This window comes from Natator depressus, chromosome 2, assembly GCF_965152275.1.
Source record: "Natator depressus isolate rNatDep1 chromosome 2, rNatDep2.hap1, whole genome shotgun sequence".
In the NCBI taxonomy this organism is placed as follows: Eukaryota; Metazoa; Chordata; order Testudines; family Cheloniidae; genus Natator; species Natator depressus.
In genome coordinates, this window is record NC_134235.1 from 133,653,550 (window position 1) to 134,230,265 (window position 576,716).

At 42.2% G+C, this 576,716-nt stretch overlaps 1 protein-coding gene and 1 long non-coding RNA gene across 2 annotated transcripts; one reads left to right on the plus strand and one right to left on the minus strand.

Annotated features, from left to right (window-relative positions):
• Positions 1-17,270: 17,270 nt before the first annotated feature.
• Positions 17,271-252,706, plus strand: DNAH5 (dynein axonemal heavy chain 5). The gene is made up of 79 exons (XM_074945024.1): positions 17,271-17,448; positions 37,742-37,876; positions 39,202-39,286; positions 42,474-42,637; positions 48,881-49,102; positions 49,503-49,640; positions 51,853-52,029; positions 54,646-54,759; positions 55,718-55,825; positions 56,639-56,758; positions 58,987-59,202; positions 60,919-61,026; positions 62,130-62,215; positions 63,402-63,723; positions 75,852-76,058; positions 82,914-83,085; positions 84,624-84,769; positions 88,050-88,224; positions 89,321-89,560; positions 90,551-90,741; positions 90,842-90,941; positions 93,441-93,577; positions 97,554-97,755; positions 99,608-99,843; positions 101,992-102,210; positions 102,891-102,953; positions 103,947-104,185; positions 105,202-105,442; positions 106,257-106,456; positions 107,640-107,793; positions 109,614-109,777; positions 110,312-110,468; positions 111,906-112,118; positions 112,545-112,769; positions 115,014-115,186; positions 116,917-117,095; positions 117,395-117,582; positions 118,325-118,519; positions 120,764-120,898; positions 121,748-121,855; positions 131,001-131,154; positions 133,706-133,852; positions 135,214-135,455; positions 139,760-139,936; positions 147,053-147,257; positions 147,768-147,910; positions 150,104-150,238; positions 151,117-151,239; positions 151,593-151,806; positions 153,716-153,939; positions 154,398-154,596; positions 164,292-164,464; positions 168,775-168,905; positions 169,514-169,667; positions 172,051-172,318; positions 175,273-175,504; positions 179,710-179,824; positions 180,111-180,287; positions 183,586-183,789; positions 184,201-184,380; positions 186,183-186,320; positions 188,258-188,393; positions 192,242-192,558; positions 197,309-197,464; positions 197,930-198,112; positions 207,946-208,189; positions 209,918-210,032; positions 210,492-210,682; positions 212,380-212,501; positions 213,110-213,259; positions 216,536-216,781; positions 220,084-220,303; positions 221,047-221,252; positions 223,433-223,636; positions 224,207-224,422; positions 227,318-227,530; positions 236,888-237,040; positions 245,749-245,980; positions 250,195-252,706. The coding sequence occupies exons 3-79, from the start codon at positions 39,250-39,252 to the stop codon at positions 250,344-250,346; spliced, it is 13,662 nt and encodes a 4,553-aa protein (XP_074801125.1). The 5' UTR covers positions 17,271-17,448; positions 37,742-37,876; positions 39,202-39,249; the 3' UTR covers positions 250,347-252,706.
• Positions 252,707-553,125: 300,419 nt separating this feature from the next.
• Positions 553,126-558,525, minus strand: LOC141981552 (uncharacterized). The gene is made up of 3 exons (XR_012637826.1): positions 558,402-558,525; positions 556,254-556,306; positions 553,126-553,514 (listed from the first exon to the last, which is right to left on the minus strand). It is a non-coding gene; the product is annotated as an uncharacterized LOC141981552 (long non-coding RNA).
• Positions 558,526-576,716: the final 18,191 nt, after the last annotated feature.

Sequence of the window (576,716 nt, forward strand, 5' to 3'; positions counted from 1 at the left end):
CTTGAGTACTCCCTTCTCTGCAAGCTCATATGAATGAAGTTGAAGGAAGACTTGGAGAAATTTCTAATCAAAAAGCTCCTAAAGGCTGCTGAAGATCATAAAAGTCTCAAAAAATGCAAACGGGAACTGGTGTTGTACAGGTCATCATTATCGGCTTTGAAGAACAGGGACTGAGAATCAGTAACCGATCGAACAGAGGTAGAGGCAATCTGCAGGGATTTCTATACCCAGCTGTTTGCATCCCATATAGACATCCCAACGCCATCACTTCAACAAACCGATGAACACATACTCCCGGTTCTCATCAGCGAAGTCCATCACGCAGTCTATCAAATGAAAGAGGGGAAGGCTCCAGGCAAGGACGGTCTGACAGCAGAAGTGCTTAAGGCAGGAGGTCTGGAACTTTGGAAAGCTCTCGCCCGAAGGTTCAGCTGCTACCTGGAAATCCAGAAGATACCATCCAGTTGGAAAGAGTCCAATACCATCTTGCTGCATAAAAAAGGTGATCGAGAAAATCTAAAGAACTATCACCCGATCTGCTTGCTTTCACATAGCTATAAGTTGTTCACTAAAATAATAACAAATTAACTGTCGCAAAACCTGGATGAACAGCAACCTAGAGGGCAGGTTGGCTTTCGAAGGAATTACAGCATGATAGACCACATCTTCACTCTAAACCAACTACTAGAGCGTTCAAGGGAATACAAGTTCCCTTTCTGCATTGCCTTCTTGGACTATGAGAAGGCGTTCAACAGGGTAGAGCCTAACGCAATTCTTGAAGCTCTTTCAGAACAGGGCATCAGCGCGAGATATATCACATTACTAAAGGAAGCGAACTCTGGCTGCAGCATGGACATATCGCTGTTCGATACTCCCCTCCAAATCCCCATCGAGAGAGGTGTGAAACAAGGAGATACAGTTTTACCAAAATTATTCACAGCCTGTCTTGAATTGATTTTTCGATTAGCAGACTTGAAAGGCGGGATTAATATCAACAGCAAGCAGCTAAACCAGGGGTCTCAAACTCAAATGACAACGAGGGCCACATAAGGACTAGTACATTGGCCCGAGGGCCGCATTACTGACACCTCCCCCCTCTGCTGCCCTCGGCCCCCCCCACTCCACCCCTTTCATGAGGCCCCACCCCTGCCCCACCTCTTCCCACCCCTTCCCTGCCTCCATTCCAACCCCCTCCCTGAAATCTCCTCCACCTCCTCCACCACCTGCAGGAGGGGTGTGGGATGTAGCAGGAGCTCAGGGCAGGGAGTTGGGGTGTGGGGTGCAGAAGGGGTGAGGCAGGGCAGGGGGTCAGGGTGCAGGGTGCAGCAGGGGGTTCAGGGCAGAGGGTCGGAGTGCAGGGTGTGGCAGGGGGCTTAAGGCAGGGGGTTGGGGTGCAGGAGGGGTGCGGCAGGGAGCTCAGGGCAGGGGGTTTGGCTACAGGACAGGTTCGGGGGGTGGGCTCTGGCCCAGTGCACACCGGGAGCAGGCAGGCTTCCTGCCTGCCCACCCACCCTGCCCCCGCACTGCTCTGGGAAGCGGCCGGAACCTGGGGGATAGGGGGCACAGGGGTCTGTGTGTTGCTGTTGCTTCCATTGGCCGGGAATGGGGAACTGCAGCCAATGGGAGCTGCTGTGGGTGGTGCCTGGAGCAAGAGCAACACACAGACCCCTGTGCCCACCCTCCCCCAGGTCCCAGCCACTTCCCGGAGTGGCGCAGGGGCTGGGCAGGCAGGAAGGGAACCTGCCCTGCCCCCTGTGCATGCCGGGCCTGAGCCGCTCTAGGTAAATGCTGGAGGGGGAGAGGGGACTGTGGGGAGCTGGTGGGCCGCAGGAAATAGCCCCGTGGGCCACGTGTTTGAGACCCCTGAGCTAAACCATCTCAGGTTCGCAGATGATATAGTGCTGATAGCCAAAAATACAGCCCAGTTTGAGAGACTGCTTAAAGAACTCAATGTGAAAAGAGTAGTCAAGTCAGATTAAAAATGAACCGGTCGAAAATGAAATACATGAGATCAGATGATCTGCCAAGAACCCAAATAACTCTTGGAGGAGAGCAGATCCAAGAGGTTGATAAATACGTTTATTTGGGAGAAGAAGTCAACATGCTCCACGATCAGAAAGCGAACTGTTGTGCAGAAAAAAAGCTGGATGCTGCGCATTCAGTGACATCAAGGACATCCTCCAAGGAAAGATCAGCAAAACAACTTGTGCAAATCTTTTTAACTCAACCGTGCTTCCAGTGATGCTATATGGCAGCGAAACATGGTCGCTGACAAAGATTGAAGAACATCAACTGTCTGTCACACAGAGGGCAATGGAACGAACATTTTTGGGCATTTCGCTCTGCGATCACATCCCCAACAAAATAATTAGGCAGCAGTCTGGAGTGAGAGATGTTGTTGAAAGCAGGCTCAGCAAAATGCGGTGGGCGGGACATGTGGCCTGACTCAGCGATAACAGATGGACTACAGCTATATACGAGTGGTATCCGCGAGAACAGAAACGGCCACGTGGTCGGCCTCCAAAGAGGTGGGATGATTTCCTAACAAGGAGATATATGGACAAGCATGGCGAAGGATGGCAAGAGCGAGAGGAGATTGGAAGGCGTGTTGTGATCGGCTTAGTCTTAACTGATGAAGGACTGACAGTCTATGCAGCTTCCTTATTGTTGTATAGTTCCTCTTTTTGAAGTTAAATGCTACTGTGGTGGGTTTCTTTGGCATTTCCCCTCCTACAAGGATGTTAAATTTAATTACATTATGGTAGCTATTACTGAGCACCTGGCAGCATCAAAACATGCTGGAGGAATTTTTGCTATTGCACAGAGTGATGGCTGATTGCTTGAGAGAAATGGAAGTAAATGTGCTCATGTACAAGGCAGAATAAAAAGAGTAGACTAACTACAAGGTGAAGTCATGAAGCTAGCCGATGAATAATTACAATCAAAGAACCTGTACTGAAGGGCAATATTGAACATGTCAGGGGACATGTCACCAGGAAATTTGCTTCCTCCCAATAAAGATTGTGTGCCACCTTACACAACAACTAAAAATGAAGTCTCAATTAGGTGGAGAGTTGTGCTCTACAGCCAAATAACCACCGACTACATACGAGAAATATATATTGGATATAGTCAGATATTTAGTAGTATTAAAATAATGCATAGTACAGATGTTCCCCCTGGCATTGAAGTGTGTGTGCTCAAACCTATAACAAACTTAGTTAATCTTTGGATACAGATGAGGGACGCTATATGCCATCTTGTGACTGGAATGATAAAAGTAGTTCCTGACTCAAAAGTCAGGCCTCTATCCTGTTTTTTCGTCGATGAGAGGGCAGTACATCTGAAGCCCTTGAACAAACTTCTATGAAATCTTAAGTTAAATGTCCCATATCTAAGAATATTGATGTCCTTTGATCTAGAATTCAGGGAGATTTGGTTGTGTTTTCACAACAGCTTACTTGGCATTGTTTATAGTTCTGCTAAAATAGTGCAGATAGCTAGCACTGAGCTTTGCACAGCAGATTGCATCTTGCTGTAGGTTCTGGTGATTCTAATAGTTGATCACAGACAGAAAACTACAGTTTCTTAGATGAGTTCCATTTGGGGACATGATGTAGGCAATATAGTGAAAACAAGGCTATGTGGCAAAGTCAGCTCAAAGCTCTTCAGTGCTTTTAAGATACAGACCCAGTTTGCTATATGTTAAGATGAGGACACAAATGGAAGTTAGTAAAAGCTCTGTGCATGTTACAGGTTGTGCAGACTCCAGTCCTTTCCGGAGTCTCCTATGCAGCTAACGAACGAGGCCAAACTCAATGCAACCTTCTTCCCAGAGGGTCCCTCCTATATACCATGGGCTTAACATGGCCAGCAAAGATTCTCTTACAAATACCCATATCAATTCAGTGGTACACAATAGATCCTGTAAGCAATGTCCAAATCTCAGAACTGGACAGGACTACTCTAACCAGCCAACCTAGAGGGAATGCCATTTTCCCCCAGTGCTTACTTCTACATAAAGGTCTTAAGTGTAGTCTTATGAAGACATTATCAATGGCCTATAATGAAAAAAATGAAGACAAATTGACTAAATATCCAGCATAATGTGTAGTTATAGCAGACAATGTGATTGCATACCTCAGTGAGCACGGGGGGAATCAGGTCACTTGATCTTTATTGGGAGGCTCAGATCTCAATTAGGTGGTTGCAAAATCTGTTCCTCTGTGCTGTTTTCTCTTTTCTGTTTATTGGAGAATGCCTAATTGGACAAGGCATATACCAGGTAGAATGGAGCCTTAATCCAGATGTTCTAGTTACATACCCAAGTGTGCAATCTAACAATGGGCCGCTTTGCTTCCAGATGAAATAAAGTCACAAAATTACCTTCTATGAGAGTGGTATCTATGGATGTGCTTTCCTAGTCCTGGCCCAAATGAATGCTTCCAGCCATTCCTGCTTCTGCACAGGGCCAATTAGTAGAGCTGTCAGTAATGTCCCTCCAGAATGGCTGCAGAGACTCTGATAAGCTGAGTTGGTAAATAAGGCGATATATTTGACCGTTAATATATGGAAGGGACCTAATCATCTCATTATACTATATAACCTGACCTTGGCATGTGAAAGTTGGCTGCCTAGCCTTTGAAAGGAAGCAATTTAGAATGGATACTCACACTTGGCTGTGTCTGCACCAGATAGTAAGCGTTAGGCAAATTTGTACTTGAATATATTTTTGCATACTTCGATTTTATACTAGAGTTCATTCAGGATGATCTCATTATTGGGTTAATGTGCCCAGGTTAAAGGTACATGTATTAACTATACTGGGGTACTGGCAATATGTAAGAAAAATATTGCTTTATTCACAGTTGCCAGATTGAGTCTCGGCTAAATCCTCACCAGTTACACAGGACTACAAATTAAAATTGCAGTCTGGTCCTCAATGCCCATGCATAACATCATCTCTTAAGGATATAATCTTTTTGTCAAGTAGCTCTTTTGATAGTAGTCAAGTTGACGATTAGAGTATAGAAACTAGGGGACAGATATTTAAAGGCATTTATGCACTTGACAATCCCACTGTCACGTCCTATAATACTAATAGGACTTACTCTAGTTGATGTATTTTGGAGCAAGTATTGCACTTACGTGGGTAATCATTCTCGTGATTTTTTTTCATAAGTACTTAAAATCCTGTTTGACTGTCAAAGTGGCTTAGGCCAAGGATGGGTTTTTCATAAGTCTTTCAGACCAGGGGCTTTACAGCTTTACAGAAGGCATGCCTTTGTAACTCAGACATGCATTCACTGCTGTGGCCTCTAACATTAATAGAGCATAGGTATAGGTGGCCATACATAATAGCTCAGCTTTCTGTCTGTAATTTTGAAACTGGCAATCTATGTCCAAGTTCAATGTGTGCTCATGCCACATTTAATATGTGTATGGAAATTGACAGATGTACCTTTCATTAAAAAAAAAACCACCATAGCAAAATATTGCACATTTTTCAATATCTACCACTTGGTGGCAGCTAACCACTGCCTTTAACCAACTACTGTATGGAAGAAAGAAACCAAAATTCCTAAATTCACTTGGTTTCAACTGGAGCAAGGTTGTCAGTATTTAAATTGCATCAGAGTTCTCTTGATTTAAGTGATATGACCAATACACTTTTATTTTCAACTTGATGCTTCTTGGTGTAGCTGGTTTCTTACTGACTGTTACAACCTCAAACTGACCTTGCTAATCAGGGGCACAATCCTGCAAGGTATCAAGGACTCTAACCCCAGTCGACCAATGCACTGACTGAAGTACATGAGTAATCTTATTAGAGACAATGATATTATTTGTGTGCTTAAAGTTAAGCACATTAGTGTTTCCTGGATGTGTACTGTGCTCAGTACCTTGCAGGAGTTAGCCCTAGATATATACTATTTGCCAATGTCTTAAAAGTGCCAAATGTAGATGGAAATGGTAAAAGCCAGTGTTTCATAAACAAAAAGCCTAAACACATCTTGCTTTCTGCTTCAGCTGCCGGTCAGAACACCATTTATTTAAATATTTTTGGATTTTTTCTACATTTTCAAATATATTGATTTCAATTACAACACAGAATACAAAGTGTACAGTGCTCACTTCATAATTATTTTTGATTTCAAGTATTTGCACTGTAAAAAACCAAAAGAAATAGTATTTTTCAGTTCAATACAAGTACTAAAAGTACTGTAGTGCAATCTCTTTATCATAAAAGTTAAACTTACAAATGTAGAATTATGTATAAAAATGCATTCAAAAATAAAACAATGTAAAATTTTAGAGCCTGCAATAGAGCCACTCAGTCCTACTTCTTGTTCAGCCAACCACTCAGACAAACAAGTTTGTTTACATGTGCAGGAGATAATGGTGCCCCCTTCTTGTTTGCAATGTCACCTGAAAGTGAGAACAAGCATTCTCATGGCACTGTTGTAGTCGGTGTCACAAGTTTTTACGTGCCAGATGCGCTAAAGATTTCTATGTCCCTTCATGCTTCTACCACCATTTCACGGGACATGCGTCCATGCTGACGACGGGTTCTGTTCAATAATAATCCAAAGCAGTGCGGACTGATGCATGTTGATTTTCATTATATGAGTCAGATGCCACCAGCAAAAGGTTGATTTTCTTTTTTGGTGGTTCATGTTTTGTAGTTTCCGCAACAGAGTGTTGCTCTTTTAAGACTTCTGAAAGCATGCTCCATACCTTATCCCGCTCAGATTTTGGAAGGCGCTTCAGATTCTTAAACATAGAATCATAGAATATCAGGGTTGGAAGTCCAACCCCCTGCTCAAAGCAGGACCAATCCCCAGCTAAATCATCCCAGCCAGGGCTTTGTCCCTAGGTAACCCATTCCAGTGCTTCACCACCTTCCTAGTGAAAACGTTTTTCCTAATATCCAACCTAAACCTCCCCCACTGCTACTTAAGACCATTACTCTTTTTCTGTCATCAGCTACCACTGACAACAGTCTAGATCCATCGTCTTTGGAACCCCCTTTCAGGTAGTTGGTACCTTCTTTGTGTTTTGCCAAATCTGCAGTGAAAGTGTTCTTAAAATGAACAACATGTGTTGGGTCATCATCCGAAACTGCTATAACATGAAATATTTGGCAGAATGCAGGTAAAACAGAGCAGGGGTCATACAATTCTCCCACAAGGAATTCAGTCACAAATTTAATTAACCCATTTTTTTTAACAAGCGTCATCAGCATGGAAGCATGTCCTCTGTAATGATGGCCAAAGGATGAAGGGGCATACAAATATTTAGTATATCTGGCACGTAAAGACCTTGCAATGCCACCTACAAAAGTGCCATGCAAATGCCTGTTCTCACTTTCTGGTGACACTGTAAATAAGAAGAGGGCAGCATTATCGCCTGGAAATGTAAACAAACTTGTTTGTCTTAGCAGTTGGCTGAACAAGAAGTTGGACTGAATGGACTTGTAGGCTCTGAAGTTTTATATTGTTCTGTTTTTGAGTGTGGTGATGTAACAAAAATCTACATTTGTAAGTTCCACTTTCACGACAATGAGATTGCACTACAGTATTGGTATGAGGTGAACTGAAAAATACTATTTCTTTTGTTGTTTTTACAGCGCAAATATTTATAATAAAAATAATAAACATTTGGATTTCAATTACAACACAGAATATAATCTATATGAAAATGTAGAAAAACATCCAAAATATTGAATAAATTTCAATTGGTGCTCTATTGTTTAACAGTACAATTAAAACTGTGATTAATCACAATTGATTTTTTTGAGTTAATTGCATGAGTTAACTGCAATTAATCGACAGCCATACTATAAATGTTGGTCAATAGGTGTATAACCCAATGTTAGTACATGGTTGTAGCTATTTTGGTATAAAGCTGTATATTAAGTACTGCATTTTTTGTTTTCACTCAATTTCTTGTCCCCTCCTTTCCTTTTTTGATGTATATCTGAGGGTATGTCTACACTACAAAATTAGGTCAATTTTGTAGAAGTCGATTTTTAGAAATCGATTTTATACAGTCAATTGTGTATGTCCCCACTAAGCACATTAAGTTGGCGGAGTGTGTCCTTACTATTGTAGCTAGCATTGACTCACAGAGCGGTGCACTGTGGGAAGCTATCCCACAGATCCCGCAGTCCCTGCTGCCCATTGAAATTCTAGGTTAAGCTCGCAATGCCTGATGGGGCTAAAACATTGTTGCGGTTGGTTTTGGGTACATGTTGTCAGTCTCCCCTCCCTCCCTCTGTGAAAGCAACTGCAGACAATCATTTTGTGCCTTTTTTCCTGGGTTATCCCCCGCTCAGCTCACCGCTGCTGTTGCGAGCATTGTAAACATCTTGCGCATTATACTGCAGTATGTGCAGAACCTCACTAAGAGACGGCAGCATGAGGAGGACATGGACACAGACGTTCCTGAAAGCAATTGGGACATCATGGCAGCAGTGGGGCTGGTTGATACAGTGGAATGCCAATTCTGGGCCTGGCAAACAAGCAGAGACTGGTGGGACCGCATACTCTTGCAGGTATGGGATGATTCCCAGGGGCTGCGAAACTTTCGCATGCGTAAGGCCACTTTCCTGGAACTCTGTGAGTTGCTTTCCCCTGCCCTGACGTGGAGGAATTCTGAGATGAGAGCTGCCCTGACAGTTGAGAAGTGAGTGGCGAAAGCCCTGTGGAATCTTGCAATGCCTGACTGCTACCGGTCACTCAGGAATCAATTCGGAGTGGGCAAACCTACTATGGGGACTGCTGTGATTCAAGTAGCCAATGAAATCACTGATGTTCTGCTATCAAGGGTAGTGACTCTGGGAAATGTGCAGGTCCTAGTGGATAGCTTTGCTGCAATGGGTTTCCTAACTATGGTGGGGCGATAGATGGAATGCATATCCCTATCTTGGCACCGGAGCACCTTGCCAACCAGTACATAAACTGCAAGGGGTACTTTTCAATGGTGCTGAAAGCACTGGTGGATCACAAGGGACGTTTCACCGACATCAATGTGGGATGGCCGGGAAAGGTGCATGACGCTCGCATCTTTAGGAACTCTGGGCTGTTTGAGCAGCTGCAAGAAGGGACTTACTTCCCAGACAAGAAAATTACTGTTGGGGATGTTGAAATGTTAATAGTTATCCTCGGAGTCCCAGCCTACCCCTTGCTCCCATGGCTCATGAAGTCATACACAGGCAGCCTGGACAGTAGTAAGGAGCGGTTCAACTATAGGCTGAGCAAGTGCAGAATGGTGGTAGAATGTGCCTTTGGACGTTTAAAAGCTAACTGGCGCTGTTTGCTGACTAGGTTAGACCTCAGCGCAACCAATATTCCCATTGTTATTACTACTTGCTGTGTCCGCCATAATATCTGTGAGAGTAAGGGGGAGATGTTTATGGTGGGGTGGAAGGTTGAGGCAAATCACCTGGCTGCCAATTTTGAACAGCCAGACACCAGGGCGATTAGAAGAGCACAGGTAGGCGCGCTGCTCATCAGAGAGGCTTTGAAAACCAGTTTCATGACTGGCCAGGCTATGGTGTGACAGTTGTGTGTGTTTCTCCTTGATGCAAAACTGCCCTCTTTGTTGATTTTAATTCCCTGTAAGCCAACCACCCTTCCCCCCGGCTTCGATCACAGCTGTCAAAGGAAATAAAGTCACTATTGTTTTGAAACCAGGCATTCTTTCTTTATTAATTAAAAAAAAAAAGGGGGAAATAACTGATAAGGTTGCCCGTGTGGGGTGGGAGGGGGGGGAGGAGGGAAGGACAAGGGCACATTGCTTATTGTAGCCACACTACAAATCAAAACTGTTTGAATGACAGGCTCCTGTTGCTTGGGCCATCCTCTGGAAAGTGGAGTGGCTGGGTGCCCGGAGCCTCCCCTCCTGCCCCCCTTCGTTCTTGGGCATTTGGGTGAGGAGGATATGAAACTTGGGGAGGAGGGCAGGTGGTTGTACAATGGATGCAGCGGCAGTCTGTGCTCTTGTTGGCTTTCCTGCAGCTCCACCAGACACCTGAGCATGTCTGTTTGCTCCCCCATTAGCCTCAGCATTGCATCCTGCCTCTTCTCATCATGCTCACTTAATGCTTTCCTGGACTCTGCCACTGAATGCCTCCATACATTCAGCTGTGCCCTATCAGTGCGGGAGGACTGCATGAGCTCGGAAAACATGTCATCGTGAGTGCATTTTTTTCGCCTTCTAATCTGCAATAACCTCAGGGACGAAGATGATGGGGGAGCATAGAAACATTTTGCACCTGCAGCAGATAAAAAGGGAGAGTAAAATTTAAGACGATACATTTCTGAGAACAAAAGAGAGACTCTTTCACAGTGAATCAAGCAATTCACAGTAGACAACACATGTGCTTTAGGTACAAGGTCGAATTTTGCCTTTTATACTGAGTGCCTGCCGGTATGGTGACACATCGCACACGGCTGGGCAACAGAATTCAGTTTTCAGGCAGCCGTGGTAAGCCAAAGGGTATGCGGGTTTGGCTTCTTCTAACGCCTTCATAACGTGGGACTGTTTTCAAACTGCAGTGTCCTCCTTTCCCATAGCAAGCAGTGCTGGTTGGGTTTGCCATTTAAAAGGTGGGGCTGTGGTTTTCAGGTGGATGTGCAGCACACACCTCCCCCAACACCTCCGCGTGGCTATTTGGGATGATCCCTTCACCCCTCCCCGTGCTGCGTGGCTATGGGATGATCCCTTTTAGCCAAGTGCAAACAGCCCAGCATGAACGGGGTCCTTTTACTGTTCCCTTACAAAAATTCCCCTATTTCAACCAGGTGACCATGAATGATATCACTCTCCTGAGGCTAACACAGAAAGATAAAGACCTAATGTTGCTTTAATGCGACCAAAACCCAGGACCATTCGCTGCCATGCTTCATGCTGCAATGATTTCAGACTACTTGCTACTGGCTTTGTGTGGTAAAGTGGTAAGTGTCCTCCTGTGGAGGATGAAATATGGCAGCCCTTCCCAGAAACCTTCTGCAAAGCATTTCAGAGTACCTCCAGGAAAGCTTCATGGAGATGTCTCTGGAGGATTCACGCTCCATCCCCTGACACGTTAACAAACTTTTCCAGTAGCTGTACTGGCTGTGAATGCATCCCAATTCTTCAAGGCAAATCAAACATTAAACACTATTGCTTTTAGACCCTGTTCTGTAGTTACAAATGTGCACTCACCAGTGGTGCCTTCTCTGGCTTCAGGGTCGGGGATCCCACCTTGGGAGGGTATTGGCTCCAGGGTGATAAAAAGGTTCTGGCTGCTGGGGAGAACGGATTCATTGCTTGCCTGCTGCGCATTCTTCTCCTCCTCCTCATCCACAAAATCCTCCTCCATGTTGCGTGAGACTCCCCCCTTGCAGGTGTCCACGGACAGTGATGGGGTAGTGGTAGGGTCCCCCCCAGAATCCCATGAAGCTGGCATATATGGGGCTCTGACCCAGAGAGACCTTTTGCCTCCTCTGTCTTTTGGTAGGTTTGCTTGAGCTCCTTGACTTTCATGCGGCACTGTTGTGTGTCCCTGTTGTAGCCTCTGTCCATCATGCCCTGTGCGATTTTGGCATTGTGACGGGGCAAGGCCAGATGGCTATGGAAAAGTAGTGGAAGATAGATATATTAGCTCCAGGCTAAACAAATCCCTGGTACCAGGATAAGCGAAATGGAAGCTGCTCCAGGTCAATTAAGACACCTGGGGCCAATTAAGAACTTTCCAGAAGGCAGGGAGAAGGCTAGGTTGATTGGGACACCTGAAGCCAATCAGGGGCTGGCTGAAACTAGTTAAAAGCCTCCCAGTTAGTCAGGTGGGTGTGCATGTCAGGAGCTGTGGAAGGAAGTTGCACTGTTGGAGAGACTGAGTAGTACACACCATATCAGGCACAAGGAAGGAGGCCCTGAAGTAAGGGTGAAGTGGAGCTTGAGGAAGTGAGGGCTGCTATGAGGGAAGTAGCCCAGGGAATTGTACATGTCATGTTTCTAAAAGGTCAGCTACCATAGCTGATACTATTAGGGTCCCCGGGCTGGAGCCCAGAGTAGAGGGTGGGCCTGGGTTCCCCCCCCACCTTTGCCCCCTGATTAATCACTGAGACTGGGAGACAACAGAGACTGTGCAAGGAAGGATAACTTCTCCTCACCTCCCTCACTGGCTTATGATGAAAATGGCTCAGTAGACTGTGACACTTGTCTCTAGAGAGAGAGACAAGGGTTACGTGGAGGGTCACAGTGAGCCTCTGAGGCTAGCGACATCTGCCAGGAAACGCGGGACCCATGGAGGCAAGGACAGAGCTTTGTCACAGCATATATATGAGCATTTCTTCTTTTTGATTGGAGTTCTGCCTGCACAGATTCTTCTCCCCATGCAGCAATCAGATCCAGTGTCTCCCGTTCGCTCCATGCTGGAGTTCATTTGCGATTCTGGGAGGACTGCATGGTCACCTGTGCTGCTGAGCTCACCATGCTGACCAAACAGGAAATGAAATTCAAAATTTCCTGGGACTTTTCCTGTGTACCTGGCTAGTGCATCGGAGTTGAAAGCACTGTCCAGAGCGGTCACATTGGAGCACTCTGCGATAGCTCCCGGAGGCCAATAACGTCGATTTGCGTCCGTATTACCCCAAATTTGACCTAGCAAGGTCAATTTTAGTGCTACTCCCCTCGCCGGGGAGGAGTACAGAAGTCAATTTTAAGAGCCCTTTAGGTCAATGGAACGGGGTTGCTTGTGTAGACGCATTCATTATAAAATTGACCTAACACGGCTAAATTTGACGTAACCCTGTAGTGTAGACCAGGGCTCAGGCTCTCAGTAAAGATTCATCAAGACACTTTTGTTTACTCTCACTAACTTTATTACACTAGTGACCTCTACCTTTATCCCACTTTTTTTTCTTATTCTCCTTTCCACACTTACCCTCTCCTTCTTTCCTTGTTGTAACTTTTCCCAGTAATTCCTCATTTTGTCTTTCTTTAATTTGTTTGCCACATTTGCTATTCTTGTTTCAATGTATTGCCTCCAGCTACCTGGTGTTAATTAGGATACATTGAGAAAATGTTGCCAATTTGAGAAATTTTATCATGAGACTCACGATAAAGCCCTAGTTGTTACATCAATATTGACTTTTAAAAAAAATCTCTAGCCCTCCTGACAGAGATCAGCTTAAAACATGACCCCGAATTACCTCAATACTCATGATGTCTCTATATTTTTAAGCAAACAGCATGTCTTTCAGGAGGCCTGCCACAAGATTTTTTTTAAATGCTTATACTGCTTTCTGTTCATAAAAATCACCATCACTAACTCTTCAGACTTGAATATTGATGGCCAAACCATATCTGAGTAATTTCTTAATATCTGCTGGAAATGACATTTTTAAACAGTTTCTGCAGAAATTGTTGTACTAAGAGTAGGGTAGGAGATATAAAAGCACAAATTAATCTGCAGAAAATTCTTTTCCTTGATTGACTCTTTTCAAAGTATAATAGTTTGAACTTCTATGATACTTTCCTCTGAGAATCTCCGGTTTGCTTACGAGCATTAATAAATGAAGCCTCAAAACAATCCTTTGCACCATACAAATATTAATTAGCCCCATCCTGCAAAGGGCTTAATGAGCAGAGGTTAAGTTGCAAATTTTCACAAGAGGCTTCAGTGTAATGTTTCTCAGGGCAGACAAGTCTGCCGTGGAGCAAGGAAACCGTTGTCTTGAGGCTTCCAGCCTGTACTGTAACCAATGATCCTGCTATCTCTGTGACGAGATAACTGGCTTTGTGGATGAGAGGAAAGCAGTGGACATGTTATTCCTTGACATTAGCAAAATTTTTGATACTGTCTCCCACAGTATTCTTGCCAGCAAGTTAAAGAAGTATGGGCTGGATGAATGGACTATAAGGTGGATAGAAAGCTGGTTAGATCGTCGGGCTCAACAGCTAATGATCAATAGCTCCACGTTTAGTTGGCAGCCGGTATCAAGAGGAGTGCCCCAAGGTTGGTCTTGGGGCCAGTTTTGTTCAATATCTTCATTAATGATCTGGAGGATGGCGTGGACTGCACCCTCAGCAAGTTTGCAGATGACACTAAACTGGGAGGAGTGGTAGATATGCTGGAGGGTAGGAATAGGATACAGAGGGACCTAGACAAATTAGAGGATTGGGCCAAAAGAAATCTGATGAGATTCAACAAGGACAAGTGCAGAGTCCTGCACTTAAGATGGTAGAATCCCATGCACTGCTACAGACTAGGGACCGAATGGCTCAGCAGCAGTTCTGCAGAAAAGGACCAAGGGGTTACAGTGGACAAGAAGGTGGATATGAGTCAACAGTGTGCCCTTGTTGCCAAGAAGGCTAACAGCATTTTGGGCTGTATAAGTAGGCGCATTGCCAGCAGATCGAGGGACGTGATTGTTCCCCTCTATTCGACATTGATGAGGCCTCATCTGGAGTACTGTGTTCAGTTTTGGGCTCCACACTACAAGAAGGATGTGGAAAAATTGGAAAGCATCCAGCGGAGGGCAACGAAAATGATTAGGGGACTGGAATGCATGACTTATGAGGAGACGCTGAGGGAACTAGGATTGTTTAGTCTGCAGAAGAGAAGAATGAGGGGGGATTTGATAGCTGCTTTCAACTACCTGAAAGGGGGCTCCAAAGAGGATGGATCTAGACCAGTGGTTCTCAAAGCTGGTCCGCTGCTTGTTCAGGGAAAGTCCCTGACGGGCCGGACTGGTTTGTTTACTTGCTGCATCCGCAGGTTTGGCCGATCGCGGCTCCCACTGGCCATGGTTCGCCACTCCAGGCTAATGGGGGCTGCGGGAAACGGTGCGGGCCAAAGGACGTACTGGCCGCCCTTCCTGCAGCCCCCATTGGCCTGGAGCAGCGAACTGCGGCCAGTGGGAGCTGCGATCGGCCGAACCTATGGACACGGCAGGTAAACAAACTGGTCTGGCCTGCCAGAACAAGCGGCGGACCGGCTTTGAGAACCACTGATCTGGACTGTTCTCAGTGGTAGCAGATGACAGAAAAAGGAGTAATGGTCTCAAGTTGCAGTGGGGGAGGTTTAGGTTGGACATTAGGAAAAACGTTTTTACTAGGAGGGTGGTGAAGCACTGGAATGGGTTACCTGGGGAGGTGGTGGAATCTCCTTCCTTCAAGGTTTTTACGGTCAGGCTTGACAAAGCCCTGGCTGGGATGATTTAGTTGGGGATTGGTCCTGCTTTGAGCAGGGGGTCGGACTAGATGACCTCCTGAGGTCCCTTCCAACCCTGATATTCTATGATTGCGTGATTCTATTTTTTGAAACTCCTGGAAAAACTTTTACTCACCTGAATGGTGTTGGATCAGTTCCTGGACTAAAGGTTGCTGTCCCTGTATTGTTCCTGCTAATAGTTGATGTTGCAAAATTTACTTGCAGAGTCCTTTTTCACAGGCTCTATAGTCCCTGTTCACAGACGTATAACTTCCTGAAACATTCACCTTGTCCCATGGTAAGATAGGTATACGCATAAGTTGATGAAACCTTAATTCTTGACTTGTAAATCTGCATTATGGCCCTTAATTAACTATCTATATGCAACTACCATCCTCAACTACTCTATAGTAGCTGTGTGTGTAAGTACAAAGCCATATAACTAACTCTAATGATGAAATTGCACTATAAGGATAAAAAGATTTTGAAGCAAATGCCAAATTATGAACATCTCAAAAAACGTCATGTTGGGGTGTACTAACCTTGCACCAGGAAAAAGCTTTGGGTTCAGGCATCCCTGCTCTACCACACCTGCAAGACATGACAGTTGTGGAGAAGCAGCCTTAAAAGGGAGTAGTCTGGTTCAGAAGGGCCCAGCCCTTGAAGGTGGGCATACCTCTCCCCATTAGCTCCCCAAAGTAGCATTTCAGAGGATGAAGCTACTTGAGCAGTCCTGTGAATGCTGCATGAGAGCGCTGAGGACAGTGTCTCCTGAAGGGCGAGAGGCCAGGCTAGGAACGTGTTTGGACTATTCTTGTCATGCCTTTGCTTTGTTGCCTTTCCTCCAAGGCCTGAAAAGGGCTGGGGAAGAAAGCCTAGGAGGCCACAGTAGGAAGAAGTTGAGGGAAGAATCAGTAGGACTGAAGAGGCAGATCTTAATCACCCGCTACAGGGACCCTGGGCTGGAACACAGAGTAGAGAGTGACTTTTTTCCCCTACAGGCCACCAAGGAAAGGTCTGGTGAAGGCCCAAGACAAGGGTCATACGGGCTAGTTGGCTTAGACTGGGTACAAGGCTGCCATACTGCTAGTGGACTGGACTCTGACTTCCCTGGGAAGGGGTGAGGAGTAAAATGTGACATTAATGTAAAATGTGGACAGAGCCACAAGGCTAAGGGGACTTGAATGACTGGTCATCGGGGCAGTGGAGAGGAAAAACCCTTCATCACCTCATTCAGCCACAAGGTAGTGTAGTGGCTGGTGAGTCACCATCTTTAGCCCCTAATGAAGACTAAAGTACTTTATTAACTACTGTCTCATAACAGGAGGACACCATTTAGCATTAACATGTAATCTTGCTTTGTCTGATTTAAATGCTTTATTGTACAACCTCCATGTTATAGTTAAAGCTTTTTGCATGTTAATAAACATTTTTCTCAAAAGCAATAATGGGTTATTAGTTCCTTTCACTTAAATTTGTTAACCAGAACCATGGAAATCGTGTTACCTTGGTTACAAAATAGACTCTAAAAGATACTTGATTATGGCAAAATGCCAGGTCTGCTATAGTGAAGTTGGGTGTACTTTTCTGTTTATAGTTAAAAATCAATATATCTCCAACAGGCTCTGTTTTGTTGTTCTCAATAGCTTTTCAGCTACTGTGGGTCCTTTGTGGTAGTGCATGCGCTATGCTTTTCTGGCAGTATGGGTCCTGACCCCTCAGAGGCAAATGAATAACACAGCTCTGCAGATGCTGCATCCATTCATTCATTTCAGGTTTCCCTTTTCAACTGCTAACAAATTGGGAGCCTTCGCTCTTGTCCACTTTCTTTAGCTCCTTTTTTGTTTGGAAAATGACCTGTCTGAATCACAAGGCTAGCCTATTAACTGTGGAGCTCATTCTTTAAGGCGGACTTATTTTGCTTTCAAATCAGACTAAAATTTTACACTTGAAATTTAATTATCTGTATTGTCATTAGGCTGGAATCCTTAGACAGTTCTGCTCTCTGATTTTCCCAGTGTTCAGAAAATGAGTAAGTGATACTGGTTATGAGAATCTGAAGGTGATTCTGTCCTGGGTGTCTTCCATCAATTGGATACATTTAGCTGGAAGGGAAAATGATGTCTTGGCTCCTAAGACGGAACTACAAGGATGCTTGGAATTTAAATGATTTTACGAATACTTAAAGAAGGAAAAGCACAGGAGCTTGAAGATACCATTCAAAAGTGACTTTTTTTGGAAAGGTTAGATTGTACTGAAGAGAATTGTGCAATAAGTTAAATCTGATCAATTAAGTTAAAGGCTTAATATAAGTTTATGAAATAGTCTCTATACAAAGTGTATGACCCTACTGGGAGGAGGAGAATGCACATTTATGAAAAGTGTTGCATATTTTTCTATAGGTGGAAAAGAGGATGACATCTTTTTGAGGAAGAGCTGTGTGTTTGCTTCTGACATTTGAAGCTGAAATTTTCAAAGCTTCATAAGGAATTTGAATGTCCATTGATTTATTGGGAATTGGTCCTCCAGATGCCATCAACAGGCTTAAAGAGTCTCAAATTTAATCTCTAGAGCTGCAATCCTGCCTCAGAATTTGCTAGTCTGGGTCATATTTTCTCTGAGTATTACCACTGTATATAGACATAATGTATGGGTGCAGGTATGTGTGCTAATAGATCTGTGGCTAAATCTTTGTTGCCTGTGGGATATACTGATGAGAGTATTTCCACTGATTGCAAATGTTTGTTGACTTACTTAGAATTTTGTAAGAGTTCATTTGGGGCAGTGGTTCTCAAACTGTGGGTCGGAACCCCAAAGTGGGTCGCAACCCCATTTTAATGGGGTTGCCAGGGCTGGCTTAGATTTGCTGGGGCCTAGGGCTGAAGCCCAAGCCCCACCAGCAGGGTCCAAACCTGAAGCCTGAGGGCTTCAGCCCTGGGCATCGGGGTCACGTTACAGGCCCCCTGCCTGGGACTGAAGCCCTTGGGCTTTGGCTTCAGCCTCCCACACCCGTGGGGGCACGGCTCTGGCAGGCTGACTTCAGTCCTCCCTCTTGGGGTCGTGTAGTAATTTTTGTTTACAAAAGGAGGGGGTCACGGTGCAATGAAATTTGAGAACCCCTGATTTGGGGCATATACTGCTATATGAGGTGTTTTCTGAGTTAATGATTCATGTTGACTTTGTACTTATGTAGGCATGGGTTCAAAGACTTTTGCGGAGGCCATATACCAGTTCCATGAATTTCCATGGTATTACTCATTTGAGTAAGGAAACATGATTTGGCCCTTAATGTTTAACATCTTCTAAACATGTTGAGAGCAAGGACACTTACAGGTGTCAGTATTACAAAGCCTTATAACATAGTGAAGAAGATGATACTGTGATCATGTATAACTCAGTGAGGTAAAAGTGCTTTTGTGCAAGGGTTACAACAGTAGGGCCACAGAGTGAGTTTTTGTTTTTTGAGTTTTTGATGCAGTATAGCCTAACAATTTGCTGTCACATATATGAGCATATTCTGGACAACTTTATGGAATTAATTTTAGGAGTTCATTGTATTAAAAATGCAAATGTTTATGTACTGGTAAGGGATTATATTTGTGTCCATCGGGGAGGAAGACTGGACCACACCCTGCGGAAACTAAGCACAGTTGGGAGCCATACAGCAAGTTGACTCAGATTTAGTGCTTCCAGAGAGCTACCACCCCCTAGAGAGAGACTCACAAACACTTGCACATCTACCAATGTGATATATGCCATCATGTGCCAGCAATGCCCCTCTGCCATGTACATTGGTCAAACCGGACAGTCCCTGTGTAAAAGAATAAATGGACACAAATCAGATGTCAAGAATTATAACGTCCAAAAACCAGTCGGAGAACACTTCAGTCTCTCCGGTCACTCAATTACAGACCTAAAAGTCGCAATATTACAATAAAAAAACTTCAAAAACAGATTCCAATGAGAGACTGCTGAATTGGAATTAATTTGCAAACTGGACACCATTACATTAGGCTTGAATAAAGACTGGGAGTGGATGGGTCATTACACAAAGTAAAACTATCTCCCCATGTTTATTCCCCCCGCCCCCACTGTTCCTCTCTCGTTCTTGTCAACTGCTGGAAATGGCCCATCTTTATCACTACAAAAGGTTTTTTTTCCTCTCCTGCTGGTAATAGCTCACCTTACCCGATCACTCTGGTTACAGTGTGTATGGTAACACCCATGGTTTCATGTTCTCTGTGTATATAAAATCTCCGCACTGTATTTTCCACTGCATGCATCCGATGAAGTGAGCTGTAGCTCACAAAAGCTTATCCTTAGGGAAGGGTTGGCAGGACTTTGGTCTACTGAGCCCCCATAAGGCTAAGGGGGCTTGTTCTGCAGCTGTGATGGACTTGTGACCACAGGAGACACTCTGTGTGGGATTTCAAGGACTAATCACCAGCCAGTGCCCTTGTTGGCATCAGGGGGTGCTCTCTGTGATTAGCATGTGTGTAGGCTCTTTGATTGGCTTTAATATGTTTTCTCTCTAATGCTTCCACCTTAAGAACAAATGAGTTTGCTTACAAAGGGCAGCCTGCATGGTAACTGAACTGTTGTAATTACACTGTTTACCATCTCTGAGAAGAGAAGTGAAGCAGGCCTGCTTACGCAGTCGGTCCTTTGCTGGGTAATTCACAGTGTAGGCAGGAAGCTGTGCAGCCTAGAAATACCTCAGTCAGGATAGGGGGAAATGTGTGTCTCTGCCCAAGAGAGGTGACATCTGAGGAGCCTGGAGCCTAGAGTTGGTGCCCTTGCTGGACCATAGATGGATATGTGCTTCTATACAAGAAAATATACCGGTAGTGGTTTTACTTGAAAAAGTGCATCTTGCGTATTAGATATTCTGTAGGGGCTCTGAAATACCTGTGAACTGATACACAATTCAAAGTAAAGGAGTACTTGTGGCACCTTAGACTAACAAATTTATTTGAGCATAAGCTTTCGTGAGCTACAGCTCATTTTATTGGATGCATCCGATGAAGTGAGCTGTAGCTCACAAAAACTTATGCTCAAATAAATTTGTTAGTCTGTATCCATAAAAAGAAAAGGAGTACTTGTGCCATCTTATAGACTAACACGGCTGCTACTCTGAAACAATTCAAACGGAAGTGTTCGTGTGCTCGCACATCTGGTGCTTTGTAGGCAAAGAGAGAGACCATGAAAAGATGCAGAGGAAAGCACAACTCTCTTAACTGCCATCACATTTCTTGTATGAACTTGTCGAACCTTTCTTTTTGAGGTTTGTAAAGCTAATCTAGATTTCCATTACATTGGGTGGGAGAGATGGAGAGGGAAATTAACAGTGTTTCTTAAGCATCATAAAATATTACAATATACCTAACAATTCTCACTTTGAGTATTTTGTTAAGCACTTAAGTACTTATCACACTGAACAAAAGTTCCTAAAAATAGCTGTATAAGTTGCTTGGCTTTATTCTTGATTTTTTTTTTGGAGGCCTTAAAGATCTGCTACTTCTGAAAACTAACTGCTGAAAATATTTGAAGAGGAAAAACTAAACATTCAATAACCATTTCAGTGTGTAACTGAGCAGGACTAAGAGGAAAGAGGAGCGTAGGGCTGGCAGAAAACAAGCACAAAAATGCATAATAGTACTTTTTCAGTAGTCCAAAGATCAAGGTCTTGATTAAAGATTTGTGCAAGAAGCTTCTTTTCTGAGTTTCTGTATCACTCAAAGAGTCATAGCTGACAAAGAGGCAAAGATTTCTGTTCACTTGAGGCCTTCATTAATAGGAGTAAACAGAAATCAAGATAAGGCGTGTTTAAAATGACTTATACAAATGGTTACGTTGGCCATTGAGCATGATTATTTCTAAACCAAGCAGTGTTGTACATAAACAATATTACCTTAACAACAGAGAGGTTGGCTGTTAGCTGTATTTCCATGGCGCATGCTCCAAAGACAGTAAATTATGGTGGTTAGTGGCTATGATTTCTGAATCAGTTCAGCTTTGCCTGTAATTAGTAAAAGCACACATCAGTTCTTGCTTCAGGAAACACAAATCTAGACTTTGACAGCTGCTGGCTCTCTCAGAGGCCTGTTAGTAAAGAAGACTATTGGATGAGGAATGTAGCAGCTCAAGCAAATCTATAAGGCATGTGGATTGAAAACTGACACCTCTTGATGCTTATAGTATCCTACATTGATTTAATGCAATGTTTAGGCCTGGAAGAAAACAACTTTGGAAACAAAGTGTCACCAGAGTTTTAAAGGTAAGGAAGACTGAAGTGTGGACAAAGTTCATACTTACATAAAAAATATCTCATAATGCAATAACTTGAAGATTTGTCCGACAAATTAAAAAAAAATCTAAGGAAGGAACAATTGCAAATAATTTGTTAAGAACAGTGAGCAGTTGGTCTGGTTTTTCTGTTTGTGTGATTTGGGTGCAAGATTTAAATGGCCCAAGATTTAAATCTTTTTTTTTTTTTAAAGTTTAGGATTAATAGGACACATTTGGGACTAGAACTGACTTGTTGCGACATTAGAGAAGTCACTTTACCTTACTTTGGCATCAACATGTAAAATGGCAATATGACTTGGTTAAACTTGGATGTTGAAGAATAAATTCAGTCAATTATATTAAATACTTAAAGATCCTTTAATTCAAGGTGCGTTAGAAGAGAAGTTACTTTAACACACGGTTTTTGGATTAGCTTGATGTGATTATAGGTGGTCAGAAAGGCTACTTAGTGCAGGTTTCATATTCAAAAGTATATTAAAGGAGTTCTCCGAGAGCCCAGCACAAAACACCGAATGTACAACACACAAACTGCTTTGAGACTTTTAGTTTGGAAGTGAATTTTTACAACACATGAACCACATGTTTTCTTCCATAGAAAGGATCTTGCTAAACTAAAAAGTTTTGACTTCTTGTCCAGGTACAATATTTTCAGGTTGTCGTTATCTTCTGAAGAAGATGATTTTCAGGTAAGAAACTAAATGTAAAGGGTAATTTGAAATCATTTCAGTGAAAAATGCTTTATTTTTAAAGTTCATTCTCATGCAGTTTTGCTAACGCTCTGGTGGACTGCGCTACAGCTCACTACAAGTTCCATAGTACCCTTTCATGAAATGCCTAGTGTGGTATAGATTAACACTCCGCTTTGCCATGCACTAACTCACCATGAAGAGACGCCCTCAATATATTTACTGGTATAGCAAAATATGTATAAGTCCAATTCAAATATCTCTTATGTGTGCTTAAGTAATTTGCTCTTCTTGTGAAACAGGACCTTCTCAAATGGTGGTCCCATTATACTGTAAAGAGTGCGGCTGTTTAAAGTTGCAGGACAACTTCTGATTATCCTTTAAGCAAGAAAAGAGAATTGATGCTGGAACAAGGTTTCATGACAATTAAAATAATTTTGCCTGAAAATGGCAAGATGGGAGGGGGGTATGAGGTTAATACTGAAGTACTTGAACTTCAAGTATCAGAGGGGTAGCTGTGTTAGTCTGTATCCACAAAAACAATGAGGAGTTTGGTTGCACTTCAAGCCCCTGACAGGAGAAACTGCTCAGTGCTGGGCCCTGGTAGATCTGTGCTTTGGCTCATGGGATGAGATGCGCCTGGCAATCCAAGTCCCCATTGGCGGTGTTCAGGCTGCTTAATGTTGAAATGTCTGGGTTGCTGAGTGCATAATTGCTACTGTCAATATTGTGGACTCCTGTGATAAATTACATATAACTCTGGGTCCCTCTGGACTGTCTAGTGTCTGTCAGGTAGAGTTTGGATATGGTACTGGTCTGCACAAGCAAGCATTCAGGTGTGATTGTGCCTTAGCTCCACCATGGCTAGCATGTATGCCTTGCATGTAGTATATTCAAATTGCAACTACTGGTGTAGACTTGTCATAAAATAAACTGTTTTGCACTTTAGTTGTGGCTATTGATCCCTGATTCATATCAGCGATAGGGTTTGGGGCATCCTGCTCTCTTCTTGGATCCTTTGCCTTCCATTAACACAAACTCTGGCTTGATACATGTGGATACCTTTCCTGAATAGCTGTGTCTGGAACCATTTACTCACCATTTCCACTCTACTTCTGTGGCAGCTGTTGTATTTATTATGCTTTACTTTAGATATTGGCTAGTTGCCTGTTCCATGCTTTTTATCATCTTGGTTGCTGTGAGCTCAAGGACTTTCGAATAAACCTGATGACGGTATGATGATGGTGTACTGTTCGTCTCTACCTAATGCTTTGTGTGTGTTGTGGTAGCTCTTCTTTTCTTGTCTGCGGACGGAAGGTCAGGTATGCACAAGTAATTCATTTTTCTGAACACAATTTTAAATACTCTTGATGTGCCAGCTTGTCCAGTAGGGGATTATTTTCTGCAAGAGCTGAAATTGACTGACTTCCACCGGGAAGGGTTGTGTACCAGAAATCAGGTTGGTCATTAGTCTACATTACTAAAAAAAACCTTGACAAGCAACAACAAAAAATGTAGTAGGCTCTTCAGTTTTTTAGTAGTTGTGCATTATCAGCAGTGACTTGTGGATCTCTTTTTTTCTACAATGGGACACCTCCATTACAGTGTAGTTTTCTGTTCTACTGCCTTATGCACACATGGAAACATAATTACAAACACAGTTAAAACTGGTTCTCCTGCTGGTAAGTAGGACGCGAAGAGAGCTTTCATAATGAAAAGCACCCATTAAATGACACCTTTGGCAAATGTTACAGTGGCCTAAGTGAGAGGATGATTATCCTCCCTATTCTAGGGGTGGTTTAAATGAAGAGTGTTTTAAAAGCAGATAAAAACCGAGTTCCTTACATTGCCATCATGAACGTTTGCTCTACCTTTGATTGTATTGTTTGCAAGAACTCAGAAAGAAAGCTGCATAGCAAGATTGATTGCTATTGGATTCTCAAACAAATCTGTCAGTAAGAGCTCCATTTGCTGTCATGGTGAAATAATCTAACTCAAATGTTTGGTTTGTCAAGTCTAGGCTTGTTTGTGCTGAAAGGCTCCACATAGAAGCTCGTGATAATGCTAATAATAATAATTGATGTATGGAGATTAAATAGGAAATGAATGTAAACTAGGTTTTATGTAAAACGTCTTAAATCTCAAAATGTAATACACATGTTAAAAATACAGACAGGACACATTAAAGACTTGACTTTACCTTATGCTTGGACATTTGCCAGTGTTGGTAGAGGTAGAGGAGTTGTTGAGTTTTCATTAGAAGTACTTCACCAGCTGTACCTGAAATTGGCTAAGGCTCTATTTTTTGTTTCTCTAAGCAGACACCATAGATTCCTAATACAATTAGCTTTTCCTTTCTAGTTAGGGACCTGAACCTAAAAGAAGACATATACTTTTTCCTGTTGTATTTTTGACCGTCAAAGAGGGAATACCTCCTGTAGGCAACATTGAGCCCTTCAGAAGGGAATCATATACAGATTTCAGCTGAAGCAAGCTTTAGAGCTTTGTCTGGAGGTATAAAATGTTAGTATACACTTTTGAGTGGATATAAAAGGTCTACAAAAATTATACCCTTGGGTAGCCTTTGGGACTACATGGAGGACAGGAGTCTCCTCAAGTCCCCTCCAGACCCCATTTCAGGTCCTTATACTGTCTTCCTCTCCACTCCCCGGCAGATGCCTAAGTGGGTTCTTAGAGCAAACAAAAGAAAAGTCCTTTCCCCTCTTTCTTCCCTTATGGGAGAGGGGACTCTGTAGGAGAATAAAGAGAAGAAAGGGGTGAGCTGGATCTCAGGCTGTCTTATTAGGTCAGCCCTATGGGCTTAGTCTAAAATGGGGTCTACCTCCAGCCCCACCTCATAGGGCATACTGCTCTGAGACTGGGTCTTGAAGCTTTGGGAGTGGTGAGGCTTGTTACTGTCTCCCTCTTGGTGAACCTGTCATGGCTGTGTGAGGTGGAGCAACCCTCTTCCTGTTCACCGCCCCTTCCTATGGCAGGTTTTCCCTTGTAACTTTCCCCCTCACCAGGCAGATCAAGCTTTGCAGGTGTACCTTGTTGGTGTTGAACAGGCCCAGGGGAGCTTGTTTGTCTCCTGTCTGCCTGTGTGAGGGTATGCCCCTTCATAGACTACCTGAATATAAATGTGGCTCATTCTCTACTCACACATTTGTTGCAACTGATTCAATACCACAGGGAAAAATACAAATAGAAGATAATACCTTGTCCAAATGACTTGTGTAAATTTCTCCTGTCAGGGAGAGCTTATGTGTATATTCTCCATATTTGAGAAAGAGCTGTTGAAGTTGGGAAGCAGCTTCCAATCCTTCTTCCTACTAAGTGGATCTGGCAGTTACTCATTTGCTCATGGGTGGGCAGCCATGGGTGGACAACCCATGGGTGGGTTAGGGTTCAACAGTCAAATCTTGAAACTAAACCTGTGTTGACATACTTTTGACAATAGCAAACTCAGGTCATGGTCTCCCTGTGAGGGGGCATACAGGCCCCACACTGGCAAGGAGGAGGTTAATGGGGGACTGGAGACCCAGTTGGCCCCGCATAGCTACACCTGTAGCGGATGTGAGGAGTGGAGAGGGGAGATAAAAGCAGACTCAGCTCAGTTTGGGGCTGACCAGGAAAGAGATCAGAGCTTCGCTTATCTCTCAGTGAGGGAAGCCTGGTTTCAGCCAAGAGTCTGACTGCTTGCTGCTTGGATGCGCCTCCTAGCGGATGAGATGACTGGGCCCAGGAAAGGAGTGGCTGTATGAAGACCAGCCCTGAGTGGAATGGTGGAGTCCTGCTGAAGATTCCTCAGATGAGACTATTTTTGAATTCATAGTGGTCTTTCAGTTATGGACTTAAATACCCAAAGATGGGTGGACTTAAATTGTGACTTGGCCGAGTCATGGGAAGAGGTGGACCACGGACCAGAGCAGCTGTTGGCAAGGGACACCGTATGGGGAAAGCTGTTATGCCATATCCAGCCATGAGGAGGCACTCCAGTGGTAAGTCCACTCTTCCATGTATGCAGTGGAGAATTGTCTTGCCTGGCAGAGTGCAGCACAGATGGAACTGGTTAAACTACACTTGGGTCTTCAATAAGACCTCTCATGCATAGATCTGAAAGGGCTTGAAGAAACTTTCCCCTTTTTACAGATCAAGAACTTGAGACCCAGAAGTGAAGTAACTTGACCAAAGTGGCCACAGCAGAAATAGAAATCAATAGGATAAAGGACAGTGAAAACTCAGTGCCTGATGGAATATCTCTTCAAACAGTAGGACCAGCCTCAACATGCCCATCCCAAATTAGGCTACAGCCTTTAACAGGGTAGGATTATTCACAAATTCTAGTTCAATGGCACTAAAAACTTTAAACTGAAAATAGAATTGTGCATGCATCTGAAATTTGGAGAAAACAGATATGATGCTTCAGAGGTGAAACCATGGGCAGTTCAGGCAAAGCAGCACAATGGTCAAATGTTGCCACAGAAAAACAAAACATCTGATAATTGATTGATGTGCACGCTGTGCCGCAGAGGACGTCCTTCAGGAAGTGTAGAGATGGCAAATTGACTGTACACGCCAGACGCAACATTAAGGTTTCTGGGTCACTTCTGCCTGCAGTAGAAACAAAGCAGCCCAGGACAGGGCAGTCCCAGGCTGCAGCTACACAGAGCAGTAGGAAGTTTTGTTACCCATTTCTGTACACAGTTTCTTTTCATAAGAAAGGGTTTACGTTGACATGGTCTGCTCATCAGTAAGATATTACACAGGCAGCATGCCTCCGTACCTGGCAGGAAATGGTTTTGTTGGTAGTATTTATATTGCAATGTGACAGGGGTGCACATCACGCTCATTAGTGAGCACTGTTGTTTACACTACTATGTTAAGGTTGTCACTGTGCTAGAATGAGAGGATTTGGATACCTGAGTACAGTTGAAAGAGGCAGGAATACTTTTTTCCTGGTAGTTGGGAATGAGCTGTAAGAAATTCATTACACTTCACAAAAGCAGCTATCTTTTTCCTTCTTTCCTGGGCTCTTACCTTCCAAGGGTTGTCCACAGCCATATGGATATAAAAAGACTACTTTGTTTTGAACAATTGCAAATCGTGATTGCATGTCCACTGTTACAGGATGGGCTGGCTCTTTTAATTGCTGGACAGGGTTGAGCACATTCCTGGTTCTGGACTGTTTAAGAAAAGTTTTTCTGGAAACAAGCTGCTGGATAAGACAGGAGGTTGAAACGGGAGGTTCCAGTATGAGACCAGTGAGAAAGCAACAACTGAATGGGTCTTGGGGACAAGAAGTCTGTCAAGGCCTACAGCCAAGACACAAAGGGACCCTAGAGTGGGGAGAAAGTTGGGTGAATATAAAGGCTTGGGATGACAACAGTATCAGCACAAAGCTTGAGATGTGGTAAGGGAACTTGCTCTTGATTAGAACCTCCAAGAGTCACCTAAGAGAGCTTCCTTTGTTACCTTATATATGCCCTACTTAGGCTAAACAGCTCTTGCATCCAAAGTTTTATCAGTGGATCCCTGTATTGAGAGTAAAAGATGGTGGCCCAGGTAGGGGCAAAATTGCAGAAACCCTGCAATTGCAGCCAAGGACTTGAGAAACATTGCTTTAGCCACATAGATCCAATGACGTTCTACCTGCAAAAACCTTTTTGCTCATTTGCTCTGATTTTAGCACCCTCCTTGTAAGCCAAGAATTGGGTATAAAGATAGTGGCTAAATGAAGACAATTTAGTTGTGTTGTGAATAGCTGAATTGGAAACTTTCTTGCTACCCTTGTGACTTCAGTGAAATTCCATCCACATTCAAGAAGGGATCTTCTTGGTAAATTGTCATCTTTATTCTAGGATATAGATGTAATGCGAGATTCCTTAGTATTTTTTTTTAACAAATATTAGATACCTATAGCTTAGGGTGGTTCCCTCTTTACAAATGACAGGAGTTTAAAACATCAAATTTCAAGTTTAAGTGCTTGACTTTCAGTACTGCCTTGTAAACTAAGATCAAAAATCAGGTAACAGCTTTTGAAAACCAGAATAGACTGGTTTAGTTACTCCAGACTTATGGCAGCCCCAGCAATATTCCTTTTGCTGCTGTTAAATTGTGCCCCAAAATTTAGATGCTAGGTACTTGATTTTAAACAAGGGGTAAGGGAAAGCTGACAGATGTGGAGGAGCACATGGTTTGGACAGAGACATCCCTTGGGGGAGGATTTATTAATGGGGATTCTTTATATCCTAGTAATGAGGAGAGGATAGAAGTTGACAAAACACAGGTAGGAACTGAAGTTAAACAGTCAAATGAAAGAGTCCCATTCAGTTACATCTCATGAAGGCAGACAACTAAATATTGGCAAATTCGAAAGTGCTTGTATACAAATGTTTGAAGTCTAAATGCTAAGATGGGTGAACTTGAGTGCTTGGTATTAAATGAGGATATTGATAAAATAAATATCACAGAAACTTGATGGAATGATGACATTCAATGGCACATGGTAATACCAAGGTACAAAATATATAGGAATGACAGAATAGGTTGTGCTGCTGGGGGAGTGGCACTACATGTGAAAGCAAGCACAGAGTCAAATATAATGAATCAATGAATGAATCAACCTGTACCATAGAATCTCTATGGATAGAAATTCCATGCTTGAATAATAAAAGCAGTAATAATAAACTACTGCCCACCTGACCAAGATGGTGACCATGATTGTTAAATGCTCAGGGAGATTAGAGATGTTACAAAAATAAAAATCTCTAATAATAATAATAATGAGGGATTTTAACTATCCCCATACTGAATAGCTACATATCACCTCAGGATGCGGGATGCAGAGATAAAATTTCTAGACATCATTAACGAGTGCTTCTTGGAGCAGCTAGTCTTGGAACCCACAAGGGAAGAGGCAATTCTTGATTTAGTCCTAAGTGGCACACAGGATTTGGCCCAAGAGGTGAATAGAGGTGGACCTCTTAGTAATAGCCACCATAACATAATTACATTTAACATCTTTGTAGGGGGCAAAATACCAAAGAAACTCACCAAAGTAACATTTAACTTCAAAAAGCGGAACTACACAAAAATGAGGAAGCTAGTTAAAGGGACAATCACAAGGATGAAATGGATGCAAGCTACATGGACATATTTAAAAAAATACCTTAATAGAAGCTCAATTTAAATGTATACCCCAAATAAAAAAAATAATCAGAAAGAGGACCAAAAAACCCCAATACCACAATGACTAAACAACAGAATAAAAGAGGCAGTTAAAAGCAAAAAGTGGTCATTTAAAAATTGGAAGTCAAATCCTACTGAGAAAAATAGAAAAGAGTATAAACTCTGGCAAGTCAAGTGTAAAACTATAATTTTTTTAGGCAGGCCAAAAAGAATTTGAAGAGCAACTAGCAAAAGACACACATACTAACAACAAGTTGGAATTTTTGTGGATACCTCTCTGAAAACATGCGCTCTATGTGCAGCGGTAGTCAAAAAAGCGAACAATGTTAGGAACCATTAGGAAAGAGATAGATAATAAGATAGAAAATATAATGATGCTATATAAATTCATGGTATGCCCACACCTTGAATACTGAGTGAACTTCTGGTCACCCCATCTGAAAAAAGATATATTAGAGTTGGAAAAAGTTCAGAGAAGGGCAACAAAAATGATTAGGGGTATGCAACAGCTTCCATATGAGGAGAGATTAAAAAGACTGGGACTTTTCAGATTGGAAAAGAGACTACTGCCAAGGGTGGGGAAGGGAGGGAGGAGATATGATAGAGAGCTATAAAATCATAAATGGTGTGGAGAAAGTGAACAAGGAAGTGTTATTTACTCCTTTGCATAACAGAAGAACCAGGGTTCATCAAATGAAACGAATAGGCATCATAAAACAAAAGGAAGTACTTCTTCACACAATGCACAATCAACCTGTGGACCTTGTTGCCAGGAGATTTTGTGAAGGCCAAAACTATAATGGGGTTCAAATAAGAATTAGATAAGTTCATGGAGGATAGGTCCATCAATTGCTAATAGCCAATATGGTCAGAGACGCAACCCCATGCTCTGGGTGTCCCTAGTCTCTGACTGCCAGAAGCTGGGAGTGGGTGGCAAGGGATGGATCACTCGATGATTGCCTGTTCTGTTCATTCCCTCTGAAGCACCTGGCATTGACCACTATTGGAAAACATTATACTGGGCTAGATGGACCACTGGTCTGACCCAGTATGACCGTTCTTATGTTCTGTCAGAACAGTTTATTTATCTTGTCTGTCCTGTTAGTTACTGAAAACAAGGTCTAAGTGTTGAAAAAAGTGGTGATTGAAGTGCTGCTTAGATTCTTTGGGAGTTCATTCCATTGCCTTGGACTGGCCCCTGAGAAGCCTCCGTCCAGCACAGATGAGCTTTTCCTGTGCTATGGACAGCTCACTGTGAATAAGGAGGGGATTTATTAACTAGTCTTAATCTCAGAGCTTCAGGTGACCTGGGCCCAGGATATTCCAGAGACCATTGTATGCCTTGAAGATAAGGACACAGATGTGGAATTGAACTCTTACCTATATATACAGCAGAGGGTAAGTTGTTTGTGCTCATAGTAGCTTGCATTGCTCAATGGATATTTTTACTCGTTGGAATTTCCAAAGGTCTAGTGGAGCAGAAATGATCAATGCTGTCTCTTTGTACTGTCCTCAAATCTTTTTAAAATTAGGTGGGCTATTGTGGAGCTGGCATATGAAAGTAAAAGACTAATATACCTCTTTATTTCCATGTATGAAGTCTGAGGATATGGCTTTCCTTATTTAGCAGAATCAAATCAAATGATTGAAATTTGCATCAGATAGCCTTTATGTGAAAAAGTGATACTGTTGCTATGCTGTATTAAACTAATTTTCCGATATGTTTTCACAACATAATGTACTCTGTGGTTTTAAAACCACAATGTCTATGAATCCAAACTTTTTGGCTAAAGAAATTTTTCAGTGAAAAGATGACGTACGCTAATTCTACTGAAATTGAAAATGAAAAGCAGCATATGGGATCAAACTGTGCTGTTTCCTGTTGTCTTTAATTGATTTGCACATGAAGCTGAGTTGAACTTAACTGCTGATCTGGACTCATTTTAAAAAAAACAGTCAGCATTTAGATACTTAGTGATTTTTAAATAGTGCACAAAAATTAAATCCTTAATCCAAGAGGATGAGCAGAAAATGTAGCCCACATGGTATTTTCTTAAATCATGGGCCTTGTTACAGCAGACAGGCTGGGTATATAAAAATTGGCTTATGTGACACATTCGTATACTTGAAAGCTTTGGAATTGATTTGTACTATAAAAGACGTTTTGGTGGAGACTACCTTGTTGATAAATTTCATGGTCAATTGCTTGACCACACTTTGGTTTGCTACAAAATCTACTTGAGAGACCACATAACCAATATCAGCCAGGTTTATTGTAAAAGTCAATAATAGTATAGTACAGGAAAAAAGATTTAATATGACAGCAGTTTCCAGGAAGCTGTCTTGTGTAGCATTGTTACATTCATCTTACACAGAAGGTGTGCTGCCAAAGTTACACATTTCATCTAGGAGTATTTATAGGATGACTTTACAAGTTACAAAACTCATTACACGTCACTAAAATTAAACCCATCAGTTTGTACCAGTTCCTTAACTTGTTCTTCTGTCCCTTCCTTATCTTTGTTTTGGATACCAAAATTCAAGGTACTGATCCATGAAGGTACCTTCCCAGCTTGTACTGAGGCAGAACATTAAATGTATTTTGCCTTTGACATGTTTCTTACTTTCTAATGCCAAAGCTGACTTCAGCTTTGCAAAGTGCTTTGGGGTGCTTAGCATAAGTGAATAGGATTATAAAAAGACAAACCAATTCCGGCAATGTAACTGCTAGAAATATATATGCAATATAATGTTATATTGATAGTGTGTGCTTAATGAATATTACTATAACATTACTAGGGCTATTACTATAACATTATATCGTGCATCTATCTATCTATCTATCTATATCTATCTATCTATCAAAGCCCAACATACATTGTTCAGTTTAGTTGCAGTTGTAAGTATATGCTGCTTGATTTGTCCTTTTGTGTGTAGAACTGGATATCACAAGAACAAATTGTGTGCTCCATTAGATGGAAATTACTAATACCAATTGAATCAACCTAAGGTGTGGGAGGAGAATATCTTTACCATTTAATTGGGAATTCCAATTTTAACGTGGCATCAGTATCTGGAGAGGGATATTTCCCCATAAAAATTAGGATTTCATGAATAATGAAAAAAGAACAAACTGCACCTGAAATACTTGGCAGCCTGAAAATTCTTTAAAGTGGAGTACTCAAAAGTACTGTTCATGCAGATTAGCTATGCTATTCATGCATATACATGACAATAAGTCTTCAGTGAAATGATGGCATTACTATATTTTTTTACCGGAACCCTGCCTCAGTCAGTGCAGATCTTGAACAGGGTATACTAATGAACAAAGCAGTGGAGAATCTTTCTTTGTTATTTTGACTCTTGCCTCATTGACTACATGCATCTGTTTCGTTATGTGTATAGCTTCCAAGTTCTGTAACCAATCAGGCAGTGTTCTGTTGACAGTATCAGACCTTTCTTAGTCCTCAGTGACGTAAGCACGGGTATTGTCTTTCTACACAGAAGCAGGTACAGAAGTGAAACCTCAGATGTGGGTGAAATGAATAAAGTGACCATGATACAAGAATGTTTGTTTCCTTGTTACTTGTAATTGAAAGATTATTCCTCAACTAAAGAACAGTTTTTAGAGAAACTCAGAATCGTCATTTCAAAATTGCCACCATAACTCACTGTTTCACTGGGATGCAGGCCCCTGACTGTCATAAGAAAAGATGGCCACCGTCTCCATTCATTTATTGCTAAGTGTTGATATGAAAGCATGGAGGATGCCATCTTTGGTGATGGCAGGTTGGTTTTGCTCTCATGGAGAGCAATGGGAGATAGCAGCCATCTTTGCAAAGGGCTGTTGTGGCCTTACCCCAATTGCGAACAACTGATGGCAGCCATTTTTCAAGAGAACTTTTCACGATTTTTTTTTTTTGAAAAGTTTATGCAGCAGCCTACTTTGAAGATGAAACTTATTTTTGGCAAAGATGCTTAGTCCTAGTTGTACTTTTAAAAACCTGTTGTACCAGATCTACTCAATAGGGAAGATAAGAGGGGGGAAAGATGTAAATACAGTAATGGTGTAAATCTGGCAAGGGTGTAAATCTGGCAATGCTAGCAGCTGTGAATCCAGTTAAACTGGCCAATATGCCATGACTGCCTTGCACTGCTCTAGAGCAGCATGAAGCAGCCTGGGCATATGGGTGACTCAGACCCTAAAATGTGAAAGGCAATGCTACAATAGATATTTGCCTTCCTACCACTAGAAATGTAGCGTGGTGGCTCTTTCTCTGGATTCTTGTTTAATGTCAGCATACGTATTAACCTTTTCCTCTCTGGGCCTTTCTCTCAAGGTTACTTCCTGAATCAGGGGTTTTCCCTGCTGGGAGGTCTCACACCCATTAGGGGCTGCCGATGCATATACCACACAGACCCAGCCAGCAGCATAACTAAGGCACAATACAGTACAGCTACGGTGTAATTACTCCAAAACAAGAATTTAAAAGTTAGTTTAGATTTCTTTTAATTTTAAAACCTTAAGTTAAAGAAATCCACAGTTAAGGCTCCCTATCAACCTGACTCCAGCCAGTAGCTGGAAGGTATATTTGATGGTTGTGGTGGTTTTTGCATCAGATGATAATTTTATCTTGTGCATGAGTTGATCCTGTTGTCTTTATGTTGTCTTTTAAATTACAAAACTTTGTAAAGAGAAATAGACTCTGGATAACCATTTTAAAGCCTTGTCAGAAAACAATTAGTCCAGTTGAGAACTGGTATAACTTTATTGAATAGAAAGGAGTTACACATAGGATTACTTGAGGTCTTATTTCCAATATTTGTTTGACTATTTTATACACTGCTCAACAGATTTCCTACAGGAAAGTACTGATCTGTAGGAAAATAGGCACTCAAACTTTGCCGACCAACCTTTTGTAATTTTTTGACTGTGAGGTGAGTAGGTGTATAACATGCATATTAATTAAATTAAGTACACAGGCTGAGTTAATAAAAGTCAGTAACTCTGGCTGAGTTTGCAAGTAGTTTTATGAAGTGTTGCAACCTAGGAATTCAGTGGGAAATTCAGGAGCTTTAAAGTATAATGATGGGAGAGATTCCTCTTTTTTGAAACTACTCAAGCTGATTAGGTTTATATTAACCGTAGTTTTGTGTAGTATTTAAATGTAAACACTTTGTTAATGTTTTACTAGCCTTCAGGAACGTCTGTATCATCAACTCTAAATAGCACATAAGAAAACAGATTAACCCTAAAAATAACATAACTGGCAAGAACAGTGTATTCACTAGCATTTTGTTACCTAGCAGCAAGCAACAGGAAGGCATTGTATATGCTGTACAGGTGCTTGAGGAGGTAATGAATACCAGTCATCCTCCTGTAGTTTCTCTGGGTCCAGTAGGGTTTCCCACACTAAGGTTTGGGAGCATCCTAAGCCTATTAGCCTCAACACTGCCCCAAGGCGTACTTGAGTTACAATTCTCCTCCGTTTGGTTCAAGAGACACCATGTAATTGCAGTCCATGAGAGGGCACAAACAGCTAAGATGCCCAGGTTTCCCTCACTGAAAACAGATGACTGTCCAGATAGAGGACCCTCATTTGCCTCCTGCTGGTCATCATTCTGCATGCTCCTCTTCAGGCAGCTCATGGGGCAGTGTATCAGGGAGCCTCCAGGGGGTTTAGTAAATGAGTGCTCCTTATTCCGGGACTTCTCTAGTTCCTTCCTGATAACCAAAGCTGACTCCTCATGTGGTTAGGCCTGTGGCCCTCTAGGCCTGTGTCCATCATCCTTGCCCAACTAGCCTGCCCTCAAATTCCTCTGAGTTGGATGGCAGTTGCCAGTGAGTCGAAGATTCTGTCTGTGTACCCAGGTCCGAACAAAGGCTGCAAGACCTCTGAATATCAATCCAGCAATACTGAGTCTCTAGTCTCTGAAGAACAGCATTCTGGCTGAAGCCAGTGGTTGACCCAATCCTTTAGGCATTGGGGAACAACCTTGGTTTGTGCTCTAGGTGGAAGTTGGCCTAGAACTGGTGGCGGTACATCTCCAGGGATGCCCCCAGTTGGTTGAGTATAGCAGCTTTCAGGATGTCATAGTCATGGGTGATGTTGTGATCAAGGCCTGGTAAGCAGCATCCCCAGACAGAAAATTATCTATTTGCATGGCCTAGGTAGTCTTCACCCACTGAGCTACTGGGGCTACTTGCTCAAACACCATGAGATAGGGCTCAAGATCGTCAGTGAGCTTTAATTTGGAGAGGTTTATATCCAGCCCTAGTGGTGTTGCTTCAGATGGGGAGCAGCTGGCGACCTACTGAAGCATGGCCTCCTGGAACTGTTGTTGCTGTCATTGCTGCTGCAGCAGAAGTAGCTTGAGGAGCACTCTGTTGCTGCTGCGTGGCCCACTAGGCCTCCTGTTCTTCCAGGAGCAGTCGCTGGTTCTCCACCTGGGTCTGCAGTTCCTGAACCAGGAGTTGTAAGGGATCTTCCATGACCCCCTTCCTGGAAAAGGGGAGAAACTGATGCCATTTCTACTACCAAGTTGTGGCAGCATGCCTGGAGCTGAAGAACTCTGGCAGGGAGCATGGTCTCGGTTTTTAAGTGGTTAATGAACAAACAAAAATACAATTTGGTTGTCTACAACTTTAAACTCGTCAACAAAAATGTAGTTGCTTGTTCACAGCACTAGAAACAAAGGCCCTAACCTGGCCCCACGTTTCTGGATTAGATTGAGGAGTTTCTCTCTTGTCCCAGCTCCACCCACACTCATCCTGGCTTGAAGCAGGCCAGCATTCTTAACTTGCCTGGCAACTCCTGATTGGTTACTGTTTCTGCCTGGCCATTAGAGAACCTATTCTTGTGGGTACCCTGGGCTGAGTGGGTTTTTCCTAGGCAGGGGGTGTCGGGTGCCATGGTCTCCAGCAGGGATGGGGGCAGAGAAATTGCAACAGACCCCATCACAGGGAGGAACGTCACCCTCTATTAGTTTGCTAACCAGCTTCATGGATAAATGAACACTGAGCTCAAGTGATATGACAATTTTTTTTAAAAGGACAAATGAGCACTGTCTGGTAACGCTGACAAATGTGAGATGCTATTTTTTATAGTTGAATATAGTTCTCTTTGTAAGACAGTTTAAGGATTATCCACCTCACAGAGTGAAGCCCATAGAGTGTATAGCACATTGTCATTTGTTTTATCCTTTTGTAGTCTCCAGGGAGCAAATGAGTTGCAGATATGATAAAAGATTGTGCTTAATATGCACAAAACTAATATTTTACTACCATTGCCTTCTTCAACCATATCAACTTAATGAAAACCCAGTCACCTATTTTATAAGTTAACAGAAAAAAATTCTCTCCCCACACATTCAAGCATTCTAAACAACTGTCTCTAGGACTTAAAGAAATTTTTACAAATTCTTCCATAAGCTCCTCCAATAATTAGGAAGCATATTTACATAAGGGAATAATTTCAATTATGCAAGGCCTATTGGATCTGCTACAGCTTCTGGCTATATTACTTGCGGTCATACTCTAGAATTACTGGATTCTCCATTATCACTGGGGAAATTAAGTTTGGATTTACCACCAACAAAATATAATTCTAAATTTCTAAATATTGAAAATGAAATAATATTAATTCTTGTGATCTGCAAGCACAATAATACCAGCAACTATTCCAGAAGATTATTTTGTCTCTAACCAAATGAGATGTGTTGCATATGGGATTCAATTTAATTAGAAGCTGAGGTATAGTATTTAAAAAACCAATCTAATAGCAGTAGCTAACTGTGTTTGTAAACACTTGTGTATCTTCAGGCTTATTGCTTATATTACATATCCTTATACTAAAGAGATAATGTGTGAAATCCCAACCACCTCAGTGAGCTTCTTTGTCCTTTTACGGCACAAACCCTTAGCAATCCTACATGAATAACAAATAGGATATGTTGGAATCATGTCCTGATTTAAACAGCATATGTAAATAGGCTGAAAAGCAGGGACTAGTGGCCTTAGGAGCTGAGGATTGTGGTAGATTTATGTAGCCTGATATGGATGGTACCTCATGCAATTTCTTCCAGAGAAGGCCTCTGATAGGAATACATGATGCGATATAATATGCTTAGTTTATAAAGTTGTAGGCTAAATCGGATGGTTGAACCACATAAATTAGCTGTAAAACTTAAATTTCATAACTTTTCATAAGTATAGGTTGTGGCCTAAAAATAGGTCAGCCATAAGTAAACCCCAAAAGAAGGAGAGTAACTTGAAAAGTGAGCAAATTAAGTTGTACAGATCACTTGAGCAGTTCTAAATTTTCTCCCAACGGTTAATGTTTTCTTACAGCAAAAGCTCAAGGAGGAGAAGGAGGCCAAAAGAGCTCAGCTGGATGGCAGGCATGATTATATATTGGATATTGTTGCTTCCTGCGTGGACCTGGACAAAGCTGAAGTGGAAGATGCTATTCTTGAGGGTAACCAGGTGTGCTGAATTTTACCTTTACAGAGTCTGTAGCACATTTTCTGGCTTCAGAGTTACTATTGTAACTTTTATAGCAGCTATCTGTTAACTTGTTCGTGCCTCTGGATCACTAGACTCCTCTAATTACTTTTCCCTCATCTTGCACTCAGTTTCAGCTATATTGCACTTCCAGCTTTTGAGGCTACAGAATACTAAGTTTAAAATACATAACTGAGAATTTGTAAAGTTTACAAGAGAGGTTGGAAAGAAGTAAAATCCCCTTCCATGTTTAGTGGAGCCCTTCATTTCCCATGTTCACATTTGGGCCTCAACAGAATGGAAGATCAACCTGGGGTTAAACCCAGACTTATGAATGTGATGCTGATTAGTAGAGGGAGCTTCTTTAGGATCTTGCAAAATTGAAGTACTTGCTCTGTGGGAGATTCTCAGTGACCCATTGTCAATGATCTGTAATCCTGGTGATATCACCTGCACTCCCACTTCAGTGGCAAAAAAGTACACGTTCAACATAAGCTGTTGTCTAAGAGGAGCCACACCCTTTTGGGGCTGCTTGTGAATGTGCTAAGAAATACCCCCTACATGTCCAGTACAGCCACTATAAAAGAATGTTAAACATAGGTTCTGTACTCTGAGTCCCCTGACTGCCAGTTAATGGCTGGGTGAATAAGCTGCTGATTACCTTTTATACAGCCCTAAAGGGTCTATGGGACAGTTACCTAAGGCTGAGCATCCCAAAGATGTAGCTCAAGGAAGCTAGAGGAGTAGGGCATTCTTGGTAGTCTTAAATCTGAACATAGCTGTGAAATTCCCTTGAGGCTTGAACATGGCTGCATCCAAAAAGCTGTTGGAATACAGACTTCTCCTGCCATGCTGCTTCGTAACAGCAGCTACATTTTGCTAATTTTTAGCCAGTCAGTGTAGTTCACCCTTTGAAACTGGTGGTGGAGAAACAGAGTAAGAGCTCTCTGTACATTTTTGCCTTAATTGAAGCCATGTACAGTGAACTCAACTTTTGTAACTATGATCACAGTATACAGTAAATGGCTGAAGTAAAGAAGGGCCTGATCCTACTACTTTTCCTCATGTTACACAGTAATTACCAATTTGAGTAAGCCCATTAAATTAAGTAGATTTATTGGCAGGGGTAGAAGCAACTCAACTTCAGTAAAAGTGGCAGAATTGGGCCTTACATGATGGTTTAACTTTCATATTTAACAACGATGCTAAAATGCATGTACTTAAGGCTTGGTTTTGTGAATGCTGGTAAGCTATCTAGTAAATAACTAGGAAAAGTATGTAAATGATCTAACCTAACCTTTTAACAGATTGAGCGCATCAATAAGTTCTTGGCCATTGAAGGATTTCGTCATATCATGTTCTACTATCAAGATGTGGAGACACCTGAAACTGGTTAAGTAACTTGTAGTAGTATTATTTGCTTTACTATAACATGCTGCATCTCGAGTTGTGGTAGGTGATATGTAAACATAGCTATTTTCCAATTTAAATAAAGTGAGGATCAAGGTACCTGAAATCTTGTTCAGTCACATGCTTCTAATTTCCCTCCACTTACATCCTTGGCATTCACAGAATTTATTGCACATATTCAGTAAACTAACCCTGATGATGCTCTGTCATATGGTGTCTGTGTAACCTTAAACAGAGTAGATAAACTGAATTACGTTCAAAAATGAAGCATTTGCAGGAGGGATGGAAATAATTTAGAAGAGTGATTCTCCTGAATGCACCAGCTTCAAGTGACATATAAGTCACTCTGAACCTCAGTCAGGTTGCCTTACACCCCTGTGCCAGTGACTGACAGAGTTACATCTGGTGTAACTTACATGTGGAGCTAGAAGATTAAATTTTGAAGTCGGGTGGATGTTGTAGAGGAGAGGAATGGATTGACTGGATATAGAGGTGAGGTACTGAGGGATGGAACTCATGAGTTGATGAAAAGAGGGAGGAGCTAACAAATGGCAAAGAGGGAAGTGAAAACATCTGATGGGTAATGAGAGAAGAAAGGAGAATATTATAGGGCAGCTTCAAAATCTGTGACAGTTACTAGCAAAGAGCAATACCAAAAAAGAGGAAGGGAACCCAATGGCATACCCTATGCTATTTGGTGGCTACATCCTGCTAAGAAGCCCAGCAGCGTGCTTTACTCTCCTGGCTACTACAGGGGAGTCATATTGGGCTTCTTACCAGGCCACTGCCTATAGCAACAACTGTGGGAAAGATTACACCTTTTATATGAGAAGAAATAGTTCCTGTTTTAAAATCTGTAATCTACCTCCAGAAATTCTTATAGTTCACCAGTCTGATTTTTGGCAGGAAATGTATGAGGTAAGGAGCATGAAATTTTTAATCAGTAATGTCTGGAATAACAGAATGTTGTGCGTACTCAGTCTTGCACCATCATGTCATGCAATAATAGTCAACTTTTCCCTCTGCTCAAAATACAGCTTACAAAAAAGTCCATTAATCAAAATGTAGAGGGGATGTTAAAGTACTGCTCTCTCTTGCTGTAAAGTCTATTAGGCAAGCAATTAATGATGCAAATTAACAAAATTATTTCTGAATGCATTGTGAATGTCATTAAAACTTAGTACTAATAGAAAATGAGGAGAAACTCAGATACCATTTGTTCTTTAAAAACCTAAATCCCTAGAAACTGGAAGCCTTGGAAGTATCTATTAAAAACTAAGTGAAGACAGAAAGAAAAATCTCAGTCTTGCAAATCAACTCAGGGAGTGGGAGAAAGGTTAAAAGATCAGGTTCTCTTTTCTGTCTTAAACATGTCTTGAGGCACTATTATAATTAGGTAAAATTAACTACGTTCAGTGTAGCCTGAAAGCAACTGTATACCATTTTGCTTTGACATATGCGCAAATATATTTATACACATGTGTGTCTTCACAAATTTATTTTTTATCTACTCAAGTAGATAAAAACTTTACTGACCTTTAGTAATTATTTTTTCTTTCTTGTGGCTCACAAATATGATCACATTACACCGTCTGAAGACTAAAGAAATTACCCATGCATATTGAATGAATGACCTCCTTTTTCCCAGGCTTATTGACCTGATGTTGGTATGTTGCTGAAAAAGGATCATTAAGTTCTTGAGTGACAAGGCACAACAAAAGTTTTGCTTTGAGTATCTTGAGGGCAAAAAAATAACTACTAACCTAACTGTATGGTTTAATTTGTATTGTAATGAGGCCCTTAGGTTTTTGACATTTACTTTGCAAATGAACTGGGAAAAGGGGGTAGATGAAGTTAATTTATAACCTAAAGTTAAACTATAAAAATGTAATAGTTTTTCCTCTCCCACCCCAATCACTTGCTAGCAGTACTTCTAGTTTCCATTAGTAAACACAAAGTTGTTGCTTTATGATCTTGGCCAAACTTCAGGATGGAAGTGTGATCGTATTATTCAGGTGCTTGTTTAAGCTCTAGCTCATTGTTAACGCTCTCAAATCACCATCTTATTGGGATATCTTTCAAACAATTCCTCACATTCACTGCTTGTAAAGGGTAACCATACGGTGCAGGTCTTTACCCCAAAGAAAGGTAACTTAACTGCCCTGTATTCTGCTTATCTCTGACTCATTGCTGTGCCACCTTGGTGGTCTCACTGGCCATCTCTCATTGTTCTTAACTCTGACTTAATTACCTTTAAAAATTTTCTGCAAACTTCTTTTTAGCCTTTTGCTGGCACAATATTGTATCCCTTAATCTGAGGTAACCTTGCCCAGTACAAGCAATATTACTTATTACTTAGTAACTATTCACGTGCATAAGAAATAAACAAATGAGAAAAGAAAAGGAGTACTTGTGACACCTTAGAGACTAACAAGTTAGACTCAATCTCTACTACTGCTACTACTGGATAGTTGGACATATAGATGTCCCTAATGGATACCATTGGCAGAACTGAGTTTCTCAGCACTTGGTAGCTTTGCTTTCCTCTTCCTAGTCGCGGTATTGTCCCTCACACCTTAAAACATAACAGTATAACTTAATAAAGCTGGCCACAGTTCTTTCTCACTTCAAAGAAAAATATTTTTTAAAGATAACAAATATCCATATTTCACCTTTTTGCTCATTTCAAAACCAAAATATTTGTTTTGAACCAAACAATTTTGACCTGTTTTTCTTTGGGATGGTGGGAAAACTATACGTTTGGTTTCCTTTCACCCTCTGTTTTCGTCTTTATTTTGTGGTGCGCTTCACCAGAGGAAAACGTGTGTGTCCATCCCCATCTGTCCGTCCCCTGAAAACCAAAACTAACTTTTCAAAAACTATACCCAAATGAAAATTTTCATGCTGAATTTGAGGCATTTTTCCATGTTGACTTAAAACTTCAAATATTTTGTTCCCATTTTTAATGAAAGTTTACACAACGTTGTTTTTTTTTTTAAAACCAGGTGTAGACCCCAGTCTCCCCTTCACAAACTTTTGTTTCCAGTTCAGTTTAGGAGCATCTCCTATACTAGGTATGAAAAAGTTGAGCTAGTGCTTTCCTTCCTCTAGAAGGAATATCTTACCATAGCTATTGCTAACTCTATTTTTTTTTTCATATAAACTATAGGACATTTTGGCCTACCAGGCACAAGACCCAGTCCTCACTCGGCAAGAAGCAAGAAACCTAAAGTGTTTGTGACAGAGGGAATAGATGTTGCTCTAACCGGTGTATGCGTATTCTTCATTAAATCTAGTCCTTCCAAAACCATCACTGCAGAGAATATCCATCGGGTAAGATAAAGGTTAATGCTGGATGTTAGTATAAGAGAGTTAAATTCAATTCAGTTTCTATGGTGCATCATAGCAGCTTGTAATTTGAGACCTCTTGGTACAATTAACTGAGTAGAGCTCCAAAAAGGGAATATTGTTGTGTTTTCCACTGAAGGAAGAGTGTAACTAAGGAAATGTGGCATAGTTTGTCTGTCACAAACAATTGTGCTTGTAGCACTCAGTGGCACCAACTTCAAGCGCATTGTTAGTGAACACAAGATTTGAAAAGTGGGGAGCAAAAAGGGAAAATTTGTGTCAGGGTCTAAGAAAACAAACAGCGGCATCTCCAGTGATGATTTATTGACCACACCAAAGACTGTGCCAAACAGTGGCACTGTGATGCTGAAGCTTGAACTTTATGTAGGTGTCACATTTTGTTTTTACAGCCAGCAGTTCCACACATTAGTCTTGCGGATTTGCAGTGAAAATTATCTCATGCTTGTCTGTATGATCGAATCAAAAGTTTTGCACAAAGAACACAATGAAAATCAAAATATATGTACTCAAATATAAAAGGTTACCTGATTAAATATTTAACTCTGGCATAATCTGAGGTGACCAAAATGGACCCAGTTCATCTCGTGATCCTTCGACAATTAGGAATGCATGTTGTGATAGACCCAGGCCAGTTGGGTACAGCAGAGTAGTAGAAGGCAGATATACCGGCCACTGGATAAGCAGTTTTCTGTTCCCTGACTGAACAGAGCATGGGCTGCTCCAGGCTAGGGTGGACACATGACTCCAATTAACCTGCAAAGAGTCAGGTGAAGCTGTTAAGCTAATGCGAATACCTGACTCTAATTAAGGCCCCTCTGATACTATAAAAGGGCTCACTCTGGTCAGGCTGAAGGGAGCCAGAGGAAAGGAAGTGCGGCTGAAGGGCTGGGTAATGAAGACACCCTCAAGCCACTGGAAAGGAAGCATTAAGGTAAGGGTGAAGAAGATGTTAAGAGAGAGAAGCGGGAGAGCTGTGGGGAAGTGGCCCAGGAAATGTAGCAACTCTGGCAGTGAAAGGTCGGCTGCCAACAGCTGCTGCCATTAGGGTCCCTGGGCTGGAACCTGGAGTAGAGGGCAGGCCCGGGTGCCCTGCAACCCAACACTACAGAAACACCCCCTGGGAGGAGAAGACAGGCCCCTCTCAGGACAGGAGGCTAAACTGCTCGGGAATAAGCCCGTGGGAGTTCTTTCACAAATCTCCTTGCTGGCTTATGATGAAAAGGGCTCAGTAGACTGTAACCCTGGCCCTAGAGAGAGAAGGGCTACCTGGAGGGTCACAGTGAGCCTCTGAGGCTCGCATAAACCACCTGGACGAGCGGGACCCACGGGGACAAGGTCGGAGCTCTGCCACAATATCTAAACATGAAGACTCTTGATAGCTTGGGTCTCTGATACCAGAGATTATGTTAGCATTCTAGGGTGTCAGAATCTAAATGGGGAACAGAGTTGGTGATGTTGTAGAAAACTATTAAAGTAACTAGTCACCTGGATCACCTGGATTGATCAGTCTTCAGCTGTCGTTAAGACTGCGCCGATCACAACACGTCCACCATTCTTCTCGCACTCTTGCCTTTCTTTTCCATGTTCGTCCGAAACATTTACAATGTCATCTTCCCATCTTCTTGGAGGCCGACAGGGTGGTTTTTTCTGTTCTCGCGGGTACCACTCAGCAATGGTTGCAATCCACCTATTGTCCGTGAGCCGTGCTGTGTGGCCCGCTCATTGCATCTTGTTATGTCTGCTTTCCACGACAATATCTTTCACACTGCTGCGTTCTCTGATCATTTCATTTGGGATGTGATCCAGAAGGGAAATTCCCAACATGGCTCGTTCCATTGCCCTTTCAGCTACCGACAGCTGCTGTTCTTCTCTCTTCATCAGTGCCCACGTTTCACTGCCATACAGCATGGCCTGCAGCACTGTTGAATTGAAGATATTTGTATGTGCGGTCTTGTCGATTTTTCCTTTGGGGATGTCCTTGATGGAATTAAATGCATACCATCCTGCCCGAATCCTTTGCGAGAGTTCTCCGTTCAGGTCTTGGCACATATTAACGTCTTGGCCCAAATATATGTACTGTTCCACTTCTTCGATTTCTTCTCCTGTTACCGTTATTCGGGCTTTTTGTAAGACATCTGATCGCATGTATTTCATTTTGCAGCAGTTCATTTTCAGGCCAACCTGACTGCTTTTCTTGTCGAGTCTTTGTAGCATGCGCTGCAGTTGGTTGGTACTTTCGGCAATTAGTATGATGTCATTCGCGAATCTGAGATGGGCTAATCGTTCTCCATTTATGTTGACACCACTCCTCCAACTGATCTTGTTCATAACCATTTCGAGGCAGGCAGCGAATAGTTTCGGTGAAATCGGATCTCCTTGCTTTACGCCTTTCTTGATTGGGATGTGGAGGGGAGTTTTGAGGAGAGTAATGTTTGTTGTACATCCAGTATTCGCTTCTTTCAACAAACTGATATACTGCGTGTTAACGCCCTGCTCTGCGAGCCCCTTTAACATTGCATTAAACTCGATGCTATCGAAGGCCTTTTCATAGTCGACGAAAGCAATGCACAGCGGGAGTTTGTATTCCCTCGCTCTTTCTAGGAGCTGGCTATGGGTAAATATATGGTCGATCATGCTGAAATTTCTTCAAAACCCTGCCTGCTCTCTCGGCGGCTGTTCATCCAGACTCTGCGAGAGTCGGTTCGTTATCACCTTTGTAAAGAGCTTGTAGATGTGAGAGAGCAGGCATGTAGGGCGGTAGTTCTTAAGATTTTCTCAATCGCCCTTCTTGTGCAGCAAGGTGGTATTTGACTCCTTCCAGCTTGATGGTATTTTTCCTTCTTCAAGATATCGACTAAATCTTAAAGTGAGGGCCTTCCAAAGTTTTTTGCCTCCTGCAGAAATAATTTCTGACATTATTCCATCTTTGCCTGGAGCTTTTCCCTTCTTCATCTGGTGTAGTGCGCTTCGGACTTCGCTGACGATTATTGGGGGGACGCGTTCTTCTGACTCTTGGAGCATTGGGAGAGGGACGTTGATTCTTGATTTGAACAGTTCTGTATAGAAGTCCTTGCAGACCTCCTCCATCCCTGCTCTGTCGATTACTGTCTCTCTGTCCTTGTTCTTCAATGCTATTATGCTCAATCTATACTGTGTCAATTCCCGCTTGCATGTCCTGAGGCTCCTGAGTAACTAGTAAACTATTAAAAGTGCTTTTCAACCAGAGATCCTATACTGAAGTATTTTAAAACATGTAAATATTTGTACGTAGCATAAAGCACTGATCTGTCATTTGTGAGGATATAATGAATTGACATCTGATATGTCATTACAAATTTTAATTTTTTTGCTTTTAATGATTTATAATGTAGTGTTTTACTGTTAAGTTAAATATATTTCCTTGTAATCCTTTCAGCATAAATATTTTTAGTCCATCTTGAAAGATCCTGTATTAATGCAATCTCTTGAGTTGCATGTAGTGCTTAACCCTTTAAAGTTTTTTCTTATCTATTTAATAGTGCATGCAAGAAAGTAGCCACAATCAAAAATAGAGCAAAAGAGCATGGTGTATGGTAAAGAATTTCTTAATGTATCCCGTTATGCTTAAGTAGTAGTAGACATGCAGTATGTTTTACTCTTAAGAGTGAGCTGCAAAGCATAAATCATTGAGACAGAGCTAGAAACTCACTGACAAAGATGCAGGGACGTCACTACAAAATTGGTAACTAGATTTTCATAAAACTTCAGAGGCAAACTAACTGTAGTTTCTGCATTGACTGAAGGTACCTCAAACGCATCATTGCCAATAATATCAGCGGTTTTATTACAACCCATGCTGTTAATATTTTTGATGTCACCGAACAACGCCTCTTGGAATCTCTTCCAATGAACCAGGAAATAACAAGGTGACTGATACAGGATGAAGTGGTAAAGAGTCCTGTGGCACCTTATAGACTAACAGACGTATTGGAGCATGAGCTTTCGTGGGTGAATACCCACTTCGTTGGGTGCATGTAGGATGATACAGGATGGTTGAAGTTTGCTTTGGAAAATATGGAAGTGATGCTAATAGGCAAGGAGAGGCAAATTTTATCAAATAATTTTGGCTTTGGTATCTCAATCCTTGACTCTGTAGTTCTATGGGCTAAATGCCTTAAATGGTTGTACTCTGATACACAGTGGACACAGCCCCAAAGATGTTGCTGTATTCCAGTTATAGATGAAGCAGTCACTGAGTGTGTATTTGGTATATAAACTAGCAAAGGTATGGAATCTTTCAGAATGGAAGTATAACACCAGGAGAGGTGGTCAGGACTTTGGCTTCCATCCTTAAGTAGGGGCATATGTCTGCCATTTCCCCATATAATTCCTAATCTAGGGGTCTTAGTCAGTGTTTGCTAGTTTTGAATTCCTAGATGGTGGTAACCCAGGGAGCTCTGCATAAGGCCTTGTCACAGTCAACCTTGCCTTGCTCTTCTCCAGGCTAGTTCACTGTAAAAGCTTCACTTTGGGTTACCCTTTGAAAAACATTCATTAGCTTCATTTGGTAAAGAAAAGATGAATCTATATAAATTAATCAAAAACACCTAAGTTCCATTAACTTGAAATAGGATTTACACTCCTAAGTCACTTAGGTGCTTTGGAAGATGGGTTTAGGTAGGGTTACCATACGTCTGTATTTTCCCAGACATGTCCGGCTTTTTAGTTCTTAAATCGCCATGCTGGAGGAATTTTTAAATATCTAAAACGTCCGGGATTTTGAAACATCGGTCGGGATGCCCTTTGTCCCGATATCGGGGACTGCTCACCTCACCACACTCACCAAAGTCCCAGGGCTGGCGGCGCTGCCTGGGGCAGCTCTTGGTGCCTGCCCGCCGGCAGGAGCCTGCAGTGTGGGCAGCCCCTAGGCACAGAGGCGCAGGGGGTCTCCGTGTGCTGCACCGGCTCCCTCCTGCCCAATCAGAGCTGCGGGGGTGGGGCTTGCTCCCCCGCAACCCGACCTGACCCTAGGAGGAGCCCCAGGTAAGCACCGCCGGGACTCCCCACCTCGCCCCCCCAGCAGGTCCCTCTGGCTCTTATGGTTGGGTCATGGGGAGGACGGGGATGGAGGGCTCTCTGTACACTGCTGGCGCCTGGAAGCCCCGCTCTGCGGCTCTGGCAGCTCCCATTGGTGCTTTTCCCGGCCCGAGCAAATACCTCCCCCGTGGAGTGTCCTCTTTTTTGATTGTTCAAATATGGTAATCCTAGTTCAGGTAGTTTAAAAAAATTAAATCTCACTCTTAATTGAGTTGAGTGATGAGCATATGATGGGCTACCTGCATTTAGGAGTAATTAAAAGCATTGGTTATGATGTTAAAATCTGATAGATTTAGGATCTCTCAAGATACTTTTCGTATGTTCCATCACTGAAATTGACATAGCAAATGTTAATTTTGTTGTTGGTTCTGGGATTTCCCTGTATAAACAGCAGTGTATTTGTGGTTAGTCCCCTATGGACTGCTTGCTTTAATCTACCTGACCCTGCGTTAGGTAGTGATATGCTGCACACTTATTTTACTCAAGTGTTTAACTAAGTATAGAAATTGTGGTTAAAATGACCACGTACCATGTCGAGGACACTGTAAATTTACCCCAATTAAAATACTACTTCAGTTGACATTTGACATTGATCTCAACTCAAGGGAACAAGTTTTCCTTTGAAATTTTCATGCCAGGAGTCTGAACATTTTCCTCCGAACTCCTTGTCGGAGGCAAATTCAGTGTATATATTCTTGACAAAATTATTGTATTCTGAGATCTCGAAACCTATTTTGGTTTAATATGGAAATAAATGAGTCCACGTGTACCAATGGTGACCTCTCTGGCTCTGCCTAGGTCTTTGTGGAATACTGGATGAATGCCTCCAAAAAAAGTTTGGGGCCACCTCATCAGGATGTTTGGTTCACCCTTCTTTGAGGACAGGAGTTGCCTGCCCCCACGTAAACAAACTGGAACAGGGAAATGTTCATTGCTAGCCAGTTCAACTGAGCCACAATCCCAAGAGGGCCAATCTGTTCAGGACTAGGATTCTTGCAACCTTTGCTAAAAAACAGGAGTTGAAGTTCTTATTCTCCAAGCACCTATAATGTGACTAGCCTATATAGTCGCATACATATATCTAAATCAACTTTATTTTCAGTTTGATATGCATCATATCCCTTCTTTCAGGAAGTGAATTTCAATATGCTGGATACTGCTCAGGGCGGCTTACTAAAAAGCGTGCACCATTTGCTGTCAGAAATCTTCATTCCGGTCATCAAGACTATGAACCAAGGTTGGGGTGAGATTGGTGGTCCTCAGCAAGCAGCTAATATTCGGCAGGACTTCCTTGGTTCCCTTGAGGGATTTGTTAGTGTCTTGTCAGGAGCTCAGCAGAGTCTGATGGAAAAGGTAAGATTGTCAGCATGTATGCTATAAAATGAACCTAACATTGCTGTTGTTGCAGAAAGTGGCCTGGTGCTTTTTGCATTGCTGGCCACCCCAGAATTCCTTTCAATGGCTTTTTCTAAACTGCAGACCGAAAGGCAACATCATGTACGCAGTGTAAGAACTTGCAGGGCTAGAATCTGGGACCATGGGGGTTCTGGGCTGCTGATGCCTGCACATCACCACAGGGAGTTTAGGCTGGGCTGTTGAGGGAGGGCCAGTGTTGTAACTTCAGAGTAACTGTGGGCATGTAAAGCAGGCCTCTCTTCATGAGGGCAAAGCAATAATTTTTCAAATGAAATGGTAACTCCCGAGGTATCTGTCCTCACTGTCTTTATTGAATTTTTAATTCTTCCTCTTTTAGGTGAATCTGAAAAAGTGTGACACATATGACTTGAAAACTCTAAAGGGACCTTCAGACTATCTGGCTGTTGCTAACAGCACAGAAGCTCTAGAAAGAATAGAGGCCTGCATGAAAGTATGGATCAAACAAATTGAACAGGTGATGCGCTGCACAGATCTGAAACATTGCCAACTGTTCTGACATGAATGTCAGTGAAACTTGGATTAGTCCTGTTTACACAAGTGGCATTAAGCCCAGAACTGGTAGAAAGAAGTAGTATTTACTAATGTGGCCACATATGCACTTAATTCTCTAATCAGTATGCTGTTCAGAGCTCCAACCTATCTGTAACTGGTAAATCAATGCATACAGTATATGCTAGCCATGATGCTCAGAAGTAAGCTTCCTTGCTGTCACTAAGGGCTTGATCTTATTTGTAAAGCACAGCACTTGTTCGGCCTCTCCACTCCAAAACAGCCCTCTGATACATATACATCTATTGTACCTGTTTTTGGCACAAACATAATGAGTGAATCCTTTATGAACTACATGTTGATTATTTTGTATTGTTATACTTTGGTAGTATCGTGTTTTTAAAAGCTATATTCTGCTGAGTATTAATTACTATATTCTGTGTCCTTGGATAAGGGCTTGTATCTACATGAACGCTTAGTTTGCATCAAGCTGTGGTGTAAATCTTCCGTATTCCAGCCTTCTATGCACCGGTTTATGGGGGTGAGGGGGTCCTGCTGCTGCACACTAAAATTTCCATAGTACACACTGGCCTACTCCTGTTTCAAAGCTGGATAGATTAAAAATGCCCTAGGGAACTTTGTAATGAACCTGCTGCCACACCAGACACTTAGATCATCGCATAATAGTATGGGGAAGATTTACATCCCAGCTTGCTGCAAACTGAGTATTCGTGTAGACAAGCACCAAGTCAAACTACCAAATTGATTTAAAAAAAAAGATTCCCAAACTGTGAAGTTCTATGTTGTAGATCAAAGTATATTATCTAGGGTTAAATTATATAAGTCCATTGAAAACAGGTCTCTGTAATGGACATATATGCAGATTGCAATTTTTTTTAGTATGAGAAATAAAACTTGTCTTATGTTAAGTCTTACTGATTTCCTTAATTAGAAATTAATTCTTGCATCTCAGACCTCCTAAACGATGAAATACAAAATCACAAAGAAACCAGCATTGACTTCCGGTGGCTTTAATTTAAAAAAAAAAAAAAAAAAAAAAAGCCATGAAGGAAATGCAAGGATCTTGATGTAGGTGCACAGTAAAGACAGCTGGCAACGTTTCAGGGTATTTTCCTTTTGCCAAAAGATTGTAAAATCTCATTTTTGTACTGCACACGCATTGCTAAAAGGAAAATAGGCTTATTAAAGCTGTCACTATTGTATACTTAGTACAGCAAGCAGGTTTTAGCCTAAGGTACTCAAATACCACTGTGGTGAGTGATGTAAAATCTAGGTAGATTAGAGAGGTCTAAGGGTGCTGTTCTTGGGACTCAATTATAGGCTGTGGGGAGTTAATACTAAAAAGCATTAACTTACGTGAGTTAACAATTTAAAATTGTTAATAGCATCACTTAATTTTGGGAGTTTGATGTACTGCAGTTGCAATGAAGACTATAGAGGAGAAAGCACAACATAGTCATGGGATGTAAAGGAGCGGAAATGTTATTAGCTTCCTTCCCTCACCTATCCTGTGCCAAATGGACTTGGTTATTAAACCCTTCTCTTTGATTTATCAGAATATTATCCTCTTTTTAGAAACTTTGTCATAATCAGTGATGAAACAAAGTGAAAGTAATGATCTCAGTGTGTTACGGTAAATGCTTGACCTAAGGTAGACTTAAGGTTACACTTTTGCTAGCTATCCAAGTCTTAATATGTTCATTTGATTTTTTACGCTGGCTTTTTGAAGAAATACCCATTTTCTACTCAAATTTACAGTTTTAAGCAAAATCGAGTCAGTTTGGCTTTTTAAGAAGGATGGTGGGGGGGAAGGCTAGCTCCTAACTTGTCACAGGAAGTTAATTGAGAGGCAATGTGCTTGAGGTAATATCTTTTATCGGACCAACTTCTGTTGTTGAAAGAGACAAGCGCTTGCGCTACACAGAGAGCTCTTTGTCAGCTCTTTCACCAACAGAAGTTGGTCTGATAAAAGATATTACCTCACCCACCTTATCTCGCTAATATCCTGGGACCACCATAGAAAACTGGGTGTATAACAACATTGCAAACAGGAGGTGGATGTCAGTAATAATAGGAGACTTCATATCGCTACCATCCATTCAGATAAATAGCAGCACTTCCATATCAGTCACTGATATATTGCTGTGTGATTCAAGGTCCTTGCTGAAAATGATCAGCTGAGGAAAGAAGCTGATGACCTGGGGCCACGAGCAGAACTGGATCACTGGAAGAAACGATTGTCTAAATTCAACTACCTTTTGGACCAACTGAAGAGCCCAGATGTGAAAGCGGTGCTGGGAGTACTTGCTGCTGCTAAATCCAGACTTCTGAAGGTTTCTGTTAACTTAAAACAGAACTAAAGACTGAAAATAGGTTACATACAGCATTAGTTTCCCAGGATATACAGTATATTTAATGGACAAAATCCTGATGTTATATACTCTTTTTATTGCCCCTTATATTTTTTGAAGTTCAACACACTAAACTGGGACTGAGGAAAAGACTGGGATTTGACTTAATATTTATTATTAGGTGATAAAGCACTGGCCTGCATCTACAGAGCATATCACAAATCAGTATTTAATAGTAAAAGCTTTTCAGTGAAAAGTTGATTATGACATAAAACAGATTAGAATGAACAGCAGGTAGTTGAAGAAAATAAAATTGATAGTCCCCATATTTGTGGCCAAGCAAAACAATTCCTTACATTCCACTTGATGGCATTTCTGTTTATCTAAATAAGATGCACATAGCTAATGGCTTCAGAAATCTATCAGGTAGAGGAATTGGCTTAATAGTCATGGATCCCCAAACACGAATTTCAATCAGGAGAGCCTCCTCAAGTGTCATTCTCCCCAGATGCTCTTCCTTTCACCACCTATCCAAAACATCCATTTTATCATGTGTCACTTTGCTTCCTCTCAGCCCAGTTCCTAATAGCCAGTTGTGGATTATCCAATGAGCTGATGGGCCCTGTGCCCAGTGGCCCTGGCCAAATGGGGGGCCCCGGAAAAATGGGTGCCCCATCCCCAGCAGAAATCTGCCGTGGGGTGATGGAAACCTGGAGCCCTGGTGGAAGCACCAGCCAGAGTGGGGAGGGGGAAGCCCCCGTGTCCTGACCCCAGTCCCTGTCAGAAATGCCGGGTGGGCAGGGTGGGAAAAAACACTGCACCCTGACCCTGGTCCCCTGCAGAAGTACAGGGTGGTGGGGGAAGCTCCAGCACCTGGACTCTGGCTGCCTCCCTGGCACTGGAGGAGCTCTTGCTCCCTGCTGCAGCCTCAGGGCTGGGGGAGCTCTCACTCCACACTTTGGCCCCAGGGCTGTGGGGTGGGGACAGAGCTTCTCTGGTCTTGGGGCTGCAGTAGAGGGGACAGAAGGGAGCAAAGGGGTTGCGGGGCCGCAGTGAGGGGGTGGAATGGGGTGAGACCGAGGATGGAACGGGGCAGGGCCATAGGGAAAGGGGCAGGATGGGGGTGGGACCGCAGGCCAAAGGCCTGGGGAAGGCCTCCCCACTTTCTCTGGCCCAGGGCACCAGGAAACCTTAATCTGCCTCTGCTGATAACTCCATCACATTCACTCCCAGTGTCTATCCTTCCCACCCAAATGCTGCTCTCCGACTTGCAACTTGCAGTAAGAGGTTTCTTTTACCATTCACTACTTCCCTGTGTTGGTAGCAGTTGATCTAAGTGCTGCTCCAGTAGCCACTTCAGGTGTTGAAATCATATATGAAATTGATAGTCTGCCACCAGCCAGCTCCCTAGCATCTGGCATTTTCTGAATGAGGGAAAGATAAAGTGGTTTTCCCTACCATATGCTGGTCATCACTTCCCTCTCTTGTGCTTTGTTTCTTCTACAGGCCCATAACCTGTAAGCAGCAGCAGCTTCTGCAAGTTCTTGGAATTCAGGGCTCCCAAGCATTGCAGAGGGATCTGGGTGGATTTACCACTATGCTTGAGGGGAATGTTAACTAAGTGTTCCCCAATTTAAAAAAAAATCCTTTTGCCTTTAGAACTTCACCTGTCTTGGTGAGAGTGATGCAGATTCATTATCTCATGGCATCACATGATACACAGAACACAGTGTATAAAATGTGCCCTGGCAATGCCACTTGCTGTTCGAACATTATTATGCCAACTGTCTGGGTGAGGTGTAACAGACTATGAAGTGAAGACAAGTTAGATGCTGAATTGGGAACTCCACCAAACTGATAAGGTACCTCTATGCTGCACACTCTATTCAGTGGTGTGTAGAGTATGTACACAAGTAGCACCCCTGACATGGATGTAAATATCAGTATAGACCGTGAGGCATTGCCTAGGTGATATATACCCTCTATGGCTCTCTGCATGTCCAAGCAGCACCTCCCCATCTACGCTTCTGTGTTTAGCAGTGTAATGTCCAACTGCAGGAGCCTTTCCCTGCAGCAGGAAAGAGGTGGGGAAAGGTTCTGCCAGCTTCCTGCTGCAGGAGTCTTTCCCAGCCACCCAGAGCCTTCTCTGGCAGTGGAGGAAGGCTCCAAAACTAGGATGCTGCTGACGTCTTTCTTTGCTCCTTCCCCACTGCTAGAGCCTTTCCCTGACACATGTAGCTACACACTTCATTGTGGGCGCAGCCTGCTTTCCACTGCAGCGTGTAGCTGCATGTACCCTACATGACGCTGAAAGTGGTGTGCTTTATAGATGCAGCCATATCTACGCATAGGGGGAACCCTGTTCTTCTCTGGATCAATTAATTTAACTTTAATGGGTATTATATACATAGGCATCTAGTGGAAAATAGACTGTAATACTAACTACATTCTATTGTGCTTAGTTACCTATCTGTTGCTGCAGGTTGTAATGAAATTATTGATGTGATACAGAGGGCAAGAGCCTCACCTGGTACAATATCTTTGACATTTCAATTTTTCTTAAAATAATTATTTTTGGTTTTTACTTCTTACTTTTAGAGCTGGCGACAGCTGGACACTCGCATCACTGATGCCGCTAATGAAGCCAAAGACAACGTGAAGTATCTCTACACTCTGGAAAAATGCTGTGACCCCCTATACAACAGTGACCCTGTAAGTACAACTTTTGCCTCCCTGAATGAAAAGATATAGCAGCGGAACTGAAAGCAAATTTCCATTTCATAGGCTTCACTGACGGTTTCAAAGTCATGTAACAGTACGTTGCATCCTCAGAATCCCTGCAGCTAGTTCCAAGCTCCCCAAACAGGTTTATAGTCTGCTGTCACTGAAAAACAAGTTACTGGGTAGTGAGTGTTCCCTCTTTAGGGAATACCAGGCCAGATCTGACAAATGCCTCAGTTTCTGTGACATCCAAGGACATGCAATGCTGACTCTTTTTTTACTAATTTCAAAATAAATTTTGGGTGTTCAGAGCTGTGCCAAAGCTAGGCCGAGGAGGTTTATTTTTTAATTTGTTACTCATTATAACTTACTTAGTCAAAGACCATGGCCCGAATTTGTAAAGATATTGAGGCATTGCAGTGCTCAGCATTGCAACACCTATCTGATTTAGTCACTAAGGGGACAAAAATCCCAATTACTGTTAGTGAGATTTAGGCTTCTAAGTGCCTGACTGTGCCAAGAAGAGCTGTGTGTAGGCTTGAACGATTGTCTCTCTCACCAACAGAAGTTGGACCAATAAAAGATATTACCGCACCCACCTTATCTCTCTAATATGGTGGGGTCAATATGGCTACAACAACACTGCATAGTTAAATCAGTGGAAGATTGTGTAGACAAGGCCCTAGTTATTTGCCCCTTCTAGATTCCATTTTGCATCTCTGTTGTCTGAGCCTGAATTGCAAGATTTTTCTCAAAATAATCAGACAAATTAATCACAGTGGTTGGGCTATCAGATAGGTTAGCTAATGCAGTAAAGGGAATGCACAGTAGAAAAGAGACTGTCAAATTAGAAAGGTGACACTTTGTACTTTCGCTGCATATTTGTAAATCATACAAGGTACAAGGCAGTGGTGAATTTCACTGAGAGACCTATGGTGTTTCCTTTTAGGTGTCCATGGTAGATGCTATTCCAGGTCTCATAAATGCAATAAAAATGATTCACAGCATCTCACGTTACTACAATACCTCTGAGAAGATAACCTCACTGTTTGTGAAGGTGGGTGCACACAACATACTCTCTTTGTATCAATATCACTTTCTGTACAAAACATCCAGCTTACTTTTAATTAAAAGATCCCATGGGGAGACTAACACAAAGGGATCCTGGACATTTAGTGAGACCACGTTTGTCTCAATGTATAGAATTCTTGACTCTCCTTTGAATGTAGACTACATTAAAATGCTGATCAAAAGAATCTAGACTGAAGTCTTTTAAATGATGAAAATAACCATGACAAGGGTTTAAAAACTCACTGAGCCCTTGGGGGGGAATCTTTGAAAGACAATCAGGGCTAAACTCACTCTGGCCATAAGCAGGTGTGATTGTGTTGATTTCCATGGAGTTATAGCTGTTTTTACCAATTGTGAATTTTGCACTCTGTATACAAACAGTTTTGCTAACTTAGCTCATTTCTTAACTATCACTCCTCATTCCTGCATGAAAATAGGAGTTCAGTTTAAGAATGCCTCTTATTTATTCCCTCCCAGTGCAGTCATCTGGGACATAACTAGTTATACTCCACTCACAAGGCACAAAATCACTTTGTCACCTCAACCTCGTTTGGCACATTTAAAGTTCTAGACTAGCCCATCTCTTGTGTAGTGACTTGATCAGCAGCATTTTGGCTGGGGAATGGAATTGAGATTGGCTGTTGGAGGTGAAACCATTTGTCTACACACGTGGCTGGAAGCTTTGGCACTTCATGTGCAGTCGGCCAGTAGCGAGTAAATGGGGGACATAAAATGAAATGAAAACAAAGCATGTTAAATCTGACCTATTCATAAGAATAGAAATTAATTTTATTGTTAGGTAACAAATCAGATGATAACAGCATGTAAAGCTTACATAACTAACAAGACTGCCACCATCTGGGACCAGCCTCAGGAGATAGTTATGGAGAAACTGCAAGCAGCTATTAAACTTAAACAGGTAACCTTAAAGCTCAGTGTGTGATAAATGAAAGTGCAAAGAATGTGTGGCCTCAGGACTGGATTCTCCCACCCCACTCCCTTATCTGACTGCTGGTGTAGAAGAACAGGGGGGACACGTTCTCCCATGCAGTCTGGGGAGTGACTGACTGCCTTCATTCTTGGTGCGTAAAGACGACCTCACTGCTTCTTAATCAAGTATGCAAAAGTGGCCAAGACATCTTGGGTCCTCTTCTCTACATCCCTTTCCTTGCACCTATTCTACCCCGAACTTGCATGTAGTGACCTCATGCTGTGGTGGTATTTTCCTTTGTCATCATATTCTGAAAGTCCTGGGTACAGAGCCTGTTTTAAAGTCTCTCTCCAAATGCACTAACTACTTTAGAGTCATTCAATATTAAGTACTTTTCTGCAGAGAGAATCCCATAATGAAATTTACATAGATTCTTAGATGTTTCCAACTGCCTTGGTCCTGTTGGTATTTGTGGTGTATTCTCTGCCTTTGTCTAACAGGGACTGACATTAAAGAATTCATTGCATACAGAAAAGTGAAAGACAGTTCTCTAGTAAAACAGTGGGCCAAACTATGATCTCACTTTCCCTGGGAAAAATCTCGTGTGTAACTCCATTTCCTTAATTGAAGTTCAGTTAAGTATTTAACCTGGAATAATTATAATCAAAATCTGGCAGCATATATTCAATGGATAAAATTTCCAATCCTAAAGTTGCACTACAAACTCCATACCTACTTACCTAAATATAAGCTTTCGTTTGGGTGCTTAAATATGAGGTTAGCTCTAGGCACTCAAGCCGGTGCATGTTGGTCACTATATCTAGAAAGAATAATAAAAGCAGGAAGGAAACATTCCTCAACACTTAATTAGCTCTAGAAGAGATTATGGGTAAACTTTTGAAATGCCTAAGTGACTTTTGAAAGTGGAATTTGGGCTCCTAAATCACTAAGGGACTTAAAATTTTCCACATAGATATTGTTAACACTGCAATATTTGGGATTTTTCTTGCCCTCTGAGTTCCTCCAGAAATATGGTAGTCATGGCAAGGAGGTGGGTGGATTGTTAGAGTGAATACATGGCAACCTAGTAACTTGGAGGAGCTGCTGAACTTAACCAGAGCACACTCTGGAGATTTGCATACTGCCTATAGTCTAAGGTGGGGATTTTTAAAAAAAGCCTTTTGGAATTTGGCAACCAACTCCTTCGAGCCCCTTTACAAAAAAAAATCAAGCCTTAATATCTAAATTAAATATTTTTCATTTGCATATTGAGAAGCACGAGTTTGGAATTAAAGTCCGATTCACGAATGTAGGGATAGATTATGAATCCCTTATTGTCAGGGGCAAGCAAGCAGTCTGGGCCAGGATTTTCAAAAGAGACTAGTGATTCTGGGTGCTGAACTTAAAACACTGTAAAGGGGGTGGATTTTCAAGAAGTTCTCAGCATCCAACCTTAGAAAATGGTTTAAAGTGTTACAGGTTCAACACCCAGAATCACTAAGCACTTGTGAAAATCCTGGCTCTTCAGTAGTCCTTCAGATTAGAGTAATTGTACGCAACTTAAATGGGGCTATCTGCGAGAGAAACTGTGTACCAGTGATATTAAATTGTTCACAGTCTGACCCTTGACAGAACAATTTTTTTAACCTGATTATAGTAAGGTTTGGTGCAGTCCACACAAGACAGAATAAGTGTCTTTGTTGCAACAGAGCTGCAGTCTAATTTATGCAGTGCTTTACTGTAGGAAATGATTTGGGAAAACTGAAGACACTGTTACTCAGCAGAACTACAGTATTTGGTTTGTTGTCAGTCATATCTGCCTTTAGTGATAAACCTTGCTCTAACTACTGCCCAACTAAGGGAAAGTGAATTGGGTTCTTTTTCTACATGTTAATTAAATTCCCACTTTTGAGTTCGCTTGTATAGTGTCATTGAAGGGTTGTTTTGATGTAGCTAAGGATGTGATAAGCAAACTGAATCTGTGAATACGAAGACATAATGAATGTGGAATCCCATGATGCCATTTCTCAACCTAATTTGTCAGAGAAGAACTGCACTAAAGACTCGGTGTAGTGTAGACAGGTGATTACTTGATCAAACTTACCCCCCTCCCCAGCTGATTAGAAATGGTGACTGTCTAGATAATTCTATTCTAGATTATGAAAATGAAATGTTTATAATGCCTGTCATGTTTGTTCAATTTTGTTGTTTCCAAGGAGTATCAAAATTGTTTTCACAAGACAAAAGAAAAACTAGAACAAAATCCAGCTGAAAGACAGTTTGATTTTAGTGAGATGTATATCTTTGGAAAATTTGAAATGTTTCATCGACGTCTAGTTAAAATTATACATGTCTTCAGTACCATTACAACCTACTCAGTTCTGCAAGAATCAAAGATTGAAGGATTGGAAGTTATGGCAACAAAATATCAGGTACACACCAAGCAAATCTTGCCCTCTCACATCATTAGGGAGAGTTGGAATTAAAGCAACAAATGCAGATGACAGACTATGGAGAAGTTTTAAAAATAGGCTGTACTAACCTTACTGGGTACTAGTCCGTTATCAAAGATGTGTATTGTTGAATCTACTTGAATGCATGAGACTTTTATAGTTAATATAATTGCTGTTAAATAAGCATTTTCCATCAAAGTTTTAGAGGGAGGGATAAATGTGCAAAGAAGGAAGGGAGTATAAGCAAGAAAGGTTGGGGTGAAATAGGCAAAATATGCAAAACATGGATAAATGCAAGAGCTTAGGGCAGAGATACATGGATTCCTTATTTCCTTTCCTCACTATTCCTTTCACAGTCAAGTGCACAATGTCATGATTCTATCAGTATAAAAATGAAATTCACAGTGTTTGAACATTGTGATGGGAGGTCACCTGTTTAGGTTGTCTGGCGCTGATGTTTCACTGTTGCAGCTGTGCCTTAAGATGAGTTGCCAGTAAAGAATTGTCTTGATAATGGTCTTAGGGTAAAACTCCATGGACACACTCAAGATCCATTGCACCACTGAAGCCCTGTGTTAAGAGCTTTATGCAGGCCCTCTGTTCAGGGGGAGAAAATTTATGCTTCATTCTGAACTAATACATATCATGTTAAGCTGTTGATGGTAAAAATTAAAGGCCAATTAAAAAAAAGGCCTGAAGGCCATTATGAGGCCATGCTGCTATTGAATAGTAGCAGCCTTATTTAAATTACTGAACTATGTGACAGTGTCATAGGTATCCACTGTCTTGTGGTTGGCTGAAACACTTGACAAGTAAAGGTTTCTGGAGTCCATTTATCAGTTGAATATGATGAACAAATGTAATAGTCTGTCATTTAGTTGCTATCTTAGATTTACTTCGTTCATGGAAGAAATCATTATAATAAGGGAAAAATCAGTAAGTTTAGATTAAAATTTCTTCACAATGGTGAATCCATCTATGCCAATGAAAAATATGGGGTTGGACCTGAATGGCAAGTGGAGCATGACAAACAGCTAGCATGCTGAACTGTGGCTGATCAGCAGGAGCAAACACAACTTTTAACAGTATTATCGGCTACTGGTGTCGGGGGGCCAACCAATCTATGCTTCCATTTGTACAAACTGCAGCAATGCTGGAACAGAGGGCAGGTAACAAATGCTAGGGCTGTTCATGCAGTGGAATGTGGTTCTGAATGTTCCTCTTTTCATCACAGAATACATAGATTAAAGGAGAATAGTATTAATGGTGTGTTTTTGTTAGAAATTTAACATGAACTTTTGTTCGCTTTGTCTGATATACTACTACTTTGCACCAGCGTGTATTGTATGGAAGTGTTGCACACTTGTATGAGAAAAAATTATTTATAGGTAACCAATATGTTGAAATGAGAAAATCACTAGGCTTTGAATTTTCTATTAGTTTCTACATTAAAACTGTTACAATAGATGGGAGTGTTTTAAAGTGCCACTCCTGTGGTCTGTTTTATATTATTTTCCTTATCTGTCACTCAGATTGTTTTGTTTATGCATCTGAAAAATGAAGATTTTAATATCTATAGTAGAAACCACAGAACACGACCTTGTAAACCCAACAGATATAAGTAACTGAACATGACAGATTGCTTGATAAGGCAACTGTATTCTGATATTTTGTTTTCTTTCAAAAATTGTTTAGAGCATTGTTGCCATCATGAAGAAAAAGGAGTACAACTTCTTAGATCAACGAAAGACTGATTTTGACCAGGACTATGAAGAGTTTTGCAAACAGACCAGTGACCTTCATGTAGGTTGCATAATTAAGTGCTTGGTGATTTTAGGGGGGGCTAGGTTTAGTACTGCTAATTGATTGGAATGCCAAAAGGGGAAAGTGTCCATTTGAGGCAATATCAACTTGTTTATGTATAACCCACACACCTCCTGGGTGTGGTGTTCTGTCCCATCTAGTGGCACCAAGACCACTTAAAAAAGAGTTAAATGAGTCTGCTCTACAACCTTAGCTAACAGCCAGTTGGCTTTTAGCTCATGCGGTAGAGGCTCATGAACTAAGCTTCAGAGGTCCCAGGTTTGATCTCAACGACTGGGGTCTGTTGGCATTACATATGCAAGCTCTGATTTAATGGCTGGAGCACTTAGAGTGCTTTTGCTCATGGATCAAAAATACAAATTTCCATTTAGAATGAAAGATAAATCTAATACCACTCCAATATCACACAGAGCCTTAGTGGATTATCACTTCCTATCCATCCTGAGATTGATACAGCTTTTGGGACTGTTTATAGGGGCTACACATTGCATTTAACTGTCTACCGGTAAAACCAGACTGGTGCATAAAGTCCAACACACACATAGTATTCCAGTGCAGGGAATAGTAAAGGATGCTCACTTTTACAGAACTTAAGCACCTCTCCTCCCATTTCTCCCAAAAGAGAAGTTCCTACCCCTAATCCTCAAATGCAGGCTCTCAGGGGGCTGTATAATCCAGACAAATTGCACACACTTTAGGTTCCCTAACCACGGGAGCCATGTAAAGCTGATGGGAGAACGAGGTTGCTGTACTAAGCCAATATCCGTGTGAGAGCTTGATTTAGCTGCCTTGGAGAAGGAAAGTGTTCGCTCAGATTATAGTTGTTAATGTGGTTGAACAGCTGAGAAGACAAGAGCTTCTGTGATCTCTGTAGCTAGAGAGGGAACTGGAGAGGTAGATTGCTTTTCTGCTTTTTTTTTCTTTTTACACAACATCGAAAGTAGGATAATTGCAGCTGTTATCAGGTAAGTAGTGTGTGTTCATGTACAGTATGTGATAAACACACCGACAGGTAGTACTTTGTATATTTAATATGTGCACTCCGTAGAGCTCTCCTCAGCATAACCTTTTTCCTTCTCCAGAATCAGTTAAAGACCTTTATGGATATCACCTTTGAAAGGATTCCAACCACTGAAAGAGCTCTTAGTATGCTGAAGAAATTCGAAAGGTAAAGGGATATTTATAAATATTTCTAGTATGCCCTAGAGTAGCATACCAGTTTTCTGCACATTAGGTCAAATATAACCTCTTTTGACACAGAAAAAATGAAGAAATTGGCTATAAAATGCTTTTGTTCTTGTTGGACATAAATTGATACTTGAGTAATCATTTTAAGTATGTCTCTTCACCAATTCTGATAAAAAGAAAGGATCTACTCAGATTGCTTTAAAAGAAAAGCTTAACACTTCTGACAATCTGCATAAGTAGAATTTATTTCTGGGCAGTTGCATGGCCAACACATTTGTGAGATCACCTGATTTTACTGACCTTAGATGACAGTGTAAACTTTATGTAAGGATAATGGTTCTTGAATAATTTCTTAAGCTTTTTAGGGTCAAACATATTTAACTTCTACATTGGTAATTTATGCCTTATTGTTGAAGCTCTCCCCCCTGACCCCCCAGCACATTGATTATAGACACTGGAAAGAAAAAGTCATTCAATGTTTGTTGTTGTTTTATATCCCTAATGCAGTATCCAAAGTCTATTTATTTTTGTCTGTCTTTAAGACTGAAATACAGCACAGGAACTGCTTGTTTATAATGACTATCTGCATGTGGGCTGAAGGTTCTCTTTTGGATATTGAAATTTATTTATCATCATCGTATGTCAAGATGCAGCATGCTCAATATCTCATTGCCATGGTTAACTGTGGTATCAATAGCTGAAGATGGGCTTGCAGTACTGCTTTCAATCATTAAAATGGCAGAATGAAGGGGAAGCTCAGTCTGTACTGTCACAGTTCTTCTGCCCTATTCTGTATAACTGAGTTCCTGTATTTCATGCCATTGGTGGGTTCAGGGTTATGTTATTACTTGTTGAAAACCATGTGATCTTACACTTGAAGTTAGCACTAGTGAGATTCCCTTTATATGGGTGATAGAGGGATATTTCTAGGCTTATTTAGAAACACTTTCTGTTACACTGTCTAAGCCAGGCCTAGCTTCTGGTTGTAGGAATGCATTTTGGAAGGTGTTGCTGAATATCAGGCTGAGAGTGCATTTGTCCTCCCACAGAGCATACAAAAGTGTGTAAAAATGATTGTACATTCAAACTCAAAACTAGAAGAGCCTCCTAATCACTGAAGTCTTGTGGTAACTTTTCCAATGATGATCATTGTTTTTTTTAATCAGATTAGAAATCCCCGATCTTGGCATTGATGAAAAATACCAGAAAATCCTTCAGAACTATGGTCATGACATTGAGATGGTCTCTAAGCTGTACACTAAGCAGAAAAATGACCCTCCTTTGGCTCGTAACCTGCCTCCAATAGCTGGTAAGATCTTGTGGGCACGCCAACTCTTCCACAAGATCCAGGAACCAATGGACCTCTTCCAACAGCATCCCACTGTTCTGCAGACAGGAGAAGCGAAGCGCATAGTCCGCAACTACAACAAAGTGGCAAAGGTCCTCTTGGAGTTCGAGGTTATTTATCACAGGGGATGGCTTCAGCAGGTAAAATGTTTCACTTGCTGCTGTGACTGTGAAAATTGAATTGTTTTTAGTGTTTTTGCTGCTGTATTAATGCCTAGGGACCCACGGTGTTAGATGCTGTATAAACATGGGATAAGTGGATTGCCATAGTATAAGAAGCACCTAATTGGCAGAGTACTGGTATAGCTAGCTGCTGTACCTTCTCCTGCAGCTCCCAGCATGGGGGTAAAAATTGGGTGGGAGAGGGAATGACCAGAGTGTTACTGTGCTTTAGCTATTTTCCACTGGCAGATGACCTCTTGGGGGTCATGGCCAACAGCTGAACTTTAGAGCACTTCCTATGCTGCTTTGAAGTGTCATGGGATGGGCCCGGCATAGAACTTAAACCATAATCAGGGCTCTGTAACTGGCTCCTTTGCAGGCCCTCACACTGTACTGTGTCCCACAGATTGTTTTCTGAAGAGAATCTGGCCAACTTTCCTGTTGAAGTGCCTAGCTCAAAATGAAATGTGTCCATAGTTCAGGCAGCATACTATGCACTACAGGCAAATTCTATCCTTAGTGCTCATAGCAGCATTAGGGGGCTGGCGGCATTACTGCTGGCAGATCATACTTGTTTGAAGCCACAGAGGGTGGATGGATATGGACTAGACCACCATCTCAGTGCTTGAGAACAAGGCTAAGCTCCTTCTTTGCTGCTGTAGGAGCACTGGCGATGATCAAAGCTTCCTATATGCTCTCTTCTCAGTACACCCACTTCACAAGGTATGATTCTTCTTCGAGAGATGTCCCTGTGGGTGCTCCACTCCGGGTGTTGGTGCGTCTCTGCGCCTTCACTCGGAGATTTTTACAGCAGTACTCGTACCAGTCATGCACACACAGAGCCTGCCTCCCCTGCTCTGAGTGTACCTTAATAGTATGCATGCGTGACCGGTCTCCTCAGTTCCTTCTCTACCGTCCCCAGCCTGAGACAGCTCAGCAGACTTGTTAGCGAATTTCTTCTCTCCCTTGTTCAACTTGTTTTCCCTCTTAGTTTAGCTTACCAGTAATAGGCACCCTTTTCCCTTCTCTTCTGTTCTCTTTAAAGCAAACAAACAAAAAACCCATCTTTTTTTGTTCCTGTCAGCACAGCCGCTTCTGATGTGCCTGGCTCTCCAGGTTTTAAGTGCTGTTCTAACTGTAATGATGCCATCCCTCTTTCAGATGGCCACTCTAAATGTATTAAATGTTTGGGGGAGTCCCACATCCCCAAAAATGTGCCCACTGCAGCAAGTTGAAATCCAGGGCATGCAAAGACAGGGAGCTGCGGCTAAAACTGCTCCTGCTGCAAAAATCTCTCAGACCAGCCTCAGACCCGGGCTCTGACTCTGCTGTACACTGCAGCCCCCCTGATTCAAAGAGACAAAAGAAAACTTAAAAAAACCATCAGTCTCTCTCACCCACAAAGGGTATTTGCAGGGACAGCCTTCTCCAGCTACTACTTCCCTCCCTGCGCTCCCCCGGCTGAGTACCTTTGATGCGACGGGCTCCTCTGGCACCATGCGAAACCCACCTGCGGCTGCGGCAGTCACACTAACCTCCAGAGCTGAGCTTCAGGCTTTCAGTTGCCTGCCTCTCACATGGCACCATTTGGCACCGCAGTGGAAGTGGTGCCGATGCATACTAGCCTGCCTGACTCCCCGCAGGCTCCTCCCACTCTCCCGGCACCGTCAGCCTTTGAGCTAGCCGGCAGTGACCGAACGCTCAGGACACCAGTGCAGAGGAACCCCTTCTCACAACAAATTCCTCTCGCTCAGCCCTCCCCTCACAGAGGCACTGCAATTCACACATTCAAGGGACCTGCTGGTGTCACCTATCTTGCAGTCATCCCTACTTAACACCTACTTCTCTCCGGACCCTTAGGCAAGGTCCGCACAGCTTTCCTCCAGTGATGAGGAATCTGGGCTGCAGGGAGGATTTTCACCTTATCAGATGTCCCGTCCACAGACCCCAATGAAGAGAGGTCATAGAAAAGCTGCCTCGTCCTACTCAGAGGGTCCTGCCCCAGGGGGCGTGAACCCCTGGATGGCACCACCCATGCCCTTCCCACCACAGTGGCAATATTGGGCTCCATGTACTCAGGACCACACTCATTATACCAGTGCATCCAGGCGTGAGACCTGATTGGTGCTACCAGCTGACCACCCTGCCACTGACTCCAGACACGAGGCAGCCCTGTCACAACTGCAAGAGCAAGCACGGCCTGCCTCTAACCCGGTAGAACCAGTTGTTCCGCCTGATGAAGCATTGCTTCCTCCTCCTCCGAAGTCTTCAGACGACTTCTCAAAATTTCAAGACCTGTTTAAAAGAGTTGCCAATGAGCCACGAATTAACCTGGAGGAAGTTCCTGAACAGCAGCATGAGCTAACTGACATCCTGCAGCCCTCTTATTCTTCTAGAATTGCATTACCTATCAATGCAGCCCATTTAGAACCTGCCAAGGCCATTTGGCAAACCCCAGTTGCAAGCCTGCCTACCTGTAAGAGAGCGGACCGAAAGTACTTTATTTCTTCCAAGGGCTCAGAATTCCTTTTTACTCACCCAGCGCCAAACTCGTTGGTAGTAGAAGCAGTTAACCAAAAGAACAAACACCAATTTCCCTGCTCCACCACTTCCGACAAGGACAGTAAGCGATTAGATCTGCTTGGACGTAAGGTATACACTTCTTCCACGTTGCAGTTTCGCATTGCTAATTATACAGCCGTTCTAGTAAAGTACGACCACAAAAATTACAATAAATTCATGGACTTTATTGATCACATTCCAGAAGAAAAGAAACAACAATATACAGCCATAGTTTCTGAGGGACAAATAATCTCTTGCACTGCTCTTCAAGTTGTCCTTGATGTGGCCAATACTGCAGCATGGTCCACTGCCACAGCAGTCGTGATGCGCCGAGGGTCATGGCTCTCATCCTCTTCCTTTCCCAGTGAGATCTAGAGTACCAATAAGGATCTCCCCTTCGACGGTGACAAACTATTCACCTCCACCACAAATGACATACTCCACTCCATAAAGGACTTCAGGGCAACTCTCCGGTCTCTAGGAATTCAAACCCCTATGACCAGAAGGCGACAATATAGATACCAGCCTTACCAGCGACTGTGCTACCCCACATACACCCAGCAATTCCATAGATCTCATGAGCAACAGCAACAGCAACGCCAGAGATCCAGATACCAACGCTGCCGTCCCAACTCCTCGGCAGTGTCTCAACCCCCTCCGACCAAAAATCAAATTTGAAGCCTTGATCGAGGGTATAGAAAACAATATTCTCACTTCACACAGCCTGCCCCTCTTTTTGGTCACCACCTATGCCCATTCTCCCATCAGTGGTGCAATATTACCACCGACAAGTGGGCTTTAGAGGCCGTCACAGTTGGCTATTCTATCCCTTTCCTCTCCCTGCCTCCCACCCACCCAACCTCCCCGTCCCTCTTCAGGGACCCCTGTCACGAGCAACTGCTCCTCCAAGATGTACAACATCTCCTTCAATTGGGGGCAGTGGAAATTGTCCCCAAACAACACAGAGGGAGAGGTTTCTACTCCCATTACTTCTTAACAGAAAAGAAAACGGGGGGATGGCGACTGATCCTCGACCCCAGGCGGCTAAACAAATTTATCAAAAAGCAAAAGTTCAGAATGGTTACTCTCACCACTATAATCCCAGCGCTGGAGCAGGGCGATTGGTTTTCAGCCCTCGACCTACAGGATGCTTATTTTCATGTGACTATTCACCCAGCCCATGGACGTTTTCTTTGTTTTACCCTCGGTTTGACACATTTTCAATACAGAGTGTTGGCCTTCGGCCTATCTACCGCCCTCCCGAGTTTTCTCCAAACTCCTAGCAGTGGTCACTGCCCACCTCAGGAAACGGGGTTATAATATTTCCTTACCTCAACGCTTGTCTCTTCAAAGCCTCAATGCTCGACGAAACTCTTCGATCCACACAGCTTACCGTTGCTTGCTTCCTTTCCCTTGGCCTGCAAATAAACAAAAACAAATCCAGTTTATGTCCTACCCAACAACTGGAGTTCATAGGAGTGAATCTCGATTCCCGAATGGGAATAGCATGTCTCCTGCTCAGTCGTTTCAACACCATAAAACTCCTGGTTACAAAACTTCGCAACAGTCCCCAGGTCACTACATGAGACGGCCTGCAACTATTAGGCCACATGGCCTCATGTACTTTTGTGGTCAAAAATGCATGCCTCTACATGAGGTGCTTCCAAGCTTGGTTGGCCATGGTTTACAGACCGAACGTACACACTTTAAACAAGCCTCTATCCATACTCTTCAGAGTCAAAGACTCCCTCCGATGGTGGACAGTTCCCTCCAATCTCTGTTCAGGAGTCCCTTTTCTCCAGGACTCCCCATCACTCATCATCACTACTGATGCATTCCTCACAAGATTGGGAGCGCACATGTCCCGCCACACAGTCCAGAGGCTATGGTCTTCCACCGAAGCCTCCCTACACATAAACGTCCTAGAACTGTGAACCAGACGCAGTGCCTGCCATCACTTCTTCCCATTTATTCAGAACCAAAATGTTCGGATAATGACAGACAACATCGCATGCATGTTCTATGTCAACAGGCAGGGAGGGGCTCGATCTCCCTCGCTTTGCACAGAAGCCATGAAGCTCTGGAATTGGTGCCTCACGAACAACGTCCGGATATCAGCAGCCTATCTTCCTGGGGCCCTGAATAAATACCGTGGACGAACTAAGCAGACATTTTCCCTGGGATCACGAATGGGAGATAAACGACACGATCATAAACAATATATTCCGCGTTTGGGGGCTATCCAACCCTGGACCTCTTCGCGACTGCGAAGAACAAGAAATGTCCCGAATTTTGCTCCAGAGCTGGATTGGGCAAACATTCCCTAGGAGATGCATTCCTGATCGCATGGGCTCAACACTTAATGTATACTTTCCCCCCAATACTGGTTCTCCACAGAGTTCCGACAAAGTTACGAACAGATCGTGCCACGGTAATTCTGATTGCCCCGTCGTGGCCCAGACAACTGTGGTGACATTCCTCACCAGAATGTCAATTCACCCACCGATTTCATTGCCCCTCACTCCGAACCTCTTATCGCAGCAACATGGCCGATTTCTTCACCCCAACCTGTCCATGCTTCACCTCAAAGCTTGGTTCCTACATGGTTCTCCCAAAATGAACTAGCATGCTCTGAGCAGGTTCAAAGAGTGCTCCTACATAGCAGAACACAATCTACTCACATCACCTATCTCCAAAAGTGGAAGCGATTTCACACAATGGTGCTCAACTAAACAACTTCCTCCTACTTCTGAACCTCTTCCGCCCATACTTGACTACCTATTAGACCTTAAGCAATCTGGCCTTTCTTTCAGCTCCATCAAGGTCCACTTAGCTGCTATTACAACTTTTCATGACAAGGTCAACGATACCTCTGTTTTTGCTCATCCAGTCACTATGCGTTTTCTCAAAGGGCTCCAATCCCTATACCCGGACATTACCTCCTACCCCACTGTGGGACTTTCACTTAGTATTATCCTGCTTAACTCAACAACCATTCGAGCCCCTAGCCACTTGCTCCCTCTTACACCTCTCTATGAAAACAGCTATTCTTAGTGGCAATCACCTCCACCAGATGTGCAGGAGAAATAGCCGCTCTCATGGCGGACCCACCGTACACACTATTTTTTAAGGATAAGGTTACCCTCCGACTACACCCCAAATTTCTTCAAAAGGTGCATTCGTCATTCCAAATCAATGAGCTGATACACCTACCAACCTTCTTTTCTAAACCACATGCAAACTCTTTTGAATCAACAATGCATTGTGGAGCACTCTGAAAGGACACCTATTTCTACCCAGAGACTTTTAAACTGGATTTCTGAGTGTATCCAACTGTGCTATCAGATAAAGAAAGTTACACCTCCAGTTGGCATCAGAACTCACTCCACTAGATCTGTGGCTACCTCTGTGGCTTTTCTACGCAAAGTTCCTCTGGCTGACATCTGTAAAGCAGCCACTTGGACTTCTGAACACACATTTGTTAAGCATTATGCCCTTACTCAAGGCCCTCTCTCCGATACATGATTAGGCAGAGCTGTATTATCTACTGCATTTCTACCAAATCCAAAGTCCCTACCTCCTTGAGATACACTACTTTTAAGTCACCTGGAGTGGAGCACCCACAGGGACATCTCTCTCTTGAAGAGGAGGTTACTCACCCTGTGCAGTAACTGATGTTCTTTGAGATGAGTGTCCCTGTGGGTGCTCCACTACACACCCTTCTCCCCTCTACTTTCGAGTTGGGGTAGCTTCCTTTGTAGAGAAGGAACTGAGGACACTGATCATGCATGCGTACTATTAAGGTACACTCAGAGTGGGGGAGGGGGGGTAGGCTCTGCGTGTGCGTGACCGGTACGAGTACTGCTGTAAAAATCTCAGAGTGAAGGTGCAGAGATGCACCAACACCTGGAGTGGAGCACCCCCAGGGACACTCATCTCAAAGAACGTCAGTTATTGCACAGGGTGAGTAACTTCCTCTTCTTCTATAGAAATAGGGATTTGATGGACACTTAGAAATATTCACTGTTCTTCAGTGACTGCTAAATGACTTATTGAGTTTCTAGCTGATCGTAAAATATGTGGCCCAGCTGACATGTTGCAAAGCTTTAGAGATACTGGAGGGACTTGTCTTTACCATTACATCCTACCATGAGAGCTCTAGAGTTGGTTTCTGCACCTGGTCTCCAGAGGGCCTGTGCAGTAGTTATTGGGAACATAACAGAAACATTCCTCCAATGCCCCTCTGCCATGTACATTGGCCAAACCGGACAGTTGCTACGCAAAAGAATAAATGGACACAAATCTGACATCAGGAATCATAACATTCAAAAACCAGTAGGAGAACACTTCAGTCTCTCTGGTCACTCAATAACAGACCTAAAAGTGGCAATTCTTCTTCAGCAAAAAAAACTTCAAAAACAGACTCCAACGTGAAGCTGCAGAACTGGAATTAATTTGCAAACTGGATACCATCAGATTAGGCCTGAATGGAGACTGGTAGTGGTTGGGGCATTACAAAACCTAAACTTAATTTCCCCAATACTAATTTCTCCCTACTGTTACTCACACCTTCTTGTCAACTGTCTAATTGGCCACTCTCTTACCACTTCAAAAGTTATTTTTCTTCCCTTGGTATCCTGCTGTTAATTGATTTATCTCATTAGACTGACCTCAAACTTGGTAAAGCAACCTCCATCCTTTCATGTATTTATACCTGCTCCTGTATTTTCACACCATGCATCTGATGAAGTGGGTTCTAACCCATGAAAGTTTATGCCCAAATAAATTTGTTAGTCTCTAAGGTGCCACAAGACTCCTTGTTATTTTTGCTGATACAGACTAACACGGCTACCACTCTAAAACCTGTCGTCCTCCTCTGAGCTGCTAGCAACTCCTTGCATAGACCCCTTTGGCCATTCCAGAGGTTAGTCACCAACTAGATCTTTTCTGTCTCTAATTTTTGCTAAAAGAGCCTTACCTTGCCCATCTCCCTCTTTCTACAGTAAGATAGTTACCACCATGATCTCTTGTAATCTTGTGTCAGTGGTGAAGGAGTTTGGACATTAAAAGTAAGCTTGTAGCAATACTGGGCTTGTGTGCTTATGTTAGTACAGGAGGGGAAGAGGCATAAGGGATATTTCATAGAGAAGTGTTTTTAAAAAATTGAGTGAAAAACATCTAATAAATTCAAGAGGAAAAGGATTGCACCACCCCAGCTATTGTGGAAGGGATAATGAATCTCTTAACAGAAATGTGGGGACTCCAGAATTTCTTTGTGGAAAGTTGTGTTGCCTTATTTGCACAATGAATGTTATGGAAAAATAACATCTTGAGTAATTTACAGTAATATTAGCTGAATTATTATAAATGAACTTGCAAGATGTGAAAAGACTTGACAGCTTCCTGAGAGCATGAATTATTGCAGTTGTGTTCAATGTGTCATTGCATTGAATTTGTGACTATTTGAGCAGCCTCTACAAGTGTGTTTTGGCCCTTGAAATATGGTGAAAAGCTCTGCTACATCTCTGATCGGAAAGTAAAATACTGTGCCCGACGTGGAATAAATCACATGGCAGAGTATTGCTTAGGCAGCCATTATCTACAACTTTTGAACTGATAATGATGATCAAGGAAGAGAGAATAATGAGGAATGGACATATAGCTATGGCTGAGACATAGCAGCAGCAGGTAGTTCAGGTTGGGATTATTTCCCATACAAGGCAAGAAGCTGTGTTCCACTTACCCCCAAATAACTAAAAATACAGATTTGTCATTTTTTCAAATTATAATAAATTTGGAAGAACCTGGAGCAGGGGTCGGTAACCTTTCAAAGAAGAAGAGCCATTTTTTGGTTTTTGTCTTTGACAAAAATATTTCGAGAGATGCATTACATGCAAAGCTGCTTGTAGAGTTAGAATTTATCAACTAATAATAATTGAACATATTAAAGTTATTACTATTCACCAATACTTTTAATGTGACTTCTGCCATTTGAATTTGAATATAAACAGGAGGGGGCTCCGGGCTGGGGCAGGGGATTGGGGTGCAGGAGGGGGTGTGGGGTTGGGGAGGGAGTTTGGGTGCACGAGGGGGTGCAAGGTACATGCTTTGGCCGGGAGGCGCTTACCACAGGTGGCTCCCGGCAGGCAGCGAAGCAGGGCTCTGGCCCCATGCCACTCCAGGAAGCGGCTGGCTGTTGCTATGTCTCCGTGAGCCACTGGTGGCTGGGGGAGGGGGGAAGAGAGGAGGCGGCTCCGTGCGCTGCCTTCGCCCCAGCATCATCCTCAAAGCTCCCATTGGCCAGAAACTGGCCGATGGGAGCTGTGGGGGCGCTGCTTGTGGGTGCTGCCAGTGCACTGAGACCTGCTGCCACCCTCCCCCCAAGGGGCACACAGAGACGTACCAGCAGCCGGCCACTTCTGGGAGTGGTGTGGGGCCAGCACCCTGCTGCATCGCTGGCTGGGAGCCACCTGTGGTAAGCACCTCCAGGCCAGAACCTGCACCTTGCACCCCCTCAGAAAATGGCTGCCTGCAAAGGGGGCAGCCAAAGAGCTGCATGCGGCTCCGGACCCCTGACCTAGAGGATAATAGTGTTATAAGTAATAGCCAGCATGGATTTGTCAAGAACAAATCATGCCAAACCAACTTAATTTCCTTTTTTGACACAGTTACTAGTGGATAGGGGCAAGCAGAAGATGTGATATAGCTTGATTTCAGTAAGGCTTTTGACACAGTTATATGGGACTGTAATAGAGCCGGACTCACCCGGCGGCGCCTCCTGCTGGTTGTCACTGGGAATTAGCTAGTCAGCCTCTGGAGCACCCTCTGCTGTCTGGTGATCCGCCTTATCACCAGCCCCAGTTCCTCCCAGGACCCGGTGCCTCCTCCCACTGGGGTGCTGCCCCCTGGCAGTAAACCCCAACAATCCCTGAGGGTCTCCCCTCCCCGGGGAACCCCCACCCACTACCCCACCTCGCCTCAGTCTTGGCTACTGCCAGTCATCGCTTAGCCCCACTCCCTTGGCAGACTGCAGTGTATCAGCCACTCATCACAGGCGAAGAGGTTTGGACCTGCTGCCTCTGTCTACCCATGGGCTGCCCCCTTGCAACCTCAATACCTAATAGGCCCTAATCTAGGCCTCGCAGCTGGGGGTTTCCAGGCCGGAGATCCCCTGGCCTTTCCCCCTCAGCCCTGCCCCAAGCTAGGTACTCCTTCAGGTCCCTGCAGCCAGTCCCTTCCCTCTCTGAATGCAGAGAGAGAGACTGGCTAAGCTTCAGCCTAGCAGCCCCTTTATAGGCCCAGCTGCGACCTGATTGGGGCATGGCCTAGCTGCGGCCATTTCCCCAATCAGCCTAGCTTTTCTTGCCCTCAGCCCTGGCTCTCTCCCAGGGCTGGCTTTTAAGCCCCACAGGGCAGGAGCGGGTAACCACCCCGCTACAGGGACACTAGGGAAATGTGGCCTAGATGAAATTATTATAATGTGGGTTTGCAACTTTTTGAAAAACTACTCAAAAAAAAAATTTGAGTGGTTTGCTGCCACACTGGGAGGAGGCATCTAATGGGGTCCTGAAAGGGTCTGTCCAGAGTCCAGTACTATTCAATCATTTCATTAGTGACTTGGATAATGGAATGGAGAGTATGTTTATAAAACCTGTGGATGACAGCAAGCTGGGAGATGTTGCAATCACTCTGGAGGACAGGATTAAACTTCCAAAGGACCTTGACAAACTGGAAAATTGATCTGAAATTCACAATAAGGGTAGTTAAGCACTGGAATAGCCTTCGAAGAGAGGTCATGGAATCTCCATCACTGGAGGTTTTTAAGAAGAGGTTAGACAAACACCTGTATTTCTAGGCCATCCCAGACTTGATCTTGCATCCGTGCAGGGGGCTGGACTATGTGATCTCTGAGTCCTTTTCAGCCCTACATTTCTATGGTCATGGAGGCTCTCCATTCTATTTGTGACACTACTTCCTTCATAGCTCCAGTCTGTGTTGCTGCATTAATTTTCATGTTCGTGGCCTGCCTGATTAATTTAGGTGGAATATAAGTTCCCAAAGAGCTAAAGGTGTTAACATAACCCAGTTACAGTTGAATGTTAAACAATTTTAAAGAAGGTTTTGAGTTTGGTATGCAGAGACCGTAGCCTGTTTAGTACCATTGCAAACACACCATTAAAAGCCTTTTTAACCTCTTATTAAAGATACAGAAAAGAAGCTCTGGTGGGGATGGGGAGAAGGGGATGGGAGAAGGGCTTATTAAAGTATTAAGTAAGGCTTTTATTTTAACAGCACTTTTTGTTTCCATTTTTTTGCTGGAGAATTTTTAGAAGGAAAACCCCCTTGTCTGACAGTTTTTTTAGATGGTATTAAAGCTGGTAATAGCTGTCCTTTTTGGGGAAAAGAGAAGTTAGTTGAGATGGGCAGGAGCTGTTATTGCGGCTGCTAAAGTTGGATTCTATTTCCTAAAAAGACAAACACACACAAAAGGGAAGAGAAAAGAATAGCAAAGCTAGAAAATGCAGCTTCTGTCTTTTTCTTGTTGACTAGTACTTGTAAACTTACTGAGAAAACACGGGCACAGCATACTGTTTTGTTAGCAGGCTGTTTAGGGCACTGTTTTTAGGTGTACAGGCTCACAGCAGTGTTGCAAAATATATAGCCTTGGCCAGCTAAGCCAGACTCTTATTAAACAGAAAGCAAAGGAGAGAGGTAGAAAAGAAAAGTAATAAGGTAGAAAAGGACGGGGGAGATAAAGTCTTACAACCCAGATGGTGGTCAGGATTCAGCTGAAGTTAGTAGAGGTGGCAATGTCATCTGGGCTCACCCTCCCCTATTTTTTTGCCCAGGTTGGTCAGGACACTTCTTCGTATCAGGCTGATGAAGGCTGGGGTCCCAGAGACAGTGGTGGTGGCAGTCATGATGGTGAAGCTAGTTCCAGAAGCCAATTTTTCCCCCAAATGCTTTTTTGTTGTTTTGTTAAATGACCATAAAAAGGAGAGAGATGTAGAATAGCCGATTTCCTTGCTATTTTGCTACTAATTAGTCCTAATTTCTGACACACCAGTTTTTGTTTATACATTTTTGGTCCTTAACTTCTTTTGTTCACCAGGCATGATTTTAACAGTCCTTGAGTGGTATTAGTGAAGCCCTTCTTGTTTAAATTAATTTAGCTTTTGGGGTTTCTTTACCTTTTTTGAAACAATTTTATATAATAGGCTATTGTTATAATTCATGCATCATTACCCACTTTTTACAGTTGAGCTCACAATCAGGGTAAACTTCTAGGCCCAATTATTACAACAGGACCAAAATTCGGAAGAAAATATAGGTAGTTACTTAGCTTGGTGGGAAGGCAGTTTTTCACTCTAATCTAAATGGAGGTAATATTAAGCTTAGATTCAGACTGTATCAGATTGGAGTATTAGTTTAAGTTTCCACTAACACTTTTGCAATTCAGGCTCGAGGTGTATATTTGTATCCAAATTCAGAGCATAGTATTCACTTGGTTGTGATTTGTCAAGACTGTTTCTTGTTTCCTGCAGATTGAAGTAACAAAAACAGGGCTTCAGGCATCCCTGTTGGTGAAGGCTCCAGAGACAGGAGAATTATTTGTGAATTTTGACCCTCAGATATTGACTTTAATTCGGGAAACAGAGTGCATGGCTCACATGCACCTTCAAATCCCACCCTTCGCGATTGCTCTACAGCAAAAGCAAGACTCATACAAGAAGAATTTCAATCAACTGCAGGTAGGTTTATTTTATTCATTTAGATCTGCATAGAGCTATTGAAAGCTCCAATAATTTCATGAAAGTAAATAAGATAGTATTTTTATAAGATTGAAAATGAACAAATTCAGACTACTATGCACCAGTAAAGTGATTAAGGTGGGAAAAGAACTTGACACTTCACCTCCATCTTTTTCATGCAATTTTTTAGATGCTACTGTGACTTTGTTCTTAAACATAACCTCTAGGAGGCATGGCAGTGTGGAAGGAAGGCGCTGAGCTCTAGAAGTTTGGAGCGGTGGAAGCAATTCCTCAGTAATATAACCTTATTTCTGATTTGTTCAGACAAATGAGTTCAGGCAAAGCAGTTGACATTTCTCAAACACAACTGTGGTTCAGCTTTGAGCACAAGTTGGATAGGGGACAGCAATGAGGCATGCCGACCCAGCAGTTGCCCCTAAAAGTATTGTGCCTTGGATAGGAACAAAGACTCCAGTAACTGGGCAGTGCAGCTGCTGCACCAGCATTACACCTAGTGTACTTTTTGGGCCTGCTGTGCTAGAAGATGCAGAGAGAAGATGGAGCCTTGGTTTCTCCTCTTGTCTCTTAATTTCCTTTTGGGAAGTAAGCTGCCATCAGCAGTGATACAAGCCAGCAGCAATCATTAGGCTCAAAAGAACGTGACCAAGGATGGAAGATGGCTGCTGGGCAAATCTCATGATTTTACTGCAAGCCCTTGGGTCAGGGATTCTCTTTGTCTCTGGGTATGTCTACAGTGCAATAAAAGACCCATGCCCCACTGCAGTTGGCCTGGCTCACAGGGCTGCGAGGGGGAAGGATCTCCGATCCCAGGCTCCAGCCCGAGCCCCAACGTCTACACTGCTATTTCTAGTCCTGCCGCCCAAGTCTGAGCTCTAAGACTCAATGCCATGGGTTTTTTATTGAAGGGTTGTCAGGGTTCCCTCCCCACTCTGAACTCTAGGGTACAGATCTGGGGACCCGCATGAAAGACCCCCAAGCTTATTTCTACCAGCTTAGGGTAAAACTTCCCCAAGGCACAAACTTTTTGCCCTTGGAGGGTACGCTGCCACCACCAAGTGATTTAACAAAGAATTAGGGAAGAGACCACTTGGAGACGTCTTCCCCCAAAATATCCCCCCAAGCCTTACACCCCCTTTCCTGGGGAGGCTTGAGAATAAACAAGATGAGCACAGGACAGCCTTGGGTTTTTAGGACCCTAAAAACCCAATCAGATTCTTACAAAAACAGAACTTTATTAGAAGAACAAAACAAAGATAAAAGAACAACTCTGCAGGATTAGAATGGAAGATAATCTCACAGGCAGTCAGATTCAAAACATAGAGATCCCTCTAGGCAAAACCTTAAATTACAAAAAGACACAAAAACAGGAATACACATTCCCTCCAGCACAGTGAACTTCACAAGCCAAAACCAAAAGAAAATCTAACGCATTTTCTAGCTAGATTACTTACTAACTCTATAGGAGTTGGATTGCTTTCTTTCTTGATCTGTCCCCGCAGAGGCATCACACAGACAGACAAACCCTTCCACCCTCCCCCCGCTCAGATTTGAAAGTATCTTGTCCCCTTATTGGTCATTTTGGTCAGGTGTGAGCCAGGTTACTTGAGCTTCTTAACCCTTTACAGGTAAGAGGATTTTGCCTCTGTTCAGGAGGGATTTTATAGCACTGTATACAGAAAGGTGGTTACCCTTCCCTTTATATTTGACATGCCCCCCCAAATCACAGATAGTGTTGGACAGCCGGTTGCACACTGGCTGTGATTTCTTCCTGGAGCTCTCGGAGAAAACAGAGTTAATTAGACACATGTACCTTTAGATATACTACTGACTGTATAAAAACTAACAGTATTTCCCACATCTCAAGGATGATTTTAACCAGTTGATTCTGGGAAACTTTCACAGGAGAGTGCATCACCCACTTTGTTAGAAGCTCCTGAAATGTGTTGTATTTCAAAATCAAAATCTTGGAGAGCTAAACTCCACCGAATAAGTTTTTTGTTATTTCCCTTGGTGGTATGAAGCCACTGTAGCGCAGCATGGTTGGTTTGCAGGTTGAAACGCCATCCCCAAAAGTATGGACGGAGCTTTTCCAGAGCGTAGACAATGGCGTAACATTCTTTTTCACTGATTGACCAGTGGCTTTCCCTCTCAGACAGCTTCTTGCTGAGAAACACGACAGGATGGAACTCTTGATTCAGTCCTTCCTGCATTAAAACGGCTCCCACACCATCTGTGGTTACTAGGAACGGTTTGTCAAAGTCTGGCGCCCTTAGCACAGGGTCAGACATGAGTGTTGCTTTAAGCTGGTTAAAGGCTTTCTGACACTCTTTGGTCCACTGAACGGCATTTGGCTGTTTCTTTTTGGTTAGGTCTGTCAGTGGGGCGGCAACACTTTTTGTATAGCACCTAGTCCAATAGGCTCAAATTCTAATTGGAGTCTTTGCGTGCTACTGCAATACGAATATATAGTATAAGCTTTTTGAACTCATCTACTTCAGCTCACCCCCCTCTTGTTGCTCCTTTTCTTCATATGTGTAAGGGGATAATTACTTTCTCATATGGGCACTGTAATGATTGCTAGATGCTTTTGCAGTACTTGGAAGCTGCCAAATGTTTCATACTGTGACAAATTTCAAAGAATGTCCTGGAACTTTATGGTTGGGTTGTGAGAGCCAGTTGTTGCTAGGGCGTGAGGAAGGGATCTCAGAGAAAAGCTTGTGCCTAGCCTGTTTTTATCTCCATCGTTCTTCTAGAGACCATTGGTCCAGTTCAGAGCAGAGAAGGTCAAAGCTGACTTTTAGCCACTGTTAATAGACTCGGTTTTAGGAGCGGAAAACTCCAGGAAGCAAGTCCTGGGGATGCTTCACTGGCTTGCTATGCTGATTTCAAAGAATGATGTGGAGGCACTCTGGTCCACTTCAAGAAAGCCCTGCGAGTCTGCTGAGACTCCCGTATAATAAAATAGAGGAAAGAAGGCCTGTTTCTGACCATTCTTGATTCGCCATGCTGGGAAACAGGAGAAGTCAGTGTTCTGGGTAATGCAGGATCCCCTTTCTTGCAAATAGAGCTTGAGGGGGGTCATGTTTTCATTGCTGAGATGAACCTCTTGGTGAGTAAAACCTGTGGAGAGTACAGGAAGAGGCCTATAGATCAGTTCCTATTCAAAACTTTTGGATTTGAAGAAATTCAAACAGATTAGGTCACTTATCAATTTAAACAAGTGTTTGGATTTATTACAAACCAGGGTGTTTACAGAATACAATTTCTACCTTTGTCCTCCTTCATATATACATTTCAGTGGTGGGCAGTGGCATCCTGTCATGCTGTTGTGTGTAGTAAGATCACACAGTAGTGAAGCAAGTATATTTCAAACTAAATGTTTGTAGCCTCTGGATATCTTTATATCAAATTTCCAGGTATATTCATAGATTTGTTAAAAACATATTCTGCTAGCTCCTTTTAAACTTAAAACTGCATCACCAGTTGTCAGAATGTCTTCATATGATGTCTTTTGACTGGGCTATTAAAAGATGGCCTTCCTTTAAAAAATTAGAAGTATTGGCTTAGGGTCTCAAAAATATTGAAAATTCTGACTTCTAATTTACTTGTATTATCATTTAGGTCCCATGAAAAGGTATTGCAGAAAAAAGACTTTAGCATCAATATCAGATCCATATGTAGACTTGACCCCCGACCCACCAAAACTAAACCTACTTCTTACAATTTACCAACTTTTTTATCATTTAATGTCCAAACTACTTAATATAGCAAACGTTGATTTTTCAAAAAGGCTCCAGAGATAATCCTGGCAGTTACAGCCTGTTAAGCATAACTTCAGTGCCAGGCATGTTGATTGAAACTGTAGTAAAGGACAGAATTATCAGATACATAGATGATGAACAGTATGTTGGGGACGAGTCAACATGGCTTTTTTAAAGGGAAATCATGCCTCACCTATCTATTAGAATTCCTTGAGAGTGTCAACAAGCATGTTCACAAGGGTGATGCAGTGCATATAGCGTACTTGGACTTTCAGAAAGCCTTTGACAAGGTCCCTCATCAAAGACTCTTAAGCAAAGTAAGGAGTCATGGGATAAGAGGGAGGGTCCTCTCAGGGATCAGTAACTGGATAAAAGATGGGAAACAAAGGTAGGAATAAATGATCAGTTTTCACAATGAAGAAAGGTAAATAATGCGGCCTCCCAGGATCTGCACTGGGACCTGTGCTGTTCAACATGTTCATAAATGACCTGGAAAAGGGAATGAACAGTGAGGTGGCAACATTTGCAAATGATACAAAACTATTCAAGATAGTTAAGTCCAAAGCTGACAGCGAAGAGTTACAAAGGGATCTCACAAAATTGTGTGACTGGCAACAAAATGGGAGATGAAATTCAGTGTTGATAAGTGCAAAGTAATGAACATTGGAAAACATAATCTCCACTATACATACAAAATGATGGGTTCTAAATGAGCTGTTACCACTCAATTAAGAGATTTTGGAGTTGTTGTGGATAGTTCTCTGAAGACATCTGCTCGGTGTGCAGTGGCAATCAAAAAAGGTAACAATCTTAGGAACCATTAGGCAAGGGATAGATAAGAAAGAAAATATAATGTCACGATCTAAATCCATGATACACCCACACCGAGAATACTGCTTGCTGTTCTGGTCACCCCATCTGTTGCAGTGTATGCACATCCTGTCCCCTGTTGGGGTAGATCGTGGGTGTGGTGGCAGTGCAGTTACGGTCTACCAGACTGTCTTGGGATTCAAGATACTTTGGCTCAATGCCCAGAGTAAAAGTGGCTGCACTTGGGTTCAGGGCTGCATGGCCTACTGGCCTGAGACAAAGTGGCGGCCCTTGAGTGCCGGGCTGCATGGCCTAGTGGCCAGGGTCAGGGGCCGTCACCCAGGGCTGTGACCTGCTGGGGTAGGGGGACCCGGGCCCTCCCTGCTCCATGGGTCCCAGCCCAGGGCCCTGCCAGTGGCAAGTGTGTCCACCAGCCAGTCAGCAAGGATTCTACCGCAACACACTGCTTCTGCTTTAAGGGGGTTACAACTCACTCCCCCTCCCGGGGACACTTCTTACCCTGTTTCCTGAAGTCATGGTCTGTTTGATGTTGGGGTCTCTGGGCTCTTTGGTGCAGGTAACTCCCTAGGACTCTGACTGCAGCTGGTTAGCTGTAGGCAACAGGTCTCCAGTCTGGTTCTCGGGATCTCCGGCTCCCGCAGGCAAGGGCTGTAGTGACTCCTGGGCTGGAGCCTCCACCAAACGTCCTTCCTCTTTGGCAGTCATCCCAGACTGAGCTGAGCTGTTCTTATTTATACTAGCACAGCAGTTGGAGCATGCCCAGCACGGTCTGAGGGTGGGATTAACCCTTTCTTGCTAGTGTGGGGTATGCACACCCTGTCACACCATCTCAAAAAAGATGCATTAGAATTGAAAAAAGTACAGAGAAGGGCAACAAAACGATTAGGGATATGGAACAGCTTCCATATGAGGAGAGATTAAAAAGACCTGTCAGTTTAGCAAAGAGATGACTGATGGGAGGATATGATACAGGTCTATAAAATCATGAATAGTGTGGAGAAAGCAAATAAGGAAGTGTTATTTACCCTTAGCATAACACAAGAACCAGGGGTCACCCAAGGAAATTAATAGGCAGCAGATTTAAAGGAAGGAAGTACTTCTTCACACAATGCTCAGTCAACCTGAATTCATTGCCAGGAAATGTAGTGAAGAGCAAAACTATAACTGGGTTAAAAAAAGAGTTAGATAAGTCATGGAGGATAGGTTCATCAATGGCTATTAGCCCAGATGGTCAGAGATGCAACCCTGTGCTCTGGGTGTCCCTAAACTTCTGGCTGCCAGAAGCTGGGACTGGATGGCATGTCAAAATTGCTCTGTTCTATTGATTCCCTCTGAAACATCTGGCACTGACCACTGCTGGAAGACAGGATACTCGGTTAGACGGACCATTGGTCTGACCCAGGATAGCCATTGGTATGTTCATGGTAAACTGTTTCTCTGCATTAGAATGCTACACCCAACCACACTTGGCTGCAGCATCTCGGCCTGAGACCAAAACTGAAAAAAGCAACCTTAAATTCTGGGTGCCCAGCTTGAGTCATCTGAGATCTAATATTTCAAAGGTGTGGATCCACCTGGGACTACAATTGCTTTAGGTTAGTTTGCAGATACTCACTCACCTGTGGAAAAATTAGGCTTTAGGAGAGTTAAGGTTGGGTACCCAAAGCTAAAGGGTGCCTTTTAGAACTTATCCCTATGTGGTGTACTAGGCTCTGAGAACTGGACTTCTATCCAGTCATTGTACTAAGTGGCACTGTTGGAAGTGCTGTCTACTAGATTAAATATAAGAGGCCCTGATCAATATGTTCAAGATAACATTTTGTTTTCGGCAAGGATGTTAATTTTGTTATCCTAGCCAAATTCTAATTCTGATTAGACAGTGACACTGAAGTCCCTTCAAAGCTTCATTTAAGTTAATTCTTCTCTTCCCTTTGCTTCAGTTATGTTGTGCAGTGGTGGCAGGGCATTTCAGTGATCAAGTGTTTGTGGTGTTTTTGTAGAAGACTTTAGGATTCTTAAGGATTAGTAGTGTCATTAAAAATATAGAGTTAAAGCCAACGTGAAAAAAATCAAGTGTTTCATTGTTTCAAAAATACTTTTTTATAAAGTGGAAAATAATAAAAACCTGACTTTTCATGAAGAGTGGAACTTTGTTTTTAGTGTAACTAGATGCAAATATCAGCATACGGAAAGGTTTGCATCGTGCTTGTTAACTAGTGTTATTACCCTCCATTTATTTCAGATGATGCTGGCAGAATATAAGAGAGTTAAATCAAAAATACAAACACCCACTGATCAACTAATGGCTCCTCACTTAGCTAATGTAGATGATGCTATCCAGCCTGGTTTAACTTCACTAAACTGGACTTCCTTGAACACTGAGAAATACATAAATAATATTTTTGACAAACTAGGTAAGCATGCTTGTAGTGAATCAGCATTCTTCCACTGAACTCTGAGTTGTTTGCTTCAGTCTAGATATACAGTCCAATGTTAAGTGCAACATTCATTTTTATTATACAGATTATACTGTTGCATAAATTAAAACACCAAAATTCTCACCCATAGTGTGCTGTAATGTTTATTCACCCCATGGGAGCCAAATTCTCAGCTGCCTTAAATTCAGTTCAATCTCACTGACTTCCCTGGGATCTCAGTGGGGCTGTATGGGTCATTCACCAATATTGCTGCCATGTGTACTTGCCTGCAGCATGCCAATACTTGAAGAAAATAAGAGGGAAAGGGGCAAACTCTATCAAGCTTCACCATTATAATATTCTCCTCTACTTCCCCAGCAGCTCCCACATATCAATCTCTGCCTTGTCTGGGCCTCTCTGCCCGTTTACGTAAAAGTCCTCTTATGTTGTCACTGAACAACTTCTTATCTTGCTGAATTAGCATTTTTTTCTAAAGCTCTTGTAAATCCACTAATACATAAGCTGCCATCCAGGGCTCCAATGCCTTTTGAATTTTTAGCATGTTCTGTCATACTGGTACAAGCAAAAATAAACTCCACAGGCCTCACAAAACTAAAATATAACCAACTGAAAAGAGAATACAAATAACATCGTATGGCATGCACCTTCATCTGCAACAGCCTGGGAGAAGAGATGGGTTTTGTAGACTGTCCCGAAGGTCAACAGATCTGGCTTACTTCAGATCCATTTAGTGCCAAAGATACCTACATCCCACCTAAAAGTTCCTTCATCTCTAAGAACTAAAATTACTTATATCAGGAAAAAATACAGGAAAATGGAGCTTAACATGACTCACAAAGTGAATCCTGCAACATTAAATTACCTGTCCATAAATGACTGGGCTCCTGATTATGGGTGTTTGTCACATATTGTGCTCCACTGTTAATTCATGTCAGATCCAGGTATGCTGAGCTTTAAGCAGTCACTTAAGCTCTCTCAACTGAAACATCTAGAAGAAAAAAAAAAGACTGTACTGATGATGCTTGCAAGCTTCTTTGAAGTTAAAAAATGTTATACCTTGTCAAAATGTTTTAATATTAGTTTGGCTATATGGACGGTCAGTGAATTGATATGTATAAAGGAAAAAAGTTGGTTGCTTGTTGCTGCTCATAAGTGGCAAATTTCTTAATTGCAAATTCTGAGTTTTTGAGTACCAGATAGTGTTATATGATGAAACTGGGGCCAGATTTTGCTGCACATTGTCTGTTGCACACGTGCTAAAATGGTAGTTCTTAGAAAAACTTTATTTAATGAATTCATAAACCTTATTCCTACAGTCATAACACTTAAAATGAAAGAAATATTGATGTAATCTAATGCGATCAGTCCAAATATATCAGCATGTTGAGGACAAAAGCATGAGAAAGGAGTTAGGTGGGGCTTTATAACAACTACCGTCTCCTTCCTTTGAACCTCTTTTGGATTTCTTATTTTTTATTTTTGGTTTTTGGTATGATCTTCTTTTGTTTGGAAAGCTGATCTGGAGCTGCTGCTTGATCGAGTGAATGATCTGATAGAATTTCGTATTGATGCTGTTCTACAAGAAATGAGCAGTGTGCCACTTTGTGAACTGCCAGAAGATGAACCACTTACCTGTGAGGAATTTCTCCAAATGACGAAGGTTATGAGACTTACTCTTCTAAAAATATGTTTAGTTACTCTACATTGAAGTATGTGCTTGCTGAGTGAGTATGACATGACATGAACACTGCACTAATGATTTAAATTACTGAAGTAATTTGATAATGAGTGACTAAAAATGTCCCAGTTTTCTGAGAGTGACATGTTTAAAAGGCACAAATGTAGGAAATGCAAGCTGTTTTAGTTATGAGGTGGCTTGTTGAGCTTCCAGTGTCAGACATGCTATGGTAGTCACTCCTTGTCCTGTTTTTTACCAATAAACTTAATTTGAAGATCCTCCATTCACCCTTTTTCCTCTCACTGTCTTCGAGGTCTGACACTTGTCATGATATGGCACCTTTAAATCTTCTTTGAATCAAGAAGGGCTGGAGGTGCCTGTGAACATGCTTTGGCTGACCGGAGGGGTCAGCTCTCAACTGCCCTGGAGAGCAATACTGTGGAGATGGTTGGGAATTTGCAGGGTTTTTTTTAATCCCCATGGCCTCCTGAGCTGATCGGGATAGAGCGGGCCAGTGCACAGGCAAACCTTATCCCTGAGACACTGAAAGAGTAGCTCTATGGGGGATCCTTGGAAAGACTTCATTCCCCACAGCAGGGTATCAGTTAACCCAATCATATTCAAGTTTTTAGTTTTCACATGTAATAGGCAAGTGAAAACAAGTATTGCTGGTTAAATCACAGTGAACTCTGGAATGAGGTGTTAGAATTACTTGTAGAATTTAGAATTGAAAACAAAGAACAAATTAATTTTTAACTGAAGTTCCATGGGCTTTCAGTTCCAGGGTTTCTCTTAAAACAACTAACCAAATTGTTTAACCGTTCTCACTGAGCTAGTTCTTATATCCATAAGTAGTAGCAGTGACGTCTTGTGACTACTCACGTAAGTGTTAGCATGGTCAGATTTCCATGATTCTTAAAGCAGTAAGACACAGCAAGCAGTGCATTTCTAGACAGTTGTGTAATATAATTTCAGTGAAAGACCCTGTGAGAAGTTCAGTAATTATACCTGAATGCTCTCCCTTCAGGATGTAAGGGATGTAGGATGTAACCGATTGGTGGAGGAGTGTAGTTTAAAGTCCCCAATGCGTGCAGTGGTCAGTGATACAAAGGTAATGGGCATCCACAATCTGTAAATTTGAAATATTTTGAGTACAACTCTAACTTGGATCTAGATAGCTAGCAATAATTGGGAAAACAGAAAAGAAAATGTCTAGGGCTGGATAAAGAATTGGAGTGCTGCTGTGACAACCCTAAATATGGGGATTCTAGTAGGTACATTGATGCAAATATACCTATAGTACTGAAAACAGTCCTGAAAGAATAACTTCTAAACAGGAGCAAGTGGCAAAGTAAGGACTTGTCTAAACTGAAAAGTTGAACTGCTTAACTATACCAGCATAGTGAGTGATACAACTCTGTGTTGCGGATGTACTTGAACTAGGATAAAGATGCATTACACTGTTCTAGTTTATTCCCATAAGGGAAAGAAATAAGTTTTGCCTTTATACTGGAATAACTGCGTCCCCACTAGGGGTTGTGCTGGCATAATTTACTGGTTTTTTTTAAAAAAAAAGTCACAACCTTAATTTAATAGTTGCAGTGGTACAACAATGTGCAGACCAAGCCTAAGTCACAATTGGAAGTGATCTTAATGGAAGCATAGTATATTACATGTATTAGAACACTAAAATGTGCTAAATGCAGAATCTTTCCAGTTATTGATTATATTGAACTAGAATACCTGTTTGTGTGAAACTTCTCAGTGGAATATGAAGTGAAGCCATGGGCCTCCAGTGCACCCAAGAAAGGAGACCATCAGCCTTACTATGTAGTGGGGAGTGTCTTAATACAGTTATAACACATGTAGCAAAAATAAAAGTATTAGAGTTGACCTCTTAAAGATAGATTTTGATTTTTGACAGTCTACTGACAATGGGGAGGCGTGTTATAGGTGCAGTCAATTGCAGATACCTGTAGCAGAGAAGACTAACTTTCTTGAAAGATATTTTGATCTTTTAGACATCAGGTTAGTGATTAGAAAATCAGAATGGAAAGACATCTCATTGGAAATTACTGAAGTAGTCTATCTCATGTGCTGCTTCAGTGCTTCTGCAAAGCTGCATATTCTCTTGATCACAGGTCCAAAATCAGAGGCTGAATTGAAACTTTCTAAAATAGTTTCACTATGTAAAATAACATGACTCCTATTAAAAGTCAAAACTTCTTTGTCTATCAGTTAAACTTGTAAAAAGTTTTTTCAGTATCTCAGTTTTAAGTTTTGGAGCTCTTCCTCACTTTTTTTCCAATGGGAAATTAATAGAAGTGAAAAGGTGGGAACTTCCCCATATTTTTCAATTTAAAATTAAACTTCTGTTTTGAACACTTTCGACCAGCCCTAATAAAATTACAATAAGAATAGACATGTAACTGCTCTGCGTTAATATTTTGTCCCCTTCCCATACTTTCTGTTAACTATTTCACTTTAATCACTGTTGCTCTAAAAAGGTTTTGGTATCCTGCCTGCCAATCTTAACCATGAATGCAGAGCTCACCAGTATTTCACTTGTGACCTGCTGAAAGAATAACATGGAATTGATTAATGCTCCACCTGGACTGACTGACTGATTCAAAATTGGAGAGTTTTTTTTTTTAAGAAAACAAAACAAAACAAATTTGCTAATATAAATGTGCCAGGTTGCATTATGCAGCTTCTTCCCTTTCTCTGTAGCGTTCCTTATGAAAAGTTAGTATTTGGTAGTGAAAATTCTGAGCAAAGTCATGTGACTCATTAAACTAAACAAAATGACCTTGAAAAACACTATTGGTGAGAGAGCCTGATCGTGCCAGACTTGCTATTGCTAACATAATTTTTCAAAATCATGAATCAGGCCCCTTCCCAAAAATCAAGATATTTTAAAAGTAAATTTTGGCTTTCTATGTGCCTTCTGATTTTTTTGAGCTTCTAAATTCATTAAACCTAGAAAGTGTTGTGTTTTTTTTTTTAATAAAAGCTGAGATTCTCATGCAGTACCAGACTCTAGAAATTGATGCTTTAAGAAAAACAAATATCAAAATAATCATGAGATTGCTTCAGTTCATGACACTGCACACTTGATCAACTTTCATACCTTATTCCATGTCTAGCCTTACTGATGGTAGTGGGAGTATTCATAGGATAACATACCACTACAGTTGTTTGTGCCAGCAAAGACCAAAAAAAAAAAATCAGACTCCATAATATTTGATGTATTTATTGATAGGAGTTCTGTGTTCAAGGTGCACAGACTTTGCATTTGAAAAGCTCATTGGTGGAAGAAGCAGCCAATGAGCTGATAAACATGTTACTGGACACAGAGGTGCATTCCAAAGGAGAAGATGTGAAGTCAGTTCTGCTTCCAGTCACTGCTGAAATGAGTGAGGTGAATGAAAGTACAGGTAAGAGGAAACACTTCAAAAGCAGTTTTCTTTGCTTCACACTTAGTTGGGTGTACATGTAGATAAAATATGCTGAGGGCCCAGAGGGCTCATAGTTAATATGGTACTTAGACACTTTCACGTCGACAGATTACAGGCTTGAATCTAGTTTAGAGTGACTGAAAGGTGATACGAAATCTTGCAGCTGCTTTCCTTATGTGAAGTAGGCTAGTGACATCAATCCAACTCACACAGCCAAGTGTCCATGTCACAGAAACTAGCAGTGATAGGCATTATTTGGCCACCACATTTCATAGAGAGAGGACAAGGCTTGACTGGATAGGCAGAAAGATATATCTTCACATTCCCAGGGGTAAATCTACTAGGTCTGTATTTCAGATTTCAGAGTAGCAGCCAAGTTAGTCTGCATCCGCAAAAAGAACAGGAGTACTTGTGGCACCTTAGAGACTAATAAATTTATTAGAGCATAAGCTTTCGTGGGCTACAGCCCACTTCATCGGAGGCATAGAATGGAACATATAGTAAGAAGATATATATATATATATGTATATATACACACACACACATACAGAGAAGGTGGAAGTTGCCATACAAACTGTAAGAGGCTAATTAATTAAGATGAGCTATTATCAACAGGAGAAAAAAACTTCTGATTATCACTACAAAAGTTTTTTTCTCCTGTTGATAATAGCTCATCTTAATTAATTAGCCTCTTACAGTTTGTATGGCAACTTCCACCTTCTCTCTGTGTGTGTATATATATATCTTCTTCCTATATGTTCCATTCTATGCATCCGATGAAGTGGGCTGTAGCCCACGAAAGCTTATGCTCTAATAAATTTGTTAGTCTCTAAGGTGCTACAAGTACTCCTGGTTTTTTTTAGGTCTGTATGTAGTATAGAATTTAGTCTTCAGGTCACTGTAAACTGCAAAGTGGACAAGACATTATGGGAATCCACTCTCTTACACTTCTTTATGAAGATGGTATTAAAAATTGTTAATTTCTAGACATGTAATTGCATTCATGTTTCTCTCCTTGGTTTATTAAATTATGTTCTAAATTGCTGTAATTTTATTGATCTGCTTTTAACAACAGAGGAGGAAGGGAGAAAGGAGAAACTGGCAGCCTCTCATACAGCAAATCAGATTATGGCTGGGATGTCTCCTCCTTTAACAAAGAAGAAGAGAAAGGAGATGGAAATGTTAGAGGAAGAAGCCCAAGAACTGCTTACCCACTTCAATCACCGCAATATTGATGCCCTTTTGAAGGTCACTCGGAACACTCTGGAGACCATACGCAAGCGCATTCATGCCTCTTCTGCGATCAACTTCTTAGGTAGCCGTAGGTTCTACTACTTTACATTTTAATTAGTATGCTGAAAAGAACAATTAGACATGGTATCCTACTACCATGCTAAACCAGGGCCAGATCTTCAAAGGAGGGTGGAATAGGTGAACAAGCAATTTTGTGGGCTGGCTTGTTACACCACAGTTGCCTGCGTTGTACATTTCCCAGGGAATTTTCCCCCATAAGATGAATCCCCAGCTACTGGTGGGTTATGTTTGTTATGGAAAAACTAAATATAAGTATTTTGGGGCCAGATGTATGAAAGTAGGTGTAGCCTTGTGCATGCATAGGGTGACCAGACTTTGTAACTGAAAAGCTGGGACACTGTAGCCTGTTGGGTCTTGAAGTTTGTATAGAGAGGTTTTGGCGCTACAGGTATCAACTCCCTCTGCTTCTTCGCTGACGAGCTGCCACAGACAGACACGGGTCTTTTAGGATGTGTTCATGTATCACGAGAGAGGACACAAATCCAGTTTATTGTCTTGGCAGCCCACCTTTAATGACATAAATAAAATTAGAGGCTTCCATCTTTCATTTAAGTTGCATCTGCAATTTTGTGCACCACAATATTTGAGTATTCAAAAATTCATATCCTGTTTAATGTACAAATTTGTATTTGAGTGCACAAATCAGATTACTTGCTGATAGTTTTGTTCAAATGTTCATACAGCAATCAGCTTTTATGGTGGGGGAGGAGTGCATAAAGTAATGGCATAGAGTTTAGAGGATATTTGTATTGCTGTTGACTTCACAGTCTTCTAATGCAGCTTCAGTTATGAAATAAACAGCTGGAATAAGTGTTCCCCCTAAACAGTACTAAGTTCAATATCCACCAGTATGCTGTATTTAAAAAAAGCTGTAGATGGTGAAAGCAGATCACTGTAAATTGGTTTAGTTTCATATCTATGGACAAAATAAAGAATACTGTACAGGTTTTTAAAACTGTATTTATAACAATCAGTTTTGTTCTTCCTTTAGACAGTGACAGTGTTTCTAAGCAAAAACAGAGTGCTCAGCCTATTTTTCGGACTAGCATTAACCTGTCTATCCCAAATATCGTTATGATGCCAGCTTTGGATGAGGTACAGCAAACACTTAATAAAGCTGTGGAGAGTATTGTCAGTGTCATGAAGGGAGTTGGGCAGTGGAGTAAAGAGAGAATGTCTAAGGTTTGTCTTCAGTAGACTTCCTTTAAAAATATATTTAAAAATCCTGCTCTTGAAAAATTTCTGACAGAAAATAAATATGATCATTCTACTTCCTACACAGAAAAAAATGCTAGAAAGAAAAATAGCTGCTTTGCGGCGCAGTAGCGAAGACAGTGATTCTGATGATGGAATGAGAGAGACTGGCATCAAAAATGCTCAGGGTAATTAACTTTATAATATCACTGCCTCAGATTTAGATGTAAATGTTGTCTCTCCTTCTGTATGTGTTCCAGGATATGGATAACTACTTGGATATGAAGATGATATCACTCAGAATTCACTAATCGTATATCACCTTTGAGGCCAAATTTGTGGTGCATGAGCGGAAGAGGGTGCAAATACAGTGAGGGGCTGGGCACAATCCCTGTGCTTGCTATCCTGGTATATGAGGACTAGGAGGGTCTAGGGGTCATACGTGACCTCCCATGGAGATAGATGGGGACAGTCTTTTGCTACATCTGAGTTACTTGAACTGGCTTAAGGAGAGTGCTAACTGTACCCTGCTAACAGTGTTGCAGCCCTGGCTTTGTGATGTTTAGCCCTCACAGTACCTTCACAGGAATTCTGGCTGAGGAAGCCAAAATGTTTGCGGGGACTCCACTATGGTCGGATGTTTCCATGATCATTCCAATGTGCACTGTGGCTTCACAGCCACAATATAGTTTTTAGACCTGCACTTAACTTACCCCTTTAGAATGTTACTTTACACCAAAAGCAGAGTGCTCTTACATTTCATATAAGAAAATGTATTGCAGAAGTGATTGTAGTGATCACAGAGAAGCGGCTCTAATGGTTTCAGGAGAGGGTGTGATAGGGACTCTTAAAGACAAAGTTTATTTTGTGCAGCCACTTACATTCAGATAGCTAAATGATTAAGAACACATTTTAAGGTGGTGTCTACTTCCTGGGTAGTGATTTATAGTAGTGTTGGAGTAAATTTGAATTTAAGCCAAATTCATCATATGTATCTATTTATCTTGGGTACTTACATAGTCCCTATTAGTGTAGTATCTGAATGCCTCAAGCCTGCTAATATATTTATCCTCACATCACCCTGGTAAGATAGGGAAGTGCTAGTACTCCTGTTTTACAGATGGTGAACTGAGGGTCAGAGTTTAAGGGACTAGCCCAGAGTTGCCACAGGAAGTCTGTGGGGGAGCAGGGACTTGAAGCCACGTTTCCCAAGTCCTAGGCTAGCACCTCAATCACTGGACCACCCTTGAAGTAATACTTAAGCACACATAATGCTAATTTAATGACAGGTTTCAGAGTAACAGCCGTGTTAGTCTGTATTCGCAAAAAGAAAAGGAGTACTTGTGGCACCTTAGAGACTAACCAATTTATCTGAGCATAAGCTTTCGTGAGCTACAGCTCACTTCATCGGATGCATACTGTGGAAAGTGTAGAAGATCTTTTATACACACAAAGCATGAAAAAATACATCCCCCCACCCCACTCTCCTGCTGGCAATAGCTTATCTAAAGTGACCACTCTCCTTACAATGTGTATGATAATCAAGGTGGGCCATTTCCAGCACAAATCCAGGGTTTAACAAGAACGTCTGGGGTGGGGGGGGTGGGGAGGGTTAGGAAAAAACAAGGGGAAATAGGTTACCTTGCATAATGACTTAGCCACTCCCAGTCTTTATTCAAGCCTAAGTTAATTGTATCCAATTTGCAAATGAATTCCAATTCAACAGTTTCTCGCTGGAGTCTGGATTTGAAGTTTTTTTGTTGAAGAATTGCAACTTTCGTGTCTGGAAATGGCCCACCTTGATTATCATATACATTGTAAGGAGAGTGGTCACTTTAGATAAGCTATTACCAGCAGGAGAGTGGGTTTGTGTGTGTGTGTGGAGGGGGGGGGGGAGAAAACCTGGATTTGTGCTGGAAATGGCCCAACTTGATTATCATACACATTGTAAGGAGAGTGATCACTTTAGATAAGCTATTGCCAGCAGGAGAGTGGGGTGGGGGGGATGTATTTTTTCATGCTTTGTGTGTATAAAAGATCTTCTACACTTTCCACAGTATGCATCCGATGAAGTGAGCTGTAGCTCACGAAAGCTTACGCTCAAATAAATTGGTTAGTCTCTAAGGTGCCACAAGTACTCCTTTTCTTAATGCTAATTTAGTACTTCAATTTCTTCGGCTATAGGATGGAGAGGGTGCCTTTTAGGGATCCCCTTTTCATTAATATCAATATACCTGAATGGTGGCCCACCTCCCTCTGCTTGAGATGATATGACTTTATCTTCCTCCAGAGCTGGTTGATGCTGCTTCCAAATGCCACATTTTTTGGCTTAGTCACTCTAAGTGATGTACATGGTATAAACTCCTTGAAAGAAAGAAAAACAGGGATTGTTTGAGTGAGACCGAAACAGATTGCACTGCCCTACTCTGTGCTGGGGAGCTTGAAGTGAAGGTTGCTATTTGGTGACAAGGATTGTCTCTTCAGTAGGTGTCTTTGGTGAAGAATGGCTTTGTATCAGCCACTCTTGGAATTAACTATACTCTCTTGATGGATTAAAATATTAAGACTTAGAGGGAATACCTATTGAGAGACCATGTGTCTTCAACTTGGGAGTTTTGTTGAACTGAAAATTATAACATTTTCTTAAATTGGTCTTTACAAATACTTTAATGGCTCTGTCCTTTTAGATATGACCTCAGAAGTAGCAACTGCAAACGTGCCTGCTCCAGTGCAAAACAGTAACTACTATAAGAGTGTTTCTGAGAACAAGGAAATTATTAAATTGGTCTCTGTACTTAGTACTGTCCTCAGTTCTACCAAAAAGGTAAGTGAGCAGGGTTATGGTTGAATCTTACGATCTATGACAATGTCCTTATGCCATGCAATATAGGGAACATACAACACTGGGCTAATGCATATAGGATGGTGACATGCTTATAAAAATTGCTTAATAAGAGCAAGATAAACTGTGATGGTGGAGAGAGAACATTTGTAGTTGCAAAGTTGCATCATGTCTAGAAAGGGTAACTTTGAACAGTAAAAAAGCACACAGCTCTGAAAGGTTTATGGGAGTGCAAGCTTATTGTTTAACATAAAACTGAAAATTTATAACAAGTCCATAAGGTGTGAATTACCCCACTGGACACATCTGAAAGACTGTAGCTAGTACATCTTAATGATCTATGACAGAATTAGGGGGTAATTTTTCACTAGTGACCAAGACACTTGCTACAGAAATGTATTGGTGAGAAGGCTGAGGTTTGAGAAATGTATTGGTGAGAAGTATTGAGGTTGCAGGAACAAACCATCCCGATGGTAGTAAATAGTAAATATGGTGGGCGACCAGCTTGGCTTAACAGTGAAATCCTTGCTGATCTTAAACACAAAAAAGAAGCTTACAAGAAGTGGAAGATTGGTCAAGTGACCAGGGAGGAGTATAAAAACATTGCTCAGGCATGCAGGAGCGAAATCAGGAAGACCAAATCACACTTGGAGTTGCAGCTAGCAAGGGATGTTAAGAGTAACAAGAAGGGTTTCTTCAGATATGTTAACAACAAGAAGAAGGTCAAGGAAAGTGTGGGCCCCCTACTGAATGAGGAAGGCAACCTAGTGACAGAGGATGTGGAAAAAGCTAATGTACTCAGTGCTTTTTTTGCCTCTGTCTTCACGAACAAGGTCAGCTCCCAGACTACTGCACTGGGCAGCACAGCATGGGGAGGAGGTGACCAGCCCTCTGTGGAGAAAGAAGTGGTTCAGGACTATTTAGAAAAGCTGGACAAGCACAAGTCCATGGGGCCGGATGCGCTGCATCCGAGAGTGCTAAAGGAGTTGGCAGATGTGATTGCAGAGCCATTGGCCATTACCTTTGAAAACTCCTGGCGATCGGGGGAGGCCCCGGATGACTGGAAAAAGGCTAATGTAGTGCCCATCTTTTAAAAAGGGAAGGAGGAGGATCCTGGGAACTACAGGCCAGTCAGCCTCAGCCCAGTTCCTGGAAAAATCATGGAGCAGGTCCTCAAGGAATCAATTCTGAAGCACTTAGAGGAGAGGAAAGTGATCAGGAACAGTCAGCATGGATTCACCAAGGGCAAGTCATGTCTGACTAACCTAATTGCTTTCTACGATGAGATAACTTGCTCTGTGGATGAGGGGAAAGCAGTGGACGTGTTATTCCTTGACTTTAGCAAAGCTTTTGATACGGTCTCCCACAGTATTCCTGCCAGCAAGTTAAAGAAGTATGAGCTGGATGAATGGACTGTAAGGTGGGTAGAAAGTTGGCTAGATTGTCGGGCTCAACGGGTAGTGATCAATGGCTCCATGTCTAGTTGGCAGCCGGTATCAAGCAGAGTGCCCCAAGGGTCAGTCCTGGGGCCGGTTTTATTCAATATCTTCATTAACGATCTGGAGGATGGCATGGATTGCACCCTCAGCAAGTTTGCAGATGACACTAAACTGGGAAGAGAGGTAGATATGCTGGAGGGTAGAGATAGGATACAGAGGGACCTAGACAAATTAGAGGATTGGGCCAAAAGAAATCTGATGAGGTTCAACAAAGACAAGTGCAGAGTCCTGCACGTAGGCTGGAAGAATCCCATGCACTGCTACAGACTAGGGATTGAGCGGCTTGGCAGCAGTTCTGCAGAAAAGGACCGAGGGGTTACAGTGGACAAGAAGGTGGATATGAGTCAACAGTGTGCCCTTGTTGCCAAGAAGGCTAACGGGATTTTGGGCTGTATAAGTAGGCGCATTGCCAGCGGATCGAGGGACGTGATCGTTCCCCTCTGTTTGGCATTGGTGAGGCCTCATCTGGAATACTGTGTCCAGTTTTGGGCCCCACACTACAAGAAGGATGTGGAAGAATTGCAAAGAGTCCAGCAAAGGGCAACAAAAATGATTAGGGGGCTGGAGCACATGATTTATGAGGAGATGCTGAAGGAACTGGGATTATTTAGTCTGCAGTAGAGAAGAATGAGGTGGGATTTGATAGCTGCTTTCAACTACCTGAAAGGGGGTTCCAAAGAGGATGGATCTAGACTGTTCTCAGTGGTAGCAGATGACAGAATGAGGAGTAATGGTCTCCAGTTGCAGTGGGGGAGGTTTAGGTTGGATATTGGGAAACACTTTTTCACTAGGAGGGTGGTGAAGCACTGGAATGCGTTACCTAGGGAGGTGGTGGAATCTCCATCCTTCGAGGTTTTTACGGTCAGGCTTGACAAAGCCCTGGCTGGGATGATTTAGTTGGGGATTGATCCTGCTTTGAGCAGGGGGTTGGACTAGATGACCTCCTGAGGTTCCTTCCAACCCAGATATTCTATGATTCTAAGGCAAGATCCTGAGTTCTCAAGTAAAAGTTCTGCCAAAGCTAGTGGGAGATGTGCCTCAGTAGGACTGGTGTATTAAGTCCTTAGATGAAAATGCAGCTGCTGCCTCTGCAGCTGTGGAGGGGGGCATAGATGTTCTGCTGGCTGAGGTGCAGTGGTCTGGCTGTGGGGAGATAATCCTATGGGTGTACATTTCTTGCATGCTATGGTGTTCATGGTCTGAAAGGGGTGGGCCATAGACCCAGAGACTATTGTTGTAGGGGCCACGAGTGTCTGCTGGGCCTACTCACAACCACTGGCTTTTGAAGGTGCTCTGCAGCCTGGGAATGGTGATTTACCTTGCTCCACCTTGTATCTGCTCAGAACCCGGCTCATCATTTAGGGTTGGTAGCTGCATTAAAGATTTGGCCAGAAATGTATACATTCATGAATGGAATGAAGGGCTCACATGAGAATGTGCATGTCACAGCACATCATCAGTGTGCAAAAGGCCTAAACACTGTTCTGCCTAACTTAGAAGTGGACACTACTGCCGTCTGGATCAAATAGCAATATCCAGCACATGACACTGGTAGAAATCCAGGATAGTGGTTATTTCCTCAGAGGTGAGTAAATATATAAACCCCAAAGTAATGTTTATTTCTCATTATTCAGAAGTTGCCAAATGGAAGTGGGTTACTGGAAAGTGCCAAAGGCAATATAAAAAAATAGATTGCAAACTAATTGGGCACACTTTTGTCTCCAAGCTCCTCTTGGCTATGGGAAGAGAGGGTGGAATAAGCACAGCAATGGGAATGGGACATAATTCTATTCCCTGCTCAGACACTGACTCCATGTGTGAACCTGGGTCAATTCAATTTACTACTGTGCTTCAGTTTCTCCAGTTATAAAAACTCTCCCTGGCATGCTGAGGCCCAGCTGAACTGAGTTTATGTTCAGACAGTACTGTAAATATACAGTATATAAAAGTTAAGTATTAAGGCCAGTTTGACAATTATGGGGGACATATTGGCACACTCATCCTCAGTGGGGGTTTGAGAGGAGAAGGAGATGTTAAATAAAAAATAATCCAAGCAGAAGAGAAAATGCCTCTTCTATTTGAATTCTTGCCACCAGACCGACTAAGACATTGCACCTTTTAACCTAAAGGGACAATATTACTTTCACTGATTTGTAGTTGAGGTTGCATACCAGTCACTGAGGGGAGGTTTTAGTACTAAATGATCTAACAGATACATGGTGACTTGTTCAGCCATATTCAGTATGTTTCATTGTTGTTTTTTGTATCTGAATAGATATTGCATTCTAGCAGGATTTGCTTAACTTAAATATTTCAACACCCTCCTGTTTGGTACTGAAATGCAGCTTACCCCACCATTTACTTCAACTGAACTTGAACCAGCATCTGAAATATCTGAGAAATTACTTGTTCGCAACTGCTCACTGAGAAACTTCCTTTGACCTTGTAATTTATTCCAGGAGGTTCTTACAGCTCTGGAGCGTTTCAAATGTTATGACCACATCTGGCAAAGGAAGAAGGAGGAAACCATCAATAAGTTCATAACAGGAAACCCTTTACTCTCTGAATTTGAGTCCCAGATCCTCCATTTCAGAGACTTGGAGCTGGAGATAAACTCAGAACCTGAATACATCTGTGTGGGAGTTATGGCACTATATACTGGTACAGTGGTCAGCTCAAGCATTTTGTAGAACAAATGTTATACTTTCTCACTCTGACCTTTATCATTAATGCATATTGAAACAATTGAGACTATTGCCTTAAAATTCACTTTTTAAATTCTCCCCATGATTATACCTCTGAGACCCATAAAAAGATTCTGTTGAGGGACAGTATCTTAAGCTTATAGCCAGGTTTCTGTGATAAGATCTACTTTTACCCTTCATGCTTAGATCTGAAGCATGAATTATCTGTGTCAAAATGTTACTACTGTTTGGAAGGAGTCACATGCATTTACTTATATTTAGAGTCAATTCATGAAATTGTTTCAAAGTTATTGTGCGGGGTGGGGGGGGGGAAGCTACTTGGTATGCTCAGAACTCATTGGGGGCATGGCTACAAGGGGTGGGTATAGTTGCCCTAGCAGAGGGAGACATTCTGTTGCAGGGGATAAAGTGGAGTGAGGGTGTGTGAAGTAATCACATTAGTCAGTATGTGGACGGAACCAAGACTCAGCTGGCATGCCTTTCCCCTTCCTGCACATTCCCTGCCCACCTGTGCAGCATGGGGACTAATGGCCCTGCAGAGGGAGGGAAGAGCCTCATTCTGTGACCCACAAAACAGGTAACATGCTCATGGGAATAAGAGGGCTCCCTGCATAGGCACATATGACAGGTCAAAATAATAAATGTCACACTTTGCATAGGTAATAGAAGGACCTACAAGCAATATCCTATATTAAAGAGGATAATTTAAACCAATCCTATACATTGTCACTAATACATATTCATCATTGAAGCCAGAGCAGTTTCATGTCCTTGATTTAGATCTTGCTTTGAAAGGTTTTACTCCAGCATAGCAGAAATAAGCATTGGGACCTTAATTTTCCCCATTGAGATTGGAAATTTGTGCCCATTAAATCAAATGTCAAAGCTCCTACAAGTTAAATGAGTAGTTTTGGTATCATTTGTTTTTTAAAGATTTCACTTAACTCCCCCCTCCCCGAATTATTCTAAAATTATTTAAATGATAACTGTCCCGTCATGTTTTTATTTAACCTGATAGTTCAGTGAATAAAGTTGGAGTGAGGACAACTAAACTGATGAACAAGATAATACATGTGTAGTGTGAGTGCTCACAATTGTGTAAAATAGAAATTAATTAAAGAGCCAAATTATGGCTCCTTCTGTGTGAATTCACAGCCGGGGAAGCATCCATCCAAAGCATTCCAATACAGGAATCAGTCATCATTCAGCTGCACCCTGGTTGGGGTGGCACTTGAGCTATGAACAGTATTATGTACCCCAAAAAGGGTGATGGATGGGTTCTATGCGTGGTTTTTCCCTCACCATATGCACACTTCTACCTGGAGGCTAGAACTAAGGGAGTGCACTTACAGAGGGGCTGAGCATTGGTATAACAGCACTTGTGAAAATAGGACCCTGAAATGCTTGTAGAGGTACAGTCCTTGCCACTCTTCAGCATGCTCCCTCCAGCATCTCTGAAGACATTACATAAACTGCCTTCTATAAGCATATTGGCTCCAACCACTGAAGCTCAGTGGCTCAAGGACCCTTGTCCAGCATCCTTATGGCACTGAGAGGCAAAAAGAGGTCCTCAGTAATTAGATTGTTTTAAGATTAAATTGAAATGACCATTCTGACAAAATTTACATTGCTTTTTGCCAAATCTCTTAACTCCATAAACACGAGAATAAAACACATATGTAACAGTCATCTGAAAACAAAATCAATGTTTATATTTGAAAAAGTACTGACAATTTAACAAGATGCTTGTGTGTATAAAGCCTGTGTTTGGGGAAATTATCTAAAATGACTTGTTGTCTGTTTTCTAGCTGACCTGAAGCTAGCACTGGCTGCAGAAACCAAGGCTTGGATGATTGAGTTGGGGCGTCACTGTAACAAGAAATACAGAAGAGAGATGGAAAACATTTTCACATTTGTAGAGGAAATCGGCAAGAAACTGAATCGACAAATTAAGGATTTGGATGACATAAGAATAGCTATGACTGCATTAAAAGAGATTAGAGAGCAACAAATCCCCATAGACTTCCAAGTGGTACCAATTGAGGTAATCAAAAGGGGATAAGTGTGTGTTTACTTCTGGTGTGTATAGAACACTGTCTTGCAGTGTAAATTTTGAAAATGTGATGAGTCTGTCTGTCTGTCTGTCTGTCTGTCTATCTATCTATCTATCTATCTATCTATCTTAGTGCTAATATGAGCTAATTAGTTAAATAATAAAATGAGTCTGGTCCTGAAAGTCCTTCATGTGCAGAACTCCCATTAGGGCAAATGTAAACTCAATGAGCCAAGAGGCAGGATATAGGCATGACTTGCCATAGCAGCAGAGAGAAATGGAGAGGCTCAGGCAAGTGGAATTCTCAAATGAGAATTACTAAGGCAGTTGACAAGAAGGCTGTTGCCCTTGGGTGCTGCAGAGGCCAAAGCGTATGGGGACACAAAGGAGGTGACTGTTAGATGAATAACCAGAGATCTTTGGAGTCTGGTAGAACAAGTTCATGCAGGCTTAAATGTGTACTGTATAGGGAGGGTATCCTGCAGATCTAAGTCAAGAAGGAAGACAGAGGTGGAGTTTTGCCTGAGGATGTACATCTTACTGAGGACAAGTACTTGATAGAGAAAAGCGTTCCTGACTCTTGGGAGAATCACAGGTTCTCCTGATCAAGACAGAAGATTCAAAGAATATGCTGTAATTTTAAAGAAAATACGCATTTCCTATTTGAATGTTTCACCATTAAAGCATGACCTTATCCCAGTGCAGTTTTGTACAGTGTGGCTTATTGATGGCTACACCTCAAATAGAAGCTTCTGGCTTAAATTCCCAATCAGCAACCAACTATTTTGTGCTTCTGTTGTGCCTGCCTTTTGAATTCTTAGCTCTTTAGTTTAGCCTAGTGCATATTTTCTACTTACCAGAGATACTAGCAAGTCTACTCTTTTAGCTTGGATATATATAAGGGGTACATTTGCTGATGAAATGCTTGATTAGGACAACTGTTTTTCAATGTCAGTTTTCTCTAGAATAAACTTCAGCAATTTCTGAAGTGCAGTTTATAGCTGTAATTAAGGAAATAATGTGCTAATGTGCTCCAAATATGAGTTGTGGACTGAAAATATTGAGTTTCATACATGATACTTTCAGTATCCCTGGAAGCTAGAAAGCATTCATGCGTTTGTTACAGGTGCAAATAACAGACATATCTGTTGATTCACATACCAGTTTTTGGCTAGCTTTGTATCTTGGCATACTCTTCCTTAGGAAAGCTCATATCAAGATTGATTTTTAGTCCATTATTTGGTCTAAATAAAATGTTTTTCTTGGCTGTCATTAGTACAGTACAGTTCCAGTTCCTCTTTCACCCATATTTTTGTTCAGACCAAACAGTTACCCAAAGTTCTTAAAGTTCTAGAATGAAAATATATTAGACCAATTTAATTGGTTTCTGATTACTTTAGCTAGTTGTTGCAATGTAGTATATCAAAACAAAGCATCCGTGATACATATGAAAATTCAGGTACTCAGAGACCACAATACTGGAATCTATAGATGTGGGAGGGGCAGAGTTGGGGGAGCGGGTAATAAAGCAGCTAATATACTTAATTGTCAATTCATACACCTAAGATCTCTGGTAAACCTTGGCTGTGCTGGATTCCCACTGCTCTCAGTGGTAAATGTCTGATATTAGATTTAAGCATGTATGCAAAAGAAGATCTGTTCAAGAGTGTTGCTTATTTTATTGTAAAATGTTTAGCTATTTCTCTCTTCCATGTATTACCGGTGGTAGTGCTGAACATAGTCATTATTGTGGGTCAGTTCTGAAGCATAGCTTTAATTTAATTCTTCTTACCCTTATCACAATGAAAATGAATTTGTAGGTTACATAGGCTCTTGTCATTATAACCAGAAAATAATTTTAGAGCAACAGGTTGAAACACAAACAAACATCCATCAGATCCAGGAGTCGAATGCTGTGAAGAGGAAAAACAGTAGTTTTAATTTCTGTGTGATCATGGATTCCTGAATTTGTTGTTTATGCACAACTATATTAGCACAGCCTTCCTGCTTCTCTAAAAGGCCCTCTGGCACTGTCTTCAGTCTCCCACATTTAAAATCTTGAGGATTTATATATGTATTTGCATAGAATATAGCATGTTCTGTACATGGTGAATATAGATGCAATCATTGTTTTGACAGGAATCCTATGCAATGTTAAACAAATATGAGTTGCTGGTGGCAAAGGAAGAGATGGAGAAGGTGGACACCCTGCGCTATCTCTGGGAGAAGCTTCTGGTCCGGGCAAATGAAGTGCAGAATGAGCTAGTAGCTCTGCAGCCTAACTTCAGGGGAGAACTAATTAGCACTGTGGAGATATTTACTGAAGATTGTAATCAGTACTATGCAGACTACGACAAGGTATTAATCTGTGGAGTGTTTCAAAAGAAAGAAACTTTAAAAAAAAAAAGCATGTAAGTTCTCTGTGTGACCCTTGTAAACCATGTGATTTTCAACTTCATTGCAAAGGGGGCTGTGATCATGAAGCATGAGAGTCAGTTAACTTTTTTTCTGGAGCACGTGGTAGGGGTTGTGATTTTTCAGCAAGGGGAGCTGGGGGCAAATGGGGATGATAGTTCAATGTTACGGAGGCCTGCTCAATACAAGCCGATTGAATAGTGCTTATACTCCAGTGAGTGGGAGGTTTGTCTGGCATGTAGGAGGGTGGAAGCTCCTTGCACCCTCCCAATTTCACTGTTGCAAAGAAGACAGGCAGAGTCAGTCTCCAGTAAACCAGCTCACTAGCATCTGTTCTGTCACTAGTAGAAGGGGATAGTGATGGGTACTTCTTAAAGGTCCTTCCCAACTCATTAAGTATGAAAAGTACTTGAACCCTTCTGTCACCCTTAGTTGTGCCAAGCACCTTTCCCTATGAATGGACATGCTGATCTCTCTGGTACTACTAGATGTGAGTCAGGGTGGCAAAACTCGGTAGTAAAAACTATTAATGAAGTTAACACTTGAACAGACAGTGAAATCATATGTGCCAAATGCTTTATTTTTAACATTGGTGAACAGCATCTTTAACTTTCTTCTTCCAGAATGGACCAATGGCGGTTGGTCTTGAGCCTCAGGAAGCCAGTGACAGGCTTATCATGTTCCAGGTATTCATTCCCAATTAAAAGACTTAATTAAAATGTCATGTAAGTAGCAAAAACATTTCAGTCAGTCAGAATTTAGCAGAATACTTAAATAAATTCCACAAGGCTATATAGTCCACTTAATTTGGCTACTGGGACCAAAGTTTGTTGAAATTTTTTCAACATTAGCTAGCAAAGAATAATAAAAAATTGAATTGCAAAAATGGGTAACATGCATCTTACATACAGAATTTGTATAATAAAACATAATTACTAAGTGCAGGTGTCCTGATTGGAGTCTAATTGTGCTGAGCATACACTTTGATATATCTGTATCTTTGGTCTCACTTTTTAATGCTCACTCCACATCACCAGGCTTTTGCCAAATCTTCCCACTTCTTTATATTATGCAACCCTCCCCCAAACATATATACTCTTCGCTACCGTTCTGATAAAATGCTTCCACATGCCTTGGCTAGTTTCCACTCTCATTACAGCAGTTTTCTCTATTTGGCCGCTGCTTCCCATGTTGCTCCCTCAAGTACAGCCAGAGTTCACATGCAAAATGTGGTCTGAGTTGCTAGGAAGGAAAACCTGACTTCCCTATTCAAATCCCTCACTTGAGGATTTGCACTTCAGACCTGAATCCTAGCTTTCAAGGCCTGCAAACCTCATCTATGCCTTTATTTCTTCTCTTCCATATCATAACCAACCTTTCTCACTCTGTGCCACCAAAGATAACAATCTGACTACTTTCTTCAACCCACCCCACTATTCCAGAAACAACCTTCTATCCTACCATGTAGGCTACCACTCGCTTCTTCCATGAGGACTTCCAACACAGGCTCTAGTGAGTGTCCCATTTTTATTTAAACATAACTTTCTAACCATCCTTTGCATCACCTTGTGTCGCTTGCCTGCCTTTTTAGATGATAGATACCTGTGAGCAGGGGCTATGTTTTCTCTTGTAGAGCTCTGAGCATAATACTAGCATTTGCATCTATATATTTTTATTAGAACCGATTTGACAGCCTCTATCGAAAATACATGACCTACACTGGTGGGGAAGAGCTTTTTGGTTTGCCTGTTACCCAGTATCCTCAGCTACTTGAGATCAAGAAGCAGCTGACCCTGCTACAGAAACTTTACAGCCTGTACAACAATGTTATTGACACAGTTAATGGCTACTACGATATCCTCTGGTCAGAAGTTAACATTGCGAAAATAAATAATGAACTTTTGGAGTTTCAGAACAGGTGAGAAAGTGTTGAAGTGTGTTCAGATGGTTAAGCTAGGTGTTTTTACTTGTTGAATAATGGTAGGGATTGCCTTTTACTCATTATACTTAGATAAGCATGTTCTTGCTCTTTAAAATGTAGTTGAAATCTTCCACTCTTCTCTTTTTACTGTCTTCACCAAAGAGGGAGTAGTTTACCAATTGAGGTTAAAGGATTCTTGTACCTTGGGAGTTTTTTCCAAGTAACAAATAATTTCCCTGTGTCTAGAGGGCAAATTTGGAATTGATCATTACTTTTCTCTAGTTGAAAGATGGTTACATTTTTCTGAAATACAAATGGAATAATTTAACTTAACTTTCCACTGCAGAGGACCCCTTCAGTAACCTATGGGGTTGCTGCTGTGTAACCCAATACTTTTCCTATCTAACAGGGGCTGATATACATGTACAGAATTGAAGCTCTTGTCAAACAGGGAATTGAGTGAGTTCAAGACTCAAACCTGGTTATCCTGCACATCCAGGCAGAATACCGCCACTAAGTACCCCATAATCAATAGTATTGGTCAAAAGTTTGGGGAAGGAGAATGTCTGAGAAAATTTAAACTCTTTACCATTTTTGAAATTTGGCAAATGTTGATTGAAAAATAAAAATAACTTAAAAGGAATTCCAGAGTTGTATGTGGTGAAGAAATATTACTGGGATAATAGTTGTTATAATGTAGTAAAGTGGCTCATAGATGGAGTAACAGACCGTGAAAATGTTCATTGTAAGGGTAGTACGATTGTTCAGCTGAACTCCTTAGAACAGGTGTGTAGTCTTCCCTGATCTGCAGCCAATGAAATAGGCTGATGGGGAAAAATACAGGTTCTCCTAAAGCACATGTACAATTACTAAATTCAGGGAACTTAAACTAAACTCTACTTTAACTTCAGAACTATGTTGTGCCATTGCTGTTGCTTTGTTCCCTTAGCTAATTCAGTAACATAAAGGGACATCTGAAATGCTTCAAAAAAGTTAACATTGTATACATGCAGGTGTCGCAAACTTCCTCGCGCTTTAAAGGAATGGCAGGCATTTTTGGATCTAAAGAAGAGAGTTGATGATTTCAATGAGTGCTGCCCTTTACTTGAGCTTATGTCAAATAAGGCCATGATGGCTCGGCACTGGAAGAGGATTACAGATCTCACTGAACACGGCTTTGAGGTGGAAAGCGAGACCTTCAAATTGAGGAATATCATGGAAGCACCTCTGCTGAAATATAAAGAGGAAATAGAGGTATTAGTTAGAGTGGCACAGAAATGAGCAGTTAACACTTTTCAAGGCATTGTAATATCCTTAGTGTGACCTTTTTCATAGTAGTTAAATAGAAGGAATCCATACATCCTTCAAAAAGAAAAGGAGTACTTGTGGCACTTGTGGTACTTCAGTAACTCTCACATACTCAAAACCACACTAAGGTATCCTTTGCAAATACTCACCCCATTCCTGAGGTTTCCCTTGAATTTCTTTTATGACGTAACAAAGCCTTAACATAGCCTGTGCTTCAAAACAGACATCAATCCTGCAAAGACTTAAAGATTGCAGTGGAACCCAGCACAGGAGTTAAAATTTGTACAGATGACTTCCTTTGCAGTAATGAGGCTTTGAAAGATCATTACTGAGCTGGCCATCCTGTCCCTACCACTAGTAGAAATACTGTGGTGAAAGATGATCTTGAGAAACTGTAGATAGGTAGATATCTTTTGTATAGCTACTCAGCCTTTTGTATCCTTAAACTGGAGTTAAACAGCTGGTCTGGCTGCCAGGAATGAGCAGAGTAGCTCTCTACCTTCTCATGTAACTCATCTGTAGAAGAATTGCAGTATCAAAGTTCCTGCCTTTTTTCAGGTGTGTTAATTTTAAGATGAATACGAATAAAGAGGTTTCCATTATTTTTGCACGTGAAAAGTATATCGGTAGTCTTTACACTTACTGATTTATGTTAACCGTCTAGCCTAGCGAATGCTATGGAGACAGAGGATAGTAGAATAGGGATGCTTGAGGCTGAGCTGAAAGAGCTTCTCTTATTAACTGGCTATTTATTTACTAGGATATTTGCATCAGTGCGGTGAAGGAGAGAGACATTGAGCAGAAGCTGAAACAGGTGATTGCTGAGTGGGACAACAAAACTTTCACCTTCGCCAACTTTAAAACTCGTGGTGAGCTGCTCTTGAGAGGAGACAGCACTTCAGAAACGATTGCTAGCATGGAGGATAGCTTGATGGTTTTGGGCTCTCTCTTGAGCAACAGGTAACAGAGGGGATTTATTATTAGCAAAAGACTTTGGCTTGTTAGATAAAGTTGCCCCTTCCAACATAAAAGGAAAAATAAGAAAATAAATACAGAAATACCACTAGTATATTAGTGCTAAACGTTTCCCTATTGGCACAAATGAAGGCCCCATCCTGAAAGCTGCCCTACGCAGGTGGTCAGCTTTGCCCTTGCAGAGTCATATTGATCTCTGCGGGGCTCCATGTAGGTATAAACGCACACCCATGGTACAGGATCAGAACCTAAAGGCTTAACAATTCTTTTAATCTGTGCATGACCCCCTGACTTCCTGGGAACCTAACTGCATGGACTGAGGACCGTATATGGTTCCAAGAACTTCTCATGTATAAACATCTGTACAGTTTACAGGTCACAACTAATCCATGTTAAGTTTCAGGTGTGCTTAGAGTATAAAATGCTATCTCAATGATGTGTGTTAATTTTAAAATTTGAAAGGATAGGGTTCATTGTAGATCTCTGTATAAAGAGAATTGGCTGTTTTCTTTGGATGGAAAACTTGTTTTCTTGTAAACCAGTCTGGATTTCTATATTTTATAACAACTCAACAATATAATGCGAAAAATGATGTAAGAGTCAGGGGAATCTTGGATGACTGGTTGCTAAGGACCTATCAGTTAAGTGAGATTGTGGCTAGATGTTGGTGGCAATCTTGGGGTTTCTGACACTTTTTAATCTGTAATGTAATTAGAGATCACACTAATTACAGATCACTTCCTTATACCACAGATAGCTGTAATAACTTTCATTATGTAAGCTGCTATAGGTAAAAAAAAAAAAAAAAAAAAAGTAAAATCATTGTTGACCCTTCAATGTCCCTAGAGTAGTTCACATTGCCTATATTTCTGTATTCAGGGCTCTTGAAAGATTCTGGATCAAGTCCTGCTTTCCTTACTCACTTGAACATTCCCATTGGAGTCCAGGGATGAGCAGGAATTGACCCTGGAAAAAATGGTGTATAGAAGACCTTAAGTCAGTGTCGCATATTATCATATGGATAGTGGTGGTAGTGAGTGCTGTCCAATTTACACAAGGCATTCATTTTCCTCACTTAGAATGTCATGTGCTTGATAAGGCCAAAACACGCTTTAAAAATCATAGTTTTCTTTTCTAATTGCAGCAACTTTTATGCATTTTTTTTCAGGTACAACACCCCATTCAAGGCGCAGATCCAAAAATGGGTACACTACCTTTCCAACACAACAGACATAATTGAGAACTGGATGACAGTGCAGAACTTGTGGATTTATTTGGAGGCTGTTTTTGTGGGTGGAGACATTGCGAAGCAGCTTCCAAAGGTTTTTGAATAGCTACTTTCTTTTAAATCTACTTTCTAAATACACAACTGAATTAGTTTAAAAATGACTCAGGCATTTTCTATAACTGTAGGTTTCAGCATTCCTGCTTTGCCATCTTCCTACCCTCAGGCCTTTTAAAAATGTGAGCAGTAGGGTAGGGTTTGTAGAGAGAACAGTGTGTAAAGCTGAAATCCATTTTTAAAAAGTACTAGATAGGGGTTTTGAACTATGTTGTGATAATCTTTACTCAGGATCTTAAAATGATTGATATTTGTACTGGTTTTGTTGAAATAAAGGCATACACAAAACCGAATATTAACTTCTTTGAGAAACAAATTTCGGGCCTCACATCTGGTACAAGTATCAGAGGGGTAGTTGTGTTAGTCTGGATCTGTAAAAGTGGCAAAGAGTCCTGTGGCACCTTATAGACTAACAGACGTATTGGAGCATAAGCTTTCGTGGGTGAATACCCACTTTGTCAGATGCCACAGGACTCTTTGCCACATCTGGTACAGTTTACATTGACATGAATTGGGCCCTTGATTACTAGCTTCCTCTCATCATAGATGTCTGCCATATTGTCTTTATTGTGGACAACTAGTAAAGTGATAGATTATATGTATTAATATTGAAAAGAGTGCATGATTATCTGTCTATTGAAAGTAATATTTTTATTTACTTTTTCGATTCATCTTGTGTTACTACAATCAAAATTCACTTTTTGTTTGTACAACTTGTACCACATGTTGCATATTCAAGTTAATTCCAAGTGCAAATCCAATAATTAAGAGCACAGACAATTGCACTTGAACAAACAATTTCATTGTCCTGATGCAAAACAAATGTAACTTTAGCAGTTGCTTCATAAACTTCAGCACAGTAGTTAATGCAGCCATTGATGAAGTCATATAAAAATAGCAAATGATCAAAGTGTGTGCATGTGTGTGTGTGCATGTGTGTGTGTGTGTGTGTGTGTGTGTATATAGATATATATAAATATATAATGTGTTGTATATCCTTTATCATTTAAAAACAGTCTATTCTTAATGTGAAATCAGATTGGATAAAGAATCCATATACCGTCTAAGCTTCTCACTGTTAATTTGTGAGTGAAACTTATCTGAGATGTATTTGCCTGTGGAATAGTCTAAGTCTCATTGTTGGGTTCATACTAAAACTAGACTGAGTATAACATGGAGTGTACAATCGAGAACATTACTGTACTGGTGGGGAGGTAAACTAAATTAGATGACCCAGTAGGTTTTTTCATGTCTAGACTGTTACTTAGTCACTAATATTTGTTACAGGTGTCCACTCATCTTTCAAACTAAGAAGGGCATACACTTCTGGTGGGAGTCTTAACATTTCTCCTAGTTTCTTTAATGTTAAAATTAACATTATTTTTTGGAAAGTAATATAAATCTGGGGTACTCTATTTAAACATGGTTTCAGAGTAGCAGCCATGTTAGTCTGTATTTGCAAAAAGAAAAGGAGTACTTGTGGCTCCTTTTCTTTTTATTTAAACATGATGGATCTAAATGCTGGCAACTGAGCAGTCCTGCTTCCTACCTTGAGGAAGGATGAGGAGGGAAGGGAAACGTTGGGTTCAGTGCCAGACTTGGAAATGAAATGTAAAAGCTTTGACAGAGAATACCTAACTTGTATTACACCTAGCAAAGTTGACATTCTGTGGGGATAGTTGACAAAATCTGAGTGGTCCGAACATTAGTTTTAGCAGCATTCATGAATTCAGAATTATTCTATCTGAATTGAAGATCTCAGTTATGTAGATGACCTGCTTTCCCCTCCTTTCCCCACAGGAAGCCAAGCGTTTCTCTAATATAGATAAATCATGGGTGAAGATCATGACGCGGGCCCATGAGATGCCAAATGTGGTCCAATGCTGTGTTGGAGATGAAACCATGGGGCAGCTTCTGCCACACTTGTTAGAACAGCTTGAAATTTGTCAGAAGTCACTTACAGGGTAAGACTGTTAATAGGGTACAATTCCAAGAAAATGGTGATAAATAGCACAACCACAGGACTAGACAAGAGAATAATTCCTTCAGTGCTTTTCTCTTGCATTGGGCCCAGGGGTGCAGGCTTATTTTCTGTGCATCCATGTAAGGTGAGGGTGCAAGTTAGTCCATAACTTAATTTTGAAGTAAAGGAAGCCTGACATGGAGTTCATTAGCAACACTTTCAACAAATGCATCCAACTTCAGCAAGCTAGAACTGCACTCTTAAATTTTAATTACTATTCTGATTGATCTGTAACCTCCACTGGCTTTGTGCAATGAGATAATCTGTAATTCCAAATGGTAGCATCAAAGCAGAATCTTAACCCATCGGGGCACAGTGGGTCTGAACTGCTATTATTACCACTAATGAAAACTGCATTAATGTGTTGTGTTGGGAAAATTTGGTCTCCCATCACCAAAGGGATAAGATGAAGCTCACCTTATGAAGGCAGTGCTGAATAAATTACCACCGTGAGGCTTGTTTCTTTTAAACTCAGGTACCTTGAGAAAAAACGGCTTTCCTTTCCTCGGTTCTTCTTTGTGTCGGACCCTGCTCTCTTGGAGATACTTGGCCAGGCATCAGACTCTCACACTATACAGGCTCACCTGCTGAATGTCTTTGACAACATTAAAACTGTCAGGTTCCATGAAAAGGTGGGCACTGCTCTAATCTTGCCACAGTAGTCTTGCAAATTGGCAAGCAATGCACAGCGTTTCTTAAATGAAAAGTTATACAGGTAAATGGGCCATCCGCCAGATCCACAAGGGATCTTGAGTGCCCTAGTGCTGATTAGACTTTTTCCTCAGGGGACTTGGGTTCCGAATCTTCACTCACATGACAAATTAATTGTGTGTAGAGTGAGGATGGTAGTTCAGAAATTTGCACCTGTATTTTGGCTTAGGAACATGACATCATGTTAGCAGTTTTAAACACTGACACTTTCTGTTGCCACAAGTATGTGCCCTGTGTGTATATATAATTTTTTTGGTTAGAAATAATTTTCTCCCTGTCTAGGTTATCCCCACCCACAGTATCACTTGCAAAACTTAAAACCAATCACTTTCCAGTTGATCTTTGAAGCCCAGGTGTTTGAGTTAGAAAACAGGCAAAACAAGAATGGCTGTCTGGTATTTTTTATGAAGACAGACCTGTAAAGGCCAAGTGTTTAATATCTGTGACAGTTGGCTACTGGGATTTTAGGTTATTTCCCATCTCCTCCCTATTCCAAACAAAGCACACTTTTCCACTCAAGGTAAATAGTATCACCAGTTAACTAGTTACATTCTGGGGAGGTTTGTATTGGTATTGGCATGTTCCTAGAGCAGCCCTTGTGGTTATGGGAATACTGGGACTGCAAATATGTCCACCTGTAGGGGTACACAATGTAAGAAGTCTTTTTACATTCTGATTTCACCCTTAACAAATCTACTGGGGGTAGGGGAGCAGTGAGAAACTGAGCCTTTAGGTTTTTGGTGGGGAGACTTACAAAAATGACTACAGATTTCACAAGCACAAGTCCTATTGCTTTGTGTACTGAAGACCTTCAGGAGCTTTAAAAAATCCCTTTTGTAGATTAAGTATAATCTTGAGGTTAAGGCACTGAATTAATACTCAGATGCTGATTTGGCTTCTGACACTGCAAGTAATTGTCTATGTGACTTTGGACAAGTTCCTTAATCACTCAGTTCCTCAGCATCCCACTCTTGGTCTGTTTTTCAGTTTAAGACTTCAAGCATAGTGAGTGCCTCTGTATAGTGCCTAGATCATTTGGCGTCTCTAGGCACTAACATGAAAATAGAAGTAAAATTTAACAAGTGAGATCATCTTACAGCCTGTTATTCATTTGAAAGTTTACTTCAGTTATTGCTAAAACACTGTTAGAGGAAACTCTGATTCTGAATAAGCCTTACCGGGATCAGTAGTGATTAATTTGTTACTGTAGCTCATTTCTTTTGGCAGGTACAACCTGACCTGTTCAATAAATTACCAGGATTAAAAATAGTTAATTGTGTTGTGGAGATGTTGAAGAAATGACCAGCTCGTAGCAATAATGTTCTGTATGTTACAATATTTTTTTTTGTTTCAACTAGATATATGATCGCATTCTGTCAATTTGTTCTCGAGAGGGTGAGACAATTCAGTTGGATAAACCTGTAATGGCTGAGGGTAATGTGGAAGTCTGGCTCAATTCTCTCTTAAAGGAATCCCAGTCCTCATTACATATTGTCATTCGCCAGGCAGCCATGGATATCCAGGAAACTGGATTCCAGTTGATTGAATTTCTTTCTTCTTTCCCAGCGCAGGTGAGCTTATTAAAATGGGTGCGGAGCTAATAAATAAAGCTAAATAAATAAAGCTAATCAAATGATTTGTAAAGCATTTTGAGATCTACTAATAAAATGTGCTATAATAGTGCAACTATTTTAGTGGGATTAGGAGAAAATATGTTTGAGTGAACCTTGATTAAAAATTGTTGTCCTCAAATGTGTGCAGCTCCTGTTGATTTTTCAAAAGGCATCACATTTGTACACCAAATAGATCTAGACTTGGGATATAAAGTATTTACTCAAGGTAGTTTTACTTCTCTGATGAAGGCATGAGTTACAACTTTTAATAAATTTTGAAGTATTTAATTTTATTGAATAATTTATTAAGTATTAATAGAAACGCATATTTATGTATGCTAACTGAAAAAACTTCACAGAGCATCCTGTTTGTTTTTTCATAAGGTTGGGTTTTTGGGGATCCAAATGATTTGGACAAGAGACTCAGAAGAGGCATTGACTAATGCCAGATATGATAAAAAAATAATGCAGAAGACAAACCAATCTTTCTTAGACTTGCTGAACACTCTGATAGACATGACAACCAAAGAGCTCAGTCCAGTGGAGCGAATTAAATATGAGACACTAATCACTATCCACGTGCACCAGAGGGACATCTTTGATGATCTGGTAAGCATTCAGTTTAGCTTCGTGTGCTGTCACGGTATTATATTTAAACATGGCTCTATAGCTGCTGAATATGCCCTTTCAAATATGAAAATGATATGTATACCTACATCTAGCGATTGAGTCTCCATTTCATTCCTGTGATGTTTGGTGTTGGGATACTGTGGGGAAGCTTGCACTACTGCAGCCCAGGTTATAGTTGATCCATGGACAAAGTAAGGGTTTAGTTACTTCAGAGGCAGTAAAATAATTTGGAAACTATAAAAAACTAATCAGGCTACTAGACTTCAGGATTGTAAGAAAAAATATTGGCAGACGACAGATGACTTCTACTACTTGGGCTTGTTAGAAAAATAGGCCTTGCTTTTACAATTGCTGATGTGAGGGTTTGAGTTTATTTCCACTGATAAAATTTCAGGGTTGGGACAAGATTAAACATAGCTAATTTGCATTGATGGAAAGAGACCAAGTTACAACTCCAAGTGTGTGTCAATTCAAGATCAATGCCTGTGGTGAATGGTCAACCCTGGGATAATTTTTTACCAAATTCTATATAAATTCTGCAAGTGTTCTAATACATTTCTGAGTGCAATTCTGACTGTGTTCTGTGGATTATCAACTGAGGTTCCAAGAATAAACTGAATGGAGCTAGCATAAAACTTCATAAATGATGGGAAGAGGACAGAAACTGATGATGTCAAATTCACAACACTAAACCTAAAACAAAGGGCCTAAACTCATTGACTAACACACTTACATCCACATAGTCACTGCACGCTGCCAGAGCACCCTAATCGGAGGAGATGGTGGGGGAAGGCTTAGTATAAATTACAGCTCAGGCCAAAAAGTATCCACTGACTTTAGTAATAAATGAAGCATTTATTTACTACGTGGTGCTTCTAGGCAAAATATTGTTGTGTGACTTTGTGCTTTCTTTCTTGGTGAGGTAGCACAAGCAGGCAGTGGAATGATGACACAGGCACAAGCTAAGTAACAACAGAACATAAAGAGAACAAAGGCAATTCCCCTCCTGATGCTTGCTCTCACAAAACCCTTCCATTTTTCCACAGGCAGGAAACACCTCCTCCTCTGACCTTTCAGGGTTACTTCCCCTTAGGGAGGAAGCACATCCTTTAGGGGCTCTCTGGATGTGCCACACACACAAATCCAGCCAACCCTTGTAATTCTGAGATGTATGCATATCTCTACAATATAGATAATAGTTCTGTCGAAATATCAGCTCATGTTGGTTGTAAGATTAATAAATTGCACCTCTCATCTGCTGCATCCATGGTAATCCAGAATGAAACAGATATTGTAAAAGGAAAACAAAACTGCTTGTTCTGGAAAGAAACCTGGAGATTTTTTTTTTTCAAACCTTCAGGAGATCATGAGAGAACTTGCCAACTGTACATAAGTTACCACCCAAAGTGGGCTCAGATTTTCAAAGTCTGAAGACACCTTCAGGGGCTTATATTACTCTGTTGCTTTTGGGGATCTTGAGAAAGAAGGATGTGGCTACCCTTTCCTCTCCCCTTTAGCCAGTCAAGACCCACCTTTCTCTACTTCCACCATCCTTTCCTATTTAGGAATAAAAATAAGTACATTTTAGATAAGGGATAGTTTGGGAGAGAATCCCCCAAAAGTCTCATCTTTACATGACAGCTTTCCTTTTTTAATCACTTCTCTGTTACCATTTTTACTGTATCTGAACGCTGTAGCACCCACATGCAAAACACTCTTGTTCTAAGTCCTACCTCATTTCTTGAAATTGTTCTGTATTCCCTCCCTCTTTCTGATCTGGTGGCATTTTACATGCTCTTTGCATAGGTGTGAGCCTCCAAGCTGGAAGGCAGTAGAGGATCAGGTTCTTAGATTCCTAAAAATCATATAATCAAATGGTAGCTGGACTGAATGAGTCCTCCATCTTTCCAAGACAGAATTCCGTGCTGTTTAGCTGTGTTTAGGTCTTTTGGAAAATATCATAAAGTCAGGTTCTAATGACTTTATATGGTCACTAGATTCCATGGTGCCACTCCAAAAAAACTTTGGCCAAAAATTCTGCCCCCATTACACAGCAAGTGTGTGTAATGTTGCTAGCTGCTGCAGTTCACTGCTGAATGGACTGAATTTCTAGTGGTGCTCTAATCTGGCTCTTGGAGATCTACTAACATAATGTGGTATATAAATGCAAAATGCCTATTTTAATCAGTTAGCTCTGTTGAGGATTTTTTTTTATTTTCCTAGTGCCGTATGCACGTCAAGAGCCCTACAGACTTTGAGTGGTTGAAACAATGTAGATTTTACTTCAAAGAAGACTCTGACAAGATGATGATTAACATCACTGATGTGGGTTTTACCTACCAGAATGAATTCTTAGGCTGTACTGACAGGCTTGTCATAACTCCTCTCACTGACCGGTAACAAAGTTTGATTACTTACCCAATGTTTATCATTTTTGGCTTCTCGCCACAAGGATTGTCTCAAAGTTTTGCTTATTTGGGGCCAAATTCTGTTCTGATTTATGTCCTGTTCAGTCTTACATTCAGTGGGTTTGCATGACCTGGGAATCAAAGCATAATTTTTGTTCTTTTCCTTTACAATATGTAATAACGTTCAGAAATCCATGATTACTTCTATATGCCGTGTTAGTCTTTATGTTGGCTGATGTGTGACATAAAACAGCTATGTTATTTAGAGGAAAGTTAACATAAGTAATACAGTTTGAAAAAAAAATAATTGAGTTAAATTCCACATGAAAATGCCCATGAATGCTGATCAGATTTAGCCACAAACTTAAGTTCTTTTTGTGCAATAAAATCTGAGAGCTGAAGTCAGTGTGGATCTGCTTGGAAGTAGGGGCTCCACCTGCATGACTGATGACAGGATGAACCTTGATGAACCCAAAATAACCAATATGAACTTCTCTATTTTTTGCTGTCTCAAGCATCTGTAAGTTCTTCATCTGACCTTGTTATAGGGCCAATTTCATTGAATCTGAATTTGCATCAGATCACATCATAGACCAGGGGTGGACAAACTTTTTGGCCTGAGGGTCACATCTGCATGGGGAAATTGTATGCAGGGCCATGAATGTAGGGCTGGGGCAGGGGGTTGGGGTGTAGGAGGGAGTGTGGGGTGTGGGGGGTGTGGTGCACAAGAAGGGGCTCAGGGCAAGGGGTTGGGGTGCAAGAGGGCTGCGGCAGGGGGCTCAGGGCAGGGGGCTGGGGTGCAGGAGGGGTTCGGGATGCGGGCTCTGGGTCAGCGCCGCTTACCTTGAGCAGCTCCGGGGTGGCAGTGGTGTGCAGCGGGGCTAAGGCAGGCTCCCTGCCTGCTCTGGCTCTGCGCCACTCCTGGAAGTGGCCAGCATGTCCGTCTGTGGCTCCTGGGAGTGGGGTGGGGCAGGAGGCTCTGCCACATGCTGCCCTCCCTGTGGGTACCACCCCCGAAGCTGCCATTGGCCACAGTTCCCTGTTCCCGGCCAATGGGAGCTGCAGGGGGCAGTGCCTGCAGGTGAGGACAGCGCATGGAGCCCTCTGGCCTCCCTCCCCCAGGAGCCATCGGGACATGGCTTCCGGGAGTGCCACTGGGCTGGGAAACCCGTGGGCCAGATTGAAAGCCCTGACAGGCTGGATCCGGCCTGCGGGCAGTAGTTTGCCCTGTCATAGGCTCGTAAGAGTGAAAGATGGACCTCTCACTGTCCTAGAGGTGAATACAGGATTTTGCTTCACTGTACATATTACCTACTTTGTGAGCCACTCCAGCTAAAGTAATTTGAGCAATTAAACAAGGTAAAATTGTTGAAGCTGGTGTTCTGGAGCTGTTGTCTATTCCTTCCTCATGAGCTTCCACTTACCAACAGACATCCCCCTCAGCCTTCTCTCCTACTGTGCACAGGCTGAGGTGATAAGGTGGCTCTGAAATGGCCAGTAAAAAGCACCAAAGACTGCTGATGTGGAGTATTTCTCCTCAAATAAATTGGAGGATCTCTCTCCCACAGCAGAAATGCTAAGGAAGCTTGTTAACTGAGGGCTTTCCTTGTGCTGGAACTGGGCTTCAAATCACACTGATGCATTTTTCAATTAGGCCATCAAGCAGACATGGGTACCTGAACAATGCAGATACCTAATAACAGTCTGTTTCCGTGTAGATGTTACATCACCTTGGCCCAGGCCCTGGGAATGAACATGGGTGGAGCACCTGCTGGACCTGCAGGGACAGGCAAAACTGAAACTACTAAAGATATGGGGAGATGCCTTGGTAAATATGTAGTGGTCTTCAACTGTTCAGACCAGATGGATTTCAGAGGACTAGGAAGAATCTTCAAAGGTGAGAATTCCCATACTTAGAAGTCCCAAATTGAGACACCCCTTTGTAAAAAAAAATCTAGTACATACCCAACCGTTATGGTCTACCGTTTACATTAGCAGTCAGTATTCTACAATAACAGTTTCTCATGTAGACCAGCTTCAAAGACAAGATAAAGGTTCCTTTTATTAATAGTAGTAGTTTTCCTATTAAAAGGATATGGCTCAACAGAAACCTTTCTGACTAGGTTTTGTGGTGACTTTTTTAAAAGGAAATTTGAGCTTTCCATTAGACTGTTCAGAGGTTTCTTTCTGTTCAAGGTCTTGCTCAGTCTGGCTCCTGGGGCTGCTTTGATGAATTTAACCGTATCGACTTACCTGTATTATCAGTAGCTGCACAGCAAATTGCAATTGTGTTAACATGTAAGAAGGAGCGTAAAAAGAACTTTCTATTTACTGATGGAGATAATGTGGAAATGAACCCTGAATTTGGAATATTTCTTACTATGGTAGGTACTCTGAGGGGGTATGAGATTTCAGTGATAATACCACAGTGTCACTGCTTACAGTTTGGTACTTTTACTGTATTTACTAACCGCCCCCCCCCGCCCCCGGTGCTGAAATCACTAGTCTCCTAAAACTAATTTCCAGTCTGAGAAGTAATCCTTGTTATAAAGCTGATTTACAGGGTTGAGTTTCAATTATTCCAGATCAAATGTGTACATTTCACGGGTAAACCTATTTCTACTAGTAACTACCCATTCAGACTCAACCTGGGATTTGAAAGTCAACTAGTGATATTTATTCTTGTGACCTATAATCTGTGTGTTGCCAGCCAAATTATACCCTCTGATACCTGTGCGATAAGATTACCTTGAACAGGTTGGCACAAGTGTAGCTGATTAAAACTGGGTAAATAATTCTGATGCACAAGAAGAAATAAAATCCAGCTCTTACCTGTTTAACTGTGTTAGCTATGCAATGCTAAAGGGAATAAGAAGTACTAAGGAAAAGTAGTCAGTAATCATACATGACTCCATATGTGCATTTTCAGTCATGTCTGTGGGTACTTCAGAGTGCAAACATGTATTAAAGCCAAACTCTGGTAGTACATCAAAAATCCTGTGTAGAGTTTGTCACAAATACTTTAATAATAGTTAATATTTTGGTCTAACTTCTGTAGAATTATCTTTGCTTATTTATCTTGTTACATTTAATGAAGTCAACTACAAACTCTTTCCTCATAATCAGAACCCAGGATATGCTGGGCGACAAGAATTGCCTGAAAACTTGAAGATAAACTTCCGTTTAGTGGCCATGATGGTTCCTGATCGTCAGATAATAATTCGTGTCAAGCTGGCTAGCTGTGGATTCATAGATAACATTGTACTGGCAAGGAAATTCTTCACTCTGTACAAGCTGTGTGAGGAGCAGCTATCTAAGCAGGTGAAGCTGCCAGAAAACTACCTTTCAAAAGATTTTTAATCTAATGTTTAAGACTGGAGAGTCACAGAGCAGAGAAGTGGGGGCTGATCGGTGTTCATCAACACAAACAAAACCCAATTTTGTTGGTGTTGGTGCTCTCTGTTTTCCATGAGGTTTTACCTTCTATTCTGGGTTTACTGCTTTCTGTGCAAAGATGTAATACTGAGCCATGCCCCATTTATGATTCAAATGTGGCTCTAATGAGCAGAGGCAGATTAAGACTAATTGGGGTTTATATGTTCGCAAATGCTTGCTCTGTAAAGCAATAGTTCAAGGATCTAGTTTATTTTATGCTTCCTAATTTAGTGTTGTATGTTCAGGAATTCTTCTTTTAAGTGCCCACCATGTATCGAAGGATGCCTTTTTAAAAATAAAAGTAAACTCAGTCAGTCCATGCTTTCCCCAAAAAGGCCCCATAACAAACAAAAACACCTCCTGCAAAAGTGTTCAAGGCACTCATGCCTCTATCCTTCAAATGCTACCTCATTGATTTTGTACTCCATGGGGATCCCAGAAAACACTGGCCTCCTCTCCACGTAGATAGCAAACTTGTGTGAAGTAAGGGTCCTTCCTCAGGCCTCATGGATCCTACCTTAAAGCACTTCTGTAGATGAACTGTGAAGGGGACTCTATATAGTCTCCCTTCCCCCCAGAACACTGGAAGGGTTTTGGTAGCTGGCCTTGACGAAAGACCTCATGGCATCCTCATGGAGGAACTTTTGCCACCTAAATCATGGAGAAAAAATACTTAATTTACTCATTGTGGTTCATACTGTATGTAGCGAAGCGAGACTCGCCAGTGCAGCACCTCCTGCTGGTTGTCTTGGGAATTAGCTCTTCAACCTCTAGAGCGCCCTCTGCTGGTCTCGTCTGCCCCAGGCCCTGTGTCCCTCCCAGACCCTGATACCCCTTATCCTAGGGTCCTGCCCCCTGCAGTACCCCCATGCGCTGGGTCTCCCCTCCCAGGGGAACCCCCAACCCTCTACACCCACCTTGCCTCAGTGGCTACTGCCAGTTGTCATCTAGCCCCCTCTCACTGGGGCAAACTGCAGTCTGTAAAGGCCACTCATCATCGGCAAGGGGGGTTTGGACCAGCTGCCTCTGCCTAACCCCGAACTGTACCTCTGCAGCCCCAGTACCTTCTTTAGCCCTTGCACAAGGCCTGCAGCCTGGGGAGTTACCAGGCTGGAGCTCCCCAGCGTCTCTTGCCTTTCCCCATCACTATTCTACCTCAGGTACCCTTCTCTCCCAGGCAGCCAGGTCCTTCTCTCTCCAGAGCTAGAGAGAGACTGACCCAGCTCCTCCCTGAGCACTTATAACAAGGCCAGGTGTGGCCTGATTGGGGCATGGCCCCAGCTGTGGCTGCTTCCCCAATCAGCCTAGCCTTTTCTCTAGGAGCGGGGTAACTGCCCCACTATGCTGTACATCTTTGCCATGAATGAGTTTTTAAATACCGAGTGAAATTGTTCCCTGACTTGCATCCTGAACAAATCCGATTGTTTGCTTACTAGCATATGTACATGAGGTGGATGTCTTTTTAATTTATGTTCATAAATCAAATTAGGGTAATGGGAGAGTGACCTTTTTTGTACCTAAATGGACTGGTCTCCTAGCCCACAACAGTGGTGTAAACTAATATAAATACTACTACTCTTAATTTCAAAATGGTCAAACTAAACAGGAATCTTGGCCTTCATTACCATTAAGTGAAAGTGTACTTTTAATATAAAAGAACAAGACAAAGAAAATACATAACTTTACCCCTCCACTGAGGTGTCCTATGAATACTATTACTGCTACAGTACTTCAGGTTCTGACCGAGTGTCTATTGCTGTTAAACTTAGTTTGCTACTGCCATGAACCTTAACCCTTCTACATGGCACTCATGCTCTAAGAGAGCAAGAAAAACAGCCTCTTGGGAGATTCATTTGATAAAATTTAGCACTTAAATTGAGCTTCTCATTCATAGATCTGTGCTTTACAGAGGTGGGTAAATATCATAATCCCCATTTAACAGATGGGCAAACTGCAACACAGAGGTGAGGTAACTTGTGCAAGACCACGCAGTCAAAAGGCAATCTGTATGTTGGATGTCAGGTGGATTTATACAGTAGAGGTCCCCCCAGCTTTGTTACATTTGCTGTGAATCTTTTTTTTTTAAGAAAGGTGGATTGTTTAATTTTTCAAACTTATCACACCTCTTAGGTGCATTATGACTTTGGTTTGAGGAATATATTGTCAGTGCTGCGTACGCTGGGGGCAGCAAAAAGAGCAAACCCCACTGATACAGAATCTACTATTGTCATGCGTGTTCTGAGAGATATGAACCTTTCTAAACTGGTAAGTCATGTAGCTCTAAATGTTGTATAATTGTCTTTAAGTCAAACATCTAACTTTCTTATTTGATAAACCAATGTATAAGCTGACAGTCAAGAGGACTGCTTTAAGATTGGATGTGGCTCTGTGTGATCTGGTTGTTCAGATACCTTTCTGAACAGTGGTTCAGAAATGCTACATCCTCTTGTTGGCATCATTCAGGGTTTTGCCTTGGCTCTTCTGCCTTTGTAGGCAACCTCTTCATTCCCATGGTTTCAGCTACTGCTTCTAGGAATGGTACCCAGCTATGCTTCTCCACACTTGAGTTGTAGTCTTCTGTCCAGTTCTTAACTCAAACTGGGTGTGGTGCCATATTGAGGTCCAACCACTATTTCAAAAGCAAAGTGTTCAAAACGGAATAATTTTGATTTCCTTCTAATTTCTCTCCATCATTTCCTTACTCTGTCACTGACAAACTGTATTACAATTACCATGCCACAGACTTGCACCCTTGTGTTAATTGTCTGCTTCTCTGTGTCTATCCAGATTCTAGTAAAGGCCTATCAGTCATTTATAATATCACTACAATCTGTACTTTTATATATGACTAAAATCATAGGGCGTGTTTTGGTTTTCTGTTAACAGTAACTTATGGCCATTAGGCCTACTTGCAATTTCACTTCTTCCGTCTCCAGTATATCTGGATTCTTCTCTCTGCATCATCCCACACACCTGGAAATCTAATTGGATTACTTCTGTCTTTTCAGTGATTTCTAGGCCCATGGTATAGTGCAGAATTTGACCTTAAAGCACCATTGGTTATGCTAGATTGCATTTGTCATATTTTCCTCATGGTTTTCTAATTTTTGTTAGATTGATGAAGATGAACCCTTGTTCCTGAGTCTGATTGAAGACCTGTTTCCAAGTATACAGCTTGACAAAGCAGGCTATCCAGAACTAGAAGCCGCCATCAACAAACAGGTAATAATGCATCTTTTGATGCATGGTATTTTCCCAGCTTGACAAAAGGAGCAGGAGAACGTGATTGTGTGCAGAGTATAAACAGAGTAATACATTAGTATAATCAAACCCTTTTGAAAATGAATAAATTCCATACAGGAAGAATAAGTTTACTGAGTGAAAAATAAATATTGGATAGTAACATGCTAGTGAATCTATAGTAATGTCACTTAAATTCATGAATGCTAATTTCAATGACCTATAAAGTAACTCTTCGGAGGCTGACATTTGTCATCCTTGTTCTCAGCCCAGAAGTGAATTGCTGTGGAAAGTTAGTTTAAAAAATAAAACACCTGAGTATGTGAAGAATATTTTTCTCTAGCGGACATTTTCAGATGTTTCACCTCTCTCAGATAACTCAAAACCCTCCCACTTGTCATATATGCAGTCATCAATAAGAACTTCCCTGAGTAGTATAAATCCAAATGAATAGCCATGTTGAATTTGGGCCCAATGCTGTAACTAGTCCTCAGCTTCTTTTCTCAGCTGTTATTTGTCAAAATTTCCTGACTATCCATCTAAAATACTACATTGTGCATGAGAAGTACATTTTCTTTACCAATTTAAATACTTAGCTATGCTCACCTAGTTATATTTGATACATGCATATGAGAGTATAAAGGTCAATTGAGCCCTCCCATAATACGCAAACAAGAGAGCATTCAGTGAAATAAACACATGCTGTTCATACAGTGGGTAAGCGGAACTATTTTACAATGTGTAATAAAACTTGTGAAACAGAAAATCATCAGATACTTTTGCCAAACAGCCTGAGTTTAAAACAGAACATAAGCTTGCATAAATGAGAATCTTTGGCTAAGATAAGACTGGGATTATTTAGGCTGCAGAAGAGAAGAATGAGGGGGGATTTGATAGCTGCTTTCAACTACCTGAAAGGGGGTTCCAAAGAGGATGGATCTAGACTGTTCTCAGTGGTAGCAGATGAAAGAACAAGGACAATGGTCTCAAATTGCAGTGGATTTAGGTTGGATATTAGGAAAAAGTTTTTCCCTAGGAGGGTGGTGAAGCACTGAAATGGGTTACTTAGGGAGGTGGTGGAATCTCCTTCCTTAGAGGTTTTTAAGGTCAGGCTTGACAAAGCCCTGGCTGGGATGATTTAGTTTAGCTTTAAGCCGGGGGTTGGACTAGATGACCTCCTGAGGTCCCTTCCAACCCTGATATTCTATGATAAATAATTCCAAGGGCTCTGATTGTTTTGCTTCAGAAAGGCTGAGTTTTCCAATGGATAGATCAGAGGACAAGGAGACTAAAGTCCTGTTTTCTTAACATGAGCTTTTTACTAGTTGGTTGTGACACAGGGAAAATCACTTAACCCCTCTCTTTCTCAGCTTACTTGTCCGTAAATGGATATAATACTTATTTCTGAGGTGTGTTTGAAGCTTAAATATCTTAGACTTTGAGATTCTTGCATGATATTAAAATGCTAAGTGTCTTTTCAGGGCAAAAACTAATCACAAGCTCATGTCAAAGGGAAAATGCCCTTCCTCCCAAGTTCTGGTATGGTGGGGTAGAAAAGGGTGTTTCAAGCGGTTGAGAGCCAAGTACTTTTATCCCTGAAATTACTAAAAAATTGTAAAAAGAACTAGGAGTACCTGTGGCACTTAGAGACTAACAAATTTATTTGGGCATAAGCTTTTGTGGGCTAAAATCCACTTCATCAGATGCATGCAGTGGAAAATACAGTAGGAAGATATATATGGATACACAGAGAACATGAAAAATGGGGGTTGCCATACCAACTCTAACGAGACTAATCAATTAAGGTGGGCTATTATCAGCAGAAGAAAAAAAACTTTTCTAGTGATAATCAGGATGGCCCATTTCAAACAGTTGACAACGAGGTGTGAGTAACACTTCCTGGACGCTACAGTGCTAATAAGCGGTGGTCACATAAACACCACCCTATACCGGAAACCTACTGACTGCTATATTTACCTACATGCCTCCAGCTTTCATCCAGACCACGCCACACAATCCATTGTCTACAGCCAAGCTCTAAAATACAACGACATTTGCTTCAATCCCTCAGAGAGAGACAAACACCTACAAGATCTCTATCAAGTGTTCTTAAAACTACAAATACCCACCTGCTGAAGTGAAGAAACAGATTGACAGAGCCAGAAGAGTACCCAGAAGTCACCTACTACAGGACACGCCCAACAAAGAAAGTAACAGAACGCCACAAGCCGTCACCTTCAGCCCCCAACTAAAACCTCTCCAGTGCATCATCAAGGAACTACAACCTATCCTGAAGGACGATCCCTCACTCTCACAGATCTTGGGAGACAGTCCAGTCCTCGCTTACAGACAGCCCCCCAACCTGAAGCAAATATTCACCAGCAACCACACACCACAAAACAAAAACACTAACCCACGAACCTATCCTTGCAACAAAGCCCGTTGCCAACTCTGTCCACATATCTGTTCAAGGGACACCATCATAGGACCTAATCACATCAGCCACACCATCAGGGGCTCATTCATCTGGACATCGACCAATGTGATATATGCCATCATGTGCCAGCAATGCCCCTCTGCAATGTACATTGGCCAAACCGGACAGTCTCTATGCAAAAGAATAAATGGACACAGATCAGACGTCAAGAATTATAACATTCAAAAACCAGTCGGAGAACACTTGAACCTCCCTGGGCACTCAATTTCAGACCTAAAAGTTGCAATTCTTCAACAAAAAAACTTCAGAAACAGACTCCAATGAGAAACTGCAGAACTGGAATTAATTTGCAAACTAGACAGCATTAAATTAGGCTTGAATAAAGACTGGGAGTGGATGGGTCATTACACAAAGTAAAAACTATTTTTCCCTTACTGTTACTCACACCTTCTTGTCAACTGTTTGAAATGGGCCATCCTGATTATCGCTACAAAAGTTTTTTTTCCTCCTGCTGATAATAGCTCACCTTAATTGATTAGTCTCGTTAGAGTTGATACGGCAACCCCCATTTTTCATGTTCTCTGTGTATACATATATGTCTTCCTACTGTATTTTCCACTGCATGCATCTGATGGAGTGGGTTTTAGCCAATGCAAGCTTATACCCAAATAAATTTGTTAGTTTCTAAGGTGCCACAAGTACTCCTTGTTCTTTTTGCTGATACAGACTAACACGGCTATCACTCTAAAAAATTGTAGTTTAGTGAAACAAGAGAGGGTAGGCCAGATCTTATAACTGTCTTTATAAATGCCAGTTTGGGGATGTGACTGCCATTATTTAATCACAGGGTGGTTTGGTTTTTTTTGTAACGCTCTCGGGGACACCATGATTAAAGACAAATAATCACAGCTAACTGATTATTGTATGATTCAAGAGAAAAATAACAATACAACAAAACAAATAGAACAGGAAAAATAAACAATGGGTACTTCAGATACAATCTCTTCTGCACATTTCTCTGTAGAGATATATCAACAGAGGTTACACCTTCTGAGACTGGTGAGAGTCTACCCTGGTGAGAATGCTCTCCTCTAGGTAAACAAAAACCGAAGTACATTATTCCCCAACTCAGTAATGAGTCCAGTCTCAGTGTATCATAGATTACTAAAACGGGTTATAGTTGGGCAGTTCATGAATGGGCAGAGAGAAGTCATCGTTACTAAGGTTACATCTACACTACCTGCTAGGGGCATGATTTCCCTTGCTCACGTAGACATACTCACATTAGCTTTCCTCAAGCTAGCATGAGTATAAATAGCAATGTAGCCAAGGTAGCACTGATAGAGGCAGTGGAGGCATGGCTGAGCTATGTAGCATATAACACCCCTGAAAACAGTGGGTATGTACTCAGCACGGCTCACCTCAGCTGTAGCTACAATGCTATTTATACTCATACTCTCTCCATGAGAGCTAATGGGGTATGTGTCCATGAGCAGGAGACTCTCACCCCTAGCTCATAGTGTAGATGTAGCTATGTCTTAAGAAACTGAAGAGTTTTTGACTCAGTGACTTAAAAGAAACCATCCCAAGGAGCCATCCTGAGACAGGCAAATTAATGAATATTAAAAATCTTAAATTCAAATTAAATCCCACTATTTCTGTTTACCAAGATGACCATAAGTCTCTACATCACAGAATGGCTGGCTCTTTCATGGAAGTTGGGCCCAGCCTCACCTTCCAGCTGAAACGGATCAGCTAGAGATCAGGTGATTATAAAAGTCAACAAGTAGGCCAGACAGAGGGAGAGCTGCAGAGAACTGGAAGGCTCCTGCAGGAGACTGTGGAGCAGACTGGTCACTGTAGTAGGTCCGGGAACAGCGTATGATTCTCAGGCAATTGGCCTGTACAGTGGAAACCCGTAGGGAATAGATAGGTCCCTGCAGAAGACCCCAGATTAGGGTGAAGGAATGACTGATGTTTTGAAATAGTTTTATGTAGAAGAAATAAAGTTGCAGCCCTAAGAAAAAGGGCCCGAAGAACACTCTGGTATGGTGTCAAACCTTTCAGCGGGTAGGGGGGGAGAAAGGCCAGCAGTTCCATACCCCTCTTCAGGAATGCACAGTCTAAACAATTGGGTGTTTAACAGAAGAAGCTGTTAGTACCTTATGTTATAGTAGCATTCCAATTTCTTAGTAAAATCATTACAAGAAAATCTTAAATCTAATCCCTTTGTAGCACTTCTGCAGATTCCATCTCACCCATGAAACTGAAGTCTTAGTCATGTCATGTTGCAGAGGCAGTGTTGGCCTGGAATGTTGCCACTGCTTTGTTCTTCTTGCTGCCTTGTTGCTGTTTGATTGTTTGCAGTGATGAAATGAACAGTTTGAGCTGAGTTTAGTGCTGAGAATAAGTGCTGTGACGATAGGAGCAGAGCATGCCGCTTGCTTTCTGAATTCAGAGACATTTACATTCTTCTTTCATAATTTCACAGGAGGAAGAAAATGCACTTCTTTCAGCCACTGTCACCATCTGGCTCAATGTGTTTGTGGGCTGGTCTTGTTAGTATCTTCAGCTCACAAATAAGCAATCTGCTAATGCATATGCAGCAGGGTTCTAATTGCCTTTGTCTTAGTGGCAGAAAATCTCAGAATGTCTTTAAAAGTTGTAGTTTTAACTTTATTTCATTCAGTCCTTTTTCTGTGGTAACTTTAGTTTCATCAGGTCTTAATAGGAGCTGAAATTCTATTTCAAATGAGTCCAACTCTCTTAATTCCTATATAAAGATCTTTCATGTTTCAAGTTAGTGTTTTTTAAACTTAAAATATTCTTAGCGACTTTAAACTTGAAGGGTCATCAAAGAAGACATTGACCTTAATCTTTGGAAAGGGGGTTCTTGTCTTTTTGTGTTTGGTAAGGAGTTGCACAAGCATTCGTTAAGGAGTGGCTGCAGATGCTGGTAAAAATTATGTGCAGCTGCATTGTTGGCCGTGGTGTGGTTGATGATGGTAAGATACCCACAGCCAGTAAGTAATCAGATGCTGATAAGTCACCCTAATCACCCTCCAATACTTCCAGACCGGTCAGGCATTGGATGAAAGTACAAAGGCCACCCCTTTCTGATGCAACCTGTCAGGGAAGCCTAAGAACAAAAATGTATAACCCCCATCTCTATATTCACCACTTCTTGGCCAGGATACTTTAGAAAGTGTAGATATTGATGCTCAGGTTTTTCAACTGCTTGATGAGGATGGCTTTAGAAGTTTCAGACACTGTTTGAACGTACCAGGCACTAATTTTACATTTGCCACCAACACGCAGGATACCAGAATGGTCCTTTAGTAAGGTTTCAGTGGTCATTTCCCCTTCAGTAGCAGAGTGATCTTTGGAGACTTCAGTGCACAAGTAGGAAAGTTTAATTACACTTGGGCAAGTATGCTTGGGAAGCTCAGTGTTGGGCAGAAGAACAGGACAGGCAGCAACTGCTGGAATTTGTGGCTGCCAATGCCATAGTGATGACTCACTTACTGTTCCATCACTCAAAGATTCACAAACAGGCCTAGTACAGCCCAGCTGGTTTCACTAGCACTATTATTGATGATGTCCTCATTAATCGTCACTGGCAGTCAATAGTCCTGGATGTACGGGTTTGCAGAGGTGCTGAACTTAACACCCATCATTAGCTTCTGTTGCCTCCGACTTTGAAGACTGCCGGTTAATGGGCCAGAATGGGTCAGAGTCAACCAAAAATGTTTGTTACAGCTGAGCTATCAGGCAGCTCTCTGTTCTGAACTGCTTAAGGCCATCAAAGCATTAGAGAGCGAAGTCTCCCTCCCTCCCGCATCTGATGAGGAATAGTGTTGTATCAAGTTGTTAGTGCTGCCTGATGTCAACTCAGTGCTGGATCCCCCGCCCTTCAAATGCTATCCAGAGGTCAGTGAGGAGATGCTGACTGCAGTCAAAGGTAGAAAAAAAGAGAGGCTACAATCTTCTTCAAAAATATGTTTGTCAAGAACAAAAACAAAGGCTGAATGGGACGTACTTTGGGACGTTGTCAAGTCACTGTGTAAGAAAGATGAGGAATGCCAGTGGTCATCTCAGGCAGCTAATTTAGAACAGGCTGCAGAAAGGCACAATCTCCGCACCCTCTATTCACAGTGTCTGTGAGGGAACATGACCCCAACTTGTTAAGTTAAATATTGAGGTGGCTGCATCAGCCAGAGTCTGCTGGATCAGTTCCAATAATGGGAAGTTCTTTTCAAGATGATCCTTGTTTGTCCATCCCCCTGTAGTCCCTTCTCCATTTGAAGAGGGGCAGGATGTTACAGTAGAGCTGCCTTCCTTCAGCTGAGAGATCTGCATCACAGTCCATAAAGTCAAGTTTGGAAAGGCACCAGAGGTTTGTAACCTCATCCCTGAGTTGCAAAAGACAGGAGAGGGTATTGTTGTACTGTGGCTGAATAGGTTCCTCCAGACCATATGGCACACTAATATTCCTGTTGACTAGAAGAGAGCTAATCTGCTTGTGTTCAAAAAAGGGCGATGAGGCTGGATGTAGCATCTATAGTCAGTGCCAGGGCAAGTTTTTTTGCCTCTCTGTTAATGTCTTGATTCAGTGATGCAGTTTGTGGCAAAGGCTGGGATACTCAATGTGGTCAACCAGATCTTATCTAGAGAGTTTTTTGAGAAGATGGCTGCATTTAATAAGTCGTGAGCTGCACTTTTTACAGACTTCCATCAGGCCTTTCGTTCAGGGCATTGAGCAAGTTTGTGGGATCAGATGAGGTAGGCATTGATAGGTTGGTGGATAAGCTTCAGAAAGCAGGTGCCAGTGTTGGCAGGCTGACCGCCATTCTGCATTGAGATCTCCAATATGGTAATGACATTGTATTGTTGGCTCAGTTGGAAACGCTGCAGCTGATAGTTGATCTGGTCAGGCAAAAAGCAGTGCACATTGGCCTGGTTGTTAATCTGGATAAATCTGAGTCCCTGGCCATTAACATCAAGCAGCCTCCAGCTCCATATTATAACCAGCTCAATATTAACACATCCAGATGGGACATCAGGAATGTCAAATACTTGGTAAGTGTCAAGCAGTGCTGGAGGAAGTTCGAAAGATGTGGATGCTTGTATAGCAGCAGCTGCCACCATGTTTCATGTCCTTCAGCTGCCTCTGTGTGGGTGTTGTGATATCAAACTTGCTATGAAGCTGCAGATCTATCGAGCCACAGTTATACCAACTGTTATATGGAAGTGAAACATGGGCACTGAGGAAGGCTGAAGAGCGTGAAGAATTGAAGACCAACAAATTCCGAGGTGTGTACACCAAGGAATGCCACTATACAGCTGGCAATTTTATGGGTGCCAAAAGCTTTGATGGCACAAGAACATTGCCAGTGATGGACACACTAAGTATTCTGCCAAACTACCTTAAGGACCTAGCCAGAGATCGATCCATGTGGTGCTTGGTCCGCAAGGGGGCCACGTCCTTTGGGGATGTCCCATTATGATGACTGTCAGATAACTAATTTCCCAATGAAATTAAATATTTTTATACTCATATGGCTTCTTCCATTAATGAGTTACAGTGTCAAATTGACCGTGCTATATTTGTACATAAAATATCTTACTATTCAAGTAAGAGCATAAACAAGAAGTTTTTATTTGGATTTAGATGTAGCACATTTACAAATATACATCTCAAAAAAGCTTATGCCATTTTAATCATTTAATGACTAAACAAAAGTTTTCACTTTTTAAGCTGCAACATGGGGTTAGAAGTAACCAAAGCACTTCCCATCTGTATGTGTTCTCTTAAAAGCTAAGTGGAGACTTCAGAGTGCCTATAAAAGGCAATAAGACTTCTTAAATCCTTTGTCTGGGTTTAAACTGAGGAAATGAAGAGAAGAGGGTGAAAAGACCTCTTTTTTTTTTTTAACGTGTTTTATTGCTCTGAAATCATATCCTAGGCATAATTTGTCTTGAACAGAGAATAACCTCACATTCTTTTAAACAAGCTACCATTTATATCATTTCAACTTGTAGTTCTATACAAAACATGAATCATAACTTAATTTTTGAAAATGTAGTATAAAAATAGTATAGGATGTTAAACCAAAATAATCTATAAATTTGTATTCCAGAGTCAGGGTAATAAACATCACTTTTTCTTCTTTGACACTGAAGGAACCTGTCATGTTGATTAAAAAAATAGATTTCCTCAGAATTTCCTTAGCTTGAACCTTTCCTATAATTAAATAACTAACATGCTTATGTTTTTATTTGCTTTTCACATTCTCCAAAATCATGTCTATGAAAATAATTGTATCTGCTACAATGCAGTAAAGATACAGGCAAGTTTGTAACAACCTAACATTATAAGAATAAATTATCATTCATTTTTTGCATCAATATTGAAGTTTGCCCCTTCAGTATTAAAACTTATTTGTTGTTGGAATTGTATGTTTTCCTCAAATCATATGACATTGGCCACTGTGGAAGATGGGATACTGAGATCCAGTGTAGAAACTGTTGTTACTTGGCTTCAACCAGTGCTCTTTTAGAAGTACTGAAACGTAATAAAAAATTAAATATGATCAGGATCTTGTAATGCATATATACCTTGAATCTGATTAGCGAATTGTTCTGATTCATAAAAGAAGCAATAGTTTGGATTTATGTCAATATCCACAGGTTGAAGAAGCTGGCCTAATTAGTCATCCTCCCTGGAAACTGAAAGTTATCCAGCTGTATGAAACGCAGAAAGTAAGGCATGGAATGATGGCCTTAGGTCCTAGTGGGGCAGGTAAAAGTACTTGCATCCACACTCTGATGAAATCCATGACAGGTACGGAGCCATTTGTGTTATGTAAAGCAGATTTACAATTCTGTTGTTCTTGCAAATAATTTACAATGTTTACTTTTACCAAAGGGGATAAATCATTGTAAGGATGAAGTTCAGTGTATGGTGCCCTAGTGCACAAATCTTCATGACTGAGTAGTAACGAGGATTAATTCTCTAAATTTTAAGCAGAATATTAAAACAAATTAAGAAGGAAAAACTGATAACATCTTGGAGAAGATCTCATGTGCTTGTATTACATTCAGCTTACCAGTATGAGCGTCAGAGACTTTCATTTAAGAGATGTGCAAAATAAGGAACACAAAGGCTGGAAGGGTGGGTAGGTGGGTGTATTGTCTCAAAGGACAGAGCTGAAGAAATGTTGAAGATTCCCTTAATGAGGAATAATTGTGGAAGATGATCAAACAGGCACAGTGCAAGGATTTTTAACAGCATAAGATGTTGTTCATCTTTGTTTCCAGAAATCTACCTTATTTTCTCATAGCCCTGGTCTACACGTACTTACTGTGTACTTACACGTCGACATACTTAGGTCGACTTACTGTGGTGTCTTCACTGCAGTGAGTTGACTGCTGCTCCCCCGTCGACTCTGACTGCGCCTCTCGTGGTGCTGGAGTACAGGAGTCAATGGGAGAGCACTCGGGGGTCGATTTATCGCTTCTAGACTAGATGTGATAAATTGATCCCCGCTGGATCGATCACTGCCCGCCGATCTGGTGGATAGTGAAGACATACCCATAGTTCTAAATTATGACCATTTCCACTTCTTGCTCCCCATTTCATACTCTCAGGGTTCCATGTGTTGGCCATCTTCTTTCTAGTCAAAAGAAGGGTTTGATGGGCTTTTGGATTCTGTGATTTAAAACTTTAATATTTGGGATGGAGAGGTATCTTTTTTGAGGCAATTTTCCCCCATCTTCTGTTACAAAACTAAGCATGTTGCTTCTGCAGCTTTCTCCATATTTGTTGTCCCTGGAAGGAACTGTCTGGAGTCAAGACTTTTAAATCCAGGTCTTTGATATGGTAAATAAGAGCATTGTCACTAGACCTTTGGGACTGACCCTCAGTCTTATGTTTTAAGGACACTACATTTCAGACCTGACCTCCAAGGACCAACACTCGTACAAATTGTGTCTTCAGTTCCTTAGTTTCACAAAAGCATCTCTTGAAAATGCAGTGAATTTCTACTTGTAAATAGTGTAGATAAATGCCTGGATAACTTTATGCATGCACATACAGTTAATAGTACATAATGTAAATAGTAATGGTACAGAAATACTATCCAAGGTGTGCACAAAAGTAACAAACATAACCTAACACTAATTTAATTCAAGAGTGAAACATCTTCTTTCTTATTCCTCTATGCCAGTTGATAGTTATCTGTTGCTGTAGATGGCTTTGTGAGGCTATTTATTACTTGACTACTTCACAGCATTGGTTTTATATGATTCCTGATAGACTTGCCAAGTTGCCTGTGAAGATGTAGTGTAAAGGAATAGTTTTGAAGAGAGAGGACAAACTGTAATACACTTCCATGCAATATCTTGGTTCAGTTAAAGCCAGCATAAAATTAAAATAATCTAATCTTTTAATTTTGGCTCTCACTGAGAAAAGAACTCAAAGGCAATATGGTACCTTCTTAGAGTTTTTGGTATGTTTCTGCAGAATATTTTACTGAGTATTGCCAAGATACAGATGGTGCAGCACATCTGTCAGTCTGAATATCTGAAGTAATAATGCCCACAGATGACTGTATACTGCAGTAGTTTTGTCAGGTCATGATTTGCAAAACTGCTTAATTTTTTGTGCAGCATTAAAATTTTACACTTTTGGGCATTACTGGTATTAAAAATGAAAAATTTCCTTCTTGCAATGCAAGTCATATTTTTAAAAGTCCATTGTCTATACTTTACTCAGGATTATTATAGCTAAGATTTTGTTACATCTTTACTGCGGATCAAACATTAGACATTTTTGGAAAATGAAACATAGTCTTGTATTAATAAAGGGATTTTAAAGGTCAGATATTGGTGATATGAATGCATTCCCTGTGGCTGCTTGAGAAGTTCTGTAATCATGCAACTACAATTTAATTGGGTTAGTCCGAGATGAGCAAGAACATATTGCAGAAAATGAGGGAATGTAGAGAATAAAGTTTCTGTGTGGTACTCCAAGCACAAGATATAGAAAAGTACATTGAAAATTAAAGGCATTGGAACTATGTAGTTTAAAGAATCACCACCTTAAATAAGGCCTTGAATACTTGTCATCATGTTGTTGTGCTCTCCTTTACTTGTCAATGCATGGATTTCTCCTTCACATCATGCCTGGAAGGAGTACTTTATTGTTAATTTTTGACAGCTCTAATTATCAATTTGATATACAAGAAGAAATGAATTTTCAAAGTAATCTTGCAGTTCTGATAGTAGTAAACCACTAACAACCATAAAATTTTGTGTGGTAAATTAGTGTAATGCCGTACCATGACATTTGGCTTGAAATACCAAAGGTTGACAGATTGATTTGACCTTTGTAGATTGCGGACAGCCACACCGTGAAATGAGAATGAATCCCAAAGCTATCACAGCACCTCAGATGTTTGGTCGCCTTGATGTAGCAACCAATGACTGGACAGATGGGATTTTCTCCACTCTGTGGAGGAAAACTTTGAGAGCCAAGAAAGGTAAATCACACAACAAAAACAAACAAAACACCACATGTCCCATCACCCCAAACCAGTGAACCAACCAAAGCATTAATCAAAAAGCTGTTTTCAAGCAAATAACTAATATGGTTTCAAAAGTAAGACCTCCTTGCACGGAGAGATAATAATCACTACTCAGAATGTGTCATCTTCAGGTTGCAAAATGGCAAATTCTATTCCACTAATTTTCCCAATCCTTTCTTTGAAGGATTGGTCATAGGATTAAAGAGGAGGTATCCCTTTGTGTAATTTTGCACCTGCTGCTGGACGTTAAGGGAATGGCTTTGAAAAACGTACCCTGTTCCTTTCTGTGTTTGTGTACCCATGTTCACAGGCACTTGGGATTTCAGTGTGTAAAGGAAACAAAGGAAAAACGTTGCCTGGCCACACCATCCATTTTTAGTCAGAAACATTCATTTATTTCAAAGGAGACTTGTATTGAGCCCCATATTATAAACTTGTTGTATATTAATTTACTTGACTACTCAATTTTCTAGTTCAAAAACTGGGTCACTCGTGACTACAGTCAGGTAGTATTTGGCTATTGAGCAGTCATTTCTCTATTGATAAAAAAAATTGTAAGCAGTGATCAGACATTATTTAAGGTAAATTACTGTAGCTGAAATTTGGTGGTATTATCTACAGATTAACTGGCCTAAAAAGACTTCCACAATATTGCAAATGGCTCCTATCTAAGACTGATAATTGTGCTTCTGCAAGACAAAAAACAGTTGAAATAAAGACCGATCCAACTCCCAATAAAGTAGATGGAAAAATGGCCATAAACTCCAATGGGAGCTGGATCAGAATGATAAAAGTTAGTGTAAAACTACATGAAATTGTGCCTAACAATTTTCTGACAACTTGTATTAACTAGTATTTCCTACTTAGTTTAGGGATTGTTGTTTGAGCATCATCAAAACCTTTGGAACCAGAAGATTTGTATCATTATTATTTTTTTTAAAGTACAGGATTTCTACCCTGAGTTTTGATGATTTAATTAAATGGGAGTTTATATGAAGAGCTAAAATTCTTAAGATGGGAGATAGTAAAAATCCATGAATCTGTTGACCAGAATGTTACGAGCATTACCAGGTGTTCAGCAGATAATGCTACCTTTATGTGTTGTGGGACAGATAAGCATTTGGATATGGACAACAACCGATCAAATGCTTTATTTCAAACTGGTAGAAACAAACTGAATCAATGCAGTTTCTTTTGTATTTCTTGTTGTTACAACAATTAGACTTAGTGTGCAATATTCTATACAATAAAGTGTAATTAGATAATGCTTGTGAGACCATATGATTTGCTTCATAGACATGTTCTTTGGATTGCAGGCGAGCACATCTGGATAGTTCTTGATGGTCCTGTTGATGCTATTTGGATTGAGAACCTGAACTCTGTACTGGATGATAATAGAACCCTAACACTAGCTAATGGAGATCGTATTCCGATGGCACCAAACTGTAAAATAGTGTTTGAGCCTCATAATATTGACAATGCTTCCCCTGCTACTGTGTCAAGGAATGGCATGGTTTTCATGAGTTCATCAGTTCTCAGCTGGAGCCCTGTTCTTGAGGTATGGTCCACAATAATTAGATGATTCAATATATTGGTAGAAGTATTAATGAGGTATATTTAATGAGTGTTGAATACCAATGATTTTCAAGTCGTTCATTGTGTTTAGGTTATAACTTGGGGTTATTCATTTTATCCAGTATGTTTATTCAGTTCAAACACTGTGTAAATGCATTAATTGTAGTCTCTCTTAAACATACTGCCAGCTGATCAATTAACATAACTATGCCCCAGGTGATGGTATTGAATACTGGAAGATTTAAGTCTTTAGAAGCTTGGGTGGTCTATTACACTTTCCACTTTTTCATTCTGGAATTTCAGTCTATGTTTAAGAATATGGAACCTAAAGCCAAATTCCTAAAGCTATATTTAGGCTCTTAAAGGGCCTGGTTTTCAAAAATACCAAGCGCCCAATAGCTCCTAGTGCAGTGAATCTACTTCAGACAAGGTAAGGGTTGGGGAGAGGGCAGCATGGATATACTCTGTGGTGCTATGTTCCTCCATGTCTTCCTATTCCCTCTTCAGCTTCAAGACAAGTATCACATCAGCCCACCTAAAGGACCTTTCCCCCTTCCTAGAACTAAGAGTAATGGAACCAGTACATTTGGCTCTTTAACAATTCCTCTGATTTATCCACAGAAATCCCTAGTACCAGTATTAGCTAATTGACAAAATAGGTATTGTTTGTCTTAGGTGTTCCTTAAGGTTTTGATATTGACCATAATTACATTGAAGAGCAGGAACTTATCTGTATTTAGTCTTCAATGGTTTACTTAAAGCCTTACTTGCAGGAGAAGGTTCACAGCACCCTCTCAATACTTCAGACACACAGTTTGGAAATAAAGTTGATGAGATCTTTGATTCCCTTTGGAGGTTGGTCAACTCAGATCGAAAGAGGAAGAGTCAATCTTCCCAACAGGGAAAACTTGACAGGATCCAAACTCTGATTTTTATGGTGTCATAGAACTGTTAGCCATTCAGTAGCAATTCCTGGATGTGTGAGTCTGTATGTGGAGAGGTGACTCATTGGGCAAGATTGCACAGGAGAGCTTCAGGGGTCACTTTTAACATCCTGGAATCATTCCCAACAAGAAATGTGAAGGGAAATGCAGATAACATAGCGATCATTTCATTGTCCTGATGGAAACAGGATGCCCATGTGATTTCTGGATCCTCCATTCACAGTCTGGACCTCAAACTCCTGACCATGGATGATGACCTTTTCGGGAAGGTGAGGTCAGAGGGCTCAGAGCATTAATTTATTACATATAAGGACAATCCAGTCAGGCCTTCTGGACTGAGGATCACCTAATGAAGTAGCATATGCTGATCCAGTCCAACGGTGATATATGTAAACTGGCAAAGTGGCACTGACAGCAGATCTAAACATAAAATCAATACACTTCATTTCCTATGCACTTAATGTACATATGTTAAGTGTAACAAAAGAGGTTAACCAGTCTGTTCACAAATAGCCTGTAGACGCTCATAAACTGATGCTTAATCAAGAAGTTTTTATCTGATCATCAGGAACTTTGGCTATCTCCTGACGAACATACACACCTTCTTTTGAATCATGAACTTGGCAGCTCTTCACCAGGGAAAAATGATCACTGGGAACAATTGCTTTCTCTCACAAATGAAAATTTCCCTTGTATGTACATCCTTCAACTTCTGGGAAGAATCATAGAGTCATAGAATATCAGGGTTGGGAGGGACCTCAGGAGGTCATCTAGTCCAACCCCCTGCTCAAAGCAGGACCAATCCCCAACTAAATCATCCCAGCCAGGGTTTTGTCAAGCCTGACCTTAAAAACCTCAAAGGAAGGAGATTCCACCACCTCCTTAGGTAACGCATTCTAGGGCTTCACCACTCTCCTAGTGAAAAAGTTTTTTTCCTAATATCCAACCTAAACCTCCCCCACTGCAACTTGAGACCATTACTCCTTGTTCGGTCATCTGCTACCACTGAGAACAGTCTAGATCCAGAAGCTCATGAATCAGAAGCTTAAATAAGAGGAAATGGCTATCATATTCACTGTCCCCAAATTGGTCGTGAGAAACAAAGCTTCAGACAATGGAACTCTTAACCCATCTTTTCAGTAGGAAAGGATCTCTTATCCTATTTGGGATTACCTGATCCTATATCTTGGCTCTTGATTAACAAATCCTAACTGAGATTTCTGCCAGGTTACAAGCTCCTACCATCCTGCAGAATTTCCACCCCTTTTGTCCTACCCAAGAGTATGGATCAGATCGTTCACAACTGAGTCAGGAGAGGGAAATTAACCCAGAGACGAACAGCTGCTCTTGACTTCTTAATGGATGGACTTTGGGCCATAAGATTGTATCTTTCACCACAGAGTTATGTGGTATTATGAAGGCAAATTGATCCTAATCTCTGGTAGATTACCAGTTTGGGGTGGTTCCTCAAGGCAACAAGCCTATGTAAACTAACAGTTAAAACTATTTCTCTGGCCTTAGACCTGACCATAATATTACAAACTCTCATGACTCAGCCATTTGAACCAACAGCATCTATTTATTCTCCAGCACATCTATTTATACTCTCTTCTCTTCATGTGCCAGTATATTTATGCCTGTATCTGTAATTTTCACTCCATGTTTCTGAAGAAGTGGGTTTTTTACCCATGAAAGCTTAAGCCCAAATAAATTTGTTAGTCTTTAAGGTGCCACCGGACTCCTCATCATTTTTGTGGATACAGACTAACACGGCTACCCTCTGATATATAGTCATATTTTCTCTTTATAAAGGTATGCTTCCTGGCTGCAGTCAATCAGCACAACAGTCAGATGTCTCTGCTGTTAGTAGTCATGATTCTTACTGTATCTTCCAAGAGTGTAGGGCAGTTCTTCATGTTCCTGGGACATTTGCTGTCAGATTTGATTATTTTTTTCCGTAACCAAATTAAAATTATTTTTCTCTACGCCTAAATCCTTCTTTATCCCTGAAGGAAAAAACATGACATGTGCTAGATATAAGAAGGGCTATTAAAATTATTATTAGCAGAACTGACACATTCAGGAAATAATAAACTTGAATGGTTTCTTTCCACTCTAAATCTCTTGGCCTGAAAACATCTGAATCTGCCATAGGTATTTGGAGAGAGTACTGCATTGCTATAGTATATACAACTACAGATACATTGAAAATTTAGCTTCTTCTTAACTTATTGTAGTACTGTTCTGAACTATAAGCATCAAGTAGTGAATGCTGTACTGAAGTGTATTAAGGAGGGATATGTGAGGAAAAAGCGAGATTAGCATCTGGAGAAATATTAGCTTGGCGATGAGTCAGAGTACACAAAACCAGGACCTTGGTGAAAAAATGGAACTTTGGCCATCAATATTGGTGCACCAATTACTGTCACACACAGTTAAAAATTAACTTGTAGGATAAAAGAAGAAATCCCAATAAACTCAGGAAAACCTGCACCAAAATAAAGTATACATAGAAAAGCCTCAAGACTATTCTTTGGAACTACAGACAAATATGAAAGTTGAAAGTATTCCTAGTAGAGCAACTTGGGGGGTTGCCATCCTTTATTACATAAGTATTTAAAAGGCAGTGATAAGCATAAGTATTTCTGTAAAGCTCTGACCTGATGTGTTGCATGTAGGGACATTCAAAAAAAGTGGATACTAAATTTTCTCCAATTTTGAACTAGTTTGAATACGAGAGGGAGGGAGTTGAATGAGGTACTATATATTTTTTGGAATCAATTAGACAGGGTATATTTTTACTGCCAAGAGATTTAAAAAAAAAAAAGGCATTTTAAGACTGCATGATTGTCCTCTGAGTGGCTTCCAGACATGCTCAGCTCAGTTATTTTGAACTTCCAAACTGGGTTCTGGGGGGTAAATCTGGGTGGGTTCTGGTGTAGCATCTCACAAACGTAAATATTACTCAGGCTAAATTAATCCCTGAGTTCTACCTCTAACTCCATTTTTATATAGCCACTTTGCAGAGTTGAAATGCACTTGAAACAGCTATGCTGACTGAGAATTAAAGTGGAAGCTTTATCTCATGAGCAGTGATGAATGACTGGCTGTGATTTTGGCCCAGTTGTGCTTTTTAATATGTGTGTGCAACTTCCGCTGGGAGTTATACATACACATGAATGCAGAATTTGGCCTTCTGTTTGCACCAACAAAGAAAGCTGAATCTCAGTAAGTCAGCATGTCACTTGAGTCTGTTTTACTAAAATCTTGAGAGCGTTTAAAAATATTTTGAAGTCTTGATTTGAAATTAAAGGATATCCCCTCCCCCCTCCATGGATAATAGGGCTTTTTGAAAAAACGTTCTCCTCAAGAAGCTGAAATTCTGCGTCAGCTGTACACTTCATCATTCCCTGAATTCTACTACTTCAGCATCCAGACCTTGGAATATAAGATAGAGATGCTGGAGGCCTTTGTGATCATGCAAAGCATTAACATGCTGCAGGGACTTATCCCTCCGAAGGTAAGCTGGTCAATATTTTGCCAACTATTTATTCTGACTTACGTTGTTTCATGCTGCATGGGTACATATTAGAAAGCACACCAGGACAGTTAGAGAAGAGACATTCCTGTGAAGATGTGGGAGCTTAAAATATCTTACATGTGAGTACCTAATTTCTGTTTAAAATGACACTTAGGATGGTCCATACTTATTTCAGTATGTTTATGTAGTGCTTTTTCTGATATTTTTACAATGACAATTGTAAGAATTCTTATGCGGCATCAGACAGCAGTCGCCCTAACTGGTGTTTTAATAACAGGAGTGACTGGATGGCTCACAGAATGGATAATGGACTGCAGGGCATTTCACTTATAATTTCTTAAAAGCAGACGAAATGTTGAATGTGGTGGTGAAAAGTTAATGTTATCTGATAGATTTTTATTTGTTGTTACTTATATGAAATAAGTTTTCCCTTGGAGTATGTCTTAGAGGATGTGTTCAAAAAATTGGCACTTATTGGCAGACTGAAAAGGGAGGCCAAAGAGTAGATGTACATGGTGAACATCTTCATCCCTATAGAGATGGTTTCTTGAGACCTAGGTTTGAGGCAGATTGGATTAGCAGGGCAGTATGGGGAAACTTGCAAAGCTGATACCCATGCTGCTGAATATTGACTCTATGGTCAAAGAGAAGACTTCAGTTCTCAGTGTTTAGATTTTCATTAAGACTATGTCTTCACTTAAGGTTGTATGTAGTGTACAGACACTGAATGCCCCCATCACAGGTATAAATATCAGTGTAGATGGTAAGGCACTTCTTAGGTGAGTAAAGAAATGCCAGAACTTTAGAATATGTATATCCTATGTACATGCCCAAGCAGTGCTTCCCCTGTCTATCCTGCTGCCAGAGTCTTTTACTGTTGCATGTAACTACGTACTGCATTGTGGATGCAGATTGCTTTTCACTGCGATGTGTAGGTACACATACCCTACACATTGTCACAAGTATAGACCAGGCCTAAAGGTACTGGAATGAAAAAGGGGAATTTTCAAAATGTTCAGCTCTGATCTTCCTCTTCATTCATTGAGGTCAATGGCAGTTTACTGTTTATAACAGTGGGAACGGTTACCCAGTGTCAGCTGCATTGGAGAAATCCAAGTCAATGCTGTGTAAAATTGAAATATAAAAGCTGAAATAGATTCAGCAGTTTGAACATTATCTGGGACATAATTCCACAGCAATGATTCTTAATCAAGAAGGTGGAAATAGTAGTCTTTATCAGCCTGTATTTCCTGGTTTTTGCAGAATTCTTTGACAAATGTCAAAACTTCATCATTTCCCCTTTGCTGTATACAGTACTTACTAACCATCATTACAGCAAAACTCAGGTGTACACATGTTGTCATAGTCAGAATTCATAGATATTTAGGTCAGAAGGGACCATTTTGATCATCTAGTCTGACCTCCTGCACAACGCAGGCCACAGAATTTCACCCACCATGCCTGCAAAAAACCTCACACCTATATCTGTGCTATTGAAGTCCTCAAATCGTAGTTTAAAGACTTCAAGGAACAGAGAATCCTCTAGCAAGTGACCCGTGCCCCATGCTACAGAGGAAGGCGAAAAACCTCCAGGGCCTCTTCCAATCTGCCCTGGAGGAAAATTCCTTCCCGACCCCAAATATGGCGATCAGCTAAACCCTGAGCATATGGGCAAGATTCATCAGCCAGATACTACTGAAAATTCTTTCCTGGGTAACTCAGATCCCACCCCATCTAATAGCCCATCACAGGCCATTGGGCCTATTTACCATGAATATTTAATTACCCAAACCATGTTATCCCATCATACCATCTCCTCCATAAACTTATCAAGTTTAATCTTAAAGCCAGATAGATCTTTTGCCCCCACTGCTTCCCTTGGAAGGCTATTCCAAAACTTCACTCCTCTGATGGAGTGTCTAATTTCTAGTCTAAATTTCCTGGTGGCCAGTTTATATCCATTTGTTCTTGTGTCCACATTGGTACTGAGCTTAAATAATTCCTCTCCCTCTCCAGTATTTATCCCTCTGATATATTTATAGAGAGCAATCATATCTCCCCTCAACCTTCTTTTAGTTAGGCTAAACAAGCCAAGCTCCTTGAGTCTCCTTTCATAAGACAAGTTTTCCATTCCTCGGATCATTCTAGTAGCCCTTCTCTGTACCTGTTCCAGTTTGAATTCATCCTTCTTAAACATGGGAGACCAGAACTGCACACAGTATTCCAGGTGAGGTCTCACCAGTGCCTTGTATAACAGTACTAAAACCTCCTTATCCCTACTGGAAATACCTGTCCTGATGCATCCCAAGACCGCATTAGCTTTTTTCACGGCCATATCACATTGGCGGCTCATAGTCATCCTATGATCAACCAATACTCCAAGCTCCTTCTCCTCCTCCGTTACTTCTAATTGATGTGTCCCCAGCTTATAACTAAAATTCTTGTTATTAATCCCTAAATGCATAACCTTACACTTCTCACTATTAAATTTCATCCTATTACTATTACTCCAGTTTACAAGGTCATCCAGATCCTCCTGTAGGGTATCCCTGTCCTTCTCTAAATTGGCAATACCTCCCAACTTTGTATCATCCGCAAACTTTATTAGCACACTCCCACTTTTTGTGCCCAGGTCAGTAATAAAAAGATTAAATAATATTGGTCCCAAAACCGATCCTTGAGGAACTCCACTGGTAACCTCCCTCCAGCCTGACAGTTCACCTTTCAGTAGGACCCGTTGTAGTCTCCCCTTTAACCAATTCCTTATCCACCTTTCAATTTTCCTATTGATCCCCATCTTATCCAATTTAACTAATAATTCCCCATGTGGCACGGTATCAAATGCCTTACTAAAATCTAGGTAAATTAGATCCACTGCATTTCCTTTGTCTAAAAAATCTGTTACTTTCTCAAAGAAGGAGATCAGGTTGGTTTGGCACGATCTACCTTTTGTAAAACCATGTTGTATTTTGTCTCATTTACCATTGACTTCAATGTCCTTAACTACCTTCTCCTTCAAATTTTTTCCCAAGACCTTGCATACTACAGATGTCAAACTAACAGGCCTATAATTACCCAGATCACCTTTTTTCCCTTTCTTAAAAATAGGAACTATGTTAGCAATTCTCCAATCATACGGTACAAGCCCTGAGTTTACAGATTCATTACAAATTCTTGCTAATGGGCTTGCAATTTCATGTGTCAATTCCTTTAATATTCTTGGATGAAGATTATCTGGGCCCCCCGATTTAGTCCCATTAAACTGTTTGAGTTTCGCTTCTACCTCAAATATGGTAATGTCTACCTCCATATCCTCATTCCCATTTGTCATGCTACCATTATCCCTAAGATCCTCTTTAGCCTTATGAAAGACTGAGGCAAAGTATTTGTTTAGATATTGGGCCATGCCTAGATTATCCTTGACCTCCACTCCATCCTCAGTGTTTAGCGGTCCCACTTCTTCTTTCTTTGTTTTCTTCTTATTTATATGGCTATAGAACCTTTTACTATTGGTTTTAATTCCCTTTGCAAGGTCCAACTCTACTTGACTTTTAGCCTGTCTCACGTTATCCCTACATGTTCTGACCTCAATAAGGTAGCTTTCCTTGCTGATCCCTCCCTTCCTCCACTCCCTGTACGCTTTCTGCTTTTTCTTAATCACCTCTCTGAGATGCTTGCTCATCCAGCTTGGTCTACAACTCCTGCCTATGAATTTTTTCCCCTTTCTTGGGATGCAGGCTTCCGATAGCTTCTGCAGCTTTGATTTAAAATAATCCCAGGCCTCCTCTACCTTTCGATCCATAAATTCTTCAGTCCAATCCACTTCCTGAACTAATATCCTTAATTTTTGAAAGTCAGCCCTTTTGAAATCAAAACCCTAGTTGCAGATTTATTTTTGTTAATCCTTCCGTTCAGTTTGAACTGAATTAGCTCATGATCACTTGAGCCAAGATTATCCCCTACAACCATTTCTTCTATGAGGTCCTCACTACTCACCAAAACCAAATCTAAAATGGCATCCCCTCTAGTCGGTTCAGCAACTACTTGATGAAGGAATCCATCAGCTATCGCATCTAGGAAAATCTGAGCCCTATTATTATTACTAGCACTCGTCCTCCAGTCTATATCTGGGAAGTTAAAGTCTCCCATGATCACACAGTTTCCATTAGTATTTACTTTATTAAAAACATTAAAAAGGGCTCTATCCATATCCAAATTAGATCCCGGTGGTCTATAGCACACCCCAAGCACTATCCCAGGGGATGCTCTAATAGTTTTCTTCCCCAATGTAATTTTTGCCCAGACGGACTCAGTCATATCCATTTCATCGCTTCTTATTTCTTTACATTCTATCTCATCATTGATATACGGTGCTACTCCACCACCTTTACCTTTATTTCTGTCTTTCCTAAACAGCACATACCCTTCAATACCTGTAGTCCAGTCATGACTACTATTCCACCATGTTTCTGTTATCCCTATAATATCTGGTTTCACTTCCTGCACCAGTAGCTCTAGTTCCTCCATTTTGTTACCTAGGCTCCTCGCATTGGTGTACAAACATCTTAATTTTTGCTGTTTGGCCTCACTCACATTCTGTACCCTATTAGGCATGGTCATTTTACTGCCAGTATAACCTATTAGACTTGTATCTACACTGCCCTTCCTCCTACTCACAGCTGTATCCTCTCTTACTTCGTTTTCTTTCCTCTCAATGTTAAAATCTGGCGTGGAGATTACCTGGACATCTCCCAACCATCTCCCCCAAATTCCTAGTTTAAAGCTCTCTTAATCCGTTGTGCCAGCCTCCATCCTAGAAGTCTATTTCCTTCCCTACTCAGATGAAGTCCATCCTGAGAGAACTGTCCTCTATCCATGAATGCCTCCCAGTGGCCATACATCCCAAAGCCCTCCTTATAGCACCACTGCCTAAGCTATCTGTTGATAGTCATAATCTTGTCACACCTTTGTTGCCCTTCTCTAGGAACAGGCAGAATCCCACTAAAGATCACCTGAGCCTCAATTTCCTTAAGCGTCTTCCCCAGCCTAGCATAGTCTCCCTTAATACTTTCCAGTGAGAATCTAGCGGTATCATTTGTTCCCACATGAAGGATAATTAGGGGATTCTTTCCTGCTCCTTTTAGAATCCTTTTCAACCTCAGGTCTACATCCCGTATCTTAGCACCTGGAAGACAGCACACCCTCCTATTCTCTGGATCAGCTCTGGTTACAGGCCTATCTATTCTACTCAGTAAAGAGTCCCCGATCACATAGACCTGCCTTTTCCTGTTGACGGTGCTATTCTCCAGTCTATCCCCTGTTCCCTCTGGCTGCAAGTTCTTTCCATTCCTATTCTCCCTTGTAATCCTCTTTAACCCATCCTGTATCCTCCTGGGGCTCATATTTGGTGTAATCTCCATTAACTCTTCCCCTTTTCCTATAGGACTAGCCGCTCTTCTCTTCTTCCTTGCCCTTCCACCTTCAGTGACTACCTGCTGAGCCCCTTCTTCATTTTCCAACTCTGCAAACCTATTCTTGAGCTCTATTTCTCCTTCACTAGCCCGTCTTTTCATCACCATTTTGGTCAAAGGCTGCAGCCTAATTTCTCAGTTGGAGCCCCCTACATTAATTTCATTAAAGCCACATTTGAAGGTGCACTTTGTTTCTTTGCTATTGAACTGCCAGTGCAAATACTAGCATGTAGGTGGCTAACCAACTGACTTGCTGCTGCTATCTTTCTGATGATAAATTGCTTCTTCTAAAAGTTGAATTGTTTCCATCTTGCCGGGGAACTCTCTTAAGCAAACACTGACATCTCTGCAAAATTGCTGAATAAGAATTTAATTAAAGACAAAATACAGGCCAAGATTTTTATTTGCTTGGATTGCCTCGATGGAGGATGCTGCAAAAAGACCAATGCCACATGTGACCAATTGCACTAGAACTATTCATATCTACTTATGCTTGTGTGAAAACATAACTGTATTCATTTCCTTAAAAGTAACATATTTAGACTAAACACCTCTGGTCTAATACTCAGTACCCAGTGGCATGCCCCTTAAGCTCAGGGCTGTCAGGACATATATTGAAAAATACAATAATATAAGATGAATAAACTTACATCAAAGCAGCAGCACTCATCCCTTCCACTCACTTTACCATGTGTAAATCCAACCCACCTCTTTACATGCATTGCCACCATATAAAAACCCTAATCTCAACAGACTCAGCCTTCCGACTATGTCGGGTCAAATAGATTAATTTAGCAGCGTTCCTGGAAGGCAAGTAAATTTGGACCATGGAGGGAGAAGCGCATGCCTCCTTTAAAGAAAAAAGCTTCTATGAATATTGTTCTTCCATTGCCTCCCTTTTTTTTAAAGGGGATCCAGCCACAATTTTGGCAGCATAGCACAGGGAGAGGTGTGGTACTGCAGGCGGGCAAGACCCATGACATCGTTGGCTTTTTAAACTCTACCAAAATACAAATTCAGCCAGTGCAAGCCGCAGAGCACTGTTAACATATGCTGCCTCTGAGAGCCACCATTTAATTAGCGAGCAGTTGCATACTGCATCATGTTAATTTTCCATGTATATTTAAGGTATATGCCCGGGAAGAGATCTCTTAAGAGCATTAGACTATAGGCATAAAAAATAATAGGTCTCTGCCCTAAGGAACCTTGAGTCTAAGGCCTGAAACCTGTAACCACATATCTATAATGCAATGGGACTACTTGCATCATAGAGTAACCCATTAAACATATGTGTTTGCAGAATCGGGGCTTTAATGAACTAATAAACCAACTACTCATCTTTCCCTGGGTTTCTGGAGAGAAATAAGCTGTTTGTTTGCTATGGGTTTTTTTCTGGTGGCTATTTTTCTGAATTAAGGAAATAAATAATATGACACAGTATGTATTGTAGCTTTTCGTTGTGTAATGGTTGCCCAGAGCATAGGTAGGGACAGCTACTGAGACTTATGTAAATCAAAGCTAAAGGTTTTCACCTTGAACATACAAAGCAGAGTCTGAAGTAGGAATTGTTTCTTGGACAGGCCTTAAGCCATGATAGTAGCTAAAACAATGTTTCACCTCTTAGGAGCAAGGAGGGGAAGTAACACCAGAGTACCTGGAAAGGTTGTACGTCTTCTCCCTCATGTGGAGTGTTGGAGCATTGCTGGAATTGGAAGACCGATGCAAAATGGAGCACTGGCTTCGTAATCATAAAAAAATAAAGCTTGATCTTCCCCATATCTCAGAAGGAAGTGAAGATACCATGTTTGACTACTATGTGGAAACTGATGGTTAGTAACCCACTGGCATATACCAGATAACATTTGAAGAGACATGATCTTGAAAGAGTATATTTCATATTATTAATTAATTAATAGAGAAGGCACTTCAGGTTGTATACTTTCCCATGTTCCTTGACAGTTTTTGTTTTAAAATCATGCTTTACTACTGGTTTTAATAAGGTTTCCCCCTGTTGCTGTGAGATACCAAAACAAGGGCAACTGACTACACAAGGAAACAGGGACTTTGTATCACAAAGTGTTGTCAAATGATCAAAGGTAAACAAGCTGGTCACTTGTAACAACAGGTCATGTGGTCCTTCCCATGGGGTTTTTAAGAATACTCCTTGTGAAGTTAATTGCTGATCCTCACAGAGGGTGGGTTTTGCCTGCAGGGCCCACTGCCCCGGACAGGATAAGGGAACTTCATAGGTAACAATCCACTTGTACTACTAGTTGGAGAATGGGATACAGGCAAATTCTTTGTTTCTTTGAAGTATTAATCTATTCTGTTCTGACAAGGTAAATGGATGCACTGGAGTACTCGTGTTGAAGAGTATGTGTACCCCACTAACAGCATTCCAGAGTATGGTTCCATCTTGGTGCCAAATGTTGACAACGTGAGGACAGACTTCCTTATTGAAACAATTGCTGGGCAGGGCAAGGTATCATTCTTGTTTGTGTGTGTCAATGATGTGATCCGCATGGGCGGTGGGAGAGTTAAATTATAAATGGCAACAAAATGGTAGATGAAATTCAATGTTGATAAATGCAAAGTAATGCGCATTGGAAAACATAATCCCAACTATACATATAAAATGATGGGGTCTAAATTAGCTGTTACCACTCAAGAAAGAGATCTTGGAGTCATTATGGATTGTTCTCTGAAAACATCCACTCAATGTGCAGCAGCAGTCAAAAAAGCGAACAGAATGTTGGGAACTATTAAGAAAGGGATAGATAATAAGACAGAAAATATCATATTGCCTGTATATAAATCCATGGTACGCTCATATCCTGAATACTGTGTGTAGATGTGGTCGCCCCATCTCAAAGAAGATATATTGGAGTTGGAAAAGGTTCAGAAAAGGGCAACAAAAATGATTAGGGGTATGGAACGGTTTCCAGATGAGGAGAGATTAATAAGACTGGGATTTTTCAGTTTGGATAAGAGACGACTAATGGAGGATCTGATTGAGCTCTATAAAATCATGACTGGTGTGGAGAAAGTAAATAAGGAAGTGCTATTTACTCCTTCCCATAATACAAGAACTAGGGGTCACCAAATGAAATTAATAGGCAGCAGGTTTAAAAGAAAAGGAAGTATTTCTTCACACAATGCACAGTCAAGCTGTGGAACTCCTTGCCAGAGGATGTTGTGAAGGCCAAGACTATAACAGGGTTTAAAAAAGAACTAGATAAATTCATGGAGAATAAGTCCATCAATGGCTATTAGCCAGGGTGGGCAGGGATGGTGTCCCTAGCCTCTGTTTGCCAGAAGCTGGGAATGGGCAACAAGGAATGGATCACTTGATGATTACCTGTTCTGTTCATTCCCTCTGGGGCACCTGGCATTGGCCACCGTTGGAAGACAAGATACTGAATTAGATGGACCTTTGGTCTGACCCAGTATGGCCGTTCTTAAATAAAATGACCTCACCGCCCATTAAGTAGTGGGGGCCATTGTCTGGCTTGCAGGGAAAGGTGCGTGCGCCCTTTAGAGACTAGAGTACCAGAGTGATTTGCTGCGGTAGCTTGACCAGGTCAGTGTCCCATCCTCACACCAGGTGACTGGAAGAGAGGGAGAACAATTTAGGTCCACACTGGGGCATGAAAAATCCTCTTTTACCTGGACCAGGTGGAGCAGCACCCACCCTCTCATGCATGGAAGTAGTTAAATGCCAGGCTTTGTCATGATCCACGGTGGGCATTGCACCAGTCACTCCTTTCTCAGGGGGCTGGAAAAGATGTTTTCCCTCACTGCCAGATTGGCCAAGGCAAGATGGTTGTTTTTTTTTCCACCTTCCTGACAGAGGGTTGCATGGCTTACTTGGGGCAAATATGGAACAGAAGTTAGGCTATGATTTGCAACTTATTGTGTAAGTATGAGGCTGATATCCTGTGCAGGTACTCTGCAGGGAAGGGATAATGTGATCAGATAAAATGGATTAGTAAAGGATTTAAAGGAGGTATTCTTTAAAGGAGCAGAAACGGGGATTTGGGGCTCCTATGACTGATATGACAGAGAGCCAACGAACCCTCCTTTATAGCATGCCTTAACCCTCATTTGAGGGAGGAGGGTCCAAGCAGTGGGTTGGCTAGGGACTAGGATGGGTAACTCCCGCCCCCAGGTATGAGTAAATGATTATTGAATTACCTGCACTGTACGCTTTTATCTGACGGGTACTTCCAGACATTTAGGAATAAGATTGCAGCCTAATTAAACCGCATCCAGTGTCTCTTGTCCTCCTTCCAGCACAGCAGGACAATGTGGAATTATAGTTGAAAATGTGAGGATACCCTGTTGTATGGTGGAAACTAATGACCCTTTTGCATACAAATATTATAGAATATCAGGGTTGGAAGGGACCTCAGGAGGTCATCTAGTCCAACCTCCTGCTCAAAGCAGGACCAATCCCCAATTTTTGCCCAACATACTGTTAGAGTTAATACACCTTGAATTGTTTAGTGCTAAAGCAGCCCACTGCTTCCAGCTTGCCAATTTTTTTCTCATTGAAAGTTACATTTTTATTTCTTTGTTTCATTCCTGACCAGGATAGATACAGAGGTTGATGAGACTTTGCTGGCACACTTGGCTTTTGCACCTCTGGGCTCATTTGAATTCTCTTCTTGTCTAGGCTGTGCTACTAATTGGCGAGCAAGGAACTGCTAAAACTGTCATTATCAAAGGATTCATGTCAAAATATAATCCTGAAAGTCACATGGCCAAGAGTCTGAACTTCTCATCTGCAACTACCCCATTAATGTTCCAGGTATAGTAATCACTCTACTTCTAATAAGATGACTGAGTTCATATCTTTATTTGTACACTGAGAATTTGCCAGAAAGATCACATTAAAAGAAGGCTTTCTCTAATTACAAAGATACAAATAAACAAAAGCACCAGTCTGCTCCAAAGGCTTCAGTCAAAATGGCCTTTCTACAGGGATGTAACTTGCTTTTCTCACAATATGCCTTTTGAAAATTGTCCATCAATTTCAGCAAATCCTCAGGAACCACATCTCTTCCATTCATTCCAGTGGTTATGTGGTTACTCTCATGTTTTTGACACGTTATACTTCTCTCATCAAATTCTCAGTGTTTCTTGATGTCTGGAAATATGCCAGTTCACACTAACTGGCTGAAGTGGTCATTCATTTTTATTGGATTGTCATTAAAACCTTGTGTAAAAGACTAAAAACTTTACAAAATATAGTCTACACTAATGGTTGTAAGTTGGGTTTATTTCATAATTGAGTTAAATCTTTCATGAAGGTGATATTTCACACAGTTATCTATGATCACAATAGTTCAAATTTAGTTTATTATACCACTCCATGAAAAAAAAGGGGATAGTTCTCCAAATGGGTTGCATGCACTACATTGGCAGTTATGGTTTTTAAAGGCAATTTGTGTCCAATTTGTATAGCAACCTATTACCTCACTTCGGAACCCAGTGTTCCATTTACCAATTCTACAAAGCTAGTGGCATTTCTTAGTGGAAATCTCCTCAAAACAGTCTGAAGAGTACCCATGTATGCCTTTGCTATTGAAGAGTTTCTGCTACTTAGTGTGTGCATTTAAAAAGCATAAACTATCCTTTGATGGAGAGGAACTGTACAGCTTTAGGTAATAAAGGTTTTTCTTACAGCGTTCAATAGAGAGTTATGTGGACAAACGCATGGGGACGACATATGGTCCTCCTGCAGGCAAGAAGATGACTGTCTTCATTGATGATGTGAATATGCCTGTAATCAATGAGTGGGGAGATCAGGTTAGTTAAGTATTGAAATTTGTCTTAATGCTGATCTGTTGTTTTTGTGTCTCCTTATGACACAGGTGACATGGCTCTCCACTCTGGTCAGGTTATTGAGGTATTTGAAATGCATGCAATTATTTTCCTCTGAGCTCCCTCCTCTAGATATTACCAGAGGAAAGGGCGATCCAATCCCACCTATTTCTGGTAATTTATAAATGTTGTTTTCTTCATGGCAGAAGAAAATGTAGTGTTTTTTAAGACAAAGAAAATCTGTCTCTTAGTTATGTTTATCGGGTGCTCATAAATAATTTTGCATGCCATTTTGCATCCAGGGAAATATTCTTCTAATCCTAATGGGCTCTTTCTAGGTCACCAATGAGATAGTTCGACAGCTGATGGAACAGAATGGGTTCTATAACCTGGAGAAACCGGGGGAGTTTACCAGCATCGTTGATATCCAGTTCTTGGCAGCCATGATCCACCCTGGTGGAGGTCGCAATGACATCCCGCAGAGACTAAAGAGACATTTTTCCATATTCAACTGTACTCTGCCTTCCAATTCTTCCATTGACAAGATCTTTGGTAAAATGAAGACTCGCTTTGCAAAGTATTGATTGAGACAGTTAGAACTGGGGTGCCAAATTTTGTTCCCCCCCCATACTTTAAAGGGAAATCTTAAGATTGAAAATCTTAATTTTTTTTTGCATGTGGGGTGGGGGTCTTAACTGTATGTACCCATATTTTCCTAGAACAGTGGCTCTCAAATTTTCCGTGTGTGGTTAGTGACTAGGACTCCGTTAAATCCCAGACTACTTTGGGATTACCAAGGACTGGGATACATGAACTCACTGGCTTTTGGTGGTAGTGCTGGAGGAGTTGGTGGGGAGTGCTCGGGCTGGGAGGAGGTGGTTAGTGCTCAGTGGGATTTTGACTGATCTTTTTTCTCAGCCCTTGATTTCCCCCTGTTGCCCACTCCTTGGTCATGCCCTGGAAACTAAAAACGAACAAACACAAAACCAAATCTCTGCCTTAGACTAAGATACAAAATTTACTCCTGCGGGAATTCTGCACCAAAAAATTAAAAATTCTGTGCACAATATTTTAAAATTCTGTAAATTTTATTTTGTCAAAATAACACTACATAATTATGCTGGTTTCAATTATTTTGGTAATTTATTTCAAAATACCTGTCAGCAAGGATGTCTGTAACAGTACAGACACACAGAAAAATTCCCCCAGGAGTAGAGAGTTAAAGAAACCCCTACAACAACCTAGTTCTTTCTTCTCTGCTTCTTCCCCCCAGAGCCCAGCTGGGGAGCCAGACACTTACCACCCCCCAGAGACCAGCTGTGGGCCCCCCCCGGCCCAGACACTCACACCCTCTACCCCCCAGAGCCTAGTTGCAGTTCTCCACCCCAGCCCAGACACTCTCAGACCCTACCCTCCTATAGCCCAGGGATCCAGAGGGAGAAACAGCCTGATGCGGGGTCCCAGGCTTGCACAGAGTTTCCTGAGTGCCGCCTCCCTCCTTCAGGGAATGCTGGGAACTGCAGCTGCTGGGAACCCTCCAGTTTCCTCCCCCTCCTCACAGCCTTGCCTTCTATTTCTCAGCTGGGCTCTGCCAGATCCAGCGGCCCCTAGTGGTGGCCAACATCTCTTCAGCCAATTTCTACTGGCGGAGGGGGAAAGGAAATTCTGCGTGCCCAACGTTAATTTCCACAAAATTCTGCATTGTGCAGTGATGCAGAATTCCCCCAGGAGTAAACTGTGGGTAACATTAGCACAAAATCAAAATGGTGTCCTTTTTCAAATGGACTTTCTGAGGTAAAATTTGACCCAAAACTAAGGCCTTGAACAAGTATCATTTTTTACAAAACCCAAGGGAGTAGAGAGGTTTCCATGATTTAACCCCCTAACATTTTCAGTGGAAACTATATTTTTCTTGTTGAAAAATCCAAATCGAGTCTCTGCTCAGGTTTGACTTGGAATGTTCCAACTCAACATGAAGTTCACCAATTGATTTATAAACTCAAGAAAATAGTCTTACAATGGGACATCTAGATCCAAGATTCTGAGGCTGGCACCAAAGTTGTCCCTGGAAAATCTGCACACTCAACAGTTACATATGAAAATATAGGATTTCTGTCCACATTTGCTGCATGTGCAGGTGCTACATGTTTACATTGCTGCACACATCTGCAAAAATTTTGCAGAAATAACTTTGACCTTGACTTAAAATAATTGGTATCTGGTCCTTAACCTATTGCTCCCAATGCAGCACAAGAGGTACATTTTATAGCTTAGCTAGGCTGCATCATTTTGGTTTATTTCAGGGGACATGAGGTGAAGGTGCAAAGAGTACTGCTGTCTTACATGTACAGGTTGTCTGTGCCTGGAGTTGTTCAGGAATAGCTGTTCCAGAATAGTTCCATATGTAGACAAGCCTTATTTTAGTAACTGCCCTTTAAACCATCAATTTTGCTTTCCCCAGGTGTGATTGGAGTAGGGCATTATTGTAGTCAGCGGGGCTTCTCAGAAGAGGTGAGAAGATCAGTAGCCAAATTGGTGCCACTGACACGCAGGTTATGGCAAATGACCAAGATCAAAATGCTACCCACTCCAGCCAAGTTCCATTATGTCTTCAATCTACGAGATCTCTCAAGGATTTGGCAGGGGATGCTAAATACCGTATCGGAAGTAATCAGTGAACCTAATGTAAGTAACATACAGATTTCTTTCATGGAGTTAGCATATTAAATAGCAATGGGATGAAGACTATAACTGATTCTCTTGGTGGTTCAGTATACAGTAGGAAGCCTCTGTCTCTACTTGTTATCACTTTTCTTATTAAATTGTAAGATCCTCAGTGGTTTTGTTCTGTGTTTGTACTCTGCCTAGGACAGTGGGGTCCTGTTCCATATCTGGGACTCCAAGGTGCTTCCTCAATACAAATAATAAATAATAAGCATCAGTGATGAAACAGTACAAAGACAAAGAATACTATTTCAGCTTCCCTAGTAAGGAGTAAAGCATTACTTTGTATTGTCTAGAGGTAATGCGATGCTGTACGGAGCAACAGTGACAAAACTCTAACCTTGCTGAGATATGGCTGTGAAGAGCACAAGTGCCTCTGTTACAAACTTAATCAATTGAGATGTTTGTTTTGTGAACAGGTGTTGATAAAGTTGTGGAAGCATGAATGTAAGTGTGTTATTGCTGATCGTTTCACAACCCCAGCAGATGTAGATTGGTTTGATACAGCTTTGGCAAAATTGGTTGAGGAGGAGTTCGGTGAAGAGAAAAAGGCTTTAGTGGATTCGGAAACTGATGCTTACTTTGTTGACTTCCTAAGGGATGCACCTGAAGCAACAGGTAACTACAGAAACTTGATGCAAGAAGAGATAATGATGTTCTGTGATAAATTACCAATGGATGTGGAGAGGGAAAGATACAGTAAATGCTTATGTAGAAAATACACAAGAATGCATATTATAAACACCCTTCAATGCCCAGCCAGCTCTTCTGGTTAGTTCACAGGGCCGTGGTCCCAACTCTTGTCTATCCTTTTTGTGGTAGCTAATGTTGCCAGCTAGGATAGGTCCTTGGGCTCATGGGAGCACAAGGACTGCATCCCAGCTCCTGTGTAGGGATAGAAGTGGAGAGCACATAATCTGTATAATGGCTGGGCACAATCTGGCACATGGGATCTTTTGCAACCATAATGCTATAATGGTGCAATCCAGAAGGATGTTCTGTAACATGAGTCCAGTATATAGTAAGCACAGTTGATTGCAGTAGTTGAACTAAAACTGTATAAATAGTTATTACACTTACTAACCTGCCCCGGCCCCCGGCTAGTGCACAAAAAAGCCCAATTTTGACTAATCCATTAATGTCAGGTAAATGTAATTTTCCTGCAACCATTACTGATGTTTTCTTGTTACATTACTAATGACTCCTATTAAATTGTCCTTTTTCACTTGTTGCATAGTCTCTCTTACGTCTTTCAAATCAAAATAATGTTTTACATCTTATTTGCACAATAGTTATTTTGATATCTGTATTATTTATAAAATACCTATTTTCTTTCACTTGCTTTTGTTCATTTTTTCTCTTGCAAGAAAAGTTATGCATAATGAAGCTCTATTTATTTAGTCCTATTTTATAAGGAAGCTAAATTGCTTTACAGTGCAATCGAAGTAGCTCAAAAATGGGCGAATGATACAATTTTGTGTTCTGTTTCACTGTGTTGTATGAATTGCTTTGGTTTTAGGGAAGGCCATTATTAAACTATTTTGAGGTCAGTCAGCTACTCCCCTCCTCATAAATGATGAATACATGGAGGTACTAGAATAAACCATGAAATGCTCTGAACCAATGCTGGAAAACAGAGAATCATAAATGATATGGCAGGTGAGAGCAATAAGTAAGAAATGTGCAGAGAAATGTATGAAAAGAGTAGAAAATTATAGACCCTGATTTAGGAAAGTGCTCAAACATGTGGTTAAATATTTTGTTGAATTGGGAACACAAAACAGATGAAGAATGAGCAAGAAAGAAAAACAAAATATGTAGTAGAGTACAAGAGATGGATTTTGATTTGTACATTTGTACATTTAACCTATTAATTATGATAGTGCCTGATGGCCAACCAAGAATGGGGCCTCATTTTGCTAGGCATTTTGTGGTAGACAGTCCTTGCCCTGACACTTGTTTTTGCATTAGCATACATTGTATGCATGCTGAAAATTTGTACTTCTTTGAGTGCTGGTACCCGTGTGTATTACATTGTGGGTACGCATGCGCATGGAGTCAGAGAATTCTTGAAAGCCATGTCTGTTGGGTCATGCATGTGCTGTTGCTGTCCTCCAATTGAGGAGATAAAGGGCAGAGTGGACCGACCGCCTCTCTAGTTCCTTCTTATCACCGCATGGCCTGGGTTGGAACCTCCAATGTCTGGAGTTTCATCTTCCTTTAGTTTTGGATCTGTACATACATATGTATATATTTTATAAATTGGAGAAGGCACGAGTCATCCCCATTGCCCCCACCTGGCCCAGACGGTTCTTGTTCCTGAGTCTTCTACACATGTTGTCTTGGTCAACGATCAGCATTCAGTCCTTTTCCAATCTCATGACCCAGGGGAAAGACAGAATCAAGCATCCCAGCCCCCAAGCACTCCATCTCAGGGTGAGGTGTTTGGATGGGTGTTGAAAGTTCATGCTCTGAAGCTGTGCAAAGCATCCTTACTAACAGTAGAAAAGATTCCACTAGAAAATTTTACTTAGTCAAGTGGAAGTGTTTCCTTGTCTGGGCACAACAAAAACCCGTGAGTTGTGGGTATTCCCCTTATTCTGGACAATTTTCTTTCTCTCAGGACAGCTGGGGTCCACCTGGCACCAATGAATGTGTACCACCCACCTTCTCATGGTTATTTAATTTTTGCTCACTTACTGACTACCAGATTCTGCAAAGCTCTAATCAGAGCCTTTCTGTCAGTAAGGAAATCTGATCCTCAATGGGACTTAAACCTTATTCTTTTCGTGCTCTCTTAACCTCCTTTTGAACCACTAGCCCCATGTTCCATTTCTCTTCTGTCCATGAAGGTTACATTCCTGATAGCCATCAACTCAGTCAGGAGGCTGTGCAAGCTTAGAGCATTGATGGTTGATCTGCCTGACACCATATGCCATAGAGACAAGGTGTCATTGTGTTTACATCCTAAGTTCACCTATAAAGTAGTTTCAGAGTTTCACTTGCACCAGTCACTTCACTTGTGTGTTTTTTCCGAAACCACACACATTGGAAGAAGAGAGGAGACTTCATTCCCTCAACATGTGATGAGCCTTAACCTTTTACCTGCGAAAGATAAAGCCAATCAGAAAAACTCCAAGACTGTTTATTGCTGTAGCAGAAAGAATTCAAGGTCAAGCTATATCCTCTCAGAGGATCTGTAAATTGATCTCAGGTTGTATCTATCTCTGCTATCAGCTGTCTAATTGTCCTCCCCCTCATGGGGTGAGGGCTCATTCTACAAGAACACAAGTGATATCAATGGCATCGCTTCAAGAAGTACCTCTATTTGACATTTGCAGAGCAGTTACATGGAGTTCCATCCACACATTTGTGAGACAATATGCTTTAGTGCAGGACTCCTCCACTGATGCATCTTTTGGGATGGCAGTACTTCAAATGACTTTGCTGCCTGCATCCTGGCAGCCGCCTCCTACTTCAGTACTGCTTGTCAGTCACCCAGAGTGGAATACACATAGGGACCAGCAATCAGAGAAGAAAAGAAAGTTACTTACCGTGTAGTAACTGGAGGTTCTTCAAGATATGTGGGGTGGATCTATCTGCATTCCACTACCTGCCCTCCTTCCCCTCTGCTTCAAATCATTCTTGGATTCATGGTAGAGAAGGAACTGGAGGAGAGGTTGGTCTGCTCCACCCTTAATCTCCTTGATCAGAGGCAAGAGGAGGGTGAGGGTGCATGTGTGGACCAACTGACACTGTTTTCAAGAGTTCTATAACTGCGTGCATGAAGTGCATGTTTACACACAGTGGAATACAAATAGGAACCACACATCTCAAAGAACCTCCAGTTACTATAAGGAAAGTAACATTCTCTTTTGTGAAACAAAATGCAAGTAAAGACACAGGAGACTGTAGGACATGAGGCTATGAAGTGAACATTTAAAATTCTTCCTCTGCATATCTGTTAGAGTTAACTTCCTTTAACCAAGACACTTGTCTACAGTCTTTGACAAAGTAGGAAGTTCTCATTTTTTAGTGGCTGATTGTACTCATTGTGCTTGACAGAGCCCTGAGAAACCCTCCTAATTACTTTTCTTTACAGCTGTCACTTATTCTCAGACTGAAGCTAATGTTCTGCTAGTCAAATGGGTCACTGAGTGACAAAAGAAACGGCTTTATCCCTCAGACTAGGGCCTTAGAAGCAGTGGGGGCAGCCAACTATTTCCTGCTATATTGGAGAGTAAGAACAGGAATTGAGCTTGGATGTTACATGGATTTTTTTTTTAGGGCTGTCAATCACAGTTAATTCATGCGATCAACTCAAAAAATGAATCGCGATTAAAGAAAATCATGATTAATCACAGCTTTAATTGTACTGTTTAACAATAGAATAGTAATTGAAATTTATTCAATATTTTTGAATGTTTTTCTACATTTTCAAATATATTGATTTCAATTACAACACAGAATACAAAGTGTACAGTGCTCAATTTATTTTATTTTTATTACAAATGTTTGCACTGTAAAAAATGATAAAAGAAATAGTATTTTTCAATTCACCTCATACAAGTACTGTAGTGCAATCTCTTTATCATGAAAGTGCAACTTACAAATGTAGATTTTTTTTGTTATATATCTGCACTCAAAAACAAAACAATGTAAAACTTTAGAGCCTACAAGTCTACTCAATCCTACTTCTTGTTCAGCCAATCACGAAGAGAAACAAGTTTGTTTACATTTATGGGAGATAATGCTGCCTGCTTCTTATTTACAGTGTCACCTGAAAGTGAGAACAGGTGTTTGCATGGCACTTTTGTAGCCGGCATTGCAAGGTATTTATGTGTCAAATATGATAACATTTGTATGCCCCTTCATTCTTCGGCCACCATTCCAGAGGACATGCTTCCATGCTGATGACGCTCATTAAAAAAAATGCATTAATTAAATTTGTGACTGAACTCCTTGGGGGAGAATTGTATGTCTCCTGCTCTGTTTTACTCGCTTTCTGCCCTATATTTCAAGTTATAGCAGTCTTGGATGATGACCCAGCACATGTTGTTCATTTTAAGAACACTTTCACTGCAGATTTGACAAAACACAAAGAAGTTACCAATGTGAAATTTCTAAAGTTACAGCACTCGACTCAAAGTTTAAGAATCGGAAATGCCTTCCAAAATCTGAGAGGGACCAGGTGTGGAGCATGCTTTCAAAAGTCTAAAAAGACCAACACCCTGATGCAAAAACTACAGAACCGAAAAAATCAACCTTTTGCTGGTGGCATCTGACTTAGATGATGCAAATGAACATATGTCGGTCTGTACTGCTTTGGATTGTTATCAAGCAGAACCCGTCGTCAGCATGGACACGTGTCCTCTAGAATGATGATTGAAGCATGAAGGGACATATGAATCTTTAGCACATCTGGCATATAAATATCTTGTGACGCTGGCTACAAGAGTGCCATGAAAACTCCTGTTCTGACTTTTAGGTGACATTTTAAACAAGAAGCAGGCAGCATTATCTCCCACAAGAGATAATCTGAACAAGAAGTAGGGCTGATTGGACTTGTGAGCTCTAAAGTTTTACATTGTTTTGTTTTTGAATACAGTTATTTTTGTATATAAGTCTACATTTGTAAATTCAACTTTCATGACAAAGAGATTGTACTATTATTGTTTAGCAGCACGATTAATCATGCAATTATTTTTTTTAAAATAACTGTCTCAATTTCAAAAATCCTCTGCATGAAGTTTACATATTAATTGTTACCCATGAAGTGTCCGGTCACATGATTACATGTTTGTTTCAATCTCTTCATACTATAACTTCAAAGTACATATCTCTGATAGCAGAGCAAGAGACAGAGTAGATGGGGTATCAGCCACTAGAAAAGAACATAGCTGATCACTAATCTGAAAGTGGTTGGCAACCACTGCATGCCCTGTAGTATGTCAGATAACAGTTTGAAAACTTCAGAACATTTTCCTACCCATCGTGGAATTGTTCGTTCTTTCTTTCTAATAACTTGAAGAAGGGGAGTGGGAAAAACCGGGATCAAGATGACAGGTATGTTCATTAAAATAAGCTACTGCTCTTGTTGCTTGTCTAAGTACTTCTGCTGTCTATCGTCTTCTTAATGCCTGATCATGCCACCTTTGAACTCAATAGTAAAAACAGTAGTGACTTCAGCAGGAGCAGGATTAAGCTCTTAGTCATATATTTCTCTTAGTCACCATCTGTGAAATGGTACAACCCTCTGAAAATACTTAAATTTAATAGTCAGCATAATGAATCAATATACAAGTATAATGGTAAAAAATAAACACAAACCCACAAAGAACTATCCTAAGGGGAAAAAATCTGATAAGACATTATTTAAAGGAAGTGTATTATATTTCAAGTTAGGTCAAGAGAAAGAAAAATCACTTAAAGATAAGGTTAATGTGTGAGCCAGCCAGAAATGAGTGGTGTGTTTGTTTTTAAACTTTGAAGAATTTGGCTAAAAACATGGTATATAGTTTATTAGGAAATAAACTACAAGTGTAGGGTGCTCAGTTGAAACATCCCTGTATGACTTTCACTTTGAGGGGTAACACTATTGATCATAAAGCTGGAATTAAGAATTTATATACTGTTGTGTAACAGTATAAAAACTATTAGTAAGAGCTTTATGAATATCTTTTATTTGTAGAAAACATTTTATAGTTGTGTGCAAACACCTGAAATGTTAGCAGAACAAATGTACAAGAGGTGTTAGTGAGTTGGAAATATGACAGAAATATCACTGAAGAGCTGTCTTCCACATACAGAAAAGAAATTATTTAAGATTTTGTAGGGTTACTCACTTACAAGCAATTCTATGAAAATGACTTCTGCTTTTAATTATCTTATTAATAGTTTCATCAGATGAAACCTGAAATGCTTAATTCAGCATTTCAAGATAAGTTTTTTAAAGTTTGGATATTAATCTGTTACCCATCATTTTGAGAGTTAACACCAAAATTATCAATTAAATGGAATTATTTTAAGATTGCTGTAAGTAAATAACTTTGTGTACACAGAGCTAATGTACAATTAAGGATTCATAAATGTGTAGCAGTTTCAAAATTCCCATGGAAATTGAGAGGAGTTCTTGTTTACATTGCATACCTGGCAAAGGATGTGTGAACTATTCATGTTAGCAGAGCTCCTCGAGTTTACTTTGTGGAGTTCTAGTTTTTGAGGAAAAGCTATGTCCTTGATTACATCCATCTTGATAAGAAGTCCTCCCCCCATTATGTATTTGTAAATGACAATACATTTTAGACTGCTGTCACTCTAAAAATGAAGACTAGATCAGGTAAATAGACAAATTCAGAGAGGTAAAAATGTCACCCACAGTACTTTTAACACAAATTCCTCATTTCCTATTATTCTCCTTTGATCATGATTGCTTCGCCCTTCTGTATACAGTAATTGAATTTTCAGACTTCATCCTTCTCCGTGATTATCAGATGGTTTCTTTAATACAGCTAATATGTATTTTTGAGGTTCTCCTTTTCTCGTATCCTTGTCACAGACTAGAGGCTTTTCCAGAACCATGCACAAGCGATGACTCTTTCCATCACTACAGCAAGGTCCTCCTTCATACAGGTCTCCCCAAAGGGTCGGCAAATGAGCAGGTGCTTCATGGTCTGCACCTCACCGTTCTCACATATATTTGTATAATTAAAGTAACCCCATTTGATCATATTAGTCTTTGATGTGCCAGTTTATGTGCACAGGCTATTCAGGCATCACCACATTGACCAATCTCTATTGGCCCCTCAAGAAAAGTCCTCCTAGGGTTCCAGATCTATTTCAGTGTGCCCAACTGTGTGTAGTCTTTCATTCCATAACCTCAGTTATGCCTTACCAGCTGTCGTATCCAAAGGCACAACACTGGTTAGAAAATTCTTTCGCAATGTAAGGCACTTGATGACTACAGTAGATTAACTCAATGCTGGAACAAGTCACCTGAAGAATGGCAAAGCAGCTGGATTCGATGACGTATGCACAGAGCAATCAAGTTAAGGGTATTACACCTTTTTAACAATTGCTCATCAACCCTTAGAATACCTAAATTATGGAATGAGCCTGTGTAATTTTTGAGGTAATAGGAAGGTAAGCAGAAACCTGTGGATGCTGCATCCTGTATCTACTAGATATACCCCATGGTCATAGCAAATTACTGCTTTTCATAGAGAATGTGCCATGACATTATCTTTCTGAAGCATAAAGGACAAAATCCTAAAGTCTGTGGAGTTTCAAGCAGGTAACTAAGAGCAGGATTTATCTATATATCATTTTCACTGTCAGCAAGGGATGTAGGGGAGTGTGGTGGCAAAATGTGCTGTCCACCTGTTTGCACCACATGTCTCTATCCATAATTGATTAATATTAGGATACAAATGAAGATAAACTTCGGCCAGGTGCTTAGTATATGCATGTTTACCTACATTCACTTTTTCATAGCTATGTTGAGCAGCTGTATTATGTCTTGCCACATAGCACACCCTCATGGAAAAACATAACTTAAATTATGGGAATAGCCTTTCTCTACCCATGTTGTATGCCTAGGAAAACTGCATAGCTTTTTTTTTTCAGATGCTGGTAAATGAGGAATTTAAATGTTCTAGATTTAATGAAGAAAGAAGTGTTCCATGCATTTTATTTTAGAGACTTTTTATTGAATTGTATATCACACAATCAATTGTTCTAATCTTTCTACAGTTTAATTTCTGTCTGAGGTAAATTAAATGAGGTGCGTCAGTTTAGTTTGTGTCAAGGTTCCTTCCCCACTCTGAACTCTAGGGTACAGATGTGGGGACCTGCATGAAAGACCCCCTAAGCTTATCCTTACCAGCTTAGGTTAAAACTTCCCCAAGGCACAGATTTCTTTCTTGCCTTGGGAACCAGCTTAGGTTAAAAACCTGGTATGCTGCCACCACCAAGCGATTTAATAAATAATCCAGGAAGAGACCACCTGGAGACATCTTCCCCCAAAATATCCCCCCAAGCCCTATACCCCCTTTGCTGGGGAGGCTTGAGAATAAACAAGATGAGCACAAACCCCTTGGATTTTTAAGACCCAAAAAACCCAATCAGATTCTTAAAAATCAGAACTTTATTAGAAGAACAAAAAAATAGATAACAGAATAACTCTGTACGATCAGAATGGAAGATAATCTCACAGGCAGTCAGATTCAAAACACAGAGAATCCCTCTAGGCAAAACCTTAAGTTACAAAAAGACACAAAAACAGGAATACACATTTCCTCCAGCACAGCGAATTTTACAAGCCAAAAAACAAAGAAAAACCTAACACATTTTCTAGCTAGATTACTTACTAACTTTACGGGAGTTGGAGAGCTTGTATCCTTGATCTGTTCCCGGCAAAGGTATCACGCAGACAGACAGACAAAAGCCTTCCCCCCCCCCTCCAGATTTGAAAGTATCTTGTCCCCTTATTGGTCATTTTGGGTCAGGTGCCAGCGAGGTTACCGGAGCTTCTTAACCCTTTACAGATGAAAGGGTTTTGCCTCTGGCCAGGAGGGATTTTATAGCACTGTATACAGAAAGGTGGTTACCCTTCTCTTTATATTTATGACAGTTTGCAATGGGCACGTATTTAAACTGCCAATATATCATATTCATAGAGAATACAACATAATAAATGGGCCCCCTTGTTTATGTGCATGGTGTCTGCTTGTTTGTGAAATAAACTTAGTTTCTCAGTGAATGCTGCAGTCAAAAAAAAAAGTTGTGGCCTCTGCTACCAGTTATAGTACTTCGTTAGGGGCTCAGTCCTGATATCATTTAACTCAGAGAGGATTGATTTCCAAGGGAGTATGAGCAGGCCCTAAATCATTCAGACAGCAAATTTTACAAGCCAGGTTTGTTTGTTTTTTCTCTCTGACTCTCGGGTATAGCTAGGTTAAAAACAGAGAGGCTAAGATGACAAAAAGCAATGCCCAACAGAAACTGGAGATAGCCAGACTGGAAGCAGAAGAGAAAGAAAAGGAACACCAGAGACTGGTTGAATTAAAACAACTCAATAAGGAGGCAGCGAAAGAGGCAGAGAAAGCCCAGGAGGCTGCCCACCAGAGAGCGATGGAGGCAAAAGAAAAAGAAATGGGGGAGAGGGAAAAAGAGAGGAAGCATTCAGAGGACATTGGAAAGAGGATACAAAAATGTAATGGATGATATCTAGAGCATATCTTTAGGGAAAGAGAAAACTTAGCCCTCCTTAGTAATTTCCACTGTTAACAATTTGTTATCACTTCTTCGCACAGGTGAAGAGCCAGAAGAAACTGTCTTTGATATGCCTAAAATCTATGAGCCAATTGAATCTTTTAATCACCTAAAGGATCGTTTAAATATGTTTCTACAAACATACAACGAGACCATCCGGGGTGCACGTCTGGACATGGTGTTCTTCAAAGATGCTATGATTCATTTAGTCAAGGTAGGATGAGCACTTTTTCTTCCTCCTGCCTTTTCATGACCACAAGTTTGACATTATAGCAGATTTTACTTTCTGTAATCATGTGGGATTTCAGTTATTCTGTCAAATAAAGTGGGGCATAGGCTCGTCTTTTGTTTCTGTTTTAAAGTAACATAACACAAGTCTAGATTTTTGCATAGAAATATAAAGTGCTAGATGTGTATTTAACCACAGTTCCAAATACAGAATGGTGAGACATCCAAAGGAAACACAATTCCTTGGCGCGCCCCTCACCTGAATGGGTAATAGAGCACATCAACTTTCTATAAAATGCATCAAACACACCTTTCCTCTCCCATCTAGCCAGAGAAGTGGACAATGGTTTTACATATAATGTCTTTCTTTGCCTTTTTATATTAACTGGGTTGCAGAAAGTAGTATTGCCTTCACCCACGCCTATCCCTCACTCTGCCCACAATGAGAGAACCCACAGTTGGGGTAGCACCAAAGTGTCTTTGTAGGGAAGAGCAAGGTCAGCCTTACTCAGCCACACAGCCGTTTAGCATGGGGGCAAAGTCTAGCTGCAAATTTCCACTCCTGATGCACAGTATGCTGTCTTGTTTTGTCAAACCTCAGAACGTGAAACTCATTATACTTACTGCACACAGCTGATTATAATTCAGAGCACAGTGGAACCCAGTACAATGGAAACACAGAAAGGGCTTACTAAAAAGTAATATCTTCCTCTGTAAACTGCAAACCTTGTATTTCTCCACTGCACAGTGGGCTCAGCCCTGTTTCTCAGCCGTTATTTAATAAAAGTTGCGGTGAGGTCGTATATTAGATTACTTGAACTAGATTACGTTAATTGAACAAAATGTGGTAAAAAAATACTAGTAAGTAGTAAGTAAATAAATCTAAACTACACTTGTTGAAATAACCCCCCTCCCAGCTTTGATGCACTGTTGAAAATTGCATTTTTGTGTTTGATTGTTGAAAAATGAATTCAAAAAATTGGGTAATCTGAAAAAAGTAAGTCAGAGCAAATTGGTGAGGTTCTGTTAACAATTTTTAGTCTGGTAAGTAGTGGTGGTAATCCTGTCCGGGTATAAATTTAACTGTTCCTAAATGTATACATGTATAGATTAAGGCAAAAAGGTATGACTGTGATTGCCTGCCTGACTTCACAGGCCATGGAACCTTGATCAGTAACTGTGAGATCAAGCTCATAACTTCTGTTTGAGCTCTATCATAGCTGTTAGAAAGATATCCAATCTTGACTTAAAGACTTCTATTGACAAAGAATCAACCAAAACCCTAGGTAAATTGTTCCAGTGGTTAATTACCTTCACTTAAAAATGTGAACCTTATTTCTAGTTTGAATTTTCCTAGTTTAAGCATGACAATCTCACTGTGCCTTTTTCTGCTAGGTTAAAGAGCAGAGTCTACTATCAGATGTCTCTTTCTTACATAGGTACTAATAGACCATGATCAAGTCACCTCTTAACCTTCTCTTGGATAAACTAAATAGATTGTTTATTCAGTCTCTCATTGTAAGGCATGTTTCTAGATCTCAAATATTTTCATAGCTCTTTTCTGAACCCTTTCCAGATCAACATCCTTTTAGAAGAGTGGACACGGGAACTGGACACATGATTCCAGTAATGGTCTTGCTAATGCTGTACACAGAGGGAATACACTTTCCTACCCCTACTTCATATTACTTTCTACATCAGGGGATCCCATTAGTCCTCTTAGCTACAGCATCACATTGAGAGCTGATGATGAACTCTCAGTAACTGGGCTCCAGAGCCATGGACAAATATGTGACTGCTGAAGGGGATTCCCCTCTGTGCAGCTATTTATTGCTTTCTTGGCTGTTCTCCCAGGCTGGTTGCAATGTACCAGTCAGACCTGTTGGGGGAGGCATTTTCTGCCCCTAACAAGCCTGCTGAATGGTGGCAAGGAGACAGAATGAGGATGCGAAGCCTAAGACTGTGCTTTAAAACACAGCTTTCATCCAGTAACACAAAACAGGGCCCACTGGGGCAAAGACTGGCATCCCGCCCCAGTAATAACCTAGGTTACAGAGAAGTCCATAGCAGAGCCTATACCTGGCTTTTTAAAAGACAGCTAGGAACCAATCCCTGATCTTCACTGCTGACATCCCTGCTGTGGCTGTGTGTGGGAGAATGAGTTCATTTAAAGGATTTCCCCATCCTGCTGAGCAAACCCACCAAACCTAACCCTAGAGTAGATACCACTCTCTTCAGCCCACCTTGTTCACTGCAGGCCCATTATCCTGGTGATCAGTGCAGTCATTTGCCTGTAAATTGAAGGAGAATTTGGCTCTTGTCACTAAGGGTTCATCTGCACCTCAAATTGGAAGTGTAATTTCCAGCTCAAGGAGACATCCCTGTGTTAGCTCTAATCAAGCTAACGTGCTAAACATAGGTCTCCTCAAGTTGGAAATTATGCCTCCATCTCAAAGTGTAGATGTACCCTTAGGACAGGGCTAAGTATGAAGGAAAATGTGGGGTATGATCTGATCACTATTCCTTTGGTTCAAATACATTTAAAATAGTGAGATGGGAAGGAAAAGGATCTCCACTTGTGAAATGTTCTCGCCCAATAATATATACAAATGCCACTACTACAGTGAAGCTGGCTGATTTTGGGAACAGAAGATTGTGCTTCTTAAACCTGTACAGTACTTTGCTTTGTCTATCTAGTGCAGGGGTGGGCAAACTTTTTGGCCCAAGGGCCACATCAAGGAATAGAAATTGTATGGAGGGCCATGAATGCTCACAAAATTGTGATTGGGGTGCAGAAGGGGGTGCGGGCTCTGGGATGGGGCTGGGGATGAGGCTTTTGGGGTGTAGGAATGTGCTCTGGGCTGGGACCGAGAGGTTTGGAGGGTGGGAGGAGGATCAGGACTGGGGCAGGGGTGTGGGAAGGGGTGCAGGTTTCAGCTGGGGTTGCAGGCTCTGGGATGGGGCTGGGGATGAAAGGTTTGGGGTGCAGGAGGGTGCTCTGGGCTGGGATTGAGGGGTTTGAAGAGCGGGAGGGGGAATCAGGGCTGGAGCAGGGGGTTGGGGTGTGGGGAGAGGCTCAGGGGTGTAGTCTCCAAGCGGCGCTTACCTCAAGTGGCTCCCGAAAGCAATGGCATGTCCCTTCTCAGTCTCCTCTGCGGAGGTGTGGCCAGGCAGCTCTGCACGCTGTCCCATCCGCAGGAACCACCCCTACAGCTCCCATTGGAGTGCGTAGGAGCCAGAGTGGGACCATGCCGTGGCTTCTGGGAGCCATGTGGTGCAGCCCCCAACCCTGCACCCCGGCTGGAGCGGGGCCGAGCCACGTGATGCGGCCCCAGACCCAGTGACCCGGCAAGAGCACTGGAGCGGGGCCAAGACACATAGTGCATCCCCCAACCCAGCGCCCCCGCCGGATCGGTGCCAAGCTGTATAGTGCGGCCCCCTACCCAGCGCCTCGGCTGGACTGGAGCCGAGCCATGTGGTCCGGCCCCTAACCCAGCACGCCGGCTGGAGCACCGGAGCAGGGCCGAGCCATGTGGTGCGACTTGCGGGACAGCTTAAAATGGCTTGCGTGCTGAATGCCCACCCCTGATCTAGGTACTTACATGATACTCATGACCATGGTATGGGGATGTCTCAGAATCATTAATAGATTTTATCATCATGATGCCCATGGAAGACAGGGCAACAGGAATGCCATTTCACAGATGGAAGACTGACTCACAGAGTAGATTAAGTGAGCTATCCAAAGTTGCACAAAAAGCTTATGGCTGACCTCAGAATTGAGCCTAGGCTTCCTGTATTCCAGCCCAGGGCTTTGTCCACTAAACTATCCTTCCTCTCCCCGATATTTTGCAGTTACATTAATAGCTCTCAGTCTGACACTACACCAGTAACTCTGATGACTAATGAGTTACTTTAGATTTACAGAAATGAGAAATCAAAATTGATGTTAATTTTACAGTCAACAGTAAGGGAGATATAGAGCATAAGCTTTATATGGTATTACAGGAAATCCTGTAGAAATCTATTCTGACATGACAACATTGTTATTTAGTAATATTTAAAGTGGAAATGGCACTTCCTGTGCTATAATGGTATGTTGTGTTTACATGTGATTGGTTTCTCATACAAATAAAAGCTTTTCAAAATTAAAAGATTTGTAATATATAAAATAAAAGTGTGATAATTCTAAGGTTCTCATTACTAATTCGAAGGTTCCCATTGCTATGGTGGCTTAAATTGTTCTGGCACAAAAGTTCCATATATTTAGCAACAAACTGCCATGTTGATCTGTAGATTTCCCGTGTGATTCGCACCCCCCGTGGAAATGCTCTCGTAGTTGGAGTTGGTGGCTCAGGAAAGCAGAGCTTGACTAAACTGGCATCATTCATAGCTGGCTATGCTACGTTCCAGATCACTTTAACGAGGTAGGCTGTTGAACAAGATATATTTCAAAAACGTGTACTTTGATTTCTGTGTTTTGGATTCCTTCTACAAGCAGAGCACATAGTGGCGACCACAGTTGAGAATGGAAACATGTGCATCCTTAAGAGCCTTTTAAAAATGTTTGCCTTTATTTTCTGTGCTGAAATTCTGTGTGTCCTCCCAGTCTGAATGTCTTTTTTCAACATGCAAAAAATAACATGCTAATACCTAAGATTACTATAATTAAAAGTCTAGAGAAATTTTCTTTCTTAATTTGGTTTACTTTGTGCATTTGAGAGTGTGTTTTGTGTGGTTTGTGTGTTTGCCATGCATCATTAATCCCTGTTGTATTTGAGTGGGTCTTTAACAGAGAAAGGGAGCAACACTATCCTCTTTTTAAAAAAGGAATGATGACAGAAAACAAATTGGGTATGTTTATTTAAATGGATACTTAAAATGGGCTCTGGCTCTTTAACACTCTAAATGGATATTCTTGAGCATAATTACATTGTTTGTGCATTGAATGCAAAGATATTTTTGCTGGGCACATTTGTTTACCAACATCCCTGTTTAAAAGTTTTGAGCGGCAACACAACTGTTTTTTCTCTAGATCATACAACACTTCAAACCTGATGGAAGACCTGAAGCTCTTGTACAGGACAGCAGGGCTACAAGGAAAGGGCATCAGCTTCATTTTTACAGATAATGAGATCAAAGATGAGTCTTTCTTGGAATACCTGAATAATGTTTTATCATCTGGAGAGGTACAATTTTTATTTTTTTGTTTCTTTCATCCTTCTCGGTTTTGTAATCAGGGAGCAGAGAGAGGGCCTGATTATGGGCAGCTTGATTCATGTGAGTAGTCTCTTAGACATCATGGTAGCAGTTGTACAAATGCAGTCTCAAGTGATACGTGGCGCTGGAATCTTAATACAAATTGGTCAGCTCTCCATCACAGAATCTGACTGTGTGGTGAGGCAAAGCTTTAGCAGCCCTCAGTGGTGAAAGAACAGGTTAAAGACTATTTAGAAAAACTGGACATGCACAAGAACATAGGCCCAGATCTAATGCATTCAAGGGTGCTGAGGGAGTTGGCTGATGTGATTGCAGAGCCATTGGCCATTATCTTTGAAAACTTGTGGTGATCAGGGGAGGTCCCGGACAATTGGAAAAAAGGTAAATATAGTGCCCATCTTTAAAAAAGGGAAGAAGAATAATCCGGAGAACTGTAGACCGGTTAGCCTCACCTCAGTCCCTGGAAAAATCATGGAGCAGGTCCTCAAGGAATCCATTTTGAAGCACTTGGAGGAGAGGAAGGTGATCAGGAACAATCAACATGGAGTCACCAAGGACAAGTCATGCCTGACCAACCTGATTGCCTTCTATGATGAGATAACTGGCTCTGTGGATATGGGGAAAGTGCTGGACATGATATACCTTGACTTTAGCAAAGCTTTTGATACGGTCTCCCATGGTATTCTTGCCAGCAAGTTAAAAAAGTATGGATTGGATGAATGGACTATAAGGTGGATAGAAATCTGGCTAGATCGTCAGGCTCAATGGGTAGTGATCAATGGCTTGATGTCTAGTTGGCAGCTGGTATCAAGCGGAGCACCCCAGGGATCTGTCCTGGGGCCAGTTTTGTTCAACATCTTCATTAATAGTCTGGATGATGGGATGGATTGCACCCTCAGCAAGTTTGCAGATGACACTATGCTGGTGGGAGAGATAGATATGCTGGAGGGTAGGGATAGGGTCCAGAGTTACATAGACAAATTGGAGGATTGGGCTAAAAAAAATCTGATGTGGTTCAACAAGGACAAGTGCAGAGTCCTGCACTTAAGAAGGAAAACTCCCATGCACTGCTACAGGCTGGGGACCGACTGGCTAATCAGCAAGGACCTGGGGGTTACAGTGGATGAGAAGCTGGATATGAATCAACAGTGTGCCCTTGTTGCCAAGAAGGCTAACGGCATATTGGGCTGAATTAGTAGGAGCATTGCCGACAGATTTAGGGAAGTGATTATTCCCCTCTATTTGGCACTGGTGAAGCCACATCTGGAGTATTGCATCCATTTTTGCACCCTCCACCCCAGAAAGGATGTGGACAAATTGGAGAGAGTCCAGCGGAGGGCTGGGAGACATGATTTATGAGAAGAGGCTGAGGGAACTGGGATTATTTAGTCTGCAGAAGAGAAGAGTGAGGGGGGACTTGATAGTAGCCTTCAACTCTCTGAAGGGGGGTTCCAAAGAGGAGCTAGGCTGCTCTCAGTGGTGGCAGATGACAGAACAAGGAGCAATGGTCTCAAGTTGCAGTGGGGGAGGTCTAGGTTGTATATTAGGAAAAACTATTTCACTAGGAGGGTGGTGAAGCATTGGAATGGGTTACCTTGGGATATGGTAGAATCTCCATCGTTTATAGTTTTTAAGGCCCTGCTTGACAAAACCCTGGCTGGGATAATTTAGTTGGGGTTGGCCCTGCTTTGAGCAGGGGGTTGCACTAGATGACCTGCTGAGGTCTCTTCCAAGCCTAATCTTCCATGATTGTATGAAAATTAGTGCAGAGCTATTAATCCCTTAGAATGAAAATGTATGAATCGGGTCTTTTAGATATCTTGACAAACTCAAACTGAGACACATTATAGAAATAAAGGAGGCGATCTGAAACAATGTGAACTTTGTTTCTTAAACATTTATAAAGTTTTCTGTTTGATTCAGAGTTTTAGTAACTTTCAGAAGTAAAATAGGCTTGTGCAGGAAGGAGGTAAAGTTTTATATCTAAAATTACTAACATACCTTGTATTTAGGGTGGCAGGTTTTGTTCCCGAGAGGTGTTTTAACTAGTTAACTTAACACTAAAAGGAGGGAAATGAACCTCAGTGTATTAAAACAGCAAGTAAAATTAATCATAGTGAGTCTGATTCTCCATCCTCAGACCAATTTGTTACCAGTGTGAGTCCTCTGGTTTTGATAGAGTCAATGACATAACACGGATGAAATGGTGTGAAGTGAGGGGCCCAATGTGTTTGTATCAGAACTGTATGCACCTACTTGGCATGCTCTGTGAAAAAGGGCTTCCACAGTACATCATTCCAGTCACAATAGCCCACCAAACTGCTTTTAAAAAATCTGCTTCCTTTTGTTAAGGTCTCCAACTTGTTTGCACGTGATGAAATTGATGAGATCACTAGTGATCTCATACCTGTCATGAAAAAGGAGCACCCACGTCGACCGCCAACCAATGAGAATTTATATGAATATTTCATGACCAGAGTCCGTCAGAACCTCCATGTAGTACTTTGTTTTTCACCAGTGGGTGAAAAATTCCGAAACAGAGCCCTGAAGTTCCCTGCTCTTATTTCTGGTTGCACTACAGACTGGTTCAGTAGGTGGCCTAAGGATGCGCTGGTTGCAGGTGAGTGTTAGCTGCAGCTCTGGAGTCTTGCTATGCTGAATCTGGAAATTTAATGAAATCAAGCTCTATAATCACTGTGAAGTAAATAGGGAAAATTCCCCCCTCCCTAAAAGGGCAAGCTTCTTCGACTCATAATATTGGATTTAAGCTTTCATTTGTTCTGTTTGAGGTTAATAGTGTAGTGTGTGACACCCAGAATCATAAAAGACTCTCTTATTTCTCTTTTAAAGGCAAAAGTCCATTATATAAAAATACCTAAAATGTGATACTGGAAAAATCCTTCACCCTTAAAGATACCCTTTAGTCATTCAAAGAAAAGATTAAAAACAAATAATAAATACTTTATTTTCAGGACCTAGAACAAGTTTTAAATTGTAATTGGTTACCCTCTAAGTTTCCTTCTCCCCTAACTGCCTTTTCTAAGGTGCTCCACTTCATATTGTTGCATGCTGTCCAAATATCTGCTGAATCCATTACTCTCTCTAAGTTGCCTGGAAAAATACCAGAACATCATTTAGTAAAATCTATTTCTGGACCCATTGTTTAAGTAATCTGATAGCTAATATTTTGAAAACATTCCATATTGTTGAACCTCACCTGAAAAAGTCCTGATGTGAAAACGCTGAACAAAAGAAAGAAATTAAACCCACTCATTTGAAACCAGTCAAGAAGGGAATTCTTCCCAAAAATATGACTAGAGTGTCTGCATATTTAGCAGATAAGCCACAAAAGAATAATTAGCCAACATGGGAGAAAGAAATGTGAAGATTATGCTGGTTGCACTTTTTTCTTCTGGGAGGATAACTATATCATTAACATCACAAATGAGAATATTTTAATGAAATTATCTTCAACGCGATTGTTTCTGAAGAAAACTTTTATTATAGAGTGCTCACTTTCTCACTAAGTTAGTAGTTAATAGGAATGTTCTGGAGGCTCTTCTGCAGAAAATAGGTGGATGATGATGATGTAGGGTCTGGAGAGTAGAGGGAATAGGTTCAAAACCAGTGAGGATGGTAGTTTTAATTCAAAAGTAACATGAATGTTCTACCTATGAGTTGGAATAAAAGGGATTTAATAGAATGTAAGTTTTCAAAATAAACAGAGTTGATAGCTCTATTTAACTACATGAGCAATACAATGAGTTTTTTAGAGTAACAGCCTCAATTTCAGAAATGCTGAACTCACACAACTCCCTTTGAAGTTTAATGGGAGCTAAGAGTGCTTAGCAGCTCTGAAAACTGGGAACTAAGGAATCCTGGGCAGGACATTGGCACAATGCCTATACCTGTCTTATACCCCATTTTCAAGATAGGCTGTGTCCTGATCCCTTTCACAGGGGTAACTTCACCCTAAACATTGATTTTGGTAAAAGCCAACCCGTACTATTGAGGATAAATGTGAAAAAATAAAGGAGTCCATACCTGTGTGAGAGTATGGCAACAGAGTCAAGGAGAGGATAACAAACTCAGTGCAAGTCTGTCTGTCTTTTGTGGGAGAGTTATGTTCAAACAGTAACTGTCAGATATGTAGGCCAACGTTGTAAGGTGTCAATGCTCACCTTGGCTGTGAACAGGACTATTAGATGAAGGCAAACACTGAAGGCTGAGTTCTGGATCAGCTGTGTAAGTACAATGCATGTTTCTTTCTCTTTCTTTCATATGGCCTGAGCACAGTAGGTGGAATATGGTGATTGCTACATATGGGGGGCTGGATGGTTCAGGAGTTAGGTGCTGGGATATGGAATATTTTACCTTTAAGTCATTGATTTGAAAATAGCAAGATCAGAAGTGACTAAGACCTCTTACGTTCTGTTGGCTGCTCAAATGCCTATGTGAAATGAATAAGTATTGAGACTACCAACTCTAGTGACCAGGAGTGTCTGCCTATTAGCAATGGCCACTAATTTCAATAGCAGTCTCTGAGGGTAGTATCAGTAGAATGAAGCTTTATTTAGTGGCCATAGGGCTTGGTGATAAGCAAAATATCACCACATAACCTGTAGTGTCTTAGCCAGGCCATATGGGGAACTTAATTGTCAATGACCAACCTCTCACACAAATAAATTTCCTAAGTGTCTTGGAAAGCTGAGGTATCACATAAGCATTTCCTATATAACTTCCCCCAGTTGTTTAGTTTGTTTTTAGAATGTAGTGCTAATGAAAGCTGCCAAACAGACAGCATTGCAGGCTCTCAACCAGAGCTTGGCAAAAAAATTTCTTGCTGAAAAATTGGTTTTCGGGGCTCCAAAACTATTTGTGAATTCAGATTGAATTTGACAAATAGTTTCAACCAAAAAAAACCAAAAAACAAAAAACCCTGAAAAGCTGACATTTTTTATTTCAAAGTCTTTGAAATGTTTAATTTTGACTTGACTTTTTATTTCAAAAGGGCATTTCATTTTCAAATTCAACCAATTAAAAAACCCACAAAGGGTGAAAAATGGCTAAATCACAACAAAAAATCTGAAAAAAAGCTTTGTTTCAAGTCAATTGAAACATTTCTGTGAAAGCCCCTCCTGTATCACAGCTTTAAAACAGATTTGTTGGTTAGTAATATCTAGAGTTCCAGGCAAATGTGCAGAAGAGAATAGTATGCTATGTCTCAGGTAGCCAGAACCCTTTGTGGAGAATCTAGTTGCAGATGTCTTTAGCCAACAAGTGTTTCCTGATCTGTTCAGTACTCTGATGCAGATAGTACGGTGTGTGTTTGCATATGGACCCATATAAATAAAAAGCTATTTAAAAATATGCCACTTGTTCAGCCCACATACACTCCAAAAAATGACGTTGAGTTCAGTGGCTTTTCAAGACCTGATAGGTAAATTAGGTAAAACACTTCTCCATGATGTTGCTGACACACTGCATGCTGTCGTAGAAGTTTTCTTCAATATTTGCATGTAAGAAACTAATTTAAATGGGTTAGTTCACAACCTTTTTTTCCTTTCTCTAAAGTATCTGAACACTTCCTATCCTCATATGAAATTGACTGCACCACTGAAACCAAGAAGGAGGTGGTGCAGTGTATGGGCTCTTTCCAGGATGGGGTAGCAGAGAAGTGTGTTGACTACTTCCAGAGATATAGACGTTCTACACATGTGACTCCAAAATCCTACCTATCCTTTATTCAAGGATATAAAGCTACCTACAAAGAAAAGCATGCTGAAGTGAAGACAGTGGCCAATAGGTAAAATGTCTTATTTGCTCCTTTTTCTCCCCCCGCCCCCATGGGTACAGAACAGCTCGTGGCAATCAATGGTGATCTCAATTGATGATTCTGATCACTTTATAAAGAAAACAGTGATGTTGGATTTGAATTTTCCTGTCAGGTCTTTCATTCTTTTTTTAAATTAATTTAAATTAATTAATTAATTAAAGGGTATTAATTTAATTTGATCCAATACTAGGGCCATTTTTTGGCCTACGAGTATTTAAATCTATAACAATGAAATAATGTAAGGGGTACTTAACAGGAAAGTAAACATGTGAATCTTAGTTTGCTTTTCAGAGCAATTCAGTCATAAATGACATCACTTTGCACAGTAAACTCTTATTTCCATATTTTTCACATGAGCAATGGAACACGTACATGTGGTATGATTTTGCACTCAAAAGAACATTTAGTTTATCAGAAGGGTGCTTTCTTTTTAAAATTTCATTTTGTTTTATGTGAAAGAGATGGGTATTAACCTTTCTGTGAATTCTGGAGCATCTCTCGCATTCCTCTGATGCATGCTTTCTGCTTTTATGGCCCAAGAGCCTCAGTATACCGTCTGTAGATTAAGGATGATGGACCTTCTACGCAAGAAAACCCGGCAAGGTGGTTTGATATGGTCCAGAGAATTTTCAAATATGTTGCTTAAATCAACCAAGTCTCTCTACAGTTCATATTTAAATATGTTTAAAATAGTGTGTAAATCAAGGAATGATGTGTAAATTCAATTGCTTGGCCCCTGTAGCACCAGTCTACCTTTGCAATTAAATAGGTTACAACCAGTATTGGACACCTTCAGCAAGGAATCAGACTGTAGCTTACTTTACTATAGTTCATACTTTGGCTTTGTTGCCAAATGAATCGATCATCTTGCCTTTCTGGTAAAGGTTAGGGTCTTTTAAAACCACAAGGCCAGACCAAATCCCTGACCTTCCCAGACACCATAGATCTCGGATCAGTGCACGTCTTCCAAGGCTTGGCTTTAGTGGTTGTCAACATCTGGGTCCCTAGCCTGCCACTGGCCTGGCAGCTCCGTTCTGTTGCTCTACTCATCCTCTCCTTTTCTTATACTGTATCTGAAGCAGCTAAGTTCTTTGCTTCAGTCCCTGCAGCCACTCTGTCCTCTGACAGGCAGCTCTGTGCTGCTGTGTCTGGTGATTCATGCTGCCTGAGCCTCCATGTATCTTCCTGTCTAGAAGTCAAGAAACCTAACATTTTCAGCTTGCCAAAAGAGTAGCAACTTTGTCACATCATTGCACTGGGAGCTCATGTTGAGTTGTTTGTTCTCTATGATGCCTAATCGCTTGTCAAAGGGCTAACAAGATCCTTGGATATATAAAAAGTGAAGAAGTGAATAAGGGTAGGGAGATGATTTTTACCTCTGCACTATGGCATATATGGCATTGGTGAGACCAGTACTGGAATACTGAGTACTGTTCTGGTGTCCTCATTTAAAAAGGAGGCTGAAAAATTGGAGAGGGTTCAGAAAAGTCACAAAAGTGATTTAGGGGCTGGAGAAAATGCCTTACAGAGTGACATAATAAGCTCCATCTGTTTAGTTTTTCAAAAAGAAAATTGAGAGGTGACTTGATGACCTTCATGGAAAGAAAATGCTGTGTTCTAAAGGGCTCTTTAATCTAGTGGAGAAAGGCATAACAAGAACCATTGGGTGGAACCTGAAGCCAGACAAATTCAATTTAAAAATAAGGCACAAATTTTTAACAGTGAGGGTGATTAACCAAGTGAAGTAGGGAATTCTCTATTTCTTAACATCTTCAGGTCAAGATTGGAACATGTGCATTAGCCAAGTAATTGGGCTCTGGTCAGGGGTAATTGTGAAATGTGTTATACAGGAGGTCGGACTAGATGATTTATTGGTACCTTTTGTCCTTAAAGTCTATGAATTTTCCCAGCCTGCTCTACAGCCATTCCATTCTTTGGCTCACTTTGGTTGGGCATTACCTTCTAATATTTGTTCATGTAGTCTTTTCAACCTAGAAATTAAATGTTTCATTCATTCATTTGATGTCACATGATTCAGGTTGCAGGATCAAGGTACTTTTGAAACTCTAGCCAGAACAAATGCCCAGTGATTGGGTGCTTAATTTTTTAGTGTTCCATTGTGAGATGTTTCTAAGGATCCCAATTATCAGAAAATGCTTCTCACCCTCTGAAAATCAGACTTCTTTGAGTGAACCACAAATCAGAAATGACTTCAAAAAGTTGGATGCTATGTTTAACTGACTTCCCTGTAAAGTAATAGTTAGTTTCACAGTTTCAAGAATTACTATAGAGAGAAGCTTTTAGTTAGACATGGGGAAAGCACCTTTTACAGGCCATGGGTTCCCTTACGTGGTTATCTACTGTTCAATCTCTGGTCTTGAGCCCAACAATGATAACTGTCAAGTGATTAAAAAAAATAATCACAATTAATTGCGTGATTAATCGCACCATTAAACAATAAGAAAGTACCATTTATTTAAATATTTTGGATGTTTTCTACGTTTTCAAATATATTAATTTCAATTATAACACAAAAAGTGTACAGTGCTCACTTTATGTTTATTTTTAATTTCAAATATTTACACTGTAAAAAACAAAAGAAATAGTATTTTTCAATTTGCCTAATATGAGTACTGTAGTGCAGTCTCTTTATTATGAAAGTTGAACTTACAAAGGAAGAATTATGTACAAAAAATAACTTCATTCAAAAATAAAACAATGTAAAACTTTAAAGCCTATGAGTCCACTCAGTCCCATTTCTTGTGCAGTTTATTGCTCAGACAAACAAGTTTGTTTACATTTGCAGGAGCTAATGCTGCCTGCTTCTTCTTTACAATGTTACCTGAAAGTGAGAACAGGCGTTCACATGGCACTGTTGTAGCTGGCATTGCAAGATATTTACGTGCCAGATGCACTAAAGATTCATATGTCCCTTCATGCTTCAGCCATCATTCCTGAGGACATGCGTCCATGCTGATGATGGGTTTTGCTTAATAACAATCCATAGCAGTGCGTACCGACGCATGTTCATTTTCATCATCTGAGTCAGATGCCACCAGCAAAAGGTTGATTTTCTTTTTTGGTGGTTTGGGGTCTGTAGTTTCTTCATCGGAGTGTTGCTCTTTTAAGACTTCTGAAAGCATGCTCCACACCTCATCCCTCTCAGATTTTGGAAGGCACTTCACATTCTTAAACCTTGCGTTGAGTGCTGTAACTATCTTTAGAAATCACATATTGGTACCTTCTTTCCATTTTGTCAAATCTGCAGCGAAAGTGTTCTTAAAATGAACAATATGTGCTGAGTCATCATCCGAGACTACTATAACATGAAATCTATGGCAGAATGCGGGTAAAACAGAGCAGGAGACATACAGTTCTCCCCCCCAAGGGGTTCAGTCACAAATTTAATTAACACATTATTTTTTTAATGAGCATCATCAGCATGGAAGCATGTTTAGCATATCTGGCATGTAAATACCTTGCAATGCCGGCTACAAAAGTGCCATGCCATGCGAACACCTATTCTCACTTTCAATTGACATTGTAAATAAGAAGCAGGCTGCATTATCTCCCGTAAATGTAAACAAACTTGTTTCTCTTAGCAATTGGCTGAACAAGAAGAAGTACTGAGTAGACTTGTAGGCTCTAAAGTTTTACATTGTTTTATTTTTGAATGCAGGTTTTTTTGTACATAATTCTTCATTTGTAAGTTCAACTTTAATGATAAACAGATTGTAGAAAATGTAGGAAAACATCCAAAATATTTTTAATAAATTTCGACTGGTATTCTATTGTTAAACAGTTCGATTAAAACTGCGATTAATCGCGATAAATTTTTTTGAGTTAATCACATGAGTTAATGGCGATTAATCGACAGCCCTAATATTCAACCATCTTTAGTCAGTGTGCGCATGGAGAGTTCCATAGGTCTCTCCCCATTTTGAATTGTCTTAACAGAAAATTCCTATTTAACCTGTGAAACACCCATTTCTGATAGTAGTGGAAAGTTACATTATGGAAAACTTCGATGACAATTTTTGTACCAATTTCCGTGACATGAAACATTTTTGGCAGTAGCTTTCATATTCATCTTGTTGGTAGAATCATTTTAAAAGGAGAATTATAAAATAGCTGAGGAACCTGTTATGCTCTTTGATTTGTATTTTAAATTGTAGAATGAATACTGGATTGGAGAAATTGAAAGAGGCATCTGAATCAGTGGCTGCTCTAAGCAAAGAGCTGGAGGTTAAAGAAAAGGAGCTTCAGGTTGCTAATGAAAAAGCTGACATGGTAGGCATAGCTTTTTACACGCAGTGTTCTTTAACTTCTTGTGCTTTGTTTCATTTTCACATTGACAAGGAATAATTTAAGAAGGAGGAGTCAATTAGGAGTTAAAAAGGAATCTGTGGTATAGCATGACAATAGTGAATGCAATATCTTTATTTGAATATCCTAATAGTTCATGAACATAAAATTAGACAGATGGATTTTTACACTGGAAATTAATACACAGTAACAAATTCTTTCAGCAGTGTATTTTCTTTGATATTTGGTGTTTGTTTTTCCCCTTTTTTAGGTTTTGAAAGAAGTCACTGTGAAAGCACAGGCTGCTGAGAAGGTGAAAGCTGAAGTACAGAAAGTGAAAGATAAAGCCCAGGCAATTGTAGACAGCATCTCAGCAGATAAAGCCATTGCTGAAGAAAAGTTGGAGGCTGCTAAGCCTGCTTTAGAAGAGGCAGAGGCAGCTTTAAAGGTCAGTATAACAAGACAGGGACAAGTAGGACTTTCATTTTCAGAGGATGTGCTCCATAGAAAGTAGGCTGGTGGGTTGAGCCAGGTACCCTCCCAGTTGACGAACATTTCCCTTTTATCTCATAAATGTCGGTCAAACTCAATATGCTCATGAGTTAGTTAATCCTACAACAAAAGGAATGCTTTCAACACTTAAATACTGATTGTGATTTTTCATGTGAAACTCGCTGCAACTCACATATGTAAAAGCAGCTCCAGTCCTTGGGTTTGATATCACACTGGTAACCAGCTAATGCCACTGCTGGTATTTTGTTCAAACACTGCTGAATAGATAGTGACTAGAGTGCAAACCTGCTTTATTCCATCCTAACATAGGTCACTTCCCTCTTGTCTTAAATTTTCTCCTATTATGTATATTGCACCCAAGTTTATTGCTGTCCTACCCGGTTTGCGTCCTTCCTCATAACTACTTCTGTCAGGTCTCCAATACCTGGAAACACTGTTACCACTAGTTTTCCCCATGCGCCCTCTGTCTCCAGCTTCGGCCACTACTCCAAAAGACATCTTTGCTGTGAAGTGTTTACGCTGTAATGGAGTAGCACATTCTGTATGTTCTCGGTAGTGGTAATGTCTGTTTCTGCCCATGACTTTACATTATGCATCACTGGGAGTTTAGTTTAGTTTTAGTTTAGTTTAGATTAGTGATACTCAGACCTCAGTGGTTCAGGAGCCAAATTAGCAATCAACATTACCCAAAAAAGCCACAGTAGTGTGAATTAATTCCCTATTATTGTTACAGCAAAATGACTGACCATATATTCTACAATTAGTTAATAACAGTAAAAGCATCCAGATTGGTTAATAACTTAGATCGGTTAATAATTAAATCACACAGTGTTTTCATATCATGTGCTGCAAAGAGCCGCAGGAGACCCATTAAAGAGCCACTTGTGGCTCCTGAGCCTCAGTCTGAGAATCACTGGTTTAGATCTTGTACTGTATAAGTCAATGTATTTACACTAGTATGTAAAGTGATGATAACTCAGCAGAGAATTTTTGATGGAGAATAACTTCAGTTCCCATTGCTGAAACCTGTTAATCTAATAGTGGAGAGTGGTTGGGGTGGGAACAGAGAGTCTCTGAAGAGCAAAGCAATGAGTGGGAGGTATGGAGTAGTGATGGGAAAAACTCTAGGTTTGCAGGCTCATGTCAAAGTAGTATTCAGACTTTCAGATGCTTTCCTTAACTCTTGAGCAGCCCTCCCCCAAATGTCTTTCTCACTCATGCACATTATTCCAAATACACCCCTCCTTCCTCTTATCTGCTCTTTTAGGGAGGAGGCGGAAGATGATATTGGCCTTGCAGGGTTGACTTTTTTTCATGAAAAAGTGATTTGAGAGGCCGTCTCTTCACATAAGAGTAGTGGCTTTTGTGCACACTAAGATGTCAGAAAACTATAGTGCATTTTGAGGCTTAAACTCCAAGGTGCCCTTTTAAAGCAGAACTGATCATAAGACTTGGGTTTGCAATGACTGAATCATGCTGCACCAGAGTGAAATAATAGGCCACTGGTCACACTCAAAGATATAAATAAGTGGGATGCCCCTGAAGAAAATCCTCACAATAAAAAACTCTGTAAAGGGAATGGGCTCCAAGTTATTTTGACTACCTCTTCAAGAAGATCTGTGCTTCAAGGAAGCTGTAATCAAATACTTAGGAACTTTCTAATGGTTTGGTTTCCATTCTAATATGTGAAGGTTTTGAATATTTACATATTTGATCCACATTAGCTCCCTTGTCTAATGAAGATGAAGACAGCAATGTAGTGTATGACTGAGACAGTCAGAATGCAGTGATAGCATTTACAAGTCATGGATCTGTAACTAAGATTCAGCTATTAGGTACAGTACCATGTAAAACAAAACAGAATTATGGTGCTAGGATTCTTTGCAGGAATTCTGGTTACTGCATAAACCGCTCAAACTACCCCATCAAAGTTTATGGTATCATCAGAAGGCCTCAGTGGAATTAATGCACAGTAATTCAGTTGCCTGCAGTATATTTGTCTTCTACCCTATAACCTGTTCCTTGTTTTATTCTGTGATTGGCCAAAAATAAATCTCCGAAGTGAGTTAGTTCTTTGACAGCTATTTTTTTAACGCAGCTATCCTGGTTTTACTAATACTAATTGACAATATAATCTTTGTAAAATAAATTCCAATATCATCTGAGATATAACATTTAAATAATGCATGTAAAATTTCACTCTGGGTAAAGGTGTCAAATACATTACATAGACACTTATATTCTGTAAAATACAGATGACAATTTCCCATGACGATATCATTGTTTTCGAAGTCTGAGCAAAGAACAATGTTGGCTTCATCTGCGCTATAACTGCTCACATGACAGCTTCAATAGGGAAAAAGACACATAAGCAGGACCTAACAAACATATGAATAAATATGTATGTAAAATTATTTTAAAATTATTTCAGACCACAATTTCCTTTGAGTCAGGGGACACTCCTTGTCAGTTGTGATTGTTGTATAGATTGGTTTTCTCATTATAATAACCTGGCAAATTATGGTCTGCAAGGACTTGAGAATTTTAAATGATCTACTAAGAATTTAATGGAATTTTGCTAGCAGCACAGAGAAATGTGTACTGCAATACTGGATTCATTTACAGGTTTCTTAGCTGTTAAGTGACCTTTAATTGGTCAATCTGCCCATTCGTCATAACTTCAAGACTTGTCAGTTTTAAATGACAAGACGACTATTAAGTGGAGAAGATAGATTGTCGCCTTACATAACTAATTTTAAAAAATGTAAAATTCTTTAACACAAATTGCGGTCCCTTTGTCCATTCTATTACATTGATAATTGCTTGTAAAATGTGCAAACAAAAGCATTACGTCATGTAACTAAACTTTAGTTATTTAATGAGCTTTTTCTCTTCTTTTTCATCCCTCAGAACAGGCTTGCTTGTATAAATTGCTAAGTGCCTACTTGGTGCTGCTGAGCAGAAATTACTTAGTGGCTTACAAGAGGCAGCAGTTAAAATCTTTCAGAATTGGACCTTTCTAGTTTTATTCAGCTTGAGCATGATTTAACAATTAAAAGCTTGTTATGGATACGTCGGTTGGAGTGATTTTTCCGAACAGATCCTATGCCTATAGGATGGATTCAATGCAAGTGTCCATCGTTTTTAGATATGTCTGTCTTTGAGATGGTTTACTACATGGTAAACTACAGCAGCAACAGTGATAATCCCTTTCCTTCCTCTCGATTTCATAGACAATCAAACCTGCAGACATTGCCACTGTCCGTACACTGGGCCGACCTCCTCATCTTATCATGCGTATTATGGACTGCGTGCTCCTGCTGTTCCAGAGAAAAGTGAACGGTGTGAAAGTGGACCAGGAGAAAAGCTGCACCATCCCATCATGGCAGGAATCACTGAAATTGATGACAGCAGGAAACTTCTTACAGAACCTGCAGGTACTTAAAAACATAGAGGAGAAAAATGGGTTGTCTAATGACTGTAGCAGAACAAATGTTGTAAGAAGTGTATGTTATTTATTTCACTTTAAAAGTTATGGGGTTTTGACCCATTGTGTTGCAGAGAAACAAATACTGGGCATAATCGTACAGTTTTCACTCAAAGGAAATGTCTGTTGATTTCCCATCTGAGTTTTGTCTAAGTAAGGATTGTGGGATTGGGCTCATTGTCAGATAATTTGCTAAGGCATTGCGGGTAGTTATGTTATCTATTTGCTTAAATCACAGGCCATTCACAAATTAGGATGTGCCAAATAAATTGTCGGTGTGTTTTTTAAAACACCTTTGGAGAAGCTGACTGATGTGTGGTAATACAGTGTGGCTAAACTGTTCTCTCCATGATGTCTCCAGCAATTCCCAAAAGACACAATCAATGAAGAAGTTGTGGAGCTTTTGAATCCTTACTTTGAAATGGTAGACTATAACATTGAAACGGCAAAGCGAGTGTGTGGGAATGTGTCTGGCCTCTGCTCATGGACCAAGGCTATGGCTGCATTTTTTTCTATCAACAAAGAAGTGTTACCCTTAAAGGTAAGTCTGTATTGGTAAGCCAGTGGGAGGTATGCCTAAATAACACTGTGGGATTTGGCCCAGTGGGCAAACTACTAACTCCAGCATGTGTCTAAGGGGACTCACCACCACAAAAGCAAAAATTCCACAAAAGGGCTCACCCAGTTACTTGTGGGTTTTTAAACAATAAGCATATGCATAAGTGCATCCTGGTTTAGTAAAGCTTTTAAGCATGTGCTTGAATGATTTGCTGAACCGGGGCTAATGGGCTCTTTTTCTCTATTTTTTTTAATGAAGTAGAACAGCCCTATCTTACTCACAGAATCTGCTCCCTGTGTATATTTAGCCATGTCTGTTCACTTGGGTGGAAAAAAATTGTGCTGACCACATCTGACCCCTGTAAGCGCTGCAGAACTGAAACGGGTGTGGCATAGGGAACAGGATTCTGTTGCGTCCATTTCTTGTGTATCCATAGAACAACTAATGTAGGAGCTATACGGGTAGCACTGAGGGAATAACTCGGCCTGCGGAACCTTTATGACAGGTGATGAGGAAGCAGAGGGAAAGAACCCAGTTACTTACAGATCCAAGGAGCAGTTTACAGGGCAGGCAATTCTAAATATGTATTCCTTTTTTGTTTATAAACTAAGCATATTAGATCTGAAAATCACTTACACAATAAATATGAAACTTCAAACTGCCATTTCCACAGAGTTGAAGTGTTTTCTGGGCATTTGCCTGTGCCATTTCTGTTCTCAGATAGATGTACTGAGAGAGAAATTTTCGAAAGTAACATCCACCTTTTCATAAACAAATCTGGATTTGTTCACAGTTGAAGTATTTATTTATCTAACAATGAGACTTGTAGGTGCAAATACAAACTTCATGCAAAACTGAGTAAATCATAATTAACCAAATGCCTCCAGAATTAGTAAAATCTGGAATTTAGTAAAATAAAATACGAATGTTGGGGACATTTCCTTAGGGCTGGTTTGGACACCAGTATAAGTTGGAGCAGCTTGAGAGCTAATTTTACCAACACCAGCAGGAATGGCCCCCTAGGAACCATGATTCCAGTTGGCTGTTGCAGGAGTGCAAGGCATTGCTGTCGTATCTCAATGCTGCTCCTATATTGAGGGGACCCAGGAGTGAATGGTGTGGAGCTGTCTCTGCTAGCTTCATAACTCTCTCTGTCCAAGGAATTCCCAGCTACTCCGTACATGGCCGTTTTCCAGTTGCTTTCTGCTGACTGAGCAGGGCAAAGCATAAGGCCAAGGACCTGGCCTACCTACGACCCTTTATTTACATTCACAAAATTCTTAATATAAGCATGGGACTTATATAATAAATTAGGGCAATACATGACCTTTAGTACTGGCTTGTTAGTACTGTCTTTTAGAAGAGATGGTTGATTATCTCCTTTATACTTTGAGACCTTTCAAAGAACAGATTGATACTCAATAAGAAGGAATTAGAAGGACATGATCTGAGCATGGAATAGCAATTGGTCTGTGATGTTTATATTTGAATTCAGAAATGTGTTCTCTGTACACATGTAGTCTGAGAAAATGTGGAGGGTCATCTGAATGAAATGCTTTATCCACTCCTGCGAAGTGATTTACCACAGAATTGCAGCTGAGAATTGTAGCAGAATTCAGTCTGTCAGACAATTGAATTGAAAGGATTCTGAGTAATAGCTCAATTATACAGATCAGTTTAGATTTTAAATATAATGCTATGAAGCTTTAATTGAGATGTGCTTTATACCAAATGCTTTGAAACATTTTGCGTATGAATTTGCTTTGCATATGTATATTTCATAGGCTAATTTGGCAGTCCAGGAGAATCGCCTTGCCACTGCCATGCTAGATCTGCAGAAAGCCCAAGCAGAGTTGGATGACAAGCAAGCTGAATTAGATTTTGTACAGGCAGAGTATGAAAAAGCCATGAGGGAAAAACAGGTGCAGTATTCTTTACATTACGATACACTTTGACGGTTTTAGTCCTTGATACTATTTATGGAACCACAAAATACAGTGCATCTCCTCAAACTCACTATTGTCCTTTGGCATGGAGAATTTAGGGAACAAAATTTGAATTGTTTGGGGACATCTTTTTGTCGTTGTTGTTGTTGCTTTCTCATATACTTGCCTGGTCTACTTTTCTGCCTCATTAAAACCCACTGTGTATGTAGCACAAAGCTTCATGCATTGAACACTGTATTTGCTACATGAATATGTGAATATTTCTGTGCGCAGACATTTGAAATTGTGGACTTTAAGCTCCCGGGCTGGCACATGTCACCCACCTTTCACCAGCACTAACATACATGTGTATAGTAAAATAATTGAAACAAAATTTAAAGGCTCCCATGAAGGGGAACAACCAGAATTTTCCTAATGAGGGGGCCAGAGGGTGCTGGCTTGGATCCTTAGGGTCAAGCACATGATGCGGGGGAGGGGGAAGTACATATGTGAGTCTCCCTGGGGTTGTCAGATCTGCCTGAAATGTTCATTCAGAGATGCATTTTGTGACAGTGTCTCGGTGGCAGTAGCTGGGTCTCTTTTGGTCCCCCCCATGCCACGCACAATGACATATAGGAGGCATCCCTATCCCCAGGGGCACAGATGGAAGCTCCCCGTACTGTACAGTGGTATGGGATCTTCCCCTTCTAGGAACCATCTTTTCAAGTCCTCCTCAGCCCTGGACTCCTCCCACCTGTATCAGCCCTGGGGTTCCCATGATGGATCTGTGGCCTGTATTGCTCCAGCTGCTCTGCGCTGCAGATTTGGCCACCCTCGCAGCTGCAGAGAAAGCTCAACTAGCCAGCTTTGACTCAGTTGGGGCAGCCACAGGAGGGACCCAGAGTGCATGATCCTGCACACAGCACCTGTGCCATAGAGTTGCCCACTAGGGGAAGGGACCAGGAGCCACTGGGGTGAGTGTGTGTTCTCTGTGGCCCCCTGTGGGATGTGTGTGTGGGGGTCTGAGCCTTGGGCAGGGCTAGGCAGCATGCTGTAGCCTCTGCCCTGAGTCCTGACTGCGTTGTTGGGCGGCAGAGTTTATGGCAAAGGTTGGGTTCTGTTGTGCCCCTGATCCCTTATATACAATTGTATGGAACAAGCCCAAATGTGCATCTGTTCTTTGAAGTTAATGCATAGTGATGGAGCATTTCAGTTTTATGTGCTATATGCTATGCACTATGACTAAGACCGTGTTTTAGTCACTGGTGTTTTTAGTAAAGTCATGGACAGGTCACAAAAATTAATGGCCTGTGACCTGTCCATGACTTTTACTATATACCCCTAATTAAAACTTGGGCTGGGAGGCCACGGGTGCTCTGGGGGGGGGCGGTCTGGGAGTCCCGTGGGTGCTGGGTGAGGTGGCCCAGCCCCCCCACTGGTGCTGGGGGAGAGGTAGGTGGTGGCCCGTGGCCCAGAACCCCCACTGGTGCGAGGGGGTGGGGGAAGGTTGGTGGGGCTTGCAGGCTCACTACCTGGCTCCGTGTGTCCCTGCAGCTCCTAGGAGGAGGGGCGGTTGGGGGGGACTGTGTGCGCTGCCCTCGCCACAAGTGCCAGCTCTGCAGCTCCCATTGGCCGGGAACCACAGCCAATGGGAGCTTTGGGGGCAGGGCCTGCAGGCAAAGGCAATGTGTGGAGCCGGGCAGCCCCTGAGCCAGTACCGGCCACGGCAGAAGTCACACAGGTCATGGAAAGTCAAGGAATCCATGACTTCTGTGACCTCTGTGACAGAAACGCAGTCTTAACTGTGACACTTGGTATATGGTAATGCAGTAAATATTAAAGTACTATTTGTGAGTCATTATGCCATTAAGGGTTTAATTAAGATTAGGTTTTTCCTTCCACTTCCAATCAGTGTTTTTTTGTGTGGTCTATAGACCTTGCTTGAAGATGCAGAACGCTGCAGACATAAGATGCAAACAGCCTCCAGCCTTATAAGTGGTCTAGCAGGTGAAAAAGAGAGATGGACTGAACAGAGTAAAGAGTTTGCAGCACAAACCAAGAGGCTTGTGGGTAAGAATAATTTTTCATTATACAGACTTACTGTGAACTTGCCCTGTGACTATGAACTGGAGTGAAACTAAGGTCACCTGGGTTCTATTCCTGCCCTTCAAGTGGCTTCTTTGGGTGATTCTTTAGCTCTAAAATGAGGATACAGACTAATTCTCTTTGTAAAGCACTTTTTGTCATCTTTGGGTGTGAAACGCTACATAAAAGTAAGATGCACATAGTAAGGTACAAAGTAGTTTGTATAGCATATAAAACTAGTGATAACTCATGGTACTTTCATGCTTGTATAGTAATGTTAGGGAGTATAATCTGTGGGCTGCAGCCAGTAGAGGGTGACATGTTAATGGTTACTATTACAGAAGCAGCATAGTTTGTATAGCTAAAGATGTTAAGATTTGTGCCTGAAATAGAGATTAATTGTTCTGTATGAATAACACAGTGTATCCTCCCCACACTTAGAGCACTTATTCTTCAAGGATAGAATAACTTTTTGGACAGTTTTCCAGTGAATACTTTCAGTTGTAAGTGTATTTACAGTAAGTAACCTTTTTCAGATCCTGCTAATAAATTCATGGTTTTTGAGATAAATAGATTTTTCTACACTGTAAAAATTATAAGGAATAAACTACTTTGAAAGTTGACCATGTTGCTTCTATATGTTTACACTATTGCTCATCAGTTTCTCTCTACACAGTGATAATCATTTAAAAAAAAATTCATCCACTAATACTGTTGTCATAATTTGTCCGAATCTAAACTTTTGATTTAAAAAGAGTTGTTAGCGTTTTAGTCTTGTTTGCAAACTAACAGGATAGTGTTGGAGGATATTTGTGTTGGTTAGTGGAGTGTCCTGATGGTGGGGGACTAGTACTTGGGGACTGGTACTGTACTGTGCGAAGGTTGAACTCACTTTTTTTATTTCCGTGATTTCTATAGGTTGCACTGCTGAGTGGAAATAACTTCAACTACTTAACAGTTAACTATTTTGTTGTTCTTGTCAGGCGTTTGGATTGGATTTTGGTCTTCAGTGTCTATCAAAGCTCTGAATCTACGTTACAAACCACCTTTAAAAATACCAGTTTCACAGGTTTTAAATTTTTCTTCTGATAACATGTAGCGTCCATGGCCACGCAGAATGTAACAGTGGCCATGATGTGCGCCAGGGCCACTGGGAAATTAATGGGAATGAGCTCAAGTTCCTATGCTCCAAAAACCCAAGCCCCTGCCTCTTGAGCTGGAAAAAAAATTGATTTATCTACTAGCTGTATAAAAATGTGGGTTGAACAGTTCAGATTCTGTCCAATAGAGAGCACAGATCTTGATGATTACATTAGCATGCCATGTAGACAACTGCTGTGGAATTAGAAAAATCATGGATACAGCTGAACATGTTACTTTTGTTCCATCAAATCATGGGTGCCTAGAATATATCAAAACATAAGGGTATTCCCTGCTTTCACTCCCATTACTGAAGGAGACACTGGAGCTACTGGCTAAGCAGCAGTTCTGCAGAAAAGGACCACGGATTACAGTGGACAAAAAGCTGGATATGAGTCAGCAGTGTGCCCTTGTTGCCAAGAAGGCCAATGGCATATTGGGCTGTATTAGTAGGAGAATTGCCAGCAGACCGAGGGAAGTGATTATTCCCCTCTATTCGGCACTGGTGAGGCCACACCTGGAGTATTGCATCCAGTTTTGGTCCCCCCACTACAGAAGGGATGTGGACAAATTGGAGAGAGTCTAGCGGAGGGCAACAAAAATTATTAGGGGTTTGGGACACATGACTTATGAGGAGAGGCTGAGGGAACTGGGATTATTTAGTCTGCAGAAGAGAAGAGTGAGGGGGGATTTGATAGCAGCCTTCAATTACCTGAAGGGGGGTTCCAAAGAGGATGGAGTTCGGCTGTTCTCAGTGGTGGCAAATGACAAAACAAGAAGCAATAGCCTCAAGTTGCAGTGGGGGAGGTCTAGGTTGGATATTAGGAAACACTATTTCACTAGGAGGGGGGTGAAGCACTGGAATGGGTTACCTAGGGAAGTGGTGGAATCTCCATTCTTAGAGGTTTTTAAGGCCTGACTTGACAAAGCCTTGGCTGGGATAATTTAGTTTGTGTTGGTCCTGCTTTGAGCAGGGGGTTGGACTAGATGACCTCCTGAGGTCTCTTCCAACCCTAATATTCTATGATTCTATGTTTACACTGTTACAGCTCTGGCATGTGGGATATGGGTAGCTACATGCCAAAGTGTAAAGCCAGCTGCATCCACACTGTGGCGTGTAGCTGTATTCATCAGTGTAAGGCTCTGGCAGCAGGGAGGCAGTGAGATGAACACCGCTAAAAATAGCGGTTAGATGGGAGAGACACTACTTGGGCATGCAGAGAGCCCATGTAATATATATGCCATAAGTTCTGGCATGTCTTTGTTTACCTAAGCAGTGCCTCATCATCTGTGCTATTATTTATACCTGTGGTAGGGTGTGTGTGTAATATGTGCATTCTACATGTTGCAGTGAGTGAGTGTGGAGTTTAGATGTACCCGGGGATATGGTATTTTCTGCACACACTCCCTGTTTTCTCAGACTAGGTTGGGCTCTCAGCACCAAGTAAGGAGGTGACTGGGGGAAAAACTCTGCTCTTCCAGCCTCCTGCCAACAATAGGCACTCTGCTGTTCCTGCCTCCTGCCTGGGATGTCTATTTCTCCTGCAGTCCTGCTTTTCAGTGTTTCACTGCAGAGCAGGGAGAGGGAAAAAACCCCAAAGCTGATGGAGACCATCAGCACCAGACCTTCCCCCACCCTGAGGCTAAAGATTAATGACTAAGCAAAGCAAGACAAGAGGGTGACCTCCCTGCACCTTTAAGTGTGGGGAGTATTTGGCTGGCTGGCTGGCTAAATGAAGGGAACAGTGCTTTATGGCTGGGGGGAGAGGAGAAATGTTGCGAAAGTGTGGTGGCTGACTCACCCCCTGGGAATGCAGGGTTTAAAAGGGGCAGCCCTGTACCGAAAGCTCTGTTTTACACAGAGCAGTCTTGGAGGCAGCCAAACTAATTGCTGGCGCCTCCCTGTGGCAGCTGTCTAGTGCCAGTACTCCATAGAGAAGGTATACAGTGACCAGGTAAATGGCTTGGAAAAGGACTTAAAAAGAGGTATTCATTAAAGGAATGAATGGGGAGCCGTTAGGGACTCCTATAATTGGTATGGCAGGGAGCCAACCCCCCATTCCTATAGCCCACTTTAACCCTCCTGTGAGGGGAGTGGATGGTAAGATCCCGGGAATGGATTTGCTGGAGAGACCTGGATGGAAAGATAGGGGGGAGCTCATGGAAGCCCCCCTGGTATGGTAAGGTCCCAGGAATAAATTTGCTGGAGGCACTTGGATGGAAAAAGAGGGGGAACTGGTAAAAGCCCCCCAGGTAATTATGGAATAAACATGGGGTTACCTGCACTGTACACTTTTATCTGCCGGTTAGTCCCAGACATCTAATAATAAAGTTGCGGCCTAATTAAAACCCATGTCAAATGTCCTTCTTTTGGTATAGCCAGACAACAGATCCTTGCTGGTATGATACACTGGGAACTTTCAGAACATCTTGGAAAGACTAAATTTTTTAAATGGTCCCAAAGTCTCAATAAAATCATGAGGTCAAAATTAGGAAAAAAACCCAACATTTTCAGTGATATTTTGCACACAGCGTAGTCAAGCAAATAAATCTGCTCTTACACTATAAATTCTACTGTAGCTCCCATTGGAAGCTTTGCCTGTCTCTCTTGTTTGTTTCCTGGAAGCACATGTATTACTCTAATAGAGATGGCACAGTGTTTCAGTATCTCGTGGTTTTTTTTTTTTTTTCAGGCGATGTATTGCTGGCTACAGCTTTTCTATCGTATTCTGGTCCTTTTAACCAAGAGTTCCGCAATCTGTTGTTAAATGATTGGCAAAAGGAAATGAAAACCCGGAAAATCCCATTTGGCAACAACCTAAACCTCACAGAGATGTTGATTGATGCTCCGACCATCAGTGAGTGGAACCTCCAAGGATTGCCAAATGATGACCTATCCATACAGAATGGAATTATTGCCACGAAAGCAGCTCGTTATCCTTTGTTAATTGATCCACAGACTCAGGGAAAAATTTGGATTAAAAATAAGGAAACCAAGAATGAACTTCAGGTAACTTGAATGAAGATATTTTCATAACCTCTAGTAGCTCTTACTTAGCTGCCAAAATGCTTGGCTAATCAGGGGGTTCAGGTTGTAGCTAGCAATTATAATGTTTATCTACTACCTATGTTGCATGCAGTCAGTGTACACTCTAGGTAGATTTAGCATTGAGCACTAGAGCAAATTCTCCCCTTTGTTGCCTTGTAACCAGGCAAACCTGCTGGTTTCAGTGGGCTTGCTCGAAGCATAATCCAATGAAGAATGTGGCTGGTAGTGTGTAGATGGAAGACCTGATAAATTCCACAAGAAAAATGTTGGATGCCATAAGCCCTAGGAAAATGAAAATGTGTATGCCGTAGTTTGTCTTCTTATAGACTCATAGACCAGAAGGGACCATCATGATCATCTAGTCTGACTGTCTGCACATTGCAGCCACAGAACCTTGCCGGCCCACCCACTCCTGTAATAGACCCCTAACCTCTGGCTGAGTTACTGAAGTCCTCAAATTATGATTTAAAGACTAAGAGAATCCACTCTTTACACTAATTTAAACCAGCAAGTGACCCATGCTCTATGCTGCAGAGGAAGGTGAAAAACCCTCAGAGTCTCTACCAATCTGATTTAGGGGAAAATTTGTTCCCAATCCCAAATATGGCAGTCAGACCCTGAGCGTGTGGGCAAGACCCACCAGCAAGACACATGGGAATGAATTCTCTGTAGTAACTCAGAGCCCTGTCCATCTAGTGTCCCATCACTGGCCCTTGGAGATATTTTCTGCTAGCAGTTGCAGATTGGCTACATTCCATTGTAGGGAGTCTTTTCAGAGCATCCCCATCCATACATTTATCAAGCTTAATCTTGAGGCCAATTAGGTTTTTTGTCCCCACTGCTCCCCTTGGAAAGCTGTTCCAGAACTTCACTCCTCTGATGGTTAGAAACCTTCATCTAATTTCAAGGCTAAATTCGTTAATGGCCAGTTTATATCCATTAGTTCTTATGTCAATATTGGCACTTAACTTAAATAACTCCTCCCTCACGCTGGTATTTATCCCTTTGATATATTTATAGAGAGCAATCGTGTCTCCCCTCAGCCTTCTTTTGATTAGGCTAAACAAGCCAAGGTCTTTGAGTCTCTCCTCTCGTAAGGTAGGCTTTCCATTCCTTGGATCATCCTAGTAGCCCTTCTCTGCACCTGTTCCAGTTTGAATTCATCCTTCTTAAACATGGGAGACCAGGCTGCACATTGCATTATGCTGATGTACTAAAAAATCAGCAGACGCACCATCATGCTGTTCCATAGCTTTCTGCTGAATCAGAAATAAATAATAGCCATTATTGTTGTTTTATTTTATTATCATTATTCTTTTATTAGTGTAGCACCTAGGACCGGGACCCCATTGTGCTAGGCATTATACAAGCACAGAACAAAAAGATAGTCCCCACTTCAAAGAGTTTACAATCTAAGTCTAAAACAAGAGACATCAGATGGATACAGACTGATGGGAGAGTACAAGGAAACAATAAGACAATATTGATCAGCATGTTGGCAGTGGTCTTAGCATACCAGTGGCCTAATGGTTGAGTTTTTTATAGACATTGTGGCAAAGGAGTTTTAAGGGGAATTTGAAGAACATAAGAATGTAAGAATGGCCCTACTGGGTCAGACCCAGGGTCCATCTAACCCAGCATCCTGTCTTCTGACAGTGGCTAGTGCCAGGTGCCCCAGAGGGAATGAACATGAAGGAACATTAATCCAAACTGTGTAGAGTCAAGCACAGGAGTTTATTACGCACAGCGCTGGTGGAGTGTCACTTTGCTTATTCGGCTCAGAGACACTGCAGAACAATTAATTACAATAGATTATATAGGGTGCTCATTGGGCGGAGAGAAGCGACGGGGATGGGTTTTCCCAAGCCCCTGGATAGGTTCTAGCAGCAAGATGAGATAAGCACAATAAGCCAATGGTCTAAAAGGTTACATGATGGCTCTGCCCATGGCTCAAATTAACATACTGCTGAGACAGGTAATTACCCGAAACGATGTCTGTTAAAGTGTATAGATTAAATCCTAATTTTGGGGTCCAGGGGAATGAGGTAGCAGCTCTCCCGGTTGATCAACGGGTACGTTCCTGGAGATTCAAAGCACAAAAGTAGTAATTAGTACTTAACAATAACAATTGTTTATAAGTTTACCCTTGCATTTCTGTGGGCTAGGATTGGCATACATCTGTGAGGGAAGGGTGTCATAATTCATGTCAATCATATTAGGCCTCTCCCCGAACTCTGTCTGGGCTCTGAGGGGTATTGTACCACTATCTCCTCCCTGCATTAGGGAGTAACCGTGAGGCCTTTCTCAGCACTTCATGTGTCTATAACTCACGATAAGGATGCCCAGTTACACTTGGAGTTATGCTGACTCCGCTTACTGACTTGAAACACACAAGGTTGTCTGTTTACCCCAGCTTTCTCTTAGCCATGTATTGTTCTCTGTTAGCCAGCACCCATGGCCCAGGCCAAGCTGTGGACTCTGGGCCTATATGAAAAGTTCTTAGCAGAAACTGTAGTTAAGATCTTACATCCACAGCAAATGGATTTTGGCCCTTCAAACAGAACAGGTAATAATCAAGTGATCCATCCCTGTTGCTCATTCCCAGCTTCTGACAAACAGAGGCTAGGGACATCATTCCTGCACATCCTGGCTACTAGCCACTGATGGACCTATCCTCCATGAGTTTATCTACTTCTTTTTTGAACCCTATTATGGTCTTGGCCTTCACAACATCCTCTGGCAAGGAGTTCCACAGCTTGACTGTGTGTTGTATGAAGAAATACTTTCTTTTATTTGTTTTAAACCTGCTGCCTATTCATTTCATTTGGTGACCCCTAGTTCTTGTGTTATGAGAAGTAGTAAACAACACTTCCTTATCTACTTTCTCTATACCAGTCATGATTTTATAGACCTCAATCATATCTGCCCTTAGCCGTCTCTTTTCCAAGCTGAAAAGTCCCAGACTTATTAATCTCTCCTCAGACAGAAGCCATTGCATACCCCTAATCATTTTTGTTGCCCTTTTCTGAAACTTTTCCAATTCCAATATAATTTTTTTGAGATGGGGCGACCACATCTGCACACAGTATTCAAGATATGGGTGTACCATGGATTTATATAGAGGCAACATGATATTTTCTTTTCTATTATCTATCCCACTCCACCCCTTCCCACCCCCTCCTGTGAGCTGGCCGTGCCCTCACTCCTCCTCCCCAAGAGCCTCCTGCATGCCACAGCTGATCAGGAGGTGCGGGGAGTGAAGGGGAGGCACTGATCGGTGGGGCTGCCGGTGGGCAGGAGGCACTGGGAGCGGGGGGGAGGGGGTGGGGTGCTGATGGGGGGCTGCTGACATATTACTGTGGCTCTTTGGAAATGAGCATTGGTAAATTCTGTCTCCTTCTCAGGCTCAGGTTGGCCACCCCGATCTATCCGTTTCTTAATTATTTCCAGCATTCTGTTTGCTTTTTTGACTGCCGCTGTACATTGAGTGGATGTTTTCAGAGAACTATCCACAGTGACTCCAAGACCTCTTTCTTGAGTGGTAACAGTTAATTTAGACTCCATCATTTTATGTGTATAGTTGGGTTTATGGTTAATGATGTAGCTTTGTGGATATTTAGAAGGAGCGCCTCCCAAGCATGAGCCTTGTACTTATCTGTAACTGGTACCTGAAAGTTCTGCATCTCTTATATATTGGTAACAATTGTATAACTAATGATATTAATGAAGTATTACTGGATTTGAATTAGGCAAGAGCAAACAAACTAGACTGTGATGATTTATCATCTTATTGGTCTTGTATTGTTGGGGTGAGAAAAGCAGCTGAGTTTTAAGCTTAAAAAGCAAAGCTGATGCATGATTTGCACTATGCAAAACATTTTACACAGGAAAAAGTTAAATTTAGGTTGGGTTCACCCCCGCTGTATCCCACTTTTACTCTAGTGGAATTAAACCAGTTCAAAACTGGAGTACCAAGATGATGAATCATGTTTGTGAACTTTTGGACCAAGTTTATGAATTGGTACATTATGAAATGTACATGACAGAGGGGCATTGCTGGTACATGATGGCATATATCACATAGGTAGATGTGCAGGTGAACGAGCCTCTGATAGTGTGGCTGATGTATTTAGGTCCTATGATCGTGTCCCTTGAATAGATATGTGGATAGCGTTGGCAATGAGCCAACGACACCATTAAATTAGGGTTGAATAAAGATTGGGAGTGGATGAGTCGTTACACAAACTAAAAACGATTTCCCCATGCTAATTTCCCCCTATTGTTAGTCACACCTTCTTGTCAACTTTTGAAATGGGCCATCCTGATTATCACTACAAAAGTTTTTTTTCTCCTGCTGATAAGAGCCCACCTTAATCGATTACTCTCATTAGCGTTGGTATGGCAACCCCCATTTTTTCATGTTCTCTGTGTGTATATATATCTATATCTATATATCTGTATATCTTCCTACTGTATTTTCCACTGCATGCATATGAAGAAGTGGGCTTTAGCCCATGAAAGATTATGCTCAAATAAATTTGTTCGTCTCTAAGGTGCCACAAGTACTCCTCGTTCTTTTTGCTGATACAGACTAACACGGCTACCACTTTGAAACCTATAACCATAGTAAACATACCAAAAACATTTTGTTTTACCAGTGCTCTCATAACAGAGTGTGGCATAATATACTGGCTATATGTCATATTTCTAGATCACGTCTCTGAATCACAAGTATTTCAGAAACCACTTAGAGGACAGCCTTTCTCTTGGAAGGCCACTACTGGTTGAAGATGTTGGGGAAGAGCTTGATCCAGCATTGGATAATGTTTTGGAGAAAAACTTCATCAAAACTGGTTCTTCCTATAAGGTAAAAGAAGAAAATATAACTGTAAGGGAGTGCATTCAAATATTAAAATAATGCTAATTCTCTACAGCTATGATAGCCTTATGTTTGGATTTGTGGATAACCAAGATATTTAAACCTTGCATTTTCTTCTTCTGTTAGTCTTAAATGGGATTATAAGCATTAGAAGAAAATCCTATTTAAAACCCCATTGTGCTGTCTTGTAAATTAATTATTGCATGTATAATTGTGCAGAAATTACAGAATCAGACAAGTTTCTGAATGAGCAGCTTGAGGCACTGCATGGATATTTTCTTTGCACAATTTTTTAATATAGAATTGGCTTTTTAGTTAGATCTTTCCAAAATGCAGTAGCAGAAAAATTTAACTTGTACATTCTGAACTATGTTGTAAGAATGTGACCCTTACTATCAGTGCTTTTCAATTCATCTGTCTGTTTCATAATATCTCATTGTGTTTTGCAATAAGGTAAAAGTTGGTGATAAAGAAGTAGATGTCATGAATGGCTTCAGACTTTACATCACCACCAAGCTCCCAAATCCGGCATATACCCCTGAAATTAGTGCTCGCACATCCATTATTGACTTTACTGTGACTATGAAAGGTCTAGAAGATCAACTCCTAGGGAGAGTCATTCTCACAGAGAAACAGGTAGGAGGAAAATAATTCCACTGTATTTCTATTCGGTTTAGAAGGTACAGACGTGTGTGCATGTGTTGAGGGCAAGTTTCACTTGAGTTAAATTGATTATTCCCTTCACTCATAGTACAGGGTTACTGCTTTTCAGTTCTCTATGAACAACCTTCGGTACAGCCATGTTCAGAGAGCTCTTAAAAATAAGCACAATCATACAACAAAGTTGGTATGATCCTGCAAAAGCTTTCTTGACTCTTTTTTGCTTAGTCTTCCCTTTACCCACTGATAGAGGTCTTCTAGTCTGTCTTTCTCAAACATGCACATTTTCTATCGTTTTTGTGTGTGTGCAAAGTATACTACTTTGGATTCCAACATATGGTAAATAAAGTTTTCCATTCAAAATATGGTCTTTTAAGGTCAGAGAATCCCCTTAAATCAGTAGCAGTAATTAAAGGACAATGTTTTGCTTTGCTGGTTTGAAGTTCTGACTGCCATCACTTCCCACAGAGACTTAGGTTTTCCTCTGTCCTTCCACCACAACCATAGGCTTTTCATAATATGTCCTGGTCTGTAGCCCTGGTGAGATCTTCCATGGTGTACGGTTCCTCCAGGAGCCAGTAGACCAACAGATGTTCCATGGTTTGTTTCACCGCAGTCACATGTATCTGGGTCACTGGAATAGCCGCACATCCACATATTTTTGTTTGGAAGCAATTTAAAAATAGATCTCTAACCTCTGGCTGAGTTACTGAAGCCCTCAAATTATGAGCTAAAGACTTTAAGTTAAAGAGAATTGACCATTTACTCTAATTTAAACCCTGTAAGTGATCCATGCCCCAAACTGCAGAGGAAGGGGACCCCCCCCCACAGGGTCTCTGCCAATCTCACCCAGAGGAAAATTCCTTCCCGACCCCAAATATAGTGATCAGTTAGACCCAAGCATGTGGGCAAGACCCACCAGGCAGATACCTTGGAAAGAATTATCTGTGGTAACTCAGAGAGCTCCCCATCTAATGCCCCTTATCTGGCCGTTTTTCTGTTTTCCTTGTGACAGCTCTCCTGCTATCCGGTGGACTGATTTTAACAAGAATATAAAGGCTGTTCATATTTGTTGGTTTTAGACATCCTATAATGTAGCAGCAGCTGTCATTTAATATAGGGTTCAGCTTCTTTGTGTGAGCTGATCTTTTCCACACAGGACATGCATATTCAACCATCGAATAAACAAGTGTAAGTGTGGTGGCTCTTAATGTTGCTGGGTTGGTTCCCCATTTTGAATGTGAAAGCTTCCGGAATATGTCGTTCCGGGTGTTAACTTTGCCTTATGTCTTCTCCATGTGTGCCTTGAAGGAGAGAATGCGGTCTAGCGCTACTCAAAGATAGACAGGGATTCCAGCAGTGGGCAAATGATACCCCATTACAGGTGAAGTTGTCTATTGATCTCATGATACCAAAGATGGAACAGGCCTCATTTGCATTTTGGCTTGGTTGGTATGCAATTGGTTCTTGGTGTAATAGACTGAGAGCCCAGACAGTATTGTTGTTAGCATAGTTTTGATCTGGGCATAGATCATCAGCATAGATAAAACTTCTTGTGCCTACATGAATCAGTTGATCATTCATGCAGATGAGGAGTATTGGCAAGAGTATGCTCCCTTCTGGAAGGCCATTTTTCTATTACCATCATCAGGTCCCCTTCCTGTATTGTTCAACATAAAGATGTTGGTTCTCTAATAGAGATCTTATAAATCATACAAGGTGGTGATCTTTCATCCTTGTTGTCATAAATATAAAGGGAAGGGTAAACCCCTTTAAAATCCCTCCTGGCCAGAGGAAAAATCCTCTCGCGTGTAAAGGGTTAAGAAGCTAAAGGTAACCTCGCTGGCACCTGACCGAAATGACCAATGAGGAGACAAGATACTTTCAAGAGCTGGGAGGAGGGAGAGAAACAAAGGGTCTGTGTCTGTCTGTATGCTGCTTTTGCCGGGGATAGAACAGGAATGGAGTCTTAGAACTTTAGTAAGTAATCTAGCTAGGTATGTGTTAGATTATGATTTCTTTAAATGGCTGAGAAAAGAACTGTGCTGAATAGAATGACTATTCCTGTCTGTGTGTCTTTTTTGTAACTTAAGGTTTGCCTAGAGGGATTCTCTATGTTTTGAATCTAATTACCCTGTAGGGTATCTACCATCCTGATTTTACAGAGATGATTCCTTTACTTCTATTAAAAGTCTTCTTGTAAGAAAACTGAATGCTTTTTCATTGTTCTCAGATCCAAGGGTTTGGGTCTGTGGTCACCTATGCAAATTGGTGAGGATTTTTACCAAACCTTCCCCAGGAAGTGGGGTGCAAGGGTTGGGAGGATTTGGGGGGGGAAAGACGTGTCCAAACTACGTTTCCCAGTAAACCCAGTTAGAGTTTGGTGGTGGCAGTGGAGATCCAGGGTCAAAGGATAAAATTAATTTGTACCTTGGGGAAGTTTTAATCTAAGCTGGTGAAAGTAAGCTTGGGAGGTTTTCATGCAGGTCCCCACATCTGTACCCTAGAGTTCAGAGTGGGGGAGGAGCCTTGACACTTGTGGATAGGGAGGTAGTGGTAGATGTGGTATATCTTGACTTTAGTAAGGCTTTTGACACTGTCTTGCATGATCTTCTCATAAACAAACTAAGGAAATAGAACCTAGATGGAGCTACTGTAAGGCGGATGCATAACTGGTTGGAAAATCGTTCCCAGAGAGTAGTTATCAGTGGTTCACAGTCATGCTGGAAGGACATAACGAATGGGGTCCCACAGGGATTGGTTCTGGGTCTAGTTCTGTTCAATATCTTCATCAATGTTTTAGATAATGGCATAGAGAGTACACTTATAAAGTTTGCAGATGATACCAAGCTGGGAGGGGTTGCAAGTGCTTTGGAGGATAGGATTAAAATTCAAAATGATCTGGACAAACTGGAGAAATGGTCTGAAGTAAATAGGATGAAATTCAATAAGGACAAATGCAAAGTACTCCACTTAGGAAGGAACAATCAGTTGTGCACGTACAAAATGGCAAATGACTGCCTAGGAAGGAGTACTGCAGAAAGGGATCTGGGGGTCATAGTGGATCACAAGCTAAATATGAGTCAACAGTGTAATGCTGTTGCCAAAAAAAGTAAACATAATTCTGGGATGTATTAGCAGGAGTATTGTAAGCAAGACACGAGAAGTAATTCTTCCGCTCTACTCCATGCTGATTAGGCCTCAACTGGAGTATTGTGTCCAGTTCTGGGTGCCACATTTCAGGAAAGATGTGGACAAATTGGAGAAAGTCCAGAGAAGAGCAACAAAAATGATTAAAGGTTTAGAAAACATGACCTATGAGGGAATATTGAAAAAAAATTGGGTTTGTTTAGTCTGGAGAAGAGAAGACTGAGAGGGGACATGATAACAGTTTTCAAGTACATAAAAGGTTGTTACAAGGAGGAGGGAGAAAAAATGTTGTTCTTAACCTCTGAGGCTAGGACAAGAAGCAATGGGCTTAAATTGCAGCAAGGGCGGTTTAGGTTGGACATTAGGAAAAACTTTCAACTGTCAGAGTGGTTAAGCACTGGAATAAATTGCCTAGGGATGTGGTGGAATCTCCATCATTGGATAAACACCTGTCAGAGATGGTCTAGATAATACTTAGTCCTGCCTTGAGTGCAGGGGACTGGACTAGATGACCGCTTGAGGTCCCTTCCAGTTCTATGATTCTATGATCATGTTGTATGTTTTAGTGAGGGGTCTTCAGTGATTCACTGTGTCATATGCTGCTGAGAGGTTGACAAACATGGCACCTGTTACTATACCTTTTCAAAGCCATCTTCAGTGTATCGAGTGATGTTCAGCTGGGTGGAATCCAGCTTGCTCTGGTATTAGGTGCTTTTTAACAAGTGGTGTCAGGTGAGTTAGGATGAGACACTCATATGGTTTGTAGAGGTGACATATTAGTGAGAGAAGCCTGAAGTTCTTTGGGTCCATTGTATCCTTCCCTGGCTTCAGGAGTCCCACAACGCACACTCATCACCACATGTTGGGTACTTTGTATGTGGCTGAGCATGTGTTGAACAACTTGAGTAACCAGTTCTTTATTGCTGGTCCAAAGTGTTTGGTTTGTTTATCTAGACCAGTGCCTTTGTCATTCTTGAAGGGGTTAATTCTGGAGGTTAATTTGGTCATTGTATACTGTGCCCTAAAATTATAAGTCTCCTCATTTTCTTGCCACTTAAGCCCTACCATTTTCTAGGGGTTGGTCTGCAGTTACATTATAGTGTTGCTCTGCCTTTCTCAGGTCATTGTTAAGCTTCCAAATGGTTATCCATAGTTTCTTACTCCTGTGGGTTATGTCCACACTGTCATGACTTCTGTTTGTCCTCCTTGGAGAGACCAGTTCTTTGCCAGTTGCAATGTTATCCTCAGCAAAGGGGTCTGCTTTGAACTTCTGCTTGTATTCTGCTTGTATCGATGTGATAACTTGGATGTTAGTCCTGACACATAATTTGTTCTTCAGCCTTGTGGAATATGCTTCTTCAAGACAGTATACAGTACATTGTCAAACTGGTCATAATTTTCTGGTATTGGTTCGGTCTTTATTATATCGAGGCATCTTACAGTGGTTTTAAGGTCATTGGTGAAGCCCTTCCATTTGCTTTCTTAAAATTAAAGTGGGCCGGGAATGGTACTGAGTTTGGCGTTATGGCTGCATTGATCTGGATAGTGACAGGCTGCTGCTGTGAATGTGGAATGGGACCCAAACTATGTTTATTGTATGAACTGGCTATGTTGCGCTGACAAATGCTGGATCAGGGTTGTAGCCTCGTTTCCATAGATGGGTTTATGAATTACGTGGTGTGCTTGTGGCCACAGTTCAACTAATTCTCCATTTTCATCAGTTATGCTGTTGCCTCATTTGACTCTGGACTGTCACCAATGATCACCCATGTTTTATCATGTTTGAGGTTATGAGGGCTACCAAACTTGAACTGTTTGGATGATGGCTTGTAGAAAGACATGATGGAAATGTCACCAGTGTTACAGCAGTCAGGGCTTGAATGTTGTCCTTGTTGGTCATAGATGTGTAAATGACAAGATCAGGTTTTGTTGAAAATGGTGCTGCCGTATTGCTTGTGTGTCTTTTGATGGCCAAGTTCATCTCTAGTAACGGGAGACAATTATTATTGATCCATCTGCATGTCTCCTAGAGGCATAACAGCTGGCAGCTGTAGTCAGTTCACATTTTGGCTATCAGGTGGCGTTTGGCACCCAAGAGCCCTTTGATATTTGTTGATTATTATCCTCAGTGTCAGCCCTGATGAGGACCCTTTTGAATGACACTAACAACTGCAATGACCTTCAGACACAGTTGGTCAGTTGTGCTGACAACTACATCAGTCGGCAGGCACAGACATATTATTTGGTTATATTGTAGTGGTAGGTGTTCAGCAGGATTTGCAGATTCAGAGCGTCTGACCGGGGCTACAATGTGAGTGCTCCTTCTACGGCCATGGAGATTTATGTACCTCAGCATCTTGTAGAATCAGGCTTCAGTGTTCAGATACTGGAACCTTTTACAGTCGTACCCTATTTTTTAAAAAATAGTCTATTTAGAAAGTAGTTTATTTTGATGTCAGGTTTGGAGTTCTCATTCCCTGCTGCCAATTCTTGGCCAAAGAAGGGATTTGGAGGTCCTTGTGTTGATGGTATGTGGGAGCTGACCAGCAGATCCTTGGCTATGATTGTCTTGGGTAAGGGAATGCTGGTCTCACTTTGCCTCCCACTGCAGAAGGTCAGCATGAGGACATTCACTGCTGAGTCAAAGTTGCTAGGAGAACTGCCTCTACAAGCTAGGTTATAGCCTGCACGAATACAGACCAGGATGCTGCCTGCTGTATGGAGTATGGCAGGAATGGATGAGGGAGTCTGTGACACGCTGAGAGTGTGACACTTTGTATAGAAATGCAGGGATCTCTTTAGTCAACATAGGCTTGGAAGTGCAAACCCTTCAGTAAGATTCTTGGGTACTGAACTGGTGAGCTATGTTGCAAAGTGGTTGCAACTGACTCCAATTGGGATGTAAAGGAGGTCTTTGAGAGAAATCATAAGAACAGTCAAGCTAAGGGAGGAAGCATTCTCGCTCTCTAATATTTTTGTCTGTTAACCTTCAAACAAAGCTTCAGGAAGGAGGCAAATTAGGACACAAACTCCGTGTGTGCATGCTCAGTTAAAGATGTGCTAAGAACTTGACCCCTTCAAAGCCTTCTAACCCTTGAGCTTTCCTATCCTGCCTAGGCAGCTGTGTTTTGTTTTGCACTTTACCTTTTCTCCAGTGACAGTGGCTGCATGTTCCTGCTTTCAACATTTTACTTGCATGAGCTTAAGTTAACGTGTATAAATTTAGAGATGGTTGTGGCCTCTTGGGAAAACTTCACAGCACATCACAGAACAATCTTTCTCTTTTTCTGATGGAGAAGTTGGTATAAAATCAGCCAAACTCACTACTTTAAGCCAAGCGTATTTTCTAAGACTTCAAAGCTGCAGTAGGTTCAAGTATATCAATCCTCCCTGCCTAAAGCCAGTCCAACCCTAAGGTTTGGGGCTTACAATGGGTTGTTTTTCATGAATGTACCATAATGTTTTCTGGTTCATGACATGAAGTTGTCTGTTTAAATGTAAGATCAAGTTTCTATTTCTATAGTATGTTCTCGAAAAAACCAACAACCCCTCAACAGAGCCATAGAATAATATCTAACAAAGGCGAAATTACTAGTCAAAGGGCAAGTGTGGAGAGATATTCTGCAGCAACAATCATTTCTATGGCCATCTCTTTATATTCTCATGCCCATCTCCTGTTTTATTATTTATTTTATTTTATTATTTATCATTTTATTTATCATGCAAGGACACACAAATTTGAACTGTGAAGCATTTACATTTTTAAAGGGTCAAATTCAATACAATTCTTTACTTAGTTTATATTTCCAAATCACTTAGGGCCTAAATCTTGGAAGATACTTAGCATGCTCATGTCTGATTAAGCCAGTGGGATCTGACGGTGTTCAGCATCAGTGGGATCGTTGGGAGTGCCTTCAAGAGTTGAGCCTACACTGCTAGATTTGAAACACTAGTTATTACACTTGAGTTTACTGGAGTTACCTGTGAAACAAATATCCAAGTAGAGTCAATTAAAATGTAAAGTTAGCATGTTTCTGCACCATTTACATCTTGGATGAAAATTAGCCAAATGAAAAACAATTCATCCATTTGTTTCATAAATGAACTTTTTATTTTGGAACAAATATGTTCCCTGTTTTGATGCTCAACAGACTGCCTGCTATTTAGGGTCCAAAGACATTTCATAACTGCTGCTTTAGTGTGAATTACATTTTGTATTTTCAGATTGCACTTGTTCTCAGCAGTTTTTCTAAGGAAACCATAGTTGTTCTTAAGGCTTTAACTCCTTAAATCAGACTCACAACACATTTAAATTTAGTTGGGATCAATTTGATTTCTCAGCAGTATTAACTATTACATTTAACAGACCACTACCATCCTTAAAATGTTCTATCTTTTTAACTACACCTTCATCAGACCTGAATAATTCATGCCATGCTTCATAGATTTCTACCTGCTCTCCTCCTGTCACATTTGACATTGAATGACTTAAGTGAAATGAATTTCAGCTTCTTTACCTCTTGTCCAGTAAGCCCTCTCCTGAAAATGGTCCTGTGCTTTGGTTGCCTCCCCTTGATGAGGTGATGTTTGTATTATTCTGCGACCACAACCCTAACACTTTCTGCTATGCCTGATGTTTGGAAAGAAGGACTGGCTGCAATTTTCTAGTTAATGATAGTATGGGTAGAAGGGAGAGACCTAAAACAGACAAGAAATTATTCTAATTCCTCCTGGCTGAAACAATACAGGAATGAATGTATATTTGACCTTAGGGTTCTAAATATTACGCTGATTGTATGCTAGCAGTTAAGTGGTATAAGTTTCCTTGTAAGCCTAAGTGAATGTAAAGAAAGCCGGATAATGTAACTTAAGTATCACATTTTGTATTGTTTCTAATAATTTTTCTGCAAGTTGATATTTCTTTGAAGTGGGTAAATGAGTTTGGGGAAAAAAACTGCTTAAAATGGTATCATATGTATCTTGGGAACAGATGGAAGCAGACAAAGATAACAACAGAGCATCTTCTGCTTCAGCTGCCACATCTCAAAGAAGTAATGCTAATTGAAAATCCTCCTGTTTTAGAAAGGGGAAATTTTACATGATGAAAGGGAGAGAATGATGGGGCTGGTTAGCAGCTGCCTGCATTATGCCCATTTCTATTATGTGAGCTTTTCCACCTACCTTTGCCAATGCACGGCAGCCCTCATTTACAATGCCCCGTACTATTCCACTCCCAGGCTTTCACTGCGAAGAGACTACAGACTCTGCTTGATTGGCAGCTACATGATTTTCTATATAGGTTGTTACTGATGGGTGTAGGGACACAACCTTTTCTATTTCACCTGTGGCATAGAGGCTCTTGAACTCAAATCTGCAGAAGTGAAAGGCAATTTGCATTAAACTACTTTAGCATAGAGACTGCTTCCAAAGTTTCAAGCAAAAGCATTTTCGTCACCCAGCAAAGAAAATATATTACTAAACAGTCATCTCCCAAATTAATGCACTCCCGTATATCCGAGCATTATATGAAGGTAATATACAGATATGTCTAGTAAAGCTGGAGTACCTTAATATCAATAAGTAAGATGCAAGGAATGCTAAAATAATTAGAATTTTCCTTTATGCTTGGGAATAAATTTGGCTTCCAAACAATAACTCAGTATTACCTCTGGTACTGTAGAATCTCTTGCCAGCATCTCTGCGGCCACAAGTTTGTTAGGGAGGAATCAGTCTGAGTATGAGAGGTCTTTGTATCAAGGTGGCCCAAAAGTTGCCAAAAGGTTCTTTATACCTGGGAATGTGGTTCTTCCAGATTATGAGATTACACACACTTAGTGAAGTATATGTCAAAGTACCTTCCTGAATCATAGCTTTATTGAAGACTGTCCTGGTTTTTGTCACTTTTGTCTGGAAAGTCTCTTACTTGAAACAAACGGAGAGCAAAACTCTCTTTGCAAACTTTTAATTCTAACCAGGTGCCACCTCTTACCCAATTAAGTAGTTTCAGTGCTTAGATATTTCTGGGTGGGATGCCAAAGCAGCATGAACCCATTTGGATTAGTGCCTGAGGAATTATGGGATTCTAGTATTTGTGGATGTGTTGCAGCTTGTGCCTATACAAATAGATCTAAGTTAGAACACAACAGGCTAGATTTGAGATGTCTATTGGAGAAATGTTGATTACGGGTAAGATATTTTCTATTATCCTCTGTTATCCACTGATTTTGTTCTTGGCCACATCCTACAGCTGTGATATGTATATACAATTCATTGTCTTGCGGTAGCTAGTTTTACCATTGGGCCCTACTATTAAAAGAATGTCGATAGAGTTTGTAAGTGGATTTAACTTGAATATTCTTGGGATGTGACTAACTGAAGTCTTTCTGGTTATAGAATGGTGAATCTCATGCATATTTCTATTAACAGTATAAACTTGTTTAAAGTGCTAGGTAACACACTTTTTTAAAAAAAACAGGGGTAAGATATTGGGACAAATTTGTTCTCAGGGAGACTAAATATAAATCTGAAGTAATTCCAGTCAAGCTACTCCAGATTTAAACTAGTTTCAGTGAGAGCACTCTGTATCATTGGTAGTTAGAACAATAATTTACTCTTGGTAAACATGGGCTGATCTCGAGAATTGCTTTTCACTGTAACAGGAGCTAGAGAAAGAGAGAACTGATCTCATGGAAGATGTGACTGCCAACAAGAGAAGGATGAAAGAGCTAGAAGATAACCTGCTCTATCGACTGACAAGCACACAGGGGTCTCTGGTGGAGGATGAGAGTCTGATCACTGTATTGAGTAACACCAAGAAGACTGCTGAGGAAGTGACACAAAAACTGCAGATTTCTGCTGAGACTGAAATACAGATCAACTCAGCCCGTGAGGAGTACAGACCCGGTGAGCTGGAATCCCTGATAATGAAAGACAAATGTGACAAGCAAATGAAAAAAGAACAATGCTAGAGTGGGAGAAATGAGGATGAGAGCATGAAGAAAAAAGGGATTATACAAATAACAGGAGAACTGTGTTTCCCTGTAAATGAAATGGATAAGACAAATAGCATATTGATCTGTTGTGGAAAAATATATCAATTTATGCTGTGTGAATCACATGCTGAACTCTTACCAATTCCCAATGAAAAATCAGTTATAGGGCTAACTTCTGTGCCTGTATACATTGTGGGTGCAGATCTAAAAAGTGACCTGGGAAGAGACAGCCCAGTTTTATACTACTTTCCAACCCACAAAATTTTGGCATTTTGTAGGCTGCCAACCTGATCAGTGTTGAGGAAAGGGCATATACTTGTCTGTATCATCCTAACATCCCTTAGTCTTAATGTGTTGAGCTTTTATTTGGGCACTACTGTAGTATTGTAAATGCTTCATTCATTCTTGATACTTTGCTCCTAAATTAGCTCAATAGTTAAAAATGGAACGTGATTACACATTATCCTTATGTAGAAGACTGCAGTAACAAGGGGACACAGATACATTGTGGTGTCTTTAACAGAATGCATTAATTTATTATAAATCTTAGCAATTTTAGAGTTTGATCACTGAAGTCAAGAGACCTCCTCTGGAACAATGGCAAGGTCCTTACATATTTTATACATTTTGTATTCTGTGCTTTACTTTTGGATTAGTATTTCTGGAATGAAAAGTTCCAGGTAGTGTTCAGTTGGGACTTCTCTGCATTTTGAGAGATTCATGAAATGGTATTTGTTACATAGTGTAAGAACATGCAGGGTTAGAACCTGGGACCATAGGGGTGTGGCTGATGACTCCGTATCACCACTGGAGGTTTAGGCTGGGCATCTGTGGGAGGACCCTGTAAAGCTAGGTTAGACAGGAAGTACCACCCCGCAGGGCCTGTGGGGCAGTCCCTCACACACCAGTGGCTGGCCAGTATATAAACCAGGAAGCCATAAAGGGAATCTGATGAACAACAACACAGACTACCTGCCTGCTTCTGCTCCAGACCCCGCTTGCACTAGAATAGACCCTAGACATGGCTTCAGACCCTGGTTTCTCCTCAACTTTTCTATTCGATTGCTGTCTGTAACCTGGTGCCCATTCCTGATCTCCTGGTAACCTGACTCCTGCTCCGACCGCTAGCTTAGCCTGCTCACGTCCTGGTCATAACAAATGGCAATACTCCTTCAGAATGTTGGAAAGCTCTGGCTGCTGAATCCCTGGTTAGAGTAAAATGAGTTACAATGTAGTTGGCCTGGTTCTCTTATGGCTGGTATGATAGGATATCTAAGATGTGCATTTGGAAACTCAGTTGGCGCTTAAGCACAACCAACAAGATTTTGTACATTTAAGTGCTGATCTGAGTATCCGAATGCAGCATTTAGATACCCTCTGAGTGTACTCATATGGGGAAACTGGGTGTTGCATCAGATGTACTAGTTATAGAAAACACGCTTTTAATTATTTACTGACCTGTAAATGAGACTAGAATTAACACTAGACCACGTATGAATGGTTAATGATATAGCAACTACAAGTTTGTTAGTTGTCGTCATTAACATTGTTATACTTGATGCACTCAGTTTAGAGATCTGCATTTTTGTTTTGTTTTGCATTTTCTGCTTTAAGCACAGCCTTTCTCTTCATCTTTCAGTTGCAACAAGAGGGAGCATCCTATATTTCCTTATAACTGAGATGAGTATGGTCAATGTGATGTATCAGACTTCTCTTCGACAGTTTCTGGGACTCTTTGACCTTTCTCTAGCCAGGTAACTAACATTACTGAAAGATCAGCTGACTGTTTTCCCCTTGAAAAGGACTGTTGTAAACTGAATTACAGTGTTCCTCCGAAAATGGGGCTTTCCTGCTTCTATTTCATTATGCTATCACATGTGGAAGCAGAGAACTAGGAAAAGAACTTGCTTACCAATACTTCTTAAGCTTTGTCTGTTGATTTTGGTATGAGCAGGTTTTTAGTCCACTATGAGACCATTCTTTCCAATGCAAATAGATCTAGTCAGTGGTAAGGACTCTGATAAGTTGCTTCAGTTTTAGAGTCTGTTTTAGTATTCTGCTGTCTGGTAATATATCTTGGTGACCTATTCATTTTTGAGATGTTCAGGATGATGAACTAGAACTTCCTGCATACTTGCCCTACTCCTTTCCAGAAAATCCTTTCTATAAACTTAAACCATAAAGGCGCTGAACTAAATTTTCCTTTTGAACAGGTCTGTGAAGAGCCCAATTACGAGTAAGAGAATTGCTAATATAATTGAGCATATGACCTATGAAGTATATAAGTATGCTGCCAGGGGACTTTATGAGGAGCACAAATTCCTGTTCACCTTACTGCTTACCTTGAAAATAGACATGCAGAGAAACAGAGTGAAGCATGAAGAGTTCCTGACACTTATTAAAGGTCAGAAAATCTGTATAATTAGAAAGTGTGCAAATACATTATTGTGCAATATCTATGAGTCATTCTTCTATAGGTACAGTTTTTCCGCCTGTCAGGTGTTACTGTTTCTGAAAAATCAGAGGAGTTAAAGAATGCACACTAAATATCCCATTTAGTGATTCATTATCATATTGTACTGATAATTTATGGGAATAATATTGAACTTCAATAATGTAGGTGTTGGGAATTAAAGAGGTGATAAAAGGTGAAAGAGCAATCTCATTATAGCAGGATTCCAGATGACTTTGCAGTAGGTAGTCCAAGTACTATCCAGCATGCGTGTGTTTTTTGGTCAAAGAATTTGAAAAAAGAGACGTGGACACTAAAGGACCCTTGGCTTTTTAGTAAATGCAGAGGGTTCACAGGGGAAGTGAAACTGAAAATAATGTAAAACAATTCTTAATAACCTAAAAAGCTTTTCTGTACAAAAAATGTTATGACTTTAGTGACATAACCTCATGCAAGTGCCATGTGCCCCCATTGGGAAGCTAAGCATCATTCCCTGCCCCCTTTCCCAGGGGATACTGGTCCTGTTTCTAGCCCATTAAGGTAGTAGACTTCACAGACAACACTCTTATGGTTTAAAAGGAAAACTTGTTTCTGTGTCCATGCTGAATCTTGCCCCTCAGGCAGGGCTGACTTTTGAAGGGAACTGAAGGTTGGCTTCAAGGAATGGCAGTTTGTTTGAGGCTGCTCAAGGCACAGGAGTGTTAGAAAAAGTCTTCAGGAGGCAAACTAGTAAGCAGAGACGAAATGAGGTGGTCCAAGATGTGTGGTAAATGTACTCATTACAAGACTACAGTTGATACTTGGCTTCTCCAGTGTTGACTAACCGAAGTTGGTGCAAAAGATTTTATACACAACATAGCTTCTCCTTGCCCATTTCTCTTCAAGAAGTCAGTGATTCAGGTAGATCTTCCTCCTCCATCCTAATCTAGCTTGAAGTGAACTTCAGGGGAGATAAATGACCTTTGGATAATTGAGCTTTGAATAATTTAGTTTTTTCTGTATTCATTTTACACACACAAAAAAGTAAAAATTAAAAGGCCAGCTTTTTTTAAAAAATATCTTGTGTAAACTAAGATTTGTCAGTTCAGTGAAACTAGATTTCAATTTTGACAGGGCTCTTGCATGTTCAAAAATCTTTTTTTCGTGTGTGTGTGTGTGTGTGTGTGTGTGTGTGTGTGTGTGTGTGTGTGTAAAAAAACCAGATTTGGTTGAAATGCCTCATGTTTTCAATTCTCAAAATTTGTTCATACAAATTTAAAGTTTTTCTGATAAAATTAAATTGAGAACAGACCTTTTGAAAATTTTCAGAGCTTTCATCTACTACAGAAGTAGTAGTGGGGGGAGGGATAGCTCAGTGGTTTGAGCATTGGCCTGCTAAACCCAGGGTTGTGGGGGCCTTGAGGGGGCCATTTTGGGATCCTTGAGGGGGCCATTTAGGGATCGGGGCAAAAATTGGGGATTGGTCCTGCTTTGAGCAGGGGGTTGGACTAGATGACCTCCTGAGGTCCCTTCCAACCCTGATATTCTATGATTCTATGAGAAGTGCATGGAATATGGTCTCAATATTTAGATGAGTTTTTCCAAAATATTGCTTTGCTGGAACACTCTATTTTTTAAACAGGTTCTAATTATAGCCTTACCCCTCACAGGTGGCGCTTCTCTGGACCTTAAAGCTTGTCCTCCTAAGCCATCTAAATGGATCCTGGATATGACTTGGCTGAACCTGGTGGAACTCAGTAAGCTTAGACAATTCTCAGATGTTTTGGACCAAGTAAGTAACAGTTTCTCTGAAGAGTCCAATAAATTCAGAGCCACCGAGCAACTGATGATCATTAAGTATTTGACCATGTCCATAATCATCTGTGAAGGATGGAATGAAATTAATATACAAAATTAGGCTATGAAACAATTAAGGCTATTATACACAATATGCCCACGAAAGAACTCAGGAAAGCAAGTAAATGAAGAGAGGCCACTTAGTAATACATATTTTCTGTCCTTCATCCACAAACACATACGCCCCTTAACATTTTCCCAACTCTCCTCCACTACATAACACAACCTTAACTCTGTTCCCATGGGAGTGCAAGCTTTCCTGCATTCTTAGAGTGCTCTGTTTTGACTGCCCTTCCAAATGCTTTCTGGTGAATATTTGGTACAGTAGTTTGGTTGAGGGCATCAATGCATAGTCCTCTTTTTGTACTCAGCCTAAAAATTTGTTTCCTCTAATATCCACAGTAACCCTATAAAAACAGAGATTAATAAATAAACATGGATATGCCTCTAATGTCTGACCTTCACGGAAAGTTTTGGAGTTTGTGTGTTACAGTGTGACTCCTTCTATATTGTGAGATGCGGTTCTCTACCTTATGTGTACAGATTTCAAGAACAGAGAAACAATGGAAACTCTGGTTTGATAAGGAGAATCCAGAGGAAGAACTTGTTCCCAGTGGCTATGATCAATCTCTGGACTGCTTCAGACGTCTCCTCCTTATTAGATCCTGGTGTCCTGACAGAACCATAGCTCAGGTACATTAACCCGTAGGCATATTTTTGTCTGCTCCTTCAGATGTAATAACTTCCTGTAGGAATTGCTTAATTAAATTTGAATATATTTTATCAAATATATAATATAGCATCAGAGTAAAACTTTACATACATAGCACTAAAATTATCTTCTAATAATCCTTGTTCCTTAAACAGCACTTGGGAGTTTTTCAAAGTGCTTTACAGATCTATACTAATTCATACAGCTATCACGGGGGTATCCCTTTGTGTGATGATCCCTCTTTTCAGATGGAAAAATTGACTGCCATAGAGTCGAAACCTAAACTCAGGAGTTACTGTGCTCAGTTCACATTGCTTTGTCAGTGAAATAGAAATTTGCTTGCCGGCCTCATTAATATGTAACAGAAATCCTAGCTGGAAGTTCATCGCCACCTTAAAGTTTAGCTGAAATCTCTTCCAAAACTTTGAAAAACGTTATTTAAACACCATTCTGCTTATTTGACTTTATATGTTCTTACGTTCTGCCCTGTATCTCCTTCTTGCTATTGAGTTAAACTATGTGAGAATCAGGTCATTTAAGACCTTTTTTTTTCTTTTTCTTTTTTTTTTGGGTATTTGGTTTGAGCACATCCTCATTTCATACTGTACAGAAATGCACCAGATAAGTGGTTTTTGTCCAAATGTTTCCATGGAAAATGAGAAGAGAAATACAGAAATTATATGCTTCAAGTGGAAAATATGTAAATATTTGGATATCCTGGAAATGCTACAGCAAAAAAACCCAACTCTGGTTAGACCCTTTTCCCCCGGGCCACACCCCATCCTGTGGGTGCTGCAAAGAAGGGTGCAATTGGCCCAGAATGAGTGAGTTCATATTAACAGAGCAATGGTGTGAGTATCTGGATCAATGATACTGAGTATTGTGGTGAAACTGCAACCCCTTCCCACCCACTCTCAAAGCCCAGTGGGCACAGGCCCTTGAGTCAGTTTCTCGAGGAATCCGCGAATTTGACACTGAGCAGGGGAAGACACAACTCTCACCTGTTCATTGTTGGTGAGTTGACAGACCTGTTCAAAACTTGATTTTCTTTTAACCTCTACCTACAGGTTATTCTAAGCAGAGTATGATAGTGATATCTTATGTCCATAGCATATTCATAACCTCCTATTTGTGTTATGCTGTTCTGCTAAATGTGTTTGTTTCTGGTTATTGATCTACACTACCAGAGAATCAAATGCAAGGTCAGCTTTCCCACTTACACTGGATCCCACAAGTAGTTTTCTGCCTAACATTAAATTTGTTCTGTTACCTACATATCTCTCAGTGGTAATCTCTCTCTCTCTCTCTCTCTCTCTCTCTCTCTCTCTCTCTCTCTCTCTCTCTCTCTGATAAAAAAAAAGTTTGTACACCTATGTGCATATGTATGTGTATATCGCTTCTTAAATTTTAGTCCAAGATGAAAGCTTTTCAAGAAAAGCAATATGTACAATCTTGAAACGCAAAATCAGCTGTAAACCACATCTTACAGATAAGGCTGTGACTACAGATTCCTTACTGTACTAAGCAAATGTGCTTAATAGTATTCTGTCTTACATGCTTGCTCAGAAGCTAGACCTTTTTTTTTGAGGTAAAACTTCTTTAACTTTAACTTCTCTGGATTTTGTATAACTGCTCAGATGTGGCTGCTTCTTCTGTACCATCTACATACATAGCACATCTAGTTTTATTATTGTTTGCTTGGATTCTTTCTTCCTTCTATCTGAGGTTTTAATTTGCCCACTGACTTTCCTTTCTCTCTGAGGAAATTTCAGTATTCTGCCTGGAACTTGGGATCCTTTCAGTTATTTACTGCCTCACCTACCCAAGAAACTGTAGAAATTTTATCCGTACTGAGATGTGGAAGGCTGGAATTAAACTCTAGGATGATATTATTACCGTTAAGTTGCGTATATTGTTTCACAGAACTTAATTCTTGGCATTGCAATCCTCTCTGGATTTTTGATAGATGTAAAAATTCAGTTCTGGAGTAGATGGATACAAATTCTATTGAAGTTAGGGGACTGATTTCAATGCCAGAGCTTAATCTGGTACAGATTATTCCTCTCACAAAAACAGAAATGCCCTATTCATGGTGAATCTAGCTTATCTTGTTATGATCATACAGTACTTGGATTTAGAGAATAAATACAAATTTACTTGAGGGTAACAGTTTTCAAAAGCCTATTATTTTCACTTCTGAAGGGTCTGTCTTTGGAGGCTTCCTTACAGTTAGTTTCATGTGTACTTTGTTTCTTCTCTCCAGTGCTCAATGAGTGACTTCTTTTTAGTTTCAACTGTGGAAACTAAATAAGTGATTATCTAGTTAATTACCCACTGTCTTTTAAATAATCCAAGGGGTTTCGTCCTCCCTCTTTATTGGCTCAGGTCTACAACCAGAAGAAATAATTTTCCATGTTCGTTTCTTTCTAGCTGCCAGTTGATCTTAAACACTAGCCACCTGCTCTTCTGTGACCACCAAGCCATGACTTCCAAGTCATGACTCCTCTGAAGTGCTAATCAATGTTCTTGCTCATATGTTAGTGTTTCCAAATCCTAAAATGGATTTCCAGTTTGTGAGAAATTGTGAAAAACTTGGTTTTGTTATACTTTAGAACAAAACCAGTTTTTTAAAATATTAAAATGTCTAGTGAAACTGAAGTTTAGCCAGTTCTAGTCCTGAATGCCTTTGTCTCTGAGAACTGACTCATTACTTATTTTTCCTTTTTCTTGTACATTAAACTGGTAGCTACTGTAAATCCAGAACTCAACTGCCAGAGAAGTGATAGAGCAGAGATCACTTCAGCCTAGTTTGAAAGAGCCTTAATTTGTTCTCAATTTATATATTTGCCTACGGCTTCAAAAACTGAAATGGAGTTTGTCCTAAATAGCTTAGAGCCTCTGTGATCTTCCATCTTCCAAATAATACCAGTTATTTTGATTACTACTGTGGCTTTAAAAAGGGGGGGGGCACAAAAGCATGATATCTTCCTCCTATGGCAGTCTGATTTTAAATCTAAACTGACGGTGTACCTTTCCTAGATTGCATTTTGGGATGTTGAAACCTCATCTTGTCAACTGTTAATAGGCCACATCATTGCATATGGTGGTTATATATTGACTATCTTACATATACTGTTTCTATAAGATAAAATGTAGTGTTAATTTTGGTGATAAGTTTATGTATAACTTGCAGCCTCAGGTTATAGAAAGCAACATTTGAATGACTATAATAGATGTGGTTGAACTTTTTAATACAGGCCAGGAAGTATATCATAGATACCATGGGGGGGAAATATGCAGAAGGAGTCATCTTGGACTTGGAGAAGACATGGGAAGAATCAGATCCACGTACTCCTCTCATCTGCTTTCTTTCAATGGGTTCTGATCCTACCGACTCAATCATTGCTCTGGGGAAAAGACTGAAGACAGAGACACGTTATGTTTCCATGGGTCAGGGACAAGAAGTCCATGCTCGTAAACTTCTACAGCAGACCATGGCACATGTAAGGCAAAACCTGAATTGTTGTTGTCTTGTCACTGCGTGGTTACAACATGCAATGTGTTATAACTCTGAATAGAAACAAAGCGTTCTGATAGACTGTTGATGCATGTAGATCTAATTGTTTTATAAAAGTAACTTGAATTCCAAAACAATATGCCTGCCTCATACAATGGTAGACTGGGGCAAAAGAGTTTGTGATAAAATCCAAACCAAAGGGTCCTTCACACCATATAAAGCCAGTCAATCAAAATGCATGTGACTAATGGGAATTTCATAACTGATTATGACATGACAACTTCACGATCTGACTTAATAATCATTAACTATTAGTATAGAGGCATTTCATATGATGCTTTTAAATTTATTTTACTATATTGTTGACAAATATTGACACAACGTGTAAACGTTGAGAGAACTTCCAAATTTCATGTCTCTTATAGAGAGCACATTATCTATCTGTGATTTTCTGTGAAAGAACAAATAATACATAACATAAGAACTGCCATAGTGGGTCACACTGGTGGTCCATATAGCTCAGTATTCTGTCTCTGACAGTAGCCAATACCAGAGATTCAGGGAGAATGTACAGTTAGGGAGAGCTCCACCCCATCTTCTCCTTCTGGCAACCACTCTGGGTTGGGGTTGCATCTCTGACCATCTTGACTAATAAGCATATAAGTTTGAAAGAGTCTTAATTTGTTCTCCACTTATATATTTGCCTTACAGCTTCAAAAACTGAAATGGAGTTTGTCCTAAATAGCTTAGAGCCTCTGTAACTCATCTTCCAAATAATACCAGTTATTTTTATTACTTCAAGCCCCTTTTTTGTGGCTTCAAAAAATGGGGGGGTGGGACACAAAAGCATAGATGGATTTATCCTCCATGAATTTATATAGTTCTTTTTTTAAACCCAATTATACTTTTGGCTATCAAAACACCCCATGGCAATGAGTTCCGAGGTTAATTTTGTGTAATGTGAAAAAGTACTTCTCATGTTTGTATTAAACCTGCTGCCTGTTAATTTTATTGGATGGTCCCTGGTTTTTGTATTGTGGGAAATGATAAATAACACTTTTTCTATGCACTTTTTCCACACCATTCATGATTTTATAGACCTCTCCCCTCTTAGTCATCTCTTCGTTAAGATGAACAGCCCTAATTTTTTTAATCTCTCCTCATATGGAAGCTGTTCCATACCCTTGATCATCTTGTATTGCCCTTTGCCGAACCTTTTTCCAGTTCCACTATATCCTTTTTGAAATGGGGAGACCAGAACCGAACACAGTATTCAAGTGTGGGCATACCATGGATTTATATAGTAGCTATATATTTTCTGTCTTATTTTCTATCCCTTTCCTTATGGTTCCTATGATTATATGAGCCTTTTTGACTCTGCTGCACATTGAGCTGTAGTTTTCAGACAACTATCCACAACTGTCTGAGATCTTCTTGCATGGTAACAGATCTTCTTGCATGGTAACAGCTAATTTAGAATCTGTCATTATATTATATATGTGTAGTTGGGATTATTTTTCCCAACGTGCATTACTTTGCACTTATCAATGTTGAATTGTATCTGCCATTTTGTTGCCCAGTCACCTCATTTTGTGAGACCCCCTGTAACTCTTCACAGTCTGCTTTGGACTTAATGCAATGCTTTTTAATATAAATACTCATAGAATGGAAATTATCTGTAAACATTCTGGGGAGGAAAGAGAACAAGGTTTTTATTAATACAAATTAGCAATTGAAAGTGCTCATGTGTAATAGGACTGCAATGCAATTCAAAGGGGAAAATAATACATATATTTTTTGCACAGTAGCAATCCATTTTATGGTAGCAGCGAAATCATTATAATCTTACTACTTCAGCTGAAGAGGAGAGCAATGAGTTAAACGGACACTTGTTTCGTAAATGTATGGACAGCTGAGCCCAGCTCAGAGGCTTTCAGCTCTTTGTGCTCTATTTGGAAGCAGTGAGTGATAGCTGCCACCTTACTCCCAGCAATGTAAAATACATAAAATTAGGAGGCCACCTTCTGGTGATAATTTATCATTATGTAGTGAAGTGACATTATAGCCTGGTCATGGGAAATGTCATAAGGAAGAGACTGCGAATGGGGAAATAAATGTATCTGCAAGGAGTCAGCGTCCCTCTCCCACACCCATAGTCAGCAAAGGGTGAGTAAATATGAAGCCTCATTTCCCTGATGTTTTAGAGGCAGAACAAGAGGGAACATAACTCTCCCAAATCCAGAAGGTGTGTGTGTGGAGGGAGGAGCTGTGGTCCCATACAGTCTATTTTGCTTTAACCCCTATTTAGCACCTCCAGCTTGCTGGGTTGATCAGGTCACTAGCTCATTAGGATACCTCTATCATAGTGTCTGTAATATGTGGGCTGGTTACCAGGTTAGAAGCTTTAGCATGTCAAGGCATGTATTTCTGAACTCACTGATTTAGCACTTCTAGCCCAGTGATCTTCAGGAATACTTTTATTGTAGTGAAAAGGAAACAAAACTTCTACTTAATGGAGGACAGCAGGTTCAATGGCTCCACTGATCTGAATCATGGACAGGTCATAACCATCAAAGCTGAGAATCAAGGATATATGTTGGAGGATTAAGTAGGCCTTGTTTTGAGGAGTATAAAAAAGGACACTCAGAGGGTCATCCCCACACATCTGCAAGTGGTAAACTCTCCATTCTTGTCATACAGCATGGGCCATCATTAGCATTTTCTTGCAGAAGGGAAATACTTTGTCAGTCCATCAATGGCTATTAGCCAGGATGGGCAGGGATGGTGTCCCTAGCCTCTGTTTGCGAGGGAATGAGCGACAGGGAATGGATCACTTGATGATTATCTGTTCTGTTCATTCCTCTGGGGCACCTGGCATTGGCTGCTGTTGGTAGACAGGATACTGGGCTAGATGGCCCTTTGTTCTGACCCAGTTTGGCCGTTCTTATGTTCTTAGTTGTACAATTAGCATGTGAACTGGCTGCCAGCTCTTGAGTTTTACATGGGAAAATATAAAGTTCTGAAAGACACTAGTTTGAATTGATGAGGACTTGGTGAAGAGTTGACAAGCTTAGAACTGGAATGTGGAGGAATATGTTACTTGAATTCTTCCCACCTTGCTGCACATGAGGTGTTCGACATGTTTGATTACCATGCTGTAAATTAGAATTGTTTGATACATTTCTAATTTTAATGATAAATAAAATATCATTTAGTGTTTTCAGTTTGAAAATAAATTTTAATACCACACAAATGCATATCACATCTTGTTCTCTTCTGTTGCACTAGGGAGGATGGGCACTTCTTCAGAACTGCCACCTAGGACTTGACTTTTTGGATGAGCTGATGGACACTATTATAGAAACTGAGACTGTCCATGAGGACTTCCGCTTGTGGATGACCACTGAGGTTCACCGACAGTTCCCCATTACCCTTCTTCAAATGTCCATTAAATTCACCAATGAACCTCCACAGGGGCTCAAAGCTGGTCTGAAGAGAACATATGGTGGTGAGTGAAAAAAATCAACAGGGAATAAAATATAGTTTTTAGCGGTACACAATTAAATAGGCTCTTCCTTCCAGCCCCACCTATGTCACCATGTGATCATGTTGCAGTTACTGGTAGAATCAGGATGAAATTTTGGACACTGCCTGCAGACCTTATCTGTTGAAGCTGATAACAACAAAAGTTGTGCATGTTGATTCCAGGGCACAACTTGGCCCTAAGATGAAGCCAGATGATAAGAAAATTGAGAGAAATTGGAGAGCTGCTGAAGTTATGTCTGAACTCATCTGATATAAAAACAGGAATATTTTTTCCACAAATTATAACCTCCAGTGTCTTGTTTAAAAATGCTTTTTAATACCTCATTTAATAATTGAACACCCTTTCACTTTTTATGATGAAAGGCCATATGCTGATTTTTATCATGCCAGAGCGATGATTTTTAATTGCTTTTCTGGGAACTAAAAAGTTGTATCTCCTGTCCTCAAAGGGCTTGTTACGATAAATGCACCAGATGTGCACTGTAACACGTGCATTTATATTTCTGAACTTTATGCTAACTTGTGCTACCTAAAAAGAGGTAGCATACTTTCTCCAGACTAGAGTGCTTTGTGATATAGTAAATGCATCTCTGGAGAGATTCAAAGCTAACTAAGTACCACCACCAGAGGTATTTTAGTAATGGATCATGCTGAAACTAAAATGCTGGTAGCTTATGGCTTGTGATGTCCACTTTTTTCCAACAGGTGTGAACCAGGATCTCCTGGATGTCAGTAACATGGTGCAATGGAAACCATTATTATACGCTGTTGGTTTCCTGCACTCCACAGTTCAAGAAAGACGCAAATTTGGACCACTAGGTTGGAACATCCCCTATGAGTTTAACCAGGCTGACTTTAATGCCACTGTGCAGTTCATCCAGAATCATTTAGATGACATGGACATTAAGAAGGTACTTAATTCAATAGTTTGGGTCACTGGAATATTATGGATGCTTCCAAACAATTGAAATACAAACATGAATGCTAGATCATAAAAAACTTGTTCTTTAACTCTAGATATATTGAGTGCCCACAGCACTGAAAACACTTGTCTACATATGTTGAAATACAAATGCAACTGCTCAGTGGGGGATAACTTTTAAAATCCGGTTTTTAAGCATCCGTATGTTTTCTACTTATGCTTGTGGTGGCTACTTTTTTATTAGTCCAAAAATATATATAATTAGGCAAAAAAAAGGGGAGCTGTAAACTGCAGCAATATTTGGGGCCTAGAAGGCTTGTCCCAGTTCCAAGCCTAACTGTAGAAAGTGACTAACAATTCACAAAATGTTAAAATAACCTATAACAATAAATGTTGGTGTGGGGGGAAAAGCGCACAAGAGAAACAGACTGAATTAGTCCAAACAAAAAGGCTTACTGATATAACCCAAGGACTGTGTTGAGATTGTATTTGCTAAAGAAGGAAAGTGTGGGACCAGAAATCAGTGACTCAAAATTGGTGTGTTGGAAAATAGATGTAATTGGTGGACAAAGTAATGAGGGGAAGGGCTATTCCACCCATTGCTCTCCTTTTGGGATCCTCAGAAAGACTTTGGGGGAGTAGGAAATTAGTAGACTATGTCTGACTGAAATACTTGCAAACAGGATGGAGCGAGTGTTATCATTATGGCTTCCATCCCCTTTATCTCCTAGAACCCCAGAGTCCACCATGACACTCTTGGGCCTTTGTCATCCTAATCCTGAGATGTCCGGACCAGACTGAGGCAGAGTGAGGGACTCAGATGACACTATTGGCTCCAGCTAACCCCCAAACGCCACTGGGGATGTGAGACTTTTTCACCCCCTCCTGGTGCATCCTTTTCCTTCCCCAACTTATTTGTTCTCTTTCCTATTTCTCTCCTCTTGCCTTCTGTCTAAAAAGAGTCTGGCTTAGCTGGCCAAGGCTATATAGTTTACAACACTGCTGCAAGCCTGTGAGCAGAGGGGCAGCTAAAAGCAATGCTTTACCTGATGCTGGTGTAAGTTTGCCAGGTCTCAGAAAGGCTGATAAAACCAAGTGTGATGCCTGTGTTTTTCCAACATTGAGGTTGCAACTGAGAGTCAACACCAAATATAGAAACTGCTTTATTTTGCTATTCTTTTTCTCTTCCCTTTTGCACGTGCTTGACTTGTTTTGTTTTCAAGAAAAAAGGACCAGACTTTAGCAGCAGCAATAAGAGATCCAGGCTACTGTGAGATAGTGTTAAAATAGCTAAAAGTTGGTTTTTGTATTTCAGAATAATGTTCTGTTTTATAACAAATGTTTTAATAATATAGTTCAATTATGTCTGATTTAATGGCATTAGCACTTGCTTTTTGACGTTGTGTTCATAAATCAGTGCTTCACATAAAGCAGTATCCATGCACGCCCCAATTTTGGGGAATGGGTTGGATGGCAAGCTGTACATGTGCATCTGTGAGGAGAGTATCAAATTTAGGAAAATGTTATTTGAAATTTGTTGGTACTAATTTAGTGAAAGTTAAAGGTGCCGATGAATTTTCTGAACCCCAATATATCCCCTGCCTAAAAACCAAATACAGTGGGATATCAGAGGAGTTAGGAGTCTATAAAAACAATCCTAATTATTGCTGCACTGCAACAGTGGTGGATTTTGTTTAGTTGACCTAAGCAGAAAGCATATTACGACTGACCAGCTATTCCAGGTTTCTGTGGCCTTCCTGTGACACTCTGGCAGCAAAAAGGGACTGTAAAGCTGGCTTACCTAGCCTCCTGAAGATGTTTCTGGATGGGAGAATCCAAAACAGTGGAGTGAACCATAGCTGCCTCTCTGGCAAAGCTCATTGCCACCTCCATTGTAAATGGCATGGTTGGAGTGAAGCTGTGCCACAGGTATCCCAGCTGCCAAAACAGCCCCTTGTGACTTAAGCTGCTGTAAATTGCGTGAGGATTGAGCTGGCCTCAAGCAGGGGAACACAAGGGTAGTGTAAAGTGACTTTTGCCCTTAAGAGGGTTAGATGATCTGGGCCTATATACAATACTGTATGTATACAAACACACAAAGATGTCAACAGAGCTCTGCATGAAATTCAGGGAGGTTTAGCCACAATGAATGTTTGCACATTGTTTTAGGGCATCTCCTGGAATACTGTTCGCTACATGGTAGGTGAGATCCAGTATGGAGGCCGAGTGACTGATGACTATGACAAAAGACTGCTGAACACATTTGCTAAGGTCTGGTTCAGTGAAAACATGTTCAGTCAAGACTTCTGCTTTTACAAAGGATACAGCATACCCAAATGTACCACAGTGGATCAGTACCTTCAGTACATACAGGTTTGTACACTACCAAGCTCTTACCAAAATGAAAACAATACTAATAAACACTCATCCAAGTTCTTTCTACCCTTCAGCATCTTCCTTTAGTTTTAGTCTAAGCAGATTTTTCTCCTGTCGGCATACTTGCCTAAATATCTGCTGATGAAGGCGTAATAATGCTGTTCCAGTAGTTCTACACTTTATTTTTCCTTTTAAGTCCCTTCAGAGAAGTACCGTCTAGAGAGACCATTATCAAAGGAGAAATAGAGAAAAGGAGTCCAGGCTCTTGGCACTTCCTCACAGGAGATGTTAGGGGAATCTGAAGTGGAAAATGACTACTCAGACATAAGGGGAAGTTGCATTCTAAGTAGTTGCAGTCAGTAGGGTTTGTGCTTGCACTAGGTTTTAGGAAGCACTGGATTCTTTGCATTGAAGACTGCTAATTGAGCATCACAGGATGACAAAATTAGGAAAATAAAGCTTTTTTTATTTTATAGGATAGTAACTGCTTTTAGTCCTCTGGCTTTTTTACAGCTGGTATTTGTGAACTTTACCTCCAATTACAATTCTTTGTGTTTGATCATCTAGAGCCTGCCTGCTTACGACACTCCTGAGGTATTTGGGCTGCATCCCAATGCTGATATCACTTACCAGAGCAAGCTTGCCAAGGATGTGTTGGATACCATCCTCAGTATTCAACCTAAAGACAGTTCCAGTGGAGGAGGCGAGACTAGAGAGGCGGTGGTAGCTAGATTGGCTGATGATATGTTGGAGAAGCTTCCTAATGATTATGCACCATTTGAAGTGAGTTTATGAAATCCTGTCAGAAATCACATCTGCTCTGTCTTGCCTTATGTATGTGCAGAAAACCAAGAAAAGTCCCATATAACCTTCTTGAAAAGCTTTTGTGAATCCATTTACACTGACAAATGCTTTAAAAATATATACTGAGGAAGCCTGAATGGGATGTAAATGTTCATAGTGAAGTTGCTAAAATTGTACTGATGGGGCATTATTGCTTTGCTAAAAATTAAACCACTTGTTGATTTTCCATTTACACTGAGGGAGATCAGCAGTTTTCATCAGCTAAACTAGGTAACATTGTGAGAGAAAACGTGTGCTGTCTTTGTAAATTAAAATTCCTAAATTTTGTTACTTTGCGGTTCAGCATAGAAACCGCAGATACTTGTAGCAATTTATTTTCATATATTATAGTGTTTCTGTGGAGTGAATGGCTCACGGGATTGACAATGGTGTGGATGTGGGTGTGAGTGAGCGAAATATATATTTATATTTTATGTGTGCATGGAACTTTTCATCTTACCTACAGTGGTTCAAACCCAGGGAAGTTAACTACTGACTCAACAACAATGCTTAGTAGCCCAATTGCGATGAATTTGGTTTCAGTTATAGTTGCAATAGACACTTTCTCACACTGTGCAGAGGAAACACTGCCACTAACTTACCCTCCCCTAGCTAGCATCTGGGGAACCAGAATGGAGAATTTAGGAGGGGAGAGTGAACAGACAGGACCGTAGTGGCATATGCCTAGATGCACACGCTGCACAGTCAGTGTACATGTGCATGTGTGCACACTCTTGTTTGGCTGGGTTTGGCCCAGCTCTTTTCAAGTATAGTTATTCCCTTGTCCATTATCTTACTTGTGCTGTGTTCCATCAGGTATGATGTAAGTGTCATCTCACAATAATTAGCACCAATGATGACAAACCTTCCAGAAATGAGGAGCCACCCGTTCTAATTTGAACTGCTGAGCCAGTGACCTCCCACAGGCCTGTGTCTTGGCATCAGCTTAGCACACTGAAATTTCTGAGCTAATGATCTCACAGAAGCCTGAGCACTATCACCTCAGCAAGCCATAAAAGCTGAGATAGGAAACTTTTCTGAAGCTTGAGACTTGATATCCAATCAGAGCAGTACTTTTGAGCTCACAAGACTTGTGCCTTTTGTTATCCCCCCCGGAAAGTTTGTAGTGCTTAGGCTGAGGATTCACACGTTTTTGAGCTTTCACACAAGCCCAAAAGCTAGAGGTCGTCAACCAGTAACCTCAGAGAGGGCTGACCCTCATCCCAGCAAGGTAGGAGGAGTACTTACCCAGTAACCTTAAAAAGCCCTGTGTCGCCACATAGACCCCGATGGTTAAATTGCTGAGCTAGCGAGTTTACAAAGCCTTGTCTCTTGTAATCTTTCTCAGGAAGCTAGAGATGTCAAACTAGACATCTCACAAGTTTGACCCTTATCATCAGCTCAATAAGCTAGAGAGGCTGAGCAGGGTTTAAAGGGACAGTGTGGACAAGTGCAGCACCCCTTCCTCTGATAACACCTTCACTCCCTCTGTTGGGCACTGGAGAGCTCATCTCTGCCAGAGCTGCCGTTCTTCCTGCTTCCTGCTGTTCTTCAGTCAGCTTCTATTTTAGCACTACCATGTGCCTATGTGTTGGGTGTTCATGCTACTGTTTCAGCCACTTCTTTACATTTACCCTGAATGAAAGACAGAAGCTGTGCTCAAAGCTGCCTCGTCAATGGGAGGTGAAATTAGGACTCAGGAGGTGACTCGTATCAGGATCTGCACACTGCCCTGAAGGGTCATTATCAGGTTCATTTAAAAACAATTTTCCTTAACTATGTTATAACCACCACCACAGAGGATATAAAATGAAGTTTAAAAAATTAATTACATTTGCGCTCTTCATGCTGATTTCTCATTTTGGCTTCTACAAAGTTATCATGAAAAGATGCAGAACTTATTTTTATTAGAATATGAGATTAATAGTGTGATCTCCTTTGACCCAAGTGGCTGGTCAAACTTTTGTGGCCCTGTGCCTTATTTCTCCGTAGACAGAGAAAATAGTGACAGAATCAGGTATTTTCTTTGATGCAATATTGTTTATTTGCAAAGGTGATACACTGAGTTGTCTTTCCCTGAACACAGGGGGGAAAAAATCAGGAGACAGTTCTTTTGCTCACTGTTCCAAATCTGCCTTTCCAGCCAGCATGCATGTCCGACAAGCTTCCTCTCTTAGCTGCCTCCCAGGGTCATGTTACCAGTGCTTCTGTTGTGGTCTACTTAGCTTCCTGACAGCTTCTCTCTCTCCTCTCTACTTTAGCACTACCATGTACCTATGTGTTGGGTGTTCATGCTACTGTTTCAGCCTCTTCTTTACATTTACCCTGAATGAAAGACAAGCTGTGCTCAAACCTTACCATGGTTTAAGCCAACCCACAACAATACTATTAGAGTAGAAGGGTAGAGTTTTTGTGGCGTTTGGGCTCTACCTTAAGTTCTCAAACTAGACTCAGGTTTTGGTGCAGAGTTGCTCCCTGGGAACCGGGCACTGGTATTCAGGCTGAGATCTCTGAAAGAGGGAATTGTCTACAAGTTGCCGTGATGCTTTCTATTTCAGGGGTGGTGGGTAGAGTGTACATAAATTATGTCAGGAATATTCCTGGACTCCACATCACTGGTGTCTCTTCCAATGGAGAGCTGACGAACAAGGGCCTTGTGATCTGCTACTGCTTGGGTCAGGGGTGACAATACCTACCTAGCTGATTACCCTTACTTATAACCATGTAATGAAAACGATTTGATCTTTCCATGTATTGGTATCTAACTTTGCCATAAAGTGAACTTTCTCTTGATTTCTCTGTGAATATCTGCTTTGTTTGGCTTTCTCTTGACAGGTAAAGGAAAGGCTGCAGAAGATGGGACCATTCCAGCCTATGAACATCTTCTTGAGACAGGAGATAGACAGAATGCAGAGGGTTATCACCTTAGTGCGAAGCACTCTGACTGATCTCAAACTTGCCATTGATGGGACCATCATCATGAGTGAAAATCTGAGGGATGCTTTGGATTGCATGTATGATGCAAGAATTCCTGCCCATTGGGAAAAGGCAGGTGTTAAACTGTTTAGAGTCCTCGGTCAATGTTGCATTTTAAAGACTAAAAAAATGACATACTCAGATTATTAATCATCATTAATATCCAATAAGTTAACATCCTTTAATTTAAAAAGGGTTAATGTATTTTGTTCAACCCCTTTTTGAAAATATAACCCTGAAGTGCTAGATCTCAGTGATAGAATGAAGCGCTAGATCTCAGTGATAATATGAAGTCATGGTTGTGACTGCATTATCAAATTTGAGAGAGAGCTTTCAGCCGAAGAGTGGAGTTATGGGATTGTACAGGATGTAAAATAGGACAGAATCTGATCATATATCCCCCTTTCTTTGCCCCCTTTCTGACTTGCTTTGAAAACTCCTTTTGGTCTAAAACTTCTCATACCTAGTTGGCCAGAGAAGAAATATTTTTTTCTGAAGTATTAGGTAAACTGTAGAAGGGCTGGCCATGCCATCTCAGGTAAGATTGAGTTCCATTTTATACTTAGTGCAGAGATTAATCCTCTTAGGTATGAAAAATACAGTGTATCATGACTGCACTTTTTGGGTACAGAATGCATTTTCTGAGAATTTATAAATCTGTTAATTTGAGTTTAAATTCTGGATCCATTAAGAAAATCAGTGTGTGTCCTTTTTATCTTATTGTCTAGAAACCCAGGGCAAGTACAAATGATATCTGGACAAATAGCTGATTAGCTTGCCTAAAATTAGGTGATACAGCAGATAATTTGCCTGCACAGCATGTGAACAGCTTATTGTATTTTGATCCAGATGATTAGGTAATATTTGGGTCTTGAGAGTTGTTTCAGTGGGGACCAAAAATGGATATTGGAGTCAGGCATTTCATTGATGCAGTTTTGTTTATTTACAGAGAATGTAGATATACTCATGTTTCCTTGATAACAGTAGGAACAAAACAGGAGACAGTTTTTTTTCGCCAGACAAAAGACTATATTTTATATATATATATATATATATACACACACACACACACACACATATACAGAGTATAAGCCAATAGCTAACAGTGATACAAGGAAATAACTTTCTATGCAATGCATAACTTGTGGAACTCACTACTACTATTAGGTTATTAATGATGCCGAATTCTTTGTGAGACTCAAAGTAGTAAGCCTCATTCCAGTCAGCACTCTATCCAGAAGTGCTCTGAGCTTTTCTCAGGATCATGCTGTAAGTGCTTCTTCAGCTGTCTCTGGGGTTTCCTTGCTGCCTTTCATGTATTTTTCCATGGTGTTTTTGTTCCTCTCTCTCACACACACCTCCACCCAAACAATACAGTAACTGCTCGCTTAACATTGTAGTTATGTTCCTGAAAAATGCTACTTTAAGCGAAACGATGTTAAGTGAATCCAATTTCCCCATAAGAATTAATGTAAATGTGGGGGTTAGGTTGCAGGGAAATTTTTTTTCTCCAGACAAAAGACTGTATATATATCATCATTGCAACATATATATATATACACACACACAGTATAAGTTTTAAACAAACAATTGAATACTGTACACTGCAATGATGCTTGTGAAGCTTGGTTGAGGTGGTGGAGTCAGAGGGTGGGATATTTCCCAGGGGATGCCTTAATGCTAAATGATGAACTAGCTTCTTGGCTGAGCCCCTCAAGGGTTAACACACTGTTGTTAATGTAGCCTCACACTCTACAAGGCAGCACGAATGGAGGGAGGGGAGACAGCATGGCAGAGAGAGACAGAGACACACACCATGTGTGTGAGAGAGAGACGTGCATTGCCCCTTTAAGTACACTGACCCCACTCTAAGTACACTCCTTTTTACGTAGATCAGCAAGTTGAGACAGCAGCTGTTGCCAGCAAGCTCCCTCCATCCTGAGCCTTGTCATGTCCCCCGCCCCTGCTCTGTGGAGATGGGGTACAGGAGTGGGGGGCAGGAGTGGGGGGGGGCAGGGGACACCCTGAGATTAGCACCCCTCTCCTGCCCCCCTGCACAACAAGCAGGAGGCTCCGGGGAGCAGCTCCAAGGCAGAGAGCAGGAGCAGCACACAGCAGTGGCGGGAGGGACACCTGAACTGGCAGCTGAACTGAGCAGCTGTTACACAGAGAACTTAGGGGAGCTGATAAGGGGCTGCTGGTCCACCCTGGTTCCAAGCCCCTACCAGCTGGCTCCAACGGGCTGCTCTTCCTGCAAGCAGGGGACAAAGCAGGCAGCTGCCAAACGACGTTATAAGGGAGCATTGGGCAACTTTAAACGAGCATGTTCCCTAACTGATCAGCAACATAACAATGAAACAACATTAACTGGGATGACTTTAAGTGGGGAGTTACTGTACTCAGTAACAATATATTGAGCTCCCAGTGAAACCCCTCCATCCATATAGCTCAGGTTCCTGACCAGCCTTGCATATGACTTTTGTTTGGGTGATGGTTCCTATTGTTTCAACTGTCTTTTTCCAGAAAGGAATTTAATAGCTTTCCAGAATTTATCCTGGATGAAGGGTGGCAGTTATGTCTACCAGCTTCCACAAGATTTCAGCCAACCCTAAGGATAATCGCATGAAGCCAAGATGATACTCATGTTGTTGCACAGTGTGTCCTTGAGCTTGCTGTTCTGGAACTTAACCATTTTCAGTGTTTTTATAATTCAAACTGATGCCAATCTATTGAAGATAGGGATTATCCTTAAATTCCCCCCCCAAAAAAAGATAGCAATAGCAGCTTCTTGCTTATGTTTTTGAGGCCTCTGAGGTACTTTGGAATTATTCACTATGTGCATTTTGTTGACAGTCACACCAAAGCACCAACAGCAATGATAAAAAGATATATTTCACTGTGACATAGCTGGAACATAAGGGCTGAGGTAGCCTGAGTTACCTGTCCTGAACTTCGAAATAATCCTTCAAAGTTGGGGGCATGTGTTTTCTTATAATGGGCCTAATCACCTTTGTGATGGGAAAGGATACTGACCTATATCAGCAATTCCCGCTAAATTGAAATACTGCCAAATACAAATGACGCTTTTTCAAACATATAAACACCAGCTCACTTGCATTTCAGAATGTATTGCTCTTGATGTAAATGTTACCCATTGTCCTGTAGTGCTGTGGTGATAGAAGCCGATCTGGAATTAACTTAATCAAAACATGCCTGTGTGGTATTGATGCAGATATGGATGAATGCAGATACTTTCAGGTTCTATTAGGCTGATGTCTATTGGCTCAAAGGGAGACCAAGAAAAAAATACTACTTGTGAACACAGTCACAGTGAGCTCTCAACAGCTGGACTTGACTAATGCTATTCAGACCTGGATTTCAAACCATATGAGCATTATTCATAATGTCTAAAGATTGACTTGAAAAAAAAATTACAGCAGTCTCTGTTCTGACTCAGTGTCAGACTGGTGGTGGCAGTAATGTTGTAACTTCACAGCTAGGACAAAAGTAAACATAATACCAAATAATAATCAGACACTAAAAGCAAGAGAATAAAAATGAAATCCTGGCTTAATAGTCCAAAGCAGGAGAGGGAACTAGCCGAATGCTGAGCAATGCCATTAAGACCATGACATCAGCAGCAATATTCATTTGAAACTACTTGAGAGAAACAGACCACATCTTAAATCTAGGGTCAAGTGAATTTCCTCATTAGACAACTGAATTTGAAGCCTTAGCTGCATACTGAAAAGTGATCGGAAGCAGAATTTGTCTCTTTAAGTAGCTTAATTTTACTGACTAACATTCGCCTCTCATTTGTATACCTGTACAACCTTATGGATTTTAGTGAGACTGCTTGCATATAACTGAGAGTAGAATTTAGCCCACTGGGTTTATTTTTTTAAAGTTAGTTTAGCTTTTTTAAAAATAACAAGCTTTGGTTACAATATGCATGTAGTCACTAATGAGCTGAATTGTGACAGTTTATAAGCCTTCTTGATTAAATCCTTTTATAAACACATTTTAGTTTTTCGTATTTAACATTTATTTAGTTTTTCTACAAAAATTTAATGAAAACTCCGTAACCTCAATCCTGCAAACGCTTAATGACGTGCATAAATTGCCTGGATTGGGGTTTGTTCAGATACAATGATTGTCATAGTAAAAGTATTTTACTAAACGCATAAAATAAACCAAACATTGCATGGTTATATATGTGACACACATTTACGAAAGCAAGGCAATGTTGTAGAAATAGGAGCATTTGTTTAAAATAGTGAATGGTTTAGAGAAGGTAAATCAGTACTCCTTTGACTCTCGTAATATATGAACAAGAAGATATTAAATGAAACTGAAAGCAAGTAGCTAACAATGATAAAAGGAAATAACTTTCTATGTAATGCATAACTTGTGGAATTCACTACTACTATCAGGTTATTAATGATGCCGAATTCTTTGTGAGACTCAAAGTAGTAATTATTTGGATGACATCATCTACAGTTACTTATGCTAGGATGAGACGGTCGATCAGTTGACACAGTACAGTCAGTTGAAACGTCCCAGCTTCAGTTTTTAATTGCAGTGTAGCTATACCCTTTGGGACAACTTAGAGGACTGATTTTCAGACGGTGGGCATTGAGCACTTCCTGAAAATTGGGCTTTTAAAAATGTTTCTTGAGAGGCATGTGTTCATTCTTGAAAATGTAGGACAAAACTTATAGGGATAGTGAACCTTCATGGTTCAGGGCATAAACTGACCATTAATTGCCTGGGATTAAGAAGAAATTTTATAGAACCAGACACCCACTACATCAAAATGTAGTTAAGTTTGAGGCCACATATCAGATATTTAGGGTGAACTGCATTACAGGTATGTTGTCATCTTCCAAGAACTGAGCATCATAATCCTAGGAAATTTAGATTTAAGGCTGAATTGAAAAGAAATCCAAATATATTAAGGTATGGAAATGCACAGATAAGGCACTCTTAATTCTTTCCTGTAATGACCCTATGAAGGGGAAAATATGTCTTGAAAAATCAGCTTCTGGATTCACAAACTCTAAAATAGATTAATCCTAATTGTATGGGTTTTGCATAGTACTATGGCAGGGCAGAGTTAAGGTTTCTGCTGAAAGAAAAATTCACTTATGAAGAAGATCAAGGAGAGAATGAGTTTACATTCGTAAAGAAACAACACAAAAGAAAAGTAGCCTATACACAGAATTGTAGTGAGTTTTAACTATGTGGGGACTCTGAGGAATGGTGTTCTGTTACTGAGATTTATGGGGGCAAAAATCTGATACTGGATGCATAATTTCTTATGGCCCATTTTTACTTCAAAGTTGTCAGAAAATTCATTCTGTATCTCAAAAGTATGTGCTTTAGTCTAGGGGCACATATTTTTCATGCGGAAGAGGTTGAATCATTGCTTTAAGTTCAAAACTGAAGTCAGCATTAATGGATCACAGCCAAGCCTCCTTAATATGTTATGTTAAAAAAACTATGCTAAATGCATGTTACTTAGGTGGCAAAGCCAAACACTCAGTAAGTGCCAGAACTAAGGTTGCCCGTGAAATCTTATTCATTCCTCATTGTGCACATCCATCCTGGACACGGAAAGGGGCAGAGTACCTGTGGAAAAAACAGATGTGATTGTGGAATTAACTTAATGCATTATGATTCCATCTTTAAATTTTCTGTGGAGTAGTCTGAGCATAAAATGGAAAAGCAGAGACTGAGTTCTAATCCCAGCCTGACGCTGGCTTCCTCTGTTAAATAACTTAGCTTCTCTGCCTCATCTTCATCTATCTCTGCTATGGAGGTATTTGGTATAGATCTTTGAAGATGGAAAATGCTATTCAAATGCTATGTATTATCACTGCATAAGATTTTATTGAGACAGAGCCTTTTTAAGTCTGAAAATTCAGTCTTTTAGTGCCCAAGACAATTGTCAATTCTGTAAGTGACATGAAAGCAGCTTAATGAGTGTCTGATTTGTAGACAGCTTTATAGAAAAATGCAGTGCTTTGACATCTATGGATAAAAAGCACTTGTTAGGTATTGTTTTAAATGTGGAAGGGGTCGAACTGAGGTTAATTTGGCACCAATTATTGCTGGCATTTAATAACTTTTGAGTTGTTTGCTTTGCAACCTAAATACTATTTGTTTGTATAAAGAAAAAAGAAAAGGAGTACTTGTGGCACCTTAGAGACTAACCAGTTTATTTGAGCATGAGCTTTCGTGAGCTACAGCTCACTTCATCGGATGCATAGCATATTGTGGAAACTGCAGAAGACATTATATACACACAGAGACCATGAAACAAAACTTCCTCCCACCCCACTGTCCTGCTCGTAACAGCTTATCTAAAGTGATCATCAAGGAGGGCCATTTCCAGCACAAATCCAGGTTTTCTCACCCTTCCCCCCCCCCCACAGACACACATACATACAAACTCACTCTCCTGCTGGTAATAGCCCATCCCTCTTTGAAACCTCTCTTTATAATGCGCATGATAATCAAGGTGGGTCATTTCCATGTAGAAGCCCTCTACACCAACATTCCACACAAAGATGGACTACAAGCCATCAAGAACACTATCCCCGATAATGTCACAGCTAACCTGGTGGCTGAACTTTGTGACTTTGTCCTTACCCATAACTATTTTACATTTGGGGACAATGTATACCTTCAGATCAGCGGCACTGCTATGGGTACCGCATGGCCCCACAGTATGCCAACATTTTTATGGCTGATTTAGAACAACGCTTCCTCAGCTCTCATCCCCTAACGCCCCTACTTTACTTGCGCTATATTGATGACATCTTCATCATCTGGACCCATGGAAAAGAAGCCCTTGAGGAATTCCACCATGATTTCAACAATTTCCATCCCACCATCAACCTCAGCCTGGTCCAGTCCACACAAGAGATCCACTTCCTGGACACTACAGTGCTAATAAACGATGGTCACATCAACACCACCCTATACCGGAAACCTACTGACCGCTATTCCTACCTACATGCCTCCAGCTTTCACCCTGACCACACCACACGATCCATCGTCTACAGCCAAGCTCTGCGATACAACCGCATTTGCTCCAACCCCTCAGACAGAGACAAACACCTACAAGATCTCTATCAAGCATTCTTACAACTACAATACCCACCTGCGGAAGTGAAGAAACATATTGATAGAGCCAGAAGAGTTCCCAGAAGTCACCTACTACAGGACAGGCCTAACAAAGAAAATAACAGAACGCCACTAGCCGTCACCTTCAGCCCCCAACTAAAACCCCTCCAACGCATTATTAAGGATCTACAACCTATCCTGAAGGATGACCCAACACTCTCACAAATCTTGGGAGACAGGCCAGTCCTTGCCTACAGACAGCCCCCCAACCTGAAGCGAATACTCACCAACAACCACATACCACACAACAGAACCACTAACCCAGGAACCTATCCTTGCAACAAAGCCCGTTGCCAACTGTGCCCACATATCTATTCAGGGAACACCATCACAGGGCCTAACAACATCAGCCACACTATCAGAGGCTCGTTCACCTGCACATCCACCAATGTGATATATGCCATCATGTGCCAGCAATGCCCCTCTGCCATGTACATTGGTCAAACTGGACAGTCTCTACGTAAAAGAATAAATGGACACAAATCAGATGTTAAGAATTATAACATTCATAAACCAGTCGGAGAACACTTCAATCTCTCTGGTCACGCAATCACAGACATGAGGGTCGCTATCTTAAAGCAAAAAAACTTCAAATCCAGACTCCAGCGAGAAACTGCTGAATTGGAATTCATTTGCAAATTGGATACTATTAATTTGGGCTTGAATAGAGACTGGGAGTGGCTAAGTCATTATGCAAGGTAGCCTATCTCCCCTTGTTTTTTTCCTACAACCCTCCCCCCCCAAGACGTTCTGGTTAAACTTGGATTATTGCTGTGCACATTGTAAGATGAGCTATTGCCAGCAGGAGAGTGAGTTTGTGTGTGTGGTTTTTGGAGGGGGGTGTGTGTGTGGGGGGGGGTGGTGGTGGTCAGAAAACCTGGATTAGTGCTGGAAATGACCCACCTTGATTATCATGCGCATTATAAAGAGAGGTTTCAAAGAGGGATGGGCTATTACCAGCAGGAGAGTGAGTTTGTATGTGTGTCTGTGGGGGGGGGGAAGGGTGAGAAAACCTGGATTTGTGCTGGAAATGGCCCTCCTTGATGATCACTTTAGATAAGCTGATACGAGCAGGACAGTGGGGTGGGAGGAAGTTTTGTTTCATGGTCTCTGTGTGTATATAATGTCTTCTGCAGTTTCCACAATATGCTATGCATCCGATGAAGTGAGCTGTAGCTCACGAAAGCTCATGCTCAAATAAACTGGTTAGTCTCTAAGGTGCCACAAGTACTCCTTTTCTTTTTTCTTTTTACGAATACAGACTAACACGGCTGTTACTCTGATATTTGTTTGTATGTAATTTCCTAGATACTTTTCTTAAAAAGATAAAGGCAAATTATTTTATATGCAACAACCACCATCAGCAGGGTTGGAAAAGTAAGATTTAATCATTGCAACACAGACTGCTACCCTTTGAGATACTGGACTAACTAGCAACAAGAGAAGGCTGTTACCTAGAAAGGTGGTTGGGCTTCTGGCATCATGTGCTGGAACCAGAGGGTGGTCAGGGGAAACTGAGGTAGGCTTTTTCCCCTACTCTGGGGCTTGGAGGTGCTCCTGTACTCTGTGGTGCTTTCAGGGGAACTGCATTTTTTTAAGGGCATATAACTTGGCCAAATTTGGGCAGATTTTCCTGGGGACTGCAGAAAGCACATACGTTACATGAGGTCCACCCACCTGCCAAATTTCAAGACCTTGTTCCGAAGAATGGGTATGTTACTATTGTTCAAAAAGAGGTGACAGAATTTTAACATAAGTAAAAAATAAAATAAAAAAATCCCTAGACTAGGTCTCAGAACAGACAATCCATTTTGACTGAAAGTTCAAAGAAAAACATTCAGCCTGAGAGAGACACTCAGCATGGAAACTTTCGTCCCAAACAGTTACTTTGATAAAGTTTTAATCAACTGAAATGTTGTCTTCAATGGGAAATGTCTGACCACCACAGCAACAGGTGTTGCTAGCAATCCTGTCTATAATAATGGCTATAGGGAGAAATTCTGGCCCTACTGAAGTCAATTGGATTTGTATCATTGTCTTTAGTGGGGCCAGAATTTCACCCTGAGATTGATAATTCCAAATGTAACATTTCAATAGTCTTGTAATAATATGTCCCTAATACTTTGGGATATTTTCATTGATATGATAAATTAATTTGCATTGCTGTGATTACAAAATGTTGAAAGTTCTAAACATCTCCCTCCCCTAAAAAAACACCTCTTTTTTACCTGTTTCTAGGGGTCTTGGGCTTCCAGCACTCTAGGTTTCTGGTTTACTGAACTTCTGGAAAGAAACCATCAGTTTTACTGCTGGATATTTGAGGGCCGACCAAACTGCTTCTGGATGACAGGGTTCTTTAACCCTCAAGGATTTTTGACTGCAATGAGACAGGTGAATAGTTTTATTTTTATATTACCCTTTCAATAATATTCCTCCTTTATTATAGCTTGCATGGGAAGGCTGAGTGTGTGTGAGAGGGAATATTTTCTTTTGTGTATTGAACTCCTTTTCCCTCTTAGGGTTAGATTCTGCCTTTGACTACACTGGACATGTTAGAAGGGGAGCTAAGGGACAGCTGAAATCTCCAGGACAAATTTTTGCTATCTTAGCAGTCATACCTGCCATGTTACCCTTGAGTATGGTGCACTTTACTTCTACTCTACTACTTCTACTTCATCTTCATGCCAAGGGCTGCCTTGGAGGGTCACTAGGAGGGAGTGGAGATCAGACATGGCAAACCCATGAAAAAAACACGGAAATTGGGCTTGTTTTTGGCTTAATTGGCTTGTGAGTTGCTTGTTGGCTAGTTTTTGGCTTGTAGCTTGTTTGGCTTGTTGCTTCTTTTTTTTGATCGGCTCTTGGCAAGGAGGGGCAAGCAGGGGCAAGGGTGGGGAGAGAGTCGGGGTGCACAGCAGGTCCACCACAGTCCCAGACTGCATGCCAGGGGGATCTAGTCAGATAGATTGTTGGGGTTCTTAGGGATTGTCTTGTTTTTGCCTTGTTTTGAAATGGGATTAGCTTGATTTCTGGCTTATTGTGAAAGTCAGGGTGCTTATTTACTGCATGAAAGTTGGCAACTGTGGTGGAGACAGTATGTTCTTCACTTGGGTTCTGAACAGCCCCTCTGTGGGGGTGCAAAGGTTGGAAATCCTTGCACCCTTTTGTTCTTTCACACTCTCACACAAGGTGTGCCCAGAGTCTAGCCCTTGTTCTCTGTCCTTTTCAGTGCTTAGCCCATCTGGAGTGTTTCCAGAAAAAATGAAGTTGGTCCTCTTTGTCACACCTGGAGGTCAGGAGTTGAAGCAGAGTAGCTGCTCTCAGTGAAGAATGTGAAATTGTCTGTATGGAAGAGATATGTGCAATCTGTGAACATGGTGGTTATTGTGTTTCTGACTAAAGGGTTGCCTGGAAGTTAAATCAGTTTGAGCTAGCTTTGGATTGTAGGAACCTAAAAGCTACTGGGTGTAGACAGCCATACTCAGTTACTCAGTGGAGATATTAATTCCATTGAAGCATACCTCTTGGAATGTGGAATTAGGGTTTGGATAGTTGGGGGTATGGGGAATCTTTAGTTGGAAATCCCAGGACCTTTTAGGCAGGGAGAATCAAACAAAAAAAGTTTGAAATGCTTAAAAAGTTGAGATTTGGAGGAGAGGTAGGTCAGAGGATCTGCAGAGAAACAGACTGGACCACAGACCCCTGATGTTGTGGCATCAGGGGTAAGTGGAGGCCAAACTGAGGTAAGACCATATGCATGTAGTCTTTTGTTATTTTAATCCTTGTCTCTCTACTTGTAATATTCCTTTGAATAAATAAATCGTAGTTGCTTTGAATAAGCTGTCCTAAGTCACTGCCATTTCTGCTTCGAGCGATTGCTCATGTGTATTCCACAATAGGAGTGTGTGCTCGCCACGTGCACCAGTGTCGGAAGACTTTCCCCTAGCAGTACCCATGGGGGGGAGCGCCCCCTGCAACCCCTAGAGTGTTGCCTGCCTGGCGTGGTATAAGGGGAGCTGCGCACTCCCCCCACCCTGAGTTTCTTCTTGCAGCCAGCGAAGGTGTGTCAGAACTGCTCTGCTCCAGCTATGCTGTAGCTTGTCTCCAGAACTGTTTGGTTATTCAGTGTTAGTACCTGTAGTTAGTTAGCTGTTTGGTTAGTTTAGTTAGTCAGTGAGCCCAAACTGGGGCATGCCCCGCACCCCGGGGTTTAAGTCATGCGGCTCTTGTAGTTGTTCTATGTCAAGAAGTGACCCGCATGCAGACTGTTTGCGCTGTTTGGGAGAAACCAATATCAGTGAAAGGTGCAAGATTTGCAAGTCGTTTAAGCCTCGGACCAAAAGAGAAAGGGACATTAGACTCCAGGCCATCCTGATGGGGTTGGCGCTGACCCCGACTCCAGCACGCCGTTCCGAACCAGTACCTGGCACCACGGCGTCGGTATGCGACGGAGTAGCCCGGCCCCTTCTGAACAGGCTGCTCCAGATGTCCAGATGCCATCCACGCCTGAAGCCCTCCAAGCAGCGTGGGATGTTATGTCCATGTCGGCCCCACGCTCCAGAGGCAAGCCATTGGGATCTCCACAGTCGCCTCCAGCCCGGTACTGGTCTCGGTCAAGGGAATGTTCCCGACGCCGTTCACTGCCCAGCGACCGCTCAGGGCAGAGTCCATGTGGATCACCGCTCGTCCTCAAGGAGCGAATATCGATAGGTCCACGGCGGGCATCGCCAACAGTCCTTGTCTTGGAGGGGGTACTGCAGTGGGTCATGGCACAGTCATCGACGCCTTTCCCGCTCAGACTCCGGCTCCAAGTCTCCACCAAGACATTGCAGCCCCGGGCGTCGATCACCAGCTTCTCGCTGTCACGGGTCTGCCCGTCGAGGCCATTCGCGAAGCAGCTGTTATGGTTGGTACCAGTCCTCCACATTGAGATCGCAGTCCCATGGCCGTAGTAGATCCCGGCACCGCCACTCCTCCCGGTCCAGAGACAGCAGCAGATCTTACACCAGCCCAGTCTCCATTGATAGCCGTCCTTTGATGGGTCAGGCCAGCCAACCCGAGCAGCCAGTCCCGCTGTTGCCACAGCAGATGCAGTAGCACCGAGTGTCGTGGCCAGCCCAATGGTACCAGCGGGCACTGTGGCCTCCAGCGAAGCCCCTGGTGGGAGCTCGTTCTGTGGCCGGAGCTTCGGAAGCACCGCCGGCCTCCCTCACCAGACCCCCGAGAAAGGAGTCGGGGGGACATACGTCCTCAGCACTGTGCCCGGAGTCCAACCAGGTGGTGGACCCTCCAGTGCTGGCCGATACCCAGAGCACTGCACCGGCCTCCTCACCCTGCCCGGAGAAGGTGATTGCAGCCCACCCCCCTCTGCCCTGCAGGAGGCCTTCAGGGCCCACCAAGAAGTCTTAAAGAGGGTGGCAGCAAGCCTCCACCTCCAAGCAGAGGAGATGGAGGAGCCCTCAGACTCCCTATTTAACGTGTTATCCCCAACAGCCCTGGATAGGGTGGTCTTGCCTCTCCATGAAGGGGTGGCTAAGATTTCAAATGCCCTGTGGCAAACACTGGCCTCATTGGCCCCTAAAAAGGCGGAATGCAAGTACTTTGTACCCACTAAAGGGCATGAGTACCTGTATACCCACCCAGCGCCCAACTCCCTGGTGGTTGAGTCGGTCAACCACAGGGAATGGCAGGGTCAGCCAGCCCCGACCCCAGAGAACAAAGACTCTTGGAGACTGGACTCCTTCGGAAGGAACATTTATTCGTCTTCGAGCTTCCAGTTACGAGTGGCAAATCATCAAGCTCTCCTGGACCGGTACGAATTCAATCTGTGGCGCTCCCTGCCCAAGTTTGAGGACTCCCTCCAGGAGCGCAATAGGAAGGAGTTCAGGGCACTAGTGGAGGAAGGGACAGTAGCCGCTAGGGCATCCCTGCAGGCAGCATTGGATGCTGCAGACATGGCTGCATGATAAATGGCCTCCACAGTGTCCGTGAGATGGGCGTCATGGCTCCTGCTCTCTGGGCTGTCCAGCGAGGCACAGTCCTCCATGCAGGATGTCCCATTCGATGGGAAGGCTCTGTTTGCAGAGGAAACAGATACAAGGCTGCATGGCATGAAAGACTCCTGCATGACCCTCCAGACTCTGGGCCTCTATGTCCTGGCTCTGGCAAAACCTAAGTTCAAGCCGCAGCAGACTCCTGCCCAGGCCGCCCTCCCAAAGTGTGAGGCTGCCCATAAGAAGCAGCCGGACTATAAGAGATGCCCTCAAAGGCAGTCTCGGCCTGTCCCCCAGCCTGGGTCATCCAAGGGCAAGCAGGTGGGGAAAAGGCATTTTTGACAGGATGCTCATGGGCACCCCGCCAATCCTCACCAGGATCCACCCCCAATAAAGCTACCCTTCTCCAACTGGTTGTGTGCTTTCCTCCCGGAATGGTCGCAGCTAACCTCGGACCAATGAGTTCTCAACACCATCTCCTGGGGTTACACCCTCCAGTTTACTTCCTCCCTGCCCAACCACCCCCACCCCGTCCCTCTTCGGGGACCCCTCGCACGAAGCTCTGCTCGAGCAGGAAGTGGGGGGCCTCCTAGGACTAGGAGCGATAGAGGCAGTGCCTGAGGAGTTCATGGGCAAGAGGTATTACTCCCATTATTTCCTTATCCCGAAGGCCAAAGCGGGGCTTAGGCCCATCCTGGACCTGCGAGGTCTGAACCAGTACATGGTGAGACTCAAGTTCCGCACTGTCTCCCTGGCCTCCATCATCCCCTCCCTGGATCCCAGGGACTGCCCTCGATCTACAGGACACATACTTCTACATCCACATATTCGAGGGGCACAGGCGCTTCCTCTGTTTTGTGGTGGGACAGAATCATTACCAATTCACGGTCCTCCCGTTTGGTCTGTCCACTGTCCCCAGGGTGTTTACAAAATGCATGTCGGTGATAGCGGCCTACCTTGGATGGCGGGGGGGTCCAGATATTTCTCTATATGGACGATTGGCTTGTCAAGAGCACCTCCTGGTCACAGGTGAGGGATCACGTGGCGCTCCTCCTGTCCACGTGCACCGCCTTGGGCCTGTTGGTAAACAACACCAAGTCCACGTTCGTCCCGGTCCAACGCATAGAGTTTATTGGGGCGCTCCTGGACGCAGTGTCAGCCAGGGCCTCTCTCCCGCCAGACAGATTCGATGAGACCTTTCAGGATCTCGACTTGGTTACAAGGTTCCCGGTGACAACAGGCAGAGTTTTTCTGCAACTCTTGGGTCACATGTCGGTGTGCATATACGTGGTCCGTCATGCCAGACTCAGGATGACACCCCTCCAACTCTGGTTGGCCTCAAAGTTCTGTCAGGCCATGGACAGGATGGACAAGGTCCTCACCATGCTGGACTCTGTGATCACCTCCCTACCATGGTGGTCCGCCCCAAACAACATGCTCCAAGGAGTCCTATTCAGGAACAGGGCCCTGTCGTTGAAGCTGGTGTCCGATGCATCGGACCTGGATTGGGGGGCCTATGTGGGGAACTTTCAGATCCAAGTTCTGTGGTCAGCTCAAGACCCGACCCTACATATAAACATCAAGAAGCTCAGGGCGGTGCGGCTGGGGTGCATGGCCTTTCGCTCGCACCTGGAGGGTAAGGTAGTCAGGGTCCTCACGGACAACACAGCCTCAATGTTCTATATCAACAGGCAAGGTGGGGCCCGATCCTCTGCCACAAAGCCCTCAGGCTGTGGGACTTCTGTATAGCCCACAACATCCACCTGAAGGCTTTCCACCTACCGCCTGGAATGAGAGGATGGATCGCTTGAGCAGGGACTTTTCCTTGCAACACGAGTGGTCCCTCCACCTGGAATTGGCCCACCAGTTCTTCCAAAGATGGGGAACTCCCCAGGTTGACCTATTCACGACTCGGCAGAACCAGCGATGCCTCCAGTTCTGCTCCAGGGGGGTCTGGGAAGGGGCGCTATCTCTGATGCCTTTCTCCTGTCCTAGTAGGGCCAGCTTCTCTACGCCTTTCCCCCCATTCCCTCTAATCAGCAGGGTTCTGGAGAAGGTAGACAGACAAGGCCTGGGTCCTCCTGATTGCCCCGGCGTGGCCCAGACAGCACAGATATGGGACCGTCACGGTCCTGGCGGTAGCTCCGCCGTGGCCGTTGCCACTCCGCCCAGACCTGCTCTCTCAGGACCAGGGCTTACCTCCTCCATCCTAGCCTCGCGGCGCTTCACCTCACGTTGAGGCTGCTCAGTGGTTAGGCGGAGAAGAAAGGATGTGCTCAGAACAGGTTCAGCGCATCCTCCTTGAAAGTAGACGGCCCTCCACTCGCTGCGCTTATTTGGCGAAGTGGTCCCGGTTCTCTAGGTGGGCGGCGGACCAGGGTGTCTTCCCAGTGGCTGCCCCGCTCCAGCTTATCCTTGATTACCTCCTGCACCTGAGGGCCCAGGGCTTGGCGCCCTCGTCAGTCAAGGTGCACCTGGCAGCCATATCGGCCTTCCATCCGCCGATGCAAGGGCACACGGTATTTTTCTGTGCTATGACTGGCTGGTTCTTTTAGGGTTTGGACCGTCTTTTTCCGTACTCTAGACCCCTGGTCCCACAGTGGGACGTAAACATGGTGTTGTCTCATCTCACGGGGCCCCCGTTTGAACCACTGGCCACATGCTCCTGGTCTCACCTCTCATGGAAGGTGGCCTTCCTGGTTGCAATCGGATCAGACAGGTGAGTCTCAGAGCTCAGGGCCCTGACCTCTGAGCCGCCATGGTCTTTCATAAGGACAAGGTCCAGCTCTGCCCACACCCTGCGTTCCTCCCGAAGGTGGTCTCTGCCTACCACATGGATCAGGACATTTTCCTACCAGTCCTCTGCCCCAAGCCTCACACATCCAGTGGGGAGCACCATCTCCACATGCTCGATGTGCGGCAGGCTCTGGCTTTCTACTTTGAGCGCACCAAGTCGTTCAGAAAGTCCTCGCAACTGTTCATCGCCTCAGCTGAGTGCACGAGGGGCCAGCCGATTTCCACTCAGCGGCTTTCCATTTGGATCACTTCATGCATCCGCTCCTGCTATGAGCTGGCGTGTGTCCCCCCGCCACCCATTGTGAGGGCACACTCGACTCAAGTGCAGGCCTCGTCAGCTGCCTTCTTAGCCCACATCCCCATCCAGGAGATTTGTAGGGCTGCCATGTGATCTTCGGTTCACACGTTCACCTCGCACTATCGTCCCCCAAACCGGGGATGACGCCAGGTTCAGCAGGGCTGTTCTCTGTCCTGGGAACTTGTGAACTCCTACCCACCTCCAACAGATATAGCTTGGAATCACTATTGTGGAATACACATGAGCAATCACTCGAAGAATAAAAGACAGTTACCTTTTCTGTAACTGATATTCTTCAAGATGTGTTGCTCATGTCTATTCCACATCCCACCCTCCTTCTCCTCTGTCAGAGTTGTCTGGCAAGAAGGAACTGAGGGTGGGGGGAGCGCGCAGCTCCCCTTACACCATGCCAGGCAGGCGCCACTCCAGGGGTCATGGGGGGTGCTTCCCCCCCCGTACGGGTACTGCTAGGGGGAAAACTTCCGGCACCAGTGCAAGTGGCGAGTACGCACACCTATTGTGGAATGGACATGAGCAACACATCTCGAAGAACACCAGTTACAGAAAAGGTAACTGTCTTTTCATGCTGGTGGTCCTAAGCACCTAGAGAGAATTCTGTAGCAGGGTCTGAAACCAGTCGAGCTTGCAAAGGTAATACAATTCTTGCATACAGAAGATGCTGTAACCTGGTGATTCAGCTTAAAAGTGGGGTGAACTGCAGGGTTGCACTCTTAAGAAGAGTTCAGATTTAGGTGTATCACTTGCAAACGATGCCTATGGGAGTGAATGAAAGAGAGGTCAAAAGTACAATGCACCCCTGCACTGTAACATACTTTATTGCCTTTCTCCAGATCTGAAAGCTGGTAAGTAATCACTTTCCTCAGGAAGTATCTCCCCAAATCAAACAACCAGATGACATAAAAGAGGCTTTTATTATAAGGTATGTCAGAAAAATCTTGGAATCAGCAATGACCTTTTAAAATATACAGTGTAGATAATACACACAAACTGCACTCTTTAAGAAAAATTAAACACAAGTCAAATCTCGAAGGTTACCATGTTCCATTGTGTGCCTGGTTTATGGCAGAAAGTCTCCTTCCAGCCTTATGTAGTGGAGTGACACACTTCATGCCCCAGAAAGGACAGAGTTCTCCAATAACAGAACTGCATGTAGTTCCAGAGAGTACATAACCATGTTGATTTAGGACTCTTTTACTCAATGATTATATGTTCACTTAATGTTCCCACTCTTCCAGGAAGCAGTCACTCTTAATGTTCGCACTCAGATAAGCCAGTTAGCCATATCATTGACTGGATGTTTTATGGCTCTCCTCCTAAGTCATAGTACTTACATTAATGAGCTATAATGTTACAAATATAAAATGGAAAATCACACATACAGATAAATTAGTTCAGACCTCTTTTTAATAATATATCATCCAGGAAAAATCAGCCTAAATAGACTATTTTTCGTATGCTGTCCTGACCTTTAAGATAAGCTACCTTTCCCAGACTTGAGGAAGAGCTCTGTATAAGCTTGAAAGCTTGTCTCTTTCACCAGCATAATTTGTTTCAATAAAAGATATTACCTCCCCCACCTTGTCTTTCTAATATCCTCTGACCGATACAGCTACAACACTGCAAACTGACCTTTAAAAGGCAGACTTGTTTAACTCTGGTACCTTCTTACTGCATTTTTCATTATTTATTTATCTGGAAGGGAAAATGAATCTAAAAATGATTTGTGTCTCAAAAGTGAATTTTTTTTGGAGGGAGAAGAGTTGTTGGCAGCAAAATACTTAATTTGCTATGCAATGAACACCCTGCTGCTCAGCTAGAGGGAAATAATGCTGCTTTAATCATAGAGAGTACTGCAAAAAAGGTAAATGTTTGCTTTGATGATAATTTAAAGTAATTACTTTTGTGAAAATGCAGTGTATGCACTGAAATCATTGTCCGAAATCATAGGCCCTCTTCAAAATTTTACCCATAGTCTTCATTGTTGCTTTGAATAGGAAATAACTCGAGCCAACAAAGGGTGGGCACTTGACAGTGTAGCACTGTGCAGTGAAGTCACCAAGTGGATGAAGGATGACATCACAACTCCTCCCCCTGAGGGCGTCTATGTATGTGGACTCTATCTAGAAGGAGCTGGTTGGGACAGAAGAAATTTAAAAATCATTGAGTCTAAGCCAAAGGTGCTCTTTGAAATGATGCCTGTCATACGGATTTATGCAGAGAACAACAGTAAGTGACTAGCTTCAGGTTATGCTGTATTTATAGCAGCTTAATTTTAATTTGTTTTACATATACTTGACCAATTGTTAATAATTCTTCAGAGCATAGGGGTGTTATGTTATTGCCTATCCATAATGCCATATATATATATATATATATATATACCAGTAGATCCTAGAAGCCCCCACAAAATATAATTATAATATATTATATTTTGGGGGGGCTTCTAGGATCTACTGGAATACAATCAGGATTTGAAGTCGTATTTCATGAATATTAATAGATGGTCCCTGCCTTGAAAACTGACCCTCTAATTAGGTTATAAACATATGTCACAATACTGTTGTTGTTGCTGTATTTTTGGAATATATGCAATTACAAATGATTCCTAACCTTCTTTACCTCTGGAAGACTGTAGCATTTTGTCTTCCACTTCCAATATGCTTAACCATTATATTACATATTTCTCAGTATATAACAAAATGTATGTTTAAGACTCAGGATTCTGATCTACCCCAGTAGTGGTGTTACAGCATAACAGTGGAAGCAAAAACCATTTTATCCCCTCCCTACACAGTTTTTTGGACTACCTAAAATACTGAAGTGCATTGTAAATGAAGTAGGAATCCTTTTTTTCATTGAATATTTGTCTGATAGTCCAAAATATCAGTGGAGCTACATGTATAACTTAAGCTTCTTTACAAGAATGAAGCCCCAACTCTGCAATAGGGTTGTTAGGGCTGACCCTAGACCAAATGGCGCCCCCAGCAAGGAGTGTCTTCGGCGCCTCCCCTCCTCCATTTGTTAAACATTTGAATACCTTATTTTTTATTGCATTTGTATTCCATTTCATGACTTTGATGCATGATTTGCATGCATGATTTATCCCTGTCATATAAGACAATAAATTTGCATGCTAGAATCTGTAAATCTGTATTTATTATAAGTCCTCCCCCCCAAAAAAAGTTTCCTCTAAGCTTATAGAAACTTTTTAATGTTAAGAGTAACTTAAATGTACTAACATTAAGTAATTGAACTATGCACCAATATTGGGTGGACCAGTGGTATAGTGTTACAGTAGGTGATAGTAACAAATCTTACTGTAAATGATATCTTTTCACTGTGACTAATGTTGGGAGTGAAGTCCATTATTATGGTGTAGTCCTTTGCTTTGTTGAGCCGTATCAATATGTTATCAAGCACCTTCCTTGCCATAAGGTCAGTCAATTATCTTTGAATTGTTTTGTTGCAGTAATGGTTCATAGCTTCTTTATGAACTACTCAAAGTAGGTGTTCACGCAGGACATCGTCATATTTCCCAAGGAGCTCTACCAAACCGTAGAAATTACTAATATGTTCAGTGAACAACTTATCCGACGAGCCCCGGAAAGCCAAATTATTCTTTGCAAGGAAAAGGGTAATTGAGATCAGATGCTGTAGCATGTTCCTCCAATGTTGGATTTCTACATTAATAATGCACTGGTTTTCTGTGTCTATGCATTTGTTCAGCTTGAGCCTGGACTTGACCTCCATCCATTTGGAGTAGGCTGTAAAATGGCCAGTTGTTGCTTTTCATGTTGCTTCAGAGCATCAACTAAGTTATGCAAGTAATTGTACCTGGAAAGAACAAGCAATGATTTCACATTTTTGTCAAATATTTTGCAACAAAAACAGAACGCTTTGTGAGATGATTTTGAGTAAATTAGCCAAAGCTGATTCAGTTTCTTAACATTTTCAAGCACTCTTTCGCAGTGTGACTTTGAGAAGTGTTGCTTCTGCTCATTTATTAGAAATGTCATATCCTCAGTTTTGCCGAGCCTGTTCAAAGTTGTACGATAAATATCGGCACAGTTTAGGATCGCCAGCCATAAAGCAGGATCTGATGTATAGATTTGTGGTGTGCAATTTTTCTCACTGCTGTTTCTGTCATCATGAGAGGCTGATTCTTTTTTATTGTTTCTCTCCTTTTCATGTGAGCCACATTCTTCTTTGTCATCAATCTCCTTTATGCCGCCATTCCTTCTCTTCAGGTAAATCTGCTAATTTCTTAGAAATAGGACTGGAATCATTTACGCTTCGCTCCTCAATTTCTTCTGCACTGGGACGATCACTATTGCCTAAAGCCCAGTCTATGTTGTTCTGTTCCAGATATTTTCCCCTCAAATTTGTCCCTTGCTGCAAACTAGATTGCAATTGAGCCTTTTGGTTCCTATACTGAACTCCTGAAGGCTTCTTCGAGGGCATCTTTTATTTTCTACAGGAGAAAACACAGTATTAGGGAGAGCAAAAGTCTATGTTCTGCAGTGGTAGAAAGTCATCAAACATTACATGTTAAGCATGGCAAAAGAAGTAACAGTAGTTCTTTTATATTGTTGCGTAGATAGGGGTTTGATAGATATCTCTGGCGTCTCATTAAATATGTCCTTTTTTAGTTGCTAATTACACTCTTCAAGTTTTAAAACACAAGTACACTTTCACAATTACACAGTAAAATAAAAAGTTCACAGTATCACAGCTGGGATCTCACGTCACTTCACTTCATTCTTATATCTTACTGACTGACTGGAGACTCCCCACCCCTTATACACACGAGGGCATGGCTGACAACATCCTAGGAGATTCAAGGAAAAGGTAGTTTTCAGAAAGTTGGGAATGTTCCATGAGATTCTACAGAGGTCCAGAACATTCTGGTTAGTGAAAAATTAATCCACATATGGAACACCTGAAACATTTTTCTTCAAACATTCTATTTTCCCTTTTGTTGCTAACAACAAAAACAGCACCCTGAGCCCAGCAACCCAGGTAGTTACCTGGATTACCTGCCCCTAAATCTGGCCATGAGAACTCATGCTAGTATTCACATGCACTAGCATGTGATACTAATACTAATTCATCCTGAATACTACAGGAATGAACTGATTTAACAATGTTCTTAGGAACCACTGTGTTATACCTAGGTGTTGATTGTACACATAAATGCCACAACCCTGATGTTCTGTGGAGGGGATTTGCTTGAAGGATGACATTTGGGGTCACCAAAGAAGAAAAGACATGTCAGAAGAGAGTGCAGACTAACAAGCTGGAGAACAGAAGTCGAGGCCATTCTGCTTTGTGGAACTGAATTTTTAATGTTTGCAAATAAAGGAGGCCGTAGGAAATCAAATCCCACAGAAAACAGCTGAAAACATATCAAATCATTTAGCTGTTAGAGACAGTCTGCTTACAGGCTATGTTTCCTGTGCTTTGCTATCAGAATTCCGTGTTTGTAGCTTATCTTCTCTGACAGTACGTGGCATGCTCTTTTTGTGTATGTCATTTGCTTAACCAAGTGTAACATTCCAAATGCCTATAATATGCAGTTTATCAGTATTTTCAGTATAAATTACTATTTGCAGGAGTTTACAACCTAACCATAAAAATTATTTCAAACTGATTGACACACAGGATCTCAGCCTGGGAACAATTTAACACTAAATTGAATGAATCTGTTTAGCACAGTTTGAACTCTACAGATGTTTGGGAAGAAAGAAATAGAAGTCTTATTATCATAAACTGTATTACTTACAAAAAGACAATTTGATAGACAAATAAGGCTCTGATCCTGTAAGCTGAAAACAATCATTATTATATTAAAAAGCAAATTAAAAACCAGCTGAGATACTGAATTACAAACACTTATATAGTAATCAAACCTGGAATATTTTGTCCGAGTTTTACAGTGAAGAATATCGTTGACAATGCATACTTCTGCAGCATGTAAATAATTTAATTGTACTGAAAAAAATCTCTTACTAATGGTATTTCAAAATAGATTAATAGATTTTAATAAGGTAATTTTCACATCTTGATGTGTCAGCATGAAACGTTCAAAAATAGAAAAGTTGAGTGGAAGGGTGAAACTGCCAGCATCCTAGTCACTGCAGGGTGCTCGTTTAAACTTCTTACTCTGTCAAAGTACTGTAGTTTAATACTAAATCCCAAACTTACAAGAGCTGCACATGGTACTGTATGTGATATGTTTTGAAAATAGGAGCAAAAAAGTGAGCAGTGTGTTATTAACTGAACTTCCTTTGCTTTTGTTGAGAAGAGCTATCTGCTACTGAACTTTGACTTGATGTATTTATATTTCTGTTAAGGTTGTGCTCTGCTCTCTAACATCCTATCTGTTCAGCCTCATTTCCCAGGACATCTTTTCATGTGTGTTTTTTCCTCCATCTTCCTAGCTTCAAAAGATCCTCGTCTGTACTCATGTCCAATCTACAAAAAACCACTTCGAACAGACCTGAATTACGTTGCTGCTGTGGACCTTAAAACTGTCCAACCTCCAGAGCATTGGATACTGCGTGGTGTAGCACTTCTGTGTGATGTCAAGTAATGTTAAATCAATTTTCACTTTCCCCCTCAGTGTTTCTCACCAGGATTTTAAGAGATTTTTTTCTGCACATAATTTTAACATGAACATTAATGAGGAATGAGCCTGATGATGGATCACAGATTTTTCTTTTTGGTAGTTGTCCTCCTCCTGTATTCCACTCCTGCTTTATCTATTAGAAGTTAGTTAGTGGGCTAAAGACATGTACTAAAAGATAAGCCTCTTGGGACTGGATGGCTCAAGTGACTGACTATACCCACTCCTTGTCGCCTCTCAGGGCTTGTTTTCACTAGAAAATTGGGTCATTTGAACAAATGCTGTGTTAAACACAACATTGCCATGAGTGTAAATGGGCTGGCTATCTTAAGCATTGTCAGCTGGTCATGGCTAATGCTGTCCTTCCAGCCATGCTTATCTGCAACTAGATTAAAGTGTTAAGCACACAAGTCCTGTCAATGCTGACAGCTAAGGTATGTTAAACATTGTGTTAGCACAGCTCCTCAATATCGTATTCCAAATGACTCAGTTTTCTAGTGAGGACCAGTCTGAATCCGGCCCTAGGTCAGTGGTAAATGCAAAGTGGTATGCAGTCTGATCGCTGCTTGGTGGTTTGTGTGAAATGACTTGGTAGCGTCAGTCCAATTCCTACCTGGACAGGTGTGCACATCACAGAGGCTATCACCCTAACAAATATGAATCTCATGGGAGTCTCAGCAGAGAGGGTAAAAATGGAATGGGCGTTCATTCTTTTAGCATCTAGAGGTAGGGAGGCTGTTAGTTCAGTGTGGGAAGCTAGCATTTCCTCCTTATGCCTTACTTAACTTAGGACTTTGCTGTCATTCTGGTTCAGTAATGCACTAAATTCATTTAAAAATTGTTTACCAGAAAAGTCTTATTTTCTATTCTGAGAATTGTGGGCCATGAGTATTTGGAGTATTCTCATAAAACCAGAACTAGGGGTCCCAAATTAAATTAATAGGCAACAGGTTTAAAACAAACAAAAGGAAGTATTTCTTCACACAACGCACAGTCAACCTGTGGAACTGTTTGCCGGAGGAAGTTGTGAAGGCCAAGACTATAACAGGGTTAAAAAAAGAACTAGATAAATTCATGGAGGATAGGTCCATCAATGGCTGTTAGCCAGGATGGGCAGGGGTGGTGTCCCTACCCTCTATTGGCCAGAAGCTGGGAATGAGCAACAGGAAATGGATCACTTGATGATTACCTGTTCTGTTCATTCCCTCTGGGGCACCTGGCACTGTCCACTGTCGGAAGACAGGATATTGGGCTAGATGGACATTTGGTCTGACTCAGTATGGCCGTTCTTATGTTGGAGGGAAACCTTTATGCAGGGTACCAACATTAAGGCCAGCATTGTTACCTTTGCTTTGCTCTCATTTTGCAGTATTTTGCTTTTATGTCCCCTCCTTTTCTATCTTCCTTCCTTTTTTTCTGCCGGTCTTACTGCAGCCTTGTTGACTTTTCATCTACCATAGAAACATTTCACAGTGGGAGCTGGCTGCAGGGAGAAATGTAGGCAATACTAGTCAGTTGCACTCTGACTTCACATATAAAGTGCCTTTGTTTTCAGCACAGGGCTATTGGATCTTTGTTGTTGAGGCTGGTCAGTTGTCTCATGGTAGTCTGCAATAGATCAAGGTCACAGGTGGGAGACTACTGCTTCAGTAGTGGCAGGAGCTCTAATACATAACAGGGTGGGCCAACAGTGCACAGTGGATCTGCCTTACATAAATGCTTTGGGGGAAAAAGCAGGTTTTCATTTCAACACAAGGAAGCATTTGGTGGAGGTTTGATTCTGTTTTTGTTTCAGTAGAAACATAATTTGATCTTATATAAAAATGTAAAAAATATTGCATCTCTTTTCATTGATGATCTAAGGACAACCCTTCACAGTATTACAAAACAAGTATTAAAAACCTATTTTAGAATGGTTGTATTTGGTGTTTTAATGGGGAAGGGATACTTGTAACATTTCACTTCTATAATACAATCACACTGTTTCACTTCAGAAATGTACATTATTAATTTACTAATATCTTAAATGTTAGTCGATATTCAATAACTCGGAGGAACCTGAATGTATTTTATTTTTTGCAATATTTCATGGTGTAGTGGAATCTCTACGGGCAAGGCTGCTAGAGATCTCTAATACTTCAGTCACACTGTGTATTAATATGGCTGTGTGTAGATTGTATCTGCAACACTCTCAGCTATAGGAGGATAAAAGGATTAATATTGCACTGCTGCAATATTAGTACATGTAAGTATGATTCTGAACCCCCTCAATCCTAAATCCTTTGATTTATTTAAACACTTCTACTGGCCAGAGCATAGTTAAGGGAAATGCTTACAAACTTGGCAATTTCTGGCTGTTTTATTTAACATTGTTAGCATCATGAAACTTTAGAACTCAGTTATGCAAACAAGAAGCATGAAGTTGGGTGGTGATGTAATTTTCATTTTTTGACTACTAGAGAATCTAACTCAGTTTTCAGTATCATGTTTTTCCTCTTTCTTATCACCTTTGCTGCTTCTTTTCAAGCTCCACCTCCTTGCACTTTTTCTCCTTCTAGTCAGTACCCTCCTCTCCTCATTCTTTATCCCCTTCCCCAGTCTTCCATCTCCCTCCTGTTCTGCTCTACTCTTTTGCTGTTCTCTCCTCCCTCTTAATTATGCTTGGTTTTGCTGTACATTTTTTTTTGCTGCACACCATATACATGATCTACAATAACAGCTAAGTTAGTGTTCAACGTCAATAGTGTATATAGACAAAGGAAAAACAGAAAATATGTATTCTGAAGTGATTTGAAATTGTTGAGGTGAATATGGCTTGTGAAGCATGCAAATAGGTAACATAAGACTTCGATGGCCTTTCCTTATAAATTGAATAATTACTCATATATCCAAACACAAGGAAATGAGTTTAAAGAGCATTAACCAGCACCTCAAAAGCCAGCAGAGGAAGGGAGAAAGGAGGGAGAGGGAAGAAGGGCTACTTCCAGCTTTTAACTAATTTCTATGGCCAGCCTTGGGTTTTGCGGTGTTGGCCGCAGAATCGTAGTAAGCTATGCACATTGGGTAAGGGTTTGTAGCACTAGCAACATGCTTATAATCTGTTTTAACAGTTAGCTTTAATTATGTACCCCTGTGCTGTGCTTTAAATAAAACAAAACCTTTCTGGACTTCATACACCTCTCACGTTGATGTAAATCAGGAGCAACTGCATGGTAGTCAATGGATTTGTTTAACTCAGGGAATCCTCCCCTCCATTTCCTAAATTTTTGCATGTTTAGCACGTAACTTTTGTCGCTGTCGCTGTCTTTTCCTGCAAGCTTCTCATCTGGGCAGGTGGACAGTAATTAAATGCATAATTCTGCTTAATGCCCCAATTTTGCCTTGAGATCCTTTAGTGCATGTTGGGAGGATGTCAACTGGAAGCAGAAGATTGTTTCCACAACAAGATAATGCTGTGAGCGTGAAAGATCAGAGTAAGATACTGTGAATAGAGAAGAGCTTGAAATTACTGCTTGCCCAGCTTTGTTGAAATTCATTTTCCAGAAATCCTTCCAGGAGATCTAGACAGATAGTCACAATGTGGGAAAAGTGTGTGGAAGAGACTGTTCTTTGAGTGATGGTCCCAGTTGTATTCCACTGATGGTTTCCAGTTTTCCTTGTGATTCTGTCCGAGACAATGAAGAGAGGAGTGGACTGACCGCGTCTCCAATTTCTTCTCACTGTCCCATGGTCTGGGTCAGAACTTCCATTGTCCTTGTCTGTGACACACTTTTAAATAAGATAAGGTGTATAGTTTTACCTGTTTTGTAGACGTTTTGCCAGTTTTATTGTAGTTTTAGTACTTAGTTTAGATAGCTTTAGGTTTGTTTGTTTTTTTTACTACCTCTCCACCCCAGATACCCATGTGCAGGTACCAGACTATGCCCAGAACTCTGGGCTTCAAACTCTGCACCTCTTGCCTGTGCTCCTTGTCGGTCAGTGATGACTACAAACACTGCCTCTACCACTTGGGGGAAGCTTATGTCATATCCAGGTACAGTATTTGCCAGTCCTCCCCCACACACACCCAAGAAGGCTCTGCCCTTTTCCCCCAAGAGCATCTCATGGAGCTTGCCATGAGACCTCACTCGGACCCAGGGTTGGGAACACCCCCTGTACATCAGTCTGACACAGCGAGGAGTGCACCTCCCACTGCCACATCCGAATTCGGAGCCAGCGGAACCACCCCATGGACCCCATGACAGTGCCTAGTCGGGAGGTAAGGAAGCATACTCATAAGCATGGGACTAAAGCTATGGCTGCACTAGAGAGCTTACAGCGGTGCAGTTGCATCGATGCAGCAGTGCCGCTGTAAGCCCTCTACTGGAGCCGCTCTAAGTGGATGGGAGAGAGCTCTCCCGTCGACTTAATCCACCCCCAGTGAGCGGCAGCAGCTATGACAGTGGGAGAAGCTCTCCTGCTGACATAGCACTGTTTACACTGGTGCTTAGGTCGATGTAACTTATGTTGCTCACAGGGGTGCAACATAAGGTATACTGACGTAAGTGGTAGTATAGACACAGCTTAAGTCTTCCTCTAAGCCAGATGGACGCTCTTTCCATATGTCTGAGGCATGGGGACGGAGCACATGCTAAGTCCCATAGCATGAGAAAAAGTCCCAGAAGCAATGGGATCTGGTGGTTCTGAGCACCAATCTATCGGTACCGCCATCACCAGCACCCCACAAAATGCGGGATCCTCCTGTTCCAGGACAGACCACAGCACTGGTACCGGTACCTGAAAAAAAGAGTGCTTCTTACATTGGGGAGATCCAGCACCATAACTGTGCCTCAGGACATGTTCGCCTTGCTGGACCCGGAGTCACTTCGTCCATTATGCCTCCACTTCTTGAGAAATCATATCTCCATCACGGGCTATGCCTGCGGTATGTGACCCCTCACTATCAGCACCAGTACTCTACATCCTTACACGAGCTTTGACAGTACTGCCATTGGAACTGGAGTCTGCCTTCTCCTCCTCCAATGAATCAGAACTGGGAGAAGAAAGATCATATCATATCACCCCTATATGCCTTCATGGAGACTGTCATGTCCGTGGCAGCACCTATCACATCAACCAGCGTGGAGTCACTGGCACCCCATGCCATGGGAACTACCACAATCTTCCTTGGATCCAGCCTATTGGCCATATTGGGGACTCAGGTCCCAATACCCCCACCCCCCCAGAACCTGCCTGACCCGCACGGGAATGCTCGCCTGCCTCCCCCTTAAGGAACCCTTCTAGCAGGCACTGTGATCCAGTGGTAGAGGAGGAATCACTTAGTCTAGTCCCAGTAGAGTTGCCAGAACCGGCGGGATTTCCCTCTTCATCTGTGGACAAAGTGGTGACTGCAGCATCCCCTTCCCTACGGGATGACTTTAGACAATTTCAGGAACTGTTGTGGAGAGTCTCGGGGGAAATCCAGATTCCCTTAGAAGAAATTCAAGACCCCCAACATAAGCTGCTTGATATCTTCCACACCTCAGGACCATCCAGAATTGCACTACCATTTAACAAAGCGATTCTGGAGCCCTCCAGAACATTATGGCACATCCTGGCCATGTGCATGGCTACCCAACGGGGGCCAAAAAGCATTATTACATTCTTGGCAAGGGGTCTGAGTTCCTCTTTTGTCACCCTGCTCCCAACTCCATAATCATCCAGGCTGCGACTAAGCGAGCCAAACAAAAACACCCTTGATATACACCACCTGATAAAGAGGGCAAGTGTCTGGATCTTTTGGTGTGCCAGGTATCCTCCTAATCTAGCCGACAAGTCAGGATTGTGAACTATCAAATGTTACTAGCCAAGTACGACTTCCTAAATTACAGTAAATTCGCTGATTTTACTTATAGCCTGCCACAACACGATCAGGCTCATTTTCAGGCACTCATTGAGGAGGAAACTGGTAGCCAGAACGGCTCTCCAGTTGGCAGTGGATGACGCAGATACCTCCTCCTCCAGGGTCATGGCTATGGCCATAGTTATGCATAGTTATGCATAGGGAGTCTTGACTCAATTCTTTTGGGTTCCCTAGGGAGGTACAGAACACTGCTGAAGACCTCCCTTTTGATGAATCCTGTCTCTTTAATCAAAAGACAGATGTATCACTGCTTACCCTCAAAGACTCCAGAGCCACCCTTCACTGGCTGGGCATCTACACTCCAGCCCTGAAGCACAAATTCCACCACCAACCTTCAACTTAATTCTACCATCAGAAATTTTATGAGCCTCTGAGGAAACACCAAAAGACACAGAGCTCTCACGTCTTTGCAGGCTTCAATGTCGCAGCTACAACCACCAGCTAAGAGGTATTTCTGATGCAACCCCAAGAGCCAGCAACCACTATGCCAACAACCTCATGATCCTCCCACCCCCTTTGGGGGTCATTTAGCATTTTTTTTCCCATACTTGAGTGTGATAACAATGGACAAATGGGTGTTGAACCATCATCCACCATGGTTATACAATCAAGTTTATCATGCTACCTTGTCCAAGACTGCCTTCCCCGTCAGGGACCACTCTCATGTCTGCATTCTTGCACAATAGGCAAACTCCTCATTACAACGAGGAGTGGTAGAATGCATCCCTCTGGAATATCAGGGAATGGGGTTTTACTCGACTAACTTCCTGATACCTTAGAAGAAATCCTTGATCTCCAGCATCTCAATTGCTTCATCCAGAAACTCCAGTTTTGTATGGTCATGCTAGCAGTGATTATCCCATCCTTAGAGAAAGGCATGTGGTTTATGAATCTCAATATGAAGGACTCATTTTAACATCAATATCCATCTACCCACAGATGTTTCCTGAGATTCATAGTGGGCACCCACCATTTCCAGTACAGAGTGCTCCCCTTCAGGATAGCCACCATTCCCAGAGTTTTCTCCAATTTTTGTCCGTTGCAATGGCCAATGTTAAACATTATGGTATCCTCATATTTCCATATATTGATGACTGGCTTCTAGCCACGCGGTCCAGGCAAGAAGCCCACACATCAGCCTCTGTGTTGCTCAACCTTCTTTCATCCCTTGGAGTCAGTGTCAATGTCGAGAAATCAATTCTAGACCCCACACAGTCTCTGGACTTCATATGGGCTACGGTAAGTTCAGTCACAGCGCGATTATACTTACCAACAGACAGGTTCCAGGCAATGAGTGACATCATGACTTTTATGTCATGAGCAATCCATATGTACTAGCCAGGACCTGCCTGTTCCTTTTAGCCTACATGGCCTTGTGTACATACGTGACCCTCTTCACACGTCTCCACCTTCACTGCCTTCTGATGTGGCTCCAGTCCGTTTACTCGCCAAACTTGCACTCCATGAATTCCATGCTGACAGTTCCTGCTGTGGTACTATCATCCCTCCAGGGGTCGACAGAGCCACATCGCATTTGTGTGAGGGTTCCCTTTCTTCCCTTCTCCCCAGACAAGATGATTATCACAGACTTATCCCTGGTTGGCTGGGGAGTGCATCTTGACGACCACATGGCTCAAGGAACATGGACTGCCAGGAAATCTAGGATGCACCCTGGAGCGCCGAGTCTTGAGAAGAGCATGACAATCCTTCCTTCCTTTCATCCGCTCCCATAATTTCCTCCTCGTGTCAGATAACACCAACATTGTTTCTTACATCAACAAACAGAGCGGCACGAGGTCCCCCATGCTATGCACAGAAGTGATCAATCTTTGGACATGGTGCATCAACCATCAGATCCTCTTATCTGCAGCCTGTCTTCCCAGGGCACAGAATGTACTCACAGACTCGCTCAGCAGACATTTTGCAATCGACCATGAATGGGAACTTTATTTCAATAGTACATTACATCTTCAATCAATGGGGGACCCCAACCAGAGACATATTTGTGTCACAGGTGAACAGCAAATGCTCAACATACTGCTCTAGGGAAGCCGTTGGCCATTGGTCCTAGGGGGACACTCTCCTATTCCCCTGGTCAGACCAACTCAACTATGCTTTTCCTCCACTACTACTCTTATCTCGGATACTACACAAAACTTGATGAGATAGACAGTGATTCTGATTGCCCCCCACTACCACAGATAATTCTTGTTCCCCAACTTTCTCCACATGTCGTCATGCTCATGGATTCCCATCCCCATCTGCCCAGATCTGCTGATCCAGTGCAAAGGCAAAAGAAGACATCACAATCCACATGCACTACACCTCAGAACGTGATATCTGGATGGGCATCTGCCTTAGACCAAATATACTCTTCAGCAGTTCGGAACATCCTTTCTAGTAGCAGGAAAGACTCCACCAGACATTGGTACTGGGTCAAGTGGAGATGTTTTTCATCATGGGCTCAACAAAAAGGCACTTCATCAGAATCAGTGGGGATCCTCCTCATAGTGGACTACATGCTATTGCTAAATTCATCCCTGTCTCGCCCTCAGCTCCTTGAAAGTAAACCTGGCAGCAATCAGCATGTTCCACCCTCCTGTGGAAGGTTTCTCTATCTTCACAAACCAATTAACCGCTAGATTCTGGAAGGGGCTTATCAGAACCGTCCCACCTGTCCAACCTGTAGCACCTCAACGGGACTTGTTTTTCTTCTTTCTGTGCTAATGTAGCCCTGCTTTGAGCCTTTAGCATCATATGCCATGTCCCTCCTTTCCACGAAAGTCTCCTTCCTTGTTGCTATTACTTCCACGAGAAGAGTGGATGAACTTGGGGCCATGATGGCAGACCAGCCGTTCACAGTTTTCCACTGAGATAAAGTCTCCAAATAATTACATTCTAAATTTTTACCAAAGGTGGTTTCCCAATTTCACATCTGAAACCCATATGCACCTGCAGAGGAACGTCGTCTCCATTCTCTAAACATTCAACAAGCTCTGGCCATCTACCTGCAGAGAACGAAACCAATCAGGAAGTCCCCTAGATTATTTATTGCAATAGAAAAGAGACTCCAGGGACAGACCATCTCCACCCAGAGAATCTAAATGGACTTTGGGGCGTATTAAACTCTGCTACCAACTGTTAGGCCTACCTCCTCCTACAGGAGTACAAGCTCACTTCATGGGGTCAGGCTTCAACCTCAGTCTCCCTTCAGAATGTGCCACTGACTGACCTATGTAGAGAGGCCACGTGGAGTTCCCTACACACCATTACACTGCACTATGCCTTTTTACAGGACTCAATGGTGGATGCTTCCTTTGGCATGGCAGTCTTCCACACTACTACTCCATCCTCATCCTCAGACCCTCCTCTGACTTAGGTACTGCTTGTTAATCACCATCAGTGGAATACAATAGGGACCACCACTCAGAAGAAGAGGAGGTTACATACCTGTAACTGGAGGTTCTTTGAGATGTGTGGTCCCTATCTGTATTCCCCACACCCTGCCGTCCTTTCCCTCCTGCTATGGATCTGCCGGATTCGCGGTGGAGAAGGGACTGCAGATGTAGTCGGTCCGCCCTGGCCTTTATTGCTTTGGACGGAAGCACGAGGTGAACCAGGGTGCAGGCACGGACCAACGGATACTACTTTCAAATTCTCCATTTCCAGGTGCATGGCCCATATGTGTAAACCATCAGTGGAATACAGATAGGGACCACACATCTCAAAGAACCTCCAGTTACAGGTAAGTAACTGCCTCTTTTGCTGGCAAAGGGGAAATAATAGTGACAGTCGATCACCTAAAGAGGCTTTGGATCCTGTTCTAAGTAGCTGTGGACCTGAAGGTTTAGTATTCTGTGCGACAAAATTATTTGCTCCAATCCTGTGATCTGGCACACTGCTAGCATGGAGCCTAAGGTGGGAAGAACAGTGTGGCTTTACACTACCTTTGTTCTTGTTGATCCTGGGGGTGGGTAAGAGGCACAACTTAAAGTGGCCTCAGAGCTAAGCTGAACCACTCTGGCCAGGGGTCTCTGCTGTGCAGCAGATCTCCTGCCATGGCACTTCCCTCAGCCACACTCCTAACATGTTCCCAACGCTGCAGTTTGAAAATGGGGGTGTGTGGATACAAATGTCAAATGTGCAGTTCTTTGGGATCTTTAGATGCCATGCAAGCCACCTACACAGCACTGTAAAACTAGGATGTGTTGAATCTGTAGCAACCTTAGTTATCCCTAGCTCGGATTTCAGGCCATGCTGAGTTGACCAGGAAGGGGTTCAGGCTGTACTGTCAAACTTGGCTGCCCATTTGGTGGGACTCAGGATTATTTGTATGAGCGTATGCAGTCAGGTATAACAGAGTGAGGGCCACTCCTCTACTTTTATCCTCTGCATCTAGTGATTTCCAACTGAACATCAAACGTGTTCATTTTTTATTTAAAGCCCCTGCAGCCAAATGAATTTTGCTGTGAACCTTGAATGGCCTTGATGTTGGTTTGTAGTAGCCTTGTGTAATTATACTATTAAAATTCTTAAAATTAATTAGAATTCTAATTTCAGTTAGTTTCCTAACCTGCAGTTGACTGTATTTGGTTGTCACGTGTAGCCTCAGACAGACCAGCCTCGTAAATGAAACACTCAGAATAGTTGAAGAGATTTGCCCCAGTCACAGGTATGATACCCTTTCCAAACATGGATCAGTACTGTGAGGCCTAGGGGCACTTGTCAGAGAGGAAAAAGATAACTTTTTAAAAGAAAAGCCTATATTCGGACAGAGATTGAAGGTCTCTTCTACTTCTGAAACGCTTTTTCCAATTTGCTGCTGAGCTTCAGGTCACACAAACTTGTGAAGTTCACACTTAAAACTTCCTCACTTGCTGAATGTGCCCTAAAGACAAGGGCAAACACTTGACTACAGTGTTGGGTGGCCAGAACCATTCCCCCGTCCCCCCATTTTTAAAGCTGATGAAGTACAATTTCATTGGGCACCTGATGTCTAGTTAACATCAATATTTGAATTCGATAATGCATCCTAGTTTTCTTCCAGTGCTTGTCAGCACTCATATTGAGAATGTAGTAACATGATGACTGCATTTTCAGTCATCTCCACTTACTTAAAACATTTTAGCAGATTAAATCTTATTATATTTGAAATATTATATTATAGACCTCTGAAACGAGGAGAAACGACGCTTCAAGGCATGTTACTTGTTAATGAATTTAAATATTTTGACTAAAAACTGAGCAAGGACATCAGGATTTGTCCTAAAGCTAAAACAAAACCCCAAACATTACTATATTCTGCTTTCTCAAAATAGTGTATTCCCATGAATATGAACGAGATGTCAGGTCGATAACTTACATTATGAAAATGCAGGCCATATACCATGGCTTAGGTTCTGATTAAGCAAAGCAGTTAAGTAGTAAGTGCTTAATTTCCAGTGCTTTCCTGAACTGGAACTTTGGTGACTTTAAAAAAGGCTAAAGTCAAAAAATCTTGTGATTACATTCAAGCAACATGCAAGTAGTTATTGTTTAATTTCTCTCTCTATTCTGAACTTTCATTCAAATACAAGCATTTTAACAAAATAGAAAAAAGCCTGTTGGTGAAGAAACAAATAATTTAGGTAACTATAGCCCTTTACAAATGGTGATATCAGTGAAGTCAGGTCATGCATGTTTCATTGTATTTAGGATTAAATAATTTTTATTAACTCTTCAGTTTTGAGAAGTATTGATCTTTATGAAGACAGATGTGCCCACTGATTAAATAAAGAAACTTAAGTTCTGTTGCCTTTGACAGATAACTTTAAAAATGTGTTGAGAATTCCAAAATTCCCATACAAAGACATTCACTCTTCAGAAATGTATTGATTAATCAGAAGCAAGTTTGTTGTTTAATACTGAATACCTTAGATTAATATTAGTTTGAACTAGGAGTCTGAGTCTGGGATATAAGCCACCCGGCCAGCGCAATGGCAACATGCTGTGAAGGCAGCTCACTTAACACCTCAAGGTGGAGGGGAGCTCAATCTATAACACTCACTGAAGAATTAGTCCTGATGAGCTCTGGAGGGAGCTACATCCAGCCCTCTCATTAGAGAGTCATTTGCCCTGGCACATGGCATTGGAACGGAAGTGGGAGAGTGCCGTGCATAACTTAGGGAAGAGCTTTGGGTTATCTACAGGGTCTTAGAGGTTTCTGGTTAATAGAAGTGGTAGAATTAAACCTAAAATGTACTCTGTCAGCTGAGGGACGCTACCAATCTGACAGTTTAGAGGTGCATTCTTTGCTGTAAATATTATTGATGGGGAGAGGGAGGAGGAGACGAAGGGGAGAGAAGACTTACAAATGTTGAAGACATAAAGCTTCCCCCTCTTCTTTTTAGTTTAAAAGAGGAGCATTTTCCTGGGGTTGTTTCATCTCAGCCATTCAGACTGGAGCTCATTTGAGGGTCAGTTTCAAAGCAGAGCTGCAGCTCCTGCTGTTTCCCTCAGCAGGACTCTCAATAAGAGTAATAAGCATGTGTAATATTTTGCCAATTAGAGCTAATATTTGAAGCAGATATTCACACCTTAATTTATGAATGATAGCATTATTCCTTTTGTGATCACTGAACTGAAGTAGATGTCTCAATTTCTATTTTTATTATCTGAAGGTGCTATATATCCGGCTTTGGCAAGGACATTGAAAATAAACAGATGTTTGACTGCAGTTGAAAAAAATTATTTCATCTTTAAAGTTTCCATTAAAGGACAAAAACATTTGCACAGAAAAAAAAGTTAGAGAACTACAGTTTGGGAAAAAGCTTCATACACATTGTTAAGTCAAGTTTAACGTGAGTTGGTGGCTGTTAATTTTAAATAAATCTCCAGACTATACAATATTTTTGATAGATTCATAGTTTATCATTATAGATCCACAAACACCACTGCCAAATATAAAAGCAACGTATATAACTTGGAGAGACAATATGTCCCTTTTTAGGATAGAAAACTTAAATTGGAATATTCCTTGCTGTAAACTGGTCTCTCTCTTGCAACACAATACCCCCCCATCTCTGCTTCTCAATAGTTTGCAGCTATACTACTTTCCACAGATATATACTTGCTTCAACAGTGATATTCCATGTCCCTTTGTGAAATGCACTCTGAATGTGAGGAGCTCTGCTGAACACTGTACTGTTTTTCTGGTGACTTGATCAATATGTTTTTGCAATAGCAAATATGCTGACTGACTTAACCAGCTTGCGTTTGACTTGATGAGTGATTTGTAACCACTGTTCTTGCTAGAGGGTAGTATATGTCTGAGTGAGGCAGATCTATGATTCTTTTGCTGAATAAAGACATATTCAGAGCAACTCCTGTCTGAGTCTTCATTTGGAGCAATTTAGCATTACTTTGTTTTGAAATATGGTTTTGTTCATGTATACTGATACTTATTCATTGCAACATTTTTGCCCATTTTGTACCAGTGTTATCAAAATACGTCCATTGTAACTCAGAATTTTAAATGAATCCATTTCAGTGAAAACACAAAAATTGGGCATATTAAAAGGACAATGTCTAGTGGTTCAAGCCCAAAATTTAACTGTCCTTTTCATTTCTCTGTTACATCTGTACTATGCTCACTGAAACACAGAATAATAAACCTGAAAGTAAACTTGGCATTTGAGTCTTGCAGATGAAGTTTAACTCATATGACAGAGACAATGACATGGTGAGTATTCATCACTTTCCTTTTGGTGTAAAAGCTGTTTTACAATATATAGAAATGTATAAAAATAGAAAACTTGGTTTTTTTCTTGTGTGCAGCCCTTCCCATAGAGCCTTTTCCTTTCCTCCTCCCCACACCAGCCTCCAAATCGCCATGTGTCAGTAATCCCCACCCCACAACCGAGGGAAGGCTGGACTTGACTCCCTCAAAATGGAGCCAGGTTAGCACTGCTTCAGAGCTTGAAGTGCTTCTTAGTTACATATCTCAGGGAAAGTGTATTTTGAGCAGGGCACATATGTTTCTTTTAGTGCGTATCCAACGGGATGCCTAACTCTGAGAAGAAGAAAGCAGAATCTGAACAGAAAGAAAGACACTGGAGACAAACAGAATTCTAAAAAGGTAATAAAGAAGACATGATACACATCAAACTAAAATTAGATAAACTGATTTTTATTGTACATTGTATTGTCTTTTCTGGGAAATGCCCGACAGCTCTGTTAATTTCTGTGTGAATGGAAGGTTGTCATGGAAAAATTATGTTTATTAGACATGGCACAAATTGACGCTTATCTCTGGGCATGTAACAAGGAGGTCAGAGGAGGTCATTCAAGTGTATCCCATAGTGATTGGGAACTTCCTCCTTAATTTCAATCCATGTGCTCTGAGCTTTTGCCAGAAGCAGTTGCTTAAATGCAGCAGAAGGCAACTGATTAGAGCAAACAAGTCAGTTTCCAGTGCAACAACAAATCCATGGAGTAGAACAAATCAGCCATAAACAATTCATAAAATTTAATACAGTGGCCCCCCCCCCAAGACACTCTATGGGGTTGCAATACCTGTCACAGACTTAATCTCTGTTTTAGCTTCCCCTTTAATTTCTGTTCAGTGGGGATACTGACCTCAAAGACATGTTCCAAGGAATAAATGGTTAGTGTTTGCAAAGAGCTTTGAAGATGAAAAACCTTAAAATAGTACAAGTGTCTCTACTGGACAGTTCAGAGCCCACCTTGTCCATATTGTATTATCTTTTATCTGGGCTATTTTACAAGGCAAGTTGTAGCAATTGGGCAATCAGTAAAAAACATTTTTGTGCTTATTCTTGCAAGGGAATTGCTATCTGAATTAAGATAAGATAAGAAAGATGTGGAGAGGAATCAAGTCAATTAAAACGGGTGCTGAAAAACAGTGTATTATCAGCCACTTATCTAAACAGTGTTGAGCCTAGAGTGGAGGATTTTAATTCAAAAGAAACTCCTTTACTGCACTACTCTGATGAAATCCATCCATTTCTCCTGTTCCCCTCCACTTGCTCCAATAAAGAGAGATTCTACTAACAATCATACAGAGTCCCCATTAATGTTAATAGAAACTATGATCGTGCACTGAGAAAAGAATATGTTACAGCCAAGATTTTCATTAGTGATTAGTGACTTTGGATACCTCAATTGTTGGGTGTGCAATTTTGAGACACTTTACAGGGGCCTGATTTTCAGAAATTCCTGAGACCCCACCCCACCCCTTGTGAAAATCAGGAGCGTTTAAGGTATGTCAGACTGGGTACACCACAGACGCCACACATCCACCTGGATTGGGCTGGCGGTGAGGGGGAACAGCCACACAGCCAGGGAAGGAGATGTTTGATGAGGGACACCAGAGAGCTTCTCCCCCACCTTGGCACCCATTGGCTAGCTGGGGGTGCTGGGTGCTGATTGGCCAGAATTTCCCAGCTCCAGCTATTTCACATGCCTCAGTGGGTACAGTGGCGAAATGAAGACGGACATATGGATGGATGTTAAACAGCAGGCTGCAACTTTTATTAACTTAAACACAGGGGAGGGGTTGTTACCTGCCCATCACCCATACTCTCATGTAGTTCGCTTTGAAGTAGTCCCAGTGTGGGAGTTACAGGGTCCTACCATATAACCTGTAATTTGGGGTAGGCTCTTCTCAGCCTACCCGCCAGGACTGAACTCACTCTGAGTCCAATCACAACTACCTCCCCATGAGGCGAATGGAAGGTGCAGAAGGGTTGGGGTGTTGGCCCACAAGTTCTCCCCCTATCCCTTGAGCCCAAGGCCCATCAGCAAAATCCCAGGTCTTTTACCTCTGGAAGCTGTTCACATTATCCTTTTAACCACACTGGAAACCAGCCGGGGGTGGGGGGTGGGGGCAGTGACCAGCTTGGATGCTCTCCACAACCATGCTGCCTAGTATCACATTGCTCCTGTACATAACTGTACACTGGTTAAGTTCAATGCCCACTGGCTCCCAAAAGCACCAGCTCACTGACTCTAACAGTGCTAAAGAAGGCAACAACAAATGCCACGCTAAATAAAGTGGCCTCCCTCCTATAGCTGCATACCCATGGTAGAGCTTTTAATCATCCTGTCAGGGTCTCCACTGTTACGTGTACTCTGTTGTCCCTCCTGCACCTGCCTTTCCTGGGCCACTCTTTTAAGGGCTTCTGCCCTATGAAGTGCCCACGTGGGTCTGTGAAACTTGACAGCCTACACCAGCAGGAAGGACCCACGAACCGGTAGTATGATATAGAGGAGGGAGCCAACCTATGGTGGGCCAAAGACCCCATGTGTCATGCCACCTGATGTTATGGGCTGCTCATGATGAAGTCCTTCCTGTGCCCTAAACTCCATGAACTCTTAAGGCTGGCCTGATAGGCCCTCAGAGTCCATGAGGCAGCCGAATCCTTGACTTGTCCTAGAGCTGTCATAAGGCAAATTTCCAAAGGCATTTCATGCCGATCTTGGCTGGCAAGCGGGATGAGTGCCCAGAATCTGTTGCCTTAGATGGAGCATCGGCAACACCGTTATGCAGTCCTAGGACATGCACAGCATGAAAAAGGATGTTAAATGATAGGCAGCATAAAACCAAGGCCCTCACCCGCCTCAAGACCTGAGCAGTTCACTATTTTACAATACAGAGCATGGATTTGTTGTTGCACTGGAAACTGACTTGTTTGCTCTAAAAGTTCTCCCACAAAAGTGTGACTGCACCAGTACAGGGGGAAAAAAGGTGATGTCCCTATAATGATCTGAACCACCCAGCTTTCTGGCCACCTCTGATCACAGCCCTCACCATGAAAGTAAACTCCAAAGCCCATGTCTCCTGAGGCATCGGACTGTGTCTGCAGCTTTGTCTTGAGAAATCAGTGTGAATGCCACTAAAAAGGCCTCTAAGTTCATCCAGAAATCGTTCCCATGCTTATAAATCTTCCTTCATTTCCCTTGGCATTCTGCTAAAGTGGTGAGGTTTTCACACTCCGGTGGAGGCCAGCATCGGATGAGCACAGAATGCCCAGCTGGGCGCCACCGACCACTACACAGAGTTTAGGTGGGTTCAGACTCCTGCCACCTTGTCCCAAGGGAAGGGGGAAGGGACTGAGTCTTCTTCCTGCCCGGTCAGAGCAGATCCCGGAGCAGGCATCTGCAGGCCCATCGGCCTCACCCTTGGCTGAAGCCCCATGAGCTTCTCCTCCCTCCCCCCACCTGAAGCAGAAAGAGGAGCGGGGAGCAGGACACAAGGAGCAGTGCACACCCTCAGCCTCCCTTCCTGTGAGCACGGGCTGAATGAGGGGACACCATAACAGACCCAATAGGGCTGCCCAGGGACCCTGGGCCCATCCCAGTCACCCTAACGGCACCACGTGACTTCCAGCCTCTTCCCCCACCCCCCCACCGAGCTGAGGGAGGGGGAACAGCGACCTGCACCTGAGACCCAGTGGCCCCATCAGTTTCCCCATGTGGCCCCCCAGCCTTCCCCACATCAAGAAGGGAGGGCAAGGGGAACCAGCATGGAATCCCTCCCTAGAGGGGGAAGGGGTATGACCCCCGCAGCCAGACAGAGACCCCACCACATGGGGGCAAACCTTCAGCCCTTGAGAGAAGGGCCCCAGAATCCTTTCCTGCCTTCCTCTGCATCCCGAGGATGACTGCTGACTGCTAGAACAGTGAGTAACCCCTTTCCTGCTGGAATGGAACTGCAAGAGGCTCCACATGGCCTGTGCTCCAGGTGAAATCCCAACATTGAAAATTTCAACTGATTTGAGGATTCCACTAGATCCCTTTATGTGCTGAGTGGGGAATGACCAGTACTTGCACACATTCTCACACATGCTACATTTAATATATACAATTACTTTACTATACTAAAGTTAATTTTAAAAGTACACAGACTATTAAAAGGACATCAACCTGAAATGTAATCAATTAAAAAAATTAGTTTGCTGTATTTTCAGGTACTGTGCATGCCTTTGAGTTACCCTATAATTAGCTTTACAGTCCCACTTTGTTAATTTTTCAGTGTTTGTTTTTCTCACTTGTTGGTTGAAAGACCTGCACAGACAAAAGGAGAAATTGACTGATTATATGTGAAACATTTAAAAAATACTGAACTGACTCTACACAAAGTGCTGTCAAGTGCACAAAATTGAAAAGGCAGAGAACTGCTTTAGAGAGGGTCTTTTTCAAGTACTATTCAGAACAATGGTAGGGAAAAAAATCAGAGGTCTTTAATACATAGAGTCCTTTTAAATACAGGATAATGGATATACTGTATGTTCCACTCCTGGAGGAATTATGCACCACTGCGCAATGCAGAAGTTAATGTTTTTTGCGCATAATTTCCTTTCCCCAACAGAAATGGGCTACAGTGCTGCTGGCTGCTACTAGGGGCTGCTGGACCTGGCAGAGCCCAGCTTGTACATAGACACTGCAAGGGAGGGTAGTAGAGAGTTCCAAGCAGCTGCAGTTCCCCGCACACCTTGTGGGAAGAAAACTCCATACAAGCCTCCCTGGGACCCAGCAACAGGCTTTCTGCTTCTGGATCCCTGGGTGGTAGAGGGAAGGGTGTCTGGGTTGGAGCGGCCATGTCTGGGCTCTGGGAAGGAGAGGAGGGTGTCTGGGCTGGGGGGGGAAAGGCTGGACTCTGGGAGGGTGGGGGAGAGTGTCTGGGCTGGGGGGCAAGGCTGGGCTCTGGGACGGTGGGGGATGGGTGTATGGGATGGGGAGGCCACAACTGGGCTCAGGGGGGAGGGGGTGTGGGTATCTGGGCTAGCGGGGCCCCTATGGCTGGGATTGGGGGAGAGTGGGTTCAGGTGTATTGACTTGGGAGGACCCTGTGACTGGATTTGTGGGGAGGGGTTGTGGGTGGCTGGCTCCTTGACTGGGCTCTGGGGAGGTTGAGGGGGCAGAGAAACAGGAACTGCGTTGTCACAGGGGTTTCTTTAACTCTCTACGCCTGGGGGAAATTTTGCGTGTGTCTGTATTGTTACAGACATACCTGCTGACAGGTATTTTGAAATAAATTACCAAAATAGTTGAAACTGGCATGATTCTATAGTGTTATTTTGACAAAATTTGCAGAATTTTAAAATATAGTGTGCAGAATTTTTAATTTTTTGGTGCAGAATTCCCCCAGGAGTAATGTTCAGTAGAGCTGCTAGGGAAATGAATTTATTTCCCATGCAAAATTTCCAAATAAATTCACTTTTGGCTCTAAAAACTATTGGGGGTTTTGTTAACAAAACAAAGAAACCCTGGGAGACTGAAAAACACTTTGCGTCTGTTTTTGATGAAAAAAAAATCTCTCAAATGTCCATTCTGGGGGGGAAATATCATCCAGTTATAATGTTAAACAAGAATTGCATATTGGAGTTCATGGAAACTTACTGGAACCAGTCATCTCATATGGAGGTCATTGTAACTAGAAACAAAGAATAAATCAAGTGAAAACCAAATCATGATTTCAAAAGGATCAGCAAGTAACAGCAACATATATTTGGACAACAATCCACATCAGAGCTGTAAACGTGAATTCTAACCTTGTCCTTCAGAAAGCTATTTAAATGTTCAGCTTTTGAGACAGGTCTGAGTTTGAAAGCTCAAACATGTTATCTATATAATAAGTTTCCAGGTTTGTCGCTCTGTGTCACTCTGAAGCTAGAATGTCTGAGTCAGTCTGAAGCAATGGTGAGAGCTACAAGCATGGTTGAGAGCTCTTTATGCTCAGCATATCACCAGGTTGAATCATCACTGGGATTTGCAGTCTGTTACTGTCCAATTTTTAAGTTCTTAGCCATTTTGAGCTTTTTTTTGTTTTACACACATGGCTTTATGAATTACATTGTGCGAGAGCACAGGCTTTCAGCTACTAGTTTCTAATATAGTTGCAGTGTTAAATGATGCTTGAAACCCATACTTCAGCTGAACTAGTTAATTTCTCAGTGGTGCCTGTCAAGCTTATGTGCAAAAACAATCAATTACAATCATAATTACAAGTGTTTTGTATATGGCCAGCTTGTTTGTCAGAGGTTCTGGAGAAGAATGTGGGTATTGATGTTAGGATTTCTGAGCAGAAGACAATTTTCTGGCTCGGGAGGGTGTTTTTTTGAGGATCACTATAATTTTGCTTCCACTTGAGGTGACTTTTGGTATGCCCCCATTGTCAGCAGATACTTGAAGTCCGCAGGGCCTGACCCACAACTTATTCTGTCAGATCGCCAGTCTGCGTGACCCTGTGTGTAATGGTTATGCTTCATCTAAGGACTAGGCCTCTTTCAATCCAACTCCTCCTCCCTCCCCCCCCCCAACTCGGGCTATATGTGCTTATATATGGGACAGGGAGAATTAATGTCAGAAGTTTTGGCTAAAATTCCAATGTAGAATAATTCAGCTGACACCTTGATATAAAGTCACTCATTGCATAACTAGAAATTTAATTTCTTTTTATTATTTTCCCTGAGACAGGTATAAGTTAAATTAAGTGGATGAACCTCTTTTATTCTGTAGTGGAAAGAAATGGTGGACAAGCGAGGTAACCAAGTAGTACAGGCTATAGTCCTGAGGGGTAGAGGCAAAGTGAGTGGGAGGAAGGTAGAAGTGTTGGTACTGAAACCCTGAGGGCACATAATCTAGTAGAACTCCTAGGAGAGAGGACAGGTGCAGTGCTGTTAACATAATTTCTAAAATGAAAAGCAGTTTTACAAAACCTCCAGTTTACTTTAATCAGTGACCGTATTCACCATTCACTAGTTGGTTTTTTGGTCAGTTTCTTGTACTGGCTCCCTGCCTTTCGTACTTGGTGTAAGAACTGGAGAAAGTCTTTAATGTTTTACTATGTTTTTTCTGCTTAAATAACGACTTAATGACACTTGGCTCCATTGACTTAAGTTGAAAATTGACACTGAAATTTTAGAGACACTCTCCTTGCCTGTGCTGTTGTTTCTGTAACAGGACATTTTGTACATTGGATGTATTTAAATATATCTTTTTAAACTGATATATTGTAAGTGCATTTAGTGCTTGTGAACAATACCAAACTGGCAACTATGGGATGCATAACAGCTGGGGGCAGTCTAAGTTTCCCCACAGTGTCACACGACCATGCATAGTCTTGACCTGTGGGAACCATTTCTAAAGGGATGAGAGGCTAACTTACTCACTGTGGGTGTCACAGATAGCTGGCACATCTTTGGTTCAAGCCCTTAATTTCCATTTTCTGCAGTGAGGGTGACCCATTCTTAGAATATTTACTTGCACACACATTGTAATCTGCAGAAGTCCTGAAGACCTGTAAATACTCTGCCTTGTAAAAGATACAAGGCCTGGTTCCTAGCCAGATGTAAGCAGTTACAGTTCAAAGTGAGTTATAATAGTTCCTGTCTGAGCCCCTCAGGGCTGTCCAGTTGAGAGGCAAGGCTCTTCAGGCCTAGTGTTTGGGGTGCCCTTTCCAGTCCAGTCTTTATTCAGGCAAATAGGCTCTTGCAGGTTTCCAAACCAGGCTCAGTTAATGTCTCTCACTGGGGCCCCTGCCACTGGCTCCCTGCCCAGCTGCTGCTCCCCCATAAGCCGCCACAGAGTGGCACCTAGCTGTGATGTCCAGCTGCCACTTGGCTGCCACCAAGTGGGCTTCAATGTAATATTTTTTTAAACCACATTTTAGAGAGTCTGGAAAATGAGAGGCTGTTATTGAGATTCTTTTTACTTCCATTTCTAACGCACGGTTTTAGAAAGTCAGTGCTTGTGATTTGCATGTGGCTCTGCATACAATTCCTGGGGCTTCTCTCCAGTTCCCTGCTTGCCATGTGGATCCTATGTCAGCATCTCTACAGCTCCTGTCTATCCACATGGCCAGCACTCCCAAACACAGCCCAGTCACTCCTTACTTCGGGACCTTTCTCCTTACCTGGCCTGGGAAAAGGGAAATGTAGTGGGTAGGGAGCTGATGGGAGTTGTAATCCCCTGCTTTGCAGATCCATCACATAGAAAAGTAGTATTAATTTAATTTTTACTTTAAAGGAAAAATTGTAAATGTGATAAGGGAAAGTGGTGCTACTAAAGTGCACTGTGGGTCATATGATTCAGTCTTCTGCAAATCATAAGGACTGACTTTTTAAAACTTTGCATTAGAAGTGGAAGTAAAAAGAATATCTGAATAACAGACTCTCATTTTCCAGACTCTCTAAAATGTGGCCTAAAAAATCTTATATTAAAGCCCACTTGGTGGCAGCCAAGTAATCTAGAAATGTTGGAAGACTGTCAAAGTAACTCATGGTTACCACTTTTAGATAGATAACAACACAAATATTTCAGCAGAGTAGGTTGGTTGGCTCAGTTTAGCCTGACTATAAAAGGCAGTGCTACTGGGCTTCCTACATTTACATCAGCTTTGTTTCTAGCTCAACTGCTTTCTCCCTGTATTCAAGAGACAAGGTGCGTGAGGTAATATGTTTTATTGGATCAACTTCTGTTGGTGAAAGAGACAAGCTTTGGAGCTATCCAGTGCTCTTCTTCAGGTCCTAGGAAAAACACAGCTACAGCAACACTGCAAACAACAATGAAAGACACTGAATTTTGGTAAACTATCTGTTCTACCTTGTATTTAGCTGTGATACTCTGAATACCTTTCCCACACCTGAAGAAGAGCTTTGGTTGTTAAATGTTATGAGAACAGACTCTTACAAATCACAGCAGGCTTCTATCAGATGTACGATGTATCTTCACTTGCAGGAAAAGTCATTGCCCTTTCCTGCCACTCAGATGTCATTCCTCTCCTCACATCCCTTCATTGCTTTCCTCTGGCCATGGCCACACACAACTTTTTTACTGCCTTGCATCTCTGGTCCTCATTTTCCTCTGAACATAATTTCATAGTAGTCCCCCTTAACTCTGCCATTTGTATCTTTCTCCCACTTTCGTCTTTGCACCTTCTTCCAGCTCATTCAGAAGCGCCTCCCTGGTCAGGCACTAGACAATCTCCATTTCCTTTAAATCTGTCCCTCCTTCAGAAAATAAGTGTCAGGAAAGTCTTTCTACAATGACCTCAGCTAGACTACCACTTGCACTGGAACTTCAAACAGCACTTGATATATGCTAAATGTGTATAACTAGATATGTATAACCAATCTGTCTACACTATCTATCTTGCTGTACAGTGCATGAGAAGGGACTGTGTCCTTTCTTTTTGCATTAAGATATAAATGTTGTCTGTGTGCAATATAAATATAGCCATCAAAGTTTCAGAAAATTCCCACTTGGTCCACAAGGCACTCCCATTACTATGACATCGTTCTGTAAAATGCAACCTGAGTTGATAGAACTATTTGACATCTTGTTTAACTCCGCTTATATGTCAATACATATGATCTGTTTTCAAGATTTTGAAATACTCTGCAACAGATCAATTCCCCAAATTCCCTTAATCTTGCATCAAACTGTCTAAATACCCATAAGGTAAAAGACTGTGGAAGCAATTGCTGAGTGGCTTTGGGAATTGTCTTGACAATGCTTACAGAAAGTGAGCTGTAGTTGCTTATGGAACTGAAGATTTAGTCTGTATCTGATCAAGTGTAGATGTACATCAGGTTTTGTAGGGGGTGGGAAATCTTATTTATTCTGGCTGATCTATTTTATTGGAATCTGATAAAGCTGAAGCATATGAAAGGATATAACAGCCTGGGGGGATCCAGGCAGAAGAGTTCCGGTGAAAACTGGTTGGCCTCCATTTATGGTATAGCACTAAATATGGGCTGTTGAAGGAACGGTCTTCAGGCCAAGCTGAGACAAGGTATTCATTATGATGTGCTCTGTATGAAACACAATCTTGAGTTTGCTATTATGACCCTCAGATATCCAATTTTTTTGAAGTTTTGAATTTTCTTTTAAAGACGCTTGAAAATTCTACTATATAAGTCCTACAAGACCATCTCAATGTCAAGACCTTGCTGCCTTTGAGGCAACTGAGCCATTTCAAAGATATCTGTCACTTCAATCTGTGTGCAGGTTTTGGCATGTGACTAACTTGTTCTGTGTAGCCATTGACCCCGTGGTTGCAGAACACATGACTTGGTGCACTATCCCAGGCAAAACAAACCTTTGGTATTTTAGATGAGTAACTTTCCCCTTCTGCCTACTTTCTTTATGTAGAATGGGAACATAGGGACTGTTCTGGCTTAGGCTTCTGTGTGTGGCATGACAGGTCTGTTGGTGGTGGGAAGGAAGGAAAGATGGGACAAAAGAAAGTCCATCCTGGATAAACTCGGAGCAATGGGGAGTATTAAGGTTTTCTTGGCTTGTTTTCTGTAAGCGGTTCAATGCCAGTTGAGCGTGTGCTGAGTTTGCTTTCTTTCATTGTTAGCATGTGCCTATAACAGTGAAAGGAAATTGGAGAGTTCAGGAAGTCATCTGGCAGTGTGCCTGTGGCAGTATTAGAATAAGTTCTTTCTGTGCTTGTGCTCCATGCCCATGTCTGCTCATAACAACTTCATTGAGGTAAATGAGGAGCAAAGTTCAGACGTCTGCAGGTTCATTATTGTTTGGCATGACAAACTGTGTTCTGTAAAGCTAGATAAACAGGGCAAAAGTGCATTAATGTAGCAGTGGTTCTCTTTATAAAAGGCTAGAAGTTCATATAAAGAAAATATTGTAATGGGTAAAAGACAACAGAATCTGCTGAGACGTTCTAAGGCTCTTTAAGCTACAGTTTGGCTGCAGCTTACCTACAAGAAAGATGCTGTATTAAACTAATACTTTGAGCCTTCTAGTTGTCACTTTGCCGTTACTAACCTTAATATTACAGAATTATTTATGAGCTGTTACTAATGAAAACAAAAAAGTGTCAATAAAACAGTGCAAAATCATCACTATCCTATTACTTAGGTCCGTTATTGTTACCATATATTCACTCATCCAATAGTAAGCAAATAACTCAAGAGTTATATATTAGAAGCCACAATTAACTTAAAAGAAAAGTGTATTTTCCTAAAAGAAGATACAGTGCTTTGCATTTTGATGGCACTTCTATATCGGAGGCTCAAAATCACTTTACAAACATGAACAGATTAATTCCATTTTGTAATTTGTCACTAAAAACACATTGTAAAGATGGGGGAATTGAGGCACACAGGTTGAAACCAGCCACATGTTAACCAGCAAGTACGTAGCAAATCTAGGAATAAAACCTGGACTACTTTGCCTCCAGTGCTTTCACTACCATACCTGCTTCCTTTCAAATTGAACTTGTCATATTATAGGACTCACAGGTAGTGCTGCCTATAGTTAAGGTAGTATGAGATTTCCCATTAGAAGACCCTGTTTCAGTTGCTTATACTTTGGCCAAACTTTGCTCACGTCTCAGAAACAAAGTCCACAATAAATAAGCTGGACTCAATGGTATAGCTCATGAACTGTTACTACACTTTGGGATGAGACTACAGAAGTGGTGGCGTGCCTTCTTTAACTTTCGCATGGAGAAAGCACAGCTACGTAAGCTGTGGACACAGTCCAAAATGGCTGTACTACTCAAATTACATGAATACCCTAATTGTGCAAAGAGTTCCTGCCCAATATCCTTACTTTGCTCAACACAGAAGTGCTGTGAGTGGATGATAGTGGGCTGAACAGCACCAATAGTGGAAGGGCAGCTAAATGGCTGACCAAGCCCGTGTCCACCCAGGATGTTCATGTAGTGGCCAAGTTGCAAACCTAAGTCCATACATCGAAGATGGCTTCAAAATACAAAATTACAGGGGCTGTGTTTTTGACATATAGGCTGCTTAGGACATGTGAACCATCACACACCTCTACTGAAATTGGCAAGAATTTTGAGAAATAGTAAAGTAGTCCAAATCATCTCCTCCCTTCTCAGGAATAGATGTTTCTTTGTACAGAAGGATGACCAGAAGTCAATAGCTTACTCATTGGACTGGTGTAATGGTTCTCACTCAGGGTCTGGTTTGGGAGTGTGGCATAGTGGTCACAGCCACAACCCCTGTAGTCTGACAACCAAGGCTCATTAAGGTTGTCCTACCTGGGCCTCTTCCTATCATCCGACCCCTGCCCCCTCCGGGAGTCAGCTTAGTCCAAGGCTTTCCCCTGGTGGGGAAATCCAAACCAAAATAAGTAAGAGGGGGTTACCAACTAAGTTCCCTGTAAGCTGCGCGGTGCTCAGGGAACCCGCCCAGCCCTGGCTCCAACCTGCCGCAGCCAGGGAAGGGGCGCTCATAGGCGCTGACTTTCCCTCTAGCCGGGGGGGCTCAACCCCTTCCTCCACTCCTTCTTCCAAGTCCCCACCTCTTCCCTGCCTCCTCCCTCAAGCGCATCCTGTCCTGCTCCTCCCCTCCCTCCTGGAGCTTCCTACATGATGTGAAACAGCTGTTTATGGCAGACAGGATACCACTGCGATGGAGGAGGAGTTGTTCATAAGCAGGGCCGCTGGCAGGTGAGAGGTGCTGGAGGGCGGGGGGAGCTTGGCTGCTGCTAGTTTTTCTCTGGGGGCATCCCTCCCCTGGTCGCGGCTGGGGGCAGGGCAGCCAGAACCCAGCCCGGCCTAGATCTGCCGTGGCACCTCTCCCCTTCCCCGGCCCCCAACTCAGCCCCCCCGGACCTGCCGTGGTGGGTAGAGGTGCTTCTCCTGCAGCCGAGGTGCTGCTGTGGGGAGAGAGAGCTGGGGGGAGTCCTCTCTCCCCACCTTAGCTCTGGAGAACCTCCCTGCATCCCAAATCCCTCATTCCCGGCCTCACCCCAAAGCCCACACCTCCAGCCAGAGCTGTCACCTCCCCCGTACCCCAATCCTCTGCCCCAGCCCTGAGCCACCCATTCCCAGCCCCACCCCAGAGCCCACACCCCCAGCTGGAGCCCTCACCCGCCCCCTGCACTCCAACACTCTGCCCCAGTCCTGAGCCCCCTCCCACACTCCAAACCCCTCTGCCCCAGCCCCACCACATGAATTTTGTTATGTGCACCAATATGAAGGTAATGTGTCACATATCACCTTCATGCTGGTGCACATAACAAAATTCATTCCACACATGTGTGGGAAAAATTAGAGGGAACACTGGTTACCAATGTCCAAGGTCCACAGGATACTTTCCTCTCTGGTTGTCTCTGTGGTGGGTCCTCCCTTCCCTCAGGGAGCACCCCTTTGGGCAGCTGTGTCGGAGGCTTTAGGATTCCCTCTGCTCTGTGGGCTGCAGGTCTGCTCACCTCCAACTCTGCCATCCAAATAAGCTAATTCCCCATCTCTTAATTCCTCCACCCCTCGAGCGTTTGTTTCAGGTGTGGTAGCACAGGGCTGGCTGAGCCCAAAATAATCCCTTAAACCCCACACTGGGCAACAAGGGGTTGTAAACCCCATCACAAATGGGTTGCCCCAAGGTTCAGTGCTATCACCCTTGCTGTTTACTGTCTACACAAATGACCAACCAGAATTCTCTGAGGTGTGGAGATTCATTTGTGCAGATGATCTTTGCATTGCTATCCACTCGGAAAGATTTGGGGACACAGAGGACATTCCAACTGGTTCCCTGAGTGTACTTTGAAAATCCTATTGCACAACATTCCTGAATTCCTAGCAAGACACAAGTATGCACCTTCCACCTGAAACACCATCAGGCCTAGTAAAAACTCCACATACTGTTGGATGGTACAAAATTTGAGCACTATGAATATCTCTGGTGTACCCTGGGGTCTTCTTAGATCACATACTAACATGCAAAGAGAATATCAAGAAGATGATCATAAGAACGGCCATACTGGGTCAGACCAAAGGTCCATCTAGGCCAGCATCCTGTCTTCTGACATTGGCCAATACCAGGTGCCCCAGAGGGAATGAACAGAGCAGGTAATCCTCAAGTGATCCATCCTTTGTCGCCCATTCCCAGCTTCTGGCAAACAGAGGCTAGGGACAATGAAGTGAAGTCCAGGAATTCTGTACACCAGAAACTGGCCAACACAAAATGGGGAGGTGACTCAAAAACACTTCAAAGCAACTAGTCTCTCCCGGTGTTACTCAGCTGTGGAGTACAGTGCCCCAGTAGAGTCATGCTCAAGCCATGCACACAACATTGATACTGAACTCATTTAATACTGTAGGATAATCACAAGGACTCTGAAACTCACTCCCGCTATACTGCCTCATCAGTGAGGCAGGATGCCCTTCAATAAAAAGGAGAGACAAAAGCAGATGCATGAGCCAACACATCCACTGTATGGATACGTTCCACCCTCCAAGAGCTTGAAGTCCAGAAAGAGCTTTACTTCTGAAAATCCATTATCCCAGAATACCACTGTAGAAGACAGAGAGTAACAAAATGGTGGGAAATGCAGATGATCATTGAGAACCTGGTTCCTTCAGGACAGCTCACCCTTGGCAGTGACCTCGAATGAAAACAGTGGTATACTTTAGATCAGGTGGGGTGGCAAAGACTGGTGATAGTATGATCAAGTGGAAGCTGAGGAATGACCCTAAATGTGAATGTGGAGAGCCTCAGCAAACATGCGAATGCTGCCTGATGATGTCCCCCCCGTCAACATGCTGTGCTCCCAAGGAACTACTGGAGAGAAATGACACGTCTTAGCTATGGCCCTGGAGCAGCAAACTATGATGAGGGTGGCCAGACTTTGACCACTGGGATTGACATTTTCCATGCTAGGTGTTTGTCTCAGGCTGATTTTTATGTTAGTCTCAGCAAAAACACTAAAACTCTTTCCAGGAGTGAGTTGAGGAGAAAACGCATGGTTCTACCCATGTGTATTACAAAAAAGATTCTTACTGTTTCATTGAGCAGCTCTTGGGCCTCCAAGCTTGGGAGCCGAGACTCAATCTAGCAAGCTGCTGGAAACCTGCGGTTTGCCCAGGATCAGTAGGGGGCGGTGAGAGGTTGTCAGTGTTGGTCTCTGAAGATTCTGTCCACACTGAGCTTACTCCCTCGGCTCAGCGCTCCTGTGTGCTGGCCAGGCGGAGCGCCGGGCTGCCGTGGTGAGCAGGGGTTTCCTGCAATCGCTTCTCCTGGCGACTGTTGGTCTCCATGGCAACAGACACCAGAACGGAGAACAGGAGATTCTTTTCTGTGCTCTGGGTCCGCTCACTCGTGCACAGGCAATGTGGAGGAGGAGGAGGAAGTTGCCTGACTGGAATGTAGGGGTTAAGGAAGTGGAAAGGGGAAAGACATGCAGGACAGGGGACAGGAGTATGAGGGGAGGGGGTACAGGAGCAGGTGCCAAGATGGGGTAAAGGCATGATGGGAGCAAAGTGAAGCAGGAGCTGGGGTTGAAGAACAAGAAGGAGTATGGGCACAAGCAGAAAGTGTGGGAGAGTAGGAGCTAACGGGGAGAAATGGGAGTTGGGGTGAATAGCGATGGGGGAAGGCAAAAACATGGGCATGGTCTGGATCTGAGGAGTGTGACATGATGTACCTCAAAAAAGCACCCCGTAGCCCCCATATTCATCATTTGTATATAGTTGTGATATTTCATACAAAGCATGCCATGTAAGATAGGTCATGATCTGCTGAAATATGTATATTGTTAGTGTGCATGAAGTTATGAGATTTTGCTTATGTTATTGAAATATGTTGTAAGTTTGGGAGTCACCCACTCCTAGCCCTCCAGTGACAAAAAAAAAAGAAGTGACCCACACCCAGACAGGCATTAAACGACCGTTAATCAGCAGGGAGTTGTAAACAAGAGATTTATAATTCTCTATGAGAGTTGGGCAAGCACCACACAATGGGGATTGCTCAACTCTGTGACTATGTCTACACTACAGATCTTACAGCGGCACAGCTGTACCGCTGCATCTGCCTGCACCACCGCAAGGTCTCCCATGTAGCCGCTCTATGCCAACGGAGGAGAGCTCTCCCATCGGCATAATTACAACACCCCCAATGAGCAGCAGTCGCTATGACAGTGGGAGAGTGACTCCTGCCAACATAGCGCTGTCCACACCAGCGCTTTTGTCTGTGAAACTTATGTCAGTCAGCGAGTTGTTTTTTTCACACTCCTGACCGACAAAAGTTTTAGCGTCAAAAGTGCTAGTGTAGACATAGACTTAGACTCAGTTGCACAAGACCACACCAGGGGACTTGCTCAACTCTATGATTTAAACTGCATACTTCCTTTTTATTTGCTTAGGTAACTATCTCTGACCTTTATACTTACCACTTATAATCACTTAAAATCTATATTTTTGTAGTTAAAATGCTTATTTTAACGTTTTATCCTTACCAGTGAGTTTGTCTAAAGTGCTTAGGAAACTGTTCAGGTTAAAAAGACTGATTCGTGTCCACTGTCCTTTGACGAACTGGAAAACTGATTAGCTTGCACTGTTCAAGAGAAGGTCTTGAGCAGTGTAGGATGGTACATTTCTGGGATGCAAGGTGGGGACTTGGGACAATTGCTGGTGTTTTCCTGTGTATAGTTCATAGAATCATAGGACTGGAAGGGACCTTGAGAGGTCATTTAGTCCAGTCCCCTGCACTCATGGCAGGACTAATTATTATCTAGACCATCCCTCACAGGTGTTTGTCTAACTTGCTTTTAAAAATCTCCAATGACAGGGATTCCACAACCTCCCTAAGCAATTTATTCCAGTGCTTAATCACCCTGACAGTTAGGAAGTTTTTCCTAATGTCCAACCTAAACCCCCCTTTCTGCAATTTAAGCCCATTGCTTCTTGTCCCATCCTCAGAGGTTAAGAAGAACATTTTTTATCCCTTCTCCTTGTAACAACCTTGTATGTACTTGAAAACTGTTATCATGTCCCCACTTATTCTTTTCCAGACTAACTAAACCCAATTTTTTCAATCTTCCCTCATAGGTCATGTTTTCTAGACTCTTAACCATTTTGTTGCTCTTCTCTGGATTTTCTCCAATTTGTCCACATCTTTCCTGAAATGTGGTGCCCAGAACTGGACACACTACTCCAGTTGAGGCCTAATCATCATGGAGTAGAGCAGAAGAATTGCTTCTCGTGTCTTGCTTACAACATTCCTGCTAATACAATGAGTGGCCTGGAGAGCATTCATGCAACTTTGCTGGGTGTGCTTCTGCATGGTAGTGGCTGAGTGATGACAGTGCCTGGAGGGGTTTGCTGCTTGTCATTAGCAAGCATTATGATACAGACTTTATATGGGCACATACTATCTGTTTACACACAACCTCTGCCTCATTCATTGTGCAGAATGGACCTGCTCTGGGGAAGAATCTGGGCTGTGCAGTGAAGGATACTATTTTCTGTAAGATCTGTGCTTCGCTGGTTGCAGAATTTGAAAGGTGTGTAGTGAATGAGGAAGGTAGGAAAAGACAAGATAGTCTCATAGTTAGAGAAGTTGAATGAAGCCTGGGAGAACTGGATTCTGCTATCCCTTTTTCTGCCACAGAGTTCCTGTATGATACTAGGCAAGTCACATAAATCAGAGTTTTCACAGCTGGCCACTAGTTGAGTGTGCCTCATTTTCCAGGTACCCTAAGTGGGACCCATGGTGTGTCATTTGCACAAGTGGTGACAACTCACAATTGAGGAAAAAGGAAGCTGTTATCTGAATATGTAGTTTTATAAAAATGCAAAGTATTCTGAAAAATCAGGCTGTAGTCTTCTGAAATTGCACATCCAAAATTAGTGGAATTTTGACTTTGATCTCCCATCTGCATAATAAGGATAATATTGTGACGGGATCCCTGGGGTATAACCTAGAACTGGGGTACTTCTGAGCCCTCCCTTCCACTAACCTGGGCTCCTTCTCACTCTGTGGTGCTGTTACAAGCTTAAAACCTCTGGCAGGTACTGCACTTACACAGACATCCACAGGCAGGGACACACCCAGCCGGGTTTCATGAATGCTTCTCCTAGCCATCCAAGAACTAACAATAGAGAGGCTCCAACCAATTCTCCCCAGCTCCTCTGCCTAGCACCCTTGAGCTGTATGGTCCTTCCCTGGTCTGAAGCCTGGCCAGTATAAGTTTATAATCCCTCAATGTGTAGAAGACATGTACAAGCCATTGTACATGACCTGAGGTTTCTCAAGCATTTCAGGCAAAATACACTGTTTTAGGTAAAACATAAAACAGGTTTATTAAGTAGAGAAAGAGAGATTTTAAGTGATTATAAGTGGTAGGCATAAAAGGATAGAGATGGTTACCAGCTAAAATAAAAATAAGTGCCCAATCTAAATTTTAAATCCTATTACACTAGGCGGTATTTAGATCAAGCAATTTTCTCATCCCATTGGATGTTGCAGTCCTTAATACAGAGAGTTCCTCCTGAAGCCTGGCGAGTCTCCTCAGATGAAATTTTCCTCTTCTCTGCATGCTTGTTGCTTCCAGCATAGGTGGCAGGCTTCGTATGAAACATATAATCATATGACATTGGTGAATATGAGGTTCCAGGGTGTTGCTTAGGGGTATAGAGTGCCACAAATATCACCTCACCTCACAGGAGTGTTGTGAAGTTCAATTGATCTTTGTAAAGAAGTAAGATACCCCGATGACAGCATCATAGAAAAGCCCATGACAAAATGAAAAATTCTGTATTTCTGGAGGGTTTGCACAATGTTCAGAAAATAATGCATGTGGCCACCACAGAATTATGAGGATTAAAAGAAATATTGAAAATATTGAAAAGCTACCTGTACAATGAGCACTGTCCACCTTATGCACTGAGTCTTGTGAAAAAATATTATGTAATCATCTAACTAGAGTCTAGACGGTCATAATGCATATGCACAAGGAGGCCAAATTAAGGTTACGCAGGCAACCTTAATTTTGCCACTTTGTAACTTTGGAGTGTTTGATTTAGCAATCTTGATTTTTTTAAAACAAGCATTTTGAACATATTATACACAGTGTCAATGAGCTCTGTGTTTTTCCTAGGGATTTTGCTCCGGTACTAAGATTTCTGACAAAGCAAACACAATGAAATAATCAAAAAAAGTGTTTGCATGTGTTTATACATTTAGAATAGTTCTCTAATTTCTTTATTTCCATAGCTGCAGTTTCCATGGAGTAGTCACTGTTGCTATGGGGATTTCCTTTTTGTGAGAACATTTGCCAAAACATGACCGGTTAGGTCAACATGCTTATGCTGTCTGAAAACTGAGACAATTTTTTGATTGGGAGTGTTTTCAGAAGTACCTCTCTTGCTGAGTTAAAACATCTTTCTGGCTATGACCTCATCAAGAGTAACTAACTAAACAAAGCAGAGTAAATTATGATGAGGTAATGTGGTTTAAACTTACAAAAGGGAAAAAGAAAAACCAACACCCTATAATCTAGCATTTGTTTTTGTATTAACTCTAGCTTTACAAAGTTACTTCTGTGTGTATTCATGTGTATAAATATAAAATGTCTAGAGCATTACAATAAGATTTTCTTAGTCAATAATTTTAATCGTATACTATGCATCTAGACAGATAAATAGGATTCTATTCTGAGCTGAATGGGTCGGTCATAACACAAAATTCCAACGGCCAAATTCTCAGCAGGTATTCACCCCTGTGGACATGAAAAAGAGGGTGCAGGTTGTGTATGAAAGGAGCACAGATGTGTGACTGTAGCTCTTGGGGCATTTCTTTAATGCACGTTGATAGAAACAGTGTATCACCCCTGAACATCTGCTGCTTCTGGCAGATGTGAGGCACAGAGAAACAAAAGATGTGGCTTGTGCAAAAATGGGTGTATTACACCTCGTTTCCTCCACCCTTCATTTTTGTCTTTTGAGACTGCTCACTCTTGGCAGCAGGGACTGCCAGTCTCATTTTGTAAAGTCCCTCACACGTCTTACATGCTTCCACAGTATAAATCCTGATGGTTAATATTGTGCCCAGATATCATCTCGACAGGCTGGTGAATTCCCAAACCAGTGGGATCTTTAGATCCTACGCACACAAAACTGATTTGTACTTAAAACTAACATCTGTCATTGCATACGTTGCTGTAATAGACTCCCTTTTCTCCCACTGGATGTCATGTTGGTAGAGGGAGACAGAATTGGAAGGGCATTCAGACAGAGTAGCTCAGTAGGAGATGTATGAAGGAGTGTCTAGAAGAAGGCACTTCCACCTAAGGGGGTTAACTGGGATTGTCAACTCATTCTGCTGCTGACTTCATCATCCCAAGTAGGGACTCATACAGAAGTGGCTAATCCGCTTGTCCTAGGTTCAGGGATCCCACCGATCTGCTCCTACCAGCCAGAATGCACACTTCTCAATCAAGATTTTACAGGATGGCTCTGCAAGGTTAAGTGTGGCTCTCTAAACCTGAATCTGCAGAGTAAGCCCATTGTGAAGTACTGTACTAAAATAAAAAAACAGGTAGTACCTTACTGATGGAACTGTTAAAACTGAAGGGAAACCAAATACATTTTCACAATGGGCATATCCAGTCAAGTTTTGTCATATAGCAGGTGTCCCACTACAGAAAGGTTGTTAGAGAAAACAGTGCTTAGTCTTCAGAGTTAAAGCCAAAGGCTTCATGCAGATCACCACATACAGCAGAAATAACAAACCTGTAAAGGCATAGAGGCCAAAGAAATGAAAACAATTGCGGCATGTTGTTGAACTTGCCAGAGCAGTCTCTGGCATCAAATGCATAGTGAACCACCTATGACATGGAAATAACACCTAAAACTAGTATAGCACCTTTCATCTGAGGATCTCTAAGTGATTTACCAAGGTGAACAGCCCCTTTTCACACCATCTTTGCATCTGTGTTTTCTATGGCTTCCTGCTTGCTTTGGGCTAAAAATCAAAAGGTCACACTGCACTAGTTTAAAAGGTAATTTGTTGCTACATGATTCATGCTGCTTCATTTTAACTGCAACTCGAGAAACAGAGCTGAGAAGGAAATGCATATGAAGGAGAGTTAACACATGATGGAATTTAGCAAAGCTTCTGCCAGAAACTAGCATAAAACATGCTACAGTCATATGGGGAACAATAAACACAGACATAGCAAAACAGTTTGCCTGAGGATGCAAATATTTGAGTATAAAGTTAAAGAATCTTTGCAGATGTAGCATAACTAAAAGCCCAATTTTAAAAAAGAAACTAACCATATGTTACCACCAGATTGGTTGGATGCACTGTTAAAAGAAATATACACACATTAACTATGAGCGGTTCTCAGATAAAGTAGCTTAATCAGAGAAACTGGAACCATTGCCAAAACTAGATACTACTTGGATAAAAGTGACTCTCAGGAATATCATCACTTGAAAAGAACAGAAATAAATGAGCCATTTAAAGGAATCAGCTCATAGCACAGAAACTAAAGTGAGATTAGTAGAAAGCCTTTCACTGTGAGCCAAAGTCAAGGCGTTGTGGAAATACTGTAGCAGTGTCTTGGTCAGGATAATAAAGATGATCTGGCTTTACTTAGGAGCTATAATAATTAAGGGTTCCAACATGTGGAGATTGGATTCTGGGTCCCAGTCTCCAAGACCCGGGGCAGTGTGAGGTACTGAACCACTTGGGAATAAGGGGGACTGGAATCTTCTGTGGCTATTTAATTAGTCCATCTGATGGACACATAGCCAGGCATTAACACAGTCTACAGGGAGCTTTGTCAAGCCCTCATTTTGTTGGTGGGAATGTGACACAATGTTGAACCTGCGCTGGAGAGGAAAGACAGTTTTGTGATTAAGGTACAGGATTGGAAGTCAGAGGATCTAAAATTCGCTCTTTGGTAGTTACATGGACTGGTTGCAGGGCCTTGTATTAGTTACTGAAGTTCTGGACCTTAGTTTCCCAATCAGGAAAAGAGGGATAATCTTTATATACATCACAGGGGTGTTGGAAGGGTCAATTTATTAACATTTGTAAAAAAAAAAAAAAAAAAAAAAGTTGAGATTTTTCAGACAAAAAATGCTACATGAAAGGAAAGTATGATTACAAATATAGAATGAAATTGGGGAGCTTAGGTAGGAAGGAACTTTCAGGGAAAAGAAAAATAAGGTTAGATTCTAGTCAGACCTTGCATGAACTTGGTGCCTACTTCTTATAAATCTGCTATGGAGCCTCAGTGTTGAAGCCGAGAGGTTCATGTATTAATATAAAGTTAACATCTGGTCCCAGCAGTAAGACACTCCAGGGAAGGGCTACATATTGCAGTAGCTGAACTCTGGGGTTACAAAATTCTTCATATATTAAATTGCAGGATGCTGATATTATCTGATGTACGCGTGCTCAAACATCTCATTGTGCAATATTGTCTAACCATCTGTAGATGGATGGGATATAATAGATGTTTAATTTGTTTCCCAAAATAAATTTTAATGCTTTTTTCCCCAACAGAAATATGAAAAAAATGAATTGTCTGAGTTTAAAGAGTTCTATAATCCTTCATTTCCTTCTGCTGAGAGGAAATGTTAAATAATTTATGGAAGAAATGGGAAATTTGAGTTTAATCTAGAATAATCCAATTATTCATGTGGAGTCTTTAACTACGAGGGTTTTTTCTGATGCATGTGGTACCATCCCTGCCATCAGTGTGGCTGACTCAGTGTCTCACATGTGCACCTGCTCCCTATGACTGCCATCTTGGATTCTTGCGAATTCGTAAGACTGTTAAAGTGACCGTGTATCCGAAGTGTAACCAGATACAGGAAAGAGGCATGAATTTTTGAACACGGATGGGTAATGAACACGATTTTCATTTCCCCCCTGCATTCTTCCATAATAATTTAGATAAATATTATTTTTCCTCTCTCACTCCCTGGAACAACTGATATATTCTTGTTTTGCAGGGACCAGAAGTTGATACAGCTGTTCTGAATAATATTGTGAGAGCTGTGACACATCCTGGGAGTACACAGAGTTGTAAGGTACCTTGCACCTGCCTGCCCTTAGTGTGAGGAAGCCTTGTCTATGCCTGCTAGGGGTCATCTCCCCAACTCCACTAGCTACAGGCAAGACAGGCACTCCCCTCTAGGCCTATGCAGGCCCCGCTGTCTCTTTAGAGGTTAGCCATAGGCATGCTCCAACCTTCAAGCCTTCCAATCATTTCCCTTGCAGTATTCACAGATTCGCTGCTTCCAAAAAAGCAGTAAACCCCAGTTTACCAGTTCTACCTCAGATCACCGCTCTGCTTAACACATGGCACTTAGATATGTTTATAGTGAAATGAAGTTATTTAACAAAGCATAGAGAGTCAAATGCTTGCAAGTAGAAGTGGTTACGTACAAGACAAAACCATTAACACATTCTAGAGCCTAGACTTAATTAACATACTTTCATGTCTAATAAAGTATTGCTCTCCAGTGCTTTACAGCCAGGCTGGCTGTGACCCTCTTCTCATGAGACAACCGCAGTGCTAGCTTGTCTCAGTGGTGAAGGATCCTGTGTGGTTTTTTGCATTCCCTAATATACTAGACTAATCCTTTGATCTTAGTCAGAAATAGCACATCCTTTGGCTGATTGTTTTTTCTTGAAGATTTTCTCTTATAGTTTTCACAACCTTTTAACTTGTATCTAGTTCAGTATACAAATAGGGATCCGTTATGAGGTATACAATACTGTCATGGCCAGGCAGAGAGAGCTGTTATCTCCTGCCTGAAAGCAACATCACCAGACCTTCAGAACATAATTTTGAGTGTAGATAAATATTAAATATTATCTGTACATTCATTTTGCAATGACTCTTGTAGAGACCTCACATGCAACCCTTTGCTGAACTGTTATGCAGAATTCTGACCCAGTGGGTCCTGGTAAAACCCTACGCAGTCCCTGTGCACTCTGCCAGTTGGCACAAAGAGGTTCCTGGGTGACAAGAGCCAAATACTAAACTTCTAGCAAAACCACCTTGTACCCTCTCATAATCAATCCATTTTGTGTGGCCTGTGGCTTGATAGTTCAGGGAGAGTACTTTTCTTTGTTAGGATGGAGAAATATGATTCGGTAGGTAAGTAGTCGTATGTCCATTATGCAGGTGGGCAAACTGCTGCAGAGAGAAGCTGTAATTTAATATGGTCACACCGGATCAGTGGCATGGCAAGTAATGCTCTGAAGTCCCCCACAAAGCACTTCCAAATATAGGGGTTACTTGCTGAAATGCTTCTGTTGTTTCTGAGGCCACTTGCTACCTGAGGGTAGAAGCCTGTTCTTTCCAAAAGCATCATGCTAGGCTGCAAGTAATAAGAGGTTCCCCATGCCAGCCATGGATTGAAAAAGGAGGGGGAAGGTTTTGCTGCACCAGCCAAGGAGAATGGAGAGTTTGAGGGTGGGGTCTGCATTACCCAAGTGTGGGGAGCTCTTGAGCTTTCGAATGATGGGGAGCTGTGCTGCTCTGCTATCCCCTGTACACCAGTGACACTTGAATGCTAATTTTCATTCCATCCCCACCAGAAGTACAATGCCAACGTTCAGCGTTAATACAGAGTGCTGACTTGCATTGCTGACAGGACTATCGTATGAATCCAGCCTTCCAGGACTCACTCTGTTAGGTGAGATTGTGGAGATAAAGGTCTGTTTCTTTACCCTTATCAATCAAGCCAGGGTGGCTTTTTTTCATTCGGTTGTTAAAGGTTAGTCATGAATGGGCAGTTCAGGAAATGCTGTGTTTAGTTCAATTTTTGAATGAATATACCAGGGGTCGGCAACCTTTCAGTAGTAGTGTGCCGAGTCTTCATTTATTCATTTTAATTTAAGGTTTCACATGCCGGTAATACATTTTAATGTTTTTTAGAAGGTCTCTCTCTATATGAGTCTATATATTATATAACTAAACTATTGTTGTATTGTAAAATAAACAAGGTTTTCAAAATGTTTAAGAAGCTTCATTTAAAATTAAATTAAAATGTTGATCTTACGCTGCCGGCCCACTCAGCCTGCTGCTGGTCTGGTGTTCTGTTCACCTAGGCCGGCAGCAGGCTGAGCGGGGCCTGCGGCTGGGACCCCGGCTGGCAAGGGGCCGGCAGCCAGAACCCCAGACCAGCAGTGGACTGAGCGGCTCAGCCCGCTGCTGCTGAGGGGTTCCATCCACTGGCTCCTGCCAGCCGGGATCCCAGCCGCAGGCCCCGCTCAGCCCACTGCCGGTCTGGGATCCCGGCCCTGCCCACAGAGTGGGTACCTACCTTCTCCCTGGTTTTGGCCATTCTCTTCCTCTCTCTCTGCACTGAGCATAGGGCTGGGGGTGAAGGAGCAGGCTGGGGGTTGGGGTGTAGGGTCTGGCCAGGAGCTAGAATGAGGGAGGGGGCTCAGGGTTGGGGCAGGAGGTTTGGGTGTGGAGCACTTACCTGGGCAGCTCCCATTTGGTGGGAGGGGTGCAGGTGGGAATGTGGGGGGTGGGGGGAAGGTGCAGGAGCTCCTGTTTGGTGCTCTGGGTGGGGGTGGGGATGTGCGGTAGGGATGCAAGAGTCAGGATGGGGGGGTGCATGGGGTGTGGGGGGCCTGGGTATGTGTGGGGGTGCCAGAGTCAGGGCTGGGGTCATGGAGGGGGGTGAAGGAGTCAAGCAGAGCCGGCAGGACCAAGCTTCTGCCCCCTGCCCCCGCGGGAGGGGGCGGGGAGCGGAGAAGAGCGGGCTGGGCCGGGCCGGGCCGGGCTGGGCTGGGCTTTTAATGGCACGCTGCTGCATGCCGGGACCCTGGCAGGCAGCAGCGTGCCATTAAAAATGGGCTTGCGTGCCATCTTTGGCATGCGTGCTGTAGGTTGCCAACCCCTGGAATATACCATGAACACCCGATCTTCGTTCCAGGCCACAGAATTCATGATACGGAGTTGTATTCCTGTTCAATTTGAAAATGCATCAAATGCCATATTGGGGAAGCTGCTGACATGGCCCTGTGGTATCCATGGTTACCACCAGGCAGTCAGCGGTCCATTGTGATGTGTGTATAACTGTTCTTACTAGTGTGTTTTTCCTAATAATGTGAATATTCAGGACTTTGGCGGTGCTGTCCATAAAGGCTACCTCTTTGTCCTGTCCAATTCCAGCGCTCCTCAAGCAGATACTCTGCTCTCTGCATGTTTTGACAGTCTCTCTTTTTGTGAGTGTCAAGGTTCCTTCCCGACTCTGAACTCTAGGGTAAAGATGATGGGACCTGCATGAAAAACTCCCGAAGCTTATTTTTATCAGCTTAGGTTAAAACTTCCCCAAGCTACAAACTATTTTCCTTTTTCCCTTGGACTTTATTGCTGCCACCACCAAACGTCTAACAGATATATAACTGGGAAAGAGCCCGCTTGGAAACGTCTTTCCCCCCAAAATCCTCCCCAAACCCTACACCCCCTTTCCTGGGGAAGGCTTGATAAAAATCCTGACCAATTTGCATAGGTGAACACAGACCCAAACCCTTGGATCTTAAGAACAATGAAAAAGCAATCAGGTTCTTAAAAGAAGAATTTTAATTGAAGAAAAAGTAAAAGAATCACCTGTGTAAAATCAGGATGGTAAATACCTTACAGGGTAATCAGATTCAAAACATAGAGAATCCCTCTAGGCAAAACCTTAAGTCACAAAAGACACAAAAACAGGAATCTACATTCCATTCAGCCCAGCTTATTTTCTCAGCCACTTAAAGAAAACAGAATCTAACGCATATCTAGCTAGATTACTTACTAAATTCTAAGACTCCATTCCTATTCTGTTCCTGGCAAAAGCATCACACAGACAGAGAGAGCCTTTGTTTCTCCCCCACTCCAGCTTTTGAAAGTATCTTATCTCCTCATTGGTCATTTTGGTCAGGTGCCAGCAAGGTTATCCTAGCTTCTTAACCCTTTACAAGTGAAAGGGTTTTTCCTCTGGCCAGGAGGGATTTTAAAGGTGTTTACCCTTCCCTTTATATTTATGACAGTGAATAATAAGCAAGTTAAAGTAAAAAAGAATAGAAATGGGGCCAGTGTGAAGTCAGGAGGGGATAGTTTCTCCTCTCTAACTGGTGGAAGTGGTTGGCCCCATGGGGTTATCGATTCTTACTTGGGACCGGAATATGCGTGGTGACAACACACTGTGAAATCTTCCAATCATTTCTCTAAAATAAAAAAATAGACCAGAGAGCATTGCTGGGCTCCGCTGATACCCGTCTGTTGATGCCACCCAGTTTTATCCCTTTTTTTGTTAGCTTACAGACAATGTCGTAACAAAGATGTCACAGTACAAGTACTTGGATGAAGAACAGCTCGAAGAAGATTAGCCCAAGTAAGGTGGAAGTGATGCTCATAGGAAAAGTGAAACGTTTTGGGGAATTAACTGAAACCCTGATCAAAAGCATCCACTCTGCAATGCAAAATAGCGTGAAGACTTGGTGTCTTAATGTTAATCACTTTTCCTTACGAACCAGGTAGCAACACTCACAAGGAACCTCTTATTCCACCTCCACCTTGACAGGATTCAACACACTTCCCTCTTGGATGAGGACCTAGCAACTACAATTCACACATTTCTCTTCTCAAGACTCTATTCCTGTAATGCTCTGCCAGCAGAGCTAATGGTCAAGGCCACTCAGACTGTATTAGAAGCCATATGTGGCTCATACTCATATTGAGCAGGTCTAAAAAAATTGAGGGCTTCACCCCAGTATCTCTCAGCACTACCAGGTCTAGCTCAAGGTCCTGGCCGTAAAAGTTAAAGCCCTCAAAAGACTGGAACCAGCTACCTCAGAGACTACCTACTCATTTGTAATCTTCCAAGACAGCTGTGCTCAATGGGAACAAACAATCCTTCTGAACATTTTAGAGCCTACAGGCAATGGGTTGTGGGTATTGTGTGTACTTCCTGGCTGTGGAGGAGAGAGGCAAGCACGCTGTGAAGCCCACATTTCCAGTTAAGCTAACCCACAATAACAAAAGCTGGAAGAAGGAGAGAGAAATCCAGATAAAAGCTATAAAATTTTATGATGGCAAGAGCAGAGTTCATTTTTGAATAAGGTTTGGGGGGTTTGGCTATGTCTGATCTATCTTGAGCTATAGATTATATAGTGCTAGATTGCCCCACCCCAAAGCAGCCACACAGCTGTGTAAAGGAGAGAAAGGACTCCCACCTCCCGCTTCTCTCCATGTTACTTGTCCATATTTCACTTCTGAGGCCTGGAGGAAATGCACTAGCTGCATGTTCTGACTCCCCTACCACAAGCAAGTGATTGGGGAATGGACAGAGCTGTGCCATGGCCTCCCTACCTGTTGGCTAGCATTGCTGGCCAGGTGCAAAGGGGAAGCATGCTGCACTATTATAATGGATAAAGAAAGTTACCTCTCCCACCCTAACCCCCTGTCTCAGGGGAAAAGGCACAACTGTGATTTAGACAAAACTCTCCTGGTCAGTAAAGCCATATGCCACGCCCTATGTATGGCTGAACATCAAGGCTCAGTCTTAGCCCATCACTGCTACTGCATAAATACCTTAGATTAGATAAAAGGCAGGCTGCCCTGGTTAGCTAAAAATGCATGTGGCCCAGGCTGGCTGCTGCTGACAGCAATAGAGAGTAACTGGCAAAACATGAGTTCCTAACAGATTGGTCCATTTCCCCTCCTCAGAAATCTAGGTGAAATTGAATCAATTTTGTAACAAAATTTGTTTGAAAAAATTTGTCATATTGTCACAGACTTCTCCCCTTTTTTGATCTCCTTGGCTTAAAACTTTTAAATTGTTGTGGGGTTGGCTTTTGTTTTAGGTTGGGGATTACTTTCTATATGACTACAGTACACTGCGCAAAGGCAGCCATTGGGAGCAGGTCCCATTGTGCTAAGCATTGTGCAGACAGTAAGATTCAGTTTTTGCTTAAAAGATCTTATAATTAATTTAAAACAAGATGCAATGAGGAGGTGTTAAAACCGTAGGAGAGTAAAAGGGAAGGAAGAATGACCAGTGATTCCATAGGCCATTTAGTATTCAACTTGATTACAACTGGCATAAAAATATTGAATCTTGTGCTTTTAGTGAAGCCTCTACTTTTGATATTTTGTTTTTTTGTTTCCATCCTTTGCCTAAGTCAGTGGGTCATAAGTGTTACCTTCTGTCTATATTTTCTGGTTTTGTATCTTGTGTTTCTTTAAACCTTTATTGAAACTATGTTGGATCAGGTTCAAAATTAGCCAAAACACATTAGCTATCCCTAATTGTAAATATGCCTGAGCATAAGAAAAATCCAGCACAACACTTTACTGCATTAAAACTGCGGATGTGGTATGTAAATACATTCAATGGTCAGCTGTATAGAAATTGGCTAAAATGCTTCAGGTCTCCCAGTCCCTTCTACCCACCATTATGGTATTCACAGCTGTTTTGAAATCAGAATATTTTTCTGCAACTTTTCTTCTGTGTCAGTTTGTTTTCCTGATAAACTAAATCTAACCAAGAGTAATCATGCAGAACAGCCTATTTGTGTCTGCTGCACATGTCAGTGGTGATTGTTGGATAGCTGTTAAAATGATAACATATAATGCATGAAAAACAGATAAGGCTGTATGTGTAAAGTCAAGGCCCTTCTGACATGTGAAATCACTTGAGTTTCGCTCACATGGTGAACCACTTCATGTTTCATTTCTGTTACAGTATCCGTATGCTTCCTCTTCTCTCTCTGGCACTTGTTGATACTAACGTCTAATACTTACTGTGCCTGCTCAGCAGTGGTGTTATGTTAAGACATGCAGATCTGAATACAATGCAACTCCAAATTAATCTGTACCTACTAAAGTTCAGTCATTAGGAAGGCACTGTATAGACAGCATGACCTCGTCTAAGGGATGAGTGTTATTTATCTATGGGAGGTGCATAGAATGACTACTAGTTTATCCCATTATAGCAGATGAAGGAGACGTAATTTGTTTGGTTGTCACTGGCATGAACCCCACAAATTCTGGCTGCATTTCACTAGCTGTGCCTGTTTGCCCTTTAGTCTACCTGCCACAGATAGATTTACATACTTGGTTTATAATTAGGATATGAATTGAGGCTTTGTAGTTACAGATAATCACTGATTTTATAATACATGACACAAGTAATGTACTTGAAAAGGAAATGGGCATATCTTCATGAATGTTGGTATAGAAACCAAATTATAATTGCTTATCTGCCTGAAAGTGTCTGCATGCTAACAGAATTTTTAAAGGGAAATAGAAGGGTCGAGTGACACTAGCACAAGACTGATAATCTGGTGTTTGAGTTCTATTCAAGGCTTTTTCACTGATCTTGTGTCTTTGCACAAATCACTTCTTGCCTCAGTTTACCCATCTGAAATAAGGATACTATTCCCTTACCACTTGCGCTTGCTTAATTAACTCTTTTAAAGTGTTTAAAATGTTCAGAAGGAAGGTTTTATATTAGTGCAAAGTATTGTTATTACTTGAAATTGACAGCTGCCTTGTTTTTAAAAAAATGGATTACCCAGTACAATATAGTTGCAGAAAAATACTACATTTGGGCATTGGGAAGACATGTTGAGCTGTCAGAGGGAAATTGAGTAGTTAACCTTGTAAAAAAACTCCCCCCACCCTTCACAAATTAAGTGGGGGGAGTTGAGCAAACACGGGGAGAGATTTCTAAATGATATGATATTGAAAGAGAACCCAAATGATATCACAAGTGATCGAGAAGCTGTAGTGTCAGGAAGCTGCTGAGCGACAGAGGTATTGAAAAGCTTATCTGACATTTGAGATATCTGAGAATGTGTGGGAGAATGAAAACTGTTTATCAGTAAGAACATAGTAAATTTGTACATTCATAACATTACAATAGGTAGTTTTAAATGACTGCAGTGTTACTTTTTCTGGGTTTACAGAGTCACTTAGCTCAACACTCCATTTATTGAGGCAATTATTTGCCAGTTTGACTTCCTGTTAAAGTCTCATTTCTAAGATCGTACATATCTCCCCTCTGCCAAGTGGTAGGAGCTTTTGGGGGTATTGCAAGTCTGTTTCCCACTGATTATGAAATCAGTGACACTGAGTAAAGGTGTTTTCTTAGCATTTTCTTAGTTGGTTTCTACTAGCCTTGCCAGTCCTTGAACAAGGATGGGCACTAATAGTGCATAAGCAGCCTCCTCTTCTGGGGGGCAGTAGGGTGGTCAGATGACCATTACAGAATTCAGATGTTAAAGTCATTGTTAGAGGTACCTACATCTGAGTCAGTTTGTTTCAGTGTGTCTTCTTGTGTGAATGTAAACTGATGAGGGATCCGCAGATGCTAGCACACATTAGACAGACGTGGTTGCATGTTTTTGCCACAGTCTGCTTTTTTCTCTCGTACTCTTTGGCTTTTTCTGTTCTGCTATTCTTGATGGCTTTAACTGCAGATGAACAGGTCTGCCGCCATCCTGATCTGTCAGCAGCAGCAGCTTCCCATGTGTCTAGGTCATCTTGGCCAGCTTTTAGGTGAGCTTTGAGCGTGCCCTTACATAATTCTCATTGGTCTCCCAGCGTACATGCTCATTTTCAACAGTACGTAAAATATGGCTTTGGGGAGTTGCATATCATCCATACACATGAGGTGACCAGCCTAGTGAAGTTGGGCCTGTATGGTTAGGGATTCCACACTAGTCATGCAGCACTGCTCCAGGACTTTGATGTTTGGTATCCTGTCCAACCACTTGATGTTACAGCTGAGATGCAGACAGCGCATGTGAAAACACTCTAATTGCTTCAAGTATCTGCTATAAAATGTTCATGTTTCACAGCAATAGAGAAGAGCACTTAACATGATTGCATAATAGATGCCAAACTTGGTGTGAAGTTGAATGCCTCTCACATTCCCCAGGTGGTGACAAAGTGGATCATAGATAGAACTGGCTTTAGAAATGTGCTGTGTGATTTTATAGTCAACCATGGCATTATTAGATAAAGATAGCAAAATGTTTCTTCTGCATTAAGCAGTGTGTCATCAACTGCAATTTCAGGGACAGAATAAATTTTTCCTGGAGCAGACTGGATAGACAGTCCAAATTGCTTTGCTGGTCTAGAAAAGCAGTCAATGAATGTCTTCAATGTTATGTGCAATAAGTGCGCAGTCATCAGCAAAGAGGAATTCCCTGATGAGCAAGTCAATCATTTTATTGTGAGCATGAAGATGCTGGAGGATGAAGATGCTGCCATCTGTGCGGAATTGCATGCAAATACCCCAGATGCAGTCTTGAAAAGAAACTAGCAACAAAGCACCAAAGAAAATGGTAAATAATGTAGGTGTGAACACACAGCCCAGCTGAACACCAGTCATGACAAAGAAACGCCATTTTCTAATACTTTAGCCAGCATGCCATTGTGGAATGAGCAAAGAGTGGTGATGAATTTGTGCAGATATCCAACTTTGTGCAAAATCCGCCAGTGACCCTCGTGACTAACAGTGTTGAAGGCCTTTGTGAGGTCTACAAACACTATCTAGAGGTCATGGGTTTTTTTTTCTTGGCACATTTCCTGTATTTGGGTGAGCAGCAAAAATCATATCCATTGTTTCGCATTCCACACAAAAGCCACACTGACTCTCTGAGGCCTTATCGGTGATAGTACCAAAATCTTCCCATTGATGGAAAGAAGGTAACCCTATAGTTACCACAGATGCCAGCTTGTTGAGTTGTGAGCTTATCATATCAATCATTGAAACATCTGGGCTATTGGCTTGGCTCTCAAACACTGGAGCCCCAGCACATCTCTCACCCTCCCAGTCATCCTGGGGAAGCATGTTAAGATCTGTGCAGAAACAACACAGCGGTGGCCTATTTCAAATGTCAAGGGCACCTACAGTCCTCAGCTGCTGACAGAGGTGGTAGAAGTTTGCACTTTGATGGAAACTCATTTGGTCTCCTCTTAGCCTTGTACCCCAAAGGACCACACAATCTGAGCCAGTGGGTTGGCTTGAATCAACAATCCTAATTTTCAGGGGAATGTTTCTTTTTCCAAGATGTCTTCATGTCCCTCTGTCATCACTGGGCCACACATTCACTGGACTGCTTTGCTTCCAGGTGCAATGCAAAGTTCCCTAGCTGCTATTCTCTGCTTGATTTTCACTAATAGTTTCAGCCAAATGAAAAACGAGGGGAAAAAATTTCAAATGTCAAAATGATTTGTTTTGAGATTTGTAAAATGAACAGTTTGTTTTGAAATGACATTTGAAATGTTTCATTTGACCCAAATCAAATTATTTCATATTTTCACTTGGTTACAGGGGGAAAAATCCGCTTTAGTTCAAAATGAACATTTTTTTTTTTGTTCAACCACCATATCAAAAATCAGTTACTCATTCAGTTCTAAGTGGTTCCTCCTTCTCCATCCATATTTGCTATTGTTAGGTCACGTTCCCTTCCACATCCCAGTCTTTCTGAACCTCATGACCTGGAGGGTGCGTGGTCATGATTCCTAGCAGAAGGTTTCTCATCTCACATTGTTAGCATCCTGGAAAGCAACTAGACAGCCTCAACCAATGAAACTTGATCCAAAATCTCTGTCAATTTTTCTAACTGGTTTTCCTGAAACAGAATGAACGTTCCCTCCTGTTAACATTCAAAACATCCTACATTTTATCCAGTGGGTTTCAACAAAGGTTTCAAGCTCCATTCCATCAGGGTACAGATCTTGGCTATTTGCCTTCTGGGCCCTTATGGGATGTCTCAATCCTTTGGGTCCTATTCCTACAATACCTTGTTTATCAAGGCCCTTTCTATAAGGAGGCTCAATTGCAGAACAATGATACCTCAACAGGACCTTGCTCTCCCTTCAAACCTCTGAGAAATACATCACTGAGAGTATTAACTCTCAAAATCGCCATGCTAGTCACCATCTATCAGCTCACTGACTCAGCCTATACACCCTTGGGCTTTCATGATTTCTTGCCTTCTGTGTGCATCCTGCATGCATCGTGGTAGATGGCACTATAACACTGTTTTATCCTTTCAAGATTATGTCAGAAGAGGTGGGATCCTGCCAAACACCTTTACTAGTGAGTAAACTGACTTTTAGGATCTGATGAAAAGTGGCAAGATGGTACAGGCCTGGATCCTGAACCCCCCTGTTTACCCACAGAATAACTGCAGCGTGTGCAGCAGCTGTGCCTGTTTACCCTGACCGAGAATGGCCTCCTGCTCGGAGTGAGTGAGTGAGCAATGCCTCCATGCCTCTTGAAGTCCCGCACTGGATGTTTGTGATGCAGACCTGGTCACTAGAAACTGGACTAAGACCATCGACTCATCTCACAAAGAGCACACGTAACGGGCATTGGACTGTAACAAGTTTTGTTTATGGACCAGGGCTGGTATCTTACGAGTGACACGGGGATCGAAATTGCATTACCGGTTGCCAGAGCTGTTCAATTCCCAGTTGTGTTATTTGTCTCAAACCAGCTAACTTCAAAACACAGTAGCTTTTACAAGTTAACCCTATGAGCAATTTCTGATTTAGAATTGTGCTAGTTATTGAAAATGTTGTCAGCACCATTACTAATGGCCTTAAGCTTCAAAAGTTTTCTGGCTCAGTATAAAGAACATCTGTGCATGTTTTTGAAAGTTTGCTTGTCTATTTACCAGTGGATAAAAGGGGTGTGTGTGTGTGTGTGTGTGTGTGCCTGAAGAGAAGTAATAACCTTTTTCTATATAAAATAAGTACCTTAAATAGCACTAAAATATACATATTAAAATTGTTTAATGTTCCAGAACCTTACCAAGTGTGAGTTAATGTAAGCGTTGTGGTGACAAAAGTTAGTGGTAACTTCCAACGCTATATAACAACAGCTAAGGATATGAGCCAAACAATGGAACTGTGTCTTTCATCCCGAAAGGTTAGTCATAAAAGTGACACTTCAAAAAGGGCAAATCATTGAATAAACTATTCCCTCAGAGTTAGCATACACTTGTGGATGCTCTTCAGTATCATTTCCCATCTATGTAACTATGTCTTGTCAACAGCATATAAATAGGACTCTATAGACCTGGTTTCTATTCAGAGCTCTTCTGCTTGACCTTATACAAGACATTTTTTTTTTTTTGCCTTAGTTTTTCTATATATCAAAGAGGGAAAGTATACTCCTCTTATAAAAAGATTTTGAGATCTATAGATGAAAAGTACTATAGAAGTGCTAAGGATCAGTATTATATTTTATTCAGCCACCATTAGTTTCCAGAATAGCAACTGATGGCTGTAATTAGCTAAATGGATGGTAGACATTAGGAATATGCACAACTCTTAAATTTTTTTATTTTAGTGGATTGTCTACTTAAGTATTTTAGATAATTCACTTAATGACACCTCTAGAGGCACTGAAAAGTGCCCACATAATGAGAATGATGCTTATTCTACAGAGGAGGTGAATAAAATGGGATGAGACTTAGACATACAAATTAATGAATGGTATTACAGTAGATAAATTGAGCACGTCTATTGACCCTCCCACATAATACAAGAAAAATGTGATTTCAATGAACCTGAAAGGCAACAAATTTAAAATAGATAAAGGGAAATATTTTATGCACAATCTAAGGAATTTATTGCCATAAGATACCACTGAGGCCAGGAGCAACAGGACTCAAAAAAGGATTAGCGTCTGTAGTGGCTACTGTCCAAGGCAAGATACTGAACTTGGTGGATCGCAGGTCTGATGCAATGTGGCTGCTCCTAGTTGAAGTTTCACAATCATTTCCACTCTAAGGTATCATTTTCAACTGCCTATAATTTTGTCACTCATAGATTTTGGGCTGAAGTTTGGCAGGTGTGTTCTCAGTTTATGTACAAATGATTTTTGAAAGTTTGAGTGAAACTTGGTCATCCTCCCTTGCCCAATTCCTGGGAAACTTTCTCATAGAAAATGTATTGTGGTCCTGATTATTAAAGTATACTTACTATTCCACTTTCCTGCTGGTTTTTCACTGCAGCATCTCTGAGACAGCAAGATGTGACCATATTCAACTGATGTTACATTGAAAGGAAAATGTAGCATCACAACGTGCCTTTACTGCCTGGTACTTTATCGGACATAATAGTGGTATACTGTCAGTAATCCCTTCCAAAGCCCTTTTAGACAGTAATGGAAATGATCAATCTGTACATAATTATGTATTGCTGCAGGATGCCTGAGCTAGAGGCTGCAGGCTTTGCTGGAGGGGTTAGACATTGTAGCTGAGTGAGCAGCCCTGGTCGGGTTGTGGGTTTGCCTCACAGATGGTAGAGGAGAGTCACCATGTTAATTAAGATGCATTGACTTCCTGATAATGGTTACAGCAATATATCAGTGATGACCAGAAATTAACCATTCTTTTCATTGAAGATTTTTACTTAAGATTAGTCAGGATCACAGGAAGAGCTCATTCTGTGTTATACAAACCCAAGTGCTCTTTTTGAGGGGCTAGTCAACTAAACCTGCAGTATGAGTGTGTGTGTGTGTGGGGCGGGGGTCGGGGTGAGGGGGAGGGAATGCAGGCCACAAAGCAAGCTTTTAATGAGATTTATTTGTGATTCTAAGAGTAAAGGGCTTGGAATTCAATGTAAGTAAAAGTAGTGGACTGTGTACAGCAGCCAAATATATATTATATTCACTAAATCAAAACCATAGTTCAAGCAAGACTGCTTCTATATTCTAAAAGAATAATAAGTACGGAGGAGATAGGGGCATAAAACACCTTGGGTCATGGTCTGAGCCAGGTAATCCACATCTGCTGTGAGAAAAAATGCATCTCCAGAGATGATAATTCTTTATCAAACACTTCCACTCCTGATGGATCCCTACATGGAAACTGTCTTGGAGAAGAGGTAGGGAGTGTTTTGCACACAGGCCAGTTTTCTACACTACAGACCTATATTGGTATAACTACGTTGCTCAGGGGTGTGAAAATGGACACCTTTGAGCAACGCAGTTAAACCGACCTACCCCCACGGTGTAGACAGCGCTATGTTGATGGGAGAGCTTCTCCCACTGACATAGCTACCGCCTCTCGGGGAGGTGGATAAACTACAGTGATGGGAAAAGCTCTTCTCTCAGTGTAAGAGCACCTTTGCTAAAGTGCTACACTGTGTCACTGTAGCACTGTACGTGAAGATGAGCCTCCAAGGAACTCTTCAAGTAAGTTAAACAACAGCCAGGATGCAGTACTACCCAACACTTGCATAAAGAGAGAATAAAACACAATTTGAGAATGGTGATGTTTAAATCCATTGTAAGGATTGGTCAAGTACTAATTTTTTTTTTGTTCAGTTTGTCTCATTTGCTTCAACAAGATTAACTAAAAAATGCTTAATTAAATACCTAAAATGAAATGAAACGAAATAAAATATTATAGTTTCATATTAGCGTTACAGCTACTCTCTTTTCAACTAATGCTTTAAAAACACCAACAAATTACAAAGGAGGAAGTGGATTCTTTCTATTAAGCTCTCAAATTATTTTAATGCTTAAAGCAATTGTTAAAAAAATACACGTGAAAGGAAACTATCATAACAATCATAATTAAAGACGGAAATATGCCATGAAAGTAAAATCCATTTGGCTATGAACGCTCTGCTAAATTCAAGGTTAACAAGACAGTGCTGCCTTCTTGCTTCAAACAACATGTACTGTTTCCATTGGTCCTTGAAAATAGAGCTGCTTTGTAAAATTCATCATCTCATCCTATCCAGAACCATTAGGTAATTGCAACTTTGGATGAAGAACTTCTTGTCTAGATCTCAGCAAATAATTTATAACCAATCATGCAGTTGACTAACTCTCTTCTTTTCCATTTGTGGATTGTTTGGAAGCAGATTAAGACTTTGTTTGTTCATAACTATTAATCGAATGAATATTTTTTGCCAATAATTGTGCTTCATATATAGTTTGTGGGCAGTTGGGGAGTTTTCAAAATTTGCAATGTGAGTTGTGTTGGTTTAGTTTTCATTGGTCACATGATATGTGTATTCCCTCACTCTTGGAATGAGGCATCTAGTTTATTACCAGTACTTCTATACTATTGTCTTTCCCACTGAGCAGAAGAAAATTTCAAACCCCATATGTACTTGCTCTTTACAGTGAAATTGGAAGAGTAGTAAAAGGGGCAGGTTGAAGGCAGAGAACAGACATGTCTAAAGAGGCCTGGGTTTAATTGAGATACTCATCACACTTACACGGTGCTGGTCTGCATATTCTCCCCTTTAGGTCTTAAACCTCACACCAGAAAGATGCAGCCTACCTGCCAGCACTTCTAGTAATGCAGGGTGAAGTTCCCCCTGTACTTCTTTTTAATTTTTTATCTTGCCCTTTTACGTGCAACATGCTGACACTGTGCAAGATCAAATGCAAAACTGAAATTTCATTTCCAGGCACCTCATACACGAAGGCTTTGTTCCTGTAGGTCCTTGCACAGTGAAGAGCAGTGTGGGAAAGGCTGTTGGAGCGCAGCATAGATGTGAGATCACACATGATGATTGCACAAGGAGAGTTACAGCTGATGGTCAGCTGTTCTGTTGGCATAGAACATCTTGATGTCCCTTTATTACCTGGTACACTTGGCAGCTATAGTCCAGAATCTTGCTTGATGTTCCTAGTAACTCAAGCAGTTAACTAAACACACAGGTTTTTTTGAAAGCCTTCCTTCTTCCTACCAACATACAAGATATTTGAGGGTAAAGGGGTTGAAGATAAACATGGGAAGGTGGGGTATCAATACATCTGCTGTAGGGTATCTCTGCTATGGAAAGACATCAGTCTGTTGATGAACATTCGTATTTATTTATCTAAAATATCATGGTGTAACAAATAATTTTCAAGTATATTACGCTCCCCTTCCTGTGCTTTGGCTTAACTCGCCGAAAACCCAGGAAGAGACAGAACTCTGGCCTGTGGTTAAGCAAAAAATTGATGTATAGAGTCAAACCCAGGAGATTAGGAAATGTTAATAAGATCTAAAGTGAGAGTTAAAATACAATGGCCCTGGGTTTGACTCTGGATCACTAATATTTTTAGAAATCCGCTGGATAGAGCTCATCTTGTGCTTCAGCAGAGTTAAGATGAAGCACAAGAAAGTGAATGTAATAGCAGTTCTCCATAATTTGCCCTGACATCCCTGGTTGTACAATTTAGTATGTGTGGTCAGTGACCTGTAGATTGATCTTCTTTCCACAGCAAATATAGCGCCCTGAAAAGTCCTGTAAAAGCTGATGTACCAGTACTTCCTCCCTTCCACATATATCTTCACCCCTTTTTATTCCTGTAGGAATCATTTACACTATTAGGAATTCAAAGAAGGCACGTGTATGGAACAAATATCACTGTTGCTTAAATTATGAAGTATGTCAGACAAGGTGTTCTGCCACCGTCACCTAATACACCAAGCAGTAATGGTACATCAGTGTGTTCCACGGCTACTTCTGTGGAACGTCGATTGAATACAAGAATATTCTGCTACAGAATGATGGCTGGAGATGATAGCCAGCAGCAAAGGGGATACAAAAAGAAAGAACTTCCCTGAGTGAGTTTGGGCAGGCCACACTGTTCATCTTTGACCCGTGCCTGAGCTCAGTTGATCAGGTAAATAATCATTTATATCTTAGAGTCAGGAAGCTTGCTAACCTAGTGCAAATGAAACTAAAGCTAAAATGCAAGTAGGAGTAAGCAAAGAAATGTGACCATTATTTTAAAATGGGCTTTGCAGTGGGTCAGAGGCCTAGTAGTAGTAATAGTTAGCATAAGGCCATGTTTGGCCTAATCTAAGTTTAGCATAAATAAGTAACATTGGGTCAGAAGATTTAGCAATATGTACCATGTGATAGAGTTAGACTGCAAAGGCCTATTTAGCCAGACTTTTTTTCACCACATTGTATAGAGAACCATCTAACTGCACAAATGCTTATGACATTTGTTGGAACCCCCAAAATATATATCAGGAATGACAAATGGACAAGCGGCCAAGACTTAATTAAATATGGTCTTGGAAATACGTAGGTGTAAGGAATAGGTGCATGAAAGGGAATCAAACCTGACCCTCACAAGGGTAGTGACAACCCACAGCCCCATGGATCTGTGAGTACACATGATGCGGATTCTGCTGTTATACTTACCTTGGGGTTTTTTTTGTTATGTGATTTTTTGTATATTGATCATGATATTAATAAAACTCAAAGTTTCTGTGTGTCTTATTAATCATCTTCATAATTAATGTTTAAGTAGCCACCAACACATGAACCAGTTACTAATGACCAGTGCATTTTGCAGCAAAAATGAATTGAGACTAAACAAAGCTGCTGAAAGTGCTTGAAAAACTGCAGTGTTCAACCCATAAGATGGACCAATGTGACTCCATGACAAATGGAAGCAAGTAAATAATCCTGGGACTATTGTTAGCAGAGATTCTCAATGCCTCCCTGTGGGAAAGCAAAATATGTTGGGCTCATTCAAATGAACAGTTGTCTGACCCTTTGCCAAGTAAACTGTCTCTTAATGCTGACAATGTATTACTGCCTTGTCTGTAACCTTCTCTTGAGAAAAGGTTAAAAGGTTATGACAAAGCAGTTTCAGCCTTCTCTAGAGATCTCTGGTTTCAGTGACATGCAGTCAATCCTGCTTGAGACCTGGATATGATAGATAGATTGCATTGACTTTCTTAGTGGTTTCCTAGCAATGAGTAAAGATAGCAGTTAATGTGAATTGAAACATGAGCAGTTCTCACTGCACAGGTGAAAGGAGAGCTGTGGGAGACAGCTATTCAGCCAAGACAGGGACATGAGGGGAGCTCTCTCTCTGCTTATAGCAGAGAAATTTACAATATCCCTCAGCCAGGAGTCTATTCTGATTTATTTATTTATTTATTTTTGGATCTGTTTGTGACTTCTGATACCATTGATCATGATAGCGTTGACTTGTCTGAAGATCTTGGCTGGAATAGAAATGTGTTTGAATAGCTCTTTGTTCTGAGGCAGATCTTGGAGAGTAGCACTGGGAAGTTGCTCATCTGCCCATAGATATTCATGTGGAATTCTGGAGCTTTACTTTTTATCTCCCTGCTTCCCTCTGTTCAGCATACATGTTAGACCTCTGGAGACAGTGAGAGACTCTGGGTTGTATTGTTATTGGCATGCTTATACTAGCTCTACATATTAATTTAATCAGACCCATATGTTGTTGTATCTTTGCTTCCTAATGCCTGCCATATAAGGGGCTTGGATGGGTATGTCCACCCACTGACACCTGTATTTATTTATTGGGATTTATTTATCAGATTGGCCATTGAATTCTTGATAGTTCCTAGCTTTTCAGGGAGTAGCTGTAAACCTAGGTGACTTTTCCTATATCTATTAGGCTAAAGAGGTTATGAAGAGTCTTCTGAAATATAGACCTAGTGAATTCTGTATGTTACCTTCACACGGGACTCATTTGTCTCTCCGTGGGATAACTTAAAGACAACTCTGAAAATTCATATGGTACAAAATGGAGGTTTCCTTGTTCAGTTGTATCATGAATATGGAGTATATTATGTCTGTAAGCGCCGTGATCAGAGGACTTCAAGGGATGGAACTCTGTAATAAGAGTTATGAAGGGCAAATAATTAACTCCAGTCAGAAGAAGAGGTGAGGTTTTGTCACAGTCTTCTAAAACTCAACCCAGTGCATATTCCCCTATGCCGGTGATAGCCAACCTGCGGCCCGTGGCACATCAGGGTAATCCGCTGGTGGGCCGCGAGACAGTTTATTTACATTGACTGTCCGCAGGCACGGCCACCCGCAGCTCCCAGTGGCTGTGGTTTGCCATTCCCGGCCAATGGGAGCCGCAGGAAGTGTCGGCCAGCACGTTCCTGCAGCCCACCATCACTTCCCGCAGCTCCCATTGGCTTGGAACAGCGAACCACGGCCACTGGGAGCTGCGGGCAGCCTTGCCTGTGGATGGTCTGCACGGTGGGCACATGGATGGGCACACACACACGGTACTACCTGAGGTACTTGGCATAAGCAGGTAATCTTTCCAGCTTCATTATCCACTGAGAAGAGCATGGCCGCAGTCTGAGGGGAATAAGCCTTGAATAGCTTCAGAGATTCATTCAGGGCCTGTGGAGTGACACATACATACACAGAGAAATGGCAAGAACCAGTCCATCCCAGCATACCTTCCACCTGGCCTAGGAACACACTGCACATTGCAGGCTCCCACACAAGCTACTCTGCAGTCCCAGCCAGGACGGTCCCCAGTGGCCCTGAAGATAACTTGACACAAGCCATTGCCAGGCTGAGATCCTGGATCAAGATCTTCCTCATGCATTTTGCCTTGAAGCAGCGAGGAGCATCTTTGCAGCACTCAGACTCTCAGGGGTGCAGCGTAGCCTGCATGGATCCTCTAGAGTTGACATGGCCTTCCATGTTTCCATCAGCAACAGTGGCTTGTTGTCCCAGTCACCCCAGGCCACTGCTTGGAGTACTGTGCTTCTGAAGCCCACATAGACTCTACCACCGAGCTGCGCCAGCTCCCCAGTCCATACCGAACTCTCAGCCTCATTCAGTTCCCTATCTTTGGTCACTGGAGGCCTCATAAATCTGCAGCTCTTCAGCCACAAAACCAGTGAAACCATGGTTTGCAAGTGGGTATAAGCGAGGAGAGGGGAGAGCTGCTCAGAACAAAGTGAGGAGATGACCACCTTCTTAGCATGCATACAGCTTGGGGTGGGTGACGGGGAACCTGCACAGGGAGACTGAGACCCTCTGTTGTGGCCTGCAGGACCTGAAAAGTGATAAAAAGTGATACCTAGAATTCTCAAGGAGCTGACTGAGGAGATGTCTGAGCCATTACTGGTTATCTTTGAAATGTCATGGAAGATGGGATAGATTCCAGAGGACTGAAAAGGGCAAATATAGTGCCACACTAAAAAATGGTGACTAAGGAAAACCCGGGGAATTACAGACCAGTCAGCTTAACTTCAGTACTTGGAAAGATAATGGAGCAAATAACTAAGCAATCATTTTATAAACACCGAGCAGATAATAAGTTGGTAAGTAACAGCATGGATTTGTCAAGAACAAATCATGTCAAACAAAGCTGACAGCTTTCTTTGACATGGTAACAAGCCTTGTGAATAGAGGGAAGCGTAAATGTGGTATATCTAAGTAAGGCTTTTGATACTATCTCACAAACTAGGGAAATATAACCTGGATGGAGCTACTATAAAGGTGGGTGAATAACTGGTTGGAAAACCATTCCCAGAGAATAGTTATCGGTGGTTCACAGTCAAGCTGGAGGGGCATACCAAATGCGGTTCCACAGGGATCAGTTCTTGGTCCAGTTCTGTTCAATATCTTTATCAATGATTTAGATAATGGCAGAAAGAGCACACTTATAAAATTTGTGGATGATACCAAGCTGGGAGGGGTTGTAAGTGCTTTGGAGGATAGGATTAAAATTCAGAATGATCTGCATAAACTGGAGAAATGGCCTGAAATAAACTGGATGAAATTCAAGGACTAATGCAAAGTACTCCACTTAGGAAGGAAAAATCAGTTGCACACGTACAAAATGGGAAATGATTGCCTAGGAAGGAGTACTGCGGAAAGGGATCTGGAGGTCATAGTGGACCACAAGCTAAATATGAGCGAACAGTGTAACACTGTTGCAAAAAAAGCAAACATTCTGGGATATATCAGCAGGAATGTTGTAAGCAAAACACAAGAAGTAATTCTTCTGCTTTACTCTGTGTTGATTAGGCCTCAGTTGGAGTACTGTGTCCAGTTCTGGGCACCACATTTCAGGAAAGATGTGGACAAACTGGAGAAAGTCCGGAGAATAGCAACAAAAATGATTAAAGGTCTAGAAACCAGCTATGAGGGAAGATTGAAAAAATTGAGTTTGTTTAGTCTGAGAAAAGAAGAAAGAGGGGACAGAGACTTGATGGGATAACTCACATGACTGGAGTACTGTCATGGATGGATATAAACTGTTCAGGAAGGACAGGCAGGGCAGAAAAGGTGGGGGAGTTGCACTGTATGTAAGAGAGCAGTATGACTGCTCAGAGCTCCAGTATGAAACTGCAGAAAAACCTGAGAGACTCTGGATTAAGTTTAGAAGTGTGAGCAACAAGGGTAATGTCGTGGTGGGAGTCTGCTACAGACCACCGGACCAGGGGGATGAGGTGGACGGGGCTTTCTTCCGGCAACTAACGGAAGTTACTAGGTCGCAGGCCCTGGTTCTCATGGGAGACTTCAATCACCGATATCTGTTGGGAGAGCAATACAGCAGTGCACAGACAATCCAGGATGTTTTTGGAAAGTGTAGGGGACAATTTCCTGGTGCAAGTGCTGGAGGAACCAACTAGGGGCAGAGCTCTTCTTGACCTGCTGCTCACAAACCGGGAAGAATTAGTAGGGGAAGCAAAAGTGGGTGGGAACCTGGGAGGCAGTGACCATGAGATGGTCGAGTTCAGGATCCTGACAAAAGGAAGAAAGGAGAGCAGCAGAATACGGACCCTGGACTTCAGAAAAGCAGATTTTGACAACCTCAGGGAACTGATGCGCAGGATCCCCTGGAAGAATAACATGAGGGGGAAAGGAGTCCAGGAGAGCTGGCTGTATTTTAAAGAATCCTTATTGAGGTTACAGGGACAAACCATCCCGATGTGTAGAAAGAATAGTAAATATGGCAGGCAACCAACTTGGCTTAACAGTGAAATCCTTGCTGATCTTAAACACAAAAAAGAAGCTTACAAGAAGTGGAAGATTGGACAAATGACCAGGGAAGAGTACAAAAATATTGCTCAAGCATACAGGAGTGAAATCAGGAAGGCCAAATCACACTTGGAGTTGCAGCTAGCAAGGGATGTTAAGAGTAACAAGAAGGGTTTCTTCAGGTATGTTAGCAACAAGAAGAAAGTCAAGGGAAGCGTGGGCCTCTTACTGAATGAGGGAGGCAACCTAGTGACAGAGGATGTGGAAAAAGCTAATGTACTCAATGCTTTTTTTGCCTCTGTCTTCACGAATAAGGATAGCTCCTAGACTGCTGCACTGGGCAGCACAGCATGGGAAGGAGGTGACCAGCCCTCTGTGGAGAAAGAAGTGGTTCGGGACTATTTAGAAAAGCTGGATGAGCACAAGTCCATGGGGCTGGATGTGCTGCATCCGAGAGTGCTAAAGGAGTTGGCAGATGTGATTGCAGAGCCATTGGCCATTATCTTTGAAAACTCATGACGATCGAGGGAGGTCCCGGACGACTGAAAGAAGGCTAATGTAGTGCCCATCTTTAAAAAAGGGAAGGAGGATCCCGGGAACTACAGGCCAGTCAGCCTCACCTCAGTCCCTGGAAAAATCATGGAGCAGGTCTTCAAGGAATCAATTCTGAAGCACTTAGAGGAGAGGAAAGTGATCAGGAACAGTCAGCATGGATTCATGCCTGACTAATTTAATTGCCTTCTATGACGAGATAACTGGCTCTGTGGATGAGGGGAAAACAGTGGACGTGTTATTCCTTGACTTTAGCAAAGCTTTTGACACCGTCTCCCACAGTATTCTTGCTAGCAAGTTAAAGAAGTATGGGCTGGATGAATGGACTGTAAGGTGGATAGAAAGCTGGCTAGATTGTCGGGCTCAACGGGTAGTGATCTATGGCTCCATGTCTAGTTGGCAGCCAGTATCAAGTGGAGTGCCCCAAGGGTCGGTCCTGGGGCCGGTTTTGTTCAATATCTTCATTAATGATCTGGAGGATGGTGTGGATTGCACCCTCAGCAAGTTTGCAGATGACACTAAACTGGGAGGAGAGGTAGCTATGCTGGAGGGTAGGGATAGGATACAGAGGGATCTAGAGAAATTAGAGGATTGGGCCAAAAGAAATCTGATGAGGTTCAACAAGGACAAGTGCAGAGTCCTGCACTTAGGACGGAAGAATCCCATGCACCGCTACAGGGACCGAATGGCTTCGCAGCAGTTCTGCAGAAAAGGACCTAGGGGTTACAGTGGACGAGAAGCTGGATAGGAGTCCACAGTGTGCCATTGTTGCCACGAAGGCCAGTGGCATTTTGGGCTGTATAAGTAGGGGTATAAGTGCCAGCAGATCAAGGGACGTGATCGTTCCCCTCTATTCCACATTGGTGAGGCCTCATCTGAAGTACTGTGTCCAGTTTTGGGCCCCACACTATAGGAAGGATGTACAAAAATTGGAAAACGTCCAGCGGAGGGCAACAAAAATGATTAGGGGACTGGAACACATGACTTATGAGGAGAGGCTGAGGGAACTGGGCTTGTTTAGTCTGCAGAAGAGAAGAATAGGGGTGGAGGGGTTTCTGAGCTGCTTTCAGCTACCTGAAAGGGGGTTCCAAAGAGGGTGGATCTAGACTATTCTCAGTGGTAGCCGATGACAGAACAAGGAGTAATGGTCTCAAGTTGCAGTGGGGGAGGTTTAGGCTGGATATTAGGAAAAACTTTTTCACTGGGAGGGTGGTGAAGCACTGGAAAGCGTTACCTAGGGAGGTGGTGGAATCTCCTTCCTTTGAAGTTTTTAAGGTCAGGCTTGACAAAGCCCTGGCTGGGATGATTTAGTTGGGGATTGGTCCTGCTTTGAGCAGGGGCTTGGACTAGATGACCTCCTGAGGTCCCTTCCAACCCTGATATTCTATGATTCTATGGTCAATGTAAACAAACTGTCTCGCGGCCCGCCTGCGGGTTTCCCTGACGGGCCACAGATTGCCCACCACGACCCTACACAGAGGACATGGAGGATCCATTTTGTCTGTGTCCCATTTTGAAATTGAATTTGTTGAGGCATGCTGCAATGAGATACTCGTATTGTGCTAAATGTGGATTGAATGAGTGATTATACTAGCAAGTGTCTAGCTACGATTACCGACTCTACCCAGAATACAAAATAGTTATTTTTGACTTTCTATAACTTGGCCAAATCCACACAGAAATTCTTGGGCACAGCAAAAGGTAGTTCTCTGACCCCAGGACTAACCCCTGCCAATCTTCAAAATCTCACTGCAGATCATGAAGGTGTTCTAGCTTACATTTTTTTCTAGCCTTATATTTTAATATTAGGAAGCTTTAGGTAACGGTTGCTTCTGTTCCCCCTGTAATATGTGTAAACACTGAATGCAGAAGTGAGTTCAGCTCTCTATTATTTCTAGAATAGGTAGCTGATTGATTGACTACACTTGTGATTCAATATTAAAAATGTTTGAGACCAAATAACCAAGCTTAGCCAATTTATTGCCTGAAGACAAGAGTACAATATGAAAAGGAGACATACATACCCAGCCTTTCAGAAAGCAATTCTTATCTTGCAGCATGTTCATGCTGTAGCGTAAGTGTACTTCAGAAATATGCCCCCCAAACTACCATTCTTTATACCTGACCCTTTAACAAGTTAGAAAGCACTGTATGCATCACTCAAGATTCAAATTCACTAATCAGCTTTTTACCTTGTTTTATCTGGTACCATGCTGCACCTTTCCTTGTCTTTATTTTAGATACTGCATTCCAAATCAGTTGCCTGTGAAGGTACCTTCCAATCTGTACTAGGGCAGTGGGTCTCGACCAGGTGTACGTGTACCGCTGCGGGTACGCAGAGGTCTTCCAGGGAATACATCAGCTCATCTAGATAGTTGCCTAATTTTACAAAAGCTACATAAAAACCACTTGCAAAATCAGTAGAAACTAAAATTTCATACATACTTGTTTATACTGCTCTATATACTATACACTGAAATGTAAGTACAATATTTATATTCCAATCAATTTATTTTATAATTATATGGTAAAAATGAGAAAGTAAGCAATTTTTCAGTTATTGTGTGCTGAGACACTTTTGTATTTTTATGTCTGATTGTGTAAGCAAGTAGTTTTTAAGTGATGTGAAACTTGGGGGTACACAAGACAAATCAGACTCCTGAAAGGGGTATAGTAGTCTGGAAACGTTGCATCCGATGAAGTGAGCTGTAGCTCACGAAAGCTTATGCTCAAATAAATTTGTTAGTCTCTGAGGTGCCACAAGGTGTATCCTTTTCTTTTTGCGGATACAGACTAACACGGCTGCTACTCTGAAACTTGGAAAGGTTGAGAGTCACTGTACTAGAGTATAGAGCAAACGTATGTTGACTTTGACAGGTATTATATTTGCTTATGCTAAAAGCTATGTTTAGCTTTGCACAGTATTGTGGGATATATATTTCTTGACATAGGCAAGCACAGTTAACATAACTGCCCACATGCTGGGTATAATACAATATTAATATGGTATGTCCTATGCCTAACATATATGTACTGGCTAACAGTCCCCTGCTTGATGCCATGATTATTATTAAATAAGGACAGCACCTTTGCGAACTTGATATATGAAGCCGAGGCAAGAGCATTTATGTGAGAATTATACTGTTCCAACAAACTGTGTAAGTGGCAATATGTAATTAATTCAGTTAAAACTATTATTCCTTGTAATATAAGCAGAGCTTTGAACACATCTTTTATTTAAGTGTAGCAAATTGTTGTTTTAAGATTACCATTCTGGATAAGATTATTTAGGGTTTGTTTTGCTTTGTGCATTATTACTAATTTGAATGATTTTTTTTTCAATTTAGTGATGTTTTAAAACGTAAGGCTAGTGGATTAATATGTACATTAAAACTGGTATTTTTATTTTTATAATTTTATGATTTCATAGTAACAGAGTGCTTCACAAATATGAATGAGTTTATAATCACAGCACCTCTTTTGGGCAGGAAAAAAAGCATTATCCCAATGTCTATCTGAGGGCTCCTCCAGTGACACATTGCCACAGTTGCAATCAGCAAAGGTGCCTCTTCATATGTGGGAGTAAGGGGTGGCTGGCATTACCTGTAAAGGCTTAGGATTCTAGAATGCCATCCCATCTTGGTCTGAGACAGTTTGTATTTGTCAGATTTCAGTGCACACTGCAGGGACCCTTTGTTTCACCTGGCTTTTGAAAGTGAGGTATGGATGTTGCGACATAGGCCAACATATGGAGGTGCTATTATTTGATTTGAGCTGCTGCTTAGTAGAAGGGCTGAACTGCCAGAACTGAGCCTCTGGGTAGGGCTGTTTGTCTAAATCAAAGGAGAAATTAAATGTCTACAGATGGGGAAACTGAGGCATAGATTTGCACAGTCATATAAGAAACATGCAGGACAGCTGGGAAATGAAAGCAGATTGCTAGAGTTCCAGTCCATTGCCTTCATCACAAAACTGTCCTTTTTCATGAAAGGGGCCTAAGAGTTGTCACTGGAGAAAAATCCTGTTGATCAGTAAAGAGATGGAACAACAACACATTGTTGCAATTACCGCATTACCTCCACACAGTTTTTGTATGTGAATTGGTGTAAATCCGTTACTAAGTTATCTTCCAAACCTAATTAGAAACATCATAGAAACACTGACAAGTGAGCAGTGAAGGGGAAATACTGTTCATTTTACATCTCCTCTAGATAGCCAGATGAAAGTACAATGGACCAAGGCCCATAGCCTCCAAAGTATTTAGGCATCTAACTCCCATTAACATTAAAAGGAATTAGGTGCCTAGATCCCTTTGATCTATTCTGGATCTTAAAAAGATCTTTACAAGTCTGAATTTATTTTGAAAGACACTTAGCATTTTACTATTTAAGTCATGAAAGATTATGGCAAAAGCTGTTGCCAGTCCCTTTGAGACAGCTCAGTAATTTTGGAGTTATCCACAGCCTATATTGGGTTGCTATGCAGGCCAGATCACTTAAAGCAATGCCATCACCCACTTGGTATTTACTGCTGGAATAGAGTCATGGTCTGATGTAGGCCAAGTTAGAAGCATTCACAAAGAGATGAAAAAGGTACATTTGTGCACCTGAGGTATTTCGTGATGGACTTAGTCATCACTGACTGACGTGTCTTACCCTAAGTAGAGAATTTGTTGTTTGACCTGTGTTGGACCTCACAGCAGTGAAAGGCTGCCCTGGCCCCTTTGTCCTTAGGGGGAGCAAATTACTTCTGTTTCTTAAGCCACAAAGTTGCAAAAGGATCAGTTTCATGAGACTAAAACTGTTTTTGAAAAAGTACAGATGCCAGATTCACCAGGCTATAGCCACCTGTCACATGGCTTCAAGCTATATGGGGTTGGACTATTGCAGGAAGTTGCAGGGGACTTTGACTAGTAGGCAAAGAGCAGCTGAGGTGGTCAGAGGCATGGGCTAAAGGATTTTATCATGTAGATATAATCTGTGCTTTCGAATGCACGTCAAAGCATCCATGGATGTGTTAAGAGATTGAAGTACTTGAGGATTCATTCAGAATGGAAAGGCTCATTGTTCACACACAACTGTGTGTACACATGTACAGGAGAAGAAAGATGAGTCAATGGTTAGAAACCTAGTCTGGGCTGTAAGAGACCAATTCCTGCTCTGCCATTGTGTATGATGCTAGTCGAGTCACTTAATCTCTGTATGCCCCAGTTCCCCATCTGTAAGAAGAAGGTAATAGTACTGCCTATCCTCACAGGAATGTTATGAGTGTAAATATATTAGAGTGTGTGTGCACATATGACAGGAATGTGCTTTTAGGGGACTCAAGTTGTCAAATCCGTGGTGACTATGTCCTCTATCTTCCCCCTTAGCATTGGCAAGGGTATGGCAGAGCAGACCTTACTACAGCAGAAGTCTAGTTCCTTGGATGCTGCTGCTCTGTTCATTGTCCAGGATGGAGGCTGAGATGCTCAGCAGAGAACAAACAGGGATTGGATCATCAGTGCTGGTGGAAAGCAGAAATGCCTATGGGCAATCGTTATGGAAGATCTCAGCTCATCCATATCCCCTTGCCTTTTGTCAAGGTTCCATACCAGAATGATACCACAGATCTGTTCCCTGCTGGAGACTGGTCTCTCATCTGCCATACTAGTAGAACTTCCCTGTAATATCCCTCATTAACTTTCCCTTTACAACTTTGACCCGTCAGCAGTAATCTATAATGCAGATTGAACTGCAATTTATGCATCCCTGAAAGGGGAATATACTGGATTAAAAAGTTATCAGTCTCTTCTGTGCCCTTTATGGCTGTGGACAGCTGTGCTTTCGCAGGTGGGAGGAGGGAGGGGGGGAGAGGGAACTACTACTGTGTAGCCACATGGTTTTGCTATCAAGGTTTGTGGTTTATCTGCAGTTCTTCTTTCCATACCGTAGAACAGTAGAGACCATAAGCTCATAGAGGTGAAATTCCTTATATTTACAAAATTGCTGTTTACTACAGTGTGCTGTTAGTGAGTGAGGCAAGCACCTTGCTAACAATTAGCTTTACACATTTACTGTCATTCTAGCTTTGTGCTAATCTCACTTTGAAGGTAAAGGTAATAGGCAGCAGGTTCAAAACAAAGAAAAGGAAGTATTTCTTCACACAACGCATAGTCAGCCTGTGGAACTCTTTGCCAGAGGATGTTGTGAAGGCCAAGACTATTTCAGGGTTCAAAAAAGAAATAGATAACTTCTTGGAGGATAGGTCCATGGAAGATAGGTCCATCAATGGCTACTAGCCAGGGTGGTCAGGGATGGTGTCCCTAGCATGTGTTTGCTAGAAGCTGGGAATGAGCGATAGGGAATGAGCGACAAGTAATCACTTGATCATTACCAGTTCTGTTCACTCCCTTTGGAGCACCTGGCATTGGCCACTGTTGGAAGACAGGATACTGGGCTAAATGGACCTTTGGGCTGATCCAGCATGGCTGTTCTTATGTTCTTAAGGTAACACCTCCATGGTCATGGAGTTGCCAGGTTTTGACACCTCAAAATATGGCAAATAATTGATTGGAGGCTGGAGAGGTTATCTGTATAGACTCAGAATCTCCAAACAGAGCTCTGTTTTCTGAACTGTTCAAGAAAAATAAAAGGTCTTCTGGGGTTGGCTGAATTCCTGATGAGCTGGAGCCAAGATATGGGCTCATGTGGCCACGTATCAATTCCAGATGAATAGAGCCCATAGTAATTTACAATGGGAAAGAGAACTCCCAGTAAAGCTGTAGCCGACTTTGAGATCTGTAGGGCACATTATCCTGTAATGACAGCAATGGCTGTGAAAGGGGATGTCTTCATGAAGTAGTAATAAAGCATAACTATAAAATAATTTGTGGTACCAACTCAGCATGTTGCAGAAATTATTTATATGTTGCTAGCAGGCTCAGTAACGTCTATTGAGTCACTTTGAGCTCAGTATCAAGATTTATTACCCTCAAGGCTTAAATATATCCATTCAAGAAATTAAATAAAATCAGTGAAATCCCCTAAAAGCATTAAGTTAGTTTAACATCTGCGCTGGGAACAGATGTGCATAGTCACATGTCAAAGTCAGCAAATCAGATAGCTCTGAGCATTACATCATTGTATAGCGACCTAAGCATCTGAAGGTATATCTACATCATACAGTTCTGTAATAAAGGCAGAAGGGGCCTGATTCTGCTGTGGATTACAACCATATCAAATAGGAGTACTTCTGCTGATGTCAGTCAAGCTACATCATTATATCATTGTTGCATACCAGTGCAAGTGAACGCAAAATCAGGCCCACAGTATAAAATCTAATACAGTCCCTCAAAGATAGAGAGGAAGTTAGAATCAGAGAATCATAGGACTGGAAGGACCTTGAGAGGTCAACTAGTCCAGTCTCCTGCACTCATGGCAGGACTACATATTATCTAGAGCATTCCTGACAGGAGTTTGTCTAACCTCTAGTCTCTAATTATGGAGATTCCATAACCTCCCTAGGCAATTTATTCCAGTGCTTAACCACCCTGACAGCTGGAATTTTTTCCTAATGTCCAACCTAAACCTCCCTGGCTGCAATTTAAGCCCATTGCTTCTTGTCCTAGCCTCAGAGGTTAAGAAGAACAATTCTTCTCCTTCTCCTTGTAACAACCATTTATGTACTTGAAAACTGTTATCATGTCCCCTCTCAGTCTTCTCTTTTCCAGACTAACCAAACCCAGTTTTTTCAGTCTTCCCTCTTAGGTCATGTTTTCTAGACCCTTAATAATTTTTGTTGCTCTTCTCTGGACTTTCTCCAATTTGTCCACATCTTTCCTGAAATGTGGGCCCAGAACTGGATACAATACTCCAGTTGAGGCCTAATCAGCATGGAGTAGAGAGGAAGAATTACTTCTTGTGTCTTGCTTACAACACTCCTGCTAATACATCCCAGAATGATATTCCCTTTTTTTTTTGCAACAGCATTACACTGTTGACTCATATTAAGCTTGTGGTCCACTATGACCCCCAGATCCCTTTCTGCAGTACTCCTTCCTAGGCAGTCATTTCCCATTTTGTATGTGTGCAACTGATTGTTCCTTCCTAAGTGGAGTACTTTGCATTTGTCCTTATTGAATTTCATCCTATTTACTTCAGACCATTTCTCCAGTTTGTCCAGATCATTTTGAATTTTAAGCCTATCCTTCAAAGCACTTACAGCCCCTCCCAGCTTGGTATTGTCTGCAAACTTTATAAGTGTACTCTCTATGCCATTATCTAAATCGCTGATGAAGATATTGAACAGAACCGGACCCAGAACTGATCCCTGTGGAACCCCATTTGTTATGCCCTTCCAGCATGACTGCGACCCACTGATAACTACTTTCTGGGAATAGTTTTCCAACCAGTTATCTACCCACCTTATAGTAGTTCCATATAGGTTGCATTTTCCTAGTTTGTTTAAGCTGAAATGTTATTGAATAAAATATGAAAGCTTTTTGGCTTACTATCATGGTACTAATAAAGTAAAGTTTTATTACTGAGAAGTGATTCCCGTTGCCCCTACCACAAGTGCTGTATATTAAATACACTGTAGCTTCAGAGTTATGTGTGAAGAGGAGTCAAAATGCTGTAAAAATTTGACTGGGAGTGAACAGTGTAGGAAATGTTTTAAAAGAAGGCTTGTGAAAATATTCCAAGTGATAAGTAGTCACTGGTGTCTATAAAAAAAAAGTTTCTACATCCAGATGGTGGGAGTAATGTGAGTGTTTTGGATATAAGTGAAGTCTTACATGATGTTTGGGGGAGATTTCTGTTCCATAAATTGGGGGAATTTACTGTATGAACTAACCCAATTTTTTTAGTAGCTGGATTTTCAGTTAGAAAATTACTTTTGGACATCGTCTCCTCTCCCTCACAGCCAGGAAAGATTTGCACTCCTGGAGTGAGTTTTTTCTCTGTTAATAGAGAAACGAGAGGACAAAATTCTTGACTAGAATTCTTTACAGTGCACGCGTAGGCTAGCTCCTCTGTTCGGGCTGAGCTGTCCTTGGTGCAGTCCTTGGGGGATGTGGGAGGAAGATGGCTTTTGACCACATTTATGGCCCCTAAACTCCCTGATCCCAGGGCTGGTGCATGTCAGAGCAGCCTCAGGGTAACTAGCAACGTTTTTCTAACTTTTTCATTCTCTTTTCTTCCCTACAAACCCATATTTCCCCCTGCCCCCCACCCCAGTTGAAAGATTAGTTGCTAACTGTTCTATTTCCATTTCCATATGATATTTTGACAGTACAAAAATGCAGAATAACTTTTTACCTTGGTTGCATGTTTTGAGGTGAAAAATTACTTTTTCAGCATAATTTTGGGGCAATGGTGACATCAGAGCAGGGGTAGGCAACCTATGGCACGTGCGCCAAAGGCGGCACATGAACTGATTTTCAGTGGCACTCACACTGCCTGGGTCCTGGCCACCGGTCCTGGGGGCTCCGCTGCTGGCCTGGGGTACTGGCTGCCGGCCCCGGGTCCCGGCCACCAGTCACGGGGGCTTCGCGGCTGGCCTGGGGTACTGGCCGCCGGCCCCACTGCTGGCCACTGGTCTGGGGGTCCCAGCCGCTGGCCTTGGGTCCCAGCCGCTGGCCCAGGCTCTGCAGCCGCCCCCAGCTGTGGCCCACTGGCCCCAGCCTGAGGCAGTGAGGGGTGCAGACAGGGGCAAGAGAGGGCGCAGCTGAGCACCCCCACCTTAAAAATTGTTCCAGTGCCACTGTACTGGGATATTTTTAAGTCCTGATTTGCTGCTTACATCACTATCATGCCACGTGGAACAGTGCACTGCGTTTGATGTTGAGATTAGAATGTACGTGCAAGAACTGGATTCAGAATTTTCTGACAGATTTCAAGATTTCCAGAGAATTGGCCCAATGCTTTCTTTTCTAATTAAACCTGAAAAGTTCAATGAAGGCGACTTGGATTTGTCTATATTTCAATGGATGGGTGTTGAAGATTTTGAAATGCAGCTCATTCAGTTAAAAAGCTCAGAATTGTGGGCATCAAAGTTTGGAGCTCTGCGGAGTGCACTTGAAGCTACTGAGAGAGATCACGCGGCCTCTATTCTGACCTGCTGGACATCCCTGCCAGTGAAATTTAACTGTTTGAAGAAAATTGCGTTTGCAGTGCTTTCAATATTTGGATCCACATACCTTGTGTGAACAGGTATTTTCACACATGAAATCTGTCCTCTGTCCCTCTCGGAGCCAGTTAACAACTGATCACTCAGAAGCCTGTGTGCAGCTTAAAGTATCCAAATACGTGCCAGACACTGGAAAATTCAGCAAGGAAAAGCAAAGGCAAGGATCACACTAAACTGATAAGATTTGCATTTTAATTTAATTTTAAATGAAGCTTCTTAAACATTTTAAAAACCTTAGTTACTTTACATACAACAATAGTTTAGTTATATATTATAGACTTATAGAAAGAGGCCTTCTAAAAATGTTAAAATGTATTACTGGAATGTGAAACCTTAAATTAGAGTGAATAAATGAAGACTCTGCAAACCACTTCTGAAAGGTTGCCGACCCCTGCATTAGAGGAGTGAAATAACCAATAGTGAAGTAGTGAAAAATCTAGAGCAGAACTTCGGAGAAAAATTCTCAGCATTCTGGCACAATGTTTATTTTTAGTTATGAATCTAAAAAGAAATCAAATACTATCATAAAAGATTCTGAAATTAGTACTTAGTTGTCAATAACAATTTATTGAGGATGCATGCAGTGGAATAGATTCCAGCTTCCTCTTCAATAGCTGTATTAGCTCTGCAGACCTGGCAGTAAGCAACGGATTGTTGGTGTCAATAAACAAAGCAAACATGACTTGGAGCATACCTGAGGAGCAAATATGGAAAGTAACATAGCCATATCTTAAGTACCGATGTCTTAACAACAGTCAGGGCATGACACAACTTGCAAATTTCATACAAGGAAGCCTCCTCAGACTGGATTAGTTTTCAAAAATAAGTTTTCAAAAAGTGTTACTAAAATAGAAGCAACCTCTTGTGACATCTGTAGCTTAGTGTACCATCTCATCATCTGCTTTGCTTTCTGGGTCAGAAGGTACTACGCTCCAGTACTTCTAGGTGTAGTTGTTTCTTCTGGTTCAAATTATGTTCTATATAAATATGATGTGACAGTTGTGAAATGAAATTAGGCTCTCTCTCAGCAGGTTTTCAACTTGCCTTATCAAAACAGCACACATTGTCCTTTTAAGTCTTTGTGCATGTGCGGGTACTTCAGATCAGAATTTGGAAGGCTCTGTGTGTGTGAAGTGGATACAGCCGCTGTAACAGTTGGACAGCTGCCTGAACTGAATTCAGAGCAATGTTTTCTAGTTACTGTGAGCTGTAATGAACACAACAGAATCTTTAGCTCAAAGCCACACATTTGATTTTTGGGGATGGAGGAAAAGCTTTAACTGTAAAACGATAGTAATGTACCAAATAGTAAGGTGAATTACTAGACTAAGGAAGGCTCACCCTCTTCTCTAGAGTCTCAATTAGTCAAGAGCTGTAGGTGTAGTTGGCAGTTGGAGCTGAGTGATGTCCCCTCACTATCCTAGTCCGCTGAGGGGGAATTTTTTCTAAGGCACTGTGATGGGGAGTACCAGGCCTTTGTGGCCCCTGCTAGTGGCCCTGCTCGTCTGCTATACTCTGTTCTAGGAAGCAGTGAGGTGGGAGAAAAAGAGCAACAAAGGTGAGTCCTCTAGGCCTGCCTAAGGAGGTCTCATTGGAGCAGCCATCTTGGAAGCTAGAGAGACTTGGTCCTCTAAGGGCTAGTGACAGCCAATCAGAGCCCAGCAGGCTCAGACTAAAGGAGGTGCAGGCCCTGAGCAGGGCAGTTCCTGGCTGGGACCAGAGGAGTGAAGAAGGGTGCTCTGCTTGGGCCAGAGGAGCCTGATAAGTAGCCAGAGTTCATGGTTGGCTGAACTTACACTGGGTTTGCAGAGAGAGCAGAGCCTCAGGAGCTTGGCGCTGAGATAGGGCTAGAGTTAAAAAAAAAAAAAAGGCCCAGGAGGAAGAGACCCAGGGAAATAGCATAGGGTGTGAATACAGGGGTGTTTTCAAGCACCGTGGTGAAGGGTATGTAGTTCCTGGCTCCTAACCCACCCACCAATAGGCTCAGTTGGATGGGGTATGGACAGAAGGGCCTCTCGCTTTAAGATGTATTGCACAGGGCTATGGCAGGTGAAAACAGGAGGAAGCTTAAAGACCCAGGAATCATGATTTGTTGGGGCCAGGAAGTGGATGACAGGGCTGTGGTCTTTCTTTGTTTGTACAGTGCTCAACACACAGGTTATGCTGGACACAAATGGTGAAAAAAGATAAAAGAATAAGCATCATGTAAGAACATACATAGATTTTTAGACCAGCCTTGGATCTGAACAGCTTCACACTTTGCGGTATTAAAATACAGATTTGGACATCAGTTTTGTATCTGGAGCCCCTTTACAAAATACAAACCAATAATGGTGTATGCCATAGCAGATTTTGGGGAGTACTTCTTCCACTTCCCATTCTTGGATGCTTGCAGCTTAGTCCCAATATATTAACTTCCTTACCTGGGAGCAGACTTTGGACACGGTTAGGTAAAGTCCACCCTCTCCCAGCAAAAGCAGAAGTTGGAAGAGAGGAAGGGGCAAACAGCGCTGCTGCATCCTTCACCTGGGAGCCTGTTCCTAACAAGTTGAGGAAAACATGAGCAAGGTATATGACGGGGGAAAATGGGAAGCCACTGTCTCCTCAGGAAAGGGCCTTTACTTTGCATAGTCACAGTTTTACCCTTTTTCTTTTTAACATGCTGGCCAAGCAAGAGCTTGGAACTTGGGCTTACAAAGCTGTCCACAGCTGCTGCCAGTTGAATTGTCCCTAGCTGATAGCCAGGGTTTTTGACTAAAGAGCAATAATTCTTTGAAAGTCTTGTGTTCATTTTGCTCAGTTATGAATTAGTAATTAGTAGGCACATTGTGCCAAGGTAAAACTGGTGAACGTGAAAGCACAGAAATTCTTCCAAAGGATTTACACAATAAGATTGCTATTCTGTTCTCTCTTATTCCAACATCCCACAAGTTTGCTTGTGGTTGGGGCTCATGCTTTTTAGCTGCATGGTGAGACCAATATTCTTCCCTGCAGTTTTGTCAGGTGCATAGTTACAGTTTTGATCCTCCAGCATTCTACCAGTTAACCACTGTCATGCATTCGATGAGATGAGTGATGTAGAATGAACTACCAGTGCTCTGCCACGTACTTTTGCTGTCTCATTAAAAATACTACCTGTATAAGCTGTTCTGTCTTGAATAAGAGAGTAGGTCATCTCTGTGCTTTTGTGCTCTGATACGCTTTGTGATTCGCAAAAAGAAATGGGGCTACCATTACTTAAGGTAAGTAGAGCATTCAGTAAAGCAGAATGTCATAGAGCTCTTTTACACAGGTATTGCACGATGGTATATTATGCTGTGAAAGAGTTCAGCACACTCTGGCCAGATACTGAAATTCCATTCCATGGCAGTAACCTGTTTTAAATTTGTCATCACTTGGTATTTAATTTTATGTTCTTAGTTGATTAATTATTTTGTCAGGCAAACATATTCTTTATTGATGTCCATTGGTAAATGGGCTGCATGCAGGAAGCAAAATTTAAAGCTGCTGCTAAATGGTAGTGAAAAAGGAATAAGTATAACTTGCATGGTACATAAAAATGTCATTGTTGGTAGTCTTTCTATACCACATACCCACAACTTCATAATGACATCACAGTACGCTAATTTTTCTTGTCTAATGCATTTAAAAATACCATATCATTTGGCACATCAATCTCAAGTTTTTGGCATCATAATATCACAGCAGAACTTCTGTACTCTCTCTCTCTCTGTTGCTGGATGTTCTTTCATGGCTCCTCTTTTGAATTTGACCATTTATGTAGTCATTGCCAGGTGAAGGAGAAAAACCCCAACGTTTTTGACTACTGAGGGCTTGATGCAAGCAGGATTCATGCAGTAAAAGTAGTAAGACCAAGAGGGTTTCCAGCAATTGAACTTCACAGAGCTGTGTCAACTTGGCCAACTGTAAAAGTTTGCCTCACAAAATAAAGCATATTAGTTCTACAGTTTGTACCTAAACCCATTCTGGTCCCACTAATGATGCCAGATATTGGTATCAATGAGAGGAGAACAGAGCAGATGTGCAAAGAACAGTCCCTATGCACTTAATCTGAAAAAGCAGGTAGTTACAAAATCTAGAGGTTGACAAGGTGTGTTAACCTCATCAAGTAACTGGCAGGACAAGGGGTTGTACATGCCATCATGCTGAACTTAACACTTGCAGCCATATGACTGTATTTAGTGGGTCACATGGGAAAGCAAGGGTGGTAGTAATGGTTCATGCATGAATTTTGAAGTCATTACTGGCTTCAGTTAACAAACATGTTGGCAAAAGACAAAACAGCTTGCGTGGTCTTAGTCTGAATAAAGCAGGTGAGACTAAAGTTGGTTGTTTTGTAACCAAATGTTGCACAAATAGTAACTGGGAGAACCATAAGATACCAACGCAGAAATACAGTAAGATAATGAAAAGCAAGAAACTTAGGCCAAGATTTTCAAACTTGGGTGGCTAAGTCTAGGTACGTAAAAGAATGGGCTGATTTTCAGAAGTGCTGAACATCTACAGGTTCCTTAGATGTTAAATTATAAGCAAGTGCCTAACTTTTGGAACCCGTGTTTCTAAATTTTGGTTTCCCCCCTTTGCTGCCAAATAGTCCATGAAAATCCATGCAGAACATACCACATGTGCCACTGAATGTGCTAGCTTTGTCCTCATTCCATCAGTCCCAGTGATGGATGGCATCATGGCAGGTGTGGTGGAGAAGTAGCAGCAAAAGGGTTAAATAGTCCATTCACCAGTCTGCCCCTCCTTGTCTCCACATCATGAGACTAGAGAAGATGTGTAAGCATATGTGCTAGATGCTAGTACTAGTTTTGATATATCTGGACAAGGAAAGAAGTTATATAGTGAGCTTTCCCTGTGTTAGCAGGCTTTGAGTAAATCAAAAAAGCAAGCCTAAACCAAATAAACACAGACCCTTAAAGGCAGTTTCTTTTCCATGGCAACTGAGACAGTGTCTCATCTCCAAAAGATAACACTGAAAGCAAAGCAACTGAGCAGCTGCAGCAAGAAAATCATACAGCAGGCCAGCCACCTGATTATTTTATGATTCTCATCTGCAGGAGAATAGTCTTTAACATTTACATAATTTTAAGAAAATGAGAGTCCTTTTATTTGTGAGCTTTGTATGGATGCCTGTTCCGTTTATAAATCCTGCTGCATCAAACTTACCTCGGTTTTCTTTTCTGGTGTTTCAGGATTTATGTTAGAAAGACCAGGTGGGTGAGGTAATATCTTTTATTAGCAAAGAAGATTTTTTTGTGCAAGTTACAGAAAGTTTGACTAGAAGTCATTCATGATTTCAAGTCCAATAATGTTGCTATATATTTCCAACTACATATTGCCTCGAATTTGAGTGTCTTTCAAAGAAGCTAGTGTTTTTTCCATCTGGAATTATTCTTCAAATCAATTACCACAATAAAAGTATTAATAAATGAAAGTGGTTGAAGAGTTCTCTCACCCACTGGGATTCTGATGCATTGAAAGTTGCTGGAATGAACCAGTTTCTGTAGCTGCTCTGAACACTCTTCTAAAATGTGCTGCTGTTATGCAATATCTTACTAAGGCAGGCAGCGTCTTCAGCATTTCTGCAAAAATATTACCTTCATCTGTGTTTCAACTAGTTGTTTCTCTCAGTGAACATGATGGCGATGTTGCACTGGAACAATGGAATTGCTGACCAAAGAGGGAAAGCTTAGCAGTGAGAGAAACTTTCACAGGGAAAGAGGAAGATAAATCTAATACACAATACCACCCCCCACAACCAAAACCAAACAGCCTTTTGAACCAATTGTATATAATTAAATTAAAATTTACTTTTTACATAAATTGCACACACAAAACTATGATAAAAGAACATTATCAAGGTTGCAAAGTCAAACAATCTGAATTTAGGAAATGCCAGAATTAAGGTTGCCCGTGCAGTCCTCCATTGGGCATACTATGGCGATACTGGCCATATTGTGCGCTGAATTGTCAGGGAATTTAGCTGCCAAAGTCTAAGGCTATGATTATATTAGTGGACATGCTCAGGTAGTTAAGCTTGCCATGCTCTCACCAAGTATCCATGTATGTTGTGCTGGACATGGCTATATGCTGTGCATGCACATATACATGTATCCATACTGCCTCTGTTATGCAACTATTTTAGGTGTGGTAACCCAGGGTGCTGAGCATCACAGGAGACACTCTTGGATTGGAACAACCTTGCTGCATGTTGCTGGTATTGTCTGCCATCTTGACACATTTTCTGATGGCAGTTCCTGCTCACCTCTCCCTTCTGCCAAACTGGGTGGAAAACATGGAGCAAATGTCTGATTATGTGGTTCTGTTCCTTCCTGCGGGACAAATGTTAACGTAGTGCAGTACTCAATCAGCAAGATGATATATGGAATTGGACCAGAACTTTTTGACATGCCAAAGATGGCTGACTGAGAGGGTAAGTGACAATCAGCTGTGGTTCCATGGTACAGATATAGTGACGGCCAGTATTGCCATAATATGCCCAATCGAGGACGGCTGCTTCTGGTGCAGGAGAACCAGCATGATGAGGTGAGATCACATGGTCTTGGAAGCCAGGGATAATGGCCAGTGGCTTCAGAACTTCCGAAGAAAGAAACAGATCTTCATGGAGCTGTGCAAGGAGTTTGCACCTCCAGAGCACTTGATTTTGGAACCCATACCAGTACAGAAGTGCGTGACTATTGACCTGTGGAAGCTGGCAGCACCAGACAGGTCCTGAGGAGTTTCAAACTAGTTAGAAGTGGGGAAATCCACAGATTGTGGTTGTACAGGATAATGATGCAATCAGTACTGTCCTCTACCTACAGGTGGTTACCATACATCAAGTACTGGACACTATAGCTGAATTTCAGAGGATGGGTTTTCTGAACTATGCAGGGGCCATCGTCCCAATACTCTACCTGCCAAAAGGGGTGAGTATGTGCAATGAAAAGGTTATGACTCATTTCCCAAGGCTTTGTGGACCACAGAGGCAGGTTCATGAATACCAACATTGGAAACAGAGGAAAGATTCGTGATACCAGAGTGCTCAGAAGATTGGGATTGTATTTCAGGGGGAAAGAAAGGACTTTATTCCCTTGCCCTGACATGGCTCGCTACAGAGTGTGTGTGTGTGTGCCAGTTCCAATAGTTATTTTGGGAGACCTTGCATACCCACTCCTATCTTGGCTGATGAAAGAAACTGTACCCTGATGTTAATGAGCCAGGAAAAAGGGAATCCAGCTACAAACTGAGTAACTGCAGGGATAGTCATGGATTGCACCTTTGGGCAGCTGAAGGCTCACTGGTAATGCCAGTGGATGGTCTGGATCCCAATGCTGTAGGATAATCATGGTCTGCCATACCCTTCACAGTGTTTGTGAGGGTAAAGGGGAATACTTTGGTACAGTGTGGTTCCAGGATAGGACTGGTTTGCAGATCTTTTTATAGACAGCCAGATGCCACGCACATGCACACTAGTTCTGGTTCTCAGCAGGCACAGGAAATCTGGGATGCTATATGTGCACACATCCTGGAACAATGGGAAGGCAGAGAGTGAATTCTGCCTGTGCCAGTGGACATCCTCACACCCTACTCAGCTGCTAGAAGAGCACAAGAGAGAACACTGGCACGCAGCCATGTGCCAGCATACCTTTGTGAGGTTTTGTTCCCTTGCAGCTGGCCTTTCTCTACATATGTAATTACATCTTTGTTTCTGTACTTTTTCATTCAGAAGAATGGCCACACTAGGTCAGACCAATGGCCCATCTAGCCCAGTATCCTGTCTTCTGACAGTGCCAATGCCAGATGCTTCAGAGGAAATGAACAGAACGGGGCAGTTTTGAGTGATCCATCCCCAATTGTCCAGACTCAGCTTCTAGCACTTGAAGATTTAAAGACACGAGGAGCATGGGGCTGTGGCTCTGACCATCTTAGCTAGTACCCATTATGACAAAGCTCTGTCCTTGTCTCCGTGGGTCCTGTGTTTCCTGGCAGATTTCACTAGCCTCAGAGGCTCACTGTGACCCTCCACGTAGCCCTTCTCTCTCTAGAGGCAAGGGTCACAGCCTACTGAGCCATTTTCATCATAAGCCAGCGAGGGAGCTGAGGAAAATCTATCCTCCCTCGCACAGTCTCTGTTGAATCCCAGTCTCAGTGATTAATCAGGGGGAAAAAAAGGGGGAGCTTGGGCCCGATCTCTACTCCGGGCTCCAGCCCAGGCACCCTAATAGTATCAGTTATGGTAGCTGACTTTTTAGAAACAGGACATGTACAATTCCTTGGGCTATTTCCCCACAGCAGCCCCCACTTCCTCAAGATCCACTTCACCCTTACCTCAGGGCCTCCTTCCTTGTGTCTGATATGGTGTGTACTGCTCAGTCTCTCCAACAGCACAACTTCCCCCTACAGCTCCTGACATGCACACCCACCTGACTAACTGGGAGGCTTTTAACTAGTTTCAGCCAGCCCCTGATTGGCTTCAGGTGTCCCAATCAACCTAGCATCCTCTCTGCCTTCTGGAAAGATCTTAATTGGCCCCAGGTGTCTTAATTGACCTGGAGCAGCTGCCATTTGCTTATTCTGGTAACAGGGATTTGTTTAGCCTGTGGCTAATATATCTGTCTCCCATTACTTTATTATAGCCATCTGGCCTTGCCCTGTCACACCACTGATGGACCTATCCTCCAAGAACTTATCTAATTCTTTTTTGAACCCAGTTATACTTTTGGCCTTCAAAATATCCACTGGAAATGAGTTCCACAAGTTGACTCTGTTGTGTGAAGAAGTACTTCCTTTTGTTCATTTTACATGCTCCTCTTCCTCTAGGTTTCTTTTTTGATCAGTACAGATGAATATTGCAGTCCCTGCTACCTCCTCACCTGGGCTCTGATCAGGGTTCCATCATATAATGAGGCCGGCAGGGTCCAGGAGCGGGTCATGAGCCACTTCATGCTCAGTACTGGGAGTAATGAAGAGCACCCAGTCCAGCTTGTCACAGAATGGGCATATATGAGGGTCCATCCCAGAGTGATTGTTGGAATCTTTGGCCCTCAGGTGGTTGATTCATTCCAGGACTGGGCCAGATCTAGTGAATGACAGCCTCCTCCAGCCTCTGTGAAAACTCTGGGTACAAATGACTGTTCCTTCTGTTCCAGAGAAGTCACAGAGGGTGGTATACTATGTGGCAGACACGGCGGCTGCTCTTGGAACATGATCCATGTTCACCTGTACTGATCAAAAAAGTACTGCAGAACACTTGTTCTCAAGTGGTCAGTGCAGCTCATGCCTAGTGGTGACAACAGAGGAACAGGGATATTTATAGATTGGGTAAGGATTAGTCATGAAAGGGCTCACTGCATTGTGGGAATTGGCCTGGAAGACCATTGAAACCCAGGACCTGGTACACACTTCTTGCCCCCATACACACTGCACACTGGCATGAGTACAGGACCACGTAACAGCGGAGGCATGTACACACCCACACCTCTCAGGTGTGCAAGCTTCCTCACCCTTTACTCATCTTCAGACACATGGTTCAGGGGTTCAATATAGACAATAAGTTATGGCACAAGCACATGCATGGAAGATAATCAGCATGAAAAATTTCAGCCCAAAGGATTAGTTTGGCAAAGTTATAAGCAACTGAAAACAGGGTCTTATAAAGCCATTGACAATCAGGACTAATGCTTTGAAATGGTAATAAGTGAACTAGGACCCAGTGGAGAGAACTGAGCACAGAGATGATGTGGTCATGGTGACCTGCCGTGCTGAAGAGGTAGGACACCACATTATGCATTAGATAGTACCTCTGTATCATTTACATGTTCAGCCCCAATACCAGTGAATTCGTGTAATCCAGTCTGGAAGTGATGAATACATAGATCACAGTGGCTAGGTCTTCCTCCAGGAGGAAAAGGAGAGCAGACTGCTAGCAAGCTGGACATGGAAGGCAACTTTTGCTGCCAATACTACCTGGTCATTTAGAGATTTTGTTAGTAAAGAGAAAGGGATGGCCTTGTGGTTAAAGCCCTGGACTGGAACTCTGTTGATTTGGATTCAATTCCTGGCTCGGTTACATACTTCCCATGTAATTTTTGGCAAGTCTCTTTATCTTTCCTTGGCTTGATTCTCCATCTGTAAAATAGGGATAATACTTTCTCTCATCCTTAGTCTGTCTTGTCCACTTAGATTGTAAACTCTTGGGGGCAGGTACTGCCTCTGACAATGCACTTGTACAGTACTTGCCAAATTGGGGCCTGTGGGTGCTCTACCACATTATAAATAATGTATTGTAATAGCAAGATCTTGAAGCTTTGCACCAGTTGGATGGACAAGGGACAGACTCCTCATGGAATATCTTGACTAGTCCTTCAAAATATTACCTTTGCAACCAACATGTTAGTTTTGTCTTGCTTGAATTTGAGTCAAATGTTTTTAGTGTCGGTGTTGATCTCCTATAGGCATTGTGTCATCTTTGGGACAGAGTTGCTTGCATCTGTGAAAAATGAGGTACAGCTGGGAGTCATCAGCTTCATGTTAACAGCTGAGAATAAAGAGGAGGAGGAAACAGGATAGATCTCTGTATTGCTCTGTGCAGGTGTGGAGTTTTGGGGAAGACAAGCAATTGCCCCCACTGCTCTCTGGGCCTTCTGGGAAAGGATTGGGACCATTGCAATGCTGTGCCATCCATTCCAGTTGTGCCGTACAACTGGAGTCAGTTGAGTCAGCACAACCTGGTGACTGATGATGTTGAAGGCTGGACAGGGCCTGAGTGCTGTGAGTGCTGTTTGGTGCCATGTCGGGAGTCATGAGGACATAATTGTTTAGTGCTACTAGAGTTGTTTGTACTGTGCTCTAATCTGAAGCCAGATATTGAAGCATCCAAGATGCAGACAGATGGCACAGGTTGGTGCAGCCTGGTGATTGTTGCTTTCTGAATGGTTTTGCCTAGGAATGGAAGGCTGGAGACTGGATGGTAATTGGAGAAGCTTTCTCCAGTGAGTGTTGGCTTTAAAGATAGATTGCTCTTTTTAGGAAGGTTGTGTTGGTTCACTTCTGAGGTATCATCTCCTCATTTTTACAAAGGAGTAAACTATCAGTGAAAGCGAGTTTTCCTGGAGCAGAACTGGGAGCAGAACTTGGTTTCCTGATGCCACTCTAATGCCTAAATCTATTGGACCATGCTGCCACTCTGGGGGGAAGATGTTCTGGTACGAGTGAATGCAGTAGGGAAGACTGTGCACAAAAATGTTGTTGCTTTATCCACTGCTATCTCTGTTTTGATTACTTGCTTTACTTGAAGCCAAACTACTTTTATTTAATTAATTGCTACTTTGTCTGTTGGCTTGAAAACAGATGTTGCTTCTGTGACCCTAAGAAATGCTCCGTGCCTGCTGGCAGAAGGTCCATGATACTGAAACTCATATCAGGCCTGACAAACACACTATCCCCAACACACTCGTGTCATGATATATATCCAAAGGGTACCTTGTAAGGTATCCTATGAAAACTGGTGATGTGCTCGCCAGGAATATTATTGTGTGATGTATTATGGGTTGTATATAAAGGTTTATGTATGTGTGCTGGAAATATGTTCTTAAAATGTATTTGGGAGGCAGTACATAAACTCAGTCTGCTCTAGACAAAGGAATGACCTGTCTGACTGGCTGGATTACAGGATGAGGATGACGAAAGTACATTTCTATATTAGATAAACAAAGCAGTTGAGCAAACAAGTGGAGGAGGAAACAGCTTAGTGAACACATCAGGAGCAGTGTGTGCACCCCCAGAAAGTCTTCCTGACTCTAGAGGCAAAGACAGTGGACTTTGTCAAATTTAAGGGGAGGAAAAAGGCATTTTAGTTAACCATCATTTAGGAGACAGCACCATGTCGTTCTGTGAACACTGGATCATCTGGTCTGGAGGGCTAGAGATGCTGGTAACTTGGTGTAAATGAGCATATTTTGTTTTGTTTGTGACCATACCTGTCTCTTCTTTTCTTGCTTAGTATCACTTAAATTTATGTTCTTTATTAATAAACTTATTCTTACTTTTACTATAAACCATCTCAGTGCCATTATATTAAAGTAAAAAGTGAATCCTCAGTTAACTTAGCAGGTTGGTGCATGCACTGCCTTTCTGGAGGCAGCAAATTTAGTAATTTCTGTGAGTGTCCAGTCAGAGGGACTGGGCACTGTAGGGAAATGTCTCTAAGGAACTTGGGAACTGGGGTTCTCTGATTGCCAGTCTCAGCTTTGCCCTGAAGGTAACAGAGTCTTAAGGAGTCTGTTAGGGAGGCGAACAGATGGGTGTAACAGGGAGGTGACACAAATTTTAATCCCCAGCAAAACGCTCCGTTGTGGAGAGAGGTATAATATCATGGCTTGCGGTTCTGGGTGTCCTCAGCAGAGCGTCACAGCTTCCCCAAACCCCAAATTTGATGCTTTATAATTCTTCCCCCCCTTATCTTTACAAATATTTTATATCTTTGTGTAACACCACACTGAAAATGGAACCCTTAGTATTTAATACTACTTATTGTCAGGGCTGGTTCTATGGACAGGGGAGCAGGGCAGTAACCTTGGGTGCCATCTTCTGGGGGTTGACAAACCACTGTGCCACTCTGCTGGCCTTTGTATTTCATTTTCTGCTTTGTTAACATTTTGTTTTGACTGGCTGGCTGTGGCTTTTCTGTTGGTTTGATTTAGGGGTTTTTTTGGCTCAACTGCTCAGGAGTGTGTGTGCGTGTGCACAGAAAATGTTTTCCACCCTGACCAACAAAACAGCAAGGGCCGCTTTGGCTAATTGGGAATGGTTGCTACTTTTTAAAGATGTGTCAAACCTAACTATTAGCCCTACCCCCTTTCCTAGAACCATCCTCTCCCCCGCTTTCCCCCACATTATTTGTTTGGCAATAGCCCTGCTGTTTGGGTCTGAGTTCTTTCAGATACATTTCTTCCTTTCAGAGTAACAGCCGTGTTAGTCTGTATTCGTAAAAAGAAAAAAGAAAAGGAGTACTTGTGGCACCTTAGAGACTAACCAGTTTATTTGAGCATGAGCTTTCGTGAGCTACAGCTCACTTCATCGGATGCATAGCATATCGTGGAAACTGCAGAAGACATTATATACACACAGAGACCATGAAACAAAACTTCCTCCCACCCCACTGTCCTGCTGCTAACAGCTTATCTAAAGTGATCATCAAGGAAGGCCATTTCCAGCATTTGTGCTGGAAATGGCCTTCCTTGATGATCACTTTAGATAAGCTGTTAGCAGCAGGACAGTGGGGTGGGAGGAAGTTTTGTTGCATGGTCTCTGTGTGTATATAATGTCTTCTGCAGTTTCCACGATATGCTATGCATCCGATGAAGTGAGCTGTAGCTCACGAAAGCTCATGCTCAAATAAACTGGTTAGTCTCTAAGGTGCCACAAGTACTCCTTTTCTTTTTTCTTTTTATTTCTTCCTTTGTCTCTTCTCTTGCATCCATCACCACAAGTAGATGCCACATGGCACCCCATGACAAACACCTGACAGCCACCAAAACTAGTGAGCTCCTATTCCTAGTCTGATCTTCTTTAAACATTGAGCTCCACTCCTATGAGGTATTATTAATACAATATGCATCTTTCCCTAAACCACAAAATAACACTGATGTCCGGAGATGGATAAGTTTAGCAGATGGACGATGGCAAGAAAATGGCCATTTTGTGTATTTTTTTTTGGCACACTGGCAGAAAGAAAAATAAAGTTGCCATTTCATGGTGGTGTAGTTGCATTGTAATAAATCGGGTCCCGTCTATGTGTTAAAACACTCAGTGATTTTTACACCACTCCTTGCTTATAATAAATCTGTCTGGGCAAAGGAGGAATGTGTTACTGTCCCAACAAAGGTTATTGTTCCTAACAGGATTTGTTCTGAGATTATTTTAAACTATGCTTTAAAGCTCAGACTCCCAAGGATGATGTCATTAATTGTATTGCAGACTGTGAGGAAAAAATGGGTAATTGCTTTGCAAAAAAGGGAAAAAAATGAAGATTTTTGATGAGGGGACAGGGAAGAGGGAGAGAGAGGATTTATGAGTGATTATTAGTAACTCGGCCTGCAGTGATTGAGAGGGTAGGGAACCTTTATTATTCAGTAATTTTCTCTTGATTATAGCTCCTAAAAAGATGACATTTTATATCTTAGTTGTTTCTTTCAGAATAAATTGTAGATATTTTGCTGTAAGATGCCTAGGAAGCATAGATGTCTACAATTTGCTTTTTAATCTCCAGCAGAGCTACACAATTTTATTAAAGTTTTTCCCAAGACAAGAAGAAATCTTAAAGGGAAAAAAAACACACACAAAAATAATTTCACTGATCAAAAAGAAAACCAGACAGCCTGGGGCATGGTCTTTCTGGCTTCAGATATCTGCTAACGAATGGCTTATTTTTAGCAATTCTATAATGATTCAAAAATAGAAGCAGCCTCTTATGAATGGCAGACCCAACTCTGGGCTAATATTAAATAAACTGTTATAGGAAAATAATAGATGGACAGTTTTATAATGTTTGACTGATCTGTATTTTCCAAAGAGATGCAGCCTTCAATTATTGTATGCCAGTGAAGTATTCTCCTGCAGACTTCAAAATTCTGTGCACACAATCTTGCACCTGTATATAATCTATACATATCAGACATTATCTGAAGATGTGTCTATCTAGACTTTTGTGGAGGGGTCGCTCCTTGTCTACTAAAAGACTGAGCGCTACTTTGTTTAGATCCACACTTTAAAAAAACCAAATCAACCCAAAACATTTAAATAATAAAACATTACCTATATTATCAATAGTAAGAACCTATCACAAAAGAAAGCCCAAACTGAAAATCCTTACTTCTGTTTAATACTACTTACTGTCGGGTAGTACCTTTGAGCTCACTGAGACTACTCATGAGAACAAGTACTTTTCAGTGTAAGGGTTGCAGAATTAAGTCCTTAATTTGCTCAGATGGACGTGATCTTCCTCCTCATCAATACAAATCAGTAGTTACATTGATGAACGCAAGATCAGAATTGGGCTTTGTGGTCAAAATGGGAACTTGGCAATGAAGCAAATATCTCATTTAACAAGAGTACTTCAAAATTGTCTTCCCTCTACCAAGCTTCACACATGACAAGGTCTTATAGGTTGGTTTCCAATTACAGGAGAAATCAGTGACCTGACATCTGGGTATATTCTTAATGCAACTCATTTCGTTTACACACACATACCAGTAGAGCTGGGTGGGAAATGGTTTTCCGATCCTGCCAAAGTTTTCCCTAGCCTTGTTCTTGGAAATGACTGAACCATTTTGGCTGATACTTAAAAAATAAAATACTACTAATAATATGCCTGAGGCAGATTCCTAGCATGGAAAATTTCAGCCCTAATAGTGAAAATCTGGCAGTTATAAGAAACTGAAAAAAGGTCCTATGATGAAAAATTTTCAGGCAATCTTAATATTTGTTTGTAAGCTCTTTGGGGCAGATGCTCTTTTTGGTTTGTGTTTGTAGAGCCCCTAGCACAATGGAGTCCTAGTCCATGACTAGGGCTTCCCAGATGCTATGGCAATACAGTTAACAATGATTGGCAGTGTGTGACCATGGTTGCTGGAGGGGCCACACTGAGAATGATCAATCAGGGCAAACTACAAAGACTAGGGCAGACAATTCCCATAACTCAAGGTTTATTCTAATAATTAGATTCACCAAGCCAGTAACAAAACAGCTTCTGTAGTACCTTACTGGTTACCAAGAAGCTAAAATATAGTTCCCTTAAGCAATCCAGCCTTTTGCTCTTACCTAGACAGCCAAAATCTAATATGGTGAGGATTACTTAAAATCGTATTCACCATATATAAAGTTCTACCAATCCCAAGAGATCAGATACATTACTCACCAGGTCAATGAATAGTTCAGATTTTACCCAAATTAACACTTATAGCCAACTCTTATTAACTAATGCTGGGAATGGGTGATGGGGAATGTATCACTTGATGATTACCTGTTCTGTTCATTACCTCTAAAGCACCTGGCATTGGCCATTGTCAGAAGACAGGATACTGGGTTAGATGGACCTTTGGTCTGACCCAGTATGGCCGTTCTTATGTTCTTAGGTAATTTAAAATGTATTTAAAAAGAAAAGAAAGAGTTACTGCGGCTAAAAGATATGAATAAAGTTCTTAGGTCAGTTTCACAGAGATGGTGAAGCTGCTGATTTGAAAAAAGTCCTTCCAGAATCAATTCAATAGGTTACAGTCCAATAGACAGTCCATGTGCAGAATTTGTTCAGATTCTTCCATAAGAATTGCAGGGTTAATCCAGAATGGAGCTGGAGACCTCAGTCTTGCAGCTTGAACTTCCCCTGACAAAGTTTAAGCAGATCTGAGATGGTGAGGATCAGGCTGGAAGCTTCCTTTATAGTTCTCTAGCAGGCTAATAGCCTCTTGACAGCAGACATCACAGCAGGGGCCTTCCCAGGTAAAGAATAGGCAGTATATATTGTAGCTTTGAAGCTAACTTCTATTTCCTATATATACACAGGTAACTAGTTGCATTGATTAGCATAAGGCAATTAACCATTCAAGCAGTTCATAGATAGTTTACTACAAAACGTAAAAGAGAAATATAGACAATGATGATATTACACTATCAGGCTCTGATTATCATTTCAATACTTTTCGAATATGTCCTTCAAGGTTTATTTTGGGTCACTTAGCCTGCTGGTTGTTTACCCTTGCTGGCTCAGTGTCACCACAGTGCTACCAACCCTACCTATAATACTCAATTTTTGCATGAAAGAAATTCTCAACACAACTTTCAGCTGCCGGTATAGAGCCACATCACCTAAACTTACTGGTGGTGTAAGCCCAAACAAGAGCACATTGGGAAGAGAAACTGGCAGATTAGCCATTTGTTTCTCACATCAGGTCTTTGCCAGTCTATGTGTAGGTAACTTAAATTAAAATGTGTTCAGCAGTCTCTGCACAGTCAAATGGGTTCTCTCTATTTTTAACACTAACGGTCAATTGTCCCAGCTACTACTCTACACTAGTTCCCCTTTCTCACTTCACCCTCCAGGCTCTAGTCCCATTGCTGTCACTGCATGAGTCAGTATGAATCATAGAATCATAGAATATCAGGGTTGGAAGGGACCTCAGGAGGTCATCTAGTCCAACCCCCTGCTCAAAGCAGGACCAATCCCCAATTAAATCATCCCAGCCAGGGCTTTGTCAAGCCTGACCGTAAACTTCTAAGGAAGGAGATTCTACCACCTCCCTAGGTAACGCATTCCAGTGTTTCACCACCCTCCTAGTGAAAAAGTTTTTCCTAATATCCAACCTAAACCTCCCCCACTGCAACTTGAGACCATTACTCCTTGTCCTGTCCTCTTCTACCACCGAGAATAGTCTAGAACCATCCTCTCTGGAACCACCTCTCAGGTAGTTGAAAGCAGCTATCAAATCCCCCCTCATTCTTCTCTTCTGCAGACTAAACAATCCCAGTTCCCTCAGCCTCTCCTCATAAGTCATGTATTCCAGACCCCTAATCATTTTTGTTGCCCTTCGCTGGACTCTCTCCAATTTATCCACATCCTTCTTGTAGTGTGGGGCCCAAGACTGGACACAGTACTCCAGATGAGGCCTCACCAATGTCGAATAGAGGGGAACGATCACGTCCCTCGATCTGCTGGCTATGCCCCTACTTATACATCCCAAAATGCCATTGGCCTTCTTGGCAACAAGGGCACACGGTTGAATCATATCCAGCTTCTCGTCCACTGTCACCCCTAGGTCCTTTTCTGCAGAACTGCTGCCTAGCCATTCGGTCCCTAGTCTGTAGCAGTGCATTGGGTTCTTCCGTCCTAAGTGCAGGACCCTGCACTTATCCTTGTTGAACCTCATCAGATTTCTTTTGGCCCAATCCTCCAATTTGTCTAGGTCCCTCTGTATCCTATCCCTGCCCTCCAGCGTATCTACCACTCCTCCTAGTTTAGTATCATCCGCATATTTGCTGAGAGTGCAATCCACACCATCCTCCAGATCATTTATGAAGATATTGAACAAAACCGGCCCCAGGACCGACCCTTGGGGCACTCCACTTGATACCGGCTGCCAACTAGACATGGAGCCATTGATCACTACCCGTTGAGCCCGACAATCTAGCCAACTTTCTACCCACCTTATAGTGCATTCATCCAGCCCATACTTCTTTAACATGCTGACAAGAATACTGTGGGAGACCGTGTCAAAAGCTTTGCTAAAGTCAAGAAACAATACATCCACTGCTTTCCCTTCATCCACAGAACCAGTAATCTCATCATAGAAGGCGATTAGATTAGTCAGGCATGACCTTCCCTTGGTGAATCCATGCTGACTGTTCCTGATCACTTTCCTCTCGTGTAAGTGCTTCAGGATTGATTCCTTGAGGACCTGCTCCATGATTTTTCCGGGGACTGAGGTGAGGCTGACTGGCCTGTAGTTCCCAGGATCCTCCTTCTTCCCTTTTTAAAAGATTGGCACTACATTAGCCTTTTTCCAGTCATCCGGGACTTCCCCCGTTCGCCACGAGTTTTCAAAGATAATGGCCAATGGCTCTGCAATCACAGCCGCCAATTCCTTTAGCACTCTCGGATGCAACACGTCCGGCCCCATGGACTTGTGCACGTCCAGCTTTTCTAAATAGTCCCTAACCACCTCTTTCTCCACAGAGGGCTGGCCACCTACTCCCCATACTGTGATGCCCAGCGCAGCAGTCTGGGAGCTGACCTTGTTCGTGAAGACAGAGGCAAAAAAAGCATTGAGTACATTAGCTTTTTCCACATCCTCTGTCACTAGGTTGCCTCCCTCATTCAGTAAGGGGCCCACACTATGAGTTTTTCTCCTTCAACAGAATGGGCTCTCAGACCTGTTGCGGTGCCTCCGCCATATGCTATTGGTAGAAAGGAAGTACAGGGAACTGTAACCATTTCTCCCTCTGGCAGTTTCCTCAGTCCAGCACCTCTTACTAAGTCTTCTTCAGCCAGCCTACATTTCTGTCCAGCCCATTCCCATACCCAGTGAGTCAAGGAACACAACATGGAATCTAGAGGGTGAGGAGCAAGATCAAATTCGGAGGGGGCAAACATGAGTAGTTAGTGAGTGACTGCTGGAATTCTTTGGGGAGGAGAGGTAACGTATTTATTTTGGAGGGGGTGGCTAAAACACATTTTTTGGAGAGAGAATCAGACTCGAAGTTATTTCTGAAAAGCAATTTTTTTTTGCTTTTGGAAAGCATCAAATTACACCAAAAGGCAGGTATTTCAACCCCCCCTCCCCAGATCCAGATGCCTCAACAATGGCATTACTTTTAGAATTCTGCCCCATACACTGACTTTATATTCCCCTTTCCCTCATTGTCTACACGTTACTATTTAATTGGCAGTAAAAGATTGTTCATGGGCCACTTTGCACCTGAAGGTGTCACCTCCATGAGCCAGCCCTGATTCTGGGATGCACTTAAAACAGCTGATTGCCAGTTCCTTCATTTGCTTTCAGGAAGTCTGCTGAGGGCATGCACGAGCAAGCAGTGCAGTGGCAGAAACATTATATGAGAGAAGAGGAAATCCTCTATGCTTCTGTCCAAGTGGAAAAAAGATCAGCTGATGAATGCAAAGCAAATCCTTGTAGGACTGTACATGAGCTTTTTTTATGTTAATGGCTGCTTTAATAACTTCCCTCCCCATTCCTTTAAAGGGCTGCATGATTAAACAGTACAGCTGGTGTATTCTTCTTATGTGAAGATGAAAAAATTGAGTTTGAGTCCAGTAATGGGAAACAAAATGGCTTTATTTCCCTCTGTTTTAAAGGTCTATGCAGGGATATCTGCTCCACTGTCCTACTCTGTAACTCACATTTATAAAAGACTTCAAAATAGCAGCATATTTCAGACAAGATTATTATACCCTATTTAGCAGCCACAACATAAGTCTGAGGAACACACATAAAGGTGACTATATAGCTTGGCAGAAGGGATGAGCTTCAGTTGCCCTCTACTCTCTCTCAGCAGAGAACCCAGCAGCTCCACTAATTTGAAGTCTGCTGGGTGCTCCTCAGCATTATTGTAAATCAGGCTGCTACTTCTTCAGCTGCTTACATCAGGATTTAGGAACCTAACTTTAGGGCATGACGACCCTTGCAGATGTAGAGTGCTTTGAGTTAAACCAGCTTTGGAGAGCGCAGTAGGGAAAGCGCTGCAGTCTGTCCACACTGATAGCTGCAAGCACACTGACGTGGCCACATTTGCGGCACTTGCAGCAGCATTGGGAGCGGTGCATTATGGGCAGCTATCCCGCAGAGCACTTCTTCCCATTCTGGCGCTGTGGCTTGTGGGAAGGGACGGGGGGTGCGGAGCACTCTGGGTCCTGTCCCAATGCCCCGTGATGCATCAGTTCGCATCCCAGCATTCCCTTTGCTTCAGTCCACATTTGGTGCCATCTTTCAACGGTTTTTGTACTGCGTGCTCTGTCTTCCCTTTCGGTCTGCGGGAATGGAGCCCAAACTGCTGAGGAAGATGCTGACAAGTCTCGCCAGCACATCACGTTTGGCAGTCCAGTTACTCCTTAAGATCCAAACTGACAGTGGGGGCTCCGATGACGATATTGAAGCGAGTAATGTATATGACACAAGACTGCTTGTGGCATTCACGGACATGCTCACCACCGTGGAACACTGCTTTTGGGCTCGGGAAACAAGCACTGAGTGGTGAGATCACATCGTCATGCAAGTCTGGGGTGACAAGCAGTGGCTGCAGAACTTTCGGATGAGAAAAGCCACTTTCATGGGACTCTGTGAGGAGCTCACCCCCACCCTGCGGCGCAAGGACACGAGACTGAGAGCTGCCCTGACAGTGGAGAAGCGGGTGGCTATTGCAGTCTAGAAGCTGGCAACTCCAGACAGCTACCGATCAGTTGTTAACCAGTTTGGAGTGGGGAAGTCGACCGTTGAAATCATGTTGATGCAAGTTTGCAGGGCCATTAATCGCATCCTGCTCAGAAGAACCGTGACTCTGGGTAACGTGCATGACATTGTGGCTGGCTTTGCACAAATGGGTTTCCTTGACTGTGGAGCGGCGATAGATGGGACGCATATTCCAATTCTGGCACCAGCCCACCTAGCCTCTGAGTACGTTAATTGGAAAGGGTATTTTTCTATGGTTCTCCAGGTGCCTGTGGATCACCATGTGCGTTTCATTGACATTAACGCAGACTGGCCCGGAAAGGTGCCTGACGCACACATCTTTCGGAACACTGGCCTGTTCAGGAAGCTGCAAGCTGGGACTTTTTTCCCAGACCAGAAGATCACTGTAGGGGAAGTCAAAATGCCCACTGTGATCCTTGGAGACCCTGCTTACCCTTTAATGCCATGGCTCATGAAACCCTACACAGGGAGTCTTGACAGCAGGAAGGAGCGGTTCAACAACAGGCCTAGCCGGTGCAGAATGACTGTGGAGTGTGCTTTTGGCCGTTTAAAGGGCCCCTGGTGCTCTCTGTATGGGAAGCTGGACATGGCCGATGACAGCATCCCCATGGTTATATCTGCGTGCTGTACCCTCCATAACATTTCTGAAGGGAAGTGTGAAAGATTCACTCAGGCATGGAACTTGGAGGTTCAAAACCTGGAGGCTGAATTTGAACAGCCAGAGAGCAGGGCTATTAGCAGGGCCCAGCATGGGGCTGCAAGGATTAGGGATGCCTTAAGGGAGCAATTTGAGGTTGAAAGCCACCGGTAATATTTGATGCCCTGCATGGGAGTGAAGTGCAGTGGTTCCAATGTTAGTTGGAATCTGTGTTTGATACGCTGACTTGCAGTGCCTGTTTCTTTCCTGGGCTAAGGTATCTTTTACTTTATGCAATAATAAAAAATGTTTTCAAAGCCAAAAAATCCATTTATTGAAAACAAAATGCATTTATTGGAAAGAAACACAACTGCTTGGGAAACAGAAAGGGCAAGGGGGTGGGGTGGGGAACGGTTCAATCACAGATTTGCATATGTCCTGTTATCATACTCAGCCTTCCTGTCTGGAGTGCTGTGCAATGAGTGCTGCACTTCAGGATGGCTATACTGCATGGTGATGGGGGTTTAGTGCAGTGGGTAAGGGTCGTAGTTTTCAGGGCTGCGTGGTGAAGCTGTAGGTGTTGGAGGAGATAAGAACCCGATGTTGGGGAAAGTGGGTTGGAGGTGACATGGGGGCACAAGGGAAAGAGTTTTGGGACAAGGGCTGCAGTGGGTGGGGGGATGCGGTAGGGCTCTGCATGCATGGCTACGAGCACCTGGATAGAGTCCGCTTGGTGCTCCATAATGCTTATAAACCGATCCGTGCTTTGCTGCTGGAGCTCTGCGCTTTTGTGCCGGTGCTCCTCATTCTACTGGCAGATCCTCCTTTCACTCTCCCGCCACTCCTGCACTTTTAGATTCTCGTTAAGGGACTGCTGCATTACTTCATGCAACATGTCTTCTTTGCTTCTACGTGGCCTCTTCCTAATTCTTTAGAGTCTTTCGGGTGGTGATAACATGGACAGCTGAGATCTCAAGGTTGCATCTGTAAAGGCAAAATGCAACACTTAACAGAGGCAGCATTGTTCACACCAGACAGAGCAATCATTCCCCCGTACTTAAGGGCAAGCACAGTGTACACAATAGCAGAATTTGCCCATCCCAAAGCGAGTGCATGTAACCCACAGGAACCCCAAAATGGTGAGTAAGCACAGGGTCAAGGGGGACTGATTGTTTCACGGCTGTACTGTCCTCTGGGTTTCTGTGCCTTGGGGAGAGCCAACAACTGCAGGGGGCCCCTTTGCTGACCACTATCCCCACATTTTCCACAGGAGTTCGTCCTGGAAGATATCTCGCTGCTGAGGGTGACCTGGGAAGCAAGGGAGCATCTTTTACTACAATGCAGCTCCTGCCCTGGCCCATATGCAGCTTGCCTGTGTGCAGCAATGGTCCACGCACCCCTAATGGCACACTGGCATGGACAAGTTAGCCTTGCTGGGACAAGGACCACAAGCGCATTGCCCAGGTTCTGGATAAGACCTTTGAAGAGATCACTGAGGCCGATTACCACGGTGTGAGAGAGCACATCAATGCCCTATTCCACATCTAGGCATGCATGCAGCCATAACCCTCCTCGCCCCAAGAGCCCACACCAAATAACTTCCTTCCTACCGGGAACCTCCACTGGTGTTTGTCCTTCCCCAAGCACTGGCTGCTGCGACTGGCTACCTTCCCCCTGGCTTGAGAACAGCTCCTGGCTGCATGCATCTAGGGATTCCAGGGTGTCTTCCTCCGCCTCAGCACCCTTACTCCTGCTTTCCTCCTCTTGCCTTGTTGTACTGGGCTCTGAAGTGTCCATGATGGTACTCGGAATGGAGGTGGGGTCGCCCGCAAGTATTGCAACCAGCTCTTTGTAGAAACGGCAGGTCGCGGGGGCAGCACTGGAGCAGCGGTTTGTCTCGTGGGCTTTGCAGTAGGCATTCTGCAGCTCCTTCACTTTAATCCTGCACTACAGTGCGTCCCGGTCATGGCCCCTTTCCACCATATTCCTTGATATCTGCCTGTAAGTATCGTAATTCCTATGGCTGGAGTGCAGTTGGGACTGGACAGCTTCATCCTCACCAAAAATGATGAGGTCCAGCACCTTGCCATTGCTCCATACTGGGAATTGTCTGGCGCGTAGAGGCATGGTCACCTGGAAAATTCGCTGATAGCACTCCATGCCTGGCTGAGCAAACAGGAAGGGGGTTTTCAAAATTCCCAGAGAATTTAAAAGGCGGGTCTGATGGTTGCTCACTTGAGGACAGGGCAGTAGAGTTCAAAAAGTGATGACCAGAGTGGCTAGCACAGGCATTGTGAGACACTTCTGGAGGCCTATCAGAGTGCAGTAACAGACTAGGGCGTCCACACTGGTGGTGCGGCACTCCAGCAGGGGCGCATCAAACATTATTCCACTAGCCAAGGTGAAGTGCCAGGAGCGCTCTAGCCATGGAGTCAGAGCACTCTACATGCCTTGCCAGTGTGGACATGTCGTGAGTTAGGGCCCCCGGGGCTGCTTTAATGCGCTGTAACTCGCAAGCGTAGCCAAGCCCTTAGTCACCCTTTTGTTGAAAAGCAAAGATATTCAGCATGCCACAGAATTAACAGAAGCTTTCCGAGGCAAGGCAAAAGGCTGTGAGGGGTGTGAATGTAAGCTTAATTTGCTAGGTGTTGCAATGTTGCTGGGTAGCATAAAGGGGAGAATGAACCTGCAAAACCTAAATTTCAATCTAAACCTGAACTCCTTCCCAGGGAGCCCTGCTGAAGGGTCCCATGAATGAGATCTGTGATACACTACAGAAATCTTGCACGGGGGCTAGGATAGTAAGGTATTAAATGGTCTGGCCAGCAGCCTGGAGCTGCAATCAGTTCTGCCCTGTACCCTTCCCAGAAACATCAAGCTGGATGGAGGGCCCAGCACCTGGAGAGAATAATTGGGAGAGGAACAGGTATTAAGAGGGTGGGAATGGGTTCCAGTGTGGTTGGCTGCACTAGCAGAGAAAGGATCTCTTATATGGCTGGAAGGAAATGTGTTCTAAATGCTTGGAGGGTTTGGACTAAAATATTCCTTGACAAGAGAAGGAATGGTGGGGACAAGAGGGTAAGGTTAGCTCAGCTATAGTTTGTTCATCTGTTTGGCAACACAGGTGGTTTCCCTGAAAAAAGGGAAAGCTTGGGGACCATTCGTGTTAAGCTTTTTCACTTTGAATTAAATTAATCAGCTCTCGAGGGACCCCCTCCCCCCGCAACAGGTTACAGGAAGGCCGAGAAAGGTCTAGAACAGGGTCGGGCAAACTTTTTGGCCTGAGGGCCACATCAGGTTTCCAAAATTGCATGGAAGGCCAGTTAGGGGAGGCTGTCTCCCCACAAATAGCCAGGTGTGGCCAGCCCTCCACCTCCTATCTGACCCCCCCCCGCCACTTCTTGCCCCCTGACGGCTCCCCCGGGACTCCTGCCCTATCCAACCTCCCCATTCCCTGACAGCCTCCCCGGGACTCCTACCCAATCCACCCCCCCCATCCTCTGACCACCCCCCATCCCTGACTGCCCCCTGCCACTCCATCCAACCCCCCCCCCCCATTCCTGACTTGCCCCCCGGGACCCTTGCCCCATCCAACCCCCCTGTTCACTGCCCTCTGATGGCCCCGACCCCTACCCACACCCCCACCCCCTGACCACCACCCCCAACTCCCCTGCCCTCTGTCCAACCCTGCCTGCCCCCTTACCGCTCTGCCTGGAGCTCCAGTGGCTGGCGGCGCTACAGCTGCACCGGCCAGAGCACCGGGTCAGGCGGCGGCTCTGCAACTGCGCTGCCCGGCCGCCCAGAGCGTTGTGCCAGTGGCGTGGCGCGCTGAGGCTGCGGGGGAAGGGAGACAGTGGGGGAGGGGCCGGGGGCAAGCCTCCCGGGCCAGGAGCTACGGGGCCGGGCAGGAGGGTCCTGCAGGCCGGATGTGGCCCACGGGCCATAGTTTGCCCACCTCTGGTCTGGAAGGACACAATTTTAGGCTGTCAGGAACTGAGCCTGCTTTAGGTTATTGATCCTTTTGTTGATCCTTTGCCTATTTTCATTCAAGGGTTTTCCCTCTAACCCTGGTCTGAAGTTATTTCCCCCCGCCACCGCTCCCACTTTCCAATTTCGGCTGTAGCCACTCACCCCCTCTCCTGGCTTGGCTCCTAGGTAGGGTTCCAAAGCATAAGGCCCTTCTGGCTGGAGTTACAATGAGCTTATGTGTGTACAATGATGCCAGTATTATAGTGTGACACAAACAGAACTCACAAAAGTGCTGTTTGGGGCCTGGAAAGACTCAAATGCAGCTGGTTAGAGTAAGTTTGGATTTCTGCCTGTGCTCCTGGCCCAGCATTCATTTCAGAAGAGAAAATTATTCTCTCTCTGTGTTAATGTAACTTAAAGTTCTTTTTTGTTTATTTTCCCTGCTGTTCCCTTCCAAACAGTTTCACATGTCAGAAGGTTGCAGGAATTTACAACCTAAGGGAATGATGGTTCCAGGTTAATGCAGACAGCCTTGCCAATCTTCCTCAAGAAAAATTATCCCATTACCCAGCATGGAAAAAGTTGTGCTGTGCAGATATCAAACAGTGTAGGGATGTGTGTGTGTATTTCATATATTTGTACACACAAACACACACACACGCATACTTGTATTTTTATTCCTTCCTCCTCCTCCACATGAGAGCTGGTTTCCTTTTAGGGGCTGTTTGTCATGCTAATAGCTAATAAAAGAAATTAATAGTGATCACTGCAAATAATTATACATAAATACCTGGAGAAAATTTATCAGACTGGTAAATACCCATTGTCATATGGAACTGAGAGGATCCTGCAGAAAGGGCTTTCTTTTCATGTCCGAATGAATAAAATCTGTATGACTCCTGGCTATGAAGAAAAATGAGAATGAGAGAATGGATCTGGCCCCTGGAATAGTCCATGAAGCTAATCTTTATGATTTGTCCATAAGCAAAAAGTGTATGAGAATGTCTGCGTGTGCTGGACTCTATGTACAGTATGATGATGAAGGAGGATTATTTGTCATCTTAACTCAGCTACCTAAATAATTAGATGGCTTTGTGGAGGAAAATAAACATCCAAGGAGAGGACTGATGTGAGAGCCTGACAAGAATGGATACTTTCCCTGCTTTCTGTTCATTATTCGCTCCTCTAATAGAGAATGAGAACCAAAAAAGGCACTGAAATTCTGCAACGGACTTCCATTCTTATCTCTGTGGCTCTGATGAGAACAATGAATAGTGCCAGATGAATCCATTTTAAGGACAATTTTAAGATGGGTATGAGAACAGAAAATAGCACCATTATCTATTCAAGTCAGTGACTGTAGAAATCAGAGCAAGGGAGGGTAAAGAATTAATTCTATTGGCTCAAGGTTCTGAAGTCTGCTTTCTAGCAGGTTCCCCTTCCATGCAGTAATGGGGGTGAATACTCAACACAGATTTGTGTTATAATATGATCTAGCAACACTATTAGCAAGCTACAGCTAAAATTCTGGGAACTGCAATGGAATAACGTGTCATGGTATAGCTAAAATAAAGAGGGGGTGGGAGGTGGGATTAATAACGGTCATTAAGAGAGCTGTATGAATGATGATATGATTTTGGTTTGCTGGCAATTAAAAAAATCAAATTTCAGTCAGGTTGAACTGAAAATGAAAAACTTGAAATCGTTCAACAACATAAAAAGTAGGAAAAAAATCAGTTTTGTGTCAAATAAAATCTCATTCTATTCAAAATGAAATGTTACGTGTTGATTTTGAGCTTTTCAACTTTTAATTTTTAAAATAAAATAGAAGGAAATGTCAAACCAAAAAGCTGTTCTGAACTGAAAAGGTTAAAACCTTTTTATTTTTTGGACAAAGTTGAAGCAAAACTTTTTTTTTCTTTTTTGCACAAATAATTGGGCATGAGACACATTCGTCAAACGTTTGAGTCACCAAATCGGTATTTTTTTGGGTCAAAAAGAGCTGTAGTCACTAATCACACTTGTATCATGCTCTACATTTCCAAAACTATCATCATGAATTACAAATCCTCTTTCAAACTAAAAAAAGTATTAACGTTTTGCAGACTTCACTCCGACAGTCTAATTCAAGCTATAAACTCCTTGGAACTATGGCCAATCGCTGTGCTATGTGTTGGTGTGTGGTGGTTTGTGCACCATAAGTAATGCTCAGTGTTGTACAAGTCACAAAATGAAGTCCTTGTACCAAAAAGCTGACAAAAAATAGATGGCGCTGAACAAATAAGTTTTGTTAAAGGTTGCATGTTCAATTACGACTGCTAGCAATCTCTCAGAATTTCCTGGGCTGGAAGTTTTGTGAAGGCTTTTGTATTTGTCAAATGGCTTGTCAACTTGTATCCTTTTTGGTGCTCAAGGAGCTGGAGTGAAAGGCAGTGCACAAGCTACCATCGCACCTCTCTGGCAATCCATGTCAGTCATGACCGCGTGCATGCCCTGCTTTCCCTTAGAAGCCCCTATGGGATGTGTCTCTTTTCAGTGTTTTGTGGGCTGGAGAGCAGTTCATAGACCGAGAAAGAGCAGGTCCAGAAAGAGGAAAAATGGGAAGTGAAGAGGCAAAATGAGGACAAGGAGAGTAGGGTTGTGCTGCCTTTCTCATTCATACAGGGAGTGAGGAGTAGTCACATCTCTTTACTGGGGGATTATTTTGTCATGGGGGAGTCACCAGCAGGTGCAGAGCAGAAATAGCTGCATCCTCCACCAGCCTTCCTAGTGCAGTGGAGCGCACTGGGCCTAAGGATGGGAGGGAGGAGTGGACAGGGTGCATTGTGCTCTGCCTGTGATCAGCTTGCACAGGTTAGTTGCCTACTAGGGCCAGGCAGAAAAGCCAGGAGCCCCATAACTGATTCAGTGAGTGAGCCCCCTTTGCTGTTCACTAAACATAAATTCTAAGAAGCAGAGAAAATGGCCATACTAGTTTTTGCACCATTCTATCAAATTCTGTGGCAGGGGTTTGGTTCTGATCAGCATCTCCCCCTTCCCCCCCAGCACCTCCTGGCCACTGCAGATCAGCTGTTCTGCAGCATGCAGGAGGTGCTGGGGGGTGAGGGGAGGAGAGGAGTGAGGGTGGAGCACTCAAGGGAGGGGGCAGAACGGAGTGGGAAGAGGTGGGGTGGGGGCAGGAAGAGGTGGGGTAGGCGTGGGGGCATGGGGTGGAGTGGGGGCAGGAAGAGGCAGGGCGGGAGAGATTGGGGGAAGGGATGGAGTGGAGGGCTGGACCTGGACAGAGGTGCTCCCTCTGGCACATTAGAAAGTCGGTGTCTATGGGTGGAATGCAAGCCATATGAGCAAAGGCTGAAGGAACTGGGTATGTTTAGTTTGGAAAAGAGGAGATTAAGGGTCTTCAGATACTTGAAAGACTGCCATAAAAAAGGTGGAGAAAAGTTGTTCTCTTTTGCCACAGAGGGCAGGACAAGAGGCAGCGAGTTCAGACTACATCACAGCAGATTTAGATTAAATCTCAGGAAAAACTTCCTAACTGTAAGAACAGTAGGACAATGGTACAGACTGCCTTGGGTGGTTGTGGATACTTCTTCATTGAAGGTTTTCAAAAGGAGGCTGGATAGCCATCTGTCTTGGATGGTTTAGAAACAACAAATCCTGCATTTTGGCAGGGGGTTAGATTAGATGACCCTTGTCCTTTCTGACCCTATGATTCTATGACTCTATGAAATCAAAGTCTAGTAAGTTATCAAGCAGCATTTTTCTTACTTTGCTTTTCTGTAAATTTTGATGATTATTGATGGAAATATTTTTTTCAATCCATTTGTGTGTATGGTGAAATAGACATTTACTGACATAGCCACAGGGGGAGAAAGACAGTACTAGTTACTTTCCTTAATAATGTGTGTGTAAAAGGCTTTTGAAAGTCCAAATAAGTTATGTCATTCTGTTCTTTTATCCATTATTTGTTGACTTGGTCAAAGGATTGTGGTACATTAGAGACCATTTCTGTGCTTCCTCCCCTTTTAGTTGTAACCTGGACTCCCCATATGTAACTTACAAATACCTCCTTCTTGCTGTAACTTTATATTTCTGACTGCTGTTTAGATTTCACTGTGTACATTTATACTACTTCTGGAGAGTATATCCAGTTGTACTCTTCCTTCAGATTATAAAATCTCCTACTAAATTCCTTGACTTGGTGAATTTTGAAAGAAAGACAGTGGCGAAATAGTTACATAGTATCATTTTTTTGGTATGGAAACTCCTGAAAGCTATTCTATTGATAAACATTTCTCTAAATACTACACATCTGCTTGTTGTTTGTTCCCCTGATCTTCATCACGAGATTTAAAGAACAATCTGTTTGAGAATATGTTTTGCACAGTTTACTCCCCGTCCAAAGTCAGTCCTTTCTTTGTGATACCTCTTAGTTGGTGCGGAAATAATTATGGAGTTACTGATTATGCTCCTGATAATTATTCCTTTATGAACAAAGGCATCACCTGTGGCAGATAAGCCCCGGTCCCTCACTGGAGGTTGTGCCGATGTGAACTGTCTCTAATGGAGCCCCAGAGTGTGCAGTAAAAGTACAACTGCTATACCATGCTTGGAGAAGGTACAACATCCACTCTGTGTGTCCAGCTAGTTCAGCTGACAGGCGCTGACGTAGGGTGGGGTCATTACTGGGGGGGAAATCTACGAGGTTAGTGGCTGTCTTGAGTCATTTTGAAATAATATCAGACCTATATTTGTTGTCTCCAGATGACACTAGCAACCAAACAGATGTGAATCTGAACCTAAATCTGCCTTAAATGTTCCTGAGGTCTTTATTAAGTTCATGAAACAAATACATTAATGACTAAAATTTTAAAGTAGGCATGCCTTTCAATTGCCCTAAACAATTACTCTCCTTTCTTGGTGTTCAAATACTTGCTGATTCTTAAACCAAGTTGTCAGGGTGGGCTGCCCCTCTAAGTGTAAGCCTGGATCCACCGCCACCCTGTCCTTGCTCCTATTTCTGGCCTTTTAAATATTTCTGGCCCTCTGAAAGGGTCAGACTGTAACAGTTGGCTGTGGCTCAGAACAATGAGACCCTCAGGGACTGCAGACAGTGCAGGAAGTGACCTGGGAGCAGAGGAAAACAGAGGCTGGAGTTTTGAGTTAGGATCCCTAGGCCGGAGCCTGGAATAGGAAGGGGTAGGTTCCCTCTGGCTTAGAGGAGAGGCAGAAATCCAGATGATCTAGGGACAGAGGTTAAAGAGGAAACTGTAGCCAAGAGAGAGACAGGGTGAAGTCCTATTAACCCTACAAGAGGGGATGTCATAAATATAAAGGGAAGGGTAAACCCCTTTAAAATCCCTCCTGGCCAGAGGAAAAATCCTCACCTGTAAAGGGTTAAGAAGCTAAAGGTAACCTCGCTGGCACCTGACCAAAATGACCAATGAGGAGACAAGATACTTTCAAGAGCTGGGAGGAGGGAGAAAAACAAAGGGTCTGTGTCTGTCTGTATGCTGCTTTTGCCGGGACAGAACAGGAATGGAGTCTTAGAACTTTTAGTAAGTAATCTAGCTAGGTATGTGTTAGATTATGATTTCTTTAAATGTCTGAGAAAAGAACTGTGCTGAATAGAATGACTATTCCTGTCTGTGTGTCTTTTTGTAACTTAAGGTTTTGCCTAGAGGGATTCTCTATGTTTTGAATCTAATTACTCTGTAAAGTATTCACCATCCTGATTTTACAGAGGTGATTCTTTTCTTTTTACTTCTATTAAAAGTCTTCTTGTAAGGAAACTGAATGCTTTTTCATTGTTCGAAGATCCAAGGGTTTGGGTCTGTGTTCACCTATGCAAATTGGTGAGGATTTTTACCAAACCTTCCCCAGGAAGTGGGGTGCAAGGGTTGGGAGGATTTGGGGGGGGAAAGACGTGTCCAAACTACGTTTCCCAGTAAACCCAGATAAAGTTTGGTGGTGGCAGTGGAAATCCAAGGGCAAAGGGTAAAATTAATTTATACCTTGGGGAAGTTTTAACCTAAGCTGGTAAAAGTAAGCTTAGGAGGTTTTCATGCAGGTCCCCACATCTGTACCCTAGAGTTCAGAGTGGTAAAGGAACCTTGACAGGGGAGAAAACACAGGCTCAAGTACAGGGCTGTGAGTGTGACTGAGTAAGATACTGAGTGGATGGTTTGGATTTCACTTTGTTGATTTGCTTGAGTGGATTTGGTTGAAGACTTTTGTCGGCTTCAGAAGAGTAGACTCCTGATGTAGCTGGAGGGCCAACTCAGCAAAGCAGCCAAGTAACTGAGGCGAGGGGAAACTGAGGCGTGGCCATATGACTTGATGTCAGGCAAGATAAGCAAAGCCAAATATACAAGTCACTATCATTCATTTTGAGTGCTATTATCAGGAACTTCCCAAAAGATTGTAAAAATAACTTGGCTTTATGCAACCTATGCACTAAAAACCATTAAAGCTTTTAATGGAGACATTCTGCCTAAGAAATGGAGTGTTCCTCCACTTTATCACTTACATGGCCCCTTCAGATACATGTCGTACACAGTAGGCTGCAGGCCTGCTACTAGCAGGTCAGGCTTCAGTATCAGTTATGGACTGGCTACAGAGTTTCCTTCCCAGAGAGATACAGCGGAGATGTCTCCAACAGATCATTTAATGCATTGCCAGGAATGGCCATTGTGAGGTTAAGGAAGGTATGATGCACACAGCGCCCGTCCAGTGACTGAACAGTATAATATAGTTTAGCATTCCATTACATGCCTCCATCACCCTACTAACCCTCACTGTCATGGACTGCGAATTCTATAAAGGGAGCATGTTCAGTCTTGAAGGGAGGATTTGCTTTTTATTACTGTCTGGCCACTGAGGAGTTATACTGATGGAATTGGTGAGAATTCTTTTAAGCCCAGAAAACCTCAGGAAATGGTTTCTATAAAAACACACACAAGATTTGTTTTGATTAGTGTAACACTTTTTTTGACTATATTGCTGAAAGAGAGAACTTTCATACCTGTTGATAAAAAGAAAAGGAATACTAGTGGCACCTTAGAGACTAACCAATTTATCTGAGCATAAATACTGTAGCTCATGAAAGCTTATGCTCAAATAAATTGGTTAGTCTCTAAGGTGCCACTAGTACTCCTTTTCTTTTTGCGAATACAGACTAACACGGCTGCTACTCTGATACCTGTTGCTGTTACATGAAAGCCTGTGTGTGCCAAATTTCTCTATGAGCATGGGATGGGAGACAGTGTTGTAGGACTCTGTCTGTCTCTTTCTGTAGTGATGCAAAGCTCAGCTTGTTTGCAAATGATTGCTTCTGACTTGCTTTTCTGCATATTCTAACAGGTTTTTCAATCTTCCCAAATTTGCATCTTCCCTTGCATCATGATATAAAAACATCTCATTCATATGATAACCCCATAATGATATACAGCAACTCATGCTATGTTATATATGGATTTTATAGTTATTCAGCTCTTAGTCTAAGACCCTGCTATGCATGGATGGAATCCACTTATTACAACTGCTGAGCTGGCAATCAAACTTTATTCTACATGGATTTAATGTCAGTTCCATGAAGAACACAGCTTTTTGAATTAGAGCAGCATTATTGCAATATGCTTCTGCTGATACATACTGTAGGGGTAACTGGCAATATCACACTAACGAGTTACAGAATGATGGACACCACTGAGCAAGCTTTTGGTCAGTGTAGAAAGCAGCCTTGGTGGGAGTATGAAAGAGACTACTAGTGTCCTGGCTTAATTATGCTTTCAATTCCACTGGACTGCATTAAAAATGGCATTACCTGTTTCCAAGTCACTGATAAGCATTCAAGACCATTCTCTTCCAAGTTATGAATCAATGTCCTAACAGATAAAGCACAAGATGGGGTACTTGCTGGTGTCTTGTACAGGCCACCAAATCACACTAGAGAACAAGATGACCACCTCCTTACACACCTATTCATAATGTGTAGGGAAAACATTTGTGTGATCATGGGGGGACTTCAGTTTGAGTGACATATGATAGAGGTTTCATGCAGTTAGTAGAAATATATCTTTGGAATGTATAAACACTATAGAGGACAATTTGCTATCTCAAAAAGTGGGGCTTTCTATATTAGACCTTGCCCTGGCAGATTGAGAGGAACTAATCACAGAACTACAAATTAATGGTAGCTTAGGTACAAGTGATCATGACTTGATCACATTTATAATGGTTAAGAAAGTCCAGATTGGTTACACACACACACACACACACACACACACACACACACACACACACACACACTCTTACTTGGTGCTTTAATAGGGTCAGTTTCACGAAGCTGAAAACAATTATGAGCCAAATGATCTGGGAGGAAGAATTTAGTTAGAAAAATGTGAATGATAATTGGGAATCATTTAAGAATACCTTACCAGATGCCTAAAAAGCCACAGTCTCTCAGCTGAGGTATAAGGCTTTGCTGGTTAAAAAACCAACCTGGTTTACAGGGAAGTGAAGGCACCTGTAAAAAAAATTACAATAAATGGAAGAAAGGGGAAGTTGACAGTGATGAATATAAATCAGAAGTTAGGAATTGTAGAAAATTGATAAGGGAAGCCAAGGGGTACAAGGAGAAATCTATGGCCAGCAGAGACGGAAAATAAGGAGTATTTAAAATATAATGGGAACTAAAAGAATCCTGACAATGGTATTTGTCCATTACTAGATGGAAATGGTAGAATTATGAATAAAAATGCAGAAAAGGCAGAAGTGTCCAACAAATATTTCTGTTCTATATTTGGTGGTGGTGGTGAGGTAACAAAACCCCCATCAGATGATACAGTGCCACCAGATGGTGGTGATAACTTCTTTCTGTTCCACTAGTATTTCTGGAGAATTTTAAACAGGAGCTACTAAACTTAGACATTTTAAAATTAGCAGTTCCAGATAACTTGCATCCAAGAGTTTTTAAAAGAACTACCTCCTACTGTAATGGAAAGAGTTTGCAGCACCATCTGATGATATGATATCATGTTTTTTCCCTAAATATAGAACAGAAATATTTGTTAGACACTTCTGCCTTTTCTGCGTTATTATTGATAATTCTACCATTTCCCTCTAGTAATGGACCAACACCATTGTCAGGGTTTTTGAATGCTTGTGGGTTGGCAATATTGAATCAGTCATATCAGTAGCATTATAAAGGCTATCTGCAGTGTCACACTCCATCCTCTAAAATTTGAAAGGCCCAGTTTATACTTAAATTTATGTTGACTTAGCTACATTACTCCGTGGTGTAAAAAACTATCCTCCTGAGCACTGTAGCTATGCTGACCAAATCCCTGCTGTACATGCAGATAGCTCAATGAAAGAATGTTTCTTTTGACCTAGGTACCATCACTTTGGAAGGTGGAGTTCATACAGCAACAGAAAATTCCCTTCTGTCACTGTAGGCTGCATCTACACTACAGGATTATGCTGGCATAGCTATTACACCATAGTTATGCTGCTATAGTCCCGATAGTGTAGAGATGGAAAAATACAGCACCAAATTCTGCAGTCCTGATTTAGGGCTTCTTTCTGCTTTGACTGATGTCAATAACAAAATTCCTATTGAAATCAGTGTGAATACAATCATGTCCTTGGGCAACATTTCTATCAGCCTTTGTGGGTGTGTTTAGCTTTGCAAGGAACATCAATATTTGGTACATATCAGTAAGTAAATCTGAGTGGATTATGTCTTGGATTTTTCCCTTTACGGAAAGAAAATTTGAAAAATGTGTAAAAATAACACTGTAAAAATGATAAACAAAAGAAATAGTATTTTTCAGTTCATCTCATACAAGTACTGTAGTGCAATCTCTTTGTCATGAAAGTGCAACTTACAACAGATTTTTTTTGTTACATAACTGCACTCAAAAACAAAACAATGTAAAACTTTAGAGCCTATAAGTTCACTCAGTCCCATTTGTTCAGCCAATCGCTAAGACAGACAAGTTTGTTTACATTTATGGGAGATACTGCTGCCCTCTTCTTATTTACAATGTCACCTGAAAGTGAGAACAGGCATTCCCATGGCACTTTTGTAGCTGGCATTGCAAGGTATTTACATGACAGCATGACAGCTAAGCATGTTGTTCGTTTTAAGAACACTTTCACTGCAGATTTGACAAAATGCAAAGAAGGTACCACTGTGAGATTTCTAAAGATACTTACTGCACTTGACCCAAGGTTGAAGAATCTGAAGTGCCGTCCAAAATCTGAGAGGGATGAGGTGTGGAGCATGCTTTCAGATGTCTTAAAAAAGCAACACTCCAGTGCAGAAACTACAGAACCCTAACCACCAAAAAAGAAAATCAGCCGTCTGCTGGTGGCATCTGACTCAGATGATGAAGATGAAAATGAACATGCGTCAGTCTTCACTGCTTTGGGTCATTATTGAGCAGAACCCATTAGCAACATGGATGCACGTCCTCTGGAATGATGGTTGAAGCATGAAGGGACATATGAATCTTTAGCGCATCTGGCATGTAAATATCTTGCAATGCTTGCTAAAACAGTGCCATGTGAATGCCTGTTCTCACTTTCAGGTGACATTGCAAACAAGAAGAGGCAGCATTGTGTCTTGCACATGTAAACATACTTGTTTGTCTGAGCTATTGGCTGAACAAGAAGTAGGACTGCGTGGACTTGTAGGCTCTAAAGTTTGACATTGTTTTCTTTTTGAATGCAGTTTTTTGTGCATAATTCTACATTTGTAAGTTCAACTTCCATGATAAAGAGATTGCACTACAGTACTTGTATTAACTGAATTGAAAATACTATTTCTTTTATTTTTACAGTGCAAATATTTATAATAAAAATATAGATAAAGTGAAAAATGTACATTTTGTATTCTGTGTTGAAATTGAAATCAATATATTTGAAAATGTGGAAAACATCAAAAAATATTTAAATAAATGCCATTCTATTATTCTTTAACAGCATGATTAATCACATTTATTTTTTAATCATGATTATTTTTTTTAATCGCTTGACAGCCCTAGTAAAAACTAAATAAAGCAACTGACCTGATTATGATGACCAGTACTGTAGCAGATAGCACATTACTGAGTGCCCTAGGAGTGCCTTCAACAGACAAATTTTTAGAAACACAAGGGTACACCTATTACATATTTTAAATTGGTATCTGACATCTCTCAGGTGTGGTGGTGCACACCTGTAATCCCAGCTATTTGCAAGGCTGAGCCTGGAGGATCACTCAGGGATTCTGGGTTGCAGTGCGCTATGCCAGTCGGGTGTCTCGTGCCACTTGCAGCCTGGCCAGCAGGTGGCTGAAGGTCTGGCTAGAACAACACAAATTACATGTTGTGATTGGCGCTCTCTCTGTGAGAGCTGATGGACCGATTGATCAAGGTGATCTAACATCTGCAGTTGATTGCCATTTGATTAACTAAGAGGAAAAATGAGGAAAGGGATCATGATTGTCCACTTACTTGCTGGTCGTCTTCTGCGTGTCTTGGCAACGTGCAGCAGCATTCCACTGATGATCTAAAGTTTGATTAAAATCCATGGTACATCTTGAAGAATCTGGTCTATTGGGGGAATCCCTGAAGGTACGTCTTAGCTGATACACTTGGCACATTAAGTAGAAGTACATATGAACAAAATTCCAATTTTACCATGTGCTTGCTGTATTAAACTGAATACTCTACAATATTGTCCTCTGTGAGTAATCTCAAATGACATTAGAGCGCTTTCAGTTTTCTGGCCTATATACCAGTCTCCTGGCCCAGGAAACCTGGACATACACTTTCCTGGAGACTATCTAATGTTAACTGGCCAGAAAGATTGGTTTTGAATCAAGTTGGGCAGTTCCTTCCTCAGAACTGACCAATGTCTGTGAAGAGGCTACTAGCAAGCTTAGGGCAGGTAAGAGGACTCAAATTCTGGCTTCATGCTCAAACTAAGACCGGTCACTAAACCAATAAGCCAGCTCCCATATGATGTAAGTTTTATTAAAAGAAAATTTACTTGAAATGGAGCATTTCTACCAACCACAAAGGTCTAGCCTTAATATTAATTTCTTTTAAAAAAATCACTTGATTTGCTCAAAATATTCTTAGCTACTCACTCTGTTTTGGTTTATTTGAGAGTTGTACAAAATGAATTGTCAAATCCGTATGCAACTTCTATACAGTTAAAATGAAGACCAAGCCCTTCAAACTTGACAACATAATGTGAGGTACTTATTTAAGTGGCCTGATTTTTCAAAGGTGCTGAGCATTGAGCAGCTGCCACTGAAGCCAGTGTGAGTTGGGAATGCTCTGTACTGCAGAAAATGAGGCCTTCATGCACCATACCTCAGTCAGGATCCACTTAAGACAGGACCTAATAATGCAGGCTCCTCTCAGCACATGGAGGTTGAGAGAAGTGAGGGAGGGACCTAAAAATACCCTTGTGTATAGCATATTTTTATTGTGTGATCCAATGATTAGCATAAGATCCTATGATTATTTAGGTCTTCCTGAAAAATAAACTATTTCACATGAGTAATACAGTCATTAATATGATAAATGTATCACTTCCTCTATCATTTCCCAAGTGATTTCGCTCAGAAGGCCTCTTACATGGAATATAACCTTTATTTTAGAACCTTTATACAGCAGCAATGGATCTGTTCTCAAGTATCTCTTTGACTGCCATCTGTGTAAAATAATTCTTCATTGCTAGACCATATGACAGATATTTCTAGTGACAGAGTGGGTGCCAACTGTCTGCATAACCTACAGATATGGCAGTCAGTTCATTATAAATAAACAACATTACCACAGGGCCAGATTCTCTAACCCTCTGGTAGAGTTGAATGAATAATGGTTTTTTTGGCAATTAAAAAAAAAAAAGTTGTGGGTCAAGCAACATGTTTTTTTGATCTGAAATGAAACATTTCATTTTGATTTTGAGCATTTTAAAATGTGTTTTAATTTTTAAAAAAATAAAGGACATTTTATAAGTTGTTTCTAACAAAAAAATTACAATGTTTCAATGTTTTCAAAACCAAATAAACATTTAGATTTTTTTGGAATCCTTTTGGGATTTTTTTACTGAAACAATTAGGTAAAATGAATATAAATTTGCAAAATTTCAGTCTCTCTGAATCTGCATTTTTTTGCTCAAAAAATCTTGGGTAAAAAATTTTGCCCAGATGTACACAATGACTGTCAACATACTTCCACTAACAATATGGTTTATTTATGGAATAAATTACTTGCTAGGAGTAAGGGTGGCAGAATCTAATTCTGTGTTAGCCTGAAACTATCTACCAGCTAGGCTTGTATAATAATTGATTATTGAGATTGATGTAATAATACTTTAGTCTACGTTTTATATCCGTTCCCCAGATGTAAAATGGAGGAGCCAGATTCTGCCTTGGGATAACTCCCGTGAATGGGAGTTGTGTATCTATAGAGTGGAGAGCAAGATTTGGTCCCATGCTACCTTGCCATCTTTTTAAAGTGTGTGATGAACACTATGCACCTGTGAAATGTGTATTGTATTTTGGAAGCTATTTTAATATCAGCCTGATCTAGTGGTCGGAGAAAAAAACTGGCAATCAGAGATCTGGGTACAATCATTCATTTTTTTACTGGCTGGCTGTATAGCCTTTTGACAAATCACTTTACTTTTCTGTAGCTCAGAATGCCTGAATACTACTACTCTGTGCCTGTACTATGTAGAGTTGTTTACGTTCCCTTCATTATAGGTAAAGCATACCTCCCTACCCCACAAATCTGGTGACAGGAACTCAACTCCACTATACCTGCTTCAATTACTGACTAGCAGGGATTGAAATAACTAAGCTATTTGGCAGATAGGGTGTGTTAAACTGTATGTTGGGAGCTGTGCAGCCTGCTGACCTTACCTGGGCTTGGCTGGGGAGGTCTTCCTTGGGACCTGCCTAACTTGTTTGGACTCAAACCCAGGTAACTGGAGAGAGTGAGCTGACTCTTTCCTGCAAGCCCTCACATCTATCCAATCAGCAGCAGGGATCTTTAGATAACCTGCCAAGCCCTTTCATCCCCTCTGCAGGTAACAAGGATCCGAGGCAAGGTCACACCATGTACTTCTCCCTTCTAGAGGTGGTAGGAGGAAATGCAGGTAGCTGTCTCTGGGGGCAGGGGGACTCAGTATTCCTAGCAGCTGTCTAACTTGGCCCTGTTTCAATGCAGCCTGAGTTTTTATGCCCCTAAGTATACCATGCGCCGCAGAGCACAAAAGATTTCTGTTTTTACTGCATGTAGGAGTCCAGTAGGGGCTGTAAGCAATGGCAAGATTTTTAAAAACAGGGAGTTGGTGGTGTGGGAGGGGGCCTTTTAGAAGGAATGTGAGAAGGAAGGAAAGTGAGAAATACTGAGGTTAGCCCACTCCCAGTAGTTTAGAAGTCAAGACGACGGAAGTTCACAAGAGCAGGAAAAGCGGCGTAGGCATAACCACACAGCTGAACCTCCAGCCTGTCAGGGAAAGGAAGTTAGGTTTAAAAAAAGACAAGCTGCTGAAAAATGTCAGGTCCTTGGCATTAGGAATGGTTTGGACTAGTCTTCATTTCAACTCAAATAGGATTGCTATGTCCCAGTACTAATGGCCACTAATCTAGCAACTGTATTTGCTCTTTCAGAAAAAATATTGCCCTGTATGTCACTATAACAATGTGTTAACTTGACTTATCAGGATATTACATGGTGATGAGCTAAGTTATGCCACCACTATGCTATTAGAGACTGGGAGTGGCTGGGTCATTACACATATTGAATCTATTTCCCTATGTTAATTATCCTCACACCTTCTGGTCAACTGTCTGAAATGGGCCATCTTGATTAGCACTACAAAAGTTTTTTTTCTCCCGCTGATAATAGCTCATCTTAATTAATTAGCCTCTTACAGTTTGTATGGCAACTTCCACCTTCTCTGTATGTATAAATATATATCTTCTTACTATAAGTTCCATGCTATGCATCCAATGAAGTGGGCTGTAGCCCACGGAAGCTTATGCTCTAATAAATTTGTTAGTCTCTAAGGTGCCTTAAGTACTCCTGTTCTTTTTGCGGTTACAGACTAACATGGCTGCTACTCTGAAACATAAAATACTTATTACTGATTTATGACAGCATGAGAAGAGAGGGAAGGTGAGCATGTGAATAAGGTTTTATGCATAGTGAGAACTTATGAGGCTTTCTGTTGTTATTTTGTGGTTCCTCAGTAATTCTTTTAAAATTAATTTTGTTTCTTTTAATTACAGTGATTTCTAGTTGTGCAGCACCATGCCCAGGAAGAGAATCAGGTGGCTCTTTCTATTTAAGCTGTTACTGTTTTCTGACAATGGTTTTATTACTCATGCGGACAACAGACAAAATGAATATGAGGATCTGGTGCTAAACGCAATGATTAATTGAAAGAGGCAGAAAGAGCTGCTCTCTTTATCAGAAAATCAATAAAGATCTCCAGAGTGTCAAACCTAGTTGAAGAGTTACAGCTGATTGCAGCTTCAAATTAGCATGCTGAAGACAAAATGGCTAGCCTAAGGAGTCAATGCAGGAGGGTTTTATACAGAAGTTAAATTAAGTAAACTTGTCAATTAGAGTAAAGACAGCCTGGGTCATGCTATTCATAAACTGTTTACTGGTTTTACATAGACCATCCAGCACTTAACATTCAGTGGTGGGCCCAAATTGATTTGTTTCTATCCAATTGCTCTCAAGAGGCTCATTCCAGAGCAAGGAGACTGGCAGTCACATGTTTTGTGTTGAATTATTGACCCCTCCGCTGATGAGCCACTTAACTGTGTGAAAGTTTTCAATGTTGTCTGCCAATTTTGGGTGCTTTAAGGTTGGGGTGTCCAATGTAACACATCTAGAGCCTCTGAGGTGCTGAGTAACCACTCTAACTGACTTCTAAATGCTGAGTACCTACAACTCCCATATGATTGTGTAATTTATATTCTAATACACACACAAGACAGACTGGGCACACCAAACAAAAAGCATCCAAAATTAATGGACACTTGAAAATTGAGACCTCGGTCTCTTTCTTGTCTGAATTTTCCTATCTGTAGAATAAGCGTAGTGCACTTATCTCCAAAGGGTGAGGTGAGGATGGATTATAAATATTCGTAAAGAGCTCTGAACTCCTCAGATGAACTCTGCTTTATAAACATAAAGCCCAGCAAATGTTTATTGTAATGGGTCAGTACTATGAAATGTTTTCATGGTGCAGGATTTTGAGCTGCTTTAGGGGCAGTACATAATTTCCCCAAATAATGCATGGTACCAAAGCATCGAGGGGCAATCCATTTTCAGTTATGTAAAGTATATGATTGCACCTATAGGCTGCTCAAAGAATTAGATGGCAAAAGTTACATTAATTAAAGCATTAAATAAATACTTTGTTTTTAAAGGAAATAGACTTTTCTCTGTCCCGATAGACTTTATAGTGTTTCACAAATTAACATGTTACAAAACAGATCAGACTAAAGACTATGTAAGAATGTCTTTATTTTTAAGCTCGTTTCAAACTATCTGTCCTTATTACAATGGAAAAAACTTAGGACTTATTTTAAAGAGCTGAAAAAAAGATATATGATGTAGAATAGAACCCAAAAGGCATTTAAATTGAAAGTTTTGGTATTTCAATAGGATGGTGTATTTGGTCATTTAGTCATCATGGGTATGTCTACACAGCAAAGAAAAACCCACAGCTGGCCCATGTTAGCTGACCTGGGCTTGGGCTGTGGGGCTGTTTCATTGCTGTGTAGACTTCTGAGGCTGGGTTGGAGCTTGAGCTCTGGGATGCTCCCACCTTTCAGGGTCCTAGAGCCTGGGCTTCAGCCCAGGCCCAGACATCTACACAGCAATGAAACAGCCCCTCAGCTCAAGCCTGAGTCGCTTGGCACAGGCCAGCTGTGGATGTCTAGTTACTGTGTAGACATATTTGATGTGGCCTGAATAAAGGATGGGAAGAATAACTTTGCCACATTAAGTAGGTATCCAGTCCTAGTATTATGTTATCCAACCTTTGAGTATAATCTGCTGTTTTACAAGTTATACAGCTAGGCTTGGAATGGTTAGATTTTTAATTGGCAAATCTCAGTAAACATCGATTTTCACTGTGCACATACAAACCTATGAATAAATATTTTCATTAACAATCAAAATTTACAAATAGGCAAAGGAAAAAAATACTGCTTGAGAGCCTATTACAGTTTGATTTAAGGTTATTTTCTTTGTATAATTTTCTGTGTGATGTTGACAGTTTGTTTTAACGCTTAAATCTTTAACTTTGAATCTCAATGTCTGTCTTAAATAATATTGTTGGACATCCCCATAATTTCTTGCAACTGTGAAAATTTAAATAGATAAAAATAAAAATGCTTAAAAATATGTAAGAATGGCCATACTGGGTGAGACCAATGATCCATCTAACTTGGTATCCTGTCTTACAATAGTGGCCAGTGCCAGATGTTTCAGAGGGAATTAACAGAACAAGACAGTTACCAAGTGATCCATTCCCTCTTGCCCAGTCCCAGTTCTGGCAGTCAGAGCTTTAGGGACACCTAGAGCATGGGGCTGTATTCCTGACCATCTTGGCAAGCAGCCATTGATGAACCTATTGTTATTATCCATTGAAATTATAAAACAAAAAAAAATTGAATCCTGCCAAGACTATATATAGTGTTCCTAACCTCCCAAAGTCTTAAACATTATAGGAGGCGAAGAGCTGGGTAAATACTACAAGAAAGTATTGCATGTACCATGAGATACGACAAAATATATTTTTTAAAATTATTCAAACATTCATTTGAATAAAGCAAATGTTTTATGATGGTATTGACTTCTAAATTTTCTGTGAATATTCCCTTGGTTCTGTTCACAAAACTCTCTCAGAATGCAAGTGTCAAAAATAAAAATCATACAAAGGCATACAATCATTCACCATGTTAAGTTCTTACAACTTTTATAGACGGGAGAATGGAAATCAGTCACACAGTCAGAGAATAGAAATGATATCTTTGTAGTTCAGGTCATACAATGCAAGGACACATTCAAGGAAATACCTCACAGATATCAAGTAGGTACACAAAAGGTTGGTGAAACAATTTGGACTCATGTATGAGTCCATAGGTCAGACAGTTTGGAGATACTTTGTGAAAAGAAAGGGCTAAATGTATTTAATGTTTATTATAAGTAGTTTCCCCAGACCGAGAAAACAACTGACACTAAGCACACTTCAAAATAGCATATTTGGGAGTGGTATCTTTGGTTGAGGACAGTAGGGCAAAGCCCTATTCTCAAGAAAGGCCATAGGCATCATACAGTAAAGGTAATGAAAGATACAAGTAGCACAATGACCCTGTCTCAAAATCAGGGAATTTGTAGAGCAGCACCGTGGTAAATGATTTTCAGAAATACAATTGTCCATAGCAAATCTATTAAATCTCCTCAACTAGAGTGAAAAAGATACAAACATTACTGTGCCATATCAGAATTCATATTCTAATCAACATAGGAATAAAATGTTCTCTGTATCTACTCATCCACCCGGAGGGGGAAAAAAACAGGCTCTTACCTCCCCTCAGTAGCTTCTTAAACAGAGCAGGAGGGAATTCATTTCTAACATTCCTTGAAATACTTGATCTCTGACCAATATCCAGATACAAATATAAAAATCTGACAGACCTGCACCTGGGAAATCAATATAAAATTGCTTCACTTATTTTCTGTGGACAAATATACATTGTATTGCAAAGTCACATCAGTGTCATCTTCATCTCAGTATAGGAAAATAAAAACACTTCTATAGAGTTCTCTCTCCAAGGATCAGAGTGCTTCATCAGTGTTAGGGGTCAAACTGGCATCAAAACACACATCTGAGTTAGTTTTCCTGGCTGTAACATAAAAATAGCATCCTAAGGCACAGATGTAAAATGCCATGAATAAAGGTCAAACAGGAAGTATTCTGTGTCAGAACCATGGTTGAAACCCAGTCCAGTGTTCTAATGACTAGCCACAGTTACCTCTAATGTCTACGTGATGTTGCACTCCATATGTTTTATGGAAATGTGCTTATGAGTGTGAATATGATGTAGCTGGAATATGCTTTATGCAAAAGGGCTCTTGTAAGGTATCATAACAAAGGTTATAACCGACTGAGTATATTGTTCCTATTTGTATGCATGTATCATTCTTGTATCTGAAGCTAGAAATATGAAGTATAACTCTGAGGTCCTATTGTAATTATGCAAAGTGTGGGCCATTAATGGCGGTTTAGAATCTTGATGGCTCCCATTGACTAGGACAATTGGTTGCAAAAGGTTTATTTACCTGCAAACCTTCCGGTGTACGTGTGGGCTGATCCAGGAAGAGTGGAGACTGGGGGTCTTACAGTGACTTGTGACATGTCACATGATACTGGAATCCATCTTAATCCTTGTACTTTTCCCTTGATGAGGCGGGGGTGGGGACAAGCACAGACAAAAGATTCCCACCTTGTGCAAAGCTATAAAAGGGGGTGGAGCAGGACAAATGAGGCTGCCAGTCATGAGAAAACCCCTGCTTACCACCCGAGATGTCTGCTGGAACTCACAAAGGCTGTACCAGGGGAAAGGATTGGGCCCAGACTAGGAAGGAGTCCAGTCTGTGAAAAGAAAAGGAGTACTTGTGGCACCTTAGAGACTAACAAATTTATTAGGGCATAAGCTTTCGTGAGCTACAGCTCACTTCATCGGATGCATACAGTGGAAAATACAGTGGGGAGATTTTATATACACAGAGAACATGAAACAATGAGTGTTACCATACAGACTGTAACAAGAGTGATTAGGAAAGGTGAGTTATAGCTATATAAAGGTGCCACAAGTACTCCTTTTCTTTTTACGTATACAGACTAACACGGCTGCTACTCTGAAACCAGTCTGTGAAAGAAGCTTATTGGAACGTCTCTGAGGGTGAGATAGTACCTGTAATCAGTTTCTTAATGTAATAGGCTTAGACTTGTGTGCTTTTGCTTTATTTTGCTTGGTGACTTAATTTGTTCTGTCATTACTTGAAACCATTTAAATCCTACTTTTTATACTTAATAAAATCACTTGTTTATTAATAAACCCAGAGTAAGTGTTTAATACCTGAGGGAGCAAACAGCTGTGCATATCTCTATCAGTGTTATAGAGAGCAGACAATTTATGAGCTTACCCTGTATAGGCTTTATACAGAGTAAAATGGATTTATCTGGGGTTTGGATCCCATTGGGAAGTGGGTGTCTGGGTGCTGGAGACAGGTAACCTGCTGAGCTGTTTTCAGTTAAGTCTGCAGATTTGGGTGCGTGGACCAGACCCTGGGTCTTTGTTGCAGCAGACTAGCATGTCTGGCTTAACAAGACAGGGTTCTGGAAGTCCCAAAATGGCAGGGAAAATGGGCTCAGAGGTAACTTCAGCACACCAGGCTACAGTCCCAAAGGTATCTCTGTGACCAAACCCGTCACAGTCTACATTATACTTTTTGGTTCTCAGCATAGTTAGCAGGGTTTTGAAAGCACAGCCATAAAGAAGAATTGCCACATTCATACATAAAGTATGGGCTGGCAAGAGAAGTACAGATTAACATACTTAGGTAAATGTATGCCATCTTGTAGTACTGTGTACTACTCCTCTATGTAAGCCAGACAGTCTAAGAAAATAACTTTTAGGAAAAATAAACACCGTAAGCTCCTTGGGACAGGGCTCTTGTTCTGTGTTTTGTACAGAACCTAGCACAATGAGGTCCTGGTCCATGAATCGGGCTTGTACGCTGTATGGCAATAAGAACTAATAATAAACAGTAAGCCATTCTTAAACTGAATTTGTAGTATGATGTGTACCAAAGAATTCAAGTCAACACATGATCTCACATGTAGGTCAACTCAGTTTACTGCTAAGTTAGCCTCAGTTATCTGCTTCGCTCCTTTAAGTGCATCTCTGGGAGGTTACTCTCCACATGTAACAAAGTTGCTTTGTATTTAACTACCTCACCCTTTTGAAGTGTGTTGCTGGATGAATGCTACTGCCTAAGGCTCAGTTTCTGCTATCCTTACTTCAGTTGAGTAAAATGTTACACAGCAATTATTGACACAATGATTTCTTACCTTCTTCTGGATGTCTTTGAAGTAAAGACAAGACTGCTCTGGCCCTTCCCAGGGTAAAGGGAAAAGGTATTAATTATTTCTCTGCCAGCCAGGGGATGTGTCTGTACTTCCTGTCAGAAGCAGTTTTGCATTCAAGTTATCCAACCCTTAACTTTTGGGAGCTATTTCTCAACAAAAGTTAACTTTTTTGATGTTCACCCTGCACTGCTATAAGAATAAAATGCTAGCCAGTGAAAAAACAATAAAAATAATATTACTTTGGAAATAAAAAAAAATGCGAGCAGGGAGGCAGCTTTTAATACTGCATTCCCACCAATAAGCCACTTTCAGCTATCACACACTATTAGTGGGCGAGAGCTGAAAGCTGCCTGACTGCATGGAAGCACATTACTACAGCTCTGGTGATCCACTTATTTTTATTGTAAAGCTAATTTTTTTAAGTGTTTTTTCCTAGGGCTGGGTGTTTTTGATGGAATGATTGAGTGAAATGTTAAAGGAGTTAGAGAATCAACATTTTCAATTTAAGCTGCTCCAGAAGTTTCTCTGCCACTTTAGAAGGCCAGTATTGCCCAAGTCCAGATTAATGGAGCATGGCTGGGGACTCCCAGTCTATAGTGGAGATTTTCAAAGAGACCTTAACTGGGTGCTGAAATCCTGTTGACTTCCAATGGGATTTAGATGCCTAACTTCCTTAGTCATTCTGAAAATCCCAGGGTCAGTAAATATTATGTAGCTTAATGGCCTCCTATCCAACATTGGCATTGTACCTGAATTTGTAAAAACTCATGCTTATTGAAACTGACCTTGCCTTTGGATTTTTGTGTACATTGTTAAGATTAAAGTGATTTTTGTACATGCATAGCCCATGCCTGTCACAGAGAAAAACTTGGATTCTTTATCAGGTGTTACAAATCCCCAAAATTTGACCTCCAAAAGTAGTTTGAATGTGTCTGGGTACTTGTATGGTTCCCATGCCCATAGTATCTGAGCACCTTAATTGTTGATGTATTTGTGACGTGATCCCCCCAGGGTGCAGCCTGGGACTTTGGACCGCTGTGCCCCCTCAACTCTCTCCAGCCTGGGCTGTCTCTCACAATACCTTGCTAGTGACCAAGAACAAACCCCTCCAGGTGCTGTTGTCACTCAGCACAACCGCATGTGGAGCCCCACACTCAGCTATATTGCATGAATGCTACCAGAGCCACTGTGATAAATAAGGGTGGGGGGAGCTCCCTCTTATGGACATCCAGCCAGTTACCTATAAAGTCCCTCTTGGTGGCTGTTTTCTGCTTGCTTTACCTGTAAAGGGTTAACAAAGTCCCCCAGCTAAAGGAAAGGGGGTGGGCACCTGACCTAAAGGGCCAATGGGAAAGCTAGAACTTTTTAAAATGGGTAAAAAACTTCCCCTTTGTCTCTCTTGTTGCTCTCCGGGAAAGAGGGGAATAGGGAACAGTTACGCTATGAGAAGCTTTAAGCTAGGTATGATCATAGATCATACCTAGAACTACTTATTTGGAACCCCCAAATGTGTAAGTAGATAGAAATGTTTAGAAAGACATGATTAGGTTTATTTCTGTTTATTTCTTATGGCTAGTGGCCTCTTTTGTGCTAACCCCGGATGCTTTTGTTTGCTTGTAACCTTTAAGTTGAACCCCCAAGAGAGCTATTCTGGGTGCTTAGTTTTTGAAATTGCTCTTTTAAAATCTAGCAAAAGCCTAAGTTCCAGATGTATTTTCTTTCTTTTTGTTTTTAATAAAATTTACCCTTTTTAAGAACAGGATTGGGTTTTTGGGTCCTAAGAGGTTTGTGCATATGTTGTTTAATTAGTTGGAGGCAACAGCTGATTTCCTTTGTTTTCTTCTCAGCTCTTTCCCAGAGGGGGGCGAAAGAGCTTGATGGTATGCCATAGGAAGGAATTCCCAAGTGCGTCTTCCTGGGTTCCAAGGAGTTTGCATTTGGGTGGTGGCAGTGTTTACCAAGCCAAGGTCAGAGAAAAGCTGTAACCTTGGGAATTTAATACAAGCCTGGAGTGGCCAGTATTTATTTTTAAAATCCTTGCAGGCCCTAACCTTCTGTACTCAAAGTGGGGAATCAGCCTTGACAGCCACTCATGAATCACATAGAGAAAGGCACCAGAGCCAAATTCCCCCCAGCTCCCAGCACTGTATCTCTTGGAATACACCATCTTGCACTGCTCATCTTGCAGTGCAGATTTATTAATTGGTTCACCAATTCAACAATGGAAAGTGGATATACACTGGCCTTTGTAACATGAGGAGATTTGCCACACACTTCATACAAACTCACATGTTAAGATAAACAATTAAACACACTTATTGAAGATAAAAGATAGATTTTAAGTGATACTAAGCAATAGGCAAAAAGTCAGAGTTAGTTACCAAAATATAAGCACACAGTCTAAACTCTCAACCCTATTAGATCGGGCAATATCTAAATGAAGCAGTTTCTCTCACCCCACTGGATATTGCAGTCCTTAATATCCAGGTTTGCTCCTTAAACCTGGGCCAATCCCCTCTGCTGGAGTCTTGTCTTCTTCTCAGTGTCTTAGTTGCTTGCAGAGTAGGAGGGGGCAGGAGAAAAGGCCCAGTATGTGTCCACTCTGTTTTATACCTTCAGTCCATGTGCTTGTAGAACACAAGTCCAGGCATGTCTGGGGGGCACTGCTGAGTCTCCAGGCAAAGTTGAGCAATTCTCCTGGTGTGGCCTCATATAGATGAGTCACTGGGGTAGTCTACACTGGCAATGCTAAAGCGCTGCTGTGACAGTGCTTTAACGTGCCTTGTGTGATCGCGGTGCAGCTCTCCCAGTGCTCTAAAAAACCCACCTCCATGAGGGGGATAGCTACCGGTGCTGGTGCACTGTCTACACTGGCGCTTTACAGCACTGAAACTTGCTGTGCTCGTGGGGTGTTTTTTCACATCCCTGAGTGAGAAAGTTGCAGCGCTGTAAATTGCCAGTGTAGACAAGCCCATTGAATTGTAGCTCCCTTGCTGGACAGTGGTTGCTGATGGGTTGTTTGAAACCCCACCTGGGTGTTGGTTACTTTCCTCGCTGTTGCCTCTGGGGAGCTAATATCTGGCTGATTCTCCAACTTACAGCATATTTTAGTGAAAACCAAACAACACAATTCTCATAACTTCATATGCATTAATGATACACATATATGGATAGAGAAATGACTTTCAGCAGATCATAACCTCTCCCCTGATATGTTACAAGACATGCTTTATATGTGAGATCACGATTATATGAAAATGAGGAATATGAGGGTTACAGTGTGCTCCCCCAAGGTAGAGAATGTCACAATATTTATCCTCAACACCTCTGCTAGGTGGGGGAAATAGTAGTATCCACATTTTACAAATGAGAAACCTAAGCACAAAGAGACTAAAGACCAGATTTTTCAAGTGTTAGACACCAACATTTGGGACCAGATTTTTAACAGAGTTTGGTGTCAGCTTTCAAAATAGCTCAGGCCCTACCGTGTTGATATGTATTGAAAATCTGAATACTTAAGTCCCTAAACTGGTGCTCAGCCCTCTGAAAAATCTGGCACTGGTTGTGGGTGTAGAACTGCCTTTAAAATCAGGTCTTATGTGACTGTCCTAAGGTGTCAAAAGAAGGTGGGTGAGGTAATATCTTTTATTGGACTATCTGTTGGTGAAAGGCACAAGCTTTTGAGCTACACAGAGCTCTTCTTCAGCTCTGGATAAAGGTACTCAGAGTGTCACAGCTAAATACAAAGTGGAAGAAACAGTTGAGCATAAGGAGTTAACATGTTGCAAGAGACCATTTAAGGCAAAGTGGGCAGTTAACACCTCTGCAGTATTAGGACAAAGGAGGGTTACTGGGTTACAGATTTTTGAAATGAGCCATTAAATGCAAAGCCCATGATTTTTAGTGTCTATCACAGTTATGAATTTAAGCTCCCAGGCTGGTGTTTTGAAGGTGTTGTGCAGGTTTCCTTGAAGGACAAGATCTAAGGGTTGTAGCAATCACTTTGTGAAAAGCATTTGCCCACCGGTGATATGGTGTTTGTCTTATCATTTTTCTGCGTCAGTTCATTTGAGAGCACTGTGACTGGCTGGTTTCATGCACATAACTGTTATTGGGGCAGTTAGTGCACTGGATGAGAGACAATACGTGCTGTGATAGGCATTGGCAGGACCCATGCCTAGTGAAAGGTGTGTTGTGTGGGTTACTTGTCATCATGGTAGCAGAGATTTGTCTACAGGTTTGCATCTGTTGTTATGGCAGACGCTTTGAGTTGGTGTGTCCTGGTTTGTGGGGCACTTGCTTCTGATGATGAGCTTGGTGAGTTTGGGGGGGTTGTTTGAAGTCCAGAAGAGGAGTTTCACCAACAGAAGTGGGTCCAATAAGAGATATTACCTCACCCACCTTGTGTCTCTCATATCCTGGGCTTCAGGAACACTGCAAACAAGAAATCTTTGGCAGACCTGGGGATTCATTCCAGACCTCAGGTGTGCTAGGCCAGTGCTCTAATTAATTCTAATTACTGTATTTATCAAACAGGGAACATGTATCCATTCCAAGTTACACTGGCTAGATTATAAAATGTAGGTACAAACACTCCAGCATTATACCAAGGCTTGTTTTAAAAGGTAGGATCTGTTCGATATACATTTTATATATGGTGACCAACATCCTAAACGATGTTCAGTAGCTTAATAAGTTTCGGTTGCCAGCAGACACCAAGTCCCACCTGTCTGCTTGTGTGCCCGGAAGCAATGTGTTCCAGTGGGTATGGCACTGGGGAGGCAGGCAAGAGACCTGATCTCCAGTCATAGCTCTGCCACTGACCTGCTGTTTGGCCTTAGGTGACCCACTTGATTCCTCTACCTCAGGTTCCTAATTTGTAAAATAGGAGAGAATGACACTTACCGTCTTTTATAAAGTGCTTTGAGATCTGGAAATAAAAAGCACTACATAAGGACCAACCGTTACTACCTGTCAGCAGCTAATTACTGTTTCTGTAGTTCAGATCCATTTGGGTGGATGAAATGTCACTTAAATCAAAACATTCTATAGATGTGCATCCCTCAACGTCATAATAGTAACTGCACAGAGAAATCAGGAAACTTGAGGGCACTGTAATGCAAGTGTGACAAAGCTCTGTCCTTGCCTCCGTGGGTCCCGTGTTTCCTGGCAGATTTCACTAGCCTGAGGCTCATTGTGACCCTCCACGTAACCCTTCTTTCTCTAGAGACAAGGATCACAGTCTACTGAGCCATTTTCATCATGAGCCAGCAAGGGAGGTGAGGAGAAGTTATCCTTCCTTGCACAGTCTCTGTTGTCTCCCAGTCTCAGTGATTAATCAGGGGGCAAGGCGTGTGTGTGTGTGTGGGGGGGGGGAGCCCGGGCCCACCGTCTACTCCGGGCTCCAGCCCAGGGACCCTAATAGTATCAGCTATGGTACCTGACCTTTTAGAAACATGACATGTACAATTCCCTGGGCTACTTCCCCCACACCAGCCCTCACTTCCTCAAGCTCCACTTCACCCTTACCTCAGGGCCTCCTTCCTTGTGCCTGATATGGTGTGTACTGCTCAGCCTCTCCAACAGCACAACTTCCTTCCACAGCTCCTGACATGCACACCCACCTGGCTGGGAGGCTTTTAACTAGTTTCAGCCAGCCCCTGATTGGCTTCAGGTGTCCCAATCAACCTAGCCTTCTCCCTGCCTTCTGGAAAGTTCTTAATTGGCCCCAGGTGTCTTAATTGACCTGGAGCAGCTTCCATTTCACTTAACCTGGTACCAGGGATTTGTTTAGCCTGGAGCTAATATATCTATCTCCCACTACTTTTCCATAGCCATCTGGCCTTGCCCCGTCACACAAGTTAAAGTAAGATTGGGTTGTGGTGTCTATGTATAAATGTAGGTTTAGACCATTATTATTTTCAGCACAGCTCCCAAAATTTGGGACTGGAACCTAGTCCACTTGATACTTATACACGTTTTATAATGTATATCACTGAGAATAGGATCAGAGCTCTTATCTTTTGGGTTTATTTATATCTTACTATTGGCATGAATATAAGGTTGCTAGTTGTCTTTTTAATATTTAAATGGGAGGTACTGGGAGAGAGATCCCAAACGTTACAATTCTATCAGTATTAGTAATAGTTCTCCCAAGGTATGTTTAGATAAATAGCGTTGCCTATCTTCTCAGTGAAAACTAGCTTGTAAAAGTAGTAACTGTGAAACTGCAAAGCATGGGTCGATAAAATCAAGTATTAGAGGGTGGATCTTTTACTCCTTGTCTCATGTTGCAAACATACTCTTTGACTTCTGGTATGGAATTCATGGTTAAAGAAAACTTTGATTTTGGGAAACTGACTAATTAAATTAAGAACTTCCGAGTAAAACAAGAACCACTTATTTTAGGTTTCAGAAGTTCAGTTTTCCTTTGTGCTACTTTTTCCATTGTTCTGTCCTTTAGTTTGCTACGTGGACTTGTGTTCCTGGAAGTGCCGAGTATCAAGATGAAGGCTGTTCCACCAGCATTCAAAAATTCCTGGTTTCTCAGACCGTAGAGACATCAAAACATTGAGGTGTTTATCCAAACTCACTACTAGGTGTTTTTGAAGTTGCAACTTGAATATTACTTTTCACCTCAACAAAATAAGAGGCAGTTTTTATTTTTCCTCTTCCTTTCTCCACCCATTTAAGAATGATGGGATGTATCTGATTTAATTTTATATCTTTCCTCAGGTTAGAAGTCTGTGGCCCCGACTATGAATCCTTACTCACACAGATGTGCCCATATTCACACAAGTAGTCCCAGTGAAGACAATGGGCACAGATAATGAGTAGTCTTGATGACTACTTGTAACTGCCTCAGTGTGAGCATGAGCCTTACACGTTGGCTGCATGGGTAGGTGCTTGTGAAGCCAGAATAGAAATAGGAACTGCATACATTTTTTGTAAAAGGTTAGCATTTGCAGACTTGAAACTTAATCTTAAGGAATGATTTATTACAAAGCTGTTACATTTTATAGTCATGTTGTCTGAAAATAACGTATGCCCAGACAGATCCAGAAAAGGCTTCTTTTTCTAACTCACCACAGGTGAAAGAATTGTAAAGAGTTGTAGGACTGGTGGGTGCTGAAAACTACAGGGCTTTTTGGGGGGGATGGGTTAAATTTCATACAGAAAAATATGGAACATATGAGTACAGCAGTAGGACTTTGGGCTGACGAGCAAGAGAGGAGGTAATGTTGCTTCCTTCTGGGCATGTTTCTTAGCTATCATGTTTTCAGTTGTCTTGCAAACTGCAAGGAGAAAATGAAACTCCTAGCATGGGAGTAGTTGAGAGACAAATGGAAATCAGCAAAGAAATGGTATGCTAACCATGCCTTATAGCCCACTGAGAGGAATTATTTAGCACAGGGAAAATGTTTGCCTATATTATGTGCTGTGGAAATACTGTTACATTACCTCAAAGTTCAAATGTTTACTTTTTATTCTCATTTGGTACATTAAGCCTAGTCAGCTGCAGAATTTCAGTTGCTGCTGCTATCCCCTGGGCCACTTCTCACGTAACCCCTTCCTCTTCACCCTTACCTCAGTGCTGAAGTTCTTCTTCATGGAATGACAGTGTCACCAGAACCCATCTTCTGGTTCTCCCTTGAGCTTCAGCAAGCAGCACCTTCCTTGTTTCTCTGGTCCCCACCAGGAACCGATCTGCTCAACCCGTGCAGCTCCTTTTGTCTGAACTTGCTGTGCTCCGATTGGCTGCTTTCCTGCAGCCCGTCTAGGCAGGCCTGGAGAATGCACCTTCACTGCTCCTTTTACACCCCAGGGAATTATGCAAGGGGAAAAAATCAAAATTAAATGAAATATAACATTTGAATCTTCTTTAGAAATATATGCACGTATTTTGTATTTATATAGCACATACAGCACATTGTATCAGAGAATCTACTGTAATGCTTTATCATTTCTTGAACAAAAAACAGGGACCCAACAGGTGTGATTTTTAAAACTACATAAAGTTGTTAAATAAGGACTTGTTAAATTGAGATGAGTTTTTATAGTTTTCATCACTTTTCTGCAGTAAATTAGATGCTCATATCTTTTCAAAGTCCAAGTGCAAAACAAAAAACCAATTAAACAATATAATGCTTTGAATCCTTGAGGTATCTCAAGTACTGTGCAATGTGTAACAAAATTATTGTGCAGGTATATTGTTCTTTTCTCATACTGCTTATCAAAATAGGAGCACAGTAAATAAAATAAAGCATCAATAAGGCTAAACCAATGGATTTTAGAGTGCTCTGGATTGTGTTGGGTGCTACCTTCCTGGCATACAAAGCAAACTCCTCTGCTGAAATGTCACTGAAGCCAGGAATTGAAGCATAATCCTTCTTGACATGAGACATCACAGGAACTCTTGTGGGGTTGAAAATCCTTACACATTTCAGGAACTTAATTGCGGGCTGCCCACTCTCAGTATCACTGATGTACTTCAGCTTTTCAGCTGAATTGTCAACAGCCAAAAGGAAACACACACCAACTTGCTGCTTTGATCAGTTGTTACATTGTTGACCTCTTCAGCCCTGAGAAACTTTTACGTGGTTTCTTCTGAAAACTGAGTATGTGTCTCAAGGAAAAAGAGCAATTCTTCCATTTTTTCAAAAGCAAAGAGAGTGCATGGTCCCTGGGTTTCAAATGTAGCCCTTAGGTCAGTGATTGGCATTCACATTTCATTGATAAAGCACGATGCAATCTTCAGCATTAAACATTGGCTTCATCTGGCAGCACTCTTTGAAGTTCCCACAATGAATGTGGTGCCGAGTTGTCACACACCCCCATTTCTTTTTCAACAAAGCTGGGATAATATTGATAGTGCTTTTCATGGTACTGAATACCAGCAAACCAGCTATTCCATCTAGTTGCTACTGCATCTGGTGCCATTATTGCACTGGGAACTTTTTGCCTGAGGTAATTTAAATACCTCATCTTCCTGCCCCTTGCCATATAGAACATTTGTGAGACAACTTTTACCAGTGCATTGACATCCTCGAATGGCTTATGAAAATGTTCTCCCACCAGATTGATTATGTGAGTAAGGCATGTTACATGGATGCTATCAGGAAACAGTCAAAGATTCATAGATACTAAGGTCAGAAGGGACCATTATGATTATCTAGTCTGACCTCCTGCACAATGCAGGCCACAGAATTTCACCCACCACTCCTGTGAAAAACCTCTCACCTATGTCTGAGCTATTGAAGTCCTCAAATCGTGGTTTAAAGACTTCAAGGAGCAGAGAATCCTCCAGCAAGTGACCCATGCCCCATGCTACAGAGGAAGGCGAAAAACCTCCAGGGCCTCTTCCAATCTGCCCTGGAGGAAAATTCCTTCCCAACTCCAAATATGGCGATCAGCTAAACCCTGAGCATATGGGCAAGATTCACCAGCCAGATACTACAGAAAATTTTTTCCTGGGTAACTCAGATCCCACCCCATCTAATATCCCATCACAGGCTATTGGGCCTATTTACCATGAATATTTAATTACCAAAACCATGTTATCCCATCATACAATCTCCTCCATAAACTTATCGAGTTTAATCTTAAAGCTAGATAGATCTTTTGCCCCCACTGCTTCCCTTGGAAGGCTATTCCAAAATTTCACTGCTCTGATGATTAGAAACCTTCATCTAATTTCAAGTCTAAACTTCCTGGTGGCCAGTTTAAACCATTTGTTCATGTCCACATTGGTACTGAACTTAAATAATTCCTCTCCCTTTCCGGTATTTATCCCTCTGATATATTTATAGAGAGCAATCATATCTCCCCTCAACCTTCTTTTAGTTAGGCTAAACAAGCCAAGCTCCTTGAGTCTCCTTTCATAAGACAGGTTTTCCATTCCTCGGATCATTCTAGTAGCCCTTCTCTGTACCTGTTCCAGTTTGAATTCATCCTTCTTAAACATGGGAGACCAGAACTGCACACAGTATTCCAGGTGAGGTCTCACCAGTGCCTTGTATAACGGTACTAAAACCTCCTTATCCCTACTGGAAATACGTGTCCTGATGCATCCCAAGACCGCATTAGCTTTTTTCACAGCCATATCACATTGGCAGCTCATAGTCATCCTATGATCAACCAATACTCCAAGCTCCTTCTCCTCCTCCGTTACTTCTAATTGATGCGTCCCCAGCTTATAACTAAAATTCTTGTTATTAATCCCTAAATGCATAACCTTACACTTCTCACAATTAAATTTCATCCTATTACTATTACTCCAGTTTACAAAAGTCATCCAGATCCTTCTGTATGATATCCCTGTCCTTCTCTAAATTGGCAATACCTCCCAGCTTTGTATCATCTGCAAACTTTATTAGCACACTCCCACTTTTTGTGCCAAGGTCAGTAATAAAAAGATTAAATAAGATTGGTCCCAAAACTGATCCTTGAGGAACTCCACTGATAACCTCCCTCCAGCCTGACAGTTCACCTTTCAGTAGGACCCGTTGTAGTCTCCCCTTTAGCCAGTTCCTTATCCACCTTTCAATTTTCATATCGATCCCCATCTTTTCCAATTTAACTAATAATTCCCCATGTGGCACGGTATCAAACGCCTTACTGAAATCTAGGTAAATTAGATCCACTGCGTTTCCTTTGTCTAAAAAATCTGTTACTTTCTCAAAGAAGGAGATCAGGTTGGTTTGGCACGATCTACCTGTTGTAAAACCATGTTGTATTTTGTCCCATTTACCATTGACTTACATGTCCTTAACTACCTTCTCCTTCAAAATATTTTCCAAGGCCTTGCATACTACAGATGTCAAACTAACAGGCCTGTAGTTACCCGGATCACTTTTTTTCCCTTTCTTAAAAATATGAACTATGTTAGCAATTTTCCAATCATACGGTACAACCCCTAAGTTTACAGATTCATTAAAAATTCTTGCTAATGGGCTTGCAATTTCATGTGCCAATTTCTTTAATATTCTTGGATGAAGATTATCTGGGCCCCCTGATTTAGTCCCATTAAGCTGTTTGAGTTTCACTTCTACCTCAGATATGGTAATATCTACCGCCATATCCTCATTCCCATTTGTCATGCTACCATTATCCCTAAGATCCTCTTTAGCCTTATTAAAGACTGAGGCAAAGTATTTGTTTAGATATTGGGCCATGCCTAGATTATCCTTGACCTCCACTCCATCCTCAGTGTTTAGCGGTCCCACTTCTTCTTTCTTTGTTTTCTTCTTATTTATATGGCTATAGAACCTTTTACTATTGGTTTTAATTCCCTTTGGAAGGTCCAACTCTACTTGACTTTTAGCCTGTCTCACTTTAACCCTACATGTTCTAACCTCAATAAGGTAGCTTTCCTTGCTGATCCCTCCCATCTTCCACTCCCTGTATGCTTTCTGCTTTTTCTTAACCACCTCTCTGAGATGCTTGCCCATCCAGCTTGGTCTACAACTCCTGCCTATGAATTTTTTCCCCTTTCTTGGGATGCAGGCTTCCGATAGCTTCTGCAGCTTTGATTTAAAATAATCCCAGGCCTCCTCTGCCTTTAGATCCATAAGTTCTTCAGTCCAATCCACTTCCCGAACTAATTTCCTTAATTTTTGAAAGTCAGCCCTTTTGAAATCAAAACCCTAGTTGCAGATTTATTTTTGTTAATCCTTCCGTTCAATTTGAACTGAATTAGCTCATGATCACTTGAGCCAAGATTATCCCCTACAACCATTTCTTCTATGAGGTCCTCACTACTCACCAAAACCAAATCTAAAATGGCATCCCCTCTAGTCGGTTCAGCAACTACTTGATGAAGGAATCCATTAGCTATCATATCTAGGAAAATCTGAGCCCTATTATTATTACTAGCACTCGTCCTCCAGTCTATATCTGGGAAGTTAGAGTCTCCCATGATCACACAGTTTCCATTAGTATTTACTTTATTAAAAACATTCAAAAGGGCTCTATCCATATCCAAATTAGATCCCGGAGGTCTATAGCACACCCCAAACACTATCCCAGGGGAGGCTCTAATCGTTTTCTTCCCCAATGTAATTTTTGCCCAGACGGACTCTGTCTTATCCATTCCATCGCTTCTTATTTCTTTACATTCTACCTCATCATTGATATACAAAGCTACTCCACCACCTTTACCTTTATTTCTGTCTTTCCTAAACAGCACATACCCTTCAATACCTGTAGTCCAGTCATGACTACTATTCCACCATGTTTCTGTTATCTCTATAATATCTGGTTTCACTTCCTGCACCAGTAGCTCTAGTTCCTCCATTTTGTTACCTAGGCTCCTCGCATTGGTGTACAAACATCTTAATTTTTGCATTTTGGCCTCGCTCACATTCTGTACCCTATTAGGCACGGCCATTCTACAGCCAGTATAACCTATTAGACTGGTATCCACACTGCCCTTCCTCCTTATATACATTCTCCTACCCACGGCTGTATACTTTCTTACTTCGTTTTCTTCCCTCTCAATGCTAAAATCCGGCGTGGAGATTACCTGGATACCTCCCAACCATCTCCCCCAAATTCCTAGTTTAAAGCTCTTTTAATCCGTTGTGCCAGCCTCCATCCTAGAAGTCTATTTCCTTCCCTACTCAGATGAAGTCCATCCTGAGAGAACTGTCCTCTATCCATGAATGCCTCCCAGTGGCCATACATCCCAAAGCCCTCCTTATAGCACCACTGCCTAAGCTATCTGTTGATAGTCATAATCTTGTCACACCTTTGTTGCCCTTCTCTAGGAACAGGCAGAATCCCACTAAAGATTACCTAAGCCTCGATTTCCTTAAGCGTCTTCCCCAGCCTAGCATAGTCTCCCTTAATACTTTCCAGCGAGAATCTAGCCGTATCATTTGTTCCCACATGAAGGATAATTTGGGGATTCTTTCCTGCTCCCTTTATGATCCTTTTCAACCTCAGGTCTACATCCCGTATCTTAGCACCTGGAAGACAGCATACCCTTCTATTCTCTGGATCAGCTCTGGTTACAGACCTGTCTATTCTTCTCAGTAAAGAGTCCCCAATCACATAGACCTGCCTTTTCCTGTTGACGGTGCTATTCTCCAGTCTATCCCCTGTTCCCTCTGGCTGCAAATTCTTTCCATTCCTATTCTCCCTTGTAATCCTCTTTAACCCATCCTGTATCCTCCTGGGGCTCATATTTGGTGTAGTCTCCATTAACTCTTCCCCTTTTCCTATAGGACTAGCCGCTCTTCTCTTCTTCCTTGCCCTTCTACCTTCAGTGATTACCTGCTGAGCCCCTTCTTCATTTTCCAACTCTGCAAACCTATTCTTGAGCTCTATTTCTCCTTCACTAGCCCGTCTTTTCCTCTGCCTGGTTCTTTTAGTCACATGCTTCCACTGACCACTTTCCTCACCCAGTCTCCCCTCAGAATTCCCCAGTCCTGCTTCCATCTGCAAGTCAGAGCTTTTCCCTTCAGATACCTCTTGTCTTTGCTCCATAATCTGCTCAAACCCCTTCCTAAACTCAACCAGACTTTCCATCTGCATCTCCAAACCTTGGATCTTTTCCTCCATCAGTTCTATCAGACGGCATTTCAAAACTCTTACCCAGGTACCCCTCCAGGATCATGTACATACCACAGCTTCCACATCCAGTCATCCTCATTGTGTCTTCCACAATATGGGTCACTCCCACTGCTGCCTCTGTATCTGTCATAGCCTTCCCACCTAAATCCTGTTAATCTGGGAAACACAAACCACACCAAAACACCACCACCCACAGCAAAAACAAACCCCAAACAAGCACCACAAGACAAACTCCCCTGTTTACAGCTCTGTTTGCTAGCTCCTGTGCGGCTGCCTGACTGGCTGGCTACCTTTTAGGACCCCTAGTCAGAGAAGCCCCACCCCCTAATCAGGGCTCAGCTTCTCTCCCAGCACAAAGCCCCTACAAGCCTCTACACATACAAATACGACAAATACATAATCAAATACAAATACCTTCTCCTCCAACAGAGCTCCCACTCAAACTCCCCTGTTTACAGCTCTGTTTACAGCTCTGTTTCCCACTGCAGCTGTCCAGACAGTACAGCTTTGTACGCTTTTTTCATGTACGCAGCATTATCCATGTCAAAGACAACCACATTGTTGTAAGCAATTTGATAACTTTGCACAGTCTGTATGGCTGCTTGAGACATGCTGCTATGATCTGTTTTCTGCATGAAGTGCGTGTCAGCAAAATAGGAGGACCCCTTCCAGTGGTGCGAGTAAAGTGTTAAATACATAGCGGCTCTCGTCAGTTTTTTCATCGAATATAACTGACATGTAGTTATCCTTCACTTTGTCCTTAAGTTTATTTCTCTCAGTTTTGGAGACATCTGTAAGATATGCATCTTGAAGTTGATAACTTTCTGGAATTGCACCACCATTCTTGACTTGAGTGTTTGGAAACTGGTGTATGAAAGGATGGTCTGTTTTAGAGAATGGTATGTTTACAGTGGCACAAGTTAACGACCCGGTAACGGACAACATCTAAGTGCTCTGTTGTGCTATTATGGTTGTGTTGAAACACATTGAAAGTGTACGCTGCATTTTTTGTGATTCTCCCTACAAAGCAGCTTTTCTCTTTAAATGCTTTTGTGAGTTGGTGAGGTGGTTTGCAATTGTCAATTTCCTCTGATGATCCAGAACAATGTTGCACATTTTGCAAAAATTTTCTGCCATCTTCAAATACAAGTCCAAGAAAAACGTTTACTTTCTCTTTTGCTGCTATATGCGCAATGTGTGACCTTTTGTCGTGGCATTTTCTGGCAAAATTGATAACGCTCACTTGACCCTCAGTCACAGTCTTTCTCTTTTAAAGAATAGTATGCAATATCATGCGTGCTCACACGTTTTATGTGTAAAATTATGCAGGTGCATAATTGTGTAATTCCCAGGGTGTATCCTTTTCTGGGGCAGGGTGTGGTAGGACCGCAAGGGCTCCAGCCGGGGGCCTCAAAGGGCCTGGTACACGCCATTACACCACCTGTTTAGTCATTACTAATATATCCAAACAGCTGGACTTGCCAGTTTGTCACTGGTTGGTAGACCAACAGACATTCAACATTTTCCAGTTCACTTCTTGAAATCTGAGGTAAAAGAAGTTTGCAATTTTCAGCTCCATATATTTATGTGGTGAACCATAGGACTTTGCTTTCCAACAGGTTTCAGTGTAACAAGGCATATATATATATATTCCAAGTTAGAAAGCTGTTAAAAGAACTGTTCATTATTTCCTTGATTAAAACCCACTCAGTGGTGGGCACTTTGGATAATTAAACATCTATGAAAAATTGTGCATATTGGCCTGCTCTTAGAAATGTTTGAAAAGATTACTTACAGTTTATTCTTGTTAGATAATTTCTGTGTTCTGCTCCATGGGACAATGATATAGCTTTCATGCTAGTTTTGTATTATATCACAAGGAATTGTAATGTGTAAGCATTTTACTCAATGGTTACCAGGAAGATAGCTTGTGATCTCCTGAGGTGACTCAGAAGTTAATTTGTATTATCACTGTGTGTGTGGTAGATGTGCAATTCATAAAGTATAGTCCTGAGTAGTTCTTCAGACCTGATGATTGCTCATTTTGTTTGGAGTGAGTTTCCAGAGAGTTGCTGTCCTTTCATGTTTTGCTATTAATCTCCTGGATTGGTTGTAGCCACTGAGGACCAACACAATTGATATGGGTTCTGCTGACTTGTACAAACAAATGTACAAGGCTACACATGAAGCTGCACAAGCTGAAAAATCTTGTCAGGTAGAATAGTCAAAAGAAGGAGTAGTTCATGTTAAAATGTTAAAATGGTTAGTCATTTAAATGGGAGATGATTAAATTACACTACCGTATTTCTTAAAATTCATGATGCCGCATGGTGGGAATTCTGTGAATTTGTACATAGGTCTCCAAATCACTTTTAAGCCTCCAAGTTCATAGATGCATGGAGACTTCCTCTAGTTTTGGAGATGTTGGGGTCTGGAATTTTGTTTGGGGCCTATAGTCTATCATATTTTGTAAGTGGGAAGTTTCAGTCCTGCATGGTTTTTTTTTGGTAGCCAAATTATAATGGAATTGCCCTCTCAACATCAACTTGCACCACATGTGCAACATGACAGTATTTTGCTTAGGGTTGTAGTGCAAACTATATAATTTACAGCTTTTTGTGCCTATTTTCTTAACACTAAATTATACCCCTACAAGGAAAAATGCTTTTAGGAGCAAAATATACCCTCAAAGTGCCATGCTCCTTGCCAAAATGGGTGAATCTAGGGAAGAAGAATGAAAAAGGATTAAGAGCATGACTACAGTATGATCTCCTTCCTTAGAGACCATGTAGGTACCTCTGCAGACATCTCATGCAGTTGAGCTCTGCAGATGGTAATGTTCTGGGATGTGGGGAGCAGCTCATCCCACTTCTTAATATAGTGGATTTCTGCTGGGGAAAATGGAGGCTAATATTGCAATGGGTGCCTTTAAGAAGAGGGGAGTAGTACATAGCTACAGGACTTACACAAATGCTAGAATTACTTATGCAGGAGGAGTAATAACTGGGGAGAATGGTGGGGAAGAGACTAGTTAGCACAGTGGATTATAAGAACTGCATACTTGGACTCTTCCCCTTCCCAGAGCTTCAGGGTTTGCAGTCCATTCGCTCTCTACCTCTTCTGCAGGGCCACAGCCGTCTCCTATTGGTAGGGAAGGTTCCACAGAAGCTCCACATGGAGAACTTGCAAACTTTTCCCATTGGGTTCCCCCACTTATTGTTTTTACCCCTTTTTTGAGGGTGTGTGTGTGGGGAGGGGGTTGGGAGTTGGGGGCAGAGATGTGAGGAAGAGGACCTACTCTAAATTTTTTAAATACTAACTGAAAGGCATAAGATTAATTTGAGAGTAAGGGCCTGACTTTCAGAGATGCTATACATTTGCCTCTCCAGTTGAAGCCCTTGCTTGAATTTGTGTTAGGTATCTTTTTACTTCTCGGATTGTTACAAAATGTATCACATTAATGGTTCTTGTAAACTGTAGCAATTATATTAAAATATGTATGATATTTGCAAAACAGTTGATTACATTACTATTGTCTAATTTTGCCAATAATATTATTTAAGTTTTATGAAATTGTAGTTTGTTTTGTGGTATGTTTCTTTGTTTTTTTTCCCACTGTAATTAGGGATCTTCAATAAAGGTAACAGCAATGTGAATCCACTTCTCAAGATAATGAATGCCACAGTAGGTTTCACAACTGCCTTCAATGTGCTTAAATCCAAGTTGTGGAATACACAGAACTTAGTGTTTTACTCTTGAGAAGACTTACCATTTTACTTAAAGACTGGCTTTCCTCCCTTTGCAATCATTGCACCTTATTTTGTTTCCCTTCAAAGATTGTCATAGCAGAGAGGATATGCACTAGAAAATGCTTTCAGATGGAGATGAACTGAACGATCCTAATAGGTCTCTTTCCATCCCCTGCTTTCATGATCATCTCTCTTCCTCTATTTTTCCTTGTACCTCACTGTTTTTCTTTCCCTCAATTTTCCAAGTCCAGTCTCACAGGGTAGACTCCCAGCTGAACATAAGCATTGAGGGAATAGAGGAATGGCAAAACCTTGCTCTTTTGAGATGGGATCCAAGTAGAGATGGCCAGGAAAGTGAATTTCATTCCCACAAAAATGTCAGTGGTTTGGGATTGTTATTTTGTCCCCAGTCAGAACAAAAAGTGGATGAGAGAGGATGGTCTTGTGATTAAAGCACAGACCTGGGATTCAGGTGACCTTGTTCAGTACCCAGCTATGCCACAGACTTCACATGTGACTGTATGTATACATTACTTAATCTCTCTGCCTCAATTCCCAGTCTGTCAAATGGGAATGGGAATACTTGCTCTGTCTTGTCTAGATGGTGAGCTTCAAGAAGGGACAGTGCTGTTTATGTACAGCATTTTCCACAATGGAGTCCTGATCAGTGTTGGGACCTATGGACAGTACCACAGTACAAATAACCAAGTAATGGAAATGATTACATCACCCTGGAAAATCTGGGAAGCTGGCTCCCGCCTGCATAACCTGTATAATTCTAAGGTGATTTGGTGGGGCACCTTGGTGCGCCCTCTTGCATCCTGGTGTACCACTGCTGATACCTTCAGCTCCAGTACTTCCTGCTGGCTGTCTGCTTCTGGCTCCAGATCTTCTGTGGCTCAGCACTCGAGCCAAGTCACAAAGTTCAGACCTCTTCTGGGGTAGCATAAATGAGTACAAACAAAAGTGAATAATTTTTTTGTGCCTTTGGGCTACTGAATTCTTGTCTTTCTACTTGCAAAACATACCTCAGGGCTTTCCCTTTAAGAGCCTACCCTGACCCTGTAGTGTGTTTCTCCCTTTATCCTCTTGTCAAACCCTAGCTCTGGGCTCTTCACTGCCAAAGAGACCTGTCTCCTTTGCAGTCTCTCTCTCAACTGAGCTCCTGCAATCTATTATCATGGCCTAACTCTGCTCCCTCTGGGTGGGAGCCAATTAGCTACTCACCTCCCCAGCTGCAGAGCATGATTAATTGGGTGCATTTGCTAGCCTTGCAAGTGATGGGGGTTAAGCCCCATCACAGGGAGGTTACAAAGAAGAAAAGGAATGCACTGAGAAAATGTGATTATCCTATTTCTAGTGTCTCCTTTAATTCTTATCTTCCAAAATACTCAAAATATGATTTGTACATTTCCATTAAAATGATAATGTAATAGTGTAAGTCTTCTGATCTTACCCAATCTGACATTTTCTACACAATTTGCTATGCAAAATATCTTCATGTAGCTTCTACTGTATGCAGATTATTTAATGAACAACTATTAGAAAGACAGCTTTCCTTTTTTTTTAAATTGTAACCTTTTAGTGGGTATTAGAGTAGTAATAACCAAAACAATAACAATCCCTGAGGCATGTTATTCCAAAATCTTAGTGCATCTCGACAGTAACCCATTCCATAAATGTTCGGCATTACCTGCTTGGCCCAAACATAATTAGATATAAGCTAGTGAACTTACATCTTACTATACTTACATCTTTTATTGTTAGCTCATTTGTTATTGGTATTTGTTTTGAGGCTAGTGAGAACTCATCAAATATGAATGATACTGTTGGTGGCACTTGGTCCACCAAAAAAAAAAAATCCTTTATACTTAGATGGCTTTGTAGTTTGTGTTGTCTGTTTGATAATTTTATCAACAGAGACACCAGTAGTGTGGACATGTTCCTCATGGCATCTGCATGAAAGTTGCTTGCTGCTTGTTGGGATTATGAATTAACATTGGGTATTAGAATCAGTAATGGTTCACTTAAATATGAATAGGTTTAAAGCTTTCCTGTAATGTCAGATTCCATCTAGGGAACAACCTAGGTTTGGTTGTTCCATCTAGGGAACAACCTAGGGTACTGACCTAGGTTTGGTACCACAGCTTCTGGATCTTCCTGTCAAGTTCACTTACAAAAGTTCACTTATCTTCCGAAGATGCAGATTTTGCCCAGGGCTGTCCCTTTAGCTTTAAAGCTTTGCATTAAAATGAGAGGGAGGACTGCAAGGGCAAATACTTAAAAACCAGAGGGAAAAATGCACTGCTGACTCCAAAGCTGTCAACAATGTAGAATGTTTTTGAAGTCCTGTCTCATGGAGTGGCAAAGGTGTATATGAACAATTAAGTTACAACTAGTTAAAAAAATCTTAATAACTTTTTGAAGCATTTGGACATTGAAAATTGTATTTTCCAATAAGAATCTATGGCTAATCTAATGGAGCTTTTCAAGGAAAGGAATTTGATGCTTATATATCTTGAAATGTCTTGTTTAGAATAAACAAAAGAAAGTACATTTTCACACAACGCACAGTCAATCTGCAGAACTCCTTGCCAGAGGATGTTGTGAAGGCCAAGACTATAACAGGGTTCAAAAAAGAACTAGATAAATTCATGGTGGATAGGTCCATCAATGGCTATTAGCCAGGATGAGCAGGGATGGTGTCCCTAGCCCTGTTTGCAAGAAGCTGGGAATGGGCAACAGGGGATGGATCACTGGGGCACCTGTCATTGGCCATTGTCAGAAGACACTGGGCTAGATGGACCTTTAGTCTGACCCAATATGGCCATTCTTATGTTATGTTATGAAATACTACACACACTTCCAAACAGAAACATAGAAACTTCTGCACAATTGTATTTTACAAATGTTGTTCTGAAGTGAAATCTCTTGGAATTGTACATCCTAAGAAAAGTGGCTCCAAAGAGTCTAGAAATAACTTTTTCAAGAAAACACAAAACAGGTATTATTTCATTTAAAATTTGGCTGTTTACTGGTCACTTCAAGTTCCTGAAGTTAAAAAAAAGAAAGTGTTCATTGTTGGAAACAGTTCCACTGCACAGAGGCGAATGAGTCAAATCCTAATCAGTTACACCAACATGAATACATTGTAATTCCACTGATAGGACTGCAGACACTGAAATTTTCCCTATGTAAATAAGAGTAGAATTTGCTCCCTTAGCCTGATCAATATCTGTTCATTCCCTTTTCTTCAGTAACTGCTTTTTCAAATCTAGCTACTCAGTCAAGCAAGCTGGGACTTGCCCTAACTATGCTTTTCCACAGTATGAAAGACTTGCTGTTCTCAGATCTGGAAAGCTACCAATAGGTACATAATGTGAGATAGAGGGTAACTCATCCCATGCCACCCAGGTCTGGTCAGACCCACACTCAGCACCTTTTCTCATCTAAATACAATATCATCACTACAAAATGGGCTTCTAGAATTAGACACTTTGTCTGGTAGTAACAGAAGTCGTCTTCATGCTTTCTTTAGAGGTAAGCTTGCTTATTGTACTGTTTTGTATGCTGCTGTTGCTGCTGGCCCAGGGAGTGCTGATTGTGACAGGTGAGAGTAGATAGATTCCACTTTATTTTCAAGGATTAAGTTCTAAGTATTTCCTGTCTAATATAGCATATGGCTAAATTGTTTCACTGTTCTTTTTAGTGATGTTATTGATTTCTGTTATACAATGCCTGAAGGTGTTTACATAAGATGCCCTACAAATGGTGTGGTATTGTATTATAGTACAAGAGTCATATGGAAACATATTCATCCGGAACATCAGACCAGATGCTTCCATAATTTTTTTTTTTTTTTTAAGATTTCTCACTTAACTCTGTCAAAACGTTTCTGATAGGTGAGAGTGTGTCTCTATCTTTCCTTTCCCCTTCCTGACTTCTCTCGCTGCAGCATAAAACCTTACCATAGGCAAGTCCAGCCTGTATAGGGATCTTGGGAATTTGGACCTTGAACATGTGATTGCCAGTAGAACAGAAGTTAACACACTAATCGCTTTTTAATATTGGAAGAGAGGAAGTGCAACCACCCTCGTCTTGTGACTAGCTTTGCAGCCCTTAGTTAAGAACAAAATCAGTTTGCGTGCCAGGCAGTGTACACAACAAATAAGTAATTTCAAGTGCTTTGATGAATGACATTGAACAGACTGGTCTGTGAACTAAAGGACTGACCAGAGAAAACCTTCCCCAGACACCTATGCGGAATCCAGACATCAAGTTACGGAGATCTGACCGTATACTTCTCAACTAGGAAGGTACATATACAAATGCTATAACTAATGTAGCATTATGTCAATGACTGGCGCATGCTGATGGATGATAGCAAACTGGACACATTTATATTCAATAAATACCTTTGGCATGTTACATTAAATATGGTTTGTTACAGCCTGGTCCAGTTTCCTGCTGTATGGCCACCTGTTTGTTGCCAGTAGACTGAATCACTTGATCACATGGGCTTCTAAGTCAACTAGGCCTGGTGGATTCCAGTCACTACTTCTAGGTCTGAAGCCTTAGGACACACTTAGATTTCAGACCTCTTGTCTGACAGCCCTCTTTGGCATGGATACCACCATCCTAGACATTGAAACCAGTTTGAGACCTGAACCACTGCTACTTATACATACTCTATCTGGGCTGTGGGCTTTCTAGGCTTCTAGATTAACCCTTTCAAGGACAATGTGGCAGAAAAGCAAGGAACAGAGGCTTCACAAAAGAATTTCTTAACCACAGAGTCTTTACTCATAAAGTACTCAAGAATTATACATTTTTTTCAGAGGGGAGAACCAGAAGTCCTTGGACACACTCTCCCCATGTCTGATCTCAGCTCTTCTGTGTATCTGGGGCTTGTCAGTATTACAGTCTGGGCACAGTCCATCCTGCCCTCTTTCTCCTGCAGGTCTTGCTTACATGCACTGATGGTTGTTTTTGTGCACAGAATAGCACCTGTTCTTACCTAGATCAGTGCCTCTTCTGTGCTATTTTCACAACAGGGGAAGCTCCAGGCCCCCTCCTTCAGTCATGCTTGCCCTGTGTCAAAAACCATTGCTCCATGGCTGTAGGCCAATACTCGGGCCATCCAAAGACAGTAACCTTAGATTGCTCTCACTGATAGTTCTGCAACAAGGTATCAAACACCTTTCCTGGGCAGAGCAGCTATCTGTAGTACAATAGTTTGTTTTATGGGCATGTCCAAAATAGTTTCCAGTCATAGTACATCATAATCATAGTGCAGTTCAGTACATAGTTCAGTCATAGTACAACAAACAAGGTCCATAATATGGCCGGGATCTATTCCATTCCATCACATGGTTTATGGGTCACTGCTAACCACCACCACAACAGTATATGATGTAAAGGCTCCATTGCACCCTTTCCAATAAGAACTGTCTACACATAAACCCATGAAAATGTATAATTGGATTGTGAGAATGATTGTGGAGAAAGGCGGGAAATTATATCAGAAAATTAGAGACTAGTACATTTATTAAATATAGTTGGCAAATACATTAATATGTATTCCAGATGAATATGGAACGGGACATAGTTCTTAACACCCCAGGGACTACAATTACAAATCCCAGGATTCCAAAGTACTGGCATTAATACCGTGCAACTGGCTGCAGGGTAGTTTGGGAAGGGTTTAGAATGCCTCATGGAGCAGGTACAGCATCACATGGTGCAGGTTTCTCAATTCCATTGTTCCATGGGCATCCTACTAGGTTGCCAGCTGCTTTTCAACTGAAGTGTGTGTGGGAGAGTGGGTGACTGAGAGCGTGTGTGTGTGAGAGAGAGAGACAGTGTGTGTGTTGGGGGAGTGTGTGTGAGAGAGGGTGGGGGGTGTGCTGTGGGAGAATGAGTGTATTGGCATGCTGTCTCTAAGTGCGCACAGCCGCCAAAAGCAACCAATCCTGAGGTGGGGGAGGGGGACATCCCTGACATCAGCCCCACCTCCCTCCCTGGCTCTGCACAGCAGTCTCTCTCTCACACACACATATCTGCCCCTCCCTGCCTGCCTTTTTGTTTGCAGTACAGGAGAGAGCAGGAACATTCCACGTTAATGATTTTCTCTTTGTTGCCAGAGCAGAGCAGCACGCTCAGCTGTCAGAACTTCACCAAGCTTTGAAAGGGGAGGGGCGCATGCTTGCAGGGCAGCAGAGATCAAACCAGTGAGCAGAGAAGGCATTGTGGGATACTGGGGGAGGAACTGGCGACATAACAAACGGCAGCGTCTACACGGATGCTTTGTCATTTTAACTTTGCTGCAAAAAGCTCTATGCCTCTCATTGAGGTGGCTTTATTTTGTCATGAAAACTGAAGAGTTTTGTTGCCAAAAGTGGCATTGCAGTGTGTACACCTCCACTATTTTGCTGCTAAAAGCTGCCTTTTGCTGACAAAACTCTGCAGTGTAGACAAGGCCTAAGAAGGAAGTACAAACGCCCTAAAGCCCTCTCCCTTCATCTCTACTCATGGCATTGGCAACATGGAAGGACAAAGGCAGCATCATTGGACTGGGAAGGGATCCTGGCAAAAACAAATTCAGCCAGTAAGACTGCTAAAAGATGTGTGACTTTTGCTTTGAAACCACTTAGCTTGTTAAATTAGGTTTACCTTATATTTCTTTGTAACCAATTCTAATTTTTATGCCTAATTACTTGTAATCACTTTAAATTACCTTTCTATAGTCAATAAACTTGTTGTATTGTTTTATCTAAACCACTGTGCTTGGATTGAAATGTTTGGGAGACTCCATATGAGATATGCACAAATCCTGTTACCATTTTCTATTAATAAAATGATGGACTTTTTATATGAGCTTGTATTGTCCAGGAGAGGACTGGGTAGTACAAGACACACATTTCTGGGGGAAAGTCTGGGACTGGGAATTTGCTGGTATTACTCTGTAGTGTAATTCAAGAGTGGCTGGTCATAGCACTCATACAGTGTAAGTGGGAGTAATTTACATGCTGGAGGCTGTGTGTGAGCAGACCAGGAGTGGTTGCTGTCACAGTGAAGCAGTGTAAAAGGCACACCAGGTTAGAGAATTGAGGGGACACAGCTGTTGAACAGTCCAGATTATACCCTGGGTAATGTCACAGGTATAATTTATGAATAACTTTTATTCCTGAAACTTTTTTCGTTGCAGTCTTTTTCTTGTTAATCAACTTCTACCAAGAGAAGTTATAACAATGAAAACATGCTGGAGACTGATGTTGGATTCAATAAATAGAGATTTTTTTTGCTTTGTAAAGGTAGTGGAGGAAAAGGCTCATTTTGCTGTTTCTCAGTTCAGGGGAAAGATCATCAGGAACATTGGAAAGAGAGCAGAATTTTTTCCCCCCAAGGTCACGTCTACAGAGTTCTGAGGATGATGAGATTGCCTGAATTGCTTCATTAACTTTTTGCTTTTGGTTTAGTGGCATCTGTGTTATTTCTTTCCATCTGTTCTCCACTACTGCAATGTCTTTCAGAGCTAGTGTGGGTGTGGAGGTCACTACTTTTATTACATAAAGTGATTATCTATATTTCTGTTCACATTTTTCTGTTGCATGTTTTTGCTTTCTGCTTTCTTGTTTGTAGCCTCTCTCTCTTTTTCCTCTGTTGTCTCCTTTCTCACTCATCTCAGCCCTGGATCCTTTCCCAGGAACACAGACAGACTTTTTTAACAGTACAAGTTTTAACATTTTTAGCAGTACAAGTTCTTATCACTGTCTGCCACACCTTCCTCCTTCCCAACCACACAGTTATTGGTACACAGATTCTATTAACAATGATGTACCCTGCCCTTTGCTCCAGTCTTTCTTTCAGCACTTTGTGCTATAGACCATAGAGAGGGGAAGAGGGTAACTAGATTTACTATTTCTGTGGGGTGAGTACTGTTTATTTAGTATCCGTTAGAAGAGAAAGGATGGTCTTGTCATTACATAGTCATAAGACTGACTCATGCGATCTGAGCTTTAGATCTGAGCTTTGCCCCAGACTTCTTGTGAGAATTCTGGCAAGTTGCTTCGTCTTTCTGTGTTGCCCATGTGTAAAATCGGGATAATGCTTCCCTGCTTCACAGAGATAGTGAAGCCTATGTCATGTTGTTATGCTAAAAAGAAGCACATAGGATTTTAATTAGGGGAATAGGCAATATGCTGCATTTATTGAAGATACAGCAATTAGCATATGCATTCAATTACACCACACACACACACACTATTCTGCCAGGCGATGTCATAGTTACCAGTTCAGAGTTTGGATCAATCTAGTGGCCAGCTAGGTTGATCACGGGTAAGTAGGAGCTGGGTTCTGTCGGTGGCAACGTGATGCTCCGGGGAAGTCTTGGCAGGACAAACCCAAAGTTTCATGGCAAGGCCTCCTGTTTGTATAGTGATTTTCCTTCATTGGGTCCAGTGAGTTTTGCACCATTATGCTGTAATCAATTGTTGTTTGATGAGTTCTTGTTTTTTTAAATTGGCCTTTTTCTTTTTCTTTTTATTAAGGTTTTTAGGGAGTTATTCCATGCTGGTTTTGATTACAGCTATTTTGTTCCCATTGATAAATGCCTGTCTTATTTTTAGAGTTGTTAATTTGCTCTTCTCTGATATTTTAATGGGGGCATGTTGCAGCCTTCTGGCACCCTTGCGTCTGTCTCTGGTTCCTCCCTAGAACATCTGGTTTAGTGATGGCCTTCACACTTATTTTTTAGCACCCATTTCTTATTCACACACAAAGCAGAATTAATTTAGACAGAACATTTTGAACAGGAACATTAAGTTCCAATGCAAAAGAAAACAATTATGGCATTTTTTTTTACTTATTTTAAAATGCTAAACCTACAACAAAACGGTGACCCTCAAAGGTCTGTAGTGCCTTGAAATCAGTTCAGAAACAGAAATTCTGGCTGATGCGTGTCTACCAATGGTGTATTAGGCCATTCCTTTCTCCTATTCAAAAAGAGTGGATGGCAGAAATGGTCAAATCATACGTCAATACATTTAATACATGCTACATTATTATTTTATTATTTTTAATTTTAAATTATACAAAATACGAACATAAAATTTTACCACTACAGTGAACCTATGCTTAATGTTTTGTGAGATGCTCAGATACATGGGGATCAGGTCAGAGAAGCTAATGAAATTTGGGCAAGGTGCTGGTAGCTAAGTGATACTATATATGGAGTAACATTAGGGTATAGCTGAGTTATGACAGTCTATGGGCTTCCTTTGTAAATGCAGATGAAGATGTGGCATGGGTGTCACGTCACTGGCCAAGGCTTATTTGTTGGGTCAAGAAGTTAAGCATTTGAAAGGAGCTAACTCACTATTCACTATTCAGCATTGCTAACTCACTTTCTTCTCTGTAGATAACCTACTTGACTATGGGGATATGCAAATCTTTATGGACACCTACTGTGTGTACCGCTCTTCAAAGAAATATTTGGGGAACAGGTGGCTTACAAAGAGAGGGGCTTGTCTTATACTAGAATGAACTCTGGAAACCCTTGAGCATCAAAGAACTTGACAGGGAGCTACAGGTTTGAAAACTCTGGTCCTAAGAGGCTGATGAGTGAGTTTTCTAAGACACAGGAGGGAAAGGTACCTGACATGTAGGTCCTGGGTAAGACAGACAAGCATTTAAACTGCTTGGTATAAATTCTTTTGACTCTAAAAGCTTTATACCTATGGCTAAAATAAACAACACCCTGGTTTTAGGAAAGCTGTCTGATCATTGTGTATGACTGGTTACACACCCTGAGGGGAAGAAGCACAGGTTCCCAAACTCAGTGGGACCTGCAGGTTAAGAATTGTTGATACACAGGGTACTGTAGCCCAGGGCTTGGTCTAAAAGTGAGAGAATTGCAGAATTCTACCCCAGGAGAGGTAAAGGCACAAGGCCTGACACCTGAGGGAGTGAGAGACCAGAAAAGGGACAGATGTGCAGCTAGCCCTGAAACAGTACAAAAGTAAGTCAAGGAGAATGATTTCAAGAGATAGAAGGGTTTTTTTCCTGTAACTATACTAGGGGAATTCAACCTCAGTGGACTTAGCAAAGTGTTCTAAGGAGGCATTTTCTGAAAAAAATGTTTATTTTATTATAATCTGGTTTTCCCTCTTTTAAAAAAATCTTTGTTTTTGAGAAGCATGCTTTTGCCTGGGTAGCTTCACATTCACCCCAAAAGGGACAGGAATGCCTGTAGCTCTTACTAGCAGAGGAGAAGGATAAAAAGCAGTTGGAGCCTTAAACCTCATTTGAGTTTCTGGAGTCAGTCAGTGGAATGTGGACAGAGGTGGATTACCAGGTACTGTTGTCTGGTGAACACAGGGAGATGCCTCAAGACCAAACTGGAGGTGTGAGAAGCTGATAGTGCTGGGCTAACAGCCTTTCAGGCTCAATTTTTACATTTATTTTCAGAGCAGCATGCAATTATGCACACTGCCATATTGGTTTGCATCACACTGACCTGTAGAGATTATCTCTAGAGGTATGAGTATAATTTGTCACTTTGTATCATGAAGATATGACTAGTATTCACCATGATCCATATTAGAATCACTGATTAATCAGTCAGCCTTCAGCTTGCAGCAATTTTCAGTCTTTACAGAAGTTGGCTGACCTTAACCTGGTGCCTTTATACTGCTGCCGTACGCATAAGTTCTCCATATCTCCCTACCTATCCCCTGAGCTGTCAGGTCTTCCATGAACAACAGACTTGGTTTAGGGATGAGAAACTAGTGACGCCTTCACAGTGCACCATTCGAGGGAAAAGAATGGGATTTTTTTGCTAAAAGATGTAGAGCTTGTGTAAACTAGTGGTAGTGATATGCAAAGATAAAAAAGTAATTAAGATGTACAGTCCCATATAACTGGCACGATGGAGAAGGTGAAACACAAGGGTTAAGTGACTTCCCTTGGAAGCAAAAGGTTCTAGTGGAGTAGACATAGTGTGGGAGTTACGACCATGGTTAGGATTTGTTGCCTGACCTGACTGGAGTCATTTAATCTCTCTGTGTTTCACTTCCTTCTCTAGAGAGTACTATTTTATTATATCGTACAGCACCTCATAAATTTTGGCAGAATGTTATATAAATTGTCTGTAAAACCTGGTACTAAACCGTACCTCTTTCACAGGAGCGCTGTGAGGACTCACTAAACTCCAGAAACAAATATTTTCATTTCCAAAGACAGTTCAGACATTCAGATGATCACATATACTTCATGATCACAAAAGTAACAAAACCTAAGCACTTAAAAGCGAGGAAATGCAAAGTTAAGGACATAATAATTCTAAGATGGTCCACAAACACATTGCACCTGTCAAACACAAAGACATGTTTGTTCATCAGAACAACAAGGTGTATAGGTACTCTAAATTTCACTACATTACAAAAATGGTAGTGGATGCAAAATAAGATGGAAAATCATGTGGTGAAAAATTCCCCAGGGATTTTTTCCCAAAATTATTTCACCAATTTCACTCAGGGATATGGTCACCTAGAATTTGCATTGCCTTTTAACATCCTGCTCCTGCAGTCTGATTGATGCACATGGGGGCTGCCTGGATGGACTTGACTGCAGTGTTAGGGCCTTCACTACTAATTGAGCTATTCTAGAATGCACAGCTCATTAGCTTCTGCATGCAAAGCTATTTTATATAAATATGTATTTTAATGTAAAATGCATGGTACTTGACAACTGAATGCTACACTCTCTATTTGGCAAACAGCTCACTTTTGAGAGGCCTTAAAATCCTTTCCAGTGCCATAAAACTCCTTTATTCCAGTTATCGAAGGTTGCTTCCTTCTTCTTTGAAAGACAGTGTGATCTTGGCCTTCTTAATGTGATACAAATAATACCTTTAAAACACACATTAAAGTGGAGCTACGTTTTGAAACAGCTATGTGCTGTAAACGTAGTTTTTGTTTTAGTGTATAGAAATGAACATGGAAGTTAATCAATGGGTTAAATCATTCACAACTGAGTTCTCCTAAATTTCGGATGCCCCATCAGTGTCATTTAATAAGACGATAATATATGTTGTGTTGGTGCCATCCGCACAAACTGAAGCAGAAATAGTAATAAAACAAAAATTTCAACTCTATTGACCCTTGTGTAATTTCAGTGGTTTCTAAAGTGATTAATAGCTGTGATGGCTACCATTCGGCTGCATACTTAATACTTGTAAAAAGAAACAGAAATGGTGGATGTAACAAAGTGGCACTAAGGCTTTACAGAACAGAAGCAGTAGTAGGGGTACTTCTCCCCTTAAAAGGCTACTCATTATTTCCACAAATTAAAATGCAAAGCAGACATGGTTTCTGTAGAGCCACTTGAGAAAGGCTCATGGACTCAGTGGGCATCTGTACATGAGCCTTTTTTATGGTCACATCATAGAAGGATAATGTGGTGAATAATGAAAATACTGACAGGTTTCAGAGTAACAGCTGTGTTAGTCTGTATTCGCAAAAAGAACAGGAGTACTTGTGGCACCTTAGAGACTAACCAATTTATTTGAGCATAAGCTTTCGTGAGCTACAGCTCACTTCATCGGATGCATACTGTGAAAATACTGCGGGTCCCATGCTTTGGGGGAAAAATAATTTGAAACTATAACCCATATGGTTACACTGAAGCTTTTGATGTCTGTCTTTTTTTCAAGTTCAAAGAAAGGGAGAAAAATGGCTGGGAGGAGGCAGCTGAATCCTTTGTCTCCGCACACGTTCAGAGAGAGGGCAGGGCAATTTAGTCAGAAGGGCACAGACAGCTAGAGGTTGGGTGTGGTAGTTATTATATATGTTCTATAGCTGTTTCTGATGCCATAAAGAAAGCCTCCATTAAGGGCAACTAGTCTTTCAGGCTCCACACGTTCACCACCTGAGAGCTGAGCCATCTAGAGATCCATGTAGGGGGAGGGAATTATTATATATGGGAGCTGGAGACATCCCTATGCACTCATGGCTGGCTGACACAGGACCAAGAGATGTATCTGTTGTGAAGGCTGCATCCCAATACCAGTACCACTTTGCATATGGGCTTCCCTATCTTACTAGAAACTAGTCAGTCATCTATTAGCTCAGGGACTGGAGCTCCTGCTGGCTGTAAGGCTCTCTGGACTGTTTTGCTGAGGACATTGAGGTGTTTGGATGGGAAGTAAGAGGCTGCCATTCTCCCCAAGCTCTGGAGAATCCAGATGTCTGTTTGTCTGTTGGTCCATAGATCAGAGGGAAATGTGTTTGTATGTACTGAAGTATAAAAGTGTACATGTTCTGTTGAAAGCTTGCACTGAAATGTATGTAACAGAAGCAAAGTGGGAAAGTCTGTTGAAGGAACACCAATAATTTCACTGCTTAATAGTTTTGTTTAAGAAGTTATTCAAAAGTATTCCAAATACACAAATGGTTTCAAATGGTATGTATTAAGGATTTGTTCACTAAGAAATAGTATTGTACTCTCTCAGCAAAGCTGGCATTAATTACTAACACCTACATTCAGGGTTTGGCATATTATAGTTCCAAGGTTTAACTCTGTGTAAAACTTATTTTTCTGAAAAGACAGGACTCTGGCTTGTATTTCAGCTGAGAGGTAAGATGAGGTTCGGGGGAAAGGGGTGTGTAATAGAAATAGACATACTATTACCCCTACATCCCTCTAGCTCATTTAAAAAAACAAACAAACAAACAAAACCCATGCCTTCTGAAGAAGGAGTGATGGAGGAAATCACCCCTTTAACTGTGCCAGCCCAGCATCTAATTTGAATATGGCTTTGTCCTTTTGTGCAGAATAAAAATCCACTCTTTTTTCCCTTTTGAATTCTCTTTATGAATTGGCACATTTCTCAAGCACAAAATCAGACTTGACAGCTTTGGAGACTGAAATTCTCAAACCAGATTTGCCACCCCCAAGTCTTTAAATAGCCTGTGTCAGGCCCCCAGAATTTCAAAGTTAAAAATTTTGTTGTATGTTTTTGTTTATTCTTCACTCTTTCCAGCTGGTTAGCATGTAGGATTCACATATTCAAGCTTTTCTATTCAATCACAAGGGCTAGAGAATTTTACTGTTGATTTTAAAAATGTTCATGTAATCACCTGACTAATAAGAGTTGGAGTGTTAAGAAAAACAAATACTTCAAGAGGTGACATTGCTGTCTATATATGCACAAGAAACGTTATTGTAGCAATCAGTTTCCGTGCAATCTCATCGGTGTCTCAGTCTTCACCAACCGGCACACCATTCATGGCTGAGACTTCATGAACGTCTGTCCCCACTCATTCCCTGGCCTCTCATGTGGAAGTCTCCCAGAAAGGTATCAGTTTAGACTGGGTTCATCATTGGGAACTATATTGACGAGACTAGCTCAGTTCACATACAATTGCCACTACACAGCCGTTCTATTGCAATGACCTTCAGCCACTCACTAAATTGACTGGCTCTGAATCAGTAATATATAACTGAGAGTCTCTATATCTCATTAGTAAACCCACCCATCTTCATTAGGTGAGATTTTCCAAAGATTAAGGAGTCCTGAAAATGAGCAGAGATGAACACTGGGTTAAATGTGGCTCTGTTTCTAAGACATACTATAATTTCATATTTATGTGCCATGGGGCTCTTTTTTACATTAAAACGAAACAATAGTATGCTTTTAATTTTAGTGATATAGGAAAAGAAATCTCAACAGATGTTGAGTTGAGATTGCCAAACTCATTTTACTTTAGATGCGAGCTCTGCTCAAAGTGAGCTTTTCAGAAATGTTAAAACACATTCACTGACTATACTCCTCCTAATTTATATTTAGTAGCAAGAGCTTTGCAGCATTGCATAACCCCTGTGAATATTGTTAGCTCTGACTTTGAAAAGACAGGTGGGGGAAAAATAATCTGGAACACTGTCAGTATAGATAGCACACTTAAGAATAAAAGGGAGGATGTGAATATCCAAAGCTGCTGAGTACTCGGAACATTCAAAAGAAAAATATTCAGAATAATGAAGTCTGATTTAAAAAAAAAAATCCCCTTCCCCCACAAAAAACCTCACCCTATCTAGGCACTAGGAGGTAGGACTAGGTGGGAAGAAAAAAATGCTGTTAGTCTCTAAGGTGCCACAAGTACTCCTTTTCTTTTTGCGAATTTAGGCAATAAAATTGTCACTAAAATCAGTGGGCAGCAAATTGTGCATTTTAGGTTCTAACACTGCAGAAATGAAACAACACAAAAAAATGCTTAGCATGCATTTTTGCCAAACTGATGTGGCTATTTCAGTGCATAAGGTGCATCAAAAGACAAACCAGAGTGATACAGGGCCTGGGAAATTGATGTTCAGGAATGCCAAACAAATGCAACCTCTCATCTTTGAATGTAAAAGGTGATTAAAAGGGAACCTTCTTGATCTAGGTGCTATGAAAAGAATGGATGCTTTTAGACCATTTTTCTTATTACAAAGACAATAAAGAGGAGGCATAACTTGAAGTCAAAAAAAAAGAAAGAGAATTTTGGTAAAATTTCTTCCTGTAGAAAGCAGGAGATACAGGGAAGCAGGGACTTGTTTGAAGAAGAGGAAGCCACATAAAGACCTTGAAGCCACTGATGAAGTAAATAGTGTTACAGGCTGGGTTAAAAACCCCTTCAACTGATTAGTGCAGTCGCTGCCTTTCATTCACATTATGTGTGAGAAACAACTATAATTCCTATCTGGCCTTGGGTGTGACTAAGAACTTGCATGGAAGGTTTTTCGTTGAGTATTGTCTTTGGGTAAGGTAGGTAGGTAGATAATGTGTGTGCGTGTGTATGTCTCTCTCTCTCTCACACACACCCCTCCTCTACTCTATCTCCCCCGAAGAAGCAGTTGGTAGCACAAGCTTGGAAAAAGGCTAGAGAGAGAGCTTGTGGTTGAGTGCTGGCCAAAAGAGTTTTTGGTGCTGTGAGCTAGGACACTATCTCTGCATTTATGGGTTTAGTTCCTCTTGTGTGGCCAGGGAAACAGGAATTTATACATTCTTTGTAACTAAACAAAATTACATCAAAGGTACCAGACTCCAACATCATTTTCTCCTCCCAGCTGGAAAATCCTGCAGAGGCCCAAACCTTTAGCTGCTTGAGATAAAAGGGGCAGAAATAGTATAATGCAATAGATTTAATAAATAACAATACAAACCACACTGAAATATGGGGCTTGATTCACCATAGCCTTTTTGCTTCTGTTGTCATTTACATCTGTCCAAAGTGAGTGTAAAATGCTGCTTTTTTGTTCTGGCTGAGTTTTCCACACACATTGTGTCAGCTGTTATACCCATGCAAAAGAGAAGGCAGTGGAGAATCATGTTGCAAAAGAGGAAATGGAAATACATTATGTGGATGTGAAGTAGTTGAACTTTTAGATACAAGGAAGAGTAGAACTGGTTGGAAATTTATCACTGGAATGATTTTCTTGTGAAAAAAGGCATTTTTCACAAAACCAAAATTTTCTGCAGCAAAAAAATGTCTGTTGGGAAAAACAAAATGAAAGCTCTTTGGCTGTTGCTTGGAAGGCTCATGTCAGTTTCACTTTCTGAGAGCTTCTGAGCCTGGGTAGAGAGATTTGTGCTGGCAGGGCTCAGGCTAGCATGGTAAAAATAGCCTGTGTGGACATTGTGGTCTGTGTGGAGGCTTGGGCTGGCCACCTGAGCTTGGATCCAGGAAATAGGGTGGGGACAAGTCCAGGTGGCTAGCCTGAGCCTCCACCAATGCTGCAATGCCCACACAGCTATTTTTAATGTGCTAGCGCCAGCCCTGGTAACACTAGTTTGTCTACTCACGCTCGGAAGCTTGCTCCTGGCTGCAGTGCCTCAGGCATACCCTAAGTAGCCAAGCATTTTGGCATCTAGGCTGAAAATCTCTTGTCACGTTCACTTTCGGAGAAAGTGAACGTGACAAGTGACTTCCAACCAGGCAGTCTGGAAGCTCACAAATTCTGTTTAGGCTCTTCCAAAATAGAATTTTTCATAAAATCCCTTCCACTGAAACATTTTGCGGTTTTCACATTGTATCCCTATGACTGTTGTGCCTGGAGGGGCCAGGCTGAAAATGCTCAATCAGGGCAAACTGCAAGTAATAATGCAAACAATCCCAAAAACTAGTGGTTTATTTTTTTCCTTAGATTCACTAAGCCAGTAACAAAACAGCTTCTGTGATACCTTACTGGTACCAAGAAGCCAAAATACAATCTCCTTTAAGCAATCCAGCCTTTGCTCTTACCCAAACAGCCAAGTCTAATATAGTGAGGGTTACTAAAAACCTTATTCACTATATATAAAGTTCTACCTATCCCAAGACATTGGACATGTTGCCCATCAGGTCAATGAATATTTCAGATCTCACCCAAACGCAAGCTGACAGCCAATCCTTATTAACTAAATCTGAGATTTATTAATAAAAAGAGAAAAAAAGAAAGAAGAGAATTGTTGAGGTTAAAAGATCAATTTGCAAACAGATATGAGTAAAGTTCTTTGGTCAGTTTCTTAGCAGAGCTGGTGAGGCTGATGATCTGCAAAAGTCCTTCTAGAATCAGTTCAATAGGTTATAGTCCAATAGGCAGTCCATATGCAGAGTTTGTTCAAATTCTTCCATGAGAATTTCAGGGTGGATCTGGAGTATCCTGGAGACCTCAGTCTTGTGGGCTTAGACTTTCCCTGTCAAAGTTTGAGCAGATCTGAGATTAAAAAAAGGATCAGGCCTGAAGCTTCTTTTATAGTTAAAGGCCACCGGATATGTCTCTTGACAGCAGTGGTCACAGCAGGCCTTCCTTGGATGAAGAATAGGTAATGTGTATTGTTGCTTTGAAGCTAATCTCTGTGTCCTAGGCGTACACAGGTAACTAACTGTATTCATTAACATAAAGCAATTAACATTTCAAACTATCACGGCATTTCATTATATCAGATACATAAGCTGAAGACAATGTACATAATATTATTTCCTGCAGTAACTTTACATCTTTGAGTCAATGGAACACAGTAATGAGTCATTAAAGGACAGGAATAGAATTTTAATATCTACTAGCTAATTAGATCATTGTTAAACTTTTAGCAAGGTATAGGTAAACACAGACACATACAGTTAGTATCTACTCTTGATTCGCTAACAATACAGGCCCACATATTAAAGATTCTAGTCTATGTAACATGGCTTTGATAACTATCTACAAGGAATGGCCCTGTTAGCATTTCAATGCTCTTCTAATATGTCCTTAAGGGTTGCTACCAGGTCAGCCAGCCTGCTGGTTGCTTAACCCTCACTGGCTCAGTGTCACAGTCCTTGTTCAAAATTAAAATTTGTTTCATGAAGTGTAATTTTCCGCAGGAGGAGATTTCCATTTTCCAATGCTGTCTAAGGAATACCTACGGTGGGAGAATGATGACTTGGGCTTGTTTTTTCTCCCACCCTCCAACACACCCACAAGATAAATCATGGCAATAAACAGTAGGAACAATGTTTTAAAACATTTCCTTAATAAAGTGCTTGTGGACAGAAAACTGCAGCAATGCCTTTTAAAGAAGAGATGGATCGAGTTGCACTTCAGGGGCTCCTTTGTTCCTAATTTACTTCATTGTTTATCTCTTCAGTATTAAGTCAGCTGTGAGAAATGGATGATCACCCACTCTGCTTCTTTTGAAAAGACATGGGCTGGAGCAACATAAAGAGTACTAAACCAGGGCTTGACTAAAACAAGTACGGTTTTCTCTTTCTGCTTTCATCACCATCCAACACAATCAATCAGGGTAATAGGAAGAAAAAACATGAAGTAGTCACCTCAGGGGTAACCTTAACAGTGGAACGTTATCATTAATATTAGTTACCAAACACACCTCTAACTTCCTGAAAACTCTTACAAATTTCCACTGAAGCCAGACACCCATCCCGTGCCCTTATTCCATTTTGCTGCTGCTGTTGCTGTTTTTACAACCACGCTCCTAGAAAAATTCATGCGGTAGAGTGTTGATGTGCTACTGAAATAAAATGCAAAATAACCTGAAGAGAGTTTGTAAAATTGCCAGAAAAGGGCAAATTATTTTTGCAACGGATGCTCTGGGAAGTGTTTTAAGAGCTGGGCTCAAAATACACAGAAAATGCAGAATGGAATTTTCAAAACTAGCTGAATAACTTAGAAACACAAGCCCGTTCATTTGCAATAGAACTTGTGCTCCTGTGTCCTTTTATGTGCTTTTGTAAATTCCACTCACATTTACAGTGGCTAACTTAATTTTTGAGAGCTACTGGTCCAGAACAATAGGGGGCAACTGAGAAGAATTTCTTTTTTAGAAAATGTAGCAATTTATCACACAATTTACATTTATAAATGCCTATTCTTGTCTGATGGATCAAGTGTGCTGCACATTCTAAAAGAATGGAATAAAAATGGGTGACTGGGTTAGACTCCTAAGAAACAGGTTCTGTGTTTGGAAATATAGTTTGCAATCTTTAAGGTGCTAACTTGAAGTGAAACTGAGTACATCCTACTTAGACAATATATATATTGTCCTCTTCTTGTCCACACCACAGAATGTCCAGTAGGTGAACCAAAAACGATAGGAGGTCCATCTGTCACTCACATAAAGTCCTCCTGGCAGAAAATCATCTGAGCTCAATTCTCATGAGATTGAGAATCTTTGCATGCAAATATTGAAAGTGGCATTTTCTGGTCTGTCAGGAATGGGAAAGCCACAGCATCCCTTCAGACATTTCATGGTAAAGGTTATCATTCCCATTTAGTCATCCATTCATTTATATCTACTATAGGCATTAATTGTGTTTGGACTACTCTAGAATCATGTGACTAGGGCACAAACATCCCTTGGAATTAGCTTTTCTATCTCTTTTCAGTGGCTGTTGAATAGGGAGTCAGGTGCGGAGAACAAATGGAGAGCTCACTGGCTTCTCAGATGTGCTAATGGAAGTCTGGCTGTTGCAATTTTCCTGAAAATGTCAAGCTGAATGTGATACGCCAGCTGGAGTGGTGACAGTTCTACAACAGAATCTGTGTAATGAAACAGGTGAAACACGAAGGAGGTGCAGTATATTTCCAAATAGGCTGTTGGAAAATAAAAATGTCCTCCCTCTTTAAGGTCCTTTAGTCCAAGCCACCAAATTAAAAATTACTTTAAATGTGCAGAGACTGACCTTAAATTACACAGGGAAATAGTTTTCTGCTTCGTAGTTCCTGGAGATAGCAAGCAGAACCACTTGCTTGTTCTCTCCCAGGCATCATCTCAGCAGTACAGTTCTCTCCCTCCTCTGGTTTATGCTGTGTCCTAGAGGGAATTTTTTTTTTCATATTGTCCCTTACAGATACTAAGCCTCACTAATAGATACTAGGCAGCCATATTCTTTGGTGGCCCCATGGCCTCCGACTCTTGGCAAGACTGATAGGAGACCCTTGATGTTTGGGTCAGGGTTTTAATCCTATTCATAGCATATTCTCTGTGTGGTTCATCACAGTGAACATCAGAGGGCTCATTGCATCATAGCACACAGAAAATTAGCTGCATAACGTTTGCTGTTTTCTAATTTCTCGCTCTTGGCTCTAGAAACATATTCCCAGGTGTCTCATTCTCCATGCAAGCAGATGTGGAGGTTCGTAAACTGAATTGCAACCTGAAGGAATGAGTTGTTCCCAGAGCTTTCTGTTGCTAAGGAAACCACATCCTCTGTCTGTGTTTGCAATGGCTTGTTCCATGGATGTCTGAGTCTCATGCTGTGTCATTTGGGACAAGAATTCAACAACAGAAAAATAATAAAATGTATCTACTTAATGTAATCATTGCTTCCTTGAACAATGTTAATGCAAAAAATAAAATAGCTATTCATTCTCTCATAATATATGCTTATAAATTATGGTTATAGCCATGTGATAAACTGCAGAACTATACGATAAAAACATATATATTGCACTTTACCTGTACTCTGCCCACCTTTCCATATCTGGTGGAGGACTGTGGCTAACATCTTGAAGGTCTGAAGAGCTGTCTGTCAAACAAAAATAAACTACAACAAATGTGGGATTTTCTCTCAAGTTACACTGGTCTGTGAAACAGAGTGGGGAATAATCCATGCTGGACCACTGATAGGTTTACTGCCAAATATCTTGTGAAACAACCAGGCTACAAATGAGATCTGTGACAAGACCTGGGATTTTTCTCTTTTCAGTGGAATAGAATGCTTTTTTCTAGCTTTGAACACAAGATGCTAGACCTTAAAATTGTGATATTATGTATGGAAAAACTACTTAAATGAATTTGTAGAGCTTTCCAAAATGTGTTAATTATCTTTTTTCCTCTTTCTGAAGTATGTAAAATTAGACTCCAGATACTGTATTAAGGAAACCTGGTTTTACAGGCATGCCTTTTTAAAAAAGAAAAAGAAAAAAAAAGATACAAAAACACTTATTTTACAACTATCTAAAACATCTCTAAAAATAGTTTCTCTGAAATATGTGTCATTAAAGTACATGGTGGCATGGTGTAAAATTTTTATTGGCGCTCATTTAAGATGACTTGCATAATTCACTAACTGCTTTGCCATTTGTGAGTAATGCAGTCATCCAAATTCACACCAGTAAAATCTTTATAACCGCTGTACACCATCTGCGTTGTATATAATATACACACATGCTTCTTTTTTTGCCTCCCCTCTCAGACAGCAATGGCGGAGCTATTAATACAACCTCAGCCTAACTATAATAGTGTGACAAGGTGCCTTCCTCTTTTATTCTTCTGTGGTTTAAAAAAAAAATCCTCTGTATTCTGATGCACAAGGGATATGAAACTTTTACCGCTCTTACCTACTGGTGACTGAACTGGGACCATCTACCACAAAAAGCACGAGTCACTACAGCTTGAGCAAAAGAGGCAAGCGCTCTAGATATTAGCTTTAATAAACTAACAAACCCTGTGGATCGGCATAGAGGGGCACGTAACATGCGCTAACACTAGCATATCCTGGCTCCATGTTCTGGCCCTTTAAGGATGGGCAATGGCAGTTGTAGGCCCTAGATTTGTCAGGTGATTGAAAGGGTCCGGTAACAGCAGGATTATGAATGTGTTGCATGGAGCTCATATTAGTGGTGAGGTTCCCCCCCACAACATTGCCAATCTCAAAGATTCAACAATCGTGAAATTGCTCCCACAATCATGATCTTCTTTATTCTTTTTTTTTTTTTTGAAGACTCAATTGTGCTTTTGGTATGTCTTCTGGTTTTTGAATCCCTCACCTCCACATCTGCCCTGCCCTGGAAATTAATTTTTCTCCCCAACCATCAAATCAATTCTGTCTCCCCAGCCCACCCATTAGTTCTGTGCTCCCTCATCTCTGTTTCTCCTGCAGTAATTCACTCTGTTCTTCCAAGCCAGGTGGAGGGTGCAATGGGGTCCCCTCCTGTTCCTAGCAGGGGGGTATGGGGCATGGCTCCAGAGCTCTTCATACATACTCCACTGCCCCTTCCTAGACCTGGCATCGCAGAGGGGAGGAACAGAGGAACCCTCCGGGGAAGAGCAGAGGAAGAAGTGAAGCCATCCTGAGCTGCTTGGCACTTTCTTCTCCCTTCCCTCAGCTGAGAATGGTGTTAGCTTCTGAGAGGGGAAAAGCTCTGGTTGCTTCTTGCAATGGCTCTGATGCATAAGTGGGGAAGGCAGCCAGTTAGAGGGGTTTTTTTCTCCCAGGCTGGGTTGAAATTCATCAGAGGGGAGGTCTTGTGATCAGCTAAAACCTGATCACAAAGTACTTAACAGGAGCTATCAGTGCTGTTCTCTTGTTGGTGAGTAAGTAGTCTAAGAGGGGTCCTGCACTTGGGATGGTGAAGTGAAAGGCTGGGGAAAGGAGTGGGTTGCATTTGGGATACAGAAGCTGAGATTAGAAGGGGGACAAAGAGCTGTTTGTGCGTCTTCCTTAACAAACTGTGAGAGAAATCCAGAGGAACAAGATAATTTCTGAGCCCTTGGACTGAGGATTCAGTCTCTGGATTGAGGTGTGAAAAAAGCTGTTAATTTGTTAAAGGTTTGAAACTGTGTAGGAGAAGGGCTGTGTGACCTCAGACAGGTGGAGTGATGTGACCTTGTCTGTACAAATACTTTTCTTTCAGAGTTCCCAGGTCTGTTTCCAGAGACAGTGAGCGGAGTCCTTTCCCCCCAGGAATTAAGCAGCATTGTCCAGAAAGGGGTTAAAATGGGTGTTGGCTTGATAATTAAAAAAGGGGACTTCCTCTGGAGAGGGATGAAGGACCGGGTGTTCCATTTGGACTCATATGGTTGCTTTGGAAAAGGGAAATCTCTGATTTCTGGCCAGAGGAACAAATCACCCTACTAGCTTGAGGGGGACTCATCTGAGGGAAAGCTGAAGCATCAGATGGGGTTCTATGTTCTAGAGGTAAGTTGCCATTATGATCAGACAGTTACAAACCACAAAGTTATTTTTCCAAACTTCATTTGCCCAAAACATGGAGAGCAGTTAAAATATTTAAATCTTATAAGTTTTTGTCTAGATGACAATTACGTTTCTAATGGAAATGCTAAATGAGGAGCTGGTATGGGGTGATATTCTATATTTGCTGAGCCATAGTAGAGCGAGACTTTTTCTTTGATTTGTTTTGTAAGAACAGGGTAGGGTTTTTCTCTACAGTGGTTTCAAATGAAGCTAGTACTACTTAGCAATTTACAGACAAACTGGATACAAGTGAAGCAACTAAGAATCCCCAGCTTTTATCCCATGGGCTGAAGCTCTCACTTCTAGCTCTGATGTTTCATGGGATATGGAAGTGAATCTCTCAAGGGAGAACTATAGTATGTCAACTCTCTAATGAGGACTACTGTAGGAAGAATTACAGCCTTCAATTGTGTCTGAGTGAGGCAGGATTTTCATTGCATGTCCTCAAGCTTGTCTGGCATGATAATGGGATGATATTTCATTGTAATCTCTTCACAATGGTCTCCAATATTTTCCTGATTTCTGGGTAGGGAAGAGAGGTTTATATACCCTTACAGAGGGATGGGGGGAGAACGGGGTTGTCTCTTTGGGTGTGGAGACTTGGGGAGGGAATTTCCGGACATGCCCTGTTCTTCTCTGGTTCTGAAGTCCTTATTGGATCCTATGTAATATTATCAGAAGACAACATTGTATGGCAGCATGATGATCTCTCTATATAATGTCCATGATGTTGTCATGTTGTTATGTAATAATATATTGATTCAATATTACATCAGGATGCAGGAATATGTTCCAGTGGAACAGCCCATAATTATGGCAGTCCTGTTGCACAGTCTCTACTTATCCTCCACTGGTGTCAGATTATTGTAGGAAGGCGCTTGTGTCCGATAGATTATGTTTTTGTCCTAGTCTCCTCATAGGGAGGAAAGATAGGCATTTCATCATGCAGTTTTCATTCAGATTCAGTGATGTAGTGAGGTTGATCGCTTCCATTAATCATAATAGAGTCCATTGTTACATGCTAGTTTTTTAATACAATTTCCACAATACTTGTCCTTGGACTCTGGAATAGTACGTGTTTCTTGAATGACTGATTCTCAAGTCTAATAATTCTGCATTAAATTGAGGGTTGCACCTCTGTTGATGTCATTGGGTTAACTTTGTTCACTTAAACTGATAATTTAAGAGAAGGAAATCACACTTACAGGCAATCCCTAAAAATTTCAAAGAAAATACAAGAGGAATACTTCTTTTGGAGGAAATTCTATGGCTTTTACACAGTGTAACTACAAATCAACTGCATGTGGCTATCTTGCTTTTCACAAACTAGTATTTAACATGCATGTGGTTTAGTGCCACGACTGTGTTAGCTAACAGAGTATACAACTCTTATAACCTTTCCCCCTTTTTACTCTGTTGGTTTTAAAGAAAAATTATATGCACTGATAACTTTGCTTTTTGTCTTGGTAATATATAAAATATTTATTTAATCATAGGATCTAATGTTTGTAAAACATTTGTTTTATGTTCACAGCATGCGCGCGCGCGCACACACACACACTGAAGTTAGATAAAAACATAAATACTCTTGCTGGAAGGTTACATGATAACAATACTTTATTTCTAGGAATTCAGAACAGTTATATACAAGACTGCCCCGAAAACACACATGCAGAGAGAGAACAGGTTACTCCCTAAGGCAGAGGCACAATTTATCCCATCTAGCTTTAAATTATCTCTTTCCATGCGGACTGCTACTGCCACGTTTGGCTGCAGGACCAGAAACCCCTCCCTTCCTGCACTCTTAGAAGGATAGCTTGCAATTCCAACACAGTCCTCAGTACATCAGTTTTCAATGATAGCAGCCAGCATGTTTAATAAAGAAATGGAATAGATGAAGTTACCAGCCAAAATCACTACTGTTCCCTTGAATTGGATTTCACTCTGTGTTCCTCCATTGTAGTCTGTATTACTGGTTCCTTGGATGGTGATTCAGTACAGACTTCACAGTAGGTGTGTAATGGGACTGAGTTCCAGTTGCTGTGGAAATAAATAGCTTTTAATTTGATGACTCTTGTTCTTTCAAAACAGCAAGTTTACTCTGCACTGATGTTTAGAGCGTTTTAATCTCAGTTCTGCAAGGTGCTGAGCAATCTTTTATGAGTCAATTTATTCAGTAGGCATTGATAAGACTTTGCAGGAGACACTTGGCACATTGGAGGCTCAGGCCCTAAATCTCCTTTTCTGTGTGTAAACATTTTTTAAAGAGGAAAGCAGGGTGCTGGAATGCTATGTGCAGTCTGACAAGCACCTTCAATTCTGGGATTGTACAGCTGAGGCTCCATTGAGCTCTGGACAGAACTTGGAGCTCCTGGCAGACAGACTCAACAACTGGACTTGTTAATCATCTTAAGAATGGCCAGACTGTGGAGAGAGTCTCACATAATTAGAGTTATGTGCAGATATATGCAATTGAATTCTGTCTGGGCTTCCTGCATCCTTGTGTGGTCTGAAGATAAAAAACCAGCCTGGAGGAGGTGCACAGGTGCATAAAGATTTAGAATCCCAATTTTAGGTATTTAGAGTTGGCATCCATTTCTAGCCATTACAGTTGGGAGGGTAACATTTCAAATATGGAACGAGTGCAATTGATGTACTGTTGTCTGAACTGTTTCTGAGTTGTTGGAGACTCACGAAGACATGTGAACTGGTTCTATTCAATCCACGGCTGATGATGATAGAGGGCTGGTGGGGTGGCTGCCCAACACAGGCAGAAGAAGGGTTAAAGCAGCCTTTGGGAGGCTGCACAGAGCCCAACCAATTAGAAGAGGGATTATTGAGCCAGCCAATAGGGAGAAGGCTTAGTGGAGCAGCCAGTCAGGGCCAGGCTGGCCCATTTAAGAAGGGCTGCTGAGCAGAACAGAGGCAGTCACTCCCTGGAGTTTGAGGAGGGAGAACTGGCTGACCTGAAGGAGGGAGAAGAGAGAGCACCATGGTCCGAGTAGTGCTGGGCAGGGTCAGAGGAGCATGAGAAAATTCCAGGCCAATGGCCACCAAAATGAGGCCCTGATACAAGAGCAAAGGAGGTGCTGGAGGAGCTGCCCAGGGAAGGAGATAGCTGAGTTGGAGGAGGGGCAGTACATGGCTGCCACTATAGGTCCCTGGGTTGGGGCCCAGAGTAGCGGAAGGGCCTGGGGTCCCCGTACCTTGGCCCCACTGGCTGCTGAGGGATGTGGCCAGTGCATGGACTGCAGCCTGCCACTGAGACAAGTGGCTAGAACTGGGACTGCAGGTTGCCTCTGAGGCAAGTGGTTGGACTGAGGACTGATGGTCTCCCAGAAGTGGGGAAAGAACCAAGTGGGGCACAGCCAGAGGGCTGTGACCAGAAGAAGATGAAGTCTGGGGAGTGATGTGGGTCCTGGATGTGGAGACAGGAGTGACAACGGGCGAGAAACCACCTGAAGAGGGTGCACTGGCAACCCCGAGAGGTAATTCTCAGGATGGACAGCAGGAGGTGCCGTGGTGGTGAGTCCCGCCCAGTTACACATGGTGGAGAACACGGGCATGTGGTCAGCCCTGCTACACGGGGGAAGCTAGAAGACCGTGGGAACTATTGCCTGCTTGAGAGACTGAGAGACAGTGGCAGTGGAGAAATGGAGTTGAACCACTTGAGAGTCTGTGTGGCCTGGCTAGCTGAGCAGCAGATGTATATGCTTAAGCTGCTGTGAGAGAGGGTCCATAGATAATACAGAGAGTGAGTAGAGAAGCAAGGCCCCAGGTGTGGGAGGCCAGAAGCCTGAGTAGGGCAATGTTACACCTGTGGGTGGAAGTGCCACTTTAAGAGGGAGTGTGCTTACTGGAAATAGGGACAGTGGAGGAGAGAATACCTCTACTGGGATGGGGAACAGAGACCCCATCCAGAAAATGGGAACAAGATAGAGCCCACAAGAGTCCCCCCTGTGAAGTGAACAGGGAGGCAACGTGCATGTTGGGCCTGTGGGCAAATGGGACACCTGAAGAGAGAGTGCCTGAACAGGACTTGCAGGGCCCAGATTAGCCCAAAGAGCGGGACTGAGCCAGAAAAATACCAGGGGAGGACCATGGCTAAGGGAGGATAGAAAAAGTGCTTCCAGTGCCATAAAGAAGGGCATATAAAGAGGCATTGCTCACAGAAAAGAAAGGGGGGGATGTCTGATAACTGGGCTCAGTCAGAGACTAACCAGAGCAAAGGGGCAGTGACGACCGAGGTCCGGGAGGAAAGCCATATCCCACAGCCAGTAGGGGGAGGTAGGGAGGTGGTAGAGCAATTGAGTGGGGCAGAGAGGACCCAGAGAGACAGGGGAACCCATTCCGGAGCAGGTCAGGCTACGGTGGGAACCCAGAACTTAGAGGAGGGAAGCAGGTTGCTCCTCTTAGTGGAGAGCCTGCAGCAGGAGAGATTTTTTGGGTTTGGGGGGCGGGGGGTGAGAAAACCTGGATTTGTGCTGGAAATGGCCCACCTTGATTTTCATGCACGTTGTAAGGAGAGTGGTCACTTTGGATAGGCTATTACCAGCAGGAGAGTGAGTTTGTGTGTGTATGGGGGTGGGGGGGTGGGTGAGAAAACCTGTATTTGTGCTGGAAATGGCCCACCTTGATTTTCATGCACGTTGTAAGGAGAGTTTGTGTGTGTGGTTTTTGGAGGGGGGTGAGGGGGTGAGAGAACCTGGATTCCTGCAGGAAATGGCCCACCTTGATTATCATACACATTGTGAAGAGAGTGCTCACTTTGGATGGGCTATTACCAGCAAGAGAGTGAGTTTGTCTGGGGGGGGGCGGAGGGTGAGAAAACCTGGATTTGTGCTGGAAATGGCCCATCTTGATGATCACTTTAGATAAGCTATTACCAGCAGGAGAGTGGGGTGGGAGGAGGTATTGTTTCATGGTGTCTGTGTATATAATAATGTATTCTGCAATTTCCACAGTATGCATCCGATGAAGTGAGCTGTAGCTCACGAAAGCTCATGCTCAAATAAATTGGTTAGTCTCTAAGGTGCCACAAGTACTCCTTTTCTTTCAGCAGGAGAGAGACACCCTGTGGCTGAGCTGTGAGGGAAGCTGGGAAATTAACCATTGCCCTCTGATCCCACTGAGGGTTACCAAAAGAAACTACATCATTTGCTCAAGAAACTCCCTGAAAAAGCACAAGAACAAATCCACACAGACACACCCCTGGAACCCCAACCTGGGGTATTCTATCTGCTACCCACGATCCATAAATCTCAAAATCCTGGACGCCACAACATCTCAGGCATCGGCACCCTGACAGCAGGATTGTCTGGCTATGTAGATTCCCTCCTCAGGCCCTACGCTACCAGCACTCCCAGCTACCTTCGAGACACCACTGACTTCCTGAGGAAACTACAATCCATCGGTGATCATCCTGATAACACCATCCTGGCCACTATGGATGTAGAAGCCCTCTAGACCAACATTCCACACAAAGATGGACTACAAGCCGTCAAGAACACTATCCCCGATAATGTCACGGCTAACCTGGTGGCTGAACTTTGTGACTTTGTCCTTACCCATAACTATTTTACATTTGGGGACAATGTATACCTTCAGATCAGCGGCACTGCTATGGGTACCCGCATGGCCCCACACTATGCCAACATTTTTATGGCTGATTTAGAACAACGCTTCCTCAGCTCTCGTCCCCTAACGCCCCTACTCTACTTGCGCTATATTGATGACATCTTCATCATCTGGACCCATGGAAAAGAAGCCCTTGAGGAATTCCACCATGATTTCAACGATTTCCATCCCACCATCAACCTCAGCCTGGTCCAGTCCACACAAGAGATCCACTTCCTGGACACTACAGTGCTAATAAACAATGGTCACATAAACACCACCCTATACCGGAAACCTACTGACCGCTATGCCTACCTACATGCCTCCAGCTTTCATCCAGACCACACCGCATGATCCATTGTCTACATCCAAGCTCTACGATACAACCGCATTTGCTCCAACCCCTCAGACAGAGACAAACACCTAAAAGATCTCTATCAAGCGTTCTTACAACTACAATACCCACCTGCTGAAGTAAAGAAACAGATTGACAGAACCAGAAGAGTACCCAGAAGTTACCTACTACAGGACAGGCCCAACAAAGAAAATAACAGAACGCCACTAGCCATCACCTTCAGTCCCCAACTAAAACCTCTCCAACCCATCAAGGATCTACAACCTATCCTGAAGGATCACCCATCACTCTCACATATCTTGGGAGACAGGCCAGTCCTTGCTTACAGACAGCCCCCCAGTACTCACCAGCAACCACACACCACACAACAGAACCACTAACCCAGGAACCTATCCTTGCAACAAAGCCCGTTGCCAACTGTGCCCACATATCTATTCAGGGGACACCATCATAGGGCCTAATCACATCAGCCACAGTATCAGAGGCTCGTTCACCTGCACATCTACCAATGTGATATATGCCATCACGTGCCAGCAATGCCCCTCTGCCATGTACATTGGCCAAACTGGACAGTCTCTACGTAAAAGAATAAATGGACACAAATCAGATGTCAAGAATTATAACATTCATAAACCAGTCGGAGAACACTTCAATCTCTCTGGTCACTCAATTACAGACCTAAAAGTGGCAATTCTTCAACAAAAAAACTTCAAAAACAGACTCCAACGAGAGACTGCTGAATTGGAATTAATTTGCAAACTGGATACAATTAACTTAGGCTTGAATAAAGACTGGGAGTGGATGTGTCATTACACAAAGTAAAACTATTTCCCCATGTTTATTTCCCCCCCCCCCACTGTTCTTGTTCTTGTCACTGCTGGAAATGGCCCACCTTGATTATCACTACAAAAGGTTTTTTCCCCCCCGCTCTCCTGCTGGTAATAGCTCACCTTACCTGATCACTCTCGTTACAGTGTGTATGGTAACACCCATTGTTTCATGTTCTCTGTGTATATAAATCTCCCCACTGTATTTTCCACTGAATGCATCCGATGAAGTGAGCTGCAGCTCACAAAAGCTTATGCTCAAATAAATTTGTTAGTGTCTAAGGTGCCACAAGTACTCCTTTTCTTTTTGCGGATATAGACTTACACAGCTGCTACTCTGAAACCTGGGAAATTAGAGACTCCTCCGGTGAGTAGTCTTAAGGGGGAGGGTTTGTGGTGGGCGGCTGCTCCACACAGGCATAAGAAGGGTTAAAGCAGCTTTGGGGAAGCTGCGCAGAACCCAGACAATTCATAGAGGGCTTATTGAACCTGCCAATAGGAAGAAGCTTTAGTGGAACAGCCAATCAGGGCCAGGCTTGCCCATATAAGAAGGGCTGCTGAGTAGAACAGAGGCAGTCACTCCCTAGAGTTTGAGGAGGGAGAACTGGCTGCCCTGAAGAAGGGAGAAGAGAGAGCACCATGGTCTGAGCAGTGCTGGGCGGGGTCACGGGAGCATGCGAAAGCTCCAGGTTGATGGTCGCCAAACTCAGGCCCTGATACAAGGGCAGAGGAGGTGCTGGGACTGCAGGGAAGTGGCCCAGGGAAGGAGAGAGCTGAGTTGGAGGAGGGGCAGTTCGTAGCATTTCCTGACTTTTGAGTGCTTGATTTTGCAACCTTAGTGTTTTTTGTGTGTAAACTGAAGTAAAGTTGCAGAAAAGCAACATTCTCCTGCAGCTAGCCTGAGCAGACAATGATATGAAGGCTTGCTTGTACCCATTCAAGCAATATTGAAACTTAGAGATGATCTCTTGGTTAACATGGGTTCTTCCTACTATGCATCCATCAACATACAAACCCAGCCAGCGTTTCTGCTATGCTGGGGCTCAGAATGATGGGCATTCAGCAACCAATGGAAACAACAGTAGCAGCGTGACATTAACAAGAAAACATGGTACAAACACATATGAAGCAAGAGGAAGACCAAAGACAGGGAAGACCTGTTACTCAGTGAAGTGGGGAAGGGGAGACAATAACAGAAAATGTGGAAATGGCAAAAGTGCTAAATGACTTTTTGTTTCATTTTTCACCAAAATGTTTAGTAGGGACTGGACATCTAATATAATGAACACCAATGAAAATGAGGTCGCATCTGACACTAAAATAGGGAACGAACAAATTAAAAATTACTTAGACAAGTTAGATGTCTTCAAGTCACCTGGGCCTGATGAAGTATCTCCTAGAATACTCAAGGAGCTGACTGAAGAGATATATGAGCCATTAGCAATGATCTTTAAAGCTCATGGAAGACAGGAGAGATTCCAAAGGACTGGAAGAGGGTAAATATGGTGGCAATGTATAAAAATGGGAATAAGGACAATCAAAGGAATTACAGACCAGTCAGTTTAACTTCAGTACCCAGAAAGATAATGGAGAAAATTATCAAGCAATCAATTTGCAAACATCTAACAGATAATAAGATAAGTAAGAGTCAGCATGGATTTGTCAAGAACAAATCATGTCAAACCAACCTAATAGCTTTCTTGTGGATGGGGGGAAGGAGTAGATGTGGTATATCGAGACTTTAGTGAGATTTTTTTGATACTGTCTCACATTACATTCTGCATGTGCAAAATTCATCTGCCCTAGAAATTTTTTTTTTCTCCACAGAATAATACATTCTGCCGGGGAGGCACTGCAATTACAGGTTTCATCCACCAGGGGCTGCTATTGTACCAGAAGAGAGTGCTCTGGCTTATGAGCCAGCTGACATCAGCCACTAGAGAGGGAGAGAGCTGAGGGTGCTTTTCTCACAGTGACATGCCTGCAGGGCCAGGTGAGGGGGGATGGTATACAGGGGGAATGGACAGAGCAGGGCACACAGGGCTTCTGGGGGGTCACATAGAACTGGGGTTCAGAAGGGCTAGTGGGGGACATACTTGGGCAATGGCAGATGAGCTAGTGGGTGACAGCATTGAGCCAGAGGCTGAGTGGGAGTGGGGTGCAGGGACACATGGTGATGGGTGGAGGGGTGTATAGGGAAAGATGGGAATGGGGCAGATGTGCCTGAATGAATGGGAGAGGCTAGGGGTCAGCCACAGTCTGCATGGGGGAGGCTCCCCAGCTAGGGTTGCCAACTTTCAACTTGCACAAAACCGAACACTCTTGTCCCGCCCCATGCCCTGCCTCTCCTCCGAGGCCCCGCCTCACCCCACCTCTGTGGCCATGCCCCCACTCAATCCATTCCTCTGTGGCTCACTCTCCCTACCCTCACTCACTTGTTCATTTTCACTAGGCTGGGGCTGGGGTGTGGGAGGGGGGTCCAGGATGCGGCAGGAGGTTGGGGTGCGGGGGTGTGTGAGGGCTCTGGCTGGGGGTGCAGACACTGGGGTGGGGCTGGGGGTGAGGAGTTTGGGGTGAAGGAGGGTGTTCCAGGCTGGGACCAAGGGGTTTGGAAGGAGGGAGGGGAATCAGGGCTGTGGCAGGGGGTTGGAGTGAGTGTGGGGAGGCTCTGTGCTGGGGCAGCGGCAGGTGGTTGGGGCATGGGGAGTGTGAGGGCTATAGCTGGGGGTGTGCGCTCTTGGGTGGGGCAGGGGATGAGGCGTTTGGAGTGCAGGAAGGTGCTCCAGGCTGGGATCAAGAGGTTTGGAGGGCAGGACAGGGATCAGGGCTGGGGTGGGGGTCAGGGTTGCAAGCTCCAGGCAGTGCTTACCTCAAGCAGCTCCCAGAAGCAGTGGCATGTCCCCTCTCTTGCTCCTAGGCAGAGGAGCGGCAGGTGGGTCTGTGCACTGTCCCGTCCACAGGTGCCGTCCCCGCAGCTCCCATTGGCCAGGAACTGTGGCCAATGGGAGCTGTGGACCTGGCACTTGGGGCTGGGGCAGCATGCGGAGCCCCCTGGCTGCCCCTATGCATAGGAGCTGGAGAGGGGACATGCCACTGCTTCTGGGAACTGCCTGGCACCATGGCAGGCAGGGAGTCTGCCTTACCCTCGCTGCACTGCCGACTGGACTTTTAACAGCCCAGTCAGTGGTCCCGACCAGAGCGCCAGGGTCCCTTTTCAACCTGGCGTTCCAGTTAAAAATCTGGCAATCCTATCCCCAACTCCCTAAAATTCCCCTCCTGCCCCCCCCCCAAATACCTGTTCCATACTTCTCCCCCCCCCACACCCCAAAACCCTCCAGGTTCACTTCCATGCTCCCAGCAATTACTTACCTCTCCCTCAGCTCCTCCTATACCCCTGACTCCCCTAAGCCTTTGCACTGCTTCTGAGGAGGGTGGGAAATGCGGTTCTGTATTATAGTTTAAATGAATTATTACTACAAGTTCTGTATTAATATGTCTAGTAAGGAATCTATTTGTCAAAAAACATTTCCTGAATCTTTTTTGTTGTCTCTATTGTTATAGACATACTTGCTGACAGGTATTTTGAAATAAATTATATTGACAAAATTTTAAAATATTGTGCACAGAATTCCCCCACCAGTAAGTCATGGTCTAATTCATGGGTGGCCAAACGTATTGACCCTCCGAGCCACATACGACAATCTTCAGAAGTTCAAGAGCCGGGATGCATCTGCCAGGGCTCAGGGCTTCAGCCCCATGGGAGGTGCCTCATGGGGTTCAGGCTTCAGCCTTGCTCCTGCTGAAGCCCGGAGCCCTGACAGGTGTGCCCCATAGGGCTGAAGCCCTGAGACTTCCCCTCCCTGCTGGGCTGAAATCCCTGCCCCATCACCCCACTGCAAGGCAGAGGTCCCAAGCTCCCCACCTCCTAGTCTGGTAAGTGCATAATGGAGGGAGGCCTGGGAGGCTCCATGAGCCTCACTTTAATGGTAAAAGAGCCACAGATGGGTCATGAGCTGCAGTTTGGCCACCCCATGTCTAGTTATTTCATAGTCCTGCCTTGAGGGCAAGGGACTGGACTAGACTTGCATGTCTATGGTTCTATGATTAGCTATTGTGATAGGTGCTTTATGTGAATTAACATGGGTGTGCGCACTGGATGCCCAGATCTGGAACTCCTACACAATCCTGCACAGTTTAAGCTCAGCTTGGAAAATTCCCTCAATATCCAGAGTATTCAGAATTGAGTGCTTTAAATTCCCTGTTCTATATTCTGATTTCCACATCTGAAAAATCCTCTACAAAGCTCCTCAAAGGCAGTGCAACTCCTAGTGAATGCAACAGGGATCACATGTGAATAACTGAGCAGAATTTGGTCCTTTTTTTAACCTTGTTAAAGGCTAACAATTTTTTTTTAAAGTTGTATTACTGGGTTTTCTTATTTCTATAGAGATCGAGATACATTTATTTTGTGTAACTGAAGCAAACTCACTAAAATTCAGACACTTAAAGTTTTGTTTCAGTAATGGCCAATGTTACTAACGCCTCAGTATTTGGCAAAGCTTCCTGAAATCTGTAGGTTTAAATCCTGCCATGCTGTTTGCAATCACTATTTAACTTCTGCTTTGGCTGTCTCATTTATCCTGCATAACAGAGTGGAGCACTCAGAGATTGCCTCTCCCCTCCCCGCCCCACAAAGTGCCTTGTGGGAGTACTTGCTTTTGAAACACAATTTGCTTTCTAAGCTCTTCAGACTTGCATGTTGCTTCAGTGCACCCATTAACTTTCCTGCCAGCAAGCACCCCATTCTGCCTACTGTTGAGCACTGGTCCATAGCCGTTGTCTCTCAGCACCCCCTTCTCTGATGCACAGCAACGAATCTTTGGGGGGAATGGGAGTTTCTGCTTTGCCACTTTCAGTGCTGCTCCCCTGATTCATTAATGCTCTCCTGCAACTCCCTGTACCCATCCATCTAATGTCTTACCCCTCACAGTTCAGACTGCCTTCTAGGTGACTAGAGACTCTTTATTTTTAAGTGGATCAATCCCAGAAGGCTGTAATTCCAGAGGGACTTATTATTATTCCTTGGGCTCAGATGATGCCCTCTGTGGCTTGATCCAGATTTTTCAAGTACACTTAGGGCATGGCTACACTGGAGAGCCTACAGCAGCGCAGCTGCACCGATGCAGCTGTGCCACTGTAAGTTGTCTAAGGTAACCACTCTATGCCAATGGGGGAGAGCTCTCTAGTGAGCTAAACCACTCCAGCCTGCATAAGTGGCAGAAGCTATGTTGGGAGGAGAAACTCTCCCGCCGGCATAGTGCTGTCCACATGGGCACATGTCGGTGTAATTCATGTTACTGGAGCGTATGTGATTTTATTCATGGTGCCCCCCCACCCCACCCTCCGGAGGACCTAAGTTATTCCAACATAAGCTGTAGTGTAGATCAGAGGTTCTCAAAGCCAGTCTGCTGCTTGTTCAGGGAAAGCCCCCGGCGGGCTGGGCCGGTTTGTTTACCTGCTGCATCCGCAGGTTCGGCCGATCGCGGCTCCCACTTGCCGTGGTTCACCGCTCCAGGCCATTGGGGGCTGCGGGAAGGGTGGCCAGCACATCCCTCGGCCTGTGCCGCTTCCCACAGTCCCCACTGGCCTGGAGCGGCGAACTGTGGCCAGTGGGAGCCAGGTCAGCATTCAGGGGGTTTGATTTAGTGTTTAGGAAATTGACAATTATATTCTGATATCTTCTCGGCCTTATTTTTGAGCAAACTTGCTCCAATTCAGCAAATAACTTAAGCACGTGCTTGAAGTTCAGCATATGTTTCAGCTATCTCCAGGACAGGGATGGGTTTAAGCACCTGCCTAACTGATATGTTGTAACTCTGTAACAGGATGGTCTGCTCCTTAAGGGTCAGAAGGCTTAGGGATATCCAGCTATGTTCATTCAGCTCCTCCTGTGCCATAATGAGCTGCCTTCCAACCTAAGGGGATGGACTGATTGGGGTCAGATGACAGCCTGAAATACCTGAGCCACACAGAAGGGGTGAGGAAGGTAAGTTTGGGAGAGGAACCACAGAGAGCAGGTTGGGCTCTGCAGTAAGGTATGGAGGACTTGATGGAAGTAGCTTGGGAGTCAGTGCTCAGTTGCAGAGCCAGATAGAGTCTGAAAGGTAACATTGGGCAGGTCTACACTACAGGGAAAAGTTGATCTAAGCTATGCAATTTGAGTTACATTAGTAGCGTAACTCAAGTCGCCGTAGCTTAGAGCTACTTACTGCAGGGACCACACTGCACTGGGTCGACATGAGAAAGTCTCCTGTCAACTCCCCTTAAGCCTGGTCTGCACTGGGGGCAGGGATCGATCTAATTTATGCAACTTCAGCTACGTGAATAATGTAGCTGAAGTCGACATACTTAGATCTACTTACCGCGGTGTCTTCACTGTGGTAAGTCAACAGCTGACACTCCCCCGTCGACTCTGCCTATGCTTCTCTCTCCGATGGAGTCCATGGGAGAGCGCTTGGCAGTCGATTTATTGCGTCTAGACTAGATGCGATAAATCGACCCCCGCTGGATTGATCGCTGCCCATCGATCCTGCTTGTAATGTGGACATGCCCTTACTCCTCTCATTCCAGTGGAGTACTGGAGTCGACTGGAGAGTGATCAGCAGTCGATTTAGTGGATCTTCACTGGACCCACTAAATTTGATCCCCGGTGGATCGATCGCCACAGCTTTGATCCCACCAGTAGTGGAGACAAGCCCTGAGAAGAGGTTGGGAACTGAACCCAGAGGGTTGGCTGAAGAAGAGCCCAAGTAGGGAGAATGTGATTTTGATTTGTTTGGACATTTATTATCCTTAATGGGGTGTGAACTTTGAGAGTGAGTCAGCAAGAGGCATGAGCTATGTGATTGCCTGGGAGAAACAAAAAAAAAAAACACCCCAGAGGAGGAGAAATGAAGACAGGGAGTGCCTACAGTGGCACACTGTGTGTGGGTGGGTGGGGCGGAGGGTTCGGGGTGTGTGTGTGGCCTACAGGACATGCATGTCCTGTGACATTCTGCCTAATCTAGGTATTTTACACATTATTTTAAGAGTGAATTGAGTGTTAGAATGTGCTGGATTGTTATCTTTGTACACTCCAGTCATTTGTTGATTCCCAGAATAGGGAGTCTCAGTAGTAGCAACACTAACTTTACTGTGGCTGGACTTGGACCTAATGAGACACATGCTCTGTGGTGACTTTGTAACTTTGTACTCTCTCTATTTTTGTTTTTTTGTGAGATTGCAAACAGGGGTGATAGAGGTTTTTAAGAAATTGTGCCATTTAGTTTTACCAAGATAAGGTGGGTGAGGTAATATTTTTTGGACCACCTTATGTTGGTGAGAGAGACAAGCTTATACAAAGCTCTTCTTATTTTCTGCGTATATTTCCCACACCTGAACAGCTACAAGGTGGAACAGACTGTTTAGCATAAGGAGCTAGCATTTCAAGGTGAAGTGGCCAGTTAACATTTATCCAGTCATGGGGCAGGGGAAGGGGAGAGCTGGCGGGCAGGTTTAATGGGTTACAGATTGTTGTATTAAGCCATACATCTAGTGAGTCTATTCAGTCCATGATTTTTAGTGTCTAGCAAAGTTATGAATTTAAGCTCCCAGGCTCGTCTTGTGAAAGTGTTGTGTAGGTCCCCTCTGAGGATGGGGACTGATAGGTCGGATATAGAGTGATCGTTTGTGAAAAATGTTCACCCCCCAGGTGATGTGGTGTTTTTGTCTTTTTATCATTTTCCTGTGTGAGTTCATTCGAGAGCCTAGTGATTGTCTGCTCTCACCCACATAATTGTTACTGGGATGTTTAGTGAGCTGGAGGATGTACATCACCTTGTCTCTGTAATATCCTCTCTAATAGCTACAACAACACTACATACTTTTATTTTACCTTCATTTACAAGAAACTCCTGAAATGAGAAGTACAGGTGTGGGGGGCAGGAGGAGGGGAAGCTAATTTTTCCTGTACTTTTTTTAAAAATTGTTTGAAAGGCAAGGGCTGAAGCTCTTGTCTCTATAAATCAAAGTGCTTGAGATAATTGGAGATAACATTAACAAAATGGGCTTGGCAGGTTTCTGTGTAACTCCTACTTCCCACACCCCCTCTTCCATTAGCGTGATGGCTGCCACTACTGTATTTTCAATTGTTTGGCTAGTTCAATCTCTGAGCCTTTAGGTCTTGCCTTGATTATAACTGAGGAGTCTTCCCTCGAGTGGAGGCTCGTAATGATGAGTATTTTATTCATCTGGCTATGAACAAAAAAGATAGAATGACTTGCTTAATTCCTTTACATATGCCCCTCATTTTCTCTTTCAAGAATATCAAAAGGTACCAAACAATCATTCCCACATGATGGCCTGCTACAGAAGGGCTATACAGACAGGTTGTTACGAGATTCACTCAAGTGATACACTGGACAGTGAGTGATCGAGTCAGACAGAATATTGTCAGTGTATTCCAGAGGACTGTTTCTTTAAGGCATCTTTTTATTGCAGTTCCTGTGCTTTCTATATAAACTTCATCTGAAGTTGCAAGCTTGAAGGAGTAGAATGTCTGCTTTGAGGTAAGGGGAGTTCAGTGTTAGCCTCGGTAGGTCAAGGACTGCACAGCTCCATTACAAAACCTTGCAGGGTAGTGTTTAAGTCTGTTGCTGAGATATTAGAAAATGTTAATAGCGGGAGGGAAATCCCAGCCAGAAGACATTGAAGTCCATCCCTGCGGTTAACGTTACCATTATTTTAGTCTGGATGAAAGATGCAGCTCAAGTACCATGCTGAGAAAATGGTGAACAAAACCTCTGGTGTGATTCATTGAGCTAGAAACTGTTAGTAGGCACAGCTACTGTGTAAAGTGCTTCTTTCCTGAGAAAGATGTGAGGCTTTCCAATGGAAATCATACAGCCCTTGGTACTTGCTTGCATGAGCAGAGCCAGCCTTAAGGGCTCGGGCTGGTCTACGCTACAAAATTAAGTCTACCTAAATTCCATTGATGTACAGCCACCACAGTAATTAAATTGCTTTTGTATGTCCACACTACAGTGTAGGCCAGACCTCAGTGAAAAGTTCAACATCTAATGCCTCACATCAGAATACAGTGACATGTTATGTCCAGAAAGACAAGATCAGGTGTAAATCATTCAAAAATTACTGCTTCATCTCCCTGAGAATTACTAATGCAGTAGCTGTATCATCATTACAACCATATAAATCATCCAGGAGATTTGGCTTGTGTCATAGCCTGTGCTAGTGACCTATGCAGATAACAGACACAGCCTGCTGTTCACAACTCATGCCAGCTAGAAGCTTCAAGCTGAAAAGGCAAATCAGTGTGTTTTTGTAACTTATGTAAATGTAATGCTGACAGACCCCCGGTCGGCGGCAGGCAGGATTGAACCTGGGACCTTTGGAACTAAATGTGTGAGCTAAAAGCCACATGGCCCTTAGGTAAGGCTGTAGCAGACTCAATCTCTAAGTGGTCTCAATGCCACTAGAGGGCACAGAGCACCACATCCAGGAGGTGTGGGTTACATAAACTCAATGTGATGTGCATAAAACAGGTGGCAGCTATGGAATTACTTTTGCTGATTATTTATAAATAGCACTATAAAACTCAAGTGATGTAAAGATCACATAATATTGGGTGGTACTTGAGTTAACTTTTTCTGGTGATCTGCTGAGGTCTGAGAAAAGGGAACTGGTATAATCTGGCAAGAATTTTGGTTTTGCATCCTTAATGATTTAATAAGCAGTTCCTGAATTGGTAAAGCCAATACCTTGAACTTGTTTTTTGATTTGACAGGCTTGAATAATATGGATATTTTACTGTTTCAACATCTATCTTGATAACTTAAAACTCTCAAAGTGAATACATAGAGTCCACATGCTAGCATCCCCTTGGTTGCTAGCACAAAGTTGTCATTATCCAGCAGTTGCTAATAGGCGGAAAGCAGGTTTGCAGGGCTGTAGCCAGGGAAGGAAGCACTAGGATGTGCCTTCCCAGGCTGCAGCCCTGCAAACCTGCTTGGAGCGTGGGCTGTAGCCTGGATGCTGGGGTGTGGGGGCCTGTGGGGCTGCACTGTACCTCTCTCTGCACTCTCCAGTGGTCAGGTCTCAATACATCCCAGTGCAGCCTCCCAGCAAGGCACAGTCCAGAGGGTGCAAGGAGAAGTAGTAGGCAGCTCCAACATCTGGGCTGCAGCTGCCCTCCAAGTTACCTGTAGCTTTCCCTCCCAGCCCACAGCCCTTTACCTCCTGTGAGGTCCCTGTGTACAGGAAGGTTTGTGGGGCTGGAGGAGCCTCAGAAGGAAGTGCAGAGATGGACTGGATACTGGCTGCAGGCATGTTTGCAGGACTCCAGCTAGGACAGAAATGCCTCAACACTTCATTGTCTGGCTGCAGCCTCTCAAATGTACCTGCAGCTAGGGCCTGTCATCCAAAAAATGTTGTTAATTAGCATGCCATTGGCAATATTCGAACCCCATTAACACCAAAGTCAATGGGACAGGATTGCTTCACAGCAAAGTGTTGCTATTAACTGGAAGCTTTCAATAGCTGGCTTGCTATTAAGCAGAATCTACTGTATCAATCTCCTTTTTCCCTTAAGAAGAGAGCAAGGGTTCTTCAAACACCACAAAGGGAATAAACTAAAATCATGCAGTTTCCTGCCTTATATAGGAATAAATAACCAGGTGGGACTCTAAGAAAACACAATGCCACAGGAATAAAAAAAAAAACAAAAGTCTTTTTTGTAGAACCAAAGCTTCTGGAATTAGAGATTTACATGAATGTTTCCAGTCTTCTTCTTCTTCTTTTCTTTTGTTAAAAAGAAATCAAATTTCAAACCTTTTGTGGCTACGGAGAAAAGCTTGAAAACATGAACTGTAAAAGTTAAAAAAACTAGATGGCAAGCAGCTAAAATTTGTTTAAAATCTCATTGGATGTTTGGGTCTGTTATGATTGCTTGAACACTTGGAGTTGGCAATACTACTTGTGTCCCTTTTGCAACCATGTTGTCTGAGCAAGGCAAAGGTTGCTGGATCCATGTGTTGTTGTGTGTAAAAAATGTAGAGGTTCAGGAAGAGAGAGAGAGCTGTTTTAGCCTCAGCCTTCTGTGGCTCCAGGATTGCATGGGTGGGCTGTGTAATACTTACATGCAATATATCATTGAGTCACTAGATGTGTCTGGATGCTGTAGAGCAGTGCCTCTCAAGCTATCTGATGTGTGGGACCGGAAATTTCTTTTTCCAATGTGCACGCAGACTGGCAGCCAATGGCGTGCTGGTCCGCGGACCACCACTTTGAGTAGCACTGCTGTAGAGTAATCTAGACACGGTTGTCCATAATAACTAAGGATACGCTTTTCATAGAATTGTAAGAGTGGAAGCCGTATACTCCAGTCCCCTGCACTCAAGCAGGACTAAATATTATTTTGGCATGGGTATTTTTATTAAAAGTCACAGGATGCCACCAATAAGGCAACAAATCATAGAAATGTACACAGGACTGGCATTGGGGGTAGCAAGCAGAGGAATGCTAAGCTTGAAGCTCAAGCCCTGCCACCCAGGGCTGAAACTGAAGAAGTCATGGACATCTGTTAAAGTCACAGAATCAGTGATCTCGGTGACCAAATCTTATGCTGAATAATAACCAAGAGATTCAGCTAGAACTAAAGCTCTGTGGAAGTCTGTTCATTTGTGCAGTCTTCTTTCTTTAACTCCTCTTATTCAACTGCATGAAAAAACTTGCACAGATACAGACAGACATCATCTTCCTTTCCAAATGCAAACAGATGGACATCGTACCAAAAGGACTGAAGGTAAAAAATCCATTACAATCTACATACCACACAGACTATGCTGACAGCTTGTGCCACACGCTCTCAAAGAAACTGCGGAATCACCTGATCAACATCCTCTACAGCAAACAGGGAAAGATTAAGAATGAGCTCTCAAAAATGGATACTCTCATAAAAAACCAACCTCCCACACAAACTTCCTCCTGGCTGGAATTTACTAAAACTAGACAAGCCATTTACAACGTACACTTTGCTTCTCTACAAAAGAAAAAGGACACTAAACTTTCTAAACTACTACATGCTACAAGGGGCCACAGCAATGGTTCCCTCAACCCACCCAGCAATATTGTTAACCTATCCAACTATACTCTCAGCCCAGCAGAAGCAGCTGTCCTATCTCAGGGCCTCTCCTTCTGCCCCTCCACCCCCACGAACATGATACAGTTCTGTGGTGACCTAGAATCCTATTTTCGACGTCTCCGACTCAAGGAATATTTCCAAAATACCTCTGAACAACATACTAATCCACAGAGGCCTCCCTACCAACATTACAGAAAGAAGGATTCTAGGTGGACTCCTCCTGAAGGTCGAAACAGCAGACTGGACTTCTACATAGAGTGCTTCCGCCGACGTGCACGGGCTGAAATTGTGGAAAAGCAGCATCACTTGCCCCATAACCTCAGCCGTGCAGAACACAATGCCATCCACAGCCTCAGAAACAACTCTGACATCATAATCAAAAAGGCTGACAAAGGAGGTGCTGTTGTCATCATGAATAGGTCAGAATATGAACAAGAGGCTGCTCGGCAGCTCTCCAACACCACTTTCTACAAGCCATTACCCTCTGATCCCACTGAGAGTTACCAAAGGCAACTACAGCATTTGCTCAAGAAACTTCCTGAAAAAGCACAAGATCAAATCCACACAGACACACCCCTGGAACCCCCGACCTGGGATATTCTATCTACTACCCAAGATGCATAAACCTGGAAATCCTGGGCGCCCCATCATCTCAGGCATTGGCACCCTGACAGCAGGATTGTCTGGCTATGTAGACTCCCTCCTCAGGCCCTACGCTACCAGCACTCCCAGCTACCTTCGAGACACCACTGACTTCCTGAGGAAACTACAATCCATCGGTGATCATCCTGATAACACCATCCTGGCCACTATGGATGTAGAAGCCCTCTAGACCAACATTCCACACAAAGATGGACTACAAGCCGTCAAGAACACTATCCCCGATAATGTCACGGCTAACCTGGTGGCTGAACTTTGTGACTTTGTCCTTACCCATAACTATTTTACATTTGGGGACAATATATACCTTCAGATCAGCGGCACTGCTATGGGTACCCGCATGGCCCCACAGTATGCCAACATTTTTATGGCTGATTTAGAACAACGCTTCCTCAGCTCTCGTCCCCTAACGCCCCTACTCTACTTGCGCTATATTGATGACATCTTCATCATCTGGACCCATGGAAAAGAAGCCCGTGAGGAATTCCACCATGATTTCAACAATTTCCATCCCACCATCAACCTCAGCCTGGTCCAGTCCACACAAGAGATCCACTTCCTGGACACTTGGGTGCTAATAAACAATGGTCACATAAACACCACCCTATACCGGAAACCTACTGACCGCTATTCCTACCTACATGCCTCCAGCTTTCACCCTGACCACACCACACGATCCATCGTCTACAGCCAAGCTCTGCGATACAACCGCATTTGCTCCAACCCCTCAGACAGAGACAAACACCTACAAGATCTCTATCAAGCATTCTTACAACTACAATACCCACCTGCGGAAGTGAAGAAACATATTGATAGAGCCAGAAGAGTTCCCAGAAGTCACCTACTACAGGACAGGCCTAACAAAGAAAATAACAGAACGCCACTAGCCATCACCTTCAGCCCCCAACTAAAACCCCTCCAACGCATTATTAAGGATCTACAACCTATCCTGAAGGATGACCCAACACTCTCACAAATCTTGGGAGACAGGCCAGTCCTTGCCTACAGACAGCCCCCCAACCTGAAGCAAATACTCACCAACAACCACATACCACACAACAGAACCACTAACCCAGGAACCTATCCTTGCAACAAAGCCCGTTGCCAACTGTGCCCACATATCTATTCAGGGGCCACCATCACAGGGCCTAATAACATCAGCCACACTATCAGAGGCTCGTTCACCTGCACATCCACCAATGTGATATACGCCATCATGTGCCAGCAATGCCCCTCTGCCATGTACATTGGTCAAACTGGACAGTCTCTACGTAAAAGAATAAATGGACACAAATCAGATGTCAAGAATTATAACATTCATAAACCAGTCGGAGAACACTTCAATCTCTCTGGTCACGCGATTACAGACATGAAAGTCGCTATTTTACAACAAAAAAAACTTCAAATCCAGACTCCAGCGAGAAACTGCTGAATTGGAATTCATTTGCAAATTGGATACAATTAATTTAGGCTTAAATGGAGACTGGGAGTGGCTAAGTCATTATGCAAGGTAGCCTATTTCCCCTTGTTTTTTCCTACCCCCCCCCCCCCAGACGTTCTGGTTAAACTTGGATTTATGCTGGAAATGGCCCACCTTGATTATCATAGACATTGTAAGGAGAGTGGTCAGTTTGGATGAGCTATTACCAGCAGGAGAGCGAGTTTGTGTGTGGGGGGTGGGGGGGGTGAGAAAACCTGGATTTGTGCTGGAAATGGCCCACCTTGATTATCATGCACATTGTAAAGAGAGTGGTCACTTTGGATGGGCTATTACCAGCAGGAGAGTGAGTTTGTGTGTGGGGGGGGAGGGTGAGAAAACCTGGATTTGTGCTGGAAATGGCCCAACTTGATTATCATACACATTGTAAGGAGAGTGATCACTTTAGATAAGCTATTGCCAGCAGGAGAGTGGGGTGGGAGGAGGTATTGTTTCATGGTCTCTGTGTATATAATGTCTTCTGCAGTTTCCACAGTATGCATCCGATGAAGTGAGCTGTAGCTCACGAAAGCTTATGCTCAAATAAATTGGTTAGCCTCTAAGGTGCCACAAGTACTCCTTTTCTTTTTGCGAATACAGACTAACACAGCTGTTACTCTGAAACCTGTCATTAAGCTGGACTGCAATTCCCTATGTAAGATGGAGGATTCTTTTCCCTCCAGGGAATGCAGAATCCTCCTACAAAAAGCCTGGCAAGTTGGGCTTGGCACAGGGAGGAAGATCTAGTCCTAGTTATTAATTCAAACTCCAGCTGGGATTCAGAAATGGCCACCCATCAACAGGAAGTAAAATTATTCAAAATTAACTTAGCTAATAATTCTGTTGATCAGTCACCAAGAATAGATTCCAGCTCTCTCTTCCATTGTGGTGGCTCAGCAGGGTCAACATGAAACTAAAGAAATGAATCTTTTACACTGAAATATTCTTTGAGTTAGACAACATCACCTAGACAGTTTATTCTTTGGCTGAATATGCAGGATAAAGCATTTAAACTTACTTTAAGAGATTTGTTTCATAATGGTATCCATCCCCACAACTAGTTTAATGGCAGTAAAATTTACACTCCTTCTGGTCAAAACCTTGATTTGAAAAGAACCTTTCAGATTTTTGCAACTCTTACTGCAAAAGACTTGCATTGTCCTTAAAAATAAGGATTTCAAAATTGTATGAAACAAACAGGCACATGGTTTTTTGTATTGCATGATTTTTACCCTCAAAAGATGGGGTAGTGGTGAGCTGGGACCACTGATACCAGCTAATACCATGTTGACTATAGACATTGCTTCAAAGGCAGAGGTCTTTGGGGAAAAACCAAATGACTCTGAACTTTCTTTTTACAACCCCAAATTGTCACTTGTTAGGGAGGGAGGAGTTTTGACCAACATCTGGATTGGGTCATTGCGGGAGTTTATTTGAACTGGAATTTAACTAACTGCTACTAAAGAATTTTAATGTGTTTTTGGGGACATAGAGAGTCACAGCAGTAGAGATGGTGTTAGTAAGAAATATCTAGCTAGTTGATTATATGAACACACCTGCAACTGGGGGTTGTGGGACTCTTCAGGCTTTGCTGCTTTTTCTGCTTAGACCAGTAACAGGGCATATTGTAAACAGCATCAGTTGATTATAGCCAAGTATCTATCCACTTCTGGGTTCTCTTGGTTTGGAGAGAAACTTCTCCAGATATTTCCAGACCATTTAAAAGCAACGCCAGCCCAAGGAATACCCACAATATCTAGGGTCAGATGCACAGCAAAAATAAAACGGCATAGCAACAGGATGTTATCCTCATTGTCAGGGACTGTTGCCCATTTTTTCACTAGCCCCAATGCTTCAGTTTATTGCTGTCTCAATTAAAACTGAAGCAAGAAAAACTGGATTTTAGCATTCAATTTATAAAGAAATCATCTGGTATACAAGATGTCGTCGTTGGGTGAAGAATAATTGTCAAATCATTATGTTCTAAAACAGTATAGTGCAAACACAACTCTCTTCCCCTCCCTTCTGGTACAGGCTTGCTGTGTGACTTACATTGTGTAACTCTAAGTAAGAATGGAAGTGGAAGAACTGAGTTATTGTAATGGAAATGCCAAACATAAGCATAGATGACAAGGCTTGTGACAGCACAAATGGATTTTCAGTTTTTGCTGGTGGATCTTAAGCATCAAGTTAGTTTAGATGTTTGTCCAAGTGTCTGAATCCTGACTCTGACTACCTTGTCTAAATGAGTGTTATTTATTGTACACAAATACAGTGAAGACCATGCACAATTGTCTTTACAATACAGGCTGAAACTTCGGTGGCATAATTTGCAGATGCCTGCTAATCTTTCTAACCCCCCAACGTCCTACTTCATTTCTCCTCTCTGCTTCCTTCACCTCTAATCTCTCTGCTGCTTCATTTCTTTTTCCTCCATCTTGCCCACTTCTAAACACCTCACAACATAGCCTTTTTTACCCTTTATCTCCCCCCCCCACACATTCAGTCTCAGTGGGGGGTATTGTATGGGTGTGCTACAAATGCTCCTCCTCTTCTGGCTTGGGAACCAGCATGCTATCTTTAGACTTGGGAAATCTCTCTCCTGTTCATCCTTTTCCCCTGCCAGGGTTGTGGGGGGGGAAGGGTCTGGGAGTGGAGATCTTTCAGGGACAGTGTTTGCTTCAAGCAGTAAGCTCTTTGCTGTGCAGAGCTGGAGCAAGAAAGTATGTTCTCTTTGGGATGATTGTCCAGAAATGGCACAAAGCTTGGGAGCAGTGGGAGTGACAGTTTCTCTCACCTCACCCCTTTCCCCATGGAGATGAAGAAGGAAGATATAAAAAATCAAATAGCAGTAATCAATTGTGCTGTGAGTCACAGGCACCACCTCCAGCCTTGGGTTGGATCTAAAAAGCGGTTGGTGGGGAAGGAAGCACCAATCCATCTCAACATGCACCTTGACTGTCTCTTTCCATAGGTGAGAGTTCAAGAAAATGGTAGTGAGTTAGGGAGGGGAGCTTTCTTGCCATTTGGCTTTTCTGCTATAACATCAGATTATCAGAGGACATTCTTAATGAGAAGGCATCATGATCCAGCAGATTTGGTACTGACTGGGAATTGGGAGACAGAAGCTCTACTCCTGATTCTGCTGTTGACCTGTTCGGTAAACTTTTTGCTGTGCTGTCCTTTGACTCTTTCAGAATGGTAGCAAGGAGGTCCTGTTGGCTCATTCTGTGGGAAGGAGTGCATGCTAATGTTTAACCAAATCACAGAAATTACAGAAGGACAAGACCTCTAGTTCAGGATCGTTCCCTGCATTTGAGTCGAGGCCTGTGGGTTCTAGTCCTGACTTGGCCATTGACTTCCCATGTGATGTTTTTGGTTAGTCTCTTAACTCCTCTTTGTATTAGTTTAAAAAAACCCACACATTTAGAAATGGGCACAAATATAGTTATTTATCTCACAGTGCTGTAGTAAGGACTAGAGTTGGAAAACACATTGCACTAATTACATGAAAGGTGCTAAATGCAACAAATGGCACAGTTATTTTATTACTTCTTCATATAGCTGGGAAAAATTGACCCCCAATAAGAAAAAGAAGATCCTGACCAACCACTAAGTGATATTGCAGTTCCATGGAAGCCCAGTTAAAGATGTTAGACTGGGCTAAAAGAGCCAACGTTTAGTTCCCATTAAAAACTGCAAAGCCAACACATTTAGTCTTTAATTTAATACTACTATAATATGCTTATAAAAATTAATTATACCTTTAACAACTTACAGTAATAAATACTTGAATTTCCCATAAAACAGACCCTTCTCTAAGCCATCATTAACAGAGTTCTCCTTCAACATACGTTTCCTTCAATATTTATGAACCGTTTGCTACAAAGTTGTGTGCATTTTTTTCTGGGAAAGGACAATATAAGAAAAAATGAGGCAAAGCATGAAAATAAAGACTCCCTCTAGAAGGGGGCAAGATCATGAAAACACACAGGGCTTAACGGTGGCATTTAGCTGTAGCCGGGCATTACGGGTGAGGCAAGGACCACCAGGGTCACAGAGCAACAAGAAACATTCTGCCTCCAAGGCCTAATGACTCTGATCTCCTTGGGAGAAATAATAGGATGGGCAGGCACTTGGCACATTTCAGTTGCAGGTCCATACTGCTTTTCTCCCTCGGACAGCCTCTTCTTGTTCAGGACAACAATGAGGTGTAGTTTTGTTTATTTTCCGCATGGTAATTTGTTACTACTCCAGCTGTTTCCTCTGAAATAGCGAGGACTTCGTGAATGATAAATGACTATTAAATCCAAAGATCTCAGCCTGGATTGAAATATTGGGTAAAATTTTGGTCTGAGATGTGTGCTAACAAATTAGTTTGAATCCATGTCTGTCTGTAGAGAATGTGAAATATACCTAGAGTACTAGCTAATACAATGCAATGCTAAGTAAGTAGTCGAATAACAAAGGAAGAATTGAAATAGAAAGGGAAGTACATTTATTAGCACAGAGGTGTCTTACAACTGTTAACCTGTCCATTACCTCTGGTGGTGATGACATTGCACCTACAATTACTATAATTAACTAAGTCTTGCAAATGTCATCCACGCCTCTCTGCTCACAAGACTACTCAATGTTCTGTACATTGGCTTTATCTTAAAACCATCTAGAATTGCAGCTGGTGCATATTTTAGCTACAGGCTTGTTAAGTGGCAGTTTGGGGGAAATGTAGTGCTCTTTGACCTGCACCGGCTGCCTGTTGGTTTCTGGGTTGGGGTGTGTGTGTGTGTGTTTTTTTTGGAGGGAGGGAGCATGCTAACAAGATGTCTTCCACTAAGGCACCACACCTTAGGAACATGATCATTCTCCTTCCCTCTCCTCTTGTTTAGTAATAGATGGAGTGGATTTAACTTTCAAGACATGCTTCAAGGTCCATCTCTTCTTCCTCTCCCATAAGGAACTTGCTAGGGCTGGATAGGAGTGGTGTGGGAATTCTGTTGGCAGGGGTTAATTGAATATTGTCTTGGTGGCTGCTAGGCTATCTGACCTTGGAAGGCACTGATGGCTCTGAGATTACACTTTTAAAAATGTCAGAGGCTCCCACACCTTTCAATGGGTGCTGGCTTTTTGGAAATTAGTAATTATATCAATATTTTAGGTTCACAGAATAACTCTGAGTATCTGTAATTATTCTGCTTACAAGAACATAGATCTGCTGTACACTTTGGGGGGGGGAAGGGAATCAATCTAAGTTATGCAACTTCGGCTAAGTAGCTGAAGTCGACGTACTTAGATCTACTCACTGCGGTGTCTTCACTGCCACTCCCCTGTCGACTCTGCCTGCTCCTCTCGTGGTGGTGGAGTACAGGAATCAATGGGAGATTGCTCGGGGGTTGATTTCACGTGTCTAGACTAGATGTGATAAATCGATCCCCGCTGGATTGATCGCTGCCCGCTGATCCGGCGGGTAGTATAGACATACCCATAGTGAGGTATTTATAGATGAGTGTATATTGTTTGTAACTTATCCATTTTACAGATGTGAGAACTGAGGCAGAACCTAAAATAGAACTCAAGAATCCTGATTCCCATTCCTAAATGCTAAACATTAGAGACCATTCTCTTCTGGCATACTGTTGTGCATACCTTGATTCTAGGGAGACTGGAAGGAATTTGGGAATGAGCAAATGGGAGGCTTTTATGAGGAAAGATTCAAAGATTTGAATTTATATTGCATTAAATGACAATTCCAGAGAAGACTGTATTATGATATGGAGTCTTAAATTAAAGCTTGGAAGTGATATGGATCAGTAAACGTTCTGTTTGGTGCTTTGGGGAGTGAATTTACATGGTTTAGTGATGGAGAACCTATTAATATCTGCCAGCCCTGGGTTAGGGCATAATCTGAGCCAGCCAAACTTGGATTTTGTTCATTACTGTAAGTAGACTTGCAATTATTCATATGAAACAGACTGCCCTCTATCCTGTGAGCTCATCCCTAAAGCACAGGTAACAGAAAATGATTGGTTGCTTCCTCACTACTGGTACAGAAGAACTCATAGTACTAAATTCCATGGATCATGGGTGGCAAGAGATTTCTGCAGTTTCTCTAGAGGGATGAGGTGTGATAGAATACTCCCCCTGTATTCACACAATATGAACTATTGAATAATCTTTGTACAAAGTATGATACCTTCTAAGGTATCATTTTAAAAGCTCATAATTTGTTGATCAGTAATATTATGGCAAAATACATGTAGCAGCGTTATATGTGAAGTTATAAACATAAGCAGAAATCAGGATTAAAAGTATGTTTTCCAGTTAAGACTGGGGAGTGGCCATACCAGTTTCTCAGAGACAAAGGGCAAGCTGATGCCTCAGCCAGGTATAAACAAGGCTGATGGACCATTACCTGCTAAGTGGCCATTTTTTTGGCAGGAAAGGGGGCAAAAGTTTAAATTTTAGCAAAGTAACAGCATGGAGTTTCCCTCCATACAGACTGCCTGTTGCTTTGCTCCCAGGTGGAAATGCTTCTAAAAAAAAAGAGGTGTGGGGGGTACTACAAAAAGAAGAGGCAGACACCCTAAGACACTTTTCTCCCCATCACATTCACTGCACCTGAAGAGACAAAGGAAGCAGCTGTTGGACTCTAAGGGTCCTGAAGAGTTTGGTCAGTAAGACTGCTGAAAGCATGTAGTGAGAGAACCTTTTGTTTTTAAATCTAACATAGTTTGTTAGGTGCCAGTAAGCATTTTATCTTTATTTTTCTTGTAACCATTTCTGACTTTTAAGCCTCATTAATTGTACTCATTTAAAATCTCTTTGTAGTTAATAAACTTGTTTATAGTTTTGTTTACTCTAGTGTGTTCAAACTGAAGTGTCTGGGTAACTCCATTTGGGGTAACAAGTTGTGTCCATATTATTGCCTTAAAGGAATATATTTGTACTGCCCAGGAGAGGGCTGGGCAGTACAGGACATCTGTTTCTGGGGGAAAATCTAGGGCTGGGAATATGTTGGGGGTCACTCTATGGTAATCTTTAAGGCTGGTAAGAACCAAAGCCTGGCTGGCTGGCTGCAGCACACACACAGACATAGCTGGGAGTGTCTTGCACGTTGGAGGCTGTTTGTGAGCAGTCCAGTCTGGAGGCTACAGCAGCAAGACATTGTAAAGGGCACTACAAGTTACAGGCAGTGGTGAGCTGGAGCCGGTTCGCTAGAACCGGTTGTTAAATTTAGAAGCCCTTTTAGAACCGGTTGTCCCGCCGGTTCTAAATTTAACAACTGGCCAAAAGTGGCGCCTTAGGCGCCGACTCCATGGGTGCTCCGGGGCTGGAGCACCCATGGGGAAAATTTGATGTCACACTAATCTTAATGCTCTCTCATTAAAATCTGTTTGAGGTGTGAGTTGGAGTTGGAGTTGAAGTCTACTGCATTTCAAAGATCAGAGTACTTATTAAAAACAACCACTCAGTGAAGTTTTAGTACTCTGTGAAGATACTCAAGTATCAGTATTTCAGAATGGGGAAGGGGAAAACCTTCAACAAAATTCTAAGCCTATTTTAACTGGAGGGTGGGGGGGCAAGAAGAGGGGAGATGAAATACCAGATTCTTATGGATTTGGATGCAGAAAAATTACTCTTAAATTCTCTCATAGGCTCAGAGCCAGGTGGATGTTACTTATTTACTATACTGTAGGTATAGATGATTTGATCACCTAGAAGTTGTAAAAAACTTTTTTTTGATTACTACGTTTATTGGTAGTACATCAGACCATGACTGTGGTGAGTGGTGTTGGAAAAAGCCTAGTAAACAAGGATGTAAACAAAGGAGGGTAGAAAACAGTTCCCTCCTATGTGAATGAATAACTTGATTAAAATCAACAATAAAGAAGATCCATTCAAGTCTGTGCTGTTATATACATTTTGATGTCTTGGAAAACATTACAAGTTGTAAAACAATATGCGTTTTTTGCTTGTTCAGTCTCTTGATTTTAATGTAATATGAAGATGGATTGAAGCCTAAATTGATAGAGGTGTGTCCTCACCTTCATGGTGCTGGTACCAGCAGAATATAGAGAAAGTTATAGTAAATGTACATCAGCAAATTAGCTTCCAGATCTTTAGGTGTGGCTTGCAAAAGAGATGAGTAATTGCTATAGTGGCTTCATAGTATTGTATTTCTTCTATAGGCACTCCTTAGCAATCAAAAAGCTAAATCCAAATGGTTTTGCTGAGGAAAACGCTGATGAGTTGTGGATAGTAGCCAGTAAAATCAAATTGTATTGAAATTGAGCACAGTTCTCCCCCTCCCTACTCCCTGCCACTGTCGGACAGCCCTGAAATGTCACAGCAGTTTTACACAGTGCATTTTGGTTCTAGCTGGAATGGCTGGGATTGGTGGCAGGGTTAAAGTCACATGATATTTCTACTGATTGGCTGAGTCTGTGTTCATGAGTCTCAGTAAATAATGTGGACTCTCTGAGGAAAAACTGGCAGTAAAACATGTGCTGCTGTGTTTACCAAGATCTTCAGTCACCCTAGGCTACTACCTGTTGGCATTTCCTTGCTTATATTGCCTTGGTTATGGGTTGTTTTTGTTCCAGTAAGTGGGAGTCTAAATAAGCATCATTCTTCTAGCCAGCGTATTCTTGGAAACTAATGTGTTCTTATACTACTTTATTTTTCATGGGTGATTTAAATAAGAGACTATCAAAGGCTAGTAGTTCCTTGAATTCTTTATTCCCATAGACCGAGACACTGGCCTTTCATACCACAAAGATGAATTTTCCTTGTAAAATTATTATTATAGTTGTATTAATACTTCCTTGCAGAATCTGTTTGTGACACCTAACACTTTCTTACGAAAGATTTCAATGCAAACAAAAATGTGAAAACAAGTGGTTTTGCACTCTTCAGTAGAACAGCAAAGTTTCAGAAATGCAAAATTGCCTGAAACTAAATCATACCATGAAACTTCACAAAGCAGTGTTCACTGACTTTGAACCATTTGAGTTATAAAGGGTATTTGGATGTTGTATGGGTGTCTGGCTAGCTTGGGTACACAGGAAAAGAACTTTGGGTAAGAGGGTCACCATTTATAGGTCACTTGTCTGATCATAGCCACACATAGCTCTAATAAAATCAGTCAGAAAAGTAAAATAACTAAGGTACATTAATATAATTGTGACACTTTTTTGTCATGCTGCACGTTGTATCATTCTGCAGCAGTGAATTCTGTGTTCTCCCTAGCCTTTCTGTCCCTCCTTCCTATATCTGTTGTATGTATTTGTATTCAGTAGTGCCTGGAAGCCCCAGTCAAAGTAAGGACCATACTGTGCTAGGCATTTGACAGAGTGAATAAGACAATTCCTGCCTTGAAGAGGTTGTGCCCTAAATAGGGAGTTGACCTACATTGGTATAGTAGAGAATGAGGGATAGGTCTTGCTCGTTGCATTATTCTGAGCATCTATTTTCCCTTTTCCATCTGCCACACACCGTACAGCTGTTGGGAAACACCCAAGTTATGCTCATCTGTGAGTAAGGAGCCTTCCTCTAGCTAGACTACAACAATTTAGAGTTTGTTGGCTTTATTGCTGTTAGTTTCCCTGGTGGCAGTTAAATTACATGTTGCTGGTAAATTATTCTGAGCTTGTGTAATGATTCTGCTGCATGGGTCATGTACAGGGATCTCAAGAAGTAAAAAACAAGAGCCTTGAATGGTTCAGCTAAAGGACTCTTCATTAGCTTACTGGCAGTAGCAGATGAGTAAATGTCCATACATGGTCTAGCCACTAGATGGGGACATAGAATTACACTGTTTTAGAGTGGGTTACACTAGGATTTACACAGCTAATTTTTTCCTGTTATTTTATGAAGGTACAAATCTAAAATGAATGAGATGCTCTTATTTATGCCTAGTAGTTTCACTCTTCACTAAAGCCACTATTTTTACTTTATAGGAATGAAAATAAATGTTGCCCCTTGTCCAAGCAGAAGCAGATGTCAAGGTCTTACAAGCTGGCTTCCTATTGCAGGAGAAATAAGTAACATCAGGGTCTGTGCACATTGTAATTGAGTATATAAGTAAAACCAGTCCTGGAACAGAGGTGGCTGCCAACAGCACACAGGCCATCCCATATTTCAGGGATCTCCGTCAAACATGAATCACTAGTTCTGCCTTAAGAATTGACTATAATCAGAGTTATGACCGAAAGCTACCTGACACAAAGAAACAACATCAGAAAATGACCAGCAATTTTTTTTCTCCAATACTAAAAACTTGGTTGCATTTAAGAGAAACTGTAAGACTACATCTAAAAGTCCCATCTGGTGATGGCTACCATAACAAGCAGTAAGTCGATATTCATGTAGTTAGGTGAATATGTAGCAAAGTGCTCACTGTTCCTAAACACTTAATTTCACAGGGTCACTTGAGAAGTCTTAGAAATATGGTATGTGCTTGTACATTTGACTTACAAAGTACTTAAATCTATTTGTAGTTCACATACCTCATCATAACAAATATTACTTAATTCAATGAAGTTTTGGAAAATGTATTTACCATTTTCCTTTTTAAAAGTGAATTAGTGCTTGGGTAGAAGACGCTAGATGGAAAACTCTAGAGCCTTAAAATCTCTGTTCATCAATAAAACACAGCAGTAATGGCTGAATCCTTCTTTGCTTGCTAGAGCTGAGATTAAAAGCACTTCACCTAAGGAAAGGAGGGTAAAAATATACAAACAAGGTTGCTCTTTCCCTGTTCTTAAATGTAGGAGATCAATAAGCTATACTTAGTGGCAATCTGAAACAAACAAACAAAAAAGAGATGTTGACAAATAATCTGTATGTCCTGCTGTTCCTCTTATGCACTGGAGGTGTTTAGTCATTTACTGTTGCTCCAATTTTTGGCCTTAGCTAAGTATAGCACTTCAGTGTAGATGGGAGCAGTGTGAACTCTTCCACACTGTGATATGGAGACAAGACCTTTCCTAAGAGTAAGATGTTACAGTAGTCCTGTCCCCACATCCCTTTCACCGAATACTGGTAAGGTGCCCATAGTGGAGGTGCTTTTTGTGTTGGACTACCTGCCTACTCAGAACTAGTTGAATATTTCCTACTCTCACTTGAGCCACCAAACAGCTGTCAGGATGGTGACTACTTCAAGTCTCTGGATCAGACTCGAACTGGTGACTAGTCACTATAAGGCTTCATGTTACATGATCAATTGCTCCAAGACCCTTACATATCTTCCATTTAATTTTTTCTTAACAGTAGCTGGTGCTGTTCACTACCCCAAAATGCAGTTAAATACCTGATTCTCCCAACTCTAAAACACATTTATGGTCGCTTTTAGGCATAACTGAAATCTTAAGTGCTTGTGCACAAATCTGCCTGGGGCTGGCTACACGCAGCTTTTATTGTCAAACTAAAATTTCTGTCAGGGGGTTCCATTTTATCCTATGCTGGAGATGGCTTCGTGTGCAGTTTCTGACAGATAGCCTTCTTCTTGTTCAGCAGCTGTACTCTTGCCCCTAATAATCTTTTAAAAGCAAAATTAGGTCACTCATACACAAACTTTATCATAGGGCAATTACAAATGCTACTGACATGCCAACAAAAGCAAGGAATTGAATGTTTGAAGCCACCTAGTAGTACATAAGTTGTCTTCCACCCAAAGGCATGCAATTTTCTATTGCTACCTCTCCCATACGCTAGACCTTGATCTTTTTAAATTACCCTTCTGCAGACAGCCACTTCTCAAATGCCCTTCTTCCAGCACAACCAACTACTATACAGCAAACGTCCACAGTTACTTGTGTTGGGAATGGGGGCTTGTGATGTATGGGAATGAATAGTATTCCTTTAAAAAGTTTGAGCCTTCTAGTGGTCCGCACTGCCAAGATTTCAGAAGCAACCAGAACAGCAGTGTGTATATGTAGCTAGGCCTGGCATGTTGTATACAGTGGTTCTTTCATCTTATATGTATTGTAATGAGCAAAGGACAACAGGGGGATAATCTGGAAAGGGGATATGTGCTGAGGGAGGCAGAATTCTGGTTGTTGTGTATGGTATGATGGTAAGGTGCCTGTAGGTGGAAGACTGGAGATAATGTACTGATAAGTTGCCTAACTTTTTTTATTTCTTTGCTTTCATAGGTTGGTGTAGCAACCTTTACTGTATCACAATGGAGTTCTGAGTATTTTGGGTATTTCTAGAACATCCGTCGCTGTAAGTGCTGATAAATAACTCCTCTCGCAGGTACCGGGGTGTTCAGGAAGGAATCTTCAAAGCTTCAGTGTAACATGAAAAGCGTCCCATTTTCTTATGCACTAATTTGATAACTCTTAATAGCGCTTCCATATGAACATCTTTGTCCACTTAGACTGATCTAAGGGGCAGCCTTCATCTACCAAACTGGGGAAGAGTGGCATAAGCAACATTAAGTAATGGAATATTAGAAGTGGCACTCTCTGAATGAGCAGATCAGACTGAGGCAGTTTTCTGATGCTCTGCCATGAATTCGTTTTTCTTGGCTCTTATGCAGTGCTGGAGGCAGTTTGTATACTGTTAGCATAAGAGGTGGCATGTTTAAATTTAGATTGCTCATGGGGAACTTCCTCTGCCAATATTGCAAAATGCACTAGCATGTAAGTATATAGTTGTCTAAACTGAGTCAGGTTTGTTCTCTTAACCTTGGACTGGTAGGTGTGTAACAGAGCGAAGAGCTGCAGTCTGTCTAGTGTGTCTACTAGCAACACATAGATGCATATTAAAATTTCTTGATAGTTCTGCAGATTCTGCAGTTTATCCACCCAGATCTTCAACAGTTGATGTAATACTTGTTACAACTGTACGCTGATATTGAGGAAACAATATATTTCATATCACATACACACTCCTTTGAGTTTTCCTAAGCAGCTTCCCTGAATTGGGAGGCCTGGCAAACAAATCTGCATGGAAGAGAGTCCATGTAGCCTCTTCTGCTCATCATTCCTTATGCACTCTAGGAGTAGCGTGGTGTATGCTTGCTGCCAAATGCTAAAACAGGATAAAGCACTCTACCTGATCTTCACTTTCTCCTTTTACTGTGGTGGTCTGACAAAACTAGTGTACGGATCTTTTGTGTCATAGACCGCTGCACATGGAAAATGTGTCTTTGCCATGTGACGCAGGCATGAGATATAGGGGAATATATGTTGTGCATAGTAGAAAGAAGATCATGGTCAATTGCATAGGCAGTATTAGCAATTTAGTTTAAAATACTTGAGCATCATAACTCCTGCTGTGAGCTCCTTCATTACTGTTTGGCACCATCTACTTCCAAAATGTCACTGCATTGTCTGACTGCTACCATCACTTTGATTTTGTACAGCATCACTCTATAAAAGGTCAAGGTTACCATTTTACAGTAGAAAGGGTCTGAATGATCCGGAAGATCAAAACTAAAATCTTAAAAGGAAAGAACTCCAATATGTCATAGGGCGCCATAAAACATAAAAGTATAAAACTTAATCAAAGACCATTTCCCCCTGCTCCCTCACTTCCCTACCTCTCCCCCGCTCTCACCCCCACTCCCACCCGGGGCCAGGCAAAAACAGAGGGAACAACAAAGGGAAGCCAACTTGTACTTTACTTCTGCATCAGGCAGATAACACTAAAAATGCTGTGAAGAGAACATGAAGAAGCTCACAGAGGAAGATATTATCACTTCCTGGAAGCATCATAAAGTCCTGTAATAACATCACCAACACTTAAAATAATCTTGACTATCATCTTTGTGGAGATTGCTAATATTTTCTTGGCATTCACAGATCCAGTGATTCATCTGAATTTGACAACGATCCTGCTTCAGGAGTGCTGGCTCTTTTTTGTGCTCAACTTCCTGTGAATATTTGTGCAGACCAGTTTTACTTGCATTAATGCTCTTGGAAAGCAAATATTTAACTCGTATGCACCAGTAAATAGGAAGTGATAACAGAGTCAGCCAACTTCAGGAGTAGTCAAGCAACTAATAACTTACACCGAGCTTCATGTGTGTGTCTGCTTCATTCCATGCCCTTGCAACTATGTAGGAGTACTGAAGTCTAATATAATCTCAAATCACTGAAATAGGTCTAACCTCCAAAGTTCCCATGGAAGAGAGGCAATGTAATACAACTCCTCATCTTGAGTAGCACATTACTACATCAGCTATGCTAGGGAACTCAATATGATTCATAGATTCATAGATATTTAGGTCAGAAGGGACCATTATGATCATCTAGTCTGACCTTCTGTACAACGCAGGCCACAGAATTTCACCCACCATGCCTGCAAAAAACCTCACACCTATATCTGTGCTACTGAAGTCCTCAAATCGTAGTTTAAAGACTTCAAGGAGCAGAGAATCCTCCAGCAAGTGACCCGTGCCCCATGCTACAGAGGAAGGCGAAAAACCTCCAGGGCCTCTTCCAATCTGCCCTGGAGGAAAATTCCTTCCCGACCCCAAATATGGTGATCAGCTAAACCCTGAGCATATGGGCAAGATTCATCAGCCAGATACTACAAAAAATTCTGTGTCTTATGGAGTAGGGTGCTACTCAACAAGGTCAGGGAGTTCAGAGTCTGATCCACAAATATTAACTGGAAACCACTAGGAAATCTACCACCTTCCCAGAAGATTATTCCTTAGGGAGCAGTGGCTCTGTATTTTGGCCTTCACTGCCCCATCCCCACCTTTCTCCAGACATGGAACCTGGACTCTGCTATATGCCAGCAATAATACTTTCATGAGCTCCTAGGGATACGGGAAGTGTACAGAGTTTCTCCTGTGCCTCTCCTTCGATGTCCTCTATCACACTATTCCATTGAGGTTTAGTCCCTGATCCTGTATTGTAAATATATTATTGGGCTCAAGTCTCTTACTGAAATTAATTTAGATCTATTACTGAAATTATTTTGGTTCTAAGAACACATGCCAGTTGAGATCCTGACAACAACTTAATCATAAAAGCTAAGTGAGAAAGTGGTAAATACACAATCATACCAGCCTTCTGCAAAAATGAAAACCTTTGTTTCTCAGTACAGTATCTGTTTCTCACACACTTTATAAGACTTCATTTTTTAAAGTGCAATTTAGTGATTCCCTCTTAAAAGAACCTAGCTAAAGCCATAACAACAATAGGAGATCAAGAAGTTGGGGAAAAATCCTGTTTTTGTAGGTGAACATTCTGTTGCAATATAAAGTGCATTGTCAGCCACTCTGTAAATTCCTACAGAAGGCCTCTGTCACTACTGTGTGATAAATACCTTGTTTAGATTGCACAATAGCCAGAGGAAAATATAGGTAAAAATGAACTGAGCAATTTAACTTTCAGCTTCAGACAGGTAAAATGTCATAACTCAGAAGACAATAAGGCTTTTTTAATGGCTCTAATGTTGTACACCAATGTGCTATATTGTCTCTGAAAATACTACATCTGTTATAGTGTGCAACAGCTATCATGCTTATACCTCATTGACCTGCAGACCACTGATACAGGAAGTTACTGTAGATAAATTACATACTTTGGTTAAGTTCTCAGCATTATATTGAAACTAGGTCCTTGGCTGTGAGAGACATTTTATTTGGGATATTGCACAAAAAAGAGTAACTGTTTGTCGTGCCAAGTTCCTTTACAGGACGTTCCCGCTTGTGACTAAAGGCAAATCGCCCAGCATGTGGAAATGTAAATGTGCTGAAGTAATCTGTACAAACCAGCCCATGGTTTCTCTGCCTTTCCTCGTTCATAATTGTTTTTCAGTTGATAACACAAACCTTCCCTCTGTTGCAGCTTACATACCGCCAGTCACTTTAATGATCTAATGTTAGAGTGCAGCAGACATCAAGGATGAATGTCCTCTGCCAAAATGATCTTAGGGACACCATGCTTAGATCAGAACAAAGGCTGACTTTATTTCTCAGCATATTTTATCAGCACTGCTGGTGCTTGCTACAGCGTGAACATGACCTACCTTTTGTAAACCAAGCTTGTGAGAACTGAAGTGATGTGCAAGTCTGTTATCCTAGCTAATATTCAGCTGTTAGCATTCATCTCTTATTTGCTTGATTATCTCATTTTCCTTTTCTTGTCTTTTGAGCTTCTTCCAACTAATGTCTTTGCAATGACAACAGTGGCACGCTCCAGGGCTGGCAGCTAGAAATATGATATGTTTTTTGACTTTATGAAATAGCTATGTTTCTATGCAAATACCAGTAGTACCCAGGTGCTTATTTCACCTCATTGCAGAATATGTCCTCCTTTTAAACATAATGCAAACTAATATCAGAAAATGTAAATCTCGCTGTGATGGCTTCTCCTGGGGTGCCACCTGGAACTGGGGTGCCACTGAGCTCCCTGACCCACCAGCCTGGGCTCCCTCTCACACTGTACTGCTGTGACAAGCTGCAAAGCCCTCCAGCCTGCACTTTCACCAGCATTCATACAGGTAGGGACACACCCAGCTGCAGTTACATGCAGGATCTCTAACCACCAGCTTCCCAGCCTGGGACCCTAGAGCAGTACTGTCCTGCCGTCGTCAAATCTGGCCAGTGTATAGGTTTAATACCTGGTCCCTCTCTCCCTCAGTGTGAAGAGAACAATGCACGCTTGTGGTAACCAAGAGAGATTTTCCCCAAGCACTCCAGTCAAAGGTCACTGGTTTAGATTAAAACAAAAACAAGTTTATTAACAACAAGAGATAGATTTTAAGCGATTATAAGTGATAGCAAACCGATTAAAGCAGATCACCTAGCAAATAAACAAAAACACAAACTAAGCTTAATATATTAAATAGCTTGGATATGAATTAGCAGATTCTAACCCTGAGAAATGACACAAGCAGATTGGAGATCCTAAAGGGGCAACCTGCACTTGCTTTACAGCTTGGAATCCCCAGGTGTTTCATACACCGGCTAGAAATCCCTTTAGCCTGGGTCCAGCACTTCCCCCAGTTCAGTCCTTGTTCCGCAGGTGTTTACAGGAGTTGTCTTGTGGGAGTGAAGAACCACAGATGATGTCACTCCCTGCCTTATATAGCTTTTGCATATGGCGGGAACCCTTTGTTACCAGAAGGGTAATGCTTATGTGCAGTTTGCTGCCTTAGCTATTAATATAGCTGTGGTCTCGCAATTATTAATATTGTAGCAAATCCTTAGGACCCCCTCATTCCCCCACCAAACAACACACTCCTTACTCAGACAACACTCCCACAGCTACAGGTTTTGATCCATTATTACGAGTTCCATGAATATACACAGTGCCTGACAAATGGGCATTAATAACATTGCAGAACTACTAACTGTGGTATATAACCTATCACTTTGCTCAGGTTCTGTCCCAGATGACTGGAAGGTACCTAGTGTAACACTGATTTTTAAAGAGAGTTCCAGAGTCAAGCCCGACAGTTACAGGCTGGTGAGCTTCCTAACTTCTCCCAAGTGTGAGGAGCAGCATGAAGGAGAAAGCATGAAAGTGCTTGTTTGAAAATGTAACAATGGAGTAAAGGAGGCTGGCACCATGGCCTGATTAGAAGCAGGAGTCGACATCTTGATAGCGAATGAGAGATAAGTAGGATTGGGATAGGCCATGAAGAAATTGAAGACAAGCAATGACAATAGCTTCTGTCCAATACTTAGGAAAAATAAGAGTAAAGCTACTGGAAGTATTACCACCAAAGTGGTTGCCAACAGTGCTCAGTGGGAAGGGTCTGCAACAACCAGTTATTAGAAATGTCATGATGTTAAATGTATTCCCCATTGTTTTAAGAGACTTTTTCCCCATCAATACTGTTGCAGAGGCTCAGAATGGTGCTATTTGCTGTTTGATATGACTTGGAGTAGTATCCGAATTTTAACATTGTACAAACCAAAAAACAAGGAGTAACTTAGTAGCCAAATGAAAAGAGGGCTTCAGAGAAACTGCATGGAGTTAATCCCTGAAAGTTGGTTCCGGCCACACAATAAAAGTGCTCTGCAGACATGAAAACCATTATAGACAACTTGAATCGTAAAGGGAAAATTAAGGATGTAGTCCAGTAGCGTTGACCATTTTCAGAATAAGAACCACAGTTCTTTCCCCACCCCCCCAGAAAGGTCATGAAGCCACACATAATATTTGGAGGTAATCAGTCTGGCCTGTTCATGACTTTTTGTACAATTCAGGTGATCCAAAAAAAGTGGAAACCAAAAATGAGTGCACTGCTGTGGAGGCAGCTGTCCTCCCTGCTTTCCTGTATTTTAAAAACTGTTTTAAAAATTGCATGGTATGACTCGAAGCCATTTTAAATTCATAGTCAAGTACAATTTCTTAAGAGTTGCCTTTGAGGGCCAAAGGCTGGACACCCCCTATATCAGTGGTGGGCAACCTGCGGCCCGCAGGCCATGTGCGGCCCATCAGGGTAGTCTGATTGTGTGCTGTGAGAGATTCTGCTGACATTGACCATCCGCAGACACGGCCCCCTGCAGTTCCCAATAGCCGCAGTTTGCCGTTCCCAGCCAATGGGAGCTCCGGGAAGCGGCGGGCCACAGGGACATGCTGGCCGCCACTTCCTGCAGCTCCCATTGGCTGACAATGGCAAACAGGGGCCCCTGGGAGCTGCGGGGGGCCATTCCTGTGGATGGGCAATGTCAGCAAAATCTCTCGCAGCATGCAATCAGATTGCCTTGATGGGCTGCATGTGGCCCACGGGCCGCAGGTTTCCCACCACTGCCCTATGTGCTCTGCCTGGGTCAGATTATTGGCTTGACATCTGGACTGCATGATCAACAGCCTCCTCCCCAAAGGGGGGAAAGATCCTAGGGCTATGTCTACAACAGAGAGCTTACAGCTGTACAGCTGTAGGAATAGAGCTACGCCACTGTAAGGTCTCCCATATAGCATCTCTGTGCCAACAGGAGAGAACTCTCCCTTTGGCATACTTAAGCCAGCCCCAACAAACAGTGTCTCCCGCCGATGTAGCACTGGCCACACCAGCACATCTGTCTGTGTAACTTGTTATGTTATGTGTTTTTTTCCTCCCTGACCAAATTTTACTGACAAAAGTGAGAGTGTAGAAATAGCCTAATGCAGACAAAAAAATCTCTGTTTGGTTGCTGCACACAACTTATTACTTTATCAAGCAACTCATCCGCCAGTCACCAGTACTTCCATGTGTTTCTGTGTGGCATAACTTTGTTATCTGGGTGAAATGAAGTGAAAAATTGACTTGCCAGAAACAAATGTGTATTAATTCCATTGTAGTATGACTGACAAGTCTGCACTATAGATATTAAGTATTTTGGGATCAAGCCCACATTGATTCATAGCAATTAGGGGCTTATAAATAACTGGAGCAGATAACATGAATTAGGCGAGGCTGTGCAATTATGTATGGCTCTACTTAAAAATAAAATCCACCCATTTGAAATCTATCTTTTAGAAGTTCCAGAGTACTTCAACAAAAAATTAAAGCACCAAAGAATCCTACTTCATCTCATTCCTTTTTATTAGCAACCAGAGAAATAAAACCATGAGGATGCTGGATGGTTGATACAGCCAACACTGTTTATGGAGGTTTTATTCCCACCAGAAAGCCTAAACCTTAGGCGATGTCTACCAGATCGATGCTCCGGTGATCGATGCACTGGGGATTGATTCAGTGGGTCTAGCGAAGACCCGCTACATTGATGGCAGAGTGCTCTCCAGTCGACCCTGGTATTCCACCCGGAATGATAAGAGTAAGATAAGTCGGGGGAGTATCTCCCATTGACCCAGTGTGGTGTGGACACTGCAGTATGTCGACTCCAACTACATTATTTACATAGCTGGAGTTGCATAACTTAGGTCAACTTACTGCGGTAGTGTAGACATAGCCTTAGGCACTGATCAAAACAGAAGGAAACACTTTAAACAATGATCTCAAAAGTTTATCTTCTGCTTGTGATCCTGTCAATTTTCACAAACAGAATTCAGCAGGATCAGTATTATGGTGGGAGACATTGAAAGATCAATATTGTCCAGGTGCCCAAGTGGGTGACACACACAACTCTGTGTGTTGAGCTAATGCCCCGGCATATTATGAAGGACAGCATGCTGTCGGAGGTGGACGGGATATAAAACAGAGATCCTGATCTCTTGTGACCATTAGATATCTCATGATATTGTTAAAGGTGAGGCCAGTGAGTGTTGGAGAAAGGAAGAAAAGAGATAGCGGCACAGACGAAGGAGGCAGTGAGGTGGGTTAGCATTCTGATGCTCCTTCCCAGAGTAAGTGCGGCATGTGGGCATTCAGCATCTGTGCTTTTTTGAGGCCTCACTTCGAACCTGCCTGCATATGCCAGTTTGGCTTTTGAAAACAATAGCTAGCCCAGTGTGCAGAAAGCCTCGTGAGAACAGGAGACTACTAAAGAGCTGGATGACAAAAGGCAACAATTTCCACAATTTATTATGGGTTTATCAATTTCATCTTCTCAGCCTGCTCTAACTTTTCAAAAATAAGCATCTTGCTGAAGTCCATACTTATTTTTTCTTCATTTGCTATTAAATCTGTATAATTAGAAATTGTAACTTAGGAGTCTGTTCATACACTTTCTGGTACCAATGTGTATTAACCTAGGGACAGACATTAATCTTCTCGGTTGTGAGGGCATTGGGCATCCTGTTAAGCAAAAAACCCACAATGTATGCATCTGGAGGGAGGGTGGACACTCTGCTGCTGCTCCTCCCCACAAATCTCACAGTCATGGCCTCCTGCCTCAACTCTGCCACGGAACCCACTGCCCATGTTCTACTGCAGTGCTGGTATTCTTTGGTTACCACAATATGGTGCCTTTTTAAAGACACACAACCTTGTAAACCCACCGAGGACTAACAAACTTACACTACTCTAACTTGGTCCTTATTAAGCATTAACTGAGTTACAGCCCTGCAGACAGTCTTCAGTAGCCATTTTTAAAACCTGGCCCAGTAAATCCCTATTTGGTCACACATCTGAGGGGTTTGAGCATTGGCCTGCTAAACCCAGGGTTGTGAGTTCAATCCTTGAGGAGGCCATTTAGGGATCTGGGACAAAAATGGGAGATTGGTCCTGCTTTGAGCAGGGGGGGTGGACCAAATGACCTCCTGAGGTCCCTTCCAACCCTGATAATCTATGAATCTAATTGCTGGGTCCCATGTCTCTCCATGCCACCTGGGGAGGGTGGAGCCAGTCACTGCTTCTAGCTCTGGGAGTTCTTGTCTGACCACCTGAGCCCACCCCAGTTGCTTATACCTGCTCCCTTGGAGCTCCACATAAGCTGCAGGCATCTGATCTTCTAGTTCATTGGTTCTCAACCAGGGGGTACACAGAGGTCTTCCAGGGAGTACATGAACTCACCTAGATATGTGCTTAGTTTTACAACAGGCTACGTAAAAAAGCACTAGTGAAGTCAGTACAAACTAAAATTTCACACAGACAATGACTTGTTTATACTGCTCTATATACTATACACTGAAATGTAAGTACAATATTTATATTCCAATCAATTTATTTTATAATGATATGGTAAAAATGAGAAAGTAAGCAATTTTTCAGTAATAGTGTGCTATGACACTTCTGTATTTTTATGTCTGATTTTTTTTAAGCAAGTAGTTTTTAAATAAGGTGAAACTTGGGGGTACACAAGACAAATCAGACTCCTGAAAGAGGTACAGTAATCTGGAAAGGTTGAGAGCCATTGTTCTAGTTCAACCTCTTCAGAGACAACGTGGCAGGAAAGCAAGGAACTCAGGCTTAGCAAGTGTTTCCAGCTTCCTTCCTGTCAATATTGGTATCCTTTATAGCAACTGCCTAATTTGATATTCTTGCACGTTTTTGTTGTATGCTGGCCTTCTCCAGAATAGGGAATACTCTTTTCCTGTTGTAAATTGTATCCTGGCAGAAAAGCATGTTCATTAAAGTGGCTTTTCTGTCCAAATTCACTAAACTCCTTTCCAGCTGCTGGGCCTGAAGAATATTTTCCTAGACAGGAGTGTGATCCATTGGCCTTTCTTCAAGTGTTTTGAGACACAATTTTACTTGGGCTGCTAAAATGCTGATGTGAACCAATTAAATGCAGTTTGTTTTTAGCTTCTATGCAAAGGGACTTTGTCGTTGCTACAACCTGTTCAGCATCCAAGAGCTTGGGCAATACAAACGCCCTCACTGAGAGCCTCTCTCTGAAGTTTAGTTGACTAGTTAATAACGTATTACAATTCTGAATCTTGTTCCTGCCCATTTGGATTGGCAAACCAGTATTTGAGCACTGTAACACATGGTCTGATATGAAATTAGTCGGTGTCTTGCCTAGTTCTTGTGACGTTAGCTTTGAAAGCAATGTTTCATATACCACAGTCTCACGCAGCTCCCACCTCACAGTGCTCTGAGTGATCACATCTGTGTTTCTTTCAAAGAGGATCTATAGCTCTTCCAGGTATTGCGATGGATGTTAAATACAAGTCCCTTCCTTCCTGAACCATGTAGCATAGCACAATGCAACTTGTCCATTTGGTCTTAAAATACCAAGTGAATACAAAAGACTGTGAATCTGTGTCCACTCCTGCCATTGCTGAGCTCTGTTCTCCTAGATGTTAAGTGCTGGGAGTTCAAGCAAAGTAAACACCACGCTATTTTTTTAGTTCTATTGGTTTTTTTCACATGATTTTTAAAGCTATGTAGCCTCCTCACTGCTGCTTACTTTGAGTTTGGTTCCATATTCTTCATGAAAAATCTTCTATGAGAAGTTCCTTTGACTTCTGTCTGTCAGTGCACTGCTCACAAAGATGACTGCCTCAAGCTTTCTGTTAAACCTTCTTGTCCTTGGCAAAGATGGCCACCACACATCCTGGAGCTTTCACCCATTTAGTAAACATTTTTGGTTCGGTTTCACTATTATAAAAAAGTAGTTTGGCAAGTCTCGAAAGCCAAAGCAGCTTATTCTGTGATATTGTGTTGTCAGAGCAGTTTGGCTTTGAGCAGCTGACACGTTCAGACCCCTTAGGGAATGTCTACACTGCAGTCCAGGTAGTCAGCCTGTGGCTTAGGTGGCAGCTCAGGCCCCCTGAGTCTGAGCACAGATGCATAGCCCAAGTTTTTGCTGGAGCCACAATGTCCACACTGCTATTTTTAGCACACTAGGTTGATCTGAGGTAACAAGTCTGTCTGCCTGGACTTGGGATGCTCATTCTCAGTTGCAATGTAGACATATCCTTAGAAAATCCCAGCCCTTATTAACACAGCTTCAGTAGCCTTTTGCATGCAGTAAAACTTGTACTAAACTAGCTTCCAGCAGTTCACAACAGCATCTGATTTTCATTATTATGCTGATTGTGGTTGTGTGTATACATAAGTGAGCAGGAATAAGTATATAAAATCACTTTCGAACGAGCTTGCTTTTCCTGCTTAAATCATAATAGTGATGTCATTATCCAGAATCTGCAATGTCATAACTCCTTCAAGGAAATGAACTGGAATGTCACATACACTAAACTACTCTGATTTCACGGAATGACTCTGGTAGAGAGAGCTAGCTATATAGAGATACAGGTTGTATTTTAGAGTGCAAACTAGCATAGGGTAGATTTACACCCCATCTTGCCATGAAATATATATTTGTATAGACAAGCTCTGAGAATTTCCAAAAAAATATTATTAATTGCTGTAATGTTTTTGAGGCCACATAATGTTTTGCTTGTTTTGGGTTTAACCAGTAGGCAGCTTCTCCACCTAAAGAGATTATTCCAGTGTTGAACATTGTTGAGAAGTTCCTTTTAGCCAGTGAGCAGATTGCCAGTAAAACTGGTTCTAACTAGCATTTGTCCAAGATCTGAATCCTTACACATCCAGTTAAACAGAAATTGTAAGACTATCCATAATAGCACCTTTTAGTTTCTCCTCCCTTGGTGTTCACACCTCAACTGCTAGAAGAGGGCCTCATCCTCCCTGACTGGACTAACCTCGTTATCCCTAGCCTGATTTTTGCTTGCATATTTATACCTGCCTCTGGAAATTTCCACTATATGCATCTGACGAAGTGGGTATTCACCTACAAAAGCTTATGCTCCAATACATCTGTTAGTCTATAGGGTGCCACAGGATTCTCTGCCACTTTCACAGATCCAGACTAACACGGCTTCCCCTCTGATAAGTGATATTACAGTCACTTCATCTAGTCGAATTTCAAGCACCTGAAGTCATAGGGTTCCTTCTCTTCCTGAGAGGCTATTCCACAGTAAGATACTATACATGAATAAAAATAAATAAATACAATTGAAAATAACATGTTGTCCCATGCAATCACCTCACCTCCAGCAAACATCTGAAAGAAAGTGGTAGTGAGAATACAGACTTTGATTGCTGCTCCGTATGTATTAAATGACACTTAGCGCAAACATAGAATTTTTTTAAAAAAATAATGTGACTACATTTGCTTTCTGTGAACTGTCATTATATCATTTTACTAACCCAAATGGTCATGGAAACAATTGTTAAGCAGTGTACTCACCTACTAGCACCTCACCTGCGAGGGCTTTTCTACACTAATGGTAAGAGACAAGTGGATCCCCAGCATGCTTGTAAAGGACACTGCACCCAGACACAATGTTCCACATAACTTACATGTATGTCAATAAATAGTTTGGAGTAGAGTTGGGTAGTTTCCATATTAGGGATACTAACCTCCAAATTTTCCATCTTTTCAGTTTAGCTGGGGCCTATAATGTCTCTCTAACCAGTTTTAAACAGGACTCCCTGCCCAGAAACGTTTGCCACTGTTACAGCTGAACCTGCTGAAAAGGCACGTAGTTGAGGATACTATTCTGCCATCACACTACACCCAAGCCCTATCACAACTAACTGGTGGATTAACAATCAACCTGGTGGATTAAGGAGGTAAACTGTATAATTCTTCCCGAAGGTGCTTTTGCACACAATTGAGAGGGAGAAGCGTTGTGCTGCCGTCAGGGCCGGCTCTTCCTTTTTTGCTGCCCCAAGCAGCAAAGCAAAAAAAAAAAAAAAACAAAAAAAGCAGCCGCCGAAGAAGAAAAAATAAACCAAAGTGCCGCCGAGGAGGAAGGGAAAATGAAAAAGCTGCCGCTAGGAAAGTGCCGCCCCAAGAAGGGCCGAAGTGCCTCCCCTCCTGATTTGCCGCCCCTGGCAGGTGCCTAGAGCCGGCCCTGGCTGCCGTACAACACAGTGCAGCAGGGCATGTGGCTCATCCATATTCCCCTGCGATTTCAGTGGGACGTCTGAGTAAAGAAGAACTGAGTAAGACTTTCAGGAGTTGCCCTATTAACATTACCTGCATGTGTGTTCTTTGGCATCTTAACGCACTTTATAGATTGAAGAACACTTTCAGGTGTGAAGCCTCTTTGGAAGCCTCTTAAATTTATTTTTGTGTGTAGAAATAAACAACCTAGGTAAAGAAAGGAAGCACAAACTTTGACTAACATCTCATCTAAGGCAATTCAGCCCAACTCCAGCAAAGGTAATTCTTCAAATTGCCTCCCTTCCTTTATTTAAGGAACATAGCTACAGCATACACACTTAAAGGCAGTGAACTGTTTCCAGTTCAATATTGTATATAGGATCCCTGCAATTATTCTACCCACTCTAGTGTCCTTTAACCGTCTTTGGTATAAAAGGTGTACTTTTAATCTGAAATCTATTGGATGATTCTGTTATCACTTACAGTCACTCAACCCCCATGCTTTCAATTTCAGGGCTAGTTCTATTAAGCAATTTGGGAATGTATTCTATTCACCAATTCATTCACCCACTATAGCATGACTTGTTAGGCTACATGACTCTTTGTCCATATTTGAAATAAGAATGGATTTTTGAAGTCATTTTTCACTTGCTGTGCCATGCTTACTAATCATTTGTTTTGCTGCCTCTTCAACATTTCTCTTCTCTTCCTAGTCATTTTATCTTTTCCTTTCTGATATCCATTGCCTTATTTTTTTTGCTGTTTCCACTTTTCTTGCAACTTACACAGCACAAACCTAAATCTTTAATATCCCCAATTTCTTCTGTGCATATCTACTTTGCCATTTGTCTTCGTTGTCTCTGTAAGTCAGCACCTTTTCTTATTTTAAGCCCATCCATCCTTTTCCACAGGAAAAATAGGTCTTCTTTAAAAGCCAGAGAGTAAATTGTTTGTTTGTAAATAGCATCTGTATACCTTCTCCTTTTGCAGCTTAGTACTTCAGCTTGTTACCATTTGCTACTGTAGTTGTTAGCCATCGCATATTTTCTATATTAACCCCCGCTCTTCTGCTGGTAATAGCTCACCTTTCCTGATCACTCTTGTTACAGTGTGTATGGTAACACCCATTGTTTCATGTTCTCTGTGTATATAAAATCTCCCCACTGTATTTTCCACTGTATGCATCTGATGAAGTGAGCTGTAGCTCACGAAAGCTTATGCTCAAATAAATTTGTTAGTCTCTAAGGTGCCACAAGTACTCCTTTTCTTTTTGCGGATACACACTAACACGGCTGCTACTCTGAAACATATATTAGGCACGGTATTAACATAAGTGTTGGGAAGTTACATTAACTGAATGTATTATACTCTCCACACTGGTTTATTCTGTGACCTGGGGGTCCCCCTTGTGTTCATTGGGGGAGCTTTGTGAACCAGCTTCTTTGGTTAGAGGGGCAGAATCACATGCTCCTCATCTTCTGAGTCTTCTTGGGCACCCTCCATAGTCCCTGCTGCCTGGGCAAAAAGGCCCTTTTCCTCCCATCAGACAATGAATCTGGCAGAGTTGAGGAGAGGATCATGAGCCACTTCAGGTCCTGTACTGGGAGCCCTTGACAGTGCTTGGTCCAGCTCCCCATAGAAGGAGCATAAAACAATACTGGAGTGACTGTTGATTTTTGGCACTCGGCTGGACATGGTAAATGCCCATGTGATACTGTATGATTGAAACATGACCACTTAGATCATTAATATTTTCACTGTTAGGTAGTTGCAACAAATCTTGTACAGCATATGTCATGTAAGGTATCAATGGAAAAGTTACAATCTATCAAATATGATCATCCTGTTTGTATGCATTATCATCTTTGTATCTAAAGTGATGACTATTGACTATGTACCAGTATTTCAAATGTGTTTGCTTCTGGGGTAACACCACAAGGTAGGATACTTCCAGTCTAGCCAGCACATTGTGAATGGACCTTTCAAGCTGATGGCCCATTAAACACTTAACTCTCACAAACACTTAACTGCTACAAACCTGATCCAACATGTATGATTTTTTGACCATTTTAACTCTCTCCTCTTTTTCTCTTCTAAATAAACCTTTAGATAGTAAATACTAAATTATTGGCAACAGCATAATTATTGGGTAAGAACTGAGTTATATATACTGGCTATGTGGCTGATCTCTTGGGATTAGAGGACCCTATATATGATGAAATTGGTTTTCAGTGACCACTCGTCATAGAGTCCAGTGTCTGGGTGATAAAGCAAGGACTGGAATGCCTAAGGACACTGCACTTTTGACTTCTTGCTAACCAGTGTGGTGAGAAAGAAGTTTACTTTTGTTACTGGCTTTGTATATCTTATGACGGAATAACCGCCTGTTTGGGGGTAAGTCTGCCCTATTTCTCAGCAGTTTATCCTGAAGTTGGTATTCTCAGCTGTGACACACTAAGGCATGGTGACAGTTCACTTGCTCCAGCCTTCCTGAAATTTCCCAGTACAGGTGAATGTTCCTGCCGCTCTGGGAGAAGGCATGGAGGACAGTGTACTCTGAGCACACATTGATCAGCATCTGCATGTGTTTGGCAGGCCAAACGGCTGCTCTCAGACTTTGAACCATTGACACCTGTACTGATCGGTAAAAAATGCAGCGGAAAACTGTTCTGATATGGTGAGCACAGCTTGCTACTATCTGTGAAAATGGGCGGACAGGGACCTTTATTAGCTTGAGTAAGGGTCAGGCAGAAAGGGCTCATTTCATTGTGGCAATGAGGGTGGATGACTACCGCAATGTGAGATCTGGTACATACCCTTTACCCTCATCCACACTGCACTTTGGCATGGGTATGGGGCCGTGCACAGCCTGAAGCATGTACTTACCCATACAGGTATGCTAGCTTCCTCACTCCTCTACTTGGCTTTCAGACATATGGTTCTGGGGTTATGATGTGAACAATAAGGGGCTTATGGCTCAATCAGGCTCATGGACATGTGTATAGTCACTAGTATAAATGTACCCATAGTTATTTTACTAATCAAATTTTTTTCCTAAAACGAATATCCATGTTGCAGCTTTTGTCTCCTTACATGCTTTCTAAACCCTTATTCTTATAGTGTTCATATTTTAGGTTGCAGATGTCAACACAATATTTGAAAGGTGAAGGTTGATTTTGGACCTTTGACAATATTAATTTCTTTAATGCCCTTTTAGTGGAGCTGTGTCCTGAAATAGCAAATGTAAGTGTCTTGTTTCTTGAAATGGTTGCTCACCAAGAAAATGGTCATCTCTTTTGATATGTTCCTCACAATTCTCCTAGATTAAGGTCATCAGTACAAAAGTGTAGGAATTCTCAGGAAGGACAGAAAAATAAAATGAAAACACACAATTTATATATTCTGTGTTAATCTAGCAAATCAGTTTCCTATGCAGGGGCTTTAAGTGATAATTATGCTTTTTAAGGACAGACACATATATTTCTAGAAGTGTTGCACTGAAAGGAAAACAGGTTGTTTAAAAACATGCTCAAAAGTAAACAGTTTTTAAAAGGTAATTCATGCCAATGTAATAGGTATCACATGGCATGACTGTAAACAATTTATATTCAGGCTAATAAGTAAATGAAGAGCTGTTCAAAGAACATACTCGCTTACTTTTAACAAACTGAATTCACTTAGATGCCTAAGTGGCTGAAGGCATTTGGAAAATTGAACTTAAGTTCCTAAATCATTTAGATTAAGGGTAAAATTTTCAAAATTACCTGCCCTTCTCCAGTGGAGTGTTTGTCACTTTCTCACACCATTAGTGAAGGTTAAGTGTTTTCAGACCTGAATACTACTACTTGGCTAGAAAACTGAGGTGAAGAGCATGATGTGAGAAGCATGACATTTATTCTGAACTGTGGATTCAATGGGAAGTCTTTTTATCCTGTTGAGAGTGCTCATGTATATGCTTTTTGGGGGTGGGGGGTGAAGAAGAAGAGTGTGTGTGTGTGTGTATGTGTGTGTTTGTAAATCAGAATTGGCTGCCTGAAGCCAGATGTTAAAAATCAAGGAACTTCACCATGGCACCTTGTGTATGAGATGCAGTAGTGGAGAAGCATGTGATCAACACATCTTCCATACAAAATGTAAGAGATGGTATGAAAGAAAGCCCACCCCGCTGCTCCTCAAGGGCCGAAGCATTAACAGCATTATTTTATAGTGGCCATTCAAAACTGGGTCTCGGCCACTGAAAAGTAGCAGAGAGTGGACTTGAACACAAGATCAAGAGTAGCATATAAGTCAACCATAACATAAATGTACCACAGGCAAAAAGATGTGAATTAAAGCTAAGAGAGGCAGCTTTAAATATGGGCATTTGCTGCTCCAACTTGATGAGTGCTTCCAATGGAAATGCCAGGCAAACACACAGTGCAGCCTAAAGGACAGGGGCTGCATGACAAATAAAAAGTGTGGGCTCTTGGTTTCAGCCCTGGTCTACACTAGGACTTTAGGTCGAGTTTAGCAGCATTAAATCGATGTAAACCTGCACCCGTCCACACGATGAAGCCCTTTATTTCGACTTAAAGGGCTCTGAAAATCGATTTCCTTACTCCACCCCTGACAAGTGGATTAGCGCTTAAATCGGCCTTGCCGGGTCGAATTTGGGGTACTGTGGACACAATTCGACGGTATTGGCCTCCGGGAGCTATCCCAGAGTGCTCCATTTTGACCGCTCTGGACAGCACTCTCAACTCAGATGCACTGGCCAGGTAGACAGGAAAAGAACCGCGAACTTTTGAATCTCATTTCCTGTTTGGCCAGCGTGGCAAGCTGCAGGTGACCATGCAGAGCTCATCAGCAGAGGTGACCATGATGGAGTCTCAGAATCGCAAAAGAGCTCCAGCATGGACCGAACGGGAGGTACGGGATCTGATCGCTGTATGGGGAGAGGAATCCGTGCTATCAGAACTCCGTTCCAGTTTTCGAAATGCCAAAACCTTTGTCAAGATCTCCCAGGGCATGAAGGACAGAGGCCATAACAGGGACCCAAAGCAGTGCCGCGTGAAACTGAAGGAGCTGAGGCAAGCCTACCAGAAAACCAGAGAGGCGAACGGCCGCTCCGGGTCAGAGCCCCAAACATGCTGCTTCTATGATGAGCTGCATGCCATTTTAGGGGGTTCAGCTACCACTACCCCAGCCGTGTTGTTTGACTCCTTCAATGGAGATGGAGGCAATACGGAAGCAGGTTTTGGGGACGAAGAAGATGATGATGATGACGAGGTTGTAGATAGCTCACAGCAAGCAAGCGGAGAAACCGGTTTTCCCGACAGCCAGGAACTGTTTCTCACCCTGGACCTGGAGCCAGTACCCCCTGAACCCACCCAAGGCTGCCTCCTGGACCCAGCAGGCGGAGAAGGGACCTCCGGTGAGTGTACCTTTTAAAATACTATACATGGTTTAAAAGCAAGCATGTGAAAGGATTACTTTGCCCTGGCATTCGCGGCTCTCCTGGATATACTCCCAAAGCCTTTGCAAAAGGTTTCTGGGGAGGGCAGACTTATTGCGTCCTTCATGGTAGGACACTTTACCACTCCAGGCCAGTAACACGTACTCGGGAATCATTGTACAACAAAGCATTGCAGTGTATGTTTGCTGGCGTTCAAGCAACATCCGTTCGTGTGTTATCCTCAGGAGAGTGAGATATAATCCATGGTCACCTGGTTGAAATAGGGTGCTTTTCTTCAGGGGACACTCAGAGGAGCCCATTCCTGCTGGGCTGTTTGCCTGCGGCTGAACAGAAATGTTCCCCGCTGTTAGCCACAGGGAGGGGGGAGGGTTGAGGGGGTAGCCACGCGGTGGGGGGAGGCAAAATGCGACCTTGTAACGACAGCACATGTGCTATGTATGTAATGTTAACAGCAAGGTTTACCCTGAAAGAGTGTAGCCAGTATTTTATAAAATGTGTCTTTTTAAATACCGCTGTCCCTTTTCTTTTCTCCACCAGCTGCATGTGTTTCAATGATCACAGGATCTTCTCCTTCCCAGAGGCTAGTGAAGATTAGAAAGAAAAAAAAACGCACTTGAGATGAAATGTTCTCCGAGCTCATGCTGTCCTCCCACACTGACAGAGCACAGACGAATGCATGGAGGCAAATAATGTCAGACTGCAGGAAAGCACAAAATGACCAGGAGGAGAGGTGGCGGGCTGAAGAGAGTAAGTGGCGGGCTGAAGAGAGTAAGTGGCGGGCTGAAGAGAGGGCTGAAGCTCGAATGTGGCGGCAGCGTGATGAGAGGAGGCAGGATTCAATGCTGAGGCTGCTGGAGGACCAAACCAGTATGCTCCAGTGTATGGTTGAGCTGCAGCAAAGGCAGCTGGAGCACAGACTGCCACTACAGCCCCTGTGTAACCAACCGCCCTCCTCCCCAAGTTCCATAGCCTCCACACCCAGACGCCCAAGAACGCGGTGGGGGGGCCACCGGCCAACCAGCCACTCCACCACAGAGGATTGCCCCAAAAAAAGAAGGCTGTCATTCAATAAATTTTAAAGTTGTAAACTTTTAAAGTGCTGTGTGGCATTTTCCTTCCCTCCTCCACCACCCCTCCTGGGCTACCTTGGTAGTCATCCCCCTATTTGTGTGATGAATGAATAAAGAATGCATGAATGTGAAGCAACAATGACTTTATTGCCTCTGCAAGAGGTGATCAAAGGGAGGAGGGGAGGGTGGTTAGCTTACAAGGAAGTAGAGTGAACCAAGGGGCGGGGGGTTTCATCAAGGAGAAACAAACAGAACTTTCACACCGTAGCCTGGCCAGTCATGAAACTGGTTTTCAAAGCCTCTCTGATGCGTACCGCACCCTCCTGTGCTCTTCTAATCGCCCTGGTGTCTGGCTGCGCGTAACCAGCAGCCAGGCGATTTGCCTCAACCTCCCACCCTGCCATAAACGTCTCCCCCTTACTCTCACAGATATTGTGGAGCACACAGCAAGCAGTAATAACAGTGGGAATATTGGTTTCGCTGAGGTCTAAGCGAGTCAGTAAACTGCGCCAGCGCGCCTTTAAACGTCCAAATGCACATTCTACCACCATTCTGCACTTGCTCAGCCTGTAGTTGAACAGCTCCTGACTGCTGTCCAGGCTGCCTGTGTACGGCTTCATGAGCCATGGCATTAAGGGGTAGGCTGGGTCCCCAAGGATACATATAGGCATTTCAACATCACCAACAGTTATTTTCTGGTCTGGGAATAAAGTCCCTTCTTGAAGCTTTTGAAACAGACCGGAGTTCCTGAAGATGCGAGCGTCATGTACCTTTCCCGGCCATCCCACGTTGATGTTGGTGAAACGTCCCTTGTGATCCACCAGAGCTTGCAGCACTATTGAAAAGTACCCCTTGCGGTTTATGTACTCGCCGGCTTGGTGCTCCGGTGCCAAGATAGGGATATGGGTTCCGTCTATGGCCCCACCACAGTTAGGGAATCCCATTGCAGCAAAGCCATCCGCTATGACCTGCACATTTCCCAGGGTCACTACCCTTGATATCAGCAGATCTTTGATTGCGTGGGCTACTTGCATCACAGCAGCCCCCACAGTAGATTTGCCCACTCCAAATTGATTCCCAACTGACCGGTAGCTGTCTGGCGTTGCAAGCTTCCACAGGGCTATCGCCACTCACTTCTCAACTGTGAGGGCTGCTCTCATCTTGGTATTCATGCGCTTCAGGGCAGGGGAAAGCAAGTCACAAAGTTCCATGAAAGTGCCCTTACGCATGCGAAAGTTTCGCAGCCACTGGGAATCGTCCCAGACCTGCAACACTATGCGGTCCCACCAGTCTGTACTTGTTTCCCGAGCCCAGAATCGGCGTTCCACAGCATGAACCTGCCCCATTAGCACCATTATGCATGCATTGGCAGGGCCCATGCTTTCAGAGAAATCTGTGTCCATGTCCTGATCACTCACGTGACCGCGCTGACGTCGCCTCCTCGCCCGGTAGCGCTTTGCCAGGTTCTGGTGCTGCATATACTGCTGGATAATGCGTGTGGTGTTTAATGTGCTCCTAATTGCCAAAGTGAGCTGAGCGGACTCCATGCTTGCCTTGGTATGGCGTCCGCACAGAAAAAAGGCGCGGAATGATTGTCTGCCGTTGCTCTGACGGAGGGAGGGGCGACTGATGACACGGCTTACAGGGTTGGCTTAAGGAGGCTAAAATCCACAAAGGGGGTGGCTTTACATCAAGGAGTAGTTCAGGCAGGACTTCACGGAGGGTTCCAATAAGAAATGGTGCACCTAAGTTATTGTTCTTATTGGAACAAGGAGGTTAGCCTGGCCTCTGATTGATACATGGCTAGATCTACCTCGCAGCACCTTCTCTGTGAGTGACTGCAGTGTGACCTAGAGGAATGAGTCCCCTAGACAGGGGAGGAGGCAAATGAGTACAAAACAAATCTGGTCTATTTCTTGTTTTGATCCACTCCATCTATCTTTTACATCTTTGGCTGGCAGCAGACGGTGCAGAAGGACTGCAAGCCATCCACATCTCATGGCTGCTCGGCAGAAGATGGTACAGTACGACTGCTAGCCATCCTCATCTCTTGCCTGCCTGGCAGAAGATGGCACAGTATGATTGCTAGCCATCGTCATCTCTTGCCTGCCCGGCAGAAGATGGTACAATACGATTGCTAGCCATCGTCATCTCTTGCCTGCCCGGCAGAAGATGGTACAATACGATTGCTAGCCATCATCATCTCTTGCCTGCCCGGCAGAAGATGGTACAATATGACTGCTAGCAATCCGTATTGCCTGCCTGCTCACCATTAGACGGTTCAATACGACTGACTGCAGGACTAAAGAGAATGACCTGGTCAAGTCACCAAAAATTTAGTCCCTGCGCCCATGTCTGCCCAGGCGCTCCCAGCTGACGTGGCCAGGAGCACCTCGGACATGACGAGGACGGCTATCAGTCATACTGCACCGTCTGCTGCCAGAAGGCAATGGGTTGCTGCTACTGTGTAGCAATGCCGTACCGCGTCTGCCAGCACCCAGGAGACATACGGTGACGGTTACCTGAGCGGGCTCCATGCTTGCGGTGGTATGGCGTCCGCACAGGTAACTCAGGAAAAAAGGCGCGAAACAATTGTCTGCCCTTGCTTTCATGGAGGGAGGGAGGGAAGGGGGGGACTGACGATATGTACCCAGAACCACCTGCGACAATGTTTCAGCCCCATCAGGCATTGGGATCTCAACCCAGAATTCCAATGGGCAGCGGAGACTGCGGGAACTGTGGGATAGCTACCCACAGTGCAACGCTCCGGAAGTCGACTCTAGCCTCGGTACTGTGGAAGCACTCCGCCGAGTTAATGCACTTAATGCACTTCTGTGGGGACACACACACTCGAATATATAAAACCGATTTCTAAAAAACCGACTTCTATAAATTCGACCTTATTCCGTAGTGTGGACATACCCTCAGTCACTGGAAACTGGCTCTTGCTGTGTCGTCATTGACTCTTGAGCCCTTCTGTCTCTGGTCTGAACATTAATGGCATCTAGCGACTTTCATTATTTTACTCCCACTTGATATTTTGATGTTCATCCTCCATGGAGCATTCTGACAACTTTGTTTCCATAAAAGTTCTGTTACACTGAACTATTTACCAGAAGTTATCACACCTTTCACTCACCCTTTTGCTCCGGTGTGTTGGTGCTTTCTATGATGGCTACAGGGCTTTTTCACTGACTTATAAGCACAAGATACTGGTCTATAAAGCCTCTTAGGTATTGCTTGTGCATAAAGCTTACTGTGCTATTTACAGGGGATGATGGTACACAGTATGAGGCTGTTTTTTTGTGGATCTTTCCCTGCAGGTAATACTTGCACACTTCTCTGTATTTCTGGGAAAGATTGAGACCCAAAGTCTTCTAGCAAAATTACAATACATGCAGCTGTGCGCCTGCAGACAGGCTACTGGTAAAACTGTCTAATGTGGATGTGGTTTTAGATAAAGTATAATTGAGTTACAGCAGAGTTTTGTCCCTTAAACTCTAAGGTGGAACCAAAGCTAGACATTAAAGAACAAACAAAAACCAGTGAAAGGAGGAGGATTAGGGAGATCTATCATTCAGCTGAAAGAAAAGGAAAAACTGTTGAGCATCTCAAATCACCCCTTAATAAAGAGTTGGAGACATTGAAACAGCAGGATCTAAGCCCAAAGGTGAGTCAGAGCACGCACTGCTAAATTCTACTGAGGTATTAATGGCCCTGCTATAGTGTTTCTAACATTAGTACCGACACTGCCCACTGGGCCCATAATTGGGGTGAGGAATATCTCAAATTATTTTATTGTCTAATAGGAGGAAGAAGAGTCAAACGTTTAATGTTCCTGTGACACTGATTAGGCTTGAACTAGTGATGGTAGCAGATTTTGCAGAAATGCAGCTCTCATGACAAGACAAAGAGCAGCAGTGTGTTCCCTTGCTCCTGGCCAGTTCTGCTGGATGATAGAGAAGAGCAGAAGAAAGGCTAGCACTAGCAGTAGCTCTTCATGAGGGGTGGCTCTGTTTCTTAGCTTCATAGTGACTGGCCCATGGGCAGTGGTACAAGAAAGGAAAGCTCTTCAACACACTACTCTTTTTTGCCCTTCTCTTCCCCTGTAACCACACAGGACTAGCAACTAATGACCACAAGGCCTGCCAAGTCCACCATAGTCATTTCTAGTGATCCCATTGGGGCCATAGTGTGTTCAGTTGAATTTAGCACTTGCACCTTTGTGTTCAGCTGTATTCTTTAGCTGGCTAGACTAGAGAGTGCACTAAGCAAGTTCGTGGGATCTAATGATGTGACTGGGCCTCCCTGAGAAGATAGTGTCATTGACAGGAGAAAAAAAACCAGTTTGAATTAGTGTCAGATCCTGGGCATTTTTCCTATCTCCATGAGAGTTCGGTAAGGCTGTGTCTGTCACCATTGTTTAATATACATATTTAACTGGTTGATAAGCTTGAGGATGCAGCTGTCAGCGGTGCTGAGCGGAATACCATTCTACTCAGGATCTCTAATACGTGTATGACTATTGTTGGCTCGCTTTGGTAAATCAGTGCAGCCAATGGAAGATCTGGTCAGGCAAGAAGCAGCGCACATTGAGCTGGTTATTAATTTGTATAAAACTAAGTTCTTGGCCATTAACATCAAGCAACCTCCAACTCCAGATTACAACCAACTCAATATTAACCTGTCCAGATTGGGACATCAAGAAGGTGGTAGCTAACAAATACTTGTCAACTGTCAGACAGTACTGGAGACAGTCAAAAGCTGTGGATACTTAGATGAAACATGGCAGCATAATGTGCTAAGTCCTTCAGCAGTCTCTGTGGGGATGTCATGACATTAAGCTTGATGCAAAGCTGCTGATCTATAGATCCATACCTATACCAACTCTGTAGAATGGAGGTAAAACATGAGTGCTGAGAAAAATGAAGATTGACATTTTTGATTTTCAGTCTCCATCCAATGGTCATATTAAATGGCAGGACAAGATCACAAATGAGAATATTTGAAGCCAAACCCAGCAACCAAGTCCATCACCACTGGTTTGGTTTCAAAGTCTTTTTTGGTGTGGACATATAAGAATGGAAGACCAGTGAATTATGACATGTGTACCAAATGTCACCCACACCTGATATATCTCTTATCATTTTGCAGAAATGAAATAGATATTGTCTCTTGAAAAGAATGGAGAAATTACTGACATATGCACATCATTTTGAAAACTGGAGTCAAAATTTAAAAAATCAAAACCACTTCATGAAATATTACATTAACTTGAAGGCAGATGATACAGTAGGTATACAGTAATACTGCCATTTACATTAGTAATATGTACTTTTTCCCAAATGGGAGTTCATAGAATACAAGGGCTGGAAGGGACCTCAGGAGGTCATCAAGTCCAACCCCCTGCTTAAAGCAGGACCAATCCCCAATTTTTGGCCCAGATCCCTAAACAGCCCCCTCAAGGATTGAACTCACAACCCTGGGTTTAGCAGGCTAATGCTCAAACCACTGAGCTCTGCCTCCCCTTGAAGTTTCAAAGTTCACTTTGAAAAAATAATTAGATCTACATAGAACTTTTCATAGCAATCATAAAACATTCATCTCAACCTTGGGGAATATCCTATAGACTTCACAAAGGAAACCAAAACAGATTACCCTCTGGAAATTAAACCATCTAAAAAATTGAAAAACTTTTAGTAACTGATCGTAAACAACAGAAATATAAGGTGCTTATGAAACATAACTGATTCAATGTTACAACAACTTTAAATATTACACCAGCGTGACACTATTTGATGGCTCTAAATATTGGACTGAAAGATAAAAAGTTAGCTTTATCCTTGACATCTTGCAGTGTTTTTTGTACACAATATACAAGTTAATTAACAGCTGATCTTTTTGCAGGCTGTACGTGTAAGACACGTGAACAATGACCAACGCTTCATCAATAATATGACTTCATAGTTTCCACTGAGTCAGAACTACTTGACATGCAGTTTTGGAAAGTGTTTAGTCATACAGGTGCTCTGGCATTCAGATATTATAGCAATGGGAACGGGGGAGGATAAGGGGAAGGGTGTCTTACAAGTAACTACAGTTCATTGGATCATGCAAAAGCAATTATTTCAAATGTAGCCTGTTCAAACTGATATTGACCCTATATGCTAAACATTTTGTTCCAAGATGCTAGTGGGAGATTTTTTTACTGTAGTAACTTGCATTCTGAATATAATAAACTGATTGCTCAAGATGGAATGGAAGATATGAGGTTATGTCAAAGTAACACTGAAATTGGCCAATCGTAGAAACTCATTCCAGAATGTAGGCAACTACTATGTTCCCAAAGCATGTGTGCCAGACCTCTGTGAGAATCTTAATAGAGTGACATTTTCCAAACTCATTTCCAATTCTGAAACTGGAATGGCATTCAAACGGCCATTAAATAGTGAGGACATATTTTTGGTACTAGTGTTGGTTTAGTACTGAATGTTAGTATCCTATATGAATGTTGAAACTTGTCAGATTGAATATTTTGTTAAAAGGGAACACTAAAATGGGAGCTGTAGCTCTAAAATGCTGTTCACTGTGGCTCCTCTTTGACAGATAAGTAGTGCTACTCTGGAGAGATACAATGACTAAACAGGTTGTTGGTGCACAATTGTGCCCTTCAACCGGACTTGGGAACTCTTTCCCTTCATTAACTAAGCTAGAAAGTAAATAAAGTCCAATCCAAAGATGATTCAATGAAAATTGGGTTTGTGAGAGCTCTCTATATAAATGAGATTTATAGTTTAGGAGCACTCAAGAGAAGTTTAGTGACGGCAGCTTTTTTAGCAATTAAGTTGCATTCAACTTCCCAAGTACACTTGTCTGTCATTCATTGTGAACACATTTATACTCATTAGTGATTTATAACAGGATAACTCTAATATACAGAGCTCTAACTGCATAGCCCTTAAATTTAGTTTTAAAGGAAAATGGAAGCCCAACAGCTAATTGCTATTTTCAGATGAAAACTAAGTGTATTTACTTTATGTATGAATTAATATAAAAATGCATGGACAGGTGCTTGAGGTTAACATCTTAAGACTTCTGTTGAGGTGAACATATTTGAGTATCTTTAGTTAAAACTTCTGTTGGGTTTCTTTTTAAATAAATAAAATGTTTGACTGGGTTACCCACCCCCACCCCCAAAATAAAAAAGCCATATTTAGCCACAAATGTAAGGGAAACTAAAGTCAAGAGGCTCTGTTCACCTCTAATAAACATTTTTCTTCCCCTTTTGCAAGCAGATCATGGTATCATGGGAACACAACCAATTTTATTTGGGTAAACAAACTAAATGTTGCCTGCTGCATGCACACCTCCTCCTCTCCCATTTCTGATCTCCCTAAACCCTGGCTCCCAGCAAAAGCTGCATGTCTGCTTCATCCCAAAGTTCAATCCCACTTCAGTCTCAAGTGGCTCCAGTTATGAGTTTTCAGTCAGCTGCTGCCCAGCCAATTCTTCTTGGACCTCTGCCAAGTTCCATCCTGATTTCTGAAGCTGCTTCTGAAGGTGATGTTGGCTCTCTGTTTTGGCTATTATTACTCCATCAGGCTGGCTCAGGTCCAAGGCTGCTATCCCAATTCTGTTTTTTTGATGAAGATCTTCATAGAGTTCAAGGCCAGAAGGGACTATTAGATTATCTAGTTTGATCTGCTGTGTATCACAGACCTTTAAATTTCACCCAGTTACCTCTGTATTGTTCCCATAAAACTTACTGGGCTAAGGCACATCTTTCAGAAAGGCATCCAGTCTTGATCTGAAGATATCAAGAGGTCATGAGTCCACCACTAGCTTTGGTAGGTTATTCTAATTGGTAATCACCATAACTGTTACAAATTTTGTACCTGAATTCTAATTTGAATTTGTCTCGCTTAATCTTCCAGTGATTGGTTCTTGGCGTGCCTCTTTCAACTAGATTAAGGAGTCCCCAGTATTTTTTCTCGATGTGAAGACACATAGATACTGTAATCAAGTAACCTCTCAGTCTTTTTTGATAAAGCTAAACAGTTTGAGCTTTCTAAGCCTCTCATTCTCCAGCCCTCAAATCCTTTAGCATCCAAGGGCGCTAAGGGAGTTGGTGGATATTATTGCAGAGTCATTGGCCATTATCTTTGAAAACTCATGGTGACCGGGGGAGGTCCCAGATGACTGGAAAAAGGCGAATGTAGTGCCCATATTTTAAAAAGGGAAGAAGGAGGATCTGGGGAAGTACAGGCCAGTCACTTCACCTCAGTCCCAGGAAAAATCATGGAGCAGGTCCTTATGGAATCAATTTTGAAGCACTCAGAGGAGAGGAAAGTCATCAGGAGCAGTCAGTATGGATTCAGCAAGGGCAAGTCATGCCTGACTAAACTAATTGCCTTCTATGATGAGATAACTGGCTCTGTGGATGAGGGGAAAGCAGTGGATGTGTTATTCCTTGACTGTAGCAAAGCTTTTGATACGGTCTCCCACAGTATTCTTGCCAGCAAGTTAAAGAAGTATGGGCTGGATGAATGGACTATACGGTGGATAGAAAGCTGGCTAGATTGTCGGGCTCAATGGGTAGTGATCAATGGCTCGATGGCTAGTTGGCAGCCGGTATCAAGTGGAGTGCCCCAAGGGTCAGTCCTGGGGCCGGTTTTGTTCAATATTTTCATTAATGATCTGGAGAACGGTGTCGATTACACCCTCAGCAAGTTTGCAGATGCCACTAAACTGGGAGGAGAGGTAGATACGCCGGAGGGTAGGGATAGGATACAGAGGTACCTAGACAAATGAGAGGATTGGGCCAAAAGAAATCTGATGAGGTTCAACAAAGAGAAGTGCAGAGTCCTGCATTTAGGACGGAAGAATCCCATGCACTGCTACAGACTGGGGACCGAGTGGCTAGGCAGCAGTTCTGCAGAAAAGGAGCTAGAGGTTACAGTGGCCGAGAAGCTGGATATGAATCAACAGTGTGCCCTTTTTGTGAAGAAGACTAACAACATTTTGGGCTGTATAAGTAGGCGCATTGCCAGCAGATTGAGGGATGTGATTATTCCCCTCTATTCAGCATTGGTGAGGCCTCATCTGGAGAACTGTGTCCAGTTTTGGGCCCCACACTACAAGAAGGATGTGGAAAAATTGGAAAGCATCCAGCGGGGGGCAACAAAAATGATTAGGGGGCTGGAGCACATGACTTTTGAGGAGAGACTGAGGGGACTGGGATTATTTAGTCTGCAGAAGAGAAGAATGAGGGGGGATTTGATATCTGCTTTCAACTACCTGAAAGGGGATTCCAAAGAGGATGGATCTAGACTGTTCTCAGTGGTAGCAGATGACAGAACAGGGAGTAATGGTCTCAAGTTGCAGTGGGGGAGGTTTCAGTTGGACATTAGGAAACACTTTTTCACTAGGAGGGTGGTGAAGCACTGGAATGGGTTATCTAGGGAGGTGGTGGAATCTCCTTCCTGAGAGAAGATCAGGCTTGACAAAGCCCTGGCTGGCATGATTTAGTTGGGGATTGGTCCTGCTTGAGCAGGGGTCGGACTAGATGACCTCCTGAGGTCCCTTCCAACCCTGATTTTTGTAGCTCTTTTCTGTACCCGTTTTGTCTTCAACCTTCTTTTTAAAATGGGGACACCAGATTTGTACACAGCATTCCAATATCTGTCTCACCAGTGCTGTAACAAAAGTAAAATCAGCTCCCTACTCCTCTTCACATCTCCCTTATTTCTATAACTAAGGATTGCATTAGCCCTTTTGCCACAACATTGCACTAGCAGCTCTTGTTCAGTTGTATGTCCACTATAACCCTAAATGCTTTTCAGAGTTGCTGCTTTCTGGATAGTCCCACATTCTGTAGGTATGGCCTGCATTCCTTGTTCCTAGATGTATAATTTTGTATTTGGCTGTATTAACCTGGACCCATTCAAATAAAATGTGTTTTATCTATTGATCAGATTGTTCTGTATGACTGCCCTTTCTTCAGCATTATTTACCATTCCAACTATCTTTGTGTCATCCATAAACTTTATCATCAGTGATTTCTATATTTAGTTCCATATCATGGCTCAAAATACTGAATAGCTGTGGGCCTAGTACCAAACTTTGTGGAGTCCAATACAGATGTCAGGGTTCCCTCCCCACTCTGAACTCTGGGGTACAGATGTGGGGACCCTCATGAAAGACCCCCTAAGCTTATTTCTACCAGCTTAGGTTAAAAACTTCCCCAAGTCACAAATCCTTTCCTTGTCCTTGCTGCCACCACCAAGTGATTTAGACAAAGATTCAGGAAAGGGACCAGTTGGAGTTCCTATTTCCCCAAAATATCCCCCTATGCCCCTTCACCCCCTTTCCTGGGGAGGCTTGAGAATAATATACCAACCAATTGCCTTTAATAAAAATACAGACTAGACCCTTTATCTTTAGGACACTAAAATCAATCAGATTCTTAAAAGAAGAACTTTATTATAAAGAAAAAAGTAAAAGAAGCACCTCTGTAAAATCAGGATGGAAGATAATTTTACAGGGTAATAAAAAGATTTAAAACACAGAGGATTCCCCTCTAGGCTCAACTTCAAAGTTACAAAAACAGAAATAAACCTCCCTTTTAGCATAGGGAAAATTCACAAGCTAAAACAAAAGGTAATCTAACACCTTTCCTTGCCTTTACTTACATTTTTTGTAATCTTAGATGGTCATTTCAGGTAGGTTTTTAGGAGATGTTTTTTCCTGCCAGGTCCCTCTCTCGTCCAGAGAGAGAACAAACAAAGTAAGCACAAACAAAACTCCCCCCCACCCCCAGATTTGAAAGTATCTTCTTTTCTTATTGATCCTTTTGGTCAGGGGCCGACCAAGTTATTTGAGCTTCTTAACCCCTCACAGGTAAAGGAGGGATTTTATGCTACTCTTAGCTGTATGTTTATGACAACAGACACCCCCATTCACTGATGATTCCCTATTGAAAATCACTTTTTGACATCTGTCAGTTACCCAGTTCTTAATCCGTTCAATGTGTACTTTTTGAAACTGAATAGTGCTCATTTTAAAAATTGGAATGTCATGTGGTACTAAATCAAAAACATTATAAAAGCATAAGCCTATTACATCTAGGTAGTTACGTTCATCAACCAAACTTGTAATCTCATCAGAGAGTGAAATCAGTTTTCTACAAAAACCTATTTTCCATAAAATCATCTTGACTGGCATTAATTGTATTCATATCCTTTCATTTTTCATTAATTGAATCCCATATCAGCCTTTCCATGATTTTACCTGGGATTGATGTCAGGTGTGATGGGGTCAGGCCAGGTGGCTACAGGAGAGTGATCCTATTGGGATCCGGGAAGTGGGTGGGTAAAGACCGCCCACTGCTAAAGGATCCCCCCCAGCCTAAGAGGGGGATCCACAGGACCTGGACACCAAATAAATACGGGGACAACTGAATGAAATAACAGGGACAGGAGTGTGGTCAAAAGGTTAAACGAAGGGAATCGGACGGTGACACCGAGCAGAGAACCCTGGACAGCGCCCACTGCTCTTCGAAGGTGTCAAGGGAGTCAGTGGACGCCGCCCAGAGGAACTCTGCCTGGATATGTGAACAGACCGAGGAGCGGAAATAGGCCCCACAGTCACAGGACACTCCATCAGCCAACCTCCTCACTCTGGTTTTCTAGATGGCCATTTTAGCTAGGGCCAGGAGGAGGTTGACCAGGAGATCCCGTGACTTTGTGGGGCCACAGATAGGGAGTGCGTAAATAAGAAGGTGAGGGGAAAAGTGCAACCAAAAATGTAATAAAATATTGGTGAGGAGCTGGAATAGGGGCTGCAGCCTGGCAGGATTTCCTTCATGGGTTTATATGTGTGCCAGGGTTTCCTTCATGCCGCAAAAGGGACAGGTGTCTGGGATAGAGGTGAACCGCGCCAAGAACAAGCCCGTGCTCATGGCTCTGTGAAGGAGCCGCGAACTGATATCCCTGGCGGGCCTTGGGACCATGGTGGAGTATAGGCTGGCCCACTGGGGCTCCTCACCCTCCAAAGGAGGCAGGAGGTCCTGCCATTTTGTATCGGGGTGGGACATGAGGGTGAGGGCGTGAAGGGTGTGGAGCACGAGCGTGTATAGATGTTTCCTTGGCGCGGTTTGGAAACAGACCGGCTGCATCTCGTGCAGCCAGCTCACAGTGAAGGGGTGACGGGGTTGCTTGGGTCCACGGGGCAGGGGCCCGATGAAAAGGTCCGGCGGGCCTGGGGTGGAGGGTGGGCGGGGTGCGCCCTCGTGCAGGACCCAGTCGAGGTAAACCCGAGCAGCAGGCGGCAAAGAAGCCCTCACCTCCTGAAGTACGCACTGGGGAGTACAAGGTCTGGAGAGCCCCATGCGCTAAGCAAGCATCAGGGGATCCAGCCAATCTCCCCGGTCATAGTCCAGGAGGTCTCTGATTCTTGTGACTTCTGCCAGGACCAACCTCTGGCTACAGGACAGTGATAGAAGGCAGATATATTAGCCCCAGGTTAAGTAGGTCTCTTTTCCCTGGGTAAGGTAACAGGGAAGGTTTTTTTTTTTTTTTTTTTTTATTGAAACAGAAAAAGAAATTTTATTGTGACAATTACAAGAATTACCAAGAACCAAATCAAAGTATGCAACAAAACAACGCAAACAGAAGGTATAACACAGCAGCTTTCAGGAGGGAGAAGTGTTCAGGCTAGCCTGGGCCCAGAGCGGGGGGGCTTGGTCTTCCACCCTCCTGAGTTACCTGGTGGCCTAGAGCGGGGGGCTTCCTCAACACTCGTGGTCTTCCACCCCCTCGAGTTACCTAGTGCCGCGCCCAGTGTCACCGATTATCCCCCCCCGAGAGTGCCCGGCAAGATGGGCACGGCTGCGGGGTGGGCAGTTTGGGGGTGGGGGGGTAGACACCCACGTATTATGGGGCCCTCCTAGTAAAGGGTTAGACGGAGGGAACCGGATGCGGTCACTGAGCAGAGAACCCCGGACAGCGCCCACCGCTCTTCAAAGGTGTCAAGGGAGTCGGTGAACGCCGCCCAGAGGAACTCCGCCCGGATACGTGAATGTACTGAGGATAGGAAAAAGGCCCTACAATCGCAGGACGTTTCATGGGCCAACCTCCTCTCTCTGGTTTTATAAATGGCTGTTTTTGCCAAAGCTAGGAGGAGGTTAACCAGGAGATCCTGCGATTTTGTGGGGCCATGGATGGGGAGTGTATAGATAAAGACGTGGGGGGAAAAATGAAGCCAGAAGCGCAATAGAATATTTGTGAGGAGCCGAAAAAGGGGCTGCAATCTGGCACACTCTAAATAGACGTGCGCCAGGGTTTCCCTCACATTACAAAAAGGGCAAGTATCCAGGATGGAAGTAAACCGTGTCAAAAACACGCCCGTGCTCACAGCTCTGTGAAGGAGCCGCCAACTGATGTCTCCGACGGGCCTCGGGACCAAGGTGGAATACAGGCTGGCCCACCGAGGTTGCTCACCCTCCAAAGGTGGCAGGAGGTCCCGCCACTTTGTGTCGGGGTGGGACACCAGGGTGTGGGCGTGAAGGGTGTGAAGCGTGAGTGTATACAAATATTTCCGTGGTGCAAGTTGAAAACTGACCGGCTGCAGTTCATGCAGCCGGCTCGCAGTGAAAGGGTGAGGGTTTTGTCGGGATCGGCAGGGTAGGGGCCCAATGGAAAGGTCCAGCGGGCCTGGGGTAGAGGATGGGCAGGGTGCGCCCTCGCGCAAGGCTCGGTTAACATAAGCCCGAGCAGCGGGGGTCAAGGCGGCCTTCACCTCCTGAAGTACGCGCCGGGGAGTACAAGGTCTGGAGAGCCCCATGCGCTAAGCAAGCATCAGGGGATCCAGCCAATCTCCCCGGTCATAGTCCAGGAGGTCTCTGATTCTTGTGACTTCTGCCAGGACCAACCTCTGGCTACAGGACAGTGATAGAAGGCAGATATATTAGCCCCAGGTTAAATAGGTCTCTTTTCCCTGGGTAAGGTAACAGGGAAGGTTTTTTTTTTTTTTTTGCACCTCATAGACTAACAAATTTATTTGAGCATAATGTGACAGGGTCAGGCCAGATGGCTACAGGACAGTGATAGAAGGCAGATATATTAGCCCCAGGTTAAGTAGGTCTCTTTTCCCTGGGTAAGGTAACAGGGAAGGTGTTTTTTTTTTTTTTTTTTTTGAAACAGAAAAAAAATTTTATTGTGACAATTACAAGAATTATCAAGAACCAAATCAAAGTATGCAACAAAACAACGCAAACAGAAGGTATAACACAGCAGCTTTCAGGAGGGAGAAGTGTTCAGGCTAGCCTGGGCCCAGAGCGGGGGGCTTGGTCTTCCACCCTCCTGAGTTACCTGGTGGCCTAAAGCGGGGGGGCTTCCTCGACACTCGTGGTCTTCCACCCCCTCGAGTTACCTAGTGCCGCGCCCAGTGTCACCGATTATCCCCCCCCGAGAGTGCCCGGCAAGATGGGCACGGCTGCGGGGTGGGCAGTTTGGGGGTGGGGGGGTAGACACCCACGTATTATAGGGCCCTCCTAGTAAAGGGTTAGACGGAGGGAACCGGATGGGGTCACCGAGCAGAGAACCCCGGACAGCGCCCACCGCTCTTCAAAGGTGTCAAGGGAGTCGGTGGTCGCCGCCCAAAGAAACTCTGCCCGGATACGTGAATGTACTGAGGATAGGAAAAAGGCCCTACAATCGCAGGACGTTTCATGGGCCAACCTCCTCTCTCTGGTTTTATAAATGGCTGTTTTTGCCAAAGCTAGGAGGAGGTTAACCAGGAGATCCCGCGACTTTGTGGGGCCATGGATGGGGAGTGTATAGATAAAGAGGTGGGGAGAAAAATGAAGCCAAAAGCGCAACAGAATATTTGTGAGGAGCCGAAAAAGGGTCTGCAATCTGGTACACTCTAAATAGACGTGCGCCAGGGTTTCCCTCACATTACGAAAAGGGCAAGTATCCGGGATGGAAGTAAACCGTGTCAAAAACACGCCCGTGCTCACAGCTCCGTGAAGGAGCCGCCAACTGATGTCTCCGACGGGCCTCGGGACCAAGGTGGAATACAAGCTGGCCCATCGAGGTTGCTCACCGTCCAAAGGTGGCAGGAGGTCCCGCCACTTTGTGTCGGGGCGGGACACCAGGGTGTGGGCGTGAAGGGTGTGAAGCGTGAGTGTATACAAATATTTCCGTGATGCAAGTTGAAAACTGACCGGTTGCAGTTCATGCAGCCGGCTCGCGGTGAAAGGGTGAGGAGTTTGTCGGGATCGGCAGGGTAGGGGCCCAATGGAAAGGTCCAGCGGGCCTGGGGTAGAGGATGGGCAGGGTGCGCCCTCGCGCAAGGCTCGGTTAACATAAGCCCGAGCAGCGGGGGTCAAGGCGGCCTTCACCTCCTGAAGTACGCGCCGGGGAGTACAAGGTCTGGAGAGCCCCATGCGCTAAGCAAGCATCAGGGGATCCAGCCAATCTCCCCGGTCATAGTCCAGGAGGTTTCTGATTCTTGTGACTTCTGCCAGGACTAACCTCTGGCTACAGGACAGTGATAGAAGGCAGATATATTAGCCCCAGGTTAAGTAGGTCTCTTTTCCCTGGGTAAGGTAACAGGGAAGGTTCCAAAACAATCAGGAACTTTCTGGAAACAATTAAGGCAGACAGGCTGATTGGAACACCTGCAGCCAATGAAGAAGCTGCCAGAATCAATGAAGACAGGCTAATCAGGGCACCTGGGTTTAAAAAGGAGCTCACTTCAGTTTGTGGTGTGTGTGTGAGGAGCTGGGAGCAAGAGGCACTAGGAGCTGAGAGTGAGAATGTGTACTGTTGGAGGACTGAGGAGTACAAGCATTATCAGACACCGGGAGGAAGGTCCTATGGTGAGAGAAGGTGTTGGGAGGAGGCCATGGGGAAGTAGCCCAGGGAGTTGTAGCTGTTGCGCAGCTATTCCAGGAGGCACTCTAGACAGCTGCATTCCACAGGGCCCTGGGCTGGAACCCGGAGTAGAGGGCGGGCCCGGGTTCCCCCCAAACCTCCAACTCCTGGTCAGACAGAGGAGGAGTTGACCTGGATTGTGGGTTCACGAAAACTGCCAAACTGAGGGCTGCCATGAATCTCGGAGGCAAGCAAATTCTCCAATAAGCACAAGACCCACCAAGGTAGAGGAGGAACTTTGTCACACAGGGTAATTGGCCTAATACTTACCCAGGTCATCTCATTTTCCCTTTTTGAATATTGGCACAACATTAGCATTCTTCCAGTCTTCTGAAGTTTCCTTGATAGTCCAAAATTTATTAAAAATGGACATCTGCAGGCCAGAGATGTCGTCAGCTGGTTCTTTTAGGACCCCTGTGTGCAAATTATCTGGATCTGCTGATTTAAAAAAAAAATCCTTAGCAGATATTGTTTAACATCCTCCCTGGATGTTAATAGACTGGAAAGTATATCATCCTTGTGTGATAAAAACACATTATCTTGGGGTCCTCTTTCCCCAAAACTAAAACGACATTGCAGAAAGAATCCCCACTTTCTCCCATCCAGCTTGGCCCTGACTATCCAGCTTGGCAGCACTTACTTTTGGATCAATGTGGCTTACTTTCCCCATGGAGTAACACCCATGAATTCTAACACTTGTGCTCTCTTTCACATATCTGCAGTTACATAGCACAGTTAACATATTACATGAGTGTGGCACAAGGGGAAACTCTAGTTGATATATCTCTGGACACTCTGTGGACTTCCTTTCAAGTACGGTAAATGCAAAATATACCAGGCAACTGGTCAGAAGCCCCATAATTCTTCCCTTTAACCCTTATGGGGAACTAGAGAGCAGCATCCTCAAATTAGGCTGGTAGGAGGAGGAAACAAATTCTAAATGATCCTTTTTCACCTCCTGAGGCTGTCAGAGCTTCTGTTCCCCCTGCTAGCTGGTCTCTTATTTTATTATGCTAATTTAAACAATTTAATCTTTTTAAAAAATAAAACTTACTAGCATTCACCACTGGAAGGCATGAGACACTTTCAAAGTTGTTGCAAACTGCACTTTCTGTTATTAATTTACCCAATGTATTTTTGGATGCTATGCTAGACAAATATTAAGTATTTTAATATCACTAAAGATATGCATGGCTGAACCTAACTAAAAGAAATGTGGGTTTAAATTACAAGAAAAAGAAGTTTTATGGACTAGAAGGTGATTTTAATCTCTGGTACTAATTTAAACTAAATACGTACCATGGCTTGCAACACATTTCCCAGGTAGTCTTTCTACCTCCTAAAAATCCTTTAAATCACACTAGCACCTCTCTTCATACTCTGTATTCTGCTTTACCCATGAAAAGTTGGTAAAAATCCACTTGAATCCAGGGGTTTTCAACTGATGTGTGATAAGTGTTCCTCTGTGCTTTAGAATATTTTAGCATGCACACCAAAAGAATACAGATATTTTTAGTAGGTGTTTCAGTGAGTTTGATTAATATTAATTTTTCAACATGTGTTGCAGTAATGTGCAGCTATAAGATCCCCATGTTTATTATGTTGCTTTGGTGCACTGTTAGGTGGCTAATGCTTTTCAAAGAGCTAAATCTGTAACATAGTTATATTATTCACACCATTGCTTTTAATGAGCTGGCTCCGAGCCAATGGCATCCATGTCCGTTTATTCTAGCTTCTTGGTGTACCAGAGGTTTGCAACTACATAATTGTTTGTATAATAAGCTATAATGTGAAGTACATTGGCTGTGAAAATCCTAAGTGGTCAGTTTGACCATTTAGTTTAAGATAAAACTGTAGTATGGGATAGGAGACAGTTCCATGGATTGCCCTGGTCCCAGCACAAATGGGTCATCATACCTACATGTGAGCAATGCTGCACTCCAAATCTTAGATGCTTAGAAAGAATGCGAAATTGACTGAAATGCTTCTAGTGAAGAGGAGAAAGGTGTACAGCACAGCAATACAAAGCAAATATTTTCGGTCTTTAGAGTAGCTGTCGTTTGTCAACAGTTGTCACAAAAATACAGACGTAGTTTTATTGTTGTTTGCGTGCTGCTCAGTCCAGATGAATAATTCATAACAACATAAAGGAAATAGGAGGGATTTTAGAATGTTTAACTTGAGAGCCATTTTAAAACTACTACCTGCTTTCACCACCCCACCATTTCCAGCAATTTAAAATCCCAGACTCTAGGCAGTTCAAGCCTGTTTATAGGCCCAAGACATTATTTGATTATGTATGAGGATATTTTTTGCATACTTTTACCTCTACTGCATATTTCATATGCACACATTCTTTTTAATGTATTCCAAGTGTTTCTTAGATGATCCAAGGGTTATTTCCTTTCACCAAGATGTCACAAAATAGCTACCAGCAGTAATGTCCCCTGTTTATAGGTTGCAAAGCCTCTGAATAATGTGTCTATGGAGCAATATAAACCATTCATCTCGCTTTTATAGCAAGCTGAGATGACATCCTACTCATTTCTGAATTCACGTCAGCACAGTATTAACTTCTAAAGTGGAAAGCAATATCAACAGAAATTGGCACTAATATTTCTAAAAGCTGTGCTGTTTCCAAAGGTTGTTTGTGTAGATGGAGCAGTGAGTTAACTGGGCTGTCATTTCTTGTAGAACTGGTGCAGTTCTGATTTGTATCAATAATACTGTTCAAACTATTGATAGAGCCATTTTGTTTCTCTAAGAGCCAATATATTTAAAAGCCAATTCCTTTGTTCTTGTGTATGTTCCTCATGTTTAACACACACATACAAATTCATATTTGCAGACTGGCATGAAGGAATGCAGAGACTCATCAAGTGGCAGACTGTAGCTAGAACTCATGTCAGTGCACAGAGGGTGGGAAAAGGTGTAAGGAGCCTTACCAATAGGTGTGTGGCCTGCATAAAGTTTCTCCATAATTTCAACTGGTGGTATGGGATAGGAGACAGCTCCATGGATTGCCCTGGTCCCAGCGCAATGGGTCATCTCCACCATAGGTGGACAGTCTACACCAGTGGCTCTCAAACTTTCCAGACTACTTTCAGGAGTCTGATTTGTCCTGCATACCCCAAGTTTCACCTCACTTAAAAACTACTTGCTTACAAAAATCAGACATAAAAATACACAAGTATCACAGCACACTATTACTGAATAATTGCTTACTTTCTCATTTTTACCATATAATTATAAAAGAAATCAATTGGAGTATAAATGCGGTACTTACATTTCAGTGTATAGTATGTAGACAAATATAAACCATTCTACCAACTATCATCCTAATTACCATTGGAATAATATTTACAGGTGTCAACATAACCGTTCCCCCTCAACAATTACCAGGCCATGTGCTGGTGCAACCTGCACTGTCACTACTCAGCCCACTGCCTACATGTCACATTTTGGCTTACCTTGTATATAGCTGGGCCTACACAGAGGGGGAAACCGTGCCCTCCCTCTGTAGAATCACTGCCTTCCTGTCCATGCCTGCTATGTGCAAGTGGCACAAAGCAGGAGACTTTCCCCTTTGTTGATGTATTGATGCAGAGTCTAGTCACAGGACTCCTCCGAGGGAGGGGTGAGATCTGTTGTAGTCCCATTTTGTAGGGGGTCTTGGCAATTGGTGCAGTTCATGAGGAATATAAAGCAAGAAATGCCCAACTATTTCAGGCAGCTTTTCTGTCAGTAAATTTTTTAGTATATCAAAATTAGAGCGGGTCAAATTTTTCATATTTTTGACTGAACATTGTTTTTTTTGGCTAAATAAAAATTTGCATAAAACTTGTTTTCTGAGGAGAACTTTATTTTTTCTTGTTGTGCCACAATGCTTCCTTTCTTTCCAACATTTCTAACTTGGAATGTTAATGTCCCCCTTCTTTTCTGTGGGCCAGCCCTCCCAGCCAGACTACTTCTCTGATGGTGCCCTATGGACAGTGACTCCCATAATGCACTGCCTCCCATGTCTAAAAAGGGGGTGGAGATTGTGGTGTGTCAAGAGAGATGCAGTCTGTCTGACCAGGGTGTCAGGCCTATACAAGAAACTGGGAGCACGTGGCACACATGAGTCCCCATGGCAGCATTTCCCAATGAAAATATTTTTGTGTTCATCCAAAATTTTCCACTAGGAAACCTCAGGTTCCCAGTTTCTTGAATAGGACTGGTCAGGCAGACTGTAGGAACTGTTTTTTTGACCAGCTCTAATAAAAAGGTTAATTTAAATATCACTATAGTCTACTCAAAATATTGCTTTTTCTGCAGTTATCATTCATCTAAAAAACTGTTCTACTATTCTCAAAAGCTTTGTCGAAATTCTATTTTGCTATAAATAGTTTGTCATTCATGCACTAGAAGGTGCCTAGATGAACAGCACCATACAGTACTTTACCTGAATTTTTGATTTAACCGGACTCACCTTTAGTTGGCTTGTCACTGATCTGATATGGCAAACTTGCATTTTGAACTGTCACTCCTTTCTTTTATTCTATCCTAACTCGTGCTGTTATTTGTTTATATGCTAGAACAAATATCTGTATTCATAGATACACAGCCTGTGTCCTTAATTTAGTCCCATCAAGAAGGCACTTCAAGGTAAAAGATTATTGCACGAGTTGGAACTCAGGATTGCAAAACTACCAAGTAGAACATGCCAGAAACAGGGACAAAGACAGATAAAATGAAAAAGCCTGTGCAGGAACTGAAATCAACTCTTCTTTACAACAAAAGGGTGCTCCTTTTAAGCGAGCACTGTCCTGTACTACTAGGGAAACTGAGAATGCTTTGAAACAATGTTTCAACATATGCCATAATAAATATCCATGACAAGGAGCTGCCTGAGTAACTCTTAATCAACCATTTGTGTTGATTAGGGGAACATTAAGGGCATGTCTACACTACAGCCTTAAGTCGACCTAACATAGGTCAACTTACAGTCACCGCAGTAATTTACTGTGATGGTGGATGTCCACACTATCCTCCTTCTGTTGGTGGAGCACATCCTCTCCAGGAGCATTTCCATTGACCTGAAGAGGGGCAGTAAGATGCTGTCAAGGTTCCTTCCCCACTCTGAACTCTAGGGTACAGATGTGGGGACCTACATGAAAAACTCCCTAAGCTTATTTTTACTAGCTTAGGTTAAAACTTCCCCAAGGTACAAACTATTTTACCTTTTGCCCCTGGACTTTATTGCTGCCACCACCAAGTGTCTAACAACAGGGAACGAGCCCGCTTGGAAACGTCTTCCTCCCCCCCCCCAATCCTCGCCAAACCCTACACCCCCTTTCCTGGGGAAGGCTTGATAAAAATCCTCACCAGTTTGCATAGGTGAACACAGACCCAAACCCTTGGATCTTAAGAACAATGAAAAAGCAATCAGGTTGTTAAAAGAAGAATTTTAATTGAAGAAAAAGTAAAAGAATCACCTCTGTAAAATCAGGAGGGTAAATACCTTACAGGGTAATCAGATTCAAAACATAGAGAATCCCTCTAGGCAAAACCTTAAGTTACAAAAAGACACAAAACCAGGAATATACATTCCCTCCAGCACAGCTTATTTTATCAGCCATTTAAACAAACAGACTCTAAAGCATATCTAACTAGATTACTTACTAAGTTCTAAGACTCCATTCCTGTTCTGTTCCCGGCAAAAGCATCACACAGACAGAGAGAACCTTTGTTTCTTCCCCCCCCCCCAGCTTTTGAAAGTATCTTGTCTCCTCATTGGTCATTTTGGTCAGGTGCCAGCGAGGTTATCCTAGCTTCTTAACCCTTTCTAGGTGAAAGGGTTTTGCCTCTGGCCAGGAGGGATTTTCAAGGTGTTTCCCCTTCCCTTTATATTTATGACAGGTGCCTTATGTTGACCTAACTGTGTAGTGTGGACCAGACATTGCTGCACATTTTTCTCTTCAGATGCCATATGTTTGCAGTCTTCTTATCTTTGTCTCTCTGAATATCAAAAAAAGTCATGTGAAGGTAGCACAGACTGTAGAAGCATTCAGCTCTTGCATCTTTGACCGACTCGTGCACATCTATTGTGGTATGATAAAGACATTTTTGCCCTAGGGCAGCAGAGCAATGCCAATTTACCAAGTCCTGAAATCCCACCGCCCCCCATGAAGAGTCTATTCCCTTTCCCCAGAGATCTGAAGTATTGTCTATTACAAGATGAAGTCAACGAGGCGTCCGGTGGCACCTTAAGGGCTAACAGATTTATTTGGGCATAAGCTTTCATGGGTAAAAACCCCACTTCTTCAGATGCTTCAGACCACTTCCAGATGAAATGAGGCTTCAGATGCTTACTCGGCTTATTTGAAAGGTCTCTATTAATGAACCCATCAACCAAATATGGTAGGCACAAGAAAGCTTTACTTAAAACCCTGGATATTCTTAGCTCAGATACTGGTTGTGTGACAGTGATTTTTGACTCCCTGGCAGAAAATAAATAGGTGATGGTGGTGGTGGAGAGGGGTGTGGGGAAGGAGGAAGTTGGGGTGCCCACAGCCCCTGGAATGGGGAAGGAGGATGGGCAGGGGAGACAGAGGGAACTGGGTTAATATGGAATTGCATTAGTTTGGAGAGAGTTGAGGACATAAAAAAATAGTAGGAATAAGCATTCCAGTAAGTAGTTTGAGCATTACAATTGTCCTTTGCTGCGGGACGCTCCAATTCCAGAATGCCATCCAGTAACTGTAAAATGAAAGGGACAAATATTGTCACCTGTGGTGAACTCTGGTCTGAATGGGACCTGGTTGGCTTAAGATGCAGGAGGCTGACTCCTGTTTCACAGCAATACCAGAAGTAATGCAAGATTGGTATGAGGAGGCCCCAAAACTGTTGAATCAATCATCATTTCAACAGGTTGTCAATTTCAGGGATGCTTAAGATTGCACTGCACAATCGCACACTTAAACAAATAAGTTTAAAAAGATGTTCAGTGTCTGATTATGATTCTAGCTGCCTAGCAAAACAACTAGAGTGGGCACCAAAAATAATTAACGGGCCTAGTTTGAGTGTAGCATTAACATTTTTGAATCACTTTTAAATGTACTGATTTAAATACGATCTGAATAGAATCTCTTTTTTGCTTGTAAAAGTGCTCTTTGATGATTTGTCCAGAGTACTTGTGGGAAATGTCAAAGAAAACCCACAAAAACTCTATGGTGGGGGTGGGGGTTCCTGATAATGGGGGCACTTTCATTAGGGTCCCCTGACTACTTCTATCATTAATGGTGAGGAAACTTTCCTCTCTATTTTGACAAAAGCAGCAATTTTTGTGGAGTAAGTAACTTTGTGCCCTACTCTTATAGCAAGACTCTTTAGGCTTGATACTCCACTCACGTCTACTGATGTAAATCAGGAATAACTTCCCTGAGATCAATGCCATCAATAAGCCTCAGTGTCCCAGATCTCAAGACTTACCGTAACTTTAGTTTTATGGATAGGGGAAGATTTTGGGAATTTTCATATACACTAAACCAGTTTTCCCAGCACTAATTCCAACAGTGTAATGGAGATCTGGGGATGTGTGGAGACTCAAGTGTAGTGTTGATGTGGTGGTACATAAAAGTATGTACACGGGGAATAAGTTTTTGCACTGCAGCTTTCAATATAAGACATCTCCCTTTTTCTCCAGTGGTAAGTGTGCTATTGGTAAGGCATCATGTGTTAGTGTGAAGAGCACAGTGTGCTCTGACTTTTGTTTTCCTTTCTGAAGGGAACACTACAAAAATAACAAGTTTCCTTGTTAGTACATGTTTGTCTCAGCATGGAGACAGATGTGAACTGAGTGATCAAATTAACTAGCAAAATCCTGTTTGATCAAATTCGACAAAAGTTCATCCTTGTTTAACACCTTGGTGGGGGAGGGGGAGGGAGGAGACAACAGACTATTTAGCGCTCGGGGTGGGCTGAGGAACTGTTAGTGTGGGGTTTTTTGCCTCTGTTTGAGAAATATAACTGTCTGGAAAAGACTCTGGGTGTGACAGTGGATTCAGCTCTTAAATTAGCCTAACTTCAATGGGTCCTTTGGAGGCAGAGGACAAACCAGCACCCTACAAGAAGAGTGTTTTTTGAGATGTGTTCAACTGCAGGTAGTGTAGGTTTTACACACCCAATATTTATTTCAATCAGAGGGTGGATTGCACAGTATAATGTAGATTAAAGATGGACAGATTGGATCTTTGAGACAAAACATTTAAGCTTTAGGGTTTTTTTTTCCTACATCCTCAGAGCTAGTTTGAGTTAGGAGTCATAAAAGGCTTTTATTATAGCAACTCTGAAGTTCCAAGCCTTTCACTGAAGTTCCTCCTAAACTAAACGTAATCGTTAGGATTTCTCATAATTGATATTTTAACAGGAAGAACAATTGTAAAGAAGAAAGTGGACAGTAGCACAAATTTTGCAATTATTTCTCAATTTAATTGGATATAACATGCAAACATAGAATCAAATTCTTCTGTTACATCAGTGTGAATTCAAGGTCTGACATCAATTAATTTTCTCTGGCTTTATTCTGGTGTGTGGGCAGAATTTGGTCCCTTGTTTGGATTTTCAGTAACTAAAAGTAATTTTTGGTTTTGTTTTAGAGGTCCCCTGCCTGAACTGTTTAGAGTGCAGTGCATACACAACACAATAAAAACACGATTATAACAGGGGAAAAAATCAAAGAAAACCAATCAAGGTGATCCAGAAGTTCAAAGGTACTTGTAGAGCTCTTTGGAAAATGTTTGGTGGTTTTTTCTCCCCTTCAGGAAGAAGACAATTCAACTTTTCACTGGAAAATGGAAATGTTTTTGGCCAAAATAATTTTGGCAGAATTTTTGACCAACCTTTGTCTTTTCATTAGTATAAAAATAAGAGCAGGAATAGAGTGACTTTAACATTAAACTTCTATGGTAACAAAAATGTTCAACACAAATGAAGATGTTCAAAAATGGGATTCCTATGACTGAATATCAGAAATATTGTTTGTGGGGAACTGGATAAATTTATATATATGTTATTTCCACGAAACTGAATAAAAGAATATTCAGCAATATGATTTGATCCCCAACAGTTTTTTTGATGTACATTATTTTCAGCATTTTCAAAACCATTTTCTAATTTTGTTGCCCCAGCGGTTGGGTTCCCATATTTAGATATGTAAAGGCCTGACCCTTTTAAAAAAAAATCTGAAGGTCTGTGTCATTGCCATTGATTTATGTGCACTTTTGGTAATGATTCAGCAAGAGACATCTGAACATGTGTCACTGTAAGCAGCATGTTCAGGGGGACTAGAAATGCTTAAAGTACCTTGCTGATTTGAAGTCCTGAATGTCCAAGGTTGGACTAGAAAAAAAACAACTGCTAATTTGGGGTGTCACACAATATATATATATAGCCAGTTCTCCAAATTATAAAAGTAGAAACTTCATTTCACGATAATCTCTGGAAATGGAATAATTAAATGTACCCACAGTGTACCTCTACGCTCAAAGAATTTAGTTACCAATGTAAACCACTAGGTGTGTGGTGGATTAGTTTGGTTTATTTCTCAATATTTGTGTACTGAGAATGTATTATGATGCCATTTTCTGGGTGGGTTAGTTTGATATTTTTATGGCATTGATTATATCTGGATTTGAATGCCTAGCATATTCTGTTAGACTTTCTTTGTACTGCTCTGACCTTTTTACACTGCTGCTCTTCCTCCCAGGTTAGTGAAACTGTAAACAAGGGAGAACGTGAATGGTCAACCAAATTACAGAATACTGAAAAGGTCAAAGTAGCACTGCAGACTATGCTGCTTTTCTCCAAATAGGCATTAAGACTGTAACTCTGCACCTCATTCTCATGACTGAACTTCTAATGAGACGAGAAAATGGCCCTGCATGAATCCGTGCTTCTGACAGCAACTGTAATGTGAGAGGTAAATGGGAAAAATGTTACAGTCAGGTTCTTAGACTTGTGATCATATAACTGTCTCCCTCTTTGCATGTCACATAAAGGCTATATGTGATAGTGAGCTGTTAGCCTTTAGTTCCACTCTTCTCATAAGCACATTCATATGTATTTCTCATAGCTCCACCATGAATTTAGAAGTGTTCTTCACTAAACATAAGATTTATCTTTTAGGTTTGTTTCATATACTCTGTGGGTGCAAGGGGTTGAAGAGCAATTGCAATGCTTGTCCAGGGAATGTTATTCCCTTTTAAATTTCTATACACTGTTTTAAAATTAGTCGTGTATGCACAAATCTAAAATCAGGTCTCTCCCAGTAATTCTTTGCCTTAGCATTTTGACTTGAGGAAGGCTTACTCCTGAAATATACACCATAGGTACCCTACTACATCATGTTAACTGCTATGCAATGATTCAGTTTTGTTTAATTGCACTTTATGTACAATAAATACACTTACTATGAAGTGATCTGTGTTTTAAGATGTATTGAGACACTGTGGTTTTTGAGCGTCAGTGACTCAGGCGGATGGATTTCTTCAATGTTACTTTCCAATGTGTAAATAATTTATTAAAATAGTTTTTGGCATTTCAGAAATAAATGTTACATGCTGCAATTCTGGTAGCTTATTGGCTGTTGAAAACTCCATTGTCTGTGGTCCATCCGAACATTTGGTGCTCATCAGGAAAAATACAGATCAGTGTTAATTAGCAACCAAACATAGAATGAGCCAGCAGATGGATGTCCCACAGGGGCTTCTCAGTTATTATGGGACTGATGGGGAAGAGATAGGAGGGGGAAGAGAAACCACACTTGGAATTCTGTAGCTTTTTACTGTTACTACCAGAGACTCAGCTGTGGTTAACCCCACTGCTAGAGTGCTTCAGGAAGAATGTCCGTTGGATACACATTGCTGATTGTCTGCCTTGACCTCTGAATTCTTTAAACTCTGGCTTTTCCCTCAGTCCCAACAGAGCAGAGCTCTAAAGTGCTTAAAGGGTGTAGGCCCCCTTCATTGTGTCTCCCAATCTCGTTCTATGTACTGCTTCTGATGAGTTAGAGCTGGCACATTGTCTAAAATGCCTCACAACTGTCAGAAAACAAGGGCAGATGCCCCAAACTGGTGATATGTTCTACAAGCATGTGAACAAGGCAGATCCAGTGGATATAGTGTACTTAGATTTTCAGAAAGCCTTTGACAAGGTCCATCACCAAAGGCTCTTAAGACAAGTAAGCTGTCATCGGATAAGAGGGAAGGTCCTCTCATGGATTGGTAACTGGTTAAAAGATAGGAAACAAAGGGTAGGAATAAATGGTCAGTTTTCAGAATGGAGAGAGGTAAATAGTGGTGTCCCCCAGGGGTCTGTACTGGGACCAGTCCTATTCAACATATTCATAAATGATCTGGGAAAAGGGGTAAACAGTGAGATGGAAAAATTTGCAGATGATACAAAACTACTCAAGATAGTTAAGTCCCAAGCAGACTGCGAAGAGTTACAAAAGAATCTTTCAAAACTGGGTGACTGGGCAACAAAATGGCAGATGAAATTCAATATTGATAAATGCAAAGTAATGCACATTGGGAAACATATTCCCAACTCTACCCATAAAATGATTGGGGTCTAAATTATCTGTTACCACCCAAGAAAGAGATCATGGGGTCATTGTGGATGTTTCTCTGAAAACATCCACTTAATATGCAGTGGCAGTCAAAAAAGTGAACGGAATGGAGAAAGTAAATAAGGAAGTGCTATTTACTCCTTCTCATAACACAAGAACTAGGGGTCAGCAAACAAAATTAATAGGCAGCAGGTTTAAAACAAACAAAAGGAAGTATTTCTTCATACAATGCACAGTCAACCTGTGGAACTCTTTGCCAGAGGATGTTGTGAAGGCCAAGACTATAACAGCGTTCAAAAAAAGAACTAGATAAATTCATGGAGGATAGGTCCATCAATGGCTATTAGCCAGGATGGGCAGGGATGGTGTCCCTAGCCTCTGTTTGCCAGAAGCTGCGAATGAATGACAGGGGATAGATCACTTGATGATTACTTGTTCATTCCCTCTGGGGCACCTGGCATTGGCCACTGTCGGAAGACAGGATACTAGGCTAGATGGACTTTTGGTCTGCCCCAGTATGGCCGTTCTTATATTCGTATGTTCTTAATTAGATTTCACCAAGTCAGTAAAAAATGTGAACTCCTGAATCACTCTACCAGTCTTACCATGCAGTCACAGACAGTCCCTTTACATTCCCCAGTCTATCTTGCTACCCAGACAAATTGAACTTTGTGATAAAAGATCACTAAAACCAAAAATCACACCACATCAGGTTGCTCCCAACCCCAAGGGACCAATCACTTACTCCAGATCAATTGATACTCCACATCTTACACCAAAGACAATGTTGGCATCCAAATCTACAGTAAGCAAACTATAGCTTTCTTAGCTAAGAAAAAGAATGAGAGTTATTGAGAGGTTAAAACAGGTAAAATATAACAACAGGTAAATCACAGTTTGTAACTCCAAATGGTGGCAGTGATGTAATAAGCTGCCAGTTTCCCAAAAGTCTTTCAGGGCTATCCAGATTAATTCTGGAGCTCAGTCTTCTCAGTCAGTTATTCTGCCATGTTAGAATCCAAGGAGTCCAGAGACAAAAGATCCTTCATTGAATCCATATTTATAGTATCTTCACACAGAAAGCAAGCTGACTGATGGCTCTCCCATGTGGGCTTTTCCTTTGATGATGGTGAGTGAGGAATGCACTTAGACTTTTGACCTCTGACCATATACATAATGGCCACTTGCTTTGAAATTATCATTTTCTGTTAAAGTCCTTAAGTCCTTCATCAGCATTTCACAAGATTTCTTTGATGGGTGATTTAATTACAAGGGTATTTACAATGTTTGCTATTACACTATGACAGGAACAGATAAGCAAAAACAATACAGTCAACCTATTGCCCACGCAGTGAGCAGTAATAGTGGGGCAGAATTCTGCCTGGCCCTTAAGTGAGTGAGCACAGTCTTCTCAGTGAGTCTTTCCCTTGTTCTTGGAGTTGGTTGAGCCACATTAGCTGAAATGTGTTTAAAAAAAATCCACCTCAAGCAGAGACCCAGAGTGGGAAAACTTCATCTCGAATGATTAAAGTTTGGCAAAGATATAAGCAACTTAAGATAATTCTGCCCATTACAGGACTCTCTTAACTAGAGGTGTCGCTACCTGCACTGCCTATAAAGTCCATTCCATAACATAAGGAGGCTATTGTTTCTAGTAGAGTATGTATTAGATAGTAATGTGATATGGTACCTATGCTTAAGTAAAGAGTTTAGAAAAAAAAAAGGTGCCAGAGGAAGCCATGTGCCAAGGACAGGACACTTCTTGTTGCTACTCATTTTCAATGTAGACAGATATGGAGCACCCCTGCCACAACTACTCTGACTTTATTTTAATACAAATCCTATCAGAAAATTCTAATGCTTTTTAAGGAGGTCAAGTTTATTTGCCTATTAATGGGATTTTGTTATTCGGGGATTTTGCATGTTTTTCTATGGAAGCTCTCTTAATTAAATCAGTGGCACATAAATAATTAAATGTACTAATCCCCCTCAATATCAGAATGCCTTTGATACTGTTTGAAATCAAGCTGAAGAATAGCATATAGAGTTTACTGCAGGAGACTGGTTTGTTTGTTTGTTTAAGGGAGAAATTGAAGTAGTCACACATTTTAAAGTTTTGCTGGCTTCCTTGCTGCTTGGACATAGAGACTTGCCCCACCCGTGTTTCGTACCTTCATGCACATTCCTTGGGGGGGAAGGGGAGTCACTGCTGCAAAGCTGACCACCGAGCACCTTTTACAGAAGTTTCTGACTACCTTCCTCTCTCCCTCCCCACCCCGCCCCAAAGTAGAGCTGCCCTTCTTTGGGTAAGCCCAGACAAATTCTGCCCCCCCCTTATGTGGTGCAGTAATGTATAGTGAAATATTGGACTAATACAGGTGGTATGAAAACCTATTTGATACATATTGGATTCATGTGCTAAGACTTTTAATGAATTATAATACTAGGTATCAGGATCTAATCTAGCCATATCTATTTATCTTAGGGTGACCAGATGTCCTGATTTTATAGGGACAGTCCCGATTTTTGGGTCTTTTTCTTATATAGGCTCCTATTTCCCCCCACCCCCTGTTCTGATTTTTCACATTTGCTGTCTGGTCACCCTGATTTAGCTGTACTTCTCAGTGTCCTGAAAAGAGACCAGTTAATGTTTTGTTTTTGTACATTAATATGTTTTACACATGTGGGAAATGGCTGCTGTATTTTGATGACATGCAAAGTGACTTGATGTTCTAATGATGCTTGGGTCCTTATAGTTCCCCTTGCCCTGAAGGTGGTTTCTGGTCTTCATTGGAATTCAAATAATACAACATGGAGTCCCTGTTACTTTCCTTGGGGAAGTGGGATTTTGTATAGGCCCTGCTTCAGCAACATGTGCTTAACTTCCCATTGACGTGAAGGAGACTTCAGCATACACTTAAAAGCTTTGCTGAGTTGAAGCCCTAGTTTGTAAAGCACTTTGGGATTTTGGGGGGATAAAGGTGCTTGTGTGTGAGTGGGGGTGGGGGGAAGAGGGGAGTCAGGGAAGTTAGTATAGAATCCTTTCAGTAGTGTGTATTTTAATGTAGAGTGGTATTTTGAAAAAGCATAGATGAGCATGATGGAAAAACCCCTCTGACTGGCCACCCTTACCACCATTGTTACACTAATGTAACTCTATAGTAGTGTAGCACCAAACCTGTGTATATAAAGTAAAGCTCAGCAATGGTGTAGTGAATTGCTGAAGAGTTTCCTTCCAGTTTTGAGGCTATCTAGAGATAGGTGAAACATCAGCTTATCTAAGACAACTGCAGTAAGGCAGTGTTATTAAAGTGTTTTTTTTTAAAGATAATTGAACGTTCAAGGTCTGACTGAGGAATTACATCTATAAGGTTAATTTATGTCTGGGAAACAAACCGATGACTATTCATAATTAAGGGTATGATTTTGTCATGGACATTTTTAGTAGAAGTCACGGACAGGTCACAGGCAATTAACAAAAATTCACGGAAGCCGTGACCTGTCCCTGACTTTTATTAAAAATGTCCATGACAAAACAGGGAGGGAGGAGGGTTGAGCACCTGGCCCTGCTGTGGCTGGGAACTGTGGCCCCTGCCCCATGGCTGGGAGCTGGGAGGAACTGCCACCTGTGGCAGCTGGGGAGCTGTGGGGGATTCCCCCCCAGGTGGGGGAGCTGTGGGGGTTCCCCTGCTGCTTGCGATGCCTGGGGAACTGCAGGGGATCCCCCCTGCCCGCAGTGGCTGGGGAGCTGTGGGGGACCCCTGCCACTCCAGGCAGCAAGGGTTTCCCACAGCTCCCAGCCACCACGGGAGGTGGGGGTACCCTGCGGCTCCCAGCCACTGCGGGCTGAAGTCATGGAGATCTGCGGAAGTCACAGATTCCATGACCTCCGTGTCCAAATTGTAGCCTTATTCATAATATAATGGATACTGTTCTCCAAATGAGAAGAAAAGGGGATGAGGTATGAATTAATGAAAAATTGAATATTGTCAATAGCTCCTTTCTTTGAACTAAACTAATCCAGCAACAACCTTGATCTTGAGTTTACTGTCTACTTAATGATCACTATATAACATTTCTGTAGTGAATCCATAAATAACAACTGAAGCTTATGGGTTACTTATATTTAATTTCTGTAGTAAAATTCAGAGACTTTTTGGGATGGTTTCAGTTGAAAATGTGTAATGGAATTGGCCGATGGAGTGCTTGTTGACTTTTTTAGAAAGGGTGAAAAGCAGATGCAGAGGAATTCCTCACAAGGGGAAAAGGGAAAGTGATCTGTCACAAAGTTAGGGTTCACAGAGACGTGAACAGTAAACATCCCACAAAAGGAATGAAATCTTAGTATATACCATGCTTTTAATATTCAGGAAGGATTATTTTCATGAGACTGAGTGATAGAATCTCAACTCTAGACTAACAAGGAGGACTTTTAAAAAAGGTAAAAGCAAAGCAACCCAGTAAATAAACTCTTTCTTGTCCATCAATTGTCAATTCTCTTATAGAAAAAAATAAGGGAAAAATGGAAAACAAAAACAAAGCTCAACTCTCCAAGGTTTAAGGAAAATGGAAATAAAACTTAAAAGCCAACAGTTCAAGTTGTAGGCTAATGACATGTAACTTAGCTTAGCAACTAGAAAAAAATGTATAGTCTGTAAACTAGGCATTAATAGACAACTTTTGGAAAACAAAATGCAAGCACTTTCAGCTATGTTCTAATAGATAACTATGCTGCATAACAACTGGCAGACTTGGCAGGTGCTTGTCTTTTTCAAAACGGGAACCCACAGAAGAAAAAAGTACTCCTTAATTTGGATGAAATTTACCTCTGGTGTGCAAGGGTTGAATAAGGTCTATGCACCACTCAAGTCTTAAACTATCAAGAAAGATTAAGTGGTGTGATGATCCATATGTTGGCCCGTGCACTGGATGAATCCTTCTGTAAGGACGAATCCTACCAATGCTTAAACATGGGAGTAACTTAATTAGCATGAGTAAAGATATGTTTTTTGGCAATGTCAAATCCTTTCACTTTTATAACTGCAATTGCTCCACTGTGGTTGTATTAGTCTGAGAGCCAAAACAGGCCAAATCTGCTCACTGTAAAGTGGGCAATATTGCCAAGCCTCAGTATTTAAAAATAACAAATCAGACCTCAGAAATAATATGTGGCTTTTAAATTAATGGTATGAAATTCTGGCCTCACTGAAGTCAATAAGTTTTGCCATTGACTTCAGGGGAGCCAAGGTTTCATTCCATGAGGATTTAAAATTGTATTTTTTTCTTTAATTTGTGTTCTGGTCTTTCATAGAAATGTAGGGCTGGAAGGGACCTCAAGAAGTCATCAAGCCCAGCCCCCTGCTGCACTGAGGCAGAACCAAGTAAACCTAGACCATTCCTGACTGATGTTTGTCCAACTATTCTTAAAAACTTCCAATGATGTGGACTCCACAACCTCCCTTAGAAGGCTATTACAGGGCTTTACTACCCTTATAGTTTGAAAGTTTTCCATTTATGTCTAACCTAAATCTCCTTTGCTGCACATTAAGCCCGTTACTTCTTGACTACCTTCAGCGGACATGTAGAACGATTGATTACTGTCCTCTTTACAGGAGCCCTTAACATATTTGAAGACAATTATGAGGTCCTCCCTCAGTCTTCTTTTCTCAAACCTAAACATCCCCAGTTATTTTAACCTTTCCCCAGAGGTCAGGTTTTCTAAACCTTTTATCATTTTTTGTTGCTGTCCTCTGCATTCTCTCCAGTTTGTCTACACCCTTCCTAATGTGTGGTGTCCCAAACTGAATACAGTACTTCAGCAGAGGCCTCACCTGTGCCAAGTAGATTGCAAGAATTACCTCTAGTGTCTTCTATCCAATGTTCCAGTTAATACACCCCAGAATACTAGCCTTTTTTGCAACAAAATTATATTGACTTATATTCAATTTGTGGTCCGCTATGTTCCCCAGATTCTTTTCAGCAGTACTATCACCTAGACAGTTACTTCCCATTTTGTAGTTGTGCATTTGATTTTTTTCCTTCCTAAGTGAAGTACTTTACATTTGACTTTACTGAATTTCATCTTGTTGATTTCAGACCAGTTCTCCAATTTGTAAATGTCATCTTGAATTCTCATCCTATCCTCCAAAGTGCTTGCAACCCCTCCAGTTTGGTGTCATCTGCAAATTGTATAAGCATACTCTCCAATTTATTTTCCACATAAATAAAAATATTGAATAGTATTAAACCCAGGACAGACTCCTGTTGGACCTCACTAGATGTGCCTTCCCTGTTTGATAGTGTACCATTGATAACTATTCTGAATACAGTCTTTCAACCAGTTTTGTACTCACCTTATAGTAATTTCATCTAGATCACATTTCCCTAGCTTGCTTATGAGACTGCCATGTGGGACTGTGTTAAAAGCCGTACTAAAATCAAGGTAAATCACATCTTCTGCTTCACTCTTCCCTGCCACCCTGCAGCCTCTAGGCTATTAACTTTGCACCTGTAAGGTATACTATCTTGCAATTTGACACCAACAGCTGGCCCATGCCAGCTAACTCAGGCTTGCAGGGCTGTTTAATTGCAGTGTAGATGTTTGGTCTTCAGGTTGCAATCCATGCTCTGGAACCCTCCCACCTTGCAGGGTCCGAGAGCCCAGGCTCCAGCCTGAGCCTGAAAGTCAACATTGCAATTAAACAGCCTCTTAGCCCGAGCTCTGCAAGCCTGAGTCAGCTGACACAGGCCGGTCATGGGTTTTTAATTGCAGTGTAGATAACTCAAATGTACCCTACAGGTATATGTTACTGAGCTTTCCTCCGCAACCCATTACGGATAGAAATTTACTTCTTAAAATGAAAGTTGTGGTTTTCTTAATCTCATGCTTCCAGCAGTTGGAGCATTACACAGACAAATTTCAAGACTTGAAATACAATCACAAAAATTGGCAACACTATGTGGGTGAGCTCATGAGTTCAACAGAACTTTAGGCTGTGATACAAAGGGATTCGATGCTTTTCTTGTTCCAAGAAAAGAATATAGGTTTGAAAACTGAAACCAGAAAAAATCATGTTCTTTTGTTATTTTAGAGAATTTATTTTGCACTTTCTGTTAGAACTTGGTTTGAAGACATGGTCTGGAATGTGGGTGTATTACATACATTGGTGTATTACATACATCTTGCACTATTGAACCGCTATGATGTTGTAACAGCATAATAATACAACGTCTGCCACTCACGAGTCACTACACAGCACAGGCTGAAGAGATGTCTTATAGAAGGTAGCCCCTAACTGTTGCATCCTTATTGCTGCCACCTAGCTAGTGATACAAAAGCTTGGACATTTCCAGGGTGACTTTAAAAAGAAATTCAGTGCATATTGGTTTAACAGATACATTTGTGACAGGTATAAGAGCAAGTGAGCAGAATATTTGAAAAATACCTCCCTGAAATATCAGCCGACTAAACAGATATTGCATTTAATTTTTCAGACTTCTATTTTAGAGGCTAAGTGCAAGTGTGTGTGTGTATGTAAAATGATACATAATGGTGGTGAATGGAATAGTACTGTTCATTGTGCCAGGTTTGGGATAGCTCTCAGCTTCCGAAGCAAAGAGAGGATGTGTCCAGTTACTTTGGAATTTCAGTATTTTTTTTTATTACTGTGGGCTAAGTTCTTTATGGAGTTGTACCAACTTTGCTTCACTTCAGTTAAAGGGAAGTATGGGTGAAACTGGGAAGAATTTGACTCTGTAGATATGGCACAAAAGAAACAATGGCATTTGCTTATTCCTGTTCTCCCAGATTGGTCATGCAATGTTAGCCCTAATCAAGTTTATTTTACTGTAAATTCTACCCTGGTGTCCAGGACTGATTGTTTCCTCCATTAGTGACTTATTCCCATGAGCGTCCATGAAGGCTTTTATTTATGTTCCATGATGCCATTCATTCTGAGATGTGTTTTTCAATTATTGTGTTTGCTTCCCATTGATTTGTATAAAAGGAGAAAAGCTGTGGATTCTGAAGTGCGTTGAATGGCCCTGGGGCAATTACAGGAGTTAAGTTTTTTTCAGGATCTGTCACTGTATATGAAGTGTGAGAATAACATGTTGGTTCTTGTATCCTTGCTCTTACCCTGTTAGAGAGGATGCTGCTTTCTATAAGAATCAGAATTGGGATATCTAAATACCCTGAGAATCATGGGTTCTTGGGCCTGCAGGATCAGCTCTGTTGTTCCACCTTTTCTGGTAGATAAACAGAGTACTAAAAACCTTATTGTGTCTTTTTTTAATTAAATCTTAAACGGAGCATTCTATGTAGGTACCAAAGAGCCTAAGTCTTTGTAAGAGGAGCATTGACAATATCCCCCCACTCCTCAACCCCCCTTTTTTGGTAGCATTCTAGGAGCTGATTTTTCAAGTAGCTGTGGCCCTCCATCCGACAAAGTGTGGTACTTCAGAGCTACAGAATGTATGTTGTTGAAGAGCTTAGGAATGAAAAGCACGATATAGGTATGGACAATTATATCCCCCCGCCCCCCCACAGAATTACCACTCCATCATCTTGGCAACCTTCTATGCTTCCTGCTTCTTACCATATCAAGTGTGATTGTAGGCTTTTACCTTCAGTGCTCTATGTAATCTTGCCACCAGATACATGTCTGCTCATGCTCTGCTCATTTGTGTCTGTCTTTCTATGCTTTCATTTACACCACTCCTCGAGCTTGGAAGAAAAATCTTTTATTTGTCCACTAGCTAGGCACCTTTTCTCTCTGTTAAGTTGCTCCTTGAACCCCCATGTTACAAGAGTTCTTCTTACTTTGTTGCTTCTGACAAATTGTCTTGTATAATGCATCCACTCCTTTTGAGGCAGAGGTGTTTCACTCTGTGGTTGTAAAATACTGTGTATATTTATGATCTCTATAAATGACTAATATGGCTGAATAAATAGACATAACTTTTTGCTGTTAATAAAAGCAGCAGCTTTTTCCAGAGAGCAATATTGAACATACTGGTCAAACTGGGGAAACTACACTGACCTCAGAGACTGTTTTGCAGAAGGTGACCAGTGTCATCTTCCATCCCATTTCCAAGGGCTTCCTCTTCATTTTATCCTACTTTTGCTTCTCTCAGAATGATCATCCAAGTCCATTGTCCAGTCTCTCTCTCTCTCTCTTTTCTGGCCTTTTATGACTCAGTGCTTGACAAGTTCTCGACAGGCCTCTCCTTCAGACATCTCTTGGTGGCTCCAGCTTTTCCCTCTACAACTGTTCATTGGTGTCTCACAGGATTTTCTTTTATGGTGTCATCCTGTCCTCTACACCTTACTGCAGAGTGGGGTCTGCTGCAGCCACAGCTTCAGCAACCATCTTTATGCTGATAACTTACAAATCTGCCTTTCTAGTTTGGTCATTCTCCATTTGTATGAAGAGTCCACCCTGCACAACTTTTTTTCTGGATAGCCTGCTATAAACTACAGTTCAACATGGCAAAACAAAAATTCTAACTTTTTCCTCAAGTCTTCCCTTCTCCTAAGTGTTAACTAATTCTATTATCTTCCCCAGCATGGTGGTGTTGGCTTTGACAGCTTTCTCTTTTCTTTTTGTCTTCCATGTTCAGACTCTTGCTAAATCTTGTTGCTTTTTCTTTATATCCAATATCTTCAGAGTTTATCCCTGCTGCCAAAATCCTCATTATGTCTTCAAGATCTCCTATCTGTAATATCCTTCTGTGATATTCCTGGTTTATTCAGCCATTTATTGTGATTTATTCAGCCATGTTCACTCTCTTCCAGTCTATTTAAATTGCACTGGCCAAACTCTTCTCACCTGCTGCTCTGCCTACTTCATTCCTGTAACAAAGTACTGGCTACATAGTACTGGCTACATATAATGGCCCAGCAGTCCTGCTGTGGGGGGGGGGGATCCTACCCCGTTTTAAGGTCAGGCATTCCAGAGGTGGTAGTCTCCAGAAGGGATGTGTGACTCTCAGCAAAGATGCTGGGGGAGGAAGCAGTGCATAAAAGCTGAGTCACTCACTGAGAGAAAGAAAGGGGGAAAAGCAGAAGGGAGGTGGGAAGCTCTTCAGAGAGGAAGGGACATGAAGGAACAGCAGTGTCTGTGGGGTTTCTCCAGCCAAGGTAACTGGGATGGGCTTATGTGAGCCAGGGAAGCAGCCTGTGAGGGTCTGTGACAAACCATAGAGAAAGGACTCTTCAGGACTTCTGAAATAAATTTGGAAGGATTGTGAGCCCTGATACCCGGTACTAAGCACAATTCAGACTCTAGTTAGAGCACTGTGGGTGCTTGAGGCCCTGGAGTGGGCAGGTGGGAGTCTCCTGTGGAAGTGAAGGGTTATGATTTCTATACTGAGCCAGACCCCAGCTGGGAGATCGTATTTTGGAATCCTAGTAGTGTGGAAGCAGGAATTACCCCTGAAGTACAGAAAAGCAAGGGAAATGCAGGCTCGGCTGCACATCTGACCTCAGACCAGTAAACAACACCCCAGCAACTCCCTTACCAGTACCTTCAATGACTCTACATCCCTTTCGGCATAAACTTCAAACTCCTTGTCCTCGCCATTTGAGCAACCTTACAAGCAATTTAATGGATTCCTTCTATCACTCTTGCTTGTTTACCTTTCCCTCACTCTTCTGGCTCTGTGTGTTTTAGCATTCATCTGTACTTTTTTAAGATACAGCCCAACTTTGGAGGCAGTCTCGGGTTGCCTTTTCACAAAGAGATCTCTGGGAGGGCTCTACCTCTCAATGAACTATGTTCCCCTTCTTCTCCCATCTCCATGCACCCAGAAAGCTTTGCTGGACAGTGCCTGGGGAATGGGCTATGAACCTGCTTTCTCCCTGTCCCCTTTGGAGTATTTTGGGCTCAGAGGAAGCAACACCTTCCTCTGGAAGCTCAGGGATTGCAATTCTACTTTGCTGCTTCAGATAGACATGTGTGATGGGGGTAGAAGGAGGGAAGTGCTGTTTGTATCCTTTCCCACCATTGTGCACCCCACTGAGGAGAAAGGTGAAATGCAGCACTTTGACTGTAAGGAACCTGTCTTATTCTGTCTCCTTAGAGCCATTACATACTTGCAGAGAGAGGTGTGATCAGTAATACTTAAGGGACCAGAATGTGATAATAAATCATAAAATAAATAAATTGTCCATACTACCAGAACTAGACTAAAATAAAGCAATCTGGTTAGTACATAAAATGGGTGGGCTAGCTGATATTTAAAATCCTGGGCAAATTCCCATATCTGTAACTTATTGCCTTCATAACGCCCCCCCCCCTTCCCCCGCCCCCCCGCCCACACACACTGCCACACAGTTTCAGCTGGATTCTCTTAACTTTATGAGATAAACTGTTGTACACTGTTGCTGGCTGCTGTCAAGAAGACTTCAAGTTAAAACATTAGCTGGTAGTCTTCTGCTCTGTCTTATTAATATACCAATTTAAAATGTGTTCTGTCTATTCTGCTTTTAGACTTTGGGTATCTTGCTTAGGCTGTGCAAGTGGTTTTTGTGCTTATCAAATTGCTGTAATTATACCCCTTGGCTGGAATAGTTGTATGCTTTTCACGATTGTGATGTTATAGTCTACTCCTTTTGTATTAAGAAACCAAAGTCATTAGCACTTGAACAGTGCTTAATGACTGATTTTCTGTCACATGGAGGTCAATGGTAAAATTCAAGTTGAATAAAATGGGACAAGGACTGAATTTTCACAAAGCAAGAAAAACATTGGATAGTCTGCTTCTTCAACCTTTCCCACACTAGCAGTTCCATGGACTGGGCAGTATTTGAATTGACTTTAAGTGCTACTAAACATGATTAAGGGTTGCAGAATGAGGCTTTTAACAAAGGGTCTGTTTCCTCAAGATTAACCCCTCATAATCTGCGACAGATTATGCCTCTGAGTATTCTTTGGTTTGTTTACAAGCATGTGGTGATTAACATGCCAAACTAACTTATGCCCAAATGGTTTACATTAACCATATTGTGTTATACAGTCATTGGCTATACACATCTTGCCTTCTTTGATATCATTTTGGGTACAACAACACTACAAACCTGCAAGCCTGGTTGAGGAAAACTTGGATAAAAAATTAATTTACTAGAATTGTGCAAATTAGTAATGATCCACAATAGTTTAATGAAAGCAAGTAGAGTTGTGGCTTAGATGTGCCCCTTTTAATGTTGGAGGAAGGAAAATCATATTAACAACAAAAGAAATGTGGTGCTGTGCCTTAAATGATAAAATATTCCTATTTTAAGCCAAATACATAGGTAAGGCTCCCTCATTACATTTGAAAATGTATGCCAGCTGAGATACATTTTCCAATCCACAGTCTGTTTCCCTGCCCCCATCAACTAAATCATGAAACCCATTTTAAACTTTTATAGATTACATATTTGTGAGAGAGAAGGTGCAGTATGATTGGAGGGGTTTACATTTTAAACTTGTGTGTTGGGCTCAAATGCTGCAGGATATTTGCAAACTGTAGTATTTGGTGTGAATGACTGAGAAGGCACTAAAGAAATGATATTTTGGCATCAAATGCATTTAGATGTCGAGGAGAAAAAATTAAAACCTTTTTTTTCATCTGAGGGTACAGTTCTTGATATTTTAAATGATTTTGTGTATCTGCCAACTTGTACTCTTTGAGTAGACTGATACACCAGTGAATGTTAGATGTCACTGCTATCGCTATCTCCTTCCCTAGCTATTGCCACAGGTCCAAAATACAAAGAGCGGGGAAAGGGAGGTATGAAGTATTGGGATGAATGAACAAATATTAATGAAAAATATTAATGTCAATGTGTAAAAAGGTAGTCTCAAAGGTAGTCTAATTAATTTAAACTAATCCACAATTTATATGGAGGATACATGAATTAATAGCAGATGCAGCTATTGTAGCTAGCTTGTTTCTTCAGAATGTAGAATTCAGCTATTCTCCTCTGACCTCTCTGATGATAAGACAAATGACAGGACAGTTTGACTTGTTTCTTTAGGCTTTTGTAAGTATTTGGCACCCTCTGCTCTGTTGTACCAATAAACCTCCAGTAACATAAGTTGTTTTTCCTCTTTAAAATAGTTTTCTCATTTTAAGGCTACACATACATTATTCCCTTTTGATCTTGCTCTATCATCTGCTAAATGTGGCTCATACTTTTATCATAAATGGATCTAACACTCAAGCCAATAATATCATCTGACATTTAAAATAAGAGTCTGTCTCCCAACAAAGGAGAAAAATGTTTTGTGCCCTTTTAAAAAATTATTGCCAAGTATGAAGTTATACTTTTCTTTGACACTGAGATTTCAGGTCTTGTAAGCCCTAATTTTTCCTGGAAGACTCTATAGCAGGCTGAGGAACCAGTAGGGTTTTGATATCATAGGGTATGTCTACACTACGAAATTAGGTCGAATTTATAGAAATCGGTTTTTTAGAAATCGGTTTTATATATTCGAGTGTGTGTGTCCCCACAGAAGATGCTCTAAGTGCATTAAGTGCATTAACTCGGCGGAGTGCTTCCACAGTACCGAGGCAAGCGTCGACTTCCGGAGTGTTGCACTGTGGGTAGTTATCCCACAGTTCCCGCAGTCTCCGCTGCCCATTGGAATTCTGGGTTGAGATCCCAATGCCTGATGGGGCTAAAACATTGTTGCGGGTGGTTCTGGGTACATGTCGTCAGGCCCCCCTTCCCTCCCTCCCTCTGTGAAAGAAAGAGCAGACAATCGTTTTGCGCCTTTTTTCCTGGGTTACCCGTGCAGATGCCATACCACGGCAAGCATGCAGCCCGCTCAGCTCACCGTCACCGTATGTCTCCTGGGTGCTGGCAGACGTGGTACTGCATTGCTACACAGCAGCAGCAACCCATTGCCTTATGGCAGCAGACGGTACAGTAGGACTGGTAGCCGTCATCGTCATGTCCGAGGTGCTCCTGGTCGCCTCTGTGAGGTCGATCAGGAGCGCCTGGGCAGACATGGGCGCAGGGACTAAATTTGGAGTGACCTGATCAGGTCATTCTCTTAGTCCTGCAGTCAGTCCTATTGAACCATCTTATGGTGAGCAGGCAGGCGGTACGGATTGCTAGCAGTCCTCTTGTACCATCTTCTGCTGAGCAGGCAAGAGATGAGGATGGCTAGCAGTCCTATTGTACCATCTTCTGCCAAGCAGCCATGAGATGTGGATGGCTTGCAGTCCTTCTGCACCGTCTGCTGCCAGCCAAAGATGTAAAAGATAGATGGAGTGGATCAAAACAAGAAATAGACCAGATTTGTTTTGTACTCATTTGCAAACCCCGCCCCCCCGCCTAGGGGACTCATTCCTCTAGGTCACACTGCAGTCACTCACAGAGAAGGTGCAGCGAGGTAAATCTAGCTGTATCAATCAGAGGCCAGACCAACCTGCTTGTTCCAATAAGAACAATAACTTAGGTGCACCATTTCTTATTGGAACCCTCCGTGAAGTCCTGCCTGAAATACTCCTTGATGTAAAGCCACCCCCTTTGTTGATTTTAACTCCCTGTAAGCCAACCCTGTAAGCCATGTTGTCAGTCGCCCCTCCCTGCGTCAGAGCAACGGCAGACAATCGTGCATCTGAGTTGAGAGTGCTGTCCAGAGCAGTCACAATGGAGCACTCTGGGATAGCTCCCGGAGGCTAATACCGTCAAATTGTGTCCACAGTACCCCAAATTTGGAGTAAGGAAATCGATTTTAAGAGCCCTTTAAGTTGAAATAAAGGGCTTCATCGTGTGGACGGGTGCAGATTTACATCGATTTAACGCTGCTACATTCAACCTAAAGTCCTAGTGTAGACCAGGGCATAGGTACCAAGTAAGCAAAGACTTGAGTAATTAATAGGAGATGATTTTTATTCATGTTTAAAAGTTTCACTTTGATATTAGCCTCGATCAAAATAATTTAACACTCTAAAGTTAACATTTTGATAACCACCCCCCCTTCAATTAAGTGTAGAGAGAGCTCCCAATCCATTTCCCTGCATCCCCCAAAACAACCTCCAGCAAAGTAGGAAAGACCAGACCCAACTGATGACAAACAGACAAACCACAGCCTTAAAAAAGAATTAAACAAAAACATAAAATCTACCAGGCCTTCTTTATGCATCATAAAGAAGCAAAAGGGGCTGTTGACCAATATATGCTGAAATGAAACCTGGACAACACTTTCAAAAGATGAGCCTGGGAGCTTAAACTCATAAGTTAGCTAGACACTAAATATCACGGACTGAAAAGACACTGGATTTACGGCTTATTGCAACAATCTATAACCCACTAACAACTCCCCTTTTCTCCCTATGGCTGGAGGAGTATTAATGGGCTGCTTCACCTTGAATGGTCCCTTGAAATATGTGTTAAGTACTTATACTATACAATCTGTTCCATCTTCTTTTTATCTGTGACACTGCGTGAAGAGGAAGACCTCTGTGTGGGCTCAAAAACTGGTCTCTCTCACTAACAGAAGTTGGTCCAATAAAATATATTGCTTCACCCACCTTGTCTGTCTAATATCCTGGGACTGACACTACTACAGAAATACTGCATACATTCATTGTTTGGTCTCGTGCATATATTTCATAATGAACCAAAATTTGGTCAAGCAATTGACTACACAATTTATCAACAGGGCACTAATCCAACTGTTTTGTTTCTTGCCAGTCACTTTAATGTAAATACCTCACCCTGCAGTCAGTCTTTCAGTGAACCTGCTGGAAAGGATATTGGGTTTATTGCCACAGTAAGTCATCAGGTGGGTGAAAGTGTGTCCTACTTGCATATTAACTGTGTAGACAATGTGGCGACAAAGAAAGATACTACTGCCAAAGATCATGTTTTAAATGTCTCCTTGCACTTTCTTTTTGACAGACCTAAACCCAAAGTACTTATAAAGCACAAATGAAGGGATCACACAACTTGCCTTTCTCTGGGTTTAATTATATACACCCTTTGTTCCTGCACACAATGCTAGTCAAGGATCAACTCTTTCTATAAGAGAGTCAAGTGTCTGGAGAGAAGAACTTCCCACAGCCTCTACCTTTTGTGCTCCCAGTTCAACACACACTGATAATTGCTTTTGGTTTAACTTGCTCAGTTCCTCATGGCTGAATTTATTTTATAATTCTGTCAGTTAGGGGAAACATCTTAAGGAGCTCCTGCTTAAGAAAAGTTTTAACTTGAAAACCCAGTGAAGTCTATATATCTTATCATATGGTTTAGCGCTATTTATAAACTCTTACAGATGAAATGTATGGCAGTGAGATGGATACACCCAAAAATGGGAGTTCACCTATCGTATAGTCAAAGGTGATTAATACCTATGAAAGGCCCAATCTTCTAACTCGGGTCTTTGTGGGTGGGTAATGTTGTTACTGTTGTCTTGTGAGAGGTGCTAGGATGCCAGCTGTAGAAGGTGGTGGGGCCCTCTATCCATAAAACAGGAGCAGAGGCACCAAGAGTAGTAGCTTCCTAATGCTGTCACAAATTTTGTCAAAGTCAAATTCATCCAACCAGACTGGAAAGGAGGAACTTAAGGAAGCAAGAGTGTAGTTCAATCCTAGTGGGCCTGTTGAGGTGGCTGGATTTGAATTGGTGAGCTAGAGATGAATAGCTTTACATTACATTATCAGTTCACTAAGCCCTCTAGTCCAGTGGCTCCTCAACCTTTCCAGACTATTGTACTCCTTTCAGGAGTCTGATTTGTCTTGCATACCCCCAAGTTTCACCTCACTTAAAAACTACTTGCTTACAAAATCAGGCATAAACATACAAAAGTGTCACAGCACACTATTACTGAAAAATTGCTTACTTTCTCATTTTTACCATAATTATAAAATAAATCAGAATATTAATATTGTACTTGCATTTCAGTGTATAGTATATAGAGCAGTATAAACAAGTCATTATCTGCATGAAGTTTTAGTTTGTATTGACTTCGCTAGTGCTTTTTATGTAGCCTGTTGTAAAACTAGGCAAATAGCTAGATGAGCTGATGTACCCTCTGGAAGACATGAGTGTACCCCCAGGGGTACATGTACCCCTGGTTGAGAACCACTGATCTTGTCATCCTAGTGAAGCCTATGTAAATAATTGCTTTGAGTAAGGTTTACTTAAGTCATGTGAAAATATTCTCAAAGGGTTTCTTTTTCCTCAATTCTGAATATTTGTAAGCACTTAGCTTAGGCAGAGATAGTGGGTATTACCTACTTCTACTTATAGTTACTGTATTAATCACCCATATCTGTCAATCTAATTGAACACCATTTCTGTCAATACCAGTTCCAAGAGCTGGAGCATATGAACAGGCATTTCCAGAGATGCAACTTAGTTCTTTTTACAGATGCTTTGATGACATACTCCCCCTCTGGTGAACAGCTGACACACATACACAGATATACTCGGTGACCTTCTATCTGGTACCATTGCTGCCACCATACAATACTCAGTCCTTGTTCCTTTTAGACTTATAGATAAAACATTTTAGTCCTTTCTCTTCAGGAATTGGAAATCCAGAGAGATACTCTTCTTTGTGGTAAGTCTGATGTAGTGTCACTTTGAGAAGCATCAGTCAGATGTCTAAATAGCATAATAGTACATATCAGGCTTAGTCTTACAGTTAGTGAAAATAACGGATCTTGTTTAGGACAAGTTAAGAACAAATATAATCCAACATGGAATTGGAAGCATTAAAGGAATAGTTCTATACACAGAAATATGCTCATCTGATTTGATCTTCACAATTACTTACAAATATACATACTGATTGTGCTGTGACCTGTCTGTGCCTGATGTTATCTCCCACCAGCAGCCCTTGCTGCTAGGTTCCTGGGATGGCTTTGGGAGCCCTCACTTTCTCTGAGGAATCTCTCCCCTCCAAAGCCCAACACAATCTATGTGTGGAGCTTTTGGAGCTCTGGACGCTCAGCTGAACTATCTCCAGGTCCCCTCCTCAGGGCTCTACCAACCCTTCTTCAGTTAGCCTCCGTCTCCAGGAAAGTCTTGCCTGACCTTCTCTCTGACCCTCCAGCTCCATGTGACTTCCCTGCCACCATTCTCCATTCATCCTCTCTTGAAATCCACTCTCCAAATATCACCTTGATCAACCCCCAGAGGCTCCACCATCTCAGGTGATGTTACTGCTAGTGATGTTACCAGCCCCAGCAGTTCCTTCAGATGCCTTAAACGTTCAGGGGGAAAAGGTACAGTAGTGAAAACACCTATTCATGAAATGGTGTTGATGTCAATGCTCTCTGTCCCTAAAATGCCTAGTTATGGTTATGTCTGTTATCAGAATTCCTTTTCTGCCATTGTTACATAGACCAGTGTCAGCCAACTGCCTAAAGATTTGGGTATATTGCTGATGACCAAAGCCAGAAGGGACCATTTTGACCATCCAGTCTGACCTGTATAATGCAGGCCATAGAATTTTTCCAAAATAATTCCTAGACCATAGTTTTTAGACAAACATCCAATTTTGATGTAAGTGTTGTCAGTGATGGAAAATCTACCACAACTCTCAGTAAATTGTTCCAATGGTTAACTACCCTCACTGTTAAAATTTACACCTTATTTCCAGTCTGAATTTGTCTAGCTTCAGCTTCCAGCCATTGGAACATGTTACACCTTTCTATGCTAGACTGAAGAGCCCATTATTATTTGTTCCCCATGTCAGAACTTAGCCTGTAATCAACCCCCACGCACCTTCTCTTTGTTGAGCTAATAAGGCATGCTTTCTAATCCTTGTCATGGCTCTTCTTTGAATGCTCTCCAATTATCAACATCCTTCTTAAATTTTTTGTCCCAAAACTTGTCACAGTATTCCTGCAGCAGTTGCACCAGTGCCAATTCAGAGGTCAAATAACCTCTCTACTCTTACTTGAGATTCCATATTTATGCATCCAGGGCTCACATTATTCCTCTTGGTCATAGTGTCACACTGGGAGCTCCTGTTCAATGGATAAATGACCACTACCTTCAAATCTTTTTCAGAGTCCCTACTTCCTAGGATAGAGTCCTCCATCCTGTAAGTATGGCCTACATTCTCTGTTCTTAGGTGTATACATTTACATTTAGCCATATTAAAAACATTGTTTTCTTGTGCCCAGTTTACCAAATGATTGAGATTGCGCTAATCAGTGACCTCTCCTCTTCATTGTTTAGCACTCTCCCAGTTTTTGTGTAGTCTGAAAACTTTATTAGTGATGATATTATGTTTGCTTTTAGGTCATTGAGAAAAATGTTAAATTGCTTAGGGCCAACAACTGATCTCTGTGGGACCCTACAAGAAATGCACCCATTTGATGATGATTCCTTGTTCACAATTACATTTTCAGACCTATCAGTTAGCCAGCTTTTAATCCATTTAATGTGTTATGTTAATTTTATATTGTTCTAGTTTATTAATCAAAATGTTTTGTGGTACCAACTCAAATGCCTTACAGAAGTCAAACTATATTACGTTAATGCTATAACTTTTATCAACCAAATGTAATCTCTTCAAGTCATTAGTTTTACAAGATATATTTTCCATAACCCTATGCTGATTGGCATTGATTATGTAATGTTTTGACCTTATTAATAAAGAATTAAAGGAGGGTAATATAATTAATGGCCATCATCAAAGATTTATTTAAAATAGTACTAATCTGACAGGATCTATTTCCCATAAACCCATGGTGATGGTCATTAATTATATTACCCTCCTTTAATTCTTTATTAATCAAGTCCCATATCAGCTGGTCCATTATTTTGCCTGGGATTGATATGAGACTGGCAGACCCTTTTAAAATATTGGAACAACGTTAACTTTCTTCCAAAAAGAAAAGGAGTACTTGTGGCACCTTAGAGACTAACCAATTTATTTGAGCATAAGCTTTCGTGAGCTACAGCTCACTTCACTGGATGCATACTGTGGATGCATCCGATGAAGGGAGCTGTAGCTCATGAAAGCTTATGCTCAAATAAATCGGTTAGTCTCTAAAGTGCCACAAGTACTCCTTTTCTTTTTGCGAATACAGACTAACACGGCTGTTACTCTGAAAACTTTCTTCCAGTCTTCCGGAACTTCCCTGGTGTTCGAAGACTTATGGAAAATTAACATTCACACTCCAGTGAGCTCCATAGTGAGCTCTTCTAAAATTCTTGGATGCAAGTTATTTGGACTTGCTGATTTAAAAAATCTGACTTTAGTAACTGCTGTTTCATATCCTACTGAGATACTAGTGGAATGGAAAGTATCTTATCATATGATATGGCTACATCATTTGTTTTTTTCCAAATACAGATCAGAAATATTTATCACATACTTCTGCCTTTTCTGCATTATTGTTGATAATTCTACTATTTCCATCTAGTAATGAACCAATACCATTGTTAGGATTCTCTTTGTTCCTAATACACTTTAAAAAACTTCCTCCTTATTGTCTTCATCTTTGCTGGTAATAGATTTTTTTCCCTTGTGTCCCTTTGCTTCCATTATCAATTTTCTACAATTCATAACTTCTGATATATATTCATTACTATCAACTACCACTCTCTTCCATTTTTGGTATTTAATTTTTTTTTTTAGAGCTTCCTTCTCTTCCCCACAAAACCAGTTTTTTTAAACCAATATGTCCTCCTTCCTCAATTGAGGGATTGTGGGAAGTTGGTATCTAAAGTTTTTAAAACAATTTCTAATTACCATTCACATTTTTCCAATTAAATTTGTACCCCTAGCTGATGAGGCTCACAATTTTCAGGTTTGTGAAATCAGCCCTTTTAAAGCACCAAGGATATATCCCATTATATATATATATATATATATATATATATATATATATATATATATATATATATATATATATACACCATTATATATCTCATATCCCATTATATATATATATATATATATATATATATAATGGGACTGGACTTTATTCTGTTTGCACATTATAAATGTGATTGTCATGATCACTTGTACCCAAGCTACCATTAATGTTTAGTTATGTGATGAGTTTGTAGAAGCCAGGGTCATGATTGTTGATGGACAAACTCTGAAAAGATTTGGTGGAGATAAGCTTTTAAAAAAGATGGATGCTTTTCTGATACCAACCCATTTATTGTTCAACCCATTTATTTCCCTCTAACAGGTAGCTCTACTTTTTTTCTCCTTGAATTTTGTCTGACTCTCTATAGTTTGGTATTTTATTGGTTTGGACTCATTGTTTATGTTTGGCCCTTATTTTCTCTTTCTTCCACTGACTTACTTTGCCTCTACCTGGTCCACAAAAAGCTTCCACAGCCTATTTGTTGATACCTCCAGACTCCACTGTAAGATCACAGTAGGTCAGGTCTAGTGGTCTTTCAGACATAAATCTGAGCTTCAAGCCTTTCATAAATTAGAGTGGAGAAACTACTTATTACAGCTTTCAGGAAGATTCTCTTTCAGATGAACTGTGGGTTACAGTAGGTATTGCTTGAACCAGTTTGCCCATCCTTGTTGGTCATATTTGTTACTTAAAATATGTAATATTTTTCTGTCATTTAGGATTCATTTTTCAGCATAAGTGTGAGCAATGGACTTTGACTGTGTTGCTTGTTATGTCTCAGAGGAAAAGCAGTCAGCCATAATAAACGTGTTCATTTGGAGGAAGTGGCAAGTAGGCAAAGGAAAACCATAAATTAACAATAAGTTTTAGCAAATGGACCAATCTTAACTTGATACATTTCTTAATGTTACTTATGAAAATCATGGTTAAACCTAGCAAGAGCCAAGAAAAATTTACATCATAAATATCATCCCAACTGCTAGAATTAGATCTCCAGTAGTAAGAGGTTAATATGCTCAAACTCGTGCCTAAATCCCATATGCGATATAAGCATCTTGTTGTGGGATATACACACCCTGTCCCCCTTCTGGATATACACACCACTGTCACAGTCTCCCTGACAGTCCTTAGGCCAAAAGTGGCATGGCCTAGAGGCTGGAGAGAGTATAGCAGTCCATGGGGTCAGGGCAGTGTGGGCCAATGGCCAGAGTAAATTCCAGCAGCCCTGGCATTCAGGGCAGCTCAGCTGGCGGCCAGAGTAAATTCTAGCAGCCCTTGAGTTCAGGGCCACACGGGCTAGTGGCTAGAATCAATTATGGTGGCCCTCGTGTTCAGGGCAGCATGGCCTAGCGGCCAGGGTCAATATAACCACCCTCAGGAGCAGGACAATATGGCCTAATGGCCAGGGTCCTTATAACAGCCCTCTGGTGTGGGGTAGCGTGACCTGAGGGCGGTGAGGCCCAAGAGCCAGTGTCAATATAACAGCCTTTAGATACACAGCAGTGCAACCCCATGGCTAGAGTCAATATAGCAGCCCCTAGACATAGGGCAATATGGCCCAATGGCCAGTACCCGGGGAGGAGGAAGGGGGATGGCAGCCCGGGTAGGGAGGCCGAGGCCTACCTGACTCCACCGGGCCTCAACCCAGGGCCCTGACAGTGGTGGAGTGGTCCGCTACTGGGTCAGTGTGGACTCCCACTGGAACATGCTGACCTCACTTAGGTGGGAGGTACCCCTCGTGCACCCTCTCTGGGTCACTTCCTACCGCACTTCCAGACACTGTAGTCCTTTGACCATCAGGGTTTCCAGGCTCCTCAGTGCGGGTGATTCCCTGCGGCTCCATAGGCCGCAGCCCTCCAGTCTGGCTCTCAGGGTCTCCAGTTCTTCAGGCAGTCTCTGATGGGTCTTCAGCTGGAGCCTCCGCCCAAAGTCCTTCCCCTCCGGCCATCAGCCCAGAATGAGGGGACTGCTCCTTTTTGTACTGAGGCAGTAGTTGGAGCATGCACAGCAAGGTCTGAGGGATGGGACTTCCGCTGCCCAAAGTATGAGGTTAACCCTCTCTTGTCCAGGGCTGGGTATACACGTCCCGTCACACATCTAAATAAGTGATCTGATTTTCAGTGGAACTGAGCTACTGCATTTCACAATAATAAAAATTTAGGGTGCTCAACACACCTGAAAATCAGGCCACTTATTTAGGAACCTATATATGGATTCTAGGCACCTAACTTAGAACATTTTGGCCAGTGAATCAAAACTATAAGACTTATAGCCTTGTCTACACAAGAAGTTACTGTGTGGGTAGCCGGGGCTTGAATGTATAGCACCCCAGCTGGCTGCCCAGTGACAGCACTGGAGTGTGGTTTAGCATACTGCTATTTCAAAACACAGTGTGCGAAGCCATACTCCAGGACTTTTATTGCACAGTAGCAGGGTCCATGTAGAACTTAACTGTATGAAACTGGTATGCTGTACATTCACACCCTGGCTGACTGTGCAATAACATGATAGGTAGACTAGCCTTAATCTAGACTGATTTATTTTCGCTATGACAAAACATTGTCTGTGAAATGGCAATTTTGTTTCCATAAGCAAGCACACTTTTCACTAAATTTATAGGGTTCAAAACTTTTTTTCAGGTAGGATTTCAAAATCTGCTTCTGTAACTGGAATATATAGATAGATTAAAGCTAGAACTTCACACATTTGAAATTCCATACACAGTAACTGGTTATGAGTACTTTCTCTTGTAGAGGAAAAATAAAACAGCTAGAGTCTCTCTCTCTCGCTCTTTCTTTTACAATATACACTTAGGCAGAGATGGAAATATTCATGAAGATATACACTTTAGTTCTATTTCCTCTAATGGCCTTTGTGTTGCCAAGTCCCTCAACACTGTGGTTCAGGCCAGGTGAAAGGCCAAACTTGACCACCTTGAGGGTAAGGTGTGTGTGTGGGGGAGAAGGGTGTCTGTTGTAATGTTAAAAGAAGTTTGTTTCCTGGCCAGCAGGCTGCAGGAAAAAAAAGCTATCAATTTACTAACTAGAACCAAGCTATAGCTCTGTCAGGATCCGCTGGGAGGAGCAACTCTTTTACACGGCCACTGTCACAGAAGTTGGGTGAAAAAATAAGCTATTAAAGGAAGGTAGGTCAAATTCATAGAGGGAATAGGTTTTTGAGCGTGCAGGTTTTGAGAGTCATCCACCGATGTCATTGAAGGGTCTAAGATGTGGTTTTCTGGGGACTCTGTCTATACAACTAATAAATTCTGGTTGATATTATGAAATTGTATCTTGAAATTATTGTTGTGGAAAGCCTATATGTATGTGGATCCACCGTTGCTGACCAGAGGTGCAGCAAGTATACTCCAGACTCAGGAATTTGGAAGGAACTTTAAATGACTGTTTTGCTCAAAATAGTTATGCTAAGTGGGTTTGCTCAGAAGGGGGAAGATACTTCCTCCTCTCGTGTGAAGAGAGTGGGGAAGGTACGAGCAATGGAAAATTACCAAGCACAGAATAAAGAAAGCCAGTTGACCAGGCAAATACGTAGTCTCACAGGGGAACTAGATAAGAGCCACACAGGAAAAAGAAGCCTGGAGAAGAGGATGGAAGGGGTCAGATTGGCAAAAAAGAACAGGAGGCAAGCTGGAGAGCAAGACTCCATGAGGGAGAAGCTACCTGAAGGAAGGGTGAGATAGCGAGGATTTATTATGTAGGGTTTATTTTGTTGTATGATCTGTACTCTCTTGTGCTTTGTGTAAGTACATAAAAAAATTGTGTTAGACTCTGTGCAAAGTTTGTGATTGTGTAATCCGTTTCACAATTATCATGTGCCTGCAGAGAAAGGTAAACAGTAGCCCACACAGCTTAAACCTCCTCATGGGGTTCTGGAAGAGGATGCGTTTAAATATGGGGAAGTCTGAAGGGTCAACCCTACACCCATGTGGACTAGGGAGCAGGTTCCAGTTCTATGAGTTGGGAACTAGACAAAGGGTCCATGCCCCTAGAGTGTGTCTAGGGACCCCAAGACTGGGGCAATAGCTGGACTCTATTCAGGATCTGAAGGCTTTTACACCTGGAGGGCCAGGGACTCAGAGGCTTGGAGTCATCTCCCAGCAATCTGATGGGTGGCCAACAGGGGATGCCTGACCACATCAGTGACATAAGATCATAACCTTATTAGGAAAATAATATGGCTGTATTCCTATACTTACCAACTGGTATTACTCATTGGTATCTACTTCTGTCACCTCTACTATAGATAGGCACTTGGGCTTCCAAACCTCTCTTTAGACTTTAAAATTCTCACCCCACTGCAAAGTGTTCCTAGAATTACAGTTGTCCTATGCAGTCTTCGTTTCATACTAAAGTGCACTGCATCCTGTATTTAAGAGTATATGGAAGAGGTTAAAAGTGCAATGGCTTTTCCTTTGTCACTTCTATTTTCTGTTCAACAACAATAATACTACAAGTCATTCAGTATTATAATAATCTTCTGATTGATTGTCTAATGTATGATCCCAGCAGACTCCTGTGTGCATATACCACTTTTATTTTTTTAGCAAAGCTTTATTTTTAAAATGTAAATGTCATGCTCATGAAAGCTAAACCTGGAGACAGAAGTCCTCTCTCCTCAAGGCATAGGCACTGGTACAGAAGATTGCCTCATACTTCCCGGACAGCGTGTGTCAATGCAGCTTTGGAGGGACTATTTTTAGAGGTCTACAAACCTGCACTGTCTCTGTCCTCCATCTCTGACAGATGCATGGAGTCTGAACGGCCCTGCACTATTGTAATAAGCATTGAAAATACAGAGTTCCTAATCTTGTAATATTTGCAGAGGTGCAAGAGGAGCTATGGGGAACATGACGATTCCTTGGACACAGAAACAATTCAAGGTTTCTGCGGGGTGGAGGTGGAGCAGCTCTCTGCTGGGTTTGAACAGCCAGATACAATGGCTGTAAGAAGAGCTCAACTCAGAGCTATATGTCTCAGGGGGGCTTTGAAAGAGCATTTTAACAGTGAGCCGCTGTAGCGTGTGGTGCTGTGGTGTGTGGTCCAGAATGAATTTTGTAGTGATTGCTACGTGCATAGGAATCCAACGTTGACAATGCACCTATTAATATTGTTTGTGAAAGATATGAGTTTGTGACACAGTACAGTAACAGGAAATTGATGGATGTCAGATTGGCTCAGCACCAGCCAGCATATGTTGTGAACTGATAAAGATGAATTATATTCCAAAAAATAGAATTTTATTCTGTAGCATGAACCAGGCAATAAAAAAATTAGAACTTAAGAAATGCAGGGAACAAAACTTATGAAGGGGAAAGAACAGTCATTTCCATTACACACACCCCCACCCACCATTGTTGAACATGCAGGTCCACCAGACTCTGTTTGCTGTCTGAGAAGTGAAAGCATTTCCTGCTGCATGCCCTTCTCCTTTGCTTTTCTCCTCTCTACTCTATCCACCTTTGCAGAAAGCATGGAGATCTCCTGGCCCTGAGCTCATTCTCCTACACTGGCTTGCAGGAACTCCTGGAACAAGTCATCCCGAGTCATCTTCTTTCTCCTCCTTACCTGGCTCAGGTGTCCCACAGGTGTGGAGGTGGAGACCCTGAAAGCTGCAATGGTAGCAGCTGCAGATACAACATACAGAGGAACCGCTGTCAGAGTATTCATGACAGAAATCAAAGCTAAAGATGCTGAACTCACTCCCCTTGCTCCCCAAAAGTTATAAGCATAACCGTCTCACTTCTGCTTGGGATTGATACAGCATGGTGACAGTCACAGCACCAGTCATGGTGAGTATGGCCCTCCAGAGGCTTAGGGCATGAGGCAATAGCTCTCTTGCATGATTCTAGTTGAAGAGGGCAATGGAACTGAATACTGGCACCATTTTCCACAGGTGATGGTGATCTTAGCTGATCTCTCTCTCCTGAGGGTAACAGATGCAGAGAGAGCACAGTTGCTGCTGGAGTCCTGATACTGCCCAGGCCTGTATGCTGCTAGTCTGTGTACCGCCGTGGTGCCTGGCTTCCCCTCTGCCTAACTGTAGAGGGGAATGAAAAGCAGATAGCTGCTCTACCTCTCTTGGTTTTTCACTAGCTCTTCTAGCAAAACTGAAAATGAGAAAATCAAAAGATGTGTCCTAAAAGTGGGAGGTCTGCAGTTGTGCACCAGCTCGATGGTTGGCCTCCCTGCCCTTCTGATACGCCTGCCACTGCTCCTGGGATTTCATGCAGCATTGCTGCTGGTCCTTCTTGTTGCCCTTCTCCTGCATCCCTAGAGAAATCTGCTTGTAGATGTCCACATTTCTACAGCTGGAGGGGAGCTGTGCCTGCACAGCCTCTTCTCCCCATAGGCCCAGGAGATCCCAAACCCTCTGTCTTCTCCAGGCAGGACTTGCCCTGCAGCATGTAGCCAGCATGGTCAGCTGGACAGTTACAATCCACAATGGAGAGCTGCTAGTTGTGCTCACCAAGCTGGGCAACTAGAAAAAGGAATTTAAAAAATGTGCAGGTCTTTAAAGGGGAGGGGCTTCTTCCTGTCTACCTGGCACCTGGACAGTGGAGTTCACAACAGTGACCAGAGTGGTCAGCGTGGGTGATTGTGGGACAGCTCCTAGAGGCCAGTAACAATCGATGTAAGTAATGCAGTGTCTACACCAGGGGTGGGCAAACATTTTGGCCCAAGGGCTACATCTGGATATAGAAATTGTATGGTGGGCCATGAATGATCATGAAATTGGGGTTGGGGTGTGGGAGGGGGTGAGGGCTTTGGCTGGGGGTGAGGTCTCTGGGGTGGGGCCAGAAATGAGGAGTTCAGGGTGGGCTGGGGAGGCAGGATGCAGCGTGTGTGTGTGTAGACTCTGGGGTGGGGCTGGGGATGAGAGGTTTGGGGTGCAGGAAGGCTGGGATCGAGGGGTTCGGAGGGCAGGAGGGGGATCGGACTGGAGCAGGGGGTTGGGGCACGGAGCGGGGGGCGTGTGGCTCAGGGGTGCAGGCTCTGGGCGGCGCTTACCTCAAGCAGCTACTGGAAGCAGTGGCATGTCCCCTCACCGGCTCCTATGTGGAGGCATGGCCAGGTGGCTCTGCTGCGCGCTGCCCGATCTACGGGCACCACCCCTGCAGCTCCCATTTGGCCACGGTTCCCGGCGCTTGGGATGGGGGCAGTGTGCAAAGCAGAGCCCTCTGGCTGTCCCTATGCATAGGAGCCAGAGTGGGGACATGCTGCTGCTTCCAGGAGCTGCTAGGAGCAGCCCCCGACCCTGCTCCCTGGCTGGAGCGCTGGAGCGGGGCAAGTCCCAGACCCCTCTCCCCAGCGGGAGCTTGAGGGATGGATTAAAATGGCTGGTGGGCCGGATGTGGCCCCCGTAGTTTGCCCACCCCTGGTCTACACTGACACTGCGTCGACCTAACATCAATCCTCAGTCTATGCAGCTCAGGGAGGTGGTGTTATTAAGCTGGTGTAGTTGGACACTTATGTCGGTGGGAGCCAAATTTAAGGGAAGACACTTCCACAGGTAGGTCAACGTAAGCTGCCTTGTGTTGACCTAAGTCATGTGGCTAAACAGTTTGCGCTGTCTTTGTCTACTGTTGATTTCAGTGTTTGTGGTACTCGTTATCTGACTAACAAAATGATTGATAACAGTCTTGTAAATACTTGTGAATGTCTGTGGCGTCACTGCCCCTTGTGGGCTCATTCTAATGATATTGGTGATGATCTTCATGATGCTGTGGCCAATAAGCAGACTGAACTTTTGTTGACCACTGCAGTCTGAAAGGTTGATCAGTAATCAATATACCCATCCATTAAGAAGGTTATAAAATGCAGAACATATCTGACTTCTTCCAAAGAAAAAAGAATTATTCTAAATAATATTGATTAAAAAGACCTATTTAGTCTATGAACAGGAAAAATAGGTGTGTAAGACTTTTTTTGTTTTGGTTTTGGCTGGGTTTTAAAACATTCTTTGCTGTCAAGCTCCATAGTTTAAAAACTAGGAGTTAGTAAATAATTTAGAGCATTTATTCCTTGAGAAATGTGGCTGCCTTAAAAACTTAGTGGAAAGTTCTTTGAAGTCTACATTTTTTGTACGTTGTGTTCAGATTTATTCCTTTATGTGGCATAATGAATAAGTCACTGAAAATGTATATGAGAATCAGTAGCTAAACTGTCTTTTTATTCTCATATGAAGTTCTTGAAAGGCACTGGGTAACTTGTTTTGTTGAAATTTTTGTTAAAGTATTAATTCAATTTTTTTTTTTTAGGTTACAAAATGTTTTGATCATCCATATGCCTTAGCTAGTCCTAGGCACCGGCATACCTTAGTCAGTAACATTGACTTATCCTATTATATGTGGAAAAGCAACCATTTAGTGTTATATGTGCAAATTGAAATCCAAAATTTTAATTCAAGACTGAGGAAAATCCGTGTCTCTGTGTGTGTGTGTGTATCTATATGTAATGATTCACAGAATTGAAGAACAGTAAACTCAGAAGCTCCTACCTAGACAATGGGCCAGATTCTGTTCTTATTTGTACTAGTGAAACTGAAATCAAAATATGGCCCAATACACACACACAGACACACACACACACAGAGTCAGATCTGTGGGTGTGTTTACTTGTTTACAACAATTGAGGATCTGCTTTTCAGTCTGTAACCAGATTCCCTTCAATAACAAAGCTATAATGTCAGATTCTTGACTGCTTTGTGCCCCATGTAGTAATCTGCACCTGTGCAAAGTGGTTCTGATGCTGATCTCACTTACATCATTTTTTTCCTGTTGTGACTTTATTGACTTCATAGGAGTTGCTGCTGAGTTTCACTAATGTTGTTGAGACTAGAATTTAGTCTTAATAAATGTAAAGTGAGTTAAATGGCTATGAAATTAGATTTTTCTTTTGACTTACACCTGTGTTACTGGGTCACGCACAATTCACAAAGGTGTGAAGGACTTACATGAATTTGCCAGGAAGTGAAGAATTAGGCCTGTGATTTCCTGATGTGAGCTGGTGTGACAAAGCTACAAGCTAGAGATAGGACAAGGTGGGTTCGAACAAGCATACATACATATATTTCCAGGGGAGCACACTGGTGCTGTAATATGCTTCCCTGAAATTATGTGTATGTATGTGTCATAACCATACAGCTAAGGGTAGCCTAGAATTCCTCGGTCAGAAAAACTCCTTCTCCTATCAACCATCCTGTACAAGTCTCTGATATTACAAAAAGAGTAAGTAAATAAGGCAAGGCATGTTAGATTACCTTTTGTTTTCAACTTGTGAATTTTCCCTTTGCTAGAGGGAGGTTTAGCCTGGTTTTTTATAACTTTAAGGTTTTGCCTAGAGGGGAATCCTCTGTGTTTTGAATCTGATTACCTTGTAAAGTATTTACAGAGGTGATTCTTTTACCTTTTCTTTAAATAAAATTCTTCTTTTAAGAACCTGACTGATTTCTCTATTGTCCTAAGACCCAGGGGTTTGGGTCTATGATCGCTTTGTAACCAATTAGTTAGGATATTATTCTCAAGCCTCCCCAGGAAAGGGGGTGTAAGGGCTTGGGGGGATATTTTCGGGAAATAGGAACTCCAAGTGGTCCTTTCCCTGATTCTTTGTTAAATCATTTGGTGGTGGCAGCGTACCCTCCAAGGGCAAAGAATTTGTGCCTTGGGGAAGTTTTAACCTAAGCCGGTAGAAATAAGTTTAGGGGGTCTTTCATGCGGGTCCCCACATCTGTACCCTAGAGTTCAGAGTGGGGAGGGAACCCTGACAGTATGTTTGTTCAAAAATTATCTAGCTAGGCTTCTGAGTTAGACCATTTAACTTGCCACTCAGAGCCCAATAAGTGGTGTAATGAAATCGTAAATTATTTTACGATTTGCATGGACAATATAGGAACTCATGGGGAATCTGAAGATTCTGACTTGCATATAAATTGGCAATGAATGTGACCGATAATATGGGGCTTTATTTAGCCTTCCAGCAGGTTTTCAAATGGCAGCTTTCCTGCAGATATCTGCAGAAGCAATGCGAACCAATACAAGGATTCTGAAAAAAGAAGACTGAAGATGTGAGATGCTTGTAAGGACATCAGTTAGGGGAGAATCTGATTGCCGGCAGTGACTAGTCCACTACCAGACAGCTGTGTCACACTCTGCTCTTAAGAAAAGGAAAAAGGTTAGAGTTGATAAACACAGGGGATCAGTTGAGCTAGTTTAATGGCTGATGAATCACTGCTGTCCAGGACTCAAAGAGTTTTCAGATGTGCAAAATATACGAGAGTGCACACCTTCTCTCTTTTGTCTCATAGCCACAATTCTTCCAAAATGGTAATGGTGAGCCACTATATTTAATCTGACAGTCCCTGCCAGCTGATTTGCTGTTGAGATGGAAACAGATGGATGCTGCTGTCTTCAAGGAATTTAGCTTTAAATACAAGTGTTAGAAACAGGATCCATATCACACTAAACTCAGGTGACAGGAATAGCTCAGGAGGAAAAAGCTATTGGCGAGGGAGGTTGCTGAGGTGCTCTGATCTAAATGCTATAAACTTTTGTCAATCCTCAGTTGATTGATGTCAGCTGGGGTTGTGCAGGGAGATAAACGGCAATGTATGTTTCAGAGGTTAGTTGCTTTTATTTCTTTTCTTCATTATTTAAATTGTTCTTTACACAGCACTATGTGTAACCATACAATAATGGAATAAGAAAAGTTTCTGGTATGTGAAATATTTTTGGCTGAAAATACAATCGAGAGAGCAAGATCCTTCTAAAGTGCAGTGGCAGACAAGTTTAGATAGCTTTGTTCAGAGATGTGCATTGTCGCTGTAAGTATCTGCTGCCTCTGAAAAGTGACCTTAGCCTCCAGAAACTTTTGGAGATGATCTTCCAGGAGAATTGAGCTCATGACCAAAAACAAAGAGATTCTCCAAGATGCAGTTACCACTAGAGAGGAAAATAAAAATGCAGTTTGATTCAATTGAACTAACCATATGAAAACTGCAGGTCAAAATAGCTACAGAATTACCCTTGTTACTTGCTGTGCCTTAGGTGTCTGTAGCAAGGTTTTCAGAGCTGGAAAATAATTGGGTGCCATCTCTTTTTGAGATCTCTAAAGGCAGGCTAAATTTAGATTGTACCACTATTTGGTAACCCTTGTTGTAGCCCTTCTCCCGAACAATCTGCTCATAGATGTCTGCGTTTCTGCAGCTGGAGGGGAGCTGTACCTGCATAGCCTCTTCTCCCTGCAGGCCAATGGGATTTCCAAAACCTTCTGTCTTCTCCAGGCAGGCATGTGTCTGTGGCATGTTGCTGGCATGGTCAGCTGGGCAGTTACACTCAGCAATGGAGAGCTGCTAGGAGTGCTTGCCAAACTGGGCAAACAGGAAAAGGAATTTTAAAAATTCATGGTTCTGGGCAGGGGAAGGGCTGCTTCCTATGTATCTGACACATGAGTTAACAACAGTGATCAGAGCGGTCAGTGTGGGTGATTGTGGGACAGCCTCTGGAGGCCAGTAACAGTCAGTATAAGTAATACACTGTCTACACTGACACTGCATTGACCTAACTATATCGATCCTGAGCCTACTCTGCTCGGGGACGTGGTGTTATTAAGTCAGCATAGTGAGGTATTTATATCAGTGGAAGGAAAATTTAAGTGACGACACTTCCACAGATAGGTCAACGTAAGGTGTCTTGCGTCAAAATAACTTTGTAGTGTAGAAACTTGGGGGGATATTAGTTTACAAGTGTGTTTCCCTTTCTGCATCTTTAGCTGGCTATCTGGAAGTTGAGCAGTGTTCTTTCTAGATCACGAGTCTTCTCTAGTGATAAAAATCTGCTGTTTGAGTTGAGGGAACAATTTTACTCTCAATGAAATGGGTGGCTCTCTTGATGGCTTTGATTCATAGTTTGTTGAAGCATGAGTCGGAAGATACCCTGACTTTCTCTTCCATAGCCGTTTTGGCTCTCCAGGCCTAACAGGAGTAAAAGAAATATGATGGAGACTTCACTTTTGTCACTCACTTAGTAAGTAGCTACAACTCAGATTTAGAGCTCTGTATCATAAAATTCTGTAAATCTTCATCTTCTGGCATGCACCAAGTAATTGGCCTCATCAGAACTAAAAAGGTTATCATCTCATCCAGAATGAGCTGTTATAAGCTGTTCATGTATGGCATGATTGGGACACAATATTCATCAAACCTAGAACAACATTTTTACAAACACTTTTCAGAGCAGAATCATGCTTTAAAGGGGTCTGTCCTTCACCCAGGCAAGCATAGGACAGATTCCCAAGCTCAGTACAGTTGTCTGTATTCATATCTTTTTCAGTTTGCTATCAAAATAATTGACTGTTTCCCGGCCAGAAGTCTGGAGAAATAATAGCCTTTCCTTAGAAAATTGCATTTGTTAAGTTTGGCCCTGACAGTGTTCCTGAGAATTGTACCTTGCTAAATGCACAAGAAAAAATGTAGATTTCCCATTAATCGACTAGTATTGTCTTTTTTCTCAAATTTGAAATGTGACAAAAACTGATCCTGCAGTTGGTCAGTATGGTCCAGGCCTTTCATTGTACCTGGAAAGGACAAAACATTTCAGTTAACTATTTCCCCTTTTTGTCTCTTTTAAAGCAGCACAAAAGTCACAAATAAACTTCAAAAGCATCTCTTCCTTGATGGATTTTTCTTAGTTATCCTCCAAGCATAAAAGCTTCTTCTTTATCAATAAAAGTTCTTCATAGCAGGGATCATGCTGACACCTGGGTTGAAACAGCTTAGGGGTGGCATATTGCCTAAGCAGAAGAGACTTGCAAAGGAGTGGATGAACTTTTGGAGTAATTTAGACTGAATGGTAGAGCCTTAGGTAATACTTTAAAAAAAATCAAGATAAGTTTCTTCTTTTCCTGACTGGTTCTGCTATTTAAAGTCCATAGGTATGTATTAATGTAAGTATTTAATGGAGGAAAGGTCTTTTTCCCTAGCTGTTAACTGCGTTTCTATAAGAGTAGCTCCAGTAATGTGTCCACCTACTTAATACATTACACCATATACCCTACATCACTAGCTGATGTGAGCCCGTTATTCTAGTGAAGCTGCATTTCTGGTTCCTGTGTACCAGCAGCTGTAACTGCTTGAGGCAGGATACTTTTATTTTTCTTGATTCGTCCATTTTTCTGTCAGTCACCTGTGGAGAGAGTATCACTTGATGTGGATTACTGGAATTATTCTGCTAGAAACCTATCTTCCAGGATGGGGAAAAAATACCTTTTAATTTGATTGCATTTGCTTTTCTAAGGGCAGACGACCATGTAGTAGCTGCTGTTTTGGGCTCCTCTGTTCTGTTTATTCAGGTCTTTTTTTCTGACAAAATATCTTGAAGCTCTAAGGTTAGCATAGATAAATAATTTAAGTATGACACTGGCACCAGGGCTGCAAACAAAGAATTTCAGGAGGGAGTTGCAATCCAATTTATAGAGAGCATTATTATATTTAAAACTTTTACAATGATTTGTTTGTTTGTCATTTTACCATGTGTAATTTGCGAAGCATCAGATTTACAAATATGGGCATCATATGCTATGTCAATGCTTGGGACTGTATATGGGTGCATGTGCATTGTTGTGCAATAACCCCTATAATGTCCACAGGTGAAGCCCTGAAGCATGTTCCTGAAGGAAGAGTACACAGCGCAAAATCTACCATGCATGAGGGGTGTGGGTATGCACTTGTCTCTGCTGTGGCACGATCCAGTGTCTGTTGTGCAGTGCAGTGTGGACAGGGTTAAGTGGCGTGTACCAGGCCATGTGTATTGATAGACCGCCCAGGGAAATTCCCACAGTGCATTGATCCCTTTGCTGCTTGACCCTTACCCAAAGGTATAAAGGTCCCTGACCCATCCACCCCACCATTGCCTGCAGTAGTAGCGACCTGCACTGAGCACTTCAAATCAATTCTCCTGTGAACTTTGCTTATCAGCACAGGTGATCCTGGATCACGTTCCAAGAACTTCTCCTTGGTCTCTGGAACACATCCAGGTGATGGTCAGTGTGTGGTCAGAATACACCATCCTCCATAACTTGGTTGGGATGAGCAGGAACATTCCCCTGCACTGGGAGATTTCACAGAGGCTGGAGGAGGCGGGCGTTCACCAGACTCCGTCCCAGTGCCAGGAGCACATGAAGCACCTGAGGCTCCTGTACTGGAGGATGAAGGACTCCAACAATGGCTCCGGGAGGTGATCCAGCACATGCCTGTGCTACAATGAGCTGGAGTCCAGGAATGTGAGTATGGAGCCTGAAGTGACTCATGACCTCCTCAACCCTGCTGGCCTAATTGTAAGATGGGACGCCCATCAGGGGCAGGGCAAGGAGGCATTAGGGACTTCAGAGAAAGAACCAGAAGACCTGGAGGAGCATGTGTTTGTGCTGCTCTATCAGGCAGGCCTGGTGGAGGAAGGCTTCTAGTCCTTTAAGCATAATTCAGCAAACTTTTGGTGCAGCAGAAATTCAAGCTGGTTCTTCAGGTTTAATAGCAGGGCAACTGTGCTTACTCCATGTTCATAGCTCACCCAAACCCCCTCCACTGAGCTATATGTAGAGGGCTGACCTTTAGCAGAAATAGTTCTCTGGCATAGGTGGCCAGATGTCCTCCACAGAACTGGAAGGCCACTTCTCTTTTCCATTCCATAACTTGAACGCTGCTACATTCTCCAAATGATGGCTAGTCTTTAAAGAAGAAATAGTTAACTAGTAATGTAATCCCTGAAAGGATTACACTCTACCTGGCCTCTTGCTGCACTGTAACCAGCACAACATTTTAAGAACATTACTGCAGGTACCTTACTATTTTTACCCTTAGCTCCTTCCTTGTGGGTTGAAAAAGTAGTATGAAGGAAGGAGGCTGTAACAGTTGCATTCCTGGGATGCTAAAACTAGGGCCAGATTAACGTATGGGCCCATGGCCAATTGCCCCTACTCCGCAAGCCGGAACTCTGGCCCAGCCCCCTGCTCCTCCTCTCCCCTCCCCTGGACCCCTCTGCCCTGCTCCTCCTCTTCCCCCTGAGGCCCTGCCCCCTGGTGAGGCTGGACGCAGGAGATGTGGTAGGATGAGCACTGAGCATATTCCCCCCATTCAGAGCTGCCTCCACAAACTCTCTCCCCCCTCCCTCCTGAGTGGAGCTGCCCCCCTAGCCCTTCCTCCCCGCCCCCCGTGTGGAGCTGCCATTGCTCCAGCCCCTCTACTTCCCCCCAGCACATTCTAGAACACAGCTCCTCAAACATTATTCATGATTCGTATATGGCAGACAAGCATAAGATCAAGTCATGGCACTGAAGTCAATGGTTGTAGGAGCTGATTCCACTGGACATATAGGTAAGAACAAGAACGATGTACACACAATACCTGGGGAATTCAGGGACCAGTCTAGCAATGAAAGACTTATTTAAGAAAGTTCCAAGACTATAAAATGTCATTTATTTGGGGAGTACACAGTCATCAAAGCAGGAAGACTGGTTCTATATTGGATCATCTTATAAAACATTTCAGTGGTCACCATTAAAAAGATGACAATTACCATTTAAAAGAAATTATTGTGATATTGTAAGTATTTCCTAAACTACAGAAAATGGGCCTGATTTTTCAACTGTCTTGCACCTTGCATAGTCATCAGCACTTGTAACAGTAAATGTCAGCAATGATTGCCATAAGAGAGCCAACATTTGCCAACAGTTATCACCATGTGAGCATCTGATATTACCACAGATTGACCCTCTATTTAGAATAGCAAGGATGGGTGAGAATAGCTGATAAATGCTGATATTTTAATGGAGCCACTCTATTATGTCAGCATGGTTAACATATCTGCATTCTAATTTTAGTTTCAATATTTTTTTAATAAAACTTGGTTATCAGCTTCAACTCAGCACCTCGTTTCTCAGTTTGATTCAGAAAGATCTGATTCTATTAAGTTAATGATGGATGGATTTCATAAGGTATTGTGGAAAGTAAATGGACTGAATAATCCAGACAAGAAGCAGCACGTACTTAACCACCTGAAAAAATTAAGTCCTTCTCATCACTGACCCGATTAAAGAATTGGTCACATTTTGCTAATGTTGCATAAGAAATTTCATTAGAATGAGAAAAACGAGTATGGTCCCTAAAGCGTGCATCCCTTTCTCTGCTTCACTCTAGAGCTTCTGTCTAAAACCTCCCTTTTGCTAGGATTTCCTTTCCAGCTTGTAAGAAACACATCTCAGGCCTGATTTGATATAGCTGCAAAAGACACCATTTCCCAAGGAAGATAACAAATTGAGGCTGGGGGAAAGTTTGTGCACCCCTTAAGAATGGGAGTAAGTGTTGATATTTTAATTAAAGGACTCCATTTTGTGGTCTGGTGAGACTAATTAGAGAAGCCAGATGATACATTCTTCCAGGGTATGCTTTATGATTAGATGATTAGTATAACAAATCTGCATGCTCTAAATGAGAACACTCTTATTCAAACAAGATCATGATCCTGACTAACGATATTAAGGGCGCTACCTATGTAATAAGACATCTTAACCAGGTAACTGACTCTGAATAAGATAAAACATTGAAGGATAATGGGGTTTCAAGATAACTAAACAAAACAGGTGTTGGTATCCTGCCACAAACTTTTATGGAGCTACAATGGGTGGATGTTAAATGTATCACACATAATTGTTTTAGAGCTTTTCAGAGTCATTGCTTCTTATAATAAAATATGGTCTTTTTCAAGAATATAAATGTATGTTGACTATCAAAGTTTGGTATTAATATCTAATTGTGCACTGATTTTTGGTATGGTTGATATTCCAAAGGCTCAGAAGCTAATCAACATTGGACCCTAAATAGTATTATATTACAAGATATGGGCAACTTCTAAGTTGAAAAATTGTATGTTGGAGTCGGTGGCAAATAATGCTAGCAGTGCTCCTGCTCACTCAATATTATGGGAAGCATCCAAAGTGGGATTGTGAAGTAAAATAATTTGTTATGTCAGCAGCCAAATAAGGAAACTATAGAAAATTCAGAATTTGACAAATTCGTAGATTAAAATTCACGTAAAAGGCTGGAGGTGAAGGGACTACTTTTGGATTTAATGAAAACTATCAGTGCACTGAAACTTGGCTAAGTGCTCCTTTTATAAGAAAGGGAACAAAGCTGACAGAATATTAGTCTATCAGTTAAGAAGGCTTAAAGAGATGTTTTCCAGATCAAATACAAAGACCAAGAATTTATGCTTGCCAAAGATCCAAATTCTTCTCCCGAATTCTGTAAAAAACGTCTGTTCCTTACACTATCAATGTAGGCACAAGGGTGATCAGGAAATAATGAAAGTAAAAATGCCCTAGCTAGATCAGCGAGAATAGGGAACACAACGAGTCTAAAAGGCTGAACATGTCCAGATCCAGATGTGAATTTTTTCACTTTAAATAACATTTTTGTAAAGAATTATTGGTCCTTCTCTGTAGAATATTAAATAGAATTCTGTAGCCAGGAGAATGCAGGAGCATGTAATGTTCTACCATTATTTTTTTGAATCAAATAAATCAAATCAAGAGAAGACAGTGCCTGCTATCTCCCAATCTCATTACTTAATTCAGATATTCAGTATAAGATTTTCAAAATTACTGATCATTATCATAAGTCTACTCCCAATGAAATCACAGGAAGTTTTACCATTAACTTCGAATGAAGCAAGTAAGAGCCTTTAAAAAAAAAAAAGATTTCTTCACAGGCCAGGAACAGCTGCATACTTTGTTGTATCAGTTATGCAAATACAATTCTTTGCTTATTGTTTAGGAGGTGGCATGCTCATTAGAAAGCTTCATATTTAATTGTGAACATGTTAATGAAAACACTCAGACTAGGAGAAAGAATTAATGAATTTTTAAATGCTAGAAATAGTAAGAATAAGTTGGATTGAAGAAATAACTTGTTTTGTTTGCTTGTTTGTTTTTGGTGGGTTTTTTTGAGAGACTGTCAAGGTTGGTGTCATCAGTATTTGACAGACATATTTTCCTTATGTTTGCTTCTAAGGACTCTCTCTGTTTTCTTTTTAAACCAATGCTTCAATGCTGATGTACACAACAAACTAGTATGCTTACACAATATATCTAGGGAGAAAATTCAATAAGGAAGTTTTTCAGTTCTTCTTCAAGTGATGGTCCCTGTGTGTATTCCACAGGGGATGCATATACACACCCATTTGCCTGAAACTGGATTTTTTTTCTAGTAATATCTGTTGGTCTGCATCTGTGCCATTCTCTTCCTTGTGCTCTGAACTGAGGGCATAAGGGGCACTGTGGACTCACTGTCTCTCCAGTTCTTTCCTACTGCTTGTGGCCTGGGACAGAGTCTCCTCAGTGCCTGCAGCATCTGCTGGTTTTATCTCCATCAACCTGTAAATCTTAGATAGATGAAATTTTTGATAGTTTTGATAGTTTTTATAGCTGTAGCTAGTTTGGGTTGGTCTTTAGAGGCTGGGGTCTTCCCCTAATGGTTACTCCCCACCCCCACTCCTCCAAGTTTGGTGACTATTATGCCCAAGATCCCAGGTTTCAAGAACTGTTTTCTGTCCCTGGGCCTTTCTGATCACAGATGACCACCGCAAGTACCTCTACTGCCTCAGGGAAGCTTATGCTGCCTCAAAGTGCTCCAGTTGCTGATCCTTTCCAAGCTGAACCTATCAGGCATGTGAATGCAGACTGTGAAGATTCTTTATGGATCAAGCAATGAGGCCACAGTCCAACCCTGGCTCAGTAGACCCTTCTGTATGTCAGGCAGAGGCATGGAGCAGGGTGCCCCTGAGCACCTTGACCTCGATCCAGAGCGGACAGGTAGACTTAAAGATTCCTCCCATCAGGGACACAAGGAGGGTAGAAAACACCCACACACACAAAGGGAAAGAAATCCCTCTCCAGGTCATCTTCCAAGAAGAGGGCCTCGTCTCTAATACCTTCTAAGGCTATGTCCACACTAGGAGCTAGGGCTGTGAATCCGAGCTCACATTAGATACAATTGCACAGGATGGAGCTTGAGTTTGGGGCAATGCCTCTTTGTGTTCACTAGAGTCACACACACAGCATTTTCTTGGGGCCTCATACTGGGCCAGAGGTTGGTAACAGAAATTGCTTGGAGGCCACCTGTTTGGTGTATATTTGGCCTTCCATCCTCCCTCCTTCCTTCTGTGAACTAAATCTGCTCCCTGCCCCCTTCATACCTGGTCTTTGTCTTTCTCTTTGGGGCTTTTATTCAATATCTGCCCTGGCTTCCAGATGCAAATCAGCAGCCCTAAGAGCCACCTGTGCTATTTCAGGAGATTTCTCCCATATGGCAGCTCTGATTTCATCAAAGCAAGCATTAAAAAAGTTGATGAATAAAATGCTTGTCAAGACATTTCCCATAGTCAAGTCAAGTCATTTCCCATAGTCCTCTTCTGCCCCTTTATCGTTTACCAAGTATTTTATGGAATCACACATTTTGGGCATAAACTCCTTATGACTGATGTTGTTATGCTGCTTTAGATTTCTAAACTTTATATAGTATGATTCTGGTGTAATTCAAAACCTTAGCCACACAGCTTCCTTATATTTATCATAGTTCATAGCTTCCCCCGCTCCATGCCAATAAAGACTTGGAAAACTTCACCATTGGCCTGCATATTCTTTCAAAAGCAATTAAATAATCTTCTGTACCATCTGAACCTTTAAAAGGTGGGACTATCCCAGCTGGGTGAGTTCTGGATGGATTACTCATGGGTTGGGGAATATTTTTCTGCTGCTCCAGTACCGTCAGCTATATTTCCTGTGCTTTCATTTGTACCTTGTGTGCTATCTTCTGCTTTAATCACTGCCCTTCATCACAGGTGGGGGCACTTCGCTACCTCCCCATTAGCCTTGGCTGTGTGGATCCACACCATTCATTGCTGGTGGGCCCGCTCCTCTGCCTCTTCAAGAGCTACACTCTCTCTAAGTCTCTGCTCTGCCATCTGAACCGGGTGCTTGTATTCCTCCTTGGGCCTGCAGAGCTGCAATTTGGCCAGCACTATCTGAGTGATTGTCTCCTGTGGGGGATTAAGGTGTGGCTGGTTTCCCAATGCATAGTCACTTCCCTTTGCTTCTTCAGCCTGCTGCTCAAAATACTCACTGAGCAGAGCTTTTTTAGATCCTCTACTGATTTCTCCTTGGTGGGGTAAATTGTCTTTCAGACTTCAGCTCCCAAACTGCTTTTTATCCATTGTGTCCAAGATCTTTAACTGGCTCATTTTCCCCTTTCCTTGTTGTATTTACCTTAACCTGAAATAAACAAAAGAAAATAATCCACAAGGCTGGACTGTGCTCCCTCACTTTTAATCTGTTAGGGTCTGCTTAGCAAGTGTTTGAAGTATGAACCTCTGTTCACTGATGTTGGGGTGCAACTCCTGTAACCACTATGCTACTGAAGCATTTGGGGGATCACCCAGATTTTTTTTTACTCTTTTGAAACTTACTTGTTTGTCTGATTATATAACTTTTACACATAGAGCCAGTAATAGGATTCAAGGAAACAATACAAGTCAATTTGCATGTTCACGATAGGAATTATTTCAACGCCCAGGGCTAATTTGTTTTTATTAAATGCAGGAGGTAAGACTATAGCTGAGGCTTTCCACCTGAGCAGAATTCTATGTGAACCCTGCAGGCCTTATAAAATGAAGTGCAAGTTTTGAATATAAATAAAAACAATAGGAAACTTGCAAACATGATTAATTATTATTAATACTGACATTTAATGAATACATTAAATAATACACTTAAAATCATGACTCTGAAAGCAGAAAACTGCTAATGTGTGTTAGAGTAGATGGAAAAGTGCACGCAGTCCGGCAGCGCATGCATGAGCCTGTTATCATGCTTCTTTGCCAACAAGGGCCTCTCAATTAAAAAAAAAATTTTTTTTAAAAAGCCAATAAAATCTAGGCCTGATCCTAGACTCAGCATGGGTGAGGATAAAGGTGGGATTAGTAAAAAGTGGTAATTTGTCTCAAGATACAAAGGACCACTCTATATTTAGGAAGATAGAAGAAACCAAATAAAAATAAGTGGGAAATGGAAGGAGAGAAAATAAATGCATAGGGCCTAATGTTCTCCAGCTCCATGAATGGAGCAATTCTAGAACCTGTGGATCTTAGCTAGGACTTCTGTGGCATGCTCATTCAGTCTCCTTGATCCTGCTCATGTCCCATTTGTGGGGTTTCCCTGAAATTCCATGGACCCTGTGCTACGCAGTGCAATACTGTCCTCTATCCGTGACCTGTGGAACAAAGCAGTGTGAAACACTGCAAGCATTTTATTCATCAACCTGTATGAGTTCTCCTATGCATGACTGAACCTGTGCCCCCCGCCCCCGCAGTCTTCCATACCCTTCGAGGGCCAATCCTTATGTAGATGTGTAGGAGGGTGTGATAAACAAAGCAGATGGTAGCTCCCTTTGATGGACACCCAGCCAGCCAGTTAGCTGTAAAATCCCTCTTGGTAGCTGTTCTCCACTTGCTTTATCTGTAAAGGGTTAAAAAGTCCCCCAGGTTTAAAAAAAAAAGTAAAAAAAAAGTGGGCACCTGACCAAAAGAGCCAATGGGAAAACTAGAACTTTTTAAAATTGGGAAAGAAACTTTCCCTTTGCCTGTTCTCCAGAGAAGGAGACACGGAGCAGCAATGTTATAAGTAGGAATGCTGTGTAAGGCTTGAACCAGGTATAAAAGTTCATTTTCCGTACCTAGGAGAAATCATTGGACAGGGCATGTTTAATTAGATGTGTTTAGGTTTGTTTCTTTATTTTGGCTTGTGGATTCCTCTGTGCTAACCCCAGATGCTTTTGTTTTGCTTGTAACCTTTAAGCTGAACCTCAAGAGAGCTATCTTGATGCTTCATTTTTGTAATTGTTTCTTTTAAGATCTAGCAAAAAGCCTAAGTTCCAAATGTATTTCCTTTCTTTTTGTTTTTAATACTTTTTACTATTTTTAAGAACAGGATTAGATTTTTGGCATCCTAAGAGGTTTGTGCATGTAGTTTGATTAGCTAGTAGCAACAGCTAATTTTCTTTGTTTTCTTTCTCAGCTCTTCCCGGGGGTGGGGGGGGAGTGAAAGGGCTTGAGGGTACCCCACAGGGAGGAATTCCTCGGTCCAAGGGTTTTTTCCAATGGGTGTTACCATACACAGTGTAACGAGAGTGATGGTAACACCCATTGTTTCATGTTCTCTGTGTATATAAATCTCCCCACTGTATTTTCCACTGAATGCATCCGATGAAGTGAGCTGTAGCTCACGAAAGCTTATGCTCAAATAAATTGGTTAGTCTCTAAGGGGCCTCAAGTACTCCTTTTCTTTTTGCGAATACAGACTAACACGACTGCTACTCTGAAACCTTAAATAATAGTGTTACACATCGTTATGGAGAATAGCCGTTTTGTTGAGGATTGTATTGCTCATTTAGTCTTCATTCTGTTATGTTTTTACTCACTAATCACAAATACACAACAGGCACAGATTCTAGGGTTAATACAAGAATGAATCCTGTTCTATTACAGTCCTTATCTTTGATTCATTAAACCAGGACCTAACAGTTTTATTATACTACAACCAAATGTGTTCAGGCAGACTGGTAAGTGTTTGGTTTTTTTACTATTGTCTCCTTGTGCTAAGAGAACTTAATTGCATTACTGAGTTGACATTCCAGAGGTGATCAGTATTATAGGAATTTACATCCAATATATTTGGAGGTCTGTATTATTAAGTTTAAACCAGCAAAACAAAGCAGTTTCTGGGTCAGATCAAAATTAAGGTTCTTTTTAAAACAATTGCCCGGATGTTTCTTGCTGCTTTCTTACCTGTGTAGTTAGCTGAAGATGGTATGCAACTGATAAGGAAGAAAGCCAATGACTTCATTTTAAAAACGACTCCATTTTGAAGAATAAGAGAAACATTAATGTATATTTTATAGAAAGACTTTTCCAAAGATTAGAAATTTAGAAATGTGCAAACCTAATCTCAGAGCATTGCAAGTCTTCGAATTCTCAGGTTCACCCCATCTTATTTCTAACAGTCAAGAATCAAAATTTGATACCAAAAAGTACTACTTGATTGTATGTAATCATGGTGTTTTCTTTAGTATTTCCCCAACTGTTAACAGAAATAACTGGTTTCATTTAGGTATCTCCATGTTTCTCTCTTCTACTTCACTAACATACAAAAAATAAATCTGGGCCAAGAACTTCTGATGAAGCAACTAGACTGAGAAAAAGAGTAGGTCAGAACAGAGAAAGAACATATCGGATCTCACCCTTTTATGTACAATGAGAGCCACGGACCCAATTCTTATTCAAGTGAAGAGATTTACTGACTTTGAGACTACTTCTGTGATCAATGATCACATAAGAGATAAAGGAACAAATTCAAAGCCACCGTATTGGGCCCTAAGAAGGTGCTGAGTGTCCTTAACTTACAATAATCTAAATAAGAGGGAAAGGTGCTCAGCACTTCAAAGGATGGTGCACCTCACTACTAAAAATCTGAAATTTCATCAGGAGGCTCACTCTTTTGTAAGGACTGTAGTTTAAAAAAATTGCGGCAGAAATCCCAGTGCACGGCCTGACCTTTTCTTAAGGCCTGACCTTAAGGTGCTGAGTGTCCTTAACTTACAATAATCTAAATAAAATAATCTAAATAAAATACAATAATCTAAATAAAAATTGCGGCAGAAATCCCAGTGCACGGCCTGACCTTTTCTTAAGGCCTGACCTTAAGGTGCTGAGTGTCCTTAACTTACAATAATCTAAATAAAATAATCTAAATAAAATACAATAATCTAAATAAAAATTGCGGCAGAAATCCCAGTGCACGGCCTGACCTTTTCTTAAGGCCTGACCTTAAGGTGCTGAGTGTCCTTAACTTACAATAATCTAAATAAGAGGGAAAGGTGCTCAGCACTTCAAAGGATGGTGCACCTCACTACTAAAAATCTGAAATTTCATCAGGAGGCTCACTCTTTTGTAAGGACTGTAGTTTAAAAAAATTGCGGCAGAAATCCCAGTGCACGGCCTGACCTTTTCTCTCACCAACAGAAGTTGGTCTAATAAAAGAGATTTCCTCACCCACCGTGTCTCTCTTGTAACATTTATTTATTAATACATCTTCCAGTACTAATTCCACAGAAACTATGGTTGTGAGTAAAGAGCTCTTTCATGAGTAAACATGTGTGAGTGAGTCTTTCCTTAGAAAGACTTTTGGGATTAATTGTGTTCCTATAGAAATCAGTTTTTTCTTCTGCAACTGAAAGAGGAGCAGGAATGTGCTCTATGGATTGGGGTGGGTTATTGGGTTGGAAAAAGGAAAATCAAATTGAAAGCTTTCCCCCCTTTTTCTTGGTAATTGAACAATATATATAACAAATACAGCCGTAAGTATGTAACTATAAATTACAACACATTTTTTGTTTTTATGAAATATGTATAAACATCTAATGTAGTTCAAAAAGGCATTAACAGGAGTTCATGTATTCATGAATGCTTCCCATCTATTATTCATTATTCTATTATCTTCATCACAGCAGCTATAAAAATCATTCTGTAGCTTTAGAAGGATTCTTTCCAGTTGAATATATATATATATATATATATATATATATATATATATATATATATAGTGACGGGGCAAGGCCAGATGGCTATAGAAAAGTAGTGGGAGATAGATATATTAGCTCCAGGCTAAACAAATCCCTGGTACCAGGATAAGTGAAATGGCAGCTGCTCCAGGTCAATTAAGACACCTGGGGCCAATTAAGAACTTTCCAGAAGGTAGGGAGAAGGCTAGGTTGATTGGGACACCTGAAGCCAATCAGGAGCTGGCTGAAACTAGTTAAAAGCCTCCCAGTTAGTCAGGTGGGTGTGCATGTCAGGAGCTGTGGGAGGAAGTTGTGCTGTTGGAGAGACTGAGTAGTACACACTATATCAGGCACAAGGAAGGAGGCCCTGAGGTCAGGGTGAAGTGGAGCTTGAGGAAGTGACGGCTGCTGTGGGGGAAGTAGCCCAGAGAATTGTATATGTCATGTTTCTAAGAGGTCAGCTACCATAACTGATACTATTAGGGTCCCCAGGCTGGAGCCCGGAGTAGAGGGTGTGCCCGGGCTCCCCCCCACCTTTGCCCACTGATTAATCACTGAGACTGGGAGACAACAGAGACTGTGCAAGGAAGGATAACTTCTCCTCACCTCCCTCGCTGGCTTATGATGAAAATGGCTCAGTAAACTGTGACCCTTGTCTCGAGAGAGAGAAGGGTTATGTGGAGGGTCACAATGAGCCTCTGAGGCTAGCGAAATCCGCCATCTGTAGGTTTTGCTTATATTTTTAATAAAGTGCACAACCCTTTTTGCTGGTCTTCAGCTATGAGTCAGTGTGGATCCTCAATCTAGATGTTACCTGCGCCCTTGGAGTGTAAGATCAGAATCTTTTGGATAGCACTGTTTGTTGGGCTGCACCTGCACCATAGATGTCTTCACGTCCTCCCCCACCTGAGGTCACAAAGGGCAGAGTCGCTGTAACTGACCCTCTCTTCTCTCTTTCTGGCTGTGGCCACAAGATGGAGCTGGTGGTGTTCTCTTGCTAATCCTGAGCAGATTTCTCTTATAATCAGTAGCTAGTTAGTTAGGAATACACTTCCCTTTTCTACTCTTTTGATTTTATTTTGCATCAATCAGACCTTCTTTCTCCCCTCCACCCAGTCTTCTAATCTCTTCTTTGGTGTGTGGCACCTCTGTCTGCACCTAATGGTAGATTCAAAGCCTTTGTTTCAAACACTGCCATTCTTGCAATGGTTTAATCCCTTTTGTGGATGGACAGGGGCACTGCCTGTTCTGCCTTGGTGAGTGCCACATTCCAGATGGCTGATGAAATGTGCCAGATGTTTTCAGTGAAGATGAGGAAGTCTAGAGATGTCCGTCTGAAGCTTTACCTCCTTCCACAATCAGTGACGGGAACTGCAGACCCTGAAAAGAGAGAGTTGATTTTCTAGCCTGCATCCAATCTCTGTTACATTCTTGGCATGAAGACCACTGCAATTCATACTGCTGCATACTTCTGACTGTGCAGTGCTGAGATCTCCCTGGGGGTTGGCACTCTCTGTTGAGGTCTATCCCTTATCACTCTCATTAGGACACTTTTTTTCCCCCTCCTGCATCTGGCAAGAAGACTTATTTTCTTAGATATCCCAGGTGGGACACATCATTACACAGGAGAGCTACATCACCTCTGCCATCTGCATGGTAGTGGTCTGACAACCCCAGCTGAACCAGGCTTACCACTGCAATGTTCTACCATGGCCCTACTAGTCACACTGGAGACCCCTGTCCTGAGCCTTCAGGAGTCTGTCTCATTCCAAGAGGCATTCAATATTTTAATCCCTATCCACTTCTATGGACAGATCCCAGTCTCCTGACAGAGAATTAAGAAGAAATGCTTGGGGAACAGACGCCAGAGCTCCCAAGGGCCTTTATTGTCTTCCCCTAATGCAGCTGTTTCTTCAGCTCTGGATAATTTTAAAATATTGCAAGAGTTGCTATTCTGCATTTCTAGCACACTGGATATTGAAACATCTGTCACAGAGGGGTAAAATGCTCACAAGCTTTTCAATCAAAACCAAATCATGTCAAACCAACCTGATAGCTTCCTTTGACAGGAAAACAAGCCTCGTGGATAGGCTTGGGAAATGGCTGCCTAGGAAAGAGTACTGTGGAAAGGGATCTGGGGGTCATATTGGACCACAAGCTAAATATGAGTCAACAGTGTAATGCTGTTGCAAAAAAAGCAAACATGATTCTGGGATGTATTAGCAGGAGTTTTGTAAGCAAGACATGAGAAGTAATTCTTTCACTCTACTTCACTCTCATTAGGCCTCAACTGGAGTATTGTGTCCTGTTCTGGGTACCACATTTCAGGAAGGATGTGGACAAATTGGAGAGAGTCCAGAGAAGAGCAACAAAAATTATTAAAGGTCTAGAAAACATGACCTATGAGGGACGATTGAAAAAAAAAATTGGGTTTGTTTAGTTTGGAAGAGAGAAGACTGAGAAGGGGACATGGTAACAGTTTTCAGGTATGTAAAAGGTTGTTACAAGGAGGAGGAAGAAAAAATATTTTTCTTAACCTCTGAGGGTAGGACAAGAAACAATGGGCTTAAATTGCAGCAAGGGAAGTTTAGGTTGGACATTAGGAAAGACTTCCTAACTGACGGAATAAATTGCCTAGGGAGGTTGTAGAATCTCCATCATTGGGGATTTTTAAGAGCAGGTTAGACAAACACCTGTCAATAATGGTGTCATAAATATAAAGGGAAGGGTAAACCCCTTTAAAATCCCTCCTGGCCAGAGGAAAAATCCTCTCACCTGTAAAGGGTTAAGAAGCTAAAGGTAACCTCGCTGGCACCTGACCAAAATGACAAGATACTTTCAAAAGCTGGGAGGAAGGAGAAAAACAAAGGGTCTGTGTCTGTCTGTCTGTCTGCTGCTTTTGCCGGGGACAGAACAGGAATGGAGTCTTAGAACTTTTAGTAAGTAATCTAGCTAGGTATGTGTTAGATTATGATTTCTTTAAATGTCTGAGAAAAGAACTGTGCTGAATAGAATGACTATTCTTGTCTGTGTGTCTTTTTTGTAACTTAAGGTTTTGCCTAGAGGGATTCTCTGTGTTTTGAATCTAATTACCCTGTAAGGTATCTACCATCCTGATTTTACAGAGGTGATTCCTTTACTTCTATTAAAAGTCTTCTTGTAAGAAAAATGAATGCTTTTTCATTGTTCTAAGATCCAAGGGTTTGGGTCTGTGGTCACCTGTGCAAATTGGTGAGGATTTTTACCAAACCTTCCCCAGGAAGTGGGGTGCAAGGCTTGGGAGGATTTTGGGGGGAAAGACGTGTCCAAACTACATTTCCCAGTAAACCCAGTTAAAGTTTGGTGGTGGCAGTGGAAATCCAGGGGCAAAGGATAAAATTAATTTGTACCTTGGGGAAGTTTTAACCTAAGCTGGTGAAAGTAAGCTTAGGAGGTTTTCATGCAGGTCCCCACATCTGTACCCTAGAGTTCAGAGTGGGGAAGGAACCTTGACATGGTCTAGATAATTAGTCCTGCCATGAAGGCAGGGGACTGGACTAAATGACATCTTGAGGTCCCTTCCAATTCTATGATTCCTTGAAAATATATCGGAAGGACAGAACAGGTCATGCTGGTGGGGGAGTGGCACTATATGTGAAAGAGCATAGAATCAAATGAAGTTTTTTTTAAAAAAGTAAAAAATATTCTGTATCTTTCTGCTCCTGCTAGGATAGCTCTACTGATAAGTGAGGGCACCCTTGACCCAGCCAAGGTTCTGTTGGATACACCAGCCACTTATCTCTTTCATGCTCTCTGAGATGTAGGAAGCTATCAGCTGCCTCAATGAGTTTTGAGCAGTTCTGTACTCATGTAATGCTGGGCACCTTGATTGTCTCATCTGCACTTGAAGATTAAGCAGACAAAGCATCCCTAAAGACTCAGCCCACCTCCCACTGGATCTGGAAGGGCCTTTTCTTCATCATCACCATCATCATCACTGCAGTTACAAATCACCAAATGCCAGGATCTATTTGTGAAGTATAACTTCCTGTTATAAGGTAATCTCCTTTTGTATCTATGTAAGGCCTGTGGTGTGAAGCCCTAGAGAGTTGGGAGCCCACTATTGAGATCTCTGAGTGAACAGAGAGGAGTGGCCTAGAGAACTCCAGAGGGAAAAGCTGCCTGGGGGAGGAAGCTTTCGGTCAGCCTCTGGTGGAGAGCAAGGAGAATTGACTGAATGGGCCAGGCCTCATTTGCTTTTCAGTTATGTGGAATTTTGGGGTGTTTTGGATAAAATATAGTTGTGTTAAGTCTGGGGGCAATACAGCGTTATGGACCCTGTTGAGAAATGAAGGGACAAGGATCTATAGTAAATGTGCCTGGGGGTCAGCCATCCTGACCTGAGACTCCAGTCAGGCATGGTTGGATCAGGGATAGGAGAGGGGAAAGAGGCATCTATCTTCTGCTGGGAATGCCTCTGTGGTGATAAGGACTCTGTTAAGGGTACTAGGTACCACAGATCTCTCTCAAGAGCTGAGCTGAGGCTGCTTTGACTCTCTCAGGGAACTGATGGGTAGGATCCCCTGGGAGAATAACATGAGGGGGAAAGGAGTCCAGGAGAGCTGGCTGTATTTTAGAGAATCCTTACTGAGGTTACAGGGACAAACCATCCCGATGTGTAGAAAGAATAGTAAATATGGCAGGTGACCAGCTTGGCTTAACAGTGAAATCCTTGCTGATCTTAAACACAAAAAAGAATCTTACAAGAAGTGGAAGATTGGACAAATGACCAGGAAAGAGTATAAAAATATTGCTCGGGCATGCAGGAGTGAAATCAGGAAGGCCAAATCACACGTGGAGTTGCAGCTAGCAAGAGATGTTAAGAGTAACAAGAAGGGTTTCTTCAGGTATGTAGCAACAAGAAGAAAGTCAAGGAAAGTGTGAGCCCCTTACTGAATGAGGGAGGCAACCTAGTGACAGAGGATGTGGAAAAAGCTAATGTACTCAATGTTTTTTTTGCCTCTGTCTTCACAAACAAGGTCAGCTCCCAGACTACTGCACTGGGCAGCACAGCATGGGGAGGAGGAGACCAGCCCTCTGTGATGAAAGAAGTGGTTCGGGACTATTTAGAAAAGCTGGACGAGCAGAAGTCCATGGGGCCAGATGCGCTGCATCCGAGGGTGATAAAGGAGTTGGCGGATGTGATTGCAGAGCCATTGACCATTATCTTTGAAAACTCATGGCGATCGGGGGAAGTCCCAGATGACTGGAAAAAGGCTAATGTAGTGCCCATCTTTAAAAAAGGGAAGAAGGAGGATCCTGGGAACTACAGGCCAGTCAGCCTCACCTCAGTCCCAGGAAAAATCATTGAGCAGGTCCTCAAGGAATCAATTCTGAAGCACTTAGAGGAAAGGAAAGTGATCAGGAACAGTCAGCATGGATTCACCCAGGGCAAGTCATGCCTGACTAATCTAATTGCCTTCTATGACGAGATAACTGGCTCTGTGGATGAGGGGAAAGCAGTGGACATGTTATTCCTTGACTTTAGCAAAGCTTTTGACATGCTCTCCCACAGTATTCCTGCCAGCAAGTTAAAGAAGTATGGGCTGGATGAATGCACTATAAGGTGGATAGAAAGTTGGCTAGATTGTCGGGCTCAATGGGTAGTGATCAATGGTTCCATGTCTAGTTGGCAGCAGGTATCAAGTGGAGTGCCCCAAGGGTCGGTCCTGGGGCCGGTTTTGTTCAATATCTTCATAAATGATCTGGAGGATGGTGTGGATTGCACCCTCAGCAAGTTTGCAGATGACACTAAACTGGGAGGAGAGGTAGATACGCTGGAGGGTAGGGATCGGGTCCAGAGTGACCTAGACAAATTGGAGGATTGAGCCAAAATAAATCTAATGAGGTTCAACAAGGACAAGTGCAGAGTCCTGCACTTAGGATGGAAGAATCCCATGCACCGCTACAGTCTAGGGACCGAATGGCTAGGCAGCAGTTCAGCAGAAAAGGACCTAGGGGTTAAAGTGGACGAGAAGCTGGATATGAGTCAACAGTGTGCCATTGTTGCCAAGAAGGCCAATGGCATTTTGGGATGTATAAGTAGGGGCATTGCCAGCAGATCGAGGGACGTGATCGTTCCCCTCTATTCGACATTGGTGATGCCTCACCTGGAGTACTGTGTCCAGTTTTGGGCCCCACACTACAAGAAGGATGTGGAAAAATTGGAAAGAGTCCAGCGGAGGGCAACAAAAATGATTAGGGGACTGGAACACATGACTTATGAGGAGAGGCTGAGGGAACTGGGTTTGTTTAGTCTGCAGAGGTGATCGGGGGAAGTCCCGGACGACTGGAAAAAGGCTAATGTAGTGCCCATCTTTAAAAAAGGGAAGAAGGAGGATCCTGGGAACTACAGGCCAGTCAGCCTCACCTCAGTCCCTGGAAAAATCATGGAGCAGGTCCTCAAGGAATCAATCCTGAAGCACTTACACGAGAGGAAAGTGATCAGGAACAGTCAGCATGGATTCACCAAGGGAAAGTCATGCCTGACTAATCTAATCACCTTCTATGATGAGATTACTGGTTCTGTGGATGAAGGGAAAGCAGTGGATGTATTGTTTCTTGACTTTAGCAAAGCTTTTGACATGGTCTCCCACAGTATTCTTGTCAGCAAGTTAAAGAAGTATGGGCTGGATGAATGCACTATAAGGTGGGTAGAAAGTTGGCTAGATTGTCGGGCTCAACGGGTAGTGATCAATGGCTCCATGTCTAGTTGGCAGCCGGTATCAAGTGGAGTGCCCCAAGGGTCGGTCCTGGGGCCGGTTTTGTTCAATATCTTCATAAATGATCTGGAGGATGTTGTGGATTGCACTCTCAGCAAATTTGCGGATGATACTAAACTAGGAGGAGTGGTAGATACGGTGGCAGGTAGGGATAGGATATAGAGGGACCCAGACAAATTGGAGGATTGGGCCAAAAGAAATCTGATGAGGTTCAACAAGGATAAGTGCAGAGTCCTGCACTTAGGATGGAAGAATCCAATGCACCGCTACAGACTAGGGATCGAATGACTAGGCAGCAGTTCTGCGGAAAAGGACCTAGGGGTGACAGTGGACGAGAAGCTGGATATGAGTCAACAGTGTGCCGTTGTTGCCAAGTAGGCCAATGGCATTTTGGTATGTATAAGTAGGGGCATTGCCAGCAGATCGAGGGACGTGATTGTTCCCCTCTATTCGACATTGGTGAGGCCTCATCTGGAGTACTGTGTCCAGTTTTGGGCCCCACACTACAAGAAGGATGTGGAAAAATTGGAGAGAGTCCAGCGAAGGGCAACAAAAATGATTAGGGGTCTGGAACACATGACTTATGAGGAGGGGCTGAGGGAACTGGGATTGTTTAGTCTGCAGAAGAGAAGAATGAGGGGGGATTTGTTAGCTGCTTTCAACTACCTGAGAGGTGGTTCCAAAGAGGATGGTTCTAGACTATTCTCAGTGGTAGAAGATGACAGGACAATGAGTAATGGTCTCAAGTTGCAGTGGGGAAGGTTTAGGTTGGATATTAGGAAAAACTTTTTCACTAGGAGGGTGGTGAAACACTGGAATGCGTTACCTAGGGAGGCGGTAGAATCTCCTTCCTTAGAAGTTTTTAAGGTCAGGCTTGACAAAGCCCTGGCTGGGATGATTTATTTGGGGATTGGTCCTTCTTTGAGCAGAGGGTTGGACTAGATGACCTCCTGAGGTCCCTTCCAACCCTGATATTCTATGATTCTATGATTCTATGATTTGATAGCTGTTTTCAACTACCTGAAAGGGGGTTCCAAAGAGGATGGCTCTAGACTGTTCTCAGTGGTAGCAGATGACAGAACAAGGAGTAATGGTCTCAAGTTGCAGTGGGGGAAGTTTAGGTTGGATATTAGGAAAAACTTTTTCACTAGGAGGGTGGTGAAACACTGGAATGGGTTACCTAGGGAGGTGGTGGAATCTCCTTCCTTAGAAGTTTTTAAGGTCAGGCTTGACAAAGCCCTGGCTGGGATGATTTAGTTGGGGAATTGTCCTGCTTTGAACAGGGGGTTGGACCGTATGACCTGCTGAGGTCCCTTCCAACCCTGTTGTTCTATGATTCTATGCTGCAAAACAGCAGACAGCACAGAGTGGTGCTGACGGATGATGCAGAGAGAGCAGTAGCCTTCCTAAGGGACTCTGGGGTGGGCCTCCCTACCGAGCAATTAAAGTTGAAATCACTCCAGCTGGGTCAGGTGCCAGAGCCTCTGGAGCAGAGCAGGCAGCACAGATCTGTCAGCATCTCTGGACTCCACCAGCCCAGGGAAATACACTAAGAGTGAGGAGCTGGGGTGGAGGGAAGTGGCTATAAAGTACCATCCACTCTCAACTATCAGAAAGAATGAGGTTGGGACTATTGTTAAGGCACTCTAGGTGCTGCCAGTGGGGAGATCTTACCTAATAATGTTAAATTATTAATTGCTACTTTTCCCAATTTTATCGTGTTGTCCCCCATCCCTTGCTCCCCCCTCCCTCAATACAGTTTTCTATGTTTTAACAACCTAGACTCAGTGCTTTCAAGTGCGGACGTATTGCCCATCAAGGGTGCCCAGGGTGGCATATAGTTTCCTAGGTTTCTAGGTGGGGGCTCAAGCTGGAGTTATTTAAGTCTTTAGAAGGAACCCCAAAACTTAAGTGTAACAGAAGGGTTACATCTGAACTCCCTCAAGAAGCCATAGATATGAGGTATAGGGTATCCTCATGGAAGGCCATTTAGTAGCAAAGACATGGCTACATACAGACATAGGTGTTTCAGACACAGTGGCTAGGTCCATGGCCCACCCTGTGAACATGCATAGAACTTCATGGTTGCAGGCTTCTGAAGTTCCTAAAAAAGTACAAGCCACAAGAGAGGATTTGTCCTTTGAAGGAACAGCACTATTCAGAGCATATGGAGGATGCTTTGCATTCCTTCCAGGATTCTAGTGCTCTGCGCCATCAGCCCCAAAGTGTAAATCGTTTAGGTACCAGGGCAGTCTAGGTAGATGGTGCCTGTCCATCCCCAAAGTAGAATGGGTGATTATCCACCTAGGACAAAGCCTAGATATTCGTGAATAAGGCCATCATCTTCCTCGACCATTAGTCATTCCAAACCTGCTTCTAGGCAGCAGGTTTGACATCTGGGTCAAGAGTCACATTCTATTTTTTGAAGAGAAGAAACCTTTGGGTGCCACCTCGGCCCTTTCCACTGGGATTGATCTGCCATAACTGACAGATGGATGGGTTTTTTTGAAGTTACCAATGGGTATTTCTGATTTTATCCCCTATCAACACTTCTTTCCCATTCCTGTTCAGTTGACTTTTGTGAGAAGGGTCCCCAAAGGAGGAGATGGTACTTCATTTTGCCTAGGGGCTATAGAGGAGGTACTATGGAATATGCGGGAAGTGGTTTCTACTCCAGATATTGACCTCACCATACATTAAGTGGTGGGGGCTGTTGTCTGGCTTGTTGGGAAAGGTGTGTGCTCCTTTAAGGTTAGAGAGCCAAGTAGTGATTTTCTGCTTCAGCTGCAGACAAGGTAAGCCTGTGGACCCTGACCCATCCCCCTCTACCCCCAGTAACCAGAAGAGAGGGGGGTCTATATAGATCTGTGCTGGTGCAGGAAAGGCCCTCGTTCAGCTGGAACAGGTGGAGCAGTAGGAACTCCGGTTCAGCAATCTTGCTTTCTCGTGGCATCACATGGTAGCAGACTGGTGAGAGCAGGGAAAGGGGGCGGATGTCCCTCTCTCCAGTCCACAGTGGAAGAAGCAGATATTTGGTAACAGAAAGGGATGCTTAATTAGTTTCAAACATAGCTTATGATGATATGATGTGGAAGAAGATGAGAGCCATGGGTGAGTGGCAGATGGAGAAGGGTAAACGTGCACTTTGCATTCCCTGCCCCCCCCCCCCCGCCCCCAAAAGAGTTTTAAAAGTGCAGTGAAGATAACGCTTGTAGAAGCTCCACTCAGATAGCTGGAGTCTGTTTGCTTCTGGGACAGGGGAGGGATGATATGGCTGGGTTCTGCCACTGGAAGGCTAGAAGACCTGCAGTTAGACTGACCTACATAACACCTTTGGGTGGAGGCATAGCTCAGTGGTTTGAGTATTGGCCTGCTAAACCCAATGTTGTGAGTTCAATCCTTAAGGGAGCCATCTAGGGCAAAAACTGGGGATTGGTCCTGCTTTGAGCAGGGGGTTGGACTAGACGACCTTCTCAGGTCCCTTCCAACCCTGATATTTTATGATTCTAACACAAATGAATCAAATGACTAAACAGCCACCTGGAATAGAAAAGTTTTTTCATTAAATATATAAGAAAGCTGTACTTTCTGAAAACAAAACAGGATCTGTACTTGTTTCAGAGTTGAATAATTTGAAGAAAAAATAGATTTTTCTGCTTGAGAGACCAAGCTGACAGTAAATTGAGAATTCACTCAGACCTCCACACATTTGTAAATGACTCCAAATGAGGTGTAATTGTGTAAATTAGTCTTAGTGAGGGAAGTGCATACTGGGCCTGCACACTGAATACAGACTTCTAAGTTTCAGCAAGTTCAGTATCCACGTCAAACAGACTCTCAGATACGTTCGTTCTACTCAACCGTGAAATCTTCAGAGGCCTTTGTATTGCATCCCAGGAAATTCTGCATGAGTGCTCTGTGCTGAAACGCAAAATGGCTGCAGCTAGATTTTTGGGTCCTTGTTCTTCAGCTGCCTGGTAGTCATTTTATGTGGCTCTTTTGTAAAGCAGCCATAAATGCAATTTAACCAACACAAGCGCATCACCCCAGAATGGAGGAATCCTTTGGTGGCACAGAGCTGGTTATGTGACTCGTACAGCATGGCCCCCTCCCTTCTGACTGAGTTTAAAAGGGATGGTCATGGCTGCATTGTGCTCTAGAGAGTCCCTAGGTGTCTGTTGTCTCCTTGCCCCATTAGCAGTTGATATAAATTTAAAGCAGCACTTTGGCTACTCTAAATTATGAAGTGGGATAACAGCGTGGAGCACAGCCAAGCCAAGAGTGAGGGAGAGCAAATGATTCTTTTATTTCTTTTGGGGGTTGCGGGGAGGAAATGGGAAGAGGAGGATGGATGGACATTACACCTCTCATTGCCAGAAGATCATAGCTGAGTTAGTAGTGTGTGCATATTATATAAAATTAATAAATCTCTATTATACTTTTAGAAACTCTGATGCAAATGCTATACAAGTGCAAATGCAAACATGGATGACTTAAAATTATCTCTTGTGAGGTAGGGACATACTTTTACCTTTTATTTTACAGATGTGGAAACTAAGATATGTAGAGATTAAATGGTTTGCCTAAGGTCACATGTGAAGTCTATGGCAAAGGTCGAAATATACAGTGTTAGAGAGCTTATTCCTTCACTCTCCCACTTCCCTGGTCCTTCTCGCATGAACAGAGAGCAACAATACCCGAAGTCCGAAGGTGCAAACAATTTGATGTTTATTGGGGTGAGCTTCCAGCAAGCTTAAATCCAAGTTCCTTTTTCCTTATTTTCGAACCCCAACTTCCTGTTTGCCCCTAATTTATATAGTAATATTCTTAGCTATACCTTAACCAATCATTCTACTGAAATTTACCTAACCAATCCTAACATATTGTAACATGATTATGTAACCAATTATATCCCACCACCTTAATTAGTTTACACCCAGCAAAATTAATTATACAGCAGACAGAAACAATCACAGAACCAGACCGAGACCATGCAAATAAACAATAGCAAAGTGGGAACTATAATGACAAAACAATACAGAAGTGAGGATTTCACAACTACATCTATAAAGACATAAGGGTTTCCCAGCTGTGTCTATTGATAAGTGAGTTCTTACCAGACAGAAAACTATCAACCTAAATTTCCTTTTACAGCTTTTAGGCTTTTCCCTTTCTCTGGAAGTGATAGATCGGATCACTTTCCTAACAGCCCCATATTGACTAGTTTGGAATGTGAGGATGTGACCGTACGCTTCCCAGTTTATGGCTGTCTCTGCTGCTTAGCCAAAGGCACCGGCCTAAGAACAGGGCCTCAGACTGTCACAGTGAGAGAAGGCCCTTACACAGATTCCTTCTTGTATACCTCTATTACTAGCTAAATGATAAACATATACCTACATTCTTAGAGTATAGGCCTTTACAGGCAGGCCTGAATATCTATATCCTAACATACAGTAACTCAGATTTAGTCCTAGTGCTTGAACTTGTAGGGGACAATGGTGACATCTGAAAGTGGGTAGAAGAAACTGAAGATAAATAACGCAGAACCAATTTAGGCAGCAGGCAGATAGAATGTACCTGAAGAGCTTCCACTGGCTTTAGCCACGAAACTATCCTTTGCCCCGAAGAAGTTCCAGAAAGAGAGAGGCCCAAGGAATTTCTCAGAATATCAGCTATTTCTCTCTAAGACATGACCCTAAAAATTTCTAATGACCGAGAGACCCTCTAAAGGGGAAAAGTGACTGCAAAACCATCTCTTCTTGCTTTCTAGTCTAGTAAAATGGAATTAACTTCCTTTTTGACACCCACCTTACTCTTTCACAAATGTATTTGATTTCCTTTATTCTTTCCCCCACCTCCTCTCTCATCACTCACTCCAAAGAAGATATTGCTACGTTGATTGAAATGACAATGGTATTTCAACATCTGTGTGGGCCACAAAAATGATTTATATCTGATCACTCCTTTAATTTCTTATATTATATCTCATTATTCCTTGCAATAAGTAAGGTGTTAGGATATAGATATTCAGGCCTGTCTGTAAAGGCCTATACTCTAAGAATTTAGGTGTATTCTTATCACTTAGCTAGTTATAGAGGTATAAAAGAAAGAATCAAAATCACTGTCTGACTGTATAAGGCCTTTTCTCACTGTGACAGTCTGAGGCCCTGTTCTTAGGCTAAGGCCTTTGGCTAAGCAGCAGAGGCAGCCGTAAGCTGGGAAGCGACTGGTCACATCCTCACATTCCAAACTAGTCACATTGAAATAAGGTGCTATTGGGCTGTTAGGAATACAGTCCTGTCCTGATAATGCCTATCGCCTCCAGAGAAAGGGAAGTGCCTAGAAGATGTAAAAGGAAACTTAGTTTGATAGCATCCTGTCTGGCAAGAACTCATTTATCAAAAGCTGGGATGTGAAATCCTCACTTCTGTATTGTTTTGTCATTATAGTTCCCACTTTGCTATTGTTTATTTGCATGGTCTCGGTCTGGTTCTGTGATTGTTTCTGTCTGCTGTATAATTAATTTTGCTGAGTGTAAACCAATTAAGGTGGTGGGATATAATTGGTTAAATAATCATGTTACAATATGTTAGGATTGGTTAGTTAAATTTCAGGACAATGATTGGTTAAGGTATAGCTAAGCAGAACTCAAGTTTTACTATATAGTCTGCAGTCAACCAGGAAGTGTGTGGGTGTGGGGGGAAATGAACAGGGAATGGGGGTGGAGAAATTGGAATCATGATTTGCTAAGGGCAGGAATGGGAACAGGGACACAGGTAAGGCTCTGTGGTGTCAGAGCTGGGAAGGGGGACACTAAGGAAGGAAACTGGAATCATTCTTGCTGGAAGTTCACCCGAATAAAAATCGAATTGTTTGCACCTTTGGACTTCGGGTATTGTTGCTCTCTGTTCATGTGAGAAGGACCAGGGAAGTGAGTGGGTGAAGGAATAAGCCCCCTAACATAAGGAACAGAAGAAGCAAGTAGAAATCTCATTCCCATGTCACCTTGAACCTTGTATAGTCATTTACATTATACTGAGTGGGTATAATATGAAGCCAAGTCAGCAATCTCCATTTCCATATGCTGATGGTAGCATTTAACACACACTCTCTACAGGTGTAAATTGCTACACAAGATGCAAGGTGACGGAGGATTGGGCCAAGATCTACAAACTGTTTTCTGTATGATGATGATGACTCTATGTTCACATTCTGTCCTACCCAGCTAAAATAGTCCATTATATTGGTCCATGTCTGGGGTTGATTTGGGACATAGATGAGGGTGGCTTGCAAGGAGCACTGCAGAATATGGTGAGAAAAATAATTGCCATCCTCCCTAAGTGTGTGAGAGATTAGGTTCACAGTGTATGTTGGACTCCCTCTTGCTATTGGAAAATTATGTAGTAGCTATAACCACATCAGCTTTTTATCCTTACATACAGCCAAGAGGTTGTGTGCATTCATTTGGGATGTGGACATGGCAGCTATTCTTATGGCTTTTTGACAATGTGACCTTGTGACGATTAGGGGAATCTGTAAATCTTAGGAATTCTGATTGATATTGTGAAGCTGTCCTCATGAAAATCACTGTTTCGTGGAATAACTTTATGTCTGTGTATCTATCATAGCTGACAAGCCTGTAAGCACATCTCTCCCAGACTAGATACAATGCAGAGTAGTCAATTTTTACTGATTGTACTCTGACCAGGAATAGTTGTATGCCAAAGAGGTTGGCTGGAGCTGGAAAACTACCAGCAGTAGAATAAAGAAAGCAGATGGTGGTGGGACATAAACCCACATGGCTTTAGTTGTGGGATAGGTATGTTTAATCTATGGAGGAGTCTGCGGGATCAGCACTGGTCCCAGGGAGTAGGCAGTTGAACTGTGAGGTCTCAGCTCCTAGACAGACCTCCTCAGAACATGCCAGACAGAAGATCAGGCTCCATAATACTGAACAGTTTCCTAAAATCAAGTCAGCTGTAAGTTGTAAAGAAGTCATACATATTCTGAACTACAGGAGACCATGCTTTTTAATGTAGACTTCCTGGATTCCTTTGCAAATTCTTAAAAAACAACCAAAATAACCCACCCCACAATCTTATTGATACTGTGCTGACAGCAATGCAGATACTGTAGTATACAGCATGTTAACCTCCAAAGAGAGGTTTTAGTATTGAAATAGACATGAAAAGAGGGATGAGGGGGATTTCCCAACTCTGGAATTCCTCCCCCATCCCTGGATATTGCTAAACCATCAGTGTCACGGAGAATGTGTATTCCTGGCTCACAAATTCCTTAATAGTATATTTTTTTGTCTGTAGAATGTGCCAGGTTATACCAAATGGTAAGGGTCCCCCATTCCCCCCCTCCGCCCGAAGTATTTAATCCAAGGAACATAACACCAAAACACCTTACAAAGTCTTAATCTTCAAATTGAGTAATCTGTAAGAAGGTAGATAGTCTCTGCTTTCAGGCCAATGGGGATGGTACAACCATAGATGCAGTATGTACAAGTTGAAGAAAAGGATAATCTTGCATTGCTTAAGGCGTAGCATTAATAGGTTGCAGAGGCAACTGTATCCAGTCTTTGTATTTCCTGCGGCATGTCCTCATATTATGGAGCTTTTGAGTTTAGAGAGTTAAGGGAGAAAAATCTGAAGGACCATGGGGGCTTAAAAAGGAACTTTGTGGAACTCTGACACACAAAACTAGGCAAGTGGGGGAAAAGCATCTGAATGTACCAGCTTTGTTGTCTCTGAAGGCATTGAAACACTTATATGAATGTAAATATTGTGATAATTATATTACATTTACATTTAATTGCTTTCATCCAAAAGGATCCCAAAACATTTTTCAAACTATGACCACATTCTGTAAAGTAACTGGTGTATATATGCAGATCTTAAGGCCAGAAGGAACTGTTATGATCATAGAATATCAGGGTTGGAAGGGACTTCGGGAGATCATCTAGTCCAACCCCCTGCTCAAAGCAGGGCCAATCCCCAATTTTGGCCCCCAGTCCCTAAATGGCCCCCTCAAGGATTGAACTCACAACCCTGGGTTTAAGAAGCCAATGCTTAAACCACTGAGCTATCTGTCCACCCGGTGAGCTTATCTGACCGCTGCATAACACCAGCTATGGAATTTCCTCAAGTGTTTCCTGCATTAAGTCCATAATTTCTGGCTAAGCATATTTTAGAAAGACTTCCTGTCTAAATTTAAAGACCTCAAGTGGTGGAGAATCCACAGGGTCTGGAGGTAAGTTTTTTCCAATGGCCAACTACCCTCATTGTTTCAGAGTAGCAGCCGTGTTAGTCTGTATCCGCAAAAAGAAAAGGAGTATTTGTGGCACCTTAGAGACTAACCAATGTATTTGAGCATAAGCTTTCGTGAGCTACAGCTCACTTCATCGGATGCATTCAGTGGAAAATACAGTGGGGAGATTTATATATACAGAACATGAAACAATGGGTGTTACCATACACACTGTAACTAGAATGATCAGGTAAGGTGAGCTATTACCAGCAGGAGAGTGGGGGGAGGGAAAAAAACCTTTTGTAGTGATAATCAAGGTGGGCCATTTCCAGCAGTTGACAAGAATGTGTGAGGAACAATGGTGGTGGTGGGGGGGGGCGATAAACATGGGGAAATAGTTTTACTTTGTGTAATGACACATCCACTCCCAGTCTTTATTCAAGCTTAAGTTAATTGTACCCAGTTTGCAAATTAATTCCAATTCAGCAGTCTCTCATTGGAGTCTATTTTTGAAGTTTTTTTGTTGAAGAATTGCCACTTTTAGGTCTGTAATCGAGTGACCAAAGAGATTGAAGTGTTCTCCGACTGGTTTTTGAATGTTATAATTCTTGATGTCTGATTTGTGTCCATTTATTCTTTTATGTAGAGACTGTCCAGTAATGTTGTGCCTTATTTCTAGTCTGAATTTGTTAAGTTAGAGACAGGGGCATAATGAGATCCAATGGCTGGAAGCTGAAACTAAAGGTCCCTTTACTATTAGAAATGTTCTTTCCTTGTACTTATAGACTGTGCTCAAGACTTTGCTTTCTTTTGAGTAAACTCAGTAGACTGAGCTTCCTTAGTCTGTCCATGAAAAGCATATTTTCCAGACTTTAAATGATTCCCACACATCTTTTCTGAATCCTTTCTAATGTGTCATCTTAAGGGCAGAGATAGGGCTGTAGCATCAGAAGCCATGTTACCAATTACTGGAGTGTACTCTGAGAAATTGTTAGGCAGAATTTTTATCTCAAAAGTTCATCCTAGAACATAATTCTCCAGCCATTTACAAACTACCCCAATTTTGGTAGTGTCTGGAGGCTCTACGTAATCAGGTTCCAGTTATTCTAGGTGCTGTACAAACATAACAAACCATGCCTGCTTTGAAAAGCTTAGTATAGTAGACCAGGACAAAGGGGTTAAGAGGAAGGATCATTTATCCCAGTTTTATGAATAGGGAACTGAGTCAATCAATACCTGACTTGTCAAAGGTCACACAGGAAGTCCTGAGGTTCTTTGTGTTCAATTCCCAACCTTAACCACAAGACCATCTTTTGTCTCTTACAAAGTGGTACATTGCACTCACCATCAGAGACACCTCCCTTCCATTTGTATTTTTTCTTTACCCTTCATCACGCCCCGGACCTGCTAAGAAAACCCCTGTGGAAGGAATTAAATTGGAAGCATCTAGGAGGATATGTACATGGTAGCCCTAAAGCTGTACAAATTCTTGATATGCTTGAACTGTTAAATAAAACTGGTGCATCAGAGACAGATGCTGCAACAGACAGTGACAGTTACCTTAAGGCAACTCCACAAATGAAAAGTCTGGAATTCATGATAAATCCTCCAATCTGCCTTGGAAGTTGAACATATTGACCTTGCCTGTCAAGTAAAAATTATTAACTGATTCAAAAATAGGGTTGATATTGTAAATGTTTGGAAAAAGCCACTTAGTGAGGAAAAATTGGAGATGTATGGTAGTTACTCCTCACCTATGCGCAGTCAATCTACTTGGGCTGAGGGAGGGGAAAATATTGTTGCTTTCCCCAGTATTTCAGGTTCAGTAACCTATTTCATACATTATCACCGACAAAAGCAAATAGTAGAAAACAAGTTCTGATTCCAAACAGTGCGGTGCTGGTAAATATAGATGAAGATATACGAAGTGGAAAGACTGCAGTTTGATTTTCACAGGATAGGCTGAACTTCAAGTAATGACTGAGAATAGCAAACAAGTGTTTCGGAAAACTGCTAGCACTGCATATGAAGTCAGACATAATAATTTGTCATATTTGTGACTGAATTTTACCACCAAGAACAAAACTTAAAGAATTTATACATCTCCATCCAAGGAACTCTTCTTCTCCCCCTCCCCCAATGCATCTCACTTGCTGGGGAAGTAGACTATCTTTGTTAAGAGTACAGAGGTTTAGTCTGGCAAGAAACACATTGTCCAGAGCATTGCTTTGGACGGTTGCCTGAGCCTTCTTGGAGACTTAGAATCTGCGTGCCAACTTGAGTTGTGCACAGCTGTGCCTTGATGATCAAGAACAAGAGGATAATCCCTCCATCCATTACGTTAAAAAGCTTTTGATTTCGTAGGTGGTTTTTAAACCATGGAGGAGAGTGAGCTTCAGCCACTGACATTGCCATCTCTGACAACTTCCATTTATGTGGCGGTTCAATGATGAGACAGAACACAGGTTTATCCAAGCAAGCAAGCTGGTTAGCTGAAAAGGGCTGCTGCCTGTCAGCTTTCCACCTTCCCTTTTATTATATTTCTCCCCCCTGCGCATTACCTACTTCCACCGCAAAAAGACACAACAAAGGAATACATGACTTTGATTAATATTCTTATTTTCCAGCCTCTATCTACTACAATCCTAATTCTCAGGCCTTGAGGCCAGGCCAAGGAAGCTTCCCACGATTACTGTCCTTTAATTAACTTCCCAGGGTTCATATCTGGTCCTCGTCCTTGGATGGAGCAATGTGTTGCTCCTACACAACGGTCAGGGTGTGCCCTGACTGTTTCCAGGTGGATGGACTAAACATGAACCCTTCATTCCCCCGATTTTTGTTTAATTATACTCGGCCATCTCATGGTAGTCGTCAATTTGCTTTTGCAAGCAATTTAACTCCCAGACTGACAAGGACATAACTCGGGGAGCTTGCCAGGGCGAATCTCTACAAAGCCTTAGCAAAGAGGGAATACATTGTACACAGCAGCAGCAAAAAATAAGCCCAATGATCACAAACACAGCATAACCAAAAAGTTGTCGCAGCCATCCTAGAGATGGCAGCCATCCTAGAGATGGCAGCCAACCTGTAAGCCAATTCCAAAAGCCCTCAAACCCCACATCTTGACGTATGTGTGCCGTAAGATTGGCCAACTCGGCCAGTCTAGATTCTATGGAACGACTATTATCAGTTAAATTAAAACAACACATATGCCGAAACGTGGAACAGCCTAGGTGATGTTTTAAGAGCAGAAAATCAATGGCTGCTCTGTTATCCAAGATTGCATCCCTTAATTCATGTTGCTCTGCATTAAGTAGGGCAATTGCCTGGGATGTTGTGTTAATTGCCTTCGCTGCAAAGCACGCCAGGGCATTTAGGGTTCTGGCTGTATAAGTGGCAAGCCCGGGGACCCCAACAATGGAGGCCGCTAAAGCAGTATACTCAGCGCGACTAAAAAGCTCAACATCTGCAACACAATTATCTGAAAGGGGTACACTTCTTTTACTGTGCCTTTGGCTGGCAAAAGGCAATATAAGCGTTATTCTACTAAGACAGCAAAGGGTGCCATCACTTAAATTTGCAGGAATATAACTAAAGGTGCGTGAGCCACAGGTAAAAAACCACCCTGATGGTAGGATGATATGGCCATAATTGTATGAAACATTTACAGCGTGGGAACAATTTAAGAGGGGTTGAGGAATTTGCCGACAGCCCAAGGGCACCTTTGTACTAGTGCAATTAACCACACGAGCACAGGTGACATTGTTGGCCCCGGCTGGGTACGGTGTGTGGAGGGATATAGCCGTGTGAGGCAAGGTATAGTTGGCCGGGCCCCAATTAGCCATGCCAGAGTACTGGGAAGAGAGATTCGCGTAAGCAGCGAGCATTGTCTTATTCCCTATTTCCTCAGGGTGATGACATACTGGTATAAGGCATGTACCTAACAATTCTCCGGCTGCTACAGAATCAGACAAACAAAAGTGGGTAACATTTGCTATTGAAGCCAATCTATCCCATATGTTATATGTCATTCGGGCCCGTAATGGGGGAAGCGCTCCCGAGCCAACCCCTACAGGAAATAGCAGGCACAAAAGGCATACAAAAGGCACAGAATTAGCAGTGATTTGGGCGAGAATCGCCACAAACAAAGTCTCAGGAGTCTCTGGCTGTTGATTTGCTGCCAGTCTTCGTTGAGCCGCCGCGACCAATGCTTTTACTGCTCCCCATGTCACGGGCTGGCTTGGGACGCTACGCCTCTTCCGTTTCCGTCCTGCCGTTGTCGACCCGGGAGGCACCACGTTCTCCTCCAAGGTCAGCTGAAACTCCGGTATGGGGTTCGACAGCCCCTGGCGCCACGCCATGCTGTTTCAGTGCCGGTCGCACACACCGGGCTGGAACCCACAACGGTCCTGCAGGGAGAGACACAGCAGCATATCCCCGACCCCAAGTGATTAGAGGTACTGGGCCCAGCCACTGCGGATCGGGCAGCTGACGGTAAAAGACACGCGGTCTTTCCAGTACCTCAGATTTGTGAAAATGGCGATCCGCGGGGGTCTGCTGATCTGCGTTCAGCGTTAAATTATTTAAAGTAAACAAAAGGATATGCATTTGTTGTTGAATGTCTCCTAAGGTTCGGAGACGCAGCTCCCCTTGTTTTAATTGTTTATCAAGCAAGGTTTTGAGCGTGCGATTGGCACGTTCAACAATGGCTTGGCCCGTGGAATTATAAGGGATCCCGTGTTTAAGACGGACGTTCCATTGGGCGCAAAAAGTGGAGAGGGCTGTGGAGCAGTAAGCTGGGGCATTATCCGTTTTAATTTGGCTTGGGCGACCCATAACAGAAAAACAGGCTAGCAAATGGTGAATAACTTTAGCAGTGGCTTCCCCACGCTGTGGGGTTGCCCACAGAAATCCCGAATAAGTATCAACAGAAACATGTAAAAAGGAATAGGGGCGGAACTGTGGCACATGAGTGACATCCATTTGCCATAGCTGATTTGCTGCGGTACCTCTGGGGTTAACGACATAAGAAAAAGTAGGAGCAGCAGCGGCACAGTGGGGGCAGGAACGAACAATGGAACGTGCATGATCAGCAGGAATGTGAAACTGCCGGGCCAAAACAGAGGCAGACTGATGGAAAAAGGCATGGCTTTCAATGGGGTCAGAAAAGAGGGAATTTACCTGACCACGTAACGCGCGATCAGCGCGTGCATTGCCCTCAGTGAGTGACCCAGGCAGAGGGGTATGACTGCGAATATGAGCAACAAAATAAGGGAAATTACGAGTGGAAATAAGATATTGCAAAGACAAAAATAGGTGAAGGAGGTCCACATCGACCTGAGGGGTAATGAGGGCAAGGGGTAAATGATCAATCACTTGATAAACATAATGGGTGTCCACAATTAAATTAAAGGGACAATCAGCGAAAAGTTGAAAGGCTAAAATAACAGCAGCCAGTTCTGAACGCTGCGCGGAACGCTGAGGCAGTGTAAAACGAGAACGCCAACGAGGGGGGTCACCTGACTGATAGGTGACGACACCTCGATGTGGAGAGCCATCAGTAAAAAGAGTAACAGCAGAAACAATGGGTTGAGAGCGGCTAAGACGATGAACAATTAGAGGCACCTTTTGTGTAATTACCAACCGAGGATCTTTTGGGGGATTATAAGAAATTTCTCCCACATAATCACAAAGAGCAACCTGCCAAGCCAAAGAGGTGTGGCACAAGGAATCAAATTCACTACGGGACAAGGGGAACACAATATCAACTAAATCAGTGCCAGTAAGTTGCACTGCACGGTGGCGGGCTTTACGAACAAGATCAGACAGGGCATCTAGATATGGGTAAATATTCCGAGGAGGAGTGGAGGAGAGGTACAGCCACTCTATGATAGAGACGGCTGTATTCGTACGGGGTACAAACAGAGCCGCAGTGGGCGTATGAGGGGTGGCAAGAAGAATCAGCCGTAGGGGACGGACCTCAGGGGGTCTGTCCACAAACTGCTGACTTAATGCTGCATTAATTTGTCGAATGCAGGCAATGTGCTCTTTAGTGATGGCAATAACTGCACCCGGTGCTCGGGCTCCACGTAGGAGCTCGAACAACGGCTGCAGCATTGAGGTGGGGAGACGAAAATAGGGCCGAATCCAATTTAAATGACCCAAAATCTGTTGTAATTTAACAAGGGTTAGGGGTTGAGGTAGAGTTAGTGCCGGACGAACCGGAGCAGCATAGGTTTGTAAAACCTTATGGCCGAGGTAGTGGTAGGGATAAGAGCGTTGGATTTTTTCTGGTGCCACCAACAGGCCATTTTGGCCGAGGATTTGAGACAAAGATTCAATCTGTTGTTCCGTGACCTGGGGACCACTAAGCAAAATGTCATCCATATAATGGTAGACCTTTAGCGTAGGGTACCGGGCACGAAAAGGGGTGAGAGCCCGATCCACAAAAAGCTGACACAAGGTTGGACTATTTTGCATTCCCTGGGGTAAGACCTTCCACTGATACCTTTGAGAGGGTTGCTGATTATTATATTGTGGCACCGTGAACGCGAATTTTTCGCGATCTTGTGGGCAAAGGGGGATGGTGAAAAAACAATCTTTTAAATCTAACACACAGAGCTGATCGGTTTGAGGAATTAAATTTGGATTTGGTAATCCATATTGCAAGGGGCCCATAGGTTGGATGCATTTATTTATTTCCCTTAAGTCATGCAACAGCCGCCATGCACCAGATTTTTTCTTAATAACGAACACCGGGGTGTTCCAGGGACTAGTAGAGCTTTCCAAGCGCTGTGCCAGCAAATGCTGCTGCACAAGCGATTGAAGCGCTTTTAGCTTTTCTAGAGGGAGGGGCCACTGGTCAAGCCAGACGGGCTCTAAGGATTGCCATACCAAGGGCAATGCGGAGGGCAATGTGGGTGAGGGAGGATTTTGAGCCATTAAATATTAATATCGAGGGTGGTGTCCAGCTTTGCGAGTAAATCACGGCCCCAAATATTGAGGTGGACAGGGAGCACAAAAGGGCGGATAGTAGCAAGGGTACGGCCTCCCGGTTTAGAGACTGTGACCCAAGACAAACTCTGTCGCCCGGGTTTACTACCCCCGATCCCCCACAACTCTTTAGAAGGAACCGTAGGCCAACTAACCGGCCACTCTGGATCACGAATCACCGTAACGTCAGCTCCAGTGTCCACCAGCCCTGTGAAAGGAACATCATTTAAGAGAAGTGTTAACTGAGGTTTCGAGGGGCGGACTGACATTGTCAGAGCAACAAGTGGAGAGGACGTGCTGTGAGACGGCGAGTGAGACAACGTTGATCCAAAGCCGCCTCCGCCCCGAGTTCGATCCTCGGCAGCTGGCACCTGATAGGGGACTAAAATCAATTGTGCAATTGATCGTCCACGCGGGAGCGACTGTGGAAGATGAGTCCACACCTGAACCTTAATAATGCCGGTGTAATCGGCATCAATGACCCCGGGGATGACAAAAAAGCCCTGTTTCCCAGCATGAGAGCGAGGGAGAACGAGACCCACAAAGCCGGCAGGGAGAGGTCCCGTCACCTGGGTAGGTATGGCGCAGACCTCCCCTGGCAGCCGAAAATTAGTGTCCTCCTGCATGATCAAATCAAGCCCTGCACTTCCAGCAGTCGCCGCCCTCATAGAGTCTATGGATTTTAAGGCAGAGGAACGGTTGTCTGAGTGGGAAACACCCCCGTTTGGCCCTGGGTTCGGGGGGGACCCGCCGCGCGGTTTCCTGGCCCGCTACGACACTGATTAGCCCAGTGATAGCCCTTTTGACACTTGGGGCACTTTTTGGAGGGTCGGGCGGGTGCCTTTGATGAGCGGCACTCCCGCTGGAAGTGACCCTCCTTGCCACAGCGGTAACAACGCTTCCCCTCTTTCCCGGTTCTTTTTAGGGCGGCAGCCAGAACTCCAGCTTTATGTGCTTGGGTTCCGATGTTTTGGCACGCCCGTAGCATGTCTGAGAGCTCTAAAATGCCAGAGGCTTGCGCCGTCTGGAGAGCGCGGCGGCAATCCTCATTTGCATTTTCAACTGCCATTTTTAACAGGATCTCCTGAGCTGCCGCAGCGTTATCCACCTGTCGGAGGATAGCCTCCTGCAATCTGTTGGTAAAATCCAGAAAGGACTCTGATGCACCCTGATGGATACTAACAAAGCTTTTAGTAGGCTTGCCTGAATCCGGGACCTTCCGGAAAGCATGCTGGGCGCAGGTGGAAATAAGGGGGAAGAGGGCCTGAGGGAGTTGAGTTTGCATCTCAACGGTAGCAAACGGCCCCTCCCCTGCCAAGTGCTCAAAAATAATACCTTCCGCTCTATGAATCTGGGCCTGGCGTTCCGCCTCCTGCCGATACTCACTAATCCAAATAACATATTGACTGGGTGACAGCATCATGCGCAACAGCGCTTTCCAATCTTCAGGGATCAGGGAGTATCCACTACCTAGCCCTTCAATGAGACCACGCACAAACGTGCTAGTCAGACCGAACTCGCGAATTGCTTTCTTTACCTCTCTAATCACCGAGTAAGGCAAACTGACCCAGGTTCCAACCGGGTTGCCCTGGCCATCGTTCTGCCAGGTCACCGGACAAACCGAGACCAGCTCAGCCAGCTCCTCTGCTGTAAGATCTGAGCGAGCCTTCGCTGCGTGAACCATTTGTTGCACCAGCGAAAGCCTCTGAGCAGATGCAGACGACCCCCTGGGGGGCCCCGAAGCATGGGGTTTCAGGGGGGGATGGTAATCACAGACCGGCTCTGGCGGGGAAGGTAAGGGAGGCGGTGGTAATAAAGGCACTGGGGGCGAAGCAGGGAGAGGGATGGCTGCAGGAGCCGACGGCGGTGGCGAAATCGGCAGCCCCTCTGTTGGTGCGGGAGAGGGTTCTTCCGAAGCGACACACTGTGTTGCATCGGTAGGAGGGGGGGTGGCTGCAGGAGCCGACGGGCGTGGCGAGATCACCAGCCTCGCGAGGGAGGGCCTGTCCGAGGCAACACGCTGTATCACATCGCGGCAGAGGTGCCAGGCATGTAAAGCCTGCACGGGCGCCCGAGGCTCTTTGTGCAATGTCTGGCCCAACCGCTCCCAGTCCGCTAGCTTAAGGGTTCCGGCTTCAGGGTACCACGGGCACTGGGCACTCACCTCCTGCAGCAGGAGAGTGAGTTCTCGAGCGGGGCAGTCATGCTGAGCCTTACGCAGCAGATACTGTAGCTCATTGCGGTGTTGTACTTGCAAAGCAGAGAGGGAGCTTCCCATACTTACCACAATGAAAAATACTCACCGGGATCCGCGAAGCGGATGAGTGATGCGTCTGAAACCCTTGCCGGGCGAGGTGAGTGCTGAGGGCCCCACGTTTGGGCGCCAGTTGTGGCGGTTCAATGATGAGACAGAACACAGGTTTATCCAAGCAAGCAAGCTGGTTAGCTGAAAAGGGCTGCTGCCTGTCAGCTTTCCACCTTCCCTTTTATTATATTTCTCCCCCCTGCGCATTACCTACTTCCACCGCAAAAAGACACAACAAAGGAATACATGACTTTGATTAATATTCTTATTTTCCAGCCTCTATCTACTACAATCCTAATTCTCAGGCCTTGAGGCCAGGCCAAGGAAGCTTCCCACGATTACTGTCCTTTAATTAACTTCCCAGGGTTCATATCTGGTCCTCGTCCTTGGATGGAGCAATGTGTTGCTCCTACACAACGGTCAGGGTGTGCCCTGACTGTTTCCAGGTGGATGGACTAAACATGAACCCTTCACATTTATCTCATCCTTCTGTTAGAAATTCTATCAGAATAGGAGGATACACTGTGCCAGGACTTTCTCTCAACACTATTACCTTTTATTTTTTTAAAGTGTAAAATGAATGAACCTCATGCTCTAATATATTCAACAAATACTGCTTTTTTTGTCTGTTTGCAAATTGTTAAAGTATCAGATTTATTCATGAATGTGTTATTTGCTGAAGAATATTGTACTGCAGTTTGTTCATGAATTGTGTATATTGGATTTGTGCTGCATTAGTCAGTTACAAGCCAATAGCTTATTGTGTTGTTAGTGAAATACATACATAAAGCAGGGAAGAAGAAACAGTGTGAATGGAGAATTATGCTACTGGATATAAATTTTACATCATTCTAATTCCTTTCCTCATCTCCTGACCTATGTCATTCTTTTTGCAAGAGGGAAGAGGTGAGTTGAAAAAAAACCAGCATTGTGTGTGGTGCATTGTAGCCTTCAAATTCAGACCAGGAGTTCAGCTATGCATGCTCAGTAGTTGGAAAGGAGGGTGTGAAATCAGAGGAGTGGGAGAAAAAGAGAAGACTCTTATGGTAGGAAGTTGACAGAAAGGGAATGTAAACTATAAGCAAGTATCCAAACTTTTGGGGGCTTATCCAAGCTGAAACTCTGAAATAGTTTTAGTTCATCCATTGCTAATTAGGACTAAAACTACTCACAAATGTGGAAATTTGAAAACGACTAACAAAGATGTTTTTTCTGAACTGTACTCTCAATAATTGAAGGCCAATCCTGTTCCAAACCACCATGTCACTTAATATTATTATATGCTTCACATTAATGCATGCTTAAGGGTTTGCCTATTATCTTAACTGGTGTACTCTGATGTCTGAGTGGATATGAAAGAAAACAGGGTGCTGTGAGATTGTGTTGTATGATGATGGCATAACTCTACAAGGTACCATGACATCATATTTTACAACTGCAGTGTGGGACGCTTTTTGGATGCCTTTTGATTCACGGAATAGCACCAGCAGGTAACTGGGGAGTAATGCCTTGTCACCCTCAGGAAGACAAGAAAACTACTGCCTGGTAAAGGAATTCAAATGCAGAATGTTTGCATAATAAGCTTTTAAAGCCACCCCTGTTCACTGGAGTCTAAACTCTCTGACGGTTCACTACGTTTCATATTTATGTATAAGACACATACGGCAGAGAAGTAGTTGAAAGTGTAAGTTCAGCTTTCTACTTCACTACACCATGGGATTGGATGCTTTTAGTAAAGAGACAGCGAGTAGGGAAAAGAATGTGTTTAGGATTCAGCACCTAGTAAATTGCCACTATATAGATTAACTTGAAGTTCCAGCTTTAAGGGTCACCGCACAAGATCTGATCTCCCTTCACTTTCCAGATAGCTCTTCCTTTTCGGGTCCACCACCATTCGCTATCAGCGTGGGCCAATTCAGCATGGTAAAGTGCAATCCCATTTCCTTTAACCCAGGAGTTTCATTTCACAACTTTCTACATCATTTCTGTATGACCAAGAGCAGCTTTTAATGAGTAGGATACAGAACCAAGAACCATTGTGCCCTTAGAACATTCTATTGTTGTGTTGCCTATTGTTCTGCTTCACTGGGCTGAGTGACAATGCAGAATGCTTCCATTTTTAAAAATGAGTCTATAGGTGTCCGGTGTACGAGAGAGAGAGAGAGAGTGGAAATTGAATAGCACAGGAGAGAAACAATTCATGTCTGGCTTAGAATACTGATATATCCACTTACAATACTGATATAAAATTGATCACATTTTTATAACTAAAAAACCACTCTGCATAGGCAGTAATAAAAACAAGTCTCTTTTTTTATTTAAGACCTAATTTCATCTTTTTGGAAGATATCAGATTGGCAGGCCTGGGGACTGAAGTTGTTTGTTCATCCACAGAAATAATACCATAGAGGCAGTGGCAGAACCTTTGAGATGCATAGGTCTGTCTGTGTGTAAGGATCCTACCTAGATAAATTCTCCATCTTTAGGGAGAGACAGGGCACTGACTCACACAAGTCGATATAATTAAAATTAATAGGCCTTTAAAACTTATTTAACTTTGGAAAGTGACATGGAAATAGTTATGATCAAGCTTTTTAGTCTCCTATTTAATTTAATCTAATTCCTATTAGTATTACCTTTTCTGCCAAATAATAATGAACTGGAAAAGTAACAAAATGTCCCCCAAATAAAAGATCTATAGGTTAAATTCACACTCTTGGTTTCAATATGCAGCTCAAATAGCTGAGGACTTGAAACTTATCCTTCTGGTTATTGGTACAGGTGTGGTTACGGTATAACCTCTGTTAAGACTGAGGTATATAACACGTATCAAAATACTAATCAGAGGTCTTCTGTCAGGCTAGGAATTTGGAGTGAACTTTATTCTGCCATTATAAAGCCTCAGTATTGGTACTATATGGGTTGGAGTGGGGGGGGGTCATGAAATTCACACACACCTAATGTAGGGCCAAAGTGTGGAGCAACTTCCCCTGTGGAGTAGAGTAATGACTGGTGGTAGAATCTCCTTCCTTAGAAGTTTTTAAGGTCAGGCTTGACAAAGCCCTGGCTGGGATGATTTAATTGGGGATTGGTCCTGCTTTGAGCAGGGGGTTGGACTAGATGACCTCCTGAGGTCCCTTCCAACCCTGATATTCTTTGATTCTATGATTCTATGACCACAACCCTTCCATGCTCATAGTGTTAAGGTACTGGGGCCAGTGAATCTGTCTCTTCACAGATCTGTGCTCCCGCCCCTCTCCTGGCTCAATTAACATTCTTTTCTATTCCTGCATAGGCTAGCGTGGTGTTAAGTTCTAGGCCTGCACAGATACCCTTACATGGCAACTCAGGCAGGTGAGTGACCCTGACCCAGCTTAATTCATGTTTCAGTAGTGAGGTGGGATTTTTTCAGCCTTCTACTCTGTGGTTCATGTTCTTGATCACAGCTAGGATGAAACTTGCCCAATAAACTACCCAGGATTTGGCTAAATTATTCATCAAAACCATATCACACAATTAAAGTCATATCTTCACGTGCCTGGGGAACAGCAAGGCCGTGGTGCAAATCTCATGGTATATTTATGGATTGTAGAGAAAATTGCTTCAGATAGGCAAATAGTGGTAAATACTGTGGCTTCTCTGGTGACTGGTAGCAGATATCGTGTGGCCTTGTGTGTTGGCTTCCCAGAGAAGGAGAAATCATTGGCACAGAGTTTGGGTGTGTGTTAAAGTGTAACTTGTTTTATTTACACTTACACACACACACACACACACACACACACACACACACACAGAGGTCCTGGAACAGAGGTGGTCAGATGGCATGTAGAGAATCCCTTCTTTAGGAATCTTAGCCTAAGTCCAGTGCCTAGTTTCCAGGAACAACTCTGCCAGGGGGTAAGGCAGATAATAAACTCTCTTGCTGCTCGTGCAGTTTCCTCTCCTCAGACCTTCCATAACAGAACAATGCACAGCATGTCTTCCCCAAGACTGAACATTTGCTTATGTGCTAGGAAAAATAAAGTGGAAGTTTAAGTGGACAAACTGGAGAAAGTCCAGAGAAGAGCAGCAAAAATAATTAAAGGTCTAAAAAACATGACCTATGCAGGAAGATTGGAAAAAAAATAGGTTTATTCAGTCTGGAGAAGAGAAGACTGAGAGGGGACATAACAGTTTTCAAGTACATAAAGGGTTGTTACAAGGAGGAGGGAGAAAAATTGTTGTTCTTAACCTCTCAGGATAGGACAAGAAGCAATGGGCTTAAATTGCAACAAGGGAGGTTTAGGTTCGACATTAGGAAAAACTTCCTGTCAGGGTGGATAAGCACTGGAATAAATTGTCTGGGTAAGTCATGGAATCTCCATCGTTGGAGATTTTTAAGAGCAGGTTAGACAAACATCTGCCAGGGATGGTCTAGACCAGTGCTACTCAAAGTGGTGGTCCGCGGACCGGTGCCGGTCCACGAGCCATCAGCTGCCGGTCTGCGTGCACATTGGAAAAAAAAATTGCCAATCTTCCACATCAGATGGCTTGAGAAGCACTGGTCTAGACAATACTTAGTCCTGCCTTGCTTGCAGGAGACAGGACTAGATGACCTCTTGAGGTCCCTTCCAGTCCTACGATTCTATGATTATTGTAATAGTGCCATGTGCTGGTATTTAAACTGCCCTTGGAATCATAGAATATGTAGGGGCACATCCTAGCTCCTATTTTGCTACCATTGCATTGCTTTGGCAGTACTGCTTAGTGTATCTAGAGCAGTGCAGACAGCTAACTTTAAATGGTCCTTGCAGATTCCTCTGGTATAGGTAATAAGCAGCTGATGGAACAACTTATTTTTCTTTCAATGGCTGCAGTGTGGATTCTCTGTGGGATGTGTGCACCCCATGCACCAAAGCCAGAGAACTTTGCCTAGCAGGACCTGTAGGTGCGGCGCTCACATCCTGCAGCTGTAGTCTCTACCATGGCTACACAAGGACATTGCCACTATGACCCCAACAGTGATCCCCACATGAGGTGCTTATTGTGTCTCAGCAAGGGGCACATTAAAGATAGTTCTCCATTTTCAAGATGTTCACACAGGGAGCAAGAACTTGACTGCAGCTGAAGCAGCAGCTTCTGGAGCTGGCCATGAGGCCCACTTTGGCATGGATGCCCTCGTCTGGTTGGCCATTGCCTTTGGACCTGGCATGTGATGCCCTTGCTTTCAGGATCTGGCATGTCCCCCAAGAAGAAAAGGGATCATTCATCCTCCTCTGGTGTGGTGAAGAAAAGGTCCCATAAAATGAACTGGAATTGTTCCAGGGCTCGGGGAGCCGCATCCTCCTCCTCCTCCTCAGGAGTGCGAATCGGCACAGTACTCTTTTCAGCATGTGGGATAGAGCAGGTCCGTCCAACCGCTCCCCAGTGCCGGACTGAGCAGCGAGAGCCCATACTGTCAATTCAATTTCCTGCCATGCAGTGTCCATTGAGTCCGGTACTGATTACACTGGCACTAGCATTGGCTGTCTCTGTACCATGGGCATATCAGATGGCATCCGACCTGCTTTGCTTCTCAATTTTGGACTCCACACTGGTTCAGGAGTTCTCCAGTGCTATGATGTCTACTGACTCTTCCTCCTTTGTTCTCTTGACACTTTCTGACCATATCATAGAGCTGCTAGGTCCATCAGCACCACAGCTCCCACTGTCTGGGTTGTGGACTATGGAGCAGAGGCTGGGCCTGGCACTGAAGGCCCCCTCTACACTGGGGCATCCTCTGGCACCATCATTTTCTTGGCAGCAGAGCTCAAGTTCAGTACTGACCTCAGTGCTAATGGCTTCTCCAGTAGTGGGTGGGAATGTGTCTTATTCAGTGCCTCCATTCCTCTTTGGCACCAATGCCACCTCTTTATTGGACTTGAGACAAGTGGGTTCCCCTGTGGGTTCCCCTAACAGGCCTGTAGTTACCCGGATCACTTTTTTTACCTTTCTTAAAAATAGGAACTATGTTAGCAATTCTCCAGTCATATGGTACAACCCCTGAGTTTACAGATTGATTAAAAATTCTTGCTAGTGGGCTTGCAATTTCATGTGCCAGTTCCTTTAACATTCTTGGATGAAGATTATCTTGGGCCCCCCGATTTAGTCCTATTAAGCTGTTTGAGTTTGGCTTCTACCTTGGATGTGGTAATATTTACCTCCATATCCTCATTCCCATTTGTCATCCCATTTGACTTGCCTGCCATCTGGTCCTGCTTATCTTTGAGTAAACAATTTTATACCTATTAAAAAATTTCTAGGCTCTTTGATTAGCTGTTTGTCTTTAATTTGATTGTGTGTGGGAATGTCTGAAGAATGGTGTTTAAAATTGTAATATACTGAAGCTGCAATATAATTCTTAGCTTAGTTTACTTACAGGGATTTTTATAAGCAGAAATCACTAGATTTATTTTGGGAGAAATTTCATAACAGCCCATATTTGGGTATATAGAAAAATTCCCCACCAATTGCAATGTTCTCTTTTAGTTGGACTCCTTGTATTTTATTCAGTATGCTGTCAGGAGGCTGTTTTCCCCATCATTTTGGTTTTTTGAAAGTCATTTATAAAAAAGGAAGCAAAACTATAGATGGGGCTTCTTTGAATTTGGTTTCTATTGGAGATCCGTTGCCATTTGGTAGAGAAACCTTGTGGTAATTTCCTTTCATTGAAATACTAATTAGTTGCTTTCATTCTAGGGATAATACAAATTTCAGCCAAGTGTGTGTGTCTAGGAGAGGAGATATTTTGTAGAGAAACTGAACTTGCCCAGAATCAAGCACATCTGTGTATTCAAACCATCAGAGCTGCTCTTTCACAACCTTACCATGCTAATGTTAGCAAGATTGTCAATATCAAAAACTAATTTTTGGCAATAAAATTAGCTTTTTTTTAAAATTAGCTGATATCTCACTGGCCTATAAAGGGAAAAACTGACATATTTCAGTAACAATAGGTCCAGTAAGTCTTCCCTCTTTTCCACCATTGGCCTTCCAAGCCAGGAAGGGCATGGGCCCAACTTGCAGGAGGTATCTTAAAGCTGCTTCAGAACCTCAGTGAGTGTCACTAACTAAAATATAAACAGAAAAGACTAGTTTGTCTGATTTTGAAACAGCTCTGATTCCTGTATATCAGGAAACTGTTAGGATCCAAAATAACATGAACACTTTTCCTAGTGAGATACTGAATTCTCTTTAAGTGAATGTGGGTCGGTAAGATGCATTCACTGTGCTATTGGCCATCCAGAATAGTTTTGTCACTTTACAGATGATATCATGTGGGTGAAGAACGAATGAGTCACATTCATGTTGTCCTGCAATTGTTGTATCTGCATTTGAGATTACAAATAAAATGTAAAATAAACAAAAAAAACAAAATGACACACACTAAGTTGAGTTTTATTGACAGTGTTAGTTAAAAAGAACTCCTATAACTCAGTTGATTAATATTTAAAAATGAAAGTAAGATGGTGGTACTACAATTCTACTAAGGGAAAAAATACAGCATCATTTATACATATTTATAGAAAATGAAAGATCAATATATTTCTAGTTTCCACATGCAAAAATAGGATACTTCAGCAAACTACAAAATTGGTTTCATTATTGTAATGTATACAAATGGCCGTTAGAAAAAAGCCAGATACAATGGTCTCAGAAAAAGACCTTGAAATAGAATACAACATTCAGAGGCGCTCATCTGCTGTTGTACAAAACCTATATCTCATTTATTATGTGAATGGGCTGAAGTGATGGTGCCTATTTTTTCTCAAACAGATCATTACACTTGTGCAAATTGCATTGACTCATAGCCACATAGAACAAAGGATTAGCTCTGTCCCCGCTTTTTGTTTTGTTTTTTTGTTTCAACAGGATTGGGTTTATGTGAGATTTATCCTTCTGTGTTACAAGATTATACAGTCTCTGGATCCACCTGTTTGAGTTTACACAAAATTATTTACAATAATCTCAGCCATGTCTCCTGTAAAACTGTGGATGCAACATAATCCATATCTTTTCACCTGTTGATACTTTGGAATTATATGTCAAGAGTTTAAAATAATAGAAGCAGCTATGACAGAACAGATTGTAGCTGTAAGATTAGTAGAAAATAAACACACAGTTATGAATTGCAGAAATATTATGAATAGCTTGCTTAAACAAAAAAATCTTAAATCCTAAATTCTGTCTAGCTGGTTGGGTAGCTGTAGTGGTTTCTTGATATACATTAGTACTTTATGATGATTCACTAAACTGAATTGAAGGAAAATATCTCCTACAGATAGTGGAAAGAAAGTGAGAAGTGGTCATTTAGTTCTGGGATTTTCAAAGGTGCATAAAGGAGTCGGGCATCCAGTGAATCCTAATGGGAGTTGGGTGACCTTAGTCATTTTTGAAAATCACAGAGTGGAAGTGCAAGTGTTAATCATGTGAATGTTGTTAGGCTCTCTTATGGCACTAAAAAGGAAAAGTGGATAGTGCTGAATCATCTGCATACTGATGAGCAGTCCAGATGGCTTTGAAGTTGGAGGCAATATCAGTTTGTCTATGGATAGTGTATTTGATGAGAAGGTCCCAATATCTTTTGGGGGCAGCTGTTCCTCAAGTTTCATTGCAAAGTGACAGCTCCTTCACAATTTACAATGAGGTCATATAGTAGGGATGTGTCAAATTCACTGTGGTGAGCGTGAACACTTCACCACTGGATCTCAATTAAATTTGCTTGTGTGCCACAAGAAGTCCCCTAAAGCCTCAAACTGACACTTCAACGGACAGGTTTATTGCAACTTGTCTTTCTCCCAGCAGAAGTTGGTCCAATGAAAAATATGACCTGACCCACCTTTTCTCCTGATATTTAGGATATGACTGAGGAGAGGCTGTTTTTTTTCTGTTGAAGTAAAGGTGGGATTTTGTTTAAAATGGGGCTATGTGGAGGTGATTGAGATGACTGGTTATAATTTTGGTCTTAGTAGTCAGCATAGGAGTTACTTGGGTGGCTAAGAGAGGCAGCTGCATCCTTTCAATGGATACCTTAGGGTGGCTGAGAGGTCGGAACAAAACTGTTGTATGCTGAGGATAAGGAGGCTTTGGGTGTATGGTTGGCAAGGGTGTGGTGTTCCCCAATCCCTGTGATTGTGTGCAGTGCACAAGGTGGACAAATACTTGATACATGAGGCACAAACCTGGAAGGAAAGTTTTAGTCTTGAAGTAGTTGGCTGTGTCTTATCTCTTAACAATATAGGATGTTGAATAATGTTCCTGGGCTTCAGTTCATGTTGTATTATGCAAGACGTGTGGTTAATAAAACACCCATCATCCAGGATCTAATAAGATATCAGGCCCCGGATATGGCATGTATAACCAAGAGCTCACTGGGTGACACTGCAGGACTTAACTTTGGCACAGTTTGTTCCTGCTCAGTATTAGTCCAGTATGATCCAAAGGGGGACAGGCAAAGAGGTGTAGATGTGCTTACATCCAACCTAATTCCTCACAATGGTGTTGTGGGAGGCCCTGACTCATCTCAAAATGTCATGGACTAGCCATCTTTCTGAATCTGGTGTTTTGGGTAAAATTAGAGATGGGTTGTCTAATATACTCATCATGGACAATTCACTGCTTCCTGCATGTGGATGAGAGAGGTTATTTATCCTGGCAGGGCAATGGACCTGAAAGATAAAACCTAGCTACTTCAAAGTCTGAGGGAGAATATGGTATTGCCACCAGATCACTCCAGTGACTAAAGTGCAAGATTGTTTCTCATTAACTTTTGAGGTGACTTGTTCTAAGACTTGTTCTTGGTTCGGATGTTAGATTGCGGGTTTAATCTCAGGATGTCTTAATTCAATAGCTGGTATGAATCCCTCCTGTTGTGAGGTAACTTCTGGTTCTTGGGCTGTTTCCACAGATCCATAACAGAATGGGTTGGGTGAGGGGAAAAATCAGTATAGTAACAAAATGTGAGCCAGGATTTGCTATGACAGTTCATTTATGTCTGAGTATGGAATACTAGTCTGGACTTTCATAGGAGTCCTCTGTCTTGTAACTGGCCTTGTTCTCTGTCTCTCTCCTGTACCTTACCATAGCTGAAATGAAACCTGAAAACTTGTGTGTAAACAACATCTCTGCCAAGCCAAGCTGGGCTATGTTTCTCCCAGCTGGAAGTGGTTCTGTGCATATCTTAAAGGCACTTTTTGGGGATGACATAATTGAGAACTGCTAATTTTGATACATTGATATTTACCCAATTTCAGAAAAGACATTTCAGTGGGGTTCTTGAAACTGTTCAGCAAGATGGATTCACTTATTGGTGTTTGTTGTCTAAGGAGAGTAGAGTTGATGAGAAGGTCCCAATGTCTTTAGGGGCACCTGTTCCTCAAGTTTCATTGCAAAGTGACAGCTCCTTCATAATTTACAGTGAGGTCACACAGTAGGGATGTGTCAAATTCACTATGGTGAGCATGAACACTTCACCATTGTATCTCAATTAAACTTGCTTGTGTGCCACAAGAAGTCCCCTAAAGCATCAAACGGACACTTCTACTGACAGGCTTATTACAGCTTGTCTTTCTCCCAGGAGAAGTTGGTCCAATAAAAGATGTGTTACCTAAACCACCTTGTGTCAGCCTAATTACTGTGATTTTCCAACACTGGAAGGGATGATTGTTTTGCTTTATGGTTGCATTAGATTTAAATGGGATAGCAGATTGTTTCAATTGTTTAAATACCAAAATACAAGAAAATCTGTACATATTTTACATGGAACTCTGAATTGCATTGTAAAGCACTTGAGCTATTCCCTTTCAGTAGAAAACATTTTGATATTTCTGCATGCAAGTTCTGTGTTTCGAGCAATCCACTGATGAAAATATTTATTCTGACTTGTTTTTAAAAACTTCTGTTGTTTTCAACAGAAATTCCTGGCTTCTATTTTTAAAATCTATTCTTGTAACTCAGAAAAAGCCAGAGGGTTCTTGAACTTTGCATGGGGTTGCAGTGGAGGAGAGCTTGAAAGCATTCTCCCTTCCTACTCCCACTCATAAACTCCACTTGGACACTCCATGCAAGAGTATGGACTAATCAGTTCCATGCTCCTAGGGAGCACAATGACTAATCCTTCTGTTTCCACAATTGAAATGTGGTTGCACATATTAACAGTGTTCTGATTTGCTCTCACTTGGACTGTTACATGTGTAATCAAGATTTGTGGGTTCAAAATACCTCTTGGTATTTTTTTAAGGGCAGACAGGATAGGCCACAGAAAGTTAACTCTTAACATTTGAATCATATTAAAAATAGATTTTGACCTTTAACATACTAATATTCTACACTTCCATTTCTCCTTCTCCACCTTCCGTATATTGTCCCCAAAGTCTTTAGGATTCAAAACCTGGCCTTTCTTATTTGTGTAGTGGCCACTTCTTATGTGAGAGACCCCTAACCTGAGAAAAGAACTATTACTGGTGAATAATGAGAGTGATCTACTGTCCATTTTACTGCCAAATAAAAATGGACTATTATAAAATGAAATGTGTGTGGAAGAGTTGGGGGTGGGACATGACTATAGTGGCCTTTTTTCACTGACAATATGTTGTGTGCGTTTGTGTGTGTGTGTTTGTAGGTGGAGGTAGAATATTAATACTAAAGGAGAATTTTCACTTATTACCAGAACTGTATCTACATTCCTTCTGCAGAATCCAGCTGGCTAACAAGCTCCATATCAAATGCCTCCATGCGAGGTATACTACAGTTGATCAAAAATGGAAATTTCCATCCTGCAGGAATTTGTGATATTTCAACATTGGTTTAATCCTGAATTGGGAAATGTCAACTTATTAAAACTCTTTGTGAAACACTAAATTGAGGGAAAATGATGTGCAACAGTCACGGGACTTCCAGGATGAACAGAGGCAGCTCGGAGGGAGGAGTATCGTAGTTTATCATGAGAGACAGTTTGGTCAGGGAAGAATGGGGGCATGAGTCACCAATACTATAATTCCCACAATGCATTGCAGCAGCTCTGGCACATGCAGGTTTAACTGACCTAAAAATGAAATATTTCAATTTGGTCTGAAACTAAAATTTTGGTCTTGTTTCCTGATGGAACATTGACAAAAATATATGGCAAAATAGACTTTTTCCCCACAGAAAACTCTTATTTAAAAAAAAAAAAAGTGGGAAATTCCCAACCAATTCTAGTGTCTACACAGCTGTCTGCAAAACTCATTACATGCCTATTGTTTCCGCCAAGTAAGTTAAATGGATCCATAAGATAATTGAAACACAGTCATAGGTTTTTGGCTTTCAATTTATGATATTCTTCTTTATGATATTTCAATTATTTTAGCTTAAACTACTGTCATTGCTGAATCATATGGCTGGCAACCTTTAAGAGCTTCTTTGCCAGATCTCACAAAGCTACAGTAGTTATTTAATAACTAAATGCCTGGGACAACAAAAGGTTCTTGGATAACAAAGCGGTTGTGATGCAATCATACCATACACCCTGCTATGTTGTTCTGTTCCAATAACTCTACATTAACCAGCTTTAGCTAGAGTGGCTGGAAATACTGGGGGAAGTTGCTCAATAATCACAGTTAAACATAGGCTGTAACTGAGTAGATTATAGTTCTACCTTTCCATAGTTTTATAGTATTAAAAGCGAGGCAATGACTTGTTCTTGTTTTTAACATATATTGTCTAAGAAGGCTTTATTCTGTAAATGAAAACGTTGTCCTTCCCGGGATTGCAAGAAATGAGTGTCATAATTTGCCTTTATCTTCTTTCTGTATTCAAAACACCTGGGTAAGGCAAACTCTTAATTCTTAGATGATTAAAAATTTCCCGAATAATGGGGAATATATTTAAGCTGGTGAGTTTATTTCATGAATACTTTTAAACACATTTTTCTTCAACACATTTATCTTTGTCACCTGAGCATTCTGCTGTGTCAGGGACAATCTCCCTTAGGGAAGCTTTCTGTCTGCTTTATACATCTCAGGTAGTACAAAGCAGCCCGATCAGAGAGTGAGGATTGAGGCCAGGAAGTCCTTTAAATGATGGCAGAAAATATTTAAACATATATAAAACCCGATTTTTAAAAACCTTCATTTCAGGCCCAAGTTCATTTATTAACCAAGGCTGAATCCAAGAATCAGTGTCTCCTCTTCAGCTTAAAATTAAAAACTACAGGTATGGTTTCTCAGGGGTTATTAATGAGCAATTCCAAAACAAGTGGCTGAACTTGGGCTTAGGATAGCTAGTTGACCTATTAAAGAAACTTAAGACATAACATTTTAGGTGAGGTGCAAAGGAAATTGTCATAGCCATGCTTACTGCTGCTGGTTAATAAAAGTTCAAAGCTGAAGAAATGTGATATTCCATCCAAGAAAGTGATGGAATGCTTCCATTTCTCTTGTTTTCCCAGATTGAGCATTGCTTACAGCTGGAAAATGGCCTGAAGCAACCTGATATAAGTAAGAGTAAATTGGAAAAACGAAGTCTGGAAAAATGTCCACATTTACAAGCACTCCAGACTGTCATGTATTTTAACACAAGAATGGCCATACTGGGTCAGACCAAAGGTCCTGTCTACTGACAGTGGCCAATGCCAGGTACCCCAGAGGGAGTGAACCTAACAGGTAATGATCAAGTGATCTCTCTCCTGCCATCCATCTCCACCCTCTGACAAACAGAGGTTAGGGACACCATTCCTTACCCATCCTGGCTAATAGCCATTTATGGACTTAACCTCCATGAATTTATCTAGTTCTCTTTTAAACCCTCTTGTAGTCCTAGCCTTCACAACCTCCTCAGGCAAGGAGTTCCACAGGTTGACTGTGCGCTATGTGAAGAAGAACTTCCTTTTATTTGTTTTAAACCTGCTGCCCATTAATTTCATTTGGTGGCCCCTAGTTCTTATATTATGGGAACAAGTAAATAACTTTTCCTTATTCACTTTCTTTACACCACTCATGATTTTATATACCTATCATATCCCCGCTTAGTCTCCTATTTTCCAAGCTGAAAAGTCCTAGCCTCTTTAATCTCTCTTCATATGGGACCCGTTCCAAACCCCTAATCATTTTAGTTGCCCTTCTCTGAACCATTTTTAATGCCAGTGTATCTTTTTTGAGATGAGGAGGCCATATCTGTACGCAGTATTCAAGATGTGGGCGTACCATGGATTTATATAAGGCAATGAGATATTCTCCATCTTATGTTGTATGCCTTGTTAAATGATTTCTAACATCCCGTTTGCTTTTTTGACTGCCGCTGCACACTGAGTGGACGTCTTCAGAGAACTATCCACGATGACTCCAAGCTCTTTCTCCTATTTAGTTGTAGCTAAATTAGCCCCCATCATATTTTATGTATAGTTGGGGTTATTTTCCAATTTGCATTACTTTACATTTATTCACATTAAATTTCATTTGCCATTTTGTTGCCCAATCACTTAGTTTTGTGACAGGCTTCAGAGTAGCAGCCGTGTTAGTCTGTATCCGTAAAAAGAAAAGGAAGACTTGTGGCACCTTGGAGACTAACAAATTTATTAGAGGATAAGCTTTTGTGAGCTACAGCTCACTTCATCGGATGCATACAGTGGAAAATATAGTGGGGAGATTTTATATACACAGAGAACATGAAACAGTGAGTGTTACCATACACACTGTAACGAGAGTGATCAAGAAAGGTGAGCTATTACCAGCAGGACAGTGGGGAGGGGGGCCTTTTGTAGTGATAAACAGTAGGATATCCTACTGTTCTTGTAAAGTGCTGGAAATGGCCCACCTTGATTATCACTACAAAAGGTTCCCCCCGCATCCGATGAAGTGAGCTGTAGCTCACGAAAGTTTATGCTCAAATAAATTTGTTAGTCTCTAAGGTGCCACAAGTACTCCTTTTCTTTTTGCGAATACAGAGTAACACGGCTGCTACTCTGAAACCTGTTACCTTTCTTGATCACTCTTGTTACAGTCTGTATGGTAACACCCATTGTTTCATGTTCTCTGTGTATATAAAATCTCCCCACTATATTTTCCACTGTATGCATCCGATGAAGGGAGCTGTAGCTCACAAAAGCTTATGCTCTAATAAATTTGTTAGTCTTTAAGGTGCCACAAGTACTCCTTTTCTTTTTAGGTTTGTGAGATCTTTTTGAAGTTCTTCAGTGTGCTTTGGTCTTAACTATCTTGAGCAGTTTAGTATCATCTGCAGACTTTGCCATGTCACTGTTTACCCCTTTCTCCAGATCATTTATGAATAAGTTGAATCGGATTGGTCCTAGGACTGACCCTTTAGGAACACCACTAGTTCTCTGTGCTCCATAGGTGAAACAGGCAATGAACTGGGGCCTAGCTGTTTTTGTCAGCGTGCATTCAAAGTAACACGCTTTCTTCTGTTGTTTGGTCATTTCTAATCCCTTTCTAGAGACTATTATCAGACTAATGACTGGCACATTAGAAACACAATTCACAAGTTATCTTTTCTTCTTCTTCCAAATTTTGAAGTTGAAATCACAGCTATTGAATGTCACCCTCTTTGTGTACATTCAATCTAGTTTCTGAGCGTATATCCATGCAGTTCACAATGCCGGGAAACCCCTCCTGGCCTTCATCTAACATGCCTCCATTTTCTTCACAATAAACCTCTCGCAAAAGGCCTTACTGATTCTAAATAAATAAATTATATTAGATTTGTCAAATAACAGTGCTCCCACCTCTAGGCACTGGTTACAGACTTTAAGGGCAATCCATGTAAGTGAAGTAATCAATATTTAGGTGTATATACAACCAATTTATTTTGTAGTCGCTCAGAGCCAGCTCTTCATTAATGTTCCAGTTTAGCTGTAGGGTTTGTAAAATGACATCTAAGTACATTGTAGCTTTTATTAAAGTGATGTGAGGTGGGAAAAATGGTCATCTTGAAGATTCAAAATTCTGGTGCAAATGTATTTCAGTGCAGCCCTTATATGCAAATTGCATACACCAATTTTTTTATGTCCATATACATTTTGCATGTAATGGATGTATTGAAATCTACTTGCATGCAATTTTGAAACTCTGTATAAAAGGTGATAATTTATTATTGATAACCTTTTATACATTCAACCTGTTCTTCCACAGACCCACTTTTTAGACTCTTTACATAATTCAAATTAAACAGCTCCCACCAGGGAGGGATAGAACCAGGGACCATCAACACCAGAGGACAGGATTGAGCTAAAAAAGTATGGCCAATAGTGGTGCAATGTTTTGTTCCTATCTGTCAAACAAGTTACTAGGAACCTGGCTACCCCAGAGGTATTTTTGTTTACCCTGAGCTAATTGATTGCCAGTTTACTTTAGGTAGCTAACTCTTCAATAAAGGCTAGTCTGGATACTACCCAGTCATTTGACCCAAGCAGAGGTGAAAGTAAGCCGGTAAGCCCTGGTACCGCATACCAGCAAGAGCTGGTGCACCGTACTGGAGCAGCCCGGCTTCCCCAGGGGGCAATTTAAAGGGCCTGGGGCTCCCAGCAGTGGCTGGAGCCCCAGGCCCTTTAAATTGTCTCCAGAGCCCTGCTGCTGGAACCCTGGGGTAGCGGCTGCGGGGCTCCGGCGGCTATTTAAAGCGTGCAGGGCTCCCCTGCTTCTACTGCCCCGGCCCTTTAAATAGCCGCTGGAGCCCCGCCGCAGCTACTCCAGGGCTCCGGGGGCTATTTAAAGGACCGGGGCGGTAGAAGCAGGGGAGCCACAGGCCCTTTAAATAGCCCCCAGAGCCCTGGGGTAGCAGGGGCTCCGGGGGCTATTTAAAGGGCCGGGGCTCCAGCTGCCTCTGCAGCCCCGGTCCTTTAAATAGCCACTGGAGCCCTGCTGCTTCCCCGGGGCTCTGGCGGCTAATTAAAGGACCGGGGCAGTAGAAGCAGGGGAGCCCTGGGCCCTTTAAATAGCCTCCGGAGCCCCGGGCTGCTGCTGCTACCCTGGCGGAGTAGGAGGAGGAGGAGGAGGAGGGGGGCACTTACCTTACTGGGTGGTCTGGGGCTGGCTCTGGCTCTGGCTCTGACCCCCCCTCAGCCCCTCCCCTTCTGCCCTAGGTCCCGCCCCTTCCAGGGGCTAGAGCTGGCCCCAGTGTACCAGTAAGTTGGTCCACTTACTTTCACCCCTGGACCCAAGCGACATACATTTGTAATTTATCCTAGAGTGATCCCAGGGGTAAACTACAAATGTCTGTAGCTTGAGGCAGATAATCATGGAGTGTCTGGACAAGCCTTTACAAAGATGTTAGGTATCTGGAGTAAACTAGCAATAAATTAACTCAAGGTTTTTAAAGAATGCACCCCTGTGGTGTAGACGTAACCGAGGAGTGTGAGGTGCTTAGTCAGCACGTTACACAAGTCTCCACTGAGATTCAGAAAGGTTCAAGTTCCATTTCCTTATTGTCTCTGTGTCACTGTCACTTTTTTTGTGCTTTCAGAAACCAGAAGCAGAAGAACTGAAATACAGCAAGGAAGGTATTGCTAGCCCAAATGGAAGGCAATGTTTCAGATAAGTTTCTTCCTATTGAATTTCTCGACCAATTTTGTAGACTGGTGTACTTTTAGAGGTCTTTTGGGTGATTATTCAATCTGAACCAAACCTGTTATCTTTTGAGATTTGTACATCACTCATCCATTCCTTAAATTTCCTCTGGCTTTTCTCTTTCCAGTTTCACAGTGAAACAAGATTAACTGTTTTGTTGATGGCTTCTGTTCTGGTCACAGATGTGACTGCAAAGTGTTTGTCTGGAGATATAAAGTATCAATGCACCAAAAGCAAGGCTCTTTTGAAAAAAAAATAAAAGCTCTTTGACTTTTCCTCTTCCTCTGAGACTGAGACATCTTTATTGATATTGCTTTTGAGGCTCCACTCACCAGGTCACAAGTAGACAAGAACTTGCATTTGATATATGTTTAATGATATTAAATAAAGCCTAGAGCTTTATTTCAAACTGCCAACTTACTGTACAGTTGACTTTAACCCATAAAGCTTGTGCTTTCCCCTTTAATGCTAATGTGACAATTTCCAACTTTATGGTGCCACGTTAGATTTAACTAGAAAACTGAATAGAGTTAGAACTCCTGAAACTCATACATTTTGATTCATTCACTGCTTTAAGGGCTCAAAGAGGTCACTGAAGGATTGAAGAAGTGACAGGGGTTCCAGGGCACTTACATGCTCCTACATACACTTCCTACTGTACAGCTAGCCTACTGAGAGGCATCACCAAACAACTGTAAAAGTACCTTCTGACACATCAGCTGAAATTGTCTGTTTGA

What these genes read in the sequence shown, in the direction of transcription:
- DNAH5 (XM_074945024.1), top strand. Translation starts at nt 39,250, where the DNA reads ATGTTCTACTATCAAGATGTGGAGACACCTGAAACTG. An exon ending in CTGCAGAGAATATCCATCGG is followed by an intron (nt 42,638 to 48,880) that starts GTAAGATAAAGG and finishes CCCTTCTTTCAG; the next exon opens with GAAGTGAATTTCAATATGCT. An exon ending in CTTTTGGAGTTTCAGAACAG is followed by an intron (nt 104,186 to 105,201) that starts GTGAGAAAGTGT and finishes GTATACATGCAG; the next exon opens with GTGTCGCAAACTTCCTCGCG.